This window comes from Scophthalmus maximus, chromosome 3, assembly GCF_022379125.1.
Source record: "Scophthalmus maximus strain ysfricsl-2021 chromosome 3, ASM2237912v1, whole genome shotgun sequence".
Classification (NCBI taxonomy): domain Eukaryota; kingdom Metazoa; phylum Chordata; class Actinopteri; order Pleuronectiformes; family Scophthalmidae; genus Scophthalmus; species Scophthalmus maximus.
Genome location: NC_061517.1, coordinates 12052501 through 12562500, shown reverse-complemented (window position 1 = coordinate 12562500; position 510000 = coordinate 12052501). Strand labels below are relative to the sequence as shown.

At 43.5% G+C, this 510000-nt stretch overlaps 30 protein-coding genes, 1 long non-coding RNA gene and 1 other non-coding gene across 69 annotated transcripts in view; 20 read left to right on the top strand and 12 right to left on the bottom strand.

The window, feature by feature from the left end:
- znf385a (zinc finger protein 385A) overlaps positions 1–25530 on the top strand; it is a 55981-nt gene extending 30451 nt beyond the window's left edge. For 5 of the 7 annotated variants that reach the window (XM_035645847.2, XM_047331245.1, XM_047331248.1 and 2 more), the window contains exons 2-8: positions 1121–1272; positions 6984–7094; positions 11530–11704; positions 17628–17981; positions 21403–21587; positions 21697–21789; positions 22082–25530. In XM_035645847.2, coding sequence (XP_035501740.2) covers positions 1121–1272; positions 6984–7094; positions 11530–11704; positions 17628–17981; positions 21403–21587; positions 21697–21789; positions 22082–22336 — 1325 coding nt within the window. In that variant the 3' untranslated portion in view covers positions 22337–25530. Of the gene's footprint in view, positions 1–1120; positions 1273–4042; positions 4485–6983; positions 7095–11529; positions 11705–17627; positions 17982–21402; positions 21588–21696; positions 21790–22081 lie in introns of those variants that run through there. The other 2 variants (XM_047331246.1, XM_047331250.1) reach the window with 2 other exon arrangements.
- A 13171-nt stretch (positions 25531–38701) lies between these two features.
- Positions 38702–40610, top strand: tac3a (tachykinin precursor 3a). Its single transcript, XM_035645057.2, has 7 exons — positions 38702–38889; positions 39265–39380; positions 39478–39574; positions 39774–39803; positions 39880–39933; positions 40020–40086; positions 40395–40610. Exons 2-7 carry the CDS (start codon positions 39279–39281, stop codon positions 40411–40413), a joined length of 369 nt encoding a protein of 122 aa, XP_035500950.2. The 5' UTR covers positions 38702–38889; positions 39265–39278; the 3' UTR covers positions 40414–40610.
- Positions 40611–40917: 307 nt separating this feature from the next.
- c1galt1a (core 1 synthase, glycoprotein-N-acetylgalactosamine 3-beta-galactosyltransferase, 1a) lies at positions 40918–48242 on the bottom strand. The gene is made up of 4 exons (XM_035645056.2): positions 46757–48242; positions 45608–45862; positions 44601–45265; positions 40918–41915 (listed from the first exon to the last, which is right to left on the bottom strand). Exons 2-4 carry the CDS (start codon positions 45816–45818, stop codon positions 41565–41567), a joined length of 1227 nt encoding a protein of 408 aa, XP_035500949.2. The 5' UTR covers positions 45819–45862; positions 46757–48242; the 3' UTR covers positions 40918–41564.
- A 971-nt stretch (positions 48243–49213) lies between these two features.
- b4galnt1a (beta-1,4-N-acetyl-galactosaminyl transferase 1a) lies at positions 49214–58394 on the top strand. The gene is made up of 11 exons (XM_035645055.2): positions 49214–49363; positions 51311–51525; positions 51601–51783; positions 52444–52550; positions 52714–52751; positions 52876–53056; positions 54169–54261; positions 54364–54551; positions 55187–55327; positions 55700–55937; positions 56125–58394. Exons 2-11 carry the CDS (start codon positions 51311–51313, stop codon positions 56328–56330), a joined length of 1590 nt encoding a protein of 529 aa, XP_035500948.2. The 5' UTR covers positions 49214–49363; the 3' UTR covers positions 56331–58394.
- A 1109-nt stretch (positions 58395–59503) lies between these two features.
- slc26a10 (solute carrier family 26 member 10) lies at positions 59504–65888 on the bottom strand. 2 transcript variants are annotated; one of them, XM_035646131.2, is made up of 18 exons: positions 65415–65884; positions 64653–64763; positions 64363–64520; positions 64064–64228; positions 63809–63961; positions 63637–63719; positions 63401–63548; positions 63195–63308; positions 62704–62781; positions 62521–62616; positions 62010–62116; positions 61632–61701; positions 61259–61441; positions 61080–61134; positions 60831–60919; positions 60668–60722; positions 60372–60478; positions 59504–60268 (listed from the first exon to the last, which is right to left on the bottom strand). In XM_035646131.2, exons 1-18 carry the CDS (start codon positions 65677–65679, stop codon positions 60230–60232), a joined length of 2076 nt encoding a protein of 691 aa, XP_035502024.2. In that variant the 5' UTR covers positions 65680–65884; the 3' UTR covers positions 59504–60229. The 2 variants fall into 2 exon arrangements, with proteins under 2 accessions (XP_035502024.2, XP_035502025.2); XM_035646132.2 differs by lacking the exons at positions 59504–60268; positions 60372–60478; positions 60668–60722 and having other exon boundaries at positions 60831–60960; positions 65415–65888.
- A 15514-nt stretch (positions 65889–81402) lies between these two features.
- sp5l (Sp5 transcription factor-like) lies at positions 81403–85383 on the top strand. Its single transcript, XM_035646353.2, has 2 exons — positions 81403–83181; positions 83528–85383. The coding sequence occupies exons 1-2, from the start codon at positions 83128–83130 to the stop codon at positions 84569–84571; spliced, it is 1098 nt and encodes a 365-aa protein (XP_035502246.1). The 5' UTR covers positions 81403–83127; the 3' UTR covers positions 84572–85383.
- A 946-nt stretch (positions 85384–86329) lies between these two features.
- On the bottom strand, positions 86330–128041 carry arhgef25a (Rho guanine nucleotide exchange factor (GEF) 25a). 3 transcript variants are annotated; one of them, XM_035645559.2, is made up of 17 exons: positions 127422–128041; positions 126378–126516; positions 99657–99964; positions 99097–99207; positions 95781–95905; positions 94890–94956; positions 94412–94515; positions 94137–94206; positions 92573–92662; positions 91998–92090; positions 91518–91568; positions 91325–91402; positions 90991–91182; positions 90561–90741; positions 89596–89825; positions 89300–89434; positions 86330–88359 (listed from the first exon to the last, which is right to left on the bottom strand). In XM_035645559.2, the coding sequence occupies exons 1-17, from the start codon at positions 127515–127517 to the stop codon at positions 88234–88236; spliced, it is 2196 nt and encodes a 731-aa protein (XP_035501452.1). In that variant the 5' UTR covers positions 127518–128041; the 3' UTR covers positions 86330–88233. The 3 variants fall into 3 exon arrangements, with proteins under 3 accessions (XP_035501452.1, XP_035501453.1, XP_035501454.1); XM_035645560.2 differs by having other exon boundaries at positions 86330–88356; positions 127422–128039; XM_035645561.2 differs by lacking the exons at positions 126378–126516; positions 127422–128041 and adding an exon at positions 116796–117291.
- Positions 128042–133865: 5824 nt separating this feature from the next.
- On the top strand, positions 133866–138872 carry ankrd33aa (ankyrin repeat domain 33Aa). Its single transcript, XM_047331376.1, has 5 exons — positions 133866–134580; positions 135737–136056; positions 136148–136277; positions 136370–136510; positions 137603–138872. The coding sequence occupies exons 2-5, from the start codon at positions 135772–135774 to the stop codon at positions 138424–138426; spliced, it is 1380 nt and encodes a 459-aa protein (XP_047187332.1). The 5' UTR covers positions 133866–134580; positions 135737–135771; the 3' UTR covers positions 138427–138872.
- Positions 138873–143302: 4430 nt separating this feature from the next.
- On the top strand, positions 143303–152653 carry acvrl1 (activin A receptor like type 1). Its single transcript, XM_047331176.1, has 10 exons — positions 143303–143508; positions 147718–147789; positions 148407–148643; positions 148996–149186; positions 149279–149378; positions 149466–149612; positions 149724–149999; positions 150127–150324; positions 151234–151364; positions 151601–152653. The coding sequence occupies exons 2-10, from the start codon at positions 147720–147722 to the stop codon at positions 151745–151747; spliced, it is 1497 nt and encodes a 498-aa protein (XP_047187132.1). The 5' UTR covers positions 143303–143508; positions 147718–147719; the 3' UTR covers positions 151748–152653.
- Positions 152654–156621: 3968 nt separating this feature from the next.
- Positions 156622–172617, top strand: acvr1ba (activin A receptor type 1Ba). The gene is made up of 9 exons (XM_035644122.2): positions 156622–156921; positions 165965–166201; positions 166694–166948; positions 167235–167465; positions 167750–167917; positions 168082–168238; positions 168972–169096; positions 169226–169356; positions 170066–172617. Exons 1-9 carry the CDS (start codon positions 156858–156860, stop codon positions 170189–170191), a joined length of 1494 nt encoding a protein of 497 aa, XP_035500015.1. The 5' UTR covers positions 156622–156857; the 3' UTR covers positions 170192–172617.
- Positions 172618–173445: 828 nt separating this feature from the next.
- On the bottom strand, positions 173446–203209 carry kmt2d (lysine (K)-specific methyltransferase 2D). Of its 6 annotated transcripts, none has more exons than XM_047330761.1 (55): positions 203055–203209; positions 200103–200185; positions 199858–199969; positions 199501–199703; positions 199228–199337; positions 198957–199119; positions 198543–198714; positions 198305–198419; positions 197980–198158; positions 197585–197886; positions 197343–197462; positions 196157–196956; positions 195898–196014; positions 195699–195812; positions 195455–195559; positions 195190–195371; positions 194764–194928; positions 194450–194559; positions 194276–194320; positions 193994–194167; positions 193709–193882; positions 193494–193616; positions 192989–193110; positions 192753–192888; positions 192563–192650; positions 192401–192477; positions 192140–192298; positions 191933–192002; positions 191532–191770; positions 191336–191409; positions 190879–190929; positions 189156–190769; positions 188899–189078; positions 188456–188598; positions 186315–188083; positions 186104–186227; positions 185383–185464; positions 185226–185292; positions 184878–185110; positions 181624–184758; positions 181391–181540; positions 181138–181302; positions 180862–181009; positions 180676–180757; positions 180409–180581; positions 180121–180245; positions 179895–180030; positions 179422–179543; positions 177951–179328; positions 177729–177865; positions 177307–177437; positions 176913–177198; positions 176694–176767; positions 176490–176598; positions 173446–176366 (listed from the first exon to the last, which is right to left on the bottom strand). In XM_047330761.1, the coding sequence occupies exons 2-55, from the start codon at positions 200149–200151 to the stop codon at positions 176274–176276; spliced, it is 15306 nt and encodes a 5101-aa protein (XP_047186717.1). In that variant the 5' UTR covers positions 200152–200185; positions 203055–203209; the 3' UTR covers positions 173446–176273. The 6 variants fall into 6 exon arrangements, with proteins under 6 accessions (XP_047186717.1, XP_047186721.1, XP_047186719.1 ...); XM_047330765.1 differs by lacking the exon at positions 203055–203209 and adding an exon at positions 202460–203020 and having other exon boundaries at positions 189156–190766; XM_047330763.1 differs by lacking the exon at positions 203055–203209 and adding an exon at positions 202460–203019 and having other exon boundaries at positions 192401–192475; positions 192564–192650.
- A 3067-nt stretch (positions 203210–206276) lies between these two features.
- Positions 206277–212045, bottom strand: dhh (desert hedgehog signaling molecule). Its single transcript, XM_035644125.2, has 3 exons — positions 210998–212045; positions 208187–208448; positions 206277–208037 (listed from the first exon to the last, which is right to left on the bottom strand). Exons 1-3 carry the CDS (start codon positions 211304–211306, stop codon positions 207223–207225), a joined length of 1386 nt encoding a protein of 461 aa, XP_035500018.2. The 5' UTR covers positions 211307–212045; the 3' UTR covers positions 206277–207222.
- Positions 212046–215937: 3892 nt separating this feature from the next.
- On the bottom strand, positions 215938–231271 carry lmbr1l (limb development membrane protein 1-like). 2 transcript variants are annotated; one of them, XM_035644123.2, is made up of 17 exons: positions 231045–231271; positions 224804–224888; positions 222986–223019; positions 222515–222654; positions 221897–222000; positions 221663–221786; positions 221496–221564; positions 221339–221403; positions 220533–220605; positions 220332–220418; positions 220140–220216; positions 219980–220057; positions 219821–219894; positions 219486–219576; positions 219296–219362; positions 218248–218409; positions 215938–217650 (listed from the first exon to the last, which is right to left on the bottom strand). In XM_035644123.2, the coding sequence occupies exons 1-17, from the start codon at positions 231105–231107 to the stop codon at positions 217565–217567; spliced, it is 1479 nt and encodes a 492-aa protein (XP_035500016.1). In that variant the 5' UTR covers positions 231108–231271; the 3' UTR covers positions 215938–217564. The 2 variants fall into 2 exon arrangements, with proteins under 2 accessions (XP_035500016.1, XP_035500017.1); XM_035644124.2 differs by having other exon boundaries at positions 230402–231169.
- Positions 231272–231327: 56 nt separating this feature from the next.
- On the top strand, positions 231328–234439 carry dnajc22 (DnaJ (Hsp40) homolog, subfamily C, member 22). Of its 3 annotated transcripts, XM_035644133.2 has the most exons (5): positions 231381–231441; positions 231900–232148; positions 232851–233460; positions 233581–233873; positions 233968–234439. In XM_035644133.2, exons 3-5 carry the CDS (start codon positions 232911–232913, stop codon positions 234139–234141), a joined length of 1017 nt encoding a protein of 338 aa, XP_035500026.1. In that variant the 5' UTR covers positions 231381–231441; positions 231900–232148; positions 232851–232910; the 3' UTR covers positions 234142–234439. The 3 variants fall into 3 exon arrangements, with proteins under 3 accessions (XP_035500028.1, XP_035500027.1, XP_035500026.1); XM_035644135.1 differs by lacking the exons at positions 231381–231441; positions 231900–232148 and adding an exon at positions 231328–231371; XM_035644134.1 differs by lacking the exon at positions 231900–232148 and having other exon boundaries at positions 231341–231441.
- Positions 234440–234608: 169 nt separating this feature from the next.
- ikzf4 (IKAROS family zinc finger 4) lies at positions 234609–242123 on the top strand. 8 transcript variants are annotated; one of them, XM_047330767.1, is made up of 8 exons: positions 234609–234897; positions 236831–236903; positions 236977–237084; positions 237196–237498; positions 237624–237788; positions 238520–238672; positions 238823–238951; positions 239388–242123. In XM_047330767.1, the coding sequence occupies exons 1-8, from the start codon at positions 234868–234870 to the stop codon at positions 240197–240199; spliced, it is 1773 nt and encodes a 590-aa protein (XP_047186723.1). In that variant the 5' UTR covers positions 234609–234867; the 3' UTR covers positions 240200–242123. The 8 variants fall into 8 exon arrangements, with proteins under 8 accessions (XP_047186723.1, XP_035500006.1, XP_047186722.1 ...); XM_035644113.2 differs by having other exon boundaries at positions 234615–234897; positions 236831–236885; positions 237621–237788; XM_047330766.1 differs by having other exon boundaries at positions 234853–234897; positions 237621–237788.
- Positions 242124–245060: 2937 nt separating this feature from the next.
- LOC118316370 lies at positions 245061–258160 on the top strand. 2 transcript variants are annotated; one of them, XR_007030437.1, is made up of 8 exons: positions 245176–245371; positions 246484–246573; positions 246844–246949; positions 247684–247776; positions 249810–249912; positions 254879–255015; positions 257159–257217; positions 257529–258160. It is a non-coding gene; the product is annotated as an uncharacterized LOC118316370 (transcript). The 2 variants fall into 2 exon arrangements; XR_007030436.1 differs by having other exon boundaries at positions 245061–245371; positions 249810–255015.
- wnt1 (wingless-type MMTV integration site family, member 1) lies at positions 253592–258294 on the bottom strand. The gene is made up of 5 exons (XM_035644131.2): positions 258154–258294; positions 257688–257793; positions 255651–255904; positions 255199–255464; positions 253592–255083 (listed from the first exon to the last, which is right to left on the bottom strand). Exons 2-5 carry the CDS (start codon positions 257786–257788, stop codon positions 254592–254594), a joined length of 1113 nt encoding a protein of 370 aa, XP_035500024.1. The 5' UTR covers positions 257789–257793; positions 258154–258294; the 3' UTR covers positions 253592–254591.
- Positions 258295–261177: 2883 nt separating this feature from the next.
- On the top strand, positions 261178–264492 carry wnt10b (wingless-type MMTV integration site family, member 10b). The gene is made up of 4 exons (XM_047330768.1): positions 261178–261370; positions 261983–262245; positions 262382–262833; positions 262960–264492. The coding sequence occupies exons 1-4, from the start codon at positions 261297–261299 to the stop codon at positions 263458–263460; spliced, it is 1290 nt and encodes a 429-aa protein (XP_047186724.1). The 5' UTR covers positions 261178–261296; the 3' UTR covers positions 263461–264492.
- A 3285-nt stretch (positions 264493–267777) lies between these two features.
- arf3a (ADP-ribosylation factor 3a) lies at positions 267778–272255 on the top strand. 2 transcript variants are annotated; one of them, XM_035644136.2, is made up of 5 exons: positions 267778–267866; positions 269028–269210; positions 269312–269422; positions 269747–269871; positions 269987–272255. In XM_035644136.2, the coding sequence occupies exons 2-5, from the start codon at positions 269063–269065 to the stop codon at positions 270146–270148; spliced, it is 546 nt and encodes a 181-aa protein (XP_035500029.1). In that variant the 5' UTR covers positions 267778–267866; positions 269028–269062; the 3' UTR covers positions 270149–272255. The 2 variants fall into 2 exon arrangements, with proteins under 2 accessions (XP_035500029.1, XP_035500030.1); XM_035644137.2 differs by lacking the exon at positions 267778–267866 and having other exon boundaries at positions 268238–269210.
- Positions 272256–274698: 2443 nt separating this feature from the next.
- On the top strand, positions 274699–288035 carry erbb3b (erb-b2 receptor tyrosine kinase 3b). The gene is made up of 28 exons (XM_035645285.2): positions 274699–274985; positions 276928–277082; positions 277194–277380; positions 278427–278552; positions 278676–278738; positions 278945–279063; positions 279432–279573; positions 279750–279863; positions 279948–280065; positions 280150–280223; positions 280554–280644; positions 281161–281363; positions 281637–281769; positions 281871–281964; positions 282406–282563; positions 282674–282730; positions 283545–283686; positions 283786–283905; positions 284056–284154; positions 284261–284446; positions 284544–284699; positions 284821–284896; positions 285028–285174; positions 285255–285352; positions 285622–285798; positions 285892–285963; positions 286297–286588; positions 286723–288035. Exons 1-28 carry the CDS (start codon positions 274907–274909, stop codon positions 287595–287597), a joined length of 4353 nt encoding a protein of 1450 aa, XP_035501178.1. The 5' UTR covers positions 274699–274906; the 3' UTR covers positions 287598–288035.
- A 930-nt stretch (positions 288036–288965) lies between these two features.
- On the top strand, positions 288966–295132 carry pa2g4b (proliferation-associated 2G4, b). The gene is made up of 13 exons (XM_035645286.2): positions 288966–289229; positions 290982–291110; positions 291199–291304; positions 291410–291479; positions 291600–291692; positions 291775–291838; positions 291950–292028; positions 292109–292187; positions 292282–292415; positions 292626–292720; positions 293673–293800; positions 293986–294039; positions 294125–295132. Exons 1-13 carry the CDS (start codon positions 289142–289144, stop codon positions 294182–294184), a joined length of 1179 nt encoding a protein of 392 aa, XP_035501179.1. The 5' UTR covers positions 288966–289141; the 3' UTR covers positions 294185–295132.
- Positions 295133–296004: 872 nt separating this feature from the next.
- Positions 296005–297104, top strand: LOC118316870. The gene is made up of 4 exons (XR_004795278.2): positions 296005–296109; positions 296208–296234; positions 296453–296475; positions 296800–297104. It is a non-coding gene; the product is annotated as an uncharacterized LOC118316870 (long non-coding RNA).
- Positions 297105–300204: 3100 nt separating this feature from the next.
- Positions 300205–314685, top strand: esyt1a (extended synaptotagmin-like protein 1a). The gene is made up of 31 exons (XM_035645121.2): positions 300205–301069; positions 302001–302066; positions 303623–303757; positions 304014–304087; positions 304280–304352; positions 304438–304527; positions 304627–304682; positions 305947–306067; positions 306257–306433; positions 306943–307025; positions 307196–307244; positions 307558–307647; positions 307921–308016; positions 308107–308178; positions 308250–308336; positions 308561–308710; positions 309255–309437; positions 309517–309693; positions 309782–309864; positions 309957–310005; positions 310094–310183; positions 310942–311037; positions 311300–311368; positions 311450–311536; positions 311663–311809; positions 312300–312430; positions 312756–312851; positions 312954–313085; positions 313166–313271; positions 313421–313470; positions 313578–314685. The coding sequence occupies exons 1-31, from the start codon at positions 300749–300751 to the stop codon at positions 313603–313605; spliced, it is 3264 nt and encodes a 1087-aa protein (XP_035501014.1). The 5' UTR covers positions 300205–300748; the 3' UTR covers positions 313606–314685.
- A 233-nt stretch (positions 314686–314918) lies between these two features.
- fmnl3 (formin-like 3) lies at positions 314919–346221 on the top strand. Of its 5 annotated transcripts, none has more exons than XM_035644050.2 (26): positions 314919–315536; positions 329865–329948; positions 330066–330146; positions 330305–330381; positions 332496–332579; positions 333072–333227; positions 334152–334260; positions 334444–334520; positions 334884–334977; positions 336143–336217; positions 336312–336422; positions 336527–336676; positions 337268–337369; positions 337576–337936; positions 338364–338462; positions 338538–338662; positions 338990–339192; positions 339268–339571; positions 339668–339748; positions 339885–340014; positions 340182–340342; positions 340508–340609; positions 341453–341545; positions 341675–341798; positions 343359–343402; positions 344682–346221. In XM_035644050.2, exons 1-25 carry the CDS (start codon positions 315423–315425, stop codon positions 343394–343396), a joined length of 3135 nt encoding a protein of 1044 aa, XP_035499943.2. In that variant the 5' UTR covers positions 314919–315422; the 3' UTR covers positions 343397–343402; positions 344682–346221. The 5 variants fall into 5 exon arrangements, with proteins under 5 accessions (XP_035499943.2, XP_035499940.2, XP_035499939.2 ...); XM_035644047.2 differs by lacking the exon at positions 343359–343402 and adding an exon at positions 342682–342793; XM_035644046.2 differs by lacking the exon at positions 343359–343402 and adding an exon at positions 342682–342802.
- Positions 346222–346394: 173 nt separating this feature from the next.
- Positions 346395–427461, bottom strand: lrp1ab (low density lipoprotein receptor-related protein 1Ab). 2 transcript variants are annotated; one of them, XM_035644044.2, is made up of 90 exons: positions 427250–427461; positions 414046–414186; positions 403054–403191; positions 395237–395356; positions 394825–394953; positions 394231–394491; positions 388202–388364; positions 387569–387791; positions 386377–386566; positions 386113–386256; positions 385754–385990; positions 385383–385563; positions 384837–385059; positions 384499–384688; positions 384252–384374; positions 383825–383965; positions 383318–383443; positions 382516–382632; positions 382318–382398; positions 382047–382214; positions 380700–380882; positions 379964–380161; positions 379553–379798; positions 379018–379215; positions 377648–377852; positions 377371–377535; positions 376860–377104; positions 375910–376041; positions 374724–374951; positions 374348–374522; positions 373951–374045; positions 373675–373824; positions 373370–373510; positions 372999–373127; positions 372775–372906; positions 372517–372651; positions 372283–372412; positions 372038–372164; positions 371328–371479; positions 371060–371184; positions 370482–370853; positions 366140–366329; positions 365763–365967; positions 365454–365646; positions 364691–364816; positions 364476–364604; positions 363823–363942; positions 363435–363548; positions 363107–363256; positions 362889–363011; positions 362589–362705; positions 362326–362454; positions 362060–362188; positions 361690–361830; positions 361356–361543; positions 360629–360812; positions 360446–360531; positions 360228–360347; positions 359928–360115; positions 359608–359813; positions 357907–358095; positions 357431–357579; positions 357072–357165; positions 356830–356946; positions 356535–356654; positions 356319–356441; positions 356099–356224; positions 355844–355960; positions 355107–355213; positions 354861–354993; positions 354489–354611; positions 354263–354385; positions 354031–354168; positions 353777–353914; positions 353549–353668; positions 353164–353456; positions 352891–353069; positions 352662–352768; positions 352372–352491; positions 352067–352243; positions 351773–351913; positions 351433–351606; positions 351091–351252; positions 350722–350893; positions 350324–350425; positions 350124–350197; positions 349939–350032; positions 349755–349793; positions 348987–349131; positions 346395–348294 (listed from the first exon to the last, which is right to left on the bottom strand). In XM_035644044.2, the coding sequence occupies exons 1-90, from the start codon at positions 427320–427322 to the stop codon at positions 348157–348159; spliced, it is 13704 nt and encodes a 4567-aa protein (XP_035499937.2). In that variant the 5' UTR covers positions 427323–427461; the 3' UTR covers positions 346395–348156. The 2 variants fall into 2 exon arrangements, with proteins under 2 accessions (XP_035499937.2, XP_035499938.2); XM_035644045.2 differs by lacking the exon at positions 349755–349793.
- LOC118316333 (galanin receptor type 1-like) lies at positions 368095–369502 on the top strand. The gene has a single exon (XM_035644052.2). It carries the CDS (start codon positions 368439–368441, stop codon positions 369474–369476), a length of 1038 nt encoding a protein of 345 aa, XP_035499945.2. The 5' UTR covers positions 368095–368438; the 3' UTR covers positions 369477–369502.
- A 6372-nt stretch (positions 427462–433833) lies between the features above and the next one.
- On the top strand, positions 433834–454255 carry rbms2b (RNA binding motif, single stranded interacting protein 2b). 3 transcript variants are annotated; one of them, XM_035645008.2, is made up of 14 exons: positions 433834–434007; positions 440583–440779; positions 444385–444443; positions 446334–446425; positions 448439–448596; positions 448896–448975; positions 449129–449238; positions 449338–449384; positions 449478–449571; positions 449731–449781; positions 449962–450072; positions 450457–450537; positions 450978–451074; positions 451232–454255. In XM_035645008.2, exons 1-13 carry the CDS (start codon positions 433936–433938, stop codon positions 451059–451061), a joined length of 1236 nt encoding a protein of 411 aa, XP_035500901.1. In that variant the 5' UTR covers positions 433834–433935; the 3' UTR covers positions 451062–451074; positions 451232–454255. The 3 variants fall into 3 exon arrangements, with proteins under 3 accessions (XP_035500901.1, XP_035500900.1, XP_035500902.1); XM_035645007.2 differs by having other exon boundaries at positions 433835–434007; positions 440580–440779; XM_035645009.2 differs by lacking the exon at positions 433834–434007 and adding an exon at positions 435431–435803 and having other exon boundaries at positions 440580–440779.
- Positions 454256–454423: 168 nt separating this feature from the next.
- On the bottom strand, positions 454424–461337 carry senp1 (SUMO specific peptidase 1). The gene is made up of 18 exons (XM_035645006.2): positions 460714–461337; positions 460401–460459; positions 460103–460284; positions 459945–460020; positions 459659–459851; positions 459381–459525; positions 459160–459278; positions 458535–458818; positions 458353–458416; positions 458060–458098; positions 457886–457970; positions 457632–457772; positions 457013–457144; positions 456643–456846; positions 456478–456557; positions 456306–456390; positions 455595–455690; positions 454424–455500 (listed from the first exon to the last, which is right to left on the bottom strand). Exons 1-18 carry the CDS (start codon positions 460845–460847, stop codon positions 455438–455440), a joined length of 2181 nt encoding a protein of 726 aa, XP_035500899.1. The 5' UTR covers positions 460848–461337; the 3' UTR covers positions 454424–455437.
- A 706-nt stretch (positions 461338–462043) lies between these two features.
- LOC118316288 (protein lifeguard 2) lies at positions 462044–467137 on the bottom strand. Its single transcript, XM_035643949.1, has 12 exons — positions 466968–467137; positions 465490–465580; positions 465224–465312; positions 464954–465018; positions 464803–464856; positions 464661–464711; positions 464529–464568; positions 464296–464333; positions 463994–464081; positions 463765–463860; positions 463495–463548; positions 462044–463388 (listed from the first exon to the last, which is right to left on the bottom strand). Exons 1-12 carry the CDS (start codon positions 466980–466982, stop codon positions 463239–463241), a joined length of 831 nt encoding a protein of 276 aa, XP_035499842.1. The 5' UTR covers positions 466983–467137; the 3' UTR covers positions 462044–463238.
- A 1088-nt stretch (positions 467138–468225) lies between these two features.
- mfsd5 (major facilitator superfamily domain containing 5) lies at positions 468226–471848 on the bottom strand. Its single transcript, XM_035643948.2, has 2 exons — positions 471716–471848; positions 468226–470213 (listed from the first exon to the last, which is right to left on the bottom strand). The coding sequence occupies exon 2, from the start codon at positions 470130–470132 to the stop codon at positions 468687–468689; it is 1446 nt and encodes a 481-aa protein (XP_035499841.2). The 5' UTR covers positions 470133–470213; positions 471716–471848; the 3' UTR covers positions 468226–468686.
- Positions 471849–472591: 743 nt separating this feature from the next.
- On the bottom strand, positions 472592–484158 carry nr1d4a (nuclear receptor subfamily 1, group D, member 4a). 3 transcript variants are annotated; one of them, XM_035643944.2, is made up of 8 exons: positions 483611–484158; positions 477880–478185; positions 477699–477787; positions 477428–477572; positions 474819–475405; positions 474529–474714; positions 474091–474301; positions 472592–473962 (listed from the first exon to the last, which is right to left on the bottom strand). In XM_035643944.2, the coding sequence occupies exons 1-8, from the start codon at positions 483624–483626 to the stop codon at positions 473766–473768; spliced, it is 1737 nt and encodes a 578-aa protein (XP_035499837.2). In that variant the 5' UTR covers positions 483627–484158; the 3' UTR covers positions 472592–473765. The 3 variants fall into 3 exon arrangements, with proteins under 3 accessions (XP_035499837.2, XP_035499836.2, XP_035499835.2); XM_035643943.2 differs by lacking the exon at positions 483611–484158 and adding an exon at positions 479421–479628; XM_035643942.2 differs by lacking the exon at positions 483611–484158 and adding an exon at positions 478653–478683.
- The window catches only part of rarga (retinoic acid receptor gamma a), a 54304-nt gene continuing 18144 nt past the window's right edge, over positions 473841–510000 (top strand). Inside the window, exons 1-5 of one of the 3 annotated variants that reach the window (XM_047330667.1) lie at positions 473841–473986; positions 474097–474226; positions 485727–485844; positions 485946–486054; positions 499047–499406. In XM_047330667.1, the coding sequence (XP_047186623.1) occupies positions 499238–499406 (169 nt within the window). In that variant the 5' untranslated portion in view covers positions 473841–473986; positions 474097–474226; positions 485727–485844; positions 485946–486054; positions 499047–499237. Of the gene's footprint in view, positions 473987–474096; positions 474227–485726; positions 485845–485945; positions 486055–491361; positions 491479–499046; positions 499407–509336; positions 509865–510000 lie in introns of those variants that run through there. The other 2 variants (XM_035643945.2, XM_035643947.2) reach the window with 2 other exon arrangements.

Sequence of the window (510000 nt, the reverse complement as noted above, 5' to 3'; positions counted from 1 at the left end):
TCACTATCATCCTTGACAGAGGTTAAAGAGGAGACGAGGGAGGGATAAGGAGGAGACGAAGAGAAGGCAGATGGGAGCAATGGCGAGGAGAGGGAGCTGTGTATCATTATGACAGCCTTGCATGCTTGTGTAGGAGAATTAAACATTGACAGCCCAGGTGTGTGTGTGTGTGTGTGTGTGTGTGTGTGTGTGTGTGTGTGTGTGTGTGTGTGTGTGTGTGTGTGTGTGTGTGTGTGTGTGTGTGTGTGTGTGTGTGTGTGTGTGTGTGTGTGTGCGTGCGCCTGCTCGTGAGTGTGTGTTCATCTATATCCCGTCAAACAGCATGTTGGATGCAGTCAAAGCCAGGGGTGCATGTGTCAGACATGAGTAGAAGAATCAGAGTCTATGATTCACTGATTCTATAATTAGACACAACCAAGTAATCCAACTCTGATTTACGGGTCAAGATGCCATAAAGCAACACATGCTGAGATGAAACTCATTATCATCGCGCTGCAGATGTCTCCCAGGAGAGGAGAGGAGAGCAGATGAGAGGAGCCTGGGAAGCAGGTGGAGGAATCCCCACTGCCTCTGTGGCCTTCTTTTCTTCTCCGTGGCATTCCTGCTTCATTTGATGTGAATGTTTGAGTACAATGGAAGGCTTTGGGGATGCAAGCCCTACAAAGCCCACAAAACCCTCAGCATTTGCCGGCGCACTGTGGCGCTTGGTACTCGTCAACTTGTCAGGAAAACCAGAATGTCTGTCCACAGCAATCATCGGAGCGTCATTAACGGCCCAAATGTTGCCTTTCATCAGAGTTTATAGATTGCCCGCGCCCCTGGGGTGCAGAACTTTGTTCTGTCCACAGAGGAAAAAAAATTGCTTTTGCAGAGCAATTATGGTCCATTGTGCTTTTTTGGAATTCAGTAGAGCATTCCATCAAACAACAGAACTCAATTTATTAAAAGCTACACATTTTTTTCCCCTCCATATTATTTCTCCTTTTTATTTAAGAATAATACCTTGGACATTTATTACCAGTATTTGGTTATCTTACATTGCTGAAACATAGAAACGTATGCATTTGAGTACACAATGGTTCATGAATTTATCTATGTCGGCCCCTTTTTGTGTGTGTAGGAGGCATAAACCGGGCCGGGGCAGCGGTGCCAACGTTCCTGCGGACCCACACAATGCTCCAGCCCCACCTGGACATGAAGCCTTTCCTGCAGTTCCCCATGGACACCGCACCCCCTCCACACAGCATGAGCCTCTTCCACAACTTCAACACGGTGAGAGTTGATGCGGATACAAACAAACACATGCATGCCGCAGTCCTGTTACTCACCCAGTGCCGTACGGAAAACTCAAGACGGGTAGGACCTTCTGGACAATCTGGGAGACTCGAGTTAGATGCAAAACATTAAGGTCGTCAGTGTATTTACCTTGATGACGTTTTTACAATCCACGTGCAAAGTGTTTAATACTTTAGTGTGCTTAAATGTGTGTCTTGTGATTGTGGAATTGCTGCTATACCCACATTAAAAATTTATTCTATAAGGGAAGCAGGACATTCCCAAGACTGTATTATTTCTTCTATGCACACTCTTCTCCCATTCATTAAATCAAAGACTTAGGAATTAAGGAGCAGTTCTAAGGCCATCCTCATAGCTATGCACTTCAAACATTGCAGTTTGTTTGATGTGGTATTTATTTTAACGGAGAGGGATCTTCCTGTTTCCCCAGGCCCTGACTAGCATCTCATAATTTAGATTAGACTGTAGAGACATTTGGCACTTCACCAACTCAGCGTAATGTGCTGCCTGCTCCTCCAGACTCCATTAGGGATTGTCAACGCGTTTCTCGTCAGCAATATGTAAAATAAGTGAACTTTGTATGCGCTGTATGTGGGACAATGCTATTCTTGGACAATGTCTGCACCACAGTTATCCTCTGCGTGTGTCACCCTGGTATATTTGGCTGCATTTTGCGGAGGCGCGGCGCAGAAATCTCCGGGGACTTATTGGAATTATCTGGCGTGTGCTTCAACCACGTATGGTCCTACAGGGAGAGGAACAGGAGTCCAGACACTGTTAAGCACATTTTAACAATACAGTCATTCTAATTGTCCTCCATGGGCCATGACATAAGTGGAAGTACTGATGTTAAAACTGCATTGCACCCAGCAGACATGGATTAATAGAGATACTGAAATAATGCAGGCACTCAGTTTCTTCTCTTGCGTCTGTTAGCACAGCCCTGAAATCCTTCTTGCTTGCTCTTTCTTCACTTTTGTCTCGCTGTGCTCTGCAGCGCTCCCTCTGGATCTCTCTCTCTCTCTCTTCCACATGCTGTAACATCCTTCTGCCCCCCGTCTTCATCCTCAGCACATTAGCTGTGTGTGAAGGTCCACGGGGACGCTGTCAATGTTAGCAGAGGTTGCTGCTGATGACTGCGAGTCAGCCCCGAGTGGGTGGTGTTTTATGGCTCTGCGGCCAGGAGATGGGGCCATAGGAGAGGACTGGAGGACATTGTGACCTTATAGCGCCACTGCACACTGGCACATGCACATGCACATGGACATGGACATGGACAGGACCAAAGTGTTTTTCCTGCAGTGCATTAAAAACAATGGAGGGATTTGCATTTGACTGGGTGGTGCCTGATAAAACAGTTTTAAATGTGGCATTGAAAGGCTTTCATGTATTTGGAGCTGTAAAAAATGTTTAAAAAAAAAAACTATACACAATTTAACTTAGGTTCAGTCTTGATGTTTTCATACAGAGGAAGTGATGGCCCTCAGCTTTCCCAGAAATATTTTTCTGTGTATTTAGTACTGTGTAGTTGAGTAAATTCAAACAGGAAGACCTTGAGTAAGAGAGAAGGTGTTTGCTGCTCTGTTTACATCGCTGACTATGTTTTATGACTTGTTGGACTTTGGGGTTGAGAAATGTTTAAACAATCGGATACTGCTTGGATCTTTTCCTCTTTCTCGTAACTGTATGAGTATCTGCATGCGCCAGCGCACTGTGATAAATATGGATATTCACAATATTTCAACGAAAGCACAGCATAATAGCAGCAATAACAATGACAAATGTCCCGGCACTGAGCTGGCAGCTAGTTATTTTATCATTCTCTCTTAATAAGTGATCTGTGCTGAGTTTGTACAGTCTTAATGAGACTCTACTTCACGTTGAGGGTTATTATCCTCACAGCAGAGGAATGGCCTCTCCTAAAGCCATATGCAGCTTTAATGGTGCTCTAATGTGATTTGTCCTCTACCTGCCTGTCTCTGCCAATGTGCCTCTAGACAGTGACGAGGCTGAATTATTTATCTGCAGGAGCTGCTCCTGATATAGATGCACGCTTACACAGCTCTGAGCCGAGCTGCCTGCCCTGACGTGGACTTGCTCAGACTGCAAAGTCAGGAATTTCTGATGAAGGTGTCTAATCATGCAAAGTCATGTACGGACGTGTTGAACCTGGCCTGCCGCTGCTCCTCCTTTCATCTCTGTTTCACTCACCTCCTAAACAATTCGCTCTCCAACAGTAAGCCTCCTTCATAACACTTTTGTCTCAGCACTGAACCTCCCCAGACTGACTGATGTTTCATCCTACCTGTTGCCTCTACCGGTTTCAGACTGAGGCCGATCAATCGTTCAGACGAAGCAACAGTTTAGGAAATGTTTTTCTTTTGTCCTCATGGTGCTTATGTGTAATGGTGCCTTTGCTGCAAGGCATCACTCGCTGCGTGTCGTAATGTCTTAAAACCACTGTAGAAACCACAGAGTGTTGTGTATATTCATGTGTGGGTCTTGGGGCAATTTGTGGGCAGGGCAAAAGCTCCACTGACTGATGATGACATTTGATGGATGCTGTGAACTTGGGGGAAGAGGGGAAAAGTTGAGGAGGAGGAGGAGAGTGGGACACGCAATCCTGGCTGCATCTGGACGGACTGAGTATGCACGAAGAAGAGGGAGAGGGAGAGGGAGAGGGAGAGAGAGAGAGAGAGAGAGAGAGAGAGAGAGAGAGAAGGAGAAGGGGAGGAGAAAACTGGGAAGTGCAGTGAGGGGAAATGCACTACAGGGACGCATGAGACGGAGAGAGAACAGCTGAGAGGACAGGAGGCGGAGGCTGAGCTAAAGGGACAGACACTTGTTAGGTAATGTGTTAAGAGGAAGAAGAGAGGGTAAGATTTGAAAAAAACACCCTTACAGCTGACACACTCCCTTGCAGATTCTCAAGGAGAAACAGATGTGGTGATCAAAAAAGTAAAAAAAACAAAGAAATCTTAGCTGGTGATGCACCACTTGGCCTTTTTCAGTTAGTTAGTTAGTTAGTTGTATTCAGCATTGACAACTGACCAGGAGGCTGAATGAGTGAGGAAGGTGCAACTCACGCTGTCAGTCTCGCACATGCCGGGACACACAATCACACCTTGGCCAGTAGCACACACACTGGACCAATGCAGCTCCAAGCTACAGACACAGAGGAGAAGTCGGTGAGTACCTGTATATTTGGAGATTTCTAGCAGTTTTGTTTTTCCACCCAACCGTGACTTAATCTGGATGCAACTCAGACACAGTGTAGCACTTCAGAGGGGGGGGGGGGGGGGGCTCTTTATCTGGCTGCGTGCAGACACCACCGTTGCTGCCAGAGTGGTCCCACCAAGAGTTGCATAGCAGCGTGTCGCTTGTTGATGGAATTCGACCCTTCCAAACTCACGCGGGGGGAGACAAAGAAACAGACAGTGGGGAGAAGTGAGCGATAAAGAAAATAAATTAAAGTAAAGAGGATGTTGGTGAGTTTAGGTGCAAGTCAGCGTGCAGTGCCGGGAGATGCTTGGTTTCTCCACGCAAGAGGCCTCGGTGTTTTCAAAAGGCATCATAGCTCTTGGGTCTTAACATCTTCCGGAGCTGTTGAAGTGACTGTTGAGTGATGCTTAAGTCAGTGATCTGTGTGGTTAACCTACATCCTACACACTCACCACATTCAAACAGCTCCAAGCTCCACCTGGCATGAACGTTTCCAAAATTCACTCAGCTGAGTTTTATTAATCAAGATAACTATGTATATTATGTACTAATGCTTTTTTGAAGACTGAGTGGATTTAATTACTGCAGGACGTGCAGCCTATTTGAAATACAAAATGCTGATTCTCCCAAAATTGGTCAAAGCAACTGATCTGAGTTTTGGAAACTTCCTCTTCAATTACATCATAGTGCTCCACTCCTATTTCATGAGGACATGTTTTGGAGAGCATTCTAGTAAGAGGCCTTGTGAGCAGCCATCCAAAAAGACTCGTTGGCAGCTGGAGAGTGGTTTTAACAGCGGAATTGCCCGGATGGATCATTGCTGACCCACACCCAGCGAACCCGACTGACTGGCTGGGGAGAATCCCATGATTCACATGTACAGTTACTCCCCCAAGCCTGCTCAGCCTATTGTTAGTTATTCCTCAGCAGGGTGATGATGATGATGATGAGGTACAGGATGGACGTCGCCCACAGCATGGAGTTAAGGTGACATTTGGCAGAAGCTGGAAGGTGTTTTATTACACTCCTTGTGTTGGTTTCCAATGGCTAAGGCATTATTGCGGGTGAGCTACTCCTTCAGTTGTTCATACGGTTATCGTCCACCATTGTCATTGCTCAATTTCATCCGCCCCCACTCCTCCATTCCATCTGAATCCACAGCAACAGCAATAGCATCAGAGGCTACGTCAGGCTGTTTCTGGGGAGAGAAGTACAGGGATTCATGGAATGAGGAGTAACGGCAGCCAAATGAGATAAGAATGTGCGATGTCCGGCCTGGGCCTCTGCATCCCCCCCCATCCCCCTCTTCTCTTTCAATGTGTCCCAGTTCATCTTCCTCTCCCCCTCATTCGGTCATCCAGATGGTGTGTTTCTTAGCCGTCCTGTCACCCAGCTAAATGTCTTGGGCCTCCTCCCCATTTCTCTCTTTTACTGTTTATACTGTTTCCTTGCAGTTGCCGAGTAACAAGCACTGTGCAGAAATTCAAATTGTTTAATTTTGAGCTGCTACTCTACTTCGTCAGTCCTCGGGCCAGAGTTTTGTGCTGTTTGAATATTACAGCAGACTATGGCTCCAGTGTGCAATATAGATTAAAGTAAAGCTCGGTAATTAGCAGAATTGAACATACAGATCAGCCAAATTTGAGTCATTTAGAGTTTGCTGGGCCCTCCAATCCGACAGGCTTGCATCAGACTTGGAGAACTCTCTGGAACGTTCCATCACTGCTTATGAATTCAAAACACTCACACACACGCACACTTATATCCATATTGTTCTTCGGGCCAGGACTTTTGTTTGTTTTTATCATCCTCGAAACGTCGCCTGCCTTATCTGCAGACATTGTACCAGACAATGGAAAATCCGAAACAGTCATTGACTCCAGACTAATGCTTAATAATGATCGCTGGATAAATTCAGCTTCAAACCAGGATAAATAACAAGAATGAAGCCCTCTTAGATTAGTGCAGGCAGGGCCTTTGGTGTCTGGGTCAGGGTTTAAGTCGGAGGCTTAGCCACCGAGTCATGCTAAAGAAAGTCAGTTAAATTTATACATGGATGATGGAGGGCCGAGCTGAAACAATTAGTATGAAGCTACAACTTGGTCAGGACCATCAGCCTGAGCTTAGGTAGGATGCAACAGGTGTCGCAGTTGTAGCAACACGCTGTCGACACTGTTGATCACTGTTCGCTCCCTAAACACAGACATACAGTAAACACAGATAAGACGCTTTCAACGTTCCTGTCGAGACTTTCCTCCACCAAAAAAACCCCGACCACAATGGTTGTTTGTTCTTCCATCAGACTTCGTGGGCATAGCGCAGCGACCCCTGACATAATCATGACGGACTGGCTCGTCAGCTTGTCGCGCCAGTAGAGAAGTGAAGATTATGAACTGTAGCTCACAGATTTCTTCTTGTCTCTTCTCTTTTATCTCTCTGTCTCCTCCCCTGTCGTTTTCTGTCAGATGGATCCGGTGCAGAAGGCCGTGATCAACCACACCTTTGGCGTTCCTCTGGTCAAAACCAAGCGGCCGGTCATCTCCTGTAACGTCTGCCAGATCCGCTTCAACTCAGAGGTAACAGCATTTCTCCCCCCCATTATCTCTCACGATGTCTGAGTATCCCATGTGGCAGTAAATACTTTGTATTCTGCTCTTCACACAGATACACCTTTCACAATCATACGCATTTTCCTTAGGAATGTGTTGGAGGGCTAACTACGCTCTCCTGGGAGCAAGCACTGACACAGAGGATATGGTACATTTGTTGTTTGTTGTTTTGGCAGCTGCGACCATGGTGGAATTTATTTGTTTTCAAGACAGTGTAGAGTTTGCAGAAGCAATAATCACTGCAGCACGAAGCCTCAAGAGCTGCTGCAGAAGCGGGAAGAGATATGATTTTTTCCCCTGCATTTCGACATCGATTTGCTCTTGCTCATCAGCAACGACAAAGCTTGATTTAGATCTTGAGCTTGTGGAAAGTTAATCTCACATGAGCATGTCATGAAGTAAAATTATCTTCAGTATGTTTTTTTAAATTATTATTTTGTATAATTCTATCAATTGATATTAGCAGCAGTTTCATCTGTTTGCCCATATGGTGTAGTTTATCTGAATTCATAATGGGAGTTTAATGGCATGGTATGCCCCTGGGCAACTTGCATACACGATTGATGACAAATGAATGAAAACAAAAATCATATGGAAGCATTTCATGATGGCAACTCACTCTCTGTTTTGTCTTGTTGCTGCACACGAAGAGGAGAGACACATGACAACATCAGTGCCAATTGTAGTGTATAATTTGGCTGTTTCTCCATATTCAGTGGTGCAGACTTCAGGTCTAGGGCGTACATCCATCCACAATACACAACATTAAGGAGTGGACCGGTACTATAAATACTCCTCAGGTCTACAATCATGGTTTCCATGTGGCCAGGGAGCTGCAGGCCTGTGATCTTGAGTCTATACCCTTTGCACAGTTCTCTGCTGTATATCTTCCTAGGCACAGGGAACTGTTGGATAGAGATGTTTATACAATGAAATAGTTTTTTTAGAGGAGCAGTTTCCTGTTGCATAAAGTTAGGGTATGTAAATCTGTGTAGAATTTAAAGAATCTAAATATTTAACTTAATAGTGAAAAGAAACACTTCATGTGTCAGGATACCTACAGGACTGAGTTTACTTGTTATGCTATCATATGTTGCCTAACATAAACCAAAATGAGCTCTAGACTGTATGTTATGCTAAACAGAGCTTCTCCGACTGGAAAGCACGTGGAGGCGTGGTGAGGAACACTGCACATGCACTTGCATGTGAATCCTCAGGATTGTGATTGCAGGACTACACCTCCTCCCTGCTGTCATTGTCACTTTCACCGCCAGTGTGCTCACGAAAAAAGCAAGCTCTGCAATATAATGTGTCGGCAATGTCAACCTTGCGGCAGGCTGTGCGTAGTTTCAGGCGTCCTTCCATGCTCGGCAGGAGAAAAGATTAATTTCCCACGCGCACTGTTCTCTTTTACATTCTGTCAAATGAGGGTCAGAGACAACAACGGGGGCTACCATGTAATGTCTTAATCAATGCATTTGTCTTCAAAGGATCCAGCGCTGCCTTCTTGTATCTCACCCTGTGCTCCCCTCATTTCACGCGTGATTTTTCCATCATTCGTTCATCCCATTTGATCTTTCTCATCTGTGCCTCCCTCATTCAATGGCCGCCTTTCTCCCAGCAACCGTCCCCCCTCTCTTTCTGCATGTCTCCCTCTCTCATGCTGCATTATTTACAGTGTGGAAATGCCTAAAATTGCCTGCCACTACTTATTATAAGATGCATTTGTCAAGGGCATGGATTAGTGTCTGGTTCAGACTGCCCCAGTGCATCTTGGGAAAGTGGGAGAGAGGAGACTCAGAGGGGAAGGGGAAGAGAGGGGGGAGGCTTTGTGCCCCACTGTCCCTGCGTTGCGTTGTGGTGTGAGGTGCTAAACGGTGGATTTATGCAGAATAACCTTGGAGGCGTGCTGCATTAGTGACATCACGGGCTCCGTCGCACTGCATTGACCGACGTCACAGCTGCTGCAGCAGGATTTGGCTGATATGCATCCCTTATTTTCTTTCTCTTCCTCTCTCCCTGATCGTGCTCGCCCCCATATTTTCACTCGCCCCTTACTCCGTTCCTTGCTTGTTATGTTGTCCCAGTCTATTCTGGGACAATATAATTTCTGTCACTTTTAACTTCCGCTCCTTTTTTCTCATCTGGAGCTGCAGCTGTAGCTATGCTGTAACACCACAGCTTTCCCCTCAAAATGATATTCACGCTGGACAGCACTTGTTTAGTTTTGAGCCGTCTGGATAATGAAACACAGGCAGCGCAGGGTGATGTGGTGCAGCTTTCCCTCTGCCTTTTTGTCTCTTTTACATCATTCCTATTCTCAGTCCAGCTCTTTATATCGCATTGTCTTGTAGTTCCCTGGCTAGGAACCAATGATCCTTCATCTTCCCTTCAGCCTCTTTCCTTTCTCTCTATCCAGGACCTCAAACTGACATGCAGCCGCTTGGCAGTTGATCCCCTTGGCTTGGTGGGAGAGGTTAAGAAAGCCTCTGTGTCTGCTTCGCAATGCAGCACCATATACCTTTTTATCTCCCCCGCATTCCCTTCATCATCTGAGAGAATACTTTTCCCTCAGCTGCCCTGCCCCCCCCAATCCCCTGACCCACCCCTCTTTCCGACCACAGCTCTCTGCACCTTGATCTGCAGGCTTTGCGAGAGCAGGTCCTTAAGACCCCTGTGACAGGGTACAGTTACAGCCCCGGTTTGTCTTCATGATTTACAAGACTCATGTGACCCTCTCAATCACCGCAGCCAACACCCCTGGTTTACCATGCGAGCACATGTCCTGGATGCCATCGGGCACACAAATAAAGCGAGCATACACAACTGGGCTCACATTCATTACTCATCACTTCCCGCTGCCTCCTTTGCAGAGCCATTCTATCCCTGCTCTTGAGCCTGCGGCCAGTGTGACGTCATATGTGTCATTCAAATCCTCCAAGACTTTCAGCACCTATGGCAGCTGTCAGCTGCTCTTCAAGACCATGACTCTCACTCTCCCATCTCTCTCACTGTAATCCTGCCACTTAACAATCGTCTTCATCATCGGCCCCTTGTCACAAAAAGTATTTGGCCCAACTGCTCTCACGGTAGACCCGTGGAGACAGCAGGGAGCTTTCTGCCTCACGGAGAGGAGATAAAGTACGGGCGAACAGATGGCAAATAGGGTTACCAGGATACCTCGGCCAACATATGTGTGTGTCCCTGTGCGTGCATGCTTGTGTCTGTCTGTGTTTTTGTTTCACAGTCACCATACTGTGAGGCTAGACCACCGGTGACAGCTCAGTAAAGTAACCAAGCATCTCATCCACCATGTTGCCCCCGACTCACATGCCTCTGTGCAGACACACAAACATCCACAGACTAGAAACAGACTCTGATGATGAGTCTCCTGTCAGATGACTCACCTCTGTTGTTTACGCGCTGAACAAACACCTAAGTTCGCAGCCTTCTGTATCCATAGCCTTCTGTGTTATAGTAGCTAGCTTCTGTAATTAATCCCAGACTTTTTGCTTCACTTTGCAGGAATGCACAATGATCTTCAGTATCTAAAAGTCTCCAGACACAGAATCCGTACCTTATCTTTACTATGAGATATTACATACAGGGTCTTTGCCGCCTGGCTGCATGTATATTTAGATTTTGACCACTTCACAGGCAAGCAATTGAGTCTGGTACTGCGCCTGAGCCTGTGCAGCCAGCAGCTGAGGGCGATCACAGTGTTTATGTTGAAAGACTCAGATATGCCCATTGATAATATACTGTAATGATCTATTATTTGTTGTAGGAGGGAGGGTAATGTCAGTGTGGGGCTTATAGGGCCTCCAGGCAGATAGTGTGGCATCACACGGACCCCCGCAGCATGTCTTTGGGTGTAATGACAGTCAAGCACAGTCAGGGTGAATGTAGAGATTTAGACTACAGAGGAATGTCTGCTATTTTGGGCTGAGCAGTTATGTCCAATGTAGACAAACAGATTACTCAAAATAGACACACTGTAAGTCTGAATATACTGCATGATTTATTTATGGCATTTGAAACCTGACAATAAGATGACTGAGGTACAAGAGGAGCGGACGGTACAGGTCTCCGATGTCTCCTTCACTGCATCATTGCCTTCTTTTTTTGTTCCCATGCTTGCAATCAATCGGTTTATCTACAGCCTGATGTCTGTGCCCCCTGTCCCCAGAGTATATTGAATAACATGCGTGTGTGTGTGTGTGTGTGTGTGTGTGTGTGCGTGTGTGTGTGTGTGTGTGTGTGTGTGTGTGTGTGTGTGTGTGTGTGGGTGTGTGTGTGTGTGTGTGTGTGTGTAATCCAAATTGAAATGTCTTTTTTTTCAACTGTTGTCATCATTATTCACTAACAAAATAATTATTTTTTCTCCTGTGTTTTCTTGCAGAGCCAGGCAGAAGCACATTACAAAGGAAACCGCCATGCCAGGAGAGTCAAGGGCATCGAAACGTCCAAGAGTCGTCCTCAGGAGGGGGACAAGCCTCATACTGTGCCCCCCACTTCCTCCCCATCTCCGCCCGGAGCCCCAAGCACTGTCTCAGACAGCGAGCCCAGCAAAGCGGGTGAGAGAGCAGAAAATACTACCGGTTCGAAAAAGAAAAAAAAAAGAAAAAAGTTAGGAGTTTTGTTGTAGAAATAATCATTTCAATCCATGCCGTATCTTCAGAGGCATATCGTTTTGCTGGAAAATAAAATGGAAAATGTGCAAGAATAACAAAGGAATCTAATCACTGCAGTTTTGCAGTGTGTTGTTCTTCTTGTGAGCATTTCAGCTCTGTGTGCGGTCTGATTTGGCTCCAGCATATTTTATGGCCAACAATATAAACCTCAGAAACTGTTTGCACAGACAGTGTTTGTTGTAAAGGGAAACATTTAATTGAGAAATGTTTGTTTCATGAAAGATTATCAAGATTAAAATGAATATGACAACTGAAATACCAAACTAAGAATACATGGGGACGTTATCTTTAAAAGTGAGACACAGATGAAGCAATAACTTCCTTTCTGTAACCCTGTAACGTGTCTTTAGGACATCGAATGATGTGAAATGCTTTAACTTTTAAGCAGTGTGCGGATGCAGCGAGAGCTGGTCAGTCAGTTGTATCCTCCAGCAAAGGGGGGAAATATTTACGACTCCAAACATAGTCTAATTGGCCTGAAGATAGATTGTGAAAATAGTGTATGTAGCTCAAACAAACCGACGTTCACTATTATGAGAAGCGCATCATGAGTTTACATTACAGGCTTGTTTCTGTTTTAATTCGGGACGGTATACTAATGCCAGGGGATTTCATTGATCATGTCTGGCCAACAGCTGAGTAGCACAGACAGGACTAACACGAGCCACGCGTCAGGTGTCTTGCTCTCTGAGTGACAGGTTGATGAAAGCAGAAGGATCATTACTGTACCACAGATAGTCCCCCGCGTTAGTCCAGTCTAACCCCAGCAATGCTTTGTTCAGCTGGTCAATGTGTGAAATAGTTTTGGTGTTCATCCATTTGGACTGGGAGTAGATGAAGTGGCATAGAACATGCCAACATTGAGTTAAGTCAAAATAGACGGTGTTGCTTGAGTCCGGGGTGTTGGTGGTAATGGAGAGAAAAATAAAGATGACGTCTTAATGGAAGAGTCTAATAGACCATATAGCAGCTGATCTGACTTTGTTGAAAAGTAATTCAATGTTGGCAGAATTAGTTGGTAATGATAAAGGTCGTGATCAAGGCATTGCAAGCTCCTTCTTTAGCATTATGTCTTTGGCTCTGTCCCTGTTGTCTCAGTCTTACTTAATCTCCCCCTGTCATGCTCATCTTCCTATTTCAAGCTATTATTCAGTGACTGGGTACTGAGTGTGCCTCTGCCCTTCTCCTTTCTCCTCGCAGAGTTTTCCATTCCCTCAGTGTCACCGCTCTGTCTTTGGATCAAACACAAGGGCATGAATAGACCTGTGGTGTTTTGGTGACATTTGCAGATGTTTCTGTCGCTGACTGTTTACCAGACATTTCCACCTTATTGACGAGAGGGCACAGAGCAAACGCGATGAAAGAGGGTGAAACTCGGGTCCGTTAAAGGGCAAAAATAGCCTTTGCACTGTCTATGACTTTTTCTTACTATCCATAAAAATATGATGTTTAAAAATATTCTAACTGATCCCAGAGTAGTAAGAAGCAAGTCCTTTTTCACTCTCCCTCCCTCATGGGGGATCCGAGACCAGCGCCAGGCCAATCCCCATTAGTGCGACGTACCGGGGCGAACTCCAAGAACACGAGGAGCCAAAACAAGCCTGTCATGATTGAGATCTGAAAGTAGCAACATGTGAAAGAATGCCTTTTTCCATCCAAGCCTTTTTCTCGTGACCCTGGAACCTTGTCTCTTCCTGATCTGCCTGCATGCTTGCTTACTTTTGTGTGTGTGTGTGTGTGTGTGTGTGTGTTTGTGTGTGGCTCCATGCTAGGGGGACAGATCTCTGGGAGCAGACTTCTGTGCATGACCCTAACTGGGAATGCAGCCTCTGTAGAACAGACACGTCGGACTGAGCAGTTTCACACATGTCACTCAGGGGCAGTTACTCTATAACACTGTACATAGTGTATACGCACACATGTAAACACACACACAAGCAATGATGTTAGGCCCCAAGCAAGCCCACATTTGTGAGGATGGAGAGAAGATTCCCCACAGTACAAAACCCTTATAACTTGATGTTTTGTGTGAATGGACTGTTTGTTGATATGGGGATTTTAGACATCACCACGGTACGCTGAGTAATTCAAATGTGATACAGCAGTAGAACAGTCCAGCATTGCTATGATGACCTTCTCTTTCACACTGTATTCTCATTAACACAGTCGTGAAGTAGTGCCGACCATAAACATGACACATTAAGACCTTGCCGAAGACCAAAACAGAGCAGGTCATGAGTTTTACGGCCCTTGAGGAGTTTGTGGTCAGCGTTGTCCCCGAAGAGGAGGTCCTTGGCTTCGGAGGACTTGGCCTGGAGAACTGGGGGTTTGGCTGTGACTGTGACCGATGGAGAGGCAGCTGTTTACTTGGAGAGGAACTGTGCTGTTCCTCCCTCCTTTCCCATTCTCTTCGCCCTCTGCTGTTTGACACGCCCACTGTAATGACGGGTCCTGTTAAAGCCGCCCGGATATTATAGCACTCTCTAGTCCACACAAACACTCACATGCGCGCACACACACAAGGTCAATTAAACAGATGACTTGCATGCGAGGGCTAGGGTTGCATGACTGTGAGGGGACTGTAGTATCCACTTACACAGAGCTGATACAGTTGTTGTTGGTCTTGGACTTTCTGGGAATTCACCAGATTTTTTCCCCCTGTAGTGAGGATATTTGATGAAATGTACCTGCAATAACGCGACGGCTGATAAACATAATTTGCTTGTCTGTGTGTATGTGCTTGTGTCTGTGTGTGTGTGTGTATGTGTGTGTGTGTGTGTATGACTCAGAGTTCAGATGTAGGCCAGACTGGGAAAAAGGCACCCAGCTGCATTATGAATGAGGCTCGGGTCTTGCATTAGGTTTCGTAGCTCGTCAATCATTAAGAATTGGGCATTGGGAGGGCACTGGTGGCAGACGGAGTCATCCTGCCTAAGTAACTCTTACCCCTGATCACACACACACACACACACATACACACACACACGCGCAATGAAACGGTCCTGCCCTAGAAATCGCCATACCCACACTTAGTCAATAACCTTCTGTTGTGGCAAACCTCCTATAGTATTTCTGCTTGAACGGTATTTTGATAGCTTGTAAATTAAATCAAAGCATGTCTCTGTAAAGTTTTTACTATGCTTGTAATCGCACTGTTTTAATTTGACATTTAAAACAAAGAAAGCATGTGTGTCACTGCATAATGTTGCACCCCCACTCGGAAGTGATTTACTGTGTCGTTCTTTTTTTAGCCTTACATTTTATATAATGTAAATAAGCGAATTTCTTTCTCATGACCCTGGAACCGCGTCTCTTCCTGGTCTGACTACGTGCTTACTTACTCGTGAATGTGAGTGTGTATTTGTTGTATTATTTATGTGAGGACCAGTTTGGATTATATACTTCAAGACTTGAGGACATTGGCTTGCATGGGTGCTCCTCAATGTACTTCCTTTGACACCAATTCCTCAGTCAAATATATTTTGTTTTTCCAAAAAGGTTGAAATGCAGACTGGAGATAATAGCACCCCTAAGGAATCCGGATGAGCATTGACTCTTGCAGCAAATAATGAAAGTCCCTTTGGTCTGAATTTGAATTGGTCTGCATTCAATCCCGTGGCTTTATCAACAAAACCTCTCCCCATGGACTGCATACTATAGTTTCAATATCCTGAAGTGGATTGAGCCCTTGCAGACACACCAGGCTGTAGTGTAAAGCATCTGGACTGAGTTATCTCCCTCTGCAGACCTCTCCCCGTGAATAATCCCTTCTTCTGTTTGTCCATGAGGCCAGTTTGCGGGCACAAAGGTCAGTCAACTGCCTTGTCGATGTTTCATTAGACTCGCACACTTCCCCGGTTTCTGAAGAATCAGGTTACTCTGAAATATTATCTGGGCTAGAAAAAAAATAGCAATATGTATAAAGAGTTTTTCAGGCCATTCATTTCAGACAGTAAATGTGAAAAAAAGAAACACTCCAGCGGTGTGAGAGTAGATATTTGAGACAGGCTGGGGCAGACAGTGAGCCTCAAGCTGAACTTGTTCCAAGGCGGGTGAGTGTAGGATACGTTCAGTGTGGTATGAGTTGTCACGGTGACTGGATGTGATGGTTCGGTGTGGTGGACCTCCAGGCTATCCCTCTCTTCTATTTGGCCGGCAACGTCTGTTCTCCGCTCTTGATATTAACTCAAACCACATGTCATTGACTACTCTGTGTTTCCCGACAATTGAGTGAAACATCGGGGGAAGTGTATGTGCTGTGTGCGGGCAAACGTCAACAACAACACTGGAAACAACTATCCTCCATCGCTCTGCTTTCCTGCACTTGCCGGTACAAGCTCCGCAATCAGCTGAACCGGCTCAGTTGCACTGTGGCAAAGTGGGCACATCATGAGTCTCAAACCCACACACAGCACTTTGATCCTGCTTTATGGACTCTTTACTGCCATATAAAGTCAGAGTAAGAATTATTCTTTTCTTTCATTTCTTTTTTTCTTTAATTAAAACATCTGTTTGACAAACGCTGTGTGCAGCCAGCAGCTCTGCAGCTGGAAACTTTCTGTATGGAAAAAGAGGGAATTTTGATCTTGGAAAGTAGTGGAATGGAAAGCACTCAAGAATGGCATTTTCACCAGAGATGATGCAATACAAGAGTCAAAGCAACTGTGTGGTTATACAATACACAAATGATCATATAGTCGCATAAGAATCACAGAGTGGAACAAAGACAAAAACATCATGGTCCCCATGGGCTCTGTCATGTGACAAAATAACAAAGCATGTGGTCCTCAAAAGGAAACTGGCTAGTTAAAGACAATATTTCTTTCTTCCCAGAAATACTTCATGTTATCCCTTTAATACCATAATACATTGGGGTTTTTCCATTGTGTGTCTTTGGCACTACATCCTGGAGAGTTTGAAAAAGTGGGCCTGCTGGTCCCTCCTGATGGGGGAGTTCCGAATACCCCACCAAAATGTAGGGGGTCTTCTTTCAGCCAACACCCATTCCTCTCTGAATACCGAAGGCATTGCGTATGGGAGTGGCTGACCAGAAACATGTGTTTGGAAATTTATATATAAACATGTTCTGTGAGGAAAAGAGAGAAAAAATGTGAAACACACACCCTCTCAATGAAACTCATGCAACAATAAGAAATTAAAACTATACAAAGAGAGAGAGAGCAGAGGGGAAAGTGGGTGAGAGCAGAGCTCACTTAATGATATTTTCTTAGGACTTCATGTATTGACCTGTGACAGAGAAAGTGGCATTTTGCTGAAACGCCAGCCAAAAACAACAGGTGTGTAGGAGAGAGTGGAAACTTGCACGGGCAGGTTGTTTCCTATTTCTCGCTTCGGAAGATTTTCAGACCACATCGGTGGAAGATTGACCTGAAAACTTCAAAAAGGCCTAGAAACATATGAAACACATGGCCATCCCTTCAAACACGTGGGGGAATATACGTCGTTCTCCTCTAAACCACTTTATGTGTGACTTAAATTAAAAGGAGCTCTTTCTTACCAACTGTGGCCTATACAGTAGGAAACAGAGAGCACTTCCGCCTGCAAGCGCTTTGTACTGGTTCGTCCGATCTTCTCATTCAGTTGGGAGTGGTCGGCGATGTGGTTTGACATAGCTTAGTTTTGTTGCCAGGGGACTTTGCTTCACCACAGAGTTTAAAGACAATTAACTCAGTACTAAAATCCTTTATTGTTTATGTTATGAACTTTTTGGAATTTAAAATCAGTGCTTAGATTCTTCTCCACACTGCTTATGACATTTGTTTTGTTTGTCTCTTTGTTTCTGTAGATGAACCACGCCCTCTTTCACAGTTTAATGGGCCCCTGCTGGGCCCGGGGCCCCTTCCCACACTTGCCACCCCGCCCAGCCCGCCCATGGACTCCCCCATGCCCTTGGTGTGCCCCCTCCTGCCTACCCCAACTCCTCCCTTGATCCCCCCATCCTCCTCCTCCCCCCCAGGCTGTGGCAGTGGCAGCACCAGCTCAGAGCAACCCGGATCCGGACCAGGTGCCACCGGCACCCCGGCCTCCAGCAGCCCTTCCAACCCAGAGACAGAAGAGGACAAAGCCAAGAAGCTCTTGTACTGCTCACTCTGCAAGGTGGCAGTCAATTCCTTGTCACAGCTGGAGGCCCACAACAAAGGTTTGTCAATCTGTGAGCTCTGATACACTGAAATTGCCTTTTTCAACAAACTAGCTGGCAATCCAACCATGTGGGATTAACTATGATTTTGGCTTTCTCCTTGGATATTGTGTTGAGTGTCTGGTTTTCCTCTACATGTTGTTGTTGTTGTTGCTAGAGACAAAATGTATCAATCAGAGGAATTTTGCTAGGAAAGTCCCATAAACAATATTGGAATATAATGTCATGACTTTCTAAAAGCGAATTAAAAGTTAAGAAAAAAAGAAGAAGGAAAGAAAACATTAAAAAGACAATGGTTGTTATAAGAATACATTTGTGAATAATGGGAAGATAAGAACCAAAAATATTTAAAAACATTCTGGTCAAAAACATAAATTGAAAATATCTCGATTAGATTACAACTTTGAAAGTTTAACGTCACTGCTTTTAAATAATGTGGGACATTTAAAATGTTGCCAGGAAAATTTAAGAACTTCATGGAATGACATCAAACGCAAGTAAGGCGTGAGTAGTTTATCAACTATTATATAATAACACTACTTATACTTGCTACACTTACTATATATATACAATCGCTGATCCTTTTCAGATAAATTCTATACATTTGAGGGGATGAAGTATTTCCCTGTATTTTAATGAGCTCTTACAGATCATCTGCTCAGTTGCACACACAAACATAAAGTATAAGACCCTGACTGCACTCACATGCCTGGGTTCATGAATTTGATAAAAAAAAAGAAATGTCCTTAGTAAGTCTTTCAGGTCGAGTGCAACTCAACAGAGTGAGCTGAGAATTACACTGATCAGCAGATAACTGATCTGTTTGACACTGACACGATGTAACCGAGCTTTGCTCTCCTGGTTTCAGGAGCACAGTCAAGGTGCCTCACCTGTGAGCTCCTGCTCTCTGACACCCAGCACACCGCTAACACACCCACACCCCACCGCAATCGCTTTACTCTCACAATCATTATTAAAAGTAGAATTTCCCCCGACTTAAAGATTCATGATTTATCCTGTCACTGTTCCACATGGCCTCCGGCCTTCCTCTTGAAAGAAGTTGCAGAGGAGGATGGTTGAGGCAGGGTAACCACTGAGTGGGGGATTTAATGTTGAAACCAAAAGACACAAGGCTGTAATGTGGGTGAGCTCACCACAGTACCAGCTTCCACATTCAGTCGGACAGCTTTCAAACACACGACACCACTTTCTCTCTCTGGCTGCTTCTTTATTCCCCACAATTTAGCGACCTTGTGTACACTCTATTTGGGGAGTCTTACTTTGTGACACATCTACTGTATGACAAACTGTAAGAAAATCTACAGAGACATAATACCCAACAAGGGACTGACTTCACACGAGTTTAGGCAGCACAAGGATCCCGCTCAATGTTGGATAAAGTATTAATCAATAACAGTAAAATCACTTTATGGTAAGATTAACCTGTGGATGTCTTTATCGTGCTCTGATTAATTCTTGAGCATCCTATCAACTTCCTAGCTAATTTTCATTACATCTGCCCACCAGCACATCCACCATGTTCATGCACATGGAAGTTCTGAACATGATCACAGCCTTGTATCAGCTAATTAGCTCCAAGATTCAACCCATGGATTAATAAGAGTTGAAACAGTTGAAACTCTGGAGTAATCTGGATGCAATCACCCTCACTCAATCTCAAAATGAATATGCCGCATGTTAGCAGGGTTCAAAACTGAAAGCATATGTCGTGCACACACCAAAACATGAACGGCATGCGTGGCACAGAATGAACAGTTGAAAACAAAGAAAAAACAAAAGATTGATTTACCCTATCTAATGTTATTTAGATATTTATGCAACCGTTTCCTGTGATCAGATTGCATGTTTTTGTGTTTGCAAATGTGTCGACCTTACAAAGACAAAAAAAAAATAATAATCCACTGAACCATTCACTGTCAGACCAAAATAGAACAAAAACAGACACCCCAGGAGCATATCTCTGGCCACGAGCAACATCCACCATTCCAGCCCCTTCCTCCCCAGTGGAGCCCACAGTCTCCATGTTCCTCACCAGCAACCCAACCCTGACGATTTCCCTCTCGCTCTCCTGTAACCTTAACTGAGTTCAAAGGGATTTTAGAGAGTGACTCAAACTCAAAGTCAGAGCTAATGACAGTGCGATGCTTCACTTTGAGAGCACAGAGGCAGAGCAGTTGTTCCTTCAGCCAGGAACAAAACGTGTGATTATTTAATGAGGAAGCATTCTGGCAAGCTCTGTCCTGTGCTGCTTTGCAGACCACTTGAAAGGGAAAGTAATATGCAAGAGCACTTCCCTCTATGTCATCTCCTTTGCAAATACCGCCACTGGGATTTGTTTAAATTAAGGATATAAAATATATACTGTACATAGAAATACTACACATAAAAGTATGAAACATACATGCTTACAGTTTAAAATATATCATTCTTCAACACTTATCCCCAACATCTCACGGAATCTTTTGGTAAGTATTTAAGGTTTTATCCTCACTGCAATAACTATTCCATTAAAAGCAGGGCTTAGGGAAGCTCTTGGGAGACCATTAAGAGGCATGAGTTAACATCTCATATCTTGGTATTGCTTTATGTCCAAGAAACATAGTGTTAAACACACTTCTATAATGAAACTGGTCAGTCAGGATTAATGGTTAACAGAACAATTCCATTTCAACAGCAAGCATTATTATACACCTCTGACCTCATTCAGCATTTGATTTTTTTTTTCCCCCAGTGTGTAAAAATACATAAATGATAAGAAATTAGCGAAACAGTATCAAACACAGGTGTAATGACCTTACAACACAGCAAACGCTCAGACAGCAAAATCCATGCCGAGGCAAACCTGCTTCTCATAACAACCTGCCTTTAAATTTTCAAACTTTGACATTTACGGCCAAAATTATATAATTTGAAAGTGATGTGCTTTCATCGACATTGGCCCATGTGGTGGATATAATTTACTACACTGCATACTGTATGACCCCGTCTGCACTGAATAAAACGTTATTATAATATTTACATTAGACAGGGCTTTGAGTTCATCTTCCACATCGCCAGCTGCACAGCTGTCCAACGGGCGTCCTCTAGTGGTGAATGATTGGCACTGCAACTTTATACTGCCACATGTTCCGGAATTTATGTCATGCATGTGTGGTTGTTTACCAGAGAATCAAGACACTCACACATATTCGTTTCTGTGATGCTCTGATATTGACTGTCGCTTTCTCCATCACTGCTTTGAGCTACAGAGAAACAGGCATTTCATTTCAGTTAGGCGGAAGCAGCATTACTCATATGTTATAAATAGTGATACATCTCCACTGCAATATTTTCTTTCATTCTATTAGCTTCTAAATAGGTAATTTCATCTTGATTAATGACATTGCGTCTCTGCGTGCAGGTACCAAACACAAAACTATCCTAGAGGCACGGAGCGGGCTGGGCCCCATCAAGGCGTATCCTCGCCTGGGCCCCAAACCCAGTGGAGAGCAGGGAGGGGGGCCGGTGGACCCCAACACTCAGGAACGAACCTTCCACTGTGAGATCTGCAATGTGCGGGTCAACTCTGAACTGCAACTCAAACAGGTAAGAGGAGGAGTATGTCCAACCATAGTCTAAAGATATAATCAGTCCCAGATCTGTAAAAAACTTTCATCCTATGGTCTAATGTTTTGACTGTGCTCTTTCCTTTTAGCACATATCAAGTCGAAGGCACCGGGACGGCATGGCGGGAAAGCCTAACCCCCTCCTCAGCCGACACAAGAAGCACAGGGGCGCTGATCTGACGGTAAACTTTCAAGTTCCACTGTTTAATTATGAATCTTCTTGTGACACATTCAACACACCTGAGATCCACAGAGCAAACAGACAGTAATAACCAAGAACATCTGTTCCCTTCCAAAGCCTGCAAGCTGTTCTGTTTTTGGCTGCTGCTTTATGAAAGATCAAAGAGTGTGAAAAGGAAGATCTATATCTGTTTGACCTACATGTATTGACCTTCTGGATCTAATCATTTTATCCCTTTCTCTCCTCTCCCTCTTGCCTTCTTTTTTTCTTGGCTTAACCCCTTCTGTTTTTAGTCTTCTTTGACCTTCTCCAAGGATCTCTCCAAAGCTTTGGGTGCAGGGCTCTTGCCCAGCCCCTTGGCTGTTGCTGCAGCAATGGCCGCCGCAGCTTCGTCGAACCAACTGGCCCTCCGTGCAGCAGCTTCTGGGACTCACCCACACCATCACCACCACCTATTGCAAGGCCCACCTCTCAGCCACGCCATCCTAAGACCCGCCCCAGGGCCCATCCGCACCACCCACGGGCCGATCCTCTTCTCCCCTTACTGACACATCACCTACTGACTACAGGCGGTCAGGAACAGCCACTCCAAAAGCACACTGTGAAGATACAAATATGATCAACAAACAGCAATTGATAGTGGGGGGAAAAATCCAATCATTAAAATATCAAACTGAAAAAAAAACAGAGAGAAAGGAGCAGCTGTGAGGAGTAAAAGTATGTGTCTCTCTTTCTTCCCTTTACCTGAAACTCTCCCTTCATTTCAAAGACTTCTGGATTATCCACAGATGGAATGAGCAGAGGAGAGATATTCATTATGCATTGAACTCCCTTGTACATCTCTCACCTCCCCTGGTCCCTCTCCCTTGCACTGTGGCCGGGTCATGGCCGCCTCGATAGCTACAGAAGAAACACATGCAGACCTTTCTAGAAACATTAAACCACGTGTATTGTTACATAATTCTTGTGGGCCAGGTTGGTTTTCTTCTGTCATGGCGGCTCAGCGTGTTCTTCTCATCCTATGCACCTCAAAAACCAAGACAATAATGTTATGTCAGTAGGGTAGCTGCTTCCATCGGTCTTTGCTGTATGCGTCACATGTAGCTGTGGTAGCCTCCATGGTACTGTACATGCCCCCTTCCGCACCGGAGGGGAAACAACCTCTTCAGTTTTTTGACACTAGGTCCTCGCTAGATACAGCATGACTTGGGCTGACAGGCAGACGGGAGCCGCATCTGAACATGTCTGATGGGGGGGTTAAGAGAGCAGAAGGGTGACTGTGGGGGGATTGCACACATGTCATTTCCTGAGAGTGTGAGGTGAGAGGAGGGCTGGCACGGGTCACTGGTTGGATTTGACCCCAGGCCACATGCAGTCACACACACGGGCCCCAATGAATTTGTGTTTTAAAATAGACCGCACCAACAACCATCGCCACAGGGCACATCTGCCAACCTTCATAAGAGTCAGAGCAGAACATCTCCAAAGGGTAAGGTTAATGGGAGGAACAGCAGAATTCACACATCGGTACATATTGTTACGGCTGTATGTGACAAATGATCACTGTCTTTAGCTTAGATTGCAATCGATGGGAAGATTATGTGCTTTTACTTACAGTAAATAGAAATTCTATATGTGTATACGGTGAGACTTCCATTCACATTAAGACATCAAAAAAATACTATTGACATCCTTCACATCACGCTGATGTTCATTCACAGGTCCATTCACTGTGTAGGTGGGATGGTACGACTTAGGTGTGACCCTGTGCACTGATGTATTCATGTTGTTTCGGCATGCAGCCTCGCAATAAGGTCCTGCAGGGTCAGGCTTCTGCATCGCTGGGTTGACCTCTTCCATTCCCGTCCTGTCCTCCTCACCTCCCCCATTTCCAAAGGTTCATATGAGTCTATGGTAGAGGGAACATCGGCACTGGCGACCATGATGCTGAAAGGGGAACAAATTAAAGAGAAGGAGGATGAAAGCCAAGCCAAATACATTACTGGAGAAATGATCTCGAGTCGGAGTGACAACCAAGCCGGAGGCCCGATGCGAGGCCACTCGGAACGGGAGCCCATGGCATCTATCAATACTTCCTGTCTTACAACTGAAAGCCATGAAATGCGCCATGATTTGTTTCCTTTTACAAAGACTGGTGAGCACTTTGTTTTGTTTGGTTGGACTGTTTGTGTTAAAATCACACGTAAAAAAGAGCAAAATTTAAAAAAAAACACAAAATAAAAATATTTTTGTAGTTAGGAAATGTTAATAACTCCATGAAGGGGAAAGCAGTGGAATTATTGGATTGCGAATTACGTATGTGTCGACTCCGATAGACTGATTCAGCGGCGAGCCGCAGACCTGTCTTGCTCAACGGCTTGAAGCTATCCCCCTTTTTTTCTGAACAAGATGTACACTGTGCCCTTTCATTGAGAAGCAATGAGCTCTAATGTCTTACCTTTGTCTGAATATTGCAATGCAATGAGCAATTTTTATCAGAGTGACTTGTTATCATTGTGACATGTTGTGACATGTTGTCCGGAGTCATGTGTAAACTGGGAGCATGCCAGCTGACAGACTTTTCTGTTCTTCCATGAGGAGTGCAAGCCCTCCAAGGGATGTGGAGAGGGACAGAGAGAGACGCAGGTGCAGCAGGGCTTAGGTACTGACCCTTCATATTAAAGGGCCTTTTCAATATGGTAATCTCTGCTTGGGGAACAGGGTACAATGCCAGGTATCAAGGGATTAAAGATAGATGTGTTCAGCAGGCTTTTTGTTTGTTTTGGGGGTTTTTTGGACTTACTGAATTGCATTTTTTTCTGTGTGTGCGAAATGTGTCGTTGAGGAAATCCTGAGGAACATTATCAATGCCATTACTTAAAGAAAAAGCTGGCTTTCGTGTCGGCTTCCACCGTTGTGCTCTTTTTTTGTTGTTGTTGTTGCTGAACAAAAACCTCCTCTGCAGAGTGCAGTGTGTATTCCAGGTTCCGTGCTCTCTCTCCTGTTGGTGTGTGTGTGTGTGTGAGTGTGTGTGTGCGTGTGTGTGTACCATATGTATTTTTCGTGTGTGTTGGGACCAGCTCTCGCCCCACTTCCCACCAATTAGAGACAGAGGCAACCTGGAGCTAAAGTGGCCTATAATGGAGACAAAAACCTGCACAAGTTTGGTTTGGGAAGATTTATCCATCATCAGACTTGATCAATGACCCGACCTAATCAAAGTACCGCAACCCTGTCCCTGGTAGGTCAGTCAAGTAGCAGCACCACAGATGTGTTCATATTGTCCTTGACATGTTCAGTCTGTAGAGACATTGATCCATCCTCATTATTCACATATGGGAAATAAATGTTAGATTCCTATTTTCTGGGCAGGTATTTCATGTTAGCTGTGTTTAGGCTACTAGCCGTTTAGCCTTATTCTGCCCTCAGTCTCTCCCAGAGCAGAGAGAGCGGGAGAGAGAGATCGAGAGGCTATGGTGTAATTTTGTCTTGCCAATAAAGTTATTTTTTGAATTTCATTGTCACGGGGGACAAAGAGTTTGTATGGCGAACTGTAGCAATACCTGACTCATTCTGGCTACTCTTGTTTATTGCAATAAGAAAATAAGACAATAAATGTGTATGTGAGTAAAACATTATAAATGTAATTTAAATGAAAAAGAAAACTTTATGGTAAATAATATTGGTATCAAGAGAAACCATGATGGAAAAAAAGTAAATGTCAATAAATCATTAAATGAAATGAATGTCTGCAGTTTTTTGAATGAATTAATCATTGGTCAAACACATGACGGTTCTCAAAAAGAAAAATGGTTTAAAAAAAAAAACAATCTGATATACAGTATGCACATATCATCTCAGCCCCAGTCAACACCATATATATATAGTTATATTTGCAATGCAATGGTTCCCAACCTGGGAGTCCAGATGCCAACAGGAGGTCACAACACAAACTTGAGTGGTGGGAAAGAAAAAAAGGCTTCTTCTTTTTTCAAACTGAAAATACTGAAAAGTTTTATCTCTTAAGGATTCGAACAGATAGTTATGAAGCACTCAACTCAAACAGATACTTCTTAATTTTGAGGCATCCCCAGCCAAAACAGGGTTTGAAATCATGCTCTTCAGAATAACGCCCCTCGCACTATTTGCTTGTCCAAAACGGAAATATTCAGTTTGTAGTTCACATGTCCTCTTCTGTTTTGTTTAACAGAGTTAACTGTTAACTTCTTATTTTCATCTATTGAGAAAATGATAAATCACTTAAGTTCATGACTCACCAATTATTGCTTCTATAGAAAAGGGATCTACTGTCTATAAAAACAGGAAATGGAGCTTCTCTACCATGAGCAGACCACAGTAGGTGACTTAAAGGGTAATCCCGTACTTTCTTGTACGACGTTGTTTTTCTCTCTTTTTCCTTTTCTTTGTTGTTTTGTTTTGTCTTTCTTCAGTTTTGGTCAAGCTGATTTCTACTGAAAATATCCAGCACTTACTCCACTGCCTGTAGGAAGAATTGAAACACTGTTGACCGGCTTACAGATCAGATTAGTGAGCAGCAGACACAGTAAGAGGACTGTTGCTGCGTTGTCGGATGAAGACAGTCTTTCTGATGAATTGCTGATGTCCTGTAGGACAGACCTCACATTGTTCCCCAGAGGCATTCTTAACTATAAATGACAGCCCTTCTCTGCATCTTGTGACAATAAAAAACGAAGCCACTAGGTGGTGCTACTGCCACGAATGGGAGGCAGGTCCACTTGAAACAATGCAGTATGGGTAAAATAAAACAAAAGCTCTTTGTTCAACACAGCACAAGCATTCAAGCGGATGTGCACATCAACCTCGTCCAAAGCATATTTGCATTCTTTCTTGGATATGTAGCAAAATGGCCTTTACATATATATATATATATATATATATATATATATATATATATATATATATATATATATATATATATATATATATATATATATATATATATATATATATATATATATATATATATATAAATGTTGATTCACCATTTTTACTTGATCATTTAAATTTTTAATATAAAAGCCATTGCAGAAGAATGAACAGTTTCTATGGTGAAGCTGCTTTACACATTATTATGACACTTGTGTAATATGAACATAATAGTTTTGTCAATCAGCCTAAATTACAAAATTGTTGGTTGTCAACAATGACTTTGAAATCAATACCTCCCGCGTGAAATTTTATTTTTATGTTCACACCATTAATTACTTTACTATTACATCAACGCAGGCAGAAGACATGAAGAGCCCTCACTATGTTGGTTCCTCTTTTTTAAGCAAAAATTTGGAAGACTTTTTGTCTTCTTTTTCTTTCTTTTCTAAAGATCACAATTCTTGAGAGCAAAATCATAATGCCGCAGACCTTGGTTTGCACTACAGCCATAAGAGGCAGACCAAAAAGCCCTCATCTTCAGAGCTCCATGCATTGAGATGTGACAATAACACATTGAAATGGCCAGACAGGGATTTTCAAATGGAACTTGAAGAGGCAGAGATTCGTACCCGCACTTTTCTCTAAATGGAAGTCTGCACCTCAGAAGAGAGGGTATGTTCTATAGTCTCCCCTTCTTTCCTCCCCACTGGCTCCTACTGTCCTTAAAGAGCATCACACACAATGTTTGCAAATCAAAGATATGAGACGGATCTTTGATACAAGATTGTCCTTAAATGAGACACGATTTCTACAGCCGTTTGCCAACTAGAACCAAACAAATTAATTTTGGCAGCCTCAAGGGAAACAAATGAGATTAAACAATCCACATCCGTTTTGTACATGATTGAGATGCTAGATTTGCATTCTGTGCACACATTCCCAATCTAATTAGAAAACATGTTCTTTCCAGGACTAAATGAGCTCAGAAAATAAGAAACCTGAGGCATTTGGAATTAGAATTACAAGCAAACTGACCAGAGGGGTGAGAATATTTTCCTGATTACCACAGATTTTCATATTGTGAAGGCACTGAATTTCACTGAATGTTAAAAGATCGGAATATTAAGCCTCTAACTGAACCCGGGTACGGAACGTTGTTTTGTGGTTAATATGGTACTATGTATTATTATTGAAGACAAACTCTGGCCATCTTGTCCAAGTGCGAAGAATGAATCAAATACAGGTCGACATGAAAAAAAACAGCCATTAATGTTATGAGACATCTTCTCAGCAAACATTTGCTACTGACTCACAGTGTGTACACACTGTGCTGCTTTGCAACCGCAAAGCAAACGCCTGGAGGTTAATCCAGGCGTGTGCTCTCTTGTCTGTCTCCAGCAACATGAGTTGGCGGGTTCAAGTGCATCAGAGATAATAAGTCCAGGCTCCGCAGTCTGGGAAGAGAGATATGGACGACAGAGTGGAGCAAATAAGTCTATCATCTCATTTTCCTCAACTAGACATGAAATTGTGTGTTGAGGTCGACCGTAGCGCTTGTTCTCTTATCTCTTCTCTAATGCTGGATGTCATTTTCTAAGTGTTTTTGAAGCTACTTGGGGTTATTTCTTACACTTGTATGTATGTATTTGAAGGGTTTACGTCCCTTCTTCTTGTTTGCCAAACAGCACCATGTCTGATGATTCTAGCTCCATTTCATTCACGTTATTTTCTGTCTATCTTCCCACCGCTCTCACTAAAGGTAAGATCCTGCTGTGGCTAAGAATTATCAGCCCTCCCTTGGCTGTAGTATTTCTATGGAAGCCAGTGGATTCTGAGGACGGCGCATCAGTTCTCCGGCTAACATATGTCTTTTTCAGGGACATTAAGTCAACTCTCCCCAATACCTCACGTGACTAGACTCACATTTAGGTGTACAATAAATAACCTCAGTGGGAAAGGAGAAAATATCCTACAACATTAATTTAAGTGTATGAATAAAAAATCCTTGAGCCTAATGTTCTTGTTACAAAGATGTCTCACAAGACATCTTTGTAACATCTCAGCAGACAGCAAGCGGGTGGCTCAGTTGGCATGGCAGCAGCTCAAGACAAGAGACACAGTTGTGAGAGAATGGTCTGCACTCCTTCATGCTGGAGGATAGGCGGTCAAGAAAAATGTGCTCCTCTGCACTGACGCAGCACAGGCCATGGCAAGGCCATGAATCTAATTAGCTGTTTTCAAGCAGTGAATGGGGAAACTTCAATAAAATGTGTGCTGGGTGAAAAATTTACAGTGTGCGAACATTGATTTTTGTCCTTGAGCAAGAGCATGACTATAAAAAAGAAGTTAATTGCACCGAAAAGTAGAATGGCAACTCACTGGAGTGCATACTTCCGCCAAGCCCCAACAGTCCCCTTACACCCCACATATATACCAGCCCTATACATATGCATGGTTTTTATTTTTTCATCAAGATCCATGAATAATTACCTGGGAAATAGGTGAAAATATAAAAAAGAAACTGTAAAATACATTAAAGAAATTGAGAAAAAGAAATCCTGGTTCTGCACCAATGTTTCGTGGGCTAATCCTTCAACCAAGATCTGTCCAAAATTAAGATATACAGATCAGATTTAAAACCTTTAAATGAACAGTAATCTGATGTAGGTCATTAAAGGGAAGACTGTTTCAAATGAGTGTCATATCAGTTATTGCAGGTGTATCATTCTAGAACAAAATACTTAATTCATGAGATGGAGGAACTAAGAAAAACAGACAAAATGCTCCACCGAGGATGAATGGCAGTTACAATTGGATATCGGATATTGGTTACTGGCATGTAAAATTTTCATGAAGTATTAAACAGAACTTAGAGCCCTGAGACTGAGTCGCAGCAGAGCAAGTATGAATGTAAGTTATAATGTTAGTTGAGTTACACGCCTACAAGTGTGAGTTAACTGAACATAAGTCAGGGGAGAAAAAGTTCAAGGTAGCTTTATGAGTTTTCGCAAATAAAACCAGTTTGGTTAGTTTAACTAAACTTGAGAAACCTGTTCAATGATCAAGTGGTCAACGTTTTTAAGCCACATTCAGAGTGGATCATCGGGAATGGCAGGTGTGAAACATTCTTGTTCCATATTGTTCCTTTTTATCGTTATAATTATTATTGAAATATTTAGTATGATGTTTTTTTTTATCAACAACTAACAAAAACATTTGGAGTCACTTTTACACACCAAAGCTCCTGCCCGACTGATCCACTGTCCATACTGTACAGCGCCTTGGTGATGCGATTACCCAAAAGGCACAGTGAGTCACAGATGTCCTCCCGAGAATGTTCTATTTAAATCTCCCACAATGCATGCAATGTAAACCCCGGAGCATTTCGGGGAAGGATGGTGACGAAACCGATGGTGGGACGAGTGGGAGACAGGGAAACAGTGACACTGAGGCTTGATGGTGAGACACTGGCTGTAATGTGAAAGATAGGGTGCCACCTTTAATTAGATGATGAGTTGCTGACGGAAGGAAACAAATAATGTTGTCATTCAACAGTATCCTGTTGTGACAGCCACTCACGAATTATCTTCATGTCCCCTGACATCTGTGTCTTCCTTTCCCTAGGTCCGAGGCAATTTCTCTTTCACATGTTGCTGTAATCAAAAATCAAGTATCATAATTAAAAAAAATAATTGAGTCTTGATGAAGACACGAATAAATTACATTTATAAGCAAGTGTATATTTTTGAAATCAGGTGTCTACAAATGCAAAAGAAAAAGAATAGGAGAGAAGAGCACACCAAATCACACACAAAGCAGCAGAAGAAATTTGCATCCTCAAGGATGTCAGTTTCCTTTTTAGTTGCTCCAAGATGAAACGTTCTGCCTATTCAGTGTTTTAATGGCATTGCAGACGTTCCATCCATCACGCATACTGACACGGGTGTTTTCAGTTATTCTGGCTGCCTTGCACATCTGCACAGGGTAAAACTAAGCTGGGTATTTCCATATCAATTTTGTCTTTTCGTAAGGAGAAAAATAACAATCAATGCAACTAAGCTCATATTATGGATATTGGTCCGTTCAGAACCTGGATAATAAAACCAGCAGTGTTTCACTTTCCCCTCGTGAATTTGAATTGAATTGACATCCCAAAGTCACAAGTGTCCTGTTGTCTTTTGGCTGAGGTTCCTGCATTTCCTGCCACATTAATTAAAAAAGATTAATGACATTACATTATCTATGCTAACTGTAAAATCTACCATGATCATTTGTATTATGAGACCCAAAATACAATCGGTGTGTAGTATGGAGCATGTCAATGTGTGGGAAAGTGGTGTGGCTGTACCATTGGTATGTAAATATTTTAAATGTTTAAAACATTTTTTTTCACGACAGACAGCGCAGTATTTGAATACACTGCATTACGATAAGCAAATCATAAAATTAGGACATGGTGTTGTCAGATAAAAATCTCATTACACAGTCGTCCATCCAGATTTGTAATGAATTATAATGCATGTAATTATCAGATAGTGGTGTATAATGAGTTTATAAAATGCTTCCCAAGCCCACAAATAGACTTAAAGTCCTCCTAGTATCTTATCAGTGCTCATCATACTTGTCCATCCTCGTCATCCTCTGGCTCAGACCAGTGCTACAGTAAGTGAGGTGGAATAAAGGTGTAGTCCATCCATCTGCTGTGTCGTCGACGACCCCCTTGTTAAGGCAAACCTTAAGCACAATTTGTGATTTACCGTGGACTGAGCAATTTGCCTCCATGTCTAGCGTGACAGACGCGGTGCCAGCTGTGTTTACCAGGACACTGTGTGTTATGAAAGTAATCACTTTACCAGCCCCTGCCTGCCTGTTATGGATGGCACTTGTCATTTACAGAGGAGAGCCCAGGGCCATCAGTCATCTGCTTGTGCGAGGGTGCGAGGGTGCGTGTGTGCGGTCTAGGTATTACTCCCGTTGTGGGGACCTAAATCCGTTTACACAGTCATATTATGGTAATGTAACCATGCAATTTAACGCAGAGACATGTTTTAAGGCGAAGGTTCAGTTTAAGCAAGTAGTAGCTATGGTTGAGGTTGAAGTAGTCCCAAGGAAATGAATCAGTGTGTAAGTCAATGTGATGTCCTCTGAAGTCATTCAGACACGAATGTGTGTGTGTATGTGCGTGTGCGTGCGTGTGCATGTGTGTGTGTTGAGGGGGTGGGGTTGGGCTTTTATCTGTCTCTATGTCCATCTGTGGCTGTCGATGACACAGTTTAATATTCTCACAATAATCAATAATCAGAAGAAAAAAAATTAAAATGCCGCACTTACTGGGGATTTGTACACAATTTTTACCCCATTGGTGTTCATTTAGATAAGAATGTATGTGCAGGAAAATTACAACTCATACTGAAATATAGAACTGGAAGAGTGAGACCTAGGATCCGACAGTAGGAAACAAAGAGATGGACCATGACTGACCACAGATAGAGCTCTTCGACCGCAGCTCCCCTAATGGCCACCAGAGCCTGACCAGAAAATTCCAACTGTACTGTAAAAAAAAATTTGCGGATGAGCAGCTCTTTGAGAGAACGTCAAACATCACTGTCCTTCATCTTATTTAACTTGAAGAGAAGGGCGGAACTACATTTTAAATTAAGTGCAGCACCAGATACAATTTACAAGCAAGTGCTTGCTTTCACTGCTTTCACTGTACTTTTTTTATTTGCGCACAAGATTTCAGGCTAGATCTTATGCTATATTATGCTGTACACTGCACCCTTTATTGTGGCATATGCTGTGCTTCTTCACTCGCACACCAAGTTATGAGTGCATGGATCCGAGGGCATGGATTATGAATCAGAGAGCATAGCTTGTAAACTGCACATTCACACATGGATCTTTACTTTCCTCTGCCAGTATGTTCAATTTGTGTAAAGTTGTTTAAATGTTGCTCTCAAGAAAGCTGCAAACTGGATTAACGCAGGCCAAGCAATCAGCCCCTGTACCGCAAAGCACATTTTGAGCTGCACTAGTTGGAATAAACCTCCGATTAGCCACGAGCCATAACATACAGAAATGAAATAAAGAAATTTGACAATACATGGTCTTTGGAGTAAATTTGATTTGATCTGATGTGTTAGAAGGGGTTTGCAGTCATTTGACTTAGTGTTAAGATAATGAAATATGATCAGCACATCTTGTTTGAAGTCTACTGCCAACTCAAATCCAATCAACAAAAAAACTGAATCCATCGTGATGTCACCTACGCGAGAAGACATCTGTTTGCGTTTCACTGATCTGATTCTGTCAGTGGCTGCTTTGCCTTCAAGAGAAACCCGACTGTTCTGATGTGTCAGGATTCATCAGTAGCTGACCCCTCATACCATAAAAGCAATAACAGCCGTTTTGTCTTGACGGTAATGTGCCCAGCAAATTAGGTGAGCGCTACATGAATAATGTGTTTCATTGACTTGGTCTCCTGTGGAGTGCAGCTCAACAATGCCAGGGGCCATTAATGGCCAAGTTTTTTATTGTCTCTGAAATTACCTTCAGGACTCACCTTTGGGCCAATCTGATCATTGTGGCAATCTGTAATATGTATTCTGCCTTGCAATTCTGCAATTATGAGCATACAGTGGGCATTAGTCAGTATTGTACACTCAAACCTCTTTGCTTTTTTATTCAATAATTTGGAAGCCGTTGACCATATTAGCAAACAACAGTGAACTAATCCATGTCCCTCCCCAGCCCAGGAAATGATTGTATAATTGCTATGGAAGAGGTCAGCTCAATGTGACCTATAGTATTTCCAGCACTGTCATGGGAAATTTTCAACATTGTCTCATGGGTATCTGTCACTTCACAGCTTAATAAAAACATGTGCTGTTTTTTCTTTTGGTGTTTTTGTGTGAATTTAAGCTCTAGCCGCTAATTTTCATGTTGTCATCGGTTCCCCCCCTGCACAGTTTATGGTCACGTGCAGAAACAGAAACACACACACACACACACACACACACACACACAGCGGGAAAAGAAGAAAAAAATCATCGCGGGATGACTGATGCAACCACCAACTCTTTCATGGTTTCCAATATCTTTCTCAATCACTATCCAGCACACTTTGATCTAATGATTTAATAATTTCCCTTGACGCAATTTTATGAGCAGGTGGAACAAAAATGAAATAAGCAGAAGAGAGAGTTCACACCTAGGCACAGTCTAATATCAAGATGTGTTGGAAGCTCAACGGAAATATTTCCAGCTCTCATTCACAGCACAGAGCTATATAAACCATATATTACATCTCTGTCACGTACGTAGAAGTCCAAAAAACTGACTCCCTCATCGTGAATCCAACAAATATTTGTCCCCTTTCAATACTGTTTGCTTAGGTTTAGGCGAACATAATGGTTCGGGTTTTATTTACTCTTTTGTTAAGGTTGCTGGACCTCTGTAATGGTAGCAATAAAAACCTCATGGTTAATGTTAAGGAAACAATTGGCATCAGGAGACAATCCCGTCCATTTGTTGATTTTCTGTTTTCACTGTCTACAGGGTTAATAGCTCAGCAGCCGACTATGTGCTGAACCATTGAAGTTGTAGTTTCAGTTTGAAGATTCTCTGTTAAAGATTCATTCTGAACGTCTGTACAACTTTCCCCAATTGCTGTAATGCTGTGGAGAAATTTTTCTTGACCCACTTTGGGTCCCTTAACATAAGTCAGTCATCATTTGAGTACCACACCTTATCGGAGTACTGCTGCTGACTGTGCCTTTGAGGCCACATTCATCCAAATCCACCATTTCACAAAGCAAAAGTTTCATAATGCTCAGAGAACATGGGACTCAATGTGCAGAGCCACACACAGACAAGACAGATGAACACAATCTGGGCGCAGGCAGGTTCCAAAAACCAAAGTGTCAAACAAAAAAGATTCTCAAAAAGCAGTGATCGGCTGAAGATGTGAATACCACTTAGTAAAACAATGTTCTGGCAGAGATATCGATCAATTGGGTGCTGAAATACTGCAGCAAGTGAGTGGATGATTATTGTAGGTTGTTGGTTAACAGGTGTGTGGAGTGATTGGTGGAAAGGAGAAGGAACGGTGGGCCACGCCCATCCAAGTCAGGGGGAAGCAATCAGAGCAGGACAAAGTCATTGACAAAAGGTTTGCAAAGTTAGCAGAGAAATAATGGGAGGAAAGAGGAAATCTTGAATGAAGCGACCATCGCATCTAGCCACTGGAGAAAATGGAGGCATTCAGCAACCTACTGTGAATGAAGAATCTTCATGAACTGGTTGTGAGCATTTTTAATGATTTAACAATGAAATGTAAGTTAAAACTTCTGCAAGTTCCTCTAACACTAAAACACATTTTAGATTTGAAAGCATAGCTTTAAGTGTTTGATTTGTTTCCTCAACCACAGTGGCATTGATTGTGTCTGAGGAAAAGCTGGATTCTAATGCGTCTTCCAGAGGATTCTTACAGCGCGATGAGAAGAAAATAGGCAATACTGTTACGAAATAGACCGAAACAGTGTCCCAATCGAAAAGAAAGAGTCGAGAGTCTAAATGGCATCACAGTGGCTCATCTTCTCCCGTCGGCCTCAGTGCTAACTGTGGCCACTGTCACCGAGAGAAGATGACAGTGGACAAAGAGCGTTCGACTTGGAAGAAGCAGAAAAACACTTTGGAGCTTGTCTGAAAAACCATGAGGAAAGAAAGCGTTGTGGATTGTTTTGGCAAAACCGCAGCTCACCGTTTCACGCACCCACTGTGGCCTAATGCAAATGGACCTTCGCAGCACGTCAGCAACCATGCCAGCCTTAAAGAAACAGCCTTCAAATTATCATTTAGATGGAAGCGACACTCCAGGACCTCGCGAGTCAGAGATCAGGGAGGAGTGGACGGAATAAAAAAACTGCATTCATCAAAGTAATTTTGCACGCCCCAAGGCGAAGTATGAAGTGGACTCTAAGTTCAATTGCCCCCATTAGATTAGAGCCAATTAACTCAATTATTGACACGTGTGTCTTCTCTACGTGCAGAGGCCTGCGATCGTCATCCAGATCCACTTATTTTGGTCTTTTTGTCGCCACAAGCAACAGCAAACAGCGGGGATGGCCACGGAGAGTGTCAGGGGCTGTTTTCGTACTTACACAGACTGAATTACCTTTGGACTTTCTGGCCAGAAGATTCGGAGCTGTGCATCCAGCCCAGCCCATGTGCACAAATACAGCTCAATCTACATCCTGCAATTGCTCTTCTTTCTCTATTGGCAGTCTCTCTCTCACCTGTCACCCTCACACCCTTTTTTTTTGTCTCTCTCCCTTGTCGCGAGTTCTTTTATAACATCCCTGCCATATAAGGGCAGTGGCGTCACTGTCTCCTCGCAACTCCAGGGCAGAACTTACTTTATCTTCTCCCTCACAGGCCATGAAAGCCAGCACAATTGGATGATTGGCAGCTCCATTAGAGAGACAGGAGAGGAATAACCGTGTGACTGGACTGCAGGCGCTGCTGCTCCCCCCCACCAGCAGATGCACAACTGTAGGGGTATGAATTTGTCTTCTCGTGTCCTTACATGGACCCCAAAACAAACTGAACGGCCAAACCGTGTTGGTAGGCTTGCAATGTGAAATTGGCTCTCTGCAGTCTTTAATTAACATTTTCTCTCTTTCTGTCTTTATATACAGTATATATATATATATATATATATATATATATATATATATATGTTCCACAGCAAGGTTATCAGTCTATTCAGCCTGTTCATCCTAACTTTTCAATTTAATCATTTAATAAGAGAGGATTAAAATGTTTCAGACTTGTCAACTGACTGAGAAGTATTAGACCTCGATATGACACTGTCATCCACAGAGACACACTCCTTCAAACGCATTTCAAACCAAATGATCTCAGCGTGAAGCTGAGCTGCGTCATTTCCCTTTAGTCTTCTTTCATACTGGTCCACCTATGGCCACCGTGGACTACCTGCTGTTACTGAGTCAACCATTAACATCCTGCTGGCATGTCGGGCCGATACTGTCCAATCACCTTCACAACTGTCTGCAGCTCTGAGGGGAGCGCATACATAGTGGGAGTGCAGCCGTTTTTTTTTACTGTGCGTCAAGTGCCCGGGGATTGAATGACATTCAAAATGCAATACAGTAAAGGATGTCATATTGTTCAGCAGTCGGAAGGGCATGTGACTACTGTACATTTGATGTATAGCAGGGCATCCATCTAGCCCTGCAGCACATCTGACCCAATATCCATTTGCCTTTCAGCTGGATGAGAAGCCTCCCTTGCCATGACATGTCATTAAATAAACAGCCCCTGGCACTCTTTCCCTATGTGCTCTCTGTTAGTCCGAAAACAGGGTCGCTTTGATTACCAGGGGAGATTAAAAAAACACTTATTAATAATGTAAAAAATGCAATTAATCACTTCCCCACTTCTGTCAGATCTCCCACCCCGAACCCCTGCCTCCCTCACTTCACCCCCACACTCCCACGTACAGGAACGGGACAAATATGGAAACGGGAAGTCATTACTTAAACATTGTAGTGTTAACCTTTGGTGAAATGTACTATCTGGGTGCTTTGTTGCAGGTGTCATGCCACCTCTTCTATCAGGCCTCAGTCCCCGGAGGCCACAGCGATGTGCAGCAGTTCCTGCTGCCTGCCTCACAGCTCTGATGTCAAACTTTGCTTTGCTGAAATATTCATGCTTGGTTTGCGTTCAGAATGTGAACACTAACATCGCCATAAGTGTAATTGCTTGTGTAATTGCAGGAAAAATGATAGGCTTGGTATACGCATTACATTTCAGTCATTTCCTGATGTTGCCGAAGTAGGGGAAACACTCTTTTTATGATACACTTAAACATTCATTTACTCGAATGCTGTCTTTTATTTATATGAACACTAAATATAATTCACCAGTTTATTTTGATTTCATAGGAAATTATGCCTTTACAACAGTGCCAGAGCAACTAAATCATACAGTGCCGCTTGGAGGTAAGTGTATGTGTAAAGTGTCACAAATGGTGCGTATCACACAGACCTTTCATCTCACCACCTGTCAGAGCACTTTAACAGTTTAACTTGAAAATGAAAACAATCGCAAGTGATACTCAGCGCCACGTGTTACTCATTGTGTCAATACCGATGTGAAGATCTGTCTGTCCAGACAACACGTCTGAATTTCAGTCATGACCACTCAGCACGGCTGTCCGTTCAGTTGTTGTACTGAAAGTAATCTGCATTTACTGCTTGGCTTTACTGTTTTGCCTGCCCGGATAGAGTATTAACTGAATTTAACTGTTTTGTAAAAGCATGCCACAAAATGAGCAGTGCCCTTTAACTTTGTCAAACATTGTTTTTTTTTACATTTCCATTTAAATGAAATCAAACATGGAGGTAAATTAAAATACTATTCCATTAAATAACCCAAACCTTCTCCAACAGTAGGACAAATTATGTTTTTTGTTTCACATTTTGAGCATTAATGAATACAGGCCAGTTAATTGCAAAACCCAGCTGTCTAGTCACAGGCAGCATCACCATCATCTACACTGACATGGAGAGGCAGATGTTCTAATTACTTCCTACTAAGATTTGTATCTTGTAAGTGATCGTGTCCACTGGTCAGTGGAGCCCAAAGGCACCTAGAGGAGCATGTGAGCCTGATGGATAATGTGAGACTGCTTTTCATTGAACGCAGTATTTGAATTAGACAGTTTTGTTCAACTAACCACTTTGGTTTTTTAGCCTAATCCTTAGGAAATTCCCAAAGGAGTGGGCTCGAGTCCACGAGCCTGTGTCCTCTTGACGTTGCTTGGACGTGCTTCTTTTTTTCTTCTTCTTTTTATGATGATGGCACGTGCACGTGCTTGTTTAGTTTGGGGGGAGGGGGGAGGGGTCTCTGATCAGCATCATGATCATCAATAATGAGTGTACGCAGCCTTCAGCACAACGTGATATAAGCCCTGATACCACACCTACGCACCAGTTGCTGATTGGCGTTACGCATGTATCCAGCTATTACTTATTACCCCAAAGCCTGGGACTCCCCATTCATCCTCACCGGATCTCACGGCAGGATCTATCCGTTTCCTCTCCACTCCGCACCAGGGCGCACGCAGCTGACTCTTCCAAAAAATTACCTGCACGAGAGAAATCAGGTAAGGATAAATATTATTGATATTATTCCATTTTCAACTGTTTGAATTTAAGGCTTTCTGTGATTTTCTTTTGGAGGGGAATAAGGGTATTATTCATTATTATCAATTATTGCTGGTGGCACGTTTCTGTCCTCACGTTTCTGTGTATTTGTTGGATATTTACAAGATAACCCAAATTATAACTTGTTTTTATCTTTAAAAAAAATACGTTCAATTTTTCTATAACTTTGTAAACCTTATACGCGTTTTTACGCATCAATTACGCAGCGAGTTATGGGCAACAGGCACAACTTGTTCCTTGATGAAAATGCCATGTATTTGCACATAAAGAAGCAATCTAGTAAAACATAATAACTGTAAATATTTTGCGCGTAGGTGGTGCTGCGAAAATGAGAAGAGGTTTGCTGCTTGTGACCCTGTTCGTCATCCTGAAACTTCGGTGCAGCCAGTCCAGATGCGAGGAAACTGGATCACGCAGATCAACTTCAGATGTAGGTTTCTCTGCGCGTAATGCCCGAAGCGATTTTCAACACGTCTTTCAACAGAAACGAATTAATTTTCTTCTTTTGGTTCTCTTGATTGCATCAGACTACAGGCTTGGACAGTCTCAAGCGGAACATTCTGAAGAGATACAGTGATTTGGATTATGACAGCTTTGTTGGTCTGATGGGCAGAAGAAATACCGGTGAGTCTTTGCAATTAACGACCATATCCCGGTGATTGAATCCATACGCTTATAGTAGTTATGATATCAGCATTGCTATGTTAATGATAATATCTGGAAAAATATGGATAAAAATGGCCCTATTTTAAGTTCTTTCCCATTCTTACATTTTGTAACATGGTTATTTTTATCGGATCAATATTGTCTCCCTCTTTTCCAGATGCAAACACTGTACAGTCACCACAAAAAAGTAAGACCCTTGACATTTATTAATGATATTATAACGTGCTTGGAAAACACGATTAATGGCTCTCATATTTCCATAGGGGAAATGCATGACATTTTCGTCGGTCTTATGGGAAGAAGAAACTCAGAGCCTGGTGAGTGTGGCAATTTTGCAAAGGTCTTGAGCTCATATGGGCGTTTAGATGTATGTATCCCCGTCTTATAATGTCTGCTCTCTCAGATAATGGCCCCTGGAGGAGAGAGTATCCAGAGAGGAGAGGCATTTTTCTTAACAAGTGCAGGCTGAGGTGGGTGCCTCTCCTTTTTCCCTCAGTATGGAACATCACAGTGTCCACTACCAAGACAAAAACAGTTGACACTTAACCTGGGTAATAAAAGACAAAACCCTTATTGGACAGAGGAGCTTCGGAAAATGCTACGTCTCAAAAGCACTGCTGACTCAAATTACTTTTTCATATCTTCTATTCTGCTCTACAGGGGAGGGGGGGAAAGTTGTAAACCATAAAGGGCATTTAGCCTTGGTTTGACTGTGTTTTAAATAATTGATTTTACACATTACTGATTGTACATGTGTGGTGCATGTGTTTTGTTGCAGGTTTCTTCAGGGACTGTAGACACTCCGACTGAAGCAGCCATTATGACTACGATGAGAGATGAGAGAGAACTCAAACCATGGAAACAACTAAATCAACCTGATTCCCACTTGTGAAAATGTCAACTGGCTTATGAAAAAGACCCCAAACTACACAGATTGTATTCGTTTTACCTGAAGACAAAAACAGAATTAGAAGTGAAAGGTGTCTATTTCGTTATCATAATAAAAATAATTTTATATACATAATTTAAAACATTGGTGCATTTTCCTGCAGCTGTTTATGAGTGATTCTTTAATCGTAGCTCTATAGCGCAGCCGGTCATGTCCAATCCCACCTGCTACCTTGTGTACTGCTGCTTTATTTACAATGACAAGAGGGATTCAGTGGAGTTTTTGCATAATACTGTGTTCATCCAAAGCTACAGAATTCTCAAACAGAAGGTTAAGTGCACACTTTGAATGTCAAAAGAAAAAACATTCTTCATAGCACAGTTCTTACTGAAACAAACCTCACTGCAGACTGTGGATTTCCAGAGGACTTTAAAGACAACACAAACAAACACACAAAACAAAAAACAAACAAATCCAAAATGAAAACTCTGGACAGCAAAACTAGACTGCACATCAAAAAGACAAAGTGTGTAAATCTAAATACTGCAGTTCTCCCACTTGATGACATTTTTTTTTTTTTTTTTTAAATCATGAAATTAAAATGGATCAAAACTAAAATAATTTCAAACATCGGTCACTATATTCCTGGCTCATGTTAGGTATGTGTAAAGGACACGAAAATAATATTCTATGTGCCTCCTCCAGCATCCCTCCAAGCACACATCTGTGACTGTGTAATGTCTTAAATTCTAACCGTGGTGATGTCAGATTTAATTAAGCTAAACAAAGTCTTTATCTTCTTTGAATAAAGCCAAGCCATTTTCAGCTGCCACTGAATCAGTCTGTGCCGGGTGCTTACAGTGACGTACAGGCTGCGGTATACCCTGATGGGATCAAGAATAAACGGTCGGAAGAAAACACTTGTTAGCAGATCCAATTGGCAGGGTGATACTTCTCTGGCACAGTCGTGGTGGCTATCACAACTTCTATCGCCCAGGTCACTGAAACAAAGTAGAAACAAAATCTAGATTCAACCTACAGTAGACGGTTGAAAGCGAATCAGTGTTGTCTGTCCTGTGTGACCACAGTCCTGTTCTCAGTAAGGTGAGAGTTTAGATGGTCTCTTCCCTCTTTGTCCAACTCGATCACCGCTTTGGTTTGGTTGCCGCTAACAGAGAAGGGTGCCGTTGTGTGAGTCCTTCCTTCTGTCACCTCTTGAGCTCCTTTAAATCCCAACGTCACAGCAGTCTGCGAGAGAGCGCCAAGGCTAAGACCCTGGCGGAGCGACGGCTGATAGCGTGGCCTGTAGCCATATGCTCTTAGGTGGTAGGTGTAATACTCGAGTGTGTACATCAACTCTGGTTCCACATAATGGAACGATACGGCCAGGTCAGAGCAGCACTGTGAACCCTGGGGAGGAGGAGAAGAAGAAGAAGAAAAAAAACAGATCACAAAATGAAATAAACGCACGTACACACACAGAAATATCAAATTGTCTAAAGATGATGCATTTTAACATAAATAATTCTGAAAGATGTAGTCAAGTCAATACGTTTTTCGCTTTCACTTGAACTTCACCACCTTCATGATGGATGGAAAACAAAGCCATCAATATGTGACTGGTGTGTAGACTTTCAGCCTCAATTAAAAGGGGTTTAACTAAAATATTACCGTAACTCTTTAGGACTTAAGAGGCCTTTCACGGCCCCTCCATTTTCAGAGGAAAATTGGTTTCATGGCTGGGTGTGCCCCTCCCCCGCCCTCGTTACTTGACAAATTAGGCAGATTCTGTTCATGGGAGCAGAATATATAAATAAGTGGTCCACAGTGAAAAATTACGGATGCTGACCCAAAACACTGCCAAAGCAACCAAAGTGCTTCTTAAGGAAATAAATGAGCTATTTTCTGATGACTAAGTCAGTCAGTCCCATAACTCATTACTTTTGACCCTTTTGACAATGGAGGGACTATGCATGAAAATATTTTTTCTTTAAAACACAGAATTACGAATACTAACATTTCCACTAGACACGAGGAACCTAAATTGTTAAGATAATTTGTATTAATTCTTAAAGAACACATAAAGGGATTTAATCTTGCAGGAAAAATTTTACTGGATCAGAATTAGTCTATGAAAGACCAAAACCATCATGTTAGTCTGTTCAATTGCACCTGTGTTAGCCCCAGGGCTGGAGTAAAATTCACAAATCTGCTCTTTCATTTCTAAGAAAGGCCAAGTAATTTCCAAAAACAGGCAGTGATGGATCATAACTCATACATACGTGAATTCTGTATTTGTCTTGGACTTTTTTCTGTTGTGGATTAATACACATTTTTTACGGTAGTGTGTATTTTCAAACGCAGGAAAGTGTGGGTGATTGACTCAAGAAAAACTATTGTTTCCATATTCATCGGGGTTAAAGCTGCAACACAGTGGCTCTTTGATTTTTTTTTCAAAGTCTTTGGACGACAGTGAAGGTCTAACGCCTACAGTAAAAATCTGTGTATGTCCGGCTTTGTGCCCATAAAAAAATACTTGTTAGTCAGAACAATGCATGTTGGTCTTGGTAATTTGTTTTTCAGATTAAGAATATAAATATCCTTTCTACAAATTAACATATATTGACAGTGACAGTCTGAAACCACAAATTTCCATTTATACAGTCTGATAAAAACACAATTACTCTAATATCATAAGTAAATTTGTTTTCTTGTTTTCCCTTTCATAGACGGGGGACAAAGCCGCTCCATACACTGTCGGGCAGTGCATGATGATCAGTAATTGACCAGTCTAATTATAATTGCAAAGTACAATAAATTAGTTTCATCATCAGCGACAAATTGACAACCAATTTTCCCTTTTGTTTACAGGGCATTGTCTCTGCTGCATTTGTGTACTTTAAAATGAACTCATTTCTTTTTCAATTCTCTCATTCTATGCAGAGGTCAGCCACATAATTCAAATGTGCCAGGAACTCACATATTCATTTAGCTATTATCCCTCGGATGTGGGATTTAAAACACCTACTTTTGGTTAAATTCATCATAAAACAAAATAAACAGTATATCACATATTTTCACTTTCAGTTAGAAATAAACTGTAGGTCCCTCCTGTACATTTCGGAATTAAATAATTATCTCACTTTAAGTGTAGATGTTCGCTGATGATATTAAGGGATTTTCAACTCCCCATGTCACTCTGTAAGTGGCTTTTCTTCCTCGCCCAACTTGCCCCCTTTTAATAAGACTAACGTACGCTACAGCCTGTCTGATTCAGGAGCAATCCGTAAACCCTCTTGTGCCTGTGCAGAGCTATCACACGTAGACGTTGGAGGCTTCAACGGTAACGCTGCTCATTCACTTTGAATGGGGTGCCGAAATGAATTTAGTGTTTCCCCTACCACTGAAAAGTCAAATCAATTTAATTGTAAAAAATATAAATATATTATTATTTTATTTTTTTGTATTTTACATAGAATGCCAAGCAGAAGCCATTTAAGGTCACTTTCCTTATACACCTTATACCTCATTCCTGTATAAAAGATTGTGGATGAAACTTAACGAGATTTGTGAAACCTAACCCTAACGAGCACTAATCCTAGCCAATCAAATCACACTTATGTACATAGAGGTCCTGCCTCACTGTACATCAAATGTCTGAATGTGCCCGGGGAGTGGCGACAGAGGCAGTTGGTGAACCTGGTATGTGTTCATCCGGTTGTGGAGTATTTTTCTTGTTGTGCTTCCCTTTAGCATCATATAGAGAGCTAGCATGGCACGCTAACGTGAAAGCCAGGTATATTGTGTTCCCCTAGTGAGAAACCCGGATGGGTTGTTGTCGTTATGACGATCGCGCCAGCATCGAGCATCAGGCATGGCCATTGTCAAGCATTAAAGCAACACGTACGTGTGAGTGCTCAGTGAGGCAGAGGGTTGTATGACATGCAACAAGGTTCACAACCAGATTCAGTTCATAGGCACTTTGAGCACATATATGATTTTTTTTTTTTTGATTTAACAATTTCTTTGCGCCTTGCACTGTAGTACCATTTAACTGCACTAGTTTACAAATAAAAAAAGAAAGAAAGGACTTGCCTCAACAATTGGATAGTAACAATAGCTCCAATACCAGAAGCTCTTGGAGAACTTGCCGGTTAGATGGTGCTCTGGCACAAATGGATGGAAAGTTTCTCTATGCAAAGTATCTCTGGAGTCCCCAGCGAGAACGCCCATCTTCTCCAAGCACTGCCCCAGTGCTAGGTCTTCTACAGGGGTGGTGTGTGTGCACACTTTGGTCCGAAAACCTTCCACAAATCTCTTGAGGGCCTCTTTGCTTAGTACATAACCTGCTCCTCCACTCATGTAGCCCTGCTTGGTGTAAGGCTTGAAGCGTTTACCAAAATAGATGGGCTGCTCAGGGGTGTGGTTGGACAGAATCCAGCGCAGGTTGTCCACCACTACATAGGTGTCATCGTCCGCTTTTAGGAACCAGTCTGCATCACCCGCATGGTGCTCGTACACATAATGGAAGGCTCGGATTGTCTTCCAGTAGAGCTGGTCACGGCCCTCCTTAGTGCCCAGTCCCACTGTGGGGAAGTCCGGGTCCTTCACGGAGCTCATGAACACCACCATGTTGCAGTGGCGGCTCCAAGTGGCCCTGACGTGGCGGGCCCTGCTCTGCAGGTTATACGGCCCCGTCATCACCCAACAGAGGATGCGTATCTTCTGGTACAACGCATCTGCCACCCTGCTGTCTGCATCTAAGGACACAGCAGACAGTACAACACATAATGTTAATTTGGTGTGCAGTTGAGCTTTCATATGTGCGAAATTACTAACCGTGTCTGTGCCAGAGCTAATTTAGGCAAATTATTCTGGATTATATGTAGAACAACGATGGATCTAATTAGAAAAGTACAGTAGAAAATGTTACCAAATGATATATAATTCGACTACACTGAGGATACAAGGTTTTATGCTATTGGAAATTAGCTTAAAATCAATGCAGCTTAAACCAATGCAAGCAAACCTACCACCTCTAATTACTGAAGAAAAAGGTATATACACGTGCGGTTGTTCTCATACAGTTAAGTGCAAAGCACCTGCATGTTGAGGGTGGAGCAGGCTGAAGAGAGTCGCTCCCTCTTTCCTCCAGCTGGTTGGTCTCTCCCCCACTGTTGCGTCTTTCTCTTGAGCCTCTGACAGCACCGGGTAGCTCCTCTCGAACCACACCTGGTGCAGGAAGAAGTAGATGCTGCAGGCCCCCACCAAGAAGCCCAGGGAGAAGGCCCATCTGGAGCTGGGGCCCTTCATGCTAACACCCTCTCCAGCAGCGCGATGTCCCAGTTGTGGCACCTCTGCATAGACCCACAACACACTAGGATCACTTTCATGTAGCCACGATAAAAAAATGTGCCCCTTAAACATTGTATTGTGTTATTTGTACACTCTGAATTGTGTTGTGGAATCGTGAAAAGGTTTTAAATAAGAGTGGTGTTTTTCTTGGGGGGGGGGGGGGGACTTCGACAATACCTTTTAATATGATTGTGTTTTGAAAATCATTGTGCCAGAAATGGCAATAACCTCCAATAATATCTGAAAGGCAAGACACGTTTTGACATGTGCATTAAAAAGTAGGAGATGCAATGTGGTTTGTATACTTGCCTTTTTTTCAGACATAGACTACAACACATTTCACAAATGTCCCCCTGACCACAAACCAAAAGGGATGTTTACAAATCAACGCTTCTAATCTGGATATCTATTATATCTATTTTTCAACAGTGTGAATGGTGCTGTCCCGCTTGTCACTGTGGGTGAGGAACCTGGGCGCAGTCCTCTGTGAGACGTGGACTTGTCTCTGGGACTGTGTCCCAACACTAACACTGTTTTCGTTCGCTTGCCTCGCGGCTGAGGTCGAAGACGCTGACGAGTGACGCGCCTGGACACGTTTTGGTCTCGCCTGCGCGGAGCTGTGGTGTGAACTGAGAGCTCCTCCCCCTTCAATGCGCCGACCAAAAGAAAAATATGACCAGGAAATAAATCCGGTTACCGCAACCGAGGCTTTCAAACCAGAAGCACATGACACCGACGCAAGGCCATGTGTGTGGAATCCGAACCGGGATCTACCGAGATGTCCTTTACGCACAGCCGCAGCTGCGTGTCACAGACAGACAGACAGTCAACACACACGCATTTGTACTTGTATATCATTTAACATCCACATCCGAGTGTACGTGTCATGTAGTTACCTTTGATGGGGGGGATCAGTCATTGGTGAGCACGATGTGCCTGCAAACCCCTTCAGCAGCGAGAACAAATACAATCCTCACACTTCCACAAGCCCGGTGCGCCTGTCGGCCACGTTCACCCGGCGCATGGTTCTCGATAGGAGTCGTCTGTGTTTGGAGTCGCCATGTAAGATGATTAGGAAAAGAGGAAAAGCCAATCCACAGATTTACATTCTTCAGCATCACGGGCTGAGCGGTGCAAGAAGGCCTGCCTCTCATTGGCTGGCCGGCTGGTGACGTGTAGAGGAAGACGCCTTTCGCCCTCCTGAAATGCGTTCAGGACAATCAGCTGAGAGTTTGATTTCATATTACATGCACGGACAGATGAAGCTGTTGCTCCATCGAGTGTCGACCACTAGATGTCACCCTCACAAAGTCCACGAAGCTGACCTCGACCAACAAATATATCATTTTGCTCTGTGAACACAGGATTACTTCTGCTGCTCAGAGTCTCTAAGAGTAGAACGGGAGGCCGAGCCTTCAGCTACCAGGCTCCTCTCCTGTGGAACCAGCTCCCAGATTGTGTCTGGGAGTTGCCATTGCTATTATTAACAACATCATCACATCAGTGTCACTGTTATTAATGTAATCATAAGAACCAGTCTCACAGTGCTTAAAAACCTGGTCCCTTTCTGTCTCGACTATAGGCAGATGGCCGCCCACACTGAGTCCGGCTCAGCTCGAGGTTCCTTCCTGTTAAAAGGGAGTTGTTGTTGTTTTTTCTTCTCCCCAGTCTCCAAGCGCTTGCTCATTGTGGGAACTGTTGGGTTTCTCTGTGATATTGTAAGGTCCTGACCTCATTGTCTTGAGATAGGATAAGATAATGATCCTTTATTCGTCATACAACGGGGAAATTTGGGCATTACAGCAGCAATATGAACTACAGCAGATTAGGAAAAAAGCAAAAGGTATGTACAAAATATAAAATATAAATACTATATACAGAGCAGTTACAATAATTGCACATACTCATTTACTCATTTGTTAGAAAAGTGAGCAACGGAAACGTTGCTGCAACAACAGAATCTGATTTTACACAGAACAACTCCTACAACCACAAACCACAAACGACAGGAGGGTTGAATAGAAACATCATTTACAGTTATAGGCCTGAAGTAACAAGCAATTAAATAATAAAACAAACCAATGTATAACCATGAAAGGTTATGATTAAGAATACAGTAATAAGATGGCTATGATTCTCATGAAGTGGATTGTATTAATGATTGTTAACTACAATACTATAGAGTACAAAAAAGTAAGAATCATGATGAAAAAGGTAGTACTGACAAGATATGAAATGATATGATATGATATGAATCCTCATCGTAAACTGCTGTGTGTGTTAATGGTAGAGGTGTTGTTTGATAGTAAGAAGAATAAATATAAATATTACACGGTTGGTTATTGCACTCCTATGAAATGACAATGAACAATGACAATGAAAAGTTCCAGTTAATGATTTTTACAGTGGTTGAGTCCTGTGTTTGTGTGTTTGTGTGTGTGTGTGTGTGTGTGTGTGTGTGTGTGTGTGTGTGTTCTACTGAGGTTAGTGCTGGTCGTACAGTCTAACAGCAGCAGAGGGGGAGGAACCTGTGATACCGCTCCCTCACACACTCGGGGTGAAGCAGCCGGTGGCTGAAGGGGCTGCTCTGTGCAGAGACAGTGTCCTGCACGGGGTGAGAGTCGTTTTTCATCACTGATTTGCTACCATCCTCCTCCTGTCATCTTTAAGATTATAAAAAAGGGCTACTTAATAAATTGTAAATAAGTGAATAAGTAACATAAACAAACAACAATGATGGACAAGCTGTGGCTGATGGGGTTTTTAAGTAAAAAAAAAAAAAAAAGCCAGGGTTCAAGAATATGCAAATATTGTTCACTTCGAACGTTAAGCTACTTACAAAATGTTACCTGCATCAAAAAGAAAGAAGAAAAAGACTACTCTCGGTCAGACATCAATCATTCTTCATTGACTTCATTCGTGTGACGCTTTTCATACAATGTAACACAAAGTGCTTCACTCATTGTAAATAGTCGGCTGTTCACTGGAAGATTTGATAATTGACAGTCATCATTTTCCTATAGTCTAAAAAGTGGCCTGTAGGCTGAGTAACAACAACAACAACAACAACAACAAAGAAATAACAATTCAAGAAACAACAGAAGCAGTGTACGTGCAGTACATGTTTTCAAGTTGAACGGTAGAGCATTTTCAAATCTTGCAGGACAAAAGTCAGAAAGGTCGAGTCAGCTGCTCGACATTGCAATGCAGAAGTTCACTGCGCGCGCAGCTCCCGCGCCTCTGCCCGAGAACACCTCCGGGGACTCGGGAGTCTGTCTCAACCTGTGCGACTCGTTCGACCACTGACAGCGTCTCCCACACGTTAACCGTGGCCGGCCCTGATCAGACATGCCAGTCGACCCCGTCGGCGTGTTTGCGCGCGCTGCCGGGGGAGTGGCCTTCACTCGCCTCCTGGACACGCCCCTTTCATATCCTCATACCCCATAAAGTTTCTCAGTCGGTTTGAAGGCACCGGAAATATTAATTCTTCGGAATCAACAACAGTAAGAATCCTCCTCTCTCTCTATCTATCTGTCTTTTTTCTCTCTCTCTCTCTTTCTCTCTCTCTCTCTCTCTCTCTCTCTCTCCCTCTCTCCCTCTAGTGCATTTGTAGAGGACCGTGATGTTTTTCTGGTAAAATTTTAATTAAAACCCTTTTTAAAAAATCTAAAAATCTCTCTCTCCTTCTCTCTCTCTCCTACCTGCCTTTCTTAGTCTGTCATTCCTGTGAAATACAGTATAGGACAGTTTAATATTGGTTTCATCGCTTTCCCTCTGATGATCGTGACAGATGTTCAGCAGGGGAGTTTGTAGGGTAAAAGGTCTTTATGAGAATGAAACACATCTGGAAAATGTGCCAACAGAATTGGAGGGGAAGCTTTATATGATATTCATGAACTTGTGTGCCCGGCTGTTTTTGTATATAGGCTCTCTCTCTCTCTCTCTCTCTCTCTCTGTCTCTCTCTCTCTCTCTCGCTCTCTCTCTCTCTCTCTCTCTCTCTCTCTCTCTCTCTCTCTCTCTCTCTCTCTCTCTGTCTCTCTCTCTCTCTCTCTCTCTCTCCCTGTCTCTCTCTCTATCTGTCCCTACACACAAGCAAATTAGTGCGTCGGTCGCTTATGACCTGGCTGTCAATCATCAAAACCACTGAACTATAAAACAACCAACATCCAACACCAACAACAGTTTTTGGAGATTATTTGAGCAGCACATATATATATATATTTTTTTTTTTACAGCTAGGGGAATTTTAATTTCAGAGTCTAGACCAACCCGAAGAAGCCTTTAGTCTGACTTAGGCACACACCATTTTACATCACTGAGGAGACTTTACACATTAAGATTTGACACATTACGTCTAAGGGATCCTTACTTTATCATGCAGATTGTGAATTACCCTTATATGGACATGTGGACGCGTCCTCCCTGTGGTTTGGCCACCCCATGCAGGACACAGCTCCTTCAGCCTGAGTGTGTGAAGGAGCGGTATCACAGGGCCTTCCCTCCCGCTGCTGTTAGACTGTACAACCAGCACTGCTCTCAGTAGAACACACACACACACCCAGGACTCATGATACTTTCTTTTTTTTTTAACAATGTCTTTATTGATTTTTGATTACATTCTGACTCATGACACTTAGTTTAATAAGTATCTTTGATTAGTACAACTAGTTATTTTTCTAATCTACACAAACACACATACTCTTTCCCTTTTTTAAAAAAAAAATTAGCAACCTGTGTTAACTTTCCATGACACTCTTATCAGTGTCTTGTCAGTACTACCTTATTCATCATGATTCTTACTTTTTCTTACTTTTATAGTATTGTACTTAACAATCATTAATACAATCCACTTCATGAGAATCATAGCCATCTTATTACTGTATTCTTAATCATAACCTTTCATGGTTATACATTGGTTTGTTTTATTATTTAATTGTTTGTTACTTCAGGCCTATAACTGTAAATGATGTTTCTATTCAACCCTCATCTCCCTTCCCTGTCGTTGTAGGTACTTCTCTCTTTGTGGTTTAGCACCTGAGTTGTTCTAAGTCAAACCAGATTCCGTTGTTGCAGCAACGTTTCAGTTGCTCACTTCTCTAACAAATGAGTAAATGTCAAAACAAATGAGAGTGAAATGTCATAGTAATATCTTGGCAAATATTTTTCCTCACCTCACCAATCAATGTAGGGAGGAAGACAAACATATACACTATCAGCAAGCACTTGCAGTGCTTTTTTACAGTCTAATATTTGCACTGTACAATACATAATTCAGGTAGCTCCAGGTACATGTTTGGAAGGACTTCAAAATTCAGGCTGATGTGAAATTGTCAACTAATCAAACTCAGTTACTTGTGAAACACAGGACCTACTATGTCTTTCACATTCCTCTATATTTTTGCCTTAGCCTGTGAGGCCACTTTGACTTATGTATAAATCTTCATTCCAGATGCGAACCATCTACAAGAAGTGTCTTGGACTGATTTGTGTCAATGCTGTTGGCCTAATGGCCTTGTTTTATTCTTGGAGCCTTGAGTCCAGCTCAGGAATTGACTTACGGCTGAGACATGGAATTCCAGTAAAAAAACTCCTCGCGGGAAAAATTCAAGACATCATTGGTGGCTATGATGACATTGCCTACCATATAAACGAGGAAGTGGCACGGTGTGTAAATTTGTCAGCACGACTGTTACTTTTTGGTATTCATTGTTTTACTCACTGCCATTTTCTTTCTGACAGTCATTTGGCACACAATTCCTGTGTTTGTCGGGCTGATAAGGACACTCTTCAACTGCCGTTCTCCAATCTGCTTTTCCCACGCGTGTGGGCCCAAAAAGTCGATACTGCGTTTTTAGAGTCCCATCCTGATCCTGAGGGCGTGAAGCGTCACAGAGCTCAGGAGTACAGCAAATTTCAGAGGAGGTAAACTTCGCAAACGAACTAATGAGTAGCAGTTGAATCCTTTGGTAATCATCTTAATCCTCACGTTATTTCAGCCAGCAAAATAAGAGTTGGTTCTTTAAACCCAAATGTTTAGTCATGAACCCTTGAGTCATTCAGTATTGGATCAGCTTACAGCTAACCCACCACGGACCTCACATCTCAATGCACTGACACAGCGATCTATTTGAAGGCCTTGGTCACGTTCACGTTCTTATCTATTTTTGGCTGCTCCCTTGGTGTTCGTTACAAGTACACTAGGATAAGTACAACTGGAAAAAACTGTGAAAAAATATATAATTTGTCTGGAACTAGACTTTTTACCTCAGATTTCAAACTGATTTTTTTTTTTACATCTATTTGTATATGGTTTTATCTTAATTCCAACAAAGTTTTTTATGAAGATAGATCATTTTTTATCCATCAACTGTTACGTTAACTTAAGTTCTTCTTTAAATCCACTCCAACTGCACTGATAAGGCTGTAATTAAATGACATCATAGAAATTACAAACTAGACTAGAACAATACTGTGAGATCACATTGAATTGTGTTCTCTGTAAATATTGGGAATATGTTGTTTTTTTGCAAACGGGATGAAGCAATGCAACTACATTCTATCCAATATTTTCTTTAAGTAAAGGTCCTACAGTCCAGCAGATGTGCTACTTGTAGCGGAGGCGAACAGTCCTCTTCAGTATCCCACCCAGGGCGTGGAGGTGCGACCCCTCAAAACAATCATCATTCCTGGTAACAGCATATTTAACATGTAACATTACAAAATATCCCAGAAAAAAAACATGTCGATTAAATGTAACCACTTCACCTATGGTGCTGCATTTGTCATTTAAATCTGTCGATTGAAACAATTCACCATCATGTTGATATCCACTTATAATTCCTCTTTCCATAGGTTTGGGTCTTAAAGAAGAAAAAGGATCAAACCATATGGTAATTTCTTCATCTTGGGGTTTCCAGGGGGGTTTATATATATGCGGACATATGAAATGTGCTATGATTTTGTGTGACTATTAATTTGTGTTCATTTTTTACCCCGAACCATGTTGTGTAACAGGTGTATTTGACAGCAACTCTCGGGATATTTGATGTTGCTGCTATGGTGGACAATGTCTCTGTCACGGGAAAGGGAGAGAAGCACATGATATTGTCGAGTCCGCTTCTCGCTTCTCTGAACAGGCAGCTGCAGTTCGTATCCTACAGAAACACGGTTTTCCATCCAAAGACAGCAGATACAGGTAAGGTTGTTATGTTGGATGCCATCTTGAATCTAAACGTTTGTAAAGAAAAAGGGGTAAAGGTAGGGTAGGGATGTAGGGATGGACACAACTCAATCAGGAGAAAACAGACCCAGTGGCTGTCACCCACACACTGTCCTGTCACCTGTAGGAAATGTGAAATTGCATATTTATACGTCATATAAAATATTTATTGCCTTATGACCTATAAAATAAATGGACTATGGACCACACACCTAGGCTTCACGTGTGGTCTTAACAACTATCACTTTCACAGGGTTATGCAGAAATGTCAGTACTCATGTTCTGGCTGTTGCCCGACATGTTAAAATTCCAACTAGGTGGCATGGCCTGAAATTTATATTACGGTATTACTGGAAGCACAATCTGTAATGGTACATATCAGATTTTATCAGTTTTTCTTAGTAGCACTGATGTCTGACATTATTTGCTGATTATCGTTTTCTGCTTGTTGTTTGTTTTTTTTAAAACCCCAAACTTGTCCATATAAAGGAAGTTGCTGGCTAATGCAAATAAAAGCCTGTGGCCTCTTGTATTTCTGGCAGGTGTACCGCAGTTTAGTGCATTGCTGCCTCCCACTGGTGCAGTTATGTCATTGCCATTGTGAGGGCTCTACCAGTCAATGATCATTTCACAATCCATACCAAGGGGCATTTTCATACCAGAGTATCAATACACTGTTTATACCATCCAACCCTTTGCCGCCAAATCTTATTGTATATTTACACAGGACAATTTACTTTTGAGTTCATTCAATACCTGTAGTTCTCACATAGCAGCAGAAACAAAGAAAGTTTTATTCAAATTTAGAGGTGCTGTATAATTATATATATGCAAATGTGGCAGCAGGATGATCAGAACTAGCGTACATGCTGGAAACTGTGCAACAAAATGACCACTGTTTTCTGTGTTATGCTTAATGTTGTTGCTATGCAAAGGATAATTTTATACTACACATAGTGACTTTCATTATGTCATATAATGAAACAATAAATGGTGCACTGTAGCAAAAAAGCAAAAGGTAAAGTTTTGGATCTCCTCCCCTGAAATGTGAAATCTGGATGGATCACAGTTGTTATTTTGCTCTGCAGTTGAGTTTGCAACTGAGGGTCACCGGTCATTCTTCACCATTAAAGTTGGACATGGAACCATCCCCAGACTATACAACACTGGCAACCAAAGAGGTATTAAGCAATTATATTGTTTTCATTATATTGATGGAAAGTGTTTGAATGCCAGATCCCAATTTTTTTTTTAAATGTTTTTTTCTTGTTGTTTCCTTTTAGAGTACAATATCAGTGCGCTTGTTACCATCGCCACCAAGACCTTCATACGCTATGACAAACTCAAAGATCTCATTGACAGCATACGGACATTTTATCCCACCGTCACCATAGTGATAGCAGATGATTCTGAACACCCTCAGCCAGTGACCGGGCCTCACGTTGAACATTACATCATGCCATTTGGAAAGGTAAAGTTGTCTCTATGTCTCTATGAAGTATCATGCTCTGTGATCAGTTTGCATAATACTCCATGACAGTTGGGGTCTATTTCCATGGGTGGGGCTTCAGAAAGAAATATCACTGAAATGTTTTAATACATCTGCAGAATTTGAATACATTTCTTTATCTTATGTCCACACTCTGCATTAGTTTTACAAACCTGTCAGGCACCTGCAAAAGCTTAGCATTGTTAGCAACCTTTCCATCCATCCATCCATTTTCTGCCACCCAGAGTTGGGTCGTGGTGGCAGAAGGGTGGTCCGAGCGTCTTTCTCCTCTGCACCATTTTTCCAGTTCTTTCGTTCCATAGCCTCCCCACACTCCTCACACACTTGTTTAATCTGGTCCACAAGCCCTGCGGCTGCAGCACTTTCCGCCCTCCAGTACCAATCTGCTTATGATGACAAAAGATCTGTAATGTAAGCTTATTTTTTTTCCAAATTACAACATTGGCTAAAAGTGCATTGTTTGATTTGCTAAATCTTGGATCATATTGAAGTTAATATGAACCACCATTTGGATAGACATTTGGTTTGGGTTAAACTTTATCTTGTGAAACTTTTTATAATTTTCTTAATGACCCCCGTTCATCTACTGTATACAGGGTTGGTTTGCAGGAAGAAACCTTGCAGTGTCTCAAGTGACCACCAAGTATGTGCTGTGGGTGGATGATGACTTCATCTTCACTGCCAACACCAAGTTGGAGAAGATGGTGGACATCCTAGAGAAGACCACCCTAGATCTGGTGAGATGCATGCCCAGATACAGTTGTGTGTTACAGAGTATTATTTGTGTATTATTGTATCTATAAAAAAAGTACTAATTTAGATATGATGCCACCTTCTCTCTGCTCCCTCCTACTCTCTAAAGAGAAACCTGCATGTGTCAGCTCTGCATTAGCTCTTACAGCACCACATACATCGTCCCAATCAAAGTTCAAACTCTAGGATGCTTGTCGTTTGGGATTTCAGTAATTTCAATTTCTGGACATAGATGTGGAAAGTAGTTTTTATCCCATCTATATTATATCATGTAAATCTTGTGGATTCTAAATGCCCTAATCTCTTGTGTTTGCAAGTGTATCGCTTGTCCTTACGTTGTCAATTAATGACTTCAGGTTGGTGGCGCAGTGAGAGAGGTGACAGGTTACACTGTAACATACCGTCACACCATGAGTGTGGAGGAAGGGGGGGAGGAGGGCGACTGTTTACATATCAGAAATGGCTACCACCATGTCATCGAGGGATTTCCCGACTGCGTGGTGGCTGATGCTGTCATCAACTTCTTCATGGCGCGGACAGACAAGGTGCAGCAGGTGGGCTTCAACCCCCGCCTGGCACGGCAGGCTCATCTGGGTAAGTCTATGTGTATTTAGCTGCTCCCAGTGTGAACACAGCAGTTTTAATTTAGCCATTTTCTGTGTGCAGGTGTTATGACACAGCCGAAATTGCTTCATTTTTGAAGATAGAGAGAGAATAAAACAGAACCCTGAAGAAAATCAAGCAATGTTTTTCAAACCTGCATTTTCTTTTGATGCTGCAGAGTTCTTCATTGACGGTCTGGGCTCCCTCCACATTGGCTCCTGCAGTGATGTCATTGTAAGCCATGCATCGAAGATCAAACTACCCTGGGGTCAAACAGACGCACAAAAAGCCTACCAAAAATTCCGCTACGCCGATGTTGAAAGTAACATTCATAATGAAGACTACTACTTCAAGAACAGGTTCAAGTGCATGACCAGTAACTGAAACCCCCCATGGACAGGAGAAGAAGATACAAACAGACCACAACAGCAACAGCTTTATACACAGCCAGTGTAGAGCAATGCAGCTGAAAGCAGCAACCCTACACTGCAGCAGCGTAAAGTACAAAATTATGTTGTGTTATTCAGGTTTTTGAATAAATCACTGCAGCTGAACCAGCAGAGCGTTGGTTGGTTGGACCAGTGAATGCACATTAATTGATGTAGTTTGCGGTGTGTTATACGATTATCGCTTGGTTCTTTTATGTACATTTTTCAAGTGGTTTGTTTTAACTTGTTGTTCAGCTTCAGTCATTGATACTCTTTTAAAGCTGCCATCTTTGCCATGATCTTTGCCTATCTCTATTCCCGTTAAAATAAAGGTTAAATAAAATACAATAAAACCATATTATTTACATCAGTGGTTCTCACATGGTATAAATGACGTTATGATGATGTCAATATTAAAATGTCATTATTACAGTTTTAAAAGGTTACAATTGCCTGATTGGGGTATATACAACACGTACAGGGTATGCATCGCCCCTACAACGCCTATATTTTATGATGTACATTCATGTATATGTATCCCCTGCTGTCGCCCAATCGTACCTGGAACATTAATGATTCATTTACCAAAACTCAGATTTTCTTCCAGTTTTAAAATGTGTGGGTACATTTTATATTTTCAGACATACTATGTGTAAAAACACTTTGTCTTGATCCAGCTACTGCCGCTTCATGTTTTTAAAAGCTTGTTGCACTGACAACATAGTGTAAATTTAAGCCACTGAAAGTTCAGGACTTATTAACTGAGGTTAAACTGTTATCCCCACAGTAAAAGGGCATGCTCGGGGATGATTTATGTTTGTAAGACGTTTTTAAATCTACTGTGTCATACTGTTAGTGCTACTGTAAGTGCTAAGTGACAATGTTTTGGAGTGTGTCTTGCTGTGCAAGTAAACTTAATGTAAAGGTTTTTAAGTGAGTCTTGAGAATGATGTGCAATTGCCTTTCAGCTAAGCTTAAACTTATTATTTGCACTTCACTCTTTGAATAATTAAAGTGAGTAAATAATGAAGGTTATTGAGCAATTGAACTTGTGACTTTGATTCTGACTAAAGTGAGAATGAAATGCAACTGTTCATTATGTTTGATTCATTCAAACAGGCAACAGTGTTTATAAATTGCAATGCTGGCCTAATGCAAGATGGAAATATGGACAAACCATTGATCAAATATTGAATTTGAAATGCTGATTAGCTGGGTATATAATGGGTTATATATACATTTCAGGATTCATTTTCAAGTTTAGTAATTGTGATATGGAATGTTTTATCTGAACACATTGATATATTTTCTGAAAGTAGGTGGTGTCCATCACTCTAATTGTATATCTTTGTATTTTTTTTAATAGTAAACCATGGTCTACAGTGTCGAAGGCTTTTTTTGAGACGCTACATATTCTTGAGTTGGTATTGCAGCTGTATTTCTTCTACAAATTACAAAATTATATCTGCAGTAATATCAAGTTGTTCAAACATTATCTCCAACTCAACCTACAACAGTGAAAGTATGCTAGCACATTTCTGCACTAAAAATATGATAATGTCATGCTTTACATTGTTGTCTTGGTACTTTTATTTGACTAAAGGATCAGAGCGTTGAGAATATGAGTTTGTTGTTATGGTGACAGCTGACTGTCACTGGAATGCCATGTGAGTATACTGTAAGGAACCTGCTGGGAGACTGTCGTTTCAACATTTCACCACAAGATGGAAACAAAAGACCAGTCAAAAATGCCATTCAGTTGAATGATCTTATTATCTACATGTTGTTACCTATTGGTTGGTGCCTAAAATTATCATTAGTAGTCGCTTGAAGAGGAGAAGTAATACCAGTTACAGTAGAAGTACTGTAATAATAGTAGTTGTAGTATGATTTCATATGAATAATGAGCAGTGTTGCCCAGAACGGGGTGTCTTTTCCACTACATTTAATTTCTTATTTTTTGCCTTTGCTGTATAAGTTGAAGACCGATTAATAAAAAATCATTGTAATTTCTTGTAAATATTATTCTACTATAATCCAGTTTGTTTGTATTTGTTTAATGTTTATCTTTCCTTGGTGGTGGAAATGACCAGGTGCTTCTGACAATCACTGCGACAGGAAAATAATTTATTTTCTTTCATTTGAATATGCTGATTTTACCATTTTTACAGCCTCACGTGTAAACACATTTTTCATAGGTAAATTAAAGCTTGTCATTAGATTGCTGACCTTCTTGGAGTAGTGTTTGTGTGTGTGTGTGTGTGTGTGTGTGTGTGTGTGTGTGTGTGTGTGTGTGTGTGTGTGTGTGCCGGTAGAATCTGGCTTTGTAAACATTTGGCCAGAGCCTTGCATACCGTGTTTTAATTGAAGTGGACTACTTCCTGCCAATTAGTGAAACACTCCTTGAGCTTTAAAGGCAAAACCCAAAGGGTACAGTGTCTAGAGGCCTCTTTGAAATATGTACTGGAAAAAATTAATAACTTGGCTAACCTACATCAAGCAAGGAAATAATTAGTTTTTTTCCTTCTTTTTTTTGTCCTGGTTTTGAACTCACACCACATATAGTTTTATCAGGTCAAGGTAAGAGGTCTATGATGAAGAGCACTGGGGGGACCGACCTTTATTTGTCGAACAGCAGGGGGCAGCATGGTGGTAAGGCATAACTTTGAAGTAATGTGATGACATTTACAGTGTGGCAGCTGTAGACGCACTGGATCAAAAGTGTTTGATCCGGTGTAAAGTCGTAGCAAGTTTATGTATTTTTACTTGTTTGCTGTCATGAAAATAAACTTCTTTTTTTTTTTTTTTTTACACCAGTCCAGCATATACGTTGCATGCTGAATGAACCATAGTTCTCCAGGAAATATGACCTGGTCTTACTTTCCCAATTGTTTTTTAGCTGTGACAAAAAAAACCCATCTGTCTTGAATCCTGTATTTTTCGTCATATCTCAGTGTAGACACACAGGTCTGCAGCACTTCACCAAATACAATGACTGCTCTTCTTCTCTCTTCAATATCTGACAGACACGCATGCTTCACATTCCACACCGTGCTTCTACCTAAAATGTATTCATATTTAATAACCACAGTAATCCAAATATTCCGTTTTTAAATCACTGCAAAGTTCTGTTTGTGGAGATATATTTATTGTCAAAAAAGCCAATGGATGTCACAGTTGCTGACAAATAAAAAAAAGTAATTCACAAAGTAGTTTGTGCAGTCTCTCTGGAGTTAAAAAGCCAGAAAGTTTTAAGGCTGTGTGAGATGACATTTACTGTACATATTTGCATATTTAACACATATTTTAAAAAGATATAAATATACAAAAACATTTAAACAAACTTTTCAGTGCACTTGATGAATATGTATCTGTATTGCAAACACCAAACTAAATAAATATCACTATGGTAATGTTCCAGCATATATGACAATGAAAAACACACAATAATGAACAACTGATATCTGTCATATACAAGTAAAAAGCTACATATTTGTATTTTCAGATTTGTCTACACTGAATATATGATTGTCTGTTGTATCGGCCAGATTTGCAGCTCTCTGAATTTGTGACTGTTTAGTAGTATCAGTTTAAAGTGTGCCAAAAGTGTGTCTAAAATCTGTGAGAAAAATAGTTAACACTGTAATATAATAATTATATTAATTAATTACATAGTGCTACAACAGGCTACTGCTTCTTTGAAACACTGGTGTACAGTACAATCTGGACCGCATGCTGAAGTGCTCCTATACAGCTGAGAGGCATGGTCTCAGCTAATAAAACAAATGTAGAAGTCCTTATGCTTTTTGTCACTTTTGTCCCAGACGATTCGTCTCTGTCCTCATGCCTCATACCTCATACCCAAACAGTCGTGGTGTTCTCTGGGGGTTTTTCCTATGGTGGAAAACAGCTGTATCATCATTTGTTAACAACAATCAAAGTAATTGGACATAAAAGTCTCGGATGTATTTGTGAAAATGTTCGCTTTCTAGCTTACCCTCTGCTGTTGAATATACATCACAGCATCATGAACGGTGACAAAGATATGTTGAGGGTTCATGTAGTTCATTAGGCCACTTGATGTTAGGATCTTTAAGACACTCTCTAAGGGCACAGAAACCGTAGATCAATACTCACTGTAGGCAGGTGAATTTTGACAAATGTAATATCTACTCATCATCCTGATAGATCCATTTTCTTTCTTTTTTTAAACGTCTGCATTAAGAAGTTCAGCAATATAAATATAGATTAGCAGAGAAAAACCACAGGTAAAGAAATCACACTAGGTCTTACCATTGCAGTTCGCCAAATACACATGAACTCCAACTTTCTGGCATTCAGTGCACATCTGTAAAAAGACAAATGCAATCAATAATGTTGGCACAATGCAAATATAAGTAATGGAGATAAACCTGTACAGTGAAGTTTACATCATGGCATGCTTCAGCAGACTAACCTGTGTGAAGAGTCTTGCCCCGGCAACATCAACAAATATCACACTGCTGCAATCGATCAACACTGCCTGGACATCACTCTCAGATGTTTCTGCAGAATAAGAAGTCAATTCTAGCTTTCCTTGAAATTACCTGCAGCACAGGAATTTAAATATAAATGAGGAAATCTAAATAATCTTTCAGTGAAAGCTGTAGTTTTTGGAACTGTATGCATGTTTAGCCACCCAGGCCACAATAAAATCCTCACTTGCCTGATTTAAAGAACTCATTTTCTGAGGAAAACGATGTGTTTGCGATGCCTCTTTCCTATACAACAAAGGAGGAGGAAGAACAATAAGACACTTGAATCAAATTGGATTTTAAGAGTGTATGTAAACTTTAAAATCTGTATATTCTGTCACAGCTCATTAAGTGATTACAGTAAGCGTACCACAGTGCTGATGGTAGCCTCTCTCTCCCGTTTCTCCAGGGCTTTCCTGGCCTTCTCCCAGCTGCGGATCTTTTCTGGTGTCAGGCCCAGCAGCCTGCTCATCTCCTCCCTGAAGAAGCTACGGTTGCCATAGTAAATAGGCCCATTGTAAGTCAGGATCTTCACTCCGGGCACCTCATAGCACTGAAAAGAAACCAGCATGATCTCAACTACATTTAAGGATTCCTGCCCTCTGTTGTCTCTGAAATTATCATTATCACTTGTTTGAATATTAAAATAAAGGTAAATGTTCTCAAACTGTCTTGAAGTGGATAATTTATGTGCACATACAGCAGGAACAAATACCCAGAGAGCACCAAGAGTGTCCTCTCACCTTGCTGTGGTTCTCCAGAGGTCTGTAGATTTCTGTGTTGCTGGCTCGGCCAAGTACTGAACAACCAGCCCTGTTGAATTATGGGTAACACATTACAAAACATGATCTACTTAGCCTGACTGACATGAAGTGACGTGTCTCTACAAAAAGCTCTAAATGTCCTTTACTGGAAGAGGATTCGTATCCCTGTTTCTGGGGCAGTATGATCCCTACAATACATTTACACATCTTTTTTTGTGTGAGTGAGGTCAGATCATGTCTCGTGTCTCTCTGATGTACATGGTATTTCTGACAAAAGAGAACTTTGCAAAAGCACGAGCTGGAAGTATTATAATATTAAAGTAATATTGACATTGTGCAGTGGGAATGGTAACATACCTTTGTGTGCGACAGATGACAGTCATCATGGAGAAAACCACTCCAATGGCTAGGCCAAGGTCCACGTTAAGTACCACCACGGACAGCCAGGTGACCACCCAAACCATCTACACAAAGACAGGACCACGATAACATATTGTCAGATCAGGTTATAACACTTAACAATCGAAGCATGTCAGTGAAAAAAAGCAATCAGTGTGAAAGGGGAAGGTTGAAGGGGATTTATCTGATGTGCTACTAGTGCTGATGATCCCATGGCCGATTCATACCTATTCTCATTGCTTGGAGGAGTGTATACTGTGTAAACTATATGTAAGCAGGATAATCTGATCTAGTTTGTGAAGTCACTGTAAAACCCATTTAGCTGCACTTTATTGATGAGCTGTTGACCAAATGCTAACTAAGGGGCTGATTAACCATCACATTATCTTGTTCACGCCCCCCCCAATGCACTGGGGACCACATTGCACAATAAACTCTCATGTCTTATATTGCAAATAAAAGGTCTTACAAAATCCATCCTGCTGATTCTCCACAGCTCAGGTAAGTCTCGGAACTGCAGAAACATCTGCCTGAGGCTGGTGACATTGATGCAGGCCAAGACTGCCTGAGGAGAGAGGGGGAAAAACACGATGTGGTGAGTGAACGTTCCCTCTCTCTTTCTGTTTGCACTGATACAAACATATAAACACACCTTGGGTAGGAAGTAGAACAGAGGTCCTATCAGCAGCAGGACAATCAGAACAACCAGACTAGTGAACAAGCCGGAGAGCTGCAAGAACACACACACACACACACACACACACACACACACACACACACAGTATTCAAGTTTTATATAATTTCAACTGCATTGTGGATGCAAGTGGATTATCGCTCATAAAACCCCAGTCTGTGCATTTTGGTATATAATAAATAAAGCTAAGGTATATTCACATACCCTAGATTTTCCATCTAGAGCTAATTGAAAAATTAGCTCTAGACGGAAAATCAGCATTTGTATTTCTCTGTTGATCACAGCTGCAAGTGGAGGCCTACTTTTCTGTCGTGTTTGAATTATCAGTAGACATTATATCTTGAATTTAGTGTGTCCTCATTTGAAATGATCTTTTGATCAGTTTGTAATTAATGGCAGATTCCAATATATTTCCATTTTCCATTTGCTGTTCCAACAAGAGTCACTACCTGGGTGTATCCTCCAGCACTCTCCAATATATTCGTGGTGGCCAGAGTGGCTGAGCTGGGGAAGCAGGTGAAAAAAGAGGACACCGTGTTGGAGATACCATGAGCCAACAGCTCCTGAAACCAAACACAGTTTCAACACAGAAAGTCAAAAGATTGGTGAGCATTGAACATTTACAGCAAGCAGCTGTGACTTTCCCACACTTTACCTGGTTGGGATGTATGGAATATCCATGTTTATCAGCATAAATCATAGCCAGTGAGACCGACACGGCGTAACCAACAAATGTTATGGCTACTGTGTCTCCAGCGATGTCAGGGAAAGTTTTCACGGCAGGCATCTGTGGCCTTGGAAATCTGAGGATGAGAGAGTGAAAAGTTTATCTCCTGGGCAAAATAAGACAATTAGTGTTTTCCAAATTGAAGAAAAGAAAAAAAAAATTACCCAGCTGGGATGTGGCCAACTATCTCAATGTTGTAAGAAGAGTCCAGCGAGGAGGCATAGGCAACACATGTAGCAACAATCACCTGAAGAATGAAGCATAAAACTATGTATTATAACCTTATACTTTAAGTGTCATATATTCACTCTGCCTTCGTAAAGACACTTGACTAACCGTGAGGATCTCCACAGGGATGGGTGTTCGCAGGCGCTGCCGGTAACGCATGTTGATCTCCTTAACTGGGACCAAGACGGCCAAACACACAAGGGAGATCAGCAACTCAGCCATGTTGGTGTGAGGCAGGTTCTCCATCACTGAAGCTAAAGTCTGAAGACACAAGTTTGTGAGCTGTGAGAAAACGACACTACGTGCTCAAATGATGAGATGTCGGATTAGAGCGTTGAGATCTCGTTGTGAAGCGCCGCTCACCTTGAACAGGGAGAAGTTCCCGGTGTGGCGAGGGAGCCTCAGGCCCAGCATGCTTTGCAGCTGTGAGATGGTGACGTGGAAGGCGGCAGCACTGGTGAAAGCCTTAACAATTGGCTCTGACAGATAGGTGGACAGGAACCCCAGCTGAAGACCACACATACAGAGCTGTGACAAGAGAGACGAGTGTAACATTATGAACCGAGTTAGTCTGACAGTCTTTGCAAACAGAAGAATCTGGCATCTCATTTGCAATATTATTTAATTTTTACGACTGTTGGACTTTGTGCCTCTGCCTTTACCATAATAATTCCTGAGAGGAGCGCTACAGCTGAGGCCACCCCAATCCTCTGGGCCTCAAAGTCAGCTGCTTCAGACGAACTTGAGTTCATCTCCAGAGGACTGGGAACCAGCTGCTCCACCACAGAGCCAGTCATCAGACTGACCACCGCAAAGGTACCTGGGAAAAGTCGTGTTCAAAATGCATGCATCAGATAACGTAACTGTTGTCAGACATCACTAAAATGTGACTAAAAACACGTCGTTCCCTTTATTTTTCAAAAATCATACAACAGGTGTCATGTGGTCTTACCTGTGGACACATGGCGGCCTGTGCCAAAAAACACATAGAGGATCACCGGGAAGAAGGAGGTGTAAAGGCCAAATATCGGTGCCACTGACGTGAGCAAAGCAAAGGCCATGCCTGGTGGTGAAGGAACATTCACAAGGACAGTTACACAAGTTTATTTTTCAATCTATGTTCAGAAAATTGTATAGCTGTCCCTATGTAGGTTTATAAAACAGAAGTATGCAAAGTAAACTGGATACAGTCTTATAATAATGAATACATAGAATTTATCTCCACTGTGAATGTACATTTTATCTTTATAGTTGTAATTTACAATGATAAATATTGTAAAATCAAATCAATTGATTCTAAATATTAAATAATTAAAAAATCATACAGCAATTAGAGCCTGGCCGATATGTTTAGAGTCGGACCCATATTACCGTCCAACTGAAATGAGCCTTTAAATGTGCATTTATGTTTACATTTTAGGTTAAATCAATGTTCATTTTCTAAATTCAACTTCTATTCATTTGGTTGTATTTGTAATTTTTTTTCAATTTATTAATGATAAAGTTGATATCAAGCCTCAATTACATTTCTTTGTCATAAAAGTTTGATAACGACGTCTTAGAATCACTGACAGATTTAAATATATACATATATATATATCGAAATCTTGTATCCCTAATATCAATATCGGCCCTCACAGTAATTAATGAATTCCTCGATCGATCACTAAGAAGTTTCTAATAATTGGCAGCTCCGGTCACAGAGTCCACTCGCCTTGCGGAATGTGCAGGATCCCGACTGTCAGTCCCGCCACGGTGTCTCCTAAAATCCATTTCCTGAGCCTGTATCTCGGCAGCCACTGGACAATCGGCACTCTGTCCCGCAACAGGTGAAGGCAGGCTCGCTTCGAGCACCTGCACCGCCCGGCGAGCTTGTCGCGGAGCCGCCGACTCCCAGTCGCGCCGTCCTCGGAGCCGTAGGCCTGCTTGAAGCGGTCCTCCGTGTAGAGGCTCCTGTACACGGCCACCGACGCGCTCATGGTGTCCCCCCGGCGGAGGTGAGTGATGGTGGAGTCAGTGGAGCGGGGGTTGTCTAGTGACGAGGCATATATAGAGTCATTGCACTTTCCTGTCTGACTCTTCGTAGCCAATGGCGTGGCTCAAAGGAAGCCCAACTTTTTTTTTTTTGTTGTTGTTGTTGGTACAGTGTTGGACAACTCTTTTTTTTTTTTCTTCTCACATCTTTGTCGTGCCTCAGAAATCACAAAGGTGTGCTGGTCAATCCCCCCCCCCCCCCCCTACAAAAATCCTCTGGGTCCTACTGCTAAAAGGCTTTTTGACAGAAGGTAGAAAGTCAGACACACAATCTGCCTTCCCTTCACCCACCCCCCATCTCTCTCTCTCTCTCTCTCTCTCTCTCTCTCTCTCTCTCCACAAACTCACACACACACACACACACACACACCACCCTTTGCACTGCACAGCCCCGTCCTCCCATAATGTCCTGCCCTCAGAGAGCTGTGCGGGAGGTACAAGCTCAGGAGAGGCACAATTAAGTTATACAATGTCAAGCACTGTGAAACGCCTAAAGGGATCAAAGTCATATTGTTGGTGGAGATGAGGTTTGTAACCGCAAACCATGCCTGTTGGCGAGGAGTTCATTTCCGGAGAAGGATGGATGTCTGTAATGGGCAGGAGTTTAAACTGTGTAGCCATAAGGAAGAGAGAGAGAAAGAAGAGGGTACCCATGAGACCCCTGTGAAACTCAATCACACATGGCAGCCTGGTCCATGGATCAAACTGCACCTTGACTCTGATCAGAGATTGTGGGATGAGTGAGATGTTGTTCTTTGTCAGACAGGAGAGAATACAAGGAAACTTTGGATAAGAAGTGTTGAGTCTACTGCCAAAAATAACTGCAACTCAGAAATCTAGTAATCAGATATGATTGAAATAGAGATTGTGTTTCTCAAGCGCGTGAGTGAGCACGGGAAAGAGGGAAATCACAATCGCAGTATTAAAGCAAAGGAAAGAGAACATTTGTTTTAGACCAGATCTTGGTGCTGTGAATGAACCTCTCCCATCTCATGAATGACACTTCCTATGTCATGGGGCTACGTGAGGCAGAGCAGGCAGTGCCACCATTTTTTTTTTTATTATTGTTGAGCAGGACTACACCCAAGGATTTGGGCCTAGACCTTGTCTGGAAGGGTTGAATGTTTAAAGGTAGAAATTGTACATCACCACGCATCAAACAAAGTGGCCAAGCATGCAGTGTTGCATCTGTGAAGTCGTTCTACCTTGTTCTGATACAAAGTGAAAAAGTCATGAAGTAATGAATTGCTCGTTAAAGGTATAACGTGACCTAAAAGTTTAACTTTTGTGTTTAATGCCACTTAAGCTGATATTTATCTCCTCCAGGTTGCATGTAGGTGAACATGCATTGGTGTCACTCACTAGAACATTTCAGGACTATTCAGGCGACGGGTAGAGCGTCCACTTGATCACCATGAATCTTCCAGAGATTTTCCAGTTGTATTTTCCAGAGATTTTACTAGGGGACTGGCAGGAAAGGTTCCGGAAAATGTCTGGAGCAACTTTTGCGTTCTCACATTAAACCAACACAGTAAGCTAAAATGAGTTAAAATGCTAAAATGATAATTATAAAGTTCATCTCTGCAATAACAATTACTCAAGTCTCTTGCAGTCACTTGATCATTGTTGATATATTATGGATATATGATCACTGCATCATTGTTTGTCGCTTCATCCTCCTAGGTGAAGCCATGAATAGCAGATGGAGTTTAGTAATTCCACTATGTGGGAGACAGATCAAATTATTTAACCCTGATAAATGTCTCCATTTTATCTCGAATGACTGATCTTGGTTCTAAATTGAACTAATTTTGCCCATGCTGTTGTTATTCCTTGAAAGACAATAGGTTGCTAAAGATATAATTGGAGTCAAACAGGGTGTAGGTGAGAGGACGCTGGATGGACACCCTCCAAAGTGTGATGTGTCCCTGCCTCACTGATGTTTTAAACTAAATCAAATAAATGAATGCAGAGTGTTGTTTTTATTCCAGTGTCGTATTCTTAGAATTCATGTGTCTCTGGCAGAGAGGAGACGCAGTGATATAAGGAATTTCCTTTAAATGCCAGGAATGTGGGCCATTGTGTTGATCAGCTCCAGAGGATTTATGAACACACCGATGGCTTAGTGTGTCTGCGGGCTGTTTAAACAAGATATTAATCAGTGGTAAAAGGAACAATGTGTTGAATGGAAAAAGGATATGGATTGTTAACCCCAAACTATAGACGAAACCCCTCTGCTCCATCAAAAAACGGGCAGCTCTTTATGAATTTGAACAATGACAATGGGAATATCTGAGTGGCACAACAGGCCACAAAGTATAGTATACGGCGGAGCCATTTGTACAGTCCAGTGTGCATTCAATTAGCACGACAGTAGCACAGTGTATCAACACCTTTTTGTGGCCACAAAGCGTGTCCAGTGAGAAGACCTTTTTTTTATAGTCTTGACAAACAGGCATATTTTTAACATGTAGTCACATTGTGTAAGATTCCAGTTTTAATGTTAGATGAAAATTACCGATTTTCTTTTACTCTGTGAAAGGCGTTTCCATTTACAGTGTTGAGGTTTCTGCAGAAAACAATTACCGAGTGTTGTGAAGCTTGTAAAAACACACTTTGACGGCGACTGCAGTTTGGCAGCGTACCTCATGATCCCACTTTGCTTGTTGCATTAGCATTAATCATGTTTTAAAAATATCTCACCCACCCTGTCTCCTTCATGCTGAGTGTGGGTCCTGATCTTACAGGGTCTTTGTATTATTCTCGAGCAGGGAGAGGCTCCAGTCATTTTGTGGGCTATAGTTCCTGCTATTGTTCTTTATCTGCTTTATGGGATGCTTGTCCCGACCCCCCATTGCATGTTGCTTTGGAAATGACCTTGTCTATGAGGCTGACTGCTGGCAGCCAAACCTCTCCTTGTATCCCTGTCTCCTTACCTCTCCCATCCCTTTCCGCTCTCTGCTCGTCTCCATCCATTAGTGCCTGTCCAGGTATTTACATTGTTTGACATCAAGAATCATTCCCCTCTGAAGAATTCTTCCTGTCGGTCGACGAATCTGTTGTGATTTGTCACTCACACCATACAAAGTCTCTGGCGGGGTTAAGAGCTGAGCACAACCCAGGAATTTGTCTCAGCTCTTTGATGTGCACGGAAAAGTGCATATTTTACAATGGCTTGTCAAGCTCCATTATTTAGGCAATACAATATCAACTATTGCATTCTTTGACTGCTAATTCTTCTGTTCTTGACTGTACCTGTAATTAGCCATGTCTTGATTTCCCAGGACAACACACCAACATCTAAAAACATTTCTGTCAAAGGTCTGTGGAGAATTTCCCTCACGTGTTAATTTTCCTCATTCTCATTGAGGCCATGGTTTTAAAGCATCGCGGTGTCGAATGTTTCTACCTTCCCTGTTAAAACAGTTTCCTAACTTTGTGTGAGTCGAGTATGTTTCAGAGTGATTTGCTGATCTCCAGCTCATTCTTGATGAACGCCTCTTGACCTGCGCCACACCTATACTGGTCATGTCCATTTGTCAAACATCTGGGTCATCCATCTCCTGGGCGGGTGAGGTAGCACAGGCTCCCCGAGGGACTGTGCCTCCGCATGCACTCACAAAGCGTCCACCACGAGTACATGTTATGTTCTCGTTGAGGTAACAACAAAGATGGTGACTTGATGACGCAATCCATTTGAAGTGCTTGATCAAAATGGCGCTACATTTTTAAAGGTGACTGCATTGTGCCATTGGTCCTTTGTTGCTGTCGAAGGAAGTGTGAACTCTTCTGTGCTTCCATGTTGAAGACCAAATATACCAAAACAGACAATAAAAAAGGTCAACAGCTTGCATAAGCAGCCTGTCTGTGCTCTGAAGAGAACAAAAGGTGAGACCTGGATTCCTGTCTGACCTTCCTTTATCTGCTGGCAGTCTCTGTCCTGTCTGTCCCTTTTCCATATATGGAGTATGTCTGTCTGACAGTCAAAGTCCTCTCTTGCTGACTCACAACCTCCACTCTCTCCCAAAGTGAAGGGTGTACAGTGTCATTCTATACATAAAATCTGCCATTAAGCACTACAGCAGTGATGTTCCCCAATTATCACTTTCAGAAAAACAGTTAGACTCACTAAAGCATGTCAAGGCGCGCGTTTTGACCTACGGGGTTGACTGGAGAGTCTGGTTGTGGGATGTGTCACTTCCTGGCCCGTGCCAAAGCATTGTGCAGCTGGAGTACACAACAGGGCGACACAGCCTTGAACCACATTGTACGAGCCGCTGCTGCATTGTCTGCTTCACCTCTATACTTCTGTCAACACTAGATTCACTTTCAGCGGCTGAGCATTTACAGTGTTTGACACAACCAAAGAAACATTTCCCTGTGTTGTCATTCGGGCAACACCCTCCTGTCATTTTTTTTCTTTTTCAGAACTGGTGTATGTACACTGGAGAATGATAATTAGTTCCACATGCAGTCCACATGAAATAGCGGGCTTGATAGATGAAAGAGTGTTGAAACATTCGAGTAAATTTCTGCCTCTTTTGCATTTTGTCTTGTGCGTGGAAGTCTGATGGAGAGGGTCCTTGAGAATCACCAGTGCAGCGAGGCTCACCTCACACAGAGGTCAGGGCAGGTGTGCTGTGCTCATTGCCTAACACGTTGACTCAACAGCTATCTGTGGTTTGATTTGTGTGCACCAGCAAAAAAAAATAAAAAAATATATATATATATATATTGTTTTGCTTTTACTTCAACACAATGGAAGTGTGGAATGTAATGTATGGTGCTCAAAGCAATGACAGTGATAGATACATTTTTAACAAATCTCTGTTTTATTGAGTGTCTTGGTTGCTCTGGATAATCCACCGACCTCCGAAAGGCGCTTAGGAAATAGGCTTGTTTTTTATAACTGCGCGTTTGCTGATCCCCTGCCCCAAACAGGGTTCGTCCAATCATTGCTTAGCGACTGTAACCGAGCACAGCAGGTCTGTTCAGCTTCCCAGTGACTGTATGCATTGGGCTATAGAAAGAGAAATACATGGCGTAAAAATGGGTGCCTCTCAAAAATCCAAGAACACACCAGTAAAAGTGTGAAGAAGATGTGTTTTTTTTAAGTTTAAGCCCAGACTTTATCATTTTCTTTACATTACAGTCATTTGTGGGATTCAGGTCTTGAAACTCATGAGATTTTTAAAAACAGAACAGTGAACTTTTAATAGTTTGCTTGACAGTTTGCTTACAGTTCAAAAGCATCAACGTGCACCTTGCAGATGTGCAATCATTTAATGGGGTATCGTTTTCCTGTAAATTGAGAAACCTCTTCATTTAATGAAGACTAACAAAACATATTAATATTGTAAGGTTTAAAAAGAAGGTACATTTTATTATGAAATAATCTTTTAATAGTCTACCAGTGCATAAACATAACAGTATAAAGTTGACAGCTAGTCCCAGTCAGTACCCTGTTACAGTTGGGACCATATCCATTCACAGTCTCATAATGTAACTTCTATTGTCATTCTGAAAAACTGTGGATTTTACCCACGTCAGACTGGGAGCTCTGTGTGCAAGTGTTCACAGAGCTGCCACGTCAGCAGACACCCTCTACAGCACGTAGAGGCTGAGCGCACCAGGGTGGAGGGCCGGGAGACGTGGACCCAGAGCTGTACTGGCCGTCGCTGCCAGACAGCCTTCCTGCCACACAGTGCCATCACTCATGCACACACATCTGAGGCCAGACAACAAAAGTCCCACAATAACAAGGGCTGTGTGTTACTTCTCAGTGTGCAAGAAGTCAGAACCAGTACAAAGAAAAACAAGCATTCAAAGATTGTGGATGAACTCCGCTAGATGAGTTTTACATGCAGCCAAAGTAATAGAAATGATGCGTTGCATCAAATATTAGCTGACGAGGAATACAGTTGAAAGGTGGAAATATCATTTTACAGTTTATTTTGTATCTTGTGTCCGAGAAATCATCATAATTTGACCGGGTGAATGAGAAATGAATTTGAAAGAATGTCATATAACTTGCATGACGGTGAATCATGGTAGCTGCAGCAAAAATTCTCATCAGAAATTATTACAATATCCAATCATTTTTGTTTGAGATTGGCCTCAGTATTTTATGATGTCAGCCACCAGTTTTTATTGTCCTCCTTTCTTCTTTCCTTTCATCATTTCTGACTTCCTTCATGTCACCTTCATTTTCTGATTTGCCCCTCTCCACTCCTCTCGCCTCTCCATCACCTTTCCCTTGCTCCCCTCCGTACTCAGTCAGCATCAAAGGCCACCCGTGGCTCCGGCTGGGTGGCCACCAGCTTCTCATTTCCTCTCATGCTCTCCAGCCATTCAGTAGTGGCGTGCTCCGTCAGGGCTGAGCGGACCCCAGGGAGTCCACCAGAAGCCTCCGCTAGGCGCTCACCGCCGCTTCCTGCTCATTTAAGAGAGCCCTCAGAATGGAGCGCCATTGTCCTGGCCGTTATCTGATGGCCCCACTCAACAAGCAGACAAAGCCAAGAGCCTGGGGGCTCCCCCCACCTCACTGGTCATGATGAGGCTCTCCTGATTTTTTTTTTTCACAAGAAAGTTGCTCTGCAAACACGAATAGATGCCTTGAAGCACACACATTTTTGGGGAATTTAAAGTTATAGCCAACCAGACAACACAGACCTGTTGGGAAAAGTAATTTTTGATGTAAGGAAGCCTGATCTGTGAAGGTCAAAGTAAAATTAAGTATGTTTTACTAGCCAGCCTTGTAAACTAACGAACTAGTGACTTATGGATGCAGTAATAAGATATTTCAATTTGTAAGTCCTGATTTGCTGATTAACCGTCATAAATCAAACTTTGATGACAGGCAGCCAGTTGTGTGGAAATCAAGACAAATTTACAGCACAAACCGAAATGTGATTGCAGCCAGATCAAATAAATACAGTCTATGCATCCATGCAACCAAACATACAAAAAAAACATGTCACATCAAATGAGGAAAGAACTAAAACAGCTGAATGTTGAGTTCATAAAAGTAAGTATTAATATATTGCACCTATCTAGAAAAATGTACATATGTAGCCTAACACAGAGAGTTTGTAAATGTTTTTATAGGAAGTTTCCAAAAAATGTTAGGAAGAGAAAAACCTTTTAATGTATTTGTTGTGTGTTTAGAAATAACAATTTGTTGAGGGGCAATTTGTTTTGTTTTTTACTTTTTTATTTCTTCACTTTTCTTAACTGATGTTTTAAATTTTGTGTATGTTATTTCTGAAATAATCATTCATGGGAGCTTTGTTACTCACAAGATATATTTTAAAACATAAAGGAATCTATCTGCTCAGCAGAACAGTTTAACTTTAACAGCTAAATTAGGATCTACCGTCAAATCAGTTTTATTTATGATGCACAAGGTACACAAATCACAAATTTGCATGAAATAGCTTTACAATCTTTAGCAAATGACACCCAAAGGTGTCAATGTGGGCAAGCAGAAAGTAAGGCTTTTAAAATCAATTTTATAAAATCAATTTTCAATAAAGTAATTTAATAATGAAAATAAATGTAAATAAATCAATGAACAAAGTTCACCAATTTTGAGTTAATGGACAAGACAAAAACAGAGACTTGACAAATGCTGTAACAGAATGGAGTAGATTTACGATATGGGAGCAGTGTCCTCTAGTGGAGAGTTGTGGTAAAACAAATGCAGCAATGTTTTTATTCTGTTTTTCCAGGACCTGCTTTGTAACATTTAACTTTTCTTTTTTTTCCTCTCCAATGCCTTTTTCCTTTTTCTGCTGAGACACACATATGGGGCCGTGAGGGGGTTTCCCATAGAGACACCATTGTGTGTGCTGTATCAAAGGGAGATTTGTTAAAGGAGCTTTGGTGTGCTGTGATATCACCAACATCAGTCAGGACTGCCCGTGCAGGTGCCTACAACTGGGGAGGTAAGGGGGGCTGGACTCACTGCCTGCTCCAATTTCATAGGCGTCCGACCTGATGGGAAAGACTGTAACAGTAGAGGGGAAGGTATCAAAAATACAGATCACTCAACTTAAAGCAGATAATAAATAAATAAAGTCCCCTCTTTCCTTAAAATCGTTATATGCAGCTGTAACTATGTGTCGTCTGTAAAGTGATGCAGATGTTTTGTCCTGAAACAGACACTCACCAGTCAGTCTGTGTCTTAGAGCCCTCTCTAGTGGGGTGGCAATGAAGTGTATGGTGCTTCACAGTGTGTGGTGAAAGATTATGTATAATTTTAATGCTGGTGGGAATATAATAGTATCTCGTCTCTTGTATTTCATTAAATCCAACACAATTTAAGTTTTCTTTCCAATTGCACATATGCACAGTGAGGCCTTTTTCTTTTATAGCGGAGCGGTGACATTGTGACAGGGTCACATATCACTACTGGAATAGTAATAGTGTTGGAGACTTGTGCAGGATAATTCCCATATTTTGGCATGAACAGTATGCGGATTTTTGTCAGCGGGGATTTTGAGCTGAGTACAGTGTGTAGGTATAAAGTGTCTGCTTTATAGAAATGTACAGAGTCCAGATCATCTGCATTTATTGTGTATATAACTCACACCAATATTTAATTTTCATTCATTCACTCTTAAAGCCTTTCAGATGAATACTAGTAGCAGGAGATTTTGAAGGATTTTGTCAAATTAATTGAGAAAGAGGGACGAATCCAATTTTTTTAAAGCATGCTTTGAAGTGAGGTGTAAGCAATATATGCCTGTTTTACCTGCACATTGAAGCAGCCAAGAATTGAGACATTAAAGTCATGATGTACAAGTAAATACACCAGATAAGAAAGAGAAAGCTCATATAAAAACAACAAAGAACATTCTAACTCAAACTGATTCATCCGTCTATCTCCCCTACTTTTTCTCTCTTTTTATTTGAAGATCAGGCAATGGCAAAAAAAAGTTGAATAATTCTGCCTCTTTGATCTGCGCACAAGTTCATTTCCATTTTTGATTTTTTTTTTCTTCTTCCTTTCTGTAAGAGTGCCAGCATCAAGATTTACCTTGGTGTGCAAATTTTCTGGAATAGGTTAAAAGGAAATCGCGCTGCTCTCTCAAAGCACAAGTGCAGATGTTATGAAGTTAATTAAAAATTTAGCAATTCGTTTCTCCTGTCCCAATTTAGGCTGCATCAAATAGAAGAAAACAGACGGAAAAATCTGAGGAGTCCACGCAGTCTGTCTTTCTACATGTATGCTAATGTCAACAGGGATGTATACTTCTTTAACATAGAATCCAGGATAATACACCAACCTTTCACATTTGACTTTTCTTCGGTGTAACATTGAGAAATGAAATCCATTATGTAGTGTATCTATTTCTCTTTTAATACAAAGCAACTCATTCACCAGAGTTTGAATACAACCCTTCATTCTGACTGTTTGAATTCCCTTATTTCTGCAAATCTGCAAGTTTGGTGTTACTGAAAGCTCACAGATTAGTCGAGTCAGTTATCATCTGTTTTCCCGTAGACATTTCACGTGGCCTGCCTCGTTTAGAAGACAGCGGTGATAAACACATTTTAAAACCTTCCCCCCATCCACCGATCTTTCCCGACGAGTCTCCTTGTTTGCGAAAATTGCATCAGTATGTTGACACAGGCCCAGTATCTTCTACCATCTCTTCCATCTCCTCCCAAATAATAGTGCCATCCACAGAAAGGATGTCAAGTCTCAAGGTGCTGCCCACCCCTCTCCACTCCCCCTGTGTGGATGATGCTCCAGGAGCGAAGCAGAGGGAGGGATAGCTTCTGCACAGGTGTTGCAGCTGCATTCGTACATAATTCCTTTCTGTGTGAGCACTGCTCGGTGTTAGCCTCTCCGCGCTGCTTCCCCCCAGTGGGACCCCTCCTCCACTGAGTGATATTACAAGCGGCAGCCGCGCGCCTCTGATCTACAAGCGCCGGGCTCCCTCCTGGTCCTGGGTGAATAGCGCTTGACTTGTTCAATTTGTTTAGAAGCCACGTTCGTTGCTTTGAAGCCACACATTTTAGCATAAATCATAACCTGTCTCCTCGCTCACAACTGCTTTGAAATGCAACATCTGCTTTTGAATCCCCTGCCTTACAATTAGTCAAGCAACATCAATAGATTGACTTCCTATAATTTTTCTTGATAATGAACGGCTCTGTACATGTGTGACAGTATTAGTGGTGGGGCCATTTGATTTTGATTTTTTTTTTTTAAGGCCGAGGTCCTGAGACGGATCAATCTTCATCGGCCCTCCACGCCGGAGTTGCTGTTCACTTCCTGAAGTTCTCAGCATGTTCTGAGTGCAACCAGACACGCGTGTTAAATTGGGTTACCCTCCACGGTAACCTACTTAGGAAGTGTCATGGTTGTGGGGCATGATACCGGGCCATGTTGTTTACTCTTTCATCACACTCTTCAGGTTCCCTGTTTGTTGGTTTGTTTTGCAAAGCACAGCCTTCTGTTCAGCTGTGGGAAAAGTGCGGAATCAAAGTCCCGGAGAGGAGCCCAACATTGACACTGATAAGCTTGGTCTGTCACTATCCATTTGTCTGAATGACAGTGATGCTCAGGTTGGATCTCTGGAGGAAGTGGTACACGCACAGAGCCCAGGTGCATAGGCTGCTGCTGCTGCTCTGCCGTGGAAAGAAAGAAAAGTCTACTCCCTCCAAGTTTGCTTCATGAAGTTTAAATAGTCATAAAGTTAACATATTGAATAAAAGGAAATGCGCAGAATATTGGCAGGAGTTTTAGTTAGTCAGTATACCGCAGGAAGGTTCAAACTCCCAGAAAACGGATCCATCAGTTAGAAACCCCTCATCAGGTGCATTAAGAATTCTTTTTGCAGGTTGAAGGGGAAAATAACAATCCCAAAGATTTTATTTTCAAAGGCAAGCATTTGATCAGTAGTCATCAATTAAACTTACTGAGGTGCAAATTACACCACAAGGATTAGATGAAAGAGCCCGTGTGTCATTTCCTCCCCTCCTCCTCAAAGCTTGGCTTGATTTGCAGTACACACAAACAGCAGGCTGATCCCAGGCACGGTGGTGACAGGGTGACACTTCCCCTCACATTACGCAGGCTGAGCTGACTGAGGGGCTTAACAGATAGTGGCATCACAGGCGTACATTTACAAAAAAAAAATCTACTGCTCTGGCTGTGCGGCACTCCTCTGCACATGTAGCCCTTGTATCTCTGCTCCTGCTTTGCATTTTGTGATTTCAGCCTGAGCCTTGCCATAAGATCTGGTTACCGCACTGATGTGAGTCCCCCTTCCCAGATGGCATGCTCGGGCTTCTTGTGCAATGTTTATTAATCAGGATCCACGGCATTTTAGGTCGTCAGATTTCCCGTCTTATTGCTGCCGTTGGCCTTCTGCAAAAGAAAATGAAAGCTGTGGAAATTAAAACTGAAAAAAAAAATAAGAAAAGAAAAAGGCTTTAAAAAGGCCTTCTGCAGACTATTACTGTAACCAGAAGAATAATCTGAACAGTAATTTTCAAATGTAGTGTATAATACGGTGAAACATTTTTATTCCAAATAACGTATTCTGATTTTTGATTAACTTGTAATACTTTCTTCCGATTTTCCTACTGGATTCAGTCCCTACTGGGTACAGTACTTCAGATCAGATGCCAGCATCACTGTGACAGGTGCTCACATGTCCCACAGCCACTGAACAAAGCTATAAGATCAATTGGTGGGGGTCCCTGCATGCAATACCCATTAGCTTGATGGCTGTAAATGATACTGTCAAGTGTTACGGCTAATTATTTACCTTTGCTCATCTTTGTCTAAACGCGTTTGGAGACGCTTTATGATTGATAATCCCATTGTTTCTGTTCTTTTTTTCCCCCTTTTGTCTCCGCGTTGGCTTTTTTATTATTCATTTTATGTGGCATGGTACAGACAGGCATTTGTAGGGAATTCGTCTTTTTAGGGAATCTACACAGCAGACCCTATGAATAAACAATTCTCTTTTTTTCCCTGGTAAATTAGTTATCATTAATTTTAAATGTTGTGTTGAGGAAAATGAGTCAACATAAACGTATCGTGCTCAGAAAGGGTCCAACAGTGGATACTTTGAGCACCAACAGGAATCTCGCAGACATTTGACAGACACGCTGCCGGCAGTCGGCGGTGTGTTCTATCAAACAGAAGTCCCATTATGCTTTTCAATCAGGATTTCACTAGATGCAATTTTGAAATGGCCTAAACAAAGACAACAAAATTAAGATTAAAAAAAAAATATTGGAAAAAACTACAAACTATCATGCATACTAGTCTTCACGCTCAGCTATGTGCAAACCAGCTTCTACCATGTGAGAATGGTATTCATCACCTCATCTAACTGCACTAAAACCCAATCGTATTCCCCCCAATGTGTAATAGCGCATTTAAGCAACTTTAAAAGACTCCATTTATTTCTCATTTACACAGTGCTGTGAACCATACTTCAGGCTTTAGTGGCAGTGTCACTTGTTATCTCCTGATTGACTACACGTCTCCTCGTGCAACTTTGCCACGAGTCTCCTTTCAAATCAAACGCCATATTTTATGGGCCGAAAAAACCTTCAAAGCATGTCACATCCTGCCGAGATGATGAAATGATTATGAAGCGCCATGAAAGTGACATTCGGCAGATGGACCGTATTCATCTTTATCACTGCGGAGTTCCTGTACTACTTTCCTTTGATAAAACATGAAACACATCCTCTGCTCCGACTTTCCGTCTGTGACAAGTGTTTTAGGTCCGTTGCCGGTATATGAGTGAAGTTACTGAAGTTACAGCGAATCTCGAGTCGAGTCAAAAAAATAAATGTTGATTTCTTGATTTGTGGTCTCATGTTCGTTTTTTTGACATGAAGTTGCCGGGTCAACTTAACGTTGTTAAGTATATTATTTTAGTATATTACATTAGTAACGGCTAATTCAGATCATGTCATATAACATCATTACAAAGGTGAGGAAGGCAGCGATTTCTTCAATCTATTCATTTTATATCTACTTCCTCTCTCTCTCTCTGTCTCTCTCTCTCTCTCTCTCTCTCTCTCTCTCTCTCTCTCCCCCCTTTCGTCTTTCGTCTCTGGGAGTATGGGTGCATGTCAAGTGATTGTTGGATTGAAATATTGATGTGGAGTATCAAAGCGTGGTGTAGCACTCCTGTGTTTCCAGAACTAACCACGAAGCGCTTTGATCAGATACTCCTGTGATCTGACTTCTGAAGTTGTTAAGAGTGCTGGAAAACAAAATGCAAACAAACTTCAAGTGCTCTTGGTATTGATAAAAGTTTTCTTTGACAAGTGGAGATGCGTGCCGTCTGCCTGTGTCTGCCCAAGACTGGAGATTTTGGGGTTTTCGTACATGCTAATGGACAAGAGATGAGGGAGTTATTCTGGTTTCCTGTGTCTCGCACACCCTAGCAGTGTAAACTGGGGTAAAGCGGTGGGCATCAGTACACAGAATCCTGGTGCGGTTGCGATATTGCGAAAATATTGCAATTGGGGCATTAATGTTTACATTTTTGTTTGATTGGATCCAGAGTTCTCATTTTCGAACTAAACAGGTGAATTAAGACACTCGAGTGGTGAAAAACCTAAATGAAATCCCTTCATGCAGTGACTGCTACAAGGAAAAATAAGATGAATAAGTACTCACTTGGTTGAGTTTACTGTGTTTGTGTTTTTGGAGATAAGAGTATTCTTCCACACTTAAAACTATGTATTAAGTGACTGATACGGGTGAGGTATTCCTCCAGAATGTATTAATCATTTGCATTATCCCTTTGTGTTTATTTTCCCTTTTTTCACCATCTTCTTACAAAAAAATATACAAAGGAAGATTATTGAGCGTAGAAATAACTAGGGTTTGATGAGAAAGGAGACTAAAGGAAGCGGGTTTTTCAGTTTTCAGGATCCGCTGTCTTCCCCGCTGAAGGACGATATGTACCTGCAGAGATCAGGTGGCAGAAAACTTATGAAATGATGTGCCATCTCGGAGGTAGAAATGTGCATATTCTCCTGTCTGCAGAGGTGAACCCTGAAAACGGGCCTGAGTAATGTACACACCTATCCATGCTCAGTGTTTGCCCCTCACTGTCAACACTCGCAGACAGTCGTAACTCAATAGGAAACAGGAAAGAGACTCCTCGATGAGCTATCGAATTGTGGCACTGTAAAGCCCAGCTGTTGGTGTTGCTGCTCTTCCCGGTGCAACTGAGTGTCATGGTAATCACATCCCATCTTGTCCCGTCGTGGACGGCTGAATGGTTAAAGAGTGAAGCGCCGCAGTTAGCAGCAGGCTTTTACATGCTGCCAGTCTCATCCATTAGGCCACATTTGTCACATGAGGGCCCATTGAGTCAGCGCAGTGCAATAAAACCGGCTTTTTGACATGGCCACCAGTACAAAGGCTGCTCTCCTCTGTGCCTGCCCTTTTCGAGTGCAGATGGTCAAGACAGCTGGGACAATTTAGTGATCTGAGGCTTTTGAAACTGCCCCCCAGGCATGATAAAAAACAGCTTGAGTGGCCACTTGCATATTCTACGCTCTGAGCTTAAGAGCAAGATTATGTCTGCGACGAAAAAAGCGACACCATTTGTTTTCTACAGGAGACAAAAGAACTAAAAAAAAAAAATTAAAAAAAATCCTCCCAGATTGAAAGATTACAGAGCATTTAACTTCCTTCGAAGAAGCCCAGTGGACTTTTAGAAACCCCCCCCCCTCCCCCTTGGATTTATAATCAGTCTTTCTCTTTTTAGAAACACGCAGCTACATAAAGAACGTCTGTATCGCCTTGTTGGGATTTAAGTCTGTGTCAGTTCTGAGGCTGGCGCCGCCACCCAGTCGCAGCAGCATGCGATGTATGACGGAGCAAGACCTGATTACCGGCAATCTCACCAGCTGTTTAATGAACACAGGGACCTCTTTCTCTGGAAACGAGTTTTCCCTTGAAAACTGTGGAAGCCGTATCCAGGTCTATTTAAATGAGGTAACATGGGGAAGGTAAGCACCACCACATGAGCATTGTTTCCACAGTTCAAAGTGAGGAGAGAGTACTTTGCACTTCAAAGCCACTCATCTGGGAAGCAGTACAGTGGGGGTGGGCTGGTGTGGGGGAGAGGGGACAGGAAATAAGAATCAGGGTAATTAACAACTTCTGCGCCGTAATAAACCGGAGACATAACTCTGCCTGCAAGATACACTCGCCACTTCCACGTCCCCCTCGCTCCTGCCCCTTTTGCTGCTGTTTTCTTTGACCTCATCCCTTGTCCACTTTGATTCAGAATTTGTGTTTTTGTCAGAGCTGTTGGAGCAACAACATATTTATCATTAAACATCAGTGCATTCATTTTTTTTTTTTACGCCCTAGCTGCAGAATTGATCCGCAGATGTTAACACCCAGCTGAAATTGCTTTAAATAAATCTGTATTTTCAAGTCAGAGGTAGACACTTATTTACGATGCCTTGTCAGCCATGTTGCCTCTGCCACGTGTAATATTAACCCAGACTAACATCCTGAAAATACTTAATAAAGGAATGAACTCATATTTTAATATTTGTATATTATATTTTTATATATGTCAAGACATAACATTAACATTGTCGGCTCAGCTTTCGCACCAATAACTTAAAACACAAAAAAAAGTTTAGTATCTTCACTGTCTTTCTTTTTTCAAAGGTGTTACTTCTAGATTACAACCTGAGTGGAATACAATGACATTTACCTTTCTGCTCAAATTAAAGTATACATGTATCAATTATTTCTAATATTAGCTGGTTTCTCCTTGGATCATGTTTACTTTAGGATCACAGTCTGTGAAACAAGGAGAAGTAGATAAGTGAGGAACCGGGAATTAACATGAGAAAACAGGTTCCCAGCCTGGATTTAAACTCCTAACATTGTGATGGTGAACAGACTTCCAGAATGAGATTAAGCCTCAATCTGCATTTAATGGAGCACATCTGAAGTGGCCTCTACTTGAACTCTGAAATGTGAGAATGTCACACAGGGCGACCTATTTGACATGTCACCTACTGGTGAGAACTCTGGGGCTTTGATTGAGTTTTATCAATTAGCTTTGTGAGGGAAAATACTCGGCCTGTGTTCAGAGTGGCCTCACACACAGGAGACCAAGGAGCCGCCTGCTGCTGCTTTAAGACACAAAGAGCTTGTCATGTGTCATCTTACGAAACGAAACAGTCAATAAAATATACTGTAAACTACCGACATATAGCCAAAAGCAGTACATCCACCGGCAGAAGAATTTTAAAGAGTGAAGAGTTTCATGCAGAATTATGCATGTTAATACATTACTGGGTGTGAAGTGTGAAATTATGTAAACCTGTATGTATTGTTACCAGGAATTTCATAAAATCTAGACTAACCCTGTCATCAACCCTCTCTGATGTAAAGTTTAAGCATCCGACTTCGTTGATGCAAGATGTAGGATGTCAACAAGACATCCCTGCCTGTAATATATTATACACAATGTTGGCTGTTTGTCTTGCTATTTGTTGAATGGAACGATTCTTTGCCCAACTTTTCATTTAACGCAGCACAGATTTAAATTTTGTTGCCAGAAATAAAAATCTATTTACTCACTGTCTTTGCTCGAATCCCCCACAGTGGAGTTGAAGCGGTATATGCAAATACTCCCAGAGTGAAAAGTATTTTTGACTAAGCTGGCTAAATTAACTTTCAGATGTTTTACCAGACGAAGCAGTTTGTTGTTGTGCAAGTTGCTGAAACAGTAAATGTGAACTCTCTTTTTTTCTTGCTTAAACAATGTATTTATAATGAAATCCGTGTGACCTTATTTCAAAAGGAGAGAAGTGGCACACGAAGACCTCCGGAGATGTTCAAATAGTGTGTGAAAATTATATATTGAAGAATACAATTTGTCTTCTTGTAGGAGGAGTCAGCTCTTAGGGTCAGCATTTGGTTGAAATTGAGAGAAATTATGAGTGGCCCACCCCTTCACCTCACAACCCCCCTCCCTCCTCCGTCACATCTCTCTGTTGACTGGCGCTCCGGCATCATCCTGGAGACCCCGTCGAGAGGATCTTTCCTCTCTATAAAGAGGAAGATGCAGCTCAGGCGCCTCTGAGGTGATCGCAAGGATTTATTGCGCGCTCCTCTGCCTCCAACTTCCGACGCGCGCCCTCGGCTGCGTCGACACCAAGTGTCCTGGACTGCTGCAGCGCAATACAGAATCAATTACCTCGTGGATCGAGGGACATCTGGAGGACGCGGGGAATTTCCCCAATCTGCTCTCCCGACGTGCCGGAGAGATCCGCGACCCGAGGCTGCAGTTGAGACTTTGCGCGTCGTCGCCTCGGCGCAGTTTGGGTTGCAGGTGCGTGGAGAAGGAGCGCGAGGACAGATGGCTGCGCTGACGATACAAAGGACTGACAACTTTTTGCACACATTTTTACAGGTTCGTTGCAAAATCCTTTGTTTCTTTTTGCAGTTATGCATCAAAGTTTCGGCACAACTACCCCCGCTCTCTGTGGTGGTGAAAGCGAACGCCTCCATACCTTGTGCGCAATGAGTGGATATGTTTGATTCGTCATCTTGTTGTAATTGTTTAAGTAATCTTCACATATTGGGATAGTTTTAAGGTTGACTTAAAAAAATATATAATTAAAAAAAGATTGATTATTAATTCTGTGTATGCAGAATGTAAATTTCCCTTTTTTTAAAATTTATATATCAAATTATAACTTGAATTTGTCCTAAATGTTGGCGCATGCAATCTGATATGTCTGTGAATCACCACACAGGACCGGACGCCCAGCTCCTCTCCAGAGGGAGCACCCAACGCCCTCTCCTTCCTGGCCACCACCTGTAGCCAGGCCTGGCAGGTGGGAGGCGCCATGGGCTCAGAAGGTTCCCAGTTCCCATACGAGGGCACCGTTAGCTCCACATCGGGAATGTTTCAGCTCTGGAGCAACGAAATGGCACCCAGCACGGCCCTCAGCACGCACCAGATGACCTTCACGGTGCCAAAGGTGCAGTTCCCTGGACACATCCAGTCTGGCCTGGGTCACCATCATCACCCCCACCACCACCACCACCACCACCACCATGAGCTGCCTCTCACCCCTCCTGCTGAACCGCCCTCATCTTACTCCTTCGAACTGTCCCCTGTGAAGGTCTTGTCCTCGCAGCCACAGGCCAGCGGCCCTTATTACCCTCAGCACAATAGTGTGGGACAAAACTTCCCCAGCTTCCTTCAGAACTCCTCAGCCCGGCATCACCTGCCTGGAGGCCATGTGGAGGAAGGGCAGCAGTGGTGGAGCCTACCCCAAACCAACGCCACCCCCTCCAACCACCCCTTCTCTCTGGGGAGACAGCTTGTTTTAGGCCACCAGCCCCAGATAGCTGCTCTTCTCCAGGGCACCTCCAAGGGGCTGCTGAGCTCCACACGCCGCTGCCGACGCTGTAAATGCCCAAACTGCCAGGCGAACGGTGGGGGGTTGGAGTTCGGAAAGAAGAGACTGCACATCTGCCACATCCCGGAGTGTGGCAAAGTGTACAAGAAGACCTCTCACCTAAAGGCCCATCTGCGCTGGCATGCCGGGGAAAGGCCCTTCATCTGTAACTGGCTCTTCTGCGGCAAAAGCTTCACCCGTTCGGACGAGCTGCAGCGGCACCTCCGCACACACACGGGGGAGAAGCGCTTTGGGTGCCAGCAGTGCGGCAAGAGGTTCATGAGGAGTGACCACCTCTCCAAACACGTCAAGACCCACCAGACCAGGAAGAGCCGGTCTGGGCAGCCTTCACAGAGCACGGACCCTCTGCTCACCAATATCAAGAGAGAGTAATCTCCATGGCCCCTCATTTTAAAATAAGAATCAATGAACAGACTAAGTGACTTACACCTGCTGCCATAGGTTTGCACTAGAAAGGGTAAGCATCAAGCTGCCTGATCATCTTCTGTTGTCAAAACCCCATTTTGGACTTCAAGTAGTACCACGGAAATATATTTAGTGAGCATTATAATTAGAGTAATTGTGTTTGGTTTGAGGCAAGCCACCATTTAAGACCACTTGAAATCTTTTTTTTTTTCGGTGACGTTGTGAGTGTTTTTGGTGCAATTATTGTACTTTTCATGATGCCACACAAACAGATTTCATTGCAACAACACGGACATTATGCCTTTAACCATTTAAATTTCAACTGATGTGAAAAATCAAACTTCATGATGTACATATTTCATCTACGTAAAGGATGTAGCAGACTCTCCATAATATTCCATTTTTCCCATATTACCGTGTTCAAAATGAATGACTGCCTTAGTACAGCGAGAAGTTGCTGTATAAAAAATGATTGTCTCTGCACTGAACAAGTTCAGAAGGGAGAACTGACTGCGTTGTTGTTGATAATTGGCTTTTTATTCCAAACAATATCCTAATTTGTCTTCTTCAAGGTGAAGATCTTTGTGAAATGTTGCCACGAGTCTTTCATCTACAGATCTTGTCTGCTCTTAAGCAGCAACACAAAGTACCGTTGCTCCAGATTAGCAAACATTAAACATTTTAAAGTTCTGTGTAAATTATGTATAAATATCATTAACAATTTTATCGGGGTTATGGCCGCATGTAAATTTTAATAAACACTGTCCTTGCTGAAACAATTTCACCGTTTCTAACGATGTTATTTATTCTTACATCCTGATGACGGTTGAGTAAATGTCTGTGACTGAAAGTGAGAGTCAGTGTTAACCTTCTTAGCTGATCCCGTAAATGTGTGAATTTTTGCGATTGCCCCCGAGCTCCTGGAGAGCTAACATTTTATTTAAATGACGATTCGGTTGTATGCAAACTACAACTGCTGCACATTGTGCTTGTTGGTGTGAAGGAAGATGCTCCCGAAGAAGACCTAACATGGTAAACTGTTCAAAGATGTTCACACCTCAAGGTAAATACTCATCCCATTGATGGGGCTGTTTGTCTCGCCTTCTCCAATCAAGTTCACAGTCGTGTGGTTTTTAATGAGTGTTTTCTTTCTCACAATGGAGAAGATTGAGTCAACAGATGCAACAGAGGGCACTGGAGAGGAATTCCCTGTGAATGGGACCCCTGTTGTTGAGACCCCCTCAGTGGTGACAGGAACTCCCTTTGATTTTGCACCCTTGTGAAAGTTAATACCCCTTTCGCCCCCCTCCTTCCGCAGCCTCCATATATCACAGCCGTGTTACGATCGGCCCTGCTTTACTGCCCAGAATGGGGCTTTATTCAGAGGCCAGCCAACCAGATGTCTGCTCATCCAGGGGTTTCTTCTCTTTGTTTTTAATCCTGTTTGAACTTTCTCCAAGGGGGGACGCCAAAGCAAGCAAAATACTTCGTCTTTGTCAGATGTCCCATTGTGGAGTCTGAGGATCTTCACAGAAAAGTAATACTTTAATTTCCCCCGTTAGTTCAAGTAATGAGAAATGAACCGTGAGAATACATCAGTATGACCAAATATTTCAACAAAGTGGTTACGAATCACTCCAAGAGACTGTCGATTTAAAATTATACAGGGATACTTTTGATCGAGCATGAAAAGAGAGACTGGGTAGGGAAGCATAAAGACAGCGGTCGGCTTCGAAAAGACACTTTTTATTTGATATGATACAACAGTTTTTTTTTTTACTCAGTCAAACATGGCATTGACCAACCCTCTCCTGGTTTTTACGTCCGTGCTTTTGGTTCTCTGTAGTGGTATTCCTTTGTGTCACATGCAAAGCTGCCTGATCAGTATTTCCTGTGAAAACTCACCAGATCACACAAAATACAGATGCAAATTCTGTGAGATGGTTTGTCTCACCTTTCCGTTTACTTTGAGAAACATATGTATATTTTTTTCAGACATATTATGAAGCAGCTTGATTGTTAGCACTGAGACATGTTCTTTGGTGCAGCTGTATGGTCCAACTAAACTAGAAGTGAAAGCCTTGTGGGGACCTCTACTGGCCACAAAGAAGAACTGAACTGGCATTGACAGGATAGTCCCCTTCATCTACTCCGCTCTCCTCTCTCTTTTCTGACACTTAGGCATTACAATCCAGACAGCGACATATATATCCACAGTTGTTTTTTTGTAAGAGTAATGGCAAACTAAGCTATGGAGCAAGAGCATGAAACGTTCGAGTGGTGAGCACGTGTTTTTGGCACTGTTGTCTGAGGAAGAGGGTGCATGCAGATTTGTATCGGCATCAGTCTTGTTTTTCCTTCAGCACATTTTCCTTCATTTGAGTCAGCTGGAGCAGGAGCATTGCTCTGCATACAAGGGACATTCTTCACCTCACAAGTGGAAATGTATGGCTGCACAGTATGTAACCTATGAGGGCAAAAGCTAACAGAGCTTATATAAATGGTGCACAGCCTTGACGTGACAACAGTGGACTAATAAAACAATCAATATTAGTATAAACCAATGCATTTTCCGGATGTGTCCCAGAATCTACTCAGGCCTGGAAAGAAGCATCTGTGTAAAGTAGCATTGTGCCAGTCAATTACCTGGGAGATGTTGCTTGCAACACTTTGGGTCAGCACAGCAGTCCCTTTGAATGCACCCTATGTGTATTAACAACTCCTCTGGAGTTGCCCAAAGAGCAAGAAGTATTCTCGAAGTGACGTCATACCCACAGAGAACCTCCAGGGGGTTCCCTCACGCCTTTTTTGTCCAGATCAAACGAGGGCCAGTCAAAGAGAATAACAGAGAGCACAGGAGGCTCTCAATGCTGTGGCAAGAAAGAAAGTTCTTCACCTTCAGAAGAAAAGTCCTCGTGGCATATTCAAATCAAGTGTTCTGCCTTCCCCCGTTCTTGTCGACATAAACAGCAAACTCAGTTGTCAGCAGGGGAATGACAAAGTCTATTTATGTAGCTGTACTCCTCTTCACAATGGGGCATCAGAAAAAAAGGGAGAGAGAAAAAAAACTCAATCAAGAAAATTTACCGGAGAACAAGAAGAGCCAACGGCACTCGCACACTCTCATGCCCTCTCGCACACACAAACACATCTTTGCATAAACATACATCCAGGCACACGCTACTCCAGTGACCGCCCCAAAAAGGAATGGATATTTCTTCATCAAACAAACTCCCATTGCCCTTTGAAAGAGAGAAATTGTACTATACAAACTCTCAAAAAGGTAAAAAGCAGAAATTGTCGTAACACTGAGTATCCACTGAGTGTTTCTCCATTCTGTGCCCAGTAACGTCATACTGGCCGCTATCTATGTACACAAAAGGTGGCCAAGGCTAGTCACCCCCCTCTGAGTGGCTCTCTAAAAACAGGAGCAGTGTTATTTATAAATGCAGCTCGTATATTTTCCTTCATATGATCCTTCAGGTTCCTCCCTGATACTCCAGAAAACCATTGTTGAACCAGGTGAGGGTCCAGCCTGGCACAAACAGACAGTAGACAAGTCTTCTTATCTCCACAGCTGTAGCTTGAGCTTCTGACATCCTGACCCAGGAAACAGAGAGCGTGACAGTTCATAGGTCATCCTCAGCTAGCTGAGCCAGGTTGCTGGGGCGTCGTCCAGCTGAGAGACCCAAAGGCGGACCCTGGCTCCCAGCATCAACTGGCTGACCCCTCCGGCAGGCCTCTCCTGCTCTCTGCTGGGAAGAGGGGGAACATTCATCTCTCGGCAATAAAGTATATCCATGCAATGCTCTCAGATCGAACAGTAAAGTCCTTTCTTGCTCTCAAGCGCCCTTCCAAACATTTAAAAGAGGATGTGAAAAAAGTAGCATATCAGCCTTTTTTTTTTAATTTGCAGCCTCAGTCTAAAAAATGCACTGGCCCAAGTTTCCTTCTGTTCAACCCAGCATAAGTACGGGAAACAATTAGGTGTCTTTGATAGGCATCTCTCTCTGACTTCCTCATCTGGCACAGTCTGCCTCCTGTTTGCTATGTGCCAGGCCTATCCAAACAGAGTAAACAGCGAAAAGAGTTGGAGAACAACAACTGCATGGCCCGTCAACACGGTCCCAGTGAGGATAAGAGCTCAATGATGACAGAGGGAGTAGATGATAATGCTAATGTAAAGCCCAACAACAGGATGCTCCTTTTGGAAGGACAGATAGGCTCAACTTTATATTCCATATATAGCACTGAAATGTTGGAATTTTGTTTTCCCGTACTTCTCCTGTCCAAAAACTGTGCTCAATTCCCCACAACTAGAAACAGAATTTTATCAATTCCTTTTTTATCCAAAAGGGGGAGAAATAACTCTTCTTATGACACAACCCCCCCTACACTCTGTGTGTATCTAAATAAATGGTTTCCATTAGCCAAAGTCTTTCATTTTTTAATTAAAATGAATGAGTGCATTGGAATTATGGTTAGGCGTTTTGCAGTGGCCCATTACTCCCCCAGTGGTTAGCTCCCTGCGGCTTGTTTTGCCATTTATTTTCCCAGTGCCACTGTTGAATAATGACTGCAAGACAACCCAGCAGAACAACGTTCAACTGTGTGCAAGATAATTACATTTTAACCTTAACATCGAGGTTAATATAGACAGCTTTGTCTCGAATATGCATGGTTAACATACACTACCTGTGCACTTTGTGTGGTGGGTGCGTACAGCCCGTTTGACACAGCTTGACAGTTTGGCTGATCAGTGAAGCCCAGTTGGACGTGTGACAGAGAGACGGTGTGGGAGTCAGCAGGGCACGGATGGACCACGGTGGGCTGCAGATGCAAACAACAGGCGAGTCACTCAATGCTGCAGCACACGCACACAATACCATAATTATCGTTTCGTTTGCGCTATCACCCCCCTAAGTGTTTGAGTGGGTAGTTACTGCAAAACATGGTCAGGGTCAGAGAAAGAGACAACTAAAGAAACCTACGTCCCGCACTGAGTACGTCTCGTTTAGTCCTTGGCCCTGGCCTTGGCTCGGCAGGTAGAGGGCCGGCAAGGAGGTGTTGTGGGAGTGAAGGGACGGCAGCTTGTGGCGGTCGATGGAGGCGGAGGAGTGGGGCCGCAGGGCACTAGCGGCAGACAGAGGAGGCCTCATGCTGCGACCGAGGCTGTTGGACTTGCTCTCTCGCCGCTGGTACTCAATAGGTGACTGTAAGGCTGAAAGACACACAGAGAACAGAGGTAGTTCTCAACCAGCTCCACTGCGGAGTCTAAATGTTTTACAAAGCATTGTATCATGTAGACTCAGCAAATATTTTAGTAGTCACACTTCATAAACACAACATAAATATCTACTCATATTATTTTAATATAGTGTACTGTATATATTTTAATATATACAGTATTTGAAAACATTTATAACCTTTGCTATGAAGAATAAAATGAGTATAATACAATGAAGCTGCTGACAACTATACATCAAATCATTTACACTGTTTATAAATGCTGTACGATTCGTTGGTTGTTTCACTGTTGGGTAAAGAATTCAATAAATGACACCAGTCCAAAAGCCTCAGATGTCAAAGATTATTGAAAATAATTTCTACAAGGAAAGAAAGATGAAAAGTTACTAATGACAAAACTGCGGCTGCACAGTAACCCTGTAAATTGTACATTTTAAAAATAACATTTAAAAAAAGCAATAAGAATTATGATATACTATTTCAAATTTAAAGAGGAGGTAAAAATGGTGATACTCAAAGTCAACATTGGTAAAATTGCTTAATAGCTAACAATTTTGACCATGAATGTGTATATTTTTTATCCATACAGAAAGACACTGATTCACCCAACCTGTGACCTGACAACAAAGTCAATAAATTGAAAATATGCCGAGCTGAAACCTGATTTATGGATCGGGGGCATAGTCTTGAGAGCACAGCTGGGACTTACCATTGAGAAAGTTGCGCTGGGAATCCAGGATCTGAACCACATCATTGACCCAGGCCCTGCAGATGTCAGGGGACGAGGCCAGCAGCTGGAAGCGCACCACACTCGCATCAGGGTTGCGTGAAGTCAGAACGAAGCGCGCCTCATCGGCATCCACGCTGGGCTCCACTCCTAGGCAGCTCACCTGGAACATATCACATGTGATGAGCGTCTGAGAGGAATTCATCCTGCTGGGTTGCTTGTTAAATACGTCACTTACACATGGGAGCCTGTAAAAGGTCTCTGCCGTACAATGTGGGCAAAGATGAACGTGAATCTGTTGTGTTTCGTGGAACCTTGGAGCAAGTTGTCCTTTCTCAATTTCGGGGATTCCTTCTTGCTAAAACTTCCCATGTGGCTGACATGAGGTCATTGCGGCTCAGCAGGTGCTCACCTTGATGCTGTTCTTGAAGACGTATCCAGGGAGTGAGAAACCTTTCTTCCTGTCGATTGGCTCACTGAATATGACCAGCTGCTCAAACAGGAAGACCCGTCTTTCCTTGGCCCGGGACAGGAAGCTGCTGTCCTGCTCGGTGACGGTGAAGGTGTCTTGCTGGAGCAGTTTGCCCTGTGCTGTGATCTTACCCTGGTACACCAACATAGATATAAAACAACATAAAAAAAAACTGAGGAAGCGGAGAGCACAGAGCAGTTTTTCGTGGGCTGATTGGTCGACATGAGAAATGTTTTGCAGAATTGGAGGGACGGTGGAAATCCCTGAGACGTACCTCGAAGCCTTGCAATCTGCCCACATTCATCATGTCATTGCAACGTTTTGGCACAAAGCACATCACCTCCACTGCTTTCTGTTTAGAAGTCAAAAGTGAGGTTGTTGTCAGGAAAACTAATTCTAAAAAAGCACAAGTTTTGCATACAGAAAATCATCACTTCATATCTTGCATGTGACATCGGGACACCCACCTCCAGCTCCTCGGTGTCCATCCCAGCCTTGGTGTAATACTTCAGGAAGTCCTGCTCAAATAAACACAGCATGTTTCACCAGAGCATTCCAGGTTTAGTAAGCGCTGAGTAAGGTGAGGACATCTGGAGGAGTATTTATGAGCGTTGAACCCACCTTTCATTTGAATGCCAAAGGGCAAAGTTTTATATTTAGGAAAAAGTTTTATACCAGAGATGTCATTTTATGATCCTCTTCAAAGGCTCAGTTAAATCGTGTGGTAAGAATGGAGTCTCATGATACAGTTTCCCTCTTCCTCTCTGACTAGAAGAGCAGAGCAGTGTGTCGCTGTGTTTCTGCACGTGTCTGCGTGCGATCGTGTGCACGCTTGTGTGTGTACAAACTCGAGACTGACCCCGCTGTGTGTCAGACAGCTGCTCAGTGTGTGCGTGTGCGTAGGTGTTGGTGTGCGATCGACAGCGCAGCAGTGTTCCGCTTTTCACCTTGAGCAGCAGCTGGTACTTCATGATCCTCTGGACAGGTTTGATGAGCAGGTCATTGAGCTGCAGCCTGTGGCCCAGCTGCTGCCGCAACTCCTGACAGCGGAGACAGACGCAACAACAAAAGTCGGCATGACAGCCATGGCACAAAACATGGAAGCTAATGGCCTTAGCGTCACCTCTAAAACAATATATCAGCGTGATTGTACTGCTTATGCATTTATCTGGTGTGTACTGTCCATGGAGAGGAGCAGATTACAGTCTGAATAATAAATGGCAGCTGAAAAGACGTCCACACGAACATGTATAATATATAGTATAGGAACAGTTAGACATCCATGCATACTAAATGTCCTATTAGCTATTGGCCAAAGTGGCCAGTGTGTGGTGGATATGAAAGTGTTTGTCCTGAACATTTACAGTTTCTAATATGTGGCTAATTGAATATTATGTGGACTGTAGGTCAGACAAAACAGTCAAATAAAAGATGTCGCCTTTGACTCCAGAAACGTTGACATTTTCCACTATTTTCAGACAATGAGTAAGAGTAGTAAAATATACAAAAAAGAGGCGCTCACCTCAAAGTAAGTCTCGATGTACTCTGAGACTATGTGTTCCGACTTGGGCTTGTTCTGACAGTACACAACATACATGTGCAGACGCCTCTCCTGCGTGACAAGCCAAACAAACATCTCGTCACAAAATCATACAGGCGAAACCTTTGACCCCGCGTTAGACACCGCGACTTCAACATGAGCTTCACTGTGAGAGGAACGTATTGTTAATTGGATTACAAATAGATTTAAAATGCTACTGGAAGTGAGCAAACAACAGAACAACAACAACAACAATCAATGTGCAGTGTCTGGTGGCTGTTTGTTGGGGATGAGAAGGAGCAGAGCGATAATGATTTGTTTCAGAGTGAGGGCGGCCTTTGAGGCTGACTCTGTCTGGTTAGCGCCCAATCTTCTGTGACTAATTGACATGGGAGTGCAGATGTGGCAGTCCTGAGCCCATTAATGGGGTTATGTGTAGATGAGCATAAGGTGATGTATAATTTACCCAGGTTACCCTCGGTGTAACTGGAGCCTTTTAGCGCCTGCCGATATGAGGCTGTACCTAGCAACGGGCTGCGTGGCTCCGTAACCTAGAGACCGGTGAGCTGCTCCACCTGAATATGAACATCACGCTGTGAGTGTCCTGTGCACAGAGCGTATCTCTCCACCAGCCTTCTGTGCAGGAGTATGGCATGTGTTTATACGCTGCAGAGGTGATTAAGAGCACACATGTTGAATATTGGTGGTGACAAAGCTCTTGTTGGAAGCAGATTGGGTTTTTGCTGTTTCTTTATTCCCCCACAGGCTTTCTATAGTTGATTATCCAGTGGGCTGAGCCTCATTGAATTGTTTAAAGAGAGTGAATGTCGCTAAAGAGAGACACAAAAGATTTCCCTTCATTATTTTCAGAGGCAAGTTGGTCAAGTAACCCATCGTGTCTTCTCAGTCGGCATGTGCCACCACTTAACCCACGCAAATAAATCAAATGTTTCTCCCTGTGTAAGAGCTGTGACCCACTCTATTCTGTTCTAAAAACAATATACTTAACAGTTAAACTTTCTTGTATGATTTAACCTTGAGGCCAGATATGTCAGAAGAAGTAGGTTGCTGTTTTGGGTGGGTGGGGGGTGGGGGTGGGGGAGGGCCTTCAAATCAAAGAGCCTGAGCTGACGGTTTGTTATTACTACTCATGTCGTCTTTTTTTGGCTGTTTTTTCCCTGGTGTTTCCTGACCAGTCCAGCCCAGACTGGAAATTGGCCAGTGTGCCATGTGTGTGTGTGTGTGTGTGTCATGTGTGTTTTTGCCATGTGCACCGTTGTAAAAACACAGCCCGGACGGAGACGTATCAGTAACAGGGAAGTGGAAGGAGAGAGGAGCTGGCAGTTAAGGGAGGAGAGACGAACGGTTCAGGATAAACAGGAGCTCTGCGTGTTTTCTTTGCTCTATTTACTCTCGCTCCAAACAGCACAAGGAAGTAGGACCCAGACACTTCAGCTGTGTGTGTGTGTGTGTGTGTGTGTGTGTGTGTGTGTGTGTGTGTGTGTGTGTGTGTGTGTGTGTGTGTTAATGCAGTAGTCAGACTCACATGTTTAATGAAGAGCTGAGCCAGCCTCTCTGGCTCCACCAAACACTTCTCTACCTCTCCCAGGAAGTAGCTGCAGAGAAAAAACACACACACACACACACACACACGTGTAGAAGCCAATCATCCCCAAAATGAAAGGTCAAATTTGTCCCCCGACCTTTTGTTCCTTTGTTCTCCACTCAGTCATAAACACAATGCTCAGTTTGAATGCAAATGGAACAAGCACACACTTTTCCTCAAGTGGAAATATGTTTTTCTTTGAGTCATGGACTTACTCTTTGTGCCAGTCAAAGATTTGGTGGATGTTCCCGAAAACAATCTTGTCTTTTCCCTTCATGTCCTCTGGTATACCTTTGGAGCTCATTGTGGCCATGTATCCCTGCAAGGAAATGACAAAACATACTGACTTACTGACCTGGTTGAGAACACCAGTAAATATAGCTAGACTGTTGTAACACACCAGCTATTTTTGAGCTTAGATTAACTTTCAGGAGGCAAAACTTTGACTCTGAACCAAAATATCTCCAGCTATTTAAGGCCTGGCCACATAATACTCATCAAGCTAATAATTCACAGAATCTACTTCAGACTGGAGGAGGTAGGATGGAGGCAGACCAAAGTTTGAGGGGAAGTGGAGACATTGTGATGTTAAGGATTTAGAGAGCTCTCCCTGACAGACTGGGGTTGATGACTCAGTTCCTTCTTCTGCCAGTGCAGATTGTGAGTTCTTAGCTGGCAGACTGTGAGATTTACCTCCACTATGAACCCCAGGTCTCCCACGTAGTACTTCTCTGTCTCGATAAGCTCCTTCAGTACATACCTGTAAAGTTACAAATGAGGAAGGATCATTGAGAGGGTTATGCTTCCAAAGTAATTCAGCAAAATCTCAGTATCAAGTCCCACTTTACGAATACATTTTCCAGAAAGGAACTCATACGAAACTGTAATTTTGTATATCCTTGAAAAGAGTGTGTGAGACCGGCCAACTTGTAAATATTTGGGAGGGGGGCTTCATTCTTGACCTTGTTTGACAAAACAATTTTAACCTGTTGTTGCAGCTGATGAAGACCATGAGATGCAGCTGAAAGTTCCACACTGAAAAATAAAATTGCTAACCAAAAAATGACTTCAATTGGTAGCACTCAAATTAATTAGTTTTTTTTTAAATGAAAGTTTCAGATTGTCTTAACTTCTTAACGTTAAGTTAAACCAACTTGAATCATTTGTGTGTTACCAATTGTAAAAAGCAATTTGTTTTAGTCGGTAAACAATTGTTCAATGCAAGGAGAGCTCAAGTTGTACGACATGCCTGAGTTAAGATTCAATTGGTCTTTCTGTGTTTTTCGTAAATATAAGGCAAGCGCACAATTATACAAGCACAAAGAATAAGGATTCACACAAATAGTAGATTTCAGTGGCTCTTTCAGAAAAAAAAAATGTTTGCATTTGGCAACACTGTTCCTCATGGGGCTGCTAATACTGCAGCAGGCTCTTGAAAATTAAATTATTCCATAAGACATTAAAAAGATAAGATCAAATTGTGCCCGTGCCATAACATTTGTTTACTGAACGTGATAGCAATTCTGCCACAAGCATCATCCTGGAGATAAACTTGACCCATGTTTGCGCAGATAAAAGACATACATGCTTTTCTCCAAGGCACTTCTTCTTTCCTCCTCACTGTCAGCCGCAGCTGACCATTGGCTGCAGGTGTCATCCATCAACACAGAGCCACTGTCATCCGGCAAAACATTGGTGCACTGAGTGTCCTGGGGAGGCAGAGACAAGACAGTGGTCCAGTGCCAGTGTTACAGATCATGCCAGGAATAAAGTATGCAAAGGGTGGGGGGGGGGGGGGGGGGGGGGGGAGTAAAGTGCAGGAGAGAGATGATACTGATGCAAGTTTCCAAGGTGACCAAGGAGAGAGATTGAATGATAAGAAGATCAGATTCAGATTGTCGCCGTTAATGATCTGTGCTGTGCACCTTGGCTACAAACAGATGGAGAGAAAGAGATTCAAAGATAAAAAACAAAAGAGGGACCAACATAGGAAATGGCAAATAAAGCTCTAAATGTTCCTGATGGAGCTTAGGGCCTCAGAGGAAGAAGAACACAATTACTGCGTATTCATTGGAGACAACATTATATTTCTGATTTATGAGTGAATTCATAATTGATATTGTCTTGTTTTGCCACCTGAGAATTCGAAACCAATGTGTAAACACACCACGATCTACAATGGCAGCATCCACGTCATCATTTCCCAAATAGGTTACTGCCTTATTGGCTTCAAATAGAAATGCGCGCAGGATAAACCCAAGGTTACTCTGATCCAATCGATTGTGTTCATGTGTTATATACATGACCTCCTCTTCATGCTTTTTCCTGGAATTGATATCATTTCCTGGGGGGATCCTGGCACACATATAGCCATTGTGCACACCGCAACAAAGCCTGCAAAGACCAATATCGTCACTAACTCGATGGAGGCATGCTTCACATCTGCTCACGGCCCTCGTGTTTATGTAACCTACTTCTCTGTCACAACAAGCACGCTTATCTTTATACGATAAGATGCACCATTTATCGCCATATTCTTCAATCAGTTTCTTTTTTAGCCTTTTCACGCCACTGACTGTTTAAACGTATAGGAGCATTCGTCTGTCTTCGCCTAAATCCCTATGTCCCGTTGTTCCAGTCAAGCAGAGCCTCCCCGCCTTGAACACATACGCAAACCTGCTCATCCACCTCAGACATTCAACTAATCCCCCGGACTACCCTGGCAGACGGCTGCCCAATGGAGAAATAAATAGATGGATGGATAGATTGATAGACATAAAGATAAATGACTTTAACCTGCTAAACTTGTTGGTGTCTGCAAGTTGTGAGCTTTTTCTGTCACAGTGGTGTGTGAGTGAGAGAGGGAGTAAAAAAAACTAAAAAGAAAAGGACAAAGCAAAGCGGAGACACAGGGGTCTGGGGAGAGACAGAGAGGCTCCATAAAGAGCCTTGCTCCCCCTGCTCGTCTTGCCCCACTAGGAGTGCTCCGGCCTGGCTGACAGGTCTCCCTGGCTCCCTAATCACTTCCAGATGTGCAGTGGCAAAGCCCACAGGAAAAATTCCCTTCTTCTCCCTCTGTTAAAGGTTTGTTTTTCTACCCAGAAGCTCACGGGAAAGAAAGAAAATAAAAATGAAAACAGCTTTAGCAAAAGCAGAGAGCATGTTTAAAAAAAAGATTTTCTAGAATCTGTCCTTACAATTCAATTCAATTTGAAAATATGAGCTTCAGGTTTCGGATGAGAGCAATCAAAGAAGACTTTTGTCTCATTGCGTGATATTAAAGCGAAAATTGTTAGAAACTTTTTTATAGGGTTATAAAAGCATGTTCAAGTCAGGTAATTGTTTTATCATATCTTATAATTTTTACATCCATTATATGATGTCAATTTTTATGGAATTCATTTCATTGCATTGTTCCTTGGGTATTTGTTTGTCGGTGGATCGACCAGACCAGACTTTACAAATGTTATGATGTGTAGTTCTGGCTTTCTTTTTGACACCACAGCTCAGTTGACCGCTGACATACAATCACAAGAACTTTCCACTCACCAAAAAAGAAAAAACATTTAATCAAAAGCTACAGTCCACTGTGGTTGTGAGTTTAGAGACAACAGTTCGGGGAAGAGGATGAAAAACAGAGGCCAGTGACGGTGGGGTAGAGAGACAGAAACCACATCTTGGAGATGGCTGACCTACATAATCGAATCTCTTTACCTCTCTACCTCTCTCTCCCTCTAAGAGGTTGGCAGTAAAAACACAACAGCACTGACCTCATCCCCCATGATGTAATAGAATAACACCTTTTGATGTGTTGTTGAGACTGAAATTAGGATGTAAGTGCTCTGGTGTCGATTTACCAGCAGAAATGCTGAAAGGCTCAGATATCATGATTGTTTTATATTGACAGGACTCAGGCACCGCTGATTCATACAATATTACTGCTGCTCATGCGAATCCCATTTTCTGCCAAGCTTTCACCAGACAGCGAAAAAGGAACCCTCTCACTCGAGACGCTTCTTTGCCACGAGCAACTGACTGCAAGTGTTTGATGGAAAAGTGAAAGCGTATGCGCGCACATACTGCAGTATTGTTTTTCGGTTCATGAAAGTGGAGTCATCTCTCCTCATCTCTGCCATTTCGTGCTATTTCCTATTTATCTCCGGGCAATGTCCTTTTGTAACATGTTGAATGAGTCATGCATCACACAGGTCGCTGTCAAACTCTACCCTCCGGTGCATTGATCTGCTCCGAGAGAGCCTTGGATTCATTTAGGATCCCGTGTGTGTGTGTGTGTGTGTGTGTGTGTGTGTGTGTGTGTGCGTGCGTGCGTGTAGATAGCCTATTTGTCTGCAAATCTTTTCATGCCTTGTGTGCTTATTTTACTTGATCATTAAAGTGCAGACAACTTTTGTGCCCCTAGTGATTCCAGGTGGCATTATTGTTTGGTCAATATCGTAAGACACTGTACTAGCAAGGACTTTACTAGCAACTGAGGAAAAAACGGAGGAGAAGAAAGAAGCATCTACACCAAAACTCCCATTTTGTTTTCTGGCCCCATAGTGTTAACTAGGAGCAATGTTAGTAGTTGTAGTAGTAGACACAAGTGCTAGCTCATTGAGGGAATGATGACTGTTGGGTTTTCTCTCTGATATTGTAATATTGACCTTACCATGTTAAGTGCCTTGAGACGATGTATGTTGTGATTTGGTGATTTACAAATAAAATTGAATTGAAAATTGAATTGAAGAGTATCATGTCCTACTCGATGCCAGCAGCCTGGCTTCTGTCCAAAGCAGAAAACAATTTCCAAAAATACCAAATTGAACAAATAACCTCTAATATTAAGTGGTGACTGATACAACTGGTTGGTCTAGCTTTACAGTATATCATGTGGACCCACCTGGGTGTTTGCCAGTGATGTACAGCCAATAAGCGAGTCAGTTATGTAGCTGGGGGACTGTAGTGTAGCCGGTGACAGGTCCTCAGGGCTTGCCAGGCCATCTTTCCACTCCTGCATCACACACAAACACACACACAAAGTGTGAGAATATTACAATATCAACATGTTGCACAATATCTGGAGCACACTCATCCATCGGGACACACGAGAACCGTGCAGAAACATCCAGAAAGCGTGGACAGACACACACACAGGCAGCTGCAGAACCACAAAAGAGAGCACATGAGTCACAGAACATGGGTTCCTGCAGGCTGATCAGCCGGCAACGCTGCTGTTATTTGATATGATTTCCAAATGCCATGACACTTGCTCTACATCAAACCGATGTTTACTTCAGAACCAGTTCATGTGGTTCTGAAGGGCAGTCCATTGCAAATTAATAAAGAGCACGTGAAGCACACTGCCTGCATCCAAAGCATTGTTGGATTAGTTCATGTGACCAAGAACAAAATTTGAAAAAAGGATACGTCCTAGTTATAACTTCAATTTGTGCTTCTCACCAGTTCTCTGTGGGTGACAGGCAGGATGGTGAGAGTCTCATCAGGCCTCGGGGGGCTGCCCAGATCCTGGCTGTGGCTGTGGGAGGGAAGAGATGGAGGTTTTCCCTCGAGCTTGCGGACCTGGCGCTCTCCTTTGGCAGTGGCCCCAGCGCTGAGTTTGCGGACGGGGTTTGTGAGCCACTTCTTCAGGGTGCTCACAGAGCGCCTGGAGCCTGGTGAGCTGGGGGCCGAGCTGCCTGATGCCTGCGGTGGCAGGGACGCCACAGAGGTGGAGATACTGCCCTCACTGCCCGCTGCTGAGTACGAGTCTGCAGAAAAGAGAGAGTGAAATAAAGAGGGGATCGACAATGACGAGGTAGACAACTGACAAATAAGGGGTGAAAGGGCAGACTCTCCACGTTCAGACACCAATTAATCTATGGACAAAGACCACCATGCAAAAAGAGAATTGTGTTAAAGGCGATAAAACTCCTGATGGACCATTCAATGTGTGCAACAGCATTGGTCAGTGAGAGGCGATGGAGGACTGAATTCACAAGACGTGTCAACACAGGAGAGAAGAAGTAAAGAGAGAAATCAAAACAGAGTGTGGATATATAAATAGTCTTCCTCCTCAAACACAGCTGTGCAGCTGTGCGGCACATTATAAAAGACACACTGTTCTGTTCATGTCAAGCAGACCATAGTCTCTTTTTCTTTCATATTCGAGCTGTGTGTCCGATCACATGACCAGCGCATGCGGGATGTAAAAAGTACTTGTCTGCTGCACAGTGATGTCAGGAGGACATGGGAAGTGAGCTGAGGGGGGTTCTGGGACCGGACATCCACTTTAATCTTGTATAGAAGGGAAGGTCTTTGCTGGGGACTGTTTGTTTTTTCTGTCTTGTCCTCCATTTCCATCCTGCCGACCGCCCTTCCTCCTGCCTTCTTCAGGCCTGAGATAGCGCTTCCTCTGAGCTGTGTGTCAGGAGGAGTGTTTTATCTGCTGTGTGCAAACGCAGGTCAGTCATGTCTCCCCTCCATCTTCTTGCCCTAGACCCAACCTCTGACCCTTGATCACCACTCTCCAACAGATGGAAAAGCACTCCTCTGCTAAGGCTCACTGCCATGGCTTATTATTACTAAAAACAGAGAAGTTACTGTACTTCACAGCAGTTTTTATGAAGTTGATGAGAAAACTAAATGACTCACCCTTAGTTATGAGGACAATGCAAGGACGCTTTCATTATATCTGTGAATTTGTTTATAAGACCACTGACCTCATTTCAGTGTTCCTTATGTGAGCCATCAAGGAAGATCTTATCACTGTACTCAGCAGCAGGGCCCAGACTGCAGGAGGCACACTGTCCCGACCGAATAAATTCACAATTCCCTTCATTGTTCATACTTAAGACATTGAGCTTTTCCATACTTTACTCATTTGATTAAATGCTCTGATCAATGAAAATTAACTTTGTAAAATTCTCTGCACTGCTCAAACCTCAGTCAACGTGTTTGAGAAATGGCTAACCTCAGAGCAAAACAACTCATGTTCATGAGCACAAAGATTTGGATAAACACATCTTTCCGTGATTTTAACTACAAACAAAAAGCCTGTAAGTTGTCTGTTCATTACCACCACAGACAGCATTTCCTCTGTAATCTTTCTCCGGCGTCTTTCGTCATCTATTTTACAGGCATCATGCATGCATGTGTCTGATCCCGGGGTGGCCAATTTCCCCCATCCTCTTCTCCTCCACCACCCACCCCCATCCACATGAAAGACTGGAGAGTGTAAGGAGATCTGGCAAGACGGGTGTGGGGGGCAGAGAGAAGAGATGAGGAACAGAGAGGGGTAAAAAGAAGGGAGACGGCTAAACCCTGCAGGGAATAGACGGAAATTTAAACAAACACTGGACGGGTCCCGAGACCATGAGACGACATAGCAAAGAAACAGCAATCTCAGTTCAAGCCTTTGCTCTTTGAAATGTCGTAGCTGTAGAAGACAATTGGATATCAAAAAAATTGTCTGAAAGCTCTTGTATTTATGGCTGGAGCAGTAGAAAAAAGCCTGAGGCAAAGCATTCACCATCTCTGAGGGGTCCCGAGCGCATGTGATATGTGCAACCCCTTGTCCTCAGCTTCTCCGACCTCTAACAAGGTCCAGGCCCGGGGGTTTGTGTTTCCTATTGCTCCCTGCCCAGGTTCAGCCTGGCCGGGGCTTTAGGGGTCACGGTGCAGAGACGCAACCAGGAACAAGCTTTCTAACCACCTCCAGACATCAGCTGAGTTAGCTTATCAAAAATAAAAAGAGAGAAAAAGCTGACACGTCTCTGTGCCCGGAAGCAATTCAAAGTGAGTGGAGACAGCAGTGCAGCTTCATGATTTGAACCGACGTGTCAGAATGACACAGTGGCTCTGTCAAATATACAGATTTACAACGTGCAGCGTTTACATAATTTACCGGTTTTATAATGAGGATCGTTACATCAGCATCTGTCACCATGGCAACCCCGCAGTTCCCCTCCTGATGGCTGCATATACTGTATGGGTCTGTTTCCCTGTTGACCCTCAGAAATTGAATCTGTGTATTGTTATAGAACCTTGCACTCAGAGTAACAGCACGTAAACTAAAACACAAAGGGAGATGACGAGCTTTCCCTCAGAGGAAGAGGAGACGATACTATTTTACACCTACACCGAGGAAATTGGAGAAAAAAAACAACTCTTCCCACTGTCCCCCTGTCCTGCTGTGTGTGGTGCTCAATGGCATTCATCGCCATAAAGACTCTGCTAAGAAAAGATTGATTATGTAAGTCCCCAACTACCAAACTCTCTCTTAATGCTGTTCACTCACAACACTGACGTTTGGTAAGGAAATTTAAGCAGTTTTCAGTACTCATATTCAGAAGATTTGGTCAGGACATTTTGCAGAGTTTGCCGTTCACATATGAAGAACACCTCGGCGAGAACATTTCCGGTACATTCAGGCCTGGGCAGAGCGACCATTGCGCTCACTGTGAATTTTCTGGTTATTTTCCTGCTGTATTCTCTATATGGGCTCACTCGAACATTCAGGAAGGAAAAGCCTCAGAAAATGGCAACATTTGCAAATGTTTGCGTTCTCAAACACAGCCCCTCCGGAAAAGTTCAGGAAAATGTCCGGACTTCAGTCAATGTCTGAAAGCCGTCTGAGGTTAATTTAGGTATTCGTAAGATCATTCATTCAAAGTTTGATTCGATTTCACACAAACTGATCTGTCATCTTTTTTTTCTTTCAGCGTTCGCACTAATAATCAGTTGTGGGGGTTTTTTTGCACTTAATCAAGACTTTGTCTCCCAGTCTGACCTAATGATTGTAGGGCTGCAACTAACTCATTATTATCTTGATTAATCAATGCATCACATTGTTTAAAACTTCAGCAAACCGCGAAAACCGCCCATCACTCGTATCTTGTCTGATGGCAGTCTACAACCCAGATATATTCAATGAGGAAAATGTAATTATCCAATAACTACCTTAGACTATCTTAGACCAGTCATGTGGAAAAGGAAGTCGCCTGATATCCTCGTGAAGGTCACATCTATTGATCCGGGTGTGACTGAATCAAAGGTAGAAGATTTATGTTTGAAGAAGAAAACTGGAGAGGAAATAAAGGAATATTACGGAGGAAAATCTGACTCGAGCTTGCTGGATGGATATGTTCTAAGTCTTGGCCCCCCTGAAGAAGTTTGGTCCAACTTCCTTTTATTGATCAGCTGATAAGTGAGCGCTGCTGAGCTGACAAATCAGGCTAAAAGCGTTGGCTGTAATGGAGCTAACTTGTTCACAACTGCTCCGCTCCCTCGGAGCTCTCTGTCAATCCTACAGCCTCTCGGGACACGTGCAGGCGTACTCGCGCAGACAGATACAAATGGCACATGCGCATTTTCTCCAGGGCAGCTGTGCAGACTGTTCACCTGTGATCCAGGCCTCCGGTGTCATCCATCTGTCGGAGCAAAGAGCACGAGGCACCTCCAAAGCGCAGAGCCAAACATGTCAAACGTCCAGCTGAGTCTGAGATACTCTTGGAGCTGCCCATCAACGCCGACACCTCAGAGATAACAAACCCGGGGGTCTGAGAGTGTGGCACCATACTCTACTTGTGCATTACATTTCACCCACTCAGAGGAAATGGACACTCTTCCCATCAACTAGCAGGACCTGGGCTGCACTCAGGCACTCAGATATGCAGACTGGAAGACCTGGGAGACACTGGGGCACTTAGTACCTGGAACATATGACCGGAAAGCCTCTAACTGTCCTCTGATGAACTCACCCAGAAATATATTAAAATCATTTTTTTCTATAAAACTTTTAACATCTCATTGTGAGCTGAAGAAACAATGTCTCTGTCTGTTTCACTCTTCCATCATTATATTTCATCCTGTTGGCCACAAACCGGTTGTATGAGTATTATGTTTGAGCTCCGTCGGATTAATAAATCCTGGCACTTGGCTGTTTCTCTCTTCCCCGTCTTCCTTTCTGCTTCATCTTAAACTCCGCCGCCCTCTTCCTAACCCTCTCTTTCCCTCTCCACTGTGCTTTGTTTTTGAGACTCTGACTGGCTCCTGACCCGGGATCAGGACACACAGCACCCTTCCCCGATGCAATGCCCTGCCCTGCCCTGCGCCTGGGTTGCTGAGATCAGCACAAGCTCGACTTGCAAAACAAACTAGCACAGAAAAAACCGCCACACACCACTGGGATTGAGATCTGTCCCTGGTTTTTGAATCCGAAATAGGTCACTTATGTAAGGACAGAGAAGGCTGCCGTGAACTGATGTCCCCTTTAAATTACTTTGTAACTATATAGCATTACCTTATTTATAGAGTGATGTTCCCCCTATATCCTCCTGCTAAAACCAACTATAGCTTCATATTCTAAAGCTGATATCCATAAAGACCCACCGCAGGGGGGGGTTGCATTTTTTTCACCTCTGATATGGTTGCATCCCTGCACCAGCGGGAAAAAAAAGCACGTAACATTTCTCCTCTCCCCTCTTCTGTCGTCTTTTCTCTCCCAGTTTGACAGTACAGCTTAAGCAACTGAACCCACAGTCTGAGAAATCCTCAGCAATTATGAAGCTGACACGTCTTCCCAGTGGATATGAATTTGTATTCTAATGGGCAGCGCACTGAGGGACAGGCTACGAGATGGGTTGATGGATCTGAGAGAAGGGATTATTTGTGATTTCCTTTAAGAAAGCAGTAAATTGAGGTTAAGCGAGAGAGAGGCAGACAAACTTCAGGCAGATGGAAGCTAAAACCTTGAGTGAGAGTAGAGGAGACACCGAAGAGAACAAGGGAAGGAAGGAGATTAAGGCACAAGCTGCTTTTAAAATATGCTATGAATGCTTTTTAAATAGGAGTATCTACAAGCAAGAAGTGGGCTGATTCCTAATCGTATGCATTGAAGCACGGGCATGTATGCCTGTATGCATATGCTCTCATCCTTGTTTGTGTGTGTGTGTGTGTGTGCCCCCTATGAGTGTGTTTGTGTGCAGTAACTTTTGGAGCGACACAACGCAGTCACACAGAGATTTCCTGTCCTATTACTGACCTAGACACATGTGCACACACTGCCATGGTTCCAGAAGTAGGAAATACGCAGTAGACGGTGACATAAACAAGCCTTCAGGGTCGCTCGCTGTGGCATATTTTTCATCAAAGCAAAACGGACCTGAATAAATGATGCTGGCATTAATCCTATTGTCTGTGGAACAATGTGAAAGAGTGATTCGGACACTCCTCTTGATGAGGGCTTATGGAACAGCCCAAAGTTATAGATAGATCTAAATCACCCTTCGTGCGACTGACTGTGAAAATCAGGTCAACGCGAGGATAGAGATGCATTTCGAGCGCTGAAGGTTGTGCATTACATCATTTACACCATCATAGTTTCTGCTTCCTGTTGAGATATAGTCCCCACCATCTCAAGTGAGGTATTATTAATTCCTCCTGCACCTACTAGACATCTGAATTGTCAAAAAACGGTCCATTCGCATGAGTAAGCGGTGGCAATCTCACTGCAGACACTGGTCTTTCTTCAGCTGCTGCTGCTGCTGCTGGCTCTTGACAATGTGAGACTCGAAACCATGTATGTGGTTAGTGGGTCTGAAAACTCCAGACATTCCTCTAGAAGCACTCAGAGAGACTAGCCAAGTTCCTGGAACCGACTGCCTTTATTTCCCTTAAAGTAAGCTCCGGGGAACAATCCGCACATCCCAAGTGACTCTCACACTTGCCGCGGTGTCAAATACAACGGCATCACATCTCTCGACAAAAAACATTAATTTGCTTCTCCACCGACGACATCATGGACGGCGAAATGGACGAAGTCTGGACCTTTTCCAGAGAGGCTGTATGTGAGAACGCAAAAAGTTGCCTAGGACTTTTTTTCCGGAAATTTTCCTGCCAGCCTCATGGAGAATATCTGGAGACTGTCAGAGTGAGCCCATGTATAGAATACAGAAGGAAAATCTCTGGAAGATTCAGGACAGGCGAGTGATTGGTGTTATTCCTATAGCTGAGCGTTCATCCATAGTTTAGCCCTAACCTTACTTGGTCAGTCTCAGAATGTTCTATTTTGTAGATGAGCATAGCGGCCAACTTCTATAACTAGACAGGTTCCTATTACACCATCACATTAGGTTAGCCTGACAAATTAGTGGTCTGGTGGTTTGCGTGAATAGGTTGTCAAATTCCCCGCCTGAATTACTGCTTCAAATTCAGGGGATTAAGGTTCCAGTGTGGACCATTTTACACTCACGCTGTGTTATTAACAACTGAGCACTATGGGATCAACAGGAGAATATGGAGATGGAAAGTTCCATAGTCACTAATAACAGAATCAAATCTGAAGCAGCAGACACATTTCCTTGATACCTAAAACACACCACACCATGCATTTTGTTTCACAATGCAACTCGATGTGTCTGTCACTGGATGTCCCAATTTTAAGTCTCAAGGCCAATCCGAGACTTTATTCAACTCTGAAAGAAATGATTTGACATACAAAAACAAATGATGGTCCAAAGTATTTATTTATATTATAAGAATCTCAAAACCTAATTTGATCACCACTGAGAAAACTACAGAAGAAAGAAACAATTGAACTCAAGTCTTTTGAATACTGGCCTCTCAGATTTTGATATGAATCTGTGAAGCCTATGATATATTTACCATAAATTAAGTTTTTGAAATAGCACAACTTGACTACTGGAAACTTCAAGGAAGATAAATCAACGTCATGAATTCCAATAAATTGTTTTCACAGTGCAATACTTCAGTGCCATAAATCAATTGGTATTTAGGATTTCAACCGCGAGTGCTTTTCAAACTTAGGTAATCATGACTGAGTACCACACCATAACGTAATCTTTGTGGGCTTTATCAACATGGAAATAAGTAAGAGCAGCTGTTTCTGAGTGTTTCTCACACAGTTTAGACTCATCATTGTTTTCCGTGCAAAATTTGGTCCGATTTTGATTTAAGTGGGGTATATTTATCAGACAGAACAATTTCTTCATAGTCAGAACAGAGTTTTAATGATCAGGAAAAAAGAGCAGTATATAATTCAGCCTATGTTATGCTGCCAAAGAATGAAGTGCTCAGAATCACACGCAGGTGTTCACTCCTTTGTGAAACCAACCAAGTGCAGACCTGATGTTCCAGCTCGTGTCCCTCGTCAGTTAACCGGGAAAACAATATTCACTTTGCTTTTTGTGGTCTGAGAGATGCAGAAGATGGAGGTCGTTAAAACAAGACATCCAGTGAAGCAGCCTGTATTTTAACAGTATACCACTTTTCTAGTCTTACCAACCACCTAGAAGACTTAACAGTACAAATCACTGTCACTTATTCATACAGCTTGTGTATAAACAGCACTTTTTTTTCTGTCACACATCATTCCTACACTGCCAGCACAGCCATCAGGGGCAACTTTAAACGTTAAGTGTTTTGCCCGAGGACACTTTGGTATGCGGAATCGAAGGAGCCGGGAATCAAACCATCGACGTTCTGCGTAATGGACGGCCCTCTCTTCCTTGAGCCACAGCAATCAAGCCCGTTTAAGTTGCTACAGTAAACGAAAACATTTCCCATTCTTTTATTTCACTAAGACTTTTGTGTGTGTCCAGTGAGAAAAACTTGCTATAGAAAATGTTGGGTGGCAGAGCACTTGCATGACCTCGCAGCGCACCAAATGGCTCTAGTATTTGCTAGTGTGTGTGTGTGTGTGTGTGTGTGTGTGTGTGTGTGTGTGTTTGTGTGTGTGTGTGTGTGTGTGTGTGTGTGTGTGTGTGTGTGTGTGTGTGTGTGTGGGTGTGAGTGTGTGTGTGTGTGTGGGCCCAGATAATTACAGTGATGATCAACACTACCCTTTGAGCCTCTTTAGTAGCAGGCAGCACACACACTGGGTACTGTTCATCACTATGATTATCTGGGGAAACACACATATCCCAAAACACATACAGAGAGAGAGAGAGAGAGAGAGACTAACACTTCTGTTGAGGGATAAACAAGGCTGCCATTAAGCCAGAGGTGGCTGAGAACACAGAGCAAATTAAAAGCGATTGTGATTCCATATGGCAGCTGTAGCAGTGCCAGTCAGGAGGCCTGCGAGGAGAGCTGGAGACAGGGCTGTGGTGCCTGCTGGGCCATGGGGACACGGAGCCTCTCTTCCTGGCCCTAGTCTGCCCGACAGCTCTGGTACTTTCAGCTCAGGGCTCCGCACTCATGCTGTTTTTCACGCTGGCTGTGTACAAGGTCACTTCTCTGAACTCCACGTAGCCAGGACTACTGTATACGCCGAAAACAGCTCCAATGTGAATTGTGGGCAGGATTTGTTTAAAAACCAGCATGCAAATGCTGCAAACATAGCATCACTATACATGTCTGTCTCCTCCAAGCTTTCAACACATCCTGATGTATTGTGTATTTTGGAGTTTCACATGTCAAAACCACAGAGTTAAAGAAAAAAGTTAGGTGAAATCTGTCATTCTCTTCTGGCACAGACGCGATGACCTGCAAATGTAAGGATGTGTTAGCACAGTGATTCTCAATCAGACTTGATGGACTTTCCAGACACATATTCTCATTCCTTTCCATAGCTCTCCACTTCTCCCCACTCTCATCGCCATAGCAACTAAACCAAGAAGGAGAGAGAGTGAGGGACAGCCACACAAAAGAATAGCTATCAGCAAGACATGAAACCAACCTACACATGTGGGCACACACAGGCACACATGCCAGGCTGTGCCACGCACACATAATTTGCATAGATGTGCATTTATGTTTACATGTATACAGTAACATGCCTCCAAATGTGTGTCATGCCTTCTGCTTATTTGTAAAACAATGGCGTGAAACACAAAGGATGCTTCTGAAAAGCTTATTCCAAATTCAAGAAAAACCATCTGCACCTGTCAGCCTTTGTCTATTTCAGATTCAATCCTGAGCTCTCCATATGGTTGTTAATTAGGTGGGTTACTTATTAATATGAAAAGGCAAAATCCATCCATGTTACAGAAAAGACCGGGGGCTCAGGTCCACCTGTAATGAAAGTGAAGTTGAATAAAATGTGTTAATGTTGCCATTGGAGTTTCAGATTTGTTGTCATTCATTTGATGGTTAACGCAGGGACCTCTTGGATATCTGTGGAGATCCTCATTCATCCAGGTCATAGTTATCCACAAGCGTGTTGAATCCGTGAACCTCTGGGATGTTTCCTTTTGCTTTCTTTGTCACTGAATTCCCCAGCAAAATTTTCTTCAACAACACGCACAATTTATCTCTGAGTGAACAGAGCCAAGAAGCTCTGTCGGCTGTGTTTATTAGTTTGAAAAGAGACATATTTTACTCAGAAACCATAATACTAAAGAACTTGTTTAACCGTGACCTTGTACAACTATGGTCTTGAAACAGAGAGACGAACAAGAGGGAGAATTTAGGTCAGAGGTCAACACAACAACAATACTCTGTACTCATCTTCTATCCGTGGAACCAAAGGGGTTGCGGCTGACTTTGACATATCCTTTACACAAACTGGTAGAGTTCTCATGTCCACTCTTTGAACCGTAGATTTGATTAAGAACAAGGCAACCTTTCCCAGACGCAACAGGCACTTGTTCTCAGGATCGGCAAACAAAGAAGCAGCATGCTCAGCATGTAGTCAAAGCTCAAGCTCAATTCTTCAACACAACATCGCAGTGCTCTCAATATTGTCACTTTCCATTGTTTGCTTTGCTTAGAGCACTGTTTTGGAAGGTTCCTCAGCGGGGCCTCTATCAAGTCGTCTCGGGGGAGAATTGCAGAGGAGCAGATCCAGAATCAGAGACAATTCTCTGGCCTGATGGGCGCCGACGTTGTGGTCGAACTGCTGCTAAGACTTGATGACATGAAGTTTGCATTTCACAAATGGCGAACGCAGTGGGAAGTCGTCAGAGTCAGGCACATACATACTGTACCAGCAGGAAAGTTTCCGGAACATTGTGTGGTGTCTATGTAGAGCGTGCAGGAGGCAGGACAAGACGATAATTCCTCCAGCGGAAAGCAGTGTTCTTGTTGTTACAGTCATCAACACGCCCACTTGCTCGCTGTGAATTCTCCTAAGATTTTCCTGCTCTACTCTCACTTGGACATCATATGGAAATTAGGCAGGAAACGGTCCGGAAAATGTCCCGACATCTAAAATCAGCTCTAAGCATCCAATTGCACTTCATAACAGCAGCATTAGAATTTGTAGATTTTGATTGAACATCATGACAAGTGAGTAGGACACTAAGACTGAGATCCAAGCTTTAGTATGGTAGGAACAAATGCAATAGATACCCCTAAAGACCACAGACGTAAAAAGAGCCATATGGCCTGAACGTGGGGGTAGAATCACAGGGGGAAGTGGCTCCACTCCCCCTCTGCGCTGTTGGAGAATTCTTTCTAAACAAGGTATGGAATGCACTCCTGCGTTTCATAATTTGTTCCCTCATTCTTCTCCTCTGCACGTTTACAAACAGAGGCCTAAGGAAGAGGAAAAAAAAAATGAGTGGAAGAAGTGGACTGGAGCCCTGGAAGTATGTCAGGGCGAGGCCTTTAGTAGAGCAAAACTGAAAAGGAGAATGAACTGCGATAAAAGGGAGATGGTGAAAGTAGAAGGGAAGATGTAATTAATAACTGGCTGACTGACCAGAGAGAGAGGGAGATGGGGGAGAAAAACAAAAGGGAAGAGGAGGTAAGACAGAGAAAATGAGAACTCCCCAGGAATTATCTTAATGCTCCGCTTGCTCACATTCCTAGCCAGCAAATCATGCAACATTCACCCTGAAATTTAGACCGGCTGATTTCCTCATCCAGCCGAGATGGGAGCACTGTACGCGTTCTCTCTCTCTCTCTCTCTCTCTCTCTCTCTCTCTCTCTCTCTCTCTCTCACCACATTTCTCACTCTGTCCCTGTCTCCCTTGTGCGAGCGAGAGAGAAACAATATGGAGGAGATCGGTTGCACAGCGGAGAGGAGACAGGGGGTTGGGTGGGAGGTCAGGAGGAGACGACGAGGTGCAGAGTGGGCTGGGGTGCAAAGTTTAAAAATATCTCTGCCAAACGCGAGGCTGCATGGGCCACAGCAATCCGAAAGCATACCTCCAATTTCAGCTATTTTTGCAGCTTTTTCCATAATGTCTGAATTCTGCCTTATAAGCTGATGACAAAGACGGTTGTCGAGCGGAGACATAAAAAGACTCACTGCCTGAGGCAATTTTCCCTCCGCATTTGCCAAAGGGGGCTGTTTGCTGTCAGAAGTACACTCAAGTTGTTATCAACAATGTATACAGGTCTCAGGGTCACAGGTTGGCTAAGGAAACCGTGGGGATCACGTTCCTGTGTCTAAAAACAAACGCACTGTTGAAGTGCCCTTGAGCAAGAGACTAAACACTACCACATCAAGGCGCTGTAAGTCACCCTGCCCTCTGACTAATCTGAAAAAAGAGGGCAAGTGGAAAGTAATTATTCTGCTACTTTGATCAAATATGTTATTTTAAATTGGCTGGAAACTGCAGCAAATGAGCCATGTATTCTGCTGAACACTGCTAAATAACTGATTAATTGATATGAATTATCTTGATATTCATTTAATTATGAGAAGTTTTTGCTTTTTATGTAATACTTGACTATTTATTGACTTAATTATTGGGGTTTTGGACTGTTGGACTTTTTGGACTGGTCAGTCAAATAGATCAATAAGATGATGTCATTTTCTTGTGATATTTTATGTACCAAACAATGAATTTGTTTATTGATTTGGTATTAAACAATAACAGGAACATTTCACTTGATTCCATAGATCTAATTTATTGCAATTACTTCATAATCTCAGTCTCAACTAAAAAAAATATAGGTTTCACACATGTATCAATGTAGATGTTTCAGTTTTTTTGTCCATTGTCCAATGATGTAGATGATGCAAAGCACCTCAAATCCCTGAGAGGCGAAATTGTGATTTTGGCAAATATACATATACACATAAAATGACATACATACGTATATATAACAGACTTGAATTTGCCGTGTATTTATACACATTAATGTATTGTTTGTATGCAATGGACACACAGGGACAATACATGAAGTGTGAGGCTCTTATGGTTCCATTTAATTAAAAATGTCAATTATTTTTATGTTTTTCCATGTATTTTTCTGTTCTCTCTGTCTTTGACATTAAAGTCATTTCAAATGTAAATATTTGTGCGTGTGTGTGTGTGTGTTGGTGTGCGTTAGTGTGTGTGTGTGTGTGTGTGTGTGTGTGTGTGTGTGTGTGTGTGTGTGTGTGTGTCATTGCTGGGGGGGATCCTTGTCCTAACTCATTGCATGCATGAGTCAACACCAGCCCCCAGTGCCCACAAATAAACACACTCACAGATGCACAGGAAGCACATATAAATGCAAAATGCACGTACAGGGCAGCTTCAGAACAGTCTAGAGAAAGAGAAATCAAAAGAGAAAGAAAGTGGTGGGAATAGAAAAGACAGAGATACTTATTGGGTGAGAGATGGATATTCTGGGTCTATAGATAGAAAAATGTATTTCCGTTGCTATGCTGCTGTTACTGCTGCACCCCAGTCATCTTAGACACATGGTAAAGCTGCTTACTGCCTCATATGTCTCAAAACCAAAAAATTGGAGATATCTGTAAATGTGTGTGCAAGAGGAAAGAGAGTGTGAGTGACAGGACGCTCAAATAGAGTCTTCTTGTAAAACTAAAACCTAAATCTCCCTGCACTGTATTGTAGGGACAAGTTATGAGACACGGGTACATTTACAGTGTACCCGCAGTTTAAAGTACATGCAAAATGTGCGTAGTTTCAAGTATAATGATGTATCTACTTTATTGTAATACAGATTTTTCACGAGATCTGTTCCCATATTTCTCAATCAAACTCCTTAATATCTTTCAAAAGCATTTCATGCCAGTGTGTGTCAGTTTGATGAGCATTTAAGTCTGATTCACTTGGATATTTTTGCAGTTTTTTATCATTCATTTTATGTTGCATGTTTTCATAGACAAATATTGTTTAGCCCATATTTTTGATGGCTCGAAATGTATACTGAAGAGCAAATTCAGAACAAAATCTGAAGCTATGTTGAAAATACTTTCTGTATGGGTTGACTGTCTTCCTTGTTTAAGTGTCATTTTACCTCCACTTCTTGACTTATCTTTCCATTGTTTGCTCTGTCCTTCTGGCGGCCTGCATTCATGTATGACAGCTCCCCCTCAGTGTGCACACCAAACACCATTAGGACTGTGGGAGGCTGTTCGGCAGTAAAGATGTGATTTAGAGATAAGTGTGTTGGCTTGAAACGCATGGGTTTATAAATATATATATATATCATGCTTAACATTACCATATACTGTCTGTGTGTGTAAGGAAAGCACCGTCAGTGTCTGCACAGGCTTCCTTCATTTGAAAATCTGTGTTTGATCCTCAAAAAGGAGTTGAACACATGCAACCCTCCCCATCAGATCTGATTTGAGGAATCCACAGGTGGCATTTCCTCCCTCTGGACCGCGGAAACTCACAGAGGACAAGATCAAACAATGGCACAGCATCTATTTTTACATGGTTCGCCAAGCGAAACAACCCTCAGGAATGGGCCTCATGGCAGCCAATCTGCTAATCTGACCAATTGTTACAGCAGAGCTAAATGATACATGCTTTTCTCTTTCATTACGGCCATTTCTCCACCTGTCCATCTTCCTGGCCTCCTCCATCACATTCAGTAATGCTCAGATCAATAACCTCTCCCCCTCCCCTCCCCCTGCATTCATGTTTATATATTGTCATATCTCCTCTCACTCTAGCTCTCATGGCTTCTGGCAATTTCCCAGTCCTGCAATAAACCTGAAACATGCACATTGCGACAGCAAACTAACTCCACGACACACATTCAGACATCATCATGTTTAGCTCTACAGCTTGGGTTCCTCTTTCAATGCACATTGATTAAAAAGTGGAAGAAAAAAAATGTGTGGCAGCGTAGTCTGTATAGCGCCACTGCAAACCATTGATTTGCCTGTTTCTTTCTGACGCACTGCAGTCCCTTGTCTGCATAAAAGTGACTAGGTTGGAGGGAGAAATGATGACCACCCCGGGGGAGTCATTAAGTCTGAGTGACAGCAGCTGAAATTACAGTTTGGCCATTAATTCACTGAAAGCTACGTGTGTGAGTCAATGAAAGCAAACGGCAGGAACTCATATGGTGTCAAATAATGACATACTGTACTGTGTGTCATCATCCAGTGTTCTAGTAAAGTGTTATTATCCCTAAGTAGGAAAGTGAATCATGCAGTGCACTATCGTTTCCTCTTCTGTAAGGGCAGTGGCTTCTTTTAGAATCAATGAATGGTGTCGGTGCTTCGTAAACACTTACGTTCGGCAAAATCTTTGTTTGCCGCTAATATTGGTGTCACATTCGAAATCTGGCAGCTGACGCTGAGCCATCATTTTGTATTTTGATCCTTTTTATCTCAGCTCAGACAATCCAGGCACTACTTTCATGAGTTTTTTCATCTAAATAAATAAATAAACAATAAACGCATCTACCGACAAACAGACATTATTTGTCCTTGGAAGAACAATGTCTGGGCATCAGCAGAGGTACAGAGGACCTGAGCTATAGTGAAGTCAGACCATCATTGTTCAGTGTTTTTCCTGTAAATACCACAACAGAGAAGTGTCACCCCGGGTTGTGCTCCCATTGGACAAGTTCCCAACTCACGACAGACTCTGTAAATGAGTTTAAAAGGCCAAGTGTATGAGATTAAATGTCAGTGAAGAGACAGAGCTGGTCCACCATGACATCAGGTTAATTATAGAAGCTGCTTTACAGTAAATGATTAGAAAAGGACTGTATGCGAGCTCCCCGCGGGAGCAACATAGAAATGTACTTTGATGGAGTACACAGCGGTACATTAATAGTTAAGTTACTCTAAGAGACAACTGTAGTTTTATAATGTGGCTTCTTCAGAGGGGATAAGAGCACTCGTATTTCTCCTGCTCAGATTGTAAAATGAGATCAAGTCAATTTCTGACTCCAGCTTGTGATGTTGGACCAAAAACAGATTCATTTCTTTCCTTTTTTTTAAAGAAATCCAGAAATCCAGTTGGAATAACCCTCTTACCGTAGGTTTATTGGGATTTCTTTTAATATCCTTAAATGTTTCATTCCTCCAATCTCCCGCATGTTTATATATTATGACGTGTGCATGTATTTTCTATGATAACATGGCGGAGGTGCAGCAGGGAGCTGCAGGCGATGGAAAAGGAGAATATCCATTACATAAGAGATTAAACTGAAGGAATCTGCGGTATGTATCCAGCAATTCTAGCCAATAATGTGAAAGCTTACTTCATGAGCCCCCCCTCTATGTACAGAGCCTCAGGGGGGAGGTACACAGTTTATCCCCTTGATGTAGGCTCGTAAAGTGGAACAAATACATATGGAAAAACTCATATGCCGCTATTAGACACCGTCAGTGTTCTAACCCGCAGTGACAGCGGTCACGTGTGTGCACGAGACGGCGACGGTGACAAGAAAAGCCACTGAGTGACTGACAGAAAACAGAAAAAGAGAGATCCGAGTTGTGATTCGTGCTCCTGCTCCTCAGCTTGATGTTACATGGAGCCCAGAGTTTTGCAGAAACTCCAAACACGCGACACGGCCTGTAGACAACTGTGTGCACTCACCAGCCTTGTTGTGATTACATATGCCACCCGCTGCTTTTACTCAACCACACTTTTCTAATGGAGCGCTGCTATTCCTGCTGCACTTCATTACAACAAACAGGAGAGTTAGAGAGAGAGAGACACAGAGCGAGAGAGAGAGAGAGAGAGAGAGAGAGAGAGAGGGGATTACTGCTGTTTGGTTCTCTCAAAACACTGTTTGGAGGATGGAGGAATGTTTCAGAGTTGCTCTTGTGTGGTTCATCCATCCACGTGCTGCACATACCTGACTGATACACAATCATCATGATGAAGACAGTCACTTGCCAAATCCCAACACACACACACTTCCTCCTCCTCACTTTTCCTTCTCTATCTTTAAGGGAAGAATGTGTATTGCGTGTCCTCTTTCCTGTTCCTCGCCGTGCACTCCTCTGAAGGAAGGACCTTTTTCTTTTCTTTTCTTTTTTCTTCTGTTTTCTCATATGCTCGCTCAGATGTGTACGTGATGCACATCTGTTGCTTTAGCTGCAGGCGGGTAGACCCGGCGAGAGGACTGAGGCTCACACTTAAACCATTAGCGCACGCTCAGAGGAAAGGAGAGAGAGATAAGGGAGAGGTGGGTGAGACATCCGAGAAAATGTGGAGGAGAGAAAGAGCATGGTATTAAATGGAGAGGAGCGGAGACGGGAGGAGTTACTTACTGCTTCAGCTCAGTGTGATCGACAGATAAAGACACAGACGACACCACTCGTGCACATAAAACAAAACAGAGAGCCAACAACCAAAAGGGCAAAGAAACTTCACAAAGAAAAACTTGATGGAAATGAATAATTTGTATGTGCATGTGTGTGTGAGCATGGGTGTGTGTGTGTGTGTGTGTGTGTGTGTGTGTGTGTGTGAGACTGACCTCTGACACGGGCATAGCAACAGCCACACTTGGCAAGGACTTTACGGAACAAGTGTTGGCAGCCACAGCCTCGGTGGTGGCGATGGTGATGGTGGCCCCCTTTCATGCTGTTGAACCATGAGCAGAGGTGGGCATGGCCCAGCACTCTCTCTGTCTCCCCCCTCTCTCAGAGGCTCGCTCCTCAAAAGTGTAAATCCCCCGGGGAGAAAAAGGTGACAGTTGATCCTCCTCCTCAGCTGAATGCAGACAGAGTTAAAGCCCACATCCACACCGAGGAGAAGAAGAATAAGAGGTAGAGTCCGTAAAAGCAGCAGCCAAGACCAAAGATCCACGCTCACGGGCTTTTTCAGCTGGTGACAGACGGCCAAGGAAACATTCCAGTTAGCTTATTGTTAGATTGAATGAGCCCACTTCCCTCTGTTTTCTTTTTGGTGCTGAGCTCTTGCCTCTGTGAACTGCCTGGTCAAATGACAGGCTGGGAGACTGCTCTGGAGAGAGAGAGTGAGAGAGCAAGAGAGAGACAGAGGGAGAGAGGGAGAGAGGGAGTGAGGGGAGGGGTGAGAAGGGTGGAGTCTGCAGCTCTAGTTGCTGGCTATTCTAGGTTCTAATGTTCCCACTCCCCTAATTTTTCTCTCTTGCTCTCCTCTGTAAACCCCCCCCCCCCCCCATTTGTTTCCTCTCTCTTCTTCTGTCTCCTCGCATTTCTCTTATCAATTTTTCTACATGCTAGAGTCTCACTTTGGCATGGGTAATGCTTGCAGGGGCATATCCAGCAGATTAAATGCCACGCTCTCCACCCAAAGATGACCCTGCCAATAGTAACGCCCACGTCTGTAATGATACATAATGCTATTTACAGAGGAGAGGCCATGTTGGGTGGAAGGTGTCATGTACTTTCCAGTGAGGCAACCACATCACCAACAACACAAAAGTGTGTTACACTTTCTGATGAGATGGGGTATACGTGTTTACTGAATAGCTCCACTATTGACTTCTGTGTTCATGTATAATTGTAGGGGTCAGCATTGTGCCCCCCCAACCCCCCCCCGGTGTTGGAGTGAGCAGCAGGTCTCACATTTCATAATGTTGGCATTCTTAATGAGTGTGTGTGTGTGTGTGTGTGTGTGTGTGTGTGTGTGTGTGTGTGTGTGTTATAAGCCAAACACAGCTCTTTAAAGAGGCAACAGACAACTTTTGTGCCCCTAGTGGCTTTAGGTGGTAATATTGCATTATCACTGTCAGTAAGACGCTGCTGTAGCGTGAAGGCCGTGAGGACGCAGGTACCTTTCCTCAGTTTTAACATCATGATGACAAGCTTTAGCCAAAAAGTTGTCAATTTCCGCTTTAAATTGGAAACAGAAAGAGAAATAATCGCATAATAATCACAGATCATGTCAGGTTTATGTAGTGTTTTATGGTTTTATAGTACGAAATATAAATTCGTTTTTAGACTAATCTTAGGAAATACAGATCAGAAAATTCACTCTCATATTGATTCAAAAATCCTGTAAATTCATTACAGAAATCAAGCAGTGCTATTCTGGGAACAATGGCCAAAATGTTAAGACCATAAAGATGGAAACATGCATCTCCACTTCCGGAGACATGTGCTGCCACCTTGTGCTAGTGACGTAATTTGGAGCCAGAGCTAGATACGTTTGTCATCACACATGAACATTTATGTGTGATGACAGACATGAGTGTGTGTCTTATACTAGTACTTCTGTGTTTCCAAAAAAAAATAGCACTTTAGCCAAACACAGAGAAACACACAATCTACCTGCAAAAAGCTGTTCATCATCATGATAATGTCCCTTTTTATTAGAGTCAATTTCTATGAACCTGGAAGTGGCAGTGATTGTGTAATTACGACTTGGAAATAGCACACCATATTTAGATGTGTGCTTTACATCAGAGTTCATTAAACTCAATCAACACTAGATTATGACTCATCAGCTGATGACTTATTCAAGGAAACAACTCGGGATGTAACTGGCACAGGAAGGAAAAATAAAAAATGCTTGGTGATAACGCTATTACGAGACACTGCCTGCTCTGAAACCCGACCGGTTATTTTCTGACCAGCAAACGCCATTTCTCCGGCCTGAAGCTGCTCGGCCTATGACTCAGTGAGTGACCTCATCTCACTTTTGCATCACACCACGCTCCTTTCACACAGGCTGCGATCCGCTTGTGTAGAAACCACCGACTGATTACTGCAACAAATGTCACAAAGGATGTCGAAGCACCCACTCGGGTTACTCTTTGGGGGCATCGATGAAAAAAGGAAAAGAAAAGAGAAGACATGTTGCTGGCAAAGGACCAACGTGCACGGCTGCTAGGTGGCCTGTCTCTCCAGCATCTGTCTCTCCACGGTGACAAGGTGGTGGCAGACTGCTGTCAGGGTGTTTCTGTCATCTATGGGAGACTGTCAGAGCAAACCGAAGCCACACAAATACACACACACACACACACACACAGTAGTATTAGACTCTACCCTGTCACCATATCTCTGTTTCTTTCCCCTCACACACTAACTTACAGAGAAAACTAAAGCAGTTCTAATGTGTAAGAGAAGAAAATTCTGTACCAGAGAGAGAAATCGCACGGGGACAGAGACAATATCTGACACATGCAACACTGACAATGTGCCCACATACAGATAGATCACAATACTCCCCCTCTCCCTCCCAGCCTCCCTCCCTCTCTCCAATCCTTTGCTTATAATGGATGCCTTAAGCGACTGTGATTGAAGAGGCAACTCGGCAGAGGAATATTGAATTGTGCTGCTGAATGGCTCCACTTGTCTGATGCCGATATGGCTGATAAACAGCGTGTAAGCACAGGGGCACAATTCAAAGTGGGTCGAGAAACAACGGGTTTGACAGCAGAACAGAAGGCTTGAAAGAGGCAAAAAGCAAAACAAAGACACCAAGACAAGAATCCGACGGCAAAGCATTACAAATTGAACGAACACTGCATGCACTATCATTCTAAAAAAAGGCTAACTAGACAGGGGGGAAGGTAGTGATGAACACACTGCTCTTGAGATGCATTTAAAATTTATGAAGTGAACGCAGGGAAATCTTTCATATGCTTCCAAGTTAGAAGAGTGTGTTTCTGCGAGACACCCAGTAGGTGGCATTTGTACTTGTTGCATAAGGTCGGTTCACCCAGTCAGAGGTGCAGTTTCAAAGCAGTGCAAACGCCACATGAACTGTTTTGTTCTCCTTCATCATTGATTTCAACGTAGAACACACAACATGATGTAACTTGAGATGTGGTTGTACTGAACGCTGCATTTTGTGACTGAGAACAATATTTTTGTGTATCTTTCTCAATATGTAAGTAAACCTCTGAATACATTAAGAGTGGAATTGACACAGGCCTCATGTGCAAAACCCGTGAACGCAAACAGAAACATGGAAAGAATTTTCCAACCCTGGCTTGAAGGGAGGAGCAGGGGATGTGAGGTGAGGCATCCATTAACACCCATTCATCTCTCTCCTTTTATAACTCTCCTTCACTCCTTCCTCCCCTCTGCATCCCCCGACGAGTCACATACTCATGCTGAGGATGATTCATCTGCAAACGTACGCTCGTGCAGGTGGATACCTAAATAAAACCTATATATGTACATGTACATACTGCAGTGGACTTAAAATCTCGCCTGTCGATCTGCACACTTGCAGACAAGTGGGAGTGTTTTTCATTCGAGCCAAGCGAGCCAAGTAGGGAGAATGTGTCATCTTTCCACTGGAGACTGTCAGTCAAATTTAGGAAAGCATGTTCAGAGTGGAAGAGAGTGATCTATGGGTGGAAATCGGCTCATGCAAAAGACAGCACAGTTTGCTCATGTTATTTTGTAGTGACATTCTTGGAATAAAGCGTTTGTAAGCAGGGTATATACGGTGTATTAAACTCATTCACAATGTACTGTAGAGTTGACATGCACGTTAACTGTAGAAGGAACAAGCAAATGCATGACATAAGCATGCACACCAGTACTGTAGCTACAGCAAGTCTCAGACCAGCAGATATGCAGTTGCTCATTCGCAGTGTGTTCCCCAACCCCCCACTGACATTAGCCTCTCCTCACTTCATCAGCCAGCTGAAATCCTGCCAAAATATGCTCGCTTAGATTTCATTTTCCTTACTCCTTCTCGCCCAGTCCCTCTCTTTCTGCCTCTCTCCCCGCCCTCGTCTCCCAAGCTGAACGCCAATTAAGGCAAAACTGGCATTCTGGACAAAGCCAACGTGAGGGGGAGCTTTTTGGTTGTTTTTGGCTGAGGTCCCATCATTGGGGCACAAGTCAAAGAGCATCTGTCCTGCTCTCCTCTCTTGTGTCCCGCTGCTCTGCTGAGACTGGCTGTTTTTCTCCAATTAGACTAAACTACAGTGCTGGAATACACCAGGGCATACAGCAGGCGTGCGTGCGTGCGTGTGTGCGCGTGCGTTCGTGCACTTGGCCACCAGTCAATCCCTCCCACTGTTCTACCTCACTATGCAGTGCAGCTCTCGGGCAGCAGATCTTCACTACACAGAGGGGAGGTGCACCACCCGTGGAGATGTGTTTCTCAAAACATCCACAATACTCATGTACCACCCGCAATTACAGGCGCACACACACTTTGTACACACAACCGTTCAAACAAACACACACTCTATCCGATCCAGCTCCCCTTTGCAGTGGCGATATTACTGGAGGCTGTCAGAGTTTTCCTCCTCTGCTTGACCCGCAGCCTCGCTCCCTCCCTTTTTCTCTCTCTGCAGCTGGTGTGTGAACCTTGCTCGAGAAGCAGCATGCTTCGCACCGAGACTCTGGGCCTGCTGACTCCGTTCAAGGCTTAAGTCTGAGCTAAAACGCCACCCAAAGGAGAAAAATGTACTAAAAATGTAATAGAACAATAGCAAACCTAGGGACCACACATTCGTCTTTGATTAACTAATACTGAAGCTTGCAGTTTTGCTGTCAAGGGAAATATATTTTCTGTCTGAAAAAAGAGAGAGATTTGCACATCTTGTTTCATCATGCGACAAATGCATATAAACAAACTAAGAAATATACAAATCTGTATACCAAATTTTTTGCTGTGTCGTGCTGTTGTGTGTGCACATGCACATGTGCCTATTTTTGCTGTCTCCATCTGCCTTCTCCCTTCCAGGTCAGTCTGTGGACTTAATGCCAGCTGTGCTGTGGAGCAGCGACCTGTGAGGTGTCTGAGTGACCCGGCTGAACCTTCCTGCCTGACCCATTTCTCTGAAAATACAACTTGAGCTCCTGCAATTTAACTCTACAAACTAGAATTACCTCCTCACGTGTCTGTGCCCCACCCACCGGTCAAGTTGCTTTTTTATTTTTTTTACATCCATGTCTGTCCAGACTCATATAATATCTGAAGTGAAAACTTTGAAGGAATTCAATAAAAATTAGTACTGTAAGTGTATTTTGTCATAATAAGCATATGAATTCTCCAGTTATGGTCAAAGACATGTTGTGAGTTCAGTGACCTTGACTTTTGACCATTGATGACAAAATTCTTAACAGATCATCCTCGAGTTGAAGTCAAATGAAATTCCCTCCAAGTATTCAAAAGAAAAACACTTTCACAACACGTGAGGTCACAATGAACTGTACTTGTGACATTTGACCACCACAATGTAATCAGTTCCTCCTTGAGTCCAAGTGCCAAATTTGAGGAACTTCCCTTCATGAGAGTAGGACAGACGGATGGATGCAAAGCCCGACAACATAATGCCTCTGGCCTAAGCAATAAAACACACTCATACATTAAAATATGTTTTTGAGACTCATTTTTGGGGGAATAATCCATGTGCTTCAGGGTTTCTAGTAGAGACAGAGGTGACTCACAGTCATACTAACTAGACAGCCCACATACAGCTTCCAGCATAACCCTCAATTTTACTAAAAACTAACATGATTTAAAACTGTATCATCTTACAATAATTGTAATATTTTTAAGATGGAATGTAGAGTATTTGATCTTATGTGTTTTTAAACACACACACACACACACACACACATTGATGGACTACATGGAAAATATTGGCCAAAAGTGAATATACAGCTGTGACCAGGCAGCAAAAACTTCATGATCAAACTTTTCCAAAGTAGATGAAAGGAAGCCTGATGAGATTTGGCGAGACACTCTGCAAATGAAGTCAAAAACAAATTTGTTTGGAGCAGATGGGGTCCAGCACATCTGGCTTGGAAACGGCAGGGACAACACGATTATTGCACAGCGCAGACTTGTGAAACATCGACATGGGAGAGGGTTGAGAGGAGGCTGCATGAGAGCGAAAGGTGTAGGGGAGATGGCAGTTACTGATGGGACTCTCAAGAAGTAGCTTGGCAGGAGGGAGAACTTTCTAACATGACAATGATCTCAAACATGCTGGTGTGACCTGACCAAATATGTCTCCTGACTTGAATCAAATAGATCAGATTTGGAGTAACTTAATATGGAAGGTAGAGCAACAAAACCCACAGGCAAAGAGCAGCTGAAAGAAATCATATGTGAAGAATAATAGCATTTGTATGAGACTGGTATCATCTGGCTGAGCCGATTCAACCTGTCATTCAAAATAAACATGGACATACAAAGTATAGAAAAAAAATAAAGAATGGAATCTCACAAATAAAGTTGCAGTTGGCTCTTATATAGGGGCCCGTTCATAGTTTAATTAATCAAACATTTCTGTATTCATAATTAACTAATTCTATTTTGGCCTTGGATAATAAAAAAAAAAAAAAGATTGTATAATTAAATCAACGTAATTTGTATACTTAACCTATAAATTATATTAATATTGATGGTCAATAGAAGATTCTTAATGATTAATGATATAAATAACTATTTTTACAACAATGTATCATGTGACAATGGGACAATGTGACAACCTACCGGGAATTATTATTCAAATCTGCAGCTCATTGTTCGGTTTTCTGCTCCACAACTTTACTGTTCTGGTTCACTCAAACACTAAGGAAATGCCTTTCAGAAAGGGTCCGATCAATGGGTCAAAGGTGCAGATAACAGAATCAAAACAAATATTGGTCCATTGTTTACAAGATATAGAAAATCAAACCATCTTTCTATCACGTTAGCACAGTGCTTTGAGGTTTCGTAATATTTATCTCAAAAATGTGACCATATGCTCCCGTCTACGTATCTTGTAGGAAAGCAAGCATGAAATTGTTTTGTGTTGCTACAGTAGTTATATTTTCTTGTTGAGGATGTATGAGGTTTTCTGACATGCATTTCAGCAGAAGCTAGGTGAGATATTACAACTGTAGATTCTACACACACAATGGCACTATCCACCTGTAATCTCTGGTCCTCACCACACAATACGATGCAACTTCAGGATGATCTCTGCCAATTTAAGGTCACACGCATACAGTTCAGTCCCGGGGTCCTCTGAGATTATCACTTCTCCTTGGATGACATCTCACAAACCCCAATATGGACAAGGACATGCATTTTCTGCATAGTTTACCGCACAACTACTCATGAATAAGTTGAATGCTATTTCATTTATCACTCTGCAAAACTGGGCACATAGTCCTTCTGAACATAACTGTGTTTTCACAGGTATTTCACTCTGCAAGTTCTCACGGGTCTTTTGTTTTGATCGCTTGTATTTCTGATTTCAAATCGTAGTCAAGGATTTTATTCATAGATAATTGTTGACATTTAAAGAAAAAGACATAACATTTTAACACTTTAAAAAGTATTATTTTGGGGAGAGTTTTCTTGTATGTGCGCACATTCAAAGTGAAATAGAGATATGCATAGTGTGCGTGTGCGTGTGCGCGTGTGAATGTGCGTGTGTGTGTGTGTGTGTGTGTGCCTGTGTGTGTGCATGCATGCAGTTGTGTGTCGACTGTTATTGTTCCTGGTTCAGTTCCGCTTCCTGTTTGCGTAGCTTCATGCATGTTACCTAGGAAAAGGCAACATCGTAAAACACAGGGTGCACGGACACACGTGGCCATCCATCACTGATTGGTGTTACACAACAGACACCGTAGACACATTGTGTCTGGGGAGAGTGAGAGTACGAACTATATAGAGATGGGAGTCCAAGGAGCCAGGAGAGAGAAGGAAAAAAAAGCTGATGAAATTTGAGAGGAATATGATCAGCAGCTCTGTGTACTCGGACATTGTTTTGAGGAAAGAGGAGATACATAGGTGCGGGAAAAGAAATTGATTAGAGTAAACGAGAAAGTCAAACTGTGGTATGGTTCATTCCTGGGGGGGGGAATATTGACATGATTTGACTGGAGAGCCACAAATGAAAACCCTCACTGCCGAGCTCTACTCTGGGCTACGACATCATCTGTGTCTTGTTGTTGCGGTTCGGATGTTTTCTTCCTTGTGTTTCATTGATTTTCCATCCAATTTCCCATCCGGAGGAAATTGGGCTATGCAAAAACAATTGAGCAGAGAAGCTTGTCTGGGATTGAAATAAACAATCTGCCTCTTGGTCATCATCCTTCCACATGGCCCTTTTTTTTCTTTGCTTTTCTGAGCCCTGAGCTGTGAGCCAAAATAATATTTGGCAGCATTAACCTCGGCAGCACCCCCAATCCTAGTAAGACCACTGCAGATAAGCATCGCTGACAGCTTCCTCTGGCCTCCCTCACACCCCCTCTGTACGCCATGTACTGTTCTGCTCAACAGTTAGTGGTCCGGCCACATGGTACACACCACCAAGCCTCTCATGTATACACACACTTTCCCTCACCCAAACCCCGAGCCAGCTACAAAGCTCCTTTTGTTCTATTCCACTCAAGGAAAATGGCAACGCACGCAACCCTTTCACAACAAAAATCAGACAGTGCAACCAACAGTGATGGGGCAGAAGGGGAAGGGAGGCAGCTGAACATGTTTTTTGCCCCATCTGGAAAGCGTTGCATGTGTAGAAGCCCACACACAAGAGCTCTTAGTCTCTCTCACGTACTTATGTATGCTACATTACAGCAAAGCAATTCAATGTTATCAGTGCTAATAGAGGAAACAGAGGGTGGAGTGTAATGAGAGTAAACCACCGACACTCAGGTGACTCCCATCTGATACTTTCCCCGACGTTATTACAGCCTAATGAACGCCATCAGATATGGCAGAATGGACTCTGGTCTGTTTTGATTCACGTGTGGTTCACATGCTAGAACAGGCAAAGCTCAAACTAAGTTAAAATAAAAGGCCTGGACATTAGCTCACATGGCACATACACACTAATAGATTCAAGATTCTTTAAATTTGTATTTATATTATGAATCTTGAGTCATGAAATCATCACTGTTCACATGTCAACAGCACAGAGGAGTTTTTCTGTCGTGAGCGTGACGGAGTGGCCGAGCAGGCTGTCGTAGATGTCACTGCACAGAAGTCGGAGACGATTCACACAAAGAATCAAAGGCTGAGAGTTTGTGTTTCGGTGAGTCTCTAAGCTCTGACTGGTTTGGTTAGAGTCAGTGTTTGGACTAGCCTTGTGGGTTTTGTCTTCTTTATTTACAAAATGGTCTGTCACGCTCGGTGCAGCTCTTTCAGGTCTTACCTGTTTTCTCTCTCCGCTCCGGGTTTTCTGTAGCAGCGGCCTGCTGTTCCCACTCCAGCCCCTCTGGCTCCCACTGGCCCTGGACGGTCCCTCTTTCATCCTCGCTTGATGGGAGGTCCGCCTCACCCCCCTCTGAGAGCTACACACAGAGATGCCCTTGTCAGCGGTGGAGCCCTGTTCTCGAGGAGGAAGTGGTGGTAAGATTGTACCTTTTGGTCACATTACCACAAAACATAACAGGGGCTGCTTTTTTTGCATTCCTTGTTCATCCTTTTCTCCATTATAGACTGAACAAGAATGAAATGGAAGTAACTGAGGTCCAACTTTTGCCACAGAGCTTAAATAGGATCTTCCTCTCTGACAGCACCTTCTATCTGTATTTAAGTGAGGCTATAGTCACTGTTAAGGTTTTATTTCCCAGGGAGGAAATGATTTATCATAAACAGTTTTAAAAGAGGGACCTACTGGTTCACTCCATTGATATTTTTAATGTCCAGATGTTCCGTCAAAACAATAAAAAATTGGCTGAAAAAATTATTTCAGCAAAGCAGATGAAACAAAATGAATTTCGTTTTTAAAATGCACCAGAGTATTAAATGCAGAGACGTGAACATAGACAAAAGAGAGAAGACAGGAAAGGAAACATAAAGGCACGGAAGGAAGGAGGAGAATTAATTTGCAGGGTTGCAGTGAGGCATCAGTCCTGCATGACTTTATTTATGGTCAGATGGTTTAATCACCACGACTCCGCTTCCCCACGGAAACATCCAAGATTCCAGCCGAGCACTGGACGGAGACCGGCAACCCTTCCATCCTTCTCGCTCGCTCTCTCTCTGCTTCTCCGGCTTGACCATTTTAGGTTTTTGACCAAGTTATACCAATGACACAACGTGAAACTTGGCATGTAATGATGTGGACCAGAGCAAAGCTGGACACTTGAGAGATACCCCCACATGTATCGGTTGCTTTCCTTTTGCATTTGTGACATTACGCTTTCATGCAAACATGACATGGAAAAGCACAAACACAACTTTTTCAACTCACCCACTGTTGATTGGGCATGGCCACAGAAGTGAGCACGTCAGCCATGGCTCCCAACATCTGGTCAGTGCGTCCCTGATTCTTCTGTAGAGCCTTCATTCTCCCCGACACCAAACAGAAACTCAACCTCAAATTATACTCCTCTGCTGTTGTGGCCTTTAATCAACAAGTCTGACAAAATCTTTCTAGTCCCCTGGTTTCCGCTCCCTCAGCTCTCACGGCAAACGGTGCCACAGTTTGGAGCCGAGCCACTGCAGCCCACCCTGTGCAAACCTGACACGCAGGACACCTCGCGCAAATCACGAAGAACTGATCCTGCAAGTGGAGGGCATGTCTCTGAGTGAACCTGGGAATGTATGCCTGGACAGGAACTTCAGAGCTCTGTCCTCTCCCAGAACACACACACATACATTAGATGGAAGCAGGTGTCTCCAAGTCTGGCACAGTCCAGTAAATATGCCCACCTTGTGTTCTCAATATAAGCATCCCCTGGAAACACAGATAGAAGATGTCCTTGGGTCTCTCTGTACAGAGTCCTCTGTCCTCGTCTTTATCATCCTTTATCATGCTCCTTGTGTTTCTCTGTGAGGTGGGTCTTCTCCTGTCCTTCTCTCTGAATGCTGAATGGTGAGTTGTCCCCTCAGGACTTCGCCCTCCCTGAAATCCTCCTTTCTTGTTCTTCATTGGCTAAAGAGGATCACCACCCCCTCCCCAAAACCTCTACTCCTTCCATCATTCTTTCTTTTCTTTCATTTCTTGCTTCACTACCTGGATTTTTTCCCCCCAGACTTCAAACTGTCACCGTCTTTTCTATATCTCTTCTGGTCTTACTTTGACCTTTCCTGGTGCTCGACACTCTCTTCATGTCTCACACAGTGACACAGATTGTGTCTATGTGTGTTGAGCAGTGGGGCAGCCCCAAATAAGGTATGAACACACAGCCCATGAAGCTCAACTATTTAAGACACTGTCATCAATTGTACACACATTACACAACTTCTTAAACTGTACTGATTTATCGCACCGGTATTGAAACTTGATAGTTTGCTTTTAAAATTATTTAATTAAAAGGCTTGCAAGATTGTTCAGTCAGATTAGCCCTACAGGCCACATGCAGAGTTTGTACCGTGAAAATAGTTTGTCTTGCAAATGTTTAATTTTCACTGGATGAAACTTCACACGTTTTACAGCAAATGCCTAAACGTGTGGAGTCACCTGTTGTTGAGAATTCATCTGTTTTGTATATACATCGGTCAGACTGCTGAAGCTAAAACCCCTGATGGTCATGTTATCTTAATGTAATTTTCTATGATCAATCAAAAATTACTGCCGCAAGAAAAACACATTCTGTACTGCTAGATTTATTTATTTATTTCAAAAATAAAACTAGGAACATGAATATACAATTCTGGACATATTTTATATCTAGGCAAATTAACTGTGTGCATTAATTCCATAATAGGAGACAACTGTGTCTGTAACTCTGAAATGTATATTATTATTTGCAACAGCAAATGCTAAACAAAAAGGAGGAAGAGGCACCATAATAATAAACATATGAATTCAAACAACATGAGAAAAAAACATTGTGATTTAATAGCTAAGAGACTGATCAGTACAAATTAGTCAAGTACACTGACAATTATTTATTTTACCTGTTTTTTTGCTGTTGTTTTTTAATGCACATCCACAGGACCAACATGGGAGCTGGTCCACAAGGATATGCACATTATTACTGTAGAAGAATCATTTCTCCAAAACTAAAGTATGGAGAAATGTGTCTTGTACTGCAGGATTCACAAGACTGTAGCCACAATTACGACAGGGAAAGAGAAAGGTGATTCTCAGATATACCTGTAAACTCTCCTGTGCTGACACTGGGAGTTATGACTGTGTGTTTGTTTTACACTTCTTGAAATTTAATATAAATCATTAAGGCGATAAGGTAGAAACTTTGTCATTTTGATTTAAAAGAATAGACGTTTGGTCAGACTGAACATAGCTGCTATATTCCTCAGAGGAGTTATTACCCCCCCTCACCTGGAAACTATGATGCATGAACATGTTTTTCTTTTATAAGTTATATAATATATAAAACTGTCTGAGCCAGCAGCGTTGTACAATTTAGGATTTGTTTTATTATATTAATAAATTTCAGCCAGTTTTGGACAATGTTCCAGTTTTGTCTGAGCTTCAGTGCTGCCTGAGATCCACTCACTGTCCTGTTTTGGTCATATGCAGACTAGGCCAAGGGTGATCAAGCTTCTTCCATGAGAGTCTCTACAAGCTCTCAAGACCTGCCCAGCAGTAAGGTTGCCACACTGGTATCTGCCTTTTATTCTAGTTTAAATGTTCAAAGCCTCCACCACTATCTTATTGTCTATTTTTTTTCACTCCCCAAATCAGATTCACAGACGCCAAAGATGAAAACTTTGGCGTCTGTGAAACTTTACATGGCTACAAGCCATGTAACTATATCTGTAATAGTTTTAATTAAAAGTATGGGCACACTTTCCTCCACTTCATTCACTGGCAAGCCCAGTTTGATCAAAACCAAGTGGCGACACACCTCGACGTTTGTAAACCACCTTTTGAATCCTCGAGTTTAGAATTTTGGCCAGCGCAATTTTCATTTTTTTAAATAATAAGGAACCATATTTGGAGAAGCACGGGCTGATCCTGACTGGGAGCTCATCCACTGCCATCTTATCAATCATCCATAGTCAACAAGGAGGCTGATACAGAAGATTGTAAAACTACAGTAATAAGCTAGGTCAATCATGAATCCAGAAATGTTCCCTTGGGCAAAATTTTTTTTTGGATCTGTATTTAATCAGTGTCATCTTCAAAACCAAGTAGCTATGAGGCAAAAACAGAATGGGGACATTCATGTGTTGTTTGAGGCATGAGCACATTCAGATGTCAATATCGTCTAAAGTGCATAACAAAGTCACCCTTAAGCAGGAAATACACCCTTTAAAACTGATTTTTTTTTTTAAAAAACAAACAAAAAAAACAAGACAGTTGCCACAAAAACTCTGGTTTAAATGGGGCCTGAAGCATCTCTTCAGGGCTTCTGTCTCCTTGACGTTTCTGAGCACAGCCATTTCATAACAATACTTTAATAGCATGTGTGACACCACAGTGCCATCTCATATACTATTCTTCTGCTTGTTGTCTTCAAAAATCAAAAGCCAAGAAGGATGTCTAATTCATAAAGTTTTTTTCATTACAAATAAAGTGTTGTGTTCTAATCACCTCAGCTGTCTTACCTGGTTATTGATAACTCCTCCTCTCCTGTATGTATTCTGTGCGGTTTGCATGCTCTGAAGACACTTTTGTTGGGCGTATAAACAGTATTGGGTTATGCAGTTTCAAACTCTCTTGTCAGTGACATTGTTTGTAAATGACTGAATCCCTGGGGGGAAAAAACATGCTGGTTTAATAGTTTTGATATAAATTTAAGTTTGGTGACAGTCAGTTTTAGTTGAATCCAAAGTGGCTGGACACTGCATGTTTAGAAGTGAACACATTTTAGGTTAAAAGTAAGTACATTAACAGCTTCTATAAGAACACAACTCCATTTGCATTTCAAAACCACCGAAGAATATTACATACCACAGGAGGATTGGGCCCAACAACTGAATTTAATGTGACTCCGTTGAAACTGTTACTTTGTTGCACCAAAGCCCTGAATCCCTTTCAAATTTCTCTTCTTGGCTTTTGAATTTTTCCTTGAGCCATGCAGACTAAAAGATTCCTCAGTTCCCTGACACTAGGCTTGGACTTGAGAGGAGCTACGATTGCTTTCAACAACTACTTGGTGTTCATAAAAAGTTTCCACATCACTAACACCACCCATTAGCACAAGGTCAAGACTGACTGTGGACATCAGAATCACTTTATTCAAACCAGGGCTGCCGAAAGAGGAGCCAACCAGCCTGTGATGACTTGATAATAAAGTAAATTGGCACATAACCACTTAGGCATGTATATATACTGTATATGCCCAAGTTGCATAGGTCTTGACAGCTCAAGACCAATGGAAAGTTTGCAAACTCCATCATCCTTCCACTTAGCATTTCCACTTGCTGTCAGACAAGCAATCCCACTTCTCCTCACTGCCAAATCTGTGTCTACTCAAAGTGATGATTTTCTTCATGAGAATACTTTTCAGATTGCCACTTTTTTTTACTGATGTTAAATAATGCAAACATTCTATAACTGTTGGTATCAACTGGGTTGTCCCTATGGCTGAACAGGTGAAAGGACTTTTTAACCGAAATACTTGAATCCATTAGATTTAAGGTAAATAAATCTACAAGATAAACCTCTGTTATGACAATTCAAATGTGCTTTATCTAAAAAAAAAAAAAAGTGAAATGATATCAATATACACGTACAACAAAGCAAAGAGATTGAAATATTATAATAAGCTCACATTTCTATGCCCCATGAGACTGGCACTGAACAATTCTCCTGAGTACACTGTATGTCTTATTCACGCAACCTTGTGTAAATAGAAAAACACCACAAACTTCCACTTCCCATTGTGACAACTTTCCCCAAATCATCCGAAATCCCCTTCTTGCCTTGCAGTTTAGCTCCGTTTCCTCCCTGCTTCCTCTCATTCACCTGGTTCCTGTAGGATTTCTGGTGCTACTAGGTAGAAAACGGAGTCTGTCTCTTAGCCACATGATATGAATAATAAATACTAATTTAAAAAAAATATATAGCAAATGCTCAGAGTCTGAGAAGAGAAGGTGCTGGTAAGACAGGCCCTGGAGAGACTGCCAACAATCTAATATTAGCTGAGCACATGGCTGACTTTAGAATCGGTCACTAATCTGGCTAAACTTAGTTCCTTGCTTCCCAAGCCTCTGTCCAAGTCCCTTTGCTCTACCGCTGACCTCTGGTGGGTACTGTGGCGTCTTGGGAGAAGCCCGACAGCCATTTGCAGCGATGAGTGAGTATCTCTGTGAGGAATTTGCAGAAGAGGAGGAAAATAACTCTGACCCTATAAGGAAAGTGAGAACTATCAGGAGGTGGGAATCGGAACAAAATGTTCTTTCACGCATTCGCCATGACTTTAATAATTATTTGTAAAAATCGATGGCTTTGTGCTCTGGAACAAAAAAAAACCTCATGTCGAAGTGTGTGCTGTGTGCTATGCTGCCCTCATCTGGTTCAACAGATCAGGTCATTCTTGTGTCCTCTTGTGTCACTCATAGGATAAAGACAGTTTACAAACGCACACACAGAGGGGTGGGACTTCTCTTTCCTATGCACTTCATTATTGATTTGGATTCACATGTGATACATCTTTTCCCCTCTTCCTGTGTTTCACATCAATAACGGGTCAAGACCCACCTCAGGCTCTTGTGTCTAAACATACTGTAGCACCTTTTGAGCAATAGGCCGGGTTAGAGTGATGCTCTATGTCCAATCTGATGGTTCTAATAAAGAATTGATGGGATCTAGTGGGATTCTGTTTTAGCCTGTTCTTGCCACTATCACTGACATCTCTGGTTAGCTCTTCACACAGATCAGCAACCATAATTTTCAAAAAGTGCTTTTGAAGGTTAGACCAATTTCTCAGCCAAGACGGGGCTGTGAAGTGACAGACTGACAGTGTTATGAATTTACCACGACGCTCGTGTACGGTGGAGACATGAGTTCTGTGCAAACAAGATGAGCCTTGTTATACATTTGTAAACATATTTGGAGGCGATGTAGACAGCAGGTGTAAGCTAAAGTGAGGAATAATGTTGTGACTATTTGAAATGTGAGCACCCTGAATATCTTGCTCAGCTGCAACACATAACCTGGCCTCACATCCAGGCAAGTCCCAGTTGTCTCAGAAGGGGGCAGTCTACATTTCTCCAACAGAGAGGAGCTGTTGCATAACCCCAGCTATATTCACATGCACAAAGTCACAGGTTGGCCTTACTCCAATTCAATATGAGGGTTAATCTGTTTACATGCACCTTTTGATACCACGTGGTTGAGTCCCTGATGCTATGAATAAACCTGTTGACACGATACTCCTGCTCCTGTTCACATATGGGATTCTGCCCTCGAACAAAAAGGCTATGGTTACAGTCACAACGATGTGACATGCAGGTTTTTTAAAACTGGAATATAGCAGTGGAAAAACTTCACAAATCAACGATGTTTATCATATGAACATGCTGATCAGTTGCTTCCTCCAATTTTTCAGTGTCTTTGTGGGTGTTGTGCACGCCTTGTGTTCGAACATGTCTGTGTCATCCCTGTCATGGGAATAATTACTACCAAGGCCGCCCCCCCCCCGGCTTAGTTAGAATGTTGTCCAGGCAAATGGATTTCCATGGGAAACAGACTCAGGGCGCTGTCTCCCGCCACACAGGGGGGTCCTCAGCAGCAGAGCAGATTTGGGAGCCATAACTTCCATGATTCAGCCTCGGCACAGACAGTTATGGAGGTTTGTTCTGACACAACAGACGGGCAGCAGAGAGCTGTGGATGGACAGATTCTGAAAGAGCTGTGGAGACAAGTGAGAAAGAGGAGAAAGAGAGAGCAGACTAACTCAACAGACTGTAAGGGGAGCAAGGTAGGCTGCTGTCTGTTTCTTTCTCTTAATCCCTAAATCTTCTGTAATCAGGATGAGAGGGAGAGAGCATGTTGCCTGACTTAGGACGACGGAGTCTATGTTGGGACCTGGATGGATTGCTGGCTGAGGAGGCAGCCTTACTGGCCAGTAGGAGAGATGGAGGGAGGGGGAAGGCAGGAGCTGGAGGCAGTTTGGGAAACATAAACTTAACCAGTTTCTAACAAGAGCCAACAGGAAGGGTGGAAGTCAAATATAAGAGGATGGTTTAACCACCAAGAGCAATTTCAAAAAGAGAGAGGAAAAATAAAGAGAAGAGGACCAACAATCTCTGGATTGTTTTAGGGTGAGACTTTTGACTATTACTATTTGTTCTTTTTTACTTCGGCACAAATGGATATATTTCTTTTACATCTTCTCTCCACAGTTTAGAGACGCAACAGAGACAAGATTCGCAGGAAGACACTTGACTGGATTGTAGGATGTTGCTCAGCACTTCTAGTGAGGCCACCGCGGCAGAGTAAAAGTCGGAGCGTTCCATGTTTGTGCAGAAGGAAGAAGAAGAGAGAAAATGTTTGTGATCAAAAATTTTTTTTCTGCGTGACACAATAATAACGAAACAGAAACATATGTGCCTGGGATTAAAGGACTTGAGCAGTTCTATCTGGCATTTACTGAGAGCTTATCCAAACAATGCTATTACTCCTAATAACTTAGCATTAACTTATAATTGTCAACAGGTGCAAAGCTCATTCTGAGCAAACAATTATCTGTGTGAATTTGTGCCTTGTGTGCATTTGGTTTAATGGTGTGTGCAGAAATTAAACCTTCAATGCCTCATTGGAAAGAGTTTTCCAGTGTTAATTCATCCACTGATGCACAGGAGCATATTTAACCAATCCAGTTCTTTCTCACTCTCATCTGCAGCGCCTTCAAAATATTTACTAAGTCCATCCCGTTCTAGGTGTGAGCTGGTTTCAACGGTTTCAAAGTATATTCCACACAGACAAATCACAAAAATATGTGTGAGTGTATGTGAGTTCTTTCTTTTTTTGTACGGGTTGTTGTTTACATAAATACATAGATACACATAGACAAACACAAATTGTGAACCACTGCTTACCTCCGTGTACTTGAAGTGCAGAGCACAGTGTGACACGTTTAAGAAACCATGATGCTGTCACTGTCCATGGCCTTTCACAACCCAGTGACCTCCTCCTACCTCATTCTGCATTGATTCACCTCTCCACCTCTATTCCATTAAGGGCTGAGCCAGTGTACAAACACTGGTGAACAGCATTTTATACAGGCAACAGAACAATCTTGTAAATCATGGACTTACGGATCAACGGTAGAGACAAAACTCCTCATCCACTTTAGGCCTTGTAGAACATGCCTTGTAGACAAGCCCCTCTCAGGTCAACAGATTTATTTAACAAGCTAACTTTAGAGGATGCCTGGGTTTGGTTGTTAACCTCATCGATGTCTTTTATGCACAAATATCTTCACAGTCCCCAACACATTTCACATTAGGATGAACACATATTTTCAAAAAGGGAACACGATGTGTATCATATCATTTGTTTAGTGTCTGTAAAGGCACTTCTCCCACCACTGTAGCAAATTTCGCAGCTATCTAAATTGAAAAATGTGTGGAAAGAAAATCAAGAAAATTAAAATGTGTCATTTTGTGTCCATGATAAGAGCACTTGATATTTGTCTATTCAAGATGTGGGCAGTGCACGACAGACCTGACACCCAGGAATGATGACAGGAAGAGTGCGGGGTCCAATGTCCACTGCAAACGACGACCCCCACCTGGGCGCAGGCCCATCGCACGACTCGGAGATCCTCCTGGATGATTCTGACTCGTGGAGTGTGCTTTCTGACGACTCAGTGCTTCCCGAATATGAAAGGGATGAAAATCATACAGAGCCAGCGAAAAAGCTGTACGAGGCCTGTGCCAGGAATGACCCAGCGTCCCTGCGCAGGATCCTGGAGAGAGGAGTCACAAAAGAAGAGGCCATGGAGCTGGACATCAATGGCAGGGTGAGAAGGAGAGACTATGACACAACATATTCTCATGGGTAAACCTAAAGTTTAATAAAGGTCACTTTATTTCTACCTTGTTCCCCATCAGACTGGACTGACGTTGGCTGTGGCTAAGGGTTACGTCGATATTGTCACAATGCTGCATACGTGTCCATTAATAGACATTAACCACCAAGACAGGGATGGCAATACTGCCCTCATGATTGCTGCCCAGGCGGGTATGTTTGAAGTCTTACTGTATAGCACATAAACTCAACTTCTGGCCTTGACACCCATCAACATAATTTTTTTTGAATTATTTTCAACCCAGGCTTCATCACCATTCTGAACTACATCCTGAACTACTACTCTGGCGTGGACACTGAGGTCAGGGATCCCCGTGGCTTCACTGCGCTCATCAAGGCAGGCCTGCAGGGCAGAGAGGACTGTGTGTCTGCCCTGCTAATGCATGGTAGGTTTATGGCACATGACAAAACTAAAGGTGCACTTATATGCTTTTTGTGCTTTTTTTGTTTATTTAGTTTCTCATGTAGTTTTATTTTTTTTTTGTGCATCAGAAAGATCCCCCCTAAGATATAAAGACAAAGTCCAGCAAAGGGAGTCCCTTTCTCCAACAGAAAACACTGCTCCTGAAGAGCCTGAAACGCCTCATTTGTATTCCTGGCTTTCTCTCTGTACAGCATGTAACGTGCCCACCTACTGGCTAATTTGATTCAAATTGGTACAGAAGAACCCATATACTTCCTTTTAAAAATGTATGTGGTCAACGGGTCTGGAGTGTGTGAAGCCCCTCGTTGAGGGGCTTGATTTTCCAACACACACTTTAAGTAATTGACCAATCAAAAAAACAAGGCCCCCCCCCCAACTTAAAATTATGAACCTGTAGATGGCAAAAATATGGGTGCTATGGACAACATACAGTGTATCTAACTCATGACAGGAAATGGAAAAGGTACAAACACAAATTTTTTTTGTCGTTTTTTTGAGTATATTCACTACTTCGGATGTCATTGTAGGGAACTCAGGACACGACACAAATTATTTTACAGTGTATAAGCCCTGTTTCCACCAAAAGTGTCTGTCATGATACAACATGTGATCACACATCCCTCTTCACAAACTACGGTCACTCTCAATCTGTCGTCGTCCCCCCCCCCCCCCCCCCCCATCTTTGAGAAGATGCCATCCAAAGTTCAGGGGGTTAAAGTTAGCTGGAATACCAAACCACACCATTACCTCTTTGTATTCATCCAAAAGCAGGTCAAACTGAGCTATAACAACCATTTAGCAATAGAGCAACTATGCAGGACTATGATCTGATGTAATAAGATTTTTAACTAACGGATATTTTTTTCCTATATCCTTCACAATGTTGTGAATGGCCTGATTTGTTTCTGGCAGTGTCATATTACAAATCAACTCAATGATTTGTGCTCCAAAACCAACCACATGGTGGGGTAATTTTACTGTTTAGGGAGCAATTGATTTCCTCGGGACGCTCATCATCCAAGAATAACTTTCTTTATACCCTTATCATGTACAGGAGCTGATGCCAATGCAATGGACCTGGTCCAAGGGAGAGGACTGAGGGATTGGGTCCTTAGGACAGGAAGGTTTGAAACTCTGAACAGACTACGCCGCCTGCAGGCTCATCCTATTGCTGAGCAGTTCTGTGAAAGCTACATTCCTGAATGGCCTGATCTGAAGCAACTGGTGGCAAAGGCCACCGCCCCGAAAACAGAAGGTCAGAAACTGAGGCAGTGTATAAAAGACAGTCTCACTTTCAGCTTCCATTACGACCCACAAGACAATGGGGTCATGGACCACATGGTGCGAATGACCACAGGCATCCACAGCCCTCTGATATCCACTGGCTGCCGTCCTCTCTGTCCCACCAGCCCACCAGAGATTGGCAAGCGACGGTTTGCCGTTACTGAACTGCTTGAAAAGCACAGCAGCAAGGACCTGGAGGAGAGCACGGTATCGCACAGTAATGGCTCCATCACCTCAGCCTCTCCCACTTCTGAGTCAGCCACCTCCGTATCTCTGACCTCCTGCTGCCAGGACTCAGACTGCAGGGAGATCATGCCATCAGGTGGCATGAGAAGCTTCATTCCCCTCAGCATGGCACACAGGAACAGCATCTTCCCCTCGGGCTGTATTCCTAAGATTGAAGTGACAAAATCTGGGGAGCCCACTCCGAAGAAAGAGAAAAAGAATAAAAGACAGAAGGGCTACCTGGAGCCTCCTGTGTGGAAGTACAAGGAAGCAAAGGAAGAGAAAAAGAGAGAGAAGAGACAACAGGAAAAGGAAAAAGAGCAAGCTAATAAGTCTAAGGGGTCCAAACATTCAGCAAGTCAAAAATAAGGCAGCATTACATTTTCCATAGATACATTTTTTATGATCATTTCACATGTGAGAGATGAGTACAGTGACTATAAAGCCAGATGTAACATGGGGGGGGAAAAACTACTTTGGCCGTGCACTATTGACAATTAAAATCCACTGATGGATTTATACTTTGACTTCAGATGAACAGGAGAAAAAATGGAGCAACTTGAATTTGATGTGATGCAATTTTAACAATATTTGGAAAGCTAAAAAAGGGATATGTGAATATTCCTTATTCCAGCCTCTGGTTGATGGATAGACAAAGTAACATGTGACATTATACTTGTTGCAGAAACCTGCATTTCATGATTTTATTTTTGAAAACATACATTTGTGAGGGGCTATACGGTGGTGTAGTGGTTAGCACATTCGCCTCACAGCAAGAAGGTTCTGGGTCCGAATCCCGGTTCCAACCAACCAGGGCCGTTCAGTGTGGAGTTTGAATGTCCTCCCCGTGTATGCGTGGGTTCTCTCCAGATTCTCCGGCTTCCTCCTAGTCCAAAGACATGCAGAATGGGGTTAGGTTCATTGGAGACTCTAATTGACCATCGATGTGAGAGTGAATGGTTGTTTGTCTCTGTAGATGATGGAAGAATGGATGGACATTTGTGAGGACTTTGTCAATCTGTGTATTGTTAACATTTTCCAAATAGCGTGCCATAATTGTGTTTATGCAAGATAACCAAATACTGTTCATATACTGTGTGAGCAAAGGCCTTCAGCAAATTAATTTTGTCATAATCGTGGTCTGTGTACAAGGCTAAACACAGAGAAACTGTGCTTTTTTTCCCTTTACAGCAAATGCTCAAAGGGTTCTTCTTTTATGGCTGCTTTTTTATTTTTCATCAGGACCCAACATATCTTTTTCCTTTTTCTCTTATTTTTCCCTCTCTGGGAATGGGAGTAATGTCGACCAAAGCATTGTGTAGATGTTACCATCCATCCAGCACCAACAATACATTTTGTTTTGATTTGCTGATCATGATCTAAATTAATAGTAAAGTCATGTTTGTGACTACAGTATTATTTTTAGTCCACATTTGAGATCTCCAATCAAGTGTCTAACAATTTCACCAAAACATGCCCTCTTGACCCAAGAATGTAAGCTGGTCCACTTCCATTTGCTTGCAGTTTGAAGATGTTTGACTTCAGCTAAAAGTATATTTTTACATCTATAAAGTGGATCTACTCTTCATGTTAAGTCACATGCAGCATCTGTGAGATGACTTTATTCAGCGGGGTTTGATACTTCAAACAGTACAGCAAAGATTCAGAAACAGGAAGTGAATCGTAGCTGTGTAGCTCGATGTTCCGTTTTGATCAAAAGACAAATCGACAATATGCTTGTGAGCACATTTCCTGCAGACCTTGAACACCTCTACCGTGGGAAAAATTAAAGTTGCGATTTTACAAATTTGTTTCACTGGGGCAGAGAGTTATAATACCCATGTCAATTTTATAAATCACCATTTTTTAAACACTTCTTTAGCCTCTCAAGTGCTATCCAGTCTACACTATATACAACCTGTAGCATCTACCAGAAGTCTTAATGTGTTTTTGAAGCTCTATAACAAACTGTTTGATTGTGGCATGTGAAAGATGTTAACAATGAAGAAACAGGAAAAAGAAACTGAGCCAACCTTTTGTGTGATTGTGAGTCCTCAGTGTGTTAGTGCTTCATGTACAGTGTTCGATAGCAGACCTCACATCTACCGAGTTACCTACAGTATGCACAGCAAAAAATCATTTGCACATCTCAGGAAATCTTCTGTTAATAATATGTTGGGCATTATACATCGTATAAGCAAGAAAACTAAATATTATCTTTATATCTCAACCTGGTAACAGTTGAAAATTAAAAAAAACATCCATCCGTATATTTAAATGTGTTATTTAAAGGATAAGTAATGTGACTTAGATGCTATTCTTATGAAAAAGTAAAGGATGGTTTCTGGGGTTATTGTCAAGTGAAAGTAAGCGAATGGAAAGCTCAGGTCGTCTACGTCTTTATGAAGTGTGAGAGAGATGAAAATATGTTTGTTTACAAGCTTGGAATAAAATTACTGACATCTGCATGAGATTGTCTCTTTTTCTACCTGTAGGTGCCACAACACTGTATATCAGTGTTTAGTGTGGTTACTTTTCACAATAAATGTATCATGTACAGTAATGAAAAGAGGACAGGATAAAGTTATCCCCTCAACACTTCTCTTGCACAACTCACAAGATTTTGCACAAAATTTGAATTTAATGAGATGCAAATTGAATATTGTCACACGAGAAATGTAACTTATATTTCCTTAACTAGCATGCATGTGACTAATGAGCCTCGTCAGACGTATAACCTTTATAATTATTTTACAATAAACGTTGATCTTATCAATGAAGTGTGTAATGTGCTCTCTAGAGTGGCATGTGATGGATTTTGAACGCTTTTCAGTAATCTTTCAATCAAATGTACAATATTGTATCAGCTTTAATGGGTGGTAAAGAAAAATTGGCTACTTTGATGTGTTCAAGAACATTTCATAGATGCAATCAATTTCATTTTTTGTGCCTTCAGCAAAAGCAAAGAGGTGGAACCCATGCACAAAAAAGGGAAGCAAATTTTGTTCATCTGGGCATGTGAAACTTAAAAATACTAACTCTATTTTTCAGGTTTGTGGCTCAATTCCTCTTCACAGAGGGGGAACTTGGCCAGCTCTAAAACAAATGTGGCTTCGGACCTCAATGGAGCAACACATTTGACTTTAACCGGGTCTGTGAAAACTCAAACAGAAATCTTTATAAGACAGACTGGATCCGATTGAGGTAAGTCAACGTTACATTTTGACTTATGTGCTGCACGCCGTCTTCTACTGAGATAGTGACTATTCAAAGCATAAAGTGGAAGAAATGTAAAACTGGTCTTCTACTTATCAGGAATTTGCATTTGAAAACATGTCTGTTGAGGCAATATCACATTTCCTCGACTTTAGTAGATTAGACAACAAATAGAGGCTTTTTAGAAAAACCTCAGGGGTGTAGTGACTGAATCTCTGAATCACAGAGATTAGCAGGAAAAGAGAAATAAGTGCTGGTTATAAAAATGAACAACAATTTGCTCTGTTTTTCTACATGACAGCTGACGTGAGAGCTCCCAGCTGTGTCTGCAGCCGTCAGCCAAAAAAATGGAGAGATTACAGAGCCTGAGAACAAGGAGGGTAATTTATATTACAGACATGAAGACATCTCTCTCAGGCTCTGCTGAATGAAGTGTTTGCAGCTGAGCTTCTCTGGCATCTACGTCAAAGCGCATGACACTCGCATGCGCTTTGACTGCCGTAACCTTACGGAGCTTTGCTGGATGTCCATCTTTACGGTTTTAGATTGGCTCTCACCATTCTACCAGCATTGTATTTGGCCACAGCAGACAGATGTTCACTGAGAAAAAACTCCCCAAAAAAAGAAAACTATACCTACTCAGCTGACTGACACGGTGAGTTTCTAACTGTTCAACAGTGGAAACAAAGAGAAAATGTCTTTCATTAGTTGGTTGAGACCAAAAGCAGAGCTAAAATACTGATCATTTGACCTACATTCACCAAAGACAAGAGCCCAAATGATTGATAATGTTGCTGTTGGATATGAACATAAGCAACTGAAGTTGGCCATATCAACTTCAAAGTGTCTCATATGTCAATGTTCAGAATTTGGTTCAGTTGTGGCAGGTCCAGCTTTTGGATTTTTTGTTGTTGTTGAACGCATGACAAAGGCTCCATTGACCTCTCTGGCCTCATAAAAATGTGATAAAACCTGCTCTCAGTAGAACACATACACACACACACACACACACAGGACTCAACCACTGTCAAAATAATTCACTGGTACACTTAAAGTGCAATAACAAACTGCAATATTTATTCTCCCCGTGTAACTATTGCTACTGCTCTGCATATAGTATTTATATGTTTTTTTTATATATATATTATATATATGTATATATATATTGTACATACCCTATTTACCCCCCATTGTGGGACGAATAAAGGTATATCTTATCTTATCTTATTATAGTTTAATAACTGAGAGTCTTTTAGCCAAAGAAATGTTATTGTGTCATGGGGGGGGGGGGGGGGGGTCTTTGAAGCACATTCCTGTCGGTGCAGTGCAGACTCCGGTCCACAGGGGAAAAGGGAAAATGAGAGGTTTTGCAAGAAACAGGAAAACCGCTATGAGAACACATTCCAGAGCGAGCAGCCTGTGCGGGACAATACGGGGTGGGCCGACACTGACCACTCTTATCTAACACTGTTAGATCTGTAATCGGACAACGACGCACGACCTGCTCCTCTGAACGGAGCTGGTCCCCGGGAGCCTCGACCAGATGACAGGAGCCACGGACTGAAGGTGCCCGCTGCCTGGTCCCTTCCTCCGGCTCCTCGCCTGTCCGCGGCCTGTCTGCCAGGACTCTCCCTTCGATCCCCGAGCAAAGAGGAAGAGCAGCAGCAAACGACTCAGACACTCGGTGGTTCGTTCGGATGTGAGGCTGAGCTGCGGCTTCTGGATCGACAACGTCTGCCGCCGCGACGCGCCTCGGCCAGAAGAGTCGGCTGCGTCTGGAACTGCTTCGTCCTCTTCTTCTTCTTCTGCCTCTTCTTCTTCTTCTTCTTCTTCTTCCTCTTCTTCTTCTTCTGCCTCTTCTTCTTCTTCTTCTTCCTCTTCTTCTTCTTCTTCTTCTTCTTCTTCCTCTTCGTCCTCTTCCTCTTCTTCTTCTTCTTCTTCCTCTTCTTCTTCATCTTCCTCTTCTTCTTCTTCTTCTTCTTCCTCTTCTTCTTCATCTTCCTCTTCGTCCTCTTCTTCCTCTTCTTCTTCTTCCTCTTCTTCTTCTTCTTCCTCTTCTTCTTCCTCTTCTTCCTCTTCGTCCTCTTCCTCTTCTTCTTCTTCCTCTTCTTCTTCCTCTTCTTCTGATCATCTGAGTCTCGCCGGAGGAGGAGGGCCCCTGGGGACCGACCGTGCTATGGGAGACGTGCGGCTGCGTTCGCATCTGATCGGCTGAGAGCGGCGGGCGGACAACAGGTAATGTGGTGCACTGGTCGTTCTGAACTCCGTCACCTTTGACCTGCTCGCACTGAACTCCACGTGTTCCCAGGTGGGACCCAACAGGTGTCAAGGGGGGGGTCCATACCTGACCCCCTGACCCAGGGACACCGTTAACAGGGGTTTTATTAAGCCCACTATTTGTTCTTGTGATCATCATTTGTTTCCATGTCCCACTCCTCATTCTTTCTGTTATTATCATCTATATGCAGCCACACTAAATCATTATTATATTGTATAACGTCCAAATATTAATGTTGGTATTAGCCTACAAAAAAATCTGCATCAGCCTGGCTTTATTTCGAAATTACCTTACAGATAAAGATTTGACATAGACTCAACAATGTGACCATACTATTAATATGAAATTCCACAGATTAAGACCCCCCCAAAACGTATTTCAGCTAGTTGGAAAAAAAGCTCCTCCTCAACCGCCGTCAATATTGAAGTTTCACTTAAACGTTAATTGCATCAGCTAAAAAAAACAAACAATGAATAACATGGTAATATAACGCCGTCAGGGGCCATTTGCTGATAACTCTGCTGCACTGTGCACAAGATTCTTCATGTCGGATTTATTCTTCTATGTGAGTATTTCACATTACTTTTGCATTTGTACTTCCTGTAATATGTGTGTGTTTGTGTGGGGGCTGGGGGAGAATCCTTCTTAGAAAACCATGCTGGGGTGAAACGTTCATACCTTCTGAAAGGTGCACAACCCTTTCTGACTGGGGGTCATGATGGAAGAGTCACATGGGCTCTTTCCACGTCGCTGTTTTTTTTTTTTGCTCCATGACATCAGATGCGAGTCGCTCATATACTCATACCCAAACCTCCATGCGTCTAAACTCTTTTTTCTAAACCTCTCCTTCCTGTGTTTGCACAGTACATCTGAGGTATTTGAGTCTTCCCCAGGAGTATTTCTATGAGAGCATGCAGACGGCAACTGAGTCATAAAGCATGCCAAGCCCAGTGTTGTCTGCAGAATGAAGATACAATCAGTCTGTCGCTGTAACTAGCAGTCAGTCACACTCACTGAAAAAACACTGAAAACACAGCACATACACATTCAACTGCTGTCAGTAAAGTGTCATTTAAGCCACGTGACATTAACAGTAACACCGCTTAAAGTTATGAGACGAGACAGAGCTTTTTCTTGGGTGCCCCCACCATCCGCCAATGTGACCACATCCAGATGGAATGAGAGATTTCCCTCCCAGAGTCAACGCTCCGTAGATGAGAGGAAGAGATGACAATGGACCCTTTCCCCTTGTCGTGCGGGCTTAGCGTTGGACAGAAAAGAGACAAACAGGAGAGAGCCGAGAGAGGAAGTGAGCTGGAGTCTTAAGCCAGGCTGCCGCGATGGAGGATGTGATTACTTGCTCTCTCCGATGTCAGGACCCTGTGGATGATAAAATGATTGCTCCAGAAAGGACACACAGTTGCTCTCCTCCATGGGGAATGAGTTCTTTCTGTGGGTGGAGTTGTGTTTATGCTTTTTCTTCCACTGGAGCCGCAGATCAACCGCACTGACATGTAGTCAGTGTGATACAGGAAGTGCTCTTTGCTCTTTGCTAAAATATGGCTTGTGGTTTCAGCGAGCTTCTCATCGGTTGAGCTGTGGAGCCCCACAACATAAATGCACAGATGTAGATTTGTAGATTTGAAATAACTTCATTCAGCAGGGATTTCACATTTGATTTGAGACTTTGATAAACACGGGAAACTCTATTCTGAGCATATTTTCGTCGTCAAGACAGCCTCGTACTTTCTTGCATTCAATGCATTAAATAAAACAAGTTGAATAGCAAAAAAATAGGTTCAAATCAGTTAATATACAAATCGACATATCAAGCAGCTGCACTTCTCCTCAGTAACCTTTGACAGGACTTATTGAAGTGATGATGTGATGGCCAACTGCCGTCTGTATTTAAATATGTCCAGCTAGATGCATCACACTTAAAGGAGGATATCCGTAGATTTTGCTTACAGGTGCAAGTTCTGCTGCCAGTTGTGCACAGTTCAGGTTTTTGTTGCTGTGAGAGATGTCAGATCTGATTTATAAGAATACTTGGTGGTTAAACATGCGCTGCTGTTACTCGTAGCGAGCTATTTCAGAGAGCATACTTCCACTCAGCCTGTCACAGATCACCGAAAAAGAAAGACTCTGTAAAGGTAACATAAATTATTATGCTGTAAACTTTTGTGAATACATAAATGTTTTATTAAGTGTAATGAGAAGAGCCAAGTTAGTACTCAACATTGTACCCGAGCCAGAGTTTTCGATCAAGTAGTCTACGCCATTTCTTTCCTCTAAGTAAAGGAAGTGAAAATCACTAGTTTACGATTCAATTATTGGCCATTTATAATTCAAGGGTTTTTCTTTTGTTTTGTTTTTGAATAGATTTATAAATTAAGTTTTAATTTTGAAACTTATAGAGGAAATTGTATACCCGGCTCCAAAAAAACTAGACAACATGAGTGTTATTCATTCCATTTATCTGTTTTACCACAGAGCAATGACTTTAGCGATGAGAGAACGATGAACAACTGCGTTGCCTTGAACTTGATGGGGCAACCAAGCTCATGTTCTGGTGTATTCCTTGCATCAAGCTTTAAGGCTCTGGTTGATTTTCTTCCACTGAAAACTAGGCGGACTACTGTGACCTAGGTCTTTGCGCCAATGCAGCCAAAACCTTGTATGTATAACCTTATGTTGCCTAGTTTTGAGACAAGACTAGACCTGTAAAATTTCGGTGCTGTGCATTGACATTGAACTATGTTACATCCATCTTTGAACTTCAGACGACCTCTGTGGCAACTGTCTCATTTTTCTGAATCCACACTTGCCTGCCTCCCGAACGACACCCGTCTCAGTCCAGCCGGTGACACCTATTCAAGATTTAATATCATTTCAGAACTGACCTCTGGTTGTTGTTTGAACATTTTCTACCTGCTCTCTGATAATGAAAGAAGTTACCAATAGGCCTGATAATAGAAAATGGTGCCTTAGCTGTCTGAATGGCCCCTAACTCTGACCACCTCTCCAACAGCTGCATTTTGTTAGTCATGCTTGTTAGGTGATAGAAATACTGCTGCCATTGCTTTTGTTGAAGACATCAGCCTCGGAACTGGAGTGGGCCTGCGGGCTGTGTTGTGGCTGCCCACCGTTAAACAGTTGGGTCGAATGTAGAACACGAATTGTCATCACATGAATTGATATAATGTACCTTCACAGAAAATGATGGCGAAGAAAAACGTTAAATGACCCCAAGGTTGTTGAATCACAATTTTCCTAGATTATACAATTCCTTGGGGACACCAGCAGGATTACAAAGAGCAATCAAAAAGAACAGAATCTATAATGTGTGCAATGAGATCAAAATAAAACAAGATTCTGAAACAAGTAAAGTCATTTAGGCCTGCTTCATATTTAACAGCATACAGTGCAAAGCAAAAAAATAAACAACATGGAATCTGCACAGTTGATATTTTTGATAGTTTTGCGCTTAGAAAATGATTTTACTCATTTACGGAAAAAACTAAACTGCACTTAGTCACTTTTAACTAGTATTCTAATTAAATCTAATGTGTCTAAGCTTACCTGGGTGTCAAGTTACAGACTAGAGTGTATGACGACCCTCCTGCCTCCGTGACCCTCTGCAGCTCAGCCTTAAACAATGAGCAGACCTGAGTCTCGCCAGCCAGCCGGGTGGGGCCACTCAATGGCAGGAAGCACAGCCATCAATATTTACTCTGCAAGCAGGGTAGTCGAGGAGTCGAACGGCCTGGAGCCTGGGTAGCACAGTGCCACACATACACAAACACTCTGGAGTACTGTTACAGCCTCCTTCCCCTAAGACCCCTCTTTCCCACCCAGTGCAATTACAACACAGGCAGACAGGCAGGGCCCTCGGACTGTTGTTTTTGACCTCATTGCTTCCTCTGCGTGAGAGCAGGCTTTAAACGTTGCTCGGCTCCTCATAGACACCACTTTTAAGTCACAGTCTGCATATTTCATTCATATAGCAGTGAGGGTATCTGGGGAATGACCTCAATTTACATGCTATGCCAAGTGAAATTTACTGGTCTGTCATTATGACGGTTCCCAATCAAGAGACATCAGTAATTGTATTGTCCTCACTTCATCATATTAACTTTTTTACTTATTTTGGTCCTGTTAAACAGAGATGGGACGTTCTGCTCTACTCACAGTGGTGTTAGCTGGAGCATTTCTGTGGATCCCTGCCATCCATGCAGGTGAGGGTTTTTTTTTTACTTTGTATTTGTAAAGTATTTACTTTATTCTTTTTTATGGGTGGGGGCATTTCTATTTCATTATTCAATAGGGACAGTGCAGACAGGAAATGTGGGGGGATGTCCCTAGAAAAATGTCCCGCTTCAGAGGGAGCCCATGTGAGAATACAATGAGAAAATCTCCGGTACCTCTGTTCAGACACGCTGTGTTCTTTATAATTTTCAAACCAAAAATACCTCTCCTGGTTAACCACTCAGCCTTGCTCATCTAAGTGTTGTCTTGGGGCTGCCAGGAAATGTAGTTAACATACTTCATCTCTTTCTATTGCTACTACAACTTCCCCTCAAAGAAGCCAAGGCCTCTTTACCACCATAGTTCATCACTTTACAACTAAGGTTCTAAAATATTTGTATGTTTAATGTTTAAATATGGGTGTGTTCGGCCTTGCCTTTATTTTTAAATTTCCCAGATCAGTCATGTTTGGTAGATTTCTTATTTTTTAATTGAGTGCTTACATTGTGAACTTATATGTGCGTAGGCATGCATGCAGCCAGTTTTGTGTCCAAGTGTGCTTGCCTCTCTGCCAACGCTGTCTGTTGTGTATTTCCTTGTCCCTCAGTCACTGAAAACGATGAGAAGCTGCTGTGCACATGCGAGAATGAAAAAGGCACATGTGTGAACGGAACTTGCAGAGGAGACATCTGTTTCTACTACTTGGGGAAAGACTACGATGAGAAAGGTTGTTTCTTCCAAAAGAACTACCTGGAGCAGTGCTCCGGCTCCTCTGCCAACTTCTATGTCTTCTGCTGCAAAAAGAACCTGTGCAACGCCTTCGCCACACCACCTCCACAGATTAGTAAGTACCCAGAGCAATTGATTTATTATATTTGGACATAACATCCATGAAACTTAAGCTCGTTTGATACCGAGCTTCAGGATCATTGAGTCCTGTCAGGCTCATCCCACATTACTAACGGGATTCAAATGCCTCCCTCTAAAAATTGTAACTGGTTCCCCCTTGTGGTCAGGTCTGAAAAGTAATACTGTGTGGCTTTTCCTCTCTATAGCAATGACAATGCACTGAATTTTCATTTTAATCAATTTAATTAATCAATTAAAAAAATAATTTGCTGCTCCTAAATGTCCTGAAGCATTCTCAACTAATGTCGGTGTGCCTAATGCTTATGCTTATACATTTTCAAATGGAGAACCGCCCCCGGAAGTCGCTCGTCCGGAGCTGTGGATCACCGTGTCCGTGCTGCTGGTAATCGTGACTGCCGGCGTGTGTGGTCTGGTGCTGTTCCTGCGCTCCCCACATGCACGCTGCAGACCGAGAAATGCCGAAGACCATGATGTCACCATGCTCAAGGTCCCTAATGGAGATGACCCCACATATGGCGTAAGAGATAATAATAATAAAGACATCGGACAGAATGTTATCAAAAGATCTTTGAGTTGTCACACATGGATTACCTCTGTCTCTTTCTACAGGAATTATTTGATGAGTTTTGTACATCGGGGAGCGGGACGGGGCTGCCCTATCTGGTCCAAAGGACCATGGCCAGACAAATCTCCCTCGCCGAGTGTGTCGGTCAGTCTTCAGTCCTCACTACTGCTGTGCTTCTTTGCCCTGTTTGTATTGCTTTGCAGTAGAGTAATCATGTCACTTTGTCTCCAGGTAAAGGCAGGTATGGGGAGGTGTGGAGGGGAACTTGGATGGGGGAAAGTGTGGCTGTGAAGATCTTCTCCTCCAGAGACGAGCAGTCCTGGTTTAGGGAGACTGAGATTTACAATACCGTGCAGCTGCGACACGACAACATACTGGGTACGACAGCAGATTCTTGTGATATCTTTCCTGACGGGTTGCAGTATCATTTCAAAAAGCATCAGCCAGAAGGCAGACATTGAAATAGACATCTCCTCTTCTGGCTTTTAGGTTTCATAGCCTCCGACATGACATCCAAAAATTCCAGCACCCAGCTGTGGCTCGTCACTCACTTTCATGAGCTGGGTTCACTCTACGACTTCCTGCAGTACAGCAGCTTGGAGCCAGAGAGCTGCTTGAGGATGTGCCTGTCTGTGGCCTGTGGCCTGGTCCACCTCCACACAGAGATTGTCAGCTCCCAGGAAAAGCCCGCCATGGCCCACCGAGACCTGAAAAGCCGAAACATCCTGGTAAAGCGGAATGGACAGTGCTGCATTGCAGATCTAGGTGAGGGTCGTGTTGAAGCAAGGTTTCCAACTTCTGATGATTCATCTTTTTTGATAGTTTTTCTCTTATGGCAGGCTATGTTAAAGTTATAAGTTGCATCTCGGCTCCGTGTCTGCTCTTTCCTCAGGTTTGGCCGTGATACACTCGCAGTCCCATGACTACCTCGATGTGGGCAATAACCCTCGCGTGGGGACCAAGCGCTACATGGCCCCGGAGGTGCTGGATGAGACTATTCGAATGGACGTCTTTGAGTCTTACAAGCAAACTGACATCTGGGCCCTGGGCCTGGTCTTCTGGGAAATTACCCGCAGGACCAATGTCAATGGTAATGAGAAAACAGCCTTTCAGAATGTTGCGCCTTTGCGGTAATTCGCAGAGACATTTGTTTTTTACCAAGCAAGAAAATAGGACTCAAATGATGTAAATGTCAATGGATCGTATATAAATTGATGTATTACCCATTCACACATCATGCTAAAAATGTGTTTTCTCTGTCATGACTGTCTGGCTCATATTGTATACATAAGAGGCAGTAAGTCCCATGTCTCTCAGCACTCCAGTGTTTTCCCAGTCTGTGTCTGTCTCTACTATCCTCTCTCATGATTAGCACTGCAGTAATTATAAACAGTCTTATCTGGTGTCAGCACTCACTCGTACATAGTCCAGATGTCCATGCACACAATTTGTAGATGCAAGCACACATACAACCGCGTGCACAAATGTTCTTAGTCCAGATAGACAGACACTCATAACTTTCTGTGTTTTTGCGTGTGTGTGTGTATGTGTGTGTGTTCTCACACAGACAACCACACACACATGGCCACGCTCAGCAGCCTTTGCAGGTCTCCATCCCAGTGTAGTCGCCAGGGATTTTGTAATCTTTGTCTGCCCCCTTGTTTTGTCAAATAAACTTCCAACAAAACTCTCATTACAACCTATCTCAATTTTCAAGTGTTCTATTTCAGACCTTCAATGAGGAGAAATTTATGTTCTTAAAATGTATGAGGACTTAAGGCCTAAAGAGGGTTGACAGTTTTCTACTCATGCCATTAATAATGAGGGTTTTTTTTATCATCTTTAACATTGCAGTCTGCATATTTCTCACCGGACTGCCCCACTGAATCCCACGACCGAGATTGTTTTGATAGATTGGTAGTTGTTTTTCTGCCTAACTGGAGAAGAAACAGAACGCTGTGTCTTATTTTTTATTTTATTTTTTTGTGTGTTGTTTTAGGGATTGTGGAAGAGTATCGTCCTCCCTTCTATGACCTGGTGCCCTCTGATCCCAGCTTTGAGGAGATGAAGAAGGTGGTGTGTGTGGATCAGCAGAGGCCAAGTCTGCACAACAGGCTCCATTCCCACCCGGTAGGCCATACGATGACTCACGCACACATGTGCAATTATATGTTTCATGGCTGTGAAAACCCTATCACTTCGGGTTATCACCTCCTCTAACCTCTAGCACCCACATGTTCCCATAAACAGGCATAATATGCTCAATAAAACACACTCCCATATAGTCCTTAGACAGAAGTATGGACACGTGTCAAACTCTACTGTGGTGGCCAGGTCTTATTTTACATTTATCTTTATGTGTCCAGATTCTCTCTGCCATTGTGAAGATCATGAAGGAGTGCTGGTACCAGAGCCCCGCAGCCCGCCTCACAGCCCTGCGGGTGAGGAAGACGCTCTCCAGACTGGACCAAGACAGTGACTTCAGCATTGAAAAACTCAAGCAGGATGTCTAGACCGGAGGAGCGCCAGGATGGAGGAGGAGAGGAAAGGCTTGAAATCGCTAGAAGGGTTTTTGCATCACATTCTGAGCAGTACGAGGTGCATATGATTAGCATATTCTGAGCTAATGACTCACACAGTCAGTGAATTACATTAAAACCATGTGACTTTGAACAGCAGTGTCTAGACTGTCTCAAACCCAGGGCTATGGGTTGTTTTATTTTGTATAGCCTAATTTTCAACTGCCCGATTTCTGGTGCTTCAAACCATTAAAAGAAAACTATTAGGACAAAAAACCTTTTATCAAGGTATTTTTCTTTTTGTTATGTCCAGCTTATTAAAGATTTGATCAGCACATGCATTGCATAATAATTGAAACCAAACAATTCACATGCTATTTTCTTCAGGGCTTTAGTCACTATTGTCTAAATTCCCCATCATCGTGACACAATGGAAAATCTTGCATAGCACAATTACTCACCCTCTTATTAAGAGGAAGAGCTCTGCTATACTGTCAGGTTAAACATATGGGTTTTTCCATAATAACCAAAACCAAAGAAAAGCAAAGAGAGCAGGGAGCCCTCGGCTAACATTATGCTCAGTAAGCATATTTAACTTATATAAAATGAGCATTTATTATCTGCACATAGACGCATTGAGCAACATTAGTTGTACATATTCTAGCAGTACTGAAGCTGCCATCTTGTATCACTGTTGGTGTTATTGTAAATATTTTTATAAAAGGGATATTATTATCTATTATTCAACAATGACACACAATTTACATCATTTTTGTACGACACAGTTTTTGAAATTATTTTTTTACATTTCTGTAGGCCTAGATGTACCATCACTGTCACCATGGTAAAGGAATTCATATGCAATACTGTATATGTTGAATAAAGGATTGTATTTTCAAAGGTTTGCACTTCAGATATGATTCTGTACCACAGATGTTTGCAACTCTTTCATTGGCCAGTAGAGGTCGTCAGATAATAGACAAATATGTGATCCATGTTGCTTACAGTAATGCTGCTTACCTTTGGAAATGTGTGGTGTAATAGGTTTTGCAACCCTGTTTTCATTCACATTGCCTCATCTTGAAATCATTTTTTAAAAACAAGTTCATACAAGTATCCAGTGATGACACCAAAGTGTAATCCAGGCTCACCAGTAGCAGAGTGAGGTGAGAGATTGATGAACTCACAGGAAATACCTGTATATACATGAAATGCATTGGGACATTATCACACTTTCTCTTTGTCACACTCACTTCTCATAGTGAGATGCTAACCTAGAAAACAAAAAGAACAATGTAAGATAAGCCTTATTGAATGTGGACTTCGTTGAATGGACATTGAATTTATTTGTATGATTTATTTTAAATAATTATTAATGTAATATTCTCTTGAAAACACTAAACACTTATATAAGCTTTCATTTTGTTATATTCTATGTTGTTAGTTGTCAAGAACAACTGCAAACATGTGGGCCTATTCAATGTCAGGAGTTTCATTTCAAAATAATTGTTTAATCCTGGAAAAAGTAATTGGGGGGGAAAATGTGACATAGCCTACAGTATTTAAACATGCACAAATAATGATGTTCTTAAAATCAAAACAGCTTGTTATCAAATCTGACCACCACCACCAGTTTTAGCTTTGATCCTACCAACCACTGTATAATCGCATGATATGATAAGGAAAGCAAAAAATGAAGCGTTAAAGTTTCAAGTGTCACAAAGTTTATGAAAAATGTCCGACATTAATCTGCATCTGTTCTCTCACCTTCATGAAATATCTGCATTGCATGCCAGTGTTTTCTTTCAGTATCTGGTCTGCTTGTACTTCCTTTATCTTTTCTGTTTTGTTTGTGTATATGTGTGTGTGTGTGTGTGTGTGTGTGTGTGTGTGTGTGTGTGTGTGTGTGTGTGTGTGTGTGTGTTATCTGTCTGCCTGGTTGTTGAACAAACTCCAGAGAGATAATACTCCCTCAAAGCCCCAGTCTGTCTGGTCAGTCAGATGAGGAGCTGGTTATTTTTACCACTGCAGGGGGGGTTGTTCAAGTATCAGAGGGGCCAAACCCCCTGTCTGTGATTGCTGAAGCCCATCTCACTTCTCCCTCAGTTTTCCTCCTCTGTGTCTTTTTCACAGCAGGATCAGTCCAAATGGCTCGGTGTAGAGACAGAGGGATTTGTTCAGCAGACAACATGCCCTGCAGAAATACGGGAGATAAATTGGACAGGGCTGATAATGGAAAGATAGAAAACCACGGAGGCTTGAGGATAGATCAGTGAGCATGCTACCAAGAGGACAGGTGACAAAAGCAGAAACAAATAAAGTCGCAGATGTACCTGGTTACACACTCTTCCTGAGCTATATTCTCAGTCCGTGACAGCTGGATATGTTGTTGGAGAGACAGTCCGGTCACCCAAGCTTAGAGAAAATCCTGACTGAAGCTGGGCCAGGGTTATTTAACACCTTCTCACTCAAAAACTGCAAGCAGATGTAACTCTATTAAAATCCAATACAGGAGCTGCTGTGTGATCTGAGATCAACTAACAGTAAAATGCAGACTCAAACTAAAGTGGTCTGACAGATTTTGTTTAGGCGACTGCTGTCATTTCAATAATTTGTTTGATATTTGATCGTTGACTACCGATGGATAGACACAATTGTCACAGCCTGACCAGTCTGATACTGGTGTTGCCCAGACAAATGCAGAGAGGCCCATGGTTCCACATTGGGTCCCTCCTCCATTTGCCTGACTTCAAATGTCTACTATAGGTGTAGCCTAGTTTAAATTAGAGTCATGAGTTTGGTGACTGGACTCAGATCATTAAATCATCAGTGGAAGGTCGGTGGTTAAGACCCATTGTTTCCTGAAAACATTTTTGTTTCCAAAAGATCAGTCACTAAAACTACAGACAACCTCACTCCAGTTAAATCTGGCAGCTGAAATGGATGTAACCACTTTGAATTGCTGCTTGTTTGTTTCATGCAATTAAATCAATAATCAGATGGACAAAAATCCAATTAAGCCAACATTATGAGTATGATTTAATTTCAAGGCCATATAAATGATGGTGAAATCATTCATGCTGTGTGTATCTGATAAAATATTGAACAAGCAAGGAACAAAACAAGAAAGGTGTGATCAGTTTCTTTTCACCTTATATTTACCTTTTGTAACATTATTTTTGAGTGGAACCTGTTAATGTAAAGAGACATTTTAGGATTATACAAGATTGGAGGTAGTCTCAGTTTGCTCCCTGAATACATTGGTTTTGTTTAATCGATCCCACATTGTAGTCTGACATAACCTTTGTGAAACAATAGATCATATCATATCCAAAGACACTTAACAAATAATGTTGGGACATAGTCATATTTTTGTATGTATAGTGTAATATTAAAAGGAGATTTTATTCATTTTCTGTAACAAAAATGTGATCCTCCCTGTTACCAACAGATCAACCACCGAATGCAGTGTTAATTTATAACCTCAGTCAAGGTTCAGTTTATTCAGCCATAAAATCATAATGTCTTCAGGGTGGGAACTTTTCCTGTTAGACTGCAAAAAGAAAACTTTTTCGAAAATATGTGAGTCAGTTTTTATCCATTACAATTGCACATACATGTAAATTTCTTTGTCCTTTTTATATAATTTGAACATCAAGTTCTAATTTCCTATTATAGATTATTATTAGAGACTACTTATTTATTATATTGGTTTGTATTTTCCTGTATGTTATATTAGTACAAAACGTTGTTATTGTGCTTTGTTACAACTCTTCTACAAAACTCTTAGATAGTTGAGGCTTGTAAGTCTTATTATAATGGGTACACTATTTGTAAATGCCTTGGTATATCCCAATAAAAAAGAGAATTTCCCCCCAAATTCAGTCTGCAGCGTTACAATGACCCCATACAGCCAGAGTCATAAAGAACAAGTGACAAGAAGTCCTGAGACAGATGGTGTGGCCCCTAGACAGAGCCCCGGTCTCTGCATCATGGAGTTAGGCTATAGGACAACAGGAGGAGACAGGGGACACTGAGACAGACTGAATAAATAATAAATAAATCAAATCAACATTTAGTTGTGAATAATGTTATCTAAATATGTTAAAGTGTAATTTAGGGAATAATAAAGGCATATTGTCCACTGTTTTGTGACTTTTATACACTTAGCAATTTATAAATTAATAAAGAAAGACATCAAACTCAGTTTTTCAGTTTTTCTCTGATTGTATAATCCTACCTTGCCCAAAACATTCTGACAAGTTCCATTATGATTAAAAACACATCTTTACAAAAAAGCCAACACAAAATAAACTAAAACCGTGCGGGTTTCAAAATTAGATTTTAAAAATGATTTCCTACAAAAACACAAAGCTTCAAGAAAGAGAATATAGGACCTGTCGTTGTACCTCAATGTTGCAATATATATAATATTATATATAAATAATTTGTGATTTATTTTCATAGGCACAAGTTTTATGTTAGTAAGCCTGTGGCCCCCGGAGGCCTGAGGCGGAGGATTGTCGCAACAAATAAGAATACGATAAATAAATTCTATACAGGGAAATTATCTTTTGAATGCGTCCTCACATTTACCTCACTCTGTCAACTACTGATGAACTGGAATATTGTAGTTCCCCCAACGAGGCAACTTCTTTATTTATTTTCAACACTGGGTCTCGGTGGCAGACGGGGACAAGCAGCAGCGGCAGCCCTCCCCCTTTAAACACACACACACACACACACACACAGGCACACACACACACACACATACAGGCACACACACACATACAGGCACACACACACATACAGGCACACACACACATACAGGCACACACACACACACACACACAGGCACACACACACACACACACAGGCACACAGGCGCACACACACACACACAGGCACACACACACACAGGCACACACCCCTTTAAACACGTCACTCGGCTGGCTGAGTGAGCGAGTCTCTGGCGGTGTGGTGTGTGTGAGTGTGCGGTCGGTCGGTCGGTCGGTCGGTCTGTGGTTGTGTTTCAGGTCTGGTCGCGTCGAGAGCGACACACTTCGGACGCGCTTCGTCGCCGAGCGATGGGAATTCAGACGCGATGGCTGTGAGACAAGTTGCCCCAGCGCTGCTCGCCCTGCTCGGGCTGGTGGCCGTCGGCGATGGTGAGTTCTCCTCTCTCTCTCTCTCTCTCTCTCTCTCCGTCTCTCCGTCTCCCCGTGTGCTCCTGGACCGGGCATCGCCTGTTGTCGCTCATCGCCATGGCGCCGTGCGTCGCGGACTCGTCTAACCGTGTGCAGCTAGCGTCGACCTCCAGCCCTCAGCTGCCGTCTCGCTTTGTCTTTATCGAAACTAAAGTCACGCGCTGTGAGTTTTGTTGTGTACGTTCATTTTCCTTTTCTTTTTTTTAAAAAAACCCACTGACTTAATAAAAAACAGAGAGAGACGAGAAGAGGAGCCCCGACGTGTTTCGAAGGGCTTCGCCGACGAGCACGGAGCAAGTAGCTCGACCACAACAACAACAACATGGTGGTGCTGCTGCTCGCGCCGAGGCGCCGGCTAACGCTCGCGAGCTAACCGGAGAGCGACGCGCGTGAAGTTGGACGTCGTGTCGGGTCGTACCACCACAGACGGGAGGCACGCGGTGAATGTGCGGGTTCGAGTCCGCAGCGAGCCGTTGGTGTTATGGCTCGGTGCTCATATGGTTACTGTTCATCGGTGTGTTGGTGTGACACGACGCCGCGCGAGGGGACACGCATCCGGTCGCCGTGTGGACGCTTGTTTCCATCACCGAGAGGAGCAGCGGCGTGTCTCCGACTGGAGGCCCGGCGCGACTGTGTGCATGATGATGCGGGGCTGAGCGAGTAAACACTGGCAGCTCGTCCAGTGGTGTCCGTCCCGGGGGGAGGAGGAGGGGGGGGGGGGCTCCTTCAGGGGCCTCCAGCACAAAGTGAACGCTGGGGCAGAGGGGAGGCGACAGCCGCGCATTCAGCCTCCCCCAGACACAAGTCAGAGTTGAAGTCTGGCCTCATTGTGATGGAAATGTGGCAAGTGGGGTCTTTTGAGAGGGGCCAGTTATTGGGGCCGCTGCAGTCAGACGAACCCCCCTGTCCCAGCAGCTGACACCCTGCCCCTCAGCTCCCGTCTCTGAGGTTGCACCGAGCCGAGGTTTTGTCCTCTGCCTCTACAGCATCATCATTGACTCTTTATGTCAAACACCAAACTGCTGTGATGAGTTCATAGATTTGGAGTTTTACACACAAGCATTTCTTTGGCTCTTGTTTTTTTTTCCCCCCGCCCTCCCTCCGGTCTCTGCATTTTATCCTCGTCGCAGCCCGCCCCCCTGCAAGGAACCACGCAATGAGAAAGCCATAACATAGTTGTGTGAGCCAGAATAAATACCCAGGCGTCATTGTTTTCCATGAAAGTGTGTGTTGTGCTATTAACAAATGAGTCATCCTTCACAATAATCATGAAATAATGCCTCCCCTGTTCAGTTTAGATAAGGGTGCAGCGCACCAAAGATGGTTTCCTGCGAGGCATGCGGGGAAAAACTTATGGCACCTGGGTGGTTAGTTTGTTTGACTGGGTTACTCCAACACTAACGGTGATGTGCGAGGGGTGTGTGCGTGGCCTCAGTAGACAGGGGGGTGGTGATGGGTTTGTCCAGCTGGCGGGGTCTGTCATGTAAGGGGCCCACACGTCTGTCTGGAGCCGTGGTTTCACACCATTTGATGGATTACACCATTCGATGGCTGAAACCAGACAAACCTGAAAGTAGCTGTGCTGGAACAGACTCCGTGGCTGTTGCGAATGTGTAGTGTGTTTTTGTGCGAATACCCTTTATCCCCGGGTTTGGTGAATCCATCTCTTGGTGTTGACTGCACGAGGATTAAAAGTCAGTGGGGTTGTGGGCAGTACATGTGTGCGTAACGCAGTCTGCCTGGATGCATTGAACTCAGTGGCAATGTGATACGGGCCCTGTCAACCACACTGCCGTGAGGTAGGGTGCGTCCCTCTCGTTCTCTTTTCTTCCCACTCACTCCATTATATTTTTCTCTCCTATAAAAGCCCTGGAGCTTTTATCAGTATTTAATCTGTACTTTGTTATCTCTGGACCCACTTCTGCTTTCACTTACTCACTGCCACCACGGTGAACTGAAGAAAAACTTTCAAATTCACTGTTTGCTTCTTGGTTTCTTTGTTTTTCTAGGCTAAAGAGAGGCCCTTTGCTATCTCTTGACACTCCACAGTATCACCAGTCCCGTCAGAGTCTTGTCATTCCGTGATGTGCTTCTGTGTAAATTTAAGATGGATCGCAATTGGAAAAGTCCCTTCCCCCTCTAGTTTGTTCACAGAACTGGTACAGGTGCCATTTAATGTCAAATTTGACGTGAATGGGTTCAGGTGGAGGAAGTGCGGGCGAGTCAAAATTGGAACGTGTGTACACCTGCCCATTAGATCAGAGCCAAGGGAATGTACGGAGAAAGGTTGAAACTTATTGGGTTCAAAGGTGTGTGCATGCAAAGAGAAGAGTGTGTGTGTATGTGTGTGTGTGTTGGTGGTGTTTCCAGCTCTCTTAAGGGAGAACGTCGTTTTGTCTTTTCTAAAGGTGTTGCAGTTGTCGAGGCCTGTTCTAGATAGATGGATGTTTATGCTGCTGGATCCCTGCAGCCAAATCACGATCAAATTAAGTTGCATCGATATATGTCAAAAAATCATGTTACCTTCAGTCTTAAAACCTCCTCCTTTGCGACCCATGTTTGCCAATAGTGTTTATACTGCGGCCCGGGGTCTGGCAGGGGTCAGGCCAGGTCTGGGGTGGTCTAGATTTCCCTCAATAATGACCACTGTTGTTAATGACCTCCATTGGCCCAAAGGCACAGAGCCATAATTGCTACAGCAGACAGTATAGCCTCTGACTGACCCTCCGCCGCCATTACTGCTGTTGGACCGCAAGGGATTACTGCCGCCAAAGAGCCAGTCCATGTCTCTATAGCATTCTTTTTATATGGAGCACTTTGTCTTTTGTTTAAAGGTCTTTTTATAGTGTATGTGTTGGTTGTACGCATTTGCTTTTTTGTGTGCGTTTAACTGTTCTGGAAGAAAGAGGGCTGTTGTTGTCACAGTACACCCAGACAGACCCGGTAGCTGTGCAAGTTCATGTCTTTAGGGCTGAACCCGACACCCTCCCCCAGATGTCTCTTTGTAGAGGTGTTTGATTTGTTTTCTGGCTGCCGTTGGAATGTAGATTAGACCTGCTCTTCCCCCCCATTTTCTGCTGGAAGGTGTGCAGTCTCCCTGTCAAGTTTTCTCCAATGCTTCCCTGTCAGTGATTGATTGGTGTGGTTGGTTAGAATATTTTTTTTTCTTGCTTATATTGTCAAACTAGTTCTGGAAGTACAATTTAAACCTCTACCTCCTTGCCTTACTCAGGCCTCCATGGGCCTCGAAATAAACTCCTAATACTAACAGTTGCTTTAGAAAAGAAAAATAAGGATGGTATGATTTCGGTATTAATATGGCAGAATCCTTTATGGCTGTCCATTGGTATTTCCTACATTAGCACAGTGTCAGGGCAGGACTTTTTGATGATGAAGATGATGATGATAATAATAATTACAAGAATTGGTTTGGTGTAACACTAACTTCTTATCCACTGTATCTGAATCCGACATAAAACTAAGTCAAATGTAGTTTCTTGTAAAAGATGTTACTGTCAATATGGAGTTATTAGATTCTGTAGCAAGAGTTGGATGCTGTCTGAAAATTTTCTACAATAATACCAATGAAATTATAATTTTTTTGTCTGTACATTACAAAATATAGATTGTTGGTTTATGGTTTTAAATGTTGTCTTATGCCCAGGCAGGTACATTTATTTGTTTGTTTTCATGTTGTTGTTGTTGTTGTTTTCCAGTACCAAAACAATGCTGTTTCACTGCCAACCATATCTGTGGGCAGAATAAAACTTTGAACGACAGCTGTACTGAGCCAGAAAAAAATGATTAAGTCTCTCTGGTCCGCTAATACTGAGAAGGGTTTTTAAGCTCAAGTCACATGGCTGATGCATTGGCTCACAGCACTGCGATGTACCAGCCAGGTCATTAAAGAGGCAGCATTGACCAGTTTGGGAATTTTGATCAGCGGCGAGTCTGAAGTGCGTCTGTGAATACAGTTGTTTGCCTTTGAACTCATTAGAATGACAGACAGGCAGGCAGACAGGCAGGCAGGCAGACAGACAGACAGACAGACAGGCAGACAGGCAGGCAGACAGACAGGCAGACAGACAGGCAGGCAGACAGACAGGCAGGCAGACAGGCAGGCAGACAGACAGACAGGCAGACAGGATGCGATGTAGCCTCGAGGGTGGTGGTTGGTAGAGATAGTAGAAGCAGCCTTAGCCCCTGAGACCTCACTTTAGAATCAGATCAGTAATCTGACCCTCAGATGCAGACAAAGGTAATGACTTTCCTCCTTCCCCTAGCATTGATTAGGACACAGTTGTGGCGTGTGTGTGTGTGTGGGTGTGTGTGTGTGTGTGCGTGCGCCCGTGTGTGTGTATGTTGCACTCGCACTGTCTGGTGGCGTCTGCTTGTCTTGATCAGCTCTCAGTCTGGTATCTGTATGGATCTAATTTCAGCCGGTGCATTTTGGTAATGGTGCTCTGCTCCCTGTACACACACACACACACACACACACACACACACACACACACACACACACACACACACACACACACACACACACACACACACACACACACACACACGTGTGCACCGACTGTCTCCGTGTGCGTCACTTAGCCCCCAGAAAACCCACTGTGTTAATGCAGCCCCACTGCCCCGCGCTCAAAGTGTTTTCCACAGACTCCATCATCTTGCCATACTCCAAAAGTTCCCCTCTGTTTTGACAGGGCTGCGCCGCACGAGTAAGTCTGAACAACACTCGAACGCGTGCACGGCGCACTGTCATTTTGGCCAGTGTGTAAAGCTGTTTGGAATGGGACTATGCTGTGGTTTTCACTTGGGTCCAAGTTAAGACAATGCTGGTTATGGTAACAATGTTTTATTAATCCTTTCCTCACTGCGTCTGCTGTTTCCTGTCTCAACATGAACGGAATGATAGGAACTTCACGCGCTTGCTCGAAGGAGACACTTTTTTTTTTTTGCTGTTCTCCCATTTTCCTGCACTGATGCCCTTTTTCCTGTTATTTACCCCCTTCCTTCCGCAAGTCAAAGTCTAGACTGGGTTTTAATGTTGGTCGCAGCTGGTCACTTGGGTAGACCCCAATCACAGCTGGGGGGCTCTATAAGTCCCGCTCGTTACCTCCTCTGCCCCCTCCTCTGCGTATTGTCCTGCACAATTTGGGACCAGCCCCCTTCCTGTCTGGCCCAACGCAGCCCCCAAACATCGGGGTTGTTCCTGCTCACTCCCGGTCTGTCCCTTGCGTGCCACCCATCCCCCCACACTGCTCCACGCAGAAGTGTGCTCCCCCCACTCCACTCCGCTCTTTGTTCGTGCAGGGCCAGTCCAATCCCTCCTCATGTCGTCTTAATCTCCACACAAAGGACCAGTGTAAAGACCACCAATTATGTGGATACAAGAGCAGAGTTCACTCAAGAACCACGTACACCCAGCCTCTGCTCACATCCGTGTATATTTAGGCTTGATATTATTCCTAACCTAGCTTTGCTGTAACACTTTCTGAATCCAGTGAGATATGCAGCACAAACAACATGGCATTTGGGTAAATGCTAGTGGGCCAGGAGCTCTTACTTAATTGTCTGATTTAGTGATACATGGTTTTAATTTTCGAGGTCATGGTTTCACACAGTCCGTGTATATTCTTCTGTAGAGGTATCCCCTTCTGATGTCTCTGGTTGTGTTAGGTTCTAACCGGCAATTTGCAAATCAACAAGCACGGCTCTCTCAGTATTGAGTTGACAGGATTTTTGCTTCAATGTGATTAGATCTTTTTTTTGTAATCAATATATGAAATTGCATATTCTATCATAGACTTTCTCCTTATTTCTCCTATCGAGGGCCATTCCAATTTTTGATAACATCCTTCGAGGGCCAGACTAAATTATTGAACACATGTATCACACCAACCTCTCTAATGCAACTGCTGGAAGTGCTCCACTCCCGCCAGACCTCTGATGTCACATGGTTGGACTGCTAATGCTACTGGCAGCTGGTTTTCCAGGCTACACCCACACTGCTGATGTGTTCGTGGTGAAACGCATCGCCGCCGCTGCGTTTACACCTGGCATCCACACTGCGCCGGAGTTTTCGAGCGCCGAAAACAGGGAGAGGTTTGGAAATGTCGCTTACCCCGTTTTAGTCTAAAAACTCTAGGGCTGTGAGCCAAGGAAAGAATAAAACTCCTCATCATACTTTTCCCCATTGTTATTTCTCATTCTTAGTATTTTCTGTAAGTACGCGACGGGCTGCAGAGAAGACGGTCTACTTCCTGTTTACACTGGTACGCGCCTGCTCAGTGTAGGTGAACGGCCACGTGATGTGCGTGTTCAGGTGTGTCAGTATGGACGGGGATTAATACCAATACAGAGCCTAAAAGCTAGGGACTGGTTTTGGTTCATAAAAAAAATAAAAGTTCAATAAAAAATGTACTAGTATGGCTGTAGCCTCCGTCAGGCTTTGGTTTAGAAGAGAGCCGCCCACAGGAGCAGGTTGCCCCAGACAGAGAGATGTTGATCCTTAGCACAACATATCTAGTTGGTAGCTATTTGTTATTTCTGTTATTTCTTCCCGGGCAAGAGGAAAAACCTGGACATCTCTTGCTGTGTCCTTCCTTTCTTTTCTTTCCTGTATCAAGGACCGGATCCAACCGACTCAGAAGACTTGGCACGAACCAAACTCTCGGTGTGCGCCGCAAACCATCCATGGCCGACTCGAAAAGGGAATGTTTGTTTTTAACCATCATTGGTTTCCTTCCCGAGCTTCTGTCTGTATGTCTGTGCACCATCTGTCTCACCACACACAGCCTCTGCACCATGGATGTGCCTGTTCGTTTCAGATCACTGATGTAAATGAATTGCTGCGTATCGGTGCAATATGAAACTCTTTTGTGGCTTTCAGTTTGATTGTTGTGAAAGAAGTTAGGGACTGTAATGTGACATTACAGTCTCTCCTTCTCTCTCATTTTTAAATAGAACATCTCTTGCTTTGAGGATGGATCTAGTTAGAATTCACTTGCTATAGAATGATTTGTTTCAGTGACTATTGGCCTGCAAAAGAGGAGCCCGGTCGAAAGGAGTGTTTCAATTCATCTGAGTTTAACGGATTTCTTACTCAAGTTATCTTTTCTATGAAGCTGAAATGTTTGCTCCATTAGTGCTGCACAGATTAGTGTGATGTGGCACAGGGCTGTTCTCTCTCTTTATCAGCCACAGCTTGCTTCACCTCTGTGTAATCTGCAGGAAATTCCATCTGCATGCGAACTTCAGCGAATTTGGACACAGTCTGCCAAGAGTTCCTGCCACTTTCCCGCTCGCCTCCTGGAGAGCAACACACACACACACACACACACACACACACACACACACACACACACACACACACACACACACACACACACACACACACACACACACACACACACACACACACACCAAACAGATGAGAAATATTACCGAAACCCTGCTCCAAGTGTTCCACATTTCCAGTTACCAATCTGTGAACAAGCATAGACACATCAGCACACACGCTACATGCAAAAAATGCTCCCACACAGAATGCAACCTCCCAGAGTTCAGCTGAATGGAAACCACTCCTATGACACCGGTGGTTTGTGGTTTTGTCCACTTGGATGTTACATGTTAATGGCGCAATGTGTGTGTTAGTCATTTTGAGTATTTTTTTTTCTTAATTTTCTTTTTAAGTGAACCAAACCAAAAGCTTCGTCATGAGACGACTCCGTTGCCTCAAGATTGTGTTAAAATGTGCTGACACCTTTTGACAGCGACTCGGTACAAAAGAGGGACGATCAGTGAGCGTCTCTGGTCAAAGAAACCCTCAGGATAAGACACAGAGGATTAGTGGAAGCTTGCCACTCTAAAAACCTTTTCTTTCCTCTGGGCTAGACATTGTCAGTGGTCCAACCAATGCTGAGCCTCTCTTTTTTTTTTTTTTTTTTTTGTAGGGGAATGAGGATTGAAATTCCTCTCTGCTTTGTGTCTCCTTCTTTTGCGGTTGTTGGTGCGGTGGTCCCGTCCTCGCTGAGTCCACAGCGATTAGTCTTGAGTGGTCCAGCCTTTGTTTCCAGCGAGGATCAGCTCTCGGCCTGTCACGCCTCACCCACGGCCCCGTCGTCAGTCAAGACAGTTTGTCATTTACCACCGTCTGGGTTTTCAGCTGAGCTTAGCTGCTTCCCCATGCTCTTTTTTTCCCCCCCATGTGAAAACTAGACCCACGAGCATCTAACCTTTCCTGCTCTGCACCGTTTGGAAGTAGAAAACCTTGGAAGAAGCCGTATTTGTGCTGACCTTACCCCAAATGAGAAACATGTGTGCTGTGTCTGAAAATCACATTTCACTGCAAATCTAATCAGTTTGCTGTTTCTTACGCTCCGGGTTGCCCCGGCGATTGCTGGTTTTGTTTTTAGATGTGCCCGATTTGCGCGGACGTCCTGGCACTGGCCTCATTTGAGCGTGTTGGTGGAGCATCGTAGTTTTTATTACAGCGGCGGGAGTTCCATTCTGTCAGCTCTAATAGGTCCCCGCGCAGGAGTGTGCTGTGTTTAATAAAACTCCTGTCTCATTAGCTTAAACAGTGGCAGCTCTCTGTGTCGCTGTGAGAGAAAAGGCAGGGGAGAGAGGCATGGAGCAGAATGCTGCATTGGGGATTTGGCAGGAGAACCTCTCCCCTTGTTGGGTTTCACTTTGTGTGTCCCACTGGGCAGGTCCGTCTCCACCCCGCGTGTTTGGGTTCATCTGCAGTGAAGGATCTGATTTCAGGGCCATCGAGGCTGTCTGGCTGCTGCTGCTGAACTCCGAGCTCTGTGTCTGCATGAGACAAAATGCCTAAAGCTCAGTGGGACTCTGCAATCTTTACATCCGTCGTAGAACCTGTGGGGTTAGCTCGCCTCCTGCTGGACAAAACATAGAAGTGAAATATATATTTTACCTCCAATCTCCAATTATTTTTGTTTTCTTACTAAACTGTCTCTGTCCTTTCCCACAGCTCTGCGTTGTAACTGCACAAACTGTGAGAAGACCGGCTATGAGTGCGAGACAGACGGCGCCTGCATGGCCTCCACATACTACATCCAGGGGAAGGAGCAACATGTTCGCATCTGTATCAACCGGGACAACCTGGTCCCCCCCGGACAGCCCTTCTACTGTCTGAGTGCTGAAGGACTGCTCAACACACACTGCTGCTACGTCGATTACTGCAACAGCATTGACCTGAAAGTTCCAGGTGAGGCTCCGTCATTACAACCAGGCTCCATCTACATGACTATGTTTTTGTGATAAAAGGCGTCACTGCTGCTGCGTTTACATTCATCGTCCACACTACTCCGGAGTGTCCGGAGACGCTACTCGGTCAGTTTTAGTTTTAAAACTCCATCGCTGCGTTGGACGATGGACAGGCAAAAACTGAGATGTTTGGAAAGGACGACACAGTCAACGCCATTTGCTTTGTTGTTATCGGTCAGGAACCGACTACCAGCGGCGAAGGCGAAACATTTCAAACGCTTACTGTCTGTAACAGTTCCACCTCATCGTCAGTCCAAGAAAAGAAACCCCTTCGTTTTTACTTTTCATTATTGTTGTTTGTTGTTCGTAGTATTTTTTTTAAGTAAGCAACTCCGCAGGAGGCGACTGGATGGGGATTAAAACGCTTTACAGAATGAGAAATTAGCAATATGGATGTAGCCTCAAACTCTGTTGCTTTTGTTTGCAATCCTAGTCCCAACGAAGAGTGGCGACTGGGCAGGGAGTCCCTGGGGGCCCGTGGAGCTGGTGGCGGTCATCGCAGGGCCGGTGTTCCTGTTGTGTGTGCTGCTGATGGTCGGAGTGTTCCTGTTCCAGTATCACCAGAGGGCCTACAGCCACAGGCAGAGGCTGGAGGTAGAGGACCCCTCCTGTGACCATCTGTATTTGGCCAAGGACAAGACCCTGCAGGACCTCATCTATGACATGTCCACCTCCGGATCTGGCTCTGGTCAGTACACGCTGATCACTTTGTGTAATGAGACAAATGTGTTTTCTTTTTGGAGAACACATTTCCTGTAATGAACTAGGTGTCTTTTCTTGTGCAGTAGCAAAACAGTCTTCTGTGTCGTTCTATAAATATACAAATGAGTGATTACTCAACTGTTACACCAGTGAAAATGATCCTGACCTAGAATCTGCTGAGTGTGTTTCCGCCACCCTGCCTCTTCAAGAAAACGAGTCTACAGGGAACAATGGCCAATTTATTTTGTTTGTGTCTCTACTGCCCCCTGCAGGTTTACCCCTGTTTGTGCAGCGGACGGTGGCCAGGACCATCGTGCTGCAGGAGATAATCGGAAAGGGTCGCTTTGGTGAAGTTTGGAGAGGGAAGTGGCGAGGAGGAGACGTGGCGGTGAAGATTTTCTCGTCCAGAGAGGAGCGCTCCTGGTTCAGGGAAGCTGAGATCTACCAGACAATCATGCTGCGACACGAAAACATCCTCGGATTCATTGCGGCCGACAATAAAGGTGAGGAAGATCGTGAAGAACTGGGGATAACCCACACGAACATTTCAGGTGTTGTTCAGGTGAAGTTCTAGACCCAGCAAATTTGGATTAAAAGATACCAAATTTACAAATTGAAATTTAAAAAAAAACTGGGGGAAAAGGAGCTTTATCTTGTCAATGCTATTTTGAACTTTGCACTTTTAGTTTAGGCAAAATATATTTTGAATTGAGTGAACTTAGTGAAGCATATACTCCTACAAGTGAAATGCGTGCTCTCTGACTGTTATTTCTTTTTGTCCTGTCAGATAACGGCACCTGGACTCAGCTCTGGTTGGTGTCAGACTATCACGAACACGGCTCTCTCTTCGACTACCTTAACCGCTACTCTGTCACCATTGAGGGCATGATCAAACTCGCACTGTCAGCTGCCAGCGGCCTGGCTCACCTCCACATGGAGATCCTCGGCACTCAGGGTGAGACCAACTTGTCGCGTTGACGCGCAGCTTGAAGTAAAATATGATTAACGAATGAATGAACGCTGTGGGAACATGAACACACACGTTGTTTACATTCAGCCAACATGTGCCGTTTCTGTTGAGCTCTCGAGGCAAATTGTAATGATGTGTTATCTGTGCAGGTAAGCCTGGCATTGCTCACCGTGACCTCAAGTCTAAAAATATCCTGGTTAAGAAGAACGGCATGTGTGCCATAGCTGACCTCGGCCTGGCAGTCCGCCACGAGTCCATCACAGACACAATCGATATAGCACCGAACCAGCGCGTGGGCACAAAGAGGTAAATGTTTCCATACTCCATAAGCACTCTAATGTAATCACACATCGGGGGTTTTGCAGGTCGTCTTTTTCTTTGTGTAGTCAGCAAATCACACGGAAAGATCCAAACCAGCAGTAACAAGATCATACTAACGCACATTATCCTGATTAAAGAGCCTCTTTAACATCCCAAAAAATATTAAATACACATTAATGAGCCAAACTATTGACCTGTGGGACAATGAAATGGTCACTGTAGTATTAGTCACACACTCAACACTGTCCTGCTGCTGTACGTTCAAATAAAAAACAATAACAAATGCATCATTTATTTATTTTTGAGAAACGTGTATGCTGCAGCACACAGCTGTTTTGGGAAATTATGTTTTTTCAAATTATTTCCATTTCCTTTGGACCGAGAGCTATAAAGGGGAGAAAAAAACAATACAACTAATAATTACGACGATAATATACAGTGTTAGATATTCAATTAAAATACAAAAAATTTTATGAGTAAATTAGCTGTTAAAAAATTGGAATTAATTTCTTCTTATATTTTAGTGAGACTGATGCAGTTGCCATAGCTTTTAGGACCCATCACACACACACTAAAACAATGATTGAAGTTTGTGGGTGTTGATATAATGGACACTTTAGACCTGTGTCAATGTGATCCATGAACAGTTTTTACTTGGCCGTATAAAAATCATCTTTGGTTGCCGTCACTCATTCCCTCCCCTCACGTCCTCCCCCAGGTATATGGCTCCAGAAGTTCTGGACGAAACCATCAACATGAAACACTTTGATTCCTTCAAGTGTGCCGACATCTACGCGCTGGGCCTGGTGTACTGGGAAATTGCGCGTCGCTGCAACACAGGAGGTAAGACTTCAAACGGCAAGTGGTGGAAAAAAAACAACCTGAACGTTCTTCTTCGTGTGAGTGAGTGGATTTTAACGAATGTGAGCGTGAAACCAGAGACTGACGAGGCTTCTCCGTCGCGTGCCGCAGGTATCCACGAGGAGTACCAGCTGCCCTACTATGACCTCGTCCCCTCCGACCCCTCCATAGAGGAGATGAGGAAGGTGGTGTGTGACCAGAAACTGAGGCCCAATGTGCCCAACTGGTGGCAGAGCTACGAGGTATTTCACGCCATGTACACACTGAAAACTAACAGCTGCACCGAGCACTTTCTAAAATTAGATTCAGTGGCTGCGCGAGGAGTTGGACCTCTGCGATGAAGTAGTAAATGAAGTCTACTGCCTAACTTATCTTCATTTGTCATATTTAGTTATTCTACCTAATGTCCAACACTTTTATTTTCCACGACGAAGCACAGTGAAAAAACAAAACCATAGTGAGCTTGCAGCAGCACACCGGCATTTAATCTTGGCGATGAAATAAAATGCACAATTCTTCAGCACTGCAGCCCGCCCCATAGTTCCTGATCCTTCGGTTAGTACTGCCTCCCGAGCAGGGTCTTTTTCAGGGTAAATAAATTCCCCAGGAACTAAATTTAGACCCTGGTTCCTGCCGTGGAAACGCACAGAGTTCCTCCTTTAGTTCCTAGTTCCTGGGTACAGTTCCTGCGGTGGAAACGCAGCTAAAGATCAACAGTTGGTTTAAAAATGGGGAAAATGTTTATATAAGGAAAGACAACAATATTTTCATTTGATTTATATTTCAGAAAATGTTGGGGGAAGTTAGTACTTTACTCTTCAAACATGTTGCAATTCATTACAGGCACATCCCACACACTGGGATGACCTGAATTAGGACCCTCGGCGGTGTAGCACACTAAGCTTTTTATTATTTTCGTGTATCTAACCCCATGCGTCCTCTCCCGTGCAGTCGCTGCGTGTGATGGGGAAGATCATGAGGGAGTGCTGGTACGCCAACGGCGCGGCCCGACTGACCGCCCTGCGCATCAAGAAGACTCTGTCTCAGCTCAGCGTGGAGGAGGACGTCAAGATGTGAGCGGCGGGGAACGACGCACCGCCAGACCACACTCCGATAGGAAACAAACACTAAAGACAGACTGCAAACGAAAACCCTGCCAGTTTTAAAAAGCCACACTCCAAGTTGTGACAAGGCCTACCTCACCTTTTTAGCCAAAACTACTGAGAACGCCCGTCCCCCGTCCCCTCTAACTTTTTTCTCCCCGTGATCCTTGTGTCTCCTCCTCCCTGTTTCCCTCGACCCTCTTCTCCATGGGCCGCCACACTTCAGCACCACCACTGTTAATATCATCACACTTTTCATTTCCCATGGCAGGAATTATTACTATTGTACAGTGAGAGGATTTTATTTTATTTTTTAATCTTTATTGTATTTTTTTTTTTTTTTTAACCCATGGTGGACTGACCTTGTCCGGAAGAGTCGAGCATGTTTGTGGGTTTTAAGTTATAAAAATACCGACACACATACAAACACACCCCTATTATGTCGACTTAAGTGTGTGTGAGGGGGGGAAGAGGCTAAAGCACTGTTTCCAGTCGTGTGTGTGAGAGGTGTCTGGACAACTAGCATGTTTTTTCGAAGACACCCCGATGTCGTCTGGTTAGAGGCTGTAGTTCGTTTAGACAAAAAGCAGTTTGTCAGCCATTCAGTAATATTAAGCATGGACAGCTGGAATGTGCTTTTTTTAATCCCAAATCCTACCGACGGAAAATGAGTTGCACTCAACTGTAGCTTCCTCATCACGTGTGAGACCTTCAGGGATCCCGTAACGGATGTGGTCCAGTCCCACGGTTTAGTTTGAATTGTGGCAGGGATAATGTTTGGGATGGTTGTTCTTTTCTTTTTTGTTTTAATTTATTTGTTGATATTTTTAATTCATATTGATGAACACTGTGAGTTGAGATGTGACAAGCCAGAGTCGCGATAAAAGAAAAATCAATGTTGTCGTTCAGTCCAAGTCGTCGCCGTCTTTCGGACGATGGATGAAAGGGGGTCGTTGCATTCGAATATTCAAATTTGGACGTAGCCACGCCCCCTTCTAGTGAAAGGCAATGACATCATGCACATACACAAATAAGAAGCGTATGAAAAGGCAATGAAAATGCTGTTGTTTATGTTTTTTTTCCTCATATATTTTGTGTTTTATGTAAAGATATCATGATGGGTGTTTTTCTTTTGACTTTGACATTAGACACTACTGATGGGTACATATGATTTGTATATAAAACATGCATTTGTTCCTTTTATACCACAAGCACCAGTGTGATACGTTTTTGCTTGAATGGTACTTTTCAGGAGTCTGTTGTATGTGATCTGTCCGCATGGCGTCCAACTGTGCCAGGAAATAGATTTGTCATTTGCTGGAACTTTTTGTTTTTCCACTTGCTTCTCTCATGGCAATTTGGTGGTACTACTGATCCCAGTTAATTATTCTGCAACTTCTGTTTTTATTTTAGGTTGTTTTTTTTAATGTACTATATAATTGTTGGAGTTGGCTCTTTTCAGAGCCCAGTGATGCAGATCTGCTTCTACACACAAACCTCTGAGGGCGACATCTCTTTCTCATTGACACTGGAATATTCAAGGAGCATCGTGTAAACCCTTGAATGCTGATCCTGCCGAGGGCTGTTTATTGAATCTTTTATTTTCAGAGTTGAAGACAGCCGTTGACGGTTCTCACACACACACACACACACACACACACACACACACACACACACACACACACACACACACACACACACACACACACACACACACACACACACACACACACACACACACACACACACACACACACACACACGGAACTTAACGGTTAGTCGTGAGAAGTCGTTTCGAGGTTTTTACTTCGAAGACTGTCATGCTGTAAAGTCAAGCTGCACGTTTTCATTCTACTCTGTCGACGAGACTATCTAAGTATTACACTGACGCCGTGTCACCATCGGGCTCTGCACTGTTATGTCCACATGGACTTTAGTTAAACTTTGGTTGTGTCACCACTTCATCCATAATCTGTGTCATGTTCGTCGTGTCCAGTTTGCATGCTGTCTCAAACACTGGGTCCTCCGCATTGAGGAAGATGAATTTAAGTCTTTCCCTCTTCCTGCTTGTTTTTTTGTTTGTTTTGTTTTTAAATCTCCTTGTTGTTCAGGTTGGCGGCCGTGTACCCCAGAAATGTTGCTGCTACTGTTAACATGGGCAGATGATCAGCAGGCAGAGGAGAGCAGGGAGGGGGAGGCTGTTGTCGGTTGAACCAAAATTGTCCAAAAAAAACAACACTCCTGTCCATGTTTGGTTTGTTGCCATGGGTATATGACCATCAAGACATCCAGTTCATTATGTAATACGTCAAGATTTCGAAAATCATGTTGTGAAAATCTTTTCAGAATTAGTTCAAAAAGTGTATATTGATGAGATACAATAAATTCCTCTTTTTCTTACCTATGACTTCAACTGTGCAGTTCATTCATTAGTCATGCGCCATTTTCATTGTCTGCAAGTTTAACATGCACATGCGAGTTACATGAGTAACCACCAGGTTTTAGGTATCAAAGGACAGATTCACACATTTTCACATTTTTCTCCACCGATGGATCATTGCAGTCGCTGTCAGATTTATTCATGTTTTCAAAGAAGGATGCAGCTAAGCCAGAGATTGTTGTTTTTTTTTGTTATCCTGCACATTCTCTTTCCTTGCCAAAACATGGTGCCTACAATTCCCACAATGCAACTTATTTCAAACAGGTCAGAGATTCAGGTGTCTTATTCAAGACATCTCTTTCAGTGTAAGTGGGGAATAAAAGCCACAGTCTTCATTTCATGCAAAGATATATTAAAGGCTTATCAGAAGATAACATGACGCTTGAGCCGTCTGTATTTATCAAATCAACAGAGTATCGTACATATCAGAGCCAGAATGAGACAGATTGTGGCCTTCATTAGATGTGTCCTTTCACCTGTGATTACGTGATCAAAGTTCAACACCTGTCATGTGATGACGACGCCATGAGGTACCGTAGAAAGGTCTTCATGAAAAATCTTTTCTTAAAATTACTATTTTTAAAGATTAAAAAGGAAAAGAAAAGAACAATGAGCACATATTTAAAATGCATTTTATTTTCCTTTACAAGAAACAAAAGCAGACAAAGAAATAAGATGAAGGGGGAGAGGGAGTGGGAAAGCTGTATATAAAGAGATGCAACCTCTGGCGTCCTGAAAAAAATATGTACAATTCAAAATAATATCCATACAAAACATGCCACATACAATAAAAATGATCATTATATTTATTCATATTCCCGAAAAGTATCTCTGCTGTACAGATGCAACATCTTTTTGTCTTTTTTTTTAAAAAGTAGGTGAGGTTAAAAAAAACCTTCAATTTTGAGCAAACTTTATTAAATTATACGATATGCAGAGAATTTAAATTAAAGAGATTCAGAGAAGTTAAAAATGATTCATTCTAAAATCCAGTGAGCGGCATAATGTGTCTCGTCATTGATCTTCCCTTGAAATAGAAACATACCAAAAAATATATATATCACTGCTTCGGATACTTGATCAATATCTACCACTTTAGAGAAGTTCTCCGTTATACTATGAGAGTGCAATTCATTACCAGGTTAAGTACGGGATTAACTTTAGAGTATTACATCATAACATACATTAGGCCAAGTAAACATTTCACAAGGTTTACCAACACATTCACTTCTATAGGGAAGATATAAAAAAGCAAAACACAACATTATTCTAGGGAGTTCAAGATTTTCCATTCAAGAGTAATATCAATCCAATTGTAACCGATTAAGGGACAGGTTTTGGTAATCAACAAGCAGTAGCATAAATAAAAATGAAAAAATAAACACGGACAATATTACATAAATACAAATGCTATGCACCGTTGTACTGCTTTATGCGAGAAGTGATCCTCACGTCTGAATCAACGACGCGGATCCAAACGGCTCTGTGAAATCACCTCGTCGCTTCTCGTCGCAACTGATTGGAGAAGATCTCACACCTAGTTTAACAAACTCGTCTCTGAGAGCTTATAGCAAAAAACACTAATAGAAAAAACAGGTAAATGCAAAACACTCTGGTTCATATACATAAAGATATTAGTTTGCCATTTTACATATATTTATATATATATACAGCTTTGTCTTTGTTAAAATGATATCCAGTGGTTGATGGGTTTTTTTCTTCTTCAATTTTATTTCTCTACACTTTTTGACTTTATTGATTACAAAGGGGCTGGATAAAGAGTTGCTGTCCCCTAAATGCATATAATATATATACAGTTTGTACAACTTTTGCATTTTTAAATCATGTGAGGTCTTAGGTTCGGGGGAAGGAGGAAAACAAAGCAGTAATGGGAAGGTGGAGTTTCAGTAAAGCTCCCTTTAAAGACTTTTTTTTTTTTCATTCATCTCACATAGAAATTAAAAACAAATGCCCTTTTTTCCAATAAGTCTTTCCCTGCCGTCCGTTCAGCCTCGAGAGGACAGTACCAGCACTAGAAAAGCACACTACAGGGGGGAAGTAGAAACACTGCAGACTGGACTCAGGCAGAGGAAGACTTACTACAGTAAAGTTTAACAACAGTCCACTACAGAACACAGAGAAGGAAGAGGCATGATTCAAAGTTTAAGGTTGAGCCGTGTGAAGACTGACCGATCTGCTGGAAGAAGTAAAAAAACATCAGACGGGACAGTAGTCATGCGTTCGCCGGCTGGTTTTCAAACGAGCGGAACTCCGATGTGTGAGGCGACAAGCAAAAATGTGTACATGATTCATTTTTTCTCAACTCCCGAGTGTCCTGTGATCCGAGAGCCGTTCACTCACAACCGTTAACAGCTTCAAGCAACTTTTTTAAAAAAAGGTGGATGTTATTGTGCTTTCACACAGTTGATCGCATGGTTTGGGAGACGCATAAATTAAAAAGTAAAAAAAAAAAAAGAAAGAAAGAAAAGAAAAAAGCTACATCAATATCCAGGATGATTTGGTGGCATACAGGACATCCACTAAGCTTCTGATTGTGACTTTAATGCAATATCTTTATCAAAACTGTCATATAGTTCATCTGTATAAATAATTCATGAATAATAATTATGTTGGCTCATTTTTTGTAAGTTACCATCAGCATAGAGTAGATAGAGCAAACCTGCTGCTTAAGATTCCCTGCTTGTCCGAGAAGGCTAAGCCCATAAAAACGTTTCCCCCGTCCCCCCCACGGTTCCACAGTAGCAGTTAACAGTTTTTCATACAAAGCAGTCACTTCCCGCTAAATCAATAATGAGGTAGACTGGGTCCAACTAACCCACCTTGGGACTCCGCACAGTCAGAACATCTGGGCCCTCGGGAGCCACAGAACAATAGCATCGCAAATTTTTATATTAACTTACATCTTTCTTTCTTTTCTTTTTTCCTTTTTCCATCGATCACATGTAGTTCTTACACAGAGCCACATCAAGATTGTCTAGCTAGCCAATATCCGTGTTGTCTTCATTGATGACTTGATGGGGAAAGTGCCTTTTCTGGGAGGTAAGGGGGGTGAGGGGTGGTGGTTAGGTGCGACAGGGAATAGGTCCGTCTTAAAACATAAAAATGCATTATTAGTTCATTCTTAGTATTTTTAAAAATGGCTTTTTGACGCAGCTCCAGCTGAGCTCTGCACTACGAGTATCGATATCAGAGGGTCAGAATCATTTGGTAGGTGTTGAGGATTGTTTTGCAGCCACTGTCAGCTTATTGAGAACAGTCGAAGAGGGAAAAGGGGTTTTGGCTTAGGAGAGGGTGTTTCACTAGTCCAGACATAAAAAGTCACTCCCACCATCAGGCTGCTGCTGCTGCTGCTGCTGCTGCTGCTGCTGCTGCTGACGGAGGCGGTCGGTTGCTTTTTATTGATTAATGCTCTTCAAACCTTTGGCTACAGGTGTCACCACGTTAGTCTCTCTCAATGACGGCGGCCAGCCTTCTTCCATCCGCGTCTTTCAGAACAGCTTATGCACTGGCTATGTAGGATTCAAAGGCTTTGGCGCAGGAGTGTTCTGGCGCCAGCGAGAAGGGGAAGTTCTCCACGTTTCTTTCTGTCTTCTCCTTAGTTCATCCACTTGCGGCAATTCCAGGCTCCACAATGGCAAGGGATCTTGTGCTGGTCGTCCTCGAAGTCAAACTGGTAGTCGTATGTCAGCTGGAATTAAGAAAACAGACACAGTTGAACAAGCAGCTGAGATTTCAGAAAAGATTGACACATTCATAAAAATGAAGGAGACATGCAAGATTGAGAGGTGGTCAGGTTTCTAATGCACTGCACCTCTTCTCCCTTCGGGATCCTGCGGCTGGAAATGATGATGATCTTGTCTTCTTTGTCAAAGGTCACGACCTCGGCGACACAGTTGGGGGCGCAGGAATGGTTGACGTAGCTGGAAAGGATGAAGAAAAAAAAGAAGGGTCAGTTAAAAACATACAAGACTCAAGAGATTTCCACTGAGACAACCGGTAACAGATCAACACTCACCGAGCTGGGCCCCCAGTCAGAGTGGCATCGATCACCTGCTCGTTGTTGATGCGGAACATGTAGATCCCACGGTTCTACGTTACGCCAAGAAAAGAGAAAAAGGTTCAAATTAAAAAAAGGTCCATTTTACAATCATTTGGGGCACTTCAACCAAATACATGTTACCAAACATATAAAAACTCTGGTTTACTTCGTGTTAAAGTGTTTTTATTGATGTACCTGCAACTCGTAGATCTTCTCGCGGCGATTAGCCACCTCGTTGCGTATGACAGTGCCAATGTACTCGATGACCATGGTGTGCTTCTCCAGATCTTTGGAAGCATACAGACCGAGGCCCTGGATGCGGGACCGCGCCAGATACACGTTGTTCTTCCACTCGGTCTTCAGGCGCCGATACTGGGACGACTTGGAGTGGACAAACTGCTTGCTGTACGGCGTGTTGAGCTCGCCAGTAAACGTGCTCTGGTAGGCCTTTGACACGCTGGTACTATTCAGAGTGTGTGGCCTTGAGACAAAAAATAATATATATAATAAGTAAAAGACACTCTCCATGATAATGTGCCCTCAAGAGCATGTTAGGTGTTACTGTAAAGTCTCATTGCTGATGGTTTACCTCTTGCATTGTGTGGGGACCTTGGGCTCGGAGCGAGCACAGCCAGAGGGATTGATCATCAGAGGCAGCTCCATCAGAGGGTGACGGCCGTATCGGAACTGATAGTTCTGGCAGTTCTCTACTCCAGGCAACTTAAACACAACAGTGACATGTATTATTTTCTGTACTTTTATGGACAGTAGACTTGTGATGTCATTGCGTGACTTGTGTGGCTATGTAGTCCAAGGGTTCTAGTCGCAGGGAGTGTGGTCAAGCTTTTCAAATATCAGGTCTGCTTATGATGTTGAGTTCAATCTGTAACAGGGGTTTTCTGTCTGACTCTGTGGGGGGCCCCATGAGACTAAATCAAATGTAGCCTCAGGGAACTAAAGACAAAATAAACGTGAAACCAAGTGATGTCCATTCCTGATGAAAGTTCTTACCGACTCAGTGATTCGCATGACAGCATGAACTGTGAGGCCGTACATTTCCTCTCCTTTGAGATGTTCAGTGAACAGCTTCAACATGGACGACTCATCCCGGAGTTTAGCCACCTGCTGAACCACCTGGTCCCAGATCACTGTAGACAAAGATTGAGTATCAAATTCAGTCAATGGTTAAATTGGCACAGTACAAAAACGTGGGAGCAGTGTATAAGTTCTTACCATCTGGAGTAGTGTCACGGTACTGCAAATCCTCCATGCCATGCTCCAGGACACGCACCTCAAACAGGGGGTGGCCGTCATCCTCGCTGATGCGGCAGCGGTAGCGGCAGCGCTTGTTGGGCACGCGGGTGCTCCAGTAGATGCGTGTTGCCTCGTAGCCGACGGGGAAGATGGCAGTGGGTGAGTGGAAGTTGGTCATTTGGGAGGGAAGCAACTGGCCAACAGCATGAAAGATGAGACCACCGACACGGAACAGGTGGATGCGGTCTCCTCGCTGCAAGATGCTGGCAATCTGCTTCACCTCGTCACGCTCAATGTAGACGCGCCGCAAAACGGCAAAGGCGCTGAGTTCATCTTCGCTGGGGCCCTTCAGCTTGTGCTGAGTGCACAACATGGTCTTGTCCTTGAAGAACATGCAGCGTGCCCGGATTGCACAGGCAAAGTGGTAGACGTTAGGGCAGCGCAGCCTGTTGCAGCTGTTGGTGGCACCCGTCTTCTGGCAGTACGCGCAGAGAGTCCGCAACCCGCGACGCAGGGCTACCTCCACATTGATGAGGGCACCACCCTGTGTTTCATACACCTCTGTGGACCACAGGGCACAGTTAAGGTGCACCCACAGGTCCACATCGATGTTAAGCAGGCGGGCAGGCCCATCTGTGGCCCCGTCACCTTCGTCGTGGCAGAAACAGCATTTACGTTTATCCCGAGGCAGCCTGTCTGGTCGAAGGGTAATGCGCAAGCGCTCCATCAGCTCTGACACCTCACGGCTGCTCTCCTTCTTCGACCCGCCCTTACGTATTGTGATGACAATCTGAAGACGCTTCCAGCGAATCCCCTTCCATTTTTTCATTTTGGGATGCACTACCTCCTCATCGGGGGAGAGTGGCCTTCGCTGCTTCAGAGCCTTGGGGGAACACTCAGTGGTGTTGGGAGAATCTTTAGGAGGTTGAACTGGATCAGCAGCAGAGTCCTCTTCCTTGGCAGCAGGACCCAAATCTTGTTCATCTTCAGTAGGAGCAGTGGGATCAGGAACTGCAGGAGCAGTTGCTGGATCAGTGACTGACTCTGGAGCAGCATCATTAGACTCTGTGACAACAGGTGGTTGAGCAGCATCAATAGAAGGACCATCGTCCTGGTCCGGCTCTGTCTTGATCCGGACACTGGTGGGACTGGGAGGAGAGGGCGATGGAGAAGCAGATTTTTTGGAAGGCTCAGCTTCAATAGTTGGATCGGACACAGGTGGGGGAGGTTGTGGAGGAGATGGTGAAGGGGGTGGAGATTCCTCCACTGGTATAATAGGAAGGTGGCGCACATCCAGGTCATTAACTTTGGTTGTGTAACAGTGCTGGACCGGGTTGTCTTCTTTTTCTGGAAATTCCTGAGAGAAAAATGCACAAATGAAATTCACAGCATTCAACAAATACATATTACAAGGACTGCGTTTTCAAGAACGGTCGATGCGATGACTGACCTGTTTGATGAGTGCCAGAATGTCCACTTGTTTCTTCAGTGTACAGCCTGGTAGAGACACGTCAAACTGCCTTAGCCACTCGTCCTGACTAGGTGAAGAACTGTCCTTTGTACACACAGCCCCTGGAAAACACCACCATTTTAACATTAGTCTTCACTTACCGATTAACACACTTACACTCCTGCATTTGTGTCTGAGACCATTGCCAGTGTGTGAATGTAGTCACTTCACTACAATGCCAAAATGTTTTGAGAAGGAACCTCTGCTCAACTCACACGAAAGGAAAACAATATGAAATTGTTTTCCCTCTAACAGATACTTTATATTGTAAGTGAATGATACAGGTCATATACCGCATGACTCGGTGTGGCAGGCTTACATGAGAAACGTCTTGACTGGTTCACACCAGGTTGTTGTGACCCAGTGAGACAACAGGACAGTCCAGATGAACAAAACAGTCTGTAAATTCATACCTGACTGTCCGGGTCCTTTCCCAGGCCCATCCCCTCCAGACATGTCAGGGTTTTGGGGAGGAAAAGTCACCTCATAAGAACCAGGCATTCTAATGTGAAGCAACTGGGCCATGGCCATCATCACGTGGTTCAGTTTCTGGAGAAAAATACAGTTCAAGTTGTTTTTTAACGATGCATAAAGATACAGAAAAGTTCAACAAGGTGCAATGATATCATGGCTGAGTACCTTAGCTGCAGCAGAGGACAATGTGAAGGTAACAGACACCTCGTTGCTTTTGGCCTTGTCCCAGTGGTTGGATGTGGGAAGTACTTTGCCATCAGCCGCTTCAATTTGTTTGTTTTCTGGGAATGCTACAGGAGAAGTATACGTGTAAATCCATTGTAAATGGATTTAAAAAATGTAATGATTCTTGTGTAATGAAACACTCAAAATGGATTTATACAGAACGTACTGATATATACGAGCAATGTTGCTCTAGTTTTTGGGAGTTATGTTTAAAATGTTGTACAACACCTGGTATGGCAGTGCGAGGTATGAGAGGGATGATGGGGGATATTGCTCTCTCCGTCTCCTCCTCTTTAGGCTCCCGTAGGTGAGGGAAACGAGGCGTTTCCTCTCCTACATTACTCTCGGGGGATGATGCCGGGATGATACTTTCTGGGGCATCCTCATCGTCACTCTCCATTCTGCAAAATAAAAAAGAAACCACATAGCCACTAAACAACAGGAAATCCATTTGTTCTGGCTGGCAAAGAACCCAAAACAATCTTCCTGCTGTACCTGATGTCCTCATTCTGGTTATGCGGTGGCGTGGGGAGAGCTGCGAGGATGTCGACACTCTTAACCTCCTCTGTAACCGATTCTGCAGGGAAAGTTAAAGAGAACTTAGGACCCAGCTACTATAGAACTGCAAATTAAATGTTCATGAAAACACTATAATTTCGTGGCAGATCCTTCAGTGTTTACTCATTGGCTCTTGTGCTCGCTCTGTGGCTTTCTGACCCTCAGGCAGCTCCTCCCCAGGAGTCACTCCATTCAGCAGCTTGTGCTGCACTGAGGGCGGCGGAGTAGGTGGCAGGGAGGACGGGGGTGTTGGTGGGTTGCTGAGGTTACTCTGTAAAAGGCATGAAACAATATACTTATTTAATTAGGACATTGTTCTTGAAGTTGAAGAAGCATTTATTAACAAACAAATGTTTTCAGAGCCTTCACCAACTGACCACTGGTAAGGCTTAGATTTACCTTGGTGAGTAACTGAGAATAGTAGTCTGGGATATTGTCCAGCACTGCATTTCCAAAGGATCCTTTGAGCTGGGCTTTGCCATTGGCAGGGCTGCTTCCAAAAGGGGCAAACAAATCCAGACTGGCAGTGATTGAGGGCTCCATCAGCGGAAGCAGAGAGAGACCCTGAGGGGTACAAGTTCATTAGTCCACTTTTCAAAACAGTATTGGCAAAACTTGAATATACGTGAATACATTGTTGCCATCCATTTACCTGTTTGAGTTGCTTTATTAGGGCTTCGGCACTTTTTCCAACTTCTTCCTTCTTATTCTTCTTCCTGGCATTAGGCCCTCTGTCTCCAGCTGCCTTATTTGTGCGCTTTGCCTTTTGTACAGGAGCCCTTTTTGTTAAAGACTGCAAGTCCTGTAAAGGGTGGAGAAAATGAATGAGAGGCTCTTTCACCACAAACAACAGCAAATGAAAGAAGGCCCTTGAGAAAAACTTACCTCCATGTTTCGAGGAGTTCCTTGGAGCTTTTGCTCCAGCATTGCAAGTTTACTGTTGATGTGGCCATTGATCTCATTGTGGATGCCTTCAGAAGGCCTCTGAGCACCGAGCTGAAGGTTCTTGGTTCTCAGGAGTTTCTGCAGTAGTTGCTGTCCAGTCTCAGATCTAGGACCTTGAGTTGCAGAGTCTCCAGCCATGTTTCCAGCATTAATAAAGCCAGTATTGTTCCCAGAAGTAACCGCCTCACCTGTTGCTTCTCGCTTTATTATCCCCAGATGAGCCTCTGCTGCACCGTCACAGTGAACCTCCCTTGGTTCCTGTTTAATGTTCTGTAGGGTCATTTTGCATACCTCTCCTTCCCTAGAGCCCATGTGGTGACGATGGCTTTCTGTAAGCTGCTGGGACCGCTGATGAAAATTCATGTCTTTTTGTGGCCCATTGTGGATGACTGCTACTGTCTGAGATGTGTCATTGCCTGATGTCTGAGTTTCTACTTTCAGTCCTGGACAATCAAGGGGACTTTTGGCTCCAGGTGACCTGAGTGGGGATGCCTTTATGTGGCTATATGGACTCCCCCTTCCAGCCCTACCGTCCGACACAGACGGCGAGGAGACATGGGATGAATGTGGTGAGGCCGGGTGGGCTGGGCTCATTCCGAAGGGCCCTCTTGGAGAATATGCATGGGAGGGAGAGCCCTGCATGCGGCCTGCTGCAGCTGCCATTAGTGCATGTTGTTGGTTCTGGTTAGGAGTGGGTGGTCGCATACCCATAGCTTGATTAAATGTGTGCCTTTGTGGATCCACAGGAGAGTTCGCCAATGGCTGTCGTGGAGATGTTGGCCTTATCATACGGCCCTGGTCCATGGGGGAACGTGGCACTGGTACCGGGCTTCTCATAATATGTTGCTGCATCATTTCCCCTGCTTGTGGCTGCTGTTGTCCAGGGACCATCATCCCGTGCTGGATCTGAGGAGCGACACCAGGTTGTTGGCCCAACTGTTGTTGAGCACCCACAGGTTTTGCCATGGCTCCATATGGCATCTGTTGTTGGCCTTCCATCCCTGGAATATGCTGCCCAACCTGTGGCATCTGTCCTGGTGGCATGTGAGGCCTCAGCTGACCCTGCTGTCCTTGAGGCACTGACATCCGTAACATCTGTCCCTGTTGGAGCTGCCTCTGTGCTATCATAGCCTGGATGTGCTGAAGCTGCTGGTTTGGGGGAAGATTACGGAGCTGAGGATTTTGAGCAATGCTAGCTGGGATGCGGATCTGTCCAGTTGGAGCCCCAGGCCTCTGTGCAATCATTCCTTGCTGCTGGGCTCTCATCATTCCCATTATGGCCTGTTGTTTTTGCTGCTGTGCTAATATGGCTTGCTGTTGTGGATTATGGCCCATAACAGCAGGCTGTGGCTGGCCAGGATGGTTTTGGGCCATGATCTGCTGCTGGATGTTGGGATCTTGTGACTGCTGCATGGTATTTTGAGCTGTATGCTGCTGTTGCTGTTGAGCTAAGAAATCTATTGGCTTCCCTTCTTCTTTAACAGTCATCAAAATAGGCTTGTCAGCACTGAGGGGACCTTGCCTCTGGAGAGTGAGCGGAAATTGTTGCTGCTGTTGCTGAAGTACACCAGTTTGTTGGTTTCCAACTAAATTTGTTTGCTGATCTGGTACAGAGTGAGGATTTGCTTGTTGCTGCTGGGCCATATAAACCTGGTTTTGATGCTGCTGCTGTTGCAACTGCTGCTGCAACTGCTGCTGCTGCTGCTGTTGTTGCAATTGCTGCTGTTGTTGTTGTTGTTGTAACTGCTGATGCTGCTGTTGATGCAACTGCTGCTGTTGTTGTTGTTGTTGCAACTGCTGCTGCTGTTGTTGTTGTTGTTGCAACTGCTGCTGTTGTTGCAACTGCTGCCTTCCAAAATCAGTTTGATGATCATTTGCAGATCCTAGTTGAGACATCTGATTTGGAGTGGAGGGTGCACTCTGCTGTGGGGGTGTTCTTGGGTCAAGGCTCAGAATCCCACCCTCTTTGGGGCCTGAGTTTTGGCTGTCTGTAGTTCCCTGTGGCTGGGGTGTGATACTTCCTGCTGAAGGCGAGGAGCCCATCTGTGGGGTTGAGGGTTGGGAGAGCCCTCCTGCTTCTTGGCTAGACTGACTGATCAATTGTGTTGGTTGTCTTTGCTGTGCCATTTGCTGTTGCTGGAGGTGGGCCAAATTCTTTGCAAGATTCTGCTGTTGTTGCTGCTGCTGCTGAGATGCTATCATGCGTTGGGCCAGAATATTTTGTTGTTGTGGAGTCAATTGGGCCTGCGGACCCCTGAGGCCAGGATGGCCTGGAGCTCCAACAATTCCGTGCTGACTCATCATCAGCTGAGGCCTCTGTTGCTGTGATGGTGCAACTGGCTGGTTCCCCATAATTCCAGGTTGAGCTGCCATTATTGCCTGGGCGTGGTTAATGGGCTGACCTCCTACAATGTTCTGTGGTGGTGGAGCAACAGACTGGCCTCCAACCATTCCTTGTGGAACCTGCACCATGCTCTGCTGACTGGCCTGGTTGGCTAGCATTCCCTGTTGGGTGCTTACTTGTTGTTGGCCCATAAGTGGGTTCCCCATCATACCAGACTGTGGCTGAGTGATTAACCCAGGCTGTTGATTTAGGTGTGGCATCGACTGCTGCCCCATTGTCACCTGCTGCTGCTGTTGTTGTTGTTGTTGTTGGAGCTTTGCCATCTGCATCCTATGTTGAAGCTGTCTTTCTTGGAGAAGCCTTGGGTCTGCGCCTTGCATTCCAGGCCCCTGTGGAAAGAATCCTGTTGGAGCCCCAGGAGGACCTGGGGCCGTGACACCACTGGCACCGAGTGGTGCGGGAAGCTGAGGCTGGGCTCCTCCAATAAAGGGCTGCCCTTGTGGCATCCTGATAGGCATTCCACCTTGGGGGATCATACCAGGGTGCTGGCCCATTACTGGCGTTCCCTGTTGGCCCATCATCATCTGGGCAGGCATTTTGGGAAACATATGAGGGGGTGCCCCCTGTGCAGAATGACCCGGGGTAATAAGACCTGAGCCTTGCTGATGCTGCTGCTGCTTGCTTCTGTACTCTGCAATAAGATTGGTGTGCTCCTTCTGCTGCTTGCGTACCTAGAACAGAATAAATATGAACTGATATAAAATGGCGAATCAAGATAATAACTGCCAAGTTGGTAAACTTGTAAAAAATGCTGCAGTTGTCTTCATTAGATTATTTAAGGTCTGCCTACCTGGTCAAGCTGTTTTTGAATTTTGCTCTGCTCTTCTGTAACCAACTTGAGCTTCTCTGCATCTGCCTCAGCAAACTCCCTGCCAGCTTTTTTAGCAGTGCGTTGCTTAGCACACAGTGCCTTGCGTGATTTGCGGTGAACTCCAATCTGTTCCTCCAGAAATTTCAACTGCATTTGAAGTAACTGCTGGGTGTGAAGAAGCCATTCTTCATATTGGTGTTGTTCTGCATCATCTGCAACAGAAGAGGATAACTTAAATATCCATAAAATACTATAGGGATGACAATATAGCATCTTTCCAAATGACAGAATACATTTATACTAAGAGGGAATTCTGGTAGAACGTACTTATGATTCCTTGCACAAACTGTGGAGGGTTAGGTCTTGACTGGGTGGGATCACTTGTTTCTCCCTCCTAAACAAAGGAGACAGCATTTAAATAAATCAGCAAAAAAGACTTGATTTCGTTGATATCAAATCACTTCTGTTAAGCAAGACAGCATACCTTTGGAGGTCCAGATGTAAGTTGACCTGGATTTGTACCCGGGGCAGAGGCCAACCTTTGAGCAAGCAGAGACACTTGTTGCCTGAAGAGAAAGCAAAAAATAAAATACATACATCTATACCTATTACTTCTTCATTTTGATACACTATTGGATCATAAATTATATGGTCTATCACCCAGCACCAACTTGGTTAATTCCTTTTTGGATTTATAGTTGGCTGTGATGTGTTCAACATAATGCTCTTGAAATAGGTTTTCTATTAGTGCCAATGCCCAGATGTTGAAAAAGCGGCATGAAATGTAAGCAAAGAGGAACATTCAAACCTAGAAATTAATTCTGTTTGGCCATTTGGGGGCAGCAGAAGCAAGCATTAAAATGATATATATGCAAGAAATCATGCATATTTAACTGTTGTTTCACACCACTGACAGCATTTATGTTATTTTCATTGTTGACTTGGTATAATCGGTTCAAATAGCATTGCCAATTTCAGCCTCTTTGTTTTTTGGTCTTTCTTGTTGAGACATGCTCTGCTGTGTGTCAGCAATATTACAATAAGCGTACAGATGAAGAAGCTGAAGATTTTTTAACAAATGTCTGTCAACCCATTTAGGTTTTTGTATGGATGTTGCAAATATAATAAAAACTGTTAAATGAAAACATACTGACCTAACAGACTGTTAATAAAAACAAACGATCCCAACTAATGGAAAAACGTACCTGTTAATGCCAGGGGGACCAACCATTGGATCTTGTGCCAGCACTCTCTTGATACCCTTAAGTGCCACCATTTTTGCCTTGGCAATGGGATCCATGATGTCATCAGTAGCAAATTTGTCTAAATCTGCAATGAAAGAAAACAAAATCTGTTGCTCAAGTATGAAAAGAACATCATGAGAGAGAAACGACAGTGACATGCCATGTTCCTAACCTTTATCTGGGAAGAAGTTGTTGGCCAGGGGTAACTGTTTAACCACTGGCTGCGGCTGTGGTTGATGACTGATGCCTGCATGGATCCCTGGCTGCCCCATCCTCATCATGGCTTGCTGCTGAGCCATGGCCATATGAGGTGGAGGTGCCATTACAGCTCCCATAAGCCTTTGCTGCTGTTGTTGCAACATGTGCGGTGCACGGGGTACCATCCCTGGCTGAGCCATCATTCCTTGGGGTGGTGGACGATGGTGGTGTGGTAACATTATCTGCCCGGGTGCCTGTGGGTTAGGTTGTTGACTTGGGCCGCCAGGAAAATGAGGTGCCATGCCTCCCTGGTGGAGGGAACTGAGCTGTTGCTGCTGTTGCTGCTTTTGTAGTTCCTTTTTCTCATGTTCCAGCAGATCCTGTATTAGAAGAGGCAGTTCACCATCTAAAGAGCTCTCTACCTTTGCTAAATCTACCGCAGGGGAGTGATGACCCCCGACATCAGGCAGCCCCAGAGGATCATCGCCAATATCTGCATGTGGAGCAGCTGAAGGAAAAGGCAATGGGTCAGCTTGGCCTGGCAGAGGGTATGGAAGACCCCCTAATCGAACAGAACTGAGTGAAGCCGACGGGTTTTCTGTTTGTGCAGAGTTGGCTGATGGTGTGGTCCCACCAAGAAGCATTGACACAGCCTCTCCCATTTCATCTTTCACCACTGTCTGTCCTGGCTGCAGCTGGGGGGGCAGACCTTTGTCTTCTATTTTGACTTTGGAGATATCAGCAGCTTTTGCAGAGTGTGCAAGTTGGGCAGCAGACCCACCTGCTGTGGCAGGGTTTGTTGTGAGAGACTTCTGCCCTGCCTCGACTTTGACTTTCTCTTCCACTTTAACAAGCGCAGATCCAGAGGAAGATGAAGGCGGTTCACTTTCTGCTTCCACTAGCCGCAGCTGGTCTGAGAAGACATCCTTGGGGTCTCCTTGGTCCAGTTCAGGATCCGTGTATGCCAGCAGGTCAAACTCATCACTGTTAAGTAGGTCGTCGAGATGTGGATCATTGGTTTCAAGGTTGTCCAAGTTGCCCAAGTCATCATCCCCTTTGTCAGGGTCCAAGTCTAGAGCCAAATCATCCTCATCCTCCACACCTCCATCTCCTGGGGCCTCCCCAAGACCCTCAAGATCATGCTCTGGCAGTTCCACACTGTTTTCTGCTGTGGAAGTCTGGGGCCCTGTTACAAGGCCTGACTGTGGAAGTTGATGATGCTCAGTGCTAGAATTATTGGGATTGGAAGTAGCCTGGGGGTGCAGGTGGGGTTGTTGTGTTAGTGGGCCTGTTGTTTGCTGAGGCAGTAAAACTGACAGTCCACCTTGCTGTAAGCCCCCCTCTGTTTGAATGCCACCAGCTTGAGCTATGGGATGTTGCTGAACATAAGGTGATGCCATCTCTTGCTGTGGAAAGAGACGTGGTCTGGGCTGGGGTCCACGGGGCATAAACTGGGGTCGTAGGGGCAACCTCTGTGAGTTGTGTCTTAATTCAATGAACTGTGGAGGGGGTCCTTGAGCCATTGGCTGCATGGTTTCTCCTCCATGTCCTTGTATCATGGTGTGAGGGTTACCCATGCTCTCCATACCCTGGATGTTGATGGCAGGGTTAATGTTATGCCTTATACCAATAGCCTCCATGCCAGGCTGGGGGAACCTCCTTGGGCCTGGGGCCTGGCCCTGCCACTGCGGAGGGAATGGTGGACGGGCAAACATGCCCTGAGGTCTGGTGGGCCCTGGTGGCCTAAAGGGGAAAAAAAAGCAGAAAAGATAAATTATATTTCAATTTGAAACAGTGTTCATTGCATTAAAGAATTCTGAAAATATAAAGGCTGAAAATAATTTGGGGTGCTTATCATTTATTTTGGACTAAGAAATTATTTTGATGACCAATTCACACTTCTGGCCCCATTTCATTCTGCATCAGATCCAGTAATATTACAATTTAGGAATTGTAGTTATTTTGATACGTATAAATCTACTGACATGCCCTTCAATGAACAGCTCCTCGGGTTTCTTGGGCTTCCATTATTCTAACAGTAAGGGATATTTTCTAATTTATCTTATCACTCATAACCTCACACAAACTGGGACTCTACTTCAAGGAAGTGCTTACCTTAGTGCATTAGGATCCATAATGGCAGGGGTTCCTGCAAGTGGTGGGCGAATGAGCTTGTCCTCCATGCCTCCAACAGCCATGGGCATCCTCCCTGCCACAGACGCCTGAGATCCAACAGCACTAGCAGCAGCAGAACGATCCTAGAGGAGGTAAGAACAAAAAAGGCAACTACCATTATTTTTACTTGCCACTGTCATTTAGCTTTCACCACTCAACAGAGAGGTTAATAAACAACTTCACCTTTAGAATAGTAAAGGCGTAACTCTAACTACACTAACTATTTCAGTTACCATTCCTTTTACACAAACTCTTCAACAGAGCAGGTACTTATTGGGATTTTACCTAGGTTATATAAAATCATATTACCAACTGTTAGATAACACTGTTGACAAGGTCTAGCATTTGTAAGGTTGATGGCATACTGGGCAAGATGTGTGTACCTGTGGATAAGGTGGTGGTGCTCTGTGGACTTTATCTTGTTGAAAGGCCCCCATTTCTCCTCCAGACCAGCCAGGGGACACACTGCCGCCAGCAGCAGCTGCAGCAGCCGCCTCCTTCTCTTGTCGAATGGAATTTCTCTGCATTTGTTGTCGGATTAAGAATTCCCTCAGTCTCTGGCGCTAAAAAACAAAGCATTGATTAGCAAAACACCTCAGAGGTGCATAGAATGACAGCTGACTGATTAATATTTTGATACCTGTCTGTGCTTCTCCAGCTCAGAGGGGCTAAGGCCTACCAATGTAGGGTCCTGCACTGCTGACATATCAGGCATTTCTTGAGACGGCTGATGAGGTGTGTCTTGAGGGCGGACGGCTGGTAGTTCTTGAGATCCAGAAGGAGGTGGCACCCTGGAACTGAAGCCGTCTGTCCCCATAGTCTGCTGAGTTTGTGGCTGTGGTTGCTGGAGCTGAACTTGTACCATCTGACTCTGCTGTTGGGTTATTTGATGGCCTCCGGTGTTGGGGCTGCGGCTGAAATTAGGAGCTGCTGAAGGTTTACCAGAGAGAGGATCCCCTATGGAATTGTTGGTGGGGTTGGGTGGGGGTGCCTGGTTAGGATGAGGTGAGCTTTTATAACCTACAGTTCCCTCTGGGGCAACAGAGGGCGGACGAGGGGGTTTCTGGATAGAAGCATAATGGTCTCTGGATTGTGGTCTTGATGGTGGCTGAGAACAAGGGTCTGGGGATTGGAAACGAGGGGTAGCAGGAGACTGGACACTGTAAGCATCATTGGAGAGTCCACCAGGAGTGTGGGGAGACTGACAGCTGCCCTGGGACTGTGGGCTGGAGGGCACTCTAGGGCATAGTTCCTGTTGAGCTACAGGTTGTCTCTGGAGTCCAAGAGAACAACTGTCGCCTGACTGCGGTCTGGGAGTTAGCGGTGGCTGATTGTGGGGGTCAGAGAAAGGGTGGGAGGGAGACTTCCTGTAGCCTTCAGAATGGTGGCCAGGGGAAGCTCCAGGATGAAGTGTGCCAACCTCCCCTTGGTGCATTCGTGGCGTCATGGGTGCCTTGAATAAACCATCCCCAGGCTCCAGCATCCCGGCAGGGGAACCTGAGGACAGGTCAGGTCTTCCAACAGCAGAGGGGCGAGGTGAAGGTGCACTCATGTCAGTCCTGTACTGTACTGTGCTTGCAGGTGAGGAAGCCACTGCGGAGGGTGATGGGGATGAACCATATTCTAGCCTCCCCATCCCTTGCTGGTTTCTGAAGGGGTCTCCATAGTGAGTATTGTGGGGTGGCGAGAAGATGGGTGACTCCCCAAGCCCAGCACCTCTCGAATGAGGGCTTTCTGGAGGTCCTAGGGACTCCTGAGAGCCTTGCTGGGATTGTGGTAGATGACTTTGTTGCTGCTGCAGCTGTGATCTGAAGTAGGGGTCAACCTGCTGAGCCCGTCGAGGGGTTCCAGGAGTTCCTGGTTGCATGTCAAAGGGGCCAAGACTGGCTGGCCGTCCCTGAGGAGGACCCTGTGGGCCGGAAGCAGAATAACCTGAGGAAGAGGAGCTGACTCCAGCATGGGAGAAGGGTGTGGATGGGTGAGAGTGAGAATGGGGTGACTGAGAGGGAAACTTGGCCAAGGGATCCGTCCGAATTTCAGCCGACCCCGGAGTCTTAACAGGTCCATCAGAGAAAAATACAGAGGATGATCCTGAATCTGGAGGAAAAGGAAATGGGCTTTCGGCAGAGCTGGGCTGGGAAGAGATTGATGTAGAGCCTGAAGGTGGAGGGATCTGGAGGTGTAAACTGGGCCTTTCTCCCTTCACACGCCCTGGCTCAGTCTTGATGGGCCTGCACACCTGAATCACAGCCTGCTGTGAGAAGAGAAGGGGAAACATGAATCTGCTCTACGACTGTAATAAAAGAAACCAAAATCTTTAATTCATTTTGACAATGCAAAAAGGATGCTGATCTCTAACTCACCTTCTGTGCCTTGTTAATCCTCTGCGCTGCTCGGTTATCTTTGGCCTTTTGCTACAGAAAACAGAATAGATATTAATGTAAGAGAATTTAAAATAGATTTCCTAACGCATAACACAAGATATTAATAGCATTGTTTATCTGCAAAAACATTATACAATGAACCTGAATAATCATAAAGCCAAATATATCATCAGGGTTCTAATAAGCAGAACACACCAAACAAGTCAACAAACAATGTCAATGTAAACAGATATACAGTAAAAAGTTTCTGGTATTTATTTATTTTTTGGGTCATTTTTTCCCTTGAGGGGTGAAAGTATCAGAAGCCTCTAGGCAGGATATGACCAAACCGGGTAAAAGAAACCGATTTCCTCCACTACATTTTAAAATATGCAACATGCCACCACATAACTGTTAAATTATTATAAATCAATCCGTTAAAAAAAACAGAATCTACCAGATATGGAGCCTTGTCAGCAGCTGACACCTTCCTCCAGATCTTCATGATTTGCTTACAGCGACTAGCCCAGTCTGTGACGAGAAATATTCAAAAGATATTTAACAGTGATACACACCTCACTTTGGAGAAGCACAACAGATCTAGGCTCATACATATGTTGTACTTGGTGGAGTAGTATTTCTTTCACACACACCTGGGTAGTCCTGTTTGAGAGTCGGAAAGTTGGTATTGGCATAAAGCACAGGGGAAATGGTTGAGAGTTCACCCAGCTCCTCATCTTTCTCCCAGCGCTGGAGACTGCGCTGGTTGTAAGACAGCCCATCACCCTCCGCCTCGGTGGGGGTTGGTGGGGAGGAGGGGGTTACTGGGGTAGAGGGAGTTGCCCATGGGCTCTCCTCACCTCCATCTGGACTGAACAGCCCTCCTCGGTCCCTGTACACCATATAAGAGGGTATTTTCTTATTTAAAACAATGGACTTGCTTGTGTCAACATCAAAACGCTTCCTTTACACTGTTATCTACAGCACTGCTTACTGCAGACCTACATACTACATACAAAATAAAATGCACTGATCAATGCAGTCATTGACCTACCGCATGTCAAAGAACGGCGACTGAGAGAGGCCAGGAAAGGCATCCATCATTCCAGCTGAGGGCAGGGACCCTGCAAGAGAGTTTTCATGGTTGAATTCAAAGGTGAACTTTACCTAAACCATAACTATGTAATTAGTACTTATAAAATCCTAAATCATATAAAAAATATTGTTTGATTTGATCATTTGAAGCGTCCCTTGTACACACCTGAGAGGAGAGCTCTTTGTGGCAGGGCGCTACGATTGAGTTCTCCCTTACTGCCCTCCAAGATGGGCTTCATGCCCCCCAAAGTGGAGCCGTCTGACACGCCTAGAACCTTCCTGAAGAACTGCTCAGAATCCTGACTCTCAACTCCTTGCGGAAGACCTGTCACAAAACAACAATTCCATGATGTTCAAATCAGCTATTAAATATTCCATCAAATTAGGATTGTATACAGTATACAATTGTATTGTCGCAGGGAACTACCTTCACTCTTTACTGCATCAAAGTTATGAGGATCAGTAGACACCTGGTCCTTCAGCAATGAGGATGGTGCTGAGACTAGTGAAATTGTGCAATTGTTAAACCAACCTGGAATTACATCATAACCATAACAATAAGCGAGTAGTATCAGTGTCCAAACACTTACCTGCACCTTCTCCCTGAGCTTGGGGGCCCTCATCCCCCTCTTGCTTGAGAGGAAAATTATCTTCCACAGCACGATCCTTGGCCTCAGCTAGTGAGAGAAGCAAGAAGGTCACACCCCTTGTACTGACATTTTCCACAGTCAGTATCACAAATAATTTGCAGTTTTCATGTGTCAAGTTTGTGTTCTTACTCTCTGGGGGAGTAGCTTTGACCCCTGACGGTGCTGGTAATGAAGGTCGGACAAGGCATGTACCTGGCCTGTGCCCGTGTGGTATCATCCCAGCTTTCTTACTCAAGTCTATTAGCGTCTTCCCAAAGAAAGCCTCCTGCAGCGAATTAAAAATATTTAAGAGATGAGCATAACATAACTGAATACATTAAATCTAAAAACTGTTAAAAGCATAGAAGCACAGAGAGATTACAAACCTGGAGATAAGATGGAAACATGTCCTCCAGTTTGCTCTTCTTTCGGCCTCGACGTTTCTTGGCCTGTTCCTCACCCTCCACTGGTTTAGGATCCATTATGTTATCTGTGTCAGGATGGGGTCCTATGCACATGTAACCATTAAAGTTTCAGTTACAGCTGACATTAAAGAGCAAGGGGTTGTGTTGGTTGAGGGCATGTGGCTTCAGTGCATTGGCAGAAGACATGACATTGCTTTGCAGCACAAGCTAAGGCATAATAATGTTTGCCTTTATGCTTACAAACCGGCTGCAACAACAGAGTGGCCTTATTCAAATGAATGAGGGGAAGGCTTATGTCTGTCTGACCATGGCCTTAATATGGGACCATTAATGAAAAGTCCCATATTCAATAGCTGGAAAACAGCTAATGTGATAAGTCAAACTTCCCTTAGTAAAGTACTGAACCACCAACCAATTACAACCAATTTGAATTAATGAAATAAATATGTCTACTGTTGTCACTAACCATCCTCAATGGTTCTTTCTATTGGCTGTCCGTCTAACGTTGTCTCTCCAGCCAGCTGGGCAAAAAATTCTTTCTTCATCCGTGTGTGACACTTTCTTTGTCGCACCATGAAGCCTCCAATTCCTGTTACAATTTAAAAATAAAAATTTGAGTCAATGTGTTGTGGATGCTCAGACATCTATATGAATGTTAAAAGTTGTTTCTGGGTTGCTTACCAGGCCTGTAGGGTTTTCGCTTTCTTTTTTTACCATCATCTGCATCATCTGCTCCCCCTTTGAGACCGTCACCATCAGCCATGCCATCACCGGCATCCCTCTCAGCACCACCTTCTCTGTCAGGGCTCCCAGTGTTGTCCATCTTGGAATCACAGTCCATGGGCTCCCCACAGCCTTGATGTAAAAGAAAACATGGTCACAGATTAAAAAGGAACAAAACACTCCTGAAAGTTGTTGATACATTAATGGATGAGCGGAGCATGCGCTAAACTTTTCCATCCTCACCATCTCCGTCAACCTCCCTCAGATCCATTCCATCAGGACCTCCTTCACAGCACAGAGTGCCCAGACGGGAGCGACGCTGCCGTCTCTTGTGCAGGGGAGACATGGAGATGCTGCGGAGCAGGGACATTCCTGACTCCGTCAGCCACACACCCTCCAACCGGTAGAACTGGGGTTCTGTAAAGCGACAATTGCAAATGTGAATGATTTACATTAAAACAAACAAAGGTCAACCATCCAGAATATGCTTGTGATAATAAACACGAATAAGCAAAATCCACGAACCTGGCTCTTTGATCTTTATTGAAGCCATAATGGCTGACTCTACTACTGTGAATGAAGGCAAAAGCAGGTAGGGAAAGCAAAATAAAATCATGTCATCAGTACAGACAGGAATACCCTGAGTGAACCATTATTTTCATATCTTTACTTTTAAAATGGTGTCATTCTGATACTTACCCAAAGGTTTTGGAACATATGGGGTGCAGGATGTGCATGCAAAGCCCTCATCAGAAGCTTGTTCCACCTCATCCTCTGTGTACAGACTCTCACAGACAGCATGGACCCATCTGCACAGGCACACAGAAATACATCGATACGTACTCTTTTCATCACAAATCACGCCGCAAATCAAAGATGTTATGGAATAATTCATGATATGAAGAATACATGAATAATCCATTCCCCGCTTGTCTTCATTAGCCGCGGCCTCATGAATACCTCAGTTTCTGTGTCTGCTGAGTGCATGTCTAGTTCTAATGAGCAGCACCCACCGATCGCAGTACTGACACTGCAGCAGCAGCTCCTCCTCCATGAAGTTCTCTCTGCACACTGGACAGGAGACAAGGCTGGCACAGGGGCCACAGTGGGTGTAGTTGTTCTGCCACTCGCAGTGGAAACCTGGTGAGTTGGAGCCACACTGCACACAGCACACACACCTGCACAGAAGTAGTGAAACACGCTGTAACAATTATACAGCTTATATGCAACAACACAGATGCCAATGTGAGTGGAACAACGTTTTTTTTCTACTGCAACAGAACCAAGAGAAAGAGGGATGGACCTCCGAATTGCAGGGTTGCGCCTCGACTGTTTTACATAATATGCAAATTTACATGTATTCATTTCCATATGACCCCATTCAAAGCTGCAAAACTGAACAAAGCATTGTGGTCTTAGAGTTTATGTGTTTATTTTACCATTTGCACTTCCAGCCACCCTTGGGTACAGTGTGCAAGGGAGGGTCCAAGCAATAGGTGTGATAGCTGACATCACAGTCATCACACAGCAGCAGGCGGGAGGGGTCTGAAGCCTTTCCACACATCTCGCACACAATACATTCCAAACAACGCCAGCCTTTACGGAGCATCGTCTTGGTGATCTACAGAAGATACAAGGTTTAATCCATCTGTATTAACATAATACTGTGATTTTTTTTTAAATCGATAATAATATTGAGCTTACTTTGCTGTTCACACAGTAAGGATGGTAACACTGGGCACACTGTGCACAAGCCAACAACTGCCCCTCCATGCCCTTTCCAAAACTGCCACACACGACACACATATCCTGAAAGAGGAGATAAAGTGAGGAAAAGAGAAGAGAGGGAACAAGAGTATTTAGCATTATATGTAAAAGTTACATCTGTGGTTCTCGGCACAGAAAGTGCCACGGGGTAATTGAAAATGTCAAACTAAAAGAGTTGTACCTGGAGCAGGACAAATTTATCCGTGTTTGAGAAAAGAACAACGGTGTTCTGCATGGTGTCATCTTCCTCCTCCTCTTCTTCCTTATTAACTCCAGTCTCTGCTGTCATGCTCAGCTGTGGATAAAGGGGATAAATTATATTTTGAGATGACCACATTGTAAAAGGAAAGGAACATGATGGCGTGTAAAGCATAGCTCACCAAGAAGGCATCGATGCAGGAGGCCATGGCTTTGAGACGTGACCTACCACCACGCCCTCTCCCCCCACCACCACCACCTCGAGGTCTACGCTTCGCAGGGAAACTACTGCTTCGCCCCTACACAGACAAAAAACGAAAACATTTCAATGTCAATTTGTGTTGTGACAATGAAATAGTGACAACAAAACATGAGTTAAAGTTAAATGCCAGTTCAAGAAATATTCCTCAATGATCAAGACAAACTACATGGTGACCTCACCTGTTTGACCCTTGAGCGGCCTGGGGATCCTCTGCGTTTCACCTTCTCTCTGTCACTTCTGAAGGGTTCAAAGGGAAGTGAATCATCCGTCTCACTGAGCATGTTATCCGCATGTGAGCAGCCAGAAGGTACAAGGCCAAGCTCCATGGAGAGCTGAGGATCAACTTCTCCTGGTGAGCCCAAAAAGCCACTGCTGCTCTCATCTCCGTGGCTCATATTAGACATCTCATCTAGCAGCAATTCCGGCTTAATCTCTTGTTCCAGCGGTTCTTGTTTTATATCAATGTTAAGTCCTTCTCCTTTCATTTGCTCATCATCCTCTTCTTCCTCATCCTCCTCCTCAGAGTTAGGTAGTAACCCCCCCTCCATGTCCACAGCAGAGAGGGTCTCTTGTGCGTCTACTGATAAAGACCGAAGAGATGGAAACTGAGGGTCGTGGCATGGACTTTTTTCCTGCTCATCAAGCATGGGCAAATGCTCTGTTTTGTCCACAGAGGCAGGAGAAGCAGGAGACTTTGGTGGATCCGTACTGAAGGGTTCCGTGATAGAATGATCAGAGCCACTCTTCAATAACTCTGGTGATACTTGTACCACTGAGGGAGTGGACTCCTGCTTCTCCACCTCCATATTTTCAGGGCCCTGCTGTGAAACGGATGCTGGTTTTACATTAGGATCATTGGACTGTGTCTCTGCTGTGGGGTCCTGGGAAGCGGTGGCCTGGGTCACGTGGCTGACGGCCTTTTGTGCTCTCTCTTCATCAGCAGGTAAACAAGAGGCTTCGTGTTCTGTTGCTGCACATTCTACAGTTGAGATTAAGAAACAATGTTATTAGTGTTATAACAGTGTTATGCAGACAGGGCAGGTGTTACTTTATGGTAACTTAATGGATGTTTTGATGACCCACCAACACCACAGGCCAGTCCAACTATGACAGACGGATCAATGTGTTTGTGAGAGGAGGAAAGGTGTGGGCAATAAGTGCTGCATACAGCTTTACAATGAAGCAACGGTGCAATTAATTTAGAGGTCTTTTATGTTACAATAAGAAGTCTACATAAGATTCAGATCATTATGAAACTCTGGTGGGTGAAATTAGACTATGGTCAGTCTACGTAATTAAGGGAAAACGCTGATTATTTAAAGGTATATCCTCATCATTATCATCCACAATGTATTCTGAGCTTACCTGTAGACTCTAGTGGAGCGGCGGCCACCTCAGAGGGTGATTCTTTTGTTACTACCACTGGCTCCTCCTCCATGGTTTTCTCCCCAACCTCTGTTGTCTCAACAACTGCAGCCTCCTCCCCTAGAACCAAAAGAAATTAGTTTGCATCACAGACACACACAAAAAAAAACCCATTCTTTTACTAGTCCAATAACAGTCACTCCTGACATGTCTTGAAAATGTTGTCTTATGTTGTGTCTTACCCAAGTCCATGGGTGTCTCTGTGTCAGTTGTGGTTTCCGCCTGACCCATCTCTGATTTTCCCATCTGTCCTGGAGTCCCCTCTAATAAGCCCGTCTGCTCCTCTGTCATTACGTCTGCATCTGTTTGGATGGTCATCTCCACAAAATCCACGTGTCCTTCAGTCTCCTCAGATGCTTCTCTGGTTTGTATCTCTGTTGTGGGTGCTTCAGTGACAGACTGTTGATGATTCTCCTTGCAAAGCAAGCAAATGCACTTTGCTTCTGGAAGCTCCACCGGTGAAGCACACTCACCGTGCACCCACCTAAGACAATAAAAAGATCATCGAGATAGAACAATGTTAGACCATATAAGCCACAAACACACCCAATAACTAAATCCAATGAATTGAGCTAACCTGCGGCACATGCTGCAGCACTGCAGAGCAACAGATGGGCTGGCAGCTTTGCTGCAAACTCCACACACAGAGCTGCGGTGGCGCTGGCAGCTTTCACAAACGGCGTAGTTATCGAACCACTGCGCCGAACCTGGCAGTGCCAGTCCACGGAGACCACACTCAGTGCATACACGACACCTCTGACAAAACACAGATAATGGGGATAAAATGTAAACCAAAGGCTCAAAGAAGTCCTGGTCAATAAGAACATATTCTGATTATTAAGATCAACTCTCAAAAAAAGTAGCTTCCATGGTAATGACAGGTGAATGACATTGTGACTTACTCTGCATTTCCATGGGTCAGAGGGAAGAGAATCCATGGCTGGCTGAAGACAGAAGGTGTGATAGCCCTTATCACAGGCATCACATACCAACATTTTGGAGTCCTCTCCTGGTTGTCTGATAAAATTAAGATTCGAGACGTTACTTCTAGGAATGGGAAATAAAGCTTTAGTAGAATTGAACAACAGTAAATGTGCTAAATGTTGAGCATGACATCTGAATCTCTTAAGGGGGACTCACCTGCAAGTCTGGCACACTTTACACTCTGGGCACTGCCATCCTGCCCGTTGAATGGGCGTGGCACCAATCTCAAGACAAGCTGCATGATAATGTAATCCACAACCCGTACAGAACAGCAAGTCCGTGAGCTCACCCGCTGAGTCGCACACTGCACACCAAGCCTCTTCACCTGCTGTTAAAAAAAAAAAAGCACACAACATGTGTATTAAAAATTGAAGGAACTACCTGCACAGCTCACAGACAAGTTGTGTCGAGGCACAGATCTGGGAGATAAATCAAATCAACGTGCAGCCAGTCCACAGTTGATTAAGCAAAACTGTACAAAGCACACTGGTTGTCCAACAGGATTTCTGATAAAAGCATTACTGCCCCAAGGAACATCATAATTTTGACAAAGATATCTGGTTCTCTTACACAACTCCTCAGCCTTCTCTATGTGTTCTGGACAGAGGAGGACCAACTGCTTCATGGACTGGAAAGATCCACTGGCTGCTGAGCAAGGAAAGTGGTAGAACCGTGAGCAGCCCTCAGCATGGCATCGAATGGTTGCGCCCAGCCTTTTGCAATATTGGCAAAGCTGAAACAAAAAAATAGTAACAATTAAGATTTTTGTAAAGGAACCTTCTGTAAATCCCTTAATTCTACCTCGATACATCTAATCCCGGTCTGTGGACAGCACACTTACCCGCTGTGTCCCTGAGATAACGGCCTTATCCACGTTCTCCAGCTCCTCATTCTCCGTCCGCTTTACTCCCTCCGACCACACCGCACACCAGTGATGAACCCAACACCCCCCTGTTTGATTTAAAGCGCAACATAAGTTTATATCTCTAACCAAACTTCAATTCAACATCTGTGCATTTCATTTCTTGTAGAATGATCATATAATTAATTTGTAAAAAAAGAAAATGCAGTCTTGACTAAGAAAAATATAATAGTATAATTCTATAAGTTCAACCTGAATCATCAAAGAGTGCCGCCAAACAGAAGGAGTCCGAAAATCCAATGGAAGACAGGTCATCATTCCCGGGTTGTGACGGTGGAGATCCTGATGGCTCGAGGGTCAGCTGCTCCGAAAATGGCCCAAAATGTCTCAGTTCCCGCTGCCCATGCAGGCTCCGCTCCACACAGTTACAAAGCGCACAGGCTTGAACGTACTCTCTGTACAGAAGCAAACAAAATGATTCAAACCATGAATGGAGATAAATGTTTTGGTGTTGCTGACAATGAGCTATGTTGGCATACAAGTACAGTATGCACAGCAGCCTTTATGAAGTATGCACAGCAGCCTTTATGATCCAAACGAAGAACTTACACGGGTGTGCTGGAAGAGGCTGCTGTAGCAGGGGACACATAGTCATCACCAGGGGGGTCTTTGGACTCCTCCTGAGAGGAAACAGGCTGCTCTGCAGGGGCACTGTCATCAGCTAGAAAATGAAAACAAAACAAACAAAAAAACGGTTTAAAGAAAATGCATGAAACCAAATTGCACCACATTTCTATTTCAGAGCAATTGAATGCATGTAGAATAGTGTAGGTGAACTTTTACAACAACAATACCTGTTGTTTCGGAGTCATTCTCTTCGCAGTTTGATTTCTGCTCGTCCATTCCCTGTACTGATTTTGACCTCCTTGACAGAGATCTGCAATGTAGAGTTATAAGTTGCATTAACATGTGAGCATTAATTGGAAGAGGAATAGTTAAATGAAATTATTCAAAGAATGCAATCAATCGGCGGATTGTCTGCTTAACCAGCTAATGGCTGTGCCATTTCTATCAGATACATTATCAATGCGTAAAGAATGGAGAGATAATATATCGGATAATGATATTCAAGAAATTTCTCACCACATGCTATTTATGTTTACTCCCATAAAAAAGTTTTTCCAGCTATACTGTATGCAGGTGCCCACATACCAAATAGAAAACGGCACTGTTCATTAGCCAACATATGTTAATCATCATAAAAGGGAGTCCCTGAAATCCATCTTCCTTCCTTCCCATCCAAAATCACTTTTCACATAAACACCTACAACCAACGAAACAACCAATTAAACGTGTCGTGCCGTCAGTTCTGCTGATTTCCTTGTGTTCATTTGAGTAACGTTAGCACTAATGCAATCGAGCTTACTCGCAAACTCATGCAAATAGCACCAGTGTTACATTTGACGGATCGATCGCAAAACGGCTAAAGCAATTCGAGATATCATTCACCCAGCGATGCATAATCCAAATCGGAAAACCTCCAACGCGAAAAGGCAAAAAGTGTTAAAACTGAGACGTTGTTTTCCTAAATAAAACAACCGTAATACGGGATACACAAAGAAAACATAACTTCCGCATGTAGAACTTCCTGTTGCAGCGGACTCCTTTCGTGCAGAACCTTTGCCGCTCGCATAGTAGTTCCGCTATGACATTGGCACCATAAAACATATTGTAAAACAAACAATGCTGGGGGGGGGAAAAATGCTGGACAGGCTCGGCATTTTTTCCATCCACACTGCAGTCATATCCGATTTTTAAAGTTTAAATTCCAGGTGCAAACGATACTTATAAGGCGCCAACCGGCTTAGATTCCCAGGGTGTATTTTACGTCTTGTACATAATAGCCTCACCGGAACATGTTATATGATGGTGAATCTCCAAATGTTAGAACATGGACAACAACCGAGAGAAAATGCACCGCTACGTGTCCCGACATAAAGGACCCACTGGGGCAATACATGTGACAGTGGCTTTTTGAAATATACATCCACCACCGTCTCATTGGTTACACAATACAATTTGTGCCATCACACTTTTTGTTTTTTATCCTCCATTTCGACATATCCATTTTCACCAAGGCGTTTGCACGCGGATCGCTGTGGAGAGAAGACGGTCGCCCTTTGGTAGAATTACTCGCCACGCAATGAATTAACATCGGTGTGCGACATCTTTGTCCGAATTACTGGAGACCGCTTTGCATATTTGTGCAGACAAACAATCAAAACAAACAACACAGCCCGACACGAAATGGTGTGAGGCGAACAGCGCCAAAAGCTGCTCACACGAACAGAGACGGACTCGATGAATTTGCCTCCGAGACGTTTGTGTTACATGTCCGTAATGAACGTGTTCGGGTGGCGGCGACGCCGGAGAGACGCACTTTCCTCTCGACAAACTCGCGTCAAATTGAAACCCCCACGCCAACCAACAGGAGTTATGTAACAGCCAGTGTGAATAATTGCGCTTTGTCTCTAGAAACGAAGTTGGAAGTGTGCAGAGCGAAGTGATGTCATGGTGGCTGAGTTGACGTCTTCGCAGCCCAGCTAGCTGAGTTGACGTTAAAAGTGTGAACGTTTTTACAAATTAACTTCAACGGGGCGATCGCGTTCTTATTTCGTGCTGCTGGATCACGGGAGTCGCCGTTTGTCTGTTACTGCGCGGCGAACGCGTCGGTGGTTTTCACAAGTGAACAACTGCGGCGCTAAGCACTATTCCTCAATGTAAACACCGACTTCAAAGGGCTGGTTCTCTCCAGCAAATAGCCTCGTCCACGCTGCTGGCAACACACTGATACGGGAAAGCTAACGACTGCCCGCGGTGACGTAGCGTCAAAGTGTCCCGAGGAGGTAAAAACTGCGAGAAATTCCTTTTCATCTCGTGCACGGCAACGTGTGCTTGTTGAAATGTCAACCGGATACTCCGTCGACCAAACCTTTGGAAACAGCCAGCGTACAAACACATCAACCTGGAGTTAGCATCCAGGTAGCATCGCTAGTTCTCCAGCAAGTAGACAGGCCCCATCTGGTCGCGGCTAGCAGCTAAACGATCCCGATAGCGGGGCTAACGTTACCCGGTCTAAGGTCAGGGTTGGTGCGTCTTTAGGCATGTCGGTTGCAAGAAGTTCAACGAGGACACAGTCAAAGCGGCTCACCTCACAAAAACAATATCGTCTCCTCATACATCAGCAAAATCCAAACAACCACACAGCTTCCCAAAACGCTGATGGTCGCTTCATTTTATGTACCGGACTAACGCTGCGGCTAGCCGGCTGGAGGGAGAGTGGGGGAAGTGCACGTCGGCGGAAGGCAGGCTGTGCTGTGCTGATGCTAGCGACGCTAGCTGCTCCACTAGAGGGTACAATGCTACGGTTAGCTAGCTAACCAGCAGCAGCCTGAGCTTTGTGTGGATTGGCCACACACTGCCCGGGAACGGCACCGCACCGACACGCGTCTTCGACCAGCCCCGAAAGGGTTCCGCGGCTCTGTGCGGGGAATCCAAACCCTGTCTGCCGCCCGACTCTCTCTCTGCTTGTGGACGTAGCTTGACGACTTAAAGAGCTAACATTAGCTAGCATCTGCTCTGGAGTCTCGCTCGCGAGTCGTTGAAGCCGCTGCAAGTTTACACAAAACAGAGCGTCCGGAAGTTACCGGGCCAGACTTTGTTTGATACGCCAGAGAATCTATTTTCTCCGAAGTCTTCACTCGCCTGTGGACGCTCATAGCATCTACATGTGCAGCTCAACTCACAGTGGGGACCCATGCACGGGGTCACCAGCATCGCACTTCGCTCAACTGCGTTGCGTCTTTACGCGGCGGTTCCGCCGAGCGACTAGCCGCCGCTAGCCGAGCCAGCTAATGGGAACTACGTCAAAATGAATTCATGCAAACGAGCGAGCTGTAAAAGTGTTTTATTAACAAGGCGCTGGTGAAGTGTGGCGACAGCTCGAGTTCGGCGACGGATAACTTTGTGCGCGAGCGCTCATGTACAGGAGCGCGCGGCCGAAGGGGTCGTGATGTGTGGAGCGCGGGCCGCTGGAACATGGTGGATATTAGATATTAATCTCATTAGATGTTTGGATCCGGGGGAAGCCATTTTTCCAATAGATTGTTGTGATTGTACGAGCAAGAGCAGCCGCGACGTGCCTCCGGATGAATGCGCTCTGATGGATCAATTCTGATTCGCGATCGGATCAGCGGCGACAGTTCGATCGGGTTCACATTTCGTGATGCAAATTCATCCTCGTCATCAACCATAACAAATGACGGTCTGTTTGATAAGCGTGGTTTCTAATTCCTTATTCCGCCTCGGGATCTGTTCTGCTATACAGTGCGCATCGAGCTGGAGTGACTGAGAACAACTGTAACCGTCGATGATTGGTATTTGCCCTCATCTGAAGTGAACCTCATGATGAGCCGAATATGACAGTCCATGTAATGTCACCTAAACATTTCTATACATGTTTTGAGGCTGCATGTGTGTGTGTCTTAATCTTAGACGAATAATCTAAACTATACTGTACAGAATGTAGTAAGTAATACTACATTATTGTGTGGAAATCAGGCTCAGCCATCCAGCAGATAATCATGCTGCACTTTACAACCCTGACGGTTCATTAGTAGATATCGACTGGATGACCTTACCATTAAAACAAAAAAAAAAATCATTAATTATTTCTCTCTTGTAATTGGAGTTCAAATCTGATCTTCAGCTAAGGTTAATGAGCAATCACGAACACAATGCGGCTCCTGCAGGGGGTGGGATTATGGTTGTTGGCCTTCTTTTGGTTGCTTTATCACTGTGAGAAAAGCACAAAGGCATGGACATGAAGGATTGGTTCAATCGTCAAAAGCTGCTCCGAGAACTGCTCATTTTCCTTAATTGTTAGGTTTATATGGGGCTTCTACAGAGCAGCATACTATAATATTATGTTATTGTCGTTGGTTTCTATAAGTAATCCCAACCAAACAAGGGCAGAAAGTCATCTCAGGAATGCACGTTTTTGAAGTCTGGCAGAGCCTGAAAGGAATTTTGCTGAGATAAAAAAACATTTTTGGATTATTTTTTTGTTCTGTAGACTATGAAGCTGCACTTGCAAATCATTGTCTATAAGTGTATAGTTCTTCTTAAATCAAGACAGCAGCCTCTCCATGCCATGCACCTTTCACGAGCCACACCGCACCAAAGGCCTGGGGCAGTACATGACTTTAAGCTTGTCTGTCAATGGAACTGTCCTATCAACTTGCAGAAAATTAGGTTGGTTAACTGTTGGTCCCATTATGAGAAGGTCACAGGATTAATCCACACCAACCACTGTCCTTTTTATTAACCTTATGTCAACTGTACACCTATCCCGTCACGCCGTACAGCAGAACACGGAACTCTTACAGGCGGCATACTTAGGCTGTAACTGAAAACTGTAAAGTAACTGCAAAGAAGAGCATCTGCTAAACGTCTCGAATGTGACGGTATTGTTGGTGATGTTACACAAATGCCCGACGGTTCATCTGCAACATGCTGTAGCGTGTGATCTTCTTAAAGCGATGAGCAAGCATCTGTTGCTTGGAGTTGATCCACAGTTGACCCTGCACTCTCTCATGCGTGGTAATGCATATATGTAGAGGCATCTGTGAACAAAATGCTCACCTCAGCTCCTGCTTAAGAGAAGAATGTCCCAAGTATTCATACAGCAGGGGGGAAATGTAGTTGCTATTATAAAGCTCATTGTAATTAAATAAAGATGAATCATGTATGTTTTGTTGTGACAAGCTGCAACTGACATGCACCCAAAAAAAACAGGTTTTAGGCTTTAAACACATGGTCTTAAAGGGACGTGATTCTTTTTATAATTATCATAAGCTATTTGCGTACAAAACAAAAGTAAAGCACCGATGTTCCCAATCAAACATGCTTTTTAGATGTCCGGGGAGATTCTCATTCATCCCCGTCATAGTTAAGGTGTTGAATCGGGAGCAACTGGACTTGGTTGTAGTTTCTTGAAACATGATTTTTTAGAAGGCACTGCTTTTTGATACCATGATTTTTGACTTGGCATAGATTTTGACAGCTGTTCCCTAGCTTAGGGACAATAAATAATTGGTTGCCGGGCTGTTTAAATTATTTAAAAATCAGTTTATAGAAAGACAACTGAAGTTAAACTCGCATACGGTTTGACAAGATCTAACGTCTGCCATACCGAAAACATTGACCCAATTCTTCAGGAGTGGCCTGTGAGGTAAATTGCTTTATGTTTATGAAAATGTTCTATAAGCGTCTCGCCTGAATGTGGGGTTTGCAGGTTTTGATTTTGAAAACAGGTCATTACTGGCCCTCCTGACAGGATTAGTTAACTCCCCATTCAGCTTTAGCTAGATTGGATTAGATTTTGGGGGGGCTGAGACTGGTCGGAGGACAGTGACTGATTGGCCAATGGATGTAAATAGATGGTGGTATTAGGACGGGCAGGCCTCTCCCATTGGCCAGTCAGTGGAGCGGCTGCTTTCCCATCTGCCTCCTGCATCTCAAGGATAATCCCTTAGAATACCTCCACAGATGTTTACAACAGAACATTAACTGAAAGACGAGAATGCAATGCACAATCCTAACATACAGTACAGTTAAAAACCTTGCAGAGGTGAAGGCTCCTTTTTATAAGATGTAGTTTGTATGTAATATAGTGTGGAGTGCTCTATTGAATTATTTACTGCATTGTCAGTGCAGTAAGTACTTGAATTAATTACAAATTAATGACTCATTGTAGATAGACGGTTACCAATAAACTACACATATATTATAAATTTGACTTTGTTATTTACAGTAGTATGTATGGAGAAATGTAAGAAATTATATGGAGTAAAACTCACAGGGATAATATCAGTTCCTCCACAAGGGGGTGTATAACCTTGGGTTTCTTGCCTTGAGTAAAGTCCTGCACATTATTCGGATAATTTTAAACATTGTTTCACATAAAACATATTTAAGGTAGATGTTTATTAGCATTTGATGAATTACATGTCAAAATGTATGGTACAAGCTTGCACAGGCATGGAGCATAGATGGGCTGTGATGAATTAGAAAGTTGTCAATTCAATACACCAATATCAGCTATAATACTTGTGACCCTAATTGATGCATAGATGTTAAAGAAACCATCTCCTGTAAGATTTTATGAACCTGTTTGCTCCCTCCAATCTCTGATAAAGTCTGTGCCTGTGATAAGGTCAAGTTGGTGGCACAGTGTGAGGAATATTAAGTATGTCTGGGCTTTTTATTAACCAGTCAGCCCCTTAGACTGGATTTCCTGTAACACATAATGCTGAACTACGAGCCCTGGAAATGATCTTTAACATGGCAAAGCCTCCCCCAAAGAAAAATAAATATCTAAAGATAAGTCATCTTAACAAACCAAATTTTACTCCAGATCTGAAAAAATGGCATGTAGTGTTGCTCAATAAAATGACATCTTAATTTGTTTAATGACAAGATATTAAAAAACAACATGTGAGGAAATACAGTACATGTAGTATAATAAAAAATTAAACATCTATATATTATGATTCAGAAAGTACAAAAATAAAGATTTTATTGTTGATGGGAATCTTGTTCCAACCCCATTATAATTATGTGTGTATATATATTTTTCTACATATACAACTAAAACTATTAAAAGAAATAGTTTGATGTACAGATATACTATGATACAGTGATTTTGGTATTACCTTTTTACATCAACCTGCTCAGACTATCTGTGTCTGTATATATATAAAGAAAATGTGAAAGACTATACTAACAAATAATAGGGAAAAACAAGCAAGCCATTCAAATGTTTTTAATTTATTGCAGGAGAGAACAGGAAGTGAAAGTGTAAATGTATCAAAACTGCTGTACGACATGTATTAAGTTTATACTTGGAGGCTTTTAAGGATGAAATATGTTGGAGTCTAAAAAGATACATCCAAAACTGTACAGTAATCTAGCATACCAGTGCACATGTGCAGTCTGTCTTTGCAAAAGATGCTTCTCTTCCATCCTCAGAGGTTCACTCAGATTGTCTTGTTTATTCACAATACCATTATTCACATATACACCTGCTCCCTCCTTCTCGGCTGAAGTGCTACAGTCAAAGGAAGTCTTAGTGCAAGCTGTTTCACTGTCAGTGGTCCGCTGTTCTTCGGTCGTCTCCCCCCATAGTAGCTGATTGAATGAGAAGAGGAGTCGCACGGGTCCAAACGCCCAGTGTGCAAGATTGTGGTGTTCCACCAGTGCGTAGCTGGATGCAAGCACCCCGTCGACAAACAGCGTCCCGGCTCCGGTCAGAGGCGCGTACACTCCCATACTCTCCTCTGCAGAAACGGAGATGATTCGAGACGGACGTACACGACCCTCTGCTGTATGGACCAGAACACAGTCTCCTGTTTTGGCTCTGATAGCAAAGTGAGCCTGGTACTCACTGCTGTCAAGTCTGCAGTGGGGGGCTAAAAAGACCAAGTGATGTGCGGTGAGGGCCAATCTGTGGCCATCTTCCGTCTCCAGAGACAGGAAAGTAGACCAGCTTTCTTGGTCGTGGTGCAGGAACAAGAGGACTCGGCTGAACACCACTTGGCCTGTCCCGGACAGGGCCATGACTCTGTCCCCAGGAACCAGCGCTGACAGGCTCTTCTGCCCCCCTCCAGCGACAGTCACCCGGGCCCAGCCGGGGAAACAGCCACCTTTTTCCACTGCCACAGAGTGATCTGCAGGAAGGTCACAGAAAAAAAAGCCATGATGACTACACACATTTTATGTTCCCTTTTTTGTCTTAAATGTCCTGATAAAGGGATGTGATGTCATTTGACACAGTAAACAGCATGACATTCTATGAAAGATCACTCTTTAAACTCACCAGCTTTCACCGAGCAGTGGATATGATATTTGGACTCATAGTGGACCCAGTCAAAGCCAGCCTCCACAGCCAGCTGGGCGAGGAGACCATACTTCTCTGTTTCTCTGTCATTGGTGGTTATGTCCACAGCCCGGCCTTCATAGTGCAGAGAGCCAGGAGGATGGTGGCCGTCTTCATCCCAGGCCTCTGTCACGCGTAAATGAACCCCAGGCCACTGGTTCATCACTGCAATAGCCAAACGGTTCAAACAGTCCTTGCATCGCTAGAACAGAATAAAACAAACGGGAGGTTTGAAGCAGAATAACTTCATAGGTTGGACAATATATAATACTCAAGAAACTCTAATAGAGAACTGTACTAAAGGTGTGATGTCATTTGGAAAAGTATGTCTCCATTACATAAAAGTATTTTTCTGACAACATCCCACCAAGTGCATATCAGCCACAGTTTTGGATCAAATATAAGGGATCTTTATCAAAACTGTCCATGCTTTAAATGTTAATGCCATATGTGTATGCTTAAAATCTAAATATTGGCTCATTATTTGCATTACAATTTATACACTATCCGACTCAAAACTCCAGTTTGGCTCTTAGTATAATAAATACTTATTTGTATGTTTGGGATCTTATAACTGGTTCCATTTTAGTCGAAAATTTGTTGTTGAATATTTTGTTTTCTCTTAACAAAAGACTAACGTGCAAATATCCAGGTAGCAATTCATTTTAATAGTTAATATATTATACAGAACGTTTTGTTCAAAAGTTATTCCTTCAAAGTTTTATAAAAGTGGAGCCAAGATTCAACAAGTATATTTGAAATGATTAATAAGCAGATTCAAGATTGGACTTTATTCAGTACATTTTTACATCTTTTTACGTGTGAAATCAACTTGAAATTAAGAAAATAAATTCTGAGGTTAATTTCAAGACTATTTTTTTCTTGGTTGGCAGAGTGTGCAATGTACAGTGAAAGGCACGTCTGCAATGTCATGCAAACCAACGTGGAAGTGACAGAAACTTGTAATCATTTATTAACAGGGGGAAATGCACCTAAGAAGTCAAGAAGTATGTACAGTATGTGACTGTACAGCTCAGTACACAGACACACTCCATTATAACTCAGAAACACAAAGAAAAAACTGTGCCAGTATTTCAGCTCTGTCTCTGGCTCCCCGGTTATGATCGTTTGTCTTCTAGCACTATCACACAGTTCCTCCTCTGCTCCGCTCAAGTCACTCAACCTTGCTCAAAGAAGAACAAAGCTACTGTAGCCAGTTTGGCACATTCCACGGCCTTTTTCAACAGGGTGTCGGAATAATCAAGGCCATTCTCCGACTTTCCAGATTGTTCCAGGCATGAGTTTCTCATTTTCACCCCTGAGACATTTGATCAGAAATGTGCACAGTGACTCTTTACACCCGCGTGGGCCGTAATATTACAGACTGTGTCAGCATTGTCACAAAATCGCAGGCTGAAAAAAATGACAAAGTCAGCATCCAAATTGAGACACTCATCAGCATCTCCTGAACGCGGATTCACTTGTGACCTGTGCCGTGGTCTGGAATTGATTGGGTAAAGCTTATCTTACAGCTGTTTTAAAAATAAAAGAAGGTCGGGAGAGAAAGTGATGAGCGCGAGAGATGACCTGAGGAAAAGTTGGTTGAGGATGAAGCGGTTTAGCGGAGAGTTGAGGTTGGGACCAAAGAGAGAGGGCAGAGGGGAAGAATGTATGGGCATGAACTTGGGAATGTGACACCAAGAGTGAGAAAGCGAGAGAGACAGAAAACAAACTGGGAGCATTTTTCTCGCAATGCCATTGAAGAGAGGCGTTTCATTGTCGGAATTACAATAGTCGCTTTTCCAACGGTGCCATTACTTCAGCAGGCGGGAATTTTGTATAGGCGACCCCTCCGAGTCTCCAAGTGACGCACAAAGAGCGTCTTTGACATCTGGGCAAAAGAAGGGCACATGCACACATACACACACTCATACTGGGCATCAGAAGGGCACACGTATACAACCGCAGATTTACATCACAAAAACAAAAAGAAAATCACGCGGAAAGGGGAAGAAACACAGATTCACAATCCCAAAACAATCACAGACAGCCGCAGCATCCACAACAGAGCTGAGTGTCAGGAAACCCTGTGGCATTCAAAAGGTTTTGTCCAAGAGTTGTCCATCTCGCTGACCGGATCTTAAATCTCTGCATGCATGGTCTTCAGACACAGAGTCAATAAGGAGCTCGAGTGTAAGTGCCATGCCTGGGTATTTTTCCTGGCAGGCACACTGAGAAACGGCCATAGGAATAGTTTTATTTCCAATAACAAGGACTTTGGTTAAAGATTAAAAGGAGGTGTTCCTGAAGGAGAACTCGGTCTCTTAAGGGCTAGTGTTGAATTACATCCTGATCTTCTTATCTCAAGAAAATGGGAGGGGAAGTTTGCTTAAAACTTACACACTCTTGTGTTGAACATTTGTCCGTGTGTTAAGAGCCTGGAAAGGGCAGGCAGTGAAGAGTGCAGCGAACAATGAATGGGGTTATTGGTTTAGTTTTGTAGGTGCCATGCTCCATTTGCAAGAGTACGACATGTTAAACTGATCTTTTCTCCCTTCGAATAAATGCGGCTAATCGTTCACCCACAAGGGCGATCATCTAGAAAATGAAGTCAATGAGCAGCCCATTTATTGAACTTACTACACAGCGGTCACCAGGTATCAGTGGGGCGATCCACTCATCACCCCATTCAGCAAAATCCCTTGAATCTGAGATGACTGAACTTGATCAAGAACCACTCACTGGTCTCACCTTGGTCATGAAGCGGTCTGCGTTGGTGTTCTCCTCATCTTTGAAGACAATGTCCGGGTTGTAGTTGCACACAAGCTCATTGAAGCGCTCAGAGTTGCGCGTGATCTTGCCCTCTGCCCTCCCGCTGGCCCCGAGGTTGTTCTCTGAGAAGTTGGGGAAAAACTGCTTGTAGTGCATGGCCGTGAGCTTCCTGGGCCTGGGCCGTACGCCGTACCCAGGGCCCGGTCCGCACCCCTGCACCAGCCATATGCAGGTCCAGGCGGCGAGCAGGCCGGGCTGTGCCAGGCGGGCCCACCAGGTCGGCTTCATTGGGGAGGATTGGTGCTCCCGGGAGTCAGTGGCCCACAGTGCCTACAGTGACAGCCCAGCTCCAGGTGTGTGATAGCATGTGAAAGAGGATCAGATCTTGGTCCATTCCAAATCATGGAGTACTGTTGCTACTGTTATTTTAAAATCACACAAAAAAAAAACCTACTAAATGTTTGATTCTTCTTTTGACTGTATTCACTCTTTGCTCTGGGAACAACAAAAAAGAAGAGCTCAAAAGTCCAAAGACAGATGCTCTGTGTCCAAGTTGACTGTTTCTGGCGATTGACCTGAGCGGAAGCACATCGAATGATCTGATTGGCTGAAGTGTGGCATCGGTGATTCAGAAGTGGGGAGACGTGACATCTCCTGTGAAGTTTTCCGTCCCAAGCTTTCACCAAGTCCCAGCTGCTCCTCGGTGCCTCGGGAGGTCACCTGTCCACCACGCAGGTGTTTCTGAGGCCGACCTCTTCTCTCTCTCTCTCCACACAACGTGACGCACGCCTGACGCTCCGACGGCTCGATGATCGACTCCCCTGCAAAGTCCCTACACGGACTCTCTCGTCCTCTCTCGTCCCTCCAGAAATGCCTTTGCTGGGGATGTTGGGGTCTTTCTTTTTTTTTTCTGTCCCCCCTCCTCCCTTTAGTCCACCGTCTTGTGTCGCGTCCGTGCGCTCCTGGCCACCTTGCATCAGCCATTGGGTCTTATGAGTGTCCGGACGAGATCGCCCTCCCTTCCTCTGCGCGCTCCCACCGCGACAGCACACGCCTCCAAACCTCAGCCTCACAAAGGACGTATGATTAGCCCAACCTCGTTCATAATTCAAGGATAAATACAATTCTTCCACTGCCAATTGGAAAAATGCAAAGTTAAGTCAATGCTCCCAAACTGCCTTGTTTATTATTTCTTTGAGACATGATCTTTTCAATATTTTGGGTATGGTCTGTACATGAGGTATATTTAGAGCATAGTACAATTGCACTTGTCAAAAGAAACTCTCATTCAAGTGAATATGTCTGCGTCATTTCTGCTTCCGTCTGCTCATCCCACCCGTCACAGTGGAGGAGTGACGAGAACAGTGATGGATCCCTGCGCGTGTTATTAATAGACAGAGTTTGAGGTGAAGGGTCTGAGAGGGTCCACCAGTGTCCAGCCTTGACACCCCCGGACTGTGACTAACAGTGTTGCCTTCCTGTGTTTGGGGAGGCAGCCTGACCCCCCTGAACCCACTGTATTCCCGAGACCTCTCCGCTGGAAACACCCTCTGTCTGGACGCATCAACATATTATTTTTATCCGTCCCAGAACAATAGCTGGGAGTCATAAAATGTGTCCGATAATGCCAAAGAGGGAGCAGAAAAGAAAGGAATCCTTGTGTCTCAGGGGTCTGACATCTGTAATCACATACGGAAGCTTAAATTAATGGCAGAATAAAGGTCGTAGTGTGTTGCCATCCTATCTCTAGTTTCCTGGAACACTTGAGGAGTCAATGCATCATGGCCAGTTCCCTCACAGCGACTTTGTTTCAAAGAATCTTTATCCCTCTCTCAACAGAGTTGCTCAGTATAGTGGCTGGAGGTTTATAGTTATGTGTCAGCGCAAAGTGTCTGCGTCCCAAAGATGCTTTCTGACTCCTCCACTGTCAAGGCAGACACTTCACGAAAATTCTGCACATACATTTTAAGCACCTGTGAATTTAGTATAGTATAGTAGTAGTATCAGTATAGTCTGTCTGATCGAAACAGATGTTTTCTTTACATAGGCATGAGGAATAGGTCACGGAGCTCCACAGTGACCGTGGATGCATCCTTGTTGGGGAAGTTTCCAGAAGGTCCCAGGATGTTGTCGGGAGGGGTGGCAAGGCGAAGCTGCATCTTCCTGCCCCGCATGATAAACACGGAGGAAGGCTCGAGTCTGGCCCAGGCAGCACAGATGAGAGATATCAGCCTTCATGACAAGTGCAGGCCATGACTCAATCAAAAAAAGCAACAAACACTTTCATATCTACAATTACCCACACCGATGTTTCTCTTCAAAGCTGCACAGATTTCCATCTGACATGAAAGGGAAAGGAAGGAGGCAAACATCTGCGGGTTGGAGATGGAAATAAAGTCATTATTATTAGTTTTTATTTTGGTGCCCCCGTCCCCTGCCTTCCCCTGCCTCTTTCTGGCTCTTAGAATTTCACTCCCCCATTTCAGGATGGGAGTACATGGCTGGATGAATGGTTTGGTTTCCTGCAAAGCCACAGCAAAGAAAATGAGATCTTTCCTGCCTGAGTTAGACTACACTGCTTTGTTCTTTTCAAATGGACGCCTGAGCGTACACCTGAGCGGGTGGTCGAATACTGTATGAACCTGCGAGCCACTTTGCTTGCTGAGCTCTTGGTGAAAAACACACTGGAAACTGGCTAATAACTTGCACAAACTGATCATATACAACCGCAGCGAAAGATGAATTTAGGATAGCAAGCTCTTCTTTTAACGTTACATTTATCATAACACAGAAATTGGATTTTGAAACAACGCTGGCTCTGGCATCTCAAGTGTTTGTCTTGTGTCTTGGAGCTGAATAGACACTCTGCAGGATCCACTTCCTTAGATGGAGGCCGTTGGAAGGGTTGTCGGAGGGGAAAAGGAAAGTCAAGGAACTGACACCTAACCCCCCACACACACACATACTCCCAAACACAGACACAATCACGCACCCACCACTGTACGGTCTCCCGCCGTGTTATCAGCGCAGGAAGAGGCAGGGTGGTGCATTCTGATGTGGCTGCACACACTGGATGATCCTATAGGCTCATGTAACTTTTGTGTATTTCTACACGTCGAGCTTCACAATGCACCGAACACTGTTCATATATGTGCCACATGGAAGTGCCGTGAAAAGAGAACATGAAAATGAAGCGTTCAGGTTTGAATTGCTTTGCCCGGCCTCGATATGGCCTTTGAAAGAGACCAGCGTGCTGGAGTTGAGGCGATGCTGCACCGAAGTGGACAATAGGCTGTGGAGGGTGGAACTTCCTGGCCCCAGACAAGCAGGTCAAACCTCAGATATGATGCTTTTACCTTCTTTTGTGACAAAAGATATTTTACATCGTCTACATCACATGCTGAATGCTTGAATTAATTTAATTGTGATAGCTGCCCTTTAAATTCCACCTCACACCATTCGCCCACACATCCGCCCAGAGCCAACGAAGCGAAGGCCCGTGCCAGTCAAGTGTGTGAAGCAAGTGTGCCGTGAGTGTGCAGGCAGGATGGCGGGCAACTATGGCAAACGGACAGTATGACCCATTATCAGTTGATTAGCGAGCAAGTCTCGCCTTTCCTGTGAGTGGTTCTGTATTTGCGAGAGCGTAAAACGAGGGAATAACAGCCCCTAATGCATTTTGGCAGGGACTTCAAACGGCCGACTGTCAGGAAAGCTAATCTGTGTCTTTTTCCCCCCTTCATTCTTGTGTTTTGACAATAAAGATAGCCTATCTCATCCCATTACAAGCAGGCCGCCTCCTGCCTTGTCCCCGATACGCCCGACAACTACTCCAACAGAGTGCGTTACCCAATGGGACTGCTGGGACACCTTGATTGCACTGCTATCAACCCCTAATATTATGCTGCTGGGAGAGGTGCAATACCATTGTTTCTCCAACAAACTCCAAGGTTAAGACTGGTATGTGGGGTTGCTTCATGTTTGTTTTTGTGTGTGTACAATGTTCCTTTATAGACGGAAATCTTCAAATCCAGCCATGCACCAAAAATGCTGCAGATTAAACCGTTTTCACATTTTCCTAGAGTAAAGGTTAAATTCAGTGAGCATCCCTCAGCAGAGCCTAAGTGTTGAAATAAAATTGTGAATGATGACTGTAAATTGCATTTCTTTAATTGTTTTTTCTCTCTCCCCGAATCAACCAGCATCAGTCTGGGTTTGTTCAAACGTAAATGACAACAAACAAATATATTTTCTTTCAAGACACACCAATAGTGCACTAACCTCTTTGCTCTCGTTCTCTTGCACACGCACACACACACCTTGTATGTCGTTTATGTGTCACTTCCTCAGAGAGAACCCAGTCTCCAGATGTGCAAGTGATGTTACGTCGACATTTGAGTTCATTTCCTTCTCGCGAAGGAAGTGCAGGGCAAAACAAAACCTAGAGCAAATAAGCCCAATTAAAACATCCAACAAAACAAAACAAGAAATGCAAACAAAAATCAAGAGGGAGAAATTAATCAGAGCTGGGGGCTTTTCTTGAACTGACTTCAGAAATGGGGAGATGCGGAAATCAACAATGGGCAAGGAAGACGGATGGAAGAAAGGCGGTGGGTGGGTGGTGAGGTGAAGGAGTGAATGTCTCTTCTCCTAATTTGCAGGGTTTTATCTGGCGGTTGCATCAGAGTGGGGAAAGCGTGGGCTACGGCTGTAGTGGCGTCGTGGCTGGACCCTGCTGACAGACAGGCCAAAATATGGCTTTCTTCTGCTGCTGATTAAAGAAGTGCAACAAAAGGGTGGAGGGATGCAGAGGACAGACGCCCACCACACACACAGTTACATCTCAAACGATGTAACAGCATCAAAGAAACAGCTTACTGGTCATTCTAAAGTCACAGTTTCCACAAGGACACAAAAAGTCAAAAGCACGAAGACATTTTATTGCTTTTCTGCTCAAAACAATGATGGTTATAAATTCAGTTTTAAGAAAATCTGAAACATCAGAGCATTTCATAAGTAAACAGGAAGCACATTGTTTTTTTCATCTCTGAGAACAACGCTAAAGACTTATTTTTGTCCAAACTGTATCACATTCAATGTTTTTAACATGTGAATATCCCAAAATGCCCATAAATAAAGACTTTAAAAAAAACAGCACATTAAAAACGGTGTTCCCTAAAAACAAATGGAAAATCCCAGAAAACATGAGATAAGTAAACCTAAGTGCTCCGTGTATAATACATAACTAACCAGAGAAAGAACCTGACAACACCCAAGGTGATGTTGGGTTTGAGAAACACTGCCCCCTGCTGGTCAAACCAACATCTCTTAACCTGCTGATACAGCAGCAATGGCAAATAGTGACATGAGATCATCAATATGTTGAGGATGATGAGGTACAGCTGATTAACAGAACAGAACTTAGGTTGAAAAAATATTAAAAACACACCAGAGAGGACTGCATGGCTTGACGGCAGCCACATTTGTTATAAGAAAATAATGAAGAAAATAATAAAGAAATTCTGAGATTGCACCACAAGTTACAACAAGAAGAATGATATTAAAAAAAATAAACTTTTAAAAGCATATATAAAATTTAAAAAAAATTACCTTTGGTAAAGATAAAGTGTGCTTTTTACTTACAAAATATTGCACGTTCCCATACAGATTCTTAGCAATTCACAGTTTGATTGGTCTAAGGCATTCGTTTCTCCTAGTGAGTGTCACATGGCATTCAAATATCTTGAAAAAAATAAAGCTATCTTTTTAGTGTTTTTGAAAATTGTAGATTAATCCTCAGACTCAGTGAGCTTACTGCCATCTTGAAAAAGAAAAAGCAAAATCCTGCTCAATAATGAATCACCACAGAAAAGGTCCAACACTCCGCTGCTACCTCACCCTCTTATGTTCCCTGTGTAACCTGCTGATCCACAGAGAGACCAGGTAGTCTGTGTCCCCTTCCTCTCATTTACTAACTTAACACTGGTTCACACCGAGCCACCAAACACATGGAAGTAAGATTCCCAATCCTAAAATAGTGGCACAGCCTAAGAGAGGAAAGCGTGGGGAAGTCACGCAGAAAGCGAGAGCACTCAATCGACCCGAAGCAGGAAGAGGAAATTATGTCACAGCCACAATGTAATATTTCAAAATAACTCTGCTGACTTTCACGTGTCAAAAGAGCAACGGCTGTCCAATGAATCCTGTTTTCGTGAGGCATCAGGCTCTGTTGTTGTCCACTATAGTAGGACGACCAATATGGCTGTTATCCCGTTTCCTCTTGTTCCAGTCGTAATCATGACTTGGCTAAGCACTTGTACCAGTGCTTGTCCTCACAGTCAGTTAACTGCATAAACTTGGACCCTGATAAACTGTGTCATTAAACACAGCTTTAAGAAGAGCTCCCACTGTGCAGACGGACCCTCTCCCGTCTGTTCACACAGGGCGAGATGACCTATGTGATGCAAAGGCACTGAATCCAATAGGTTGCACATTTTAAATGGCTCAGCTTCTTTAGGGGTTGGAAAAGGCAGTGGTCGGGAGAAGTCACTGGATTTTAGAAAGTCCACTTGCCAGGAGGAGTCTGAAGGGGACGGTCGACCGTGACACAGTTAAAGGCAGTCTGTGGAGACCTGCAACAACAACAGCGAGAGAGAGAGAGAAAAAAAAGTCAATAACATCACACACAATCACAAGGCGGAGCAAAGCTAAGAAAAGCTAAGAAAAATAGTGATTTAGGTAAAGTCTATTAATCACAGAACAAAAGTAAGCTGGGAGGCAATGGGAAAGTGCAAGAGAGCCGCCATGGTGCAGAGATGCTATCTGTGCCGTGAGGAAGGCGATTGCGTGTATATGTATGTGTGGGTTTGGCATGTCCATGCTCCGAGCGCTTGTTTGTGTTGGGTGGAGGGTTTAGAGGGTGTGTGTGTGTGTGTGTGTGTGTGTGTGTGTGCAGCGAGGGATCTGGGGCGGTGTGCATGAAGGTCCCCAAGGGGCACCCGACTCTCCTCCTGTCCCTTTACACTTTCCTGAAAGAATTGTATTCTTTCTATCTGAGGAAGAGAGACCAGCCCATTGGGAAACTGGGCCAAAGGTGGAAAAAGCTATGACACAGCTATCCAAGTGCAACTAATTTCATCGGCTCAACACAATCGCATGGAAAGAAAAATAAATGCAATACAAAGTGACTTCATTTGGTTTTATAAGTCGTGAGGTGAATTCCAACTGACCAAAGGCACGGATTAGCTCTCTCTGAACTGCCCAGGTGACGGTCTTGATCAGGGAGGCGGATGTGAGCCCAGCGAACAGCATGTTGTACAGGAAGACGATGTAGAAGTTCCCGAGCCAGTTGTACCGACCAAAGTCTCCCAGTAGATCGAAGCGGGTGATCCCTGACACAACGGGGGCCAAAGAAAATGTTCCACATGTGAAACAGTGACTCGAGCCAAACCTCCACTGCAGTGTTTGTGTCATACATATGCCCTCTTGTGGTCAAAAGTAAAACTACAAGTAAAACGTTGATTCAAACCAAATGCTGGGTCCCAATTCCATATTTTATAGTAATGAGCTGAATACATACACTAAATACATTTTCAAAGTTTACTTATTACAGTTACAGTACAGCTCCAATGAAATAAATGTACATGATATAAATCGAGATTTAATTTAATTCTTGTTTTTATGTTTTTCATGATCCTCCTTGATCTGTCTCGCCAGCATCCACGATTTAGTCGTGTTTTTCAGTTTGTACAGTAGACTACTACTTTCTTTTATGCATTACAACTGAATGATAATAGCACACTCAGTCCCCATGACCGCACCACTTCACAAGTGTAACAGTTCATCTGTGATATGTCCCCATTATTCTCAATACCATCACTTCCAGGATTTGTCACTTTGTCTTTTCTGTACATTTGATTCCTTGTATATATTTATTTATGTACATTATATATTTTCTGTGTTTTCATAGTCTATAAGGATTTACTGTAAATTCCATATATTCTTATAGCTTCTTTAAAACAAAACCCCACATGTTTATCCCTTACTTTTTAGTCTTAATTCTATATAATTTGTTGTCTTGTGTTACCTAATTAGGAAACTACAGGCTTATCATTGTACAGTGAAAATAAAAATATCTATTCTCCATTCTATTCTAAAATATATAATTGTTGCTACTTTTCCTCTGAGTACATTATGTACTCTGATTGTAACCTTATTAGTGTTGGCTTGTAGAATGAAACTGGGACAAATACTACACCTGTCATTTATTCTACTTACCAAGTGTGCGTGAGAAGACCGGCAGTGCAGAGCTCAGGATAAGCAGTGAAACACAATTTGCAATTATCTAAAAAGGAACAAAAATTTAGAAATTACTAAAAGGTGTAAACACAGTACATCTCGAGCTTCGGATTATATCTCAATGTGAGATTAGATACATGTTAAAGTAAAAAAGGTAGCTGTAGAGTACCTGGGTGAGGTTAGTGTCCTGTGCACGAGGCAGGAGGCCAGTGAAGAGAGGAGAACTATAGAAACCGACTACTGAGGACACCATTAGGTAGCTGACAATCATTTTAAGGACAACAATAGAGAGAAGAGTAATACACCCACATAGGTTGTTAATAACATTCAGAAAGTACTTCAGTGTTTTCTAATGGATGACTGTTATAGCATGGGTCAACATCAAACACACTGGTCAGAGTTGAGGGGTAAAGTCTGTTGATGGCTGAGTCACATGCAAATGGACATGATGAGTTAACCGTCTGTGTGCACACACACTCGTAGGTGAACAGGCTTAAAGGATACAGGATAAGGACGACTTGAACCGCAGCTCCCAGGGAGCCGAACATAGAGAAGGAGGCCATTCCCAGGTGAGGGTCCTACAACACACAGAAATAACATCCATCAGCGTGTACAGATGACAAGATGATGCTCATTACAATTTCTTTCTGGACAAATATTCACCTCCATTCCTCTGGGCATAGCCGTCTCATCCAGGAGCAACTCCAAAACGTTGAAACAGACCATCAGCACACACATCACCTGCAGAGACACAGGCAGAGATAATTCAATTAAAACAATCATCTGTGCTAATAAATAAAAGTAGAATTTAGTGTTTGTGTACCGTTAGTGCGAGGAGCCCAATCATAGCCAGTGGATAACCCAGGTTTCGCTGCCATGGTGATGCTTTCCTACGCATCTCTGTGGGGTAAACAGAATGGAAAAAAGAGAAATGAGGGTACAGCAATGAATGACTGTACAATGTAATTACTGTGAGAGCAACCGAGAAGATAGCAGCCTCTACAGTCAGTCTCACCCAGGGCGATGCGCTGGCTCCGCAATGTTTGGTGCTCTTTTTTCATCGCCTCCATGTTCAGCTTGACCCAACATGATGGACTGCCGCCTTCAATCAGACAACAACAGTTGACACATGACAAAGACACAAAAAGAGCAAATCAGTCGGCTGTAAACTGAATCAGAAAATGGCAGAGGGCAGTTTTCATGGTTAACCTCTTACAGTTCAGTTTCCTGGAGAGCGCATCTTCTTCAAATGTGGTGCAGTCCAGTGTATCTTCCACATCCTCCAGCAGCTGAAGACGTTAGGATGAATTGAGTGGTTAGGAAGTTGCAGTTCACAGCCGCAAAAAAACAACTTTTTTATGTGAAGAAGGCATTTTAATCATGCTAGTAGAATGGATCTAAGGATGTCAGTATTAGTTGTTGAGATATTTCAGTCTGGACCAAAGTGGTAGGCAGACGGAGAGACCACTAGATACATTATGATGAAATGTTGTGTTGATGTAACCTAAGTGATTCCTGAACCTGACCATCAACAGGTCAAATGTTTTTAAATTGTCCAGTACTTTCGCATGACTACTGTCCTTGCAAAACAAATGTAAAATAATTATCCTCATCTGTAGTTCATGTTTAGTGCTAATAAGCTAATATTTGCATATTAATAAAGTAAAGATTTGTGCACATTGACAAATACCAATACTAAAATGTAGTGATACAGTGTCTGACATTGGTTGTCAACTCTGTAAAACTACCGCTAATTAGAGTTCACAGAGGCATCCATAATTTTTCCCAAAGATTTCATAATGTATTTAATCCTTAAAATTTTTTCAAACTGTGCGAAGTTCATCCATTTCCCTCACACATGAAAATCTACTTTAGTATGCATACTGTCTACTTACGTCTGTAGTGGGAACACACCTCACAATAAAAACCTGCTTAGAATCACTATATGTAGTATGGATTTTGGACATGGCAAAAAATGTGTTACTTTTTAATTTCATTTTAGACATTAGATCAAAGACTCACCCGTGGTTTGACAAGCAGGCTGCCTGTTACACTGAACATTCGGGACAACCCAAAGGGAGTGCACACTGAGGAGAGGAACACACAGATGGTGATATGAAAGTGTCATTTGCTACAGTTTTTTAATCTACTCAAGTTTTTATCACCAACATATACTTACACAATAGCAGCAACACTCCAAAGAGAGAGATGCCTGAGTACAGGTAGGGAAGGTAATACTCCCACAGGTCTAAAATCACAGGAGAGTATAAGCATTTATAATAAATAAAAAATAAAAAAGTAAACCCCACTGTCATCTTTATCTTTATGTATGATGGGGTGACTCACCGTAGAGGCTCTTTCTGGCTATGTTGTCATGGAGGAGGGCCGATGCCACCCACACAATGCCCAGCACAAGCAACGCCAGCAGCAACAGCAGCACAACTGCTTCATACACGCGAGCCATCACCCCCTACACACACACACAACAGATACTCGGTTATCAACAGGTTCAAATACAGAAGTCTTTTTTTGTTTTTAATGGTTTTCAAAATCTAGAGCAGACAATGTTAAAACGTGTACCTTTTTGGACCCCGCAAATCCCTCAGACTCCGTGAAGAAGTAGGCAAAGGGCATGAGGAAGACCAGAGACAAATTCGAGAAAAGGAAAACTAGGTTCCACAAGCCTGACATGTGAGGAAGAGATATTTTCCAAGTATTAGTTTTCATTTAGAACATTCATCAGGGTTAAAATTGCAGTGAGGCATTTCAGCAGTACCACTGAAAACCACCAAGGGGCATAGTCACATAGTCAGATCTTTCAACAACACAGTTCAACATGTGCAAATAAACAACATTTGACACCTAAAAAGGAATTAAATAATGTGCAAGACTATGGTCTGAGATTACCATCAGAACACTTTGCACATGAAACAACATGTACGAGAAGTATTCACTTGAAGCTGGAGACCATTTGGACCATGTTTCCAAACTGAAACACTGAACACCGTAAGGTCACATCTCTTCTTTCTATCCATTTTAATTATCTGATTCTGGTCAGACACAGGCCTGTGTTGTATTGATCTGGAGGTAACTGCCAGTGATCCTCATGGGATCTGATCCAGCTTCAAGCAGTAACGACCTCTGCTATGACCAACTGTTGTTTTGGTGTTGTCAACTAGTAGAACTATTAGGACGCACCGTGGATAAGAGATCCATTGAGCCACTGCATGTAGTAGCTCTGTGGGAAGGTGAGCAGCACCTCGTTGGACAAAATGGAGATGGGGAGTAGGAGTACAGCAGACACCGCAACAGACAGGGTGAACGTACACAACCACAGGCTGGAGGAAGAAGAAAGACAATCAGGCAATCAGTGAAGTCTGCACTTGTCACCGCCAGGGTGAAAGGCTAGGGCGTCCTGGGATAAGGTAAGAGCACAGTGACAGTGTGGTGGGACAAAGGCCGGAGTTACACCGAAGGGCCCCAATCCTAAACAACAACCACACAAACACACATGTTCACACAAGACAGGGCAATAAATCTACAGCCAACGGGCCTCAGGCCACTACATGTCATGTTGACTAAGTTATCTGCACAACAACTCGCACTGACACCAGTGTGAGTGAGAACAGTTTGCTGTGGGTCAGTTAAACATTGGAGGATTTCACTTACGCAATTTTGTTGACGGTGGCATCTTCAATATCCTCTGAAAGAGCAGAGAAATAAGTATGATTAAATCCATTACAAAACTGACTTCAACTTGCAATTTGCTATGCCAAACAAGGGTAAGTTGTCACAATGATAACCAACTTATTTTTAATAACTGTTGCCGCTGATAGAGCCTTAAACACAGATTACTTTAAGTGCAATCAGATAAAGTGTTGAAATGTTCACAGAATATAACAAATATATCTGTTATTAAAAAGGTAGAACATGTCAGGGGGCAGTGTCTGCATACAGTATACTGTAAAAAGGTATATAGAGGGACATTGTAATAGAAGAAGCCTATGAGGATGAAAAAAAGCAAACGCCTCACTGGCCCCAGAAGGGGGTGGAAGTGGAGGTGCACATTAGGAACATTCTGTACCAGCAAAACCCAGAGTCTAGTTAAAAACTGAATTTCATATAGGCCAAACAAGAACTGCAAAAAGTCAAGTATTAAGCATATCTGTAAGTAATAAAAATAATATTTGTAAACAATAGCCATAAAATAATTGATCTTTGTTAGGCATCTTCCAACTTGCTATCGATCTCTTCAGCTCTACTGGTAATGTGCAAAACCAGTCCACAATACTGTTATTTCCTCCAATTGCAAATGTTGGCACAGCTGTTTAATAATGAGCCAAAGTCTGAGGAGCAAAAAACCTGTTCCTGGCGCCTGTCAAAGATGACTGTTTATTTGTGTTGCTCAATTGTCATTTAGCTGCAAGGCACAACTGTTCTGTTTAGTTATTGATGCATGGACAACAGTTACAACAGTGAGCTAATGCATAGCAGGTTTCCAAAAAGAAAAAAGAAAAAGAGACTATGAGCTGGCTATGACCCAGTTAACAACCCAGCCCAGCCACAGCAGAGCAAAGATCTGGCTAGTTGGACATCCTACATCTGCTTCCAATAGTGACAAGTTATTGGATTTATTATGTAACTGTGAGTCCAGTCATACTGCAGAAGGACAAACTGGGTTTTTTTGTTTAATAATGTGATAACACAATAAAGATCCAAATGCATGAGGAATGTCACATTTATGTAAACGGTTTGTAAGCAGAGTTGAAAAATTTGAAATAATTGTTATGAAAAACACAAGCCAGTTACTCAGAGTAAAACTGAGCAGATGATTGAGCTACTGCTCTAATGTTAGTTGTACAGTATTTAGTATTTGTTTGTAGAGGGGGCCTTAAAGTACAACACTGTTTTTCTTGTAGCAACATTCTTCACCGCCCCTCCACCGGGATACTGCCTGAAGAGGTGGTTACATGTTACACAACACACCTTCCTCACCTCTGGGATAATCTGGCCAAGGTCCAAAGTTTTGGGTTGAAATGTGCAATCCTGGCCGTGTGTAAACTCTTACTATATTTACATGTATGCAAACATGGAAAATGTCTATATTTAAGATATCTACACATAAATGTCTAGACGGAAGTAAGAACACCATGTTTGCAAAATGAGTAAAGTTTGTGAGATTGGCAATATTCATTTTTTTTAGTTTTTGAAAAATTCATAAAGAAAGCTAGAAAATAGACACTGTTGCCTCCTGCATTCATTTACTCCACAGAAAGGGAAGTTTCTGAACAACACCTGTGCTTGGTTGAAAAATGTGGCCTACATGCTCAAGTGGGGGAAAGAAGATCCACTGAACCTCACTGTAATCAGTATGCTTGTCAAGACCATCAGTTAGCCTCCTGGCAATTCACCATAAGATGTAGACAGAAATCTTTCTCACAAAGCAATCTGTGCAAGGGGCTTTTGAAAATCCAGGAAGATATTGACCTGTGACAAACTCCGCTGTCTTCTTGAAGTGGGTAAGTATGAGGTAGGACAGTATGTAGAGGCATGTAAACAGGAGCACACAGATCTGCAGAGAAGAGACAAAGGAATTTCATTAGTAATTTTCATATTGAAAAGCTTAAGAACATGTGTTTTCTTGTGTAAGCAGTCAACCCGTCTATTTCCATCCAATACTACTGACAAGCAACACCTTTATTTAAGTTGACATACATTTTCTGTATATATTTTGTATGCGGTGAAGTGGGGGCGGATTGGTGGCACACATGGAAGAGACAGACATGATGTATGGAGGGGAGAGGAAATTGTGAGCATCGAGTCTCGGCGACAACAGATTTGTTCCTCAGAGTATTAAGTATAGTTTTGTGCTGATAAACAGCAAGATGACAACAAATCGAGCTGTGTATTACTACAAATGTAAACAGCCAAGAAAATTCCCCATATTGTCAATACAAGGAGAGACAGATGGACTGTATTCAAAGAAAGAGTGAAATGGGTGGCAGAGATGAACTAAGACGGATTAAGGGCGGGGGGGGGGGGGGGGGGGGGGGGGGGGGGGGGGGGGTTGGGGGGGGCTGTTAAAAGAAAATGGGGTTAATACCAGTGACAGAATGCCCCAATACAGCCTGTGACAATTACACTCAATCTACTGTACCAACATTGTTTAGGTTTAACCCTTATTCACAGAGCAATCTGTTATCTGACAAAGCTTTTTAACATTTCATTAAAAAGACTGAAGTAAATCACTTATATGACTATTATATAAAACATGAAAGAATAGCTACTTTAATAAAAACATGAATGAAAAGAATCACTTTTTCAAAAATGAATTTCCCCGACTTTTAGATTAACTCTTCTTCTGTCCACTTAAGAGTTAGACAGCTGTCTGTATGTAAATCCAAATATGTGTCATCTGTGTGGACCCGTCTAGACAGAAGGTCGATCGTCATCACACCAACACAAATTGAATTTTTGGACATGAGGATGACTGACACATCCAGACCACAGCTCAGCAGAATGCAAAACTTGTATTTCCAGCAGGAGGGTTTTAAGAAACACCAATGTGTGAGAGAGGCTGTATATATGCTTCACTTAAGCACTAGAAATGGGAAGGTCTCGAGGCAAAAGGGGGAATTTAAACTATAGCTGCTCTTAGACATACACCGAAGTCCAGACATTTCTCTCAACTTTCTCGAGGGGCTGCAAGTGAGAACGCAAATGTCTAGAAATGTCGCTCCGGATATTTTCCGGAACTTTTCCTGCCAAACTAGACACTTCACACTAAAAAAACAACAAATGTTGCATGAGTAAAAATGAGCACAACAAGTAGTTGTAGTATGTAATGTAAATGATGGTCCCTAGGGAAACAACTACAACAAACAAAAAGAGTCTCTCTAGAGAATGACAGAAATGTGACGGCATGCGGAGGAGGTGTAAAACCAGTTTCCTATACCAATGCAAATGAAGCATCATGAGTTGCTTGAGGGAACAATTAATGTCCCAGGATAACAGAGGGCCATAACAAAAACATTCATGGTGACACAGTATACACTAGTTTTTCCATTGCTTTTAAGAGCATTTTTTAACAAATGACTGGGATAAACGGAACAATATCAGGCATGCATCCTCCTCCTGTGGTTCCAGGAGCCACCAGGTAATGACCCACTTTAGAGCAGGGACAACACCTTGTAAATGAATACAACAATACACAAGTGATTGTTTCAATTGTGTATATCAGTGTTAACAAATACCAAAAGACAAGTTCTACCACTGATATACACTCAGGTTAGCATTTTGGCCAGCGCCATCTTGGTTTTGTGAAACCAGAAGTTACTATATTCATATGAGACTATACTCTATGAGACCATAGAGATAACCATAAACCTTATCATAAATAACTATAAATTGAGAACACAAATACAACCAAATACTTAGAACTTATAACAAACATTTATTTTACACAAAATGTAAACATAAATGCATGTTTAAAGGCTCAAATCAGTCGGCCGATAATATCGGTCGGGCACTAAAATATCAGACGATACCAATATGTCTGTGAAAGGCTAATATCGGCTGATATTATCGGCCAACCGATATATCGGTCAGGCTCTAGACCATCATTAAATGAACATCATGCTGTGTTGAAGGCTTGAAACTATAGATTCTTTTCTTTTCCTCAGGAAAATGTTTATTGACAATTCAACAGAACTACAGAATACAGTCTTCAAAATGATCACACACTTGAATTAACACTACTCTCAAACACTGAAAATGATTACGTTGATTTAGGCAGTTGCTCTATGCTGAATTAGTTTTGGCTTGGTGTACAGAACAAACTGGCAACTTAGTTTAAGAAATCTTATGTTTCTTGTTTTAAGTTTTTACAGTGACAAGGAGACCAAACTAAACCTATTGTCAAACTGGACCTGGACCTACCAAACAAGATTTCCTTCTTCCTAACTTTATCACATATAGCTACAATTTCCTTTTTCTGAACTAGACATTACACTTGATCCGTTGAGAAAACCACGGTCTTAACTGTGTATTAGTAACATACTAGCTGCATCAGGCAAATAACAATGAACTGTGCACAACTAATCAGCTCAGTCTGCACAATAGTTCAATAATGCAGCAAACTTTTGGCAAGTTATGGTTAATCCCACAAAAGGAAAAGCAGTGAACAAAGGATGGCTAAAGGGTGAGAAATAGATGGAAGGGCAGAATAACACCCTGTTTAGTCAACGTTTGCGGGGGTACACGTGCCGACGGGCAATGTGAATAGCTGGCAGCACATCGCAGGCCACTGGGAGGAGAGTTTAGAGGAATTCAGCATCCAAAGAAACATCTTTGTGTTGAACACAAAGTCCCAGGGCCCCGGGTTTACTTGGGACATTTTAAAATTCACAGAGTAACCTAAACATCTTTGTGCTGCTTCAAGCAAAAAAACAATGAAGTTTAAATGTTTTCACATCTCGCCTACTAACCTTGTAGTTCCTGTGAAAAATTCAAAAGGAGCTGGAGGCTGGCGGAGGAACAGCACGTCCTTGCAAAATGTCAAATAGACTCCCTCGGAGTGAGCTATTTCAGGGGCACCTCTTGACCAGCTACACATTTTAAGAAAAAACAGCCCAGCCAATGTATTCAAGAGGCTAGATTAGGCAAGATATTCTAACCTATTCAAGATTTATTTAACAGCCAGAATTATCTTAAAATATTGCATCATCATTGCCATCATCAGCCAAATGAAGGTGAGTGACACCTAAAAAGTAGCTGACAATAATGTCCTTTGTTTATTTTTTTTTACCTCTACAAAATTCCGACAAGGTTTCCTATGAAACACAAATTTGCTGTGGCCTACGATAAATAGATAAAGCGGCACTCTTTGCATATGGTGACTTGAGCTGTGTCTTAAATTTTGCAGATGCTGGGCGTCCCGTTTCTCCAATGAAAGATCTTATCGTGACCTTTTATTCTACTAAGCATTGATCCTCCTCGATCCCTCTAGGCTCAGGGTGCGGGCTGTAGGTGTGTACTCCTGGCTCTACCTTTTACAACCTCTTACGTGGACCGTTTTTAAAATCTAAACTAGTTACGTTTGCCTCTTATCTAAAACGATTTACAGTTCAAGGGAAGAGAATCTGACAGCAATCAAACATTACCATTTATTAGCCGGTTATTTTGCTTAATCATGCATTTAAACACTTTATTTTTTCTTTAAAAAAAAAAAAGCCAATAATTAATGACCATTTACAGCAGGTTTTTACATAAAGGTGCTTTCAGACATGCACTGGTGTCTGACCATTTTCCTGAACTTTTGTCCGCAAATGTTGCTCTGGATATTTTCCAGAACCTTTCAAGCCAGCCCCCTAGTAAAATTTCCAGAAAGGAGCCCATGTGAGAATACAGCGAGGAAACCTCCGGAAGATTCACAGCGAGTGAGTGGGCGCTCTACTGAGGCGCGACGCCAGTTTTCTTGCTGTTGTGAACGCTTCTGACACAGACAATCTCCTGCCGCGTTCTTCATATGTGAACGGCAAACTCCAAAAAAATGTCCAGGCCCAAATTTCCGGACAATTTCCGGAGTTCATGCGAGAAAACTATACTATAAATACGGCCTTTTTTTCTGCCACTCAAGCGCAAAACTTCACCATTTGTCTGAGCTTCAACAACATATATAGTGAACACTATTATTATGTAAATGTGTCCTTCTGTCCTTTGAGCATGGGAGAGATAACCGTGGGAGCTCCTCTGCCCTCGAGGCAAGGCCATTGGAATGCAAACTATGTGACTAGAGTTTATTAAGTAAAAACAATATTTAATATCGGAATAGTTTTCAAATGCCTTAATATCGACCTTGAGCCAGATCAGTTCCGGGATGATGAGACGATGAAAAATGTCCAACAAACAAGCACTGCTGGTGAGAGCATTTGCAGATTAAGGATTTAGATCAACAACATGTATACATCTGATTTACAGACTTTACAAAATGCTTGATTAGCATCTTATATATTTTCAAGATCTGTACAATCATGAACGTTGCTGTATCCACTAAACTACTATCCACGATACTACAGTATCCGCATCTGGTCTTGTGATGTGTTGAGCCGTTATCAATTAGACACATGAGGTACATGAAACTGGTACTTACACTGCCGCCACGTATTAAATCATTTTAAAATGAGACGATCGATGATAAGCCTAGCATAAACCCATTAATGACGAGCGATCCAAGGATAGCCGACCCGCCCGAGGCAGCGTCGTGACGAGTTGGTGAGCAGGAGACTTGAGGCCTGCCAGTGGCTTACGAAGGGGGTGTCGACTAATAGCATTAGGGTCTTAAGGTGAAAGGGACAATGACAAAACAAGGCCATTGGAAGAAATGTGGGCAACTTTGTTTGCTGCTCGTGTAAAAGGGTAATTCCACCAGTTTTATTCTAATTTCAAAATATGCACATGCCATCATGAGCACAGTTTCCCGTGACTTCCTGAAGACTGTGTAACATGCTTTGGCATTATCCAGAGAGGATGTTGTTGGTCCTAACCTGTCAATGTGGGTAGACTGAAGAGTCTCTGATGAGGTGGAAATATTTGAACCGGCTGAGGAGGCCGGCTGAGTCGTTCTCAAAGACACCTTAAACTGAGTCAAGTTATGGCTGATAATTTAAAGCAAGAGATCTTTTCCATGGCAGACATTTTGACTTATCATAGCACAAAAACGAGCTATAAAATGTGATTGATTGATAGAAAAAGCACAAGTATTAAGTAAATAATAATACCACCCTCGAACACCTTAACACAACGATGCAGCCATTATTAACAGGATTAACTACTTCTGTGGTTTATGCTGCCTTGACATGTTAATGACTGCTCTGGAAAAAAGAATATGGCTTCACTGGTGCATTTCAATCTGCCCGTTCCTTTGTTGTCGCAATGATTACATTTCCCCCGGGGGATCATTAATTTAATAAGACATAATTAATCCATAATGTGCCTGTTCCACTTCTACATCTATAATTAGAGTACTTTGAAGTTTCACGACAAGTTGAGTGTGCAGCACAGAAGAGAAAAAAAAAGTTATTTGACCTCATCCATTATTGTTCAGAAATATTGGAGACAGGATATCTGTGGAAATGAACTGCCCGTGCGATCAGATTCTTCTCTCCTTCTTCTTCGGGGTTAAAGGTCACTCTCGGCGTGCCTCGCTGTAACACAGCTGATCTCTCCGAAGTCTGAAGTTCAGCAGGAAGCGTTGCCCTCGACACAACACTGAGAACAAGCGAGGTCGGACAGTCCCTGACAACAAAGTGCTGAACGTCACAGAACATCACAGCAGACAGACGGAACAAGTGAAGCGGTTCAGAGCCGCGACGGAGGAGACGCAGCTCCAGATGCTCCGGAGCCCAGCCGGTGACCGGCGGCACCAATCAGCGTCCCCGCAGCAGTCGAGCTAACTGTCACAGAACATGCTCCGTTCGGAAAGAAACCCGGCCGTTTATCGCACGAACTCCTTGCTCCAGATTACTGCTGGAAACAGAAGACCCGTTACCGACTCACATCCGAGAGATGAGCGACCCCCAGCTCGCGCGCGAGGAAAGAGAAGTAAAACGTCACGAGTCAAAACTACTACGTGTGCTTCTCCCCCCCCCCCCCCCCCCTTCGAGGTGGTCGAGCCTCGTCATGCGGATTCACCGACCGACGGTCGCGTCTCGCCACCCGGTCTACTCACGATGGTCTCCCGGACACGGTTGTGGAAAAGTTGCTCTCTAACCGACACGTCGTCCGTTTCCATTGTCCGACACCATTCCCGTGTCCTGCCGGGCTGCGGGGCGCTGCTACGCTGTGACAAGACGGGGCATCTCGTCGCGGACGGCGGACGGCGGGTGGGGCGGGAGACGTGTGAGCGTGTGTGCGGCTGCTTGTCGGCGATGAAGTGACGCGGCCGAGCCTCGCTGTCGCCTCGCCGCTCGGCTCTGATTGTGAAGACACACCCGGGAGGGGTCGTCAGGGGGCGGGGCTACACCGCGGGGGCGGGAGGGAGCCAGCTCAGCCACAGGTACCTGTCAATCATCCCAACGCTTCATAGTTCCACTGTCATCAGATGTATTTTAAGGAAGAGTGATAAGGTCAGGCATCTTTTCTTTTTTTTTTTTTTAAAGGCTATATTAGTTTGTTTGCTTGATATGAATTGAATAGAATAGAAAACTGTATTCATCCCGCTCGGGGGAAATTCACTTGTCACAGCAGCACAGTATCACACAGGGAAGCAAAAATACAGGAACTAACTGTTTTCAAAAAGCTATGTACATATATACAGAGTGCAAAAGTATGGAATCATAACTACCTGAACTACCCAACACTATGGTAACATATTTAAAAATTAGCTTCATGACCAAAATGCAATACTGTTAATGCCTCAGTAGTCGTGATCCAGTATTATGATTTGTAACAGTATAACGCAGATAGGGGCCATTCAGTCTGTATAATGACTTTTATGTCAATACTTCAAGTACATTTTCCTGATTAAATGTATCAAAAGTTCTCAATTTGTTTATATCACTGATTGCAATTCATCTCTTCTTAGGTGTAGTGACGATGTCACTCTTTGGACCATGTACATGTCGTGTCTTTCTCTTCTTACAAAGAAGTCCCTCACCTTATCTAGTCAAATCATCAAGGCAACCAAATGCTGTGGCTCATTGTGTGTTGAAAGCTCTGCGCAATTTCATTGTCACGATCCAAAGTCCAACTGTTGCAACAACATGCAGCAACTTCAACTTCGGAACAGCCTGGATAAGATTTATTGGGTTAAGGATTTGAAATTATGGTCTCAGTAAGTTAACCAGTCTTTATTACACAAAAACAAATATATTCTAAATGTATTTATGAGTAAATAATTCAAATGTCAGCCTGATGCTGCTTTTTTAAAGTTACGATTGGCCTATAATGGATGGTCGACACCGACCATGGACATTTCTGACTGTTGTATCATGATCTGTTATGCCGAAAAACACATCTACAGTAATAACATGGTCAGCCTGCTATGTTTTTTTGTTGGATCATGCAATGAGTCGAGTTAAAATGACAATGCCCATCATGAACTAACATAAATCCCCCTTATGTAATATATTATTTAACCACGGAAGTGGATCGCAGAGATTAAAAATCCAGCCGCCCTGGCCAAGATACCAGCAGCACACAGATTACAGAAGAAACATAACACAGCCTTGTGCTGAAATCAGAAAGATAGAAAAAAAACATAACCTCAAATTATAGCGACAAATATAGCATAATAGATAATGTAAAAACAAAATATATATCAGGCTTTCATCATTTAAAATGAAAACAAAAACAGGTGCATAAAATGATAAGACATGTGAAAAAATCCATCCTATAATTCCACCAAAATGAAAAATTATAGAAACATTGACTGCTAGATTAGCTCAGATATAAAACATAAAGACTAATTGTGGATTTATATTCACATGATTTAAATTTGGAGGTAAGATTAAAGTCATTTGTTTCTCCATTGCAGGTTCTCATCAAGGATGACTAATATTCACCTGAACAGAGACGGAGCTACCGTGACCACAGGATGGTAAAACGTGTCATGGTGGCCTATGCCCTCTGGGCAATAGGTGGCCCATTGGGCCTTCACCATTTATATCTAGGAAGAGACAGCCACGCTCTGCTATGGATGCTAACCCTGGGAGGGTTCGGGTTCGGCTGGGTCAGAGAGGTCATACGTATCCCCGCTTATGTTGGTGAGGCTAATCAAGAGGCAGATAGTGAGAGAAAAAGACCCCCTGCCGTGGTCCCTCCACCCGTGAGCCCTGTCAGATTCGCAGGGCAGGTGTGTGTCGGGATCTACTTTGGCGCCGTGGCTCTGATCGGACTCAACTCCCTCAGTTTCTTCTACTTGATCGTCCTGCCTTTATGTGTGGGCTCCGGGGTACATTTGGTGTCCAGCGTTGGCCAACAGACCTCTGACCTCCAAAAAACTTTGACTACTTGTCTCCTAACTTCCCCGATATTCTACGGCAGCACCCTGTCACCTCTCCCTATTAGCCTGGCTGCCAGTGTCACTGCTGCTCAGCACCGCAGGTTCAGAACCCTGCAGACGCCTCGGAGAACACAGGAACTAGGTGACAATCTGACAAATATGATGACATCTTCTGGTTTCCTTCAAGTCATTGATCAAATTGCTTCTCTCTGAATTCTTAAGGCTCTCGTTTTTTGTTTTTTTTCCTGTTTTGTTTTTCCAGGGCCACGGCTTTACAAGCTCAGTCTAGCTTGGCTGGCCTTCTCTGCTCCGCTGGGTTACTGTATTTTCCATAACACCACAGCCACACTGTACTACCTGTCCGACTGTGTGGCAGCGCTGCTGGATCTTTTTTGGTTCCTGCCCTGGCTCAGAAGTGTGCTGGAGTACATTCTTTTAATGCCATATCGGATATTGTGTTCTCTCACTGGAGGGGGTTACTACGAAGAAACTTGGAGAAAGGTGCTGGAAATTCTGCTCAGAGAGTACACCGAGAAAGAAAAAGAGGCGCTGAAGGCGAGCATCCACTCATCTCTGAGCAAGTTATACAGGGCTGATTTCACTTCTATTGCTATGGCTCAATCATAATTTACAACCTATTGTCTTGCAGGTATTGTCATTGGAAGCAGAGGCTTCTCTTGCAGAGATAACTCAAAGCTACAGGGAGCTGGTCAAGACATGGCATCCAGACCACAACCCCGGAGAGGAGGCAGAGGCAATGTTTATAAAGATCCAAGAGGCCTATGAGGTGCTGCTCCGGCGGCACAGACCCAGTCCATTCTAATAGGTGCTCACAGGCCTAAATAGCTGCAAGAGAAAAAAAATGAATATGAGAGTTTGATTGCATTGTTTTACAGTCATAATTTACAGAGAGTTGCAGCGTGTTGACATCAATCACCCCTTAAAAACCTACTTCCCTTGGTAGAACAGCATTTGAGCAGCTGTCTGAGTAGTTACTTGGCAGAGGTTGCTGCCACCTTGTGGCACCACAGGTGTAACAACACCATAAATTGGTTCCACCAGAACAATTTGACTTGTATTTTTTTGCTTTCTTGCCATTAAAAGCTGAAAAACGACAGCCACGAACGCTTCCTTTCATTTCACAGCATGGATATTTAAATGAACACGTAGACGGTGTAATAATTATGATTTAAAGGTACGTTGCAGAGACAGAGAAATAAATAATAATAATAATAATTACCCGCCCTCTCCATTCTTCTTCGGAAGAGGCTTTGATCATAAACAGTATCTACAGTATCTTCAAACAATTGTTTTACTAAATCTAGCAGTTTTCTCATCAATTTGTACGCCAGAATTTTTTCTAAAACAGATATTCATGCGCAGCAGTCTGCTCTTCTGTTGAGCCTGTGAGTTCCTGTCATGGCGTAAATGTCCCCCCTTTTTTTCTTTTCTTTTTTACCACCTGCAGCCAACGCTCACATGCATCGATGCATTCGACAATCTCTTGATCAAGAGCTCTGTTGTACAATCGTTCGGTCTGTATCCCAGCATGGGCCCGGAAGTTCTTTGGGATTCCCAGGTAAAGAAAAAAAAAATCCCGGAGATGCTGTCGTCGCCTGGGAAAACAAACAGCTACCCAGACAATTAAAAAAAAAAAGCGGCGGGGGGGTGGGGGGGGGGGGACCGATCGGTCGCCAGGTAAGGAGGCGGCGGGTGGACTTCACCGCGACACTCGGTAAGACCGTCCGACGGGTTCGATCCGCGACTACACGGCGTGTTTTTGACTAGTTGGTCGGGTGCATGCCAATTGTCGTGTGGTCGGCTGCCATAGCAACGGCTCATGAGAAACACAGCGCAGCTCCGGGCCGGGGGGACGAGCTCGAGGCTGGGTGACGGACCGTTGGCGCCGTGTGGCAACTCTTCGCGACTGAATCGCCCCGATGTGTCTCGCCGCCGTGTCTCGCCAGTCCGCGAGCCGATCGGTGTCGAAGCCGAGGACCAGATCCGCCGAGCAGCGCGACACAAGTAGGAGAAACATGACAGCATGTTTTCACTGCACACTCGCGCCAAAGGGGTTGTCATGCAAAGGGTCGGGGCTGGTGCGCGTCCTGGTATTTTAAATTATTATTATTATTATGATTATTATTATGATTATTATTATTAGTATTATTATTATTATTATTATGATGATTATTTCTATCGCCGTGCCCTGGTGCGTGTGGCGCGTCTCCCCGGCAGCACCAGCGCCTGTTGCTCCCTGTGCTCGGCCAATGCGAGGATATTCATTTTCCCCTGCGACGCGTTGTCTCCGCCCCCCCGCTCCCTCGACAGTCTCCTCTGTCATCCATGTATGAGCATCTATGGAGGTGCAGCATTGCACATCGGGCTCTTCTGACTTTTGTTGTTGTTGTTGTTGTTGTTGTTGTTGTCAACACGATGTTCTTGAACATGGAATCAAGTGAAGCGTCCCCGGCTCCGACAACACAGGTTCAACATAGTGTACATGTCTGTCTGTTGTAACTCAGCACCGCAGTTGTAGTCGACATGTCTCACTCAGCTCTCTGCTGTGAAATAATACTTTCATTTAAATCCCTGAATTTCTCCTATTTATATTATTGTAAAATTAATTTATAAACTACAGTAAAACAAATAAATAGAACCTACACATTAATTTCAACAAAATTCAGTGTTATCGATGAGGTGATATTTTAGGAAGATATTGACATTACATTCATTCAGCAGACACTTTTGTCCAATGCAATAATTGCATTCAACCATGACGATATAACCCCAAAAGTGCAAGTATCATGCCATTACATAAACGGCAATGTATGTATATTGCTAGGTTATATGTGTATATTTATTTGATGATATAGATTGTCACCAAACGTGATTTTTCACATGCACGTAGGCGTATGCACCTTGGTCGGGGTAATATTCTCTATATAGCCTACATATGTATATTTAATCTGTTTATAGTTTTAAAAATTGTCTTACTTATCCGTATTCTTTGCATGTCTATGTCATTTTGATGTCTTAGTTGACATTAATATTTTGTTGAGATTACATCAAAGCTTCAAATCAAAGGTGTAGTTCGTTGTGGGCGTTGTGGTGAACTGACTTTATAATGTCAAGTGTTCCAGCTAATTTGTCCAGCCCCTGAAGTTCTAACTCCTCCTTCTAACACTCTCGGCCATCGCTGCTATATAAATGTGGAGCCTCTCATTCATTTGCTGGCCACGGACCAGAAGAGCCTGGTACACAAATAGCTGTTAGTTTACTCAATAAGTTTACTACAGTGAACTTATTCTTAGACACCTGGAACTGAAAGTTATCCGTTCCTGAGCCTTATTGTTGGACAGCTGCTAAGTATATTTTATATGGTTACTATCAAAGTGTATTACATTAAATTTTCAGGCAGCTAGGATTTGGAAAACTCCTGCCTCTTGTTATAATAATGGTTATGAATGGAACAAAAAGTAATATTAACTATCTTTTTTTTTAATTCATAGGCATCTGGTGAAAGAATGAATGCTGATGACTGCAATGGGCGCCCATATGTACAAGGTAAGTTTATATATAAAGGTAAAACTGTGATATATTTATGGGTACAGTCTCCAGACTCAATATTTATTTTATCAACATGTTTGTGTTTCAGGTAATGGAGGAGATTCATCAGCGGAACAGGATTTCTATGGCACACTGCAGGGCCCTTCAGCAAGATCTCCAAACAGTCAGCCTCCCTCACCACACTGCTCCCTTAGTGGTCAGTTATCATTCCTTTGTTGCACCATGGCCACATTGTCTGAGTAGAAATCTTCATCAAAATTATGTTTGAAAAATAATTGTGTTTTTCCCTCTTCGTCTCTCCCCACAGCAAACTCCATCAAGGTTGAGCTGTGCAGCGACGATGAGTCACCAGATGCTCCACAGCCTGAGAACAGAGAGGCTGTGAGGGACGATAGCGGGAGGGATGACAGAGGAGACCCCATGGAAGAAGGGAATGCAGAGTTTGCTGGAGCTGGCAGAGATAGAGTAAGCATTTACGGCGAGATGGCCAGTCCAAATTCTGCGTCACCAGGACCTATCCGGCTACCCAAAGGGAAGCTCCAGTGTGAGGTTTGTGGAATGATCTGCATTGGACCCAACGTGCTGATGGTGCACAAGCGTAGCCACACAGGTGAGAGCCAGCTGGCAGAAATCTATAATAATGGACAAAAAGCTAACCTGAATGTTGATAAATAAAGGCCATACTTTCAGTGATTTACCTTTGAGATGTTAAGCTCATCCATTTGTTCAAAGGAGAGAGGCCGTTCCAGTGTAACCAGTGTGGGGCTTCCTTCACCCAAAAGGGAAACCTGCTGCGCCACATCAAGCTGCATTCGGGAGAGAAGCCTTTCAAATGTCACACTTGTAACTATGCTTGTCGCCGGAGAGATGCACTCGCTGGGCATCTGCGCACACATAAAGGTAAGTCAGTGAGATTAATTTGCTGTAACACAGAAACTTAAAGACATATTCCATGAATAGATTTTTTTAAATCACTCACTTATAGATGCAGTGGTTTCACGTTAATGTTGTTCCCTGTTATCATGAGGTATAATTTGTGAAACACTGGTAACAGGTAGAAGTGAAGTTTCATTAGAACGGTCCATTTCCCTCCTCTGTGATGCTCAGGGGAAATGGGGCTCCTTTACCAGAATGTACTGTAAAACGCACATCTCAAAATGTGACATTTAACATTTTGTGAAAACAGGAAATCCTGTTGTTTTTTCAATTTGTGAACACACGTTCAATAGGTGTTCACATACAGTATTCGTACAGTAGGTCTTGGTGGAGCTCAACAGGTCGCAGGGGTTCATTTTCGAAGAAAAGATTCTTGCAAACTGGATTACAGCGAAATGACGTCAGTCTTTCCGACGGCTTACTAAAATGGAACGTTGCGGTGAAGAGTTAGGCGTTTTTCGGTCGTCACTGGGGAGAAACATAAGACAATTGCATGAATTGTAAATGGACGGGGAAATCCACTCTCAAACATAGCCATTAATAAGTTATTTTTTAATGGAAAAAAAACAACCTTCAATAAACAATAAACACATAAATAAACAATACAATGGCAGCTTACATTCCATGACAATATCCATTATCCTTTTATCCCACTTCAGTGAAATCAGTGTAATGTTTTTTTCTTTGTATTGCAGTCTCTTGTCCAACAGTGGGAAAACCCTTCAAGTGCAGCTACTGTAACCGCAGCTACAAACAACAGAGCACACTGGAGGAACATCTAGAGCGCTGCCATAGTTCCCAGAAGAGTCTGGACCACCAGACGGCAGTCAACGCACAGACGGCACAGGGTAACACTTCACACAAACATAAAACTCTTTTAAAGACAATCAGCCTGTTAGTTACCTGCCTGTTAAATACACAGAACAGAGCAAGTCTAACCTATTTAGGAACAATTGAGTTAATTTGTATATTAATGATATGGAGCCTTCTGTTTGCAGGTGAAGAGTCAGTAAATATGGAGATAAGTAAACCTGTGCTCCAGCCATCAAATGAAAAAATCCAGTTTGTGGATAGACTGGCTATTAGTATCACCAAACGCAAGAGGTCAACACCACAGAAGTTTTTGGGTGGGTATTTAAATTTTTAATATTTTTTTTTAATGTTTACAGACATACACATTCTATTATAATTCTGTGTCGATTATATTGTAATCATAATATATTTTCACCTTGATAAGAAACTGTTTAAGTATAAATAATAGGAACCTTGTCTGGCATCGTAAGAACTTTGTCTAAAATCATCAGCTGTTCTGCAGTGCAAGTTCGCCAAAATGTGCTTTTGCAAGTTTAGTCAAGTCAAGTCTAGAGAGACTGGGTTCATGTTGCACTGCTGTGACAATTTCAGTTCAATTCAATTTTATTTGTATTGCGCCATATCACAACATACATTGTCTCAAGGCACTTAACATAGTGAGGTCAATATTACAATTGCAACAACCGGACAGATGAAGTTCGGAAGACTCTATGTTAATCACCGTTTATCACTGATGTTTTCTTTTCATAGGTGAAAAGCACATTCGCCTTGACATACCTGAAGCACCTTATGAATTGTCCTCTGGCTCGGAGAAAGAAGGGGACCTCATGAGCTCCCAGGCTGCTGGGGATTCCGCTGGGCTCACTGGTTCACGCCTCCAAGGCGCCAGGGGTAAAGGTGAAAACCATGAGTCACTTACCCTGTCTCAGCTCCACCCTGCCTTTCTGTCGGAGCTCCGCACAGTTATGGGCTCCATCAACAGCAACGTAACTCCTCAGGGCCCACGGGCCCATGCTGGAGGCGGGCTGGCAGCGATGTCTCTCGGGCGGGAGGCAAGCGAATGTCGTGTTGACCAACCCTCAGCCCATTGCTATACCACCTCGCCCAATGGCTGCCCCGACTCCACAGACACAGAGAGCACGGCAGAAGAGCAGAGCACAAGGGCTACAGCCCCAACAAGTACCTCCAACAACCATCACCTCCACTACCAAACCCCAGCACTGGCCCGCAGCCATCCCACCTCCAGCCCCAGCCAGGCCAAATACTTGGACGCAGAGTGGGAGAGAGCATGTCCTGTGCCCCCCACCATAGTAAAGAGGAGCCCTGGCTCACCACTTTCTTCCAGGGAGACTGTGCAGGTGTTGGACAGGGATGGCAGGCCTGTGCGTTCCTTCCACTGCCGGCACTGCCGCATCCTCTTCCTGGACAATGTCATGTTCACCATCCACATGGGCTGTCACGGCTTCCGCCAACCCTTCGAGTGCAACATCTGTGGCCACCTCAGCCAGGACCGCTACGAGTTCTCGTCTCACATCAGCCGCGGAGAGCACCAGGTGGGCTGAGGGACGGGGGCTCGTGGCAGGATGAGGAGAGGTGGCTGCTGCTTTCTAAAGTTGTGGGCTCACGTTTGTTCTGCACCAGATCTGTTGCTTTGAACCCCAAGTGTAAGTAAAAAAGATTTTTATTGTAATAGTATATATGAAACTAAAGACCCACGTGACAAATCTTTTCACTGCACCATTTCAAGTTTAGTGAAGGCTATGATTGATTGCACTCCCATATGAAATCATCCAGCAAAACTTCTGGTTTTGCTTCAAAAGTGCCTTCTTGGGGGTTTTCCTCTTACCTAAATAAAGAACTGCAGTGGTGGGGCAGGTGCTCAAAAAATTTGACTAGCCTTCTTTTCCTAAGTGATTAAGTTGCGACTTTTGAGAGGTCATGCACACAGGCATTTAAGAAAAGCATGGCATGTAAATTTCAAGAATTGTATTTGGTATGCTTGGAATGCACTAGTTGCTTGGTTATTCTGGTTGAGAAGGGTATTTTGTCCAGGGTGTCAGGTAAGCTTCATATGCACTGAGAGCTTTGTGCTTCTGGGTTTTGCGAGGAGCTTTTGTCGCAGACGAAGCACAGAAATGGATTGCCTTAACTCCTACACTCGTACGCTGCTGTAGGAATACATATTGTTTACAGCACGGTTTAACAGTGTGTGAAGTCACCTCAGAAGAGAGAATTGTTACAGCTGCACAGTGAGAAGACTATCAGGACAGAGCAAAATCACGAGGGCAGTGAACTTGAAAGCGTTCACCCGAGGGTGAAAAGAGGCATTCAGGGCTCAGATGTAAAATAGGTTTTTTTTTAATGTTAAAGTGAGCCTAAGAAAACTGGTGCAGATCAGACATGAGCCATGTCGTGTACAGCAAGAGCCTGACTGAAATGGCCTGGGGTGCTATACCTATACAGGATTGCACTTTTAGGTTCCCTGCTTATGAACATCTTTGCCGAAGCACTTTGACGGCTTTACAGTTTTTTTCCCCCTGTGATTGTTCTACTGCACTGATGAATCGCATAATACTCACAATAACGATAATATAATTTGCAACGCCAGTGTATTTCTAATGGAGCCGGTCTTCTGCAGAGTCCAACAACGTTGCACTGGTTCTGTGGTCTACACTCGAGTATTGCGGCAATGTGTGTCTAAAACTTTAATTACTTCAACTAAAAAATTGGGGGTTTTGCTCTCAGCTGTTAAGGCTGAGATTTTAAACAATTTAAAAATTTTAATTAGCAACTCAGTTTGGATCTGTTCAGTTATCACTTGTGATTATCTATTTAGTGTTGTTTGTTTCAGCCTCGGTGTATTTAATCAGCTATATTCCAAATCTTATCCAGCATATTCCTCAAGTCCATGAAATGTTACCTCCTGCTTCTTTATAGCACCCAAATACCTTATTGCTACAGTATGGTGAGTTATCTGATAATGTTAATATTGGAAACATGAATGAGACAGAACTCAGTATTCTTACTCGTCTTTGTGGGTTTGCTGCTTCATAGTTCAACTTGATTTCCTTTAATTGCAGGCAAAATTGTACTTGAAACTGTTTGAGAAAAAAAAGTAATCTAAAAATGCACTTGGTTTGATAAGTGGAGAAATTTGTGTGAATGGAATATAGCATGTGTGCTTATCATTTTCTGCTTTTACCTGAATTGTGAATTATTTTTTTTGAAATGTGAAGTAATTTCGAGAAGTGAAAATGAGGCATGTTTTTTTTTGTCTCTTTGTGTGGACTTTTCAATGTTATAAAATATTTTGTGAATGATGTAACATGACAAAACACTTTACCTCAAAGTTAAAGATGTACAACTGCCTCATTATTATAAAAAGTCATGTTGCTTTCCAAGATGTTCTTGCAGTTACAAATGCGTGCCCCTCGATATTCTCGAAACTTTTTACTGTCAATAAAGTTAATTTTATTGTTAAACAGATTTTGTCTAGTTTGACTATGATGGCCTTCACACATGTGTTTGCCTTTTCTCACTTATAATTCAAATAATAAACATATCACGTCGTACAGGTTTTGCAGGGACTAAGGTAAGAGTGGTCGATAGATATGGTGTTTGGACAGCATTACTTTAACTGCGCTTCATAATATCAGGAAACTGAATTTAAGTTAAGTTCATTGTCCAGTAGGAATAATAGAACATCAAACTTTTCCATCCCTCAATGTCAGATGTTTAGGATGTAAAAAATAAATGACATTCATGATCTAAAAGTGCTGCCTGTAATATTTATGGTGTATTTAGTTACTGATTCGAGAAATGTCTATTACAAATTATATCACTACCTGCCTTTAAAAAGCCCCAGAGACAGAAAAAAAAAAGATAAAATGCTGTTACTTAATATAACATTAAATTGTACGTGTCTGCTGCACATAGAAATATAAACATTTAGGCTTAGCAACAATAATTATTGTTATATATATATGCCAGAGTAGGAAACCCCTTGATTCATAATGTACACACTAGTTTTGATCATTAATTAGCATTCAGAATCCAAATAATTCAATCTGAACAGACAAAAAACTGATTAAAGAATAAAGGAAGATTAAATAATGTGTAGGACATGTAAGGACATTACTTACTACAGATGACTTTAATATGCAGTATATTTTTTTACCAAAACAAAACAAGGTTAAGTTTTCAAATATAAACATGTGGTGTGTTCACAATCACAATGAATAGAGTTAATCTGAAAGGCAGACTGCTCTATTTTTGCGTGAACTTTATCCTATGTGACAGACCTTTGTTTTGTCTGTTTCAGGTTAGTTTGACCTTTTTCCCTCTGCAGTGGAAAAAAAACATTTTTCAGTTACTCCTACATAAAAATTCCAGGTGAAATTTTAAAGGTATATAAATAAACCCAAATCCTACGTTGAATGACAACGTTTAGGAATAATTCAGCAGCGCTGTCGATTCAAAACCATGTCAACCATTATATTTTCTTACTATTTTTCTTTTTCATATTTGTAGCCTTGATGTTAACACTTCTGTTTCAGTTTACCATTCATCAGTCTGGCTTTTAATGCCTTCAAAAACAAACAAATGATTTAATAACAGCATACTGTTGTGCAATTTCACAACAGTATGCAGATCATTTGGGGATCATTTGAAGACTTGGCACAATTTATGAATTATGTGTACTTGGGGCATGTGCAGCTTTTACACTTCTGAGAAAACAATCTGTTACAATCCGCTGTGTGAATATGCTGAGGTGCAAACGTGAATTTACAGTAACAAAGCCTTCAACAGGAAGCTTTCAGAAGACATACTTTTCTTTGTTGTTTTCACCTTTTAATTACACATCACCATTCACTTTTACATTATAGCAGGCTGTTTTTCAACCATAATGTTATTTTTGAATGCGTTTTCTCATTTCCAGGTATCTCATCTCAGTGATCACAGTGATAAATAAAATATCATTATCGTAATCATAAACAATTTTGACCATCAGTTATTCATCGTTCATGTCAAACATTCACAGTTTGAGATGTCAATCGTTAAGATTTGCATCTTTTCTCTGTATAATATTGTTGTAAGTGGAATGTTTTGGGGTTTTGGGCAACTGGTCTGAAAAAACAAGCAAGAGGATGTCACCTTGTCCACATTGTTGTTGTCCTCTATTTTATGATTTAAAAAAAATAGACTAATCAATCGAGCAATCAACTAATAAATCAATTATTTAGTCAAACAAATAATATATTGATGGCCACATGTGGGTTGGAGCACTGAAGTCTAAAAATCACTAAAAAGTAAGGGAAAGATGACTACATAGCTTGCTGCCATCTGAAACAAATCGCGCTTCAGTTGTACACATGAAAAGAAATCCACAAACCTACTATATACATTGGTTACTCACATGTCGTCCATCATCTTCAGATGTAAGCATACGTTTGGGTAAATTACATATTTTTCTGTTTTTTTGAAGTGCAAACAGACAATAAATATGAACCTCTCTCAGAAATGTTGATTTACTGTTACTTTTTATTTCAGGAAATAAAAAAAATTTAAAAAAGGGAAAAATTAATCTAACCCCCTTTGGAAAATATAACTAACAAACACTGCTTGTCACAGTTAAGAGTCTGTCTGTTGGTGAAGGAATTTTCACCCACTCTATCCTGCAGATCACCTTAAGTTCAGGCGAGGTTTTGCGCACAGAGCACGTTTAAGTTCTACCCACAGATTTTTCAGTGATGTTCAAGTCGGGGGACTTTGAAGGCAGTGTTTCCTGAAGAAATCCCCCAACCCCAAACAGAATATTCCCATCCCAATGCTTAACAGCCGTCAAGGGGGTGGTTACTTACGTTATCTAGGGTGCACATGCCACAGTTAGTTCTCATTTTTAAGTCCCTGAAATAAAAAGTAAAAGTGAAAGTGAATAAAAAGGTCACTAACATCTTCAAGAAAGGTTGACTTCTGTGTGTGTTTGCTGCATATGTACATGCTGCAGACAACTGTACCTTCCACTGAGGTCTGCCATAAGATGACGGGCAACAACTCACCCCGACCAGGCCTCGGTGATGTCCCACACGGTGGCAGGACCCACACCACTCTCAATGTGACTGTCGTTGGTTTCCATTTGGTGGTGGGTTTATAATATAAAATTGAGATGGGATTCAGGGAACAGTGAACTAGTCACCCGCCAACAAACATTAGTGAAAAATAACCCTAAACGCACATTATCCACCATGTGTTCGAGTTACTCACTTGTTTTATTCTTTTCTTCAAAATAAAATTCACACTGTAGCCAACAACTGAAATGGGGAACCATTATCTGCTCCACTGGCTAATTAGAACACCTGGTCTTCGATAAAGTTTGTTTGGTCAAATCTTGTCCACTCTTTGCCTGACTTGTATTTTGAACTAACTAGCTAACTAGTAACTAGCTGGTTAACAAACGAGCAGACACTGTGAAGTCAGTTTGTGTTACCTGCTCAAACGTGTGCACCGGTAAACTGTCCGCCAGCCGAAAGAGGGGAGGGGAGGGGAAGGGATGTTGGACCGGAAGGGATGCGGGACCGGAAGCAGCGGTAACCACGTGTGGAAACAATCTAGACAGGAAACACACCTGTGAATACGGTAACGTAACTAGCTTGACTTACCTCAGCACGGCAAACTAGTTCAAACCGTGGCCGTTAGCCAACTGCCGACAGAATGGAGTCGACTCGAGACTTCAGGTAACCGTTAACGGACTGTTAATAACTATTCACCTAGCAGCTGTAAAAGTTTACGCATTAGTCGCGTAATTCTGTATTTTCCCGCCACATCGTTTGTATCGAGCCCGTCCTGGTCAATATATCGGGATTCTGTCGACAGTTTTAAAGCGTTTTAAAAAATAAAGTTAGTTGCCTAACTCCACATCAAAACCCATTATTCCCGCGACATTGTTTGTTTGGTTTTGTTTCTATTGGATTGCACCTGTACTGTACCTGAACCGTACCTGTGTTCACAGACGCTTGTTTAGTTTGATTTGAGTCAACTCAAGTTGTACTTTGAACTTCCGCCACTAGATGTCACCCGATCACAGCGCTGCTCAATGTGACCGTCGGTGTTCAGATTTAGAATTCGTGCCAACAGCGTTGTCTCCAGACTCCGCGATGATGAGCCATGATGGCTGAACAGTAGCGGTATGACAACTTTCAACGACTGCCACATGAGGCCAGATACAAGCACTACACACTGAAAGTAAAGCAACGTCGCTTTCAAACACAATGCCATGAGTTGTTTTTATTTATCGATGAACTTCCTGCAAAGAGCGTTAAACAGGAAACTTAAATCACATCAATATTTACCCTTTGTGTTTATAAACAACACGAGTTCCACTCTGTACACGTTTGCAACATTTTTTCAAGGTATGATTGGAAGGTGGGTTGTACCCATCTCTTCATGAAATCCCTGGCTGACTCGATGATGATGATGAGATCAGGGATCTGTGTTTGCTGTACCATTAGCTGCAAGACTCCTTTACTTGTTGCTGAAGATTGTTCCTGGATTGTTCTCTGATTGCATTGTAATTTGGGAAACGTAAATTTAGGGCGGATGTAGAATGTGTTCAGCAGTCACATCCCTCTTAAAAATCTGAAATATATTCACTTCTCAACTCCTTGGGCGTATTTGGCTCATGAGTTAGCATTATTGTCTCAAGAACGTTTCTCAGCACGGCTGAGTGAGGTGTGTTTGTGTTGAGCACGCTGTCCTCAGGACTACTTCATAAACGGTTGAAATAGGTCAAAAGCACAGGTTGAATTTCCTGACAGGGGATCTACTCTCCTCATCGTTTCTTTTCCAGGGTCTCAGAGGAGCATACCAAATGCTGTACAATCCAGAAGGTGAAGACAACTAAAGAAGGGTCTCCAGACCCCGTCATGTAGAAACACAAGTGAGTACTTCTACACACTTATACCTGGACTAATGTGTGGCCAAAACAGTGGACATTTCACCTGACTTACATCTTTCCCCCAGACTGCAATTCTTCATCTAGCTCATTAATTTAAAAAAAGGGGAATCCAGCTGCAATAAAACAAACTTGTTTATATCCCAGAAGATTTATGGTGTAAACTTTCTGGCAGCTTGACAGATGCTCAACTGGTAGCCTATCAGAATCAGAGCAATCATTCTATCAAGCTAACGCACCCGTTTGTCTGTCTAGATGATCCAGATGCCAGAAGACTTCATGACATCAGCCAAGCAAAACAAAGATGTCCTCACATGCTTGCAGTTCAGGGAAGCTGCTCACTGCAGCTGTTCTCTGAAAGGTATACAGTTTGCATGTGATATCAATTAATACGCGTACTGTGTCATTGCAGATATACAAAATTAGATGTGTTTATTGTTTGGCAGCTGCGTGTTAACGAAGGACACATTCAGGTGCACTCGGGGTGCATTTCATTTTTCAATATTCTGCCCTGCGAAACAGCGTTGAGGGTTCAGTGCTCTTACAGAATTCGTTTTTTGATAGTTGTAGCATCCCAAATGATGACATGCGCAGATTCTTTTATTATTATTTTACTTTGCTCTTTGGTCACTGCCCATGTAAACAACATGTAGTCTTTAATGTCACTAAATTAAACACATTTGTACATAAAATCACAGGCACTTGCGGCTTCTACAGTGCAATACATGTATTACACACAGCGATCTTTTAGGGGCCAGGAGTAACTTTTAGGGAACAATAATATATTGGAAAGGCTGCTGGCACAGTTTGAGGGATAGCTCTGGCTCTGGAAGTGATTAGCCCTCAAAGCCTGGGTTGGTGTGTTGCAGAGAGTCAAGGGTGGGTGGGCGCAGTATCGCATGTGTGTGTTAGTATGAGAGGGACACAAAAAGAAAATGTGTGTTTTGAGAGAGAGAGGGAGACTGGGGCGGCTCTGTTATGCAAGCAGTTCTCAGTATGCATGTAGATTGGAAGATGTGTGGCTCCTGTGGTTGGCTGTCCCCTGTGTCACTGCCTTTAAAAAAACAGTTGCCAAGAGAAATGTCTTCTTTACAGGCTTTGGCTGCCAGATGCTGGGGATAATGGACGGAACTGCATAGGGGAAAGATGGAGAGGAGTGTGAGTGCGCAGCCATCCACAGACACGCAAGTGAGCTCACACATTTGCACACTTTGTGGGCAGGAATCCCCATAATGCTGAAGTATGGATGTGAATAATTCCTCAACGCTGTACAACTGACTCACACAGACACGCGCTGTGACACACAGGAAGTATTAGGCCTAGTAAGTTGTGTCACACTAAGTCGCCATGAATGAGCACACACTTTGTGCGTGCTTACAGATTCCAGAGTTGCCACATTTTGTGGACGTGCGCCTGACCCGACAGGGTTGTGTACGTCTGTGCAGTTGTGGACCGACCAACACATGGGGCGCCGGCGTGTGAATGTGATACTGCATCTGTGAGCGGGACAGCCAGTGACACAGGAATGTGTCATAGCTACCCGGCTCCAAAACTGCAGCAAATAAACATTCCTCTTCTGCTGTGTCAGTGCTGAACCGTCGCCAACTGTTGCTGTAAAACACAGCTTGTAATTAAAACCAAAAACTGAGTATTTCTCCTTTTGTCTCCAACAGTATTGGTAGATAATGTCCCCTGTGCCTTCAGACATTCCTCAGTGCTGTTTTATTTACTCAAAGATGGCACAATGTGGTCCAGATTAAATCAAGGTGGGACATCTGCAAAGAAATTGTTCAGAACCATCTATATTGGTGAAGCACAATACAGACACATTTTGCCTTGCTGCGGTTAGTCATGTTTCACTGTGCAGCAAAAATGAATCTCATAGCTAGGCAAATAAAGAAGATACTGTACATAGTACCATTCAAAAATGCCATGTGCTCAAATCCAGTGTCAGACAGTTTCACAAATCTAAATTAAATGAAGAGTAGCGTTAATATTCAATATAACCAGACACACATTGCTGCATTTCATCACGGACTAGTCTGTTTGAGTTGAATAAACGCAGGCTTCATCCCTGCTGACAGGTGAAATTATGCTGAGGTTTATGTTGTGTCACAGATTCCATCAGTTTGTGCTCATATTTCATGTGGACCTCAGGTCTGAAACATTGTTGTGCTGTACCCATACATTGTCAGATGTCTGTAAACATATTCCACTGTTGGTTGTCCTTGCCCTAAAGTCTCTGCCTGTCATTACAGCTCTGTTTACAGGAGGACTTACAATGTTTGCTAGCATGAGATCTCCCCTTGAATATACAGTGGTTTAAAGTCGCACTCTGACGCACAGTTTTCCAACTAAAACACTTAATCCCAGTGGATACGATTTTGACATGTCACTTTATGCTTGTTGTCACTTGTCTGGTCTCGCCAGGTTGATCACTCACAGATGTGATTGAGGCCTCTTGTTGGATAATTGTTCTCACCAAATTATTGCATGTGCCTTCCAAATCTTTTTTGTCAAATGGCACTTACAGCTGACCATTCTGTGTTTGCAATAAACTGGAGACCACTTTCATGCATTTAGTTAGAGGTGGTGTTTCATGGTGATAAAAAAAAGGCTGTCAAGCCAAGACAACCAAGAGGTCACACTGTGTGTGTACGGGGGGGTGTCGATTACTCATTGTGTTCACATGCAGGAGGTTACAATTCAGAACGTCTTTATATACGTGTGAAGTGTGCTGGCATATCACAACGACACACGCACGCATGCACGCACGAATGCCGCAAAGTTATATCCATTCCACCTTAACTGGAGGACTCACTCTCCGTCTCGCTCCACAGGGGCACAGAGCCTGACCACAGACATCATACTGATTGCTCACCGTGGTTGAGTGGTCTGTCCGCATTCCCACCCTGATTCACAATGTGCAGAAAACCCAACAACGGAAAACGGTGGTTTGAGAGTGTCTGGAGGTTTGCGGACAGCAGAGAGTGTCCACCGTGTCTCTTCTGAATCTATCCCTCTCTCATCTCCTCGACTGCACTGTTTCATATCCCAGGAACACGGGAGCAGTCGAGCGCAGGCCAAAACTGGTGTGCGTGGAATGTTTTGAACTCGAAGCTTGAGGCTAAAAAAAAAAGAGAGGGCACTTGAGTACGTGGATGCGTGCATGCCTGCATGCGCTGGGATGAGTGTGACCTTCCCTCTCTCCTGTGTGACAGGTTGTGGCAGGCCGGTAGATGATGAAGTGATGGAGATGTTAGGAGGCCACAGCCATTGTGATGCTGGGTGGCTGTTACTCTGGAACTGCCATCTGCTGAAAAGGTCAGTTGCTAGGGGATGATTCTCCTGGACCGTGTCTGCTTCCCAGCTGCCATCCACACACCCACACACACTGGCTTGAGTATGCGCACAAACTCACACACACATTTGTGCCCTTTTTTTTCTTCCTAGAAATATATAAATTGAATTTTGAGTAAATTGGACCTATTGGACCGACCGCTATTAATCCACTTGGTGATTTTTTTTTTTTAAACTCTGGGTGAGGTTTAATTGATTATAATCATTTATGCAATATGTGTGTGTGATCCGGCTGTGAACTCATATCTTATTGCATAATAGCCCTGCGGTCAATTAATGGCACCAAAACGACTGCTTCTGATTGTTATAGAAGCAGTGTAAGGGTGTTCCTGTCATAACAATGCCCTAATTAATTGGAACCAATCAAAATCTAGGATTACAATGAAATGTCGGGGCAGCACGGAAATCAAATCAGTGTTGTGTGCCAGATCCCAGCCACGCCGCATTGTCCATCACAACCACCGAGAGCAGCCTATCATTCAGTGCGGTGACCCAAACCCAATTCTAAATTCTTTATCATACGCCCTTCAAATTAAAGACAACTCCACCCAACGGGCAAACATTTTTCCACAATTTAGCAGGAATTTTAATATGAAGCTGCTGTGCCTTCATTATGCCATATCATCTTCTCTGCATGTTCTCGAGTGATTGACCACACTGCTGCATTATTGTTAGGAGAACAATGTGGGCCAGTGAAAAACGGTTTCCTTGCTCAAGCTTAAATCGTGAACACCCTCGCAAAATTGTTCTATTAACTTTGGCCCTTTCCTCCTGTTATGTTGCCCCTGATGTTAGAGTTCCTGAGTAATGGTTCTCTGAAGCAGTTTTTCTGATATTATTAGATTATCCGGAAAGGAAATTGACCATCATGTAACAAGTATTAAGCCCGAGGTCCAAAGTGTTTTTGACATGTCAGCTTATAAAGTAAATACTGCTGCGTAAATGTTGTACTAACAATGATAAAGTACACATTCTGATCATGCGCAAGCCACAGCTACATGTCAGTGTGTTCCTATCTTGAGATATTGGCAATAAAGTATCTGGCAAGATCCAAACCAAAAATAAGACTCGGCTATACAATTTTGTGCCATCTCCATATCATTTTTATCCTCCCTGTCACACTTTCCTACTCTCCATCCACTCCCCCTCCACACGCCCTCACTCGCTTCTCCACTGGCCTTCCATAGACACTGACTTTGTGTGGTGGAGCGGTTGTTTTTGTTTGTGCCCTTCTTACCATGGCTGCCTGCTCACCGCCTGGCAGCCCCGTGTGTCAAAGGTGGCTGCAGCAGAACAGACTGTGGGAACAGCCGGTTAGCCTCCCCTGGTCCCTTGTTCCCCAACCAGAGGGGCAACCATCAATCCAGCACTCCCCCTGCCCTGCACACACACTGAAGCACAAACACACAAATGCCCAACCAAACACACACTCACACAAAAAGCCTACAACGCTCACACCGTCTCCCAATAATCCTCGGAAGCAATTTCATCTCGACTCGGGTGGCGGCCCATTGTCGCCAGCCCCTTCAATCTTTCCTTATTAACTCTCGCTTTGTCCCGCATCCGAGCTTCTGGACTCATCTCTCCTACATTCCGATCGGAGCTGCTCCCAGCACTCCCAGGCAACCTCCATTCGCTAATCCCACTGCCTCCCCCACCAGCCGCCCCACCCCAAGGAACTCTTACTGCTTTTTTTTTTCCAACCTGCCGATCACCTACTTACAGAGTAAGGTAGGGGCATTAACTCCATGGGTTTTCTGAAGGCAGAGTGTGAAGGCGGGGTGGGTGAAGGAGGAGGCGGTCACAAAGTGACTCCAGCCCAGACAATTAGAACAATGAGCTGGGCCTGTAGGGGGCTAACTCGCTGCGTCACGCCTGGACGGTGGGGTATTTTGTCAGTTTAATGAATTGTCCGTCAGGCCAGGGCCACATCGCAGGCTGCGCAGGGAGAGGCCAGCAGGGACCCAGACACTAAGTCGGTATTTATTACACTGCCTTTGTCACTAATTGAGCTAATTATCACTGACTCCTCAGCACTCCCACAGGCAGCTCCCCCTCCACTCACTCTCTCCACCGACTCTCCCACCTCACTCTCACGCCTGGGATTTGAACCCTGTCTTCCCTCTTCATTTTGAAATTGTCTGCCTTTTTCTTTTGTTTCTTCCCATGTATCTTTGATGGCCCATTATTTTTCTTTCAAGCCGAGTTGCAGTGTGCTTTCGCTGTCTCTGTGCTTGACTTTTTTCTTTAGTCACATCATACTGTGTTTTAGTTCTTCCATCAATGATCTTCTATGATAAAAGATAGAAAATTTGTTTTGTAGACTAGCTCTCATATTTCTGTTTTTATTGGTTGGTCACCCCTAATTTGCGGTATTTTGGTTCAATTTGTTCTCTGTATTATCTTGATTCCTTCATCTTAAAATGATATACTTCTCAATTTATCACTTAACCTTTTGGAGTAATTTTATGGCACAAGCCAAGCAGCCCCTTGTCACCCTGCACTTTTACTAAAGTCATGACTGATTCAGAAGATTTCTCATCCCTGACCTCGGTCCTGCTGTATGTCACCCTGTCTGTTGGGTGTGTGCTGGTGGCATCACTGTGCCTCCACCGTGCTCTGTCTGGATGACCCTGGATGCTCCTGTGCTGTGGTGGGCCTGAGAGAGAGTGTAGCGCTTTCCAAACTCCCGGGGTTAGTCAGGTTGCCAGGGGTTGGGGGAGCATTCTTTCTCACATTATTTCTTTCCGACATTAAACAAATTAATCAAAACATTCAATGCAGTAAAATCCTGTATGAAATAAGGTATGTGGCTGGATAAAGCCGGGGCCGTCTCTGTGGTTGGGAGCACAGATGCAGGGATGTTTTGTGAGCTGGGGAAAGAGTCTGCTTTGGTGATGGTAATAGGATTAAGCAGTGGACACCCAGGGATAGGCTTATATGTTCACTTTGTTGGTTGTCAAAACTATCTCAAACAAAAACCACAACAGGCATAATAGCATCTTTTGACACATTCAGGAGGGCAACTTAATTGAAAATATAGACTTTATTGTTCTATCATACAATACAAAACCAACTGGAACCTAAATCTTTGATTAAAATCTAAAAATGTCTTCTCTTACATCTCTATATAAAAGTATAAAAAAATACCCAGAAATAAATATTTCATATTTACAGTAATATAAAAGGTAGATATTCAGTGCATGACCAAACACAAGTATTTTTTTTTACAGGAAACGAGCAAAGAAGTGATAACGTTCTGTTTCTAGTAAGAGTCGGTTTTGTGTCAGCGACATTACACCAAAATAGAAAAGGGCATGAGATGAAAACAGCTCCTGACTTGACACTAATGCTGCGTTCGCACCAAGCGCGATGCAGATTTATTGTGCGGTGAGATTACATACAAAGTCAATGCAAAGGCACGAGTAGACGCAAATAGCATGTTCTCCAGCCACTTACGTGCATAAATCATACAGCAAACTTACAAGAGACATCATTATAAATATATTTTTATGTTTTAATATTTACAGTATTTTGGTTCTCTTAGCTGATGATTTCTTCTGTGGAGGCTACTTCAAATTAAAACGTTTTAACTGAGCCTGACATGATACACATTTCCCTACTTTAAACCTGGACTGCTTTATTGACCAAGAATTTAGTGTATTTTTGTTACTTCAATGTGTATCTGATTTGTTTTTGTTTTTTATGTTGACCCCTCTGTTTTGTCAAACTACATGTAGTCATGCCATGATATTCAGTGTATTGATAATACATTCAAATGAATTTGCCTCGGTAAGATTTGTTCAGTCAGTTTCTATTTTACTTGGCGAGTACTGGTACCAGTCTTTTAACATCAGGACCTTCCTGATGGTCAGTCAGAGGCAAATCAGGATTTTCCACTCCAGAAAATCTCAACAAAAAGGACCAATGTGGTGAAGAATTATAAGTGGTTGTGCCGCGTCCAGGACCAAAGTACACAATTGGGGAACAGAGAGCCCATCCCTGGAAATTAGCTTCACTCAGATTCACACGAAAAAAGAAACTTCAGCAAAACAAAATACATTTTAAATAAATTCCCTCCTGTTTGAGGTCTTCACCAGTTTATGAGAGAACATGTTTGTGGCTCTTATTTTGACAAAAACATCTCTGAATCATCATGTCCTCAGTGGTGGAGAAGAGGTTTTTCTAGCTGTACCTGGTTACAGGTACTACTAGATATAATGTTCTACCTGTAACCAGGTGCTACTAGACATCTCTGTATCATTATGTCTCCTTACTTCTATTTCTATTTGTCCACAGTGTGTAAACACTTAGGTGATTGTGGATGATTTCCCTTCTACATGGAGGATCGTACTGTGTAAATATCCTCTTTATATTGTTAGGCATCCAAGGCAAGGAGCACATATACTCCCTCTATGACCTGTTCATGTATTTGTGCTTTTCACCATCTCCTCCTCACAAAAACACTGAGTTTTTTGTGTTAAAGTTTTCCCTGTTTACCTCAGATTACCCCCCTGGAAGCATCTCTAGCTTCTACCTAACCTCTCAAACCACCTGCCATCAGCCAAGCTACCTGTTCTACTAAAAAGTTCTTCTTTTTCCCTCAAATAGGCCTAATATTCACTGGGTTTGTCCACCAGTGATCATAGACACTCGTGTAACGTCCGTGTGCTGGTGCAGTTCAAGCAGCTGACATGGCAGCACCAGTGGAAGGTGCAGTTGCAGCGTTCAGTCACAGTCTCAGTCCGGGTCTTAAACCCACGTCCACAGCACAGCAGCTCACATCCATCGAGGCCCGGAGAAGAGCTGTTGCATGTTCTCCCAGAAGTTCCCAAAGTGCCAGTTTTGCCGTTGTAGGAGCAGAAATTTGGAGATTTCTCAAAATAGACCAGGTCCATGGCAGAGGGGGGTTTGTGTGCTGGGTTTTCAGGTTCCAGGTGGCGGGGGTCAGCTCTGTGAGAGGCACGGTTGCTTCCCTTGTTGGCGTAAACAACTCTGGATGCTCCATCAAACCGGTCCTTAAGGAAGTCTCCCACTGTGCGGAAGCTGGGCAGGCGCATCCAACAGGTACGTACAGTGCAGGAGCCTGACATGCCATGGCACTTACACTCCTGACGCATCTCTGAAGACACAGTCTGCATAGAGGGAGACAGAATCGTACAGGGAGTGGAAATCACTAATAATTTTGTTGCTTGTGGGATATCTGACAAAAACAGACAATTATGGCAGGTTTGAGTGTAAAATCCTTACCATTCTGCCAGCTTCGTTATTGTGTAGGTTGGTGAGGTAGCGCAGATCTCTGCCCTTCTCGCTGGAGTCCACGAACTCCTGACTGAACATCCGGCCAAAGTCCACATTGTCACTGCAGCCCCCCCAGTGCCAGTCTGGCCCTCCAGGACCTCGGCGGCGGTAATCGCATGTGCACGACTCAATGGCCCCTTCTGAGCATGAGCGAGCCACAGCATGGGTCACCCCTGCGCTGGTAATTGCAAATACAAAGGCTGTCTCTCGGCAACCTGAAGAAACATCAAAACTTCCCATCAGGACTAAATCCAGCCTTTTAGGACTCGTCGATTTTTTTTGCCCAAAATTGACAAACCGTTTACGAGACAAAACCATTTTAATTTCTACAAGAGCTTCCATTACATCCTGCTCAAAATTGTCCAGATATTGCCTGGTGAGAAAAGACAAGAGTGGCTCACCACGATTGACGATTTTGCCAAAAACTGCTGGGCTGTGGGTGGTCGGGCAGTTCCAACGGCGGTTGCGGAACTGCCACTTGCACTCCTTTATGGCGGTGTGCAGCCCAGCGGCGATGGCATGCAGGATGCCAGGATTCTGGCGAATCAGCCGGCGCTGGCGACGACTCAGTAGGGACAGGCTGGGGTCCAGGACCAACTGCACGTTCTTGGAATTGGTGAGGAGGTTGGATGAGGAGGCCACGTTGACAATACCCCTGGCACAACACAAAGGCAAGGGATTTCAGAGTGTATAGGAGTGAAGGAGCTGGCAGGTTTTTTTTACATGTAGCTCTTTCTGTGACCTTCTAAACTCTCGAGCTGAAGTGTCTTGGCATCTCACGTGCCTTTTTAAAATGACTGTTTTCATTATGTACTACAATAACAAACAGTGACACATGCTGTTCCAAGACCATGAGGAGACAGAGTCTGTGTCAAAAATGCAGGTTTCTGACTTGTCAAATAACATAAAACTAGTGTTTTCACCTCTGGGTGCAATAAAATCACTTGACCCCAATAAAGCGAGTCAGAATATATTTAATCATAATACGTTTAGTATCAGTGGTGCACTCAACAGGATAAAGACAGACTCACACTGAGATGCAACAGATTAGTGGACCTTGCAAGCTCCTGCAGGTTCACATTGATAATGTCTGATTATAAATCACTTCTGTTTATTTTCTTCCCGACATTAGAGAGACCATGAATCTCACCAACAAATTTGTCCAATCAGTCAAAAAGTCTCTAAACAGTAGGCTTTTTCAATGCTCTCTACTTTATGTCGTGAGTAGCATATACAAATTCTGCTATCCATAGTATTAACAACTCAATGTATCCTTCTGCCACATGATCTAAAAAGAATTCTATTTGTTCGTATCTGTGTCCATGTGGCACCTGTGCTCTTTCAGTTATTCTTTTTTAAATACACATTTTGGATCTCTGAACAGGGCTTGAATGAATTATTGCCTGTGATCAGAGTTTCTAGTGTTTCAGTTCACAGGCTGTATAATTTTCCATTTGCCTGTGAGATTTCTGTCAACCTTCAATGGCTGTCGAGCATCATTATCCGGAAAAGCGTGCGAGTCTTGGCGTGTTGGAGGAATGACCCAGGCGATTGTGTGGTGAGCCCTTGGAAGATTAATAATGATCTCGTATTTTTTGGGGGTGTTTTCATCATTCCTAAACTCCGCGGCGTGTCCCCCCTCCCTGCCCAATTGTTCTCGTGGATTTCGGCTGACATTTTAAAATATGTGAAAACGCACTGACGCTGTGCGCAAATACTCGCCCATCTGATGGCACCACAGAAACGACCAAAACCTTGTTGAAGTCATTACCCCGACAACCCCAGCCCACGGTTTATAGATTTTTAAACAAGCGAGACAATAATCCCACCGAAGCATGACTATACAGATCGGATTTTTAGGTTTGTTTTCTAGAACAAAATATTGTGCAATTGGCTGTTTTCGTTTCAGGTCGCTGCTGTATAGACGAGAGGAATGCAGGCTACAGCATTAGATCAACACCACCATGGGTAAGACCTCGTATTCCTTTCAGCTATGAAGTAAATCCATATTTAATTCATCCCACGTTGGACTGAAAAATGTTGTCTTGTGTTCAAACCACATGATGGGGAAGCAGAAGGGGGTGTGGGGGGTAAATTAAATCTACCACAAATAAGAGGTGAAACTGTAATTACAAATATTATCGTGTTATTGTTAAATGGATGGTCTGCTGTAGCTAGTCTCACTGAAAGTTTTTTTTTTTAAAGTTTAAAGTCAAATGTGAGCCAGTGGGGGTAAGCTAAATGGAATCCCACTTGATCATGTGGTGGCTCTTTTTCAGCCCCAAGAGGTTGAACAGAAGTTGTGAGCGGCGCCAAAACGAACACATTATGTCGAGCACGCACGCGCTGACTGCGCGTGTCTCCTGAGAGACAAGAGGAGGGGGATGCTGATAAGGGAGCGGGTGCATCATCACATGAGAGGCCTGCAGTGAACTCACCACCACCGGCCGCTGTTGTTCACGGCCCCTGTGCCCGACAGCGAAGACACCAGCAGGATGCAGGCGGCTTTCACGCCCAGCAGCAGCGCCAGACTCCTCATCGTGTCTTCGGGGGCAAAATGTCACATTTCAACGTATTATTATTATTATTATTATTATTCAGCTTTTTTTGTCACGTGTTTTTGTCTAAACAAAGTTGTAAACATCTTCGACACTAACATGACTTTTTATTGACTTTTTTTTTTTTTTTTTTTAAAGAGTAAAATAACTAAAATGATCAATCAGCCTTAAGAAACAAGACCAAAATACACAGTCTGGCAGTAGGCTAAGTATTTTTCTACATCTCAGTGACTTATTTATTCGTGATCATTTTTAATTTCAGTAAATTAATTTGACGTTGAGTGATTACAATAACCACGCTGCAAGGTGGATATATATATTTATATATATATGTATATATACTCACCACGCCACGGTCCAGTGAGGGCTCCGGAAGGTGAGAGACGCAGGCTGCCCTAATTGACTTAAATGGATGTTGAGTGGAGACAGGTTGCTAAATGATGTGAAGTGTCCGGGCAGGATGCTGCTGCTGCTGCTGCTGCTGCTGCTGCTGCTGCTGCAGTCCTCTTCACTCTGTCTCTCTCAGTGATGCTCTGCACGGCGCATTGAACGCGTGGGACAGTCCCGAAGACTTGATCCCCTCGGTGACTGATAGGCAACACATTCTTCTCTTATTGAGCGCTACGAGGGGAATAAAAAAGGGATTTGCTGCTCTCATCTCCCTCTGTTTTTTTTTTCTCCGAGCCTTTTCAATGGGATTGGAGGGAGGGATAGTTAATGCTCTTCATAGGGCGCACAATGAATAAGGAAACACAACAGAAGGGAGAAAAGGAAGAGGAAGAAAAAAAAAAATAGGCCAATCCACAGTGTTGCGCATGTTAGTCTGTGTAGTGGAATCTCACGGTCATCACAGAATCGATTCCATGTAAATGTGTGCAGCTCAGAGTATTTCTTCTGTCCCCGCTCTGGCCGTGCGCTCGCCTCCACATCCAGTCTTGCGGAAAGCAGAAGTGCCCCTGGAGCGGCGATGTGTTGGTGCAGATGCTGTGGCTGCGCCCGGTCTGGTTGCTCCGCCGCTGCTCAAAGCTGGTGTCACGGTGCAATACAGTTACAGCGGAATATGAGCCATCTAAAACTGCCCTTTTTTACCCGGTGGTTGGAATAGCCCACTCCCTGACCGCATCTCCTCCTCCTCTCTGCGTACGCGCTCCCAAAATGTGCAGTGACTAAGGACATTTCTGTACACTTCCTTCCCTTTTAAAACTGATCCAACTGAGTTCATTTACATAATTTCACTGCCTGTAACTTATTATATCTAAGTAATTAGTAATAATTTGTCAAAACGTACTTTTTTTATGACTGCCTCTCAATATATATATATATATATATATATATATATATATATATATACAAATTTGGATTGAGGCCCAATAAACAAAGCTGTTAATCTTTGTAGCCCAAGACGCACACGCTCAACAAAACCGGAATGCAGAAATAAACCATATGAAACTCAGTTGTCCTACAACTCAAACTGCCCGCTGGGCTGCTTAAATTTTTTGTTTGGGATTTTCCTATTATTATTATTATTTATTTTTTTTCAAACGTGGGAGAGATGACATACGGTCTCCAATCAGAATTTTGATGTATGATGAACCAGGAAAAGAGGGCGACGAGCAGGAATAAAAACCATTCCAAACATCTGGCCAGCAGACCTCCCTCGATGCACATGTAGCCCAGTGTAATCACAGCTTGAGCCAATTTGCGGCATCTCCATCCAACCCCAGACTATAGGAGCGATCTGAAATGTCCCCAAACTTCTCCATGTTGGTTCTCGGGTGAGTGTTTCATTATGTGACATTTATCTGCTAATTTGCATGTCCCACATTAGTCACTGTAGCGGCTGTATGCTGAATAATCTCTCTGCCTTCCTCTCCATCTCTCGCTCTCTTTCCCAGATGACAGTAAAAGGAAGTGGGCTTTTGTAGAGAGGCTTTAATGACAGCCATCCTACGTTTATACTCCAGCCTTATATGAAGGTGCTCAAATGGGTTTCCTGGAGCAGTCATGCGACACCGAGCAGATTAGAGCTTCAATCCGGATAAAGGGGGCCTTTTATATACAAATCAACTTCAAATCACTTTTTAAGCCACTTAGATATACACGCCAAGCCAGAATGCTAATGCACTTTTCATTGCCGCAGCTTTGGGAATGGAAGGAGATTAGATGAATTGGTGTCACCATGCGAGCCGTGTTTGAGGGGGGTTTTAACTCAATTTTATGAAAGTAACCCACATTTTGCTCATCGGCCCTGGCAGCAGAGTCCGTCATTGTTAAAGATCAGGCCTAGAGAACATTTTTATAAATTAATCGGATGAGTGGAAGTCTCACTAACTTTGTGATTGACCTGTTGATTCTGTCGCAGCGTTATTTAAGCTTAATGACCGAGATCAATATGCTGACAGATTCAACGCCGAGCTTCCACATCACCCGAAACAAAGTCCGCGCTGAAGGCCTGGGCATCTGGTTCCATGGGCCTAAAAAAATTTCAGTGATAAAGATACTAGGCTACAATAGGCAAAACAAATCTTTCCTGTAACGTATCACGTCTCAATTTAAACGAATCCATGAACGTAATTTGCGAACAGATTTTTTTGTGGGAGCGTGTGTTGCCAAAATGTGACAAATAATCATTAAAAAAACTGTCACACCCCCGATTTATGCATACAATTTTATTCCCCCAAAATAATAACTTTGGCGTGACAAAGTGAAGTTGTTTCAAGCACAACAATGAAGAACAGCCTGCTGTGGTGGAGGTGGGAGGAAGGGGGGACCACATGACTAAAAACAGTATTGTTGCAGGGTCTGTTAGCGGAGCCGCCTGCCTGCTGCTGCCTCCCTGTCGTACAGTGGAACCAGCCGCTCTACCCTCCCCCCATCCATCATTTAACTCACCCCTTTATGAACAAAATCTTCTGTGACTCCCCATATTTCATCTCGCTGAGCGTTTCTTTGTTCTGATGTAGTCCCAAAATATGTGCGTCTGTGTGCCACACAATCCACAGTCACTCACCAACAAAAAGCAGGGTTAAATTCATTCAAATTTCAATATCTTAGTAGATATGTCTATAGTATTAAGTATTTGACATTGCCCACAGAAATTGAGGCCGTTGTGCGCACAGCTTGGAAAGTGGCGCCCGTGCGTAAAAGTTTGGAGACGTTTTTTGTTTGTTTTTACGCGTGGGCGAATGAACACATTCTCAAATAATAGGAGGATCAACTGTTGATATGACTTTGATATTGGCATATATTTTGCAAACAGTCGCCTGTAGAGGCATCTCCTCCCCTCCCCTCTTTTTTACCCCCCCCCCCCCCCCCTCCCGTTTACTCTCGCCCCCGAGCTCCTCTGTTCTCCGTCTCGTCTTCACTCTTCGGTCGTTTGGCGGTGCATCGATAATACTCCACTCTGCCTCTTTTTTTTCATATCCTTTTTCCAGTCCAGGACTTCATCACGGGTGTTTTAATGTCACGTCGCGAAAGACGCTTAACAAAATGGAGCTATCAAACAAACTCCGTTGGGACCAGTTCCTGATTTTGGCAGCAGCACTTATGTCACCTGCAGTAACGTAAGTGCACTTGAGAGCCGCAGGAGAGTTGGTGGTACACGCGGACTCCGGCTACACGGTATCTGGCAAGATTTAGGAAGTTGTTGTTAATGTATTATTTAAAGAAACATTTAACATATTCTGTTGAAAAGTGAAACATTTGCCTCACAGATTGATTTAGTGTAATACTGAAATCTCGGGATCAATGTTGATTTTGTCTTTTTTTAACATATAGTCTGAACTATATGCCACGCAGAATTCAGTCAGTGTAACTAAATAATAGATAACTGTTGTTATTCCTCCTTAGGATGTATTTGGCCATTTATTCTCTGCATGTGGGACTGCTCAGCTGAATGATCTGTTTAGAATGATTGTTTTTTCCAGCTTCAAGCAATATCAGTAGAAACACAAGTACTTGATTAACACGTTTTATTGCTTAGTGCATACAGCAAATCCTTTGGAGATGAGATTGATAGAGTGAGATTTGTAGCATGTGCTTTTTAAATCATTATTGGTTTTGTGTTTTTCTCAACTTTCCAAAAACACATCTCCTCTGCCACACTGCTTTTGATCTGACTAATGAACTCCTGACCACCCCTGATGACCCACCACCACCCCCCCTCTCTCCCTCAGGGTGCTGTGCAATGACATCCTCGGCCTGAAGGTGGCAGGAGATCCAGTGCTAACCCCTAACTCCGTGTGCCTGAGGCTGGCGGGCCTCAGTAAGCGTCAGATGCGGATGTGTGTGCGCAGTCCCGACGTGACGGCCTCCGCCCTGCAGGGCATCCAGGTGGCCATCCACGAGTGCCAGCACCAGTTCAGGGACCAGCGTTGGAACTGCTCCTCGCTGGAGGGCCTCGGCAAACTGCCCAACCACAACACCATCCTCAACAGGGGTGAGAGTCTGGGGCCAATGACGGGCAACATGTGACCTGGTTGGGGTAAACGTGTCTATAGAAGTAAAGAGATTTTTTTTTTTTTAAAGCAACGCTGTTTATCATTTTCAACTTCTGTGCCTCCTGCTGCTCCCAGGTTTCCGCGAGAGCGCCTTCTCCCTGGCCCTGTTGGCAGCGGGTGTGGCGCACTCTGTGGCCACTGCCTGCAGCATGGGCAAGCTGCGGGGGTGCGGCTGCGAGGCCAAGCGTCGCCAGGACGATGACAAGATCCGACTGAAGCTCACACAGCTGCAGCTGCAGACCCTGCAGAAGGGCGGGGTAGGCATCGGCATGACACGGTCATTACCCTTGGAGTTAAACGGTCGCCATGGTGACCTGCCCGCTAACCTGCGCTCCGCCCACCCCTCTGCCCTGCTCACGCCCTTACCAGACGAGCTGAGCGCCATGCAGGAGACCTGGGAGTGGGGGGGCTGCAGCCACGACGTCCGTTTTGGGGAACGTTTCTCCAGGGACTGGCTGGACTCCAGCGGGTCTCCAAGAGACATCCACGCTCGCATGAGGATACACAACAACCGGGTGGGACGACAGGTGAATACTGTGCTCATCTACTGTGTTCTTAGTGATCCTCAGGAAGCGGACTAGCTGCTCACTGGCATATGTAACCAATAGGATAATTTCTTCTTTTGCTCACATCATTTACCTTTCTCTACACAGACAGTGAACGACAACATGAAGAGGAAGTGCAAATGTCATGGCACATCCGGCAGCTGTCAGTTCAAGACATGCTGGCACGTGTCTCCAGAGTTCCGGCTTGTGGGCTCTCTACTTAAGGAAAAGTTCCTGTCGGCCATTTTTGTCAACTCCCAGAACAAGAACAATGGGGTCTTCAACCCTCGCACAGGAAACATCGCCAGCAGGAGCACAGGGGGGCTCAACGGAGGCCGTCGCCGTAGCATGTCCAGAGAGCTGGTGTACTTTGAGAAGTCTCCTGACTTCTGTGAGCGGGATGCCTCCGTAGACTCTCCGGGTACACAGGGACGCATCTGCAACAAGACCAGCTACAGCACAGACAGCTGCAGCTCACTGTGCTGCGGCCGCGGACACAACATCCTGAAACAGACACGCAGCGAGCGCTGCAACTGCAGATTTCACTGGTGCTGCTATGTGCTGTGTGAGGAGTGTCGCCTCACCGAGTGGGTCAATGTGTGCAAGTAGATTCCAGTTCACCCGGTCCCAGCTGCCTTGATCCATCCAGGACTCAAGATTGTGAGCTTGTCCCTTGGCCCACTCCTGTTGTTTTGAGTGTTTGTTTTGCTCTTTGTGTAACTCTCCCAGAGAATCTGTTTACCCCCCCATCCCCTACCACCACCAACACCCACCCCTTTCCTTTTTTCGGCCCATCATCTGGGATCTATTTTCCCCTTTGTAGCCGCTGTTATTCTCAAAATGCCAAGTCAGAGATTGACGAGGTGATTCATGACATTTGTCTTGCCATGGTCTGTTTAGACGCTGCCCCCTCAGCCGTGAAAACGGCCGTTACCCCATCTTTCCTGTACCGCAAAACAAAGACACAAAAAAGCATTTCTATTGCAGTGTCTTCACTCATCGTGTTGTACAATAGCTGTGTATTTTAATGTGTGTGTATATTTGTAAATGTTATTATTAATATTATAATTGTGTTGGTGCCTGTCTTTTTGGTTCTACTTAATGATTGATGCTGGCTCAGCATGGTGAACCCGTGCTAGTAGACATATACAGTATATATATGTACATGTCACTCATACTTTGAACCTCAGACTGAGCAACGATGGGAATCAGTCTCCGAATCTATCTAGACAAAGGATTAATGAAGGCAGAATAGAGTATGGAGTGTTTTTGTGTGGTGTTGAAGCACTGATGCATTTGATAGAAAGTCTTCTTACAGAGGCAACAAGACAGAAAGCACATGCATGACTTTTTATAAGCTCATCAAAGCTCGTATGCCTGTAAAACTCAAGATGAGAAAGTTGATACCACGTCGGGTCTGGAAACAGATCCAGTCCTCTAATCCCTTACGCTGAATAACTAATCATTTTGATTTATTTATACTATTGTAATGATAGTTATTACTTCATGAGAGTGGTCACTATAGTGGTCATGTTTTTTTTTTTCATGAATTCACGTCAATATTATGACAGAAATATGCTTCCTCTCTGAATAACTGTGATGTGATGTGTGTGTCACTTTGCTATGAAATCATGACTGAGATCCTGTTGTTCTGCTTTTGTCTGTTTCATCAGTCCGAGCACTCCGTAGATTCTTCCCACATGTAGTACATGTCAAAGTGAGAGATGGACTTGCTTTAGACTTGAACCAAGGCTGAAGGGGTGTGTGTATGCTCCAGTGTGTGTCTGTTGCTGTGTAAATGGGGGGTAACCTCTACGCAGTACAGATTTCGGAGGTGAGAGCCTTTTTTATGGCCATTTCATGCTGAGAGAAGGACTTTTTATGGCCGCAGGATATTGTTTCCTTAAAGTATGACTTTTATTACTGGAGAGGAGCATCGAGAGAGCAGAGAGTGGGGGTGATTGTACCAGTCTTTGCCGTGTGAGCATCTGTCCAGAGTTCATGGCCGAGGAAGGGACTCGCTGAACCACGTGCTGCTGGGACGCCGTGTCCTTGTTACCTGGGAGACAGACTGCACAAACATAAACACATGCACCGCTTTTTACACACACAGACACTCGCATGTAGAAATGCTGCCACCAGTGCACAATCAGAAACATGCATGCTGGTGTGTACACGTGAACTGTCAGAACTCCCGGTGACCCAAGTGATTTGCACTCTCATTCTAGTCACACAGCAGATTTAGCAAAGCGCTAATGTCAGCACCTGGCTGGATTTACGATAGCAGCATTCCTAAAAATCTCAGATGATCCAAACTGTCTCCATGCGCGGTCTACTGGGAAAAAGACTCTCCTGCTATATAGGATTTAATACCAATTAAGTCTTGTTTGTATGGACTTTGGTAAATATCCCTTGACTCCTGAGGAATGGCGGTGCCAGTGGCTGAATCAACTGTACTGTCTGTTTGGTATTTAGTGAGGGAATAAAAAAGCAGACAGCGACTGGTGGGGAATGATAAAGGACTCTATTTCTGGTTTGCATTTCTTTATTCCTTTATCATTTCACCCTGGAGCTGCTGCGAAAGGGAATTTCCTGTCACTCTGTGACATGTGTGAGACAGAGGTTGGTGGACAGCCTGGGATCGCTTTCTCTGCCTCTCTGCACTCTTTTTCTCTCTTTCCCATTCTCCCCCTCATCGCTGCAGACATAGACACATGCATAGCAACACATCGACTGCCCCCCCCCCCCGAGTAATGACAACCAGACTGGGCTGAAATTAAAGAGAGGGAGGCAGAGAGAGGAAGTTCGGAGAGATAAAAGTTACCCACTTTGATTGACAGGATGATTATATGTATAAAGTAAGGCGATTTAGTGTGTTTAGTTGGATATGAAGATAGAGAGAGAGATCTTCACTGTACATACAGCAGGAGGACAACTGGGGTATGGAGGAGGGGGTGAATAAAGTGTACTCTGTATAAATACATGCCTCAAAACATCTGCTTCTCAACTCCCCTTTCATTTTTGATGTGGGACAGGCAGAGAAGGAGAGCGGGAGAGAAAACACAAGGAGCCAGCTACCCAGAACTTCAAAGCCCCTGCCCTCAACGCGCAGGCCCTCATTAGTTCAGCTAGCAGAACCAACGAGACTTGTGATTGTGTTTGCTGGGGTGCAAGCTGGCAGACACTTCAGAGGAAAGGCTCCTTTAAGTCATAACTCCCCACCCCATCTCTCCTGCCACCACCCGAGCCCGCCGTAACCCTCTCCGAAACTCCCTGTGCACACAAACTCGGCAGGCTCCCCCACCATCCACTCCACCCCGTAATCTGGTCTGCAGCTGCAAACATCTGCTCCTCTCTTTATTCCTCCGCCTCCACCACTGAATTGGTGAAATCATCCATTACCGGACCACTGACTGACATGCGCAACAGAGAGGAGGAAAATGTTGGACTCACCTATGACACAGGTGTCTTTTATGACAGTGGGTTGTTTTTTGATTGGTCAATGCTTGCTTGGAGGGAGGTGCACTTCCTCATTCCTTCATGTATTGACACCTGTGAGAGCACATAAATGCACAGCATCACCCTTAGAAATACATGATATCTTCAAACACAGGGTCGGTCACCTGCTCGAATATTGATTCATCCCATGTATTGTGCTCCTGTCACCTCATTATCTGTGATACAAAGCAGGGCTGCTGTCAGGAAGTAGCACCTGGCATCCAATTACAGCGAAGCCATTTACTTATTCATAGGAAGATTCCTGTTTTAATTATTCAAGCAGGTTTGCCCGGAGACTCGCAGTTACGTTTCGTGTTGGTTTAGTTCATCTCCTTCTACATTTAGTTTAATGGCAAAGGAGCACCTACAGCGTTTGATTACCGCCACCCACCATATATGTCATATATGCTCAAATGAAAAAACCCAAACAAATTCAAACAGTTTCTTGCAAAAACTCAAACCAAAATCTACACTTTGTCACCGAACAAAGTCCCAACATTCAAAACTTCCACCCCACGTTTCTTCAATTCCTTCTTAAGCTTTTGTCTATTGGTTGTATATACTTCTGAAATTGACAAAACATAACATGCTATACACTTACTGTACTTCCACCCCATTCACTCACACTGCCCTGATTGATGCTTGCCTATTAAATTTCCTTATTAAACACATGCAATATGTGTTTGTACGTGAAAATCACATCCTAAAAGCTGTAGACCACATTTCAACATCAGTCTCATGGCAGGTTGAGGCTGAAATCTTTTCATGTTTTATAAAGAGACAGAGTTTAATTACAGTGGTCCTGCAGCATTGCTGCTGGCTCCTCATCTCATCTCTGGATAACAAAACGTTTTTTATTTTGTTTATTGAACAAAGATCATATACTGAATTTTTTTGCATTAAGATGTTAATATTAACCCTTACAAAACATTCAAGGCACATAAGGATACGTTAACCAAGTGTCAAAAAATAACAAATAAATAATATGCAAAATAAATAATGATAAAATTAAATTAAAATAAAATAAATGACAAGGAAAAGTAGATTCCCTGAGTGCATAAGAGGTCATAGAGGTCAGTCTTCAAATATTTTCAAAGAATCATAAGCTCTGAGGAGCGATTTGGCCTGTTTCCTTTTCATGAGCTTTAAGGAACATAGGTCCCTTTTAAAAACAGAGATGGGGTTTCATTTTCATCCATTTGGATTTGTGGATAAAGAATTTTTCTTGGAGAATCAGATTTTTCATTATAGAGTCAGTTTCCATGTCCGTTATGCTGACTCCAAAGACAATGTTCTCTCTTGTGAGCGGAGTGGACAGCAGAATGTTGGTCGACAACCAGTCCTGCATATCCTCCCGAAATGTTGAAGAGGTGGATGACAAGACGCGAGAGCGGCTCCTGCACGAGCCAACTCTCGCGAGAACTCGCGGTGTCGCCGGGGGCGGTTCATCGCGAGACTTCCATCCAGTCCTCTGCTGCCTGACTCCAGCTGGTAGCGCACTGCCTGCCGTGGAACGGGTAAGTGTGAATGAGATGCCAACGACGAAAACACGCGCAAAGACGAGCATTTAGAAAGAAGAAAAAAAGAGAAATGTGGCCGCTGCCTGTTTGAAACACCTCGTGACGCTTCTTGATAAACGAGCGGTCGTGACTCGACGACGTCGGGCCGACTGGTCGTGACTGGACGAGGGGGATTACAGCTCACACGCTGACCCGGAGATTCTGTTTTATTTTCTCGAAACCGACGACATCAGTTAATACTTAACCTAGCTAACTCAATATGCTAACTATTATATTATCGAGCTGTGACTTGTGCAATTTGACTCGGATCCGTCGTCTCGCCCTCGCGCAGTGTGACAGGTGAGCCAGGGATGGACGGCCGCTGCATCGCACCGGGGCTAAGCTAGCGGCTACGTGTCTGTCCATTCATTTCGTTCAGATCGAGAGAGGAATGAATGGACGCGTCGATAGTGAGGGAGTAGAAGTCGCTGAGGCGGTAAAAACAAACAAACAAAAAAAGGTTTCCAAATAAGAGGCATGCCTCATTTCTTATAGCTCATTCTGGATCAGCCTGGTCAATATCAAATGCACCTCAGGTGGAACACGGTGACACAAGTTGACTGCAGAGTTGGCCTGTTTAAAGAGCCCACACACACACACACACACACACACACACACACACACACACACACACACACTCACACACACACACACACACCCTCACACACACACACACACACACCGAGTTCTACAGGCCTGTTATTCCCACCACACAAGCCGAGGTCATGTGTCATATAATGTAATGTGAATCGATTGTTAACACCGGTATTTATGCAGGTGGTCACTGTGCACCACTTGAAAGCTGATCCACACACAGCAGAGATCCGGAATGGCGGTCGGTTTCCCCCCAGTGAGCTGTCGAAGTGTAACGCAGCATCCTTTAAAAGTCAGGTCAGCCGCCTGCCGAGGCGCGAAGTGTGCTTCACTGGCTGTTCCTCTGAGGTGGCTTAAAGCCATAACGAGGTGGTAATGTCCAGAGTTGCTTTTGAAGAGCTACTGCGTCTCACTGCGTGCGTGCGTGCGTGCGTGCGTGCGTGCGTGCGTGCGTGCGTGCGTGCGTGTGGTTTTGACTTGGCTGCTGTGTGTGAAAAGTGGTGTCTTCAGCTCGCTGTGTCACAGTTCCGTTGCAGTTGGGTTGACAGCCGCCGGTCATCATGGGGAACATCTTCGGGAACCTACTGAAGAGCCTGATAGGCAAGAAGGAGATGAGGATTCTCATGGTGGGGCTGGACGCCGCTGGGAAGACCACCATCCTCTACAAGCTGAAGCTGGGGGAGATCGTCACCACCATCCCCACCATTGGTGCGTGAGGGAAGAATTTATTGCTTTAGGTAAAACATCTGTCCCTGAGTTAACTAGTATGGATATTTTTTTTATTTTTTTTATTTTAATTTTTTATTCAGGCTTCAACGTGGAGACAGTGGAGTACAAGAACATTAGCTTCACCGTGTGGGACGTGGGTGGCCAGGACAAGATCCGTCCCCTGTGGAGGCACTACTTTCAGAACACCCAGGGTGAGCCGGGCCAGTGTTCGGCCGTGTTAACAAGGATCCTGCAGCACACGCTCTCGCCCCCAGCACCTGAGGTCACATCTGACTAATGTGCTTTAAATTAATCCATTTGCATACAGCCTCCAACGCTTTCAAATGATCATCGTCTTAGTCATGTTGAAAGCCTCAACAATGCAAAATCTTGATTCAACAATATTTATTTTAAATATGATGTCTGTACATTGATAGAACGGGGGATGAAATCGATTCTGGCATAGCAGAGCTGATGGTGTTGTTTAATCATCATTTAAAAAAAGGACTGGCACGAGCTCTCGTTTCTCCCCGCAGGCTTGATCTTTGTGGTGGACAGCAACGACCGTGAGAGGGTGAACGAAGCCCGGGAGGAACTGATGCGGATGCTGGCTGAGGACGAGCTGCGGGATGCCGTTCTCCTTGTCTTCGCTAACAAACAGGTACAGACTTCTTTAGCATTTCTGGACGTGCAATCCCTACTTTGCTCACATTTCCTCACCCTGAACAATCACCTGCCCGCTGATTGACATTCTTCACCAACGTGATTGTGCACAGGACCTGCCCAATGCCATGAACGCTGCAGAGATCACCGACAAGCTGGGCCTGCACTCCCTGCGCCACCGCAACTGGTACATCCAGGCCACCTGCGCCACCAGCGGTGACGGCCTCTACGAGGGCCTGGACTGGCTGGCCAATCAGCTGAAGAACAAAAAGTGAAGGGTTCAGTCAGTAGAGTGGGGGAAGAGCCTGGGTGCCAGCTCCAGGTAGTGGTTATAGTGAATCCATTGTGTTTACATGGAGAGGCAGTGCTGGAAAGTTTCCCAGGGGGTGACTCTCAATGGCTTCCTCCCCTCATCGAAATACTCCTATTTTTATTTCTTTACTTTGATTCATATCATTTGTTTGGATCTGCGGTGGGCGTTTTTAATTATTCAGATAACCAATGGTGTTGACGTTCACCTTAATGACTTGCATTCTATAAGCTGAATGCATACATATCGGGATGTAAAAGTATAATGTTACTGTGAAGCCGTATGTATTCCCCCTACTTTGCAGTCTATGGCCTTTGACCTCCTCTTACTTTGAATTTGTTCAGAAATGTGATGAATCTAGACTCATCTAGAGCAACCGTCCGTCAGATACTTGATGTAACTTAAGATTGTCATAATAGTAAAGTGGAAGTACTGTTATCTCAGAATACCGACTGAAAACAATATATCATACAGGATAAGATTAATGTAGAGTTATCCTTTACCGTCCATACAGAAGTTTTCCCCCATCACCAAATTATGCACTTCATCAAAAAACCTAATGTATTCATTTATTTGATTTATTTTTTCTCACCTCAAAATCTGCTGACATACGGGATAGTCTTACAGAATTTATATTTTTGTTGTCGTCTTATTTATATTTATATTTTTTGTCAACATTTTATTTATTTAATTAAAAAGATTATTTATTAAAGTGCGTCATAAATTTCCTCTCCCTTTTATTGCAATGTGCATTTACTGCTAAGGCAGCTGGTAAAAATAAAAGCCTTCTTATCAATGTATATTACTGCTTCCCAATTTGCATGGAGATCTGCCAGTAGTGGCTCGTGGGCTTGTCAGAGCCGTGAACTGCTGCAGGCCGCTGCTGTAAATAAAGGTTTGGTCTTAGGTGACTTTGCTGGGCTTCGTGAGGGTAAAAAAATAATTTGTCTGGTGTCAGCTAGGGGGGATAGATGAAGTGATACAGATGATGGAACAGCTCTGTGGCTTACAGAGAAGAAAAAAAGATGCTGCTATTGGCCTTCGAGTGACAGCGGAGCATGTGATTAGCAATATTAGAGAGCTTACATGGTTTTTGAATGTTTATTTTTCTCAGTCGGTTTGTGCAAGCAGCTAAACTGTATCCGTCAAATGAACTCGCTCTGCCTGTCATCCTGATTCACTCGTCTCTAATCGGCGTGACATCATACGTGTTTCCTGTGTTGAACCGTGTACCACATTGCACAAAATAACTCTAGATGCATTATTGGTGTACAAAATGTAATGTCAGAATTTTTTTTTCTTGTGTTTTTGGATGGAGTGTTTATTTATTTATTTTGGATCAAAAGGCAAGTGTTGATTTTAATGTTGGTTTTAATTTCTAAATTTGCAAACTAGATCAAACGGTCGTCTTTTTTTAGTGTCCACGAATCACATGATATCAAAATTAACTTGAAAGAGGTTGATAGTAATACTGCATCATAAGGCATGTTAATACTGTACAAGATCTGTAATAAAAGTGAATTATAATAGCCTGTTCCCTCAGACTATTTGTTAGTTTCTAAATTCCTGCTGCTGGTCAACGCTGTACTGATACATGTCATGGATTTAGTGTAAAGTTTACCGAACAACCTTCTAATATGCAAAAGCATGCTTTTCTATGTGAGCGCAACTGTATATATGTTTATGTAACAAGAAAAGTATATCATGGTATTCGCGTTCAAATTGAAAGTGCTGTTGATACACATGTAGATATTGGGTTCAGTGTGTTGGCAGATCACTGACAGCAGCTTGTGTGTGTGTGTGAGATGTGCCCTCTATTACTAATTTGGTGTGAAATAGTATTTCGTAGCCTTATGTTGCCAGTGATTAATTTCTCTTTGATAATGGGTTTGTATGTAGGAATGTCCAACACTCACCTATGATCTGTAACACCGATGCACTCGCAGCACTGTTTTCCAAAGGGAACAAACCGAAAAATGAATTTTATGTAACGTAGAGGAATATTATCACGTGGAAGTAATAAAAATGAACAGTTGCAAGAATTGCAGTCAATAAAAAGACCAAAACACAAATTTGCTTTGCTTTACTTGTTTTATTTTTCCATCATCATTTACTATTTACTATTCCACACTTGGGTGATGATTTGACTCCTCAGTGGAGGCCTGACACTAAAGATTGTGCTCCTTTGTTTGAATCTACATCTTTCCCCCAGCCCTTTGTCCATGTTTCTAAGCCCCGTACCTGTTATACGATATGAATATACTCTTACATTGAATGATATTTTTTCTCATCTACACAGTGAAGGTCAAACATTCAAATGAAGTACCAGTTAGCGAGACACCTTTTTGAGGTGGATGGTGATGTTAAACTTTGTTTAAGAATCTAACATCAGGATTAATTTTAACTCTGCAAACTGTTCATCATAAGAGTAACCAGACAGGACGGAGCCAGATTAATCAACAGCACACATTCAGAGTTCTATTATAGAAAATGTAGTCCTGGACATGAGCAGGGGAAAGTTGACTACAGTAGGTAGGAGCAACATGTATGTGTGTTGTCTTTCTCTTTGTCTTTGGCCTTTTCCGAACTGCGGTCATCAAGACAAGTTTGGCACAATCAGGCACTGTCGAATAGCTGCCCTTCACAGAGACATTTTATCGGAGCCAATCAAAGGTCTGTGTAGAGGAGAGCGCTGCTGTGTCTCCAGGGGTGTGACAGCAGTATGTGGGTCAGAGCTGCTCCCGGGGCCACCAGCCCCCCCAAGGCCCCCTGCAGGACGGCTACAATAGTAGCCCCAGGGCGGATGCCATAGCTGGGATTCCCACCCGTAACCGGGACGCCTTCACCCAGGGCACAGACACACTGGCAGCAGCCCCACAATCGATTCATCAATCTCTGAAGGGAGTGGCAACTGCAAAAGGCCACATCAGTCACCCCCACGGCTCGCACTGGACGGGACAGGGCCACCGGGGCTGACGCCGACGCTGTGGTGTTGTGAAAGTGCCAAACTCACCTCACAGAAGCCATGGAGTCATTTGGCCAGTGTGGAAGTCACTCTTCTTGACCCGGCAACAGGGAAACACTCCTGAGAATGGGGAATCGAACCCATGCATTTGTCTGATGTCACTGTAGTTTAACTCCCCCCATTATATTTTCACCTTTCACTCTTTTAATGATACAAAGATACAAATGATGTTCTGCAAACTTTTCCATCATTCAACAGGGAAGTGAATCAGTAGCAGCTGATTCTGTCATGAATGCAGATAACAGGCTGTTCCAAAACGTATGGGTCAAATAATTATAATAACAAAAAAAAAAAATGGAGGTGCAAACTTTGGCTGAGAGTCCACTTCCTACAGGCCCTGCAGCAGCTCTCTTATTAAATCACCAATACTCAGACTATGTCTCCTCCTGCTGGACGGAGTTCAGCTCGATGGTATTGGCTGATGCATCAGTGAGAATCAATTATTTTTAGGTTTTCTATTTGACATTGGAATTCTTCAATTTGTTTTTGTTTGTTTTTATTCATGATCATATCATCATCAGAAACGAATTCCAACTGAAAATAAATCATGGTGGTGATGGAATAGTCTCACTGTTATTAAGGGCTTCCACCTGAGAGTAGTTCTAAACAAACAGAAACTGTCCATCTCCCTCTCACTCAGAAAAATCTGATTTACTGTACATTTGTCAGAAGCGGTTACAGAAACCCATCCATCAGTGAGTCGTCTGCTTTTTTTACGCATAGCTTTGCGTTCTCTGAGCCCCCATTTTCTCAAATTAAGCATGTTCTTGTTTTGGGTTCAGAAGTCACTGGACCATCCGACAATGTGCCCATTGTGGCAGGCTGCGACATGCGCATCAAAGAGGTGATTAACCAGTTGACGGGGCCGCGGGGACAATACTGCTCTTTACAGCGAAGACAGTGCAGCCAGTCACATCGCTGGGTCTTCACTGAGGGACCACAGCACTGCTGCCACACACAGCAGCTGACAGCAAGGAACCAAAATAGCTGCACACTAAAAGAGACATGTATGGTACACGGTGTTCACACTGTTGCACATGCAAAATGTTTGGATCACTTGTTTTGCTGAATCTTTCTCTTTTATTATCACAAGTACTAACCCTTTTCAGAGCCCCATATTGTGTTTCACACAAAATCAGTCAACTTGTCATGTTGAAGGTAAAATGACCTGATGCCTCATCCATTTAAATCTGAATCAGCTTGATCTTTTCTGTTCAGCGGCCTGAATTGTACTAGAAAAACAACTGTACAATAATATTATCAATATATACAGAAATATATTCCACATTAATCTAAGCAGAGTTGTGTCTGTTTGCAAGCTCAGTGCAACATCTGAGGCTGCAGCAGGTAAAAAAAAAGAAATGACGGACCAACATCTGATTGGTGAGTAAATCAGGCTCCTGTCCAATCACACGTCCCTCTCTGGGAGGGGAAACCCAGCATCAAAACAAACTGCCACTTGTTCGCCCCTTTTCACTGTTACAATTTGCGCGGTTTATCTGCGCTTGTAACAGTTTTGAAGAAGGATATTGGATTCCTCCCCCACTCTCATTTCTTTACAGAGATTAATTTTTTTCAATATATTTATTTTATCTTATTTTTTTACATGCATACTTTCCTACAGACCCTTGGCTGCTCGGAGGACAACACAGACTCGTGTGATATGACATTATCTCAATAAATAGAGAAGACGTCAACATGGAGCTGTGGCGAGTCGTTGTGATGTGTGTGATGTTCTGCTGGAGGCTGCAGACATCATCATCTCAAACACATGAAGGTAGGAGACTTTCATAGCAGATGACTTGTCTTTTGTGTTTTCAGCTTTCAAATGTACAACTTCATCTTTTTTCCATGTTGGCTTTCCTCTATCCTTGAACCTCTTTTTCTTCTGCCTGCCTTGTAGGTCACAACTGCAACAGAAACTAGAATAGAATAGAATAAATGGCATAGAGACTTAAAAAAAGGAAACATTTTATTAACATTTTATCATATAAACTGTTCACCCTCATCTCTTTTGTCTCGGATCACACAGTACTTACTGTGTTCTCCAAAACTGACACCCTGGTGTAGGCTAAACTGCGTGAATAGCCTAATTTGTAAAAACATTACTGAAGACAGTAGCTTGCTTACAACTACACTATACTACAAATACTGCATGATTATATTTATTTACATTGCTTATGAATGCTAAACAAGGGGACATGAAGTAATGATGACATTAAATCCTTTACTTTTCAAAAGTGTTTTGGATTGATTCTGGATTATGAGATATTGAACTTATTTGGATTGTGCAAATGTTCATGCAGCTCTCTCAGATTGTCTGTGAGTTCCACATTTAAAAGAAAACCAAACTTATACATGCAAAAAGTACATGCAGTGAGTCTCAATGTTATTTAGGAAGCAACTAAAAGATTCTGGTTTATAACGCCACATGTTCCCGGTGAAGACAGGAAATACGACATGTGTTTACTACTGCAGGTGTCCATTTGTTGCATATAAAGGGCCGAGACTGCAGCATTTTGGTTGGTCAGTGCGAGATGGTGTGTGTGTGTCTCCTTCCGTTCTTGATATTTCCCTTCTCTCTGCCAGAGTGTCCGAGTCACACATGGCCCATTGTCTGTTGGTATGATCTCAGCAGCGCAGACCCCTCGGACGCACACATGCACGCACACATGCGCACACATACGCACACGTATGCACATGCCCTCACACAGAATCCCTGTCTGTCACTGCATCACTCTTCACTCACTGGGACACACTGACCACATTTATAGCTTCGCCACAATGCGTCACTTTGTCTGCGAGAAGCCTTGTTCCCCTTGACCCTCGCCCTCCTCTCCATCAGCCCCGGGCCTGTGCTGCTACATGTAGCCGGGTTACAGTCTGCTTGTTTTACTCTGCTTCACATCAAACTCTGCAGCCAACACAGCAGCACTCACATCGCCAGGGAGACTCACCAAAGCCGTAAACACTGTGGAAAACAGTCCAGCCCTATCTCTCAGACACTCTTCATTTGTTCAGCTTTATAGTATACCACACCAAACATGTCTTGTTTAATTGTCACCCAATCAGTGTTGGCTAAGTAATCACTGTGGTGAAGTTTCCTGTTTCTGCTTATTGATTTTAATGCCATGGACGGAAACCAACGCTGTCTAAAAAAATGTAAAACAAAGTTCGGATGCAAAGTATGTCACCTGGACTCAAATGTGTAAAACTACTGGTCAGAGGTGATGTACTGACCCCCAATGTCTTTTCATACTCCAGTATGAGGGATATTCTGTGCTTTGAGGAGATAGCAGCTCACCTTTTTTTCCGTTCTGTCTAAAAACAATACCAACATGACCATGAGAGAGTTTTTGTTTGCTGCAGTTGTTCCATCTGTCCATACTGGTAACAAAGAGATCCCTCTTGAATTAACATTGAAGGGTGACAAAATGCACTGTCGCTGTTTCCGTGTAAAATTGATCAAAGTTCTGGGTTAGTACAAAATTCCCACGTTGTGTTACCTTCCTAGAGCAAGAGGGAGTTCTGCACAAACTCTTTTTGTGCCTTACCTACGTCTAAATCCTTTCTAGCCAGATGGAACAATCTAAATGTACGTACGAGTTTGAGTGTTGTTTGAAGGCAGACTTTAAAAATGAGAAAATGTCTTCCTTTAAATCACGCTGTGCTCCTCAAACTTCGAGTAACAGGTGTCTTTCCCCCCTATTGTGTGTCAGAGGTGTGTCCCGGTACGCAGAACGGCCTGAGCTCCACGGGCTCTCAGGAGAATCAGTACAACCTGATCAAGGACCGGTATGACGGCTGTGAGATCATCATGGGAAACCTGGAGATCACTCAGATAGAGAGTAACTGGGATTTCTCCTTCCTCAAGGTACTGTGGACACCATCCTTCCTCGTCTTCAATCTGCTGTGAATGAACAAGTTGTACACCTTGTATCTCCTTGCTGTTGTTTCATGTCGGTGATCTTCTCCTTCCCTCCAGACAATCCGCGAGGTGACCGGCTACATCCTCATTGTCATGAACCACTTTCAGGAGATTCCTCTGGGGCAACTACGAATCATCCGGGGAAACAGCCTCTACGAAAGACGCTTTGCCCTCTCGGTTTTCTTCAACTACCCCAAGGACGGCTCCAGTGGCCTGCGGCAGCTGGGGCTCGCGAACCTGACAGGTGAAGATGTGCAAGGTCCCGTGTGTTTTCCTGTGAATTACTGAAGTCAGTGAGAACAAAGGCATATTAAATATAACCTGGGATGAGAAAAAAAAGTAACCAAACATCACCTACTGTAGCCCGGTGTTTTATACCTTCCAAGTTATGGAAGACTATATACTATATATCTCAACTATACCAACATAATAAAAAAGTACAACGTTTTCTAGTGCTACAACAAAATGCACTGAATGTTTGGACATGTAGTCAGTGACTCAGGGAGTCAGGGCTCTTCCAGTGCGCCGCAGCTTCTTGGAAGTCGAAAAGAAGATGAATGTAATGTCAGTAACCCTTTAGATGACAGCCCCTATATACAGAGTACTTGTTTAGTGAATATGGGGTATTAATAAAACACCTACCAACCCCTGTAAGTACAAAAGGTTGGGAAAAAAGGGGGTAACAACTCTATGTTTGGTCCCAGTTTCTCTGTAAGTACTTTTAAATTATTGACCTAGTTTATAATTGCAGGGTACAGTTCATGTTGTTCATGGGCAACAAGTTAGGAAAAAGGGTAGAAAAAAAATTCTTTGGGGAAATTACATTGTCAAAGGTTCTTAGAGCAGTTATTATTTATGGTGAAGGATACAATGGTGTTGCTGGGGAACAAAACATTGGGTTTAAGACCGGGAATGAGGGTGTTACTGCCATAAACTTTATAATGTGATAAATATAATGTTGAGGAACAGTGGAGTTTTGGGGTTTAATATAATATTAAAGATGAAAAAGTATGTGTTGTGCCACATTTTTCATGATGTAGCGTTTTACTCCCGTCTGTCTCGTTTATTAATTTACCATTTTCAAATAATAACTCGTAGAGTACTTAGTAGTGGGTCCCTCCTCGATACAATTTTTGACCCCTTTATCACCCGTACCTACTGTAGTAATTAATTCATATTTCAACCAGTATGTACCAAATCATTAAACTGTAACTTGCAGGCTGCTGAAGTGTGAAGGATTTCCTGTCTGTTTTCTGTTTGTAGCGTGCATCACGTCTCATTTCTTCACAGAGATTCTGGAGGGAGGAGTGCAGATCATTAACAACAAGTACCTGAGTTACGGCCCCTGGATCTTCTGGCAGGACATCATCAGGGACGGCGGTGCTCCCATCGACGTCCAGCACAATGGAGAGAGAGGTCACTGTTGGGATGGTCCCGTTTCTCACATCCCAAAGTATCTTTTGAACCTCACTTTCTTATTGGTATTCTCATTCTCTCTCTCTCTCTCTCTCTCTCTCTCTCTCTCTCTCTCTCTCTCAGGCCCATGCCACAAATCGTGTGGAGATTACTGCTGGGGGCCAAATGAGGGCCAATGTCAGATCTGTGAGTGTCCAATTGTTCTGTTTCCTTTCATTCATTCATTCACTCTGTTTCTCTCTCGTCCTCCTCTTCCTCCTCCTCCTCCTCCTTCCCCCTCAGAAATACACAGAGACAGAGAGACATGCAAACATGAAGACATAAAGACACAGCACACACACACACGTGTACATGGTCACCCCTGTTCAACCCACTTCTCCCGTGTGTCTCAGTGACGAAGACGGTGTGCGCTCCGCAGTGCAATGGCCGCTGTTTCGGGACGAGCCCCAGGGACTGCTGTCACATAGAGTGTGCAGCAGGATGTAAAGGCCCGCTGGACGTCGACTGTTTCGTGAGTGCTCTATCTGTCGCCTCTCTGCAGGAATGTGCTGATTAAAAACAAAGAGAAAGTCCGTCTTTGCAACAATGTGTAGGTTTTTTCATTCCAAACTATTTTGTCTCATGCTATTTTTTATTACAATTCTATTTTTCCAATCACATTTGACTCTACACATACATCAACACTCCCTTTCATACTGTAGCTGTTGATTATGAGGTTTTTCAATCTGGATCAGAGCGGTGGCATGATAGACTTTACTAGTTTAGTTACATATAATGAACTCTAAAAGAATGTGTGTGTGTGTGTGTGTGTGTGTGTGTGTGTGTGTGTGTGTGTGTGTGTGTGTGTGTGTGTGTGTGCGTGTGTGTGTGTGTGTGCAGGCATGTCGTCATTTCAACGACTCCGGAGCCTGTGTGCCTCAGTGCCCCAAGACTCTGATCTATAACAAGCAGACGTTTAATATGGAGACCAACCCTAATGCAAAGTATCAGTACGGATCCATCTGCGTCTCCCAGTGCCCCAGTGAGTAGCTTGTGTGTTACAGTGTTTGTCTACTCAGCATGTTTTCTCATTTCTTCTTGTTGAACATACTTTTCCTAACCTTCTTGTCTAGATGACGTGACGGTGTTTCTTATATGTTGTGGTTCTTCTATCTGTCTGAAATTCCTCACCTGTCCTGCTTTTCTTTCTCCTTGCAGAGAATTTTGTGGTGAGCGGTAGCTCCTGCGTGAGCGTCTGTCCTCCAGACAAGATGGAGGTGGAAAAAGAAGGCCAGAGGCAGTGTGAGCGCTGCAATGGACTCTGCCCTAAAGGTCAACACGAACAAATGCTCTCCATGAACTTTCACTGAGCTTATTCGTCAGTCATCAGAACTAATGATGCCGTCGTCCCTGTAGTGTGTGAAGGAACAGGTGCTGAACACAGACAGACCGTGGACGCCAGCAACATAGACAGCTTCATCAACTGCACCAAGATCCAGGGCAGTCTTCACTTCCTGGTCACGGGGATTCTTGGGTAATTGTGCCGCCTGTGGTGAAGAATCTCAGATCTCAGCACTGAACAGTCAGAAGGTTCATTCTGTGGTTTTATTGTTCATAGAGACGACTTTAAAAAGATCCCGCCCTTGGATGCGAAAAAACTGGAAGTGTTCCGCACCGTCAGAGAAATAACAGGTTCGAATAGAAATGTTGATAATAAATCACAGTGGCCAGTAATGTTAGTGGCATCTTATCTACAAAATGCAAATACTTAATTATTATTTTACTATTCAACCAATTTATTAAGTATGCCGTTAGTTTAAGATGAATTTCCTCCCTTCCTGGTGAACATTGCTTTTAATTCATTTCAATAAAATTGTCACATTAAACTTTAAACTTGCATCTATAAATACACAGTCCTGAATGCATTTATCCATTCAATTATCTATGCTTTGATAAACTGCACTGAAGGTACAATATTATACCATGTTGTGCTTTAATATGATAACTGTGTTTTATGTCCAGATATTCTAAACATCCAGTCGTGGCCCAAAGAGCTGAATGATCTGTCCGTTTTTTCCAGTCTCGCTACCATTCAGGGGAGGTCGCTCTATAAGTAAGTGTTGTTCACATGGTATGTGAAACTGCATGTGATTCGCATATTTCTATGTGTGTTGGTTGGAGTCTGACCAGAGGAAGAAGATGAATTCAGTGAAATAAAATATATTTACCTGATAAAACAAAACATCTTGTATACCATCGCACAGAAAGAGCAGATACCAAAACAGTTTAAAAACCATTTAGAATTTAGAATTTTTTTAATTAATATCTATTCGTAAAACATGTCGAATGTGTCACATAACCGTGTGTCTGCTCTATACTATGCACCTTCCTATGTCTCAGCGCAGCGTGTGTGTGTGTGCGTATATGCGTACGTGCTCCCTGTAACACCAACATCCAAATTGCAGCAGGTCATTTGACTTAGAGATAAAACCCAATCTGCAGAATCAAGCCAGTGTTCTCATTATTCAACATTTGTTTCAACTGTTTCTGTAGCCAACTTAAAAGGTATTTTTGTCTGTTTTCTTTTCTTTGCTTTGTGTCTTTATCACCCACCCCTTGAAACCCCAAGACGTTTTTCTCTAATGGTGATGCACATCCCCACTCTGACCTCACTGGGCCTGCGCTCCCTGCGGGAGATCAGTGACGGCAGCGTTTACATCAGTCAGAACCTCAACCTCTGTTACCACCACACTGTAAACTGGACGCAGCTGTTCAGAGGCCGCAAAGTTCGAGTCGACAACCTCAGCAACAACAGGCCGCTGGCAGAGTGTGGTGAGGCGAGCTCAGGGTCTGGCAGAACAAAAACTCAATGATTTTTCAAATAAAATGTTGAAATTGTTATGTTTTGTTAAGCTTTACACTGTACACCCATGTACGACAGTGGACATTAATGACTTCCATCAGATTTTCTATGTTGAGATATGCATATTGTCTTTAAAAACAACATTTCCTCATTATCTTCTTGTATCTTAACCTAGAATTAGTTTCAGTGAAATGTGAGCTATGGGCTAACTGCTGCATGTTCTCACATTGTTGTGTGTGCAGTTGCAGAAGGTCACGTGTGTGACCCGCTATGCTCGGACTCAGGCTGCTGGGGCCCGGGGCCCGACCAGTGTCTCTCCTGCAGGGACTACAGCCGAGACGGCACATGTTTGGGCAGCTGTAATTTTTTCACAGGGTCTGTAGAACTATTGACTCGATATTCTCGTGACAGATGATTGTGTATTGAGTGTTTTTTCCTTTGTCTGAATGGATATTTTTTGAATATTGTGCTCCCAGAGCTCCCAGGGAATTTGCGGGGCCTGATGGTGAGTGTGTTGCCTGTCATCCAGAATGTAAACCTCAGCATGGGAAAGACAGCTGTACTGGACCGGTAATAACTTCATTTAATAATACTCTGCGGTCGGGGGCCTTTGTATGAACTCTTGCTTGCATTTGGCTATTTATCAACTCATAGTTTTGTGAGGGGAATGACTCTACAAAGGCATTCGGTACAGAGTGAATGTATTTAAATGTCAATACTACTTAGACACGAGTTGTTGATTTCCATATGAAATCAGTGACCATTATAAACCTTTGATTCCACTGTGACATCTGTCACTTTGGGCAAATATCTAAAAAATCCTGGTAGAGCAGCAGCTTTCCTCAGTTTATTTGACTTTCTGTCATTCCTTGTCGATTACTTTACAAATTATAATCAAGATCAGGCCGTGGTCATCATTAATTTATGATTGGAATCAAACTAAAAATACGACACCAAGAGTTATACATCGTATATAGTATAATACTTTCTTCCTCTCTCACTTTGGTATAGGGTACAGATCAATGTGTGGGATGTGCGAACCTCCGAGATGGTCCGTACTGCATGTCCTCTTGTCCCACTGGAGTAAATGATGGACAGAAGGGGCTGATCTTCAAATACCCCAACAGGGAGGGTCACTGTGAACCGTGTCACCACAACTGTACACAGGGGTGAGACCAAGCAAAGTATATATATGTGTGTGTATTTTTATGTTTCCATCCACGTGTCACACTAACGCATCAATGAATGTTGAAGCTAAAGAGCTGTTTGTCTGTTTCAGATGCTCAGGACCAGGATTAAATGACTGTTTGGAGACAGGCAGACTGGCAGCCAGCAGGTGAGTGTTGCCCCCTGCTGGCAGATATAAAAAACTACGCTGTGATGCGTGAGGTCTCCTTCACAACCCACTGAAGCAATAATTCCAGCATCATTACAAAAAAAGAAGGCTGTATTTTTGTAACCACACAAACTGCACCTCTGATCTGAGACATACATTTTAATCAGATGTATATTTAACAATAAAAAATGGCCACTCAGAAATGTACCTTTTGAGTTCAATCCATCTGACCTTGTCACAGAGCAGGGTGATAGACCCAACTTACTTCAACAAGATTTTTCTTCTAATAGTTACTTGTAATTGACATATGTGTATGTTTTTTTTGTCATCCACCGTTGTTTTATATTAGACTATATGTAAATTTCATCAACGTAGATGAACGTATTTGTTGTTTTTTATTGGGTTTTACACTGCAGCCACTGGGATGTCCAAGGTAAAGTTTCCCACTGGGTCAATAAAGTCTATCTTATCTCTTATCTTAAGACACGCATTATGTTTAATGCAAAATTTCATACCAACCACTTGTAATAGTTATGAGCATCAACTTCATGAATTTACTTAGTACGCAGAACAGAGTTGGTGGTATGTGAATTTTTGTTGTTGTTTCTTTTCTAATTATTGTAACTGGTCAGTTGATCTTGGTACATTGGTTAGAATCAATGATTCTTCAACAATCTAAAGCCTAGTAGTCTAGTTGCTCCTGATTCAATGCCTTTGGATGACACCATAACCATTTATCGTTTCCCACCCTTGTTTCTGACCTTTTACAACTGTATCCCCACACCATCATCTCTCCCTCCGCTTCACTCTGCAGTGGTCAGATCACAGGTATAGCTCTGGGTGTGCCGGCCGGCTTGATTTTCTGCCTGGTGTTGTTTTTCCTGGGCGTGCTGTACAACCGAGGGCTGGCTATCCAACGCAAGAGAGCAATGCGGAGGTACCTGGAGAGTGGAGAGGTGAGACCATCCAGTCCCATGAGCTGCATTTGATTCGACCTTTACATGCATTTTGTTTTCGGAGAGAAAGAAACTAATCTGCTGTTGTTTTTTTGGCAGAGCTTTGAGCCTCTGGGTCCCGGGGAGAAAGGCACCAAGGTTCATGCCCGCATTTTGAGGCCGTCAGAGTTAAAGAAAATCAAAGCCCTTGGCTCTGGAGTTTTTGGAACAATGCACAAGGTAGTTATCAAATCCCATCCGTCTTTTTTTGTCGTTATAAATCAGTGGATAATTCAGTGATTACCCATCAGTTATTAATGTTTTATTCTCAGTTTTGTACATGCTTCCGAGACTCATGTCAACTGATGTGACATTTGATTTGTCTTTAAGGGATTTTGGACTCCAGAGGGAGAGTCAGTGAAGATCCCTGTCGCCATTAAGACCCTCCAGGACAGCTCAGGCCGACAGACCTTCACCGAGATCACTGATGTGAGAATCAGACCCTAATGTGACACAATATAATAATATGACGAGAAGGAGAGGAGATGTGTTCTTATGCCTATTGTTTTTATCTGCATGTGTCCTCTTTGCCTAGCATATGCTGTCCATGGGCAGCCTGGACCACCCCTACATCGTCAGGCTGCTGGGCATCTGTCCAGGCGCCAGTCTGCAACTGTTGACCCAGCTCATTTCACAGGGGTCCTTACTGGAGCACATCAGGCAGCACAAGAACAGCCTGGACCCCCAGCGTCTGCTCAACTGGTGTGTGCAGATAGCTAAAGTGAGTGCACTTGTAATTATGGATGGTTTGCTTTTTGGACAACCAACTGTTATGAACGAAAAAGATCTATATTTATAGTTTACACGGTTGTATTTAGGGTATGTACTACCTGGAGGAACACTGCATGGTCCACAGGAACCTGGCTGCCCGCAACATCCTGCTGAAAAATGACTACCAGGTCCAGATCTCTGACTACGGCGTGGCCGACCTCCTTTATCCTGATGACAAGAAATACATCTACACAGACACCAAGGTTGATCTGACTCGCTCATTTTGAGATACACATTGAATAGCTAAGGCACTGTTGAGTGGTTTTCACTGGCTCTTCGGTGAATTAAATCAGTCTGTCTTGCTTAATTTGTCTCCGTATCCAGACACCCATAAAATGGATGGCACTTGAAAGTATCTTGTTTCGAAGATACACTCATCAAAGTGATGTTTGGAGTTATGGTAAGAGGCTGTGTGAGTGTGAGTTGCACTATAAAACATGTACTAATAAATGAATGCATCTCTTTAAAGCTGCCTTCTTGTGAATTTTTGTCAGGGGAGAATTTAAATGTGCCACCTCTCTTCCCGGACAGGGGTGACAGTGTGGGAGATGATGTCATTTGGGGCGGAGCCGTATGCCTACGTGCAGCCTCAGGAAGTGCCAAGTCTGCTGGAGAAGGGCGAACGTCTGTCTCAGCCGCACATCTGTACCATAGACGTCTACATGGTCATGGTCAAATGTGAGTTTCATAAAAACATGGCAGCAGTATTCACAAAGACATGCGTACTGGTTCTGGATCATTTCACTTCTTCTCTTCAGGTTGGATGATTGATGAAAATATAAGGCCGACTTTCAAAGAGCTGGCCAGTGACTTTACTCGTATGGCGAGAGACCCACCGAGATACCTCGTCATCAAGGTGAGGCAGCTGGCGAGGAAACCCAATCCTTTACTTAAATGAAAGTACAGTTACCACCGAGTAAGTCTTGCATTGACAATAGGAAAGGGTTATATGCAATAATCATTATTATTCTTTTATTCTGATAATGCAATAATTTTTCCATATTGATGAGTTATTGCCATGATTGGCATTTCTTTGTCACTGATAACAAATATGTAAAATTGATGACGATGTGATCGTAAACTGCTCTTGACCTTTGACTGTGACGTTAAATCCTGTGCTTCCAGCTGGAAGGAGAAGAAGCAGCCTCGGCAGAAATCCATCGCAGAGAATCAGAGCGAGGACTTTTGGATGCAGAGTTTGAAGACCGCGATGAGGCCGGATTGGAGGACGGTTTGGCTACTCCTCCTCTCCAACACTCTCCATCTTGGAGTCTGTCCCGGTCACGGATTAATTCAGACAGGGTAATGAAATATGTCTTAGATTTGATTAGGCTGTTCTAGGTTCACCATCAAAGAGTGAGAGGCAATCAAAGCTTTTTCTTCCCTGGTTTGAAGAGCGGCACCTCTCAGGCTGGACCTATTGGATACCTGCCAATGACCCCCAGCCCCGTAGACAGCATCCGCCAGGTGTGACAGACTCACACATTCAAACACATGCATGCAAACACACATTCCCACCCACCAGGACTGATGTTAGTTGATGCTTGCATTGTACAGATGATGAAGTGGATTAATTACATTTAGCTTTCAACTGCTTCACCTCAATCAGAACTGTTACTCCACTTTGCCAATAACCCTTTTAAAATCAGCATTAAGAACCAGCACTGCCAATATGGTATTTCCTCAGGAAGTGACCCAGTAAAATGAGTCATTCAGGTCCAGCTGGTCTCATTTTGAAAATAGCAGAATTGATTTCTACGAGGTGCTGCACCAGTCTAAGTCTTTGCCTGCACCTCTCAGCTGTGGTTTCAGAGGTCTCGGCTGAGCTCAGTGCGGACCCTGCCCGACAGGTCAGAGGTCGGGAGGAGTGGCAGAGAGGCAGAGCCGCGTGAGGAAGGTTTGCAGCATGGGAGTCTTCACAGGGCCAGATTTGGCTCAGAGAGGGGTCATCCTCGTATATCCATCAGCCGGCACAGGAAGCTTTCAACAGCATCAAGTCCGTCCTCATACAAGGTGTGGACGGCAGAGGAAGAGGAGGAGGTGGACCACTATGGCTACGTCCTGCCAGGGTCACCTGACACTCCAGAGAGAGGTGAACTATTATTTGCCTGGCTATTATTCTGCATATTGAAAATAACCAGAAAATTGTAGCACAATATTATATTGTATTGAATAAGCTTTCTGCTCTGATCTTCTTCCTTCTACACATTTTGTCATGGCTCACAGTCCCTAAAGTCTCTCGTTCTGGCCGAAGAAACTCGAGACCGAAGAATAATCTGTCGCTCGTTGTGATAAATCCTTCCCAGGAGTATGAAATCATGAGCAAAGAGTCTCCCCCTTGCTCAGCCAGAGGTGTTTCATCTCAGGCAGCTGCCCCTTCGGTGGCACTTTGTAGTAAAACCTCACCTTTACCTTCTCCGACCTTCATGGCTTCGTTCCCTGTAGAGCTCACAGCAGATGTGGAAACACTGACGGCTGTAAAGAAGAAGAGGAGTAAAGATGATGATTGTGAGGGAAATGCAGCAGAGCAAGGAGACTCCGCAGAGAAGAATCAGCTACCTGGGGACTCGGAGAGAGAAATTGGACCTGTGGAAGTGCAAGAAGAGGCGGCCCCAGGAAGAGGTAGGTATGAATACATGGATATCAGGCGCTCTGACTCCACGGAGGGGCAAGATTCAGCAGAGACACAGGAAGCAGACCAAATAGTGGAAGTGTTGAAAAAGGAGTATAGGGAGGAAGAGGAAAAGGAAGAGGAGAGGTGCAACAACACAAATAAACAACTCACACATCAGGAGGATCCGAGCGGCACGGCCATGCCCATGCCAGATGTGCTCACAGCTGGGGGAGAAATGGTGGAGGAGTATGAGGAGATGACCAGATTTGGAGTGGTGCCCGGTGGGTGGGAGCAGGCGGACTACCAGAACCTCCCATTGAAGGGAAGAGCTGTTTCCGAGGAGGTTGGCGGTGGCAGGTGTGCGGGGATTGGGGGATACATCAAGGTGTGTGCCGGCATGGGGGAGCCGGGCAGCAACACATCCTTTGACAACCCAGACTACTGGCACAGCAGACTGTTCCTCCAGCCAGACGCCGTACGCACCTAATAATGTGGATTGGGACAGAAACATAGTGATTTTTGCAGTTAATTTAGTTCCTGTCATAAATCTTGGTAGTTTTGTAATATGTTTCAGGTTTTCTCTGATTCCCACAAACAACAAACATTGAAAGATTTAAAAAAAAAAGTATAAAATGTATTCTCATTTCGCAGTTTTATGGTGCAGTTAATAAATGTTTATGAACCGTGAACTGTGAAAGAACACAAAAATAAAGGTTATAGTAAATCTGTTTTTTGCAGATTAGATGAATAAGGAGTACAAGCTTCACTGTTACAACAACTGTGTGATTGTTGTGTTTTTATACAGTTTGTGAAAAATATGATTTTTTGCAGTGATCCTGTCATTTGTGTAATTGATTTGTGTAAAGCCTTTTCTTTTTAAAATTTTCTTGCAACGCATTTAAAATAAATAAAACAATAAAATATCTAACTGTCTTAAAAGTACTCGTTAATTTATATCACGTGTGTTGTACTTATTTATTTTCAGGTTGTATTGTGACGTGAATTATGAAATAACACAAACAAATCCAAGCTTGAATTCACTTGAAGTGTCAGTGAGCAGCTGAAAAATGAGATGGAGGCACGTGAACTCATCAGTGACGCACAACCCGCCTGCGATGTGGTGAAAAAGCAGAACAAAGATGATCAGAGAGGCGAGAGTGTGAGTGCACAGTTTTTCCGTTTTCGTTCAAATCCAATTTAACAGTCTAATGGGATTTACCAAGGCATTCAGCAAGTTATTTTTGAAGTTATTACTTGACAGATGAACTTCACACAAGGAAGTAATGTAAATTCTGTGATATTTCAATTGCTGTTGTACAAATCTTTCCTATACCTAATAATCTCTATTTTTCACCTTGGCTACTATTTTTCTTATCAATTTAATTTTCAGATTATTTCTAAATAAACATGATAAAGACAGAATGCATAAATCAGCAGCTTTACATTACATGACAAAAATATAAATCTGAAATCTACTGTTCACGATGGGCTAATTTGCATTGGTGGAAGAAGTTTAAAAATGTTTTTAATTTACAATAAAAATTGACAAATAAGCAAGTCATTACAAACAAAAACATTAGAGCCAAGGGGGGTTGGTCAAAGTTTGTTATTGTTTTGGAGTCACAAATGATTTTAATATAATGTTTCATTGTACATCATACCAGGGATAAAGGTTTATGAAACTTTACTACTATAATTATCAGCCTGAGGTGGAAGAAGGATTTTTAGTCGACTAAACATGAAAGCCATTTTTCTGTGACGTTTCATAGACAGACGTGTTAATCGATAGATCGAAAAAATAATCGACAACGCGTTGGTTGCGGCCCTCCCGCCAACTTGCAAGACTAGGCTGTGAACCATCTTGACCGCGGAGTGTATCTCTGGCAGCAGGCGGGATCTCGTGCTCGCAGGCTGCCGGTAGAAGTCGGGCGGGCGGGCGCAGAGAGCAGCGTGGTCCACATCCTGAGACTGACTGACACCCGCCGGCGTAAAAAAGAAAAGTTACTCTTACTTCGCGGACACACTGCCAACATGTCTGGAGACGACGAGTCGCAGGAGCAGACCATCGCCGATGACTTGGTGGTCACCAAGTACAAGATGGGCGCTGAGATTGCGAATCGTAAGTGCGAACGAGGCCGTTGTGACTCGACCGTCCACAAGTGTGATCCCTCTCATGTTAGCTAGCAGTGTCAGCTAGTCGTTACCCCGCAGCGGCGGTGCCATGTGCCGCAGCAGCAGCGGCGGCGGCGGCGGCAGCGGCCATATGTCACATCCCGACGTGGGCCTTTGTTTAAAACCAATAAAATCGCGGCGCCTTGTAAATAACTAGAAACATCTTCTATCTGTGGCGGCATTTATTTGTTTAACGCCTCGTAGCTGTCATGTTAGCATAGCGAGCTAGGTGGCTACGTGGCTAGGCTACCATAGCAGGCGTTAGCTAGCCGCAACTGCTAACGTGAGAGATAACAATGACAAGTACAAAACGCGGTGGCTGCGTGGGGCTGTTCAGAACAAGGTTCATTTAACTGTGCACCCACCCCGTCAGACCCCCACTCACGTACACGTGAGACACGCCTGAGGAGCTGGTTGTGATTTAAGGTCTTAATCAGAGTCAACACACCCAGTGCTCTTTGATTAATTATGGGGGGGAAAAAGAAAAGAATTCTACTTTTTAAAAAATGCCACAGTCAGTGTAACCTCACCAACATGAATCCTCTATTGTGTTACTGCTTGTGCTTGATGCCGTTTAACTGTGCAGTGAGTCTTTTGCAAGGCCACATGCTCCCAGTATCAGGGGCATGTCACGGCAAGGAGGCATTTTAATATTACAAGAGCATAAACAAGCCTGTGTTTGCACCTGTGCATAACTAATATTCCATAGATTCTGCATTCTAACCACATTTCAGTTTTTTCGCCTTTTGGAATTCATCTTGAAAATGCTCGTCACCATATATTAAAGCACAAGTGTGAAAGTATTAGTTGGGTGTAATAGTTGAGACGACCACATGCTCCACACAAACAGGTGGCGCGCTGCTTCACATGAATGACGCCGTCTCCTTGAGATTTTGGCTTACAGACACAGAATATACTACATAACGTGACATCCTTTATGAAAAAACGCCTATCTTTTCACTTTTTTCCTCTGTTGTTGATTTCCTTGTCTCAAATCACCATTTACTTCAATATATTTCATCACTCGGACAATGCTTTTGGTTCTTCCAAACGGCACAGATGAAGGAAGGAAAATGATCTTGAAGGCAACACGAAACAAGTCACAGAGAACATGACCCAGAACAGGAGGAGGACTCCGACCAGCTAAGGCCAAATTAGATGCTTGTGCCCAAAAGAGTAGCTACATGGACGTAGTTTGGGTTTGAAAAGTCTGACAGACTGGAAAAAGGGCAGGTTCTCCACAAACCACCAACCACTTTTACCACCTCTGCAACAATCATGTCAAACGAAGAATCATAAAGAAGGAGGGAGATAACAGCAGCTGGTTCATCTTCTGCAAAGACACGGCCCCAATTTATACCGTCGATAAAGGGAACAGTATCAAGCAACAGAAATGCCGCTATCTGGATATTAAATGACGTTTATCAGGATTTGAGGTTTTGGTCATATCACACAGCTGTGCCTTGAACAGAGTCATTATAGAGACACCTGTTACTCTGGATCTTGGATGATCTGGTTTGCATTCTCACTATTTTCTGAAGCACACGATTAATCACCTGACCCAGAAAACAGTTTAATTGATAGGAAAATAATCCTTAGTTTTTCACCCTAAACTGGATATGACACTGTCACTGACATCCCTTTTTTAACCCATCATGGCTGTTTTTTTTGTTTTTTTTTTAAATCTCTCTTCCCGCAGAGGCCCTGAAGGCGGTCGTTGCGGCAGGCATGGCTGGAGTCTCCGTACTCAGCCTGTGCGAAAAGGGTGACGCCTTCATCATGACAGAGACTGGGAAAATCTTCAAGAAGGAAAAGGACATGAAGAAAGGTGAGTCTTTTGGCGCATTTCATTCGCCACCATCAAATGTGTCTGACTCAGCACCTCCCTCACTCGCTCACTCACTGTCTTTTCACAGGTATCGCTTTTCCTACTTGTGTGTCGGTTAACAACTGCGTATGCCATTGCTCCCCTCTGAAGAGTGACACAGACGTCATACTGAAGGACGGGGACCTTGTCAAGATGTAAGCGGCTTAGTTTGGACCTGTCCGCCCTGTGCACTAGATAAATTATAGTATATATTTTATATATTGTGCACACTCACGTTATCCTGTTGTGTTTGTGTGCAGTGACCTGGGTGTGCATGTTGATGGCTTCATCTCAAATGTGGCTCACAGCTTTGTTGTGGGAGTAACCAAGGTATGTCATCACAGCTGGATTAAATGACACTGTAACACTTAATAATTTATTCTTAAATATCCTGAGTTGTGATTTATTTGACAACCACTGATGGTCACACTTCCCCCTGTGTTACTTCAGGACAACCCACTCACAGGGAAGAAGGCTGACGTTATCAAAGCAGCTCACCTCTGTGCTGAGGCTGCCCTGCGTCTTGTCAAGCCAGGAAACCAGGTAAATCTCCTACAATGACCACTGATGTAACAGCACCGCTCATCTCTCCATAAAATAATCATAACCATGTCTCTTCTATTAGAACACACAGGTCACCGAAGCCTGGAACAAGATTGCAAAGTCATTCAAGTGCTCTCCGATTGAGGGTGGGTGTTTGTGAACATTTGGTACCTTCAAGCTCAGTGTTTCCCATCGTATAAATTTGATGATTGTAATTTGACATGCTTGACTCGGTTTGTTCCTTCCAATATGTACAGGCATGCTGTCCCATCAGCTCAAACAACATGTGATTGATGGGGAGAAAACTATCATCCAAAACCCAACGGACCAGCAAAGGTCAGTCACTCGGCGAGTGCTGTATTAATACTGACCAGATGAGTGCTCTCTTTAACCAGTGGGGGGTTGTTTTTTTGTAGGAAGGACCATGAGAAGGCTGAGTTTGAGGTACATGAGGTGTATGCAGTGGATGTGCTCATCAGCACTGGAGAAGGGAAGGTGAGGGGAAATGAGATTTGTTTTTTTTTCTGCTGAATTTTGAAACTTTCATTAAGGCAAGGATTTGAGAATATATGTTCTGTTTGCGATCAAGGCCAAGGATGGAGGACAGAGGACCACCGTTTATAAACGAGACCCCAACAAGGTGTACGGCTTGAAGATGAAGACATCTCGGACATTCTTCAGTGAGATGGAGAGACGCTTTGATACGATGCCCTTCACTCTGAGGTAAAAATCTTTTATCTTCAGTTCAGATATTTGCATTTTTTTCATCTCTTCAAAAGCAACATTATGCAACTATTTCGCCCTTAAATAACCGTTTCAAAATCATTTTGAGGGCACACTGACTTGTAAATTACATTGTGTTGCTTTGATAAAATCCTCTCCCCAGTTTCACTCCCTCATTTCTCTTATCTTCTTTCTGTTTTTTCTCCTCAGAGCATTTGAGGATGAAGGCAAGGCCAGGTTGGGTGTGGTGGAGTGTGCCAAACATGAGCTGCTGCAGCCTTTCAATGTGCTGCACGAGAAAGAGGGTGAGTGGTATGAGGGAGGTGGCATTTAAGAGCTTTGATGACCATTTAAATTCTTGTCTTCGTGTTAACAACATGAAGTGAGGGCTGAAGTTTCTTGAGGATTTCAAATGTAGATCAATCTGTAAAAAAAATGTCACAACATAGGTTTTATATTGGTAAAGTGAATTTAACGAACACAAAAAATATTTAATCACACAAACGCAGATGTTAAGAAAAGAAAGAAATTGGTAACAGGATATATCCATAAATCTGTTAAACAGGAGATGCACCTCAGTTAATGCTAATAATTCCACCCAAGTCTTATTTTTATGGATTTATCACTTATCTAAAACTGTAAAATGTTTTACTACAGGCCAGTTTGGTGTCTTTAAATGTCTTGTTTCGTCAGACCGACGAAACAAGACATTTAAAGTCAGAACCCAAAAGGTTCTGACTTTCACATCATGTCTGACCAAAAAAACTGACATTTGAGAAGCTGGAATCAGCTAATGACAAAAATGATTACTCAATTTAAATTGTCTATTCATTTTCTGTTGTTTGACAAAGACAATTTCCTTTTGGTCCCATTAAAAGTAATGTTAGTTTATCCAAAAATTGTATTGATTTTCAGTTCAAATGGTAGCACTGTCATTGAGGACTGTCAAATACGTCTAAGTGCATGTTACTAATGGTCTACTTAATGAAGCGAACTGGATAAAATGTGGTTCTCTGCATGCAGGCCAAAGACTCTCCACACTACCAGCACATGCACTATAAAATTAATGTCAAGCTCTTGTTAATGTGTTGTCGGAATTCAAATTTACTGATGTATTGTTCAAATTTGACTTTCTCACTGTTACCTTCCATTTTAATCAGTTGATCAGTGCCACTCGCCTGTTAAATGCGACATTTGACGTCCAGATTGTACCAAGTGAAGCTGTTTAATGCATCTTTTACTCTGATGTGTGTTCAGGCGAATGTGTTGCCCAGTTCAAGTTTACCGTGCTGCTCATGGCCAATGGACCTCTGCGAATCACCAACAGCCTCTTTGAGCCAGAACTCTACAAGTCTGAGCATGATGTGGAGGACGCAGAGCTGAAGGTAAAGTGCGACTGATGAATGGGGAATTGCGTCCTCCTGCGTGAAAATAAATTATAAGGGATAATGGGAGAGTTTTTTTCTTGCGTTAGCGGACAGCATATTTAATTCATTTTATGTTGACATATTGTATGTTGAATCTCATTAGATCATCAAATTAAAGGTTGGTGTTTTTTTTCCTCGTAAAGGCTTTGCTTCAAAGTTCAGCCAGCCGCAAGACTCAGAAGAAGAAGAAAAAGAAGGTGAGTCTGAGAAAGTGTTTCATGAAACAAACAAGAATACAGGTTCCTAATGTTTCCACTGACTTGAATCATTTCTTTTCTAAAGGCCTCAAAGACTGTCGAGAGTGCAACTGGACAGGCGATGGAGACTGAAGCTGCAGAATAGATTCTATCTCCAAGAAATTCTGACAGACCTCTGATGACCCAAAGAACAGACGTCACAAATCCTTCTGTCCCAGCTGTCTGAGGCACTAGCTGGTGTAGCCGCTGTGAATACCTCCGAATCTAACTGATGTCAGTCTGGGATGATGCTGCTCCTAAATTGTCACTCCACCTAAAACACACACACACACACACACGTCCATAGTAAATCTCACTGTCCTTGAGACAGCCTTTTGTCTTGATAGTGGACACAGTTCTGCTGCAAGAGAGGATGTTTTGTGCAAGGGCATATTCTCACTGGAACAATTCGACTGATCTTGATCTTTTTTTTTCCTTTTTCCACAATAACTGTAGTGAAACATATGGAGAATAAAATGAGTTTGACAGAGCGGCCAAGGACAATGAATGCACAATACTGTGTCAGCGTAATGGGGTTTGGCATTTAGATAACTTCCTTGAGGTCATAAGCAGGAAGCCATGCCTTTTTGAAATGAGCGTGAACTAATCGTGGACTTCAATGTAACACCCAACTTGAATCCTGATGTCCCATGACATTCACTCAATTTCAAATCATGTCATCTTAAGTCAACATTACTGCTCAGTTCAGCAAAATTACCACATTTGTACTGCTCTTGCTTAAGCCTACTAGTCACTGTGTATACTTCTAGGCACCAACTGTAGTTTACTCGGCTAATCATTTCTAAGACTGACATTTTAAGTCCTACCAGTTTAGTAATTTAACAAGTAACAGAAAAAGATTTTTCCTTTCTCACCTGTGGATGGTCTGACTTCTGCCAAGGGTTCAGCATTCAGTCATCTGATGCCGCCATGAGCCTGACAGTCTGTGTTTACATTAGAATTCCATACTTGTTAAATATATGGATACTTTTGTAAAACAAATCCCACTTTCAGAGACTATTTTTGGAAACATTAAAGAGCCACCTGACATCAATTGAGTCGTGTTTTTGGATTGTGAGTTCGAGTGATTTTCCTAATGAGTGACAAATGTATTCGCCATGATTTTTGAGCACTAATGAATTACAAGTTACTGTAACCTCATTCATTGAAACTTGAACCAGGGCTTATGACCATACAGAAGAAAGCAGCTCTGTTGAAAGACCAGTTTAAGATATTGCCTAGTCTAGTTTACACAAACGTCCTTAATATATCATAATTGACTGAATTAGTTTCGAATTAGGCATGTAGCCTGAATTTCAGAAAAAATACTGAGGTCCTAAGTCCTATTTTTATTATTAATGGTAGCTAAGTCATGTGTGAAAAGGAATAATTGATGGAGTGGATGCTGATTCAGGGAGACGGAAATCGTCGATGTCAAGTAGAAGAATTTATTATAAGACCTCAATATATATCAAGGAGATTTCTAGTTCGCTTACAAAGATCAACAAGGTGGTCAGTATATTGCGCCCCAAGACAATCTGCCTGTTCCCGGTCTCTCTAGTGCATTTAGTTTAGGGGAATGTCGTCATCTCCCCGCGACTATGACACCGAGCGAGAGACTTCAGCTGCTCGATGATTGTTGTGGCTTACCACAGACAGGTTGACCTTGCTTGGTATCTGAGAAGACTCGTCTTAACAGTTTCTCAGGGGAGGATAGACAAAATCCCACGACAATACGCACAGTAACACAATCAACCAATACTGTACCACCAATCACATTAATCCAGTTAATGTGTAATTTGAATATAATATAAAAAAAAATATGTTTATCAATTAAGTACGTATAAAATGTCTGACTCGTTAAAGCCCACACAAACTGCAGCAATGGCTGAGTACGACAATGTTTCTAAATGTCCCATGTTTCACTGCGATCATGCAGTATGAGCGTGACGTCAACCATGCGCACAACCCGTATAAATACGCTGTCGCTGGACTCTGACGTACTACAGGGACACGGCGGGTTAGCAGTCGGTGAGTAGAAATTCAGCTCTGCGTATTAGGATCCAAATGAATCGTGTTCTTTTAAAATCCATCGAGCTAATCCACAACATTTCTCCCTCTGTTCACAGCCTTCCCTCTTCGACATGAGAGCTAAGGTTTGTGTTTCATGTCCGTGTGATACAATATTCGTTGTTTCAAATGGTGCTAACATGTGTTAGCTAGTTAGCACGCCGACGAGCTACAACAGCAAGTCCACGAGCTTTCCCCCGTAAAACTCTGTGCTTTCAAAGTGTCGTCCAGAGTTGAAATAGTATCTTCATTACTATACTTGTCACAGCAAAAATCCTTTAATGGTGTCTTTTTTCTTTCGCAGTGGAGAAAGAAGCGCATGCGCAGGTGAGATTGTGTGGCGCATGTTTGTGCTGTCTGTCAAATGTTGAATTTTCGGGTGTAATTTGGTCTCCTGTATTAAATAAAACGTTGGACAGTTGGCATACAAAATGTTCATTTCATTAAATCTTTATTGTTACATATTTTTTGTATTCCACCTGCATTAAATCAAAATGTCAGGTATTCTATTAGTCTCTATTTCAATGGAAATATTGTTTACATCATCAATTCAGTACTGTTAGTCAAATAGTTATTAAGCTCTGTAGAGTCATACATTAACAGGCTGCCAGTGTTGTAAATGCTATTCTGACTCCTTGTCCTTTGTTGTAGGCTGAAGCGCAAAAGGAGAAAGATGAGGCAGAGGTCCAAGTAAACTGCCCTCTCTGCCGTGGCTGTGACATCAAATTGACAGCCCGGAGACCAGGACGCCTCCCAGCGTGACGGTCTGAGGCCAGCGGTGTCCAAATCCACCTGATGCAGTGGCAGCTGACTGATGCTGGGAGCTGATCCAAGACCCGCTGGATTTCGGGCTTCTCCTCTGGGACATTCTGGACTCCTTGTTTTCAATTCCTCAACTTTTGTCATTTTGTTTTTGTTTATACTCTGATTAAAGGTTTTGGTTTAAAAAAAATAAATAGCAGAACTAGTTGTTTTTACTACCGGTGCAAACTGATATTTCTACTATTGGACCTTAGCCTGACGAAGCCAGACATTATACTCAAATGTGTACTTTGATTTCCAAGAGGTGTTACCAATGGACGCAGAGCAAAATGCCTCTGGACTCCATTGGATAGCAAGGAATCATGTGACATGAAAATGTCAACAGACTAGAGCCTACTGAGAGGAGATCTGTCTGTGAACCAGTGTTGCCGTTTCCGTGGGAGAAATATGTAAGTATCGGGTACTTTGTCTAATGCTCCTTCATCAAGCCTTGGTTGTTAACAAAAGTCACTTCTGTCCGTGTTGTGCTGACTGGCAAGTTTTCTGCCGGGTAGGGATCCAGGCTGTATTCTGGCAGAGAAAATTGAAATGAGCTCCCAGAATTCGTCTGGGTCCCAGGCTAGTTGGGCCTGTCTGTGATTTAACAATCCAGGAGATGGTATAAATAATACATTTGGAGATGGCAGAGTTCCATTTAGCTAATTTGGTTTCACAGATCAAGTATTGTTCGTGCTGTCATTGTGCCTACTGGCACACTTGCATCCAACAGAGTTGTTAATTTTATTAGATTATCTGCTTTACCTACTGTTGTATGTACCTGCTGTAAAACAGGTTATTTGAGCAGTCTCATTAAACAAGGTGCTGCTTCACCTTCAAAGACAAACTAAAAAATGGTGGAACAGTATTCAGACTGTATAGAGTAATTATTCCACATAAACAAATTTTTAAAGTGCATGAAAATTCCACTGATAAAAAGAAGTTTTTTTTTTAAATTTTATTGCACCCCTTACTCATACAAATTATAAAATATTGAATCTGCAAACGAGAGGATTGTCCACTTACCAGAAGGTTCAACATTGTCTTATGAAAATATAATACATATACAGTGCTTGAATAATAGTTCCTTTGTACTTCTGCGACTTACAGTACAAATGACAACATCTGGTATAATGGGCGAGAAGCACAATGGTTTTCATTTTGGGCTAAAGAAACTCATTTGAGCAATGCTCGGTTTCACATCTAGAGTTCACTGAGGATTAATAATCATGCTGGAAATTGTAGTAATGTCACATTGTGATGCATTGTCTATTGAGTGACCCTTACAGTATCGTTTTAATATTTTTAACCTGCTTGAATTGCAGTCACATGTAAAGGGGAAGTTGTGGATTAGAAAATGATTTTACGTTTCTATCCACATCCCATGACTTGAGTGGGCGTGTGAATACTGTAACCTTGGTACGGAGCTCACGGCAACTCACTGATATATCTTGTTTTGACCCTTGAAGGCAGCCCGATGATTCATCCAGTCCTGACCTGTAAGGTCAATTACTATCAATTATGATAAGTCATTAAGAGGACCGTATTTATACAATACTGCTCCTTTTACAACTCAATTTTCTTTTCTTTTAAAAAAAAATTATACTGAAAACAGAATATATAAAGAGAATTCTGCTTTCAGTATTAGTGGATATGTTATAAATTATACCTCACTAACCACAGCATACAGCCCTAATTACTTTATGGAACAATACAACCAACTGTTAACTGCAATGTGGTATGCTGTATTATCTGAATGGGGGAAAATACTTATAAACTCTGTCTGATCCTGTCAAATGAAATAACTATAATACTTTGTCAATGCCCAGCAACATTATCTATATCTGTAACTTACAGTTTGGTGAAAACAAAACTCTTGGCTGGGGACAAGCATGCCCCAGCAAAGATTGAAACATATCTTAATTATTAACTGAGCTCTCTGCTAAAGGTATATAAGGACAAAGGGATTCCAAGTCTTATTCTTGTTTTTTGGTCCCATGTTTTATTTTCTATGCAGCACCTGAACCTCTGTGGTAACAGGAACATTCTAATAAACTCACTCGAGTTGTCTTTTACTGAGTTTGCACACAAAACGCTCAGTAGGTGGTGTTGTTAACACGCTAAAGAAATACCCAGAAAACTTGTTGTACCCACAATGCCCAGTATTTGTCTTCTGTGAGCAATGTCCCAGTGAAAGAAACAAAGCATATGACATGTTTTTGCAAAGTACTTAAAATTCATATTTAAGTGTAAACATGTTGATTTGTAAGGAATGCTGAACATTCCATAAGACCACGTGCTCAAAGCCAAACTGACACCTGACTGCCATGGGGTCCAGTTGGAACCACTTTATACTTCTCCTGTGATGTTGATCACAGATAAGACTCATTATCCTGTGACTGCTACTTCTGCTTCTCCCTGTTGCAGAACAGAACAGCGGCGCTTGCATTAGGCTAACGTTCATTACTGAGATGAAATTATGTTATCGCTGTTTCTAACAGTGAATTCTGGAATATAATACAAAGTAATTCGTAAACATATATATATATATATTGAACTATCTGTGTATGTACAATATAAAAGTACCAAATGTAGCCTATCGTTCCAATTTAAAAACAACAAATAAACACCCACAGCTGCTAATTAAAATATGGGAACACCTTATAGAAATCAAAACCGTGATTAGGCCCTACATGTCAGAGACTGGTTTAGGTACAGATGTTAGAACAGATATCTAATACAGGACAATGACAATGTACTTTTTGGTTTCTATGCGCAAAAAGATATTTAAGGAGCATTTGTTGTAGATCTATTATAAGTTCTGGGATCCTGCCATCCTGGTGATGGTTGCTTGACTGGCTGCATGTTCTCCGTGTATCTGTTTACACAAAGGATCATCAAACAGTTTACCCTGTAAGCAAACAGGCCTCGAGCTAGAACTGCTGCTGCAGCCTGGTAACCGGGGAGCAGCTTTACACCAGCTCTGTCACTGTTGCCAGGCACACTGTACATTGAGGGAACGACGTGCACAAAACACTGCGTCGGTGGCGCACATGCTCAGTGGTGTCACGACTCACTCTGCGGCTTGGATCATGACTTATAATTCAAAAAAATAATAAAATAAACCAGAGTGCGCGCACGGCAGCTGATGTGTGAGTCGATCCAGCAGCAGAGCTGATGCACCTTTCTGTGGACGGACCTGTTGGCACCGTCACGCTCAGCTGAGAGCTGCTGCAGTGGAGACGAGCGCTTGCGCGCGCAGAGGCATTGGAGATAACGGGTTGAACAACACGCACGTTAGTGGTGTCGTGGGCTCCATAGTTTTCATGATGATGACCACGATGATGTCGCTCAGAATAACACCGTGTCTCCCTCTGCCTATATATTCGCCCACATTGGTTGTGGCATGCGCGCTCCGTCCGAGTCCGAGCAAGACGACACAGGTTAAGAGGGTTTAGATATCTACGGGATTTCATGTGAAGGAGGCCTTCGTGCAGAGAGACCGCCCTCTCTCTCTCTCTCTCTCTCTGGTCCTGCTCTCTGTTCGGCTCTTCACACGTAAATGAAACACGGAACAGTCCGTTTCGGTGGCCTGCGGAACCGCGGTGGCGCACAGCGGAGAGGGGGGGAACCCGTGAGCATACTCCAATCGACCGAAGCCCGCACTTTTGTCGACGTTATCTCGATGGTTTCCACAAGACGTCGGCGGTAAGTCGCCACTGGCCACTGCCAGCCCGGCCACAGCAGCAAGAGCCTGCAGCGGAGGGCCAGGTCGTTCAGTGAAGTCACACGGGATCGTGCGATGCCAGCCGCGGGCGCAGCCGAGCCGGGCGCGGTGGCCGCAGCTCCGGCCCCGCCGGCCCAGCAGCTGCCCAGTGAACGCGCAGTCAGCGTGCTGTGGTCGTTCGGTAAGTGCCTGGCCGCGCTCCTGCCCGTGTACCTGGCCGGATACTACGGCTTCAGCATCAGCCTGGTCCTGTTCGGTCTGATGGTCTACATGGGATGGAAACACAGTCGACTGGAGAAAATGACCAGGCTCAAGTCCGCCATGTACCTCCTGGACCACGAGAGGGAATTCACCACCGAGAAGGCTTTCCGAGCCAAAAGGGATTTGCCACCCTGGGTAAGGACCATGCAGCCACACTTTGGCCCGCGATGCTCACTCTCTGTCACCCGCCACATCTGCCACATCTGTCCGGCTGGATTTGAGCTGCATCGCAGCTACTTTTGCATCTCAGTGCATGTGCTCTTACGCATTGGTTGGCACTCGTTATGTTATTTGTTCAGTGAACTCGTACACATGAAAAGACACTTGCAACACTTAGATGAAATAAACGTGTTGTCTATTTTGCTCACTGTATTTTCCTCCTGTCCCAGATCGGCCACATGTTTAGGCATTTCTTGTGTGCAGTGCCTGGTGGATTAGTCTGAACCAATGTGTATTAACATCTCAGATGAGCTCTTTGTAAGGTAAAGGTGGGGGAAAAAATGAATCTGATGTTGAGAGACATACTGACAGATTTGTCTGTGAAGTGTTTCCTCTTCCTTTCTCACTCCGCTGCCATCCAAAAAAACTTGATGACTCACAACATCCTTCAGAGCAGAGCAGAGCAGAGGCAGGACCACCACCACCATATCTGGAGAGAGAGAGGGAGAGAGAGAGTGTTTAGAGCAGATAGGCCTAATCTGAGACTGAGTCTGTCTAATTTGCAGTATGTGGTGGATGATGTCCTGAAATTTCAGCAGGAACCAAATTAAACTTCTAGTTTGAATATGTAAACAGACACGAAACAGGTTAAAAGACAAAGAAGGGGTGTTGTATTTGTAATCAAGTAGAGCTACTCGGATTACTGCCTTGTAATTAAACAATACAAGTGTAAGAATGTGAACATTTCCATTTCAAAAACAAAAGTAGAGCTTTATCAAAGTATCTGCCTCTGTATTGACTGTATGCCCTGGGAAAACATTAGGTCTGTGAAAAGAATCAAGTATCTTAATTATTTTTCCCGTTGTTCGATGTGATTTCACACCACCCTGTCATATTTCACTTCCAGCCTGACCCACATACTTGTCCACTGGTCAACTTTCCAGATGTGGAAAAAGTGGAGTGGGTGAATAAGGTATGTTTTTTTATTATTATTATTATATTCAGAACCACTCATTTAACTGAACTCTCAGCAAAGCAAAGGAAACAGCGGGTCATTTTCAAAATAAGGTGTTCTTGATTCACTGGAGTAACAACAGTAGCTTTCATTGCCTCACATTGGGTATTAAGATAAAGAGCACTTGTGTGGACCGGAAGTGACCCGGCTCCCGTTGCAGCTTCTCCGTCGAAGCAGAAAATCTACTGGTGTAATTAAGAGGCAGAGAGAGAGGATCAGATCATATTGCGGTCTCTTTGTCAGTATAATAATTTCACATCAGTATGGGGCAAGCGTGGCTCTGAATACTAATAATGCAAAGTGCCCTTCTGGAGGAAAAAAATGTAATGAACTCGGTGACAGAAGACCAGATTGTGGAATTGTAATGTCGCTGGGCTCATCTTTCAACCAGCCCATGTCTCTCCTGCAGGCTTCATGACACACTCACCATCCTCACTTTCAGCCACTGACAAACACACATCAGCCTCAAACTGTTCTCATTGTGTTTCATGTTTTCACAACTTCAAGAAATGATTACCTGCAGAGAAAGGGAGCTGATAACGTCTGAGGGTAATGGATGTGACAAAAGCCTGCGAGGAGCCAACACTTTCCTAACTGCATGTCCATAACTGCGTGTTCAATAATGTATAGGACACGTAGCTGGAGCTTGTTTGCATCACCAGTCTCGTGACTGGTGTAGCTGGAGGTCAGAGGATTGGTAAACTCACAGGACAGGATGTCTCACTCTTACACCTCGCACTGAAATGCTGAAGCTGACACGAGTGTGAGGCTGAGGCGTGTTGAGTGTTAACACTGACACACTATCGACACACACAATTCACCATTAAGACACTAAGAAACTGTGGAAATAGATATATCAAAATAAACTTATTGCTGTTATGCAGATCCTCCATCATCCATAATTTCTCTGCTTTTAAACCAATGTAAATATAATGAATTTATTATTAGAAACATTCTTCTTCCAAAATGTTGAGCTGTAACAAATGTCATATGCCTTCAGCCGATTTGCTTTTTATTAATTGATTGATTGTTATTGTTTAAATAAAATTTGATTAGTTCCAAGTACTAGCATTGTACTTCACAATGATGTTCTACAAAGTGATTACTAAGTGGAGCGCACTTGATTAATTAATTTAATAAAATCCTCCATGAATTATTGATGGTTAAGCCATTTCAATTCAATTTCGAATCCTCTGTCTGATGGGTCTCTGTGAAACCTTCTCTGAACAGCCCTCCAACCACAGGGCTTTCAGTGGTCAGGGTGTTGTGAAAGGTCTGTTTGTCTATGCGTGTGAATAGTTCTGTCATTTGCTGACATGTACTGCTAAATATTGTAGCAGGAAGTTGTTTGCTTAGAGCTTTTATACAAATTATAATTCGTTGATAGTACTCACTGAATCAAATTTTTATGGATATGAACTGCATATTTCATGACAATCATATGTACCTTCCATGTAATGACAACTTGAGTGGTGGTGGCTCTGCAATGAATGTCCACACGTTGTGTCACATAGATCCTGCAGCAGGCTTGGCCCTTTGTTGGCCAGTATCTGGAGAAGCTGCTGGTAGAAACCATTGCTCCTGCGATCCGTGCATCCAGTCTTCATCTGCAGACTCTCAGCTTCACCAAGGTCAACATAGGAGAAAAGGTATCTGAATAGTCTGTCATAAATGCAGCAAATCATCCTCTTAATGTGCCGTGAACAAAAAAAAATAATACAGTGAAGCCTCGGGTACTGATTTGAGTCATATTTATGTGAGTCTGGAAATGCAGGGCTCGTGTCACTATCCTCTTTATGACAAGCATGCAGATGAGAATTTCATTACAGCGAATGATAATCTTTATGTGAATCCTTGCTGATTCCTTCTACCAGAGTTGTTTAACAGCAGCTGCTTTGTTCACAGGCTTTGAAGGTGGCTGGTGTGAAGGCTCACACAGAACACGATAAGAGACAAGTGATATTGGATTTGGACCTGAGGTAATGCATGACAACTTTTATTACTTCTTATTATTCTCATTTGAGTCCTTCCCAAGGGGTTGTCCTTATCTGTCACAGTAGATCATTGTTTACTTAGCACAAGAGAGAAAATCAGCTTCGTCATAACTTTAATCAACCGCTTCACTTGGTTGAACGTGTACCTCCAGACTTATCACGGCTCTTCTATTGCAGGTATGCCGGTGATGTCGAAGTCAATGTTGAAATCAAGAAGTACTTCTGCAAAGCCGGAGTGAAAGGAATCCAGGTACAAGAAGAATAACTAAGATGGCTATACATTATTACTTGTAGTCTGAAAAACATGCTGTGAACAAAAAAATGTCTCTTTGTAGCTCCATGGGAAGCTGCGTGTGATCCTTGAGCCTCTGATCGGAGATGTGCCACTGGTTGGAGCCGTCACAATGTTCTTCATTAGCAGGCCTGTGAGTGTTTTCTGATTTTCAACTCTGCATTGTTTAATAAGGGCCTGCGCTAATTCAATTACCATTTCTTGCATCTGTATTGTTGTTTCATATATGTAGAAACTGGACATCAATTGGACTGGACTAACAAACCTGCTGGATATCCCTGGGCTGAAGTGAGTTGATGTTATAGAGCATGAACATGATAGAGCTCATTATTGCCTATTGTTGTTTTTTTAATGAGGAGTTCCCATTTCAGTTTTAGGTCTTTTTTTGGGATGGAAAAAAGTTTGGGGACTGTACTTTATGGAACTGATCCAATTGATACTACAGATAACTTGTGATTTATTCATGACCTTCAATCACAAAGACAGACAGGCAGCAGTGCTCATATTTGTCTCTGTTCAGCAACAGATGTGTCACATCCTTAAGCATAAGGATGGCAATATCCTTCATTTTTACTCATGTCAACAAATCTCATAAAAAGCCTAAAACCCACACTGACTTGATCCTACTAACAAATATTGACGCCAGCTCACTCCTCTGTGTCGTTCACCTTCAATGTTGGCTTAGGTTATTAAAACATACGAGTGAGCCTCACTGTTGCACTGACACGTACCGTCATTACCATGAACTTTGCCACTGTAATTTATTTTAATCCTACACGGACCGCCCTGGTGCAACAAATACATTTTTCCTCTAACTAGCATTTCCAATCTGTTTTGTAAAATTACTTATTATATTAATTAGTGACTTTTGCCCCTTTTTAAGTTGGAACAAAGGAGCTTGGGCCTGAGTACCATAGACAAAGTTAGTGAGGTCAGAGGTTATTGAAAGAAAAACACATTGTTGGTTTTGTTTCTTTCATGTGATTGATGATTTTTTGATGATAAAGAATATTTAACAATGCCAGGTTTATCCTTTGTTCGAACTTTATGCTGTGCTGGTATTCTTTGTATTCAGCTAGTACTATGACCCATTATGTAAGATCAGAATGTAGAATCATTTACATTACAATTAAATAGAATAAGAAAATTAACTACTTGTCTGACAAATAGAGACTAAGCAACTGCGCTATTTGCCATTCATATTCAATATATTTGTATGGTGACTGATTCTACACGGTGTGTATTAAGATCTTGATATAATAAAGCATTGTCAGAGGTGTAAATTTGTTGTTGACACATCGGTCTCCTCTGGCAATACCTTCAATGACAGTTTGTCCTTATTTGTTCAGTTATATTGCCAACAGTATTTCACAGAAAACTGTCTTCATCTTTAACCTGTAGGTGTTTCCTGTTGGTTCTGTCTCTGTAAACCCTTGATATCATGTAATTTATTCATGTTCACGTGGTCGGCAGTAGTATATAGCCTTTGTTTTTATTTCTGTGTCCCCGTCCCTGTGTGTCCCCCCAACATCATCCTTGCATTCATTTGCAGTGCCATGTCGGACACTATGATAATGGATGCAATAGCCTCCCACCTGGTGCTCCCAAATCGTCTCACTGTTCCCCTGGTGGCTGACCTGCACGTTGCGCAGCTCCGCTCCCCTCTCCCAAGGGTAACTGTCTCAGTAATCAATGGCCTGGTGAAACATGGACCCACACAGACTCAAGTAGTCTCACAATTTTAGCTGCAAATGCAAAGTCATACAGCAAATTCCCACTGTGAATGAAAATCCATGTTTTGTGAAGATTGCAGTCGACTAACATTTGGATTTTGTCTGTGCATGCATGTGTGCAAATGCTAGGGAGTTGTGCGTATTCATCTGCTGGAGGCAGAAAACCTGACTGCTAAGGACACGGTCATCAAGGGCATAATTGATGGGAAATCGGACCCATACGCCATTTTGCGCGTAGGAACCCAGATCTTCACCTCTCATCACGTAGACAGCAACCTGAACCCACAGTGGAGGGAGATGTACGAGGTGAGAGGGGCTGGGAGGGAAGAGCATAAAGCTGAAGCAGAGGTAAAAAAGAAACAAGAGATATTCAAGACTTGCACTTCCCACTAGGTTTGTGTTCTAAAAGTTATAGCTTGGTATTGGTGTCCTTGCTTCTGGGCTGCAGAGTGTTTGGTAGTAAATATGTCACCGGGACTTCAGAGATTAACAGTTCTGAGGAGATTTGATCTACTTCTGCGTTAACAGGAAGCTGCTTTCTGAGATAAGCAGGTTTGGCAAAAACTATTCATTTCTCTCAGGGACACATTTGTCTGATCTCCTGACGCTCTCCTTCTACACTTGTGCTGCGTCCAAAATTATTAAATCTGCTGAGCACTAGAGTAAAAAGTTCTTGTCATTGTGATTCTGTTTGCATGCCCTTGTGTTATTGCGTTGTGTTGTGTGTGTGTGTGTGTGTGTGTGTGGCTGTATCTATATTTGTATATTTGTGGTGTGTATTTGTCCATTTATGTGTGTATGTCTGTGTGTGTCAGGTGATTGTCCATGAAGTACCTGGTCAGGAGTTGGAAGTGGAAGTTTTTGACAAAGACCCAGACCAGGATGACTTCCTGGGGAGGTAGCTTACTCATTCTCATTCTCTTGGTCTCTATGTGGTTTTCATGTCATTTCCATCTCTGCTCTTGACACATTGCTTCCAAGACACAGTGAAATTTGAAATCCCTGATCTCTTTGATTCGTGGCTTTGTTGACTCTCTCCCTACCTCTCTCTATGTCTCTCTCTTCTAGGGTGAAAGTGGAACTTGATATCGTGAAGAAGGCCAGAGTTGTGGATGATGTAAGTTGTACCGCTTACGTTTGACAAAGATCCAGGATTTTGCCATTTCATGTAGTGTTTTTCTTCTTCTCTCGGAACAAATAATAAACAGCAAACATGATTGTTATTACATTTTTAGCCCAAGATAACATCTGAGTAAGACTGCAGTAATCCATTTAGCATGTGACACTTCAGATCCCATGTGCCTCCTCGTGATCTGCTCTGATCTCACCAACTTCCATTCCTGGCATCCTGTCCAGACTCAAAGAAAGCAGTCAGATGAGGAAAAGATTGTGAAAATTGTGTTTAATAAGCTTCCTGTTTGTATAAACAGTGGTTCAATCTGAAGGACGTCCCATCGGGCAGCGTTCACCTCAGGCTGGAGTGGCTCTCTCTGCTGACCTCTGCTGATAGACTGAGTGAGGTGAGTCTGCAGCTAAACTACATAAATGAACACAGTTCATCTTCTTTGGCTAAAACTTTGGATAAATAGATGCACTGATACTTATCAATGTTCATCATCATTCTTATGCCATGCGTATTTATGTGATTTTTTGCCTTCAAAATAAGACAGTTTAGAGAAAGAGGGTGTTGACAAGAGACAAAAGTTCCTGAGTGGAATCAGATTGGGAACAATGTGGTTACTTCACTTCACATTTTCATGTTCTTTGCCTCCGGTCCGCTGTTCTTCTACCAGGTGATCCAGAAGAACCAGAACCTGAGCAGTAAGACAGCTGATCCTCCATCTGCCGCCATCTTAGCCATCTATCTCGACCAAGCACATGAACTTCCTGTAAGATCATAATCATTTAAGATGCTGTTCTGTGGTGTACCTCAAATTTTCCTTTTTGCTAACCACATTGATGTATTTAATGTGTGGTAGATGAGAAAAGGAAATAAGGACCCAAGCCCAATCGTCCAAATTTCCATTCAGGATACAACTAAAGAGAGCAAGGTAAGAATATATATATATATATATATATATATATATATATACATAATAATATTTTTTCATTTTTTTTGCAGACTTGTTATGGGACCAACAGCCCTGTGTGGGAGGATGCTTTTACCTTCTTCATTCAGGATCCTCGCAAACAAGACATTGACTTTCAAGTAAGTTATTATTATGATGATGAGTAAAGCTTAAACGCACCAATTAAGTTTGCTGTATATTCACTCCCAAGGTGTGAGTACAGTTAATGCCCTATTGATTTTTACTTTAGTAGTTCTATGTAATTTCCCTGTAAACTGCTCTCTCCTCTTCTTGATTTTTCCCTTACCTGCTGTTTTCCATTATAACTCCATGTGCTCCTGTTTTTATTAATATTTTCAATCAGGTCAAAGATGATGACCGCTCTCTGTCCCTGGGCAGTCTGACCGTTCCTCTGACCCGTATTCTGGCGACCCCCGAACTCACCATGGACCAGTGGTTCAGTCTTGAAAATTCTGGTTCAGCCAGCCGCATCTACATCAAAATTGTGTTAAGGGTTGGTATTTCACTGACGAACTTTGACGTCTTTGTTGTGAAGTATAGTGAATACATGACAAGTGAAGCTAACCCAGCGTCATGTGTCAGTGTGGAAGACTTTGAAATCCTACCAGCACCCAAGGACCGCATTGGCCTAGAGAAGCTATTGTGTTTCACACTCATGACAACCCTGTCAGCGCAGACATCATCTTGTGACATCAAATCCTTTTGATCATAACACATAGAAATCCAAGAATGTACACTAGTTGTAGTTAAAAAACATGTACCTCCAAGTGTTCATCACTAGACTTAAGATGACTATTTTCACTACAAGAATTTCTAATCCTAAATTTACCCCAACTGAGGACCAGCCACATGTCCTCATCTTTCTGTGTTCCTCATAAGAACAGTGAAAAAGCTCATGCAGAAACCTCTATCTTCCCTTCTGTGTTTATTCTGAAATGAAGAATCTTTTTCTTACTACCAGTAACAAACTGAATGTTATGAAGTAGTTTACTGCTCGAATATCTGATTACCATATCTTTCTATTTGCCTCCAACTAGGTTATGTGGCTGAATGATGATGCCACTCCTACAACTCCTTCTCCTCGCCCTTCATCCTCTGGATCTGGGATGGGTCAGGGGGGAATCACATCGGAACTGAACCCCATGGGGCCCGGCGGGCTGGCTAAACCTCCGTCGACACGACCGCAGCACACCACACCCGACCCAGAGTTTGCAACTGAGGTAAAGAAAGCTACCCAGAGTGAAACAGTCTCTCAAACGTGCACTACAATTACACCCAACGCCCTTGTTCTGCCCACAGGGAGTGCTGCGCATTCACCTGGTAGAGGCCCAAAACCTGATAGCCAAGGACAACTTCATGGGAGGCATGGTGAAGGGGAAGAGTGACCCCTATGTCAAGATCCGTGCGGCAGGTATCACCTTCCGCAGCCACACCATCAAAGAGAACCTCAATCCCATCTGGAATGAGCTCTTTGAGGTATTACCTTTCTTTAGTTCTTGTATTAATCTGATGAAATGATAAGGGCTTACATTAGATTTAATATATATGTTTTTCTATTGTCCAGGTGATTTTAACACAGCTTCCTGGTCAGGAGATCCAGTTTGAGTTGTTTGACAAGGACATCGATCAGGATGACTTCCTCGGGAGGTGTGTCCTTACATTTCAAAATATAACTGCATGGCTCTTAAACACCATGTGTCAGTGAAAAAAGAGGATAAAGAAGAATTCTTTCTTTGCAGGTTCAAGCTTAACCTACGAGATATCATCAGCGCACAGTTCATCGATACGGTGTGTGACACATGGTTAAAAATGATTTCACCATATAATCTGACAAATTATGGTTAAATTGAACATATCTGTGCCTATCTTGTTACAGTGGTACATCTTGAATGATGTGAAGTCCGGCCGAGTTCACCTGATGCTGGAGTGGCTGCCCAGGGTCTCCGACCTACCCAGACTGGAGCAGGTTTGATATTTCATCAGATATTTTCATAAAATAAAGAGTCTCCTATTTCTATGTATGTTTTGCAAAACTTAATGGACCTCCTGCCTGAAAGAACTCTGAAGAACCTAAAGATCGCACTCCCTTTAAAGGATACAGTTTTCAGGTCAAGTTAATGTGTGAATATCTTCCAGTATTTTACTTGTATGGAATTCCTACTTTAGGTTTACATGGACCTCTCTGAGCGTGAACTTTCCTCTGGAGGTTTATTTGTGGCCAGGAAACACAACAACAGTAATAAGATCCAATTGATTTGTCTAACTTCAGCTAAACTTTAGAATGCACTTTCGCTATTCAGCCAGTATTATTACTGAAAGCTTGGAAATAATAGAACATATCCTTTAGATGATGAGCTCAGTACCCTTGTTTACTCGCAGTGTTGTTTGGTAGCTAAGGCAGATACAACAGTTTCCATTCAACAAGAAAGGACAGCACTTTTGCAGAGAGGCTTATGAGAGTGATGCATGCGTGTAAGCAGTATGTCAAGTTATGGATAGTGAACTCATCTTTGCCGATGCTTTTTATGGATAATTTATGTCAACATCTTTGCTGGCAGTGTTGCACAATAACTTTAACCACAACTTTATTTTTGCACTGTAAGTCTTGCTGAAACTCTCTCTACCTTCTTCTTCTTCTTCTTCTTCTTCTTCTTCTTCTCCTCTCTCTCTCTCTCTCTCTCTCTCTCTCTGTGTGTGTGTGACATCATTTCCTGTTTCCTACAGATCCTGCAGTACCAGTCACAGCAGTCATACCAGAACAAGGTTGTGCCATCAGCAGCTGTGCTATTTGTGTATGTGGAGCGTGCCCATGGCCTGCCGGTGAGATCACATCTATGAGTCCTTGGGGTTCTGCTTGTTTTTTATTTTGTGTGATGTGTTTTTTTTTCTCACCCCAAAGAGAGAAGAAGTACAATAGTTGCTTTTATTATGACTCTGAATCACACAGATTGAATTGTACTGTAACTGTGGCAATATGTTAATTAATTTATATGATAAATCCCTGGTAATGTAATATGTGTTAGTTTTAGTAGATGCTGTTTATATGAGTTTTTATTACATTATTCCTCGTATGACATTTCAGCTGAAGAGTGGAAAGGAACCAAAAGCCGGGGCTGAGATTATACTCAAAGGAGTTTCACATAAAACCAAGGTAGGATCGTGACTTTCACACTGAGCAAAAAAAAGAAAAGAAAAAGTTATTTCATAATGTCCGTGTTTTTTCTTTCCCAAGATCTGTGAGCGCTCCACGTCGCCTCGATGGGACGCAGCCTTTCACTTTTTGGTTCGTGACCCCAGAGATGAAACACTCACAGTGAAGGTGAGAGTCAGTATTTCTGCTTTTTGTTTAAAATATGTGGCTGCAAGGCAGATACAACTTTCTGTGAAAGCTGACTTTCATAAAGACTTAAAAAAAACTTGTTTGTGTGTGTGTGTTTTCGTCCAGCTCTCCCACAGCTGGGGCCTGAACCTCGGGTCCCTGACCCTTCCTCTCAGGGAGGTGCTGGTTGAGCCGGGCCTGGTGCTGGACCGCTGGCTCAGTCTGGATGGAGCTCTACCAGAGAGCCAGATCCTGCTGAAGGCCACACTGAAGGTACTGACAATGTTGGTTATTTTCTAGGTGCTGCAATGTGCTAGCATTTATGAGCAATGTTCACATAGTTTATATATGTAAAGATAAAAATAGGCTAAATGCGGCTACAAGGAATACATGTATATGCTCATTAAGATATGAAATTTGAATTCAGGAATTTGCAGGGTGCAATGCAATTAAACGAGGTTATCTCATATGAGGTGAACATGCAATGTATTTCTATAAAATTATATAAAAGCTCTTAAATACAGACCTACTTTAGCTAGCCAATGCACATTTGCCAGAGCTGGACATTGAGGAGCTGTGGCTGCTATGGCTCCATTTCTTAAAATGTTCAGGGCCCTGATCTGAGCAAATGAACATCCTTTTCACTTCACACCTGGACGACAATAAAAACTGAACACGACGGTAGGATTTATTGCAGGAATGTTGTGTTTTACTGCAGGTATTTGTAATGTAGCTGCAGAGTGATATTTGGCAATGATTACAGATTTTGGACACTCAGCTGGCGGTGTGTCGCACGGACCCGGGGGATGCAGGTAATGACGGCAGCAAGGTTGAAATCATCCCCAAATGGGTTCCATCCCATCTGGACCTCAGACACAGAGGTGGATTCACCATGTGAGTCTCAAACACACACACACACACACACACACACACACAAACACGCACGCACGCACGCACGCACACACACACACACACACACACACACACACACACACACACACACAGACACAATGTTCAATGCCCATTGTATAGTCACTGCCTCTACTGTGAAGAAAGTTGTAATCTGCGTTTCCTGTAGGCTGTTTTCTGGTATATATCATCCTGTAAGATTTCCAATCTGTTTATTTTCCTCAATGTGTATTTTTTTGTGTGTGTGTGTGTGTGCGTATGAAAAGACATCATCAAAATAATAATCACATTTTCTCCACTGTGTCTTTAGGGCCAGTGAAAATGCAAACTCTGCAGGCCAGGTGAAGCTTACCATAGGCTACTCCACAGAGGAGAGCAGGCTTCTCATCACTGTTCACTCCTGCAGGTCTCCGCACCACATACATTGCTTTTTATCATCACATTTTTGACCCAGCGCAGCCACCGTGTACCGATGCATGCTGTGAATGTGATTGCTATGTACCCACAGAGCCCTGGCAGCCTGCTCCAAGGACGGGGCGGACCCTTATGTTTCCTTCATCCTGCTGCCTGACAAGAAGGCTACAACCAAGAGGAGAACCGCCACCAAGAAGAGAGACCTCAACCCCGAATTCAACGAAAGGCAAGAAAAACAAAAAAGACACTCACGTTGGTTAAGAAGCGGTGAAAGCGCTTTAATTGATTATTTCTCCCTCTCCATAGGTTTGACTTTGAGTTCTCTCTTGAGGAATCCATACAGAGACGGCTGGACCTCTCCGTGAAGAACAGTGTCTCATTCATGAGCAGGGAGAGGGAGCTTATCGGCAAGGTACAGTATAAATCATCGTTGGTATCGGAAATACAGTTAAGTGTTGCTCAAGGTCACAAAAATGCCTTGGGGTTGATAGTTAACAATCACAAGTCTCAAGAGTTTGAGAAACGTGAGAGATAGTGTTTTTGTTTCCTTGTCGCCCTCAGTTGCTGCTGGACTTGGACACAATAGACCTTAAGACTGGTGTCACACAATGGTAATAATCTCAACAAACAATTTTAGTTGTATCAACAAATTTACGTGCAACTATTATTATATGATAAGATATGCAAATGACAAATTGTGTCCTTTCTGTTTTTCAAGGTATGATTTGGTAGCAGAGACCAACTAGAAGAAGAATCTATGCTTGATCTTCAAATACTATATTACGATAAGTGTTGCTTCTGTGACCTGTGACGTGTGCGTGTTTGTATATTCAGCGTAAATTAGATTGCCATCATCACTGAAGAAGAAAAAAAATGATGACATAAGTGCTTGAAAGAAACACCAGTCCACCAGTATTTATGACACTTTTACATGTAGCTTATCATCCGTGAAGTGTTAACTGTGCTAAATCGGACAGATTCTTCAGTAGAACATTTTGGCTGATTAGATATTTGATAATGATGCGACTATGTTGCACAACCTACCAAGTTTATAAATGTTGAAAAGCATGGACAAGTCCTCTTTGTCTTTTATTTACAAAAGGGCTCATGCTGTGGTTAATATCCTGAGGCATGACAATGTTTAAGGATTTCCACCGTCCTACACAACTGAAATTGATTTCTTTTAAATCTTTTTTTTTTTTTACAATCTTCAAACAAAAATGCTTTCCCAAAAACTGCTTTGTTAATATACGTTTATATCATTGCCTTAAGTATTACAAAACTGTGCACAGTTTGTCAGTGTTAATGGATTATGTTCCATGAAGTTTTTATATGTTTTGACCAGAGGCTTTTTTGAAAGTTACTTTTATAGATCGAAGTATTACAAACCTAGACCCGCACATTACCACTCTAAACCGAGGTCTGTACGCAGAGTCTTAATCACTGTGCTTTTATGAAGAGAAAACTTTGTAGATACTGAAAACATATAGCTGGTGTTCCTTACACCTGAACGCTTCTTTGTGTTTGTGTGTGTTTGTAGCCAAAAAACGCAACAGGCTGATGCTGTCTGCCGTGTTTATATTTTGCCCTTTTAGCTAAAGTTATGAGAATCAAGCAAATATTGTACCACAGCGGTGAGACAGCCTCCGCGCGCCGACACTGTCAGCTCGCCACAAAGGTTTGGACACAGATCTGTGGCCATGGGGAAGAAAATAGTGTCATAAATTGATGAAGAAAAACTGCTGTAACTGCTTTAACATCATTTGAACATATCGTCATGTAGCTGCTGAAGTTCTTGATTAAAGTTTGCACTCTCATGAATCAAACCTCATGTGTGAATTCATTTTTGTGAAGAAAAAAAACCCTAAATTGTCAAGAAACCTTTCTGATGAAATGTCAGAGTCAAGTCTTGCCACCAGGTGGCGACAGAGTGCCGACAAAGCCTCGCTCTTCCGTCCAGCTGCATGTGGGCTCACTGTCTACAGATGTGAGGGGCGGCCCCGCCCCCCAGCTAGGGGGGCGGGGCCAGAGAAGAAAAACCAGCCCTCTGAGTGGAGGCAACAGGCAAAGAGCTTAATCAGGATCACACAACAATAATGAATGGAAACACGTCGTAGCCAAGAAAGTTGAGCAGCGGTGTAAAGTAACTGGAACTCGCCGATTTGGAAGTCATGCGTAGAGTTAAAGTAATGGATTGGCCAGGGAAATGAGAAACTACTCTCCGGAGGAGAAAGCAGCAGGAGTTTCATCACTTTTCAAGAAAAATACGTTTTCTGACGGGAGGACAGTGGAATAACAATCGACAATACGCGTCAATGGCATTTGTGGACAGAAGCACGAGTCCACTGCGCTGTCAGCGTTTCACCTCGGCGGGGAGGAGTGGATTATTTGGATTCGTCCGTTAATGAAATTGCTGGAATACTTGGAAGATTTCTAAAAAAAAAAAAATCTATCTATATACATATTCTAAACTGGGATTATTATTATAACTATTATTATTATTGATATAAATTGAAGGATTGCGCGTTGACAGAGGGGCGATCCCCGGGACAGCTGGGAGACAATGGGTAATATAGAAAGTGTGGACGGCCAGTCGGAGATGAAGCACCACATCATGCCCCTGAAGGTGCCCATGCCCGACCCCACCGAGCTGGAGGAGAAGTTTGCCATTGTTTTGGTGAGTTGGGATCAATCTCTCTTTGTCGTGGCGTCGTCGGCGAATATGTCGAATCATTTCATAATGAATGGCCATGGGTTAAATCATTTTATGACTTCATTCAGATTCAAACCACAACAGTATGGATCTTTTTTTCTGTGATGATAAAAAAAAAGAAGAAATAGCAGTTGGTTGCATTCGTGTTTGTGGATGAAAGTGTGAAAGTGTGTGTTAGTGTGTTTACACTTCATCGTCCATTATGAGCTGCTGATGTTTTAAATGAAGCGACCTGCCCCCCCCCCCCCTCATCCTCTTCTCTCCTGCGGTTCTTTTGTCTCCACTAAAGTCAGAGAACTCAGTTTGGCTGAAGTGGCACACGAGGAGAGAGGGAGGAGGGGGCGGGGCTCTTTTTTTTAATTCTACGTAGGCAGAAGGGACGTTGTACTGTAGATCCACAACATCACAACATTCTCCGCCTGGGTTTGTTTCACAAGTTTCTCTCGCTGCAGGCAAAGCCATCATCACGAAAGCAACATTTTCTGAATTCCCCCAAAACTCCCACACCAGGGGAGCGCCCCCCCCCTCCCCTCCATCAGCCCGCCCCGCCCCGCCCCGCCCCACACCACCTCTCTTCACAGCATCAGGCGGGACTCGAGCCGTCTGTCACAGTCACTTCTACCGTCCGTCATCGCTGTCAAGTGACTCCTGTCATCCTCACGTCTAAAGGGGGAACTTTACAGATGTTCTCCCTTTTCACTTTTCCAGGAACAAACCAGTGACTTCAGTCAGTGTCACTCTGCTATTGTTCATGACAACCTATGGAGACACAAATCAGCCATCAGTCATCTCCGCGGGGGGGGGGGGGGGGGGGGGGGGGGGCACAAATGACTAGTTAGGTGATTCATGATTCAAGTGACACTACAAAATTCAAAGCTTTTTTCTTTTGCCAACTGTAATATGAAGATGTGATGTTTTTTTGTAATAATAGATCATTAATTGAATATTTCTCAGTCTGGAACTGCCTGGTCAGAGCAGACAAAACTTTTAAACACCTCGCCCTTGACTTTGGAAGTTTATGGACTTTTTTCTACGTTCATTTTAAAAAAACTAAAAAAAACAATGTAACTATAAATCAAGTAAATTCTTGTCAGATTTGAATGGGTAATGATAATGTACTTAATTATAAGTTTTGTGTTCAGTTAAATTCGTGCAGGTATGAATTAAGAGTAGCCTATAGCAATGGTGCACAGTCTGAACTCCAGACGGAGTTGGAAGGTCCCGAATAATCCTGCACATTATCCATCCCAACTCTCTTTATTCACTGTGTTTCCTCTTCCCTCCTCGGGGCCTCTAAAAATCTTCTGAAGGAATGATTAGACTTTTTCAGGAATGCTCCTATTAGCTTTCTCGCTGATGATAAGATCAGTACAAGAAGCCAGTTACTCGAGCACAAAGACTGGAAACAGACTAGGTAACAAGCATCGCTGACCAGCCCATCTAGAGCTCACTGGCTAATGTGTTGTATCTTATCTGTTCAATCTGTACAAAAAACAGAAAAAAAGAATAGAAAGTAGTACCGATGTGGTTTCAATGGATCACTGTCCCCAGATCTTCTAATCTAGACCCAATAAATCTAAAGAGTGCAAGTTAAACTATTCCATTAAAGAGAGGAATCTGAAAATCACTTCTTGGTTAATCTGCCCACATTCAAACTGAGAGCATAAACTGTGGTAAGAAGGGCTTTATTGGGTCCTTTGACGGACATTAATCCACCGACCGATAGCAAAGCAATAATATCCATCCATCCATCCATCTGTTATCTATACTGCTTATCCATTAAGGGGTCACAGGGGTACAGGAGGCCTTACCAGCTGACATTGGGCCCGAGGCAGGGTTCACCCTGGACAGGTCGCTGGCCCATCACAGGGCAATAGTAAATGCATAGGATGTATGTTCATTGAAGTGGATACATCCGGATACCACAGTGGCCTCCTCACAGTGACTGCATGTAACTAAAATATATCCTTGGTGTAATATTATACACAAGACTTTTTACCCGAATTGCATATTTTTAATACTTTCCATCTCTGCTCTGCTTCCCACACGCACGCACGCACTCGCAAACAGAAAACAGAAAGCTCAATAACTTCACTCCGACTTGTTGCTCTGTTACAGTGTGAGAAATCCAGACTCTCGACATCACAGAGACCCAGAATGCATAAAGGCAAAATAAAAAAAAAGTTTTGTTCAGGTAGAGAACAAGACTACCTGTGGGTTTATGTATATTTTATTGTCAAACGGTAGCGTGAGGGTTTCTCACAGGTGCTTATTGTTGTGCTCCTCGCTCGCTCCACACTGCAGCACTACAGCCACACCCGGCCTTGATTTTCAGCTGTTTAAGACCTTAATTACAGTATGAAGCAGTAACAAAGCCGAGATCCTCACAGCAGCTCTCAGGCTCATTCCTAAATTCTTTGTGAACCTTGTGTGTTTCTGGAATAAAACCGTCATTCGCTTGCCAGAGCTATCAGCAGCTACTGAGTAAAGCCCTCGTGCGAAGAGACTAGCACAGCAAGAAGCCATTCAAGGCCTGCTTGCCGACTGCTGTGCTAAGTCTCAGCCATTACCACAATTTTACACTGTACTGCACTGTACAGTGAGCGCTGTGCTGACAGCTCAACTTGTGTCTCTTTCACTCAGCTTAGTTTAGGGGGAATGCACGCTTTCCCCCCCCCCCGCCCCAAGTGAGTGATTGCGGGTTAACCACGCAAAGGAATATTTGCAGCCGTCACATTTTCCTTAAAGAAAGACCGGGGCCCATTTTTATATCAACATGCAGCCTGCCTAGAGACTGGGACCGTCTGCACTTGTTTGCCCTTCAACACAACATCAATCCCTGTTATTATGTTCAGCCGTGCACAGCAGATGATCCCTATGCAAGAGGCAGTAGACTCAACATTTAAGTTGTGTCCTCTGACTGGGAAAAGTTTTTCGAGCTCCCGAAAGCCCAGCCCAGCCCAGCCCAGCCCAGCCCAGCCCACGGCAGCTCCAGATTTCCTCTTCTTTGTGGGAAAGAAAAACACGCTTGTATATTTTAGTGTCCTTATCAGACAATGGTCCTCCGTCTGCCCTGTTTGGCCCCTGTAGCCAGATAAGGGTACATCAAAAGCCTCTGTCTCTGCGGTCGGATCTCTTCAGGAAGACGAGGCCGTGGCTTCTGGTGTCTGGCAGTGTCCACACTTTTCTGGGTGCTCTTTCCAGGCCATCATATGTGACAAAAATAGTCTGAGAGAGTTCACACCGCTTCGTCTCTCCCTGTTGAACTGAGCCCATTCTGGGGGTTTTTTTCTTCTGTATTTGTAAGCAGAGACGTACAGTTGCTGACTTTGTCACAGCCCTCAGCAAATTAAAAACACTCTCCATACATGGGTATTTTGGAATGGGTCACTTCCCCTCCTCTGGACCACTGTGTTTCCTGCTTCATGATGGTATGCTGGTGTAAATGGAAGAGTCTAAGTCTATGTGGCGGCACTGCCCTCTCTCTCTCTCTCTCTCTCACACACAGACGTCCCACTGGAATGACAGCAGCCCATAATGATGTCATGGGTGCAGCAGCCCTCGCCAGTGTAGTAATATCCCTGGGCTAATGACTTTAACAGCATCGCTCTACTGTTGGGTAGATGGTCGAAGGCAGGGGGGAGAGCGGTGAGACCCCTTGGGTTAGCTTTGTCTACTTCAAGCGGTCTGCTAATGAAATGCTCGGGTCAGTCTCTGACTTGCGGCATGTGCTAAAGGCATCGTAACGCTCCCTCTGGTCTTTTTTTTTTGTGCAGCATTGTCAGAAGCGGCCTGAGCTCTGTCTTTTGTGGTTGGAAACAGCTGCCTGGCATTTTCCTTTCTTCATTTTTTTTTACAGAGGAAATTACATTGTAGCCAGTGGTGGTTGTGGTTGGTTTGCTCTACAGTGAGAACTGTGTTCATGCAGGCTGCTGCTGGCGCACAACATGCAGTCAGTTCAGCAAGAGATACAGATCCACCTCGACATACATTAGTACACAACATAGAGGCCGAATCTATCCAATTACATCTTGGTCACTGGTTGTATTCTCTTGACGCTTTTGGCTCTTTCCCATCTCTCTTTGTCCTTGGTTACTTTTATTTCATCCTGGCCTTGTGCAATTCCAACTGGAAGTGGAACCACGCATTCAGTCGCCCAGTCAGTGCTTCTCCCACCTTCCCATTTCCTGAACTCACTCTCGCTGTGGGTCTTAGCTATGAAATAACCTTCTCCATATGACTCTGTGCTTATGAAAACGACGAGAGATGAGTGAGTGGCATTTTCAAAGGTGTACGTCTGGCCCGGGATATCCTCTTTCAAAGTGCCCGTGCACCAATCCACTACTGGATTCCTGCGGTCTAGTCTAGGCTGAGGCCACAGGAGAACACAGAGAGGGAAAATTCCCTTTCAACTGGCGGCCTGCCACTGTTCTCGGTTGTAATGACTTTACCAGCATTTTTAAACGGCGCACACATATTTAATAGCTGTTACGGGAGCAGCATGGGATTATTTTCACCACTTGATTGCGCTGGAAAGCATCGTAACTGATTTGTCTGACTCTGCTCAACTCACCACATCTCTTATACTCTGACATCGCGTTGCATCATGTGCAGATTTGCAGTCGCAGCTTTTTTTCTTCTTCTCCTTTTGTCTTTCAAGGTTTGATTGTTCAAGAGGGAAGTGTCACCATTGAGTTGGAGCAAATGTTGGGAAAACTACGTATGGAGAAGTTTTCATTTAGGCAGAGTTAGTCAGATCAGACATGCTGACAATGTGACTCCAGCGCCTTGTCTGACATCACTGGCTGAAGTCTAAAGAAAGCTGCCGTGTCTGATAGTTGCCACTCAAGTGGAACTAATGGAGTCAAGATGTTCAACGTGTTTATTAGACATTAAACCTAAATCATTTTTATTTGTGTAACGGCGGCTCCAGTTTATTTATGTGTGTAATATGTCTAACACACCCTTTCTCACACATTGTCCTCTTTTCTAAAAAGAGAAAATGAGTTTTCTTGCGTCACTTGAGTGAGTTACATCTGGCTCAGCCACCCACCAGCGTGTCCCAGGAAGAGGGGGGCATTGTGGGAGTTGAGTGCACACGATTTTAACTTGGTTTTAGAGTAGCAGAGCAAGCTGGGGGGTTCAGCACAAGGCTGTCCACCTGGCTCTTTCCCCCCTCAGGCTACAATTCCCCAATCTGCGCTGGGCTTTATGGCGAGTTTTACTGCCTCTCCCCTTCTTCTTCTCTCCTTGCAGTTATTTGGGAAAGCAAAGGTCAAGTTAAAGACCATGACTGAGCAGATATAACATGTCCACATTCAATTTGGATTGTGTCTGAGATTTCTTCATGAGCTCGACCTGAATGGTTTTTTTTCTAAAAAAGAAAAGTTCTACATTTTGTTAAATTAATTTATTTGCTATCTTGCCTTGATGTTGCTCTCATGTCTTTACTAGAAATAAGAAAGCAGCCGATCAGCTTAGCTTAGCAAAAAATCGGGATGCTGTAAGGAGGCTCTGTTAAAAGTAAAAAAAAATAATCTTTGTGCTTACCGGTTGCTTTGTGAGAGTGCCGTTGATCTGCTCATCTTTCTCCGGGCAACACGCAAATGTCAAACGTTTCTTAAGGCCAGACAGCCCTGTTTTTTTTTCTACTTTTCCAGATACATTGCAGTGATAGATTTGTTGCCTCAGCAACAGCAAAACAGATCTTGTTTCAGCCACAACGCGGTTTGGATTTATTCATCTTTGCACACACACTGCACATGTTTGCCATTTTTATGCATATGTAAATGTTTTTTGTAGTTTTTTCTGTGTGTGTGTGTGTGTGTGTGTGTGTGTGTGTGTGTGTGTGTGCAGTTGTGCATGTCAGTGGGGGTTTGCATGCTGCTCTGATGCAGCTGCACCAAGGCAGTAGGTTGGAGAAGTGGTTTCCTCCTCAGTACAATGGGGACTCTGTCAGTTCCAGTGTTGTTTTAGAAGGGGGGCCTCATCCCCTGGTGCCTTTTGTGCCTTTTACACTCTTTTTACATGGACGCTCAGAGGAACCGCTGTAAGCTCGTATTGTGAGCCAAAGTGTTATGCTCTTATGCTTGACGCTACTTCTCCTATACTCCAGTGATGTAATGTAATTATTTCCCATGCCTTTCTTCTCCTTTCTCAACACGTCTACCGCCTCTTCACTGTGACACTTGAACTAAGTCATCTTGCAACACAAAGGGGGATTATTTTAAGACCTGTGAGTGGGGTCGTGATTGCATGTGTCAACTTTCTTTTAGTTTTAGTTTTAGTTTTAGTTTATGTCATGATCACCCCCCCCCCCCCCCAGCTCGGGCTCAGATTTGTTGCCCTTTCTCTTTGGCTGACCTTCGTCTCTTTAACTGGGCAGTGTGAGTCAAAGGGCCTGGCTGACGTGAGTTTCTGAGTCTTTAATGTACCTGCATTCCTGACATTCCCCGCGTATATCATCCGTTGGCTTGGGCTTCCCTGGGCCTTGCACGGACGCACAGAGGAGAACAAACAGGATGTTTGCCACACAGGAATGAACGAATACCTCCAGTTCATGACCACTTGTCATGTTTATTAATAACCCAGTCCTCACATCCCCTATATCTTTGTTTGTGTCCAGATTTCCTCGATTTATTCCTTGTTTAAAGATGATTTAATTGAAAAATACAGTTGTCAGGTGGGATTTCTACATTAGTTCTACGTCACTGTGGTTTTGGAACAGGAAAACTTCCCTGATAAGGTCCTGTAAACAAGTATGCTTTTCAAGTTTGCTTACTTTTGAAGCTCGAGGAACATCTGGCTCCGGAAGGACCTTGAGCTAAGGACATTTTCATCTTTATCTTCAAAGAACTCTGTGATGATAATGGTTTCTAGCTGTCAATCACCACTATGTCACCGGGTAAATAAACGTAGTGGCAAATGGGTCATGGGAGGCGGTTCTTGATTCATCAACCGAAAATGGCATTTTCACAACTTCCTGATACTACTGAGTGGCCGTGGAATGTCCATTTGGTTGTGTGTTGTAAAGAAGGGACTGGAGGGAGAGTCCTTCCCCTCAGCAGGGCGACTCAGAGGTCGTGGGAGAAGGAGGAGGCTCCAGAGGGCGTTCGGGCTGGAGAAGGGAAGGTGGTGGATTGGCACGAGGGCAGGAGGCTGAGGACATCGCACCACAGCTGTTAACTGTGTTTCTCCTAACTCCTGATTTAATGGGGATTTAGCGCTACATGATTTGAGCTGTGACGCCACTTAAAGTGTCAGCCGTCGGGAAAGTGTTTGAGTTTTGGTCATTTGTCTGCTCTTATCTATGACGTTGCAGACGTGATTTTTTTTTTTTTTGTCAAGGAATCCGAAAATAGTGATTAGTTGTTTAAGAAAAAAAAAAAGAAAGGAACATCCACTGGCAAATATAGGTATTGGCTTCTTTTCTGTTATATATGACTTTCAGTTTTGGATGCTCGGAATGACAAAACTATGAATTCACACTCTTCTCCTTGTACTTGTGATTTGTCACATTTTATAGAATAAACATTTCATTGATCAACTGGGATCAGATATCAACAGATTTATCAATAGTAGGTGTATCTCGTTTGTTGCCCTGATCTATGACTTACTATGAAACTACATCAGCTTAGATGAGTTTGAGATTAGTTTGTTTACGATATACAGACTTATTCACTTTTTTATTTTGACCGCCAGAAGACAGTTACATTTATTAGTGTTTTTACTTACCGCATGCTATAGGTTTTCACATGTCAAGAATGCGGGTTGGCCCACTGACACGACGTTTGCGTGTAAATGAGGAGCATGCCCTTGCCTGTTATGTTAATATGTTAATATGTTAATAAACAAGCTCTTAACTGGGCCTGTTTGTATTTGCTTTGTGAATCAGGACCAGCATCAGGAGGAGTGAAAGCAGTGCCCCTCCCAATCTTCAGTGTCTGTCTTTGGGAGGGCTGCTGGTAAGATAGCGTCTACCTCCTGGTCTCTGCAGCATCTTTGTGCAGGACTCATGCTCTGTTGTGATTGCCCGGTTCGGGTTACCTCACACAAGAGCGATATAGGGTGATCGGATGTCTGCTCGGAGAAAGGGGGCCAGTGTTTTCTCACACTTTGCTCTGTTGCTTCTCTGTTCAGTGAGGTTTACCTTGGAGCTGGGGAAAAAAAGCCCTCATTAAATTCACCCCATACACACACACACACACACAAACACATCGTGGGAGTGGATGTGCAAAAAACACTCATATCACTCGTATCACACGTAGCAGCTTCAGAACAAATCTAACGTCGCTCAGGGCAGCGTTTGATTTCCTGAAGAGCTAAGGAAGTCCCTGCAGCCCCGTGACGACAACGGCCGAGCCTCTCATCCTGTCTCCTCTTATTGTGTTTCAACATCTAAGGGAAAGGAGGAACTAACTATAGCACCGGCAGCCATACTCATTAATAAAAAGCTTGCGCGGTGTGTCTAGATGCTGTCATTGGCAGAGGCTGATTCACACTTACGTGCACCATAAATGATGTCATTCCATCAGGTCATCTGGCTTGTTGAGCCCCACCTCATGCACTCATGACCTACTGTACGACGGACAGACACCCCAGAAGTCAGTTCTGTATTTAACCGTACTGTCCTTCTTTCCATTTTCTGAGGGTTATTTATTTTTCTTCTTCTTCTTCTTCTTCTTCTTCTTCTTCTTCTTCTTTTTCTCAGGGAGACATTTATTTTGAACTACATCCAGCCACTTCTGGCAAAGCGGGGACTGGTGCATTACTTTCCCTTCTAAAATATGCTCAGTTAATATGTTTAAAGAAAACAAAGTCATGCCAGGTCCCATATTCATTATGTTTTCTTTGCCTCCTAGTTGGCTCCACTTCCTGACAAGGATCAGAGGTCTAGATTTTTCTACCCTCTTCAGATGTTACCCCTTGTTCACGCATTTTCCTTTTTCAGTGCTTTCCTCTGTTACCAGATCATCAAAATCTTCTTTGAAATGTGTTAAAAAAAAAGAAGGATCCTGACATATTCCAATGCAACACCTGTATGGGGGTTAAAACTTTTTGTATGAAGTAGCGACAGATTTGACTCCATGGCCTTCTCTAGTGGGGTTCGCGCTGGATCTGACACTTTTTCAGTGATGTGCCGTTAAACGCTCGCCGAGATTCCCACAGTATTTCACCTCCGTTTTGCACATCTTCCATATGGGTTAGCTTCTGCTTCATAGCTCTTAAATCCAAAATCCAACTGGACATCTGCCTTTACACTTGGCGGCGGCTTCGGTAGAGCAGCTCCCTGTGTTTGTCTCTCGTGTAGCCAGATCTCGTTGCATGAGAAGACCGGCCACGCGAGACTAACAGGGTTAATGCTGCCTGCATTTACAGGAATAGACCATAGACTGTAAAAGGCATAAATTGAAGGATTGTGCTCAGGATTTTATGCATCTAGTCTCTCCATTACATATGACATTAAATATAACCCACTTACGCAAGGGAGCAAATTAGCATGTCTTTAATATTCAGAATTTTTGTACTTTTATTCAAGTTTTTATATCTTTTATTTATCTGTTTCTCCTGCATATGGAAGAGTATTAGTTCCAGGCATGAGATTATTTTTTCCTTTTGCATTTTGAGTATAAAGTCAAAATGTGGAGAGTAAAGCCAAACTAAATCAGTGGAAGGCATTCTGCATTTCAAGAATAAAGTAAACTCCTCCGGTCCATAAAATCCAGCCATGAGAGCTGCCAGTGTTCCGTCTTACCAAGCTTGTGCGGTTTCTCCTTCTGAACCGTAACAGTTTTTTTTAGCACAATCTCTCAAAAGTCCTAATACTGATCTAACCACACTGTGTTTATGTGCTGAAAGAGAAAGAATCTCCTTGAAGTACAAATCATCTACAAGAGGCCTTTTGTAGCGGTGGTATCATATGAGCGTACGTTACTAGTTGTTCTTAAATTTTCCAGTCTAATCTTAAAATTTCAAGTTTATTCTCTGCATTTTGACTTAATTATGCACATGCAAAAAGGTGTTTTTTAAATTTCAGACTTTTTTTTCTCTCCTTTGCTCGGCCCTAAACGATTCTGTGCCTGTACTGGCTGTCTAATCCAAAAATAGTAAGAAATGTCAAAACAACCTGAACAAACAAGTAGCCCTGCCTTTGTTCTACGCCTGGCGGGACAGCTTCCATTGGAGTAGTGCCGTAGCTCCTCTCCTCCTGGACCCCACCCTGATGAGCAGACTCTCAGACTTGGTGGGGGTATAGACGGCTGTGTGTGCCTCCATGTCTGAGCTGCCACGGGCTCCGTCTAGCATTGGTTTGCTCTGTAACCACCCACTCCTTTCCCTCCGAGCTGATGACGACTAAAGTCTGGCCTGTGTAAACCTATCAGGAGTAGATAGACCCTTCGTTTCCAACGCACTGATGCAGCACAAAAGAGAGAATCACACTGAATGCATTAGCTCATTTGGCCACCTTGAGGGTATTTCAGACTGAAAATGAGATCAACAGTAGGTAGTAGCAAATTTCATTATCGAAATTAAACAACTTTCCCAGTTTTTGATCAAGGTTTTTACCATTTCATGAAAAACACACTCTTAAATCAAAACATTGCAGTTATAATCTTTGGCACAGAGGGTGTGTGGTGTTTTTATCTCGCCCCGACTGAAAGTGTGAAGCTGTGAGAAAAGATCAGGGAGGAAACATCTTGTCACTCGTTTCCATTTGTCTGTCTGGGAGCCTCCGGCTTGAGCTGCAGGTCACAAACTTCACTCAGGGCTAATTGTAAATCAGGCCGGATTAGGAAGCTGTCCAGTGGCGGGCAGATGGAGTTGCCCCGTTGACTCTGAGGTCTGCAGTGACCGTGGGTTCTCCTGCAACCCCCCCCCCGTATGTGGGGGTCTGTGCGTGACATTAGGCTGAGTCCCTGATGGCTCTCCTGGACTCTCCATGCCTCCTTAACCAGCAACCTGACCCCACCAACTACTATGAAACAACTCTTCAAAACCTGAGGCTTCCTTTGTCAACGGCTCAGATGTCTCTCTGTTTTAGAGTTTACACCCTCTCAGTTGGCCTGTGGTGCTCTACAACGTCCCTTTCCCTCTTAACGCTTGTCCCACTTTATGTTACTGTACTTAATTCGTGCATTATATGTCCTCAATGACTATGTTCGGTTATCAGTAAATTTACCATTCAGATTTTAGGGCTAATCTTAATCTTTAAAAACAGAAATTGTAAGGTTTTTTTTAGACTGCACTTTAACATAAGAAAATAAATACATGAAATTTACAGTAATATGAAACTTTTCCGAGTTCCTTACTTCTTGGCTGTACTTCTTGTGATTTACGTGTAAGTGAACCGCACATATAAAGCAAAAGAATGATTGATAACATTTTGATCTTTAAACACGTTTAACTGTATCAGAGTTCAACACACTGCAGTTTTCATTTTGTCTCCTCGGTGGCCAGGTTTGGTAACTCCCTCCCTTGTCCCGGCTCACAATGGGGGTCTAATGAACCTAGAGAACAGAACCAGTTCATCTGGTTGTGCAGTGTACTGGTGTTGTGTTTTAGACGGATTTCGCTCCACACGGCACCAGGGGGCATACACGCTGACCCTGCCCACCAGCCATTGTGAGCGATGACGGGAAGAAAAATAGCTCAAATGTCAAAGGATGGGAATGGCACAGTACCAAATCAAAACAAAGCTCCACATTGAATCCTTTGTCAAGCCGCTCTCAGGTCAAACAAGAAAGGCCTCGCTGGAGGAGAGAGCATGTGGGCAACATGGCAACATAACAAGCACCAAACATTTTTGGCATTTCTGTAGTATTTTATCCCTAAAACTGAGCCGGTGAATCTGAACCTATAAAGGGCTCCCTCGACCCCATGAAATTACCTCTTTTAGCTTCCCATAAAAACAGGAAGTGCGAGATTGTATCACCGTGGGAGAAAGTGAAATGAAATTAGCTAAATTGGGTTACTTGGCTCAAATTTCCCAAATCTAGACGGAAAGGAAACATCCCTTCTGCCTGGTCGCAGCAGAAATCTCTTCTCTAGACCTCCATTCATATGAGCGATCGCTTTCATAGCTGGTTTGTTTTTAACAGTTGTAGCTTCACACACATCTGCACACACAGTCCCACCTGTATTTGTTTTCATTACCTGAGGCTCGAACTGACAAAGAGCAGAAGATAATTTAACATCAAAGCCTTCGGTCTTTGTTCATTGCTTAAAATTAATATGAATACGTCTGTAGTGTGTGTGTGTGTGTGTGTGTGTGTGTGTGTGTGTGTGTGTGTGTGTGTGTGTGTGTGTGTGTGTGTGTGTGTGTGTGTGTGTGTGTGTGTGTGTGTGTGTGTGTGTGTGTGTGTGTGTGTGTGTGTGTGTGTGTGGTCCGCATGGTTTCCAGTAAGTCAGAATCAAGTAAATAGAAATCAAGGGGAAAACGGAGCCTGGGCCTGGACAGATGCTGGAGCAGATATCTGGGCTTATGTCTTAATTCACCGTCGCCTATGTAGCGTAATCTGGAGTGTATTAAAAGTCTCCACATGCTTCTAATTCAATAATAATTATGAACATGACCCCTTGAACTTACAGGATTATTTTAAGTGGTTTGCCAATCATTATTTTTGAATAATCAATTAGTTGTTTTAGCTGTAAAAAAAATAAATTCCAGTCGTGGTTTTCCAGAGCCCAAGTTGTTTTGGCCGACCAGCAGTCCAAAGCATGAAGACATTCAGTATGCAATAATAAACAACAAAGAAAATCACTAAATATGAACATCTGTGAGGCAAATAACCAGTAAATGTTAGGCAATTTAACTTAATAATTTCTGTTTTATTTCCTGGCTTATCAATGATTCAACTAATTGTTTCAGCACCATAGTGAATCTTATTCATGGAATGCATTGATTTAATTGACAAGAAATCAATATACTGTAATCAGTAAATGAAAGCTCTATGAATATGTGTTTTGAAAAGACAGACAGACTGTCGGAGGAGAGAGAAGGTCAGCTCGGAGGTCAGACGAGAGAAAATTTAGTAGCACAAACTACTACTGTAAACAGGACACATTCCTTCTGTAATTCTGGACATCTGGTATGCATGTTGTGTCTCTCTCTCCTGCATGGGTTTTATAAAGCAGTTTAAATCAAAGGCCTCATATGTACAGTAACACCTTGGCACTGTTTTCCACCACAGTTATAGACTGTGAAAGATTTGTCAGGCATTTAATTTTTTTGCTGGTTTACGGTTCCTACATTTGTTTTTAAGTGTATTTAATTGTGATCACAAACTTGTGAACATGTTAGTCAGCTCCATACACTCCAGGCAACATCGGTCCTTTGACCTCCATAACAACATGAGTCATGATTGTGCTGATGGAGTGAGCAATATGGTCCCGATGTGGAAAAACTAACTGTCTGGGTTGTCATAGGAACAATTATGTGTCATTTTTCCATCTATCAAAATATATAGTGTGAGCATCATGCCTGGCCTGGGATGGGTTAACAGGCCTGGGTGTTGGGTTTTAGACGCCACGCTGAGTTATGGCGGCAGGTTAAAAGTCAAGCTGACAGGCCGTTTGTGGCCGGGCTTATGGGGTCCTGTTGATATGGATGTAAATGTGGGTTCCCAGTGCAAACAATCCCTCATGTCTCTTCAAAGAGAAACGCTGAGGCGATCAGTTTCAGGGGCTGGCGAGCTCCCTCATGCTTGTTGCACTTCCTCATTTTTAAGATTTCCAAGTAAATCCCTGTTTACAAGCTTTTGGCTTGGTCAAAAGGAAAAAATAAGTCAAAAGCTTTTGTCATTTGTGTGTCTTTTTTTGTGTCTTTTTTTCCTTGAGACAGTGGTCTCAAGGACATAAAACACTGAAGTGGATTAGTCTCCAAAAAAAAAAACGGGAGCATTTCAGATTTAATTTATGCCACAGAACAATTGATGTCTTAACACGTCTCATTCAGGAATCAAGTGTTTTTAATGCTGGACAAGATAACGGGCACGTACTCTCATTGTGGCTTGATGTCATTACAAGTAAAGTATTGTCCAAATGATACTGAGACTGCAAATCATCTCCTGCAGCAGGATGCTGAAAGTCAACACAGGAAGTGAGGTCATGGTGTAAGTCCCCCAAAATGTTGTCCTGTGCTCTGCCGTTGGCGCCAGAGGTCTATAAAATCCCAATGACACACAGTGCTGTAAACACACAGACGCTATAAGTTATTAAATAAACTTTTTTTTTTTTAAAAGAAGAAAAGTGTGGTTTTAAATGAAACTAATGTTTACGTCTCTCTACTTCCAGAATTCTATGAACCTGCCTCCAGACAAAGCCCGGCTCCTCAGACAGTATGACAATTTGAAGAAATGGGACCTGATCTGCGACCAGGTGCAATATAATTCAAAATAAACTGCCAAACCTATAAACACACATACCCTTATAACTTCTGCACAAATGACCTCCGCAAACACACAATACGATCCTTTCTCTGCTGTGTGTCTTCAGGAGAGGTTCCAGGTGAAGAATCCGCCCCACACCTACATCCAGAAGCTACGAGGATACTTAGACCCCGGAGTCACCCGCAAGGTGGGCGAGTATAAATTTCAACACAAACGATTTTTTTATGCATCAAGGTCTGTTTAAGTGAACCTGTCAGAGAACCTATCAAGTCCCACTACTTTTACGCAACACTTGGACAATGATAAATCTGCAGCAAAACCTTCTGTTTTCACTATGTCTCGCAGAAGTTTCGCAGGCGGGTGCAGGAATCTACCAAAGTCTTGAGGGAGCTGGAGATATCGCTGAGGACAAACCACATTGGGTAATCAATTCTTATCGCATTCATCTCTGCCAAAAATGTACAGATCTGTTTATTGGTGCGCATAGCTTAAATAAACCACATTGTTGTTGTCTTGGCTCACAAGAATAGTCCTTTCTGTGCCCTTGCTGCTGCGGGAACCCAGGGCAGTTTCTCTGGTGCCCTGATCTCCCCCATTGTTCTAACTTGCCAGGCTCTGCAGCTCCACTTCATAGAGCTGGTCCTCATAATGCCCAGATGGTAGCCATTGTGCTGCCTCGTCCACTCCCCCATAGTGTGGAGCAGGAAGCTTTGTTGTGCGTGCCAGAGGGACAGGAAGCGTGGCTGACCAATGCTGAACCCAGTGAAAAGCACAAAAACACATACAAGGATACTTTTCTGTTTATACATTTTTCACCAACGAAAGCAAGGACGCTTTTGTATTACTTGGCTACGCTGTATTTAGTCAAAGATATACAGTTCACTGCACACTCTTGTGTGTGTGTGCGCGCGCGTGTGTTGTGACGGCTGTGTCGGTTGGGACAGTGTGTGGATGTTATGTCAAGCCCTTGTCTTTGCTGCTGCAGGCATGAATTTTGCCACTGAATGACCGAACCGAAATATAGTCCATTAAAAAGGCTTTAATTTTCCACTGCATTCACAGAACTCCAAGAATAATTCATATTCTATATTTGGCTTCATCAGTAACAGCCTGTTTCAATGTATTTCCCAGAAAGACTCAAAGGCAAAAGGAAAAAAAATAAAATAGGAGAGCTATTTTCAGAAGACTTTTGTGGGTGGGATTAAGTGTAACAGATGCTGGTTTATTGTGCGTCTGAATCCTGGGCCCTTTCTAATGTGTTATTCCTGAGAATGCCAAGGAAATCTGAAATAGCAACTAGTCTGAGAGAAGTTTAGGGAGGGAGAAGGAGCAAGAGAGGAAGGTGTGGGGTGTCAGGGGCAAGGGGGGGGGGGGGGGGTTAGACAGGAAACTGATGATCAAGCCGCCTTCTTGTCCACCCCCTCCTCTTCCCTCCTGCATCCAATCTTACTGCTTTGTTTGCTTTCCTCTCTTCCTCTGCTCACCTCTCTTCCCTCTTCCCCCTCCCTCCTTCCCTCCGCTACATTGAGCCTCTTGATTGCCTTCCTGCCATTGGCTGACCAGCAGTCTGTCATCATGACCAGCGCTTCAAGACTATTTTAAGAACCTTTCACCCCGATCCTGCTGCCCCCCACCCCACCCCACCCGAGTTCCCTGAAGAAGTGGGGAGGAGGGGAAGGGGGTCTGCGGGGGAGGCAGACTAAATACTGTTGGCTGTCACACAGATTCATAAGTGAGCCCAGCTCCTTCAGCCTCATGCCCTCCACATTCTTCCTCTCATCGCGATGGGAATTCCTTTGTCTGGAGTCGTTTCTCTCTCCACAAAACTGGAGTTAAATGGGAAGGAAATCTGAAGCGTTGCTCTAGTTTTCCTTCCATTGCATTCTTGCCATTTTCTTTCAGTCAGGGGAGGGGAGACCCCCCACAAACCTTCAGAGATGTGGTCTTGATACAGTGAAGTTGAACATTTTTGAATAATCTGCCAGTTTTTTTCCCAAATAATCAACACATTCTCTTCTGTGTAAAACATCACATAATAGACATAAATACAGTATATATGGTACACATATTCCCTATACATATCTGAGCACATGATTATATTAATACAATCCTGCCATAGCTATACATTTTACATTACAATTTACATTCATTTCATCCATTATCTCCATGATTTAGCTTCACGTAGCACAGTAGTATAGCCTGTGTTGTTACTTAACAGTCCATACTCCATTCCAATATTATCCTTTTAATTACTTATTTAGAACTTATTATGAATATCCCAAGTACATATTTGTCCCTGTTATCCATTTATTTAGGAGGCATTTCACCCAATAAGACAAATAAATGTTATTATTAGTTCTTATTAATGAAAGGAAGGATGGCCATGACCTTGAGTTGTTATGAACCATATTAATAAGCATCAGTCTCGCGCTCGCTCTCTTTTTCTCCATGATTGGGTGAAATCCAGTCCTAAGGGATGAGGGTGTGTCCTTGATTCGGTGCCCTGCTCACCCCTTTCTGTTCTCATGCGTCACAGGTGGGTCAGGGAGTTCCTCAATGATGAGAACAGAGGTCTCGACATCCTGGTGGAGTATCTCTCCTTTGCACAGTGTGCTGTCATGTGAGTACTTTTGCACACCCACACACACACACACACACACACACACACACACACACACACACACACACACACACACAGGCACACACGTAAAACGCCAAAATCATTCCTAGGGAACTGGGTTGGGCAGTGAATCCAGCTGCTGCGTTAACATATGTGTCCTGTTGAGCCGGTAATAATCTGCTTGTGCATCTTAAATGTGCTCTTGGCACATTGCATTCTCTGGATTTGTTTGTATGCCTTGTTGCATACTTGGCAAACTCAGTGTGTTCCTGGAGAGATGCCGTGCGGTGTAGTCTCTCCAGCTATACTTTGCCTGAGCGGGGCAGCATCTCTGTGCCGAGCTTCATCATGCAGCTTGATGACAGTTCTTGTGATAACCCCCTGGCTCTCTACCAGACTCGCTCGCTAACCTAAGCTCCCCCTTGCCTCTCATCTACACCCCCGTGCCTTTGTGTCGGCTCGGCCCTGTCTGTCTGTCTGTCTGTGGCTCAGGTTGGATTTTGAGGGGCTGGAGAATGGGGAGAATGGGGAGGATGGCTTCTTGGACAAGGCAAAATCTTGGAGCAGGTCTATAGAGGATCTGCACCATACGAGCACCCAACCCTTCTGCAACACGCTGGTGCGCTCGGCCCGCCAGTCTGTCCTCCGGTATGTATGGCCAAGCTAGCTCCCCCGCTATTACCTATCCCTGTTATTGCCTCGCTCTGCTAACCTTGAATGCAAACATGTATAAGCATGCCAACCAGTTGTCTTGGTGCCGTTTTGGTGTTGGTAAAATGCCGAATAGTTGAAAAGTTGCTGCTCTGCTGACCTCCCTCTTGACCTCAGATGATGAGCAGTGTCAGAGATAGAAAATGCAAGTCTCTGACTTAATGTGTCTAAATTGTTCATCGTCCTCCCACATCTGTCCAGATGTGCCTCTGCAGATGAGAGCCAGCTGTGCGCAGCAGCACACGTTGGACAATTGTTGTGATTCTCTTCTTCATCACTAAGATACACACAGACAGCAGACAAAGAGACATTGGATGAAATTAGAGCATTAGAGAAGCTCAGAAAGAAATATTCCCGAAGAATAGCTTCTTCCAGCCTTGATGACATTTATAAGTAGAACAACACTAACAACTGTATGTAGGATGTAGTATTCCTTCAGGAAATATATATGATTCAAAAATGCTGGATCATGAAAGGATGTAAAGTCCATTTTTAAACTGCACAAGAAGAAACATTATAGGCACACGATGACTGTGCAATACAGTTGCATAACGGCAGTCTCAGTCTGTATGCACAGACCTCGGTCTGTTGACAGCAGCAAGGAAACCAGGCTCCCATAATGCATCTGTAACCTCAAAAGCCATGAATGTTTTTTCTGTCAAACCTCGTCCTCTGTAATTTTCTCTCTCTGTTTCTCTCTGTGTTTTTCCCTCTGCGACACACTTTGAACAAGAGTCGCATGAATAAAACATGAACCTCTGAAATAATGAAACAAGCATTTATTAATAACAAATTTGATGGAAGGAATTGAGTGTGGTTACTGAATCTCTACCAGATATTAACTTGTGCCATCTGTTGCAGCTATGGCTCGGTCTCGAGCAGCAAAACCATCAAAAACTCCCGTCTCGTGAGCCAAAAAGATGATGTGCACGTGTGCATCATGTGCTTGAGAGCAATCATGAACTACCAGGTAACAAACACCAACTCTCCACGCGAAGGCAACACAATCTGACTAATAACCAATGTGTCCTAATGTCAGATTGTTATTATTGTGGGGATTGTTTGTTTGTTGTGCAGTAACGTGCTGTGTATATACACCCAGGTTGTAATGAGCCCATCCTGTTCTCTCTCTCTTTGTGTCCTCCTCATGCAGTATGGCTTCAATATGGTCATGTCTCACGCACACGCAGTCAATGAAATTGCTCTCAGCTTGAACAATAAGAACTCACGGTAAGAAACCGAGGCCCCCATCTCCATGGGGCTGGGCCAAACAATAGGGGAAACCCTGCAGCCAGTTCATGTGATATGCCTCCCATTCTCCATCGGGGCTCGGCTTCTCTCTGAAGTCGGGGCTCAGAGGCGTATATACTGGCTGTTAAAGGGATGTTTACTAAAGGGAGATTAGTGGTAAACCACTGGGGCTGATCACTTCATAATGAAGTTGAGCAGGGTAAACACTTAAAAAGCTATAAAGACCTGCCTCTGCCTCAGACTCGAGTATGAATTATTTATTTCAGCCCATTTATGTGAATGTTTTTGCAGTTGAAATTCATCCAGGTGTGTCGTCCTGATAAATGTTTCCTGTTCCTCTAGGACGAAAGCTTTAGTCCTTGAGCTGCTGGCTGCCGTCTGTCTAGTCCGTGGAGGTCATGAGATCATCCTGTCAGCATTTGACAACTTCAAAGAGGTGCCCAAAGCCACTTTTAAATGACTTTTGAGCCATTACCATCATCTAAAGTTGTGAATACAGTGGTAATATTTTGCTAATCCTGGGAGGATTGAATCTGCGAAAAAAAATCTTACATGACATTTATGAAATTGTCATTATTTCCCACATCACTGGTGTGCATAAAGGCATAAAGCAGCAAGAGTAGAAAGAATGAAAGTTGAGGAGCTCTGCAGTGAGCCTGTCTGAGGGCATTAGTCTCATTACCTCACCAGATGTGAGCCAACCTTGAACAATGATAAGGATCAACTCCCTGATGGGAGCCAGTGGACCACAAAGGTTTGCTTAGCCTCTCGGTTTCTGTCTGCACAGTCACCTAAACACCGGAACAAGACAATTACCTTGCAGTCTGAAGCCCCACAGAGACACACGAGCTAATCAACCCACCAGTCAAAACAAGATGGTATTCCTGCGGTGGTATTTTCTACGTTTATACATTAATACAAGGTGGCCGATCTCTGACATCTCACAGGACAGTCATCTATGGTATTCAAGCACGGCTGTACCTGTAATCAAAGATTAGTGCGGCTACTGTGTCCAGTCAGAATTATCAGAGATCTCTGAATGTAAAAAGAGAAGCATTGAGAAAGTTGTGTTTGTTTTCTTCTGTTCTTCTGGTGTATTTTTTTTTCCTGCAGGAATTTTTTAAAGTTCCTTCCCATGTAGATGGTGTTGTTGTGATTACGCTGTCCTAACACACTACAAAAGACACAGAACACATGAAATATAATACAGTAGAAACCACATAGTTGTGGCATACTCCATAGGCATAAGTGGTGCCTATTTCTTTCAAATTACCCCAAAACCTACTGTATGTAGCCTTTAAAAAAAAGGCAATACTGTTGTTTTGGGCAGTGCCGAAATATATGGGTGAAATCTCATATCATGCCAAACCCCATCTCACATGAACAGATTAATAACCATATTCTACCATAAGATGAGTAGGTTAAAATATCTCATTCTACCCAGCTCCTCTCCACGTTAACCTCTTTGCTATTAAATGGCTGGTTTTTTGAATGTTTTCTTATCACATTTCTTCATAATATCTTAATTATTTTTATTCTTTCGTAAATGATCGCTGTGGATTTAAATAAAAACCTGTATTGCTGATTCTTTTGCATTTCAGGTGTGTAAGGAGAAGCATCGCTTTGAGAGACTGATGGATCACTTCCGCAGTGAGGAGGGAAACATCGATTTCATGGTAGGCTAAGCTTTGTGTGAGACATAGATTATATTTTATTGTGTCCATCTATCCATACTGAAAGTTAACATTTGGATCTGAATCTGTGGTCCAGGTTGCTTGCATGCAGTTCATCAACATCGTGGTCCACTCAGTTGAGGACATGAACTTCAGGGTCCATCTGCAGTTTGAGTTCACCAAGCTGGGCCTGGATGACTACCTGGAGGTAAGGAGACAACATCCTGGTCAAAATATCATCACATGGTGTCTATTTGAACAGTGCAGTGTGTGTGATATCACTAATTCTGATTAATTCTCTCCTCACGTCAGAAAAGCAAACACACGGAGAGTGACAAGCTGTCGGTGCAGATCCAGGCCTACCTGGATAACGTGTTCGACGTGGGTGGTCTGCTGGAAGATGCAGAGACCAAGAATGCGGCGCTGGAGAAGGTGGAGGAACTGGAGGAGCACCTGTCCCATGTAAGTGCGCCGCCCAGTCTGGACCACCAACACGGCTCTCTGGTCCCATTTATTAGATTGTTGTGGTTCACCAGCTATGCACTTAACTGGGATGTTTCTACGTGGTAATTAGAAATCTACTCGGTGTTTGCATTTCGCAAGTGGTGCAGGATAATGACGGGGTGCAGAACACTGGAAAATACTGTGCATGAAACAGTCTTAATATTGTTCTTCTGCCGGCTCCGTCTTGCTGGGCAGTTGCCCTTGTATCCCACGCTGCTTCGCAAAGACCTTCTTAACATGGAAAGGTCGTAGGCAGCCCTGACATCACTCGAGGAATTTCATAACAAACTCTGTTCTCAGGGGTCATGAATGTTGGGGGAGGATGAGGGTGAAGATTCCTTATGAATTCCTATACAACATGTGTAATCTGGTGAAAGTCAAAACTGAAAGCGATGTCATGCTCTTGCTGTGTCATGCTGCTCGATGTATCTGATTCCTCATCGATGATGCACAGTGTATATGGGGAGGGAGCGGGAGTGGAACAGGGAGAGGCTCAGCTCTGGAATTCACCTTGCATCTCGCTGTCGCTCTCCTCATCTTCTTTCCCAGGTGACAGAGAAGCTGCTGGAGGTTGAGAATGAAACGATGATGAAAGTAGCTGACATGGAGAAGCTGCTCTTTCAGAAGGATAAGGACCTGCTAGCAATCCGGGTAAGCTGGCAGTCATAAAGATGAATTGCTGCTTGCAAGCCTTGTATCAGAAAGCTTCAGTTACTCTCTGTGTTCTCGCGAAGATCACTTTCAGATGCTTGTGGCTAAATTGCTGTGATAGCAAATTAGGTCAGCAGGAAACAGGATGTTTCTTTGGCTTGTAGTCATTGTGTTGTGCTCTTTATCGCCCCCTGGTGACGGCTCAGGAGACGTACGAGTCGACCAACACCCAGGTCAACACCCTGAGGAGGGTGATCAAGGAGAAGGATGCCGCCTTCCAGAGGCACTTCAACATCGAGAGGCGGCTGCTGGAGCTCGAACAGCAAGGCACCATCCGTTTGCACAAGAAGCCTGACGGAGACATTTCAATCGAGCCGCTCGGCGTGGGCGGCGTAGGGAGCGGTGGCCCTGGGATCCCTCTGGGCAACATTGGGCAGCTGTCCCTGGGGCCAGCGGCAGGGTTAACAGAACCAGGAGGACCAGACACCAGTTTGCCACCAGCCAGTGAGGCCCCCCCACCGCCTCCCCCACCGCCACCACCTCCCCCTCCCCTGCCCTCTGCCACAGGTGACAGCCCATGATTCACAGTGATTATGTCTGGTGACACATTTTCAGTTCCACTCTTTGTTAAATCGTACCTAGTCAGGTGATGGGTTGCAGCAGCGTTCTTCTACCTCAGACAGGAAAAGGAAACGAGCCTCGTTTCCTGTGTGCATGTGTGTAGACAGATTATCTCCGTCTCGTACAGCGGTTTTTTTCACCTCTTTATAAACCACAGAACATAAAGACCATAAAACATATGGGTTACATAATGGGTCAGACTTATAATAAAATAGATTAAAAAAGGACAACAAAACACACAAGATCAAAATAAAGTAAGACAGATGAAATTAAACACAAATATAAATAACAACATCAATAAAATCCTCAAAATCGTTTATTCTGGTGTTTCAGTAAAAATGTATTTTAATATGGTCTTCTACATGAATTACAGGCACAGGTGCACAAGTCCCACCACCACCACCACTGCCCCCTCTTGCTCCACCTCTGCCAGACGCTTCTCCCTCAGTTATCCTGAGTTTGGGTCTTTCAGGTGAGAGCCACACATTTAACTTCTCCTGCAGGTACAGTAGCCAACAAAAGTTAATGCATTTACATATTTTTACAGCTATCAGAATCAAGAAGCCCATCAAGACCAAGTTCCGCCTGCCAGTGTTTAACTGGACCGCCCTGAAGCCCAATCAGATCAACGGCACAGTCTTCAATGAGATCGATGATGAACGTGTGCTTGAGGTAAACCCAGCAGATGAAACTCTAATAAGTCTCCGGGAAACTTGGTTTCACATCTTTAAATTGTGGAATTTTCATGAGTAATATGACAAGTATAGTCAAAGTTAGTGTTATTTATTATTATTTAACGCTCGAAACTGACGGCTGTGCTGGCAGCGTGAGCAACAAACCAACCAGCTATCATCACATTTTGAGTCACATGTCATTGAAAATATGTGCCATTGCTTTGGCAGCGGTTGAAACCACTTTGCTGTTAGTAAGATGCTGAGAAAAGTTTTTAGGGCCCTTGAAATATAACTGAAGAACAAGTTAACTGTCCCTGATCTGCAGGAGCTTGAACTGGAGCGGTTTGAGGAGCTCTTCAAGACCAGAGCCCAGGGTCCAATTGTGGATCTTGCCTGCACAAAGAGCAAAGTAGCCCAGAAGGCGGTGAACAAAGTCACCCTGCTGGACGCCAATCGCTCCAAAAACTTAGCCATCACACTGCGAAAGGCTAACAAGACCACGGAAGAGATCTGCAAAGCAATAGAGAAGTATGCACTTGTCATGAACATAAAATACTTCGGACAGGATTGAACAAATTACTGATGTAAATCACCGTTGCTCAGATTTGACCTCAAGGCCTTACCTGTGGACTTTGTGGAGTGCCTGATGCGTTTCCTGCCCACGGACGGGGAGGTGAAGGTGATGCGTCAGTACGAGCGCGAGCGGCGGCCGCTGGACCAGCTTGCGGAGGAAGATCGCTTCATGTTGATATTCAGCAAGATTGAGAGACTCACGCAGAGAATGAACATCATCACCTTTGTTGGGAACTTTGCTGACAATGTCAACATGCTCACGCCACAGCTCAATGCAATCATCGCCGCCTCTGGATCCGTCAAGTCCTCGCCGAAATTGAAGAGATTGCTTGAGGTGAGGAGTGTTGATTCTGTCTGGTGTGGGTTTTTTTCTTTTTCAATCAGCGGCGTTTGTGTTGCATAATCATTCCTTCTCCTGGTTTGCTCGTAGATCATCTTGGCTCTGGGAAACTACATGAACAGCAGCAAGCGAGGCTGTGTTTACGGTTTCAAATTACAAAGTCTTGATCTGGTGAGTAATACCCAGCAGGATCTGGAGATCTCGTTTAACTACTCAGTTTATTACCATGCCAATCGACATATTCCACATAGTTTATTGTTGCAGCGCTGTTGTTGCTAATGCCGGCGCCATTTCTTTTGTCACGCAGCTGCTGGACACTAAGTCTACAGACAGAAAAATGACATTGCTCCACTACATAGCTCTCATCGTGAAAGAGAAGTACCCAGAACTGGCCAACTTCTATAATGAACTGCACTTTGTGGATAAAGCTGCTGCAGGTGAGTTCGCAGCAAACATTAAACTCTTAATTTTTTGGGAAGCCAAACAGAGATACAGTATGTATAAAGACATGTCAGGTATTTTTTTTGTTTTACTTAAGAGCATTTCCTGTATAAAAAGAAAAGGTCTGTAAATAAGACATCATCTCTGTTGCCTGTGTGCAAAGTATCTCTGGAAAATGTGCTGCTGGACGTTCGGGAGCTGGGGAAAGGCATGGAGCTGATCCGGAGAGAGTGCAGTCTCCATGACCACTCAGTCCTGAAGGGCTTCGTCCAGGCCAGTGATACACAGCTGGACAAGCTGCAGAAGGACGCGAAGACCGCAGAGGTATCCAACACTGTGCTCACCCGCCAAACCTCAGCGTCTCCACTGGAAAAAAACTGAAATTACACATGAATCCAAAGTTGCTCGCTCACCTCTTGACACACACCAAGTCAGCAGTGTTTACTAACATCGCTCCCTCTCTGGCTCTCTCCTCCCTCCCAACTCTAGGAAGCCTTCAACAATGTGGTGAACTACTTCGGAGAGAGCGCAAAGACGACTCCACCCTCGGTGTTTTTCCCCGTGTTTGTGCGCTTTATCAGAGCCTACAAGGTGAGGACCCCCGGGCAGGAGCGGCATCATGTGTCTCTCCTCACGTCTGCGCGGACGAGCTGCAGCTCTCTCTGCTGGTCGGCTGGGAAGTTCCCTGGTTTGTCTCCGAGCAAAGTGGGGCAGAACCTTGGCTGCCTCTGTGCCACAGGACGTGGCGTATAGTACGAGGCCAAATAACAGGAAAGGCCAGCTGGTTCTGAGTCTAGAGCTGCAGCTGTGGTGTTTAGACTGGCTCTTCCCCCCTGCGTCCCTCCTCCCCCTTTACCCCTGGATAGCCTCGCCCTGCCCCGCCACACAGCACATTTCCTGGGATTGTTCTCAGCCTGGATTTATGGGATCTGCTCAAGGAAATGTGCAACACAAGGATTAATGTGTACGTCTGTACATCTGGGTGTTTGTATCTGTCTTAAGTGAAGTAAAAAATACTTAGATATACACTTATTGACTTCCTCTCCGAGCGTTGGATGAGATGAGTACAGTACCACTGTATCTGCCCACTCGCGTCATACTGGAAATGAGGAAATAACCAGCCTGCCTCTGGCTATACGCTTCACAGATTGGGCTAATTGGGTGCATGAGTATACTCTGCACAATGGCATGCTTTAAAACATATTTAGTGTGTTTGTAATGCAGTTGTGTGTGTTTGACGTTCGAAACAGGGAGGCTGAGGGAGTAAGGGGAACATCTGCAATCATTGGCAATGTTCATCAACGTGTGTGTTTCCTGTTTATGTTCAACTTTTGACCTGCTGCCTCTGTCCTTAGAGGTCCGCACAGGGTATGTTGATTTATTTGGGCCACAGTTCCTTGTCACAGACTGGTCACCTTTGTGTCTCCTCAACAGGATGCGGTGGCGGATAACGAGCAGAGGAAGAAGCAGGAGCAAGCGATGAGAGAAAAGTTACTGGCTCAGGAGGCCAAACAGCAGGACCCCAAGGTACAGTCCAAGTGCAAAGCGACTGAGCTGAATGGAAGCTATCAGATGTTTACTCAGTGCTAAATAAAGCTTTGTGGTGCGCCAAGAAGCACAGTGAAACAGCACAAAATATCCCCTCTGCCGGTCCAGGTCCAGGCCCAAAAGAAGAGGCAGCAGCAGCACGAGCTGATTGCAGAGTTGCGCAAGCGGCAGGCCAAAGACCACCGGCCTGTGTACGAGGGCAAGGACGGCACCATTGAGGACATCATCACAGGTGGGCCAGACAGCACCTTTAAAAGACCCTGCGTGGGTGCCAGCAGGCCTGGCCGTCCCAGGCGGAGGATGACTGTGGTCATTCACTGCTCCGCTCCTCTGAAGTGCACCTTGTGCTATGTGGTCCAGACACAAGCACATCTGGAGCACAGCACATAGCAGCTCGGCAGCAGACAGTTATTCCATGACGTGCCGTCTCGTTACTTCTGAGGGGAACAACACGAGAGCTGCCGGGCCTCGATGTGTTGATAGTCAGAGAGGTAGCTAGATTCGGGATCGTATAGGAGCCTTGTAGGATAATTTCCTTTAAGCCACTATGAAGAAACTTTTTTTTTTGATTAGTATCTATGATATGACTATTCTTCCTCAATATTCTGATGACATTTTTGTTTTGTAGAAAAATAATACAGTCCCAGTGAATACTGATTGGGGATTATGCAAGTGTCCTTTTTTAATCTACCACCAGACAAAAGTCAAAGTCAGACATTTTGAATGTTCCTACTGGAACAGGAGAAAAAAGACGAATCTACAGCCTCGGGGAACGATCAGTGATCAGTACTTACAATGCAAATGTGAATGTTGATAAATGTCATTTATGATAATGTTAATGCTTCTGTGCCACTACTATCAGAGCTTATTTACCAGCTGATGCTTTATCCAAGACACAAACTCAGTGTGCTCTAATCCCATTTAAACCCCCCTGAGGCTTTTACAAGGTTTGCTTCCATAGATGTGTGCTACAAACAGCACAGCGCCACCTATCTCACATTCATTATGGTTTCCTGACTGAAACATGAAAGAGGTCCAGTGACCGACCCCCCCTCCCCCAGAAGGGCAGTGTCTTAGGTGTGACGTGTTTTTTCTTCCTCCCCCTCCTCCCCCAGTACTGAAGAGCGTGCCCTTCACAGCCCGCACTGCTAAACGCGGCTCACGGTTCTTCTGTGAAGCCAACCTCTGTGACGACGCCAACTGCTAGCCCTCCCCCCTAATGCCAAGGTTGTCCAGGTGTCTCTCGTGCGCCTCCTGACCACTGTGCATGCAGCATGACCCCCCCTCACCCCCGACCTCCAACCCCTACCACTTCAGTCACTAGTGAACTAACTCGGGCCATCATTGGTTGTTTGTGTTCTACTACTAGAAGACGCCTATCAAGCATTTGGTGATAGGGGTCAGCCAAACCTCTTTGCCTGGCACAGAGCTACATGAAAAGAATAAAAAAAAAAGGGAAAAAAGGAAAGTTGCAGCGAGTGTCAGCATATTTTGTGCGTGAAAAATATGTTGATACACTCACAGTGCAATCAGACACGACTGTGATTAAATCATCAAGTCAGAGCATCATTGCATGATACTGGTTAAAGGCTGTGCATTATTATGGCATATTTCTTCTAAGGCATTCTTTTTCATGAAGCTGAAATTCAACAATGAAGAGGTTTGGCTACTTTACTGGTTGTATCAACGATGCTTTGTTCCATGAGACTAACTTTGTTTGGTGTTGGTTTTTTCCGGCTAACATGTGACTCTTCTTTCCTCAACCACCACTGTCTCATTCTACCCCTTCCAGCTGAAAAGAAGATTAATGACAGTATTTCCCACTCCTAAGAGAGGGTAAGGAAGGTAGCCTGGCTGAAACCTGGCCCCGCTTGGCCTTCCAGCTGCTGTGTGCTGCTACAGTGATGTCGGCTGCTTCAGCTATAGTGCTTCGGGCGCAAAAAAGAAGAAAAAAAAAATGCTTTACAGCAATGAGATTTGCTTTACCACACAATGAAGAAAAACTCAGACAAAATAATAATGAATATTTATTACGAAGGGAGTTGCAGTATGTGTATGGTTTAAGAGAAATTCATTATCACTTGCACCAACAGCAATTAACCGAAATCAGTGATTTCATTTTTCCACTTTGGCCACAGTCTCGATTCCCCTGCAGTATTTTCAGGACGTCATTGTTCCGTTTTAACTGTAGCTTGAATAAATATCAACGTCCTCACTCCCTCCTATTACATGTCGCATGTTGTCCACTGTTCATTCATGTCTCACCTGTCCACAACGTCCGCCTTGTTTTGTCTTTGCTAACTGTCATCCGCGGTGTGCTGAACAGCTATTTGGTCAACAGGCTCTAGAAAAGGAAAAAAAGGTATACATAATAATATACATAAACAGTCTGTATCCAAAACCGTTACGGAGTTAAAGACTGTTGCCCCACAAACTGAAGAGCTTGTTGACCATTGTATTGTAGCTAAAGTTGCCATAACACCATTCCCAAAGCCTTGAACCTCACTGTTCTCGTGTGTCACCACCGCCAGTTGAAGTGCAAGGTTATGGAAATGTGTCATTCAATGTTTAGTCTGCATTGTCTGTGCTCTTATTTGCCAATTTCATTTTTTTTTCTCCCTCTCATACACAGTTAACAAAGTGTAAGTGCAGAAGTTGTTGTGATAGTAATTTAGTAACTGTTTGAGTGAAATAGACTACAATATACACTTGACAGCTCATTAGGTACACCTAGCTTAAATGATTTCAACAGTCCTGCATAAATCCGCCCTTTATTAAGTTTATAATGTTCAGGTTTTAGGTGTTGATTCAGCTTCACAAACATTTGGGGGAGATTTTATTTGCAGTGCCGTTGAACTGAACTGAACTATACAGAAAAAGCTTGACCCCAGCCAGTGACATGAATGGGTGGACAAAATTATAGAAAAATGCCAGTTTATTAGGTGTACCTAATGAATTGGCAGCTGAGTGTATTTTTGCTACATGTGCAGCATTAAAAACACAGTTTAAGTAAGTAGAAGGAAGCAGAAGCATACTTTGCAGTTTTGAGCTATGGGGTCCTCTAACATGTGTGTCCCCCTTTGTCTCTCACCACTTTCTCCTTACCCACTCACAGATCTTCGAAACCAGCCCTTCCTGCGAGCTGATGCGTTGATCCGGAGCGGTTGGAAGAGACCCTAAACCACTTATTCATCACTTATCCTCCCCTCCCCATTATAACCTTTCTCCCCGTGTCCCCCCGATGGTCCATCTCAACCCTGAGGCTGCAGATCACAAAGACTCTAAAAAGGGAGGACAGGACAGAGCCCTTGTCTTAGATGGGTAATTTATTTATTTATGGAGGCCCTTAAAAAGCCACTTAAAGTGAGCAGGCGTCGTTACAGCAGCACAGGGGTTTACTCCTCACCCACTGCACCAATGAGACTTTCCCTGCTCTGTTGGCATTGAGCGCCCGACCAGTCGGTCGGGGCACGACCACACAAGTACAGGTGAGGTGAGTCGAGGACTGGCGGACCACGGAGCAGAAGGAATTGTGCTTCCACTAACAAGTGCCTGCCAACATGTGGATCTCATTCCCAAGACCATTAATTTCCTCAGATTATGCAGTCATAGCCGGACTTAGACTGGGAGGCAGCCAAGGGAAGATGCCAACAACGCTGCTGGGATGTTTGCCTCAAAGACACTCACAGAACCTCCCTCCAAAACAACAGAGGAAGCTTCGATATTAGACATCCGGGGAATGTTTCCTCACGACGCAACAGTGACGATGGTTTATTTAGATTTCAATCGCATGTATCTCGTGGAGGAAAGAGCATCTGTAGTACTGGTTCATTTGCAAAAGGCTAGCCAAACCAAACTCTCTTGAATGTCTCATGTTTTGCTTAAGGGGTTAAAACCCCAAGTGCCCTTTTGTGTGTGCAAACAGTGTTATTTCTCATGAGTCAGCCGTAATAAGTTTATTTTACATCTTTCATTTTTTAAAGATTGTATTTTTATTGCCTTGTACTTTAACATTAGCCTCATTATACTGACAATTATAAGCAGACGTTGAAATCTCCTGGTTGAAAGGCACACAACAACTAGAAGGTAATGGGGAATAATGGTTTTAAGATTGCTCTTTTATTTACCTCTCTAGTGCATCATTGTCTTAAAGCTCATTGCATTTGACATGCGAGTTGCTATGTTCCTGTGCCTCGTCCAAGTACTTGTTGAAAAGTGAACGTTATGCGCCTTGACAACACTTGCTGTCACACTTAAAGTGACATTTGGGAAGTGACAACTGTATGAAGAAGACTCCATGTGGACTGCTGTATGAGGCCTCAGATGACGGTGACCTGCTATAGACATGGTGATGGATGAAGGACATTTCCACTTAAGAGATGTTATGTTTTAAGATTTTTTTTGTTTAAGGAGTTTCCTCCTAACAGCTTGTGAGACTTACAGCCTGTGCTTTAACATAGCAACGGCATAAAGGGAGTGATACTTTTTACACTACTATATTTGGCTCATGTTGTATGAGACACTATTCTTAAAGATGAAATTTACATGTACATTGAAATCAAGAAATATACTTTTAGAGGAAATGGTCCTTGATATTGTCTATTGACTGAAAGACACTTGCTTTTTAATAAATAAGATGAATTATCTAACTACAAGACCAAAGACTTATTGCAGGTGTATTTCGGCAAAAGGCTGGTGGTCTACCTGTGTTGAAGCAACTTTCATGCAAGCGCTTCCATTCAATTTATTTTAGAAATGTTTTAAAGATAGCTGATGATTGATTTCTGATCTATTCCATCTCTCCAAATGATGAGACAGAGCAACGGTGTAGTTCTACTATAAAAATCCATTTAATTTCTTATATCAAAAAGAAATAGAATCATAACAAAACAATCAGAACCACAAACATCCATGTGGGTTTTGCCACCAAAAAAAGTCTCTCCAACTGAAAAATGATTGTTCTAATTTACATGGTCAGGTGAAAAAAATCTAACAGAGCAGGATGTAAAAAAAAAAAAAAGCGAAAATAAAGTAAAAACCCCTTATGAATACTGTTAAGTGAAGATAAAAGCCAGAGCGTTTTCCTCCAGGGTGTGTGTGTGAGAGCACCATGCAGTGATGTGGCAGGGAAGCCTGAGAAGGAGCTCCGTTCAAAGCAGCGTGGTGAGCAGTGAGACGCAGGGGGGAACACGATGAAGACTAAGAACCAGGCTGGTGGGCAGACAGGCGGTTAGCAGCAATGCAAAGGAATTAACAAAGGAATGCTTATCAGGAAGCCGATCAGTATCCCTACTGGGAGTGCACGTAACAATGAGCATTAACCTAAATTACATGTTCATGTAATTACATACAATACCAAAAAAAAAAAAAAAAAAGAAAGAAAAAAACCTCCCACAGAAGTACGTACCATCCAACGGGCTCCCTGGCCTTTCCTGAAAGTACATTTACAATCAAAAGACAAGGAACAAAAAAGCTAAATGTTACCATTCTCAGTTAATTATTCGTTGCAGTTTTGTTTTTTTTTCAGTGATGACTGGAAATTCACAGAAGCTTGTCGTCACTCCCGCCCCCCAAAAATGACTTTCTAGAACAGTTTTAGAGCAAAGTCCAGCTTCTGTCCCGAGTGTCCTGCAGTAGGCTAAACCCAAGGCCACGGATATCCATCCCGGACTTTTCATCCTGGAATGTGGACTTTTTTTTTTTTACAATCATCTTCATCCAGCACACTCACACACTGCCGTTGACTCATTCATTTCTGACACAAAGTAGGTCAAATATACGACTTTAAAAAAGAAAAAACTGTTAAAAAGTACTGACTGCTATTTGTTACTGATTTTTGTATTCCTGGGTATAGTTTCAAGACACTTTGTTAATAGGTTTATATATATGCAAATATATATATATAACTTTAGTCTGTGCAAGGAGGTAAAAGACAATCACTTGAATGTAGTTTTTCGAGACAACAGAACAGACACTGTCTGCGATGCCGAGTCCTCCATGTGTACATGTGCAGTTAAACAACTTCTCATTCCTCCCTTTAGACCTCCAGCAGCAAACTTACATAATACACATAATGTGAAAGACTTGAGTCGAACCAGCATCCAGGAAGCATTCGTAGTGACGCTGACACTTCTCTCTTTCATGAACAACAAAGACTTGGCAATGTTTTTCTACGATGGAACAATATTCTTTTTTTCCCCCCTATACAATTCATACAAAAATAAAAAATTAAATTTGTTCCACGGCCATTTGTATCGCTCTATCTTTTACATTTGCACAGAGGTAGTGGCTATATGTGTGAGATTGTGAGGTGGAGGTGGTGAGCAAAATTAAAAAGAACTGAATAAATGTCTATAAAATGGATCCTTTTTCATCACCAGAGGATTTTTTTTTTTGTCAAAGAACAAAATATAATACTGCAATCACTTAAAAAAAGTAGTCCTTCATTTTATACATTTTATACAGTGTTCTTGCTTTTTTTGTTGCTTTTCTTTTCAGTTGGTAAAGGCATAAGATGAGAGAGCTTGTTGGCTCAGCACTGGGTTCGGTAGGGCAGGGCAATGTTGGCCGAATTCAATTCATGCCCAGCTCTACGCTAGTGGGTCACTCAGGTCCTCATCGCCCTGGGAGAGAAGCTCCTTCTTTTCATCTGTGCTGGCCAGAGAGTTGCGGCTGTTGTGGGCGCCCATGTACAGGGTGGCATACACAGGGTTGGTGAAGTTGGTGGGCTGTGGAGCAAAGAAAATGACATCGTCACTCCTAGGAAATTTTTTTTTTTTTTAAAGTGAAAGGAACATTTACTGCATTTTGTACCTTAAGAATGGGTGAGCTCACCAAAAGAACCTAGACCTTGCTATTAGACCCCTTGCAGATAGTTTGGGTTTGTTATTTGGTTTGTTGTGTTGAATGTCGTATGTTTGCTATGTCTTATAGTATGCCTGCCTGCCTGCCTGCCTGCCTGCCTGCTCCGGTTCTTTGTTTCAGGAAGTCCAACAAAGTATCAATATATAGGTGCCTTTCCACCCACCCAAGAAAAAAATAATAATTCACGCTTCCAGTCCACTCAAAAGAAAAAAACAGGAGCAGACGAAAAACATTAAGTCTGTGCGGACCAATGAGGAGGTTGTATTCATTCTTGAATTTATACAAGGAAAAATAAATGTGATGCATTAAATATTATATTTCCAAAAACCTAAATCACATAAACTTATGGAAGAAGGTAGAAATGCAAATCATTTTTTTTTATCTTCAGGAATTTTTCTTAACATTTGCACAAAATAGAAAACTTTGAACTATACTGACATTACAAAACTTTATAAATCCATCTGCATGGCTTGATATGACCGGAAGAAAGAGCGAAGATATATATATTTTTTGTGTCTAATGACTCTTAAAACAAGATCCCTTTTAACTGCGATACCTTGTCAGGGTCCAAAGCAAAATCTGAATCCAGGAGCTCCCCAGCGTCATCATCAGGGTCTCCCTCATAGATCTTATAGGCAGGGTTCCCAATCTCAACATTCATGGCTCCGTTCGTCATCCGGTGGTGCTGGAAGCCCTTGGCACTGCAGACATACAAAGACAAACAAACTCAACCATCAAAGCAAAAGATTTAGACCAAAAGCAAGTCGATTCAATATTTGGGGGAGGAACGATAAATTTAACAATTTAGCGCAGCCATAAAAGTATCATCACTTGGAATACGCCAGGTACTGACTCAGCACCAGTACACACAATCCACAACACCACGACAAACATACATCAGAGGTTGTCAAATGAGCTTCTTTTGGTCAAAAGTTCATTTGATCAAAACCCTGAAAATTTTACGGCAGCATGTCTATTGTGGAGAATGCTCGATTTTCACATTGCAAATACTCAGCTGTTTGCAAGCATTTAAACATTGTTCAGAGATGCACAATTGTACATTTTAATATGCAAGCACATGGCATAAGTCTAACATTTACACACGTAAACAAGGGAAGGTACTGATCCCTGTGTTGCTGGGCAGGAAACCCCATGGAGGAACACAGGGAGATGGCAGGCAAGGACAAACAAAGATTTTCTACACTGACCAACAGAACTGACGAATGGACCGACAGAAAGCATGGCCAATCTGATTGGATATTAAGTGATGGAGGGGATAGGATTTGAGGGTCAACAGCTTAATTATGTAGTCCTATAAAGTTACCGCGAGCACTGAGAACGAGATTTGCCCGGCCATAGAGACCTGGGAGACAGGAAATAGATGGTTATCAAAGGTAAAAGAGGAGGAGAACATATACATATACAGCATAGGTGTGAGGAACAGATGAGAAATGGGAGTCATAAAATGGTGAATTAAAAAGAGAAAGTTTCTAAAACCCAAGACCTACCCGCGCATTCTCCGCTTGTACCACAAGATGGCACCAACCACCAGCAGTGCCAGCAACAGGAGCAGAAGCACAGGGATGACGATGGAGGCGGTACCTGTAGGAGTGAGCAAAAAACGTGAACAAATAGGTTCAAGGTGCATGTTTAACTACCATAACTCAGTCGTCAGGTGCAATGTGCGACTTACTTCCACTGGAAGCAGAAGAATCCACCGAAGCAGCTGCAACTTCACATCTGTATCCTGTCCATCCAACGGGACACCTGAACGCACAATGAACCAGAGTTACAATGTGGGTGCCTGTGCGTGTATTTGAATATGAAAGCTGCAAAAAATAATAATTAAAAACTAAAATGTGTATATTATGATTGGCGTGTGTCATATCTTACTTGCACTGAGGAAGCAGTGTGCGAGTGTCAACTGAACATTGGCCATTTGCGCAGTAGTCCAAACAGGAATAGCAGCTGGGTTGGGTCTGACCATTGGGACAGCTACACGCACACACACACACACATTTAATTAGGTTCCTCACTGATGTCCCCTCATAATATGGCAGCATTACTGTCTGTAGTTTTATAACGATCAAATACGGGAGCAATATTCAAATATTTATTTTGCGCCATGTAGCTCACTGTGCAATCACAGTTACTTGCAAGGATTGTGATGTACATAGATTAATGTCTGACCCTGCTCACTTTGTTGCTGAGCCGTCCAAAAGAAATGTCAACAAACATTTTCAGAAGTGTAACAAGTCTTATTCATTTTGCACATTCCACAGTGTACCCACCTGCAGGAGACCTCCCCCGAGGACGACGTCAAACATTTGCCCGTTCCGCAGAATAGACATTTGTCCAGTTCGCACTGGTATCCGATGTACTGAGTGGGGCACTGACACAGTTTGGTGCTGTTGGCGGTCTGTAAGCAGGTTCCACCATTGTGACAGTACCCTTCACATTGACCTGAGGATGTGGAGGAAGAGTTGAGAGAGGTGCAGAGCGCTGTCACAAGAGTCATGTGTTCTTTCATATGTTAGGATTTGTAGTGCTGGACGTTTTTGTAAATACTTTGCATCAGAAGGCTAAATATTATACAATTTATCATCCATCCATACAATCTACAGGTAAAAGTCAATGAGGCAACATGTGCTGTCACTTACTGTACTGGCACTGGTCTCCCAGGTACTCGGATGGGCAGCTACACGTTGGCTGGTTGCCCATGTTGACTGAGCAGTTGCCTCCGTTCACGCAGTAGTCCTGACAAGTGTGGCGGTTGCAGGTGGGCCCTGTGAAGCCCTTTGGACACCTGCAGGTCGCAGCACCTGCATCCAGGTAAACAACACAAAAATTACATGAATACAACTAGAATTGCCTACAAAACGGATGTAGCTATGAATCAGGACAGCTTGATAATAAAAGAAAATATTATCTTCTTACCAAATTCTTCAGAAATATACAATATACTCAGTAATGACGAGACTTACTCATACTCTTGTATATACCTGTATGAGAAGCAGTGCAGGTGCCTCCGTTCTTGCAGTAGTCCCTGCACTGGTTGATCTCACATCTCTCTCCAGTGTAGCTGGGCTGACAGCGACACTTGGCCACCTGACGGGCGTTGAGGAAGCAGCTCCCACCGTTCTGACACTGAATATCGCAGGGTCCTGAGGGGGGGGCTGCAGAAGGGGAATTCCACAGTCAACCAACACTTTGTTTGAAGGGTCTAAATCTAAAACCACCCACATGTTAAACTGTTTAAGTTGAAGTAGGGATACAGTTGTTTACTATACAGCTACAGTATCTGCATGAGTAGGTAAGTGTATTGCAGATGTGGAGACTTACAGAATGGTGACTGGGTGGGGTTCGGTCTCTCCACACATGTGCCATTGTCGGCCATGTAGTTGTTAGGACAGGTACAAACTGGTCCACTGGGGCTGAGGAGACACAGCCACTCACACTTTTTCCTGTCGCATGGGTTCGTCACTGATGCAGAGACAAAAAAAGGCACGTAGTAAGAAAAGAAATTTGCATAAATTGTATATAAATAAAAACAGAAATCATGGAACACCTCTTATTTCTCTAGGTGTAAAGGTATATGTTGATTTTAAGTATTTACATCAGTACATGGACACTCACTCTCTGGTTGCTTGTAACGGTGGTACAGCACAATGTCAGTTGCATGGTTGATGCCTGTGGTGAGATTCTCCATGGGGCCTTTGCCAAACTTGTTGACTCGGAAGACAACGTTATTGATATACGTGACCCCGTATATGTAATCCTCGAATACATCGATGCTGAATGGATGGAGTAAGTCTGGATATGAGAGAAAGGAGAAATGGCAATAAAAAATGGAATTATTTTGACGTAAACATGTTAATGCCAGGTTTCTGTAATGTCATGTTTTCATACAGTTTTGTGTTGGGGCGTGCACAGAACTCAACTGTTTTTGATGCCGGAAACTGCAATGACAGCATCAGAGCCGTCCAGACGAACACTGCCAATGACAGAGAGCTTAGCATCTGCCCAGTAAAGACGCTCATTGAAGTAGTCCACAGCCAAACCTGTAGAGGCAGAGAGGGAGAGCATTGTAGAGAAAAAACATGGCTAACTATATGAAATAAACAACAGTGGAGTTGCGCAGTAAAATTGTGAACGTAAAGCAGCAGGTTGCTGCAAAAGAACATAAATCCAGGTTAAGATAAAAATCCTTTGCTGTTACTGCAGTACTGACCGGTGGGCCACTGGATGTTCTCGTGGACTAGAGTCTGTCTCAGAGTGCCGTCCATGGCAGCGGTCTCGATTTTAGGGTGGTTCCCCCAGTCTGCCCAATACATGGTGCTGAGGAGAAACACAGAGAGTTAGGACACATTATTACAAAACACAAGACAACAGAAAACGTGATTGATAGAAATGACATATCTTGTATAATTGTTTCACCATGAACGAGTGCCGTCTCTTACCCTCTCTGCGGATCCACTACAATGGCGTACGGCTCGTCTATCATGCCGGAGATGAGAGTCTTGCAATGTTGGCCGGACATCTGAGCCACTTCGATTACATCTCGACCAGAGTCAGTCCAGTACAGATTACCAGCCACCCAGTCCACCGCTATACCCCGAGGCATCTTCAGCTCTTTGATCTGAATATGGGCAGAATGGTATTTACAGGATATTCGTGTGTGTCTGTGTGCGGTGTGTAAGAGGTGATATGACATAGAGTTTGTCTTTTCTTACCTGTAAGTTGGTGATCCTGCCCTCGCTCTGCCGCCGGTTACGGTGAGAGTTGGAGGAGGACGAAGACGATGATGATGTGGACGGTCCTGGGAGTTCATAGGAGGAGATGCGGCCCGTGTGCCAGTTGGTCCAGAAGATGCGGTTGCTCTTGACGTGCAGGTCCATTGCATCAATACGCACGCTGGCATCGCCTTGGAAGGTCTGCTCATAGCGCCAGTTGGGCATGCCAGGGTCCAGGCTGCGGATTTCGTTGTCGTCAGCTATGTACAGAACCTGTCGACTGCTGTTCATGTCTGCAAGGGAAAGAGACAAAGTCACAAGCTTGTGAAATTAATTATTATTAAGAAAGCCTTCATAAAAACCTAGCAGGTTTGTGAAAACTCACTGTCGGCCTTGCAGGTGTCGTGGATCCTGGTGAAGTATTTGTGGCAGCTGCATTTGTAGGAGCCTTTGGTGTTGTTACACATGTGGGAACAGACTCCAAACTGCAGACACTCATTCTTATCTGTGTCAAAAGGGAAAAAAAAACATGTTGTAATGATATTACAACCCAGCTACTATGTTTTAAATATTTGAAGCGAGTTGTCATAGCCATTGTTTACTGCATGTGTACCTCTACAGGTCTGGTGACCCATCTTTTTGAATCCTGGTTTGCAGGCACAGAAGGAGTCGGTGCCATTGGTGACACAGTGAGCTTCGTCTCCATCACCGCACTGAGTCCTGTTGCTCCTACAGTCATTTAGCTTGGTGTCTGAAAAACAAGCAGCCAACACGAGAGAGATGAGTCAGTGCATTTGAATGTCAAACTCCGGAGTCCTCAGATCTGCAGTCAGTTATAAAACAGCAATGAGCTTCAAGGAGAGGCACCTGTTTTGCAGTTGATCTCATCGGAGCCGTAGTCTTCACAGTCATTGAAGAAGTTACAGCGCAGAGTGGAGCTGATGCATCTGCTGTTTGCACACAAGAACTCGTCCTTCTCACATGTGGGAACAGCTGGAGGGGCCTCTGTACACACACACACACATGCGCAAGCACACGTCAGCAATCTCCATATTGAAAGTTTTTTTAAAAAGCGATTCTAAACAAATCAACAACTTACGGCAGTTGAGTTCATCTGAGTTGTCGCCGCAGTTATTAACACCGTCACATCTCTTTGACACTTGCAGACATACGCGGTCGTTGTGGCAGCGGAAAGCTCTGGTGGGAGGACACTGGAACCTCCCTGGAGACAAACGGTGGGGGGAAAGGGAAGGAAAAATAGTTCAGGACAAAATATGACTTCTGAGAGTATTTAAGATGCGTGCGATTCACGAGGCTGCACTCACTGCACTGCTCGGGATTCTCGTCAGAGTTGTCCCCGCAGTCATCCTCCCCGTCACACTTCCACGCGAGGGGTTTACACAAAGTGTTGTTACACTGGAACTCATCCTGAGGGCAGTGACGCCCAGCTGAGAAAAAACAAGAGGAGGAAAATATAATTTTGCTGCTGATTTTTAGTTTGCATAAAAGTTGATACACCATTATATGGCATTTAACATCTGGGTGTTTTGCAACAACAGTCCAGATGTGTGTCAAATCATAGTCACACATTTCAGTCTCATCACAATGTCACTTTATATCTAATCTATCTATTTATTATCAAACATTACAAAAATAAGAGTAAAATACATATATTAGAGATTACAATGTACACTCACCAGCACTGCCACAGTTCTCCTCGTCACTGCCGTCCATGCAGTCGGGGTCAGCGTCACACCGCCAGCGGATGGGAATGCAGTGTCCGTTCTTACACTGGAACTGGTCGTTGTCACACTTCAGATCGCAACCATTCTGCAGACATTTTTACAACCAACCGAGGATCAGCTTCTATACTTAACTAAACACACCAATTATCACCACATTATCTTCAGAAAATATTAAAATGTTACGCAAAGTTTCTGCACCTCATCAGATCCATCAGCACAGTCATGATCTCCATCGCACTTCCACCTTCCGGCGATACAGCGACCGTTCGTGCAGGCAAACTCACTTTCTGAACACTGTCGAGGCACTGCAGAAGAAGAATGACAAGGTTAACGTCAACACAATGACGACACCATCGACAGCACAGACAAGCTGAAACAAGCACACAGGAAACTGCAGACAGAGAATGAGCAAATCTCCCATATGTTAAACGTAAGGTATTAATTACATTCGCATTACAAATAAAGTGTTGTGCAGTGTCATCTAGTGGCAAAGAAAAGCAGTACATCACAATGTAAGAAATACAAAAAAAAAGGTATATTTCGAGCTCAGCCACTCACAGGTGTGTGGGGATCACAGTCGGACAGGATGAGAATCTTATCAAGATAGTGACGGGTAAAGAGAGACAGCGAGGAGGTGACACTGGATATGGAAGAGGCTCATATGAAAGTGGAGTGACTTACCTCTGGCTCAAGCCAACAGGACAGTATGAAATGAAACAAATACCAGATGAGGTAAGATGCATCAGAAATGACAGGGAATAGATGTTAGTGCTGCACAAGTGACTTCATGTGCACAGTTAACAAGACAAATGTGCAAAGTGAGTATGTTACCAGTGGAAGAGGCAAGGGCGTGAATGTAAGTGACACTGGACAAGGTGAGATAACAGATGTCGGCAGCACGGAGGTGTTGTTTCCGAGCTGAGAGGGACACCTACTACACTTGTCTTCATCCGAGTTGTCCCCACAGTCGTTGTCATAGTCGCACTGCCAGCGGCCCGGAACGCAGCGGTTGTTCTTACATCTGAACTGGTACGGTTCACATGTCCTCTCAGCTGTACAAAGCACAGGAAATTATTATTATCAATTATTAGATAAAAGCAGAAATAACAGAAAAACAAAGTCAGTGACATAAAAGTCTCCTTTGTGCATTTTTCAAATTTTTTTTTATAAAAAGGTGAGGAGATTCTTACCACACTCCTCTTTTGGTTCATCCGATGCATCGCCGCAGTCGTCCTCGCCATCACACTTCCAACGAGCAGGGATGCAGCGTCCAGAGTCTTTGCACCGGAACTCGTCCACACCACAAGTCATCTGGGCTGGAGGGGGAGACATTTGCGGGCCAGTTATATACATAGCTAATCTGAATGACTCAAAATAAAAAAGAAATAAAAAAGAAGCTGAGAGTCCTACTGCAGTTGGCAGGTTCGTCAGATCCATCCACACAGTCATTGTCGCGGTCACACACCCACACGCGAGGTATGCAGCGTTTGGTGATGGCACATTGGAATTGGGTGGGAGCACACGTGACCTCGGCTATGGGAGGGAAAAACAGATTCATAGTGAGTGAAGGAAATTAAACAAACAAAGTGAGAGAATGAAATATCGGCGTTAAAGCTTGGAACTGACGGCAGTCTTTCTCATCCTCCCCTTCTCCGCAGTTGTCCTGGCCGTTACAGCGGAAGATGCCCGGGATGCAGCGACTTGGGTGGGAACATTTGAACTGGCTCGGCAAGCAAACATGAATATCTGCAGAGAAACAAAGAGAAAAACCGCAGATACTATAATGCTATAATCAGTCAAATGGATAAGGTTTTGGTGGCATATAAGAAAAAATAGGCAGGATAGGATTTAGAATATTAAAATCCAAGAAAATGATTTAGGAATAAACAATTGTATATATATATATAAAAAAGAGACATACCACAGTTGGCCTCATCTGAGTTATCCTGGCAGTCATTGTCTCCATCACAGATGTAGGCAGGGTTGGTGCAGATGCCCGTGCCACACTGGAACTGCCCGGGCCTGCATTTGAATTCAGCTGGAAGAGAGAGTCACAGTTTGACAAGATAATTGAACTCCTCACTGCAGAATAATTCCTTTAATAATGAGTTAGAGTAAATTTGGTGCCAGGTTTTAGTGTTTCTAATCATCTTTCACACTTACGACACTCCGCCGGCTCGTCCGATCGGTCACCGCAATCATCCTCCGTGTCACATTTCCACCAAAAGGGAATGCATTTGTCGTTCTTGCACACAAACTACAGCAGGAAGAGAGATAATGAATCAAAGTGATGATAGGACATAACATAAAAGGCACTCCACCGCTTCAGTGGCATTGACAAACCAGAAGCTCGCTACCATGGCACTGGGCCACCAACCAGCTGTCGATACACTATCACCTGGTGTAAGGAGTTCATCAAATAAGCCGGGAAATCGGGATATGAAAAAGCCATTTATCCACTGAAGTCATTAAGTCATATTCACATTGATGATGAGTTGTTTACACCGCCTCCCCTACAGTACCTGGCTGGCTGTGCAGTTGGACATGCAGGTACGCTGATCATTGGCCAGGTAGAAGTTGGTGGGACAGGCACACTTGTAGCCTCCTCCAGGAGAGAGGAGACAGAGGTTACTGCAGCCGCCATTGTTCGTCTGGCACGGGTGGTTGAGCACTGGGAAAGAAAAAGAAAAAGATTATTTTATTTTTTCTAGATTAAAGTAGGAAGAGTTGCAATTATGTCTATATATCAATACAAATAACCATTACTCCTTAATGCTTGTCACAGAGTTAGGAAAGACATGTTGGGCAATAGGGTTTGGTATATGTTATTTAAAAACTGGGGGGGGGGATTATATTAACAGCCATTATATGGTATGGGACACCATATAAACCTGTGGGTTAAATCATGGTCTCTACTGTCTCCCCTATTGCCTTCAAACTGTTTTACAAATCTTTACACTTCATTTTCTACGTGTTGCTTGCCGAGTTTGCCACTTACCCTCAGGCTGGCGATAGGGATGGTAAATGTGGATGTCCATGGGCCGGTGCAGGGTGCTGATCAAGGTGGTCTTGTTGGTACCCAGACTCTTGTGAGCTCTGTTGATGGACTTTGTCTCCCAGTCGGTCCAGTAGATGTACTCCTCGAACAGAGTCATGGCAAAGATGTGGGGGATGTCTTGGCTGAGAACTGCGAAGGGCCACACACAATCAATAAGTCAATCAATCACATAGTTTTTGCGGAAATAACTGAACCATTCACACTGAAGATTTCATTTTTAGAATTCTAATTGATAGTCTGCTTTCCAAAACAGAGCGACTCAAAGCCAAGTGTGGGTGCAACATTAAACAACCAGTGTCTAATCTGATAAATATGAGAATCAGGTAAATATGATACACGTCTCAAGTCTTCTTCATGTTCTAGAAAGTCATTGACCAATCGATTGTTTCTCATTCTCGCTGCTGTGACGCTGTATACCAAAGAGAAACTTCTGGGAAATCAGAGGCAGGGGTGTGGTTCTCTGCTACAGTGGCTCCACTATATCAGCGTGTTATGTAATGGTTCTCTACACCCCATTAGGCTGTACACTCAAAACTGGACCTTTTTCTGCTCCCATATTCTTATCGTATCATGTGTTTACTCTCCATGTTTGAGGTTGGTGCGTTATAGAAACACAACCGTTGTTTTTCTGTCGTACACAGCATTCCAAATACATCGCACACGCAGGTATAGGCCCATGCAGGAGGACACATGATGCATGCACACACACGCATCTTGTCATTGAGTTACTGGAATCTCAGCATTGATTATAACAGACAGGGTGCCTTTAAACAATTAAAATATTGTTGAGATGTATTATAGGAGTGGCTGCACAACATCAGGTTGAACGGAGATATTAGACGGATTAGTATGAAGCGCCCTTTGGTCAATGCTTATCTGAATGCAAACAGGCCAAGTCTTGTTCTGCAAACACACACAGGGCCACACTGGTGTTTGTATGGTGTGTGTGTGTGTATATTAAAGGAGGGGTGCACTGGACATCCTACTAGTAGACTAACACCACCAAGGTAATACAAGACTATGTGATCTATACTGAATTGCCTTTGTAATTTCATATAAACTGTATTTAAAAACATATCCACAACACAATGCTCGCTCACACGTGAATCCTGAAGATTGTTTGCAATCCCCATACACCCACAATTTTACATCATGTACATTGTTCCTCCAAGGAATTATGGGATGCCAAAGCTGTTCATGTGTTGAGCAGAGCTCAGTGAATGTGAGATATTTCCATACAGACGCCCCGCTGAGCTCCAGAATTCCTCTGCTCACCCGGCCGGCTCACAATATCAACTATTGTAGCGGGTGTGCGAAACGGCCGAGAGCTATGCAGACGTCATACATGCTGGAAGCCTCGCCGATGAGGACAATCTCCCCTATTCAGTTTTTCTTCTCCCCTGGGCCTGTGCTGCAGGACTCCAGGCCCACAGTCAACAACTGAGCTGCCATCTGATGCTTGGGGGCTCCCAAACGAGTATAAGTATGCGTGTATTCGTCGAGGGGAACATTTCTGCACTGCCTTGCTCCACTAGCAGACTAGCACTTACACTATCGGTCAAAGGTAGACCTCACACTGTCAACTATCAGTCAAAAAAGTGTAACCCTCCATGTTGCTCTGAGTGTGTACTGGCAAGTTACCTGTGTGTCTGTTGGTGCCGTCCAGGCTTGCAAACTCAATATAGTCCTCCCTGGCATCAGCCCAGTATATCCGGTCATTGATGAAGTCTAGGGTTAGTCCATTAGGCCAAGTGATCTTATCCTCTACGATGACGCTTCTGTTGGTACCGTCCATCCCAATTCTCCCAATGTGAGGGTTGTCACCCCAGTCAGACCAGTACAGGTACCTTAATGTCAGAGCATAAAGACAGTGTACCAATTATAATTACTCATTCTTTAGATTTCAAACATATCTCGGAGGTTAAAAACAAAAGAGCTTAGACTGAGATGAACTATCTCACCCGTAGCGTACGTCCACAGCGACAGCTCGAGGTTCCCTTAGTCCATTGTTGACCAACACAGTCCGATAGGCCCCGTTGAGTTTCGACACCTCAATGGTGTCCCGGCCTTTGTCACACCAGTACAAGTTCCCACCGACCCAGTCCACAGCCAAGCCATCCGGGTTACTCAGGGAGGTCCGGTGTAGCACCTGCCAGATCAGTCAGTCACAGGGTAAGACAGTGATTAAGTTGACCAGTGGTCTTCAGCACCAATATAGCTAAAATTTCCCATAAGATAAAAAGGGGATTTGAATTCCTGACCTCTATGTTGCTGCCGTTCATATGCATGCGTCGGATCATGCTGCCCTGAGTGGTCACATCTGTCCAGTAGATCATCTGCTCTGCATAGTGGAAGTCCAGTGCCACTGCGTTATTCAGACCCTGAAATGGAGGACAAGTGTGTAGAGAGATGACAATAAGAGCTTCACCTTGCAGTGTTTCAGTTGGTAAAACTGAACCAGAACAGGTGAGACTCTCACCTGTTTTATTAGAGTGTAGTTGGAACCGTCCAGGTTGAGTTTCCTCAGGTAGTACCGGTTAGCAAAGATCAAATATGGCTCCTCCTCTGCACACAGACACCAAAAGAGAGAAAACAAATGCTTCAGGATTGAATTGGCTATGAGCAACCTGCTTAATGCAAAACATGCACACGCGTGCCTTACCTGATGTGGACTTGCAGATGGTGGGGTCATTGGGGTTGAGTTCAAAGCCATCCACGCAGAGACAGTGGAAGCTGCCATGTGTGTTGATGCAGCGCTGAGAACAAGGGTAGGTGGTTGTACATTCGTCTATATCCACACAAGTTTTCCCGTCCCGCTTCAGCTGGAAACCAGGATGACACCGGCACTGGAGGGAGCAAGAGCACAGAGGATGTGTCAACATCTCACAGCCTGCAGGTTCTAGCACCGGGGCCCGCCACCACTTCTCACAAAGTCTGTCAGTCAACCTGACAAATTGGTTGTTTTTCCCAAAAGCCTCTGTACTGATATCTTGACAAAAACATCCAAATGGTTTCTGAACATTATCAAATGACACTGACCACAGCCTCGGCTCCAAAGACATGAGAGTTCACACAGAGTTCAAGCTGTTCTAAGAACCGCCTCCAACTTTCGAGAAGCCGAAACATTTTTTTATTTTGCACAGCCACATGTCTGAAGTGAGGGGTTCCAAAAACGTTTTTTTCAACTTCAGGTCCTCACTAACTCACCATTAATGGGATTAACCTCATTGTCTGTGAGGCAGCCTTGTGCGTATTTGTAGTATTATTTCTTGCCCAAGCAAAATCAGTGATGTCATGAAGTAATTTGATCTGATCTAGTGGAAATTGCCAGAAAACAATAGCTTAAAAAGAATAAATATAATTAAAAAACACCCAATGGGATGGCTTACCTTGAAGCCAATCTTGAGGTCATCACAGAGCTGCGAGCAGCCACTCAGCTTGCTGTTGAGACACTCGTTGATGAAGCAGTTGAGTTCATCGGAGCCATCGCCACAGTCATCATTGCGGTCACACAGAAGAGTCTCGTTCAAACACTTGCCGTTGTGGCACATGAAGGCCGAGTCATTGCACGTCCTCTCTGAAATCACAGACAAGTCACAGATTAGTGTCACTTTGGAATAGGGTGCTGCCGCAGCCTTTCTTAACAGGATGTTGGTCATGTCATTACTGAAACTTAATTAATTTGGTAGAGAAAAATCAACGCAAGGTAATTGTAACCCCTACCCGTGTCCGTGCAGCGAGGGTTCTTGGGAGCTTCATCAGAACGATCCTGACAGTCAAACTCTCCATCACACTCCCATTTCTTCTGGTTGAGGCAGCGACCGTTGGCACAGCGGAACTCATCTGGGCCACATGTTGGATATTCTACACCAGGACAAGAGTATGTTAAGTATTAACCTTTACAGAATGATTTGGAAAGGCTGAAAAGGAGTACGTCTATTTGGAAATGTATGTGCATTCAAATAATCCACAAGGTGCTCTTTGTCACAGAGGTGATACATTTTTTCTTTGCCATTAGCCACACTCAGAATTTATTTCACATTCCGACTTAGAGATCCTCAATTTCCAGGACACAAAAGCCACAGGCACTCACCACATTCTGGGGATTCGTCCGAACCATCGGAGCAGTCGATGTCATGGTCGCACACAAAGTGCTTGGGGATGCACTGTCTGTTCTGGCACATGAACTCGTTCTCGGCATCACAAGTGTTGTTGGTGTACACTGGAGGAAAAAGGGACACGCTGGTTAACGGACATGGAGCTTAGTCAGAGTGTTTCTCCATATTTTAACAGTAAACAGTAAAACGACAGATGACAGATTCTTCTTTGGGGTTATTATTTAGTCAGAGTCCCACTCACTGCAGCCAGCCTTGACACTCTCATCAGCTCCATCAGGACAGTCTTTGTCTCCATCACACTTCCAGCGTTGTGGCACACACATGTGGGATCCCGGACACTGGAAAGCCTCAGGACTGCAGGTCTTAGATTCTATGACAACCGTATGGGAAAGTTAGTTGATGATATAACATCAGGAACTCTTACACATACAGCCAAATGACTTTACTGGGCGTGGGAGGAAGTACTTTTTTTATATTAGTGGGTGTTAGTAATCTGACACTTACTGCATTTCTGGTCCTCATCAGAACCATCACCACAGTCATCAGAGCCATCACACACCCAGTGACTGGAAATACAGCGGTGGTTCCCACACTCAAACTGGGTGGATGTACAAAATTTGTCTGCAAAAAGGAAAGCAGAGAGAGCTCAGCATTTTGGAGGAATAATTAGATTTACCCTGACCATAAGTCATGTTTTCCATGTGCGGCAGGAAGTCTAAAGAAAAACAACTTGGTTATTCTGGTATGTTTTGTGTGTTCAAGAAACGTCTGGGTATTTAGAGGACGACTTTGTGGAAGACTGACCACAGTGTGTCTCGTCAGCTCCGTTCTCACAGTCGTTCTCCTTATCACAGGTCCAGCTCATTGGAATGCAGCGACCGCTGGGACAGGCAAAGAAGTTCACTGGACATTTAGGCTTCCTTTTATCTGCAAGACAAAAAAAAAACAAAAAACCAGAATGTATAATCTATGAAAATTTAAGAAAAGTTTTAAGCATTCATGGGGGAAACAACGCTGGTAACCTGGGCAGTTTCTCTCATCGGAATAGTCTCCACAGTCGTTATTGCCGTCACACACCCATGAGGGCAGATAACACAGGGTGGTTTTCTCACAGCTCTGGAAAGACGCGCCTTTCACTCCCAGGCGGAAGAAACGGGCGCAATCTGTGGCCTCTGAGAAAAATGGAAAAAGCAGGAATAAAAATGTTAAAATGAAGCTATTTTCTACAATGTTAAACCTCATTCTCTTAATTTCATAGCTGGGAACCAACTTTTCCATTACATTATCTTTTCATCGTCTGGTGGATAAGGAGGAAATTCTGTTGAAAGGGAATTGTGGCAGATCACTTACGGCAGTTCATTTCATCACTGGCATCTTCGCAGTTGACCACCTGGTCACAGCGGCTGAAGTTGGAGATGCAGCTTCCGTCTTTGCACTGGAACTCTCCTACTTTGCACAGGGTCACTGCAGGAAGCACAACAGGGTTTTTTTTAAATTTACAAATGGGTGAGCAAGTACACCCTCAAAAGCAAATACGACCCCTTGATTAAGACGTTTTTTGGTCATTATGTGCCAGTGATAGAGCATTTCAGAACTAATCCAGTTAATTCAAATGTGCAGATCAAGAGTTTAAAATGTGCCATAATATGAGAACATGAGAACCTCTTTAATGGAACCAACATGGTGTCTCTCTGTGCATCAGTTAGTTAAACACATAAAATGGACATAAGTTACTTACTGTTACAGGGCAGTTCATCTGAGTGGTCACCACAGTCATCTGTGCCATCGCACCAGAACTGGTGGCCAATACAGCGGCCATTCATACAGCGTCTATAGCCCTTCTTACAAATGCGATTGGCTGTGGAGGAAGAGCAGTTAATTAGTACTATTTAAATGAATATTTTTGATCTAAACTGATTATTTCTCTCTGCTCCCCCATGCTCATAATGAACATTTCTTTCCCCCTTTTTCTTGTAGATTATTCTATTGTCACCTGTTTCTCGTGATCTTGTAATGATTGGTTAATTGATGGATAGATAGATAGATGTTCTTTAATGATCCCAAACTGGGAAATTCCGGTGTTACAGCAGCATGGTATCAGACACACAACCCACCATATAAATATTAAAAAACAACATCAGAAATGTAAAAATATAAGAAGCGCAAAACTATAGAAGTATAAGGAATATAATTATACATAATGTACATAATATTAGCAGAAGTGTGTGCAATTAGTTAAGAGTAACATGGTAACAGGAAGGTGCAGAGCGTGCACTCAGTCTAAATTGAGGAACACGACACATCGGCTAATATCTGCAAATCTAAAAATATGATTAATGACCTGTGACAGCTCATTGGTCTCTTGCAAATAGCTCCATGAATGGAACTCACCACAATAGGACTGTTTCTCATCAGACTTGTCCTTGCAGTGGGCCATGCCGTCACACGTCAGGCTGTAGTTGATACAGTCACCGTTGCCACACTCAAAGTCATCCACACTTCCGCATGATATGTTCAGTGCTGGTGAGGCAGAAATGTCTCATTTAAATGACAATCAAACATTTTAATGCTTAAATGATTGAGGACTCTCTCTTTCTCTCTCTTACAAGCACAGGTGTTGTCATCCAGAAGTTGTCTGTCTCCGCGGCAACTGCAGTTGACCCGTCCATCGGATGTAGGCAGACACAGGTCTTGGCAACCTCCATTATTGATTCGGCAAGGAGAAAACTCACCTGGAGAATGTGTAACACAGGGTGTCAAGGAGGCATTTCTCTCTGCAGGGCATCAGGTAACGTAATGAAATGAAGACACTATACCGTGCCATAAAGAAAGAACTATTAAAACATAGAATTCAGCTTTTTTGCCTGACCATATTTATAGTCTGTGGAGGTTTCCCTCCATAGTAAACAAGATAAGGCTAAGCCATGGTAGTTGCTCTGTGAGGATAAATGCTCACATCAGCATGGCAACATTCTCACAATGATACCAAGCATTGTATACAGATAATGTACACCAAATTCGCCAACTTAGTTTAGTGTGATAGCGCGCCAACATTTTCTAGTCAACAAAAACACAAAGTACAGCTGAGTTTTATGGGGATGACATTAAAAAAAACTAAGTATAGGAGAAATTTAAATTTTGACATGATAATGACACTGGTGATCACCAAAGTGATTGCAATTTATCTTTACAGGGCCAAAATATGTATAAGATATCATCCAATATTAATTTGAGGTATTTCAGTCGCAATTGTTACTCCGGAAAACCCAGGAACAAACCTTTACAACACCAATGACACTTGCAGGAATGATGAAATTCAGAGGAGCAAACTATACGAACCCTGCAATGACATCAGTAAATGATACTCACAGTTATTGGTGTCATTAGCCACGGCAACGATGCCCATTGGCTGCTGCGGGATGTCGGCACGCAGCACTTTCATGTCTCCTCCTGTGTACTTGTCAGCTCTAAGGACGGCCCTCCTCACCCAGTCAGTCCAGAAGATGTAGTCTCCATACACAGCCAAGCCAAACGGGTGGACAGGCTCGTTCTTCAACAAGACCTGAAGCAGAAAATTGCAGCCATGATTTCACAGACCACTGAAATTTTATCTCAAAGTCTTGATGGTTTATTTCCCTTACAGCTAAAAGAGAAAAAAAAAACAAAGGGGTATCTCACATAACGGCTGCTTCCATCGTATTCACAGCGTTCAATCTTGTCCAAGGTGGCGTCGGAGAAGTAGAGTTTCTCAGCGCGGTGATCTATGGCCAGGCCGTTGGGGGTTTTAATGTCTTTGCCGATGATCACAAGCACATTGGCTCCATTCAGAGAAGCCCTCATGATGCTGGGAGACTGCTCGTTCCAGTTGGTCCAGAACATGAGACTGTAGTGGGAACAAGGACAGGACATGCATTATGTAGGAGCTCCAGAAATGTCTTGGTATAAAAGTTACGGTTTAATGAACTAAAATAAATCTCCTGTTCAAAAGGAAAAGAAATACTATTGGGAACTGGGCCCCGAGTGCAGAACATCAAGTTTCAATATCAATGACTCACTCCTGACACTCGTCCAGCACAAAGGCTCTGGGGTGGTCGTCTCCAGACATAGTGACCACAGTGTTGCGGTTATAGGCCACAGAGCGGCTCTGATCAACAGTGTGGCGAGTGATGGTAGAGGTTGTGTAACTGGTCCAGTACAATGTATCCCAACCGCGGTGGTACGCCAGGCCCTCGACTGACCCAACATCTGTGGAACAGAGAAGAAAGAGTTTGGCCCTTGGTAAATATTTTTATAAGGCTTGAGAAGAAAAACACTTTTTATTTCAATATTCAAAATAAAATCACCTCCCAGAGGTGCTGGTAGGAGCTTTAATGAGGACATTCAGTGAGAATTCAACAAATCATTAATCACTGTCATGGTTGTAACAAGTCGGCCCCCACGGTTAACTTCATTAAAGAGGCAGCGGTAAATGCTTTTTAGGTTTTCCTCATCTTCCCACATCAGTTCATGAATGGTGAACTGCTGTGAGGTAGATGGACAAGGTGAAATAAAAACAACAACAGAGGTTAAAAGAGTAAAATGGAGGGGGACACCACACAGACCCAAGTATTTACCAAGCCTGCTGTTCCTGGAAAGAGTTTACAGAGTCCGTATCATCCCTTCATTTCATAGCTGACTGCCTGCACATACAAACACAGCTCCCTGTGGACACTCACATTCACGGCGACCTCTCGTTCTGGGAAGAAAATCGCAAATGGAACAGCGTGAGTCACTTAACGGACACCGGCCAGGGCGAAGAAGTCAGCCATGAATGATAAAAGCAGCTGTTCAGGATATCCATCGTCCTTTTTGTCCTGCGACCCCGCACTCATAGTACACGTAGCAGTGGCACTATATTTATCTGTGCTGCCCACATGACACACAACATCATGGAAAAGGACACCATACTGTGGTCCTACGGGCTTTAAGGTGTGCGTCCATCTGTTTTTTTTTTCTTCCCGTCACACTGGCAACCGCATTTATGACCACTTACAGCCAATAAAAACCTGCACAGTCTGCACAAACTCTTTGCTTTTGGCTGAAAGCCAGTAATTGCCCTTTAATAAACGTTTCAGGTGAATGCCAAAGTGCCATAATCAACCATAACAAGGGACAATTTTAAGGTTGAACGCGACGTTCACCAAACTAAATGCAACCAGTTAAAGAATGAATGTGAATTTTTTTTATGTCAGACTGCAGAGGACAGTTAAAGAGGAAGAGGCGTGCATGAGCAGCTAATCAGCTGGATTAAAGGACAATCATACGCCAAACAGAAATGAATTAACTTTGTCCGAGTCAGTATTATGTAATGAGATTCAACGCAGTCTCCCCTCCCCTTGCCTTGATCAGCTCGGCCCCTGGTTACTGTGCAAACAACGGAGAAAAACCTGTTGGGAAGAACATTGCCACTCAGAAACAGGAGCCTTTTTGACAATCGCAGGGAGAAGTGCTGAAATCCAAGAGGCACCCAAGCTTTTGTTACCGTTCATTTTGATCACTACTTGGATTGAATGTCTTGTTAATCGTAGGGTAACTCTCCTGCCGGTGGAGTCCAGAGATTACAAGTCTCCGAGGAGCTTCTAAAATGGACAACATGCATCCTCCCGCAGTGACCACTTATTGAAGTGCCGAGTAACATTGACTGTTTTTAAAGTGGAATGACTGTTGGTAACCACTGGGATGAACTTGTCCACTGTTGCCTGGTTTCAAGAAATCAATACGGCCGAAGAGGAACTGCTGCGCTGACGTCTCTCCGATTTTGACGCAAGCTGCTCCACCCTGGATTACACAGAGGAGATGCTGATGCAGCTGAGGAAAAGCCAGCCTGCTCTTTAAGGTCGTGTTTTCATTGTCCTCTGAGTAAAACCGGATAATTGGATTTTCCTTTTTCTTTTTTTCTGTAAAGGAGGGAGCCGTACTATCATCTTTAAGTGGTTTTCATTTCTTCAAACAGCAGGAAAACAGAAAGAGTTGTAGAGTTAAGACGTATATATTTAGAGGGATTCAGCAACAAGAGCATGTGTGACTCAAGAGGCACTGGACTGAAACATTCATCTATTTCTGGGCACTTAAATACATTTCAATGGACTGTGTATTTTTCAGGTCACATTTAAAGTTCAATATACTCAATATACAGAGTGTCAGTGAAGTTGTCAACTGACCAGTGTGTTCTTCAGTGTTTAAATTGCAATCACTACTGACTGTCCTGATGCAGTGTGGTCATGCCGTTGACGAATACTATCATCCAGACACTTGCAGCTCTGTTGCCGAACATTAACAGGCGATTTCGATTGATTTGACCTCTGTTGTGAATGCATGGAGACTCTGGGGCAGCAAGGAAACAGCAGCAACCTTGGCCAAACTACCAGAGCAGAAGAGTCTTTGGTTAGAGCTGTGGTTCCCATCTTGGATGGGCTAATTCTGGTGACTGGCCTTGTGGGCCAAACCCTGGTCATCATCATCCTTACCGGCAGGAGGAGGAAGGAGAGTCAACCCCCACATAGCACCGACACCCTGCTGCTGGCTCTGAGCGCTGCTGACCTGCTGCTGCTGCTCTGCCTGCCCTTCCACACCTCCGCCATCACCCTGGGCTTCTGGCCCTTCGGCAGCTTCCTGTGCAAAGCCATCAGCTTTCTGGGTGTGGCCTGCTCCGCTGCCTCCGTCTTCACGCTGGCTGCTTTGGCTGTGACGCGCTACCTCACAGTGGTACACTCCACCTGGGCGTACCGCTTGCGAATGCACAGGCGCATAAAGCTGACGGTGGCTCTGCTCTGGGTCCCGGCCTCAGCTTTGGCTGCACCGCAGTTTGCCTTCCGCACAGTTACCGTGTCCAGCGATGTGTACTGCTTTGCCTTCCTGTCTGATTTCAGCCAGCTGGTTTACAGCATCGCTCTATTCCTGTTTGGCTTTGCTCTACCACTAGGCATAATTGTGTTGATGTATGCAAAGATCTACTGTTTTTTACGACATGCGCGGCTGCTGGGGAATGCTCCCCGGCTGGAACGCTACCAGAGTCAGGTCACTCACACGTCCGCTCTCCTGGTCCTCGTCTTCACTCTCCTGTGGCTGCCCTCCTATGCACTCATGTTCTCCTTCATTGGCGGAACAATTACAGAATCACCTGGCTACAGAACTATTGCCATCCTGGCCAGACTGTTGGCATCCTCAGTGGCGGTGGTGAACCCTGTACTGTATGGCTTTATGTCTCAGAAGTTCAGACGAGATTTACTCGAGCTGGGGAGAGAGCGCTGGGCGTGGTGCAAGAGCTGCCTGATTGGTTGTCCTGATGTAATGGGCAGAGACATGGTGCAGCCCTTTGAGCTGGACACAACCTCAGAGAGAGGGCAAAACTGAGTCTTTGACCAGAAGTACAAAAAACACTAAACAGTGCTACCTCATTATTTTCTTTCCTTAAATTAGGGCTAGTTAATATGGCCCAAAGTTACTTTATAATATTAATAAGAATATTTTACTATATCTAAAATTTATTTGCAGAATATATCACATACACATACAGTATGAAATATTCAAGTTTGATGTGACATGCAATAAATTTCCCAAAACAATAGTTTTGCAATACATCTTTTCAAGTGTTAGCAAAAATCTCCATTAATCATTTTGTTAGTATTTGATTACAATCTGCTGGAAATTATTAACTTGGCCATCAGAGTGACACAATTTGATTATATCATCATGTCATAATTCTAATAAAAGTTGATGTGTAATCATTTTGATTTGTTGCCCATTCTCCTCTGGTCAAAAACACTTGGATGAATAAAAATTATATGGAGAAATTATCAATCAAGCTCAAAATTTGTTCAAAACCCTGATCTCAAGTCAATAAACACACTAACCCTATACATTTAACTTGTTTTCCTGTGATTCCTGTCAGAGAATATTGCTTGTGAAGATCGACTTTGGTCCAGGGCTTTTAAATGTGATCTTTCTCTGGATGGAGTTCAACAACCTCCTCTTGAATCATTTAAAAAATCGTGGTATTTAACAGACGCTTCAGTGTTGAAACAGGCCAAAAGCACAGTGTGTGTGTGTGTGTGTGTGTGTGTGTGTGTGTGTGTGTGTATGTGTGTGTTCTTCAAGTGGCAGCACTAAGTGATGTCACTCTCCTCTAGTTGAGAAGCTGCAGCTGTGTGTGTGTTACATTGGATCCTCCTAAGTGCCTGTGTTGTCAAGATGTGTGATGAAAACTGTTTACAGTGTCAGGGTACGGATTAAAGAAAGGGGTGATATAGACGGTCTGGAGAGGAAAGGTTTACGTGCAGTAATGAGTGATGCTTGACGGAGCTCTGTGGATTATCTAATGTAAAAAAAAAGGGAGGCGATAGATGACTCCACACTTACTGTCCACCACAATCTTGCGGTCTGTGCCGTCGTCGTTGATCTGCTGGATGTTGCCGAAGTGGATGTCGCTGAAGAAGACGCGGTTGGCCCCCTTCCCTCCACCGCCGTGGTAGTCGAAGCTGAGGGCGATGACGTTCTTCATGTGGTCGGGGTCCTCGAACGGCTTTATCGGCGCGTTGAGGTTCGTCTCGTCGGAGAGGTGGATGCTCTTCAGGATGGTGCGCTCCGAGTACAGCAGGTATCCGTCGTAGTCGCGGCAGCTGCGGTTGTCCTCTGCCAGCATGCCGTGGGCACAGGCGCAGGTACGCTCCCCGTTGCCGCGATAGAGACACAGCTGTTCGCAGCCGCCATTGTTCTTGCAGACGTTGGTGCCTGGGGAAGAGTGTGACACACTTGTGAGGTGTGCTGTTAAACAAATAATGAGCCTGGCTACACAGAACATTTCAGCGATTCCTGGAAGGGGTTTTCATTAAGTTGGGTGGTAAAAGTCTTTTATCATTGAACATGTGAGGACTTGTTTTTTTTCTACATGTTTACGGTTAGGTTTCGGTCTATGCATGTTTTGTGTGTTTTCCTACCTTGCTGCCTGGCCCTGTTGAAAACCTTGATGTCTTTCAGCTGCACACCAATGCCGGTCCGGAGCTGCACCGCATCCGTAGCGTTGTCTTTGTTGCCTCTCTTGATGGAGCCGTTAGCATGAGTCCTGAACGGAAGAAAACAAATCACAGAGTCATATAACAGCACATTACAATATGAAATCGTCCACATGATTCAAAAGCTGTCATGCACTAGACAGTGCAGAAAGATATTGGAGGGGGGTTAAACGAATGTATCCACTGCACTGACCGATCGCTCCAGTAAATGTATTCCTCAAAGACGGACACTGCAAACATGTCCATGTTGTTGTTGGCCAGCACCAGCTCCCTGTTCTCTCCGGTCTCCAGGTTGATGCGCTCAATCTTGTCTGTCCTGGCGTCGCACCAGTACAGCAGACTCTCCTGCAGAGACGGAGACGAAGCAAAGTAATGCTGATAAATCAAGTCACATTTTTTTAGATAATGGTTATCGGTGTAACACTATCCGGTTATAAAAACAAACAAGGCAATTTTAATTTGAATGTCCCCTGTAGCTTGTTTTCTACATCTCTCGATGTTTATAAACTGTTTTACATTATTGGGTGATTATTTTTCACATATTGGTATGAAAATTATACAAGAACTTGGGAGCTCTATAAACTAAATTTAAGGACTTTTAAATATGATGCTACATATAGCTGGCAAATAAAGTAATATGGGAGATTGGTAGAAATTACATAGATTACACATTACTATTGTGACCTGCCAATGTGGCTAAATACATTGAATTATAAATTATACCACGGCACATATAATAAAACATTAACATAATTTAATTTGTTAAATTCATGGATAATTCTCAGAACAAAACATGGTCCAGTCTCTGAAGAAAAACCAACAACACTTATTTGTACAAACAACACAGGAAGAAAAATGACTTGAAGAAGATTTTGGCAGTATGATGTCAGCTGGAGTCCACACCTCGTAGTCGATGGAGATTCCATTTGGCCAACTGATGCTCACATTGACCAAGACCAACCTCTGGGAGCCATCCAACCGAGAGCGCTCGATACGAGGGTACTGACCCCACTCAGTCCAGAACAGATACCTGCACACAGGAGTGCATGAGACAATGGTGCATTTCAGTGGAAAAATAGGAAAACAACTAAACCCCCAACTACGTTAAACACTATTACAGGAGTTAAACTGTTGGCAGGAAATCTTACCCTTTCACTGGGTGGACAGTGATGGCTCTGGGTTTATCGAGGCCCTGGGAAATGACTACATAGCGGAAAGAGCCATCCAGCCTGGCCACTTCGATCACATCGAAGCCCTGGTCAGTCCAGTAAATATTGCCTATAAAAGTACAGACATAAATCAGCGATGCCGTCCTTTGATTGTACTTGTGCAATTATGAAGTATTCACAAGAGATGATTAGAATTAAAATATCGGTCTAGACCTGCTATCCAGTCAACGGTGATGCCCTCCACCCTGCCGATGCCATTGGTGACCACGTCCTCTCTCCAAGTCTGGTCTCTCTTCGCCCTGCTGATGGTGCTCAGGCCCATGTCCACCCAGTAGATGGTGTCATTCTCTGAAAAGGAAAAGTCAGTTTGTGTCACTCTATAGATCCTCAAATTCACTGGGATAATGACAGCTATAAAACATCACTCAAGCGCAACACATCGAGTCACTGATGTCCCTCGGCTCCACTCACCGGCGTGGAAGTCGATGCCGACAGCCAGCGAAGTGCCAGACACTGGCACCAAGGCATCAGATTTGTCGGCCGGGTCGAGTGGAATTCCTCTGATTCCCTCGTGAACAGAGTAAAGAAGGAACGAGCCCATACCTGCTCAGAGAAAAAACACGATCCCTTTTTGTTCTTAGGACATTCTGCATTCCTAATGTATTTGTGAATGTGTCTGTGGAGCAGTGTCTCACCTTCACAGGACTGCTGTCCCGTCTTGAGGCTGTACCCTGCAGTGCACATGCAGGCTCTGGTTGTATGCGACGTAGGGAGACACAGCTGAGAGCAGTCGCCATTGTTGTTACTGCACAGGTTGATACCCGCTACAGGAAAGGGCAAGGATCAGTGACAGGAAAATAAAAAGAGAGAAATGGTTTTGAGAAAGACATTTTGAAACATAATGACAATACAACCATCAGTAAATATATATATATTTATTTTATAGCCTATCTTAATAGGAATTTGTGGTGTATTATTAGTATTCGTATGACTTATTATCACAATCATGCAGCTTAGGTAGCCCCAGGACACCCGATGCTTCATTGGCCCAGTCAGGGGCCCTTACCTTGCTGCACTTCCTCGTCATAGATCCTCATGTGCATCATGGGAGAGGTGTTGTTTCGCATAACCTTCCAGTTTCCTCCATCGCTCTTGTCACATGTTCCTATTTGGTCACTTCCTTGATCTGCCCACCAAAGCTTGTCTCCTACAGTGAGTGAGGGAAAAGATTCACACATTTTCCTCCGTCATCCCCTAAATCACAAGTAAATGATTCTGAGCTATGGATAAGTAATAATACTATTCAAAATTACTCAAAGAAAACTAAAAAAAAGGATAAATAAGTAAAAAGTACAATCTTTTTCTTCTTACCCATAATAGCCAATGCAGTAGCCTTGGTGAGTTTGCCTTTAACCCCCTCCATGATCTCCAGCTTACTTCCATCCATCTGACACCGGTTAATGGTGCTGTTTACTGAGCTGATCCAGTATAGCTGCTCCTTCTCATAGTCAATAGAAAGGCCTGTGTAGAAAGAATATGACAGGTACACATTTATTGCATCTATAATGCTTAAACTGTAGAGTTACAAGAATCTCAGTGTCATCTTGCAGTTGGTTATTCGCGGAAGAAGGGGGAACATATGCTCACCTACTGGTCCCTTCTGATTGGTGAAAAGTGTGGTGCGGTTGCTACCATCCATGTTGGCCATGCTTATGTTATCACCGTCAGTCCAGTAAAGCTTCCTGAGGAAGGATATGCATCATATTAGATGCAATACAGTATAAAGAAACAACAAGAGCATCATATGTGGGACAACAAGTAGGACAACGAAGAAAAAAAAAGAATTTCAAAAACTGTATACTGTATACTTCTAAAGAATAAGTTAGAAAAACAATCCCCAATTCATTAAAAAGCAAAGTGGGAAAACTGTGGAGTCTGTGTCAGTAGAGATTCGGAAGAGAAGTGGATACCAGAAAGAGTATCAGACAGAGCACTACTATGTTAACCTAATGCAGGCTTAACAAACTCGAGAGAGACCACTTGCCCCAGTAGAGGGTGCACCACCAGGCAGTGGGGCTTGTCTAATCCCTGGATGACGGCATTCTTGAAAGATCCATCCAGTCGGGCCACATTGATCTGCTTCTTATTGGCATCATAGCTGGTCCAGAACAGGTTCCTGGAGACCCAGTCTACCGCCAGCCCATGGGCATTAGGAAGATCTGAGGAGTGTCAGGACCACAAAGGAGAAGGTTAGAGCTCCCAGGGTGTGCAGGGTGTTATCACAGACCCTTATTTCATTACCGAAAATTCAGCTTTCCTGGACCTTTAGACAGAAAACTGTGTGTTTATGAAAGTCTAAACCTTAAGTGAAAATGTAATTACAACAGTAATAGCATATTTATTCCGGGGGTTGCTCTTACCAGCGGACACAACAGTCTCCACCCCGGTGCCATTGATGAAGGCTCGCTTGATCGTCTGCGTTCGAACATCTGACCAGTAGATGCGATGCTCCACGGCGTCGTAGTCCACTGCTGTCACATTGTCTATGTCCGGCACGGTGAAGGAGATGATGTAGTTGTAGTACGGGTTGTCGATGTCGACACCTCGAATCTCGATCTGACGAGCGTAGAGAAGGAACTTGCGGGACTCTGGGAGAGAAAAACAAACATGAATAAGAATAAGAATGATTTTAATCTCTTCTACTGCACTTTGAGAAACGATTTCTGTGCAGTCTACAAAATAAACAAAATGAAGGGAAGAGAAAAACGTCCTGACCAACTTACTAACCTTTTAAGACTAAGTCTTATGTTAGCAACAAAGAATTGATATATTTAGGATTTAGGATGACTTGAGGCAAAAATGCTTGTCTGTATAGAAAGCCTCTCTCTCAAGTTCAAGTTTGTCCCATTACACGTATACAAGTACTCTGTGATTAAAGGTTTGGACAACTTTAGGTGTTGTCTCACCGAACAAGCAACACAATCAAAGGGAGCCAGATGCTTAAGAGGGTCAAAATGACCAGTAATGTGTTGCCTTTGTCGAGTCTTGATCACCTCCTGGGAGATGGTAGATAAGCGGTAACTCCATCTCAATCAGGAATGTCTACAAGAATGAAAATTTAAGTGGTAAATGTGTCAGAGTTGAGGAGTAAAATCTGTTGAACCAGCTGAGACAGCTCCCTTGTTAAAGGAGGATGCAATCAGACGCCCTCTAATCCGATTAGCCTTACATGTCCCACAGCTAATTCCAGTCCGTCAATACCATCAGGACTTCAGCACATCACTCGTAACAGTCTTTTTTGATGAAATGAAATTAGAATGAAAGTGAAGGTGGCCGTGTGGCACAAACAGAGGAGATTCAGTCAGTCAAGAGAGAGATGACAGCTGATGATGCCGGTGTCACAGTCGGAGCAGAGTGCACTGTTGCAGTCTTGATGGCTGTGAGAAAAGATGCGTGCAAACAAAGAGCCTGCCCCTTCCCCCTCGATGACATGGATCATATGTCACTGCATTGTGTGTACATTCTCCATAAGAGTAAGAGAAACGTCTGCGTGTGTGTGTGTGTGTGTGTGCTTGCGTGTTAATATGCAACAGTATCAGTCCTTACCTTTGCAGGTTCGTCTGTCAGGCTGCAGCTTCATGAGGTGAGGGCAGGCACAGGAGAAGGTCTGGTTGAAATTGATGAGACAGAGGTGGGAGCAAGGGCCTCTGCCGTCACTGGTGGCACATGGGTTGGGGGCTGAGAATAAAAAAAATACACAAGTTATGCAAGAAAGGCAGAGAAGATGTGGTATATGAAAAACAGAGAGAGAGGGGAGGCCTGTCCTTGTTTTTGCTCTTCTTCTGCAGACTGCAGAATTGGATATGATATTTTCAAAAATTAACCTTAGCAAAGCAAATAGTTTTAATATCAGAAGCGGTTTCCAGAATATCACAGTCAAAAGTGTAATGGACCCACACGGTAAGTGAGAGTGAAAAACCTGTCAACACAGCTTGTTGCCTCGCCTCTGTCATGGGCATTGGCTGCAGCTGTCAATCAACCATTCTGTGAGATCTCTCTTCCCTGCCTCCAATTACAGGAGCCAGTGCCTCGCTGCTGCCCACACACCCTCGGGATCCCATAGTCATTGCCTACTAAGCATCAAGGTGACAGCACAATGTGACAGATCGCTGCAAAACGGCTTGGACAAGTCCTACTGCCGTTTTGTCAATCGTGTGCGTCGCAGAGATCAACACCTGACATTTAAGTCACAGGGGGAGGGTTTTATTTCCTACCCAGCCGGTGGGAAATGTCAAACAGTGAGGTGACTTTTTGTTCAGCGAGGCAGCAGCAGGAGGTGTCCAGATTGCTCCCGGTGTGAGGAGACAACGTGTCTCACAGCTCTAAAAGGTCAGCTGTCTTTGGGGAGCGGGAGCTGAGAAACAACACGGTCAGCAATGAACTGTGAGCTTGTCTCCGTTCTCCTGTGAGATTAGGCCCAATTCAGTCAGCTATGCTGAGCAGCAGGGTTAAATCTGGGATAACTTCTCTCTCTCTCTCTCTGCTGTGCCACCTACCCTGGGGTTGTCTGGACGGGTGATAGACCTGCAAGTCAAATGGCTGCGTGTTGGTGCGTTGGACCACAGTGACGTTGTGTCCTGTCCATTTGTTGGCTTTGGCCAAAGTGTTGGTCCTCCAGTCGGTCCAGTAGACTTCGCCTCCGTACATGGTGACCGCAAAGGGGTGGGACAAATACTCGTGACCTCGCAACACTTCAATCAGCCCAGAACCGTCGTACATAGCAGAGTAGATGGCATCCGACCTGGATTAGAATTAAGGCAGAGATGTTTACTTTACACAAGAGTGGCAACATGCACATCAGTAAGCACGTTGTTTATGCTACTAGATGAATCCGTGCTTTGTATGTAGTTTTACATAAGCATAGCATATCTGCATGTTTACTCAAACCATTATATAATAACAAGAAATTTATAAAAAGACTAAGCAAGTGAGTGATTCAATCAGTCAGTGGGTGGATGCAGCGCAACGAGAGCACTTTGCGTATTCAGAGACAAGTGTGGCAAGTACCTGGCATCAATCCAGACAATGCGTCTTTCCATGTAGTCCACAGTGAGTCCGTTGGGCCAGCCGCCGCTGCCTGTTTCCCTGTGGATGGTGCGTCTGCCTTCACCACTCATAGATGCTGCCTCAATCCGGGGAAGACTGGCATCCCAGTCTGTCCAAAATAGAACACTGCAGAGAGAAAATAAAAAATGATCAATACAAGGGGTTGTCACAGGACAGAACATACTATATACGTACACACAGTAAATACCGTTTACTATGTGCAGTACTGTGCTCTTACCCATCTCGAGGGTCTAGGGCAATAGCCCGGGGATGCTCCACCTCCCCAGCCAGCAGGGTGGTTCTCATGGTCCCGTCCAGTTTGGCCACCTCAATTTGGTCCAGATTGCTCTCCACCCAGTAGATGTTGCCTGCGATCCAGTCCACAGCCAGGCCTTCTGGAGTAGCCAGTCCATACTGGATCACCACCTCAAAACTGGTCAGGGCTGACCAGGACATGTACAGAGAAAGTGGGACTTAAAATTGTTTGCATTTAATAGCAGTTTGATGTCCGTGGTCTTTTAAGTAGAAAATGAGCAGCTGCAAATCACCTTGTTTTGTTTATAGCTTGACTCATGTAACATTCTACAGGTTGAGCGGATCTCGAGCCAGCACATAGGGTTCATTGTAAAAAAATCCCAAACAAATGGAATTGTTTAGAATTCCTTACTCCTATGGCATCCATCAGTGAACGACATCCTGTCTGTAAGTGTGACTTTCGACATCCCCACTGCCCCACTTGTAAGAAAGACCTCTCTCGCTCTCTCTCTCTCTTTTTATTATTACTATTTCCCAGAAACCACTGGCTCTCATATAAACTAAGTGCAAAACCAAAATGTGCGATCATCTTTGGCCCAGTTCTTTAAAAGTCCTTCCAGTTGTAATTAGAGGGAGACGGGTAGGTCGTCCTCAGTTTGCTTACAAGGAATGCTGGTGTTTGACGGTCTTTCTCTATGGGCGTCTTTATTGAGCATTTGGCACTACCCAGTGTATGTCAACAACTTTGGAGATGCTGAAATTGATTCAGAAACAAGCAGCAGGAGTTGATGCATGAGTTGATCACAATGTCTCTGCTCAGAAGCCCCCCTTTTTAACGGTGATGTTGGAGGGCTGGGAACTGGAACTGCACTGTGTTGCACCTCCTACGCTACAACAGTGTTCTGGCTGCAGTCACGCACAGCGAGTACTGAGATAAATGGGAAGAGACAAAGCCTTCCGTGTGCCCCCTAAGTGCTGTGCTGGGAACACAACCTTGATTGGCAAGGAGACCTGGGGTTTTGGAGCAGGAAAGGCCGACGGTGACCTGGGAGATTTATTCAGGGTCACAGACCGCTGCTGCTGACCACAGACTCTTTTGGCTCAGAGAAATTACAGAGTGTACTCAGTGGAAGTTAATTTCGGAGAAATGCAGTAAGAAGCACAAACATGATTTGCTATCTCATAAGGAACAATCCACTTTAGTTTAACTTTTTTTTTTTTTTTTTTTTTTTACAAAAGGACGACACTGAAAACTTATCTAATTACAATGTAAATCAGACTCTTTTAAGTGCCCATTCATCCCACCAACCCATCCTAAAATTACAGAGAGTTGTAGCTAACTGGCCGCCTCACCTCCATTTTCAGACAGTTTCCCACGGTAGATCTTGTCCTCCACCACATCCGTCCAGTACAGTGTGCTCTCGTTCAGGTGAAAGTCCAAGGCGATGGTGTTCCTGAGGCCTGGTACCAGCACACTGAACTCCCCCTTGTGGAGCTCAATCCTTCTGATCTCATGGCGGTTGGAGAAGATGATGAAAGGCTTGAAAGGATCTGAAGGCAAAGAAAGTGTAACCCAGAAATGTGTAAGCATCCTCAACATAGTTAATCTCATCTCATAGTCTAGAAAAATCGCTTGGCTTCGGATAAAATCCCATCTAAAATAATAAGTAACCAATAATAACTGAAGAAGTTGGCTTGTCACTCTCTGGAAAAAAAGGCTAACTTTAACACCATAGTACATTAAATAATGTAAATACATACAGTAGAATCAGTACTGCAGAGCTTCTTCAACTAAAGAAAACATGTTACACAGTAAGAAATGATCTGAAACCATTAAGAAACATTTCAGTTTGTAGGGGTGAATAAACTCTGTAAAGTCTGTCCTCACCAGTGCTTTTGCAGCTCTCCATGTCAGACTCCAGTTCCCAGCCCTCGTAGCAGGAACACTTAACGCTGGATTTCTCCTGCTCGCACTTCTGGCTGCACTTGAGATGTTTGGCACAGAAACTCTGAATGTGGCAGGTCTTGTTGTCGGCTCCCAGCTCCATGCCCAGGGGACAGGAGCACATGAAGCCCTCCCCGGGAATGATGCTGCAGTTGTGACTGCAACCACCATTGTCCAACGCACACAAATCTGCAGGCAGAAAAACAGAGATGAAAGAGTTGGAGTAGGTCCAAGACAGGAGAGCTGGGAGCTGTTGTGTTTATGGCGTTTTGAATATCACAGGAGAAAATAACCAGGTATTGAAGACATTTCCATGTTGTGCTTTGTGCATAGAGATGTTTTGACGCCTGTTACCGCAAAGTTTCTCGTCAGATCCATCCGGACAGTCGTCAGTGCCGTCACACAGCTTCTCGGCAGGCAGGCAGATGGAATCGTTGGTGGCACACATGTGGTGGGACAACTTGCACACCAACGCCTCGCAGTTGTCCTCATCCGAGTTGTCCTCACAGTCACTGTCGCCATCACACACCCAGGCCTTGCTAATGCAGCGAGCTGGCAAGACAAAGACATGTCAACATTCAGCTTTAGTTGTTTTAAGACTTTTGTCCTAATATGCTCACAGGGCTCACATGGTCATAAAACAAACAAAGATCTATTCATTTAAATGGAATTACAAAAATCTGTGGGTTTGCTCAATTAGGCAATGGAAATTCTACTTTTGTTGAACTGACATGCAAAATCTGAGCCGTTCAACACACATAAAATATCTTGACAGTGCAGACCCATGAGTGGAAAATGGAGGAAGCTTGAACCATTAAATTTTATATTCACCTGTTTGCCAAATGAGAAGCAATGGTGATAAAATGTCACTTTTGTATTCAGTTCACCTAAAATGAAACTTGCCATAACGAGAAGCCACTGTATGACGCACACGCAGATAAATTTCCCATTCCCACTTTGTGGTGTGAGTGGTCATTTACTCCATTTATTTGTCCTAATTTGTCAGAGGATAAAACCGTAGTTTTTAGAAATAGGATTCAGAAGGTTCAACCCCCCTTAACCAACCTCTGGCCGCTTAAAGCATCCTTACCAGAGTCCCTGCAGCTGAACTTGACCGCAGGGTCACACATGTGGGTGACACCCTCACAATTGTTCTCATCACTCAGGTCCATGCAGTCCGTGTCGCCATCACAGCGCCAACGCATGGGAATGCACAGGCCATCCATCCGACACTGGAACTCATCTACATGGCAGCCGCCTGGAGGACGGGTAGCTGCAGAGGGACAAAAGCAAAGACAAAGTGTGATAGTTATTCTACCAAAAAGACGGGGTGTGCAGTTCAGCCGACGTCGAAGAGCCAATATAATACCATCATAAATCTGCAACTGAAAATAACCAGACTGGAAGCACAAGCAGCAGGCAACACACACTCACACACACATTTAGCTAGAAACAAAAAAAGGGAAAGAATAGACCATTCTAGACATTAATTCATGTGTAGGTATGCTGGGAAGCTGAGTTAACAACCTGACACTGAGCCAATTCAAACAACAATGACACACACCGCTCACTGACTGATGTCAGAGGCAGATTAAAGGCACCGCTGAGGAGGTGGCACAATGACATCCCTTCGTGGCAAAGGTCACCGCTTGGCACGGTTAAAGCAGGAAATGGGCCAGGGACCTTTCAGCACAGAATACAATATACAGGAGGGGAAGGTGATAGTATTGCTTTTTTTTTATTTCAGCTAATGACTTCCAGACGGCAGGCCAACACACACACACAGCAGATTGCTTATTAGACCAACAGGTCAGGCTGCCCCCAGTTTCTTGCCTGCTGAGATTTGACAGCAGCTGGCTGCAGTTCTGCGTGGATCAAACAGGACATACAACACACACAGTGTACAGGAGCGTATGCATTGAGGCAGACCAACAGCCGAAGAAAGAGTACGACACTGTGCTATGACAATGTCACTGTCATTGTGACAAAGAGCGGTTAACCAGCGAAAGCAGCCCAACAACGGCCACAGGTTTCATTTCAACTCTGAACATGTAAATTCATGTCGTTTGCAGTAGAGTCAAAATATGTGTGGCTAGAAGGTTTATTGTTATCTAACCGCAAAAACATAATCACATCCTGAACAGTGCAACAGAGAGGATTTTCTGTAAATGATAAGTGGAAGCCAGTAGCAGGCTGGGGCACGCAGGGCAGCGGAAATGAGACATGGGGGAGGAAGATCCAGTCCTCATTATGATAACCTCTTCACAACTGAAAACAGTAACATTTACAGTAAACAATGTGAAATACAGTGCATGATGGGAGGAGAGCAAGACTAGGCAGAGCGAAAAAAACCTAATTATATGTCAAACAGGGAGAGGAGACAATGCCATGAAAAAACAATTTAGAGCAGTTTGGTGTTCACAGTGTTGTTGCCTACCCTGGTTGGTACAGTTGGCATGAGTCTCATCGCTGTAGTCTCCACAGTCATTGTCGCCGTCACAGGTCCAGTATTCTGGGATGCAGCGACCACTGTTACATTTGAACTGGACGCTGGAGCAAGAGTGGCTGCAGCCTGCTTCGTCACTGTTATCACCACAGTCGTTGTCTGTTCACGAACAGACACACAAGATTTTACTGTCAGCTGCTGTGTTTTTGAATAAAGGATGGCTTAATGGAAAGCGAAGGATGTCTCAGACGATGACGCTCACCGTTGTCACAGCGCCAGTTGATGTTGATGCATCGGCCGTTGGCACAGGTGAACTGTGTCAGGGGGAAGCAGGTTGGGTACGCTGGGGAGAGAGGAGGAGTTGTGAAAAACAAACAAACACCAGCATATTTGTCATCTCAAACTAGAATATGTGCTCTTCAAGCAAAAGCAACAACGTGAAGGTGCGGTGAAGACTCACCACAGGAGTCTGGTTCATCGGAGCGGTCTCCACAGTCGTCATCCAGGTCACACGTCCAGGAGATGGGGATGCAACGCCCACTGGCACAGGGGTACTGGTTTGGTGGGCATGTACGAGCTGGCAGGGGACCAATGTGGAAAACATTTAAATCATCATCATCATCATTCCTTTTGCATCCCTTACTTAACATTAAAGCTTGCATAAACTGATGACATTTTTAAAGACCTAATATATCAGAGCTTAATTTAATTTCCAATATTATATTGCTCCAAAAAAAGTGATTATTAAAGACAATGGCTAATCTCCTTCAATTTATTGGAGACACTGACACAGCTCTTATAAAAAGGAACACATAGTGTTTGCCAAGAACCATAGCAGCACTTCGACCTACTGTCATTGAAGCAGCTTGATTGATACATCCTCCTGGACGGTTTCTAAATTCATGTCGGCATAAACCGCAGTAATCGCCCGGAGTTTCCAGTGTGTCTCTTTATATATCTCCCTTGATGTCAGCCTACACGCTTCCTGCGTCACATTTTTTACAAAAACCCTCCACTGAATGCTGCAATATATTCTCAAAATTGTTTAAACAAACCTAAACAATACAACAAACGAAAATTGGTAATCCTGCAGTCACACCCCCATAGGGTTCTGAAGTTAATATCAATCTCTCTTTGTGTCATCGTCACGTCAAGTATCAAAACCTGCCACACAAGCAATGAACTCAAACTGTGTATCTCACACATCTAAAGACAAATCAGAAGAGACATGATCCCTAAATTACAAAGATCTTCATACACACCAGAGCAGGTGGTGTTGGACTCATCTTCGTCATTGCCGCAGTCATTGTCACCATCGCAGAGCCATCGCAGGGGGATACAGCGGTTGTTCTGGCATTTAAACCGGTCTGCTGGACAGGTGTGCTGGTCTGAGGGAAGAAAACACATACGTATACATCAACAATTAATTTCCAAAAACAGTTTAAATGGGAAATTCTTAAACATCAAGAATTGTTTTATGTATACGATAAATAACCCTGTAACTATTTAAATAAATCACTTTAAATGCAGTATTTAAAAAAAATACATCCATAGTAAAACATCCAAGTCCCTGTTTCCCACTATTGCCTGATGAGGAGAGAGCTGGCCAGTTAAAAATGACAGCCACATTAGACTGCATTGAAAGAGACAATCTTGGAAACTAGAGTTTGCGCTCTGTCAGTTCCCATTAGCTTAGACCTTTAAACACAATTTTTGTTTATCTATGTGTTGCTGCGTTACCAATGACAACAATGACGTGGCGTGCTTACGGCAGAGCTCAGGGGCCTCATCACTGTTGTCCAGACAATCGTTGTCGCCGTCACACTTCCAACGCTCTTGGATGCAGCGGTTGTTCTTGCAGGCAAACTCCCCGGGCTGGCACTGGGGTGGGGGCACGTAGGAGGGGTTGGCTGGAGATGAGATCAGGGGTAGAAGCAGAAACAGATCGGCCACTGAGACAAGAGCAAACCTTTTTAGTGCTTGAGGTCAGCTTTGGTCTCTGAGAGTTACAGAAATATTTGTGGAGGTTCTTCAAAACTTTTCCCCAGATTTGGAAAAGAGAAGCACATAGAATACAGCAAATGTGAAGTATGACCAATAACTCTTTAACAGCCTCGCGTCCTCCTGAGTAATGCATTTTCCACGACCTTCCACATTGCGCTTTGAAACCTGTCTCCTGGTAAAGCAGCTAAGTACCTCTACAGGTGACATTATCCACATCCAGGATCTGATCGTCAGCACAGCCGCAGGACCTGCTGCTGGGGGTAGCAAGGCACAGGCTGCTGCAGCCGCCATTGTTAACTCGACACGCATTGGAGCCTACACACAAAGACAAAACAAGGACACAAACTGATATCAGCAAACAGTCGACTCATCAGTATTTTTGATTGTTGAATTAAACTTGTCATCATGTCATTATAGGCTAGAACGGGGGACACGATACCTTGCTGCTGGTGTGCATCGTACACTCGGATCTCAAAGATTGGCGGCCTTTCGTTGCGGAGTAGGGTGACCATCTTAGTGGCCTGGTCCAGTTTGTAGATGCTGCCTCCACGATACTCATTCCAAAAGAGGAATTGTTTGTAATGACATAAGCCGAAGGCGTGGTTGAGCTCTTGCCCCTCATACACCACCTGTTCAATCAGGACACAAAGAGGGATTTAGGTCTCAAGAAATTACCCCCGTTCGAACAGATTATCTTGAAGATATGGCCAAAATGTTGGGATTTAGCTCTTTTTTGTCAAACAAGGTTGAGTAGCATCTCTTATTAGCATCACCAACCTTCCGCTCTGTGGTGTTGAGGTAAACCAACTCGATCCGGTCGTAATAAGCATCTACCCAGTACAATATGCCCTGGGGAATGTCCAGACTCAAGCCGTTGGGCCACAGCACTGTCTTGCTGGTCAGGAACACTTGGTGATGGGACCCATCCATCCAAGCTTTCTTGATCTTCCCTCTGTTGCTCTCCGTGGGGTCCTCCTCCCAGTCAGTCCAGTACATCCATCTGGGAGATAAGAGGACATCACGTGTGAGATAAGACATTTCTGTGAGAGCTGGAGGCATCAAAAATGAAGCTCCGAGCTTTAATGCACTGATGAAACATCCTAGGAAAAAACAAACAAAGGAAGGTGTTTCCAAAAAATCCTTTGGAAACTCAACCGCTCCCACACAACAATGTAACCAATAAGTTCAACAACATCTACAGTCAGGCAATGCCCACATATCTGCAAAAATTAGACCATTCCACTATGGTGAGTCACAACTTTTTTAATTTATGAGAAAAGAAATCCATTAAAATAACAATGCCCTCCCCCTCCAGTGACTCACCCATGCTGGGGGTCTACCACAATGGCACGAGGGTGACTCATCTTTCCCTCAATGAGAGTCTTGCGGGTCTGTGAAGCCTTCTCCAGCCTGGCAACACTGATAGTCTTCTTAGGCCCATCATCTGTCCAGTAGAGATTACCTCCCATCCAGTCTACCGCTATCCCCTCTACTGTGTGGATACCTGAGATAAGAAAAAGAAGCCGAGGTGAAAAGGGAGCTATTAGCTGGCCAACTCAGGATGAATATGAAGAGGATCGAGTAAAGATGATTTGGAAAAACCTCAAGGAATTCTTCTGTAGCAGCTGGGATTTTGTTAGAAAGTAAGAAATAGATTCCAGATTGCTGTGCAAAAGCCACTGTTTAATTCTCACCTTCCTTTAGAATGGTGTCTCTCTCTGTGCCGTCTATCTTCTGTCGTCCAATTATGTAGCTCGTGGCATCGGCAAAGTAGATGAATTCACTGGCGGCGTGGAAGTCCAGAGCTCGGGGGTTCATCAGGTTCTCAATGGGAATCATGTACTCGTCAGGCACCTTAGCGTTCATGTCCATGCCCCTGATGATTCCAGGACGACCCTTGCCGTACACCAAGAACAACTCGTGGTCCGGCTCTGCAGAGGAAGAAGTAAAAAGGCTAATATTCTTGAGCCTTCATCGCTCATTGTTACTGAGGCAAATGCAGAAGGGTTTTAATGTTTGTCACATCCAAATTCCTCCTCAGCTTGATACTCACTCTTGCAGGACTTGCCGTCACTGCCAAGGCTGAATCCAGAGCGACAGCGGCAGGTTCGGGTCTTGTGGCTGTTGCTCAGCAGACAGATGTCCGAGCAACCTCCAGCCTTCCCAAACTGATCCAGGGCACATGCATGGCTTCGCACTGAGCAAGGAGAATGGGGCACAAGAACAACAGTCAGGTTGTGGTAACAGATGTCAGTGGGCGTGTGTCGGATGTGTCGGCAGGGAGGTTAAGATTTTGAGCTGAGCCTTGAGTGTGCACCTTGAGGTTGGCGCCTCTGGTGGTACACGTGCAGCGCGGCTCCCCGGTCCACACGCGTCACCACCTGGAAGTCGGAGCTGTTGAAGCGGTTCACTCGGATCACACTGGTCTTGGGGTTGAGGTTGCCTTCATCCGAGTTTGTAGCATACAGATAGTTCTCAAACACGGTCAACCCGTAGAGGTGCTCAATCTGAAACACAATTAGACGATAAAGCAGCAAATTAAAAATGTCTTGAGTTTGCCTTTGCGAATGCTGATGTTTTGAGTAAAATAGCTCATGGGGCGAGACTAATAGCTTGCATGATATTGTTCGTGTACACCTTCTATCTTAAACGCTGTCTGGCAAATTCTGCAAAATTAAACTTTCCTAACAAACTATTTATCAGTATCAAACAGAGACGCACGGACAAACACAGACCCAGACGGACATGGAGATTAAGAGAGAGTGTTTATGTAAACTTGGCACAGGGCAGCATGATGGCTCCACTTCCCATATGCTGTTAACCAGAAGTTTTACTTTTATAAGGGTGCATTCTGTGCAGCTCTCCTCTACTGTCACTAAGATGTATGGGTTGGGATCATATTACCTCCCCCACGTCTCTCACACACACACACACACACACACACACACACACACACACACACACACACACACACACACACACACACACACACACACACACACACACACACACACACACACACACACACACACACACACACACACACACACACACACACACACACACACACACACACACACACACACACACAGTCCTGATTTCATTAAGATCATTACTCCACCATAAGTTTGAGCCAAGCGTCACTAGGAGCAGACTAATATGTTCAGAGAGACACTAGCCAGGAAAATCACACATTCCTTAAGTAATATCAATCAAGGCAATAAAAAGGACTTGTGCCCATGAGAGGTAGACTCTCTTTGTCTAGATACACAGCAGACAACTGGAAAAAAGCACAGCCTCTAAAGACGATGAGATTAAATCAGTGATGATACAGATTTGGAAAACAGATGTTTTGTGTGCTCGAAGGGGAAGACTGAAAAGTCAACAGGGACTCTTTGTTACTGCCTTTTGGTGACGTGCAACCTTCTGAATGATATACCCTTGTTATTTGAGTGGAGTTGCCATTGTATTTGTATAGAACACCACTCTGACCCTCCTTCAAACCTCACCAGGAGGCCTTGGATGATGGTGTGTCGGTTTTTGCCCTCGTAGTCGACCACTTCGATGTAGTCCAGGTAAGCGTCGGCCCAGTACACCAACCGGTTCACCAGGTCCAGGGTGATCCCGTGTGGGAAAACTATTTTGCTGTCCACCAGCTTTGTGCGGTTCTGGCCGTCCATGTCACAGCGCTCCACCCTCGGTGTCGACCCATAATCTGTGAAGAACACTTTTCTGTTGGGAAAGGGAAAAGGATGGGAAGGTTAAGATGAAGCCATGGTGACACAAAAATTAATTTCAATAACAATAGATAATTTTATGACTTACGGTCCAATTTGACCTCATGTATAAATTCATCGTGACATTACACAATTAACCAAAACGGAACTCTTTATAATAGAGAAGTGAAAAAAAGAACTAAAGAACAAAAAAGGAACTTCATCCTTAAGCAGCTCATCTGTTTTGGGAACTTGAAAAAGCCAACATTGAAGTGTTGATGTGGCACACCAGTTTTTGTCTGAAGGAAGTGCTGTGATTTTTGGCCGCCTGCTTGGTCAGCACCTTGTCTGATCATAAGACAAGCGTTTTCCTCTCAAGTGTTGCTAAACAGTATTGAGGGTAGTCCTCGGTCAAGAAGTACAGACCCCATGGCCGGGTCCAAAGCGATGCCTTTAGGGTTGTACAGCTCTTGGTCCAGCAGGGTTACACATGTCTGGCCGTTCTTGTTGCAGACAAACACCCGGTCATCCACGTCATCCACAAAGTAAAAGTTTCCGGTCAGCCAGTCGATGGCCATCTGCTCAACATCTGAGAGATGGCGAGGAGAGAAGAGCACAGAACAGAACTGTTACAAACACAGGGCCACATGAGAGTGGAGTCACACACCGGGATCACATTTGAATAATGATGCCAAGGTCTTCTCTTCATGAAAAGAGAGAGACACAAAATAACAGAGATGAATTAATGAGCTTCTGCCCTTCACTCCACTTGTCTTTAAATTAAGGCGAGCAGTCTGCGGGGGAGGAAAAGAAACACAAAAATAACGGATAGAGAGGGAGAGGTGAAGGCCTGCACTTTCTCCTGTCAGCTGAACTCCTGTCAGTGGACTTGAGCAGTAACACAGGACTCTCATGTGCAGGGAGAGTCCCCTCTTTGTTTTTGGCAATGGTATGCGGAAAAAGACAGCTTCACAAAAGTTCAAGGTAGGTTTGATTAGGAAAGAGGGACGTTGAGCCCACTGTTACTGCACAGACCCACATTAATAAACCAATATTTGACAATATAAATTGAAATTGCCTGATTCTTTCACAGAAAAAAGGAAGCACAGGGTGCCACCATTTCTTGTACTGTTCATTCACATTGAAACAAGGATAATGCCGTCAGTCTTCAAAAAAAATAAAGAGTGAGATAAATATAAACTCAGAAATTTGGCTTGGCCAATACACTGAATATGAAAAAATAACATCTGAGCTTACGAAGGATGATCATCAGACCGTTCAGTGACCCCTTTTGTGTTTTTTTGTCTCTTTACTTAGCACAGAAACATGACATGCATTTTAGGGATCAACCCAAACATCACTCAGTGATGCAGAAGACGGTCACCAATGCCTCTCACAAAACGAACTTGAAATTTAGTAACCCCACGTCTTACGAAGCCAACCAAAGAAAGTGGAAGCTTTGCAGATGGAGACAGCTATTTCAGACATGCGACCAGGGTTGGGAGTTAGCAGTGGAAACATTCTCACTCTCTGAGAACCCTGTCCTGTATGAGACTGGATGCCGAGGTCCCAGACCACAGGGAGACCTAGCCTAGAGGGGGGGGGGGGGGCTTGAAGATACATACAGCCTTGTGTTTTAACAGCTGCCACCATGCTTCCTCTCAAAGCAGAGCACTGTATACACACATGTATATCACACAAGCTCACTACTCACACAGGCACTATCAAAGGGACCACAGGTGTTTCTCCAGATATTCCAAGGGACAACTTTGATGTTGAGGCACACAAGTGGGACACAACACTTCTGCCGTCAGCCTGTCCCAAGGCTTTGACGACTCATTTGAAGAAAGAAACAAAGTCTGCACTGGAGCCTCCAACAATGACAATGATGCTGAACAGACACAGATCCAAAGTAAGTTGTACATCAGAGCACACAGACATCTGGGCCCAATGTAGAAACCCTCTACCCCACCCACCAAAACGCACACGGAGCATCAATAGGCCCCACATGGGACTCGCAATATGCTCGCTGTTGCAAAATAAGCAGTTGAGGAGAAAATGGGAAACCATGGAGGATGGGATTTGGCAGTGCCTGGGAAGGAAAAACAAAAGAAAATTCTGATGGTGAAATAAATTCATATCAAAACATTTTTATGTTCTGGTTCACCTCCAATCTGGAAATCGCTTATTGACAGTATAGCCGTAAATACACATGCTAATAAATAAATCAGTCAGAAGAAGGGGGGAGTAAAAGAAAACCAACCCAAGATGTTTCGTAACATCCGTACCAAGATTCTGACAAAGGGGAAAGTTTGCTACGCAGCTAAGAGGGATAGTGATACTCCCATTGACATCAGCCCTTAACCCATCCGCCTCTAAAGAAATCCAGCTGGAAATCTGTCTGCACGAGGCATTGGATAGACTCACAGAGAGAGAGAGAGCGGAGGGCCGCTTGTGCAACGCAGTTACAAGTGGACCCCGTTATCCAGAGGGCCGGCCAGTCTAATGACGTCCTCACTCATTCAGCTTCTGGTGAGTTGAACGTTTGCTGGGAAACTGAATGAACCCACCCCTCTCTCTTCAGGCAACAACCCTGCCCTCACAACCTCTCTTCACTTCCTGCCCTTAACACCTACAAGCTCACACTACACTGAGGAAACGTTTCACAAACTGAGGGGGTCTCACTGGCAACTGCAAACACGCATTCTGCCCCAATAACATAGGTAGTGACATACAGCGCTGCAAACTTACTAAACTCATTGAGCCTGTTTGCATGTGTTTGCGAGTGTTCTGATGTTTACTTGTTGGGTTGAATCAGAAAAGCATCATCATGCGTTTTCCACAATTCTCCCTGAGCCAAGAAGATCCTGTTAATCTGTGAACAAATTTCTTTGACCTCTCTAGGGTTCAGTTTTATAGTTTAGCGATTATGATTTTCCAAACTGAGCTGACATATGACCTCAGTTGAAGAGGCAGTAATTCATAAACCTTATGCCACTTTTAAATGTCCCACAGGCAGCAAGTGGAAAAAGAGATGTTGTTGGCTTGAGAAAAGAAAATGGCGGACAATGATGGATAAACTAAATTAGGTCCTTCGGATGGAATAGACATGTTCTTTATGGATGTGAGAATAGTACACAGGCAGCCTGCTGTTTTTACTAGATGTACATTAACAGGGAGATTTAAAAAGAAAAGTTGATTCTAATGAGAAAGAAAGAGAGACGGAATGCCTTGGGCACTTTTTTTCTCCATGAAAATATGAATTGATGTATTCTGGGGGGAAAAGAAGAAGCGGAAGAAGGACTGAACGACGGAGGGAGGGATATGGGGAGAAGTGCAGGTCCCTGCTGTGGAGTTCTGCTGAGAGGGTGGAGAGGAAGGGATGAGTGGGATCTGCTCCCCTTTTATCTTCCCAGTCAGAGAATCCCACATGCAAACAGAGCAGGCCACATCTGTAACCCTCGTCTACTTCTCTGCCCTTCTCTCTGGGGCTCCCAGAAGCTATAAATCACTCAAACCCCTTGCCTCCATACTTTCATCAATATCCATCTAAGGCCAATCCCCAGGTCTGCCCTTCATGCTGTTAGGAGTGCACCTGGGCCCTGCTTGTTATGAAAACTGAAAATTGGACCGGCCCTGTTGATACAGGCTCAAAGGAAATCATACATGTAACAAATGGTCTTGACTCGGCTGAAATCTACCAAATTAAGGGAGGGCTTTCGCTCTCTTATCGCGGCTAAAAGCCCACACTGACATTACGTCGGAAAATGTGGAGACATTGCCAAAGTGCAAAGAGACAGCCTCTTGCCTGTTTGTCCATTTGCTCCCTGAGTGACTTAGCAGAGCTAGAACCTGCCGACAGTCACGGCTCCCTCGGTGTTTCGCTGTGGAAATGGGCCACCTCATCTGAAACCAACATTAACTGCCTTAAAAGATAATACACTGGAATAAAACCGTAATCAAAGAAAGTATTGCCGAGTATTAAACAAGGTCATTATCATAAGACAAGATGAGTCAAGTGCTAATTGTGAACGCTGCAAAAAAAATTCCCCCAAATTTAACAGAAAGTCATTTACCTGATTGCCTTTTTCCAAACTTCCCTTTCTAATATGAACGTTCAACTTAATGAAACATATTTAATGTTAAATGTTACTTTTACTGACATGATGTGCCATCAAAGCAAGACAAATGGAGAAGTAATCAATAATACGATAAAGCACAGCAGCAACCGAGGGTAATAAAAACACTGCAAGTGATTTTTAATTGCGGCATCTTATTTGACTCGCATGCACAAGGGTCCAATGGAAGCGTTTCGTTCTCGTACACGAATGGGATTGGCACATCAATGTGATCTCAAATCTTAATTCATAAAAGGTAACATGTCAAGGTGTAATGGGTGCATTGGTTAAAGGTATTTGGGGCAGTGTGTGTGTGTGCGTGCGTGCATGCGTGTGTGTGTCTGAGCTACTGCTATGAGCGCGTTTAAGTGACCTGACTGGACAGGACCTGAGACGGCCAGAGGAATGTAGAGGCTGTTCAGGCTGACATAACCCAACGGAGGAATGTAAATACCATCTGCATGACCACTCTGGCGCACACACACACACGCACGCACACGAACACACACACACACACACACACACGCACACACACACACGCACACACACACCTCCAAGGTACAGCAAATCACTACCTTCTTTCTCTCCCTGTCATTTTATCAGTCCCCTGTCTCCTCTACCTCAGTCTTTCTCTCAGGGTCCCTCTCTCTCTTCCTGCCCTCGCCCCCATTCACCCCTCAGAACACTTAACAGAGTGGGGAATTTTCTTTAAAAATCCAGAGAAGCATGCCACCACAATCAGTGTGAGGTGGGATGTGGCCCACTCGTGAGAGTGCAGTGAATCAACTGGAAATAAAAATCATGAACTCTGGGGTTCGCAGTCTCGGCTCGGACCCGGCTGTCAGCAGTGTCAGCAGTTACACAAGCTCCATTTGAAGAGGATGTGAGCCAAGGTACTGCTAAACCGTGTTGCAGGTTTTGTGAGCCTACACACACCCAGCTTCTTCACTTGTTTTCCTCACGTCTGCTGCTCCACGCCTGGGGCCAATTCCCAAGGGAACTTTCCCACACGCACCCACGTATGAGCACACGCACAAACCCACAGCCTGGCTTTTATATTTTGTCAAACATTTCTGCACACCCCCCTTCTGAGAGAGTAATGACTCAGTCAGCCAGGCAAATAAAAACAGACCTTGTCTCTCGTAATCAGAGATGTCAGCATTAGCCATGAGAAAGGCTAAGAAAGGGAAGTGTTTACATGCTGTGTATGAGAATCTGCATGTGTGTGTGTCACGGTGCTGCCTAAGAGATGAGCGTGTGGGAGTGTAATCATAGCAGAAATCTATGATGGAATTGGGGTGGATCTGATCACCACGGTTGGGTCAGCTTACTTAGAGTAGAGAGTTAGAATAAATAAACATAATCTAATTACACTTTTTTTCCTAGGCAGATTACAGATACTTATTTTTTGGAATCTTGATTGTATATACTGTTACTACCCAACCCTGCAGATAACATTCAAATGCATTAGAAGAGAGAAGTGGAATAATCAATGGTCAGTAGCTAAATCAAGCTACACGGGAGATTAATGTTTACATGTCAAGAAATGTGAAACACCTCAAGGTATGCTGGCAGCCTTTTAAGCATCATGTCATACTGTATTGCCTAGATGGGATGATTTAGTGGTGTGTCAGGGTGCCCCTGTTCTTCAAAGAAAAACCTTTCAAAAAATAAACCTGGACTCAGCTTTTTTCACTTTGCACTTTTATGCTGGTATGAGCACGAGCTGAATTGCTTCACGTCTTACATTTGTCTGATCTAGTAAATGCAAAGTTGACTAATTTGATTCCTGAGGCAAAGTACGGAAATTTCACGCAGGGTGAGCTGACAACTCGAACTGATTACATGAGTGCTGCTTGTGTGCTCTTATGCAAGGCATTCGTTTTTCCTTCACTGACAGGCTACAGCTCAACCGACATGCCCTCAGTGTGCCCGACAACATTTTCATAGGAATACTGTCGGCAAAAAGTAACATTTCTAGAAACAAGAGATTTTCGGTTACACTCAGGCCATTGGCCGTGGCATGCACTGAAGTCTGGACGTTTTCCTGCCAGCCCCAAACAAAAAATTCTGGAAAATGTTCAAGTGAGCCCATGTGAGAACACAGCAGGAAGATCTCCAGAAGATTCACGGCCGACCGAGTGGGCGCTCTACTGAGGCACCACCCCTCACCTAAACAATCAGGACATTTTCCTGCTGTTGTGAACGCGTCTGACTCTGACAACGTCCTGCTGGATTCTCCGCAGGTGAGCGGCAAACTCCGGCAAAGATTATCTGGCAATTTGGCAGCCATACACTAGCTTTTGACGTAGTCTTGTTAATGAAACTGCTACTCACGGTGGAGGCTGAGGGAGATGTTGATGGTGCGGATGTTTGTCACGGTCTTGAGGTCAGGGATGCTGGCGCACTTCAGCTGAGTGGCGGCAGGGGTGTCTCCCACATCTATCCAGCAGACGGTCTCCGCGGCATAGACGAAGTCCATGGCCATGGCCTGCTTGGTGGCGATGGAATGCAGCCGAGACGTGGAGCCGCTCAGCGAGGTGCAGCGAATGTCATGGAGGTTGGCAATCAACAGCATAGGCAGACGATCCACTGGCACTGAGGACAGTGATCGGGACGGTGGAGTGGAGAGGATGGGGGAAAGCGTGGTAGAAATAAGGCAGAAAAGATATAAGGAGGAGGTGGAGAGGAGTCATAGATCACATACTTACTGCTCACCTGTAACACATCTCTCTCTAGTAAACAAGCTTGTAAAAAACAAATGGGGTTGTCACACCATGCAGATATAATTATCTGATATAACACAGCGGGGAGCCATTTATGACAGAGAAACAAATCATCTCTAATCTTTTCTGGGTTTGGTATGAACTGCATCCGTGATGTGTGCGTGTTTGCGTGTGTATGTGTGTGTGTGAGCGTGTGTGTTCTCACCATTTTTGGCTTTACAAGAGCGGTTGTCTGGCTGCAGCAGGTAGCCCTCCACACAGCTGCAGGCGTAGGAGCCCTCCGTGTTCGTGCACGTCTGACTGCACGTCCCGTACACATTGCACTCATTGTAATCTAAAGTGTATCAACAGACACAGTCAGTGAGGAAAAATATGGTGATTTTACCATACATAGCTTACTGAATTAGGTGTATTTTGATGTAAAGTTATTCAGAGCATAGGCAACAAAGGAAGGAACACGCACTTATGTTCTGGCTAAATAAAAAATAATTTCTCATTTTCTCTACATGCTGGCCCATGCAACTCCAGACAGCGGGCAGAAGGTCTGAGTTATCAGATGATTGCTTTAAGTGTTACTTTGGCCAAGCTGGAATAAATCTGCCGAGTCACCCACTCACCTTTACAGGTCTTTCCATCTGCAGCAACCTCAAAGCCGTTTCTACAGTAGCACTGAGGCCCACTATGAGTCACCGCACAGTGAAACTGGCACCCATGGGAGGCACAGTCTGGTGCTCGCTCTGTACCAGAGAAAAACACAGACACAGACAACGTTGCATACTTAGCAGGCAAACATTGACAGGGAGGGGGGAACTAAGAAGCTTTGATTCGGAGGGATGAAAAACCCGGATAACAATAAAAGCTTAATGAAATCTGCTTAAGTAATTGTTTCCTTGATCAGGTTTGTGCACAGATAAGATTTCAAATGTTTATGTTAATCTTCAGTGCCATACTGTCATATCACATCCCAACCGGGAGATCAGAAGGATTGTGGTAGTGCGTGCTGTGTGTGTGTGTGTGTGTGTGTGTGTGTGTGTGTGTGTGTGTGTGTGTGTGTGTGTGTGTGTGTGTGTGTGTGTGTGTGTGTGAGTGAGAGGGAGAGCGGCGCCGCTCACATGCATGCATGTGTGTTCATCTGTGCATGTGACAGACGGAGTGATTTCAATGCATACGCGTTAGAGGGCCTCTTATTTCCCGCCCTCAGAAGGGAACTCAAGGACACATCCTTTTGTCAGGAAATGAAAGAGGGGCATCCACACATCCTCTCGTCGTGCTCCGTGTAGTGTGCATGTGCATGCAGATGTGTGTCGATGCAAGGAGATAATAGGGGTCGAGTGTCTTATCGTAGGTTGAAGTGATGTGTCTGGGGAGGGGGCTCACATCTGACATTACAAAACAAAATGCATTTCAGACTGCTTTCAATAAAGAGTCCTGTGATGCTTCTGAGCGCAGGCTTATAACATTTTTCATTACTTGGGTCAAGTGTGCTTCCACCAAGAAGGGGGGTCTACACGGGGGTCCTCCCCCAGAGTTTAATAAACCATTTTATAAAGCCACAGAGATCAACTCAAAGAGGAAATTACAGTGTGTACGAACCATCTTATGATGAGCAACACTCATTTATTCAACAACATGCCGTTTGTCGCTCCACCGAGTATAAAAATGGACGTCGTCACTGGTTCTGGAAAGGGAAGCCAATGCGGAAGTGCCTGATGCCTGTATTCTCTGGAATGGCCAGCAGAGGGGGACTCCCCCAGTTTGCAAAAAGAAGTCAGAAATCTATGAGAAAATGACTTCTCACTTGAATTTTAACATCACAAACCATTTTCCTAAGGAGTGTATGGTCTCAATCTCTAGTTTCAAGTCTTCTTCAACACAGCATGTTCAAGTTAAATAGACGATAAAGCACGGTATGCATTGTAATCTGTACTCTACAGCATGATGGCAGCTAGTACCATCCAATCGGTGCATGTTTGCAGGTGTAGGTGGGCGCGCAGTGGACGAGCTCTCAGTCAGACCCACCACCACTCTTACGTCTGGTTCCCAAAAACCAAGATGGCACTGGTCAAAATGCTTAACGCAAGGCTTCAAAGCGGTAGTCCGCAACTTCCTCCCTCCATTTCTGAAACCTTTTTTTTTTTATCTCTGAATGAAGACGTGGGCATGAAATATGACAAGCTTGTATTTTCGTGTGGCAATCCCACAATATACCAAACCTCTTGCTACCATTTGAAGCTCCTGGAGAGCTGCAACAGTGAGCATGGCCAAAGATGTTAGATGACATCAACACTTTCACTCCTGCTGGTCTAAAGAACCTAACACTATTCAAAAATTCTGTGAACTTGCAGAGAAACATTCCCATTTAATAATTTAAGTGTTTGAATAATGGAGAAAGGAGGCTTCCAGTAGCACAATGAAATTTACCTCAGCGGCCAACAAAACAAGGGCTAACGGTCATGGTGTACAGTGGCTAGTGATGGCATGGCCGCGAGGAGCGGAGACTGGACCATTCAAGGGCTTATTATATAAAGCCTTTGCCACAATGACCCTTTTGTCGTGGCCCCACTGAAAGGAAGAGTCCCCCAGCAAACACTGTGGCCCATATCGAATCCATTCACCGAGCCTCAAACTGTGAGAGACCACAGGCAACTGGAGAGCCAAGATACACCAAAATGCTCCTCTGTTCAAGGTCAGTTTGTTCCACTTTATGCCCATGCTTTTACCTATGGGGGGGCAGTATTATCTTAAATGAATATTGCTGCAATTATCAAAACTTCATCTCAATAGTCACCTGTAATCATGCAAAGTATTCAAAGTTTAAAAAACTATAATGTTATTTATCAAAATCCAATTATAATCTATTACAATGATTCTCCCTTTGTGAAGGCCCAAAAAAAGTTTTTGCAATGTGAATCTGTTGCTGATTCTAACCTCAGAGAACATTTGTAGACGGCAGGGAGAGAAGTGGAGGAAGAAAATGTTAAAGGGGAAGAACAAAAGAATGGAGAAGAAAGGAAAGGGAGGGTAAACAGAGGTGGAAACGACTACAAAAAGGGCTGAAGGACAGGGAGTAGGTAGAAAGTTCCAGTTCAAAGCAAACGAGAAACAGCAGCGTGTCAGTCGTTTGACCAGGGGTTAATGAAGGAGGCAAACAAATCACACACAGTGACACACTGGAGGCCTTCAGTCCTAAACAAGCACGCCAAAGCAATCGATCCTAGTTTCACACCGCCTGTTTCAGGCGGGAATGTTGCACCTTAACTCCACCTTACCCCTCGAAGGCAGAACGGTACAAGCACAGAATGGCGGGGCGGTGTTGTTCCACCTGGCAGCAGAGAAAGCCATAGAGCCTTCTCAACGCCTTTGCAAAGCCTGGTTTATACTTCTGCATGGGATCGACACAGAGCCTATGCCGAAGCCACTGGCCTGCATGTGTCGTTCTGCAATTGCACCACCAAACGCTTGGTGACAGGCTTTCAAGTGGACCAGTCACAGTTGTTGCGGTTTGTGTCATCCTAACGTTTAGTTGCATTAGCAGGTAGGGGTAAATCAGACTATAGCGTCGGGTACGCAGCTGAACTGCATGGCCGAACTACGGTCAATTCAATGCAGAAATAGAAAACGGCCTCAAAAGTGGGAGACAAAATATTGGGCCGGACAGTAATGCTGTTGTGTCAGCGCTGTGATTTCAGAATGCCAGCATGCTGTCAAACATGGAAGTGGCAATATGCCACCTTGTTTGGTTCAGTGTAAACGCGTAAAGGCGTAATAACAAGTGCTATTCTGTAACTAATATGAGGAAAGCATGATAATATCAAACATATATGAAGACTACAAGACCAACTCCTGTTCAAATTGCCACCTTCTCGATGAGTCTCACGAGAGACATCTCTTCTAAGCTGACTATATGAATTACCAACACACACAAAATGTGCACGCAAAGAGCAAAGGGCAATGGGTTGCTTAGATTAAACAAGACATAATGAGAAACAAAGTAATAGGGGAAGACTGAGTGAAAGAAAGCCAGAACTAATCTTGGCCTCGGTCTGTGCGCAAGGAAATGTATGAAAGTTGACATTTTCTTCTAAAATCCAATCGTGGGGCTGACGGGTCGGTGCAACTGGTTAACGCAGGTTGAATGAGACAGAGACCAGGTGGTGTCGGGGTCGCGGTTGTAGTTACGTAACAAACCTGTCACGACTGAATGATTTCATAAACCTCCCTCCTTAAAAAGATCAGCTCATCTATCCATCAAGTGGCTTGAAGAAAAGAAAATCTCTTTTCTTACTAAAAAGAAAATCTAACAAAACTTTTAAATAAAGCCCGTCTCCATTTTCTACATCAAGCAACCGTAATTGAAAAAAAATCCAACTGAACATTCACTGTATAAACAGGCTTTTGGAGTGTGTGTGTGTGTGTGTGTGTGTGTTAGTGTTAGTGTGTGTGTGTGTGTGAGACACAAAGTGTAAAAGAGGTAATTCCCGGGACATTCCTACCTTTGTGCTATCACTGTCTGGAAACAAGTCCACACATGCCCTTGTCCTCTACCAGCAGCTGACAGGAGCCGGTTTCCCTACATGGTTCCATCAAATTACCCAATTTCTACCTCTTAAATTTAATGGCTCGTACATTTGACATATTTCAAGTAATCATTCCTCACATAGAAAGTATGCATTTGAATTTGCCTTCATAAGGTGCCACTTCTCACTCTCTTAGTCCCGTATGTAGACTAGAAGATGTTTATATGGAACAACACAGCTTTATTAATTGTATATGGTCTTGTGGATTGTGTCTATACTACAAATTCCTGTTAATTCTGTATGCATGGACATAACTTTAATATAATTAGTATTCATGTAATTGCATATAATATTAATAATAATGATATTTAATAAACAGATTGCCATAGTCAATTACAGAATCGCACAGAACACAACACACAGTCAGCTGCTCAATTCAAGTAAACTGCTTTGAAATGACAGTTTCATGGTGCATGTCTTCACACACACAATAGTACTTGGTGAGCACTGTTGGGCAAGGTAATTTAAAGATAAAAGTGAGAATACTATATAGCCAGGTGTGCTGGTGTGCACAGGAGAGAGTTAGGTAGGGAGGCTCAGACATTCTTAGAAGTGTATTTGCTGGCAGTTGTTTGCAGGCTGCATAGCCAAAGGGGGCAAAGGGACCATTTGCAAACACAAGCAGGGCTGCAGCTTGAGTAATGAGCAAACAGTAGCTATCGTACTCCCAAACAGTGGCAGCACGTTGTCCCAGACACATAAATCTAAACTTAAATTCCAAACACACACACACACACACACACACACACACACACACAAACACACACACACACACACACACACACACACACACACACACACACACACACACACACACACACACACACACACACACACACACACACACACACACACACACACACACACACACACACACACACACACGCACACACACGCACACACACGCACACACACGCACACACGCACACACACGCACACACGCACACACGCACACACACTGTCAACGACAAACTCTCCCAAACATGTGACTGAGTAACCTGCCAGTGAATCCATACTCAAATTTTCTTTAATCTGCGGCCAATTGTGTGTAAATCTACATGCAGAGATGGGTAAAGACTGGCAATAAAACAGGTCTTATCATGCAAGACAACTCTAGCTGGAGCCCATACACTCATTTAGGTCAAGACCCACTCATGAATAAATGATGAAGGTATGGTCTTTCAACCAGTGAACTTCAAGTAGCCTATGACCGATTCTCATTACATGTTTAGTGGGACATGAAGGACAGTGAAAAGCAGCCCACTGCATGCTTAAACAATAGCACCGGGCCATGACAATAATCCGGGTTCCCTTTTGGAGGGTGAGGAGCAGGATAAAGCTCTCAGGAGTGCTGCCATGACCCTGTTTTCTCTTCTCTATCAATCAGTCACTTCTGAGGGAGGCAGGTCTTAGTCCTTTCCCCCCATGAGAGGCCCCATCGGCCCCAAAATGAAAGAGAAAGGACAAATGCAGGCCTTCAGATAATTGAAGAGACTCAACTTTCACCCATATGACAAAAAACAAATAACTGTCAATTGTCTGTAAAGGCTACATATAGTTAACTAGGCCTTTTAAATATAGACCCGGATAGTTTTGTGTTTTGACCAAAGGATGACAAAGATCCGAAGTTAGGCAAGCAAGCTCGGGACTAAAGTGTCACTGGTTCGGATGCTCACCAAACCACATCAGAAAACATTCCAATTACATGGTTTTAACTTGCTCATTGGCAAAACAGCAGGGCCCAAACCCTTGTAGTGCGTGGATGCAAGTTTTTAAATGCTCCCTTCTTTTGCAATCATGGAGAGTTGGGATGTATCTGAAAATGTGGTTTAAACTCTACAGTTTTTCTCTATGGCTACATCCGTACTACTATGTTCTAAATGGCATTTTAAAACCGAACCAATCTCCATCCACACAAGCGTTAAAGCTCCATATCAGTATTCATATCTATCCATACCAACACACTTGAAAACGTATATCATGTGACCATTCATGTGGCACATTGCCCTCACTGCTATTAGTTGAGTCCAAACCAATCAGGAAGCAAATGCGGGTGATCGTTTCCAAAGGTCTCAGTTCTCCCATCCATACCACAACTCTAGAGCCATACTGCCAGTATCAACCTTACCATGATTACAGCACCACTCTGTCCATCTGGTTACACCCTGCTATCATTAAAGCACATAAAACATGCAAGTGAAACAGAAACTTTACCACAAACAAAGAAAATGGTGAGGAAATGTGTTCAAGAAAAATAAAATGCCTTCCCAACCTACGTTGCTACACTCCCTTTTCTAACTAATCTCGTCAAAAACTTTGCCATAATTACTTGGACACACTGACTAAGTGACAAAGTGTGCTTTCAGACACCGGCATCCAGGTACACTTGCACAACTCGGCCGTTTGCACAAGTAAACACTAGGGAGCTTGTGAAAGGCCAGGCCTTTCCCTGAAAAGAGGGGAGCTCACAAACAGCGATGCCAAACGTTCTGGACACACTGCTGGTGTGTTTGTGCGTGTGTGGGGTGATGGGTGTGTTTGGGAGTGTACTTGCAATAATGTGACTGCGTGAGTAAGTGCATGCATGTACTACAGGCACTCGAACGTGTAGGTGTGTGTATATTTAGGTGTGTGTTGACCATTGCCTTACTGAGGACAGCTGGACGTGTGTCCTCGGGAACAGCCGGTGCATGTTGTGACTGGATGACATCATTGCTGTGTTGTGTAAAAGCTTGTCCAACAGTGATGACCAGTGTGTGGGATGCTAACAGTCATTCGCTCTGTGCAACTGTCCACTTCATCTGTCCAACAGTGCTCCTGCTCTTCTGGTCGTATCACATCGTTCTGATGAATTCACTACACCGATTTATCTACTTACTGTCATTGTTTAAACAGGAGGGTTGAGAAAGCATTACATTTTACTTTTTAGTGAAAATATAATATTAAAACTGACATTAAAACAAATAAAGCTGCAACTGATAAGTACATAAAAGAAAAAAAGCAGATATAAAATCCATAATAAGTCTTAGTAACCACATGTAAAATAATTTCAAATGTACCATAACAGATAAAGGAATAGAGGATAGAAGCTTTGGTCAGACTTCAAAAAGAATAGGTGATTCTATATTATGAACATCGTTTGCCAACGCCAGTTATGGTTATCTTAGTGCTGATTTTAAGAATTTGATTTAGTAATTTAATATTCCAGAAGAGGGATAATGATAGTGCATCAATACTAGAACAAGTAAATTAGAAAGAAAGACACAAGGGTGCCCAACTAAAATTAAAATCCCTGTTTTGCAGCTATAAACAGGCAGCGCTTCAGACAGCTTTATCCGAGGACTGCCTCGCTGGACTGCTGAATACTGAGGCAATCCTCTGAAGGCAGTCAGTGTTTGCTCCTTTGTCTGCCGCAACAAAGACCAACACTACGGACCCCAGTGTGTTCCATCTCTCATTCTTCTGTAGTCCCTAATTTATAGTTTGATGGGATTCTTCTTAAGCTGCATCTGGGCTGAATGCTCATCATTCCCGCAGGGATTGGGGAAACATCCTCATGGCTGAGCTGATTAATAATTAATTACTTTTTCCCCCCCGGAAGAGAAATTCCATTGTAATCGCACCAGTCCGAGCAGACCAGCTCATTAAAGGGCCTAATAGAGGAGATTATTGGATAGATAGTTATATTTGGATGGGAAGACAGGGAGATGGCAGTGTGCAGAACAGAAGATGGTTGGTCTTTTTTTTTTTAAAACCCACAACAAAGTGTGTGAAAAAAAGAGAGCGACAAAATGTTAGTGCCATCTGTTCTCCGTGTGTTTTAGAGAAAATGAAGATGTGAGATGTCACTTCATTACCTCTGCAGTGAGGCCCCTCGTCCCAGCCGTCGGTGCAGTCGGGGACTCCATCACACACTTTGCTCATATGGATACACACATCCAGGTCCAGACATCCGTGTTCGTTAACAGGACACTGGTTCACTCTGTTGTGTGTGCCTGTAACAAAAGCAAAACCCATCTCAGGAAAAAAAAATGGAACACATCACAAATTCCACATTGAACTTGAATTTCATTTGGGTCAGTGGTTAGACTGTGGCTACGAGTGATCCTGAAGTCTTTGCGGTAGACCACTTAAGCTTGTAGATACATTGGGATCCAAATGTCGGAAGCTTTTAGAAACAGTGTTGACTGATCTTGCCAAGGGATGCATATCAAGATTATTTATGTGGTATATCATTATAGGAGTCCCAAATGTTAATATTAGTATCGGTCTCGAAAATCCATCATTTGTCCTCATGCTATAACAACAAGCCAATGATTTAATTTCATGTGGGAACTTGATCTGTTTTTCCTTTTTTTAAAGCACACACCAATAGGGCAGCCTAACAGAAAGTAAGGGTGCGGTGGACCTCAGTTCGGTATATCGGTGGGTTCTGAGAGAACTTGGAGCAACAGATGAGAAAGAAGTTTCCTTTATTCTATGAAAGAGTTTCACTTTCTCCTCCCAAGAGTTTCAATGAGGTCAGGTCACATCCATCACCGGGGGAAGATAACACAAGGTAGGTTTGCCTGTCACAATGCCTAACTATGAAGGACCCGGGTTCAACCGGCTGCCAGTCTTAATCAGAGACTGTCATTACTGTGAACTTTGTTTTACTTTTATATTCACTGCAGGAGGCTTCAGGTTTTTGCCGCGAGGGCGACTTTATCATCGATTAGCATTAAAAGTAAGTTCAGTTTAGAAAACAATCTTCGGCACTTGCCGCTGTGGATCAATAATTAACATGGTTGAATCCAACATTGAAACCGATCAGCCACAACATTTTAAAGCTACTATTCTCGAGGCCGCCACAACAGCTCGGGCCAGTTGAGGCATGGACTCCACAAGACCTCAGACGGTGTCCTGCGGCATCGGACCCCGAGCTTCCTTTCAAACCTGTATTAGGTTTGTCCTGCATGGGTCGGACTTGCTTCTCCTGCATATACCAAAGATGCTCAATAGGATTGAGGCTAAATCTATACTACTACATTGTCATTTAAAAAATGGTGTTCTAAAAAATAAACAATCCCCTTCCAGCTTTTAGCTCCGTATTGGTGCCAACCACTGCATACCAGGAACACTCCACAGGACCTGCCCTTGATGCTCCGACCCAGTTATCTTGCCATTACAATTTGACCCTTGTCAAAGTCATTCAGATCCTTTTGCTTGCCCGTTTCTCCTGCTTCTGACACATCGACATGAAGAACAGACTGTTCACTTGCTGCCTAACAAATCCCACCCCTTTACAGATGCCATTGTAATGACATAATCTATGTTATTCACTTCACCTGACAGTATTATTGATATAAAACCTAGGACTGCTGCCAAATACAGGGTTCTGGTGGAGTAGGATTTTTTTGGCAAGTGAAAAACTAAACGTTTCCCTGCAAGTGTCAGAGATAGAAAGCCACATATTATAAACATGTAACGTACACATGCAGTTACAGTGTTTGCCTTCACTATGTACAGTATGGCAAGTACCACTGGCTGGAAATTTGATCTTTCTGCATCTGGCGAAAGAAAAAAATATTGGACAATTCCAAAAGCAAACAAATATAAATGGAATCTAAAGGGGCTTGGAGGGCAAAGGACAGAACGTGATCTCCTCTGGTCCAAAAAAAGCAGTGATTCTTTTTTTTTACCAGTATAATACCAGAACATGCAGCCCACACTACAGAGCAAACAGTTGGCTTTGGCTGTTTTTCTTCTTCCTCCTCCTCCTCCACCTCCAACTCCCTTTCTCTGTCGCTCTCTAACATCTGCTGACCCATTTTAGAAAAACACTAGAAGCAGAGAAAATCCAGTTCACCTTCCTTCACGGGAAACGATCTGTGGAGTTCTGCAGGTTGTGTGCGGTGCTGGGAGAGGCTTTGAGGGCACGATATCTGCATATGTGCAGCCTGAGGTGTAAAACCTGTTTCAGATGCCTCCTTCAGAATCTCACATTCGCAAGGTCTTTGGTGTCTGAATATTAAGAAGAAGCTGTCGCAGCAAAAATGCAGTTCCTTTGACCCTCATTTCTGCTTTTATCCATCTGGAGATTTTACTTTAGATGGTGTCGCACTGTATGCTGCAGAGACTGTAAAGCTGGCTAAGAAAAATGTCGGTGAACATAAATATTATTGACTTGATATTTTGTATCATGCACATCTCGCATGAGCTGAGATGTGGGAACTTATTTCAGCTGAGAAGAAAGCAAAAATACAAAACTCTCAATAGCTAAGACTATATAAATTCTTACGAGAGACGTCATCTAATGAATCAAAGTGTGGATATGCATGAAGACTTTTATGAAGGAAACCATTTGCCTGCATGTCAACATTCCCTGAAGGAAACCACAAGCATTCCCTTTGAGTCCTCTCTATCCATCCAAGGGATTAATAACTACACACAGAACATAAAATGTAACTCAGTTCAAACAAGTGCCGTAAAGTGACAAGAGCTTCCATAATGATCCCACCACAGCAGCCAGTTTGGAAAATATGCCGCGTTCGAACAAAGAATTAGCTTCTAATGCGTCTGTCTTAGGGAACAGGGGAGCGGCTCTCCCATCTGGGAGATGCTAACATATTAGTAGGCCTCCTACAGCTTCAGCCTCTAATCCAGCTTGATTTACATTCAATAAACAAACCAGGGGATTTCTACATAAACTGCGGTACCAGGAATAAACAGCACACTGGAAACCAAACCCCTGCCAAGGATTTAGCATTTGTCAACAGTTTTCAACGTATGACAGACAAATCCCAGTGAACGTCACCTGAATGAAGACGATGACCTCTCACCGATGACCTCTTCTCCCACACACACTCCTCCTACCTTTCCACTGACCATGCAGCTGGCAGAATAGCAGAATTCGTTTTTTGGAAACTGCCACCGATGCACAACAGCCAGAATGATTTGTTTGAGTTCCACAACACAGTAATACCTTGGCAGGAGCTGGAGTAGGGACCAGCAGCAACAAAAAAAAACTAAATACAAAGGACAATATGGAGGATTAAATAACTTCACAGGAAGGGACAATGGAGAGGAACTCTGTACACCCTGCTCTAGTTTGGGAAGTTGTTGGCAACTTCCCAAACTGAGCCCCCCCCCCCCCCCCAATAATGTCAGTGGTCCCAGAGTTTTACTGTGCAAAGCCAAGGGCAGAGAACACAGCAGAACCATCATACTGTATGCACACAATACACTAGTCTGCATACTATTCCTAACTGTTCTATAGCTGCTGGTCTGCATGTGGGCAATTTTGCTTGGTATGAGCATACCAGGAATCCTTTCAGTACTTCAGTAAAACAAGGTGACCTCTTAGAGAAAAACTCCTGTGTCCCTTGTTAAGTCTTCCTGACAAGCTTTGAACCACTTTGAACACCCTTCGAAAACTCCAGGTTTCTTTCCAAGCTGCTGTTTTTAATTGAGGATTCTAGAAGATGCCACAAGACAAATCTGGGTTGGTTTTTTTGAGCCAAAGGGAGTTTAAAAAAATCCAGTCTCCTTTAAAAAAAAATCACAGCATGACCTAGTCTCTGCGACAGTGACAAACTATCCACTTTCAACCACCAATTCCATATTTTGTTGCTTTTAAAAGGTCTCGGCTTTTACAAACTAAAGTGGTGTTATGAACCAGATTGAGTTAAGTGGTTTTCTAAAACATGGTTAAGAACAGTCTTAGCATATTCTTTTTTTTACCATTTCAATTGGATGCAATGTACCAACATCAAACTAAGTGCCTCATGACAAGAGCACTAAAACACGGGGGAGATATTTTAGTGCTGGAGCCCAGAGTTGTTGTCGCAAACAGGAAAGTCTAGACTCCTTCTCCTTCCTTTTTCTCTCCAAGGTTTTTTGGCATCTGGTGTTTGTCACCTTTCACTGTCAAACTGGAGATTTATGTGGTACCAGTGAAGCAACAGTACTGGGCGTTAAGTAATTTGTCACCTCTACAGTGTCTCTTCTGTACATAAAGGTTCTCTGGCAATCGGATTATTATTCTTACATGATAATCATCTCCGTCTTGTATTATTTTGCAGATACGTTTCTGAAACACTTTCTTCTCTCAACAGTGGTGAGAATATGTTCATATGTGAATTTCACAATCTGGACTGCTCCATCTATGAAAACAAGTATTCGCCCTCAAGCATCATTAGCAGGTGCTGTAGAATTATCTGTTGGAGCACAGAGATGTAATTATCACAGAGCATTATTTTTGGAATAATGTAAAATGCCGCTGCATGCACTGCACAGATTCTTTGGGAGCCTTGGGGACGGCACTGCAGCTGAGAGCAATGTGAGACGCTGGACACAGTGGAGTGGATAACATGCAAAGAAAAGGGGGGAAATTACAACACTTACACCAAATAGAGGGCAGAGTGGGGTTCAATTACCTTATTGCACTAAACTGTGTGATCAGCTAACAGTGACATTAGAATATCCTTGCTGTGTCTTCGGGGATCTCAACTCCCATCTGCTGTGTGAAATCTCTCTTTCCCTCTTAGCTTCGTACATATTAAAGAAGTAAGCGCTGGCATTCATCATGATTAAAACATTAGAAACTATGAGTCATAATACACAACCTATGTTCAGCCTAATCAAAACTCTTGTTGCAGCATGCACTCTGCGCAAACACATTCCCCCCGGAGCATGGCGTAGATTTAGGAAATGTATCACTGCTTGTGTCAGCTACAAATAATTCCCCAAACACAGATTGCGAAACATCGCTCGTATGAGGCTTTGGGTTCCACTAAACTTGTCTGACCAACACAAGGCATCGGAGTTGGGACGTGAGAGACCATCTCCCCCAATGAGTCCTACCCTCCAACACCTCTAGACACCACCATCCCCCATTCCTCAGTTATGCAATGACCTTAAATTTGGATCCCCTGTCGATCTTTTGTCCTGACCATAAAAGCCTCCCTTTCTTCCTGCTCTCTGGGTCCCATGGCAGCCCCTGACTGACTTCCATAAAGTCTGCTGTCAGCTCAAATGAATATGTTGCGTAGGGTGACAGGCAGGCCTTCCCAGTTACCAACTCTCTCTGCTCACACTTTATGGCAGCATGTACAACGAGCACATGGCTATAGGCCAAACCCTACCAAGGCAGCCGTAGCACAGAGAACATACAACATAGCCAACTCTGCTCTCACTGGAAGAAGACATGCCACGCCACGCTTATACACAGACACCATAATCTTGAAGTATGGATATAAATAAGAAAAGCATAGACCTGTAGGTTTGAAATTTGCCTGCAAAAATGTTTTTTTGCCCATGCATACAATAAGTCATCTCTGAAGATTGTCTCTGTGTCACAATTAAATCATCTAACAAATCCAGTCTATTTAGCAAATTCTAAGCCATAACTTGCACGAGTTGTTCTGAAAATGTCTACCAATCTTGGGAAAACCTTCATTATCAACTTCCATTTATTTGATCCAACTACAGTCCACAGTTTTTAACAAGGTGGACAAGCTTTACAGCCACCCTTTATAAGCCCACAGGGGTAGAGTGTTGGACACTTAGAAGATAGAGCTTGGGTGGAGCATCACTTAAGGCAGAATTCTTTCAGTAAGACAGCAATAAAAATCTACTTAATCTGGGTACCTGCTTATTCAAACATTTAAGTCTGTTATATGTGTTGCCACAGTGAAACAGTATGGCGTCAAGCATCATATACAATCCGACTGTCGCTGCATAAAATCCACAGTCCATTTCCCCAAAGTAACACAAAAAAAGAGACGGCTAACAAAGAAAACAAAAAGAAACCAAACAAACCAAATCACTGTCTGCCACAAGGAGGAAAGACTGTGAGGCGATTACACCAGAGGAAAGACTGGAGATGAGATATGAGGAACAGTGAACAAGACAAGACTGGACGTCTGGCTTCTCCGGTCTGGCTCTTTGACAGACGGAGAGGAAAGTCAGGGGGACACAGGACAGAATGAAAGAGGGAGAAAAGGAGACAGGGCGTGGAGGAGACAGCAGAAAAGGGGGAAGTGGTGCCTGTGTGGCGTGAGAAAGCCTTGTGTTCTCTGTCTGTTGATAGGCCGGTGAGGAGGGCTCAGGGCCGCAGACCGGAGGGATTTACAGGGCTTTGCTCCTTCCTCTGTGGAAGCAGTGTGTCAACCACTGCCACTACAGACCCTCCTTCCCCTGCCTGGTGCCCCCTGCAAGTACACCACTGATTACAGTCTATGACAGGACCCCCCCTCCCAACTCTACTGTAAAAGGCTGTTTCTATAGAAAGATGATCGGAGCCGTACAAAGCCACTTCCATTTTCCTCCTGAGCCTACACGGTAATCTGCTCATTTTCTCCAACACAAAAGGCTTTTTTTCTGCAAGATCATCCCTTCTACCCATCGCTCTATGCCTCCATCCCATCCCACCACCACCACTGCTGCAGTCTGCTCTTCCTGGTCGTCTTGGAGAGGCTGCTGGGGCATGACAGTCGCACGGGCCGCACAAAGGAACGGGCTGGTAAGCATCCAGAGGGGGCTCAAGGGGGGGGGGGGGGGGGATAGACAGATAACCTTGTTGTGTGGCCCACAGCAACCGCAGGCAGCTGCATGGAGATGATAACTCAATCTTTTCATCAGACCTTCCTACCAGCATGGCCAGAGACCTTCACGTCCACTGACGTGAGCCAGAATGGTCGTTTGTGGGCCAATGGACGATGTGTGGTTGTCGAAAGGCACATGACATGAAATCAGGAGAGTGTCCGGATTTGATGGTCCACATTTGGCTATTGTTATGTTTAATACTTTTAGCCCCTTCAGCCGTGGGTTCCTCAGTTTCATTATATAACTGCATTCCAGGTATATCCCCTCAAAATTACTTTCTAGCATCGACAAGTGAAGCAAATGAATTTGTGTGTATGAGCCTTCGGAGGAGTGACAAGTGACAAACTGACAGTGTGAGCGCAGGGAGTGGCTTGTCATTTGCAAGTGTTAAATACTTTTGAGTAATCAGCTCATTTTCTCTCCCTGAATGAAAGCGGATAACAGTGCATGGGAAGAGAGAGGCAGGGCATTTGCATGACTGAGATGCCTTTCACCCCCTGCTTGGACGTCCTCCTGTGGACATTTTCATGCTAAATTGGAGGCTAAAAAGTCTAACAGAGAATTAGGGGCAGACAGTTGTTGCATAAGGTTTTTTGATGTTGAAAAGGACTTCATGGCGAGGGCTTCTCATGATGGAGAAAGTGCTTACATGCGAGGCTTACTCGAACATCTGCTCCCATGGCAGGCTCAACCACAATAATGAATCATAATTGCACACAGACTCGGGTCACAGACACAGAGTCAGTGAATTTGTTTTTACAGAACTGTGAAAGGGAATGTGAGTTTTGACACAACACTTTTGATTCATAATACTAACCTAATAAAAACTTAGCCTTAATATAAATCTTTCTGGTCCAAACCTAATCGATTTTATGTGTACTGTCTAAACTCCTGCAAAGAAAGCGATGCATTGACATCACAAAAAACACCCTCATCACTTTATCACTGCTGGATAGAGAGAACTCTTTGACAGCATACCACAACTACCTTTGGGAGCATTAAAGAGTGTCAGTCCTGCACGGAGCACCGTCGTCGAGACGCACTGCATAAACTCCTGCCCAGAGGGCATGTGTCAACCACTTCCTGAGCCCCAAGCCTGAATGTAATTGAGGTGAAACAGTTTGTCTGAAACTAATTGAAGCCATGCAGTGAAGGGGGAGTCAGTGCAGTCCCTGGGAGAGGATGACAGGGTCACACCTGCAGACAGGGGCCTGTGCAGGCAGCCTGCTGATGGCTATCTAAGTGTCTACTAGGGGCAATGTGAGGGAGGTGCACAGGTGGGGGGTCTGAGGGCTCCGACGTCCCTACAGCTGGCAGGCTGCCCACACCTCGACTGATCCATTTATCATGATAATTCATGCAGATCCATGTGCAAAAACACACTTCCATGTCCCGCAGATCCCCGTCACTCTGCCTCAGTACCTAAAGAGGTTAAAGCACAACACTGACCCCCCCTAGTATCTCAACGACAACATGTCAACGCCTCGTGTGATGCAACGTTTTAACCCCACTACTGTGGCAGATGCCTGTCTTTAGCTGCTCAGCATAATTAAAGCCCAGATGAATGGTTTGGAAATGACAGGCAATTAGACCTCCAGGCAGAATGATGCTGATGAGTACACTTTCTTCCAACATGGGTACTAGAGGTGTAGATCAAAGATTGTCACCAGACAGACGCACACTTTTGCAAACATTTCTGAAAGCAAGTGAATTCATGATCAATTTAAACAAAAAAAGGTGGGGTTTGCCAAAAAAACAAAACTGGATCTGCAGCCAAATCAGCTAAAGTCATTGTGCTGTATTTGTCAACACTTAAGCTTTGAGAATGACTGAAATAATGCAGGCAGATTGTGATTTTCCAAAGGTGCCATTTTTAAATAAGGAACAAATCTCTAAGAAACAAATCTCCATATTGGCCACATACGCTGCCTGCATGGTCACAGTCTCTGATCCACACGAAGAATGGAAGTGAAATAAAATGAGATGAAAATGTGGAATCTCAGTGAGTACTCTTTGTAAACCAGGCCTGTAGTTAGTAATTAACTTGAACTGAAGATAATGTCAAAATTATAGGAGCACGCACCAACATAACTCCCGTCAACGTTAACACACAAGTGGTCTGGGTGCATGTTTCGAACACAAGTCTAAAGAGCAGGGAGTTTTCTTGGAAAAGTGACCAAGTTTGAAAGAGAAAGTCAGACTGCTTTTATAAACTCTTCAGCAGAGCAGCGGGTGAACAGATGACACCTTGAACTTAGAAAATAATGAATAGCATCAACACAAAACTCCCACAACTGGCGCAGATCAATCCCCCCTGTAAGATGCTTGGCCCGACTTACCATTTCCACACCGGTTCAGCTGTGAGCAGCATTGTTTACACCATGTCTCTTGTGATGCTTTCCAGTAGGGAAGTAACCAGGCTGATGACCTCCAAACTGTTAAAGCATATGAATGGGACGGCTGGGAAGACTTTTCCATCCCCCTTGTGCCTAGTTTGGCCCGATTTTCAACTTATCTACAATTTTTGGAACACGCCGGCGAGAACCTGATCGGGACCAATGTGTGAACTCTTCAAAGAGTTACCAGGCGCTGCCCTAGTTGGAGGTATCTCCTGGTGAAAGATGGTGTTGTCGGGAACTTTGCCATTAGTCAGAGCAAGACGTTAGATAACCTGTCTCCACCTTTGCTGGTTCAGGCACATTTGTTCTGTAGCTTTATCTGCATCCCTACATTCCAAACACATATTCACCCTTTAACAGGTGGATGAAATAAAACAACTATAGATAAAATCGCAGTCTGGCTGCCTTTCATTTTGATACCTCAACGCACCTTGTCTTTGACTGTGTTTTTTTAAAAGACTGCAAACATACAATGATGCGTAGAGAAATAATTGCAGCAACAGATAGTTATTATGAATGTCTAAGAAACTTGTGCTTTCACTATAGGTAATTCACTGAAGGCCCATGGGATGCGGGTAATTGAGCAGAACATGTCTTGATGTTCTGGTGAAACCCCATTCTCCATCTCTACAGTATATCCAGAAGATGAATCTAACCATTGTCTGTGTCACAGAATTACATAAGTTCTATGGAAAATGTACTCAGTTCAACTCATATGGAAAGGACCCGAAATCAAACGGCGCAGCTCGATTGAGCGAATTATGTGGGTCACACTTACATCAATTTTTTTCTCATTTTGGTGATTGCTGACATTTACCAAACTAGAGTTGATCATTTTCTTCCCTTCTGAAAAAACCTTAGGCAATTTATTGTCCCTAAATTTATTCAATGCTTTACAAATAAAGAGTTGAGCTGTTAGAAGTAAATTCACACAGTGAAACCTGTATGAATCTATAAAAACAGAAGCTTAATAGACAGAATGTGTGACTATTATGTTCAGCTTCACCTTTATATCCTGTGAACCAGAAGATATTTGGTAGCTCATTAACAGACCAAACTATTTCAAAGACTGGATACGCAATACAGGACAAATCTGTGCATGGGAAACATGGGAATTTTTATTTTTACAATTTCACCACCTACAGTTAATATTTTATGAGCCTATTCATGAGCACATCATCATAATGCAACAGATCACCCTGAGCTATCTCACACATTTTAATCCCTAATCCTATGTGTTGATGCTTAATTGTGTTTGCACCCAAAATAACAAGCCTCTTTAATGCATGGTGTCAGCTGCTTGTCTCTGCCTGCCAGACAATTGTGAGAATACTTGTGGCATGACAGATGTGAGGTGTGGCACATGCAGACAGTAAAATCACCATTAGTGCCTGCATATAAACAGAGGGGAGGCTTTTACCAGGGAGAGTTTATGGACGCAATGACAGGATGGGGCGGCTGACAGAAGTGAGTGGCTGGGACAAAACTCTTAGGGACTGCGCGGCTCCCGCAAGAGTCCAGACAACGGCAGACACATCCCCGAACATCCAGACTAAACATGGCCATATAATTAGAGCTATAATTCAGCAGAGCAGCCAGAGCGCACACTGTGAGCCTGTGTCCTTCTTGGATCAGGGCATAGCCCATCCTCTCATTCAGGCCTAAATTAAACCGCCTGAGCAGTGTGCTGTTTAAATACCGTTTAAGGGAGGATGATTGGAAAAAATAGCAATCTCAAGGAAACAATGCTGAAAAAATCTGGTAATAATCCTCGTCGCTCTGAACCAGCAGCTTGGAGAGAATATGAGGACACAAACCTGCTGAGAGACACTTTCAGTGGCTATACTTTCATGTTCTACTTACAGATATCTGGTGATTCATCTGAGCCATCTGGACAGTCCTTCTCTCCATCACAGCGCCAGCCTTTGGAGATACAGGTCACCTGGTCCTTACAAACAAACTGCCTGAAGCTGCAGGTCTTGGGATGGTCTTCATCTTTGGGAGCTGGGGGGGGGCGGGGGAACCAGGAGAGTTGACATCATGAAAAACAAATCCATTTGAAAAACAAATCCATTTAGAGAAAAATGCAATGCACAAGCACTCAATCTAAAAATTGCTCTCCCAAAAGTGGATGTTGTTTTTTTCTCTTTTTTTTTTTTTAATCTGTTCTTAAATTTCTCATTTTCTAACAACCACCCACTCCTGCTCAGTATCTACATAGGAAATTTCAAGTTTGAAATAGCACAGATCTTAACTCAGCGGGCTAAAGCAGCATGCAAGGGTCAACCCAAGTTTACAATGATGTTTTTGTATCAAAAGACCCACAGGCACACTCTATTCAGGAAAAAAAACCTCCTCTACAAGTTTACAACCAACAGTGGGGCCTTTTAGTTCTGGTTTGTTTGTTGTTTCCCCTTCTTCTTACGGACATCTCATTTCTTTTCCTTTTTTTTTTTATCACTCTAAAGGTGTTTTTCAACTCTCCCCACAGAGGCTCTTTCATGTGTCGTGGCACAGACATAACTGGGCATTCAATCTCCGTCTGACCCATGGGAAAGTGCAGAGCGCGGTAGTTCTGGGCAGTAAGTCAGCACAGATTGTTGAGGTGCACCACAGCAATGCTGACGACCCATTGGCTGTGCGACACTGCTGACATGTTTGAACTCGGCCCTGCTCAAACGGAGCTCTACCTTCACAGCTTTGCATCAGTCTGTCAACACTCGTATCCAAATTTATCTTAAAGGGTCTGTTCCTCGAAATTACAAAAAAGGAATCGCTCACGTCTTGTGGTATCTAGCCATTTTGGTTTGATTTGGTTTTGGGATGTATTGGGAGATCTGTCTCTGACATGTGTCTGAGATTTGTGCTGCCACCTCAACAGTGAGGTTAATGGAACTGTGCTGCTGACGACACAATTTTCCGTTTTCATATGGACTATTTTTTTAGTTGACAGAAGTTCCACTGAAAACCGATCACGGCAAAGTCTGTTTGATAGGATCATTGTTTCTGAAAGACACCTGTTCAGTTTTTAACATACGGACCATTGATGGAATTCTATTCGCCTATTGAGGTGATGGCAGAAACCTCACATGGATATCTCAAAAACTGGAGAAATAAAACCACAAATACTGAAAAGGCTACACATCACGGTGAATAGGAACATGCTTTCAGCCTGCGCACTGGCATTGCTGGGAGCATGGTATTGTTTTCAACCGTAGCTGTGTATGTGTGTGTGTGTGTGTGTGTGTGTGTGTGTGTGTGTGTGTGTGTACAAAATAACTCAACGAGTTATGATTTGATTTTCACCAAACTTGGTGGGATGATGACTTGGGAGGGTATCTCCAGATGATAAACTTTGGCAGCGGATTGGTGGAGCAGTACTGATTCATTGTATAGCTGTGTGCAGTGCTCGTTGCCCTCTGTTTGCTCTCTCCCTCCCTCTCTCTCTCATTCTCTTTCTGCGTCAGTGTTCCGTTAAAACATCCATAAAGTCTTTACTTTCCTCGGCAGGCAGTCTTCAGCAAAACATCGGTATGGCCATACATTTCTCAGCAGGCAGGCAGACCTGCCTTTACTGTGCATCTGGTTTGCATGAAGGCTTACTGTGTGCACACAGCATGTTCACAGGGCATTACTAGAATATTAAAAAGTTAAAATTGCCTGATTAGGGTACAACCAACACGCGTGCAGGGTATGCATCACCACTCTGATCCTTTTCATTATGTAATTTGGTCTTGAGTCAAGAGTAAATTTTCAAGCTCATTATTGACATAATCCGTCACTTAACTAGCCACGTCAAACCTGCATACAAATCATAAGAGACAAAGCCAAATTTCTGGTAATATTTCTTGAAAAAGAAAATCACATAGGCCAGACCAAGCAGGAGGCTGCTGTTTCTGCATTGTTGGGCAGCAATGCTCTGGGCGGGAAGGACAGCGCCGAAGGACTCATTGTGATTCTCTGCAGGGACTTAGCCCTCTCTCGTCCTGGATGACTTGCCTCCCTACGTAGTTGGCAGGCAGGGAGGTGTTTGGGGTGGGCAGTCGGGTGGTGTGGGGGTGCACCGCAAGGGGGCTGGGATGTGACTGAAATCACAAGAGAGCATGAGGCTTGTGTATCATTGCAATCCCAGCCCCTTCGAAGACTAAAGGGTTCAGACCCTGGTCTTTTTTTTTCATGTGACGATGAGGTGTATGTGTAAGTCAAACACTAAGACGCCTGAGTGTCATGTTGTTGTAAATGCAATAAGAGGCTAAAACATTTCATGGATTAGATCACAGCACATCAAGACCTTGATATTTGAAGAGATTAAGAGAAAGTGGGGGCACTGGATTTTAAAATGCAGAGCTGTTGCCCTGTTCTTCTCTTCACACAATGACAGAGTCAAAGCTTGTCAAAGCTTAATGTATGAAATTCAAGTGATGCCAGAGAATAAGATGCCACTAGACAGAGGCCATATTGAATATCATGAGCCTGAGATGAGAATTAGAAAGAGAGCTGTAGAAGAATGGATAGATAGATGACATGCACACACTCGACCACTTGGTGACTAGCCATGGCTTGAGGCCAGTTTCTTAGCTTTGCTTTTTTTTCTTTTTAGCTCGCCAATGTCCTGGTACATTTTGGTATGGTGGTAAACACACTGGATTTATGTACTTACGCTGCCATTTAATCTGCCTAAACAACCAAACAAACGGCCACATTGACTGGGACCCGAGCTGAAACGACTGCGATGTGGAGGCATTCCCTCGGTCTCTTTGGTCCCAATGTGAAGCAGCTGGGCTGAGCCAGTTGTTCCTTGTGAGTGGGCATAAAACTGGAAATAAAACATTGTGGTTTCTAATTTTATCATCGCTTTACACACCAGCATGAAATGACCACAGAGGGGAGAACCTCTGAACCTAATTGGAGGTTGTGGCTGAGGAGGGGTTACAGTCTGGGGCAAATACTGGCATCCTTCCCTCTCAGTAGTCCTCTTTCAAAGCCCACTTAAAATATCTCAGACAGAGATGTGAATTGTTAATTCAGCCTGCAAAGTCGCTTTTTCCCCAAAGTTGCTGCCAAAATGCCGACAATTTTTGAAGGGTCCAAATCAGCCTGGGATGTTAAAACCATTTGAGTTCTCTTTGCCTACAAAAGGGGATGAAGAAGGCCTTTATTTTGTGTCTTGGGATTGGCCCAACAGAAAACACCAATCCCATTGAATCAAGGTACATACTCCACTTTCAGGAACTCCCATAAGCCCCGTGTGTTTGCCTCCAACAGTTCTCTGCTGATAATGCCATCCAAACTAAAGCATTTACTGCCTCAGCTGAAGGGCAATGTGATCACCTTACTATGACTAAATGGTAGGAAATCCCATTAAGGGGGCAGGTAATCATGTTTTCAAAAAATTATAACTTCACCTTCTGTTGCATATAATTTTTTTTTAAAAGTAAGATCAGTATGATATACCCTTACCCGTGGAAAAACTGTTCCCTCTGCATTAACATAACCTGAAAAAAAACAACCACCCTGTGGTACAGCAAACGTGCATCTTATCAGAGAGGAAAATGAGAAAACTAGCTTCCTCAGCCTTTGTTGAAACCCTCAGAAGTTTTGAATTTCACACCACTATGGAAGGTCTTCAGGAAACAGTTTCTATTTATGTTGAGAAATTCCACTATGTATGAATATCTTTATTTGGCTGGTTTAAAAAGAAAAAGAAAAAGGCATGTTTTTAAAACATCGGCCTTCCACAAAACCAAAATGCCTACCTCTGACACTCTGATGTAGTCACAACATCTTTCACTGTGTTTTTTTATGTAAAATATCTTTATCGGGGAGTGATACAGTAAAGCTTTTCAACATGAATACTGACAAACTACCCAAAAGGGATTAAAGGGCAGCCCTCTGGAAATGTCCTGAGTATTTGTCCAGTAGACATGGAATAAGTGCTTCTACTCAACTATTTAATCCTCTTAAATGAAAGGGTTTTTTCAATGTATTTTGTGTCCTCACTTGGAGAAGGAACCTGCACTGGGATGTTTGTTGTCAAAATCTGCTTCCTGTTAAACTGACATGGGAAGCCTGTTGATCTCTCATTATATTACGAATAAAACTAAAACTCATTTATTATTTCACAACCAACACTAACACGTGAAATCATCATTCTGTTTAAAGTTAGGGAGAATTGTATATTTTACAAGTATTACACATTACAGCCTAAATCTAAACCATCTATTTTGCAACTGCATGTGTCGCATGAATATTTTGGTCCAATCGTGAAACTCTTGGTATGAAAATCGAGCTATGAACCAAACTGAAGGTCGAAGTTCAAGGTCTGAACCGGAACTATAGATTTGAAGAATGGTTGCACCCCTCCTTAACAAATATTTAAATCCTGAGGAGACAAACACACAACGCTATAAATCACTGAGTTGCTTTCTTGTACGTGGATGTCCAGGCTCAAATTGGCCGACATGGTTTGACTTAGAGCATACTGCCACTTGTATGGCGCACACACTGTATTTCCTTATGCAGGGCCACTGGAGCTCTGGGCTGTGTAAACAGTGCACACTGAGTTGCCCCTGAGCACCGTGCATGGCAAAAAGCATTAAATTCAAGTGAATGAGCAAATGCATGAACGTGCTCGGCCCCTATAGAAAAGTCCCCCTTGAGTGGCTAAAAACAGCAATGAACTACTTTCAAGGTCTTCCTTTCATTTGCGAGACTGAAGTTGAGGTTTTGTTTCGTTTTCATGCAACCCAAAAACTTTGCAAAACAATCTCAAATGCCAAAAAGGAACTCTGTGGGATGGAACAGGATGGGTCGGCGAGTAAATGGTGTTGTGGCACCAATTCAGCAGCCAAGTGATGGAGGCCTCGAGACACTATCACCAGCTGGGACTCAACACTGACCCCCCCCCCACACACACACACGATCTGCCTCCCTCAATATGGCCCTCCGTGCTCTACAAATCAACTCCAGATCCATGCAGCACATTCCAGCGCCTTCTAATTGATTTCATGTGTACAGCTTTGCCTCAAAAAAAGACAATCTGTTACAAACGAGCAGCTAGATTTGAAAGGAACCAACCGGCTTTGCTTTTGAATTCAAGGGAAGCATACTTGTTACTAGATTGTCTTTGCTGCAAGACTGTAGGAGAGCACTGACTTTATGCTGCACGTGATTTAAAAAAAGTTCTATTTGCCTTTAATATGCATTGCAAGTTTTCTTTAGTAAAAAACACCACACAGCACAAAGATCATGGCCACTATCCAAATGCACACAAAACACAGACTCGGCAAGAGTGTTCACCCAACGAACTGTTATTTGAAAAGCACTTTTGTTTCTCAAGCCTGCGACAAGAGAACATCTTAGTATTCAACCAACCCAATCACCTTGTGGATAATGTCTAAGCTGAGCAACAGAGCATGGATTCTATTAAATGCTGTTAAAAGACAACAGTACAAAGGAGAATTTGGAATGACTTGAATGGATGAATAAATAAATAGGACTCTGGCTCTCGATGGTTGTTGCTGGGTACAACTGCAATGGCAGGAGAAAGTGGGAACAAAACCACGGCTGTTTCTCATCACCCACCACTTCTCTTCCCTTCCCGGTCCTCCACTGTGGAGCTCAGGTCTTCCCGACTGTTCTCGGGGAGTGAGAGAGAAGGAAAAAAAGCAAACAGACTACAGCATGTAATCAGACCCCTGAGGTCAAGTTTGAAGTGATTTCTCTGTGCTCGGTTTAGCAGGATTTCAAAGCAAGAATCCATGCATTATGAGCAAAATTAAAACCAAACAAGGACCACGGGGAGGAGAATGGAGAAAGAGTGAGGCTGTCCTCCCTTCATTTTTGTGCAATATTAATTATTCAGAAGGAAGAGTGACTCTTGTTTTTAAAACCAGAGTCTTTCAGATGTAAAAAGTGGTGTATTTATGGTATGAGATGCTAGAATGTGCCGAACGCTCCCATATGTATGAATGGAGATAAATGTGCTTCTAATGTAAGGCCGTCCCTCTGCTGAATCTACTCCTTCAATGACGCCACTGTCCAGTGTCCATATAGTGGAAACGACTACTTAGCTTTGTGTCAAGCACCGAAGCACTTTAACCAGCTCACAGTGCGCATGTAATGTCCAGTGGCTATCCAAGCTCTAATCCACAATAACTATTTTCAAAAGAGGTTGAGCATGCATACACATCAGAAGACCGAGTCGGAGTCTGTGCCCACTCTTGTGCCTGAAAGCCCTGTTTTTGTGTCGTCGCACAACAAAAGGGTGCAGCTTTGACCCGAGAGGTAACCTGATGAGGCTCTGCAGGATGTCACAGGCCAGAGCAGTAAAATGCAACGCAGTAAAAAAGACCAGCACTGAGTGAGTGTGATTGATGGACATAAAGACAGATGTAAATGGGCTGATGGTGCGGCCAAAGGAGAGTTCTTCTTCTACACGCCCTGTAGTCTCTGCTGCATAGCACATTTCTTTGCACCCATAGAGGAAGAGTCAACCCAGATTCAGCTGTTACAAAAACAGGATATGGGGACCACAAAATGAAGGCTGGACCACATAAACTGAGGCCTTCACTGCAATCCAGAGGACTGTACATCCCGGCTAGCCCCTGTCCTTCAGTTACCACTCTACTTTGGTTGAAGGATGAAATGTTTCTGTGATTTAATGTGAGCGGATCTCTATGAATCCCTTATTAGATTCACTGTAAGGGGAGGCAGGAGGGAGTAACGTTCCTGGCTGAATAATTAAGAGGAACGACTCATAAACAATGCACAAATGAGCTGTCATCCAGTTCACATCTTAACAGATGACCTCTTTGTTCAGTGGTGAGAAATCCTAACACTTGAATGTGTGTGATACATAAAAGGTCTTAACGTTTCATGCAACATTCCTTAGGCGTTCGGAAAATGAGGGCTGGCACTATGATGCCGGCATGGATGATTTAACTCTCCTGAAGGGCAGTTTTTTGATTTTTTTGCATTAGCTTTCTTGAATGATTGTCCTACAGAAAGAGAAAAGCACAGCTTGGCAGTTTAAGTTATAGACAACACACACACACACACCCTACAATCTTGATGGTGTTGTGGAGGAACACAGTTTGAAGCTGATAACAGAATCAGACAAAGAAATACAACCTCACTCACACAAAAGGCTGTAATTTTTATGTTTTTGAAATCTAAACACATGACGCTTGAGTGTTCACTTCAAAAAGTGGAACCAGCCTTGACATTTGGTTTTCTGTGACAGCATCAATGAGGTCAACACGTCTTTCAGAAACACCTCTTGACTGAGATTACAAACACTTTCCTCAGGAATGATTTTACAAGAGCTTTTTGGGGAACACCAGAACTGGTGGCTGATAAAACTTGAATGTATCAGCGGGCAAAGGAAGTGTGTTGTATCTATGTTTAATAAGAAGTATGCTTGTGTGTGATTAAAGCCTAATCATTTTGAATAGCATGACATCATGAATGCTATTTCATTACTGTCATACTTAATGTTTTCTTAATATCTTGACCTTTTCAATCCTTCGCAAGGGGCTTTTGTTGATAATGTCGGTGTTGACAACAAAATTTCATTAATAAATTTGTAATTTTACTCATGTATTTCAAGTATTTTATGGGAATAATATAGTATATTGAATAAGAGGATATCAGTTATATTAATTAGTTTTACTAAGAGCCAGTATCTTGTTGTTGGTTTGAAATGCTGTGCTGAAGTAAAAATGCTGTGCTGAAGTAATTATCAGATGATTGGTTAGTTTTGGGGCTAATCTAGCAAATAAGGCACCTTAAAAGAACTTAATCACATTTGTTCAAAAATCATAAAACAATCAAATATCACAATAAAGTAGTCCAACAGTTGTTCACAGTGGTCTAATTCATCCATTGACATACGAGATAAAGTTTAGCCCATATCATCCAACGGCAGCGTCATATCACCCTGACGTACTAGCAGTGGTATTTCAGTCTCATGAACAAGGTCAACACCTAGTATATGGCTGAACTTTGAAGAATCAATGTGCTGTGGAGCCACAATACGTTTATTAGCATATCAATGACATCAGTGTATTAACATTCTGTCCAGTGTCTGACACGTTTAGCCCTTTTTCTCTTTGCACATTGGCTCAATCAGACATTAGCTGGACTTTGTACAAGGGAGCTGTTGGGCAACATTTGGTTAATGTCTGGGTAAACTGGTTCGGTCATTTGTGCACTGCTCACACATACAGCTCCTCCAATGTCGACAAATGTTCAGGGATGCATGTCATGTTTCATGTTGCTTGTCTGTCAGATAGTCTGGGTAACAAACCGCTGCTCCGCCTGCAGACGCAGAGAGAGGCGTCACTCTCGCTCGCAGGGCAGCACTGGCAATTGTCTTCTACAGAAAGTAGCTAAGGTTTGTCGATAGATTTGTCGATGAGTGTTTTTTTGGAAACAAGTCGCTAAAGGGGGACAAAACTCTTTATGCCAATTCATTTTGAAAGAGCAAACAGCCAATGGGGAAACTCCCAGAACTCAGCCAGCTGATCAATAGTGTAATTTCAGTCCAGCTGCTTTCAGACATGCACTGAAGTCCAGACATTTCCCTGAACTTTTCCAGATGGGCTGTTTAACATGTGAGAAGGCAAACGTCTGAAAGGTTGCTCCGGACATTTTCCCAGATCTTTTCCTGCCAGCCCCCTCGGAAAATTTCTGGAAAATGTCCCAGTGAGCCCATGTGAGAAAACAGCAGGAACATTTATGGAAGATTCACTGCGGAAGAGTGGGCGCTCTACCCCTCACTTAAACGTTCCAGAAATGTTCCTGCTGTTGTTGATGTGTCTGACTCGTACAATGTCCTGCGGCATTCTTCATATGTCCCGATTTTCCAGACATTTTCCGGAGTTCAGGTCTGAAGACAGCTTTAGACACAAGCCACCCAGCTGACCAGTGCTGCAACTGGTCCAACGGACGAAAATAATGAATTCAGACCAGATCAGAGACTCTAATGAGAGTAAATAGTTTCGACACCGTGCAGCAGTCCACGAAATTGGAATCTTATCGCCATATATTAGATCCTCCACTCGGACCAGGTGTGAAAGCAACCAGGGGTCCCTGCGATCAAATCGATTCTCCAGCCAAGCGCAGAGCCAGCAACACCAGCAACATCGGCGGCGTGCATGAGCGCGAGTGGGTAAAGCCAGTATTCTCACAGCTGTGCCAGGTATCGGGGCAAACATTGCAACCCTTTGTAACATTTGAGCAAGTCTGTGCACTCCCTTTATGGAGGGCATAGAAAAACCGGTCTATTTCCCTATTCCATTAGTAAAGTGGGTTTTGTTCATATGTGGCATGTTCAAAGAACCTACTTTCTAAGAGACATCATGATATAAATGACAGGGAAAGAAAGCAGAAAATGCACCGGCATAGCCTGATTTAATCGCCTACAGAGACCCAATGAATCCTGCAAAGCCGCATCAACACACACACTCCCTCACGCTCCCGACTTTGTTAAAGAAGCCGCTCTGTGCCTTTTTTTGGGTCTTAGATGCTAAACAGGGTAAACAGTGGTGCAGCTCGCAGAAAACACCAATTACAGTGCACCCCCTGCTATTCACAATTAACAAACACTCTTTCATCTGCGGTCTCACGCCTTCAGTACGCCAGGGACAACACTGCAGACGCTTACCCTCGTCTGCTTTTACCTTCTAGACACAGTCGATTGCGATGCAGTGCAGGAAGTCGAGGGAGAGAACGGCGGATCTTTTCTGCAGTTTCGGTCAAGAATCCCACCGTCTGCTATTATCATTTCACAAATACTTTCACTAGATCGGGACCTAAATGCAAAACACCTGCACATAAGCTTTACATCAGATTTTTCGCAAAAGCCCAGCCAAAGAATGTATCAGAACTGGACACTTGGCCACATTTCACTGCAAATATTCCATGGTTTATTTTATCCTCTGTTTCTTTGTGAGAAGACTCTGAATGGCAGAAAAGCTCGCTGGGGATTATCTGCATTATGTGATAACGAGTGCGGTCCACAGATAACCTCAGGTGTGCCGGGCTACAATAACCACTCCCCAGTGGCCACTGTTCGGAAGAGCTGCAGACGGCAATCCGAGTTCTATTATCTGTAGAATTTGTATGAAGGATGCTGAATTTTTCCAGCAGATGTTTCCAGTGACAGTTCTAAGAAAAATGCATAGCCAGGTCCCAATAAAAAGGTCAGGCAAACAGAGTGTAGGCTCCTCAGGAATTCAACCTCTTTAGCCTCTGACCCACATTTACACTTTTCACAAACAGGATTCTTCTGCTGCTTAGAGCTTGTTGAGATCCAAAAACATAGGCTGCAAAATAATGTAAATCAAAACTACAAATCAGACATTTTTTTCCAGAAAAAGAGCCGAGGCATTTGCTGTAATGTTGAGCCGAGCTGAAACAGTTGGTTGATTAATTGTTCAGTTGGAACCAATTTGATTGAGATCGCAAGTTACGACTGTCTCCATTTGCAGTTGATCGTTTCGATCGATTATAAAATGATGCGGAAATAGTGAAAAGTCACAATCACAATTACCCACATTTATAAGTGTCATCCTCAAATTACTTGTTTTGTTCAATCAAAAGTCCAAAACCCCAAAATAAACATAAAAAACCTCACATACAACAAAGAAAAGTTGCAATTGTGAAGCTGGAACTTCAGAAAGTTTGGGCGTTTTTAGATTTAAAAAAAAAGATGATTTAAAATGATTAAACGATCTAAACAGTTGCCAGTTCATTATCTGACAATTGATTTATCGGGTATTCTACTTCACTATTTCACTACTTACAATACTACAATAATTACAATTCAATACTTCACTCTGTTCTATTATAATCAAAAACTGAATATATTTGGGTTTCGTGCTGATGGTTGGACAATCGTTACATGTCACTCTGGGATCTAGGAAACTGTGTTCTGCATTTTTTTTTTCCTGCACTTCCCTTGCAGTGTGAAGACCAAACAATTTATGAATTCATTGCCAAAATGAAGTGCTGATTAATCAGTGATTAAGATAACTGTTATCTGCATCCACACAACGATCACCAATTCAAACAGCATCTATGTATAGTCACATTCCATCATATAACAACGGATAAAGTAGGTCAACTAGGCTCAAAGAATTGGACTGGATTTTCTCCGTCTAAAAAGGGAAACACCATTAACACCCACAATAATAAACGTAAGTCGGCTTCAAAAGATAAACAACAAACAAAGAGGTCTGTCCAATGTTTAACTGTGAACTACGGCCTTTTGACCCCGCTGTCACTAATCCTTTCTCATTCATTAATTCATGCTGTGAACCAGTGGTGATCCAGACAAATCCATTCCGAGTGGCCGGCCTCGGGGTTTGCATCCACTCACTTTCTTCTACCAAACACTGGACCAAGCAGAGAGGCTGGTACATCAGTGGTTAGTAATGACATCACACACACACACACACACACACACACACACACACACACACACACACACACACACACACACACACACACACACACACACACACACACACACACACACACACACACACACACACACACACACACACACACACACACACACACACACACACACACTACTGTCCCTAACTCCCTGTGATGTAACTGCGCTGCCATACCCGGAGAATATCCCGGGCGGATTCTTGAATTTCGCCTCACCTCTCCCCCACCATCCGCGCCCAACCCCACCCCTTGCAGTGGCGCATCTAAAGTTGGATTAATGGTCTCCCTGTGTCCAGATGTTACATACTGATGGAGGAGGGAGGAGCTTGCAGACTCCTGAATCATATAGCCCCCACTAGCCTTGAGCAGCAGCCAACATCAAAAATCCAATGACTCTTACGTGAGATCTTCCAAAGCAGAGAAGGGCAGAAGAGCAGTGGCTGGATCCTAGTGTCACAACATCAGAGTGAACATGGACCAGAAGAGTGAGCTCCACTGTTGGACTGATATTAAAAACATCTACAGGTCAGACCTGAATGGGACAGAGGGCGGCAGTGCTACATGACTTCATCCAATACAGGTTTTAACAGACACACAAATACATTCTGGATGACTGGCAGACTCCAGAATATGATGTGCAGGCCCCACTGCTCTGCACTTTCCAGCGTTGCCTCCAAGTGCTCAGGGGAGAAAAAGCAGCTGTTGGCTCAACAGGTCTGCGGTGCGTTGAGAGGCTGTGGTTATTCACCATGATGGGACTCGGGAGCATTCAGGAGGATCCGGGCACGACGGTGCCTGACTGTCACCGATAAACGGCGACTCCTTCGCGGGCAGCTGTGTGTACAGGCAGGGACAAGTCGCGCCGTCTCGATCACACAAGCGCAACACCACCGTTGTGTTCACATGCGCAAAGTCACCGAACACAAACGTGGACAACGGATGCGGAGCGACGGCTCCCGCGCGCTTTATATATATATATATATATATATATATATATATATATATATATATATATATATATATATATATATATATATATAAACAGCACGCTTTTTTATTTATTGTATTTTGTTTGGATGGTATAGCTACCACTATGGTATGGCCACACAGAGGAATTGGATGTTTTGGATGTGGGGGTTGAGCCATTTTGTCGCATGTAAGTCATGGAATGATTTAGTATTTCTGTCGACAAGGGGCTCGTTCCAGTAAGTGTTTGCGATCTCGCCTTGTACCTGCTGGATGTCCCCACTGTGAATGAGCCCCACTGTGCGCCAGGCCCGTTCCGTCTGCCACTGCTGGGGGGGGGGAAACGCAGGCAGGTTTTAGGCCACCGCTTGTTATTTGTGCGCTATACTTTCTCTTGATTCGAGGCTTTTTCCCCTTCGCGATCGATCCTCTCTGAAGAGCGCACGGTGTCATTGTGAACACGCACTGGTTTGGTTGGCTGTGTTGGGGGTGGGTTTTTTTTTTATTATTGGCGATGTTGCCTCCAACTCTGGTGAACAACAGGCCTGTGCAGAGATGCTTTGCAGAGAGAGAGAGAGAGAGATGAAGACAGAAGAAAGTGGTTCGCAGTGCAAGAGAACACAACAGGGCTTCTTACCTACGGTGGCACCGTTAGGAGACACGATCTCCACGCAGAGCATAAATCCCAAGCAGAGCCACCTCATCGCCATCTCCAGCGCAATGCCCGGCGGCACCGCCGTTAGAAGGGACCGGGGGCAAAGTTGGCCGGATCTCTGAAACCAAACGAGCCGATCGACCGCCTCATCCGAGCCCCCCCGCCAGTGGTCCGGGGTGCGATTGTCCGTCCGTCCGTGCGGTGCCCCCCACCGCCCGCCCCCCGCGGCCCCGGCGGCCCCGCGCGCTGGCCGCTTCCCGGTGGCTCTGTGCAATCAGGGGGGACTCGCTGCAGCCCGGCGAGGCTATAGGCGGCGGCGCGGCGGCGGCGCGGTCATGTAGATGTCTAATTGATTATCGGCGGTCAGACATGATGCACAGGGCGAAGCTCGGTGTCTGCGTGCTGGCCGGGCTCCCCTTGTCTCAGCACACCATGCCCCACCGGGGTCGTCCGCTCGCACAGCTCCCCTGCAGCCGCCGGCTCCGCTGCGCTCAGCTCCGTCCGTGGCAAAGTGGAGAAACGCGAGCGAAAAAATGGTACAAAGTAAAAGCGTTCCCTTCCCTTGCAGTGTCTCCCCGTGCTTGCGGCTGCATGAATGGATGGTGGATCTCTCTCTCTCTCTCTCTCCGGCGCTGTGGACGAGCCCGTGACGTAACGATCGACTCCTCACCAACAAAAAAAAAAAGGGATATATCGAAGCGGCGAGCGCCTGTCTGCGCATGCTCCAACACACCTCCTTTTCTCCTATTTCATGCTCTTTTTCACCAACCGTGGAGGTGGGAGAGAGGGGGAGAGAGAGAGAGAGAGAGAGAGAGAGAGAGGGAGAGAGAGAGAGAGAGAGAGGGAGAGAGAGAGAGAGAGGGGGGGGAGAGAGAGAGAGAGAGAGAGAGAGAGAGAGAGAGAGAGAGAGAGAGAGAGAGAGAGAGAGAGAGAGAGAGAGAGGGAGAGAGAGAGAGAGAGAGGGAGAGGGGGAGAGAGAGAGAGGGAGAGAGGGAGAGGGAGAGAGAGAGAGGGAGAGAGAGAGAGAGAGAGAGAGGGGGGGGGGGGGGGCACTGCAACTGGTGCCTCTGGAGCAGCCATGTTGGCTCAACGTTGCTTTGTCGGGGCCCCTGGTGACCCCCACTGTACAGGGCAGTGTCTTGATCTCCCCAGGAAACCAGCCGGTGCTCTACACCTGAGGAAAAACATTTGATTAGTAAATCACTTAAATTAGCTAAACCGATTTGCACCAATTTTGATCATTCAAAGGCTAAATGAAGAAAAAATGCTAAATATGAGCAAAATGTTACAATACCACAGTGACCCCAGATGTTTGGGCTTTTGACTGTTGGTAAGATAATATGCAGAGCTGGGCATCAGAGAATAATGAGGGTGTTATTGACTATTTTATCTTTACACTAAACAATCAATCAATTGCTAATTAAAAATAAAAATATTGTCAAATGTAGATAATGAAAATAATTGTCGATAGCAGCCTTCGTACTTCCATGATGGAATACTTTAACCTGACCAAAGGTCTCCTGTGTGTTCATTAGTTATTTAAGAAAACCCCAAAACCCAAGTTAAAAACAAAAAAACAACACATTATAATAAACTAAAACAATTTAAGTCATCAAACTAGAGTCCTCAGGGGCCAGACCAGGCCTTCAAGATGGAGGATGGAGGACCCATCGTAGTTGAAATTACTAATAATAATACATTTAATTTGTATAGTGTTTTTCCAAATGCTCAAAGATGCATAACAAAAGAAAAGAACATTTAGTATTTAGTACTTCAGTGGTTCACATTTCCAACAAATTTGAAATTGCAAAAAATAGAGTCTGGGATCCCCGAGCATTCGCCCGCTCTGTGGATCAATAATCTTTGTACTTTGTTGCTGAACAAAGTACAAAGATTGTTTCCTACCATTCACAGTTTATTTCATTTAGGTCTTTGTCTTGTTAGTGGATGAAACGTAGGACCTTACCTTCATATTAGCCAACTCCTACATAGGAAGATTAGATCAGTAAAACAAATATACAAATCATTTCAAGGAAGAAAAAATGTTATAACCTACAGTTGTCTAAACTTTTCAATATGTTTTTGTTGTTGTTGTTGTTGTTGTTGTTGTTGTTTGGGAATTCAATCTTTCACTTTAAAAATGTGATATTTCGAAAATGTTGAAGTTTTTAGTGGAGGCGTATACATCATTGCCTTTAAACTCCAAACCAAATGAAGGAATACCATCGTAATCTCATAGACCTTGTTGTTTCCTCGTGCTTTCCCAAAGTTTACAATGCATAAGGATGCAGCGAGGGTTCAATGAGAGGTGAACGTGCAGCACGGTGTGTAGCCTCCATCAGCGAGGCCCTTCAACCTCTGCATTCTTCACTAAATCCTGCCCCCTGGTGGTAGATGGAAACGAAAAATCAGCAAGATTGTTCTGAAATAGATCTGCCTACAGGTTTTTGTACAAATAGTGCAATAGTCTTCCCCGTCTCAAGGGAAAGTATTGAGTCATATGCAGAGATGTAATTGTATCATATAGAAATAAATGATAATGATTGAAGCTACAGACAAAAAGAAGAAGACCTAAATCAGTCTGGACTTCAGATAACGACCCCATGGTCAGTATATCCCCCAGTCCCCATTATATATTCATCATTTTAGTCAACATTTTTTTATAATCTGGAGATTTTCTAGGTTTATAAAGGTTTGCCTTATCCACGCTTTACGAAAAATATTGAGTATGAAAACACATTATCAATATGCATGGCCAGAGCTGGATACAAAACAATTAAGTGACATTAAATATGGAGAGTTTAGCAAAGCAAATCAGCCCTTACAGGAATACATCGACGGCCTCTAAAAACGTAGGAATCTTTGATGGAAATGTAAAGACTTCTCATCAGTTAACTTTTTGAAATATATTCCGTAAATATAAAAAAATATAAAGATAAAGCAATCTGAGTGTTTATAGATTTGAACAGACACCTGAAATCTTTGCGAAATTGATCTCTGAAGCAGTAAATAAAAGACTGGGTATTCTCATACACCATATAGACCTGCAGGGGGCACTAAGTACTTACATTACAGTGAGGCAGGCAGAGTTGTCCCTCACTTCACTGATGTCACACAAAGAGCCCAGTAGTTTGATAAAAAAAATTAAAAAACATAAATGAACTGGCACACCCTCTGATCAAATAATCATTAGGTCACGAGTGGATCTTGAGAGGATCTTTGGCCTGTGCCGCAGCCGTTTTCTAACTCAAATGCTCTTATTTACTATTGCCTTATACAGTGTCTTCTATTCCCACTGACATCTAATCTTGCATACAACCCCCCTCCAACAGGTGTGTGTTTCAGAGTACACACACCGACAGTGACCTTACTTCCACCGGTGTTAAGAATAAGCCTTTGAGGGGGTGTCAGCTTTCGGATGTTGACCCAGAGCTGGAATCACGGGGGAGAATGTGAAGAATGTGGAGAATCTGTGAAAAAACACGCATGAAGTGTCTGAATCCAAGTTTGATTTCACTCTCGGGATCCAAACAAAATATGAGTGAGAGGGACATTGTTAGAATATAGCAGTATCTCAAATGTGTTTCTTTTTGGTGGAGAAACTATCATTGCGTGTATTTCAATAATTGCTCCTTTTCCAGTTCACTGGAGAATACTTTGTTTTCACAAGTTGTTTACTCTTGATTTGCATGGCTGTCTCCTCCTGTCGGCCAACACAGTGAATCAACATGACTGCCGGTGTAACCTCAACCTGAGAATGCCCCCTTTGTGGGAGGAGGCTTGAGCACTGTCATCCAGGAGAGACAGACGCCAGCATGCTGTGTGGGAGACGGCTTGAAAGAGTGCCAGCGTAAACACTCCCAGACCACATGTTCTCCCAGGGCAGAGGGCCTGGCCTCACTCCAGGCACATCTGCACACAATCCCTCAGCTTCTAGCAGGCCTGCCAAGGAGACAGAGCGGGGCAAAGGAAGGAGAGCAATGTGGGAGAGAAGCGTTCCCAGCAGAGAGAACCGGCTTTATCTTCGACAGAGTTGTCAGCGATGAAAGTGATGAAACCTCTGAAGGAGACGATGAAAAGTAGAATGGGAGGATCACAAGGATCCAACACCTGTCTGCAGAAGTTGTGTGTGAAGGCCGACCGCCATCTTTGCAACTGTAGATCTGTATCACACCTCTAATTCCACATGCCAAAGTCTGCTCGGCTACAGTCATTACTCAACCTGCCCATATCCTAGAGAGAAGATTGATTACTGCATATATCAAGTCTCCAACAGCCGCAATCTGCATCTGTAGCTGCGCCGCATGCATGCACTACATCATGCCTGTAAATGTTTCATGTTTTTTCTTTTCTTTTTTAATTTGACTCCAGTGCGGCTTCTTGTAAATAAACAAATAACCATTCTGGCTAAAAATAAATATGTACGTAATCCTATCTGTCTCTGATGTCGCCCCTACCAGCCTTCCTTAGGTGCTGCCCTCAGGTTTGCTGGTTAAGTGTGGCTTTGTGCGTGCTTTTCTCAGAGAGGTAATTACTGAGCAGGCTATGCTGACAACACCTGAGGAATGCGGAGCATGCACCAGCAGCCTGTGTTCTCTTAACCCCGCCATCACTCACCCCAGCTCATCTGCAACCCCTCCCCATGTGCAACCCTCCCCCATTACAACACACCAGCAGGAGCCCCAGTCCAAAACTCAAAGTTCACCCTAACATTTTCCCAGTGGTCTTAGATTTGTAGATACGCAGGTGTTATTTGACGTAACACCGTTGTCTACTGCCAGGAAGCAGACTTCAACGTTTGATTATTCTAGATCAAACTGCATGATAAACAAAATTGTATTGTAGTAGTATATAGTTACAATAACAGCAGATTGTTAATAAAGGAAACCATATACAAAAGCCCCGACAGGCCCCACTGTTCACATTACTGGTGAATTCATAGTATGTGCTGGCGGGCACAGGCCCTCCGCTGACTGAGTCACTCCCCACACTGTCCTTGAGCTCTGTGGAACTCTCAGCCCATCTGGCTGAACACTTGCACATGCATATCAAAACATTGCATAGATTGAAACAGGGGGAGTGAATAACTCTGGGTGACCTAATTGTGGTCTGCAAAACGGTCCGGTCAAAAAAAACTAAAAACGTCAATATCTAGCCGGAGAGAATTATGGCGACTAGGAGTATTGTTATTTTTACACAAACGCAACCAAAGCATCAAGTTTGGACTTTGTGTTCATGTGTGTGTGTGCGCAGAGAGAGAGAGAGAGAGATTATGATTTCAGCTGAGCCTCTCCCATCTGTCTGACTGGCCCGTCGTGATGAAATCAGGATGAAATCCCTTGTGCACGTACCTCAACACAAGTGTACACTTCTGTGAGGCTGAATCTTGCAGTTCTTGTAATATTATGTAAATGCTATGAAGAGAAAACACACACACACACACACGATAAGGCTCAGTGAACAATCACATATGTTTTCTACACACTTGAGGGCTAATCAGTCAGGGTACACAAGACAAGGCAAAAGGGTCAGGGGATTTAGTTGCCAAGCAACCCTTGTTGATACAAACACTTTTCTTATTCATGTGATAAGAGCCACGTAAAAGCATGACAAGTGATGAAAAGACAGTATTTATCAAATGTTATTTTATGAACAGTATAGCTCCCTGTTACCGTATATGAATGCGTGTCACACTACATGTATAACTTACACAACTTTATCATAACTATGTTTAATGTAAACTATGCAAAAGTATAGTACAATGTAATATATTTTATTTCACTACCGTCTCTAATTGTCATAGAAGTTTGCACAGCAAAGAGATAATGTCTTGTTTTTTTTTCCGATCATGAATTGGTTGTGTCTGTTGTCAGATTTTAGACTTGTTTCTTTTTTTAAATTAATTTGCACTGGGGTTTCTCAGATTCTTTTTGGACAGATTTTTTTCCTCTACAATGACAATACATGCTTTATATTCTATTCTATTAAAGACACTCAGTTTTCTTCTTCAGAACGTTTTTGTCATTCACTTTAAGTAAATGAACACAAATTAAATGTTTTAATTAAATGAAATATTCTATGTCACGGTGAGTCATGTCCACTTATAGTCAGGAAAAAGATATGCTGGGTTATTCCTTTTCACCCGGGGTGACCTCTTGACCTGGAGCTCATTTAGTTTGACACTAAAACCAAGCTGCTTAAAAGTTTGACTCAGGAGCGTAAAATGTGGGATTCGAGGGGACAACACCCTTGCTTTTGCACCCAAAAAAAATTTGCAGTAATAGTTAAGTAGTGAGATCAGCTTTTGAAAGCCTGGATCGGGCAAACCACAGGTTATTTTATATTACACGAAACCCTAAACTGACCTGAGCAGGGTCATCTGGGTGAACCCTGGTGGGAGTTACGCAAATGATATTAAGGTAAATAGCAATTGGACAAACATGGCGTCCTGAGCTCGAAACACTGAGATACAATCAGATTTATCACATTACGTGCACGACCAGTGTGCGTGTGTGTGAGCGCGCGCGCGCGTGCGCGTGAAGCCCATCAGAGCGCTGGGAGGAGAGCGACTCCAATCCTGTTCCTGGCTGAATCTCCCCGGCTGACGTCAGCTGACCGCCTCGGCTCCTCCGCTGCTCCTCCGCTCCAGCGCCGCGTAAAAAAAAAAAATGCTGCTCTCCGTGCCGCCAAGGGCAGGACTCAACCCGTACAACGGCTACACCGGCAAACTCAACAGGAAGGTGAGCGCGCGCGACAACCGCCCGGCACACTTTCTGCGCCTTTCCTTGCGGAGAAATATTCGTATCTCGGCGATGCGCCGTTCCGATGCGCTCCGGGTGAGAAGAGCGCCGCTCGGCTGCTGCGGCTGCAGTGTCCTTGAGAGTGGATCAGACTGGCGACGCGTCAAACTCGACTTTTTCTCGCTGTTGGACGCGTCGCTGCCGTCGACTTTTCTGTCTCTCTCTCTCCGTGGTGTCGAGACTCTGCTGCAAACTAACACGGGGCCCGTTACATTGTCGCCCCGGTCCACTATTGTGCCACAGTTTGCTTTCGTTTGCTCCTGTGCGGCCGCTGTTCTCTTCCTGCACACCGGGGACGGAGAGCAGCGCGCACAGCTCGGCAGATGCTCGCGCGAGGCTCCGGACGAGCGAATGAACGATAGATTGGATTTGTCTACTTTGATGTGACTTTTACTTGGGGTTGAATCGACCGCGTCTTCGCGTACGAGGTTCTGTTTTTTCATTGAATTAAATACAAGTTTGCAAAGTTTTCCTTTTTTTCTCTCTCTCTCGCTCGTCTTTTACGCGTACAGATATGCCCCACCCCTTCAGCCCTGCTAATGTTGACTGAGAGGGGCTGCATGCACTATGGAAAAGAAAGAAAGTTACAGATCCCATGTCTAATATAAGTCTAATATGAATATTACACTTATGTGGCCGTGTGTGGATCAGGTTGAGTGTAACCAATATATTCGGTCCAATGCTGATTGAATATTGTCTTATCATGGGAGTGATGTTTGTTTTCTATTTAAACTACTTTTCCTGGACAAAATGTGGAAATTCTGATCCACAGAAATGATCAGACGCGATTGTTTGCAACTATTGTGCAAACTGTCTGCGGAGATCATAGAAGAAGTATCTGTTGATGGCTGACTCTTGAATAATGTCCTCACAAAGCTGAAATCAAACACCTCCCACCTTCCCTGTGTTATTCCCATTCCCTGCCTCGGGGCTGGCAGGAATTCAGATTGCTCAGTTTAATGTTCCGGAATTCCTGGAATCCTGGATTCAGACAATGTGTTTATTTCTGGGGGGGGGGGTCATCTGCAAACTCAAACCTTTACCTTGAAAGTAGCCATGCACACACACACACACACACACACACACACACACACACACACACACACACACACTTTTTTTCAGATTTGACACATTTTGCATATTTAAGAATGCCAAAAACACACAAGGAGAAGACTTGTAAAGCCAACGTCAAGTGGTAAGCCCCCCCGGTCTGTCTTTTACTACGAGAAAAAGGGCGGAGAAAAGAAAAGGATTAAGAGGACCCCCCTCCCTTCCCCTCCCCTCTGCTTTCCATTAACTGCCCCGAGTCTTTTTTTCCTTTCTCTCCCCTGTGTGTTTCACATACCTCGATTTCTTGTCTGTCAGTGGTGCAGTTCACGTGAAGAGGAGAGGCTGAACATTCCTCCCAACTGATGAATTCTTTGTCTTGAGACCCTTCTCTCTTGCTCTCTTCAGTCTGTCCGATACCTGTTGAAAACAGACATCTTCTCTTTTTTTTTAACAACGTCTCTTAAGATTTTTCTCTTTTTTAACAAATCTGGATTGTGACAGCCGAAGGAGAGCAAGGAGAATTCTCCCCTTTAAGCCACAGGACGCCAAGGATTGTCATCACATTTCTCGTTCGTTACTTCTGTCTTTTTTTTTTAGCCGCTGCAGCTGCAGAAATATAAAGAGACCGTGTCCGTAACACTATGATCTTTTCCACGGTGCCTTTTAAGGTTTCTGTTGCCAAGCAGGTAGGACTCCTCCTTCAAGATATGTCATTTATTCATAGACATATTCTACATATGAACTCTTTTACAATATGTAGAGAGATTTACTACAGTTTACTTCATTATTGAAATGCTACTGAATGTTAATAATGGTAAACAGAGTATCATTGGAACTAATTGAAATATGTAATGTTTTGGGAACTTTTTTCAAACTATTTGCTTTTCTTGGGATAAAGTTATTCAAATGAAAGAACTGAATGGGGAAGAACCTTAAGAAAAGTTTTTTTTTAAGTAGCCTCTGCATTAGTTGCACAAAAGCGTCATGGGGCCAGAGGGATGTTCATTCAAGCGTCAGACTATCGGGCTCATATCTTTGCTATTGTTAAAGAGTTAAAGGCATACATCCAGTTTCTCTTAGCACTCATATTTGTCTCTGGGATGAAAAAGTCCTTGAGTCACCTGCGCTCCGACAGGCTTCACCTCTGCTCCCTCCGACTGTAATCACCTCATCAGTCTTCAGCCTGTAGCACACTCCCTCTCTCTCTCTCTCTGCGCCAAACTGTAGGCCACTTACAGTGGTTATGCTTCTTGCACGGCTATAATAATAACACAAAGAGCTGATTTATCTCCCTTCAACTATAACTGCATACTCTGAGATTAATGGGGATTGTGAGAACTGTATACATTTCCAGCATCTCTCCACTGAACGTGGCGGAGCATCGGCCGTTCGTAGACAGATCGGATTAAGTTATTGTAAAAAATAAATACCTAGTTTTTTTTTGTTAAATTAGTGTATGCCTTATGTGCGCTCAGAAGGATTTCCTGTATTTCTCAGGGATGATCTTGTCTTGTCAAGACGCCCAGTTCCCACAAAACCGTGATGCCTTGAGGAATGTAGTTAAATCTAGCAACGGCAGCTTCGACTCTGATTTCCGACCGTGCCCTCCAGAACCCTGGTCCTCGCAAAGCAGAGAAACGCAAACATTTGTGCATCGCAGAAGGAATGTAAAGAATGACCAGAGATGACACTGTGATGCACGTTAAGCAGCAGTGTCAACAGATATGTGGGCGGCTGCGTAGTGAAGAGTAACAAGTTGGAAGGAACTCGGTAACACGGCAGGAGGTCACATTTGCGACAGATCACGCAGAGGACTTTACAATGTGCAAATTATATATCTGGTTCTCTATCCTGCACATGTAAGGCGCTCGTGATTCTTTATGTCCTTCCGAACTGTATTCGTGTGCTTCTGCATGCATGTTTGCACCAGCGGATAAGGCAGTGCCGTACATCTGTGGCAAAACACCTGGAGCCAGCGCTGGGTACCGGGGCCGATGGGGAGAAGGTGTGGAGCTCACTCACTGCCATCCTTTTCTCAGAAGGAGCCCAGCAGAGCGCTCTTAATGAGACACTACCTTCTGACTACAGAGCACATGAGAGGGATTAGCTCTTTCCGCTAACAAGCTCAGATCCCAATTAGACAGGCCTCACTAGCCAGGCTCGGGCCCGAACCCAGTCTCCCGTCAGATTCTATCTCCCCGGGCTCCTGCAGGTGCGTCCCTGCTGATAGTGTGTGCAGGCCGCCTGCAGTGAGGCCACAGGAAGAGGCTGTGATTGTGGAAAAACAAACGGCGCACTCTTGATGCCAAAGAAGAGCGGGAGATTGGAGAAGGGGGCCGAGATGAATGGGCTGTGTGGGGCACTGTGATTTTCTCAGCTTGACTCAAAAGACATTTTGCATCGAAGGCTGATTCCGAAACAGTGTGGAGAACATAGGGCGGCTGGGTGTTGCTACTAATCACGGTTGCTGCTACAAGTCAGTAGTGTCCGAAAGAATATCATTTTCGAGAACTTGTGTCTTCTGTTGCTTCAGGCTGTCCCAGTGTCTCTGTCTCTTCATGTAATCTCCGGACCCCATGGTGCTGAGATCAGGGCTCCGTAGCAACTCCATTTGTTGCAGGACTGCTGGCTAAATGCCTACTGTAGCTATGAGATCAATTTAAAAAAGGACTTTGTTGATTGGAAAATGTCATATTTCAGACTTGCATCGTGATACATGCTTTGCATTCATGTGAATGTAATATATTGAAATAATGTTGGTTTTCCTAGTCATCCTGCCTGTTGATTGTTGGCTAAAGATGTAGGTGTGAAAGTAACCTCTTCTGAGGGAATGACCTTGCTTATTATTATAAATACAGCAACATAATAATGAAGAAAAATACTTTTCTGGATGCTCCTTGAGAAGTATTTTTCGTCAACTCAGTTTGCTAGATTAAGTTGTTTGTATAGATATGGTGAATACGATATCGATACGAATAATGTTTTTCTTAAATAGAGAAACGTTTCAAAGGATTTTAATTAAATTTCACCAAGAGTACTAAACATAATGTTTAACGCTATCAGAAACATTAACTAATGTTAGATATGGAATGATGCAATATGTGCATCCGACAGTACCATACAGTGAGGACATACATCCTTGAGGACAATCAACTTTAGCCAATAACCAAGTATAATTTGATGCAGGATTTGATTTTGCCTGCCTATACTTTGCTACTTATTTAAGGCGGAGTTGTTGAACTTCTGTGATGCTTGACACAATGTGCAGCCAATAAAAACTTGTTTGGTTGGAGCTTTTAGTTGATTGGTTGATGCTTGTTAATTTTTTTTCTGTTTACCCTCCCAGGCGTACTGGACAGTGTTTGGCAATTTTTTGAACATGATTTGTAACTCACAAAGATCCTTCTAACACTGCAAACCTTTTGATTATAGAACATATCAAACCACAGTTTGAAACAGTCTTTAAACTTAGAAATCTTAGTTTTGTTTCTGTAAAATGTGACGTTGCCTCACAGATTCAGGAATCTGAATGAAGCTTGTACTAGTTGGTTCATCAGAGCCTCGGCAGAGAGAAGATGAGAGGTCGTAATTAGCTTGATTCCCGCAGTCTCTTTGACAGCTCCTTCTCTGTTAACAAGCTGGTGGTCTAGTGCTGACCTTGTGGTGTCCAACAAGCCACCCCATTGTTCCCTGGGGCCGGGCCTGCTGACCATAACTAATCAAATGGTTCCTGCTCCTCTGGCAATGAGAGGGAGGCAACACCAAGGCCAAAAAACTAATCTGACATTCTACTTCCTTACAAATTAAATTTAGGATTTCAGTTTCAAACCAGGGCTTGTAACATATTTTTTTTCTTTTTTAGAAATGCAAACACTGAAAAGACTCGCCACATTAAAAAAATGACCAATGCATCAGCTATATGCACAGTATTACTACTATGATTTGTGGTATTTCTGTCAACATACCCGAGACAACATTGGGGAAAAGAATTTGGTTTGTGCTGCTCACAGCACTGAACATTTTGCAAGCAAATATAATAGTTTATTTCCAGAAACAATGTGCTGGTTGATGTTGATAATCCACAGATCTCCCTGTGGACAGTTTTGATTGGAACTGTTTCAAATACCCCCAGCGAAAACTGTTTCAGCCTCAAGCCACAGCGTAAAGGCCTCTCAAGCAGAAGTCACATTCATTCCAGGCGGATTTAATGTTGCACTCTTTGTTTTTTCGCATTCAGAAGAGTGCTTACGTTTCTGCCAAAAGTAGCTTTTCTCTTTCAAGCCGCACCAAATTGCACACACTCATAGATATCAGCCCCCTAAACATGAATTATTCCATGGGATATCTGTGGAAATGTCAAAAAACACCCTTTCATGTAATGTTTTTTTTTTTTAAGTCCTGGATCTGCCCCTTTGTCCAGATCCATGCCAAAAGTGTATGGTTTCTTTCTTGGTCCATGTCCCCATCCTTCCACCAAGTTTCTTGGAAATCTGTCCATAGGTTTTTGCGTAAACCTGCTGACAAACAAACAAGCAAACCAACAGACAGTAGTGAAAACCTTGGTTCAGCAAAATAGGTAATTCCGGGGTTTTTTCACACAATGCTTAATTTTCAAGTATATAATAATTAAGGTAAAGTCTCGGCATTTACATTCCAAGCAACTCGTCCGCTGTGTATTGTGTTTCACAGGCATCCTGTAATACATCTCTATGATAATCAATGTACATTGTGCAACACAGCACAGCAGTTTAACAACGATTCTGTGTCCCAGCCTGCACTGATGCATGTTTACAGGCAACAGTGTTTTACTAGATGGGGTCAGCTTGGGATGCCAGTTAGTGACAGTCAGCAATTAAATCTTACACCATTTACTACAGAATCATAAAAGTAAAAAAACAAAAAAACATTCCCAGTGTTTATTTACTTTTGCACTAACATTCATGTAGAGTCGTAGAGGGTATGTTTTCATAGATGTATAGATGCCATACTCATACATTACATAGTGCTCTTCATATTTCCATTTGGATGTATAAATCATAATATTTATTATTTCACCTATTTGCAGCATGTTGTATATGAAGTGAAATGTAATTTGGGGTTACATATTTCTTCTCCTTCTGTTTTTGTCTCCCATGTCATCTCCTCTCACCTGACCTGTTAAGTCAGATAAAGCACTGGAATTGCTATTGATCTTTCAGATCTGAGTCTGTGACCCAATTTGGATGTTTGACACCATGTCGTGAGGCTAACCAGCCACTGTTGCTCATGTTCTGGCTAATTGTGTGCTTGATTGATTTTCTCCACATAGGTCGGTAGTTTGAGCAAGTTGGTTAGTGGACCACTGAACAGCTGCTCTCGCTTCACATCCAGTTAGCTACTACATCAGCAAATACATCCGTTCAATTGCATTATGCACAACTGCGCCGCCCCAAATGTAACTATGCCCTTTCTTTGTTCCGCAGCAGACGTATGTGTCCCCCTCCAACCATCAGATGGCTCCTCCAAGCCCCAACAACATCAGCAACACCACCATGAGCAACGGCAGTGGTAGTGGCAGCGGCGGCAGCAGCAGCGGTGCAGAGCAGCTGAGCAAAACAAACCTGTACATCCGCGGCCTCCACCCGGGAACCACAGACCAGGATCTGGTGAAACTCTGTCAGCCGTAAGTCAACCGAAAAGCTATTGCTTCAGCGTCTACTTAGACACCCAATAAATCTCTCTCCGGCTGCTCGCTGCGATCACGAAGCCGCGTGCAGGAGCAGAGTAGATTGATAGAACACAGTGATGGGTGGATGGATGGGTGGTTGTCTGAGACATTGAGTGGATTGCATTACTACATGGGCAAATATAGTAGATGGATGTCTTCCTTGCACTTGAGATGCACACAAATGCTAAGGCGCACCTCAGCAGGTATTTCCTGGAACAGAGAAGAGGGGCCACGTGTTTTCAAGGCCCATCATTTCGTGGCCTTCTGGAAAAACCAACAATCATTTGGGCTGCAAACTAAGACCTTTCAGTTTGGCACAGCCCGGCACAGACTTTCCAACAACTAGGTACAGAATGTTTAGTCTCCCTCGCTAATTCTTTCTGTATGTCTGCTCTTGCTCCGTCTTTGGCGTTTAACTTGCTTTACATGAGTCACGGCTCATCTGTGCTGTAGTCTTCATCACGACGTGTGATGACAATAATACAATGCTGCTCCAATTCAAATTATTCTGCACAAGATCGCAACAGCGAGTGAGTCTGAGAAAACTCTGTTGTGGGCAGCGTGTTGTTAGACTTCAAAACAGCGGCCTCATCCAATCCATCTGATATGTTTGTTAGCTCGTCAGTCTGGGACTTCAAAACAAGTTGGGCGGAGATGAATGAGCCGGGTTTACTTAATTGAAATCTGTAGCTTGGTGATGAGAACCAGAGGAGCAGAGGAGAAGAGGGAGAGAGAAAAAAGGAGGGAAACGGTTCTAGAGACATTGAATAAGGGAGAGAGGGAGGGAGAGGCCTGCTATTTTACAGCTGTCTGGAAGATATGGCCCACATGAGGCTGCCCAACCCTACAGGAAACGGCGAGCCCAGGGGAAAGGGAAAGGCAAACAAGGGCAACGGCATGAAGAGGGGGAGGTGGGGGAGGGTGGATGGAGAGAATCAGAGGGGGGAGGAGTGAATGGAGTTCAGGGTTTGTGTGTCAGGTGGTGTTCGGTGGGGGCAGTTCTCATATTTCTGCTTTTACAGAGCAGATAAAATCACTGCATGAAAATTGCCTTTTAACAGAGCACATTAAGTCCAATGTAATTCTGCGGCGAAGTTTCGACTCAGATAGGATTCTGTATCCAGTTATGGTCAATGAGGAAAAATGCTCAAAAATCGGCTCGTAATGCAGCCGGAAGACAATCCACGGAGGGAATTCAACATTCTCAACTCAAGTTTGAACAGTTAATGTACAACCTATCAGGACACTGAACTCCCGGAGCTCCCCTCCCCCACGCAGAGAGTTGGTTGTATGCACACTGCGAGATGTACTGTGTAGGGGAGTGAGGGATGAGAGGAGGGGCTGGGGGGTTGGTTCCTCGTCTCCGGCCCCTGCAGTTGTCTCTGTGGATGCCTTGTTGCCGCTCTGGTTCTTGCCCCGGTCCTTCTCTGGTGGTTGACCATGGATGGATGTTGGGCTGGTCCCTGTATGCTGCGCTTTGTCACACATGGCTGAGTCTCTAGCCCCTCTTTCCTTTCTGCCTCACATAGTCCAAGACCTTTAAACAACAGTTCAGTCAATGAGTCTCCCAACTGTGTAAGCAAAGAAGAGTGGCGAGCAGAGATCGCAGATCAAATGCTGCCGTGGCGTGACTTACAGGAGAGGTATTCTTGGGAGACCTAGTCGAGTTGCTGTGTGCCCACAGTAATGATGCATATTAAAAGATAGGAAGACAATGTTGACATATTCATCTACTCCATTTGGTTGCAGCTCATGGTTTAGAATCAGAAAGGAATCATGAAATAGTAATGTTCTATAGGAGGTCAAATGCATAATACAGCAGATCTCCAGCTAAAAGTGGGAAGATTCAATTTGCAGAGAATTTGGTTGAGATGAGGAAACGATTATGACATATTACGGTGTCTGAATGTGATGCACTGAGTGTCAAGTGAAAGTTTAATTTTTAAAATAATTTTTTTAACACAATTTTTTATGTATGAAATGAACGCAACCAAGACCAAATAATTGGGAGGAAATCAGATGTTTTTAAAAGCCACCTTTTAAAAATATGTTTTAATTTGTTTGTTTCAGTCTCTAGTGGATTGACATAATCAAACATTCAAAGGAAGTGATTTCCATAATGTGAACTTTATCAGGTGATAAACTGTGTTTTAGGATCAAATCAGTGATTATGTGGTCGTTTGCAGTTTTCTTTCTTCAGGTTGGATAGATGTAATTAAAAAACATTTAAAAAATAAAATAAAATAAACTGTGAACACCGTGTATTCAATACTTGTATACTCAATACAATATGTATTCCCATCATGAAGTAGTGTAGTCTATTGTTGTAGTTGTAGAATCAACAATTCTGAATGTTTGGATATTTACCCTGACATATAATCATCTTCACACGGGTTATTTTGGCCATTTACAGGTTCATATTTTTATTTTGGGAGTGAACTAGAACATTAACTGTAGTGTTATAGATGTGCATCATTTGTCTCTTATCAATACACTGCTACAGGGCCTCTTTTCTTCCTCTGACTGAACGTTTCAGTTTTAGCTCTTGGCCAGTTCTTAGCAGAACTTTTACATGCTCAGAAAAGCTTTATGACACACTAAAGGATACGGGAAAAACTGAGAAGCATAAAATATGGGTCTTAAAGATGTCTCGGTCAAAGAGTACAGATTTACAGATCTCCTTTTTTTCTAAAGGGAACGTGATCCGAAAGTTAGTTAAAAGAAGCAATTTGATTTCAACTGAGCAATTCCGACAGATCAAATGACATATAATAATTTTAGCTGGTCACAATTTAACCTTATCAATAAAATGCACTTTGAAAGTGTCTTTTCCAGAACGAATGAAATGTGCCATTGGTGCAAGCTCGATTTCGTTGCGAGGGGCACTAAGACCCAGTGGAGGGTTTAACACTGCCTAGAGAGGAGCTGGTTAGCAGAATGAGAGTATGGCTGGGAGCCAGCATTGGACAGGACAACCAAGGAGAGGCATATCAGATTACACTGCATGCACATGCCTGGAGAGATGGAAACTGATAGACACTGCCTCACAGAAGCGTTAGCCCACTATCCTGTGCATCCGCAGTATCCATAGCCGGCAGATAATGCAGCATTTTCATATTTGTACTCCATTGTGATGCAATCCGAAAACGTAGGAGAGATACATTTTACCGTATTTTCACATCATGTGGGATCCCCTTAGAGAATGATCCTTATTGACGTGTGATATAGATATAGAAAACCTATAGTTCTTTCCAGCATGCAGAAACACCAGAGAAGGATCTCTTCTTTCATTTCCTCTATGTCCCACCCCCTCTCTAAAGATCTCACCGTTTATCATCAGACGGTGAAACTGTATCGAGTGTCACTGCAGTGAATCCGTCAGGTGAATTACAATTCAGCCATGGTGGAGCTCGATCTCACAGGGTGTGTTAAGTTTAGGGGGAAACCACATTTGCGTCAGCAATGTTGCAATGCTAGTATTGAATGTAAACAGGTAATTATTTTCAGTACACACAGTGCAAGGACGATCTCTGAGTGTGAACCTCACTGTTTTTTTTCAGGTACGGAAAAATCGTGTCCACCAAGGCCATCCTGGACAAGACCACCAACAAGTGCAAAGGTGAGGCGTGCAGACAACAGCAGGTTGACAGAAAGTGTTTGAAGAAATGTGATCTGAATGTGGAATATCAGAAGGGGCTTAAAGGGGAAAATTATCTATTTCGTGAAAAACTAAATTAGAGACATTTGGGCTGTTTGTGCCTTCAGGCCTAGTAACATCAGAAATCCCAGTGTCACTGGAAAATATGGGTTGTGCAACCTTTGTTAAAAACAACTGTCTACGAGACAGAAGTAAAACTGCTTTCAGACGTGCACCGAAGTCCACGTGGTTTTCCCCTGAACTTTACGGAGCGACTGTATGTGAGAACGCAAATGTCGCTCCACACATTTTCCGGAGCTTTTCCTGCCAGTCCCCTGGTAACATGTCAGGGAAATGTCAGAGTGAGCACATGTGAGAATACAGCAGGAAAATCTCCAGAAGATTCACAGCGAGCAAGTGGGCACTTTACCCACGCAACACCCCTCGCCTGAATGTTCCGGAAACTTTCCTGCTGTTGTGAACGCGTCTGACTCGGACCATCTACTGCTGCGTTCTTCATATGTGAAAGGCAAATTCTGAAAACAGCTCAAGAATTAGATAAGTAATGGGACTGTGTAAATTACATTTAACATTTACACTGATTTATTTACACTTTGATGAGCTACAATGTATTTGCACATCACAATGCCTTGTTAAAGAATGTTGTGCCTTTAATTTCTAGTCATTTCAATCAATCAATCAAAATGTATTTAAAGTGTAAAATCACCATTTGACATGGTCTCGATGCACTATACAATTAAAAGAACATTTAAAATAGCGGACAGCAATAAGACAAATGAACAACATTAAGACAGTTATTATAAAACAATACATAAAAAGTTCAAACATTATAACATTTGTGTTGTACTTAATTAAATGCAATATTATCTGTGCCAAGGACGTTACAGAATGTTTATGCCTGTGTCTGTTTGTTGATTTTCTTAACAAGATTACACAAAAAGTACTGAACTAATCTGCACCAGACTTGGTGGAGGGACGGGGCGTGGAAGAGAGGAGCCCATTAAATACAGGGGCAGATCAAGTTAAAAAATGTTTCACTTTCCTAAATTTTGCAAGATTTGACAGTTATGTTAATTTCTCTGGAAATAATGTGTTGATCTTGAAGTGAAAAGAAAAATCTGACATTTATTGTGTTAAGATCTATGAGTTTGTATTATTTGGGGCAAATCCAGATAATAATGCGGATCTGATGGAAGAAAATGTTTGGCCATGGAGTGTCATTCCAGTTCTGCTATGATTTCATGAGTACAGTAATTTGTATCTTGAGTCAACAAACAAGAATCTGAGATTGAGAATATGAAATCCATATCCATAATCAAAATATTGTTACATTACTATAATTTAATTTTATCAGCCAGATTGGCAGATTGTTAACAGGAAAAACAATGAATTGACAATGGTTGGAGATACACTCAGGATTCCATTATGTTCTGTTCTGTTGGCTCATCTCCGGAGAATTCACAGCAAGCGAGTGGGCGTGTTCATGACTGTAAACAAAAACGCTGCTTTTCGCAGTGGAATTGTCATCATGTCCTGCCTCCTGCAGGCTCCACCCAGACACCACAGAATGTCCTGTCCGTAGTCAACACGTCTGATTCAGGACAATCTCCTGCTGCATTCGTCATATGTGAAAGGCATAATATGTGAAAATATCCAGACCCAATTTTCTGGATATTATCATGTCTGAAAAACAGCTCACGTTTGTCATTTGTGTCGTGATGTAGCTGCCTGGTTCTTCAGGTTCAAACACTGCTAATATGAATGCTTCATGTCTGACCATAGAGTCGTGTGTTATATGCATACCTCATTGTCATAACCTGTATGTCTCGCTGTTTGTCTCGGTCTCTGCAGGCTATGGATTTGTTGATTTTGACAGTCCGGCTGCAGCTCAGAAGGCAGTGACGGCGCTGAAGGCCGGCGGTGTGCAGGCTCAGATGGCTAAGGTAAGAGCGCCACTTGAGGTGTCAATATTTGGCGAAATTCATATCTTGCAACTCATTGTCAGCCATAAAATTTAGATTGCTCATGAAAAAAACACTTTCAGATATTTTGACAGTGATTCAGCCTAAAGTTGAAGGATGAGTCATTGATTACAGATTAAACGACGGATCACTGGACTTGCAGCAGAGAGGTTGTGCCTTTGGAAAATTATAGCTTTTGGAATTTCTCCTCAAGCTTTCTTGAGCGTGTGTTAGTGCACGAGTCTTGGGCGGTGCACTGCGTGTGAAATCAGCAAATTTATGGGTATCAATGCACTGTAGAATACTGCACAAACAAAGAGTGCACATATGCAGACAGGTATGGTGTGTACATGCGTATGCATGCATGCATGTGAGTCGTGCTTCTTAGTGATGACAGTGTTGGGGAGCGGGTCCCAGGGCCTGGTCTCCGAGCTGCCTGTACAAAGGAACAATCTGTTCTCCCTGGTGGCATCTGACTCAGTGTCTGAGCAGCTCCCCAGTCAGCAGGGCCTTGTGCCCAGCCACCCGCCCTGTCAACAGACACACAAAGACACACACACACACACACACACATGCACTTCAGCAGCCTTGCCTCAACTGGATTATGACACACTCAAAAGCAGGCGCACACACACGCGCAGGCCACCAACACCCTGTGAAAGCTGATCTCTCTTTAAGCTGGATCACTGACACTCATACGGCTTCTTGCTCACAAAATAACTTGATTTCACTCACCCCGTCCCCGCTGGTTTACAACAAGGCTCGTGCTCGTGTCAGATTTCTCCCTGACTCATTTGCGGTTGAAATCCACAGCCGATCTCCTCTGCACACTCATTGGTTCCAGCTCCGTCGCTAGCTCGCACTCCTGTGAAGGAGGAGGAGGAGGAGGAGGAGGAGGAGGAGGGAGGTGAAGGAGAAATCACCTTCACCACAGGTCGCAGCGATTACACATGCATTATTTATAGAGTGGAAATTAATTCATGCTGCATTTACAGGTTTTTAATCACATCTGTACTCTGAGATAATGAATATGCATAGTGGTTAGAGGGGGATACAGACTGGTTATCTTACAAGATACTGTTGTTCAATGTAAATTTGTTTGAGCAGGAGGCAAAGAAAGTGAAGCCTACAACATAGCTCAGAATTATAGAATGAAACTGTGTCTCTGTCGGAGATTCTCTCTGGTTGTTTTCCAATCATTTCAAATTCAGATTTAGGAAAGCTGCATAATTTGTCTGATTTATGCACAGACAGAGTCGGCCTCCGTGCCTGCATTCAAGGTCAGGATTGCCACATGAATATGGCTGCTTGAATGCAAGCGACACATTATTACCAGGACCCAGGAAATGGGATGATAATGTTTGCCTTGCGGGGAGATGATAGCACAATGCTTTAGATGTTCTCCAGATTATTTCCAAAGGTCTTTGTCCGATTTGTCTCCGCTGCGATTCTCAACCGAGCGAGAGCACATAATCATTTTAGATTGTCCGCGGATGGCGAGCCATTTGAAATGTAATTATGCTTTGATATCACATTACCTGGATCCCTGCACTTTCATCCTCTTAAGAGGCTAGTTTCATACAATTGGCCCGCCCTCTACCCCTTTTTTATAATAACACATGAGTGATGGAGAACAAGAGACGAGTGTGAAAGGGGGGGGGGCTTAAATTAAGAGCCAAGTTCAGCTGAAGTCCTGCCAGACGAAAATTTCCAGCATCTCTGAATATCTTTTCTCCTCCGATCTCATCCACGCTGCTCACTTTCTCCACAAAGCCACAATGAAATCCGCCTTAGACTTCAAACCCCCTGCCCTGTTTTTTCAGCAGTCTGGTGTTCTTCCACCTGCCACCCTTCCAAATGTCAGACATCTCAAATGCTTCCTCTTAAGAGGTCGTATTCATGTCCTCATAGTATTGCCAAAAGCCAAGAAGAAAAGAAATGAAGACATTTCACTCACCTCATTCTTAAATCCTCTTTTGGCTTCTCTGTGTCCAGCAACAGGAGCAGGACCCCACCAACCTATATATCTCCAACCTGCCACTGTCCATGGACGAACAGGAGCTGGAGAACATGCTGAAGCCCTTCAGCCAGGCCATTTCCACGCGCATCCTCCGCGACGCCAACGGAACCAGCCGAGGAGTGGGCTTCGCCAGGTACAGACTTATACCGTACACTCACATGTTCTAGGACAGGTGCCAGAAGTTGATTAGTGACAGTCGAGACTGCTTTGCTTTGAATGACATATCCAATTACACAAAGAAATGTGTAGTCGGTGCTAAAGCTGAAGATCAACTTGCGCTTTTTTTTTCATGATGAGTGAGCCCTCTGGTGGCCAATACTGGTAGAACATCTCCAACTGGAAATACTAACGCACAGCACGATGCCTCGTCAACTGCTAATGTGAACACAGTGATTGTTTTTAATAGACACGTCGCATAACCTTCTCCTGTAGGATGGAGTCCACAGAGAAATGTGAAGCAATCATCCAACATTTCAATGGAAAATACATCAAGACTCCACCCGGGGTTCCAGGTGAGTCCTTGTTTGGATGTAGCATCTTTTGAACTAATTACTCGCCCAAGACATGAGCTAATCCAAAGAGTTTTACATACATTTAACTAAATATTATCTTTAATTCAACATGCTCTTTTTAAAAAAAATAAATAAAAAAAATCCTGTGTCCAGTGCCGCCAGAGCCCTTGTTGTGCAAATTTGCTGATGGAGGCCAGAAGAAGCGTCAGAGCCAAGGGAAATATCTGCAGAACGGCCGGCTCTGGACAAGAGACGGGGAGACTGTGAGTTTCAGATTTTTTTTTCGTGACTGATGAGTGCTGTTCAGACTGTTTTCTTCATCATCCTCATAATGACACGCTACGTTTGGCTTTGTCCCCCAGGGAGGAATGACCCTCACCTATGACCCCACCACAGCCTTACAGAACGGGTCAGTACTCTTCTGCTCTGACAAATGCCTTGCATGTAAACAAGGACTGGCATCACCTTGTGGTTACTGATGACTTTGTGTCTCCCTCTGCAGGTTCTACTCCTCTCCGTACAGCATGGCCCCCAACCGGATGATGGGACCAACCTCCCTCTCCCCATACATGCATTCACCTTTGTCCACCTACCAGGTACTGGAGGATCTTCAGACCTTCAAAGCTGGGTTGTCAGTTAGTTAAGATGAAAAACGGTGACAGGCAATCCCTAAATAAATAAATGAATACATTGGACCTAATCAGGCTTTTCTTTTCAATGTCATCCTTTTACATGAGTCTTTCCTGTTCCTTTAGGTCCACAACCCTTCCTGGTTACATCACCAGTCATACATCATGCCGCCCTCAGTGAGTATTTCAGAAGCCGTTGGTTTTCCTCCCTGTTTTTGGTTGCAGCTGAAATCTGTGAATATTCTGCTGCCTTTGTCTCTGTCAGACTGGTCACAGTGCTCGGTCACAGTGTCTCTTTGTATCGACGGCAGGTTTTTCCAACTACTGTGTGTGTGTATTTTTCGTTTCGCCCCACAGGGAGCAGTCCTGACACCAGGAATGGACCACACCATGTCTATCCAGCCGACCTCCATGATGGGGCCCCTGACACAGCAGCTCAGCCACCTCTCCATGGGCAGCAGTGGCACAGTGAGTGGAGCGCAGGAAGTTTAGCATTCGGCCACCGTCGACATCTGACTGCTAAAGCTGCATGAGGCAACTTAAAACATTGGTGTGTTGCCATACGACAGCTGTCTAACAAACTGGGCAGTCCTCGATTGTTTATATGTGATGATACCAAAGGGATGACAGAAGTATATTTTGAGTACTTTGGGTGGAGGCTGGAACGTTATTGAATTACTCTGTATGATTTGAGTAAATAAAGTTCTTAAATTGCAGGTTTCTTATGCGAGCGGATGAAAGATAGACATTTAACTTTTTAAAATCGTGCCTCATGCAGCTTTATTTGACAGTTTGATTTACCAATGTAGCTGTGTTATGTTCAATGAGCTCATTATTTCCATTTCCCTCCAGTATATGCCTGCAAACACATCTATGCAGGGGACCTACATCCCCCAGTACACCCAAGTGCCTGCCACCAACATCTCAGTTGAGGTATTGACCTCCTTTTTTTCTCTCTCACGTAGCCCTTTTCCACCAACAGGGAATTTGGTTCTTGAACCGGGTCCATTCAGGGTCATTTTTAACTTTGCCGTCCAGTTTTGAGCGTAACCATTGGAATCATCGATGAATAGAAGGAATGTACAAGGGGAGTGAACAGTGGCAAGATGGCGAGGTGCATCGATTACTTACGAGCATTTGTTCTGCATTGAAGAACCAGCTATATCTTCTTGGTGCCTGCTCCAAACCAACTTCTCAGGTTCCGTACCAGTTTTCGTTTGGTTGAAACGCTCAGAATGGTTCGAAGTCTGGTGCGCGTACCGGAGCTCGTTCCCTGTTGGTGGAACATGGCCATCACTAGAACAGTTCAACGCTGAAATGTTATGCAAAACAAATCACACGCATGAATTTATTGTTTGCGTCCTCCCCCTCAGGAAAGCGCCGTCCAACAACAACAACCTGTTGCCATAGAGACACCCACAGAACACACAACCTACTCCTACCAGCATAACAAGTGAGGAGGTGGCAGAGGTGGGTTGTGATCATTGAAAATGTTTGTGCGCTTGTGTGTATCTCTGCACGTGTATACCAAATTTCAAAATTTCCATCTGGCTACATTGTGAACGCAAAAGGACACACCGCAGCAGTGGCTCCCGTTTCTAATCGGCTGGTGTTGTTTCTGTGTCAGATCTTCCTCTGGAGCCGGAGTGACTCTCAAGGGGCCCAGTTGCTGAGACTCGGCACAGTGACTCTGCATGAGAGGCACCAGACACTCGGGAGGAGTATGGACTGTTACACAGAAGAGAAAAAAAAGAGACATTTTCTACAAACTCATATTTTAAAACAATGTTCTTTGACTCCAAACAAGCGGGGCTGGAGGGTGACAGGCAATGGGGTGATGGAAGAACAGAAGAGGGAGCGTCTATTTTGATAACAGTCAAGAAAGAAAAAAAGTCAGTACACATGTTTAAAAGGTTTATTTGAACATTGTTCATTACTCCGGGGAGCTAGAATGAAACCAGGAAGAGAACATTTCGACATCATGTTTTATTTTGAGTCATGTTTTGTAAGTCTTTGATGTGGTGATTTTACTTCTCTTGGGGTTTTTTTCTGGTCTGATATTTTCAGGCTTTCGACCTGCCTTCTTGTACATAATTATTTGTTTTGTTGTGTTCCTAGCTTCACGTGCCCTTCATCGATTGTGGCAAATATCTGAATACACACGGAAATCATTCAAAGAGCAGAGGAGACCGATAGGGTGCTGACTTTGGATTTGCTTCTCTCGAAGTGGCAGCCAGTTTATTCGCGTATCCCGAGGGTGGTTTCACTTCTTTTTTCGGCACTTGACTCTCAAAATAATTTTTAGTCCCAACAATCTCGTCAAAGCTTCAGACAATCAGGAGATTACAAAGAAGAGAAAATATAGAGGTGACGGTCATTATTGAGATTTCACAGAGTAGACTCCTCTCAAAGAGCTGAATGGATTTAAAGCATTCCAGAGATAAAAATCAAAAAGCTCTAAATATTGGTTTTTACTTTGAGCTGCTCCACCTGATAACATCCAAAGTTGCTTCACAGGGATCACACCTCACAGAGCTGCCTGTAAATAAGAGATTTAAAATTTATTGAAGCTTTCTTTTTGATTTTCTGTGTAGTAAGGCTTCAGTTATTCTAAGGACAACAATATACCAAATCTTCTGAACAAAGCTGTGTTTTCTGTTTTTTGCTCATGTCCCTTTAAAAAAAGGGAGAGCTGAATCTCCACAAAACCCAAACATTTATTTTCTGAACCAAACGTAGATGTTGTTATTAGAGTATGAAGTTCTTATTACATAGACATGGAAATCAAAGAGTAAAGCGTGGCTCTGCCCTGTTGTATCTTCAGAAAAACACTAGTAAGGTGTATTATATGGACGGGGAGCCCAGCAGTAGTAGTACTGGCCATTGCATCTGCTTCTGCATTTCTGTTTTCACCCTCATGTTTTGTTTTGTTTTTTCATTTTTTATTTAAAGTTTTGTTTGTTTGTTTGTTTGAATTCAGTTTTAATACTTAAAGATTTTTTCAAAGAAGCTTTGATTTTATTTTTGATAGTGTGCTGTGTTGCTTCAAATAATGACAAATGTTTTCAATCTTTTTTTCTTTTTTTTACTAGTGATTTGTTTGTATATTTCCGTACTTCTCTTGTTCTGGTTTCAGTGTTGATGTCAAACAGACTTTAACTTCTTTTTTCTTTTGACATTTCAGTTCTGTGTCACGGATGCTGGCACTTTAATAACATGACTCCTGATCATGGATGAATTATATATGCTAGGTTCAGATACGTTGTTACAGAGTTTTACCCCCCAAGCAGTTGGGAGCGACGTTAAAGAAATATCTGTTCAATACCTTAACTTACCTCATCATGCCAGAGCAATGTAGAATCCGTTTGTGCACAAGGTTCACGGGCAATAACCAACTACAGCAGGTCTCATGGCTGTTCACAGCTGGTACTGTGTCCACATCCTTCAACTCTTCCGTCCAATGTCCGGAAAAAACATGCCCAAGGTCTGACGATCTATGCAATTAATTTATTATTCCTTATAAATGCAATATTACAGATATCCGAGAGACACCTCACAATATGACTTCACTTTCTGGTTTACTGGGATTTTATCTTTCATTAAACATAACGCTGAAAAAGGAAAATTGCTTAACAACCTGAGAAAAAGTTACTTCAATTGGTAACACACAAATTAATTAAGTTTGTTCAACTTGAACAAACGTATTCATTTGTGTGTTGGTAAGCAATTTTCTTTTTTCAGTGTAAATTGTTTTGTTTTTTTGTTTGTTTTCTGACAGACACATTCGTCTTTGGTTCATTTATTGTTTGTAAAATGCTGCATTAAAAGGGAACTATTTCCTACCAAAATGTGGTTGATATGACTGCAGGAGATGTAGGAATATGGTAGGTGTTGTTTATGTGTTGCCCTGTTGTCTTTCCAGCTGTTTCATATGTTCATCACAGGCATGTTTGATTTTACCCACCGTTCCATCCGATTGCAATTTTTATTGTTATGGTTAAACTTTGTGTCCTGTCTAGTCCTGTTTGTTGACTCGCTTTCTTCTTTCTGCTGGAGTAATTTCAACTGTTTGCTTCTTTGAAAACCATGAAAAAGTTCATTTCCAGGAGAATATTAAACTTCACAGAAATGCCTTAGATTTCACTGGAAGGGATAAAGTGAAGTGCTACTCAAGATCTGGTGGGCTTGACCTCTGACTGGAATTAATTTTTTCCCTCATGCACTGCTAATGTTTAAGAATATGTTTGTTATACCAGAACTACTCTGAACATGGATCTATGAAGCAAAGAAATATTTCGAATTTCTAATCCCTATTTTGTTCCTTTGCCATTCCTTTGGGTTTTTTTTATCCAAAACTATTAAAGATAAACTAAGTGGTGGCTCACCGAGTCTAAAGAACTATTGCTGCTAAGTTTGGATTGATAAGTATCGAGAAAACTTTAGGTTGAAGGTCATTCTGTATATCAAGTCACACATGGGACCAGTTTGTAACTCATGTCCACACGTCAAACCATCTCTCCTCACTAAATATCTGTGCCATGATGCAGGTCTTTTGTCTCCTTCATAGAAAAGAAATCATACAGCTATTGAACGCTTAACTTTGTTTGATTTTCAACTTGTCTTTTTTTTTAAATAAAACTTTTTCACTGTGGTTTGTGGGGTTTTTATTACAAAAGTGACCGCCAGCATTTGATCAAATTAAAAAGGGATAAAGAACTTCAAATGGGAAAAGACGCGTCCATATTCTCGCATGTTTATCACGTGGCAGTTTTTATATCGAACCAACTCAATTGGAATTTGAGGTAATACACAAAGAATGTCACAATACATGAAGATTTATTTCTAAAACAGACATATCTAGATAAAAATAGATAGGAAACAGGTATATAAAAAAGTATATTACACTGTCCAAGGGTCGTATATGATTTATGTACAAAGTTCCCTAAAAAAATGTTTTGCTTCTTAACTAAAATACATAAAAGAGACTGTGAACCTCAATTTACAATTTTCTATCAAGTCCAACGAACAAAGATATTGCAAATTATTTTTGCGCTGCTGTTTTAGGGTGCAACTAAAACTATTTTGTTTGTACATCATTATAAAGGTAAGACAACATTCTGTTTTCATTAGAAATCATACTCTGAGGTAATGTCACATTTGAAGATCTTTGTGCATTTTAATCAAATTACAAAATAATCTTGCTGTGGGAGTAATGTCGGTTTCCCAGAAAAATAGAAAAGATAACAAGACTTGTGCCCAAATACAAAGAGGCAGATTTTTGGTCTAGATACCATCAAAATTTCAGTTTTGTGGGCATTCATATCGTAAAGTACATTTTTATTTGCACGTACCAACAGTATCAAAAACTGACAGTGACAGTAAAATGTAGCATCACTGTCTTTATAAAAACAATGCAGCATTATACACTCATCTCCCCATAAGACAAAAACATGTAAACTGTGTGTCTGCATCAAAGGGAACATTGCAGCTCAGAGTATGGTCTGTAAGTCAATACGTGTCAAAAACAGTTCAGTGTTTCAGCTGCTGTACTGATACTCCGCGGGTGCAGCACCATGACTCACAAAAAGAAAAACTGGAGAATAAGACTGGGAGGCAGTGCTTGAGTGCTTCAGCAATATCCCATCAGCCACTGCGGCTGAGGGCTTGATTGGCCTCAGAGGAGGGAGAGTGGCAGAGCTGGTTTCCTGATCCAATGAGCTAGTGTGCAAGTCTTTCCCAGAACCACACGACTGTAGCTCAGCCGTAGTCGCAACTCGTGTTTTTCAACACTGATCGAAACTACACACAAAGTTTCAAAGTCCTCGTCCTGACATCACAACAGTTTATGGTTCACAATCTCCCAAACCATCCTTCTTCTAAAGTAGGGCATGTGTTTCTGTGAATGAGAAAAAGAGGTGGTGTGAGCCATTTTTAGGACTCTCATGATGAGCTCACCAGATAAATCTCTGTTGCTGCTGTTTTGCGATTACCTGCGTGAATGTGATTGGCTTGTCTTTGGTAATGTAATCTGCATATTTGCAAGTGAACATTCCACAGTCGCTTCCATTCATCTGCTGAGGGATTTCCTGAGAGCAGAGGGATAAAAACTGAAAATGTTACTAAAGGTGCAAATTAACTCTTGACTAGCCCATAGTGCAAAAATGAAATTAACCCTGTGACAGGACATTTGATCAATACTGATACTGAAGATTCTGCTTTGAAAATTAATTAGTGTAGCACTTTTTTTAAGACTTTGAGATTTTGGTATTGACTATACGTTATGATAAACACAATAATACTACGAGAACAAGATTGAAGTCCTACCAGTACAGGGTGGACTGTGAATTGACTGACATTATTTAAGGTTCATTTCCTCAGGCACAGTGTTTGACAACAGGGGCCATGTTATTTTCTGTATTGGCCACTTGATGGATGTTCCAATGAAACAAAGTGGGGCTGTATGTCAACGGATCAATGACAGCCTCTTCCTCCACAAGTAGTCCTGGAGAGAGCCCCCCCCCCCTACTTATCCAGGCACCACATGAGATTTTCTTCTTCTGAATTCACTCAAGTCAAACATGTGCAAATGCTTCACAGACTGTGATACTGGACTATATGAATGAAATTCAACAACACGGCATTACATGGCAGACAATTAAAAGAAGACAACTCAATGTTCTCGGTGCTCGTGTTGGACTTACACTGGGCTTTTTACTGTGGAGAGTCCAGCCTGAGGTATCCAGCTCTTTGCCCTTTTTGTCCCTACTTTCCTGCTGCAGATAGTCACTGGGGAGACAAAAATGAAATTTTTCAATGCCTCTTAAAAATATGTATTTTTGTATCCCAATAAAGAAATGGGACCTGAAAACTTACAACAATATTCTGCATGCTTCATCGTTGTTTCCTCCCATTGAATCAAAGTACATGATAGCCTTTTTCCTGAAATCCACCACCTGAGAGAAAGAGATTCACAATAAAAAAATTAAAACTAAATACAGACCATTTCATTCAAGTTCACAATTATGGTCATAGACTTACAGAGAGGCACCAGTGCACCCCCAAGTGGACAGGAACCAACAGGATGTCTTTAGAAAAGATGTCTGTCTTTTTGGTCCACCGACGGACAGCCGAGTAGCCACTCCTGCCCAGCTTCGGGTAGAAAAAAGTGTTGAACGTATTGACCGATGGCAAGTTGGGATCCTTGCTGCGCTCGACCAGCAGGTTCATGTAAAAATTGATCACCTGAAAGATTAAGGAGGGAGAGTTTAATTTAACTGGACATTTAAAGTGCTACTGCATGAGTCAATTGCAGAACAAATATCATGATATCAGATTATAATGTATGCATTAGTGTCTATTTAGTTCAAAATTAGTTCAGAGATCTTTGCTTGAGGATACCGGAACTCACTTCATCATTCAGCCAGTTGAGGTTGCTGAGGGTGTACAGGTCTTTCCGCGTAAGCCTGAGACCAAAACCTTCACTTAACACTTCTTGAGGATTTGATGCTCTCAGCAACCGGTTAACCTCAGCCCCCATTTCCTTAACAGAATTACACAGCACAAATTAAAAGGGAGGAAATATCATCCTAACACTTTTACTGGTTACATGAGTTTTTTTAAACAAATACTGAGCCTGCAGACCTGAGTTTACTGATACTTGTAACTCTTTGTATTATTCTGAATTTCTATTTTCATTATTTCTGATTATTTTGAACCAACAATGGCACTGACAAAAAACGAACTAATCATTTCCTCTTAACTGAAGTAAGTCAATGAATATATAATTTACAATAAAACAAAAGTGCAAATGAAAACACTATTCAGGTAGATCTCTAGTTAGATCTCTGCACATCTACATTGTTAACTTTCACTTTTTGCAATTCATTTTCTTTCTACAGTCACCAAGGTACAAAAACAGCATTTCTACTTTTTTTAAAGGAATCACAATCTTTAAAGACGGAGCAAGTCGGTTTGGGTTGATCACCTGAACAAATTCTAGCACATTAAAAGAGATACAACAATCAAACCTCTGTAAGTTCAGGAAATTCTGGTTTTTCTTCCAGGGGCTTTGGTTCTTCTATCACAGCAGCCAAAGGAACCTCCTTCTCCAGAGGAACTCGAATGTGAACCTCCACATCTGGACTGCGTTTCCCCGCATCAGACAGGCGCTGGGAACCAGTAACATGACATGACACAGGTTGGTGGGATAACAGGAGGTCGAGAGAAAGAGTGGATATGATACAACTGAGCCTGAGAGAAGGCTTCAGTGGTGAACAGTCACCTGTCGCAGCAACTGGGCGGCCAGGGCCTCCTGCTCTTCTATCTGTCTCCGTCTTTCTCTTGCACGAGAGTCGTACATACTTGTTCTACAGAGACAAAAAAACATTCAAACAGAAGATCAGTAGACGTAAGATCAATTTCTTAGAGGGTGATTAGAAGCAGTGCCTGTACTTACAATTCTTTGATCCATAACTCAGCTTGGAAACATGGCATGCTGTAAAGACAGATCAATAGGTTATAGATCAAATTCTTGTTGTGTTCAAATAAATTCAATTTCCATTTAAATTATGAAATCAATTAAAAGCATGCAATGCATTCAACATTAAATGTTAAGATGTCTCTGTCTTTGACCACACTTGTATTATGTCTAATCATATTACACGTCATTATTATTAACCACAGTGAAATGCTCATCAGAAAACAATGTCAGGAACCAAAGATAAACACTGACTGAAATCAAATACTAACCTTGAGCTGTCTTGCTTTTTACCCTTTTGCTCATTTACTATGATTACAGAGTCACCATCATGAGCTAGAAGAGAGGAAAATGAGATTACAACATAAATACAAAAACAAGCAAACATTCAATTCCCATTATGACATAAAATGTTAATAATCTCCATATCAAGTTTACACACAAGTATCTTTACCTGATGACTGTGTGTCCTGAGAGGAGGAATCCTGCAGAGCAGATGGGGAGGATGCTGATGCGAGAGTAGCTGCTCTGCTGGAGCTGATGTCCATGTCCAGAGACCACGTCTGGATCCCTGGTCTGCTGGAGGCCTCCACTGGGCTGGGGAGGTTGCTTGAGCTCTGGCTTGACATCCCTCTTGGGCTTGGTGGGCCGCTGGTTCCCTCAGAAGTTTCTCCCGCTGCCGACCCAGTCGGGGAGGAGAACTGTAACAGTCTGCGGCTGGTCGTCAGGAAGCTGGTGCTGATGAGAACACGACAGGGGTAAGCAGATGAGGGGGCAGACAAGTCCAGAAATAAATCACTGGGTTAAAGTGTGGGAACAAGATTGAAATTTATTTTACATGTATTTACTAGCCATATAGTATAAATGCATAAAAAGTTTGCAATTGCAGTAAAGATGGATACCTTGCACGACACCTCCAGCTGCAAAGCATACATGTGACCACTGAGTATGTATCAGACATTTCTAGCACTTTTGAGTTCTCTTTTGATCATAAAGCTATGCATGTAAAACTTGTTTAATCTGTCTAGGATACACAGAGTGACAATTTTATGTAATCCTGTATTTGAATGTGTACGTACAAATCTCTGTGTGACCTCACAATGGCATGTGAGCTGCCGTTGTGAAGAAACGACGACTGACCACCCGAGACCATAGTTAGGAGCTGCCTGTAGACCTCCTTCTCCTCTTCACAAACAGACTGGACAAACACAGATAGAGGGGAACCATGAAATCTACACAGAAATACGACAGCTGAAGTAGAAGAGATCACAAACGGTGCCTCATTGCCCTGATGTCTGACCTCCTGTGCTGTGCATTGGGGCCTGGCCCTGTGCATGCGGCCAGATGAGGCGCTGTGTGTTGGACTCGGCATCACTTTGATGGGAAACGTCTTCTCATACATGCTGGTGCAGGAGCTGCTAGTGGTGCCCGGTCCAGCACAGAAACTGCAGACACAAAATGACACTTTCCTCATACATCATCAACTGACAACAGGTATTGAAAAATCAAATAACCAACTAGTAATACAGGAAAAAATATTTTGTCAGCGCGATAAAGAATTGAAGACGTAAGAAATACCTTGGTGCTCCATATGGTCGAAGGTTTAGGGGTCTGCCCAGCCGCGGAGTCGGGTGCAATTTAGGGGTGAGAAATGGTGGTAGGTTGACTGAATGTCCATTCGCTTTCGGCACCTCGCGGTGACTAGGACTCATGCACACTTGTCGCCTGCATTGTTTTGATCCCATGATGGACTTCTCATTACGCAACCATTCTAGAGTTGGAAAGAAAGGAAGAACATAGCACAGCAATTAACTTTCAACCTTACTGCGAAAGCTTATATAGTGCTTCAGGTGATAAGACTCACCTGATTTGGATGTTTTCCACTCCAAAGTCGTTGAGGGAGCGGCAAACGTCTCACCCAGAGAGTTACTTTCAGCAATCTTAATACAAACAAAAACACACGTTTAAACAAAACTAGAGGATTAAAAATCTTTTGACACACAACTTAAATTCTTAACTCACCGGCCTCCCTGTCCAGGCTGCTGCTGATGTGGAGGGCTGTGGCTCTCCAGGTGGCGGTCCGGTGGAGGGTGGCAGGACGTTTCTTAAAGGGGGGCTGACGGTGCTCTTCATCCATGCAGCCACACTGGAACTGTGACTCTTCACACCTTCAGCCGCCGTCTTGACTGTGTCAATGATATCCCCTGGATACATTGGAAACAAACGGACGAGACTGAATGGGGTAACACTGATTTGACAATATCCTCACATGTACTCCTCCAATAATATGAAATAAAATAGTGCGTGACTTTGCAATTACCCATTCGTGATCTCTTTATCATTAAGCCATCTTGGTCATCGTTATGTCCATCTTCCAAACTTGATGGGGGGGACAGATTGAATGCTAGTTCAGCTTATATTACGTTCAAACCATTTCGACAGACTGAAAATAATCTTCTTCACATGGCAAACCAAATAATGCTTAACACACTGGAGAAATGAAATGCGATTTTAACAAAAGGCACATTAGACGTCAGTCAATTTCGAAGCAACTTCTGGTCACTTAGATCCCGTCTTTCATAAGAAGCTGTCATTTCGGTGACACAGGGGAATAATGTTGTTGCAGCTCATACCATTCAACTGGTCTCTTCCTCCGCGCCGGACCATCTCCCGGCGCCCGGTGTGCATCCGAGTGCTCCGCAGCTGGAACACCGTTGCGAAGATTGGCAACGCTGGTTTCTAACCATCCGTAGATTTTATTCAACATGGCTCAAAAGTTTTACAAATAGCGCCGCTGGTTTAGATATAAATCGCCGTGTCTGCGTTCAGTCTACCTGTCAATGTGGTCAAACAAAATCCAGCGAAACCATTTCAGTCGACCGAGGTGTGTTAGCTGGGGCCGTTCGAAAGGCTTACCGTCCTCGCAAATATCATTTTACTTTTCCGAGACGCGAGCTAACCGTTAGCTAGTTGGCTGATAACTCGCTAGTTGCCTAGCTAGCACACTATGCTAACTTCTCTGCTAGCAGACACTGTTAGCTACACGGCTAATTTATGGAAGTATGTTTAAATTCCCACAGGAACGCGGCAAGTCACAACCAACGCGTTCGGACAAACGGCTATCATGTTGAGTCGCGCCCTAGCTCGTTTATATATCCCCAGCGTGACTTTAAATTGTATATAAACTCGTTGAAGAAAACCATCTCCCGCTTCTTCCTCATTCAAAACCACAACATGGCTGAACTGGACGTGCTACCGTCGCGCGCTGTGATTGGACGACTGCGTGCAGCAGGTCCGAGTGCAACGCGCATCTACTGGTCGACTGCAGGCTGGAGGAGAGCATTTAATGTCACGTCACACCCGCCGGCTTTGACTTGGGAGCACCGTGTAATTTCTATCACATGTAGATGCCACATGCGCGCGATCATACACAAATAGGTGTAGAGGAACAGACCTTCTCCTCTGCTCTGATTTTCTACTTATATTTTAAAATTAGATGAATGCATTGAATTAATCTTTATTGCAAACACATGCCTTTATGGAGATCTAAACCATTTGTAAATAAGCAGGACATATTCAGAGAGGTTGTGTTGAGTATATTTTGGCTCCAGTCTTAAATCAACAGCATAAATGCAGTCATATGCTTCTTATACCCACGCAACATTTTTTTTCTTCTAGTGTAGTTTTTCCATTAAAAGTTCTAAGATGACAGATTACCTTGTTAATGGTCAGCTATTGATAATTCATTTAAATTTATGTTGGTTAAAGGCAGCAATATTTAAGAGACACCTAAAGTAAGAGAACTCTACTGACATGTTTACAATGAAAATATAGTGAAAACTGAAACTAAGTTCCCATTTGCCTATTTTCCTGCTGAAAATAGTCAAACATGAAGCACATGTAGATTTAGGTTTAGATAACGCATAATGTATTGAATCAGAATGAACCAGTGAGCAATTTTTTTCCACATTCACCCTTTAATGAATGCATACAGTAACACCAATGAAAATGCTCTTAAAACAATATACAACTACTGCATCAATATCATCAAATAAATATATTTCAAGGTCACTTTAAAAAACTAATAAATTCATTTCAAGCTTTAAACCATTTAACATTTTATCCGAAATAGATCATTCTGTCATTAAAAAATAAACTTTATGTCATGAAATATAGCATTTAAGCCCCTCCACAAATGCAGGCCTTATCAAAAGTTTGAGTAAACCCATGCATGTTTGGCACTGTCATGTTTATATTCAATTATCATGTGTCACCACTTCACACAAACTATGTTGGTTCATATAACGTTAGGACCAGAAAAGATAATACCAATAATCAAGGTTTGATCAAACTAAATATTTTTCAAGATATCAAGTTTAAACACACATAGTCACATAACAAACTAACAATAAACACTGCGACAATGTGAACGAATGACATCTTCAGAGTTAAATTGAGCAAAAATTTAAAAAATAGACCATACAGTATACAACGAGTACGAAATGAATGTAAAGATGAGTAGCAACATCCCAAATTCAATGAATAACATTTTCAGATTGTCATTTAAATGCCAGAAAACAAGTCATCTATCCTCAAACTGTTTAAGACAGGTAACCGAAAACACAGGGAAAGTCTTTAAGTGTTTTTTAAAGTTACCTTTGTGCTTCCAGTGACTAATTAACACCCACAGAAAGCCCAATGATGGGATTACTGTACTTGGCATAGTTAGAGTCATGCATAATGTGCTGTTTATCAAATACCTCCTAAACAGCATTGACGTCTATCTTTTGCAGAAGATCTGTGACACCATTAGACACCCATACAGCTGCTTATGGACACTCAAAGAATGTTTTATCTATCGTTAAATGGAGCCTGATGATCACGAGTTACGAAATGATTTTGGGTGGTAAACCGAGAGAGCTAACCACATAATCTGGTGGGGGTTCCCAATCATGCTGGAGAGTAGGGAAAGGTTCTAGACGTCTTGGTTGTGAAAGCTATGAAATTTACAAAGTATTTGTGACCCTGTCAGTATCACGCAAAACATAAAGCTGTTGCAATTGGAAACCTTGTCACCACCATCACCAAAATTTTAAAAGACTCTTATCATGTCTCCCTATTTTCCATAGGTGTGCATCAGAAAGGTAGATGTGATGGTTTACTCCTGTTTTGTTCCAAAGATTTGCAGAAAGAAGGAAAAGATGTAAATTATATCTAGGTAGATGTTGAGAGTGGCGAAGACATACTCCTCTGGACTTATGGTGTACCGCTTGTTTCCCATGATGAGTTGGGTGTCAAACGCCAAAAACTGCAACAGAAAATAAGACAATAAGAAAGACATCTCTTTAGTTTGATTCGGATTCTGACAGTCTACAACAATATCAATAATTGCTTGAGAGTGTCCTTACGCTTACCATGGTAAACAGTATGGCTCCCAAGACAGCGTAGACGGTATCCAACCACGGTACCTAAATGCCAATAACGACTTGATTAGATGTGATTCTAAGAATTTATATCATAGTGTGGAAGGTCTTCCTTCATGAGTCTTACATCAAATATGTGTTACACTTTTTACAATCATATTTGATGTACAGTATATCCTGGTTGTCTAAAAATCCTCCACACTCCTATCCGTACACATCACTCAGCCGATGTAATGGATTGAATTAGATAGTCGTACTTACATATTGAAATGGAAGGACGAGTGCCAGAACCAGTCCAGAGATGAACATCACCATGCAGAAGACAAAGAGCACACCTTGGTATGATGTCACATCAAACTGGATGGAGAAAGCACATGAAATCAAACCCATTTACATATACACACACAAAATATGTTCTCTCTTAATCAAACAAACTGCATATCAGATTAAAAATAATAGAAATATAGGAAAAGATCAATATTATTCTCACCTTAGTTTGGAAGCTGAAGACTGTGACCACAAGACAAACAGCTGCTGTGATGCCCAGACACATCACCACTGACTTGGTATTATAGAAACTATTAAAAACAGAGAAATAAATAACTAACTGAAAATGTTCAAGATATTAGTTATATGTATAAAAACAAAAAAACATATATTTATATATATATACTGTATAAATACACACAGCACTGACCACACAAAGAGTCTGAAGACAGAAATCTACCACAAGATACAATGCATAGCAAAACAATACAGACACATAAAGTAGTGAGCAAACATGACGTATACCTGGACAACATCCCTGTCATGTAGGAGAGGGAGAGGGTCTGTAGCAGGACATATAACAGTCATGTAAAAAATCAGGAAATGATTCAAGTCAAATTCAGCAAAGTCATGAATGGACAGCATTCACTTCTACAATATATTTCCATGAACTTGTTTTAGATTATTGTAATTTTCAACTTCCAATCAGCTGTGAGGTGAAAGTTAAACATTCAAAAATTCAAATGTCTTGCACTTACAAAGATGGCAAGCAGAATCAGATTCCATGGAAAATGTCTCCTGTGGGATTGAGGAAAGAGAATTACAATATTTTAAGTGATTTATGTTTCCTTTTTAACATGTTTTTTTGGTGATGTACAATTTTAACTTACCTTGGTGCAGAGCAGCAAGACAGGGTCAGATAGGTGACAAAGAACACAGCACTGCGAAACGACGGAAATATTTAAATATTATACGTTACAAGACATAAGTGAGTCTATTACTGACTTGAGACTGACTAAATGTGTTACTTACTAAGAGGCCCAGTACCACCCAGGGTTGCTTTGAATGTAGTCCTTCACGGGGTCACTAAACATAGGATGAGACTTGTAAGCACACCACCCAGGGATTTATCTCTAATCAGAATTTCTTGTTTAATACTTAAATAAAAAAAGGCTGGTCTCACCAGAATGTGAAAAGAGCCACAATAGCAAGAGTGACCAAAAGCTGGATCATCAAGACGGCGTACACCTAAAAAAAAGCACGTTTGAGTAAAAAACAAAGTTTTCATAGATTTACATGTACTTGCATTGTATTATTTGTGAATCAATTTATTTTATGTATCCATTATTTCACCATGTTCCCTTTTAGATACAATATATCTTCTGCCAAGAACTGATGGAAATTTCACAGCAGAACTAACACTGTTATCAATGTGTTGATAAATCTTCTATACCTTTCGGATGAAGATCCTCCTGATGTTGCGATCATCCCAAGTGAACTCAGTGAGCATTTCCACATCATTGTAGCAAGGAGCACTGGTGCCTGAAAAAACCAACACATTTATTTGAGACTTTTAAGTGTTGAGGATTTACAATTCACTGTTTCAACCAGTATGATCTTGTGACATCCCCTCAATACTACACTATCCCAAAACATGCTAAACACGATCAAACCTATTTGTTAAAAAGGATCAAAGAAACACTTGGGGTGTTGTCATACTCGCAGTGGCCTCCTCATAGCTGGGAGGAGCTGGTGCCGCCAAAGCCTGTCCACTGGAGGAGCCATTGGCGGTCTTGTCTGCAAGAAACAGCTAATAGTACAAAAAAATGAACATTTGTTAGTTTACAGTATGTTGCTCACACATATTTACCTGATGATTTAAAGTTGTAAACATTTATGTTGCAAAGAATCAACATTTTTGGTATAATTCATACTATTCAGGAAGAGTACAAGTGAGTCATTAAAGGAGCTTCAAGATCTTATGAAAAGAAAAGTGTTACAATACAGGTTAGGCAGTATGTATTGTATTTTACAAATATTACATATTTTGGATTAATGACTCTAGAATTCTGGAATTCTAGAATTTAAATCTATATATTTACAGTATTTTAGATCTAATACCTAAGTTTTCATTACTTAGCTGTCACATATCATCATCAATGCCTTCATTCGTGAAATTCCTAGTGTTGTCAACTATGACCCTGCAATAACAATCAAAAACTGACCATAGAAAACTGCGAAAGTAGCAAATATTCATATTCTAAAAGCTTTTAATAGTGCATAATACATAATACAAAACATCTCTTAAACTATTTATCAGTTTTCAAAATTATGGAAGTGACTGTATTGTGGGGGTCAACAGGGGACCAAAAACAAATGTTTGCCCCCTGACCCCCTTTCGGAGTTAAATCCAGACACAGTAACAGAGCATCACTTTCTCTAAAAGATTTGGGAGAAAAGAACAGGATGTCAATTGCTTGTCAATAACCACTTCCTATTATCCTCATTTACATTACATTGCATTCATTTCGCTGACGCTTTTTTCCAAGGCGACTTACAATCATCCATTTTTTGACTCATATAGAGGTAGGCAGGTATCATTAAGGGCCTTGCCTGAGGGCCCACACTGGATTCTTTTTTTAGCAATGCCCTAACCTGGAATCGAAAATCAAACTTCTGTACCGATGTCAGCAGATATATTTTTCTAGCCACCAAGACGAGAGCCACACACTGTGACCGGACCACTTCAAGAGGACAGGGTTACAGTGAGAAATTGGTTGTCATGGTGACTCAACGTGGTGAAACAACCAATGACGCATTTACACTGGCATCAACTCAGGTAACACAGAATAGCTCAGCATAAGACAAAAAATATCACATTCGAATGAATGAATAATACAAATGGAATAAATTGTCATTAATTATAGCTACTCCATGTTACAGCTCTCCAGTCCTGAGAGGTTTTGTGGCTAGGAAATAGATTGACTGCTGCAGAACACAAAGCCACAGTTTAATGTCAGAGGCATTAAAAAGACCACTGTGGTGGTGTTGACAGCTGAGAAGCCTGCATTGCATCAAATATTCAACAATAGTGAGACTAAAGAGATGGAGCAAGGGCTCGCATACATGAATTTAAAACAGCTTATTTTTTTTAATCAACACAAAATAAGGATGGAAAAATAACTTGAAGCACATACCTTGCCCTGAGTCATGATGCCTGTCTGTCCTCCTGCTGTGCCTTGTCTTGTTCTATTTGCCAACCAGTCAATGAGACTCTGGTTTCTGCTCTGTTGATAACGCAGCTTCTGCAGAGTCTGAGGATGATAGAATGACGGTGCTCTCCTCTTGCCTGCTCAGACTTGGAACCCTGTGACGATGTAGTGATGTAATCCCAAAAACAACGCAGTTAGGACTCGTGCAGCCCGCCCCTCCCTCACTCACACAGGGTTGTTCTAGCAACATCCAGGGGAAGCTGCACCATAGAAAAGGGCTGGGACTGTACCACAGCACCAAAAAAAGGGAGGATGGGTACCTGTGTGATGCCTTGTGAGAAGAAAAGTCAAGAGAAATCTGGAATTAGTCGGTAGAAAAAAAGTAGAAGAGGGCACTGCAGGGGCTAAAATATTTCCACATCATCAATACCCCCTCACCCACCTTGTGTTTTTAAAATAATTGAACAAAATTAGATTTCTGTGCAAATAGGTTTTGTTTATTGCAAATTAAAAAAAAATATTTGTCAGAACATTTCCCCATAAAAAATGTGGTGAATTAAAATATCTCATGCTGCACCATTTGGTATTTATTTGGGATCCCTCTCTATACCTGATACAACAGCATAGGAGACATCAATATGCCACAAAATAAAAGTAAACGTTAATTGTGAACAATATGAACTCTTTTATTTAAATAAAATATACTGAGCAGATTTTGCAACGGTAAAATAATTCTGAGGTAGTTTGCAGACCGTTACTGCTGCGCACCTTTTCTCTCTCACTCTCGCTCGTACTACGCAGAAACACACATCTACCTACGCACATACTCCACGCACTGCCCCATTCACGACAGGAGTTACGCAACTCATGCAACACGTGTTTGAGGAGGTGGTTGGTTGTCGCCAGTCGTCAACATGTTACCTGTGGTTGGCCTGGCCATGCGTCACTCAGAAAACCGTCGGCCAATCAGAAGAGAGACTGATAAATATTAATTATACAGGCCAAAATCGCCCTGTTCTTCACAGAGCTCCTGAGAAAAGCGGCTATTAAACTATATTGAGATGTTTTTTTGGTACCTAAAACCACAAATATATCTTTAAAGGATATCAAAACACCAGAACGGTGTAAAATATGGGATCTTTAAGAAAATACAAAGAAAATATCTGTAGATTGTTCTTTCCCATTAAAAAAACAGCATTCAGCAACTAAATTAATGTGCAAGAATTATGAAATGACATTCAGATACTTGTCTAAATGGTAGCCATGACCATATTTATTTGGATATTCATCATGTGTAAATTATACGGATCCCAATAACTTTAAATTATTTATACTGTATCCTGTCAAACACATCATCCCATCCCCCTATAGATGGACACATTGAGGCAATGCATGTTACATGGAACAATTAATGGTATGACGGATGTTTGACATATATGGTAAAGTTTCCAGCAATTTACTTGACAAATAAAGGTTGATATGGACATATTCCCAAAACATCTCTATAAAGACGTGATTGATAAGACTCTCCCAAAAAGTAGTAACAAGGTAAACATATAAAAATGGACATTTAATAGAATTTTAATCCCCCCCGAAATTTGGCAAGATGTAGAAATCATGAGTCACACTCATAATAAGCTTTATACAGTCAGTCATACAAAACTGTTGTAACCAGTAAAGCATACATGGACATATGGTATCCTTTCAGTACATCTCCCCCTCCCCTCTGGTTCCCTCCAGTCTAAGGTCTGTGTCGTTTTTGCCCAGGGTGAACAAACTAACGACAGCCATCAAAGCTGCCAGCATCATGACGGCACAGCCTCCAAACATGTGTCTGGTGCCGCTGCCACCTTCCCCTCCACCTGTTCCTGATACCTCCCCGTGGAGGGCCAGCAGTCCTAAGCAGGCCAGCAGGTGCAGTGGCAGCCGGAACCAGGCCAGCACACCGGCCCGCTTCTCCTCTGGGATAACCCTGCCCTGGAGAAAACTCACTGCTGGGAAGTAGAGGCCAGAGGCCAGCTCCAGCAGCAGGAAGGCCAGAAAGGATTCATTAGGTCTCGGCTGGCCTGGGGCAGTGGAAAAGGTCAGCATGAAGAAAGAGAAGAAAGCCATCAGCACAGCCAAGCAGACCACGTGGCCGGGCTGTAGACGGTAGCGAGTAGAGGTGGCTAGGCGGTACAGCGAGGAGCCAGCCATGCTGGCAGCCATCAGGCAAGAGAACACAATTCCTAAAGGGGGCCCATGAGGGTCCAGCACTGGAGTCCAGAGGAAAACAAAAATGTAGAGGACACTTTCAAACAGAGCCTGCACTCCACCCAAGAGCATGACTCTCCTGTCTGAAAGCAGGCAGCGCAGCCCCTCGTGGAAGCTGCGTGAGAACCGGGCCTTGGCAGACAAATGGGTAACACCTCCATTTGAAGTGCCAAGCAGTGTCTGTTTGTCCCCCTCATGACCTCCTTCAGCCTCTTCCTTGCCCCAGGCTGTCAGCACCACCCAGCCACAACACATCAGGCAGGGGACGGCCAGAAGAAAGGGAGCCACCGGCCCCAGGTGCAGCCACTCTGCCAGCAAGTTAGCTGCCAGCCCTGCTCCAACAGCGAGTCCATGGTTCCAAGTAGCCGCTTTGGTGAAAGTGCTGGGGATCCACTCCTTGGGAAAATCATGGATGTCTACATGTCGGTGCACGTACCAGGCTTCGAATGTTGTGGCCAGCAGGGATGTGGACAGACCCCCCAGGACACGGCCCACAATCAGAATGAAGTAGTCTCTGGACAACTTGGTGAGACAACAAGCAGAGTAGGACAGGCAGAAGAGAAGACATGTCTTTCTGCGGCCCAAGGCTTGAGGGAGCCAGCCTGAAACAGGAGCAAACAGAACACAGGAAGCCAGGCCACACACATATAAGATGGCTATTTGGGATTCCAGGAAGCTGTAGTGGCGGTAAAGTTTGTAGAGGTAAGGTCCCTGGAGCCAGTCTGCCCACAAAGCCAAAAGGTAGGCGCGGAGGAATATTTTCTGGAAGCGACGGAAGGCTGGGTTGGCTACAGCAGTAGGAGTAGGTTGAGGTGGGGTGAGGCGGCGTGCAGTGAGCTCGAGGGCAACACACAGGGCAAGCAGGAAAATGATGGCAAGATATGCTGTCACCAACATCGTGTGATAAACTGCACCCACTTGAGGTTAAACCTGAGGTCTTGAGGTGTTTGCAGCTTTGTTTTCTCCCTTTCTCAGCACCTGTGAAGAGACAAGGTGAATAAGAAGTATAAATGGGTTTAAAAACAACGCTAAAATTACCTGTACTACGAAGCAGGATTTGCAGTTATCGAGGCAACTTCAGGTTTAACTCTGTGTTTTCCGCCGTACGAAGCTGGTTCTCTTCTTACTGGGGTAAATCACCATGCTAACCTGTCAACAGCCCAAATACTGACCAATCAGATCACTGGAAACCAGAGTCATCATTCTATAGGATCCTGACAAAAAGAGTTTCGAGTAATATGACAAATAATAAAGCGCAGCAAATATTTATCAATGAGTGGAATCATGTTGCTGTTCCACACTTTTCATGAGTCCAATATGGTTTTAAAACTGTTTCTAATAAACAGAGGGAAAGTTTATCATACTAAATAAATACATCGACTAATTTATATTAGAGCATTTGAATTCAATAAAGATGATTTGATTCCTGACGGAATCGCTGACAGTGTTTTACTTTCTTTTTCTATGACTTCAGCTCGGAAAACACAAGGAGACTGTGGCGATAAATGGTAACAAAAACGAAAAACGATCTCTTTTATTAGAACAATGATCCAAGCACTGATCGATATTTCTCATGATCTTGAATGAACAGTTCAGTGGGATTGACCTCATCACACATTCACTTCTCCTCTGCTTCAGCAGCAGAAAATGTTTCAGCTTCCCTTCATAATAATTTGATCATCATCAGACAAAAGGGGCAAAACATATTGACTCAGTATTAAACTTCCTGTGCTGTCCTGTATCTTATCCGGCTGATTTCAAATATTCAACCTTATTTCGACTGGTTCTATTTACTTGATAGTTTTATTTTCATTTCAGGTTGTGGCATGTCCCTTGTTCATGCTGAAGACGTTTCTTCTCATACATCATATGAAGACCACTATATTCGTGGTTCTGTGTAACGGACGACTCCGCCTCTTCCACGTGAACGCGCTCGGGGCCGCGGTGTGGAGCCCCAGGGGGACGCGGTCTGATAGCCAGTCAGGACAGCGGATGTGAGGGTCAGTCAAGACAGATAACGAAAACGTATCATGGGTGTGTTGAACTTGTGTCGTAGTCCTGGCCCCAGGTTGGGAAATCAAACAAGTTAAAGTATAAGGGTTATCCCTTATACTTTAACTGCGGAGTAGCGTTTCCGTTACTGCAGGATGATCATTCACGATTCAATTTGTTAATTCGACGGCTAATGAGCTCTATTTTAATAAGTTTGGTTACTCAACGAAACCACATTCACTAGTCGTGGACGTAAAATAAGAGTCCTTGGTGCGTTAACCGCTTAAACGCTGATTCATAGTCGTCTATTTCAATTCGATAATCGATAAACGATAGCCCGCATGTGTACCTGCATGCTATAGCTGCTCGGCTAACGCTAGCCAACAAGCTAACCTGCTACTTGCACACATACACTCGTTATAACGTGTGCCGCCGCTGCCCAGTGTGTTTTCCACTGTACCCTGTCAGACTAATGTGGCTTATCTTACCGTGTCGTCTGACGGCGGGCCCATAGCAGTAACGACGACGACGTGGAAAGCGATAACATTATACTAATCTAGCCAAGTGATAGTGGGGCGTGTCAGCAGCAAACAGACAGACCCTCGACTTCCGGGATCTAATGTTTCACCACAAGGTGGCACTGCGACTTTGTTTTTGGCATTTCCAAAGGTCGGAGCAGTTTGTTAATGGTCTGGCTATATGGATGTATGGATGTTTGTATGTATGTATGTATGTAGCAAATTATACAAGCATACATAAACAGTTGTTGAGTTTTTCAGACCCCCGTGTTCCAGCTGTCTCAGAGGGACTGTTCAATCACAAGGTTGGATTTTAAGTTAGTTCTGTTGGCTATGCTTTGTAGCATTTTTGCACAGGTGTATTATAGCTGCATTAGTAATCAACTACTAAATAATCAACTATTTTGACGATAAATTATTTAGTAAAAAAGTCAACTCCTCTGATCTCAGCTTCTTAAATGTGCATATTTTCTGGTTTCTTTATTCCTCTATGACAGTAAACTGTGATCTTTGGTTTGATGACAATACAAAACATTATCTTGCGGTTTGGGAAACCAAGAAATCGATTCACCATTTTATGAAATGAATTAACCAAGAAAACATTCGACAGATAATCGCTAATGAAAATAATCGTAATTGTTGTTGTTGTATAACCTAGATTTCTAGCTATGGATGCAACCATCCTTTTAACAGACATGAGAGCATGCAGAGAATAAATTTGCGTCAGATAATAACGTAACTTTCCGTTGCATTACACATTTTTTCAGATCCATAAAGCCCTAACTGCACAGCCCAGCTTTCTCATTTTTGCCCAAATGGAAAGAAAAGAACGACACAAAAGCAGAATTAATACATAATTCGAACTTTATATCATTATATAACTCTATTTAGGAAGAAAAATTTACAAAATGTACATGGTGTGCTTAATCAGCCACAATCAAACAAGCAAAACAGTGAGAAGACCAATTAAATTAGATCTCTCACCCAAAAATATCTCTTGTTTGTATGACAAACATTGGGGGACAGAGGAAGGGTGCATGTGGAGTGAATGCTGGTGATTTCAGGGATTATGCTGGTTGGTTACATAATCTGATAGCAGGAAGTGTGTCGAAGCTTTCTGAGAATCCCTGCTAGTCTCCTGTGAAAAGCCCCCATTGGCATGGCCAAACCCCCACCTCAGACAGGAAGGTCAGTACAGTCTTCTTTACAACAAACTTGTCTGTCCCATCCATTTGATATATATACTTTTTTTTTTTCAGTCATTGACACGTTGACATTGGGGTAAAAATAATATTTACAGCAACAAAAATAAACAAAGGAAATACAAATACTCTCCATCTCGCAGATTTGATACAGTAAGTGCAGAAATAATGTTTTTGTGAAATAAGGGTCTCATTCAAGTGCTAATGCAGATAGCATGTTTGTGAAACAGTGATACACAATTACCTTAGTATTTCGGATTTTGCTATGTATTATATACAGCTTCCCTTTCTCTTAAATACAAACGGACTCATGGTCAGTCATCACTAATGCTTCCTAAGTAATAAACTTGTCTACGATATTCATCTTTCAGCTGCTGCTTAGTGATGGCCAGATGATACTGTACCACTCCAGGAATAAACAGAAGTGAACTGGCTTTTATTCTTAAGTACTTTGGATATAATGGGCAAATGCACAAGTGATCTGTTCAAAAGGGTAATAGTAACTCTACACAATTATTTATCTTTTTTAACTGGAAGAATGTCTTTCGAGAGGTGTTGTGGTTAATGTATATACATGAGTTTGAATGTGTGTGTTTATTTGTTCCAAAATATTGCATGGAAATGGGCAATCAAAGAACATGTTCGCCACGGCGTCGCTTTTCTTTTTTGAAAAACACTCCTCACAAAATTCCTTGTTTCTCCGTTCTGAAGGAAGTCGGGCCCTTGGAAGGTAATATATGTGTGTCCCAGTGCGTTTGGTGTGCTGAATACAGTATATGTTTGTGTAAATAGTTTGTGTCTGTGACCATGTGGTCTGCTCAAGGGTCAATGCGAAAGGCCAACAGTTTGTCAGAGTGCAGATTGTTGAGGGTGCGTAGGTCTGGCAGGCGCAGGAGGAGTTTCGGGAAGAGGGTGGTGTCATCTGGACGACGTCGGCTGATAAGTGACCGCAGGGCTCGAATCAGACCCTCCTGGAGCTGCTCTACAGCCCACATGTTTGAGATGCCAGAACGGTCTGAAGAGCACAGAGGATGCCAGGGTAAGTGGTTGACAGATACAGGTAAAACACTATTATTAAAGTGTCACTGCTCCGCAGCGTTTTGTCACAGTTTTCCCACTCATGAATTGTGCCCCCTCTCTCACCTGCAGAGACCAGTACCACAGCCATGAAGAGAGCCATTTCATCAGGCTCTAGCCCTAAGGAGCTCAACTTCTCGCTGAAGTCAAACATTGCGTCCAGCAGGGAGCCCATGCCCAAAGCCCGCAGTGTAGAGAGTGGGTAAGTTTGTCCATTCAAAAAGGTCACTGTACGTTCCTCAGCATTGAACAAGGTGCAAAACCTCACCATTAGAACCTAAACACACACGTAGCAGAGAAAAAAAACAGAGGAACTTTAAGATACATTGAGACAAATATTTACAGCAATAATATATCTGAACCTGGCCAAATTTTGCATTTGCCTAAAAGCCAATCTTGCTTTTTGGTTGTTTAAATGCCCCTGTACTTGTCTACACCTGTGATGTCATCTTATATCACATAAAAAAAACCCCCATATCAATCATTTTAAATGTTTGTCATTACCTGGAAGGTGCCTGACTTGAGCAGCATGACCTGGTCTTGTTGACTGAGGTCTTGAAATCCCGGGATGCCCTTTGCAAATTCTACAACCTCCTTGACAGCAGGAGTGAAACACTGAGAGAAGGATTCCCATATCTCCTGGCTCGTACGATCTACCCCTGAAACAGGGCACGCATTGAGAGGACAGGCCTTAGAGAAAGAAAAAAGACAGAGATATAATGAAAATCAGTTTTGTCGAACAAGACACAACATTGGAGTCTTTGTGTTATTATGAATATGCTTCCTGCTCTTACCAGCACTTTAGCTCCTTGAGCAGATTTCCATGGGCAGGAAGGCTGATTTGTGGCGCTTCTTGCATTGTGAAAACTGTTGTGATTGGCAGAGGTGCCACTTTGAGGTGTTGCACCATTAGACTGGTCATGATTCTGATTTGTTGACACATAGTAGGTGTAGCGATTGTTCTCCACATTGTGGAATGCAGTTTGGTTGTCGTTAGGGGCAACTGGGCATAGGTTGGCAGGGGCAACGGGGCAAGACTGATAACTCTGGGCGAAGTTGGGATGAGATGAGATTTGGGGGAAACTGGCATCCTGAGAAAAGGTAGATGTGTTGTTGTTTGTGGTGGTGGGGATGTTAGCCCATTTGGCCACTCTCTCCTGTGTGTTGCTGCTGTTGCTGCTGGTGAAGATGTCACGGTACGCTCTGGAGATGGTCCCAATGGCCTCTTTTGAGTTGCTATCTTCTTGGCATGGGAGAGCATCCCTCTCCGACGATGAGTCCATGTCCATGGCGGCCGACTCATTTAGGCTGTTCATGTAGCTCTGCATCTCATCCAGAAGTCGCTGCTTCTCTCTCTTAGGGATGCGACCAAAGCGTACAGCTGGTAAAGACACAAGCAGTGAAGACAGATCAGTCATTGTGACAACGTGGAGATTTACACTGGACAGGTTTTTTCTGGATATCATCTATCATATATCATATCAGAATGATAAAAGCCCTCCAATGTCAACCAAGGCATATTATTTCTTTAAGATCAATAGGCAGGAGCATTCTATCTATACTCTGATGCTTTAGGAAGCACAAAATTGCTCCTGTAATTTAAAGCTAACCTAGATTAAACAGTTACCCTTCCATCCGATGCACACATCAAAACCAGAAACAAGCCTAAAGTCTTGAATGATTTCAAGGAGAATCACATAAGTTGTGAGATGAAAACTTTTCCCCATCCGTATCCCCATCCCCCTTCCCACAGTAACCATCAGCTGGAGAGGCTATTTATAGACCCCCTGCTACCATATGCCGCATCCTCTCCTCTATCCACCCCTGTCTCCTTCCTCTCCCGCTCGCTCCCTCCATTTGTAAGTGGGGCAGTGGGGCAACGTGAGCACCATGATGTCACTGGCACTCAGATCGTGAGACGGAGAAGGAGGAGAGAGGTGGGCTTGAAGTGCATACATGAGTTGAGGAGACAGTAGTGAGTAGATGAGGGGGATTGAGCTGGAGTTAGATGAAATAGAAAAGCTGAATTGGTACAGCCTTCAAGGGACTTTTGCAAGTATAGCATACCTCATTTTTTTATTTGTAAAGTGGAGCAGAAAATTTGCAAAGCAGCATTATACTTGTGTTAAACCTAAGCAACTTACATAGGGTCAAATGAGGCGTAGTGATATGCACAGTATATATTGCTATGTTTACAAAATACAAAGTAATCTGTTTACTGCTTTAAGGGTCCCTTGATTTGAAAGGGCCAGTGTCATAGCATGAAATGAATCCCTTTCATCATGGTTAGAAAGAGGAAAATGCAAACTAATGAGCTGTTTCTCTAAAAATGTCACACTGCTTAGAGACGGAAAATTGTGCCTTAATGGAAACAGACTTGAGCATGTGCCTATATTGTAGAGCCAAAGTCACACCGCTGCCTGGTGTGAAATCGGGGTGTACTATATATTGTGGGCTGCAGGCAGTTGCATTTGATTTTCCTGTTTTTGTAATGGTTGAAACTGTGAAAAAGTGGTTTCTAGGTTGTGGTCCTTAATGCTTTCAAAAATTTCCCTTATGGGGGGCCGACCTGGTACTGTAGGGTGGAGATAAGCAGAAACCATGCTGAGAGGCAGAAGACACCAAGTAGGTCATGATGTATGAGTACACTAAAGGACCAATTCTGCATTGTTTTTCTAGGTCAGCGCTGCTGTTGTCTTAATCTGTGACGATAAGTGATCAATCAATGTTCAGTTATCAGAGCTAAAACTAGACGGTGTGAGCGTCACGCCTGACAAATTCTGTCACAACGCCTGGCTTTTTAAATTTATTTATTTTTAAAATGTGCATCCCTTGCCTCTTTTGTTGCAGTAAGATGTTCTGTGGGCATACACAAGGTAATCAAGTTGACCCTGTTCCAATTTCCTAAAATAATTCCTCTGTTTTCTGCAGTTTTCCAGATGATAAATAGCTTCGGGGATTTCAAGGCTTCTCTTCTCATAAATCATTGTCTGAGGGGGAGATGTAAGAGAGCAAAGGGAACATGGTGGGTACATGCACGAGGAGGGGCTGAACTGAACCAGAGCTTAGCGGTAACGGCATTGCAGGAAGATGCTGCAAAGGGCAGGAGAAAGACACTTTGAAACTTAGGCGAGGTATTCAGGGCCAGATGGTAATATTTGGCAGTGCGGTTACACAGTGGAAGAGCAGGTGCAGGTCTCCTGATAGAGTGAGTCACTGCGCTACTGGCACGATGACCTCAAAAGACTTCCCGCATTACATTTTTCACACAGACCTACATTTCAGTACTGCGCCTCTTTTTGGCTGCCTATTTTCCTGCTGCTTTTGCTAATCAGGGCACTGTGGTATTCTAGCAGAACTACACGACAGTCCCTTTCATTAAGATTGTGTCAGAATGTCTCACCATCTCTTGACATGCCGACAGAGAGGCATTTCTTGAAACGGCAGTGCTGGCAGCGGTTTCGGTTCATGCGCATGATCAGACAGTTCTCATTCTTCACACACATCTTGTAATTGATGTTCTGCTGGATGCTGCGGCGGAAAAAACCCTGAAACACAAATACACACACACACACACACACACACACACACATATATCAATGACATGAAACTGGTTCACCAGAAGCGACACATTGTTAAGTAATTCCATTAGGTTTCTCTCATCAGGGGCTTACCTTGCAACCTTCACATGCATGCACTCCGTAGTGAAAACCGGATGCAATGTCCCCACAGACTTTGCAAAGCAGGACCATTCCACCTGTTTCTGAAGAAGCACAACATTATAGTTAGATAAGCTGCAAAAGGTTCCATTAAGGGATGAATCTTTATGAATATTGACAGTGAGGAAACACTTACTGGTGAATGTTCCTGCGAATCCGCACGGCCTCTTCCCTGCGATGGGGTGTGCATAGGTATGCTGCGGGGTGGATGCTGCTGAGGGCCCACTGTAGACCTCTGGGAACTGGAACACAAGTTTGGAGGATGTAGTGTTGCACCCAGCTGCCCTCTGTTTCAGTGGCCCAATCTCTGTGAAGGTAACCTCCTCTGGAGATGAGGGCTGGGAGTGTGAGGAGGGCGACTGTGTCTGGTACCCGCTCGAGGGGCTGCCGGGGCTGGGACTGGAACTGCCAGAGGAACCTGCATACAGGATGACTCCGCCTCCTGCAGACAGGGGAAAGGTTGGACATTTTGAGGTCAGATAATTCAAATTTGAGTTCAACATTTAGGTTTTTTAAGTGGCGTTCATTTCTGTATGCCATGTAGACTACTGTAATTTGTTGGCTGAATTTAATCAATGATAAAGGTGTCATCATTTTAAGGTTAGCCTTCCACGTTTCCTTAGAAACTGTTCCGCTACTTTTCCATGTTGGATGTGATGCGATGTGATCCAATGTTGCACGACCTCTGGGCAGCAGAGAACGGCTCTGAGAATTTGCTGCGTAGTTGCCTCATCCGGAGCGTAATGGGCGTAATGGTGCGCTCAAGCGGATAAAGTGGGCGCTAAAAATACGACTGGTAGCACAGCAACAAAGCCTCTAGAAGGCTGCTTTATGAGGCGCTGCTTTATTTTTTTTTAATCTCTTTATAATTCCTGAGTCATGATGTTAATGCGGTATTTAAATACGCACGATGACTATAGGGCATGTTTTTCTGTCGTTGAGCCGTTTTTTTTTTCTCCCTGAAGTTTCGCTCGCCTCGCATCCTCTCCCCCTCTCTCGCGCGTTTCCAGTCATGCGTTGTGGATGAGCTGAGACGCGGCCTCACGTGTCTGCGGGGTCTGCTGCCTCCTCCGCTCCAATAATAGCCTCGCTCCCCTGGCACCGTGCCCAGCGCCAGCGAGCGAAACGGCACGACACCTGACCGCCGCCTCACATGCTCGGACTCCTGACACGGTTACCGCCCGAACCAAAAGCAGTCTCGTGTTTGAAACAACAATCCGAAGTTAGATCTGTGTTTAGAAACATTGGCCGACTGGGACGGACGCTCCGCGCGCATGAGGTGGCACAAAGTCTCAGCCACTCCTGCGCCACCAGCAGCTGTCGGGGAATGCGAGTCACGTTTTTGCAAAGATAAAGCCTGAACTGTAGAGACTGTACTGCTGTAATAATGCACAGTGTACAGTGGAGTCCAGCAGAGAGACGTTCAGCACAACAAACTATTTGCAAATTAGGGGAAATATTCAAAATAATAGAGCTTCTTTGGGTCCAATTTAAAACCTTGGTGACTTGGCTTGCACGTGCAGCTGAGGCATTTCCAACATTCAAATGCATGGCATGCTACAGTTGTTATAGCACCAAATCATGCATGAGGTGCAGTGGGCTTGTCCATGTGCTACTGTGACGCCCTTCGCCCCACAAGGCATTTGTTTGGCTCCAAATGTTTTGATAATCCCTCACCCCGCACGTGTCCGTGGATTTGTTGACTCATGCCAGAGCCATATGACACATCCAGCAGCCTGCAGCCTGCAGAGCCTCACCTCTTCGTGAGAGTGGAGCATGCAGATGGTGGTGGCCCAGCCCCCGCTCCACCCAGACACATTGCAAGTCCACCTGAAGACTCACATGTACACAAGTTCATGAATGACCCCGAGAGTCACTGTTGTAAACGTTTAATAAACAATCCGTTTTACAGTCTGCTGGTGGGCAGGCACCAAAACTATCACCTGCCTGCATCTTGTGTCATAGTGGAAAAGTTAATACAGTTACAGTCTGCAATACAAACATTGCATAAAGCTCGAGTGTCCACACAGGCTGCAAAGTGCCATTGCAATTGCCAATTATTGTTGATCTTTGTGATACAGTAGTGTACCTGCTTGCCAAACTTAACATGGTCCTCTCACAGTTGTTTTTCAAAGTTCTGTGGTATTTCCTGTGCAGGCAAAGAGGCTTGCCACGCACACACTGTCAGGGTGTGCACAAAACAGTTGAAAATGTAGGTCACTGCAGACAGCATTAATTGAGGAGTCAATCAGTCCTCGGTGCCCGCTTTGAGCTGAGCCTACCCGTGCGAGCACTAATCTGCCTGGGACTGCAAGCAGGCGGAGAAACGTGAGCAGTCTCCTCTGTTTCTCTCTTGTTCTTAATCTCTCACTTTCATTGGTCCACCACAGGACACAGAGAGAGAGAGAGAGAGAGAGAGAGACAGACACATACCAATACACTGAAGGTGACCATACCTTTTTGTGGTGTTAAGTTTATAAATACAACACTGCCTGTCTTCCTGGGAGCTATGCAGTGTTTCATATGCTGTAAAAGTCAAATAAGTATAGCTAAAAAAAACGAGTTATTGTGTGTTACTGAAGGCAGCCAATCTGCGAGAACTATACTTGTGTTTCTGCAGCAGACTTCGTTAACTCAGACTTGTGTAAGTAGGTCAATATCACAGGAACTTGATAGAACTGGGCCTGTGCTCCGAACGGACGCTGCATCACACACCAGCTCTGGCTCTCAGGCTATTATCAGAAGGGGACATGCGTTGGACAGTCACCGTTGACATCCATTATTCATAAACGTATAAGATATCCCGAATTAGACTGTCACGCGCGACCCCTGTCAAACGTGGACTTAAAAAACATCCGTTTCAGGGTTACGCGTTTTTCTCTTGTGTGTGTGTGTGTGTGTGTGTGTGTGTGTGTGTGTGTGTGCGAGTGACAGGTTTTTTTTTTAATCCTCCATCTGATTCAGCCGCGTTTGGCGGACGAGAGGAGGAGAGGGCGTTATGTTCAGCAGCAGGGTCACGTTCCAGCTGAAACACACACGGAAAAGCGGATGTGCGCACTGAACCGGGGGGTTATCGTGGGTTAGGGGCAGATGTTGCAGAGTCAAAAGTGAGTCAGCGAGCGTCAACCGCACTGCGAGGTCTGCTTTGATTCCGAGGAGGAGGGGGGGCGATTGAAAAGCAAGGCACTCGGCGCATGCGGCGAGGAAACGTGACGAGAGAGAGAGAGAAAAAAAAGTTGGTGCATGGAATCGCTGACCCACTGACCAAGCTCTCTTTCTCTCTCCCTCTCTCTCCCTCTCTCTCCCCCCACCATCACCGCGGGCGGCATCAACACAGCAGCGTCCGTGAGAGAGGAGGGGGGAGGGGGCGGGGGTGTCTCACGCGTCGCACGCGGCTGTGCGAGGGAAGCCACGTGAGGAGGCTTTTGGAGGAAGCTTTCACTGGGAAGACATGAAGCTGCGCTGCGCAGACAAACAAGCCGGAGCTCCCACAGTCCGCCAGGGGCTTCAGATGGAAGAGTCGAGTGAAATACACGAGCGTGTTTACGCGCCGGGGTGGTCTGACTGCGCGCCACCTCCACCTGCAGCAGCACTGTCATCCAGGCTGCACACGGTGAACACCTGTGTGGCAGCACGTGGAGCAAGATGTTGGAATTCTTCTAAAACTGCTTGATTCCAGCATTCATAACATTTTATTATACAATGTAGCTGCTGTCTAAAAAAAATCTCTTCTGGCAGTGAGTCTACAGTTGACCGTGATGGCTCTGGGTCCATTTGTAACACAGCAGGTCACGTAGTTTCTCTATTTCAGAAAGGGACATCCCTCAACGTCTTTAACCATAACTTATGTATGATAATAAAAATTGCCCCCAGCTAAGAAGTTTCCATTGATGGTGAGGAGTGAGCCAGAGTGATGGTTTTAAACATGCAGAAACCCCCCACCAGGGGAGTGCCAGAGGAAGTTTCAGTGACAGAACACAGTGAAGTTATGTAGTTGTTTTTTCATCAGGTATGTGACCTACCATCATACCATTCTAATACTATTTATAGTGATCCGATTGATGATGGTGTCAAGAAAATATATCATACATACAGTGGATCTTTGACACATATACCTAACCCATCTTAATCATAACCATTTCATGCCTAACCCTAACCTATCGATTCACACCTTGCCATCAGCCTTAACCAGGATCTCAGAAGAGATGTTTTTCCTCGTTAGGACCCGACTGGACCTGACAAGTTCAATGTTTATTCCGGAACAGGTCAGAGATAACAAACACACAAACACACACGTGACCTCCTTTTTATCTGCTGGACTTAATGAGCCAAGCACTGCCCTGCACTGCAGCCAATATTTTTTTTGCCATGGTTTTTATGATGTTTATGAGCTTTGTTTAGATGCACATTGAACTCATGAGTGAAGGGAAGTCCTGTGCATTCCAGTAACCTTATTGAAATATTAAAGGTCAAGGGGGTCACTGAGGAGAGGACGGGAAAAAATGGCAAAAGACAGAGGGAGCTTGAGCAGATATATATTTAAATTCATAAACAAACTTTAATAAACAAATAAAAACTTGGAATTGCCCCCCCCCCCCCCCCCCACACACACACACACCATCATCATATAAAAACAAACCCAACAGTAAAGGTCATCTTTATCTACTAATACTACAGCTATTACCTGTGATTACAGGTCACGTTTAACTGCCTTTTTTCCTGTCCCGTGTGGAAAACACACAGGGCCGCTTATCGAGGTGAATAAGGAGTCATAACCCGGTGAGTGGGTTTAGTGTTGCCTGCAGATTAGAGTTGACGGAGCACATGGGTGCGTCCCTTCATCACCTGTGCTGGAACGTGACCGTCGCTGCTGTCAATGATTCACCGTCAACTAGGGTGAGGGAAGCAGGAAGGGCCTTCACCGTTGGCTGACCTCGAGACAAACGCTGCCTAATGCCACTTAACAGACGGAGTCTTGCACTTATCAACCTTTATGCTGCAGGCCGAAGGCCTTGATAGTACATTGATAGTAGAAACAAACACGCCCATTACACCTGAGTTTGTTATTTTGTTTTTTTTAAACCTGTGAGATGATGGATTGTTCGCGTGCAGTTCGAGTTGTTGTTGGCTCTGACAGATTGTAGGTACAGTGACAGCCGGTGATACTGTAGCTCCACGTGAGTTTGTTTTCATGAAGAGGAGCAGGAAGTGACCGGCCTCACTACACTACAACCAGGTGGCGCAGTTTGCCGTGCAGAACTGCGGTCCAGGCGCTGGCGCCTAGTACCATTTTAGCGCCATATGCAGCAACTTTTTTTTTTAGGAGGACTTTGCGCAAAGTATGTGGTAGTTTACAGTCGATCACAGAAACACGCTCAAGTGATGAAATGTCAAAGGAGTAAACTCAAGCACAACTATAGTATTTCCAAACAGTGGTACACAATGTAAAATTACTCCAGCCCAGTTATTCGTTTAAACCTCGTACGCACAACTATCGTTCAGTTCCATGTGCACAAATTCACACATGAAATTGCAAATGTAATTTCCAGCTGTACACTTATAAAAAAAATACAATTTGTGAAGAGTGGTTAGTATAATCATTCAAATACCAGAATAAATAATGAAATATTAATCAATAATCAAAGCCTTATTATATTAAGTGTCGAAATTATTTTATTAATAATTATTTTAAGTCAATGCTAAATTGCCCTTCTGGTTGTTGGCATGGTATGAAACAATGATCTCAATTCTGACTCTTGTGATCATTGCTATTAGTATGGAGCTCACACTTACATCAGTGGGGGCTGCACTAAATAGGCAAACAGAAACACAAGTTTAAATAAAAAACTATCAAAAATGAATCTTACCAGGGCTGTTATCCATGTTTCTCGTTGATGTCGATGGCTTTCAAACGTGAAGACAGTCGTCTGCAGTGAATGTCACTGTACTGGAGCAAAAGTCTTTTGAAGACAGTGGAGAAAGTCGAGAAGCACCTGCTCCATGGAGCGCAAACAATGGGAAGCAGCGATGGAAACGCGTCCGGTGCGCGTAAAGATCCCCCCTCTAGTGAACTGTAGGCAGGTGTCTGTCTCCGCGCTCAGCTCTCCTCTTGACGGAAGTGAGTCGAGTGGGGCAGGTCTCCCCGAAGACACCTGGACGCCTGCTGCGCTCTGGATACTGCGAGCGAGTGGGATGCTGCACGAGCGAGGACTTGAACGATTCTCACGAATCCCAGGACAGAGGAGTCGGCATATAGGGCTTCACATCAACAATGTGCCAGGCATGACGGACACCCACTGATACACCCCCGCACACCCACTCATACACCCCCGCACACCCACTCATACACCCTCGCACCAATCACGTTTGCAGGTGAGTAGGAAATGGGACCGCCTTTCCGCTCGCTCCAACTTTGTGTTGTGACTGTTTGTGTGGTGGGATTTGGCTCACTCTCTCTTTGTAATCTCGCGGAGTCCCTTCTTTCTCTCTCTCCCTCTCTCTCTCTCTCTCCCTCTCTCCCTCCTTCACACGCTTGTGCATTCTCATTGGTGGGGATCTGGAGCCGAGGGGGAGTCTGATGCGCTTATTCAGCCGTGGTGTGTGTGTGTTCAGTAAGGCCACGCTACATGTGCGCCCTGCATGTGCCGCGCAGAGCGCTGCCCTACTGATACACATTTTATGCAAATGCCCGGAGCGTGCGGTGCAGCGGGACGGGGACACATGGACAGTGGGCGGGGCTCACCGTGACTTGCCTGCTCTCTGACGAGCGGCGCCACACGAACGGAGGGTAAACACCGAGACGTGCCAGGCGTCGTGTAAGTGTCAAGTTTACAGCTCAAGTGCCAAAGGAAACTGCAGACATACCCAGCTGGATCCACAACATGCTGCAGACACTCATGGTTAAAATATGTTTTACGTATTAGAACATTTCTGAATGTGTGATTGTGAGTGTGAAATACATTTTTTCTCCACATCAAAACAAACAAACGTCTTACCTCGAAGAGTAAAATACAAAGCACAACGTGAGGAAAGCGCCCCCATGTGGCAAGTCATGGCACTGACATTTCTATCTATCTATCTATCTATCTGTATATCTACAATCTATACAAGTCTTATTTTTTTTCTTCTTTTATTTAATTTCGACTTATTTGTTTTGAGTACATTCGAGTTCTCATTCTCTACACCAATGACACATTCGGGCCTTAAAATTAGGTTAACAATTACTAACACTATCATTTTATACTTAGTGTCCTAGCACTCACTTTAAAGACTAGGGCCGCAACTAACGATTATTTTCATTATCGATTAATCTGTCGATTATTTTCTTGTTTGGTCCATAAAATGGTGAAATGTTGATTGTGTTTCCCAAAACCTTAAGATGATGTTTTGTTTTGTCCACGAACCAAAGATATTTAGTTTACTGACATAGAAGAGCAAAGAAACCAGACAATCTGATAACGTTTTACCTATTTTTTCATAAAAACTACTTGAACCAATTAATAGATTATCAAAATAGTTGGCGATTAATTTAGCAGTAGATTACTTATCGATTAATCGATTGACTGTTGCAGCTCTAGTAAAGACAGGATCGGAATTAAGGGGTCATGGGGGTTAAAGTGATAAGATCGTCACTTTGATAACTGAACCGTGTTTGTTGTCAAGCAGGTTTTCACATACAAGGAATTTGCTTTGGTCATTTTGATGCGTGCAAAACAAATAAAAATATACTGTACGTGAAGAAGAAGAATATTAGTGGAAAAAATACAAGAAGATTAGACATGCAAAAAATATATAGGCAAGTATAAGTGCATCTGTGACAGAGTTACAGCTGTACAGGCAGTGAATCGTGTGATTTTAGTGCCATATTTGGTCTTAATTAACTCATATGAATAAAACACTGACCTAGTTACTTATTCTACCTTATTATTATGCTTGTTTATGTGTTATTCTGTTTATTCTGTTTGTTGTGGTTTTCCATCTCAGCCCAGGCTCAGCTGACAAGAATGTCAGGGTGCAGTGTTCGTTTCCACCACGAGGGGGCGTCACCGTGTCATAAATCCCCACGCACGGTAGCTCCCATCGACGCCCCGGAGCGGCCACGGTGACGGACTGGCAGCACACACACACACACACACACGCACGACCCCGAGAGGACTCGTCTGAAGACTGGCCCCCGTCACTTTGTTGTTGTCTCCTTCACAGAGAAACTTCGACGCGCGTGTGTGTGAGTGGGTCAAAGTTCTTCTGGTGGGAGCGACGTGCTCGCTCTTGAAGACGCTCGGGCGGTGCACACCACTCCGAGGCGAAGAAGGTAGGATCTGTGTACTTCGCATAAATCATCTCCTGTCGTGATTAATTGGGTGTGTCTAAGAATAAACGGAGCTCAGGCTGCGTCGAACGGGGTGTGTGTGTGTGTGTGTGTGTGTGTGTGTTATACATATAGGCTGTGTGACGTCACGAGAACACGTTACGGCAGGGCACGATATAATTACAGGCTGCTCAAACTAGGGACTGAGCAGAACAGAAGTCTCTGCCAACATACACACCTGTGTAGCACTGCTCTGCCCGAGGAGTTAGAGACAGTCTGCATCACTGTCCGTCTGTCTGTGTCCTTGTGTGTGTGTGTGTGTGTGTGTGTCTGTCACCCAGCCCTCCTCCTCCTCTTCCTCCTCCTCCTCCTCCTCCTCCTCCTCCTTCCCAAACTTTCTTGAATGTGTGCTTTATAAGAAGGATGCCATTAAAGTTTGAGGCTGATGATGAAGGACGTAAAGTCTATTCCAGGCGAAAAGCTCATGGTTTGCTTCACACAAGCTCCCAGGACGGTTCTTTGAGCTGCAGAAAACAAAGCCAAAGAGCAAGACTGCAGCCCCCCCCAGTAGTAGACAGTGGAATTAACCTCATGTTAAGTAGAGATCATCAGAGAAACCCAACATGTTCAACATCTTACACATATTTATATACCAACCTGACATGCCAAAAAGTTAAAGCAAATGAAAACTGTTTTCTTCTTTTTTTTTCATGTTTCCTTTGCAGTATTTAGTGCCCAGCTTTCTCACAAGGGCAGTTTTATGTGCAGGGAAGGAGGCATGGAAAAGAAGACCTTTCCTTTTGAGCTCACAGATTTGCAGTAATTACAGAATCACTTCCATATGTGGCTCTCTGGCTGCCTCCTCGCTGCCCCCACCAACCCTCTCTTCCCCAGTGTTCTCTCTCTGCTTCTCTCTCTCAATCGCTTTTTTTCATTTGCATTCTCCCCCTATTCCTCATTTTTTTCCAGCTTTTTTATTTTTTTGGCTTCCCCCTCGTGCACTCAAGAGCTTTTTCTTTTTCTTTTTTTATTTGTAAAACCACAGCTTAAACAAAGTTTATGATAATCGGAACATCCTGGCATTTTTGGCTAACGGGATTGTGCTTTTTGGTGATTCAATTAGATCATGCTTGCCAGAAAAAAAAAGAAAAGACAAAAACTGAGTGTGATTCAGTGAGTGAGTGAGTGAGAGAGAGAAAGAGAAAGCGAAGAGGCATGGACAGGAGAGGGGAAATGTTGAAGAATACGGAAATATGAAAAAAGGATGAAAGAAAAAGAATGGGAGCTCAGTGAAGAATTCGAGAGGCAGGAATGGAGCGTGAAGGAGGGAGAGGTGGAACAGAAAATGAGGCAGAGAGAAAGAGTGAGGGAGGGAATAATACTTTTTGACAGAGGTGGGTTCAGGATGGGTTCATGGTGACATCATGGCTGATTTTTTTTATTTTTTTTAGGAAAGTATAGACAGGAGAGCCGTTCACCTTTTCATTGGACACACATTTTGGGGAATAGTAAGAGTGCTCATGTGCTGGCACACACGCTGGTAGCTGTGTCGACAACCTTTGAATGCAACCCAAAATACGCACACAAAACACACACACACGCACATTTTCTCTCCCTCTCCCCTTCGCTTTTTCCCCTTAATTTGTACTGCAGTAAAAAAGCTCTTGGCGCTCCCTCGCTCTTTCAAGCTTTGTGCTCATTTGTTTTTCTTAGTGGAGCACATAGTGGTATATGCCCTTCGGTCCCTCACACATACATTTTCTCATTTGCCATGAGTAACTCATTTTCCTGTGAGTTGTATTCCTCTGTGTATGTTTTTACTTCAAGGCGGTTGGACTCTAAATGAGCGCACTTTGCCAGGCGGGATGAATGAGCGCCTTCATTTCACAGGATGTGTGTTTAAGTCCGTAACCAAGAGAGTGCGAGCAAGTGTATATTTGTGCGTTGTGTGTGTGTGTGTGTGTGTGTGTGTGTGTGTGTGTGTGTGTGTGTGTGTGTGTGTGTGTGTTTCTAAATGTGTTTCTGCTTGTGTGCAAATGACGCTTGAGTGGGTTGTGCGCGTTCGCCCTGCGTCCCCTTGCCTGTCTCAGTGCGGCACCAAACTGCACATGACATCAATCTGAATGTGGGGGAAATAGTGATCTCATTACAGGCATCTTGTTACTGATTAAAACCTGCCGCCACAGGCAACAGATCCCTGCGCCCTTTTCTCACCTCGCACCACCAATCCGCCCCCCCCCCTCTACAATATATCCATCTCTCCATCTCCCCCTTTCAGTTTTCTTGCCTGTGATTCCCTGTACCAGCGGCCAGCTTGCCTTCCAACCCCTCTTTCCTCCTGCTCACTCAATCTCTCCTTAACCCCTCTAGTCTTACTTCCTCCCTGTCTTGCTGCCTCCGTCATCCCCCTATTCCTCCGTCCCATCAGCCTTTGCTCCTTCTCCGTGCCTCTGCTCCATAGCTCAGTGAATGCAAATACGGTCGAGTCTAAAGTGGAAACACACGACTAGTATGATGTTTCCATGAATATTTCATATCTCCGTAAACACACCCAGAGAAGCTGAACAATGCCCGTGTTTGCCGGACGACTGCCCGTGAGGAATAGCCTCTCTGTGCTTGGACGTTTTTTTGTCAGAGCACGCTGTGTCAGGATTGATGTCAGGGCAGCGTGTTATGATGTCACAGGCTGAAGTTAATGATACGAGAACAGCGGGGGCCATAGGCCATGTTTCCAGTGGTGCCCAGAGAGAGAGATAGCACCCTGATCTATCTTCATTATCCCCCACTCTGCAGCCTCCCAGACACAATGATCATAAATCTCTGCCTGGAGCACACTTCACTGACACTGAAACACAAACACTAGTAACCTCTGACCTGCTTGCTGCTACTGCCCACACACACTCGTCCATGCACGCAGACACAAGCACGCATACGCACATATTCAGATGTGCACACACACATGCACACAAATCCTAAACATCCCCTCTGCTCAACAAGCTCACTGTCATAATTTAATAAGGAGCGCAGCATGCCCTGCGCACTGACACACACACGACCGTCTCCATGCACTTGACTGCACATTCTGACACAAACTCATGGTCTCACTCAGACCGATCGCATCACATCACGTTGAAATTCACACGTCACAGTTCTCATCACTCCAGCGGCTAATACACTTTTTTTCTCGCCCAGTGTCTTTTGGCATTTACCTCCTTGTTTCATGTTACACAATTGCTGATTTAGTACTGCTATGTAAACAGTCAAGGGATTTCTATTAGTCCGAGCGGCCTGGTAAGCAACACATAAATCAAATGTAAACGAGATAAGGATCAGTTCAAGTGCTTTTTCTTGTAGTGTTGCTTTAGATCTGTGCTTCCTGAATCTAAGGTTTCTACAAAAAAGCAACAGTGCCTCTCACTGCTTATCCATTCATTCGCCCTGATTATGTTCTGGCAAATGCACATCAAAAAATTGTATGAAAGAACATTTCAGTAAGCTACTGTAGACCATATCTGGCTGTAAAGATTGGAAACACATTTTTTTTGTAGTTATGATAGCTTGACTTGGTCCGAGAGACACTTTGGGGTCAGTGTGTTTGAGCACAATATCTCTGCCTGCATCAGGCCCAATCACTGAGGTTTACAAACAACACGAGCAGCAGTTGGAGCTGGTCTTAAATGTACTTGTAGCTGGGAAGACGGAGAAGAAGAAAAGTTACGCATGCTGCGTCGGTTGGAAATTCTGCTTCAGCCTGTGAGATTTGGGAGAGTGAAGTGATGCATGGCCAATACGCCTCGAGAGCACCGTTTTACATGAAGTTTCAGAATAAGTAGTGCATGTATAAGTTGCTTATTTTGAAAGTCTTTTGTGGTTTAGACATGCGTTAGACTAGATGTTGCATACATTAGCGGGAGAGAAGCATTTTTACCCTGACAGGTTTTATTTTTTTCCCTTTGAGAAGGTGTAGTCGGTGTGTGCTCTGCAGAAAGAGGTAAAAGTGCCCGTTGAGGTGCCAGTTTGAGGTGTGCCTCCTCCTCCTAGTTCTGAGGTTTGAGTTGCTCCTCATAACCAAAACAACTCGAGAAGCATTACATTCAGAAAAACAGGGCACACACCCAGAACCACAAACACATAAACACAGATCTGAAACACATGATCTCATGTGGAGTGAGGGGCATGTTCGGGGGCACACCCAAATCTGTCGCCTCTGCCATCTTACACAGGATGTCCCCGCAGCTAATGTGACACGGCCGGTTTCATTTCAGAAGCGGAGGGGATTGAGGTTCAGGCATTAAACAAAAACAAAAACATCTTTACTTAAAAGACCATTTCCAACTGCATGATGACTTGCAGGTTGTTTACAGATGCTTTGTGTCGCCCTAAGTATGAGCTTTGAAAGCTGATTGTCTTGAGCAAGAATGTTTTAGATGTCCTCGAGTGTCAAATACTTCCTTAAATACTTTCAAAAGCGCCCTGATAGTTTCTTTTTTCAATGTTGAGTCCCTTCACTATCGTCGTAGCGTTAGCAATGCTCATTGCAGATGTGATTTATTACCAGTGCTCTGGGAAGATTGTCACAGAAACATTGCAAGTAATAAAACGCAGAGCAAAACACAAACACGGGTTGCACAAGAGCCTACAGTCTGTGTCTGCGTGGAGCAGGCATTTGGAGCGAAAGTCCATTATGTTTATCCCATAAATTGATCACAGCAGGAATAAATGATTTGGAGCAACCACTTAGATGTTCTTGGAACATTAAACCTGTTGGCTTCCCACAGCGAACAGCATCTCTGTGAAATCAAAACAATAACGTGTGTTATTCACACATCCTTCCCTATTAAACTGTGGACCTATTGATCAAACACAAAAGATCCTGTATGCCGACATGGCCCCCGCAATTTCGACATGCACAAACTGCTTGTAGGTAAACCGACTCTTTGGCCAAGAAGATGAAGGAGCGCGGAAGAATTCGCAGTGAGACAAAGAACGGAGCGAGAATTAAAAACAGAAACTTAAGCTCTCTGGGCCTTTTTCGTCCCTCCAGGCATTTTGTGGCGTGTGAAAAAATGTGGTGTATATTTGAAGTGTTGGGTCACGTGACAAAGGAAGGCTTTATGAATCAGAGAGCGTAATTATGTCTTAGTGAGCGAGAGAGTGAGTGTGTGTCTGTCTGTCTGTGGGGAGTGAAAGAGGGACTTTAAGAGGTAGAGACTGCGAGAGGGGAGGAGGAGAGTGCGAGAGAGGGAGAGAGAGAGGGAGAGAGAGAGAGAGAGAGAGAGAGAGAGAGGCTCATTGCTGCTCTGTCTTTGCTGTCAGAAGGACTCTGATGAAGGTACACACATCTTTTCTCCTGCTCCTTGGCTCGCTCCGCTCATCAGACCATTCAACTTCTCGATCTGTCTGTCGGCCTCTTCAACGCGAGAGCTGGTGAGTTGTTTTGAAGAGTCCTTAACTTTAGCCGTTGTTTGTCTGTACTTTTTATCCTGATCACTCTGTGCTAAAAGAGAGAGAGAAAGAAAGAAAGAAAGAGAGAGTGTGTGTGTGTGTGTGTGTGTGTGTGTGTGTGTGTGTGTGTGTGTATACGTGTGTGTCTGTGTGTCTGTGTCTGTGTGTGTGTGTGTGTGTGTGTGTGTGTGTGTGTGTGTTTTGGGAACAGGTCGACAGTTTTAATTGAAGACAGAGACGGAGTGTGTACAAGACAGTTCAGAAGCTTTGAGACGATTCATCATTGTTTTCCTGAAATATGAGCAGAGCTTCGTGTGTGCAAACACTCAAATGTCCTAACGCACAGGTTTGTTTGCGTGCAGTGTTTTAGTACGTTCTTTTGTTTCTCTCTGTGTCATAAATGTGACACTGAGGTTTTTATGAAAACATTCTTGAACATGTGTGTGTGTGTGTGTGTGCGTGCGTCTGCATGTGGCTGTGTGCACATATGTGCTCATTAATGAGTGTTTCAAGTGTTACCCAGCGCCCGTGGAGCTCTTTATTATTAGCATATGTGAGTGTGTGAGTGTGTGAGTGTGTGTCTGTTAGTGTGTGCACGCTTGCTGTGTTTGATGTGTATGAATGCGTATTCACAGAGGAGTCGTCATTCCTTGACCTGTTTTTTATGTTTTGTGTTCAACCCAACATATGAACATTTGGCATAGAGATGCATTGTTTTCCACTTTTTTTCAAAGAGCAAATGCTAATTCCTGTGGAGTGAGGTGTGTCTGCAACTCTGGTCTTAGTTTACATGGAGGTTTATTCATCATTGTGTTCCGGTAGTTAGCAGCATGCCAGTGAGGATTATTTATTGATGCTGGCATGTGTGCTTGGTTAACAGGTTCCACTTGTTAACAGCCGTGTGCAACACGTTGCATTCAGTGCTGTGTGATTTGGACATCAGACGAAGATCAAGCACCAAACGTCAGATAGTAGCTTTGGTTTATTGCTCCAGCGGTTTCTGGTCTGTAGGTGAGGCGCTGCAGCTGGACTGCCACGGCTCTGCACCTGCTGTCCACTGCTTATTTCCCCTGGTGGACCTGACATAAGTGTGAGGGACAGTTAGAAGTGATTTATATACAGTATATAATTATATATAAAAAAAATCACCTGCACAGCTGAGTGAGGGATTCCTGCTGGAGGAGACATCTTTAGTGGAAGAAACACAAGCTCATCCCTCCCTTCAGAGCACCAACCTTGGGTCAGGTTGTCCATACAGAGTAGTTTCACCTCCATGGTGTCCGGTCACAGCATCGTGCTTGTGTTCAGTCACAGTTTGGAATCAATTATTATTTGTGCTTGCTGTTATATGCTCCAGATGTGTACGCATCATTACTCATGATCCCTGTACTCGTACGCATGTGTGTTGTGTTGTAGCTTTGTCGGCCTCAATGAAAAACATTCATTCTTTTTGTTGTTGTAAATATTTACACATCGAGCGACTGTCCAGCTTTTTTTTTTAAGTCAGTGCTCACATTCTCTCTATCAACACAGATCAGCAATAACACACTGTATGTCCATAGAAACAAAAATTTCTTTGAAACATGAAAGAGTTCCTCTTGTATTGAAACAAGTGTGATTAGTGGTAGTTTTCAGTCATACAGAAAAAGCTAGACACGTCTCAAATGGATCACAATGTTGAATGTCATCATAAATACAGTAGAAGAAACACAGAATATCATAGGATATAACAAGCATATATAACTACAACATCATTATTTAGACCTGTCTTTCTCGTTTGAAGTTTTAAAAGTGACAAAAACTTTTCAAGTGTCTGTAACACACATTTACCTGTGTATTTCATATACTTTATACTAAAAACCAAAATTGCAAAAACTGATGCGTTGCACATCAGGTGGTACCTCTGGAACAATAGTTGATATGAGAGCGTCTGTATTGCAAAATCTTTGAGTCATGTCTTTGAGCTGTAAATCTGGGAGTTGTTGATACCTGTCTTTTTCTGGAATTTCTATCGCAATTAAGGCCAAGTGGGAGGGAGGAGCTAGACAGGTGGTTGTAGGGGAACCGAGGGCCTCTCCACTGCCACACTATAATTAACAAGGGAACTATCTGCACTCCATTTCCTATGTCTATTTTTGCAGGTGTGCTCGCTCTTGATTGTGAGGATTTACATTTTCTGCCGTCCTCCAAATGCTCATTAAAAGCTCCTTTGGCATTAAGTTAAACTTGGGTGAATGTGTGTTGTTTTGCGTGTGTGTGTGTGTGTGTGTGTGTGTGTGTGTGTGTGTGTGTGTGTGTGTGTGTGTGTGTGTGTGTGTGTGTGTGTGTGTGTGTGTGTGTGTGTGTGTGTGTGTGTGTGTGTGTGTGTGTGTGTGTGTGCGTGCGTGCGTGCGTGCGTGCGTGCGTGCGTGCGTGTGTGTGTGTTTGGGCCTGCTTCTGTCTTGAGTGGTGCTTTGACTCCCGGGGGCTAAAAGTGGTGAAACCCATCCATTAGGTGTCTCTCTATTCTTCGCCAACTCTTAAAGGGAAGGAGACGCCTCCATAGTTGCCTGTGTGAATGCGCCACAGTTCCACTTTCCACCAACTTTACTTTTCTAGAAGTCTGGTCTTCAGGCTGTTGCCAATCTGAACTTTCTTCTCTCACTTTATTTCCTGTCTCTCTCTGGCTCGCTGGTTACTTCTCAAAGTTTCTCACCATCCTGTCTTTGCCCATTTCCTGTTGTGGTGTGTTTTTCTTCTCTGCTGGACCTACTGCTTGAGGAGTCTACTCCAAAGAGCCCTACCACATCATGGAAACAGCAAGCTGTCAGGATGACTTCATCATGTCACAAAGTGTTTTATGTCTCACTGTGAGTTCTCACTCTTTCCATACTTCTCTCCATTACTGCGCGTCAACACAGCTTGTTGTATGACAAAGAACATTGAGAGGACGGGGGGGGGGGGGGAAACCTGTCACATTACTGATTAAAGAATACATAAGGACACTCCCCGGTGGCACTCCTGACAAACAATACGTCTTAAAGTGACAAATGATTACACAGAGGTGCTACTTTGCATTGTCGCTGTAAGCAAATGCGTGTTGGTGTGATGCCAAGAGGAGGCAGATGTCAAACAAGTCTGAGGAGCTGGTATGCAGATCTGTTTGGAGACGCTCGCCTGTCTGTCACTAGGTGTCTCTCTCAGAGCCATTAGCCAGCCACTTGTTGAAAGACTGGGAGCTGACAGCCTTGTATCAGATAATGGTGCTGAGGATATTGTTTTCACAGCCAAACTGCTGTTGACGCCAGCAACAAGATCAGATAACGCCGTCACGATCCTGTTTCAATATGAGCATTTCAAAAAACAAACATTTCGAGACGATCAACAGTTTGTGAAAGCTCCGTGTGGGCATATTTCAGAAGTGGTGGGGACACTTAATATTCATTTGGCTCCAAGCAGTTTGAAGAGCCAGTCTGTTCACTCATTTAAGGCACATGGACTTGCTCATGAAAATGTACTGTTTACCTGCTGTGGTAGTTTGACTTCATCCACGAGCCAAAACCTAAACTCAACCCTTTGAGCCTCAAGTCGTTTCCTTTACAAAGTTACCGAACACAAATCATTTTTTGATCTTCTTCTTGACAATTGGTAGACCTGTACCTGGGAGACGTGCGCAGTTTTATGTAAAAAGAAGAAGAAGAAAAAAAAGAACAGGAGTGGGCAAGTCAGAGGTGGAAAAAGTGGGAGAGGACTGTGTGATTCTGCCAAGCATTTCCTGCCCAGATGGTACAGTTCATTTATCTTGAGGCTGTGTATTTACAACAAAATCCTTTGAGTCAAAGTTTTAGCTCGCATGCTCTCCCTGCGCTGATTGGCACATATTTTAGTTTAACCTTGCAGGAAATATTTAAAAAAACTTGCATATTGTTGCCTTCTGGGGAGTTGATGAGAACTCAGCAAAAACCTGTGGACTCACCCAATCTCAGAAGAGTGGCACAAAAACAAGTCCCTGCAAGAGTCGCTGTGCGAAGAGGAGAGTCGTAGAAACAGTTTTGACTTCAAAGGACAAACATCCACAAAGGCAAACATACAATTATAACTCAACATAACATCACACGCACTAACTGTAAATTCTTTTGTGTTTCCTTTGACTGGAATTAGAAATGTCCTCCAGTAAACAAACCGGGGGCGACCGTGGCACCCAGAATCCTGGTCATATACGCAGAGTAATCACCTGTGGTTTCTTGTGCTGACTAAAAAAAAAAAAATCACACACCGCCTTTCTTGGTTGTGTGGTACAGAGCTTCCTGAGATGCCTTGATTTATTTGTTATGTTTGACTGCAGTCCTTAATGCCTGAGGGGCCTCGCTCCGTCACAACGGTTAAGGCACAATTGTTATTTGGCTCACTGGGGATTTGATACCCTTTGTTTGACAGACATTCAATCTGTGGGAACTGTTGTTTCACTCTCTCTCTCACTTTCTGCCCTTTAAAAAAAAACCTCCTGCTTCGATTCTCTTGACTTTCTCTGCTTTAAAAAAAAAAAAAAAGTTAAAAACCAAACTCTCGAGCAAACAGGGAAATCTCATTCTCTCAAAGCGTGCCTCCTCTTGTTGCACTGTCTCCAAATTGCTGACTTGATTGATTTCATTTCATTTGCTACACGACATCTTGTCCTGATAAAATCAATGGCTTATCTAAGTGTAACCAATGAGTCTGCCCGAACATGATGAACTTCTGTGAGGTCTGACACTCCACTATTTACAGAAACAACCAAAGTAAAATTCAAACTGCCACAGTGCAGCTCCGAGGCAATGACGGAAAGTCCCAACCCACCCGTCGCCGGCCCTGGTGCTCCTCGCCGGCCCGGCCGCCTGCTGCCTCCTGTGTGCCCCCCAGGCTCAGGGGAAGTGGGGAGGCCCTCCATGCCCATTTGGCCCTGGCTAACAGGGGATGAGGTCACTCCAAATTCCCCTTATCCCCTTATAGCCCCAGACGGGCTGGCGAAGTGAGCCTACCACAGGACCCAACATAAAACATAAATGGCTCTGTAAAAAGCTGCTGTGCTGATGTGACTCATTAAAAAACACTGGCGCCAACTCTTTTATTAATTCATTATTGTGTTTGGGGAGAGCAACATTGCTGGGTTTTTATTTTAAAAGGACGTGTTTCTGCTTGTGCCCTTCTTCCTTAGCTTCTCTCTTTGTTTCGGGACTTATATGTGAATACACTGCTGTTTACCGTGCTTAGCTACGACTCTTTGCTTAGTCATAACTTCTGGATTAATAAACTGTTGTTTCCTCCTACGGGAATACAAAAGTCACTTGCGTAGATTGTCCTTTGCTCTCTCTCTGATTTCTGTCTTTGCTCACACTTCTTCATTTTTCCTTCTGTCTTCTCCCGCCACTCGCAGACAGATTGAGCTGCCTTTATGGGGCCTGGTTTGAGTTCATGAGGCAGATACCCAAAAGGGCGAAACGCTGGCCAAGAACATACTCATAATACACATGAATACACACGCACACGTGCGCACACACATTATGAGTCTGTGTTTTGCTGGCAGTTTTGTTTTTCCAATCTGTACTTCTTCCCCCATTAGGCCCACTGTGAAATCTGCAGTGATGTTTTTGCGTGTTAGCGGCACAGTGGAACTACTACTCAGGGTCATGGTACAAGTTGTATAAGCAGCGGAGGACGGGGTGCGTGTGGGGGAGGCAACGGAGAGAATTGGGTACGAGGACATGATTAAAGAGTGGAGATGTGGTGAGGGACGGAAAAGGGAGAAAATCAAAGGTAGCACGGAAGAGGAGCAGGCTGGAGAGGGGAGAAAGAAAGCAAGAAATGCGGAGAGAAAGAGAGAAAGAGAGAAAGAAGGAAAGAAAAAGAAAGATGGCAGTGTGGCTGTGTTGGCAGGATGGGGGTGGGTGCCTATCGGCGACTGCTCCTTCCTGAAACGTGGCCACCCGAGCCTGCCTGGGCCCTGGATGCACATGTGGAACAGTTTACTGTAATGGAACTCTAAATTAGTGGTGGTTTGAAGCTGCCTGCAGCAGTAGGGTGTAATTAACTGGCTCTGTTGAAAGAGAAAGAGCCAGAAAGAGACGCAGGGAGGGAGCCAGAGCCCTGGAAAAGGCAAGGGGTGAGGTGTGTGTGTGCGTGTGTGTGTGCGCGTGTGCGTGAGACAGAGAGACTGGGTGCTCTCACACATGTGTGGAGGTTTTTTTTCCCCAGTTCTTGATTGCATGTGTATGAGTTTCAGACTGTGTGGTGCATATGTGTGCATCTTAGAAAGCGCTCCCTCTTTTTCCTGGGCACGGCGCCACCTCCTAGTGCCCCCCAGTGCCCAGACCCTGTCACTGTTCCTTCTGTGCTTTTTCCGCTCAGTTTAGCAGTTCACTGATTGAGCCTTAGACCCCCCCCACACACACAATTTTCTTTGTTTATACCGAATTTCATTACCAAGATTTTTTTCCCTGTCTTTTCTCCCAGATTCACAAGCCACAGCAGTTCCAAATTCCTTGGCTCTGCTCTTTTTCAAAGCCACATTTAAAAAACAAGCTGATCACACCACCCACTCGTGAAATCATGCTCGGGAAGCAAAAGGAAAACATGAAAAAGAAAATGGGGGGCTGGGGGGCTTTCACTGGATTTTTTTCTTCTCCTGTTGTATTAACAGTCAATGGTGAGGCACAACTGCAGCCTTGTCCACACTCCAGCCTGACTTGTCTTTGCCTACTGTGTGGAGACGAAGTGACGAGCGGGCTGCAGGAGGTTAGAGCCAAAATGACTCTGTGGGATGGGAGCCTGACCTCAAGAGAAGATAGTTGGAAGTGACAGCAGCAGTTAGCAATCAGTGGATCTCATTTTCCCTACCCCCTACCTCCATCGACCCCCCCCCCCCCCCCCCTTCATGCTCTGGACCCCGTGTCTGGGCCTCTGGTCCTGGGGGAAGGAGGCAGAGAGGCAAGCTGCTGTGCTAGGCTGGCAGCAGGAACAGAGGAGCTCTTTATAGTAGAGTTCTGGTGATTTAAATCATATGGCATAGCCTGGAATCACTGTAGAAGTCTGGACGCTCTTCAAAACTGCAGGAACAAGAGCTCTCTCTTTTTCTCGCTCTCTTCCCCCCCACCTCCCTCCCTCTTTCCCTCCCTCCCTCCCGCTCTTCCCTGTTATAACTTTTTCCAAACTTCTTTCTTATTTTCTTTTCCCCTCGCCCGGTCCCAGTTTTTCTCTGGCTTTTTCTCTCACAGCTCACCCATTCTTCTTCTCTCACGTCTTCATCTGTTTTGGTTCTCCTCGCCGTCTTCCTTGCTTCCTCCTTCCTTCCCATTCTTTCATTCCCTCATACCTGTTGGGGAATGAAGTTTGCACATCCTTCTTTCATTACAACAGTGGATAAACTTTTCTCCGTCCCACAACGTGGACGGACACAGAGTTGATGTGAGGTGAATTTTGTCCATGGAGTTCACGGAGCATCTCAATACAAACCACAGATTTTCTTTTTCATGTTAATGTGGTGAACATTTTAGTAAAAATAATTAAATGTGTCCCTCTCTTTGTTTCCTCCTCAGAAAAGTGAACCGATGACTCTCTTAAAGTGGAGTCCGACCTTCCCCCTCTAAACCAGAGGTCGCATCACCGTTCCTCCGTCCCCTCTCCGAAAGGCCACGGATTTCACCATTTCAGCCAGGATTTCCAGGCGTTGTGAAAGCTGCTACTTGCGCCCCGCGGCCTGCTGTGGACCCCTGGGTGCTCTGTCGCCATGGCTACCAACAGGGAACAGCAGGTGGGTCACATGACAGGCTTCCCACCTGCTGTCTACCCCTTTGCCTTCAACTCCATGAGAAGCCACTCCCCCTTTGACCTGCTGGCCAACAGCAGCCTCTTTGGAAGATTTGGTGCTGACCTGCCCAAAGAGATGGCCGCCCTCTGTGAGTAATTTCCATCACTGTTTGACTTTCCATCCCTCTCGTGTATCCTTTTCCATTTCAACACAAACTACATATATGGCCCATACCTTAATTTTAGCCTAGTAACATTAAACAACTTTGGCTTTCACTGGAAAGAGGAGACTGCAGCTATTTAAATTGCACTTCATTATGTGTAATTTTGTGGAAATGGAAAACTTTAGGGTCTGTTTGTGATATAGGATGAGCGGTTGCGAAAGAGGGGAAAAAATCCCCCAAAGGAAAAAGCCAACTTCCATCAATACAATGATTACTCTGCTGCTGTGGTTTCCTTATAGATGCTTGTAGATGGTGTGGTTGTGACCACAAACTTTGGCTCTGGCTGCACTGGAGACAGAGAGCGAGAGAGCGAGTGCGTGCGTGCGTGCGTGCGTGCGTGCGTGCGTGCGTGCGTGCGTGGGGGGGGGTTGTCTTGTGTCTCTCTCTCAGCTTTTGTGAGGCAGGCAACCACAAGTCTGTAAAACAAAATTATTTCTGTGTGACGTGATGAGCATCAACAAATAACTGAAAATCACAATTCAATATTCAGTCTTGCCCTTTTTTCCGAGATGAACGTGCATCTTTTATTGCAAAGAAAGGTGAGCTGAAGGCAGTGTTCAAACCAGCGATACGCTCCTGTAGTTTCTGACTTGTCGTTTTAGGCTCGACCACAGGGGGCACTGTTGTATTCTGAAGGGCCGGGACGGGATGATGTATAGAGCACAGAGCACAAAGAGGAGATTGTTGACAATCCTGTGTGTTTTTCTGTCATGGAAAAACTGGGCAGATGACACAAACGCTGCAGACATACATTGCTCATTGTTCAAAACACCTGTTTGTATTAAGACTGTCTTTGTTTGTTTGGTTTTTGTGGGTTGTTATTTATAAAATTTGTGTCAGGATTCTAGGTCATGATGTGTCCTTGAATTAAAAGCTACTGCTGCGTAACTCGCTGCTCAGGATGTTAGTGATAGAGAAAGGATGATAGATAGAGAGAGAGATAGAGAGAGAGACAGAAGGAGAAAATAAGGAGAACTTTTGTTTCGGTCAGGGCATGAGGTAAAGGTAAGCAGAAGAAACCTTATCCCGGTGCAGTGCTGAGGGGTCGGCAGGTGGTGGTGGGGGACTATAATGGGTGTGGGTGGCAACAGCTGAGTGAAGAGACTGAGAGTCGTCGTCCCCCCCCCCGCCCGTGTGTGCAGTCCCCCTGCTCTCCCCCCACCACTGCAGCATGCCTGAGCACCTCTCCAGCCTTTCAGCTGTCAATCACTACCTCGCCCGCACCCCAATCCTCTCGACACCCGGTCATCCCAGCCCCACACCTCCCCCTCGTTTTTCTTTTTTTTTTGCTGCTGCTGCTGCTGCCCACTTAATCCTGAAGGTATTTTCAAAGAACCAGCGAGAGAGCGAGAGAGAGGGAGCACCTGGGGGTAATGTCCTAGTGTGGTGGAATCCAAGAACACACCCTGCTAGGAAAACACACAGTTACACACATGCAAACATACCACCAGAGACACTCTTCCCACTCTTTCTCACACACACGCATACACAGAGCATTTCTTTCATCGAAAAAGTGGAAACATGCTCCCGACGCAGAGCGAAATCCCACCACACCGACAGATGGATTCTTTTTGGTTTTAACACTGGCATGAGTTAAAACAAGACCACGTATCAAAGCGCAAACAGACGCAGGCAACCACATGCACCGGGACTTCATACGTGACTGCTTGTACCGACACATCCACACTGGCAGTTGTGTCATTCAAGAGGGTTAAACACTGCACTTATTTGGTTTCTGTCTGTCTCGGAGCTTAAAACGCGGTCGGGGTCAGAGATTAAGTCGGGATCACTGTGACAATTCACTTAAGCTCGGCTTATGTGAAGAGAAAGACCTTTCTTTTTATTTGTATGTCATTATTAGTTGATTCCAGCTTTACAAATCAATGTCAGTGTTGGACTAATATTAAGTACTGCTAATATTAGAAACAGTGCAATTATAAAATTGCTTCTCGCAAACTCAGATGAGCAACAAATTGAATTTCTGTTTTTTTTACTATATGAATTACCTTTAAGATAGACATGTCTAAGGCGTCAACTAATTAATCGGTTCATTATCAACTAATTGTATTTTTTTTTCCAATTAACTGTTTAGTATTTATGTCAGAAAATAGAAAAATTGCTTATCGTAAGAGCCTTAAGCCCGGGTCGACCTCTGACTTATCAATTTGTGTCTTACTGACTAATTATTTTCGCGCGAGAAATGCACAAAACTCTTCTTCTTTAAAATTGCACAGCGTTAAAGCTCCTACAAAAATACATTTCAGTATCAGTTTAAGGTTTAGTCTTGATGGAAAACCCTCAGCTGTCAGTATCGCCTTTTAAAACGTCCTTCTGGTGTATCCCTCGACGAGGAATGTCATTTTACTGACAGCAGTCTCATTCCCTGCTCTCTTAAATGTTAGCAGGCAAAACAAAAGACCTTGGTTTAGACATTCCCCAGGCCCTGTTTTTCTTCTTATTATTATTCTTCTTCTTCTTCTCCTCTTCTTCTTCGCTAGGAGATGGCTTAACAGGCCTGCTCATTGTTGTCCAGCCTGTCTGTAGGCCAGACTGAGAAAATACCTTCCACATAAAGGGAGTAGCACTGTGGATATTTCTGTGTGTGTGTGTGTGTGTGTGTGTGTGTGTGTGTGTGTGTGTGTGTGTGTGTGCGTGTGCGTGTGTGTGCAGTAAATAGCTCTGCTTCGGGGCCCAGTGTGTAATTGTTGTTAGAGAGGTAGTCTGGGTGACACCTACCTTTGTTGGGTGTGCGTGCTGTGCCGACAGGTTGGCGCACCTCTGGCGGCGTCGCTCTGTTTTGGCACCAGAGGTAATATTTGGAAATACCTGTTTTGCACAGAGGTGGGAAGAGACAGGAAAGGGGAGGGATGGGGTCGGCGGCCTGTGTTTGCACATGTAGAGATAGGAGGCCTCTCTCCGTTTCTTAATGCATAGGAACCAAGTGGACCCAGGAAACCTTTAGCGCTTCACTTCAGCCCTCAAGTCATGTGTGAACGAGGTTCATTGACCGTGTGGGTCGGCTGCAGAGACTCCCATCCCCACCAACCGTGTCTTTATGTAGGCGCAGTGGCGCTTGTTCATCCATGAGAGGGTCTGACGGCTCTCTGTGCAGTGTGTAGCAGAGGCCGTTATCAGTTGATCCCTGTCATTATAGGAGTCCTTCAAACAAACAGTTGGAAGCCCATTAAGGCCACTTACTATGTGATAACATCGCCACTGAGCCCTGAAACACCTCTCTAAGCTTTCACCAATCAGGGCCGTAGCCCTGGCCCCAAACCCAGCCACAGGGATGTTTTGAAAAGCTGGTAGGTCATTTCCTTCAGCCCACATGGCTCGGACCGAAATCTGGAGTCCTCTGCTGCGCTCGGACTTTCCATTCAGAGTGTAATTTCTCGCTTCACGTTGAGCAATGCGAGCGCAGCGCTCATGAGAGGCTCAGCTGTGAGAGTCTGAGCCGCATCACAGAGGGATTAAATTAAAAGCATTGTATTAATAGAAAGGAATGAATAGCATGTTGAAACTTGTGTAAAAGCTGCCTGGGTCTGCTCAGTCGTGCCTCTGGCGGAGACGAAGTGAACTGTTTTGTTTGTGTAAAGTATGTGTTTTGGGAATGGATTTAAATGCCACATACACACACAAACACCCACACACACGCGCACAAACATCAGCAGACTGACTGCCAAGCATATATACATGCATCCGTGTGTGCATAGTTGCACCCCGTTTCCACACACACGCACGCACGCACCCACGCGCGCACACACACACACACACACACAAACATAAACCATTAAGTAGGAGAGGCTGTGAAAAGGACCAAAATGTCCCGGCAGAAAAAAAAAAGATCCTCATGCAGAGTGATATAATTAAAAACACTCATTGCATTCTTAGACACTCGCACACATACACACATAAGGAGGTCATGTTGGCTTTGGGAGCTTGGGGAGTTGCGTAAAGGAGCCATTTTGGTGGGAAATGTGGTATGAGAGGGAATGTAAAAGGGAAAACCTTTTTAAATGGAGGAGAGGGACAGCAGGGAAGGATGTCGACTAGCAGAGTGAAGCCTTCTCCACTGGAGGCGAAGCAGAGCACAGACAGTACATTGTACCGCCTGATTTATTTTCATAAAGGTTGCAGTGCTGGGTTTCAGCCCATCCTGGACGGAAGTCGGCAGGTATGCGGTTGATGGTTTGGATTTGTCTGGGTGCATATATGCACGCGTATGTGGGTATACTGTGCATTTCAGTGAAGGGAGCGAGGGGGGCGAAGGAGAAAGTGAGCTATGTGCAGATATGAAAATGATGAGCTCAGGCCCACTACCCCTCACTTCCTTCAACGGTTCCCTATAGACACAGAAAGACAAAACTCTAATCACAGTTCTTTTTTTCTTCTCTTACTCTTTGCTCTTTACAAACTGTGTGTGGTGTGTTTTTTTTGGGGGGGTATCCGTGTGTCTTTAGAAACAATGAAAGCCCCTCAGAGACAACTGATTGTTCACTAAAGTGTTTGCTTAAGCCGATACATCATTGACCTCTGCCGATCTCAGTGACATTTACCGATCTCCGTTAGATTTATTGGATGTGCAGAAGAAATGGGCTGAGCCCTGGGGTGAAACATTATAAATGATTTCAAGTTTAAAAAAAAAAAAAATCCCTCCAGGAGTGACACATTTATTTGAGATTAATAGAAACCTCTTGGGATTGTAGGCAACGCGTGCAACCCATGTTCAATTCAGTACAAATCACAGATGAATCATGATCATTTATAATCATTTCATTTCATTTCATTTAATAATAAAAGGACTGAATTGGAACGTTTTGGTGTGGTGAAGGGGATTTGTAATTTGGTGATCATGTGTTTTCATAGAAACCAATACTATTGTTCCCGATGTCAGGTTTGACGTGATCATCTTTCCTTCCTGTGTTTCTTTCTCTGCAAAAATAACACAGCCATATTTTCAGAGACCGTATGAAAATCCAGTTTTAAATCATAAATTAAATTTAAATTATAAATAAAACCACTGGATCAGTTCAGTTTAGAGTTATGAAAGATAGTACTACATCAAACTATGAAGCTCCTAGGTATTACACTGTCTCAGTGTTAGCAGTATTAGTTTTGACACGGGCATTCAAATTTAATCAGGACAAAAAGCACCGTTATAGAGCCGTCTTCTTTGGTGGCATCTCTGCCCCTGTGACCATGTTGTACATGCAATTAGTGTGTACTTATACTTGTGTGCCATGACAGCCTGTGTAGCGCTGTATAACTGCGTCCTTGATCTATCAGTGAGACTGCTCCGCTTTAATAAACAGCTCTGCATGGACTGACATCGCCGCTTTCATCTCCCTTGGCAACCACAAGCCTCAAGATGACAGGCGCTCTACTCCTATTTTTTGGAAATCGATTCCCTTCCCCTCTTGCTCTTTTTATTTTTCAACCATGCAGTGCTGGCTATGATTCAATAGATATGGGGGGGATGGACAGCAAGGCCCTTCGTCCCCCCCCCCGATTTTAAACACCCGGTGAGGAAGTTTTTGTGAGTGATAGTGAGTGGAATATCTGCCCCTCTGATGATATCCACCTAAACCCTGTCGACTTATGGCCTCTCGGGTTCCCCATCTCTCCTCTCCCTCTCCTCTGTGGATTTCCTTTTGTTATCCTTCTCTGCGAGTCGAAGCCAATTTGCCGTAAGTGCTGGAAACTTGCTGAAACTTTGCGTGTATGTGTGCTTGTGCGCGCCTGCATGTGTGGAAAGTCAGCAAAGGTTGCACGGTGAGGGAGAGGCCACGAAGTGCAATGCAGCGCTGACATGATGACAGATGAAGATAAAGAGGCTACTATTAAAAAATGTGAGGCGCCTGTTTTCAGATGGGCCTTTGTGGGCACGTGCAAGACCGAGAGCGCGTAATGGCGAGAGAGGAGCGATGGGCTGTTAGAAGGCGTGGGAGGGCACACAGGCACACGATGGACCTATGAGAATATTATGGGGGGGGGTTCTTATTTTTGGAAGAACAACTAAAAGATCTGTCTTTTTTCCCCTCCACAAAACAAGGGGAGCAAAATGTCATGACAGTGCAGTTGGAGGGGGAGAAAAAAGACAAGAAAGTGAAAGAGACTTTGCTGAAAGATGGCCAAGACGGATAGTGCTGTGAAAAGTAGCTCTGTTAGGCCTCTGGTGGGACCAGCGTGTGAACAGAGGCGAACATGGCCGCCCTCACTCATAAGTCATACCCCACTTTCCCCCACGTCTCCCTCCTCGGTGACACACCAGGTATCTTCCTGAGATATATAGTGAGAGAGTGAGGTAAATGGCTTGATAAGATGACATGTCTTGTCAGAGCTGAACATGTGTAAAACCTGCAGCTGGTGGAGCAGTTGATGGATGTGATGAGGAAGAACGCGAGGATTGTGCCCTGTTTTCGCTGACAAACATAACAACACACGTCACTTCAATAAAATATGACTTTTTTTTGCTGTGAAAACCCCCCCAGCACAGATTGTGTGTGTGTGTGTGTGTGTGTGTGTGTGTGCGCGCGTGTGTGTGTTCTGCGTAACCTGAATCTGTCTGTAGTGGGAGGCTGCTGTGGACTGGTGTTCAGTATCTCTATCATCACCGGCAATCTGTTTCAGCATGTCCACACACTGCACACATGCTCACGTCGGCAATGGAAAAGCTCCACATTCCTTTCAAACTGGCCACGCTGCGTTTGGTGCGAAGGCATTTAAAAACAAGCTGTCTTTATTGCCTTACACACCACTGTGTTGTTGACTGCCTGCCTGGAACCTGGACGACTGTATACAGAGGAAGTGGCAACAATGTGGAGTTTACGTCTTATCTGTAATTGGCATCAGCGTGTCAGACAGTAGTAAAGCCTGATTTTGCTATAGGCTCTGGCCCATGTGGAGCAATGCGCGGCGTCCCTGTCCTCTGAATACATCAAAGATACAAAGTCCAATCGCAGAGGGAATTTTCAAACATTTTCAATATGCGTTGAAATGTGTTCAGTGCAGTTAAACGTGATTGAAAGCAGCAGTCACACAAAATGACCGGCGAGTTGGCAGCCACTGAAAATGAAACATTTCCAAAACCAGAAACAAAAGCAGAGAACTTTGTCAACTAAAACAAATCATGCAGTCGGGGAAAAATGGCCATAGGGAACTTGATGAAACGGGGAGAGTATTTGCAGGAAACAGAGGGGAGAAGAAAAAAAAAAGAATTGAGGGGAGCGATGCAGAGACTTGTGAGCCAGAGAGTGAGGGAGAGAAGGAAGGAGGGCAGAATGAGTTTGGGGGGAAAGTTAGTGGCCCAGTGGGGGTTTCTTCTAGAGTTCAACCTCTCTGGCTGGGGAAGGAAGGGGAGGAGGGAGGGGAGGCAGGGACCGGCCTGGGTCAGCAGAAGTATGGAGTATGTGTAGATTAGATGTCTAAACTCACTCTGCAAAGCCTCTGAAGTGCTGGAAGAGTCGGCTCACAACGCCATGTGCCAATAAGCGGACAACCTGGGGTTAGTGGTCTGAATTATAGTCTCAAACACGGTAAAAAGAAACGCCAAAAGCAGGAGAGAGTCAGATAGGGTCCATAAATCTCCCTAAACAAATGAGTTTCAAGTGTGAGCACGCGATACTATGAATCGATTGTGTTGCAGCTCGCTGGCCCGAAGAGCGGCCCTGGCATACAGCCCCGATGTTACATAGAACCTTTGAACACCATGGGGATTAGCCAGCTTTTCGTTTCCAGGATGCTGCATGCAACAAGCAGTGTGTGTGAGTGAGAGAGTGAGAGAGAGAGAGAGAGAGAGAGAGAGAGAGAGAGAGAGAGAGAGAGAGAGAGAGAGAGAGAAAAAAAAGACAGGAAGGAGACGATAGACGAGTGGAAGAAGAATGCTTGTGGATCATAAAAATGTGACTGGGGGCAGTGATGATTTAATCTGAAATGCATCCCGATCAGAACTTTCCCCCTTTTTTTTCTATCTAAATTTCTGTGTCAGTGGGTGTGGAGGGCTAGAAAGAGTGGCGATTTTAAGAACAAACTGTCTTCATCTTTCATAGATGGCCGTTTGTTATCTAACCTCACTGTTCTCTTTCTGCCGTCATAAAGCTCCATCTTTATGACCTGACAACTGTATGAAGAAACACTTAAAAACCACTGATGTTGTTTACCTTTTGATGCAACAAAGGAGCTGTTAAGTGTGTGTGTGTGTGTGTGTGTGTCTGTGTGCGTGTGTGCGTGTGTGTGTGTGTGTGTGTGCGTGTGTCTGTGTGTGTCTGTGTGTGTGTGCGTGTGTCTGTGTGTGTGTGTCTGTGTGTGTGTGTGTGTGTGTGTGTGTGTGTGTGTGTGTGTGTGTGTGTGTGTGTGTGTGTGTGTGTGTGTGTGTGTGTGTGTGTGTGTGTGTGTGTGTGTGTGTGTGTGTGTGTGTGTGTGTGTGTGTGTGTGTGAGACAGCGTGTGTGCGTGCCAGCCTAAGAAAAATAAACAAAAGGTCTCCTGACTGGAGGAATGGCTTTTAGGTCAATAAACATTTTAATCAAAATCATTCAAAATGGCCCCAAACGTGAAAGCATGGTTTCTTTCTTGAGACAGGAAAAGAGTGAAGTGTTAGACAGAGGAGGAGGGAGGGAGGGCACTGTGTGTTTATGGAGAGCGTAGCCAGCAGCACAGATTGACAGGAAATGGTGTCTTTTTTGCCTGCTGGGCTGTACCACTTGTACTGGTCTGTCAGGGGGAGATGAATGTGTGGGGACCACCGACTCTAAAGCCATTCTATTATCATATATCTCCCATTGTATCAGGCTGTTTGCTTTAGCCCAGCCAGAGTCTATCTGTCTGCTGGGCAACAGTAAGGGCCAGTGACAGGCTGTTTCATTGACCGCAGACCGCCTATTGATTTCCTTTGATTTAACTTCACGGTGAGGGAGCTCCTGTGTTTTAAATTGAATTGTTTGTTAGCGATGCACAGAGCAGCCTGTGTTGAAGACAACTGAACGTGGATGGCCCGAGATTTATGGGCTTGAGTCAGAGTGACGCGGTCTCATGAGCTTCTTCATACGTCACATTTCCCGCGTGTCTTCGCGAGGGTTGCTCGGAGAAAATAAATCACAAACGAGGTCAAGTGAACCTGAGGAGTGTGTCCAACACATGGTGTGTTTGTATATTGGGGGTATCTGTCTGCGTAAATGCACTGCGGGGATTGAGCAAGGCAACCCTCATTCATCACTGTTAAAGCACTTCCAGAGGCAGAGACAGAAGAGAACTGCCCATCCTCTGTTCGCTCAAACAGACAGAGAGGAGGGAGGGATTTATCCTGGCATCTGGTTTCTGGGTTCAACCACAGCACAATGTTCTTTCTCCCTCTCTGCCTCTCTGTCTCTCTTTCTCTCACACACACACACACACATACACACCCGGGCCAGTGGCTGGACTTTAATATGGTTATGATTAGAGACGGGGGCTCAGAGAAGGGAGGGAGGGGAGGGAGGGGAGGAAGGGAGGGGGGCTCATATTTACTGCAGGGGAACTGGGGGAGGTGCGACGTAAGGACCGACAGAGACAGGGACCAGATCTGATTGGGACCCGGTGGGTGGGGTGGGGGGGGGGGACTGTGTTTGTTTGCGTTTGGCGTTGAAATATGAAGCTCAAAAGCAGCACGGACAAAAACAGCAAGAGAAGAATGGGAATAAAGTTTTGTCCTTCCGACCAGATCACTTCTTGCGCCCAGTGCAGGCTCTGCTGGACGCCCCCCCCCCCCCCCCCCCTCCTTCTGGGTTCCTCTATCCCTCCCTCTCTGGCATTCTCTCCCTCTCTGTCTCTCCACCCCCTCTCAGAGCGTCATGCCGAGGCAGTTGGTTTGCTCCGCTGTGTCTGGGGCTCAGCGAGAGCTGTGAGAGGCTGTTATTTAGGTCTGTTACAGCAGACAGGGAGCAGCTCACCCAAGGGCAGGGGGAGAGTAGAGAGTCAGAGTCACGCTCAGCTCAGCTCAGCTCAGCAGGAACCAGATCTGCATTCCAGCTGAGAGGCAAAGGGGAAAACACTGGCATTGGCAGGAAAGGACAGAAGAGAGAGAGAGAGAAAGAGAGGAGGGAGGGAAGTGAAGGCAGCAGAACCAGCTTGCTGTTGCTTCAGATTGTTGTTGTCACTGGCTCGGCGGGTGACGCTGCGCAGTGGAAGGAGTGCAGGACGCAGACAGGACTGAGAGCTCGCTGAGATTCTATTTGTTTTTTTGCTGCGGGTTGGGGGGCTGCCATGTTTGACTGTATGGAGGCTCTGGGAATGGGCCCCCGTCAGCTCTATGATGTCACCAGCCGTGGTGCATGCATGCTTCGGAAGGCAAGCCCCTTCTTTGCCGGGTTGGACCCCTTCGCTTGGACAGGCAGTGCCAGTGTTCAGTGTAAGTGGCATCCTGTTTGTATTTCTTGCATGACACAACCATCTCTCTCTCTCTCTCTCTCTCTCTCCCTCCCTCTCTCCCCTCCTCTGTCTCTGTCTCTCATGTTACTGGCTTGTTTACCCCTCAGGGCTCGGCT

Coding starts and splice junctions, on each gene's coding strand:
- lmbr1l (XM_035644123.2), bottom strand. CDS start 231,107: ATGGAAACGGACGACGTGTCGGTTAGAGAGCAACTTTTCCACAACCGT. Junction 224,889..231,044: donor ACCGTGTCCGGGAGACCATC/GTGAGTAGACCG, acceptor TCTTCTCTGCAG/ATCTGTGTGCTCCTGTTTAC. Junction 219,363..219,485: donor AGGACACTAACCTCACCCAG/GTACTCTACAGC, acceptor GTTCCTTTTTAG/ATAATTGCAAATTGTGTTTC.
- erbb3b (XM_035645285.2), top strand. CDS start 274,907: ATGGAGCTGTGGCGAGTCGTTGTGATGTGTGTGATGTTCTGCTGGAGG. Junction 282,731..283,544: donor GGCAGACTGGCAGCCAGCAG/GTGAGTGTTGCC, acceptor TTCACTCTGCAG/TGGTCAGATCACAGGTATAG. Junction 283,906..284,055: donor TTTTTGGAACAATGCACAAG/GTAGTTATCAAA, acceptor TTTGTCTTTAAG/GGATTTTGGACTCCAGAGGG.
- acvr1ba (XM_035644122.2), top strand. CDS start 156,858: ATGGCTGTGAGACAAGTTGCCCCAGCGCTGCTCGCCCTGCTCGGGCTG. Junction 156,922..165,964: donor GCTGGTGGCCGTCGGCGATG/GTGAGTTCTCCT, acceptor CCTTTCCCACAG/CTCTGCGTTGTAACTGCACA. Junction 169,357..170,065: donor ACTGGTGGCAGAGCTACGAG/GTATTTCACGCC, acceptor TCTCCCGTGCAG/TCGCTGCGTGTGATGGGGAA.
- mfsd5 (XM_035643948.2), bottom strand. CDS start 470,132: ATGTTGGTGACAGCATATCTTGCCATCATTTTCCTGCTTGCCCTGTGT.
- b4galnt1a (XM_035645055.2), top strand. CDS start 51,311: ATGCGAACCATCTACAAGAAGTGTCTTGGACTGATTTGTGTCAATGCT. Junction 51,784..52,443: donor TACAGCAAATTTCAGAGGAG/GTAAACTTCGCA, acceptor CTTTAAGTAAAG/GTCCTACAGTCCAGCAGATG. Junction 52,551..52,713: donor CAAAACAATCATCATTCCTG/GTAACAGCATAT, acceptor CTCTTTCCATAG/GTTTGGGTCTTAAAGAAGAA.
- LOC118316333 (XM_035644052.2), top strand. CDS start 368,439: ATGGAGACTCTGGGGCAGCAAGGAAACAGCAGCAACCTTGGCCAAACT.
- arhgef25a (XM_035645559.2), bottom strand. CDS start 127,517: ATGAAGGCTCTACAGAAGAATCAGGGACGCACTGACCAGATGTTGGGA. Junction 94,957..95,780: donor AGTGCCTTGGAGAAAAGCAT/GTATGTCTTTTA, acceptor GTAACTTTACAG/GTATGTACTGAAGGAGCTTA. Junction 94,516..94,889: donor ACCTGGGGTTCATAGTGGAG/GTAAATCTCACA, acceptor ATTTCCTTGCAG/GGATACATGGCCACAATGAG.
- wnt10b (XM_047330768.1), top strand. CDS start 261,297: ATGGAGCTATCAAACAAACTCCGTTGGGACCAGTTCCTGATTTTGGCA. Junction 261,371..261,982: donor CTTATGTCACCTGCAGTAAC/GTAAGTGCACTT, acceptor TCTCTCCCTCAG/GGTGCTGTGCAATGACATCC. Junction 262,246..262,381: donor CAACACCATCCTCAACAGGG/GTGAGAGTCTGG, acceptor TGCTGCTCCCAG/GTTTCCGCGAGAGCGCCTTC.
- sp5l (XM_035646353.2), top strand. CDS start 83,128: ATGGCTGCGCTGACGATACAAAGGACTGACAACTTTTTGCACACATTT. Junction 83,182..83,527: donor TTTTGCACACATTTTTACAG/GTTCGTTGCAAA, acceptor ATCACCACACAG/GACCGGACGCCCAGCTCCTC.
- nr1d4a (XM_035643943.2), bottom strand. CDS start 479,451: ATGAGTCAACAAATCCACGGACACGTGCGGG. Junction 478,186..479,420: donor AATCCACGGACACGTGCGGG/GTGAGGGATTAT, acceptor CCCTGTCTGCAG/GAGGCGGAGTCATCCTGTAT. Junction 474,715..474,818: donor CTCAAGGAGCTAAAGTGCTG/GTAAGAGCAGGA, acceptor TCTTTCTCTAAG/GCCTGTCCTCTCAATGCGTG.
- c1galt1a (XM_035645056.2), bottom strand. CDS start 45,818: ATGAAGGGCCCCAGCTCCAGATGGGCCTTCTCCCTGGGCTTCTTGGTG. Junction 45,266..45,607: donor GCTCCACCCTCAACATGCAG/GTGCTTTGCACT, acceptor CTGTGTCCTTAG/ATGCAGACAGCAGGGTGGCA. Junction 41,916..44,600: donor GTTACTATCCAATTGTTGAG/GCAAGTCCTTTC, acceptor CCTCCTCCCCAG/GGTTCACAGTGCTGCTCTGA.
- senp1 (XM_035645006.2), bottom strand. CDS start 460,847: ATGTTGAATAAAATCTACGGATGGTTAGAAACCAGCGTTGCCAATCTT. Junction 460,285..460,400: donor GATAAAGAGATCACGAATGG/GTAATTGCAAAG, acceptor CAATGTATCCAG/GGGATATCATTGACACAGTC. Junction 459,526..459,658: donor CGACCATATGGAGCACCAAG/GTATTTCTTACG, acceptor TTGTGTCTGCAG/TTTCTGTGCTGGACCGGGCA.
- ikzf4 (XM_047330766.1), top strand. CDS start 234,868: ATGGGCCCGGAAGTTCTTTGGGATTCCCAG. Junction 237,085..237,195: donor ACCACACTGCTCCCTTAGTG/GTCAGTTATCAT, acceptor CTCTCCCCACAG/CAAACTCCATCAAGGTTGAG. Junction 238,952..239,387: donor AACACCACAGAAGTTTTTGG/GTGGGTATTTAA, acceptor TTCTTTTCATAG/GTGAAAAGCACATTCGCCTT.
- rbms2b (XM_035645007.2), top strand. CDS start 433,936: ATGCTGCTCTCCGTGCCGCCAAGGGCAGGACTCAACCCGTACAACGGC. Junction 440,780..444,384: donor CTGGTGAAACTCTGTCAGCC/GTAAGTCAACCG, acceptor GTTTTTTTTCAG/GTACGGAAAAATCGTGTCCA. Junction 450,073..450,456: donor CCATGGGCAGCAGTGGCACA/GTGAGTGGAGCG, acceptor ATTTCCCTCCAG/TATATGCCTGCAAACACATC.
- esyt1a (XM_035645121.2), top strand. CDS start 300,749: ATGCCAGCCGCGGGCGCAGCCGAGCCGGGCGCGGTGGCCGCAGCTCCG. Junction 311,810..312,299: donor TGCTGAAGGCCACACTGAAG/GTACTGACAATG, acceptor CAATGATTACAG/ATTTTGGACACTCAGCTGGC. Junction 312,852..312,953: donor ATCACTGTTCACTCCTGCAG/GTCTCCGCACCA, acceptor ATGTACCCACAG/AGCCCTGGCAGCCTGCTCCA.
- pa2g4b (XM_035645286.2), top strand. CDS start 289,142: ATGTCTGGAGACGACGAGTCGCAGGAGCAGACCATCGCCGATGACTTG. Junction 292,029..292,108: donor AACCCAACGGACCAGCAAAG/GTCAGTCACTCG, acceptor GTTTTTTTGTAG/GAAGGACCATGAGAAGGCTG. Junction 292,188..292,281: donor TCAGCACTGGAGAAGGGAAG/GTGAGGGGAAAT, acceptor TTTGCGATCAAG/GCCAAGGATGGAGGACAGAG.
- tac3a (XM_035645057.2), top strand. CDS start 39,279: ATGAGAAGAGGTTTGCTGCTTGTGACCCTGTTCGTCATCCTGAAACTT. Junction 39,381..39,477: donor CACGCAGATCAACTTCAGAT/GTAGGTTTCTCT, acceptor TGATTGCATCAG/ACTACAGGCTTGGACAGTCT. Junction 39,575..39,773: donor GATGGGCAGAAGAAATACCG/GTGAGTCTTTGC, acceptor CCTCTTTTCCAG/ATGCAAACACTGTACAGTCA.
- slc26a10 (XM_035646131.2), bottom strand. CDS start 65,679: ATGAGCGCGTCGGTGGCCGTGTACAGGAGCCTCTACACGGAGGACCGC. Junction 63,720..63,808: donor TCCCTGTGGAGATCCTCACG/GTTAGTCAAGTG, acceptor TTCATTCTTCAG/GTGATTGTTGCTACATGTGT. Junction 60,920..61,079: donor AAATGAGTTCTTTAAATCAG/GCAAGTGAGGAT, acceptor CTTATTCTGCAG/AAACATCTGAGAGTGATGTC.
- kmt2d (XM_047330761.1), bottom strand. CDS start 200,151: ATGGACGAGCAGAAATCAAACTGCGAAGAGAATGACTCCGAAACAACA. Junction 197,887..197,979: donor TGCTGCAGCATGTGCCGCAG/GTTAGCTCAATT, acceptor TTATTGTCTTAG/GTGGGTGCACGGTGAGTGTG. Junction 194,168..194,275: donor AATAAAGATCAAAGAGCCAG/GTTCGTGGATTT, acceptor GTCGCTTTACAG/AACCCCAGTTCTACCGGTTG.
- LOC118316288 (XM_035643949.1), bottom strand. Junction 464,334..464,528: donor TGATTCTGCTTGCCATCTTT/GTAAGTGCAAGA, acceptor GTCCTGCTACAG/ACCCTCTCCCTCTCCTACAT. Junction 464,082..464,295: donor ATGACAGGGATGTTGTCCAG/GTATACGTCATG, acceptor TGTTTTTAATAG/TTTCTATAATACCAAGTCAG.
- arf3a (XM_035644136.2), top strand. CDS start 269,063: ATGGGGAACATCTTCGGGAACCTACTGAAGAGCCTGATAGGCAAGAAG. Junction 269,211..269,311: donor CACCACCATCCCCACCATTG/GTGCGTGAGGGA, acceptor TTTTTTATTCAG/GCTTCAACGTGGAGACAGTG. Junction 269,423..269,746: donor CTACTTTCAGAACACCCAGG/GTGAGCCGGGCC, acceptor TTCTCCCCGCAG/GCTTGATCTTTGTGGTGGAC.
- acvrl1 (XM_047331176.1), top strand. CDS start 147,720: ATGGGACGTTCTGCTCTACTCACAGTGGTGTTAGCTGGAGCATTTCTG. Junction 149,187..149,278: donor GAGATGACCCCACATATGGC/GTAAGAGATAAT, acceptor CTCTTTCTACAG/GAATTATTTGATGAGTTTTG. Junction 150,325..151,233: donor CCGCAGGACCAATGTCAATG/GTAATGAGAAAA, acceptor GTGTTGTTTTAG/GGATTGTGGAAGAGTATCGT.
- wnt1 (XM_035644131.2), bottom strand. CDS start 257,788: ATGAGGAGTCTGGCGCTGCTGCTGGGCGTGAAAGCCGCCTGCATCCTG. Junction 255,905..257,687: donor AACAACAGCGGCCGGTGGTG/GTGAGTTCACTG, acceptor GTGTTGTGCCAG/GGGTATTGTCAACGTGGCCT. Junction 255,465..255,650: donor TGGCAAAATCGTCAATCGTG/GTGAGCCACTCT, acceptor ATGTTTCTTCAG/GTTGCCGAGAGACAGCCTTT.
- lrp1ab (XM_035644044.2), bottom strand. CDS start 427,322: ATGGCGATGAGGTGGCTCTGCTTGGGATTTATGCTCTGCGTGGAGATC. Junction 382,215..382,317: donor CAACTGGCGCTGTGACAACG/GTGAGCGTCATC, acceptor GTTCGTGAACAG/ACAACGACTGTGGTGATAAC. Junction 352,492..352,661: donor GAACATCCAGTGGCCCACCG/GTCAGTACTGCA, acceptor CTGCCTCTACAG/GTTTGGCTGTGGACTACTTC.
- dnajc22 (XM_035644135.1), top strand. CDS start 232,911: ATGGTAAAACGTGTCATGGTGGCCTATGCCCTCTGGGCAATAGGTGGC. Junction 233,461..233,580: donor TCGGAGAACACAGGAACTAG/GTGACAATCTGA, acceptor TTGTTTTTCCAG/GGCCACGGCTTTACAAGCTC. Junction 233,874..233,967: donor AAGAAAAAGAGGCGCTGAAG/GCGAGCATCCAC, acceptor ATTGTCTTGCAG/GTATTGTCATTGGAAGCAGA.
- fmnl3 (XM_035644047.2), top strand. CDS start 315,423: ATGGGTAATATAGAAAGTGTGGACGGCCAGTCGGAGATGAAGCACCAC. Junction 334,521..334,883: donor TTGAACAATAAGAACTCACG/GTAAGAAACCGA, acceptor CTGTTCCTCTAG/GACGAAAGCTTTAGTCCTTG. Junction 336,423..336,526: donor GCCTGGATGACTACCTGGAG/GTAAGGAGACAA, acceptor TCCTCACGTCAG/AAAAGCAAACACACGGAGAG.
- ankrd33aa (XM_047331376.1), top strand. CDS start 135,772: ATGATGACAGGAAGAGTGCGGGGTCCAATGTCCACTGCAAACGACGAC. Junction 136,278..136,369: donor CATGATTGCTGCCCAGGCGG/GTATGTTTGAAG, acceptor TTTTCAACCCAG/GCTTCATCACCATTCTGAAC. Junction 136,511..137,602: donor GTCTGCCCTGCTAATGCATG/GTAGGTTTATGG, acceptor TATCATGTACAG/GAGCTGATGCCAATGCAATG.
- dhh (XM_035644125.2), bottom strand. CDS start 211,306: ATGAAGCCGACCTGGTGGGCCCGCCTGGCACAGCCCGGCCTGCTCGCC. Junction 208,449..210,997: donor CAGACCGCTTCATGACCAAG/GTGAGACCAGTG, acceptor ATTCTGTTCTAG/CGATGCAAGGACTGTTTGAA. Junction 208,038..208,186: donor CCACTGCTCGGTGAAAGCTG/GTGAGTTTAAAG, acceptor ACCTTCCTGCAG/ATCACTCTGTGGCAGTGGAA.